The sequence below is a fragment of the Maylandia zebra genome, linkage group LG9 (genome assembly GCF_041146795.1).
Source record: "Maylandia zebra isolate NMK-2024a linkage group LG9, Mzebra_GT3a, whole genome shotgun sequence".
In the NCBI taxonomy this organism is placed as follows: Eukaryota; Metazoa; Chordata; class Actinopteri; order Cichliformes; family Cichlidae; genus Maylandia; species Maylandia zebra.
Window position 1 is genome coordinate 8225145 of NC_135175.1, and position 563765 is coordinate 8788909.

General features: G+C 42.1%; 6 protein-coding genes, 1 long non-coding RNA gene and 2 other non-coding genes across 16 annotated transcripts; 4 read left to right on the top strand and 5 right to left on the bottom strand.

Annotated features, from left to right (window-relative positions):
• Positions 1-16253: 16253 nt before the first annotated feature.
• On the bottom strand, positions 16254-43737 carry LOC143420468 (uncharacterized). The gene is made up of 3 exons (XR_013100298.1): positions 43659-43737; positions 38112-38283; positions 16254-17531 (listed from the first exon to the last, which is right to left on the bottom strand). It is a non-coding gene; the product is annotated as an uncharacterized LOC143420468 (long non-coding RNA).
• Positions 43738-51371: 7634 nt separating this feature from the next.
• LOC101476097 (partitioning defective 3 homolog) lies at positions 51372-403064 on the bottom strand. 2 transcript variants are annotated; one of them, XM_076887953.1, is made up of 24 exons: positions 402636-403064; positions 367197-367298; positions 296822-296996; positions 270942-271126; positions 267197-267334; positions 246142-246251; positions 245415-245498; positions 240254-240379; positions 237622-237852; positions 236849-237036; positions 232061-232200; positions 231470-231598; positions 218311-218496; positions 217544-217714; positions 204113-204260; positions 191086-191272; positions 180523-180671; positions 170940-171173; positions 167286-167493; positions 144295-144423; positions 135992-136297; positions 75133-75250; positions 63931-64058; positions 51372-55143 (listed from the first exon to the last, which is right to left on the bottom strand). In XM_076887953.1, exons 1-24 carry the CDS (start codon positions 402753-402755, stop codon positions 54714-54716), a joined length of 4122 nt encoding a protein of 1373 aa, XP_076744068.1. In that variant the 5' UTR covers positions 402756-403064; the 3' UTR covers positions 51372-54713. The 2 variants fall into 2 exon arrangements, with proteins under 2 accessions (XP_076744068.1, XP_004568566.2); XM_004568509.5 differs by having other exon boundaries at positions 75133-75253.
• trnaw-cca (transfer RNA tryptophan (anticodon CCA)) lies at positions 394068-394139 on the top strand. Its single transcript has one exon. It is a non-coding gene; the product is annotated as a tRNA-Trp (tRNA).
• Positions 403065-408825: 5761 nt separating the features above from the next.
• On the bottom strand, positions 408826-408897 carry trnaw-cca (transfer RNA tryptophan (anticodon CCA)). The gene has a single exon. It is a non-coding gene; the product is annotated as a tRNA-Trp (tRNA).
• A 2660-nt stretch (positions 408898-411557) lies between these two features.
• On the bottom strand, positions 411558-426174 carry cul2 (cullin 2). Of its 2 annotated transcripts, none has more exons than XM_004568508.5 (21): positions 426043-426174; positions 424530-424668; positions 424073-424175; positions 423894-423988; positions 421348-421453; positions 421037-421119; positions 419259-419355; positions 418893-419003; positions 417868-418030; positions 417596-417720; positions 415972-416079; positions 415802-415861; positions 415578-415706; positions 415320-415406; positions 415058-415210; positions 414890-414967; positions 414735-414801; positions 412923-413125; positions 412718-412819; positions 412486-412602; positions 411558-412254 (listed from the first exon to the last, which is right to left on the bottom strand). In XM_004568508.5, the coding sequence occupies exons 2-21, from the start codon at positions 424646-424648 to the stop codon at positions 412123-412125; spliced, it is 2238 nt and encodes a 745-aa protein (XP_004568565.1). In that variant the 5' UTR covers positions 424649-424668; positions 426043-426174; the 3' UTR covers positions 411558-412122. The 2 variants fall into 2 exon arrangements, with proteins under 2 accessions (XP_004568565.1, XP_004568564.1); XM_004568507.3 differs by lacking the exon at positions 426043-426174 and adding an exon at positions 425630-425771.
• Positions 426175-426280: 106 nt separating this feature from the next.
• Positions 426281-434612, top strand: LOC101474920 (cAMP-responsive element modulator). Of its 3 annotated transcripts, XM_004568505.4 has the most exons (6): positions 426282-426423; positions 427902-428018; positions 428172-428345; positions 428550-428639; positions 432693-432837; positions 433589-434612. In XM_004568505.4, the coding sequence occupies exons 2-6, from the start codon at positions 427949-427951 to the stop codon at positions 433731-433733; spliced, it is 624 nt and encodes a 207-aa protein (XP_004568562.2). In that variant the 5' UTR covers positions 426282-426423; positions 427902-427948; the 3' UTR covers positions 433734-434612. The 3 variants fall into 3 exon arrangements, with proteins under 3 accessions (XP_076744069.1, XP_004568562.2, XP_004568563.1); XM_076887954.1 differs by lacking the exon at positions 428172-428345 and having other exon boundaries at positions 426281-426423; XM_004568506.6 differs by lacking the exons at positions 426282-426423; positions 427902-428018; positions 428172-428345; positions 428550-428639 and adding an exon at positions 430957-431101.
• A 1963-nt stretch (positions 434613-436575) lies between these two features.
• On the top strand, positions 436576-481873 carry ccny (cyclin Y). Of its 4 annotated transcripts, XM_004568501.6 has the most exons (12): positions 436576-437278; positions 465342-465416; positions 466409-466429; positions 467852-467886; positions 467981-468004; positions 468622-468722; positions 468824-468859; positions 469387-469444; positions 469804-469923; positions 472993-473159; positions 477140-477302; positions 478170-481873. In XM_004568501.6, exons 1-12 carry the CDS (start codon positions 437125-437127, stop codon positions 478284-478286), a joined length of 1071 nt encoding a protein of 356 aa, XP_004568558.1. In that variant the 5' UTR covers positions 436576-437124; the 3' UTR covers positions 478287-481873. The 4 variants fall into 4 exon arrangements, with proteins under 4 accessions (XP_004568558.1, XP_004568560.1, XP_004568559.1 ...); XM_004568503.6 differs by lacking the exon at positions 467981-468004; XM_004568502.6 differs by lacking the exon at positions 466409-466429.
• A 3575-nt stretch (positions 481874-485448) lies between these two features.
• gjd4 (gap junction protein delta 4) lies at positions 485449-489836 on the top strand. The gene is made up of 3 exons (XM_004568518.4): positions 485449-485474; positions 485554-485797; positions 485940-489836. The coding sequence occupies exons 2-3, from the start codon at positions 485734-485736 to the stop codon at positions 487130-487132; spliced, it is 1257 nt and encodes a 418-aa protein (XP_004568575.2). The 5' UTR covers positions 485449-485474; positions 485554-485733; the 3' UTR covers positions 487133-489836.
• Positions 489837-498388: 8552 nt separating this feature from the next.
• On the bottom strand, positions 498389-501164 carry fzd8a (frizzled class receptor 8a). Its single transcript, XM_004568500.3, has one exon. It carries the CDS (start codon positions 500748-500750, stop codon positions 499005-499007), a length of 1746 nt encoding a protein of 581 aa, XP_004568557.1. The 5' UTR covers positions 500751-501164; the 3' UTR covers positions 498389-499004.
• Between the last annotated feature and the right edge of the window lie 62601 nt (positions 501165-563765).

Genomic DNA, 563765 nt, shown 5'->3' on the forward strand with positions numbered 1-563765 from the left:
TGCGCCCTGAGCTGTAATCTCATTACAGATTGCAATGTACGAGCCTCATTTCTGCGCATCTTCTAATGGTCCGCCCTCTCATTTCCACAGCATTTCACAAACACAGATCTGACTGTGATTGTAGGGAGCTGTCACACTACACCTGAGGCGGCTTATGCTGACAGCATTTATTAAGTGAGGGGGACGCTTATAACACATGTGCAAAAAAACATATCCGTCCTGAAGATGAATAAAGAAAAGAGTCGAAGTCGTTTGCTTAAACTAAACATAAAAAAAACTCCTGCAGCATGTCAAGTGAATAAAGTATCTAATGTTTGGTGTTGTTGAGCTTCTGGTTTGAAAGCATACGGTGCGCTGCGAGAGTGAGGCCAGCAGAGTCAGTTATGCATCACAAAGGAAGCTAGATAAACGCATCATCCTCATCGCTCTCGCACAGCGATTTCCCAGTACTGGGGTCTACTTGATGAAGTGCCAGATCCCCTCCCTGTTATTCTCTGCGCGCCAGCCAAGTGTCCACATGCATGAGCATATTCATCAGTCAGGTGGCACTAGCTGGGCTCTTTTTCTGCCTCCTATTCTTCTTTCTCGCTGTTCCCAGGTGTGAATGAGATTGGGCTGATTTATCTCTTATGTGCAGCTTATCAGTGAATTGTAGTGATAACAAAATGAAGTCAGGTAATACAGAAAACACACACACACACTGATTAATATGTTGTTAGCATACAATTATGTTCTGCATTAAATTTGCAGACATGCTGCAGCAAATATAATACTCAGTCTGTAAATACTTACATGATTAATAAGTCACCCAGGAAATCTTGGCCTGTAATCGACTAATGTGTGTGTGTGTGTGTGTGTGTGTGGGGGGGGGGGGGGGCACATGGTAAATTACAAGAGGATAAAAAATAATTGCAGTAATCAAAACAAAGCCCGAAGCCACTGACACATTAGCTTTCCGTTTCTCTCTCTCTAACACATGCATAAACCTTGTTGTTGCTTTGTTTCCTTTGTTTGAGGGCCAAAGCGATTAATGGCAACAGAGTCAGGTCTTCGCATGCCCATGCCACGGTGAGGTTTGTGTTCGCTCTTTTGGTTTTTATCTGTCACATCTAAATCGGTGCAACACACCTGTAATTACACTAAATCCCCCCAAATGTGCAGGCTTAGACACAGAGGAGCAAGGTTAGAAAACATCTGATCCGGCCTCCGCCCTGCCATTACAGCAAAACTAAACCTTGCGTAACCTCAGATCAGCAACAGGTCGACTAATTCCGCTGTCCACATCAAATGTTAAGTCAAAACAAGTTCTCACAAATATTTTTTACATAGTGCACTTCGCCACCCCTACCCCCCTCCCTACCCTCTGTTTTTCACTCGGGGGGTTCGGCCATCAAGGGCTGAGCTAATTAAAAGGCCTTGGCTTTCTGATGAGCAACCTTGGAGTTTCACTCAGAGTACTTCAAAGAAGGAATTAACAGAATTAGGTGGTCCATCTGACATTTGTAGCTGATCATCCTTAGGAGTAACATTCACTGAGACAGTGAATCGTTGAGTAACTTTTGGGCTTTTTTAAAAAAGAAATGAATCGTGCATGCTAAACGTGAAATACTGTATAAGGAGCACATTACACAGTAGAGAGCAGACGGGGCAGCACAGTGTTTGGATATGACATTAAGCAAAGCAGTCTGGCCAAATGAATTCTCCCACTCTCACGAAATCACGATGCAGTGAGACTGGTGCAAAAACTCCGGGTCATGAAGTTGGTTTGTGGCAAAATGGATATACACAGAAACACTTTAATGTGATGCTGCTGTCAGATTGTTACAGTTCAATCACTCTTGAATGTGCAACTTTTAATATGGATGCAGTAGGCCTGTTGTTTTTTGTTTGTTGCCCAGTAAAACAAAATTATCTGGCAAGCCCTTCTCCTGTTTAAAACTTGCTGGTGATCACTCTTAGTTCCTATGGAAGCAGTAAGGATGTGAGCCTACTTTCATTTCCACACAGTTTAGTTTTTGTTGAATATGTCCTGTTTTGTTGTTCATATGAGATGTTTACCCAATTGTAGAACCTGCTAAGGACCAGATGATTTTTATTACGTCTTGATATATATGTATGTGTGTTCTATCTTCAGGCAACACGTTCTAGGGGGATCACATTTCTCAGCCTCCCTATGCCAGAGTACTGGAGAGGAGAATGCATCTATTATTTGAACCTCAGATTCTGGAGGAACAATGCAGTTTTTGTCATGATTGCGGAGCACTGGACTAACTCTTCATCCTCTCAAAGATACTAAAGGGTGAGCGGGAGTTTGCCCAACTAACCTATGTACATGTGCTTTGTGGATCTGACAAAGCCATTCAAATGAGTTCTTCAAGACATCCTGTTGTCCTGAAGGGGTGCTTTGGGAGTACAAGGTATTTGGATTTTTGTTGCGATTCTTCTGGTCCCTGAACAGTCATTGCCAGAGCTCAATAATAAGTCAAACACGTTCTCAGTGAGCACTGGACTCAGTGAGGGCTGCTCTCTGTCACCGATTTGGTTAATAATTTTTATAGACAGAATTTCTAGGGGCAGTGATGGTGTGGCGGTTGCATGGTTCAGTGGCATCAGGATTTCGTCTCTACTTTTTGTAGACGGTGTCATTCAGTTGGCTTTAAACTAAAAAAGATTGCACTTTCTTTTAACCATCACTGCAAGGTTCTTATAAAGATTTATTTCATGGATAGCTTAGAATCAAAAGGCATATTTTTGAAAGATTACTTTTTGGGGATGTTTAGACATTTAGTAAAACAGGAAATATGAAGTCCAGGGAATAGTCCGGCTAGCTGGGAATCGTGAAATATTCTCTAACCCCTTGGCATTAGAGTACAAATTTAATTTAAGAGTTTATTTTTTATAATTCATGATAAAACCTCGCCTGTCTGTTTTTTCTTCTTTCATACCACAACAAAACCACACCAGTGTACACTTGGAATCTGTCCCAAGGCTTTTTTTAAGACGTCTTGGTCCAGTTGTTTAGTCCAGAAAGGAGATTGCTTAATATCTTCCAAATGTCTTTAAAAAATAAAAAAAAATGCATTTCCTTAGAATCTATCCAAACAGTTTAGTTAAAAAAGAAAAAAAGAAAAGTAGTTAAGAAATTGCTGTGAGCAGCTGTTTCTCAGTGAAAGAAATGACTTTGGGCAGTTCCACAACTGCATGTTTTGTTTTGGTCTGTGGGTTTCTTTCCATTCCTTTAAAGGTCAGCATTGTCCGGATGATTTGTAATTGGTCATGGGATAAAGTCTTATATCAATGTATCAATGTGACTGCTGAATCACAACCCACCCCTAAAAAGAAGGCGGCATTGTTGCTGAAATTAACTGGAAGCCAAATGCGTTGACTTTCAGCTTGTATATTTCAGTATCATTCATCTTCATCGAGCACTTGGCTCAAGGTACACTTTCCTCACAACTGAGATACATTTATGAGCTACATAAAGAAAAAAACAGGCAGACTCAACAGGAACTTGGAGCCTTTGAGCCCCATTTTCAGATTTCTGCATTCCATCATGATCATCTGTAACCTTGCACTCCCCATTAGTGTTCAGTGTCTGTTGATCTGTTGCATCACTTATGTACATTAAGTCAAGAGTAGCTCGTTTAGAGAATGAATAAATCATGGAGTGGGTACAGTGTGAATACGGAGAAGAAGCAGAAATATTAGAGGAGAGAATGTACATTTATGCAGTATGGAGCCATACTGCCAACCCTTGTACTGTTACATCTGCCTTTTGAGAGGTTTAATTAGACATGATATCTTAATTTGCACACAGATGTACCACAAAGTAATTATACAGTATTTTCCAAAGACTAAGCAGAACACAGTGAAATCCCCCAACTGCCTGTTGACTAGTAGAGTAAAAATAGCTCATTTAAAGACAGTAGAAGGCTGTCTTCTTTGAGTAAGACTTCTAGTTTGGCCTCTTGGGATGAGACTCGCTGCAGTTTATCACAGCCACTAATTATTCGTGTTATAAGCCACACTCCCTTGCAAAGAGAAGAAGGGGGAAAAAAGACAAATGCAACAATGAAATCAGCAATCGCATGACTGCTGACACAAGAGCAGAGCAATGAAAGCCCCATATGTCTGGATTGTGTTCTGGTTGCTGATTATAAGGCATGTGTTTCCTCCAGAGGGAAGTGAGGACTTGTGCTATTTCAGTGGAGTGTCTGCTTCCAAGTCTTGTTTATTCAGAAAAGGAAATATATCTCACTGTGTGATCAATGACATCTTGTTGCCAACATCATACAAAAACGTTTCCATAATAACTTTGTTTCAATGACCTATTGAGTGTGATTATTAAACTCGTGAATGTGGACCAAGAGAGAAAGAAAGAAAATTGTATAAAATAAAAACATGATGTTATCTTTTTTCTCTCTTTCTGCTATATGCAGAGAAAAAAAGCAAAAACATCCTACTTTAAATTCACTGCGTTGGAAGTCTTTGAATGTGTTTTTCAGCTTCATTATGTTGCAGCAGATTCCCATTATTCTAGGTCAATGGCTCCATTGAAGACCTATCTTGCAGAGAGATCAACACACGAGCTAATTACGCTAATAGGCTGTGGCAAAATGTTTGATACCAAACTGCTAGCTATAATCTAAAAGCTGATAGGGGACAACAAGCAGCCATTCACATACTTCTTTCATTCACTTTCATCTCTAAAAAACAGTTCTTTTTCTTGATCTAAACATAAAAAACATACTGCGACACAGACTGAGAGACCCTTAATTTTAAGCATGGGTAGCACTTTGGAGGGATACTTTTAAGAAAAAGGAAGCAACACTGACACATGACCTTACTACAGGGTCAGGTGGTGTGCAAATGCTGAAACTTAATTAATGAAATCTATGACAAATTATTTTCAGTGCAGGATCTTCCTGCTGTCACATCACAGCATCAGCAAAGCTTTGAATCCCAGTCAAATGTGTTTTTTTAACGTCACAGTTTATCTACTACAGTAATAGCATTTTGATGTAATCTCTGTACACTGACAATTTCAAAAACAGTCTATCTTTTATAACTTGGCTCACAGAGAGAAGAAACAGGTTCAATTTCAGTGGAGTTATGTCAAAGTTAATCACATTATGGTTAATAGGAGCTGGAAGAAAAGACTTCTGGACTCAATCGACCTCAAGTCCAGAACTGAATAAGCTGTGGTAATGATTTTGCATCAGAAGCATGGTGGTTAGCACTGTTGCCTCACAGCAAGAAGGTTATGGGTTTGAATCCACCATCTAGGTTGGCGCCATCCTGTGTGGAGACTTGGATGTTCTCTTGGTGGTTATCCCACAGCCCAAAGACATGCAGTTAGTGGGTTTAGGTTAACTGGTGATTCTTACTATAGATGGTAATGTAAAGGAAAATTGTTGTCTCTTTCTCTGTGTTAACCACGCAACCTGTGCAGGGTGCCTTCCCCACGGCAGCTGGGATGGGCTCCAGACCCACCTGTGTTGGATAAGCAGAGGAAAATGGATAAATAGGATGAATTTACAAACTTTGAGAATATGTAGGTAGCACTGAACATTTGTGCTTGTCAAGCATTTACAAAGGTTACCAGTGTGGCAGCATTGTTAGTGTAAGTCTGAGTTAGTGTCAGTGTCATATTGCTCCTAACAGGAATAGGGGAAACAAACAAAGTGTTTTACCCAGTGGATTGGGCTGCAGTGAACAGGTTCGTCCTCTGAGCGAAAACATTATTACTTTAGGTTTTACTGTGTGCATATGTTGTTAATCACCAGAAAATAAGAGCCTTTGGTTTTGTGAGCATTATGAATGTATAAAAACAATGCCTTAAGTTATCACTATATGTGGTTTTTTTAATATTATGATTAAGGTGAGGACTAGAATTCTTGTATCTTTCTGTCAAACACCTTAAAGTGTGAAATCTATCTCTTTGTAATTTCAGCTTCTTTTAAACAGATTATGCCCATTTGTTATTATAAGAAAAAGATTGCCTCTCTCTACACAGCATACTGCAAGAGCTCACAGTCCTAACATTAAATGAGATGTATTCCAATAATAGCACCTAATGCATGTGAATTTTCTCAAGAGATCTATACAGAGTGGCATAAAGTGGCACAGTGGTTAAAGGTTGCTTACTCTATCCATTGAAATGCCTACCTGGAGGGGAACTACATTTAGCAAGATGCCTTTCACGCTGTGATATCATATCACCTGTAAAAGCACAGCTGTGAAAGGAACCTTCACTCACTGGAGCAGGTACTGAAATGGCAAGGAGATGTTACCCATTACTTTTACCATTTCAGACTTGAGCAGGCCAAAATGCATTGCTCTTTCACTTCCACTTTTCCAGGTGTGAGTGAAAGCAATAGTCTTTTATTTACAAAACATATTAATAAAAGTGATAAAAATCTAAAAGCTGAGTGGCTGTCGGCCCTTGGTTTTTAGTGCTCTTACTAATAAGACGTTCTATATAGAAAGAGATGAGTGAATGTGGTAAAATAACACTCATGCTTTGAATAAACAGAGCGAGGAGGATAAAGGTTTTAGAGCATACCACAGAAACAGCTGCAGTGTTGCACACAGACATGAATTAAATGAGTTTGTTACTGAAGAACGTGAGGCGAGCAACACTTTTTCTCACAAGAGTGAATGTGTTCTGTGAATGTGATGCACACTAAACAATGACACAGCTTGTTAGCATGGGTACTAATGATGTTTCACAGACTGTAGCTATTAGAGGTTCTGCTGGGGACAATACTGCACATATGAACACAGTTATTGTAAGATCGTTACCTGACAACATACAGCAACTTGTTGTTACTGAATTGAACACAGGATGAGTTTTATGAACATACTGATACAGATTAGTGTATTAACTTTTACTACACGATGATTCATTTTGTTTGAGAAGCAGCATGGGGGTGGAGAGCTGGCAGAAGTCGGGGTATACTTTAAAAGAAAAAGTCGATTTTACAAAGAAAACTGTAACAAATTAACAATAAACTGATTATTTGGGGGATTTTAAATTAAAAAAATTTTTTAAAATGAGAATTATGAACTTGATATAATTAATTATTATTCATGTATTTCATGCAGCTGTACATTTATAATCTGATTGTGATTACAAAGAAAATATACAGCCCAAAATGACACAGTTAACATAATACTTAACCATGTTTTATAACATATTAAATAATTTCCCATAGGAATCAATAAAGTATTCTGATTCTGATTCTGATTTAAAACAATACGCAGAGTTATTGCATGTTTGTACAAAGCACTTCCTGTCTGCCCAACAGTCAATAAATGACTGCCACAGCACGTAGAGAAATGCTTTATCTATTCCCTCTGTGCTTCATATGTGCAAGTCCATCTGTTCATTTCAATAGCAGACATGATCGATGCAGCGCTCAGATTATTGTACACAGTGGCAGAGGAACTGCGTTTCCAGCTTATCTCCCCGTTAGCCATTCACGTTGCCTACTACCCTGCCTCACACCCAAGGAAATGATTAACCAGGAGAGGCCCAGTGATTACCACTAAGCCTCGAGCCAAACTTTAAAACTCACAAACCTGTGTCCGTTTTCATTTTCTCCACAAGCTATGTGTGATCGCGGCCCCGAATTAAAATTCAGCAGTATCAACAATATTTATTCACTGAGCTTCACAATAAGCAAACAATGAGAAAGTGGGATGAATGCGCTTGATATTGCAGATATTCAATTATGATGGACTGAATGACGGCTTAGTGCGCTCGCTCTTCCCTATTGGGTTGTTTATTTTTGGCTTATTGTTTGCTGCCAAGCCAGTAAATTGTTAAAGTGGTCTAATAAGCAAGAAGCCATTCTTCTCCGAGCTTCAAAAACAGTCCCACAGTATGTCTTCATACAGCTGAAGTAATTCCAAGTGAGTCAATGGATTATGGACTAAATCCCTTTACACACACCCAGTATTAATCACCTCCCTTTTTCTTTGCAATGGACCACTTGACCTGAAAAACAAACAGCTCAAAGCTCTCCACACCTGGGATCCTCCATGTCTTTAGCCTCCATGCACTGGTATGCAAAAAGTGGATTTAGAAGTAAAAAAATAAAATAAAAACAGTCTATCAAGAAAGCATGAAGGGTAGAAAGATGCTGGCTAAATGGAAGAAAGACGTGAGGGATCGCAGGGGTGAAATTGCCTGGTAACGACCTCTCTCTCCCAGCTGTGAGGGCTGCAGATGTCTGGGGTTGCTGAGACAAATAGAGGTGGCTCACATGGGGAACACGGCATCTAGACAACAGCTCACATTTTTCCCTTGAACACTATTTGTCCACAACAAATTAATTTCGGACCGCTTGGGAAGGAGCGGGATCCAGCTGGGCGTTGGCTAACAAACATGCGATGTATTTCCAGTGTGCCGAGGTTGCTCCATCACGCAGCTGCGTGATTGAAAAGTTGGGGTGAGGTGAAGATATATTTACTCCAGTTATAAGTGATTCAACAGAATGTGACCTAGATATTATATATCTGGAAGGAGGAAAGGAGGAAGCATGTGGATGACGGGAATGAAAATGAAAATGATATATTTGTGTTGAATGAAAAAGTAATCTGCAGCCATCATTAACAGAATCAGAGCAATGAAAAAAGCCTGGACTGGCTTGACACTGACATTCAGTGATCTACAGTGAAAGACCACAGCATGATAAAACCCACTTGGCACAGTGACAGCAGAGAATTAAAGCATCTGCTTTGTCTTACTGCTATGTAGCAAGAAACAGTTCTTATTTGGTCTTATTTGGTTTGCATCAGTACAGAGCAACATATTACTTGCAGCCTTCCTCATTGCCTCCAACCACCAAACTGCTACGGGAATAAATTGAATCACCAAATCACGGTGAGTATCTGAAGATCATCCTGAACCACTCCTCATGTCAAAGGTCGCCACAGATGTAGTACAGATGTAACACCCCACTTCATTATTCTCACTGTATACATTCTATTCTATAATTATGAATAAACTAATTCATCTCTTTCTCTTATTCCTCCTATTTCTCCTTAATCCAATTATTATTTATATTGGTGGTATTATTATTAGGATTGTTACTGTCATCTGTCTGTCTGTGTATTTATCTATATCTCCTCTAAATAAGATCACTTTCTGTACTAAATAGAGCCTTACACATCAACGCTTTTAATGTGATGAAATATGCTAATATGTTTGTTTTTTTTGTTTGTTTTTTTTACTTTTCTGTTTCTGTCAGTTTCTGTCATTGCTTTGTCTCCATGTTTCATCCTGTTGTATGTTTGGTGTCATGTTAATATTCTAAAAAAATAAGAAGATGGAGAAGAAGAGAGAAAGAAAGAACAATTGAGTACGAGCAGATGATCTTGACTCAAAAGAGGAGAAACAAAATTGAGTCGTAATGCATGTGTGGGTTCTCAGTCATCCAGGTCATGATAGTCTGGACTTAAACAAGTTCAGCTGCCTTCTTTTTCAAAGCTCCTATGACTAGTCACATGCTTTTTCTTATTGTTTTTGCCTTTTCATCACCTGCCCAAACACGTCTGATTATGCCCACGCCACAAAAACTATGTGTATGTGTATGTTGTACACAGAAACAATCATGAATGTACAGATTCCCCACGGAGGTCATAAATATTTTGCTATTGAGTTGCCACTGCATGCTGACTCCCATCTGAACTTAATCTCAATTACATTGTTTTCTGTTTGTTTCCAGACGTCAAAAATATCATTTTTTTTCACTGTCCATGACCTAAATAAATCATGGTTCCTCTCGTTTGGAAGCAGTCACTGGTTTATGACGGCCTTTGAACTATTCCTCCCAGACCGAACGACTGGTTATTAATTCATCCATTCTTTTGAAAAGAGTGCCTCATTATCATCCCAATATCAACCCGTCCCGTGAGAAGTTGCAAAGCCAGGCAGTCAAGATTTTGCACTCCAGCTTCACAGGCTTGTCAAATTAAAAGGGTCTGCCAGTGACACTTTGAGGATGGCTCTCCAGAAACAGAGGAGAAAAAAGATGAATTATGTAAGATCTCTTTGAATATTGCATTGCAGAGGAGTACGTCCCATATGCCCGCCTTTTCCAGTCGCCGACAAAGCATGAACTGGAATGATCTCACAGCGGCTAAATGCAGCTCCCTTAAATTCACCTCGTCTCTTTCGATCCCCTGTTATCACTGCGAGCAGTGCAGAATGGGCTCCTGTGGGCTTTCTAAGAGAAAAGCTTTGGGAGATAAAGAGGAAGGAGACGATCGCAGGGTGATTGAATGAGATCTGCATTTGGAGAGTGATAACATCAGAGGTTCTTAGAAGACGACCTGGGTTCTGGGAAGTGTAAAGAAAAAAAGAAAAAAAACAACTTCTACTCTTCATCCAGCTTCCTTCTGACATGGCAGAAAATGTGAGGTTTGTTCCCATTATGGAAAAGAAGTAACACAGGCAACGCAATTTGAGGATCATTTTTCAATGCAGAACTCAAAGAAAGAAGGGGAAACGTACAGTGCAGGCATGTGATGTGCAGGGAAATCGCACTTCTGCATTAAGAAATTGATACGTTGGTTTCTAAAAGACACTCGTAAAGAAATACCCTAAAAACTCCCATTTCAAACTCAAACAAAACAACTAAAATGCCTCCCTTAGTACAATTTTCCACAATCTATTAGTTTTACTGCTAATCACTTTTCTCTTTCACGCTGTTGCTTTTATTGACCTTTTATCTGTACCAGCAGTCTCCTGCTATTTCACTGTGTGTTGCATTTCCATCTACTCCCCTCATTCCCTGCAGCAAAACAAAGAGATAATTGAATTGCACCCAACAGCCCACCTGATAAGTCAATCTAATATTCAGAATTTTTGATGAATTCTCCCCGTATGGCCCCCATCCTTATTTTCTGTACACTTTCTGTACACTTTAACCAAGCCAGTATTACAATTACCCGTATAGTAGCAATTGTTTTGCAGAGGACTGCGAGGAATGCAGGGTATCTGGTTTAAGACCACTGAATTTAACTTTCAAACAACTCAGTAGTAAATAGGCTTACTAATAGAGCCTTTATCTACAGAGTGGAACTGATTACGAACTGTGAAGTCTAGTGTTTAAATTCACTTGATTTCCTAATTATTACATCGCATGCCACCAGTTATACAAAAAAAGTGTCTAAAAGTAATGTTAATCACAATAAAGTCATGGAAAAGTGACACACAGGCAGTTGCAAGTTAAAAACAACCCAAAAGCAGCAGGTAAATACAGATAAAGGAAAGTCATATGGGGATACTTGGACATTTGAATAAATGTGGCAAAGATGTTATGTTAGTTATTCATCTCTGGCTCTCTTCCGCATGGTGTCTTTTATCTTGTTTTCCTCCCCTCACCTCCACTCAGTCGTAGGAGATGACTGCGCCTCCTTGAGCCTGGTTCTGCCACAGTTCTCTTCCTGTTGAAAGGGAGCTTTTTCTTCCCACTGTCACCAAGTTCTTACTCATCAGGGGGTCATCTAATTGAAAACCCTGACCTATTACTGTCGGGTTTTTTCCTTACAAATTGCCTTGAGTCGACTGTTGTTGTGATTTGGCAGTACATAAGTTGAAGTAAATTCCTAGCACCCTTTGCCAAGAATTGGCAGGGTTGGAAGGGTTAGAAAACACTCATCTTCATGCCTGTCCTGGACTGTCTCTTTTATGATTGTACACAACAAAATTTTTACAAAATGCTCCATTTTAATTTTGTTGTTTTCACATTCAAGGTCAACAATCATCGAGATGTGCACCGTGAATTTGTACCCCGGTGTGAGGCTGTTAATGCGGAGCTCTGTTGTAGCATCCAGAGGCAGCTGAATAAGAATGTTCAATGGAAACCTGACTTGTCCATGCTGGCACACATGGCATTGAAAATGAGTTTTTTGGCCACATGGACTCAGCCACTGATTGCCAGTTGGCTGCAAAATTTTACACTTTTGCAAAATGATAAAAGCATCTAAAAATAGCAGTTGCATAGAAAGCGAACAGGATGTGTACAAGAAGAGGAAAAAAGTCAAGTCTCATAAGAAATACACACAGTATATAGATCAGACTTTGGGGTCTTAAACCTCTTGATCACTCCTGTCCAAATATGGAAAAACACACACAGACAGACAGACACACAGGCACACACTTCCAGGCTCATTGTTGGGGCTGGTAACAGGAGGTGTCGGTGTGAAGGGGGGATTAGATTAAACATATCCTGACTGACTGTTTACTGTTCAAATATATGGGGCTATAATCCTATAAGGGGTATGCAGTCTTATAAAAGATAAAAGCAAACTGATTGATTTGGAAATATGGCGAAGACAACGGCCAGTTATTTAGAGTCACGCCTCTTCTTGAGTAAAGAGCTTAAGTTAAGCTTTTGTGGTGATGAAAAAAAAAATGCAAACTTAAATCTGAAAGCAGGCTTTGTAGACAGGGAGTCACCAAGAAGGCGGCTGGCCTGATCCCTCTGAAGAAGAAGAAGATGGTCATTTTATTTTTTCCTCTTAATTAGATGAGTCTCGCCTATGTTTTACACAATGGGAGTTACAGCCCTCTTTCATTTAATAACCACTGAACTCATGACAACAGGGAGTCATCACTTATAAAAAGCGATTTGTGCATTTGTGCAAGCGTTGTTGTTCTGCAAACCAGAGCATATTCTGAGCCACACTTGTCCCACATGTCCACCATCTGTTGGATCCCTATAAGGCTCATTTAGATAACACATGACAGTTCCAGATACATGCATGGCAGCGAGCCTCTGCTGAGTGGTCATCAGCTCCTATTGAGCCCCTCTGGAAGCGCTCGTGCTCTGGCGTTTTCGTAATTTCTCATCGTCCCTTCTGCATCGGCAGCATGCTGGCCCATCTTAAATGCAGCTCTGACGAGGCGAGGAGACAGGAGGCGCGCTCTCTGAAGCAGACTGTGTGGCACACTGTGGATGTAGGGATGCACTTCTTATCAATAACAACAAACGCTGCAAATGATTCGCAGTGTGGAAGCTGACCTAATACTGTTGCTGACACATTGAAACTGTATTTCAAGTCCTGCTAGTAACTGCTTTGCACTGTTGAGGTTTGTGCATGTGCCAACACGACTACAATGACACAGCAACACTTCACACTGGCATACAAACATTAAAAATCTACCGTGCACTGGGAACACCTAGATTAGCCTCAGTGAGCAATTTAAACCAGTGTCTCTTAATTAGATTATTAGAGTTATGGCTTAGCTATGGCTTAGTTACAGTCACAGGGAGGAGAATGGATACAAATGTCCAATCTCAGAATTTTGAAACACGAGTGTTGATCCTCTGTGTTAGAGTCTGAGAACAGAACTAATGATGTCCATGAAGCTGGATAAAGCCTGTAAGATGATAGCAGTGTCTTAAGGTCTTCTTTTTCTTTGGAGCAGCGCCACAGGCAGACACTTTTGTTGGAAAGGCTAATCATAACTCCTGTTTTAGTGCAAATCGACCTTCAGGAAGATTTGCAGACTATGAAGTAGTGCTCCACTGCTCTACAGTGACATCTGGACAAATCTGACCCTCACAGAATCGTCAACAGAATTTTTCTGATCCAGCTTCAGATGTTTTCTAATAAGAGTACAGTAGCCTGACACCCAGCATTGGTGAAAAGCTGAGGAAGAAAAAAGAGACTACTGCTACTACACCATCCAGACTATGATTCTACAAACACTTCAAAATCACAGTATTGTGCCTCAAAGGGCAAAAATTGAAGGTTTCGATTTGGCCCTTAGAGTCTGAATCTAAACTGATTTGGGGGGGGGGGGGGGGGGGGAATCAGTGAATAAATCTCACAGCAGTGCAAGCAGGAAGGCCCCAAACTCTGAAAGAACTTTTGTTGAAAGAGGAAGGGATAAGAAAAACAATCGTTTGCTGCTGGAAGTATCAGTAAGCTGAGACACTTACGTTACTTCAGGCCCTTTTCCTTTAAAAAAAAAAAAAAACTTTACATGCTGTAAAACGTTCAAAGTTTATATATTTGTCTAAAATAAACTAATAAACTAATAAGTAAATAACTGAGTGTAATGTGTGTAAAAAATAAGCTATCAGTTTAAAATTGTTGGTTTTGGTTTTGACCTTCTTTATGCCGTACTCCCCAGATGCTACAAACCAGTTATTCACGCAACATGACTCACATTTTCCAGAATTTTTCTATATCATGGGAAACTTTTGTAAATTCTAAATTCAGGGTGTTTTGTGTTAAAATGTGCTTGAAAGTTTGTGTACATTGACTGTACATAAAAGAGGGACTTAAGCCACCATTACATAACTCATTCATTTATGGACTACAAGTCTCAAGTTTTGCATCTTGATTTATTTTTAAAACAGAAGTAGTCATGTTTAGATCATAAAGTAGTCCTAGGGACTTAAATAAGCTAATTCACCGTGTAAATGAGATGGTAAGTTCGATTAGCTAAAATTGGGGCTAAAATCAAAAAAGTTATGCAGAGGTTACAGCCATATTGCATGTGTAGATGGGTATAACAGTCAGACTATGGCTTTTTACCAGTAAGCTTTTTACTTGTTTGCTGGGGTTCCAAACAATACCACTGAAACATTTTGAAGTACTGCATCAAAGAACAATTTCCCCATGAGTAATTTGTGTTGAATTATTGTTTATTTAGTGAATTTTAGAATTACTGATCATAAAACGACAGAAGGGGAACATTAGTAAAAGTAAGTAAAAGGCAGAGAGTTTCAGTAATACATTTTTTTTCTCCCCTGATGTAACCACGCAATCTTATTTTGACTTTGAATTATAAATACATTCTGGTTGATCCGACTGTTTCATGTTTCCACTGGGCTTGGATTACACTGTCAAAGATCTTAGTTCAGAATGGTTTCATCTGATGCCACAGAAACTGCAGCCAACGCTAAGAAAAGTGTAATTTAAAGATGCTGTAGATAAAAAAAAAACTCGTACCTTGACTTGCATGTCAGCTCTGTAAGCCAATATTGACTAACAGAATTTGCATATACGTAATCAGGGCAGTGTCTTATTAGGATTATATGCCAAACTGACACACTGTTGCATACTGAGTCATGGCTTTGGCTGTGTTGTATTTAATAGGGATCTAGACCTCTTTCGTATTTTGTCAGTAGCCTTGCCCACAAGGAAATCAGCGGCGTAGCAAATCAGAGCTTACAGCATTAACACATTAAAGTCACAGTCAAAAAATTAAAGGTTTCAAAACAGATGGTCTCATTTTATGCAAATGTTATTATGCAAAACTAAGCCTGGAGGCTTGGCTATTTTTTTTTTCAGCCTTTTAATTGGCAGAGAAGAGAGAGAGGTGCCAGACGTTGCAGGTGGCAAGGTAGCCCCACTTTCTTTTGTCACATCCTAAGAGAGAATTTTCAGAGAATGTTATTTAGTGTTATTTCCACCAGGGCCCCGTCACAGCCATCTGTACACTGAGAGGGGAGCCCATTGAGCTCTGTGTGATGCTGCAGCTTCTCAAAGCCTGGTGAACTGATAATGCTGCGCGCTTTTGCTCGCAGCACGGGTCCTGCTCACCAAGGCAACCACGGCTGAGAATAAACCTTTGGTTAAGGAGGTGAGCATTATCCAGCATGCTTCTTTTCCCTCCTCTTTCATGCCCCCGAACACTCTCGACTTCTGATTAGCACCAAGTAGTCTGAAGTATGTCAGGATAATTAGGAAATATGATCTGAATAGACCTTGCCTGGAAAGGTCTGTTCAACTCGCCTCCTCATTGTACAAATCGAGTAATAAACATTTAGCTTCCGACATTGACAGGCCTCTGAAACGAAACATTTCAAGTCAATTTGATTCAAAATTTATTTTCCCGTACAGAAAATGCCTCACAGACATGGTTTACAATAAAAACGCAGTAAAAAAAAAAAACACATGACATTAAAATGACTTTTTCCACAACACATAACCAGCATCAAGACGATACATCTTGTCAAGGAGCAAATGAAGTTATCTAATTTAAGAAACCAGCTTCAGTTGTGGCTTCTCTTGTTTTCATTTCCAAGCCTGCAAAAGAATGCAGAGACAATCAGCACTGACTCCACTTATGAGGGAAGCTATTGAGAAGGGCTGAACCAAGCAGCTCTGGCAAAATGATCTCTGATCAAATCCAGTTTTTTGGATGCTGAGAAGATATATATATATATATATATATATATATATATATATATATATATATATATATATATATATATCCCCTCCTTCCTAATATATTACGAAAGCCTTTTGATCTTGACTGCTCTTCCTAAGATCAATCTTTCTGAAAATGTGCTCTTCATCAGTGAAGCTGAGGATATTTGCATTGTTTTCCTTCTTTTTATTCTCTGCTGTTTGGGCATCAGTCATGTGCACATCAGGGGACTGGAATTACAGGAAATGGGCCGATTAACTGCGGGCACGCACTGTACACATAAAGAGCATATGTGAACCGGCTGTATCACTAAATGTGATAGCACTATACTTTCAGATTTTGGCAACACAAATATGGTTTGAGCTCATGTAGATCCATTTTAGAATCTGTCTCCCCAACCAATGGTTATAATTATGACTTTCCACTGTCATTGCCCAAACCAACCCCCTTAAATAATTTAAATGTTATCCATGCGCATGCTGATAGTACCTTTTTTGTATGATTAAAACAACAAGCTGCTAATATGGTTCTGCTTCTCAGCGCTTGTACAGAGTAACAAAGCACACACACAAGGTGACACAAGATGCAGTGATGTTACTGTAACCTGACCTCTGGGGCAGCGCAAACAGCTCGGCAACACCTCTGACTCTATAAATATGTAAAATCCCTGGCATGTTCCAGAGCTCTTGTTCAGCTCTTGGTCTCTGAAACATTCAGCCACCCCTCCTTCCTGCAATGGTGCCCCTCTGGCCTCTTTGGGGAACAGCCAGAGTAAACAATGTAAATAAGTCATGATGACTAGGACTTGTTGGCACACACTAACACAACTTGCAACAGTGCTCTCTTCTCCTTTAGTGAATGTTAGCATTTTAGAGTTGCCTGATAACAAATGCTGTGATTTAGACATTTCTTGCCAACACAACAGTTACTTTGATGACCTTATTTTGTTTGTTTAAGAATATAAAGGACATTGAAAGGGACTGCCAACCTGTCCACTTTGTATCCTGCCTCTCAGCCTGTGTCAGCTGGGATAGCCTCCACAGAATTAATGGCTCTATCATTGTGTATGTGTGTGTGGACCGACAATTCAGTTCAATTCAAGTCCGTTTTATTTATCGATCTTCAAATCACAACAACAGTTTCCTCAAAGCGCTTTTAATTGTAAAGTAAATACACTACAATAATAGAGAGAAAACACCATCAATCAGACAGCCCCCTATAAGAGCAAGCACTTGGTGAAAGTGGGAAGGAAAAACTCCCTTTTAACAGGACAAAACAGAATCAGGATAGGATCAGGACGGCAGCAATCTGATGGAGGTGATGGGAGGGAGACAGGACAGAAGACACACTGTGGAAGAGAGCCAGAAATTAATAATAAGCAATAATTAAATCACAGTGGTGTAAAACACACAATGAGGTGATCGCAGAAGAAACTTGCATCATGTGAAGTTCGAGAAGCCCAGACCGATCGCAACTAAAGGAGGACTCAGGGTCTCCTGGTCCAGGCCAGGTCAAAAAAACTTCTCATTCTACTTTTACATATCCTAGGAACCACATGTGATCCAACAGTCTGAGAGTGAAGTGCTCAATTGGGGTGATATGGTTTTATGAGGTCTTTAAGATAAGATGGGGCCTTGTATGTGAGGAGAAGAATTTTAAATTTGATTCTGGATTTAACAGGGAGCCAGTGAAGAGAAGCAAAAATGGGAGAAATGGGCTCTTTTTGGATCAGCATACAGACAGTAGTGGGCTGTCTTACTTTTTATAGAGCTTAACACTTTAAAGCCAATTTCAGCTCAAAATATTTGGACATTTATCACTGAAGCTTTTCCAAACAAGTTGAAAATGTGCAAATATTAACCAGAGCCCATGTTCAACATGACTGTAGTGCTCATGGAAGTAATTTCTCGTGCTGGATATGTGTATCCAATATGTTTCATTTTCCAATCATATTCCGGAGAACGAGTTGATATATTTCCTCTGGGTTCGTTTATACAGCAAGGCTGGATGCTTGCCAATTATGAAGCTGCCACTCAAGTGCCGCCAGATTGTGCTTTGCTAAATAACACAGATTAATAAGAAAAGTATCTGATTAAATATCTTGCATTTAATGGCTTAAACCAACCCATTCTCTCACACTTTTGCAAACGCGCTGACCATTTTCCAATGGCAGGGTTTTGTTTTTATGTTCAGCACATACTCTAGTCATCCGTATCACTGCTACATATGCGCGTGCTGACTGTGGTTGGTTTCGGGGTTAAGGAAACTGTGGGTTCTTGTCTAATAGGACATCATTCGTAGAGGCACTGGTCGGTTGGGATCTGATGTCATGTCTGATCTATAGATCTGCCTCGACACATTATGATTGCTCACATCTACAATGCCAGTCTAAATTTGATTAGACTGGATGCACAGTAAATCAGTACATTTAATCCCGATGACTCCAAATGTTCACATTTGGAAGAAGGCACAAATAGCTCTAGCTAAAACCTCTTTAACCAATTAGGCAGTGTCATTATTAGTGTGTCTCAGCCTCCCCCCTTTTTTTATGTAAATGTTTTAGTGATTTGTGTAAAGCCCGACTTCACATTCACCACTAATTCTTCTGGTTTGCTTTAAAGCGCACGGTGTAATAACATGCCTATGAAGATGTACATAATTGGACTCAGTGAAACAAGCTGATTCAGTGCCAACATTTGGCCAGACCATTGATTTCTCCCATTTTCATGAAAAACCCTCATCCAAATCTAATTGCGTCTGTTCTTCAAAATGAAATAATTATATCAAGGCGAGCATCAGAGCTTGGCCACAGAGCCATTTTGTGCCATGTTGGTGCTTAATTGATGATGGACTCGGTGTATTCAAGGCATTCACCGTCAGGGCAAAGATACATTTGCCAATAATCCCTTATTACGAGGATGGAGGAAGGAGAATTACTAGAATGGTAGTAGCAGAGGGTTGGGGTTCTTTTTTTTCTGGTTGAGAAGAACGGCGCCTCACTGAAATAGAAAGGAGACACAGTGGACATGTGAGAGAGATGATTAATAGTGAACTCCATTATTGAAAGGCCTCACTCATAAGATGTTCTCATCTCCCTGGGGTGCCAGCACAACACTGCAGGCTAGGTTCACACTGCGGTTGTTGTTGTTGTTTTTTTTCATTACTAGAATTTTCCTCATAACACCGTTGCAGAGAAAACAACCCTCCTGGGGGCTCAGACACCCGAGAACGGATGTTTTAAAACAACTAGGAGGCCTTCGAATTAATCCTGAGAGCGTGGTACTGATTCAGTTCTCGGTCTCGCTATAAAAAGTTCTTCATGTTAAAAGTGCGTCACTGTGAAAGACAATGGAAGCTGGATTTACAGCCACACTCTTTTAGTTATTACACATCAGATCAGGCATAACAATGTGCTACACGTCTAGAAGCATTTTTTTTTGTTTTTGAGGTGAGCACATTGATACTATTGTTCAAGATTTCAGCACAGAAGCCCTTGTGAATTAACATGCCGTTATTGTTTTTTCTTATATAATTTAATCTGAATTCACAATTTAAATGGCTCCTTTTTTGAGAGGGACCATTGGCATGCTCATGAATAAGCTATTGGTTAAGTAGAATGAGTGCTCAAAAGACATTTTAAAAGCTTTTTGGAGCCAATAATGGACTGGGATGAATGTGGAGTGGACCTGAACATAGCTCATTAAACACTGGGGTGAAAAGCTCTCGGCAGGCTCTCGAACGCATGGCTGAGCAATGCCAATCAACTCTGGTGAACCGCTGGGTAGAAGCCGTGGTTAAGGGAACTACTCAAGTCAAAGGTGCTTTGTTTTGTTATTGTATGGAAGCTCTGTGGAACAGCTGTGGACATGTCTAGTGGCAAATCACTCTTTTGATGGATTGAAGAATGGAATTTTTGTCTTGATGTGAATGCAGCAGACTGGTTTTCTTTTCCTTTGTTTTGCTGTGGCACAGTGAGGTAGAGCAGGTCATCTACTGACAGAAAGGTTGGTGGTTCACTCTCTGTCTGCTCCACTCCGATAATAAACCCGATTTTTTTTCCCAATATGTTTCCCAATGTTTATCAGAGTGTGAATGCTAGATGGAAACCATTTAGATAGAAAATGAATATGTGTATGAATGGGTGGATCAGATATTTTGTAAAGCTGGGCAGATCGATCCAAATATCGATAGTATCAATATTGATGCTGGTAGTGATATTAAATTGATACCAGCATGATAGGATCAATACTTAGTTTCTATCATCTAAGTTCAGTACGTAGTCCAAATAACTGTATTCAATTAAATATTGTTTTCTGGAAATGACAAAATTTATCTCAAACATGGACTATGAAGAAGGTCTGAAGCTTTTTGTGTTGACTGTCACGTCTATTTTATTCATAGCCTATAGCAGAGTTTAACAACAGACCCAAATTCATTAAAATGTATTCATATTGATACGAACTGATGATGATTCATCTCATAAATTATAATATACTTCCCTACATAAGCTGCCTTTAGAGTTTAAAAGTATCAGTAATGGTATCACTGCGTTTACTTGGTATCAGACTGACACCAGGATTTGCAGAATGTCACAGCACAAACATGCTGTATAAACTGCTTCGACTGCTCAAGTAGAGTAGAAAAGCACTTTTTAAGAATCAGTCCATTTACCATTGTTTTCACACTTGGAGACTTGATCATAGCCACATCTTATACATGTTAAATACCTGAAAATATACAATCTAGCTGTCCCAAAGGAGTGATTATTTTGTTCTTTATTGCTAGAATAACAAGTAATTTTGGCATTCGCCATCAACTATAAAAATGTCAGCCTTAGCTCTAGGTAGTTCCTGTGTGTGAGCTCCAGTACCAAGACAAAAAGACAGCTGGTTTTTATTTCAGTAACCTTTATGCCTCCCAGTTGGTCTTATTAACCACATACTTTACTGGTTCCCACATGACTTGTTATCAGGGTTTACATTAAAAATGAATTTGCAGGTTATACTTGCTGATAATTCGTCATTAGGCTGTTGTAAGCCCTGCTTTATCGCCTGTTTAATTCCTTATGCAGATTGCAAGGTCAGTGACCTTACAGGATGTGTCTGGCTGTGGTGAGCAAAAGTGACAGTGTTAGTTATTATGCTGTAAAGGGGCCAAGGTCAATTAGAGAGGAAATGCTCTCAGCGCAATTAAATTAATGTTAATACATATTCGTTTCTACCTCAATTAAGTGCCTCAGCTGTCAGATTATTCTGTTAGGAAGGGTTGAGAGTGGCCACAGACGAGCTGTTTTCACCTTTACGGAGCTAATGAACACTGCAGCACATTCAGTCACTTAGCATTTCCTCTTAATTGCTCAAAAGAAAAACACTTTATTTCTAACATCAACTAGCATTGTCTTTTTCTGCTGTTTCCATTTTTGTTAACAGAAAGAGGAAGAAAGAAAAAAGATCAAATTTGACCTAGATTGAGAGCCAATAAGTGATATGTCCTAATGGGAAGCAGGAAACCGGGAGAACTAAAGAAGACCATCAGTCAGCCACAGACAGATAAGTAAGGAGCAGGTAATGGGAGGAAGCCAGCAGTGGCTGGCGTTGGTGGTGATATCTCTATGGAGCAGACATGATGCTTGAGAGGATTTGGGAGACGGTGCTAGCTGGAAGGAAGCCTCCACACTGCAGGGCACATACTGTAGCTGCCTCAGCTGCTAACAGATGTCTACTGTAAGCAATTTTTAAGTGTTTGTAAGTGAAACAGCTTTGGTCTTTTGGGGAATTTCTTTTGATTTTTGTATTCTCAGAATCTGCTCTTCTACCTAGCAACTGCTGCTCAAGTTGCTTTTTTAGCAGTATTTAAAAAAGCCAAAACAAGTAAGCTGCCTTCCTTTAAGAGTGACTGCAATTGCCCTTTGCCTTACAGTGTGTCACACAAAAGTCATTCCAAGACCCAGACAGAAGGAGGAAGAGCTGTCAGTGTATCCCTTATCATCCGCTGCAGCATTGTGGGTGTCAGGACTCCTGCTCTTTTCATTTCTTCCACCCCTTTCTTCCTCTCTCTTCCCTCCCACCTTTGCCGCTATCCCCCGGTATTCAAGCGGTTTGAGCAACGCATATAATCTTCAACCACCCAGCCAGCCCTAAGCCTCAAAGAGTCACCCAGATATGGGCAGATGGAGGTGAGCTATCAGCTAACCTGTAACCATGGGCCTAAGGCGATAATCATTTCAAAACTGCGGGGGGAAATGGTTTTAATAGCCCTGTAAAGGTAACGTTTGTCAGCCTTATCACACCTGGCAGATGCATCGCAGAGAGGGAGGAGGTAAAGGAAAACGGGGGCAGGCGGGGGGAAAGAATCAGCTGATAACAGTCCCTCCCCAGGGAAAGATGAGTCGGGAATTAAAAAAGTGCTTCCTTCAGGAAAAAGTTTAAGGGATTAAAGGTTAGTTGGTTTTTTCCTCTGCTCCATCAGCGCCTCATCCCCACCTTACTTCATCGTTGCTCCGTCTCCAGCCACATGTTGACCTCTGGAATGAGCTTTTATGGACTCTGCAATAGATTTTATTGACGCCTTGTATTTTTGGCCTTCAGTTAGAACTCCAGCTTTCTTTGTCATTATGACTACCATGGTGTTGTTCTTCCGTTACTTCTCGACCTTCGTGTTACACTGAATATTGGCAACGCTTCAGAACGTGACAGCCTGTCGACCTTTTCCATCCAAAACCCCTTTCCCTGATTTAAAGCTTAAGTTTGAAACACCAGCCCCACGGTTTCAAAGGCCCATCTCTGCTAGTTTATATTTGACCTATTGGGTAAGCCTTGGGTGATTCGGAAAGCTTCAACTTATGTTTTACGAGAAGCAAGGCCCTTGCGTGCAGTTACAGTACAGCAAACCTGTACTGTTTCACTGTAGACAGGCCAGGACTTCATCTCCTGGAATTTGAAGGTATTTCTCTTGGGTAACGTTTCACTCGCTTACCTCAGTCTCATGCACACTGGTTGGAATTTATGCAACCCCAAATCCTTCATTTGTTCTCCAATGCAAAAGTTTTATGGAGTGATTATGGAAAAGTTTACTGGTTTGTTTATTATTCCCACAACAAGAGTGGACAAGCACAGGATTGAATGCAGATTTGATGTTGATACAGGAATTTAGTATTTGATCTTATTTGAGGTGTTCAATGTGATCGGCTGACATTTTTACATAAATTTTTATGTCCTCATTGCAGTTAAGAATCCCAAGGGGGTTAGCTGTAATGATGGCTATCAAAAAGTTGGTGGACAAAGTGACAAAACCTTTACGACATAAATTGATCCAAATTTTAGTTTCCATCCGTCTCTGACCTCAACAAATAAACAAAAATCAACAACTTCTGCTGTTCTTGTTACAGGGAGGAAGCATAAGAAACCACTGATGAGGAAGGAAGAGAGGAATACTTAGATTTAAAAACTATTAAAAAAAATTATAAAGAATAAACCAATCAATATTATTTAAATAATAGCCATGCTGTTCATGTTAACAAGACACTAAGCTAAATTTTAAATGTATGACTTTCACTTTACATGCTTTTTGTGGGGGGGGTGGGGGGGGGGTGTTTGTTTGTTATCTAAAATTGTGGCACATTAAACTTTTTAGGTTAAATGATGTAAGTAATTCAATTGTACCTCGTCATGTTTTCTAAGTCAAATGCAGAAGAAAAAACACGTTTATCAAAATATTACTTGTTTAAATGTTATTAAAGTTTTCATATTTCTTCACGCTTACTTTCCTGGAGTACAATTGTTTAATAACCCAAATATCTAATCAGCCAATCACACGGCATCACTTCAGTATATTTAGGCATGTGGGCGTGGTCAGAACAACCTGCTGAAGTTCAAAGAGGATCAAATGTGCAAGAAAAGTGACTGGTTTTTGGAGCCAGACAGGTAGAAGCTGCTGATCTACTGGGATTTTTCCCCACACGCCCATCTCTGCAGTTAACAGAGAATGGTCGAAAAATAAAAAACTATCCTGTGAGCGGTGATTCCCTGGGTGAAAATGCCCTGTTGATGCCAGAGGTCAACTGCTTCAAAATGATAGGAAGATTCTAACTGTAGATTCTTAAAGGAAACAGGGGGATCATATTTAAAACCTTTTTTTTTTTCCTTATTCTGTTCACGCTCTGTCGACAGTCATATAATATTGCGCAAGCAAACACTGTGTCACGTACTGGCACTGATACCCTAAACTGCTCTGTATAAGCCTTTATACATCTTTCAGAGAGAGACAGCTCAAGCATACTTATTTGAAGAGAGTGAAGGCTGTCACACTCCAGACCTTGGCACTGGTCCGAATGATTGGCTAATATCCTTTATTTAATGAACAGAAAACTCATATGTTGGTCTAACCTCAAACCATAAACTTTCTTTGGAATCACCTTGAGTCCATTCGGGCCCTATGAGCGCCGTCCCCGTGATGACTGATTGTCAGCGGCCATGTACGGCTGACAGTGATTACTCTTTAATGGCTGATTGAGCATGTCACCAGTCGCAGTATAACCTGCAGTTTGATATGCTGCAGGCTGAGCCGTTTGACAGCCGTGACAGCTACTGTCACCCTCAGTCAAAGCAATAACGTCCCAGCAATCAGCTGGAGATGAAAGAGCGATGGCTTCCTGTTTACTTGCGCGTCAGTCTGGAAAAAATGGGGAAAAAAAGAATTCAAACTCTGCAACAGTCACTAAGTTGGAGCTAAAAGAAATAAAGACGGGGAGAGAGCAGAGGTGATCTGTAACCCTGCTCACATCCAGAGCAGGGTTAAAGTAGAGGTCGTTCCACTGAGCGCCTCTCCCTGTACCGAATCGCACTTTGAAGTGTTTAGCTGTGTTTAACACTCCCATTATGCTGCAGGGTAGAGATAACTTTCGACACACCGATCTCTCTTTTATTTCCCTCTTTCTTCTTCTCTGCCTGTTTTTCCCCTCTGTCTCACTCTCATAGGCATTGAAACCGTTGCTATCTGCACCTTTAATGCTGTAATTAATTCCCTGACACCCTTTTCATCTCACTAGTGTAAATTATTCTACTGCATGCCTCTAGGTATTAGCTAACACTCTTGATTTAGTGAAGAGGCGAGGTGAAAATTAAAGTTCTTTTAGCAAGACAAGCTAGTTTGCGTGAAAAGAATGTTGCGTCTGACAGCTCAAGTTGGTTGCTAACCTTTGATATTCAAATGTCTTCAGATTTCCTGAACTTTCTGACAGACAACAGGCACGCTGCATTCAGAGCTCGCTCGCAAGGAGTGCCTCAAATGTAACGAGGACGAGAGGAGATGTTCGCTAAACGGGCTGCAGCTGAGGAAGCAGTCTTTGTTGCAGGCTTTGTTTGGACTTTGAAAAATCATCCACTTTCTAGGGTGATTCATAAACAAACAACAACAAAAAAAACATGGTCATGGATCATTTGTTAGCTACACTTGATTGAATTATGGAAAACATTTGTTTTGACAGCAGCCACTGAGGAAGCAGGGCATGTGCTTAATATTAAAATGAATCAAATCCTGCATGTTTGAAGAGCCCTCATCGCCATTTGCTATGCCAGACGAAAGAATGGGTCAGTGTTCCGCATCGTGCTGCCCTGACACTAATACCCAAAGGTTGACAGCTGTGTCTGGGAAATAGGCAAATCTTTTGTTAAGTCCGAGAGGGCTGTGAGTTTGAAGCGAGATGTAAAGATAAAAGTGTACCAGTTTTGTTTAGTTTCTGGAGTTGTTGTTTTTTTTTCGCTTTTTGTATAAGCTCTATGCATGCAAGTGCATTCAGAAACATATTCCCTTAATTCTGGTTTGTTTATATGAGAAATCAACCCAGAATGTGCTCAGTAAGCAGATATGATGATATAATCACAGGTTCAATTATTTTCTCTTCGCAGTAATCATAAACGCTCCACATGAGATGGAGCTCAAATGAATGAGAGCTGCATGCTCTTGATGCAGACTTTAATAGAATCACAAATGAAACTGAAAGACACTGCAGTCTCTTTGCAAGACATTAATTCAGAAGATATCAGCAGTTTTTTTTAAGTACAATTAAAGTCTAAGGAAATAACACGCCTCCTCTAGCTTAGTGATTTTAATAGTGATTTAAACCAGGAGCATAGGAGAAAAGGGGACATGACACTAAAATTAATGGTAATTTTAGTTATATTGCATGCTGTTATTGTAGTAAAACTGCAGGGAATGACACTAATTGCTTTTTTTCTTTTTGTACCTATGACATGGATTAGCATGCCATTGGTTAGAGTGCACTGTCGAACTGAGCAGAGACTGATTGTGTCAGTACTCAGTTGCCCCCATGACCCGAACCAAGCAGCTGAAAATGGATGAACAGATGATCGATGATGATATACCTGCAATCTCTATGTCCAGGTGGTCACGGAAATTAGAGTTATGGCCCTCTCCTCATTTGTTTGAATAGGGCTTCGACATAACTGCCCAAATTAATGTCCATAAATATTACCTAAATAGCTGGAGAGTGGCAAAACTTGCTTGTAGAGGAACTTGGGGTAAAGTAAGTAAGTATTGTCAACTTTACAATACAATGTGCATTATTCAGCATCTTTTCAAATACTTATTAAAATAACAATGACATATCTTCTATTGCTAATTTAACAAGTAGAGGCTTTGACATGATTTAAAAATATTAAGGCATATTGTGCATAGTGGGAGGTTACTTCTGGATCTTTCTCACTGAGGCATACTGGGCATCAGCTGGAGCAGCACTCGGGTTTTGCTGCCCACTATCCAGTGGAAGACAGCTTTCAGGCATTGCTAAATCTCAGTTGCCTCGATAAGCCTTACTGCTCACTGTTTTCCCTTAATTTTCACCATTTGGCTACTCTCAGCCAGCATCCAAATCCATCCTCCTAATCCTGCCTCGCTCCCCATTGCTGCCACCTCTCTGTCTCCCACTCCACTCTCTTTTTTTCTGTGCAGCTGTCTTTTTGCTCTTACACAGTTCAACAGCGGTGGAAGCTTAGCAACAGCAGCAGCGCAACTAGCCTTAAGCTCTCCACATGACTCCTAGTCTGGACGAAGTGGTGTGCAGCATCACTTGTGGAGGAGTTTCATCAGCTCTGGTGTCTCCCACGATCAGCCTCAGCCAGTCTCATGCTCACAGGATTATAAGTATGATGGACTGAGCTGCATTCTTGCTTTAATTTACATTTTCTGCAGAAATAGCTGAAACTAAACATCAGTAAAGACACCTCTGTTACTTTCCCTTTTGCTTGAGTAGGATTTCCATGTAACCCAGTATCTGCTAGCGCACAGATGTCTTCTTAACTAATAAAACCTTGTTTTAGGGTTATTTCATTCCATTGGCAACTACACGACAGACCTATTTGGCATTTAACCAGTGCTGATGCACTTATTGGCTGCCATCAGAGTGTCACCTGTGCATACAAACTCAAGTGGAGGAGTTAAAGTTTGACAGTTAAACTGCCCCAGACACACAGTTATACACTTCCTGGAAATTTTCCTTTCCCTTCTATCTGTCCCACCAGCTGGTATTCCATCACTGACCTGTAATAGAGTCGACACAGCCAACCGAACTGTGTCCAAAGGTGTAAGTATACCCAATTATGCCAGCTCCTTCCTGCTGTCTCCCATAATTTCCTGAGTGTGATGTCACTGTTTTTTTGCTGGAGGTGCTACACATTCAATAGCTGTCCTGGCAAGCCAATGGGACAACTAAAATCATTTTTAGTGACTAAAATGATAAATGCATATTAGCCTTTTTAGTAGGTAAAACTATTGCCAGCTCTTCCTTGGAATAAGCATACGTATGTTTTATTAGCCACACTAGCACACCGAGCCTGGGAATAACACTGTCTACCTGACAATCATTTCCAGACTAAAATATCTCAAGAACTATTGTTGTGAAATTGTGAGGCAGAAAGTTAGAGTCGTGAATTGATTCATCTTTTTGAATAGCTTGCATCAAAAACATTTCATTTTTTTTCTTCCTGCATGCTTACACTACTATTAGCTTTCAGTTTGTGTGCAGAAGGTGAAAAATGGTGGCACGGTGCACAGTAGAGATAAGGACATTACTTTTATTGTTATTGCATCAAAGGACAAGGGTGCAATGGTGAAATGAAAGCTACCTCCAGGACAGAAAAAACTGTATTATACAGCTAGCACAACTTCAGCTCTTTGCAAGCATCTGTACGACATGCTAACACAAAGCAAGCCAAGAACCTAAAGTGATGTTAAAGCTGAGTATATGCTGAGCCCAGCCAAGCAGCCAGAGCCAGATCTCAAGCACGTAACAAAAGCAGTGATGAGCATTCAGACTTTCAGCATTGCAGCCTTCATTTCTACCTGTTCATGTTTCTACAGTCTGTGCCGATCACTTTAAGGTTTCTTTGGGGGTGGTTTTCATCTTTGCTTTGGGTTGTCGGCTTTATGTACATACATAAACTCTAAAAGAAAGATTGTAGATCATGAGTCCTTTTTAGGAGAGCCTCAGGTTTATATTGTTAAATGGTAATTGTGAGACAATGTGTTTTAGGTCATTTGCAGAGCAACAGGATAGTAATGTAATAATTAAGTAACCAACAGCATTACTTTTAAGAAAAGTAGTGAGTAATGTGTAATACATTACTTTCTTTGAGTAACAACCTCAGCATTGGTCACTTGGACCTCTTTCTGTTAAAGGCAAAACAATATGTTAGTGAGTTTCTGTTCAGTGTTTGGATTATTGTTTAGTGGACGCTGGAATTCTGACATTAGCATTGCATCACTACACAGCTTCACGCTAACTAGCTGACTAGCATGTCTATTTCTCTTGTTATTCTAAGTGTGCTTTCTCCTAACATTCTTGATCTAGAAGTTGTATAACAATTACATGGAAACTGTTTTTCTCATTAAGGCTTGAGGTTTAAAGTCTTACATTTGTGGGATTTCTGTCTTGGCTCACTCATGAACATTACAAGACAAGGCAGTTGCCACATACTTATCCTGTTTTAGCTCCTGCAGGTTACACCCCGCTGTCAAAACCTGGATTGTGTGACTTGAGAAGCTAAAAAAAATCTGACAGCACACAGTAAATCAGCTGTAATAGGGATATCTTGCAGTTGATTCTATAGGCCTCTTATTTAATTAATACTGTATATAGCATACATATTAAACACCCGTTGACTACTCTGTGTCCTTACCGGTTCTCTGACATAAACTGTGCCCCTGACACAAATATTTGTTTACTCACCCAAAACTCTAACCTTGTGTTGATGTGTGCGTTTGTTTTTTCCTAGTATAATCTCATTATCTGCAGCAGGAATCACAATTCAGGCACAGTTAATCTGTGCTTGGATAAAAACAAAAACATAAAGTATGGCCAGCACGCTGGCTGTGATAAATAGTGACAGCGATATCACAATGAGTTCTGGAGACTTTACATTTTTTTGCTTGGATGTGTTTTTCTGCGACGTAGCATCTGTTTGACAGCAGATGGAAATATGGCTGTGCTGTGTCTTATCTGTGTCACTGTCACATTGTGTTTCTCTCCCACCTTCTTTCTCTCTGCTCTTATACCGCAGTAAATCTCGCAGTCATGACAGCCTGAGGAGTCTGCGGTATCTTCAGGGAAAACAATTACTTCCCGTCCTTTCTATCGCTGTATGCTAAACTCAAAATCCTAGAGCGAAATGAAAGCAGCCTCCCACCTGTTTCCATACAAATCCTCGCCTTCATATGTCTATGTAAATGTTTCTGTATACAGTACACACACTTGCTTGTCTGTGTCTGTCCATCTCTCTCTCTCTGATGCATTCAGCAGACTGTAATGGAGAATAGCAGGTGGATTTGCGGCCCACGCTTCTCGCTCTATGTTTAACCTGCGAGATTCGACACCCCCTGAGGTGGTGTGACACGTCTCTCCCAATGGGTGCCTGCTTGAGTATAATTAAACTTTGGTGGAAAAAAAACTAAACTTGTGTCAGTAACTGCTGCCATCAGCGATGTGACTGAAGTCAGCTCTTCTGTTCTTTTGTTACTCTCTTAACATTGGGGCATAACATTTTCTTAGATTTTGTTGTCTTTTGTTTTGTTTTTACTTGGCTACAGAACTTATAAACTATAGCAGGACCCTATAGTGCTTTTCATAAAAACATAAAAGGAATTTCATAATGCTGCAGAAAAAGTATCAGAATTCATTTTAAGTGGATAAAAAGATATTTGTGTCACTGATGAGAGAAATGTTGCAACTGAAATTAATTTGATTTTGCACAAAATTGAGTGCATATGAACTGAATATTATTGTTAGTGGGTTAACAGTTGTTTGTCTGACATGGAATAAAAACTATTTAAATTTGAATCTGTCCAGCTATAGACACAGGTAAAATAATTTGCCTTTAGCGATACCTGTGGAATATGTGTGTGTGTTTGCATGAGCATTTTTAAGTGTGATTTACCAATCTTTTATGCATATAACTACAGGGATTGTGTACTGGCCCTAAGGGTTTGTAAACCTACAACTTTTCAGCTTCTACACTGTGCCTGAGCACCTCCTGAGCAGGCCCAGATGGAGAGCTGAAGGTGCGATTGCAGCTCTTAACGCGCTGCTCAAGCTGCACTTTCTCTGCACACAAAGCTTCTTTTTAATAATGTGCAAAATGAACAAATTTTTTTAGACTTTTTCAGTAACTGTAATCAAATTTCTGTTAACTTTTTTTTTATTCTTATGTCTGTTATTTCTGATGCAACACATCGCTTTCACTTTTTGCCTATGCTTGCGAGACCAATTAACTGTTATGTGGTTATTCATAGAAAAGATTAAGCTAATTTATTCAGTTCAATTCAATTTTATTTAAATGGCACTTGTCTCAGTGTGCTTTTTTATTGTGAGCATAAGACCCTACAATAATACAGAGAAGGCCCCACCAATCACATGACCCCTTATGAGCAAGCACTTGGCGACAGTGGGAAGGAAAAACTCCCTTTTAACAGGACGAAACCTCCGGTAGAACCAGGCTTGGGGAGGGACAGCCATCTGCTGTGACTGACTGAGGGTGAGGGAAGGAACAGAAAGACACCGGATCATTCTGACTTCCATATAGAGAAAAAACACTCAGATCAAAGCAATGCGAGACACAGAGCATGCATGCAGCCATTTCCTTCCACCTCAGTGGGGTTCCTTATGTCTGCCTGAGTTATGTCATTGGAGAGATTCCAAGGATGTCATCTGCATTCTCTTCACAAGACACAATTCAAAACACTCTGCAGGCTCTTTTGCGCCTACATTCACTGCTGCGCTTATGCAGCAGCCCAGCCAGGCTCAATCTTGAGCAACATGTCTGGGAATCTGTGTCTACGGATGCATAAACATTCTCAGAGGATTTATTTTAACCATAAGTCCTGTGTGAAAACAGCGAACCAGAAAGATCTGGCCGAGCCTCTCGTAGTATGACAGTTCTAATCTTCTAAATTAATATCCCTTTGGTTATCAATTATAAAACCCTCCCTTCCTTAAAAGCAAGTATGCAGTAATGTCTGAAGACTTGGATTCTGTATTCCAAACACTGATCTCATTTAATTTGCTGGAGTGACATAGTGTGTGGCCACGCAGCTGTGAAAACAGAGAGATTCAGCTGCTGAAATTAAAGGCAGCTATTCTCATAAAATAACCTTGACATGTAGGTTTCATGGAATATTGCTATACTTAAAACTAAATTATCACATGTAAGGCGGTAAATGTCTTATTCATCTGGGGCTACAAAACTTGGATTGGCCTCATTACTCTTGGATTTCAAGTGATTTGACAACTACCCAGAAAGTCATTTCAAATATCTTTCTTTTTCTAAACACTGCTCAGAACCAACCGAAGAAAATAAAAGATAAAATAAAAAGACGAGCAATTAAAAAGCTCTCTTACAAAAGCTGTACCCTCTAAACCACATTTCCACAGCAAGCACTCATCCTCATTGCTTCTGTTTCTATTTCACTATCCATCTCATCTCCATTTCCTCTGGTCATTCCTAATGTTCCAGTCCGTGTCCTCGCTGAATAATTACGAGAGGCCCATCTTCACCTGTAAGAACGGTCAGGACCTTTGCTGAAAGCATGACAGTCATCTTTCCCCCTCACTCCTCTGCTTCCATTAGCATTACTGGTCGTTGTGACTGCAGGGCCATTCCAGGGTCAGGGCCCTTCACTATGGGCTGTAATTGCAGTGGTTTGTGCACTTGAGCGCTGCTGCACCCACTTAATGAATTGTCACCCAGTTTAATATGAAATTACATCAGGGTGAATCATAATAGATTAACAGGGTCTGCAGGGTTGCTCCCAAAGGATAATCCATTGCAAATGGCTGATTACCTGTTTAAAATTATTACAAGGAACATATGAAGTGGATTACTCTGCCAAAAGTGATACAATCTGATCTCCCTTCCATGTGACTGGATTACTCTGAGAAAAGATGGGGACAGATGCCCATCCTCATCTTGCTTTAATGGCTCAGAGCTTGCACTGAAAGCAGCAGCAGGACACTGGAACTTTTTAATCACTGTACTGTAAATGTATAATTATTCTAATAATTCTAGCCTTAAGATAACTTGTACATTTAATTTATTTAAGTATCTCATCAGGAGTGACTAACTTACTAATGCCTTGCCCACAGCCATGATTAGGGTCTGCCTTTATTTTAAGATCATTTACTAATGAAACCTTCCGACTTTCAATTAAAGGATAATTCTGGTTTATTCCATCTTGGGTCCTTTTGGTAGCATAAGGCACGTTGGTTGTGATGAGCAATAGGAGGAGATAGTCAGTGTACAGAAGGAGAAAAATTCAATGTCAATTGTCCTTCTTCTTTAAAGGGTTTTAGCCATTATGGCTAGCCTTGGTCTTGAAGTGGCTAGAAAGGACAATTGAGCTTTTAATCATGTTGACATTGGTTAAAACATTTCTCCTGCTTTAAATTATGTAAGTATTTCATTAAAAACTGACTCACTACTGTCTGCCCACAGCCATAAGGACAATCTGCTTATATTTTCAGATGCTAGTCGAGTAAGACAACCTTCCCTCTTTCAATAGTTTATTTGAGCGTGTACCACAGTACACACCAAAGCAGAAAGGCCAGGTTATATAAGCATTTTTAGATATACAGTCAGATTGTTGTTTAACATTGATTTTAGTGAGCTGTTTGCCTCCTTCCAGCGTTTGGATGCTTGTGTCAAAGGTTAACCAAACAGTTACTAAAGTGTAAGAACAGTTGTTAGCTCAGTCAGGCAGGTCATCTAAACAAGATATGATGCAGGACTATGTTTCATTTAGTAGATATACATTTGACTTGAAGGTATATTTTGGAGGAACTAGATATGATAGGTGGTGTAGGCAACAAAGAAAATCAGTGTGATACAAAGACAGGCAAGTATAGCATTGAAGATACAAGAGGTAGAAGTACTGAAGATGGATGAAATACGTTGGATCAACCATCCAAAGTGTCATGGTCTCCGTGCCTGCCCGGCCGGCCCCACAAGGCTACATGTGTTGTTTGGTTTTCTCTCTCTCTCTCTCCCTCTCTGCCTGGGCGGAGCTCACTGTGGGCTCCCGCCCTTGGCCCACACACCTGACAACAATCAGCTGTGATCACCTAGGAGCACTATTTGAGGCTGGAACACAGATCCTCTCGTCGCTGGATGATTGTACTACAGACGTTAGTGATTCTCCCAGCTCCTGTGAACCTGTGATTTGTGAGTGACTTCCCTTTCTTCTGCTACAGAGACTTTCCTCCCCGGACCTGTGACCTCCCTGCCGTGTGAACGTGTGTGAGTTTGGGCAAGAAGACGTGAGCGAGTGTGAGAGAGCTCCCCCGTGATTCCCTGGAGTTTGGATTTCCCTTCACTGTATATATCGTGCACTAGTGCTGTAAATAAACTGTTTTTGGAGACGTCTAACCGCTCTGCACTTAAGTTCCTACTACCAAAGCAATGGACTTTCTACAAGAAAGCATGTGGAAATGAGTATCAGGAGTGATTTGCGACAGAAGGATAGCAGGAAGAGAGCAAGGGAAGGTTTACAAAATGATAGCGAGATCTGCTATTGATGTGTGGTTTGGAGATGGTGCCACCAACAAAAACAGGAGGCAGAGCTGGAGGTGTGAAGGTTGGGAGTGAGCAGGACGGGCGGGATTAGAAACGAGCTCAGGTTGAGCAGCTTGGAGATAAAGTTAAAGAGTTAGGGTTGAGATAGTTTGAACACATAAGGAGGAGGGATAGCGGATATGCTGGATGAAAGATGTTGAAGATGCAGATGCCAGGCATGAGGGTCGGTGTGACTCTAAGGGAAATACCCAAAAGAAGAAGATTGGCATTAAGTTGAGTATTCTAGAAGCTGCCTAGAATACAAAGAATGCCTTGCCTACCTTTCTGTTATTAGGGAGGGGGGTGACTTAGTCCCTTGCCATTTGCTACGCAGAATCTGATCCCTACAAATGCAAAATGCTTTCAGTAAGTTGTAACTTTGATTCTACCTGAAGTGAGGTAGACCTAACTTACTCCCAGAGAAGAAATGTCAGATCGGTCTCAGTGTTTTCCGTTGGGGTCCTAACCCTCCTAGGAATATTTTCAACCATATCTAAATTTTTTCCACATTGCCATAACTGAAGTGATCGCTCGTATGTGGAGCAATTAGCTGAGTTACCGGTCATTAGAATTGAGGAGTCACATTTCTCTGTCACACAGCTGACACGAATCATTTAAAATGCAAAAAATGAGTTACAATGGCCGATTCGCTCCCGCCATAAATAATTCTAAGGCTTGTGTTTTGCCCCCTCACATCTGAATCAGTTGATGCATTTTTTATTGACCGGGACCTCCATTAGACATGCTGATAGATGTTCCTGACACTTGAGGAGCACATTTTCATACATCCACACAGGGATGATTATTAACAGAGATAAGCAGAGTGAAAAGACACACAATTATGTCCTCCCCCAAAACCCCTCCTCTCGCATCGCTTCTTTGATGGCAATCATCTAGCATTTCACACCTCGAAAACCAAGCAGACAAGCCAGCGCTGTCAGGAGAGCTGACCTAAAATCAGAGATACATTTCCGATATGAATAATAGCAGTCTTAGTCAGGCAACATAACCCATCATTATTTGTACCCTCACCCAGTAAATATAAGAAGGGAGCAGCACTTGTAATCATGGCAGCAGCTCAGTTTGTTTACTTCTAATTCATCAAACAGTGGGATCTAAAAGGCAGTCACTATTGACTACCTTAGAGCAAAAAAAATTGTCTTTTGGGAGGCAAAGAAAACAACTAACAGAAGGAAAATTACAGATGTTATTGAGTTTTCAGTTATCTCTATCATTCTTCGTGATTCTCTGCCATTCGGTAAACACGGGATGTGAAAGCTCAGTTTCTGTGCTTTGTTGTTCTCAGAGGAACCTATTCACCCTCAAGTGTCATCAATCAGTCAGTCTGAAGCATTACGGTGGAAAACTGCAAGATGCCTGTGTTTTTTTTATTATTATTATCATTGCTTTCACACCCTTGTGCTTTTGAGAAATACTTAAAATAATTCAAGTTAACTTTTAATAGATTAATCAGTGCTCTCATTCGGAAGTTTAATTCACATCTATTCAGACGACACTTTGAAATTTTTCTGACTTACATGCATCTGCAATGCACCCCGTCTACTTGAATAACGGCCCTGTTCAATAAGTGCAGAAGGAATAGACTGAGAGTTCATCATTATTACGGTTCGCACAAAGTAACAATCATCACATCTTCCACCTTGCTCTCTGTCCTCTGATGTTTACAGAAATGCATGAATGAACTCCACTTTAAAAGCTATTCCGAATAAATGCTTTCATTGATCTGTTGTTTTGCCACATAATTATCTGAGAGGGGAATCTGTTTCAATAGTTTTAATGGACCTTGGCCAAGTGGGCAGGCTCGTATGTACACATGACAACATGGCTGTGTAATTATTCCAGTAAAATAAATTGGACGCAAAACCCGGCTCGTGCGGTTGCCAAGGTGCGACATTCTCAAACACATTTCCAGTCACTCGTCTGTTTTTATCTACAGTGTAACATTGTTTAAAAGTCCTGAATTAGGCTTTTTCTCAGTTGCTCAGAACAACACAGTGTAGATGCCAATCAAACGGTCCCTACTGGCTTTCAATCTCCCAGCCTTCCTGCCCCAGGCTCTGGAGATGGAGGAAGGCCGTCCTGGGGTCACGGCACCCCATGTTCTCATTCAGAGAAGCCCCACTGCTGTTCCGTTCTCATTACCCACGAGCCCCATGTCTGCGCAAAGCCCCTTTACAACAGCATGCCTCAGCTCCGGGTCAGAGGTCAGGAATTATTGAAGTTGTTTTTATTTATTTATCAATCTTCAACACTCTCTGTCTCTGTGACTGTGAAAAATGCAGTTTGGAGGGGCGAGTTGAAGTGGGGTTTAGTTGGGGGGGCAGTGGGGAGATGCTCCAGGAAAAACCTTCAGGAGATCATGCATTTTGGATTTGATGGAACATCTTGTATGAAACTGGAGACTGTTAACCAAACAGTTACTGCCTGTGTGACTGCCTGAAACAAAAGTATTATTTATTCAGGAAACCGAAATTTGTGCAGTAGGAGGGATTAATAGCAACAAGCACAGAGAGGGAATGAATAGCCTTTTGTCAGGCCTTCGGTCCTCCTTAACATCTGCAGGAAAGTTAAATAGTTCCTCCCATATTCCAGTGATGGAAATAAAAGCTTGTATTTATGAAGAACGGGGCTTTTTCCTTGCTCCTTTTTTATTTTCTTTCACATTAGAAATCTGGGACAGAATTATGACATTTATGCAACACTTTACAGTCAGTGTTTGCATCACTGTTTATATGTTTTGCTACTGATAAGGAAGAGTCTGTCTCCTAAGGAGATGAATCTGAAGTGCTGTATTTGGTTAATTTAGTAGTGCAGTCTTGTTTATGCCTATACTATTTCATCCTGGCACATTAGCCCTTTACGATTTCTTTCTGTACACCTATGCATCACTTTTTGTTGTGGCTGCTATTTATGTATTACTCTCTGTGCCAAAATGGTCATCCTTAAATTTGAGTGTCATTTTAGAGAAGTGGATGAAGCTGTAGGAAGGTAAATCTGGCAAACAGGGCAGGTGGTAAATGATAACTGTGTTTGTGTGGTTGAAAGCCTGATGAATTTTCAGCACACTATGTGCCAGGATGCAATAGCACAGCAGCATGTGTTACAGTTCAGTCATCTCCTCTGGAAGTGCTGAGTAGTCTTCCTCAGCATTCTAACTTCAGCGCAGTAGCTCATGGTGTACAACCCATGATGTAAATGATTAAAAGAAAGAGGATGGCAATTCTCTTTCGCAGTATTCATCTGCTACGCAGGATTCTGGTCAGTAACAATGAATGAAAAATTGTGTATTGTGGTGGCAAACCCAGAGTGACACTGGAGAGAGACAAAATAAACAAGAACAATTCTTTAATGGCAGAAACAAGTACTAAGAAGAATATCAAAAAGTCCATATAGGGCCAAACAAAACAAGCATTAAAAAGATTAAAAGAAAAACTACATAGAGCTCTAACAAAGGCAAAGTCGGGACTGTATGCACTGATCAGGTGTAAGATTATGAGCACTGACAGGCAAAGTGAATAACACTGATTATCTCTTCATCATGGCACCTGTTAGTGGGTGGGACATATTTGGGAGTGAGTGAACATTCTGTCCTCTGAGTTCATGAGTTAGAAGCAGGAAAAATGGTAAAGCATAAGGACTTGAGTTCTTTTGACAAAGATCAAAATGTCGTTGCTAGACAACTGGGTCAGAGCATCTCTAAACCTAAGGTTGTCTGTTCCCAATCTGCATTGGTCAGTATCTATCAAAAGTGGTCAAATTTGTAATAGTTTGTTGCATGTGGGGCAGCATACCTGTGACCAGTCAGGATGTCCATGATGGCCCCACCCCTGTCCACTGCCTATGGGCATGTTAGCATCAAAATTGGACCACAGATGGAAGAAGGTGTCCTGGTCTGATGAATCATGTTTTCTTTTACATCATGTGGATTACCTGGTGGATGTTCGTCACTGGCAACTGGATGCACTATGGGAAGAAATCAAGAGAGCAGAGAGCAATGTGATGCTTTGGGCAATGGGAAACATGACGGGAAACATCTTAACCTGGTTCGGGAACAGCACCATGCAGGACAGACGAGCTCTACAGAGGGTTGTGCGGTCAGCTGAGCGCACCATCCGCTCCGAGCTCCCTGACCTGCACTCAATCTACAGCAGGCGGTGCTGGACCAAGGCCAGGAAGATCGTGAAGGACCTCAGCCAACCCAACAACAGACTGTTCTCTCTGTTGAGGTCAGGAAAGCGATTCCGCTCCCTGAAGACCAACACAGAGAGACTGAGGAGAAGCTTCTTCCCGCAGGCGATACGGTCTCTCAATCACACCACCACACAGTACTGACCCACACATATGGTTCTTACACACACACTGGACATTCTGGACATTGTTTTCACTTCATCACTTAAATCACTTTAAGCATATTTGCACTGCACAAGACATAATGTGGATTGCACAACACTGGTCACTATATTCTTCATTTCCAGTTAATACTTGTACAGCTGCTGTTATTTAGTATATATATATTTATTTATTTATTTATATTTCTTCATACATTCTTATATAGTTCTATACTGTGTATTGTGTATTTTGTTGTACAGTTATTTTATTTTCAACTTTAATTTATATATTTTATCTTATTCTTTCCCAGTTAAATGTACCCTTCATTCTAATTTGTGTTGTACAGTTATTTCATTTTTAACCTTAATTTATATTTTATTCCCTCCTAGTTAAATTTACCCTTTTTAATTTTTCATATTTATTTCCTATCTTATTCATAGCCTTTTTTTTTCTTTTGTTTTCTTTAGGTCACGAGCAGTTGTCTAAGCATTTCACTGCATATCGTACTGTGTATGACTGTGTACGTGACAAATAAAATTTGAATTTGAATTTGAATTTGAATTTGAAACCTTGGGCCCTGCATTCAATGTGGATGTTACTTTGAGACATACAACCTATTACTATTACTATTACTGCAGGATAATGCACCCTGTTTCAAAGCAAAAATGGTTCATGAATGGTTTAAGGAGCACAACAACAAGTTTGAGGTGTTGACTTGGCCTCCAAATTCCCAATATCTCAATCCAATCGAGCATGTGTGGGATGTGCAAAGACACCGAATTCAACCATGATTATGACACCTGCACTTGCTACTAACATTCAAAGGATCAAGGAAACTTGGCGCGGTTAACAGCAATCCACTGAACTTTTTCACAAGTAGAAACTTGATAACTTAGTGCTGGCGGTGCAGGTTTGCCACATGTAAATAATCAACATTTCGATAATGTTACATTGATTTTACAATTACTCAGGTCTAAAGGGACCAGTAAGAACTGGGCGAACAATTAGCCAACAGTATCTGCTGGAAAACCTTTTGTCCAGGCATCTCTGGGGATGTGTCTTTGAGATGTACTTAAATATTTTTCCAGAATATACAGCCCCCTCACCTTCGCCATAGGCCCTTAGCAGGATATTGTGCCCTGCAAGGAGGTGGACTCAAGGACAAAGAACTCATGAGGTTGACCCGGATTTTGAACTCAAGATGCCCAAAGAAAAGCAGGATAACAAGGAAGAGGTGAAATCAACTGAGGAATCACAAAGGTGGGAAGAGAACAAGGACAGGAAGCAAATAATAAAGCTGCACAATGAAAGGCAATAACCAGAATAAAGCAGGAAGTAACCAATGGGAACACAAACAAGACTCAACCAGCATCTAATAGGTTGTTTTAATATCGCGACTCAATTATAGTTCAAGTTCTTTTACTATTTGCATGTTCACAGAGGTGAGGGTAACAAAGTGTGGTCGAAAAATGCCAAATGCAGTATATTTATGTAAAAGAAGGAAGTCAGATTTAACCTGTACCTGTGAAACAAACTGACATCCCTGAAATTAAGGTTGGTCTGCACTGTGAGGCAACAAAGCTAAAGTAGTATTGTGCAGTATTATTGTTTGATGGACAATAAGGAATATCTATTGGTTTGCATTCCACGCTTATCCTACTATTCTCCAGTGAATACACAATGATTTAATAGGGGAAGTGTGAGGTGGACCAGCCTTGGGCGACAGGCCCCCCTCGCAGCAGCTGTTGGCGCAGATGTAAGGTGACAGTAATCAATACTGATTATTAAAGTGGGAACACCATCTCTAGTGTGTGATTAATCTTCATTCCCCCATGTTTACAGAGCCTCTTCTGGCCCGTTCACCTCAGAGGGGGAGCGCCCCCCCCCCTCCCCAATTATCTCTCCCCAGAGACAGGAAAAACAAAACACCGTCACCATTAAAGATACTCACTGTCAGTGCAGAAGAAACCAGGCACAGGTCGTCACTGCGATGGAGTCCACATGCGCTGTAGAAATGTACAGGGCAGTGCACGCCGGCCACATCTGAAGGATATATGTTCTAAACGGCAATGTCTGAAAACATTTACCCCTGCTAGGCTAGAAATTATGTTTACATCTACAACTCGTAATAAACAAACCCATAAACTATGACAATAAAACCATCTGACAAACCAATCCCCTCATCCGGTCATAGATGTAGACCCTGAGGTTGTGATCTCTGCCATCAGGATGTTGGCAGTGGATCCTATGGGTCCTTCAGGGCAAGGTTTGGGCTCTTTGCATTGTTCATGGAGCTGTTCCTGGCCTTCTTTGTTTTTGTGGCAGCAAGCATTGTGCAAGTGTGTGCTAGGTCAGCAACAGCGTTTGTGCTGATGCTGTTTAAGAAGCGTACACATAAAGGGCAGGACCTATGATTTTCTCAGCAGAACATGTATTGGTGTGATATGAACAGCAGTGGTTCATATCATGTGGTTTATTGGTGTATGACAAAAAAAACCATTTTATTAGGAGTCTCCTTTGTGAGCTGATTTGCCCCCATCACCACTCGCACAGAGCACAGGCTTTTTCACATGAACATGGAGCGATGGTGCCCTTGGCTAAATACTGAAAAGTATTAGGAGACGAAATGGTTTCTTCCACTATTACAAACAACTGCCTTCCTCCAGCCATCAGTGATGCCATCAAAGTTCTGCTCTGAGAGCTTAAACATCTATTTTTTATCCATATTAGAGAATACAAAATTGCAGGTATGATATATTTATGTCCCCCCTCCTGCTTCTCTTAATCATTACTATATAATTATCTCCATATGAGCAATGCTTTTAATGCTTTGATCTTTTTTTTCTGGAGTCAATGTAAAACCATTGCACAAACCCTACATAACTAACAACATGTCTCTGTACAGCATGCGGGACTAGCTTGTTCTCTTCAAAAGTTAAGTTCTGTAACCTTGTCGTATGGCAGCTATTATGAAACAAACAATTCATCATCCTTGCTCCGATGCATCCACAATCAAATTCAGATTAATGTTTAAAACAGAAACAAAACAAAAATCAAATTAGAGTCACTTAGAGTATGGATTGTTTGGTTTGGGGGCATTCATGCTACCGGGTCAATTAAAGGTAGGATCAATAATACAATAATGAAACAACAATGAAGCTTTGGCATTACATGGAGGGGAGACCGAAACTGCCTTGAGTGATGATGCTAATCAGTGACGTACAGCAAACATCCGGCCATGTATGTGCAGTCAGAAGGCGAATGCTGCTTCTCGTGCAGATGTGCGTTTGATATGCATACACGGCGCACCCATTAACATTTTTGGACCGGGTTGAAGGCTCTCCCGTCTCCATCGCCTGTGACTGCAACAGATGGTCACCTTCTTTCTTGCAGGGCTCCCCTCCCTAAATACTCCCCCACAGGTGTCAGGCTCCCACCACCACCCCCTTTCCTCCATCATTAAATAATCCGTGGTCCCACCTCTCCTCTCCCTTCTGCTGCCTGTCAAAAAGAGGGAAGCTTTCCTCTGTTTAATCCACCATTCTTTCTTTCCTCGCCTCCCACTTCCTCTCGAGGACCCCCACCTTCCCGTTCTCCCATCACTCAGCACCTGTGAGGATCCCACCGAGAGGAGAGAGGAGATAAGGCCTTCGTTCACCTCCGTCTCGCTTTCTCTCCGCAAGAGGGGTTGGGAGATGGGAGGGGGTCAGGTAGAACAAAGGGGGAGAAAGCGCACTGAGACATTGGGAATTCTTGACAGCTGTTTCATTTGGAAGGCAATCTCCTCTCCCGGGTGCCATATTTGAAAAAGATAGGGGAGAAGAAGGAAAAAAAAGACAGACTGCCTGCATTCTTAGAAGAAAAACGGAAATAGACGAAGATCTTTAGGAAAGTTCAGAGGATTAATTTGACACAAGGCCGAGAGGATGATAGAAGGCAAGGAGGAGAAAGAAGAAAAAGAAGAAGAAGGGGGAAAAAATGTTTTCTTTGTCGGAGTAATTGCTCTCAGCCAGTCTAGTGTGCAAACTGGGGAGAGATTATAGGATTTATTCCCATGTAGATTTTCAACTGAGACGCTTTGCTGGTGCCACCTCACCTCCTCCATCCACCCAGCAGAACGTGCAGCCTGGGATGCTCTGTATAAATCCATAAATCCATAAATATTGAGCAATACCGGAGCGTCGTGTCTTTTACTACCCAGGATAGTGAAGGCAGAGCGAGTACACATAGATCAAGTGCGCGTGTGTCAAAAATGACAACGCAGCATAGGTTCGCTGTACGGGATGCACAACAGCTCACTCGATGTTTTGCAGCTGGAAAGCAAACCTTTTGTTCGGTGTCAGAGGGCACACGCCGCTTCTCAGAACTGTAATCACTGCTGCAGTTAAAGGTGGGGCGAAGCAGAAGGCAGCAGGAGGGATGGAAACACTAATTATAAATGCTATTGCACAAGTAGATGCTCCGTAGAATAATTCACTTATTTGATGTTGAAAACACTGAAACAACCCGAATTTGGGAGGAGAGATTATTATCAAACCCGGCGACCACATATTTGCATATGTTGTGCTGCTTTGTTTACCAGAACACTTCAAACAATGCATTACCATTTCAAAGCCGGTCAAGTACGTGTAATTCCTTGTCCACGCATGAAAACAAGATGAAATTACATTTGTCGATTTTATTTATTCTCACATTTGTTTTCCCAGCTTAGCTCGGCGTTGAACTCCCGCTGACTCTCTCATGGCTTCCATAAAGCAATCTGGGGTAAACGGTGTTGCTGCATGAGAAGATGCCTCACGAAGGACAGATGCCTCAAAGACACTTTGTGAAGAATCAAAGGCTCCCCATGCTAGAAAAAGAAACTTGTGCCATTCCCAACACATGTCGCCAATCAAACAGCCTCACAGAACACCTTCTGTTTCCAATCCAGCTTTAAAAGCAAAGGGTCCTGAATGTTCTGTTCAGTGTGTGTGTGAGAGTGAGTGAGTGAAATATGGCAGGCCCATTACCTTCCACGGAGCCCATCAGGGAATAGCCCACAGTTACCCAGGAGCTCCTGACAGCCTGTCTGTCTCTTTGCAGCAAACCAACAGTGTGTCATACAAGCAGGAACAAACAGCAGCAGCAGTTTTACAGGCTAAAGTCACACCGGAGTGAGGCAGCTATCACGTGAGCAGTTCTGAGGCTTCAGAAGAGTCGCAGTTAAATAAAACATTAGTGTAATCAAGTCGGATCGTAAGCTAAGCCAAAGAGTGTTTCGAGTACTTTGCAGCAGGTTCCACGGTGACCTCAGATCCCACTACAGCGCAAATAAAAACCTTCAAGCAAAACATCAAGCTCAAGCTTTCGCAGGGTGCTGACTCACACGCAAGTGTAGACTTGTTATTTTTGATTGTTTCTCCTCTTTTGTGGGGAAGTCCTCTTCTTCCGTCGCCTGTAGGGCTGTAGCTGTTTACAGGCGGCGTGTCACGCTCAGTGGGTGGTATGGGATGGGAAAGGGCCTCAGGTTAAATTGGCAAAGAAAAAGGGGGAACTGTCAGGGGACTACTGTTGTCTGGTTGGGCCCTGTTTTGGCCCAGGGAGACCTAATTTTATGGAGTGCACAGGGATAATTGATAGTGTGTTGGTTAAGCTATGACCTTCCATTTGTTGATGAATATGTGCTGGCCAATGATCTTTTCTCTTGGGTGGGCTGTTAATCTGCAGAATTGCTGGTGTTAAAACTAAAATTAAAGACAGGGTACACAAAAAAATATAATAACTACTTAAAACCTCGTCTGAAAATCAAAAAACAACAAACAAACATAAAAAATTTATATAATAACTCTGAATTTATTCAAAATAAGGAATTACAATATTCAATATTCACACCATTACATCACAGAAGGTAAATAGACCTTCTGTGATGCTTGGGTTTTCTCTTACACTCCAATAGAAATTTAAGAAAAAAATTACTTAATTATTTCTTTTGAGTTAGCTGTAACTGTCCAAATTAACAGAGATGTATTAAACGTTTTGTATTTTACAAGATGAGGTCTACATAATTTACAGGCTTTGCTGTGGGTTCCGGAAAACAAACAAATTTAGCTTGTGTATATATATATATATATATATATATATATATATATATATATATATATATATATATATATATATATATATTAGGGGTGCAACGATACACAAAATTCACGGTTCGGTTCGGTTCAATACTTTGGTGTCACGGTTCGATATTTTTTCGATACAAAAAAAATGTTCATGCCTTTTTAATTTGTCATTTATTAAAATTATAAATATATATTTTAACTCAAAAGTACAGTTTTTAAATTTAACCCTAACCCTTGTGCGTGTTTTTTATTTTGACAGCGAATGCGCACCTGCGGACCACTTATGTGCACCCCTGGTTATATAGCTCGTCATATTGCAGCCACAGAAATTCTTTTGTCCATGAAACCATAAAGCTGCACTTTCTTTTTGCCTTTTAGTCTGATTTGTCATAACTTCTCCGTTTTGTGGTAAGCTTTTCTTTGGCTGTCACTTCTTCACCCTGACCTGTCTTATTTGGCTCAGCAGAACTAAAATATATATCCTGCTGCTTTTACACACGCACTCACATAAGCTCAGCGATTCTCTGCGCAATCAACCTCTCACATGTTTAAGCTTGCTGCGGGAGATTTCACTTGTCATGTTTGCATAGTAAGCTAACGATTAATAAGACGATGTCAGAGGAATTGGTGCACAAATTATCATCACTCACAGATCAGTGCTGTCGCTCTCTATACACAGTTCACACGATTGCAAAGTGAAAGCAAAAAAACAAGCGCAAATTCAAACGCGATTTCAATATGTCACATATTGACAGTGGCTCACCAATGCCAATGACATAATAACCCAGCTACATTTCTGAAAGAATGCAAAAGCATTGACATATATTTTTCCTTCCTACAATAGCCCGACGGGCAGGGCAGAGATAGATTTTGGTAGCCCGACTGAAAAAAATCGCTAGCTCCAGGACGTCGGGCTAGCGATTTTGCAAGCCCTGTATCTGATTGAGGAATCAGTCATCTTTGGAAAAGAGAGTTTATTACAGAGAAATGGCTCTTTCCAAAATAAAAGCTATACTATCCGCTTCTTCTGGGCTATATTCTCAGCAGCATAAGGAGAATCATGTGCTAACAGCTGTCTAAATGACTCGGCTAAAGTTAGTAGCATGCTTGTTGTTTTTGTCTTTGCACTAGGATGATGTCGGCGTAAATGTGCAGTCATATTCGTTGTGTTCCCACTAGTGCTTTCAGGTTCATCTCGTTGAAATGACCTTAACGCCACAACACGGCAAATGTCCGTTAACGAGCTACCGCCGATCGCCCCGTGTGTGGGGCTAGACGGCCAACACGTTAACGAGCTAACTGCGCTAACACACTAGTTCCCACCCATGTAATTGAGCATTGCATGGCACATCCAACATACTGTTTTACTTTAGTCCATGACTCGCTTACCTTCAGGGTCATACGTCACATGAAAACCAAAATAATTCCAAACGCCAGATCTGAATGAGGGTGGGGGAGGTGCCCTGCGCTCTTCCTTCTGACTATGCTGTCTGTGTTGAGCGCTCAGTGGATCTGCGCTCGACAGTGCAGCCTAGGCGGAGTAGTCGAACGCAGATTCACTGAGTGCTCAACACAGACAGCATCGTCGGAAGGAAAGTTGATAAAATAAATTACAAATGTTGTATTGTTCGATACATATGCGTACCGAACCGAAAGCACTGTATCGAACGGTTCAATATCGATACGAATATCGTTGCACCCCTAATATATATATATATATATATATATATATATATATACACAGTCCAGGATGAGACAACGAACATCCAAGAATACATTGGGAAGATGGCCCCAACTGACCGAGTGCTCAGTGAATACCTCAGGCAGCAGAAACCCAAGAAAGAGGAGGGAGACGAGGAACCATCATGGAAGGACAGGCCCCTGCACGGTATGTACCACCGGCAGATAGAGGAGGTGGCTGATATCCAGAAATCCTACCAGTGGCTGGACAAAGCTGGACTGAAAGACAGCACAGAGGCACTAATCATGGCAGCACAAGAACAAGCTCTGAGTACAAGATCCATAGAGGCTGGGGTCTATCACACCAGGCAAGACCCCAGGTGCAGGCTGTGTAAAGATGCCCCAGAGACAATCCAGCACATAACAGCAGGGTGCAAGATGCTAGCAGGCAAGGCATACATGGAACGCCATAACCAAGTGGCCGGCATAGTGTACAGGAACATCTGTGCCGAGTATAACCTAGAAGTCCCGAGGTCAAAATGGGAGATGCCCCCAAGGGTGGTGGAGAATGACCGAGCTAAGATCCTGTGGGACTTCCAGATACAGACGGACAAAATGGTGGTGGCTAACCAACCAGACATAGTGGTGGTAGACAAACAGAAGAAGATGGCCGTAGTGATCGATGTAGCGGTTCCGAATGACAGCAATATCAGGAAGAAGGAACACGAGAAGCTGGAGAAATACCAAGGGCTCAGAGAAGAGCTCGAGAGGATGTGGAGGGTGAAGGTAACGGTGGTCCCCGTGGTAATCGGAGCACTAGGTGCGGTGACTCCCAAGCTAGGCGAGTGGCTCCAGCAGATCCCGGGAATAACATCGGAGATCTCTGTCCAGAAGAGCGCAGTCCTGGGAACAGCTAAGATACTGCGCAGGACCCTCAAGCTCCCAGGCCTCTGGTAGAGGACCCGAGCTTGAAGGATAAACCGCCCGCAGGGGCGTGCTGGGTGTTTGTTTTTTTTTTTTTGTTTTTTTTTATTTTATTTTTTTTTTTAAAGCAAAAAAAAAAAAGCAAACTCATAACGGGCCAATTTTTTTATGATCAGTCAGTTGTTGTTGCATTTTTGATCATTTAATATCAACATCAGAAAACATTACATAAGAGGTATAAGGAACATTTCCTGTACTGAAGCAATTTTCTTGAAAAAAGAAAGAAAAAACAACTTTCTTTTTTCTTCTGGTGTATTAGTGTCATTTCTAGTTTATAATGCAATGATGTAGCATCAGTTTAATATTTTAAATTCACCTATCTGTACATATTCATATAACCCATTAAACTAAAACTATCTCAACACAAGCCAAGACAGGTTTCTCTGTCACAGAACCGTGGATCGAATTTGAAAAATAAGAAGTAATTCTGACATAATTGTTCTTAATACATGAGTTAATCCTCTAAAGTAGTCTGATGACTGTCTATTAAGAAAAGAAGGTCTTAAGTATTATTAAGATGTGTGAAAGATTGGCAGAAGGACAACCGCATCTTGTTTAAAGCCTTTCAGATCTATGTTAGGAGTTCAACAGCATCCGTGTTAGCTGCTTTTAAAATTCTACAAATTGAGCCTGCAGGCCTCAAAGATTCTCCACCAGTTTCACATAATATCTGGCAGCACAAAGTGCATGGATTCCGGTTGAGACCATAATTTCTCCCACCAAGCGGGAGGCAAGGCCTGTTCTGGTAAACACGATATCTGTTCTGTTTCTCTGTTCTTCATTTGGTCATCTTTTCAGTAAGCCTGCTCTTAGGTTGAGTCTTCCTCTGTCTCGGCCGCACACACACACACATACGAACAAACGTTAGCATTCCTCCCTCCTCTGCCTCCATTACAGATACAATCTGCTCATCAGAAACATGCAATCGCCAGATGTTGCCCAAACCTTTAGGGAAGAACCTCTTGGTAGGTGTGTGCATGTGTGCATTTGTGTCAACCCCCCACAACTGCTTTTTCTTGTGCATCTGCTGAGATTTATGGCCGTGAGTTTTCCTGCTACAGAGTGGACTTCCGCTTTTGAAATCCCAGCGGTGCAGCAGATCATGGCTCGAATGGAGAAGCAGGTTCTTCAACCCAAAACAGGTGACTCTGACTCCACTATCACCAGGCTGAAAAGACCCCTACCCTTCCAGTCGCTTGACACAAGCATTTTTATCTACTGGCAGTTCACACAAACCCCATCTGCTTCTCATATCAACATGCTCGCACTTGCCAGCACAGGGGTCTACTGGTCTGGCCTGCAGGGGTCACGAGGACAAAGTGGAGTAATGAAATCAAACTGGCCGAATGACAGCGTCTGCTGTTGATCATTGGAAATCGCTGAAGGTTTTCATTATGAAGTAATCTGATGGGGGAGATGCAAAAGGGGTGATATTAAAGTCTCAGCCGAGCTTTTTCAGCGTGAGTAATGATCAGGCAGACGAGAGCCAAGGACAGCTTTACTGTTCCCCCAGGCTTCAAAGTGTTAAGGGTGCAAGCTGATACAGCAAAGTAGGTTATATGCTGCGTTTTGTATCACACTGGGATGAAACGGATTGTCTTTTGATGGCTTTAGATTACCTTTATGGATGTGTCAACTGGATTTATGTCTGGAATGTTGTAGCGATGAAGTTTTTGTCTGCCATACTGTCCTCAAGTGCTTGCACACACACAGAAACATTTGATTGTTGGACAAAAATAGAGCACGTATATGATTTTTAGGAATATTTCTTCAGGCATCTTGAAGAACATCCAAAGCTCTTCTTTGGAGATTTCTACCTTTTGTTTCATTCTCAAAATTCTTCAAAATGATCACACACTGCTTTAATAATGTTCATGTCCAGACTCTGGGGAGGCCAATGCATGACCAATAGTTTTCCAATGCATGTTTTTTTAAAATCTGGGTATGCTTTTACTTCATTGGCAGTGTTTGGTATTATTGTCATGCTAAAAACAAAGCTTTTGCCAATCAGATGCTTTCCAGATGGTATTTCATGGTGAATCAAAATCTGTTGGTACTTTTCAGCGTTCATAATTCCATCAATTTTGACAAGATCCCCAACAGCACTGGCTGAAATACAGCTCTAAATCACGACAGAGCTTCCATTGTGTTTTACAGATGGCTTTAGACACGCACTTCTTTCATGGTCTTCTCTGCACATATTAAACCAAAAATCCAAAAGATGTCATAAGACTGTTGCCACTGAGTTTTAGACCAGGTCTTGTGTAATTTGCCTTTTCTCCCCGTTTCCCTTTCTTAAGAATGACTTCTTAACAACTCCCATTAAGACCATTTCTGATGCTGCTTAGGCTCATTTGTTCAGTAGATGGATCAACTGAATGAAGTCATCTCTCAGGTCCTGTTTCAGATCTTTCCTCATATTTAAAAATAATAAATTAATTAAAAACAAAAGAATGATGAATGAACAGATAATGTTCACCTGCTGTGGATACTTTTTAGTCCTGCCACTCCTTCACTTGTTGAGTTTCCTCAGATTTTTTAAAGTGTGCAGCTCAAACAAAACAGTCTGAAAATGGTCAAGTAAAAGGTCAGGACTGAAAATGAGTGAAAAAAACCTCATGTCTAAAGAAAAAGGCTCCTTGGACATGAAATATTTAAAAAATGAGCTGTGGCTCAAGATTTAGGATAGCACTGTAAACACATCACTACTAAAAAAACTGAATATCAACAAAGTTAGACTTTACATTATCTTAAACTAGACTTTTAAAGCTGTACTCAGCTGTACTCAGATGTGAAGGAAATGTTTTTAGACTGGCCACAAAAAAATGTTAAAGAAAAAAAAACTTGTCTTGTGATACTCTACAAAAGCATTGATATGTATTTCTATTAAAGCTCTTTGAATTTTGGGAAAGGTGAAAGCTGAAACAGAGCTGGAACATGACCAAATGCAGTCTCTTTCCTCCCCATTTGCTCTATTGACCCTCAATCAAAGGCAATATAAAAAGCAACGGACTGTGGCTCAGCAGGGATGTTCAGAGAAGAGTTACTTCAGAGGTGCTTTTAAATTTCCCCTCGAGGTATTATTCAGGGTTAAAGTCACCCTCTGTCCTCTCACAGGCTGGACAAATTTACTCCACTCACTCTTCACCTTAATTTTACTGCTGCACCCCAAGGCGCTATACGGAGTAGTGGATGTCTCTACCCCTGGTGCATGTGCTCTATACTATGTTTCCTCTCTGAGCAGACGGATTCTATCAAAAGCCTTTCCCTTCCTCAGGATGAGGCAGATTTGGCAGGAGTTCTGTAATGCAGGGCCAGAACCTGCACTTTCTAAAACCTTCCTTTTCCCCGGAGTTCAACATCATAAACTTAACTATTGTCTTTATCACCATCAGCGTCATCACAGGATGTTGTTAGAAGGAAAGCCGGCTCTAGGCTGGAGTGTAAAGAGATGAAAAACAAAGAGAATGTGCGAGTGTGGGGCTTTTTTTGTACCTTTGGATTTGTTGCCACTTTAACAAATGTGGGAACCACATTTTCAGCTAGCGCCAGTTTATAGCTGCAGTTAGACCATAAACGTTCCACTTGTTTCAGCAATCAAAAAGTGATAAGAGCAACTGTTTAGAAAGTTCAGCCTTTACTCAGGTCTCTCTTGCCTTCATGTTGAAAGAGTGAGAAATGATATGGCAACCAGATGACGAGTAAAGTGAACGTTCCTAGTTCAAATGCATGTGCATACCTCTGAAAGAGAACAGCCAATTTTACTTTCATAACCGATAATTATCATAAGTTCAACAATGTTTCATTTTGAATTCTTGAATCCTGAATACATATCCGGTATGGCAGCAGCAAGAATAAGTTATTCATTACTTCCCTTAGCTGGCGTTATCAAGGAGAGGAACAATTTGTGAATGTTAAAGCAAAGCAATCAAGGGAAATTACTGTTACAAGGACTGAAACTACCCTCAATTTATTCGCTGAAAAAATGGTTCATATCATATGTACAGAGAACAGCAGAAACATTTCTTAATGACACACTGTTGTATAAAGGAAAATTGCACAGTGCTTACATATTAATAATTTTTTTTCTTTTTTTTCACTACCATAGTACCATGTTGTGGATAATAAAACACAATAAAGGAAGGCTGTAAAAACACAATGAAAATATGGCAATATCTTTCTCATTTATCCCAGGACTTTAAAAAAATCTCCCGAAATAATAGCTTTATGGGGGAAAAAAATATCCATATGTCACAGAGATGGAGAACAAACATTAATTACACAACACAAATAATAAATGTGCATTATGGGATATCATCTAATTTGCATAGGAGAGATGGGGAATAAAATCATTAGATATCACGGGCGCCTCTACAGTTCATGAGACATGAAACACGGACACGTTGGTTAAAACAGCTGCTGTGTCAAAGTTCCTTTACATAAACACATGCACGCCCATGCAAACACACACACACCACCACCAACAACAACAGCAACCACCACTTTCATCTACACAACCAGATCCAACAATTCTGCCCAGGCAAAAAAAAAAGAAAAAAAGATGCAAACTGACAGACAGAAGGAGGAGATAAATGTGGAGAATAAGAAGAAGAGACAGCAAAAGTGAGCGCCGCCTCGTCAGTAACCTCTCGTTTGTAGTGCGGACTCAGAGGAATAGTTGTGATTACTCCATTGACTGAATCATCTGCAAGGTCAGGCCTCCCATCTTCTCTCCCTCCTACTCCTCTGCTCTTCTCCCACTCGGCAGCAGAGTGGTTCATATGGCTGCCAAGACATATTCAGAGACATATTGGAGAATCTATTTACTGGCAGCATTCACAGACACTTAACCACATGGCCACCTACATACAAGCACGATGCAAAAATTGGTAGCGAAACAAGCTTACTCATGCTCTCCTTTCAATGTGTGAGGATACTTTTTTTTTTGCTGCTTGTGAGGACCGTAATCGATAATCTCACCAGCGACTGTGAAACTGTAGCCTGGAGTTTTATCTTAATCCTAATTCTAGTCTTATGCTGTTATATTTTCAGCGTACTTAAGTAGGCCAGGGTGGAGAGATCTGCTGTATGTGCTGCCAGCGCACTGCAGTGTCCTCCGAGAGAACTCTGTACGGACCAGAAAGCAGCGTTATAGGAAGAACAAGGCCTCGGTGGTGGCCGCAGCTGTCCGTGTGTGTGTTCCCAAAGAAGTATAATCCCAGACTCGGCGCTTAACCCGGGGCTCAGGAAATAACAGAGGTTTAGCGAAGCAAATTCATTTGAATGATCACAAAGGGGACAAAAGAGAAAAGTGCAATTCATTCTGTGAGAACTCCAGTCAGTGTATTATATCGAATGCATTTTTTTTTAAGCAACAAAGCTTCGGCCTGCTGTCTGTGGTAGGCTGATTTGTCTATGGCTGGAACATGGAATTAGAGAGACCTGATTTGTCAAGCTAGCTTTTAACAGACTTCTTGGTCATGCAGATGTCTCGCTGGGTTTCTTATTACATGTGCCTGATCTCAGAGTTGAGAATCAAGGAGTTCGCTTGTTAGATACATCCTTGGTGTTCAAAATAAATCCATCCAAGCGTGACTGAAGTTGACACAAAGAAACCACCAGAGGTCTACATGTGTCATATGACAATGCTGGAGATCTGCTTGTTGAGCACATTCACCATGAAACAGCATATTGTAATACCACAGCAGTTACAAAAGACCGTTGTGTAATGTAGCAAAGGAGAAGTCTGATCACCAGCCTGATCACATTTACACCTCAGTTTCAAGTTGAAAGCATAACCTGTTTTTTTTTAGTGCATATAAACATATATCCAAGTCATTTTTCCGAACCTGATCTAAATCTAAACTGTAACTCAAATGTAATCTGCACTTTTCTCCTTAAGAAAAAAAAATTGGCCTCACATAGCAAATCAGGTCCTCAACTCCAGAAGAGTGAATTCTTGTTTGGAAATAATGGAAATAATCATGAAGGTAAACAAAATCAGCTCCATTGTATCTGCCCCATGGATATGCAGCACTACACCAAGGCCACCCACAGCAGAGCTGATGCAGTTTCCCATGTAACTGCCCTGATGAAATATTCAGCGAAGAACAGCTCAGACACCTAAAGGCCAGCAGGCTTCGGTTACGGCCAAATCAGTCCAGGCGAGGCCAGGGGCCAAGCGGCACGCCGCCAAGGTTGCCATTTTTTATCTCCTCACCGTACGTGAGAACAAACACAAACGAAGGTGTGCATTTATTTTTAATGACGTACATTAATTAATAACCCAGACCTGACCCCATTTGTACTGCTGGATTCCCTGAGTGGGTGGAGCGGAGCAGAAATAAAGAAGATCTAAAGCCGTTTTCCTCCACTGAGAGTGCTGTATATTGATGGCGACAATGTGAGAGAGGGGGGGAGGGGGGACTGATAAAGCAGCCAGCAGAAGGGAAGAGAGAATTTAGGATTATCATACTGAATACAAGAGGGGGTTGGAAAGAGGATAGACTTTGAGTAAGTCCTGTATCTGAAACCAAAAGGGACATTTCCCTGAAGTGAGGGGGATGGGTGCTCATGCCCAAAACCCAAGCTCTGACTCCACAGTTCACACAAGCTTTTTAACCTCCACACTCTCCCACTACATGTCAGCTCCTGCCAGCACTCTGTCACCTTCTCTCTCTCAAATACACACACACACACACACACACACACACACACACACACACACACACACACACACACACACACACACACACACACACACACACACACAGTTAAAGTCGCCATGAACATCAAAAATAAGCCTCATTCACACAAGCGTGGTATCGACTGAGGTCTAGCAGATGCGTGGTAGAAAAAGCATGTCTGGACTGAGACTTGCCCATTAGGTTACGACTGTTTAGGTGCAGCGCTGCTGAGATCCCCTCAAACAGTGCTCTGTTGTGATGGCAGCTTTTTCCGGGTGTGTTAGATGGGTCAAAACAGCAGATCACGAGTCAAAAACACCAAACAATCAAATGACTTTAAAGGCACTTAAAGGATAAACATACAAGGTATGAATGATCACAATGCTGGACTATAAAACAGCTTAAAAAGGATCACGGTTCTTAATTAAAAAAAAAATCTTTCTTTAAATATAAACATTTTTTACAGCAGTCCTATAAAAATCTTTATATTTCATATTTTTATTTTAAAAAAATCCCACAAATCTTGTTTTTGTTTTTTTTTCCCTGTAAATGCTTGTTAGGATCAGTCCTCATCTCCTTAAAGACATCCATATTCTTCCTTTTCACCCTCTCAGGAATAAAACAGCCTTCCCTTCACTGAACTCTGATGCCTGCTGAGCTTGGCGATTTGGGACGGTGATGGGGGCACGTCCTGTCTGTAGGGCCCCTTGGGTTTTGAGAGGGCCCGAGCTATGGCAGAGCCAGTGGCTTGAGTGCTGTCTCTGTTCTGGTCAAAGGTGATGCCGCTGGGGGTTTCCTGTGCAGGAGGCGGCCTGGTTTTGCTGGCCTCCTGCTCTCGACGCCTTTCCTCCTGCCTCAGCAACTCCTGGGTCTCAAGGAAGACGCGGGCGTTAATACTGGGTGTTCCCAGGTAGCCGTTACGTGACCCCTGGCCCCCGGAGTAGCGAGGATTTTCCTTGGATGGCTGAAATCCCTCTGCTGGCACGTACATCTTATCCCACGAGTCCTGGGACGCCACACTGTTGTTCTTGCGAGGTTGCCTAAACACACAGAAACAGGTAGGAGGGTCAATTGCACTGTTTTCTCAGTCACCTTAAGCAGCAATTAAATCTAAAGCGAACAGAGGTGGATTTTATTTGATTCTGTTTAAAAAAAAAGCCCCCTGGGTCAGCAGTATTCAAGGGGAATTCAAAAGGAACTGCACTTCAGCGGAGAACGGGATCATTTTCACATTTGTGTGAGAGCTAAAAGCAGGACGTGGCATTCACTTAAAATACTGAAAGCAACATCAATGGTGCAGAGGGGTCTGTTTTAGGCTCCTGCGTGATTAGACTGAATCCAGTAACATAAAAGAAAAAAGAAACGAGACATGAAAGAGGCAGGAAATAAATATCGGAAGCATGAAACGCGTGCAGGACTATTATTTCCACATTGTAAACAAACATAAATGTTAAAACCTCGCTGAGAAAATGCCGGCTTTCATCCATTTAACTTGGTATTGGGGATGCAGATGGGTGCACTTACAGACCAGACAGAATAATGGTAGGCCTCAGAGAGTTATCTGGCTTCTACTCATCTTCGACTTGCCTGTCAGCCCATGCACTGACAGGCCGGCCAAAGATTTATGGACGTATCTTTTGTTAGAAACAAAATTTAAACAAAAGAGCTATCATCCATGCATGCTTCCCACCACACGTGCTCCCCTTTCACCTGGACAGCTGTCATTGAAATCTGCAGGGTCTTTGGCTATTAGAATCCATTAGAGCAGACGTGGGATGGAATATCTGTGACAGTGTCTTTTGCATCAGGGGTGCTAAGAGAGATCCCATTCACACCTCACTGACCCATTGTGTGCTTAAAAGGCTTTTGAGTACAAGGCACAAGACTGCAGAGGGAGACAGGGGCCCGGTATGCTTTTAGGCCAGAACACCTGCATTCCAGGGAGGCTGTGAGGAACAGGCAGAAGACACAACTGTGTGGTTTTACAATTGAGGGAAGTGGGACTCATTTCTCAATTTGTACAAACTGAAAAAACAAAACAAAACCCAACAACCATGGTTTTTAATTGCACAATCAACTAGATGAAACTGATGAATTTTACTCCATTCAAAAATATGCCCATTTAAAGTTTTGATGGAAGTGGTGAGGATTGCTAAGGATTGTCTTATTGCATTGGAGTCACACTGGGTTAAATATGTACACTTGGGTTTTAAGGGGTATTTATTATTTTCTTCTTTTTTTTTTGGGTTGTATGGAAGCCCCAAACGCAATTTCATTGTTCTTGACAATGACAATAAATAAATAAAAATAAATACTAAATACATGTCCAGCCAAGTCAGTCCAGCATTTGGTAAGAAAGCACTTTTGAATATAAGCATGGTAAATATATATAGGCAGATATATTGGCAGTGGAATATGTACGATGGCCCTGAGTGTTCAAACGCAGTGCAACTGAGGCTACGTCCACACTAGCCCGGATAGATTTGAAAACGGTGTCCAGGCATCTTTCTTGGCCTTAAGACAACAATTCTGATGGCTAAAAATCCAGACGGGACACCAAAAAAAAAAAAAATAAAATAAAAATAAAAATATATGTATATATATATATATATATATATATATATATATATATATATATATATATATATATATATATATGTACACAGATGTTCCTGTACACTATGCCGGCCACTTGGCATACATGGAACGCCATAACCAAGTGGCCGGCATAGTGTACAGGAACATCTGTGCCGAGTATAACCTGGAAGTCCCGAGGTCAAAATGGGAGATGCCCCCAAGGGTGGTGGAGAATGACCGAGCTAAGATCCTGTGGGACTTCCAGATACAGACGGACAAAATGGTGGTGGCTAACCAACCGGACATAGTGGTGGTAGACAAACAGAAGAAGATGGCCGTAGTGATCGATGTAGCGATTCCGAATGACAGCAATATCAGGAAGAAGGAACACGAGAAGCTGGAGAAATACCAAGGGCTCAGAGAAGAGCTCGAGAGGATGTGGAGGGTGAAGGTAACGGTGGTCCCCGTGGTAATCGGAGCACTAGGTGCGGTGACTCCCAAGCTAGGCGAGTGGCTCCAGCAGATCCCGGGAATAACATCGGAGATCTCTGTCCAGAAGAGCGCAGTCCTGGGAACAGCTAAGATACTGCGCAGGACCCTCAAGCTCCCAGGCCTCTGGTAGAGGACCCGAGCTTGAAGGATAAACCGCCCGCAGGGGCGTGCTGGGTGTTTTATATATATATATATATATATATATAAATATATATATATATATATATATACACTCAACAAAAATATAAACGCAACACCTTTGTTACTGCTCCCATTCCCCATGGGATGGACGTAGAGACCTAAAATTCATTCCAGATACACAATATAACCATCCCTCCCAAACAGTGGTCACAAATCAGTCCAAATGTGTGGTAGTGGGCACATCTGCTATATTGAGATAATCCATCCCACCTCACAGGTGTGCCACATCAGGATGCTGATCTGACACCATCAGTAGTGCACAGGTGTACCTCAGACTGCCCACAACAAAAGGCCACCCTGGAATGTGCAGTTTTTTGCGCTATTGGGGGTCTGGGGACCCAGAACTGGTCAGTATCTGGTGTGACCACCATTTGCCTCATGCAGTGCAACACATCGTCGCATGGAGTCTATCAGATTGTCAATTGTGGCCTGTGGAATGTTGGTCCACTCCACTTCAATGGCTGTGCGAGGTTGTTGGATATTCGTGGGAACTGGTACACGCTGTCGTATACGCCGGTCAAGCACATCCCGAACATGGTCAATGGGTGACATATCCGGTGAGTATGCTGGCCATGCAAGAACTGGGACATTCTCAGCTGCCATCTGCCCTGAACAATGTGAACCATGATTCATCCGTGAAGCGCACACCTCTCCAACGTGCCAGACGCCATCGAATGTGAGCATTTGCCCACACAAGTCTGTTACAGCGACGAGCTGGAGTCAGGTCAAGACCCCGATGAGGACGACGGGCATGCAGTTAAGCGTCCCTGAGACGGTTTCTGACAGTTTGTGCAGAAATTGTTTGGTTGTGCAAACCAATTGTTCCAGCAGCTGTCTGGGTGGCTGGTCTCAGACGATCTTGGAGGTGAACCTGCTGGATGTGGAGGTCCTGGGCTGGTGTGGTTACACGAGGTCTGCGGTTGTGAGGCCGGTTGGATGTGCTGCCATATTCTCTGAAACGCCTGTGGAGACGGCTTATGGTTGAGAAATGAACATTCAATGCACGGGCGACAGATCTGGTTGACATTCCTGCTGTCAGCATGCCAATTGCACGCTCCCTCATTGCTTGTGGCATCTGTGGCATTTTGCTGTGAGACAAAACTGCACATTCCAGGGTGGCCTTTTGTTGTGGGCAGTCTGAGGTACACCTGTGCACTACTCATGATGTCAGATCAGCATCCTGATGTGGCACACCTGTGAGGTGGGATGGATTATCTCAATATAGCAGATGTGCCCACTACCACACATTTGGACTGATTTGTGACCACTGTTTGGGAGGGATGGTTATATTGTGTATCTGGAATGAATTTTAGGTCTCTACGTCCATCCCATGGGGAATGGGAGCAGTAACAAAGGTGTTGCGTTTATATTTTTGTTGAGTGTATATATTATAGTGGCATTCCCTTTTCAATTAAGCATTTATTGTAGTCAGATGCTGACTTGGGTACAGTTGCATATAACAAAAATCAGGGAGCAATTTAAGAAAAAAGATTGTTGATGGCATTTTGTTATTTTAATTTTAAATGAAAAATGTTTAGGATCATGTTAGATTGCTGCTGTCAGTGTGACTTTAAAAGGGTAATTAAACACTTAATATAAACAAGTTTGGATGATAAACATAACAGGTGAATTTATAAATATATATGTATGTATGTATTTTAATATCTTTATTTAAAATAGCATTTACTTGTGCAGTCTCTGTCTGTTCTTTCCTCTTGCAATCAAACAAAAATCAAATGGTGAAATGTTATTTTAAGCACCATTTAGACAACTTTTGTACTTAATATTTAAATCATCCCAAAATGCCACAGGACAAAAATAAATAAATAAATAACAGGCAGCATATTTTCAAGTCTTGGAGACAACATCAGGGAACATGATGGTTTGTGATGGACTGACCTTTTCACATAGGACTGTTGTGCCCCTATGTATCAAATGCAAAAAGCCTAAAAGCTGCAACCATAACATTTCTTCAGAGCTCCCTTAAACATCGCAGATAGGGTCCCAAAGCATGACTGCAGTTTAATGAATGAAATATTTGCAAAGAAAAGTATAAGGTAGGATAAGAATTTGAAAATCTGTGGTGGAGTACTTTTTGCTTGCGGTAAAATAAAAAAAAATACACATTCTGTCATGGTCCCTGTGCCCCGCTGGTCAATCCTCTATTGGGCAATATGTTTGTGGTTTGTTTGCTCTCTCTCTCTCGCTCTCTCTCTCTCTCACTCTCTCTCTCTCTCGCCACGGCGATGCTCACTGCGGGCTCCCGCTGCTGGCCCACACACCTGCTCATCACCACACCGGCCGCTGATCCCAGCTGATTACTGCACTACTTAGATGGCGAGTCTGCACTAGTCTTCGCTGGATCGTTGAGCTATCAGTATCGTTTTTGGAACCCGATGCGGAGAGGAGTGATTGAGGGGGAACGTTTTTGTACAGAAAGTGTGGAACACCCTTCTCCCAACCCTGTTTCCCACAGACCCTGGCGACCCGGATCCGTTTCCCCTGCACGTTGTATATAGCCACTTGGTGTATGTGTTCACTGTAAATAAACGCACTGTCCTTCGCTTAAAGGAAAAAAAAGAAAAAAAAAAGAAAACGGTGTCCATACTAGCGTTTTCAGTTGTTTTCACAGAGTTGCGCGTCCATATTGAAACAACCCAAAATGTTACAGTCCTGTGCATGCACAAAAGCGAGTGAGAATTAAAGAATTTGAAGAAAAGCTATCTGGAGCATGTACAAACTGATATTAATCATTTTTAGGGCTGTCAAAATTGAGAGCAATCTAAAGAACTGCTGTATAATGCCCTCCGCTATTAGAAAGTCTGCATTTTCGAGTGTCCACACTGCGACGGGGCAGCTCTGTTTTGAAATGTATGCGTTTTTGGGAGCGTTTTCAAAACGCTGTGTTTTTCCTTTTCAAAATTCAAAATTGTCAGAGAGGTTTAGTCGATGTAGCTATGGTATCAATTTGATCCTAGGTGACTTCCTTCTTGGGTTAATGCATTCACCGGCTTGGGTGCCGACTCAAGGGGTGACAGCAATAAAAAAAAAAAAAGGAAGTAAAATAAAATACAAAGGAAAACTTCAGCAAACCCCCCCCCAAAAAACAAACCAAAACACACACAGAAAACACAACGAAAGTGTTTTTGGTGAGATATTAACGTGATAGAACAGCTACAGAACTGACAAGCTAACAGTAAACGTATTACATGAATCATGTGATATTTTTTTCTCTGATAGCACTGATGAATCCTTTTAAACATGTCTCAGTGCAATCCTTCACATGTTTTTGTCACTTGTGCATTAATGTCTCACCAGAAACACTACAGTTGTGTTTGTGAGAGTTGTTTTTTTCTACTTCTGTTCTATTTTATTCAACTTCCTTTGTGGGTTTTTTGACCTTCTGTTGTGTTATTTTTCTATTTCTTCTTTCTTTTATTGAAATACCATTCTGTTTCATAATAAACATTTTAAAAATAAGTGTTGAAGTGGGGATTTCAATAAGGGAATTCCACTGCAAGTAGAAACACTATACAGTTTGTTCCTATGCCAGGGCTGCCATCATGGGCACACAGATTTAAAGCAAATGCTACAAAACACAGTGCCTCTTTCTTGATAACTTTCCATTGCTAGAAATATTTTCTTTCTATCATCATCATAGTGAAACTGTTATGAGAATCCCAGAATTTCAGCATTTCTAATGAAAGCCCTTGCGGTTCACAATGACTAAAGGGAGGGGAAGGGCTAAAGCACACGGCCCTGTAAACGTGGCGTATGTGGGCTCTTGTGAGCTTGTGAGTTTTTTTGTGCATGCATTTCTGTTACGAACATGTGCAACACAAACACATCCTCTTGTTCCGCCATTTGGTTGCTAGTATGCACAAGTACAGGGGCAGATGTAGGGACAGACTGCAGAGAGCCTCACCACATGCTCCATACATGGACCTCACCGTCTGGGCGAGCCGCCACGCACTTACACCCTGGCTTGGCTCACAGAGCAGCCAGCACCGCTCATGAGGGAGTTGCTTGTTTAGAAGCACAGCAACGCCTGTTGCACGAGGAAGCAACCTGCGTTTCCAGAATGACCTTTTAGGTTTTAAAAGCACAGAAGTTTTAGGGGGAAGTCAGAAGCGGAGAGATGAGAGCAGAGAGATTGCGTTGCTCCACAGGAATGTAATAGTGATTGATGCGTCAAGGGATCTACTTCTCTTATCACCTCTACTCCTTTGCCAAAATATATCACAAAGTAGATTAGTTACATGTACAGCGGGAGGGGATGGGAAAATACATCATGCCAAAGAGTGGGGTAAATTTAGAATGACAGAAAATAACAAACAAACCCAGGAAGTTGGCTCGCAGGAACATTTGTGGCCGCTGTGTGTTTCTTTAAAACAGCTGGGAAGAATCAGAGTTTATGAGAAGTAGGAGAAAGCTTCCACACATGCATGCACGCACACATGCACCCAAAAGCATCTAATGTGTAATGCAACAATCATTTTCTATATTGTATAAATAAATTGTCTACAAACCTGGAATAATGTTTTCTTTCTAACTTGGAACAATATTCTTTTGGCTGGGAATGCGATAGTTGCACGGCTAGATGAAAGAGCTACTGGCAGTTCACTCAGCCCGCAGTTAAGAACCTTATCTCGACATTCACTGCATTCATGCGTGTGCTTGTGTGTGTGTGTACATCTCTTTCGGGCTAATCAGTGGTCTCTCCTTCCTACTAAAACACTCGTTCCTCTCCCAGTCACTCTCGACCTCCGTTGCCTGTCACTGCTAATCCTGCTCCAACAACAAGCCTTCATTAGTGTTCTTCCAATCCTCACATCCCAGACAGCGAGCTAAGCCTGGCCGTCATCAGATAACCAGCTACCATGGTTTCCTCTGGAAGCTTCTGGGGTGTTTTTTGGTGAGGGAATGTTCCCTTTTCTGCTGAATGGCTGACTGCTCAGACTTCCTGCTTTGGAAGAGGAAAAGATGAAGAGGTTCCAATAAGAGAGGTGGCTGACATTAGAAGGCATTGTGATTATTAATCTGGGGATGTAAGACTAGCTCTTTAATGAGAAGCCATGCCGACACACCAAGCCCCGAAAAGCCTCAGCCAGGGTCAAGCATCAAGCCTGAGCTCATGTGGCTCTTAGCCCGAAGCCACTATGAGATTATGAAAGGAATGCATATCAAAGGCCATCCTCGCTTGGCTGCTTGGCCGGAGACATGAACTTTCCCAAGAGAAGCAACTCACTGGGAGAGAAGGTCCCAGCTCAACTGTCACACCACATGAGATGCAAGCAGATAACACATATGAGGGGAATGCATAGATCAGTCTGCCTTATACAGACCAAATTGATTATGTGTCCGTGTGGACCACAAATCCATATCCACAGACACGAACACGTTTTCATCGACCCAACTGTGTTTTGAGGCAACATAACACAAAAGGGGATGAATATGAAGAAGTGATTGGTGCTTGTGCGTTACAGCATAGACGAGAACTGGCAAAGAAAATGAAAAGACCACGCACGCACGCACGCACGCACGCACGCACGCACGCACGCACGCACGCACACACACACACACACACACACACACACACACACACACACATATTAAGGGCTCCGTCTTTGTTTAAATTGGCAAGCTGCAAAAGTGAAATAAATCTTGACTTTGCTCTTAGCATTTTTGAACATATAATACATTTCACAATGCAAAAAAACCCTCACAATGGATTGTTTTCAGTGTGAAAATATTCAACAATAATGTGTCAGTCAGTCAAATGACAGAATTATTGCCTTGGGGAGCTTTTCTTCCAGGATATTAAGCTTCATATGCGACTTTCTTTCCCCTAGCAGCAGTGGTTAACTTTGTAATTTGCACCTACTGCCATGAGATTAAAAACTTCAGTAAAGACATTTAACGGATTGCTGGCAGAAATGGCAAATATTGATACTAAACCACCCCCTCCCACAAAAAAGGCTCAAGATGTAAGATATGGTAAGCTTTATTGGCATCTCTTTGACAAATATGCAAAAAAGAATCGAAACAAGAAGATGGAGAAGATGAAGAGCAGTGCTTGTAGCTCCTAATGGCAAACTGTGCGAGGCAAGAGATTGTAGGGGGAAAAAATAGCCTTTAGAAAAAAATAATGTGATATTGGAGCTGTTATTGGAGAGGGGGGCTTGGGACAAAGTCACCGCTTTCTTCAGATCAGCATTGACTTAATGAAGTTGAATATCAGTCAAATAATTCTAAGCGATCACATTAAATGATTTCATTCAAAGAGTTTGCTAAGAATCGTTCAAATGTCTGGAGATTAGTTGAAAGTGGCTTTGTGGTGATTGACTTTGAGGGAAGCCAAAGAGATAAGTGAGGGAGGGGGGAGGTGGGGGGGAAGGCAAAAATGTGAGGAAAAGAAATTGATGGAAATCAAAAAAAGTCAAATGAAGGGGTTGAGAAAGGGCAGGGAGGACGTGATAAGTCAAAGGGGTGAACGCAGCCGCATGGATGCATGGACAGTTTGAAGAAAGAAAGAAAAGGAAGGAAGGATGTCTCACCGTGGCAGGGAATTGTACTGTCTCTGTGCTTGTGGGAAATCATCTCTGTCCTCTTGCTGCTGTTTCTGGACCTGAGTCTCAACCGTTACAGAATGGCGTCCACTTGATGTCTCCGTCCCATTGCTGGCCTGTTAAACCCACAAATACAGTTAGCACAGACACAGTGAATACACAGTAACAAAGAGAGGACCAAAGGCAAGCATTTAAGCCTTTCAGTGCATGTTGTACTAACCCCATGTTGCTCTCCAATGCATCCATCGGACTATAGCATGCATACAGTGTGTGGATGTTAGTTAGGAAGCACTCAGAAACAGTTGAAAAAAAGTGTTGTGTAAAGCACTTTGAGTGCTCAGGATAGAGTAGAAAAGCGCATTATAAGAACCAGTCCATATAAGAGAAAAGAAAATTATTGTTTTGATAAAAGATGAATTGAACTTAAATTGTTCACACGAGTTCTTATTCGTGGGAAAGTGGCACATGCTGGTTGTTTGCAGCTTCAGCGATTCTTGGCTAGTGATTTATTTTATATTGTAGTCTTAAAGGTAGTAGAGCCCTAAGTGTGTTTAGCTAGTCCATTTAACCCTAGGTACCTTTTGAATGGCTTGTTTAAGGGATCTGTGTTGCCTGGTACACAGATAATAAAGTACTAAATGAACCGTGGTCCATATCAACCACACATTAAGAAAGGAGAACTGCTTTTAAAGAATGCTGTGATTAAAACAAACAAACAAAGAATCCTGTTCTCTTAACTTTTCAAACAAACTGCACTGGCCACATGGTTGATATGACTTTTCTCTTTAGTATGCATTAAACATTTTGCGATGGAGCTTATTTGTGTGAGCTGCAGGTCTTGATAGCTACAGTTTGGATCAGTTTAGCCCACCACTAGTGTGCTGAAGAGATAAATTATAGACGAGCATTTCCAGCTATGGCTTCATTCCACTCATATGCATATGACAACACACTGCTAACCTGTACCAGTGTGCATGTGTGTTTGCCGTCTGATCATCTGTGAGGTTGACATGGAGATATCATCTCCCTCAGCACCAGCATGCTGCTAACGAGCTGGCTTATGAAAGAACGAGACAAGCCAATTACACAGAAGCAAGCTGAAGAGGTGTTGCAGGCGTGGCTTGACCACTTGTCAGCATTCATAAGGCTCAGGCTTTATTGTGGAAGGCAGGTAGTGGTGGATGGCTTGTGTGAATAAATTAACCACTTAATAACTCACAATTTACCCAAATTTGATTTCTAAACCTGAGCAGCTTCTTCACAGTCTTTGGATTTGTGGAGCTGGCAGAACGTAGCTAAACTCACAGTTTAATGCACTTTGTCCTCTGATTTGCAGTAAACAAAGGATGTCAAATACTGCCATTCAATCAGATGGTGGTGTTGCAAAGGTACATACAGTACAAGGTGTCTTTTGGTGTCCATGCTTTTGACACACCAGCTACAGTAATGTGCATTTAATGTGAAATCTGCATTTAATGGTTGAAAGGGTGTCTGTGGATGCAGACAGCCAGATGTGGATGTAAATGGTAAATGGACTGGTTCTTATATAGCGCTTTTCTGCTCTTCTGAGCACTCAAAGTGCTTTACACAACTTGTGCATTCACCCATTCACACCCATTTGCACAAGCACATTGTTCTAAGTGCTTTCTAAATAACATTCACACACATTCACACTCCGATGGATGCATCGGAGAGCAATTTGGGGTTAATATCTTGCCCAAGGATATTTGGCATGCAGACTAGGGGAAGCCAGGAATTGAACCAACCTTCCAACAGATGACCTGAGCTACAGCCACCTCTAAGATGTAGTGACATTTGTCAGCCAGAACACTGCGGCAAGGCTCCCATTTGGGATTTTTCATTATTAAAACTATTCACTGATTAATTTTGTTTGCACTTGCGTTTTACGTACTTTTCGCTGTGTGGTTAGGCTGAAGAAACGATTGTGGGTTTGAGTTTAAAATTCCCCAATTTACAACATTAGCCCTATTTGCCACAAAATGATACCTTCCCATTGTTATCTCCATCAAGGAGGTTATGTTTTTGGTAGCATTTGCGTGCGTGCTTGCAATTCAGTCACAAAAAGTCTCAAATGATTTCTGATCAAACTTGGTCAGGGTGTAGAGTGCGGTCATGTTAACAATCCATTAAAATTTGGCTTACATTAACCAAGGTCTTCCAGGTGAACTGAAGGATTTATTGATCAAAAGATCACCAAAACCTTGAAACTATCAAACATAATATCAACATATATTAAGTACTGTATAAAGGTTTAAAATATCATATCACATATAACCTTTGACCTCTATTTCAAGTTCGAGGTATCTGAAGGTCAAAGTGTTAATAGTAGTATAATCAGCTCTTCTTACTGCCTTTATTTGTATTGACAGCATGTAGACATATAGAGAATGATATATGGGTATTATAAATATGTACATTACAGTAACAAGCAAGTGTCTAAACATGCTAAATATGGGGTATTAAGGTGCCCTTTGGGGGGGTATCAATAGACGCTGCGAGTGTATCTCTGTGAAGCCAAACACTTCTGATAATACAGCAATATCTGACCGACGAGAACAATTCTGGAATTAATCGATGGGGTAAAGGTGCGCTGGTGGAATGAAAAGCTGTCAGCAAAAACGTCTTCTTGGAAACGTCTTCTGTTCCTGAAATGACTGCTTTTCTCCTCACTTGGACAGCTGCAATAACAGCGCAATTACATTTCACTCAGCGTCAACAGCAAGTCTTTTTCTCAAGCCCTCCGAGTCTTAAAAACATAATAGTATTCCACGTGGGCGAAGTGAATTGGACTCATATGTTTCAGGTTTCGCTGCAACAACATGTTTCCCGGGCTCAGAAACTGTAGAGCACATAAACCAATATCAGATGAACTGAGAGGTGGAAAAGAAAAATAATTTTACTGGAGTCGAATGTGGTAGTGAGAAAATAATTAGTCACGCACTCTGAAAGTTATTAATGTGATTTGAAAGGAAGTGAGGAGGAATCCTGCGGTGCTACACTCTTCAGTCTCAAACCGAAGGGTTGACGTGGATGACGCCATGCCAAGAGAATGCATGAGAAATAGCCAGGAGAGAAAATCAGTCAGCCTAATGCCATTATCCAGGGAAGGGGAATCAGATTATTTCATGTTAGACCTGGAATATAATGCCATATAAAACATGACATTTGTTGAAATCAAATCAAAGAGATGTCCGTGTTTGTTTTTATCCAATAATGTGAAAAATGATGTCAATATGGCACGTTTTTATCTTTCCCCTGCTTCCTTGGTGGTGTCACAGACAAAGCAGGAGGAAACAAAAATTCTCCACCTGTTAAAACATGAGAGCCGGCGGGATGTAATTATGAAAATTATTTGCAGCTATCAAAAAAAAAAAAAAAAACTAGGACGAGGAAAGCAGCTGGGTGGGAGTCGAGCAAGACAGCCGAGGTGTAATATTTCTTGGTTCAGAGCTGGTCACAAACCTTTGAGATATCAAAGCAGGTTGCGATGATGGGCCAGCACTAACATATGGCTTTACCGCCCATGCTTCTCTTGATAGTATGCTTGGAGGCCACCACATAGGGAACCGTTTTAAGAGAACAGTCGAGCTGTACACAAACAGACATGTGGAAGACATTAAGATTGCTAATGGGCAAATACAACAAGAAGAAAGTGAGAGAATGGTAGTGAAACACCACATCCTGACAAAAGCCCAGTTGGATAATCAGTCTCTCTTAAAGTCACTGCACCGACCCAATTCCGCCAATTTATTATAAGCAAGCTCAGTCCATTTGCGGTTACCAGGGTGTGTAGCTCCGGGTGGTGTAACCATCTGGATCAAGCAGTGTGGTCTGCCATTTCCCGGCCTCTGGTCCAAGGAACCACAGTGAATAGGAGGTTGGTGTGGCTATCGCTATATCATTTAGAGACTTTGTAGCATGCACATAAGGCAGCACAAAAGTCATTTTTCTTTTCTGTATCTTTAAGTGAAACTGACCAATCACGTTGTTTTGCAATGTGGGAAGAAAAGAAAAACATGCCTTTATTTATATCAAACTCTTCTGTAACTGGTAGCAGCTTTCAAGTGTTTTCTTTATTAATTCATGGAATATAATAAAAAATATTGTCTATTTAGGTTTGCTGTTAGCTAAATTTATGCTACTAATGTATTAGTATTAGCTAGCTTCTTGGCTAATGCTAACTGAATGCTCAGATAACATCTTTGGTCAGTGCGACGTTGATCTTGGACCTATATTACTGTGATATGGGAACAACACCAACGTGACAATATCAGATCACGCATCAATCTATTCCACATTAACAACCAAGCCACATAACTTTAAGGTTGGTATTGTTCAAATACAATGGCAAATCCCATTGCTTATGGTATTTACTTTAACCATGTTGCCACTAAACCTTGCTTCACTACTTGCACAACATTACACAGCACTAATCCCTACAAAGTCATGCAGTAGCATGACTAAGAAGCCCTAAAAGGCGACAATCAATCAATGTCAGAGATCTGGTTGAAAGAAACACATCTCAGCACGGGTTTGCAATGCTGGTTTTAGGCTTTCCCTTATTTTTTCACAGCATGATATGGCCTTCCTGTAACGTGTTAACTCCTCGCTGGGTGTGAGATTGTTCTGGGCTATCTTAAATTCTAAATAGGGGGGTTGTGTAGGGCCAGAGAGATAGCAAGGGTGTTAGTGTGCCAACTGCCGAGTCTCGGACACACAAACACGACTGCCAGAGCTCGGGTGAAACGTTAGACCGCAAACCTGCGTGACATATCCAGGAAGCTTGTTTTCTGGGTTACTCATCTATTAATCAGAAGGCTGGTGGTTCAATCCCTGGCTGTTTAGCTCTGAGGAAGTCAAGTGACTAGTTAAACAGGGCTTACTCTTCAAGTAATCACATAGTAATAGAGTTAACTGTGAGGCACACAACACTAATCAACATGAAAGTACAATATTTAAGGAAACTAGTAGTTGCATAAGCAGAGCTAATATGTGCACACACATGAACCCTGGTAGCAGAATTCAAAGTAATAATAAAATCAAAAGAATTCACATAAATGTGGGCTTTAAAAGTTGCTGTTGATGTGTGTGATCCAAGTTACCAGCGTGGTGCTCTCCTCTGTGTGGTCATGCTTACTGGTGCTCTAGCCTAACAGCACAAATTGTTTTTATTGAGAAAGAGTGTGTGTATGTGAGGCTGGGGGGTGGGCTCTAGGAAAAACATTGCTTAACAGTTCTTTATGATGAACATCTGGAAATTCCCTCTTATAGACAAGCAGGGCGAGCGGGAGAAAAAACATACCAGCTCTAATTGCGTGTGCTGGGCTAAGTGGATTGACTGATAGATGAGGTTTTTGTATCTTGATCATTATTCCATTATGTTGGAGCTTAGGTTCAGCGATGGACCTGATCATTACAGCTGTTAGCAGCAGGCAGACCTGAGTGAAAAGCTGAGGTTAAACCCATGGAGACCAGGCCCCACACCTAATACTGATGCATGTACCCTTATCTTAGCCGAACCCTATTATTATCATTTTACACATTTTTCTAAAGTTCCGAAAGCAAAACATTTACATTGGCTTTCGTTTTAGCAGAGAATATTTTGTGTTTTGTAGTGTAGATTATAGTCACAGTTTGAATGGATTACAGATCAAATGTAAGTCATGCAGAATACATCTGCTAATGACGATCAGGCTATAAAATTGAGAGCAGCTACTTAACAGGCCTTAACGTGAGAATGTTTCATAAACAGCTTTTTCCAAATTAAAAATGAATTTTAAAGCTAAACCATTAAGCCAACATGGAAGAGCAGGGTCTTAAGTCCTCACGGGTCTGTTTATCCATCACATGTGGTGAAACCACTGATGAAGATCATGTGCTGTGACCCAGAACTGCACCCTAAAATAACCTAAAATCCTTAAATCTGGATAAATGATTGCAGAAATCTGAACTGCTGCTGTTCTTGAGTAACACTTTGAGATGCTAGCAGTTCCTGTTTGTGTACAGTATATTTGCGTGGAGGCTATCACAAAGGAGCCTCGCATGCTCAGGGGAAACAGGCATCAAAGTGCAGTTCTGCAGACTTTGATGTGGTAGGCATTTAACTGCCTGCCGGAGCATCTTGCTTTTCATGGTTACATTCCCTGAACGATTTGATTTATAAAAGTAGAGGTCAGAAAGGTTTCACTTTCATCATTGTGAACAATCTTCAGCAATGAAACTGAGTGAAACATGCTGTTAAAAAAGGACATATCAGTTTCAGTGCAGAAAAAAATAGCTCCGATAGCTTTGAACAGAACTCAGCTATGACTTTACATTTTTCAGTGTGGGTCAAAACACTGAAAATAAATAAATAAATGTTTTTTGTCATCACTACCTCCACCCACAGTTTTTAAACCCACACCAGAAGTTCACTTTCTGAAAGTTGTGACAAATCTTCCTCCGCCGAGGCAGTTCCCTCTGAGCAGTATTTGCTTTTATATTTTGTATGTAACATTACGTAGGAGCAGGTAGTGGATAATAGCTACTGATTTGTAAATAACAGGACATGAATAACCTCACCTTATTATATAATGTCATACTACAGTATGATATTATGTAACACATTTTGGGGTTGGCTTCAAAGAAAGGCAGATGTGAAATTTAAAAGTGAGGTCAGAGGTCCAATGTGGGATAATATTTCAATTCCCCATACAAAAGTATCATTCCCTAAATGTTTTCAATATAAACAAACACAGTAGAATTTTAGATTTTACGAAGGTTTAACCTTATTTGACCTTGAAGAAGAGGTCAGAGGTCCAAAGTAGAAATGGACCGATCCGATATTACGTATCGGTATCGGTCTGATACTGACCTAAAATACTGGATCGGATATTGAAGAGAAATAAAAAATGTAATCCGATCCATTAAATATGAAAAAAGCACCTCACAAAACTTGCGACATGGCGTAACTCAGCTCATAACCGTAGCATGTCAGAGCAGTATGCATCACGTGATAGAGCAGCTGTGTGTATTTGTAGCCTCGCTACCAAACTGGCATTTACCGAGAAAGTTATCCCAGAGAGAAGTAAAGCAAGTGTGTAAGTTCATCTCTGAATGTTTGTAAAGCATTCTAGCGTTAAGCTTAACAACCGATATATGGAGCGACTGCCTCTCTCCCTCCCTCTCCTGCTGCTACTTTAATCGTGAAACTGATTAATGATCAGCTGATCGGCTTTTCTGTCGCGAGTCCGTCTCTCTTGTTTGTTTATTGCCCACTTTGCGCCAGAAAGAGGAAACCAGTGGCTGAACAACAGCAGCACGTTTAAGCTTGATAATCTGTTGTTAGAATTTATTTAATATTACTTTCTACACCACGATCTTTTTCTACGTAGCTGACGGCTGGTAAGTGTGCAGGGGCGGATCTAGCAAAGTTTAGCCAGGGGGGCCGATAGGGCATTAACAGGGAAAGGGGGCACAAAGACATCCTTTTCTTTCTTATTCTCATTTAAAATGTCTAGCTTTTAATAATTAATTATCTGAATCTTACACCCAAAGTTCTAATCTGATGTAAAATGTATAGAAGTCCATGACTGTATATAGTAACTACTAAGTCTAATATACCCTAGTAAGCCATAGTACTTTTTCCTTTGGGAAGGTACCATCTGTGCAGTCTGCAATTCTGTTGAAGAAAGATGTTGAATCTCTTTAATTATTCTTGAAAAATAATTGATTTCTGTGCATTTTTTTCACACTGCATCAAATTAAAGTTGATTACGTCAATTAAGCATCATGAGGTGGAGGGTGGTTCCCTATTTTTTTTACTTTTTTTGCTGGGAGTTTGGAACCCTATTAGTTAGGTTGCTTACTCTTTAATATACCAGAATAGGGAGGATAGACTAGGTTTAAGTTTATTAGATTGATCAGTATTGCTGAACTATGAAATATTTTGGCTGCAGTGTATTTTTTGCATACAGGTATAACAGAATAGCTTTAGTGTTTTATTTTTTTAAAACTTGAGTTTGAACTTATACAAAAAGCAGCAAGATATTAAAAAAACAGTTTTATTTATTAAAAAACACACTATATCGGATTCATATCGGTATCGGCCGATATCCAAATTTATGATATTGGTATCGGTATCGGACATAAAAAAGTGGTATCGTGCCATCTCTAGTCCAAAGTAACGTTATATCTAGAATTCCCATATATCATTCCCTATACATAGTTTTCTAAGTCATAAGGCTTTTTGTCAATTTTTTACCTGTAAGTCACTAAGTTGACCTTGAAGATCTTGGGGGATGTAAGGAAAGTTTTAACGGACTGTTAACCCTATAATGCCCTGTATCATATTTGATACATAAGTATCAAAATGTTATGGAGAAAAAAAAATTTTTGTCTAAAATTAACATTGTTGTTAACAAAAAGTTGCCAAAAATGTCCAATGTATCAAATGCGATACAAAAAATATGTAATAAATATATAATAAAAATATATTATACACAACTTGATATAGCAAACAAATTGTGGATTTTGTTATAAGGGTTAATAAACATCTCAGTTCCCCCCATAAATCTGAATTTTCTGGCTATTTTTTTGATGGATTTGGTCTTTCAAGGTTGGCATAATGGACCTCTACAACCCGACCAATTTGATCAAAATTCATCCAAATTTTTTGAGGTATTGTGTTTACAGAAAGAAAGAATGTCATGGACGCACACTATGCCAAAACCTAACCTCCTTGCAGAGGTAAATATACAGTAAAGATGCTAACTATCCATTCCTGTCAGCATAGTCAATGTCAGTATGTCACTTCACATTTTTGTACTTGTCTCATCTTTCTGTAATATCTTTGGTTTTCAAAGCAAAATCCTTACCCTGTTCACTTTAAATAGAGCCATATCAATTCTGCTTCTAGACGACGCTAAGACGGGATTTCCCTCGAGTTCTGCTAATCAGTGTCAGCGCATAACACGGGTGCAAGTCTGCCTTTCCTAATAAGCTCTGCCACTGTGAATTCTTGTTCACATGACTAAAATAACATGAAAGAGGACTAATAAAACAGACTTCAATACTCAAGGGCTGGCCCTATATCTTATTACCAGTGGAGCAGTGGTGTGCCCGATAGTGTCGACGATCAGACGCAATTAAGAGCTCAGCGGCTCAGAGAGAAAGACTGAGACCTCTTGGTGGTGAGCAAACAGTTCACATCTAATGGCGGATGGGAAAAGAGAGATTAAGAAAACAGAGATAGACGTCCACTCTGTGTTTTTTTTTTTCAAACATCAGTTTGACAAATACCGAAGAAAATCCAGAGCAAATACAGCCTGCCTTCATCTGTGTAGGAACACGGTGGGAAGCATGCTGCTGTGTTTTACCCAAACTCAATTGGACAGCGGAAATAACAGTAGAAGATGCTGGCCACTCCAAACCAATTTAACTGACAAACCAACACTGATAATTCTCTAGAAAATTGCATGCAAAATGTTTTAACTTTCAAGGTCTGACTTTCTGGCCCGTCATTTTCTAAATAGCTCTGCTAGGAGCAACAATTAGCCGCATTCTTTTCTCCGAGGTCAAAAAGTTACTGAGTAAAAAAAGAAACCAAAAAACTGAAGTCACTGTAAGTTATTATTGATAAATAACATGGAGGTATTTGACATCCCACATGTCCCGCGACTTGGTTATCTGTGTTTTTTTGTTATGGTTTTTAATGAGTTACACGCCTCTAAAACACCAGTTAAGTAAAAAGCGGGACAACAGTTTAGATTATCGGTGACCTGACAGGGAGTTTGGAAAAGGATATGATTCCTTACTTAAAGTTCCTGAACTTTTAATGCACAGCAGGGATGGATATGAGATCAAGTGTGAATGAATTAACAAAGGAATTAACTTGATTACATTTTTCCAATTATGAAGAATAAATCCCATTGTTGTTACAGATCAAGCGTTGGAGAGTAGAACGGCTTAAAGCAACTATTCTCAAATTTTAATTTAAATTTGTTTTAATTTAAAAATCCCTTTAATCAAGTCTAATGAAAATTAGAATGAACAGTGCGGGTAGGTGTCTTTAGTTTCTGTCCCCTAACATCGCCTTCCTTCCATAAGTGTGTCATATTTCCAAGACTGAAAAGGCAAATGCAGTGACTGCAGATAAGAAATTATGTCTAGGTCAAAGGTTGGATCCAGAAATTAAGAATTAGTCTACGAAATGTAGCTTTTAGGTAATAGAGAAAACTAATGTTTTTGCAGTTTGGCAGTTTCGCTGTCTAAAAGGTTGATGGCATCACACGACAGCACCAGTGACAGTTTCATGCTGTGTTATAACAAACTAGTAATATTGTTGTTTTTGCTCTTTGCTTCATGCCACATCATTTGGAATTAATAAAAATTACTTTAATATTTTTAATCTATTTTAATTAAATGACCATCTTTTCCTTAACATGTGGACCAATCATTACACATTCAGCAATTATTAACATCTATGTGTCTTTTTTTTTTGATGATTATTAAACCCACTTTTTTGGATTTTCCTATATAATAATATGTTCATTTCATCATCCCCACGTGAACCCGATGCTACATTCTCCAGTTGTGTTTGATTCATGTGTCGTGTTCAATGCACGTTGCCTCAGCAACGATATATCGATAACGATATTTTGCTCGACTCGCCACTAAATACAGAATAAATACAGACTTGTGATTAAGGCACAAAAAGTGTGAAAAAATGAGGTTGTTTGTAAAAATGACTGAAAAACAAAGATTTATTAGTGAGTGGCAGAAACACTCATATTACTACAATGCGTTCAAGACCTCATTTTTGCTTTCCACGTGTTTATAAAGCACTGTAGGTTTTAATCATTAGAAATTCATTTTAAACTCTGGCTCCTGGTTTCTTTTGTCCTGCCTCCCTCCTCTCACGCCCAATCAGTCCCTGCAGATGGCCGCCCCTCCCTGAACCTGGTTCTGTCAGAGGTTTCTACTTGTTAAAAGGGAGTTTACCTTATATATAAAGTGCCTTAATTTGACGCTATATAAATACATTCAAGTTAACAGAATAGAAGTGTTAGTAAGCAATAAAAAAATATGTGTAGGCCTAAGAATCCATTCAGCTAGTAACTCTGGATTGATCCCGAAGAATTTTTTAGGTATGTACACTCTCCTGGAATACAGCTCCTACTCGATACTCACCCAGGACTGGTTGAAGCTGTAGGTGTGCTGATGGTCCTCTACGTCGTCCTCCTGCTTGGCCTGCTGGAACTCATTCCTTAGTCTCTGTATCCGGTCATGGTTACTAGGCGCCATCTGACTGCTAGGAAAGAAAAAAAAAGAAAGGAAATTAGATATTTAGACTCATTAATGCTTTGGTACACATTGGTTTTGCTAGCATGCTGTTACAGGTAATTCTGCGTTTCAGCAATTTACCTCTCCACATAAATGGTGCAGAGGATTTTTAAATCCAACAGTTGCGATTTGTGTTCCAACACTCTTGTGTTTTTACTCTCATCCTTTTATTGCCTGTGAACATCACTATAACTGAAAGTGTCCCTCGTGCACCATTGTCAGTGATGCATGTCTCTTTCAGACTGCAGAAGAATGTTGGCCTTTTATGGTACGCAGTCATTAAACGCTGTGGAAAACCCTCATTTACATCTCCTTCATTAAAGGCCTTTGAGGAGCCTGTCAATAGGAATCAATAGCTTTCCTTCAGCTTAATCAGGCTCTCCTTTTATCACCAGCTACAGAGGCAGCACATGACAAAATGCATAATTATGATGAGACAACCGGCTTGATAATAGGCCTGCATTTATGCATACTGCGGGGATGAAAGTGACCAAAGGTTAGGAATTTGAGCTGGGAGGGGATGCGAGAGGAGTGGGATGGATGGGGCGAGGAAAGGAGAGGGAGATAAAGGAAGGAGGACGAGTGTGGGGATGGCGCCGTGTGGGAAAAAAGGGAAAGGTTAATCAAGAGCATGTGAGAAAAGGAAAAGAAACAAAGAAACAAACCCCAGACAAAATTTCCAGTGAAACTTAAAGCAGGGAAGCATGGCGCAAGAAATAAAGAGCAGAGGGAGACAAAAAGCCAAAGACAAAAAAAAAGGACCCTTGATATGAAGACCTGTCAGCCTGTCAGGGTGTCCTCCTGAGCAGCACTTACAGGTGGCACAGCAGCAGTGGAAGTGATTGCTTGTTTGGACCCAGAGGATTCTGAGCACAATTATGGTGATAATTGCAGATTAGAATGAGCACATCCTTCTGATGATAATGGGCACTAGGACATGCTGCCAATCAAGCTTCATTAAAAGCACAATAAATAGCGGCTCATAAAGGATGCACGGCTCTCGGAGCGTGCCCCTTAGTAGCACTTGGCAAGACACAGTTATCGTGTTATTCGTACTTCCCGATCAAAATCAATTGTATTAGTTATACTCCATTTGATTCCTATAGCTTTATATGTGTGGGAGCGCAGGGAGCGTACATTAGGCCTTTTTATGTGGATGTGGGCAATTAAGTGGCTCACTGGGGTGTGAGGTAGCTTATGCTTTTAGGGTGTGGAGTAATGGTGAAGTCCCTTTATTACTGTTCATTACAAAATCAATGTTCCCTCTCTATTTACTTGAGGTTGCTTAAATAGCAAATGCAATTTTAAATAAATTAAATTACTTAATTCTAGTCAATAGAACCGCACATGTGCACTCCTCTAAATGTTCTTCCTGTTATCATACAAGTTTTCATTACTTTAACTACAGAAGCATCGAGGCTTCAACTTCATAATTGTGTGCTTCCATGTGATTACCAGTGCAATCGTTTGACTACATTTGCAGAGATTTTATTGAAGATATTTTGAGCAAAAGTGTAAATTTAAAAAAAAAACACATTTGCAACTGTGGGTTTATGTTCTTCATCATCCCTGCTTGTTGAGAAAAAAAGGTTTCACAACACTGTAATAGATCTGTGAACTCCAAATGAGCTTAATTGCCGCTCAAAGAGAAGAGTGAGCAAACTCCAAATAAAAGGCTCATAATTTTTTTTCTGTGCGACCTTCCATGGAGGGTCAGTGCTACCATGAGTATCTTGAACATGTACCACTGGGCGAGAGGAACCAACTGGTGATCCAGAAAGCACAGGTTATAAACAAGACAACTAGAGTCCATGTACACTCACTGCATAAAAAGCCCCTCTGCCCTTCTCTCACTCACGAAAGTATCAACGTGACAGTGAAGATCTGCTCCACTGTGTGGTAGACGATGCTGTGGGGTGTGGAGTAGGAAAACATGAGCGAAGACAAGGTCTCCGGCAATTTAAAGAACTAGCAGTTCTTTAATACACTTTTTTAAAGCACTACAACAAATGGAAATTGCATCGAGTGTGGGCCGGGAATGACGGCTTGATTTACCAAGGGGTAAATTTGTCGTAGGTGTTCAAAGGAGGCATTTGCCATATCTAGATTAGATCTGGAGGGCCTTATCTTTTTTTGTCTTTCACCGTGATGGGATTCTTGGGAGTACTTTCAGGGTCTGTAAATATATTCATATGTTAATAAACGGAGCTCAAAATCGGGGGAGAGCACGAATCAAGCCCAAACAGCCAGCCGAAACTGTCCCCTGTCAGTGTAACAGCCAGCAGCAGGCCTGTCTGCATGCATAAAGAAGATGGATTCAGTTGCCTTTGCTAAGAGCCCCACATCGCTCAGGCACCTTGGTGGGTAATTAGTCAGCATGATTGTTGCCGCTGCATCAGGTCACCACTTATAAATGCACCTCCAAATACATCAATGTCTGTAATTGGCCTGTAGAACATGCCCCATAAGGAAAGACCAGGCCAACGGAATATGGTACGAATGAGCACTGCTCATCAGTTTGCTGTAAGCAGTGTGTTTGTGCATAAAAGGGAAAAGGTCACAGGTGGCATAAGTGTCCTCAGGGGTGCAAGCGAGCTGTCCGCATCACCGCCGCGCAGGATTGCAGTGGGAAACGAGATAGTGTGTGTAAAGTTATTAAAAAACATGGGGGGAGATAAAGTGTCCATATGCCACAGCATTTCCACAGGCAGCATCTTTATTCTGTCCGGTATAATGAGATTTGCTCCAAATTCATCTGTGACTTTGCGGGCTGAAATGTCAGCACTTGGCCTCCTGGGTTGGCTGTGTCTCTCCCAGATGCATGCAAACATCACCGCGCGACACAGTCGGCAACACAAAGATGGAGGAAGAGACAAAAGAGCCAACATGTCTTTTTCCCCCCCTCTCTCGACTATTACGGACGCCTGTATCCAATAAAGACACACCGATGCTGAATTTACTGAGTAAAAGCTTTTTTCTGAGGACTTATCAAGAGTAGTGAACATACGAATTCCTGGCCTGCAAAGTCGGATCACAACAACAATTCAGAAAGAACCTAGAGCTCCTCGAACTTGTGAAGAACTAGCAATGAGCCAATCACATTACAAAACATCAGCCTATACAGAAACAGCTTTGCCACTCTTTAGCAGCAAACTTTGAGGCACCGGTAGTGTGCATGTGTCTGTGTGTACCCCCACACCCATCCACACCTGTGCTTTCACATGGACATGTTGACAGGGGTCATGAACACTCTAAAGCTGCATTTGGGGTATGTGGATGCCTGTCTGTGTAATAGTCATCCTTTGATCCGGGAGGATTTAGCAGATGCCTCGCACACCACAAGGCTTAGGCCCAGGATGTAAACTATGCAGCAGCCCTCATATTTGCTTCTGTTGGTGGATCAAAGCTGCGCTGAGTCTCTACATGCCCCGTAAACACCGCCACCGGCCAATAAATGAGTAATCCAATCACCAAGAGTGTAATACGGGTCATATGAGCATACCTAAGTTCAGGGGTATTCGAATGAGAGCAGCAGAGTGTTATAATCCTCGGAATAAGATTTCAGAGATGAAGTTTGACTGGAGTTCAGGCTGTTGCTACAGAAATGTTCATTTCCAACTAAAAGCGGAAAAGGGTTGAACTGCCGGAGCTTCCGTGCGACTTTAAAATCATACATTCTGTTATTTCTTATCTGATCGCTGTTGATTGAAATTCTATCAGATTATCTGGTTTCTTACTGGCCGCAGTATCTCTGTGCAGCAGATGAGGGGGGGGTAGACTTCTTAAGTTTGGGCCCTTTGGCAATCTTGCATCAAGTCAAAGGCTTAGCTCATCTTTATTCCACCGCCCTGTGGACTTTCATTTATTTCAAAGACAGAAAGATGAGGCATTTGGGGGGAAATGGACAGCCTTTGGGACCTACCACGATGATAGAAAGAGATTAGATCTGCATTACTGCTGGTCATTTTTGAAGGGGAGAGGGACAAAGATAAAACATTTTTTTTAGCGTCTTCAGAAGGAAATCAGCATATATCGGCCCTTCTGCTATGATTTTTGCCAGCAATCAAATGGAAGCATTTGAAGCGTATATCACTTTCCACTTTCTTTTCCATGTTCATAAAAAAGTTCTTCCAGTTTTCTCTCGCCTCATCTCTTCTTCATTTCTTTCTTCTTCTTCTTCCCATATGTTTTACTTCTGAATGCCTCAGTGCTCCTCTGTGGCTAGAGGGATAGGTCATGAATTCCCTTCTGTCCCCCTCGTCCTCTCCCCACTAGCCTGGTAAGTGACAGCTGCAGGCTGGACAAAGGCCTGATAATACCCTGGATTTGTCAGGCTCTGACTTCACCCATGTCCTCTTGTGACTGATGCACCGACAGTGGCGCCTTGCCAGCTAAAATCCCCACCCTAATGTGGTGCTGTGACTGTGTGCGCATGAATCTGTATCCATGGTTCCTTTCAGACTCAAAAGCACCACATATATGGTCCTTAGGGGTCCTAAGGAGGCCATCGTGTGGGATCCCTGCCTGGGATGTGGTAGTGGCGTGACTCGGGAGCACGGAGCTCTGATTAACCCTCCAACAGGCTGTCCGGTACGAAAGGAGCGGCAGAAGGCTCTCCTCTACGAAAAGCACGACTCCAAAGAAAAGAAGAAAAGGCAATGATCTTTGGCTTTTTCTTTGTTCCTTTTAAATACCTGTAGTCCTGTGTACTTTAAAAGCACCCTTAAATTTTTTTTTTTTTATTGTACAGACATCAACTCTTCTAGTCATTACCATTTTTCTGTCTTCTCTGTTCAGTTGGCATGATTTCTAAACAGATCAAAGTGATGAATTTCCCCTTTCTGCTTTCTATCCTATCTTTCTACTAGCAACTTTTAAACCTTTGGTTGCTTAAACATTATAATGGAACTAGTCAAAGAAACCTTTATTTCTGCATGATGTGCTGTATATTATGAAGGTACAGGAACTAAGCTAAGATTTGTGTGGATGATAGGCTCCCTGAAAGCTTTACTTGTCCTCATTTCTGGCAACTTCTCTTTAAATTGTTTTCTAGGAAGAACAAAGCACGGCTGCATTCTCCAAAGAGATTAACTTTGAAGTTAAGGCCCATAATCCAAATCTATTGATTCAGCGAAGGGTGCTCACTCTGAGAGAGAGGGAGCATGGTCAGGACTGCACAATCTAATAAATACACTCTTACTCTTATGTGCATACATGAACGTGCCATTGTGTAATGAGACAAAGATGTGTTGCATGCTAATGATTTAAAACTCATCACATGATCGAAACTTGTAACTGCACAAGAAATGTCTTGGCTGCATCATGCTATGTGCAGTAAATCTTTTATTTTCAAAGCAGCATATATATAGAGTTGAAACATATGTACAGTGTTGCAGCTGTTTATGTTGCACATAAACAAAATTCCTCTTTAGGGTAAGAAGAATGAAGTGTCAGCCTTATTAGCCTTAAATAAGGTGTGAAGGCCATGGGCTACAGTATCCATCTAAACAGGTTAAGTCAGCTTTTACGAGCCTATCGGATCTTTATAGACAACTCTTATGAGATATGAGCTTGCTTGACACTAAGAGGCCAGTGGAGAAGCTATATGACTTTGGCTTCCAGTATCCCGACTATGACGCTATAATATTTTGTCTAAGTATAGGTTGGCGCCATGGAATATGAAATGTGTTGCTGTATTTTGCATTAGGGGACCTCAAATATAAATTCCCAGGGAGACTGGTGCATTGCAGCAACAAGTCACCTTTGCAGGTTTCTCTGTGGAGGGCCACTCTAAAACTGAGTGGGAGCTGCAGAGCTTGGCAGAAGCACTGACTAGACGATCGTCAGCACTTAGACAAGAAGGAGCCGAGTTGATCTTGAGACAAATTTAGTCAGTCAGAAGTTCTTTGTATAAAATAACATCTGATGTTGAACAAGCTGCAAAATTAAAGTTATTTCATGAAAGTTTTAAACAACAAGTTTTGGAACAGTGGACCAGGAAAAACAAAAAAGGGGAGGGGGATGCTTTTGTTCTCCACTGTTTTGACACAGCTATACTCCCCGGAAACATTCTTACAAAGATTGCCGACCTGCTAGGCCAGGTCCAACTGCGCTCTTCACAGAGCTGTGTGAACCCAAAACCCAGTGCCAAGCTCTGCCTTTCCCACTTGCATTCTCAAACTGCCTCATCCTTCAGATGCTATCGTATGCTGGAATGCACACGGGCAGCTTATTAGAGAGGCCCAAGTTTTCCAATCCACTGTATGAAAACAGACAGCGGAGGGAGGCAATTAAAAAAACAGATTTCAGTGAGTTTTAAAAAGAGGAGGGGATTGAAGAATAATCAAATGAGATATTTGGGAATGTCACTTCAAATATCGAATGCTATTCAGTGTACCTTTTTTTAAAATGTCTCAAATTTCCTTTGATGTTAAATTGGTTTTCAGTGAGCTTTTACTTCGGATAGATTCACATCCCTTCCTGAGAATAGCCAAAACTTTAACACAATAACGTTTTGCATTTTGTACTTGGGAAACTTTGGCGTTGACTTATTGTGAAATTGCTTGGAGACACTTTAAATTACAGAGAAATCATTAAGGACTTTATTATGAAAGAATGACAGGGCTATCCACAAAAACACCTTTAAAATCAAGCGCATTTTTACCACAGGGTCTCTGTAAACATGACAGCAGCAACATCGCTGCGTACTTTGAAATATAGTCGCTCGTGTGCCGAAAAGAATCAGTTGGATTAAAAGACAGCCACGGTCCTTTAATACAAATATATGCAAACCTATCACCATGTGAAGGAGCAGATGATTCCACTCCAGAAGCAGATATTCACATGCAGCTGAACCCCTCTAACTCGTTTGCTATTCTAGCACGTTGCCAAAGTGACACGCTCTCACTGGCTACCTATAATGAAAGGCTAATATTAGATTTCAAATGGGCCCAAGCAGCAGCACTGGTGCACCAGCCATATATTACATATGCATTCAGAAGTGTATCATTTGACATCTGGTGCATCATTTTCAGAGGGACCTGGTTGGTTTGGAGGGTTTACTTCACCACTGTTGCATTTCTCTTTACACGTACACCCACTTTTAAAATCCCCTTTTTTTTAACTGACTAACAAGCAGAGCCGATATCCTGTCTTTTATTAGGTCTCCCGGATTAATTCGAGAAGCATTACACCTGTAAAGAATCTCATTTACTTCAGCAAGACGCCACACTGTGCTGAATGCAGACAATCGCTCCCTTTGCAAATGTCAGTGCCTGACGCTCAGCAGGTGAACCACGAGCCAGTGGTAAATAATTCACAGCAGACCGGTGTAGCTTTCCTCGCCATCCCATACACAACCAGCATCCCCCCCACCACCACCTAAGTCTTTTCTGCTACGACCCCCTGTGCCGCCACTACTTCCTCTATACATAATTAACGAGAGAGGCACGGTGGGATGCCCGTCAGTCAGAGCCAGAGCCACTTTAAACAATAACAATATTGATAGTGGGTGTAATAAAGCGGAATTAAAAAGATGGATTCTAAAGATTTTTTTGTGCTCCTGGCGCAGCTGCTCCCAGCTTTAAGTGGTGAGGAGAGGGAAAGGGGTTTGCAGGGGGGCTTCTTGGGAATGGATAGAAGTACAAACTAAAAAAGGAGGAGGGAGGCACATGTGCCCTTTTACCCTCCCCCTCCTTGTCAGCCCCTGGTGTCCTGTACTAACTCCTTTGCTGCTGCGTCCATTACTGGATTAAGTCTCGAAGTCTCGGAAAGAGGGAAGCCGGAGGAGGTCAGGGGTCATAACCTTTAGCAATGGTTAGGCAGACAGATGAGCAAAGAAAGAAAGAGAAAAACAAGACTGGCAGGATAATTTCAATTTAGGCTATCAATATTGTGTAATGATCAATGTGAAGGTCAAGAGGTTGGCAGATAATGACAGACGGGCAGATGAGAAAAAGAAGAAAGAAGGAAAATGAGAGAACTGAAGATGAAAGAAAAAAAAGGCCAATCGGTGTTGGAATATCAAACATTTGCTGATGATTTTGCCACCTGCCAGAGGGACAAAAATAGAAGAAAAAACTTGACAAAACTGAAATGCGCTAGAAAGGTATTTGTAGGACTCCAAAAAACAAAAACAAAAAAAACACACTCAAAGCAGTGAAGAAATCCTGCCATTACTGCTATCTCACATCAACCTGCGTGAGCCTTACATATGTTAATGCCCCTTCAACCTGTGACCCTCATATTCATGGCATCATTATCAACCCAGCCAGACATAATGTTGGCCTGTCACCGCCATGATCTATGGCCACAGTGGCTCTCTGCCTTAATGAAGCTGTAACACTGCCTTAAACTACCGAAGCCGCGACGAACCTGGGTACGACCGTCTATCGGCTTAATGTGAGTGTGCATCCATCATCATACATCAGCCATCCATCAATCAAAGCCCATGTGACAGCTGGGACCCCCGAACCTAACCCCCACCACACACACGTATGCGCAAACACACACAAACTCATTGGTTGTGATTACGATCTCAATTATCGTCATGACCGCGGGCCGCCGCTTCTCCTGTGACCGACATGCTAATAAGAAGCACTGGCAGTCAATAATCAAGCCATGGAAAAGGGCACCGGGTGAAGATTTGGTCAAGTTTAATTGTATCACTTAAAGTCCATTGGTTTAAATTAATAATCTTGGAACCCTATTACAAAATGACATGGTTTGGGGAAAAGCAAAGTCAACTCAGAGCAATAAACAGGAAGCGACTTCATGTCTCTTTTAAGGACCAACCCAGTATTCCACACGCGCACCTGCTCACACCATGAGGAAATCAAAGGTGACCTTAAGGTGTCTTAAAGGGTCCGTGTTCCATGCAAGAGAGAATCTTGAATTAGCTGTTACGAGTCTACAAGACAGCAGTTGTGGCATCGTCGCAAGACTGCAAACATTCCTGTGCATGAAAGCTTTTCCCCTGCTGAGTGGGACCGAGCATACCTGAAGCGGGTCTCACAGGTTATTTCTTTAAGCTAACATCACTGCCGCCCTGTTGTTTCTTCTCAGCCACGGGGATTTCAACCAGTGTAACTTAAGACGGGCTTTAGACTTCAGTGAGCACACAGATATCTGATAATGTTTGTCCAAGACTTTCAACAGAAAGCTAATAAGGATCACATTCTGTCATGTGGCGAGAGTGTTAGCATTTCACACAAATGTGTTGGGAGTTTTGTCTGTTTCCGTTTCTTTTTCTCTGCAGGTGTATTCACAGAGTAATCTTTGCTTTCTAATCCCCACACTAACACACTTCTGAGTCAGAAAAGGAAACAAAAGAAATACAGAGCTGTGATGAGACGGACAGATAGAAGAAGTGCAGCAGAAAAAAAACTATACAGAAGCAGAGTTTGTGTCCTCAATAATGGAAATGTATCTATTTAACTTCTTCCACTGAGCGAGTCCCTGTCTGCCAATACAACAGTCATGATAGGAAACTGCAGCTTGTTGAGAAAACTTCTCCTAACAGCGTCCCTATTTTTGGCAAGGCTGTGTTCAGGGACAAAAAAAACCCTCTATAAGTGGCCACATTTTAAATGTGACACAGCAAAGTACTCAGCCAAACTCCGAAAGTGGTGTCCGAAAGAATTATTCAGGCCTGGTTAGGAGGGGTGAAGGCTCACTTCGGTGGCAGGGATTTAGACTGCGTTTTAAGAGGGAGCCAGGAGACACTGATGACAAAACACTGTCACCTTCAGGTGGTTAAAGGAATGTGTAACCCTGGAGAGTTACTAAGGGGTTTTAGTGTGTTATGAGTGATGTTAGTATTTTGAGTTCACTGTTAAGTTTTATTAAGTTAAATTATTTTGTTGAGAATTAATAAAATAGAAGATGTCTATAATGTCCTGATGGTCCTTGAAGTATACAGGGGGAAGTACCGCCTCCTGCCGTTCACTGCGTAGCAGTTACGGATATCAGGAGAGAGGGAGAGGAAGAAAAGTCCGTTTTTTCCAAGTGAAAAGCGTGGTTGTTTTTATTCAGTCGGATTGTACGGTGGAAATAAACTATCTGGAAATTGTTGTTAACCAGAAAGGAGTTTGTTACTGCTCGGATTCTTCTGGTTGTGCTACAACGCTTCACCATCGCCATTTTGAAGCTCCAGGAGAGTCCATTTTATTGGTTACTTTGATCAGGTTTTTTACTTGGGCGTACAGTTCAGTGATGATCCAGTCCAAAGATGGCGAGCCACCCCTCCAGGACCCTTGAGATGATTGCTCTAGGAAGAGAACTAAATTCTTTGGACGAACTGTGAACTGTACAAACTCTACTTAAGTGGTAGAACAGATTTGCACGTCATTCCTCCTTTGCACATCCTGCAAAGAGAATCCTCATTGCTGGACTCACACTTAAGGGTGTCGGCTGACACGAGAGAGAGAGACTGAGTCAAATCCCCCGGGGTTGTGTGTGTTTTGTTTATTATTTTCCGTGACTTGGGCCCAATTTTTCCTTTCATGTACTGTTATTGTTTTCATTGTATGTATGTAAGATTCTTTAATTGTGAATACAAATTGATCAAACCAAGTTCTCAGAGCGTTTCATTAGTCATCCACTGCTCCAGTAGTCGAACCTCAGCTATTGGCCCAACACACAGGTGACCATTTAAATCTGTATCCCAAGTGTTGAAAGGGGTGTTACAGAAACTTGGCGAGCCAGCCAGGAGCAGGTGGCAGACTATTGACGCTTTGTTTTCATTTTTTCTCCTTTTTGGGCAAAAATTCTTATCTTCAGTCATTATAACAGTAATTTGCCAAATTGGTGACATGGAGGTAGTGACACGTGAGCTGGTAAAGATCCCTAACTCTGTCATGGTTGAAGGGTTAACCTGGACTGAGGTGGACAATGAAGTACAGAGCTATCTAGAGACTCATGGTTCTATTAACCGTGTCTTGCGTATAGATGAACCGAACTCAGAGTTCCATAACAATGCAATTGTTGAGTTCACTTTTGGTACTGCGTTGCAAACGCTTGCTCCTTTGTTGCCATTTAAATACAAAAGCCCCACTCGGCCTGATGTGACTTTCCACGTGTGTGCGCTTGCTAGTGTCTATACCCCTGTGGTTAGCAATAGTGCTACTGAGAGTTACATGTCTGAGTTGCAAAACATTGCTAAGTTAACAGGGAAGTCATTTCAGCTTCTTTTGCAAGATGAACTAACTAAGTTGAGCTCTACAGTTGCAGCCACAGTAGAAAATGCCCCTGTGGACAGGAGTCAACATGAGGGAAGTCAGGCACCTAATTTCAGCTCGGCCTCATTACCGCAAGGTGCAATGCAATCTAGAATTGCTCCTGATACCACTATTCAGGGTGCTGCACTACGCTCAGCTCCAGAGATACAAAACCTGACCAAAGAGCAACATCCGAGAATACCACCAGTGACGGTGAGTTCATGCCCAGATCTAAGCCCCAGTGATCTCAACCCCCCTGAGATACAAAAGGTCGTTGTGGAGCATATTGTGCGAAATGAGGAGGCACCGCCACACCATTATGCTGCCTCACGCCTTCGAGTCTTTTCAGGCCGATTGCCGCGGCCAAATAATGAAACGGATTATGAGACCTGGCGCTCTAGTGTGGAACTTCTTTTAACAGACCCAGCATTGTCTGATTTAAGTCGCTCCAGGAAGATTGTTGACAGCTTGTTGCCCCCTGCTTCAGATTTCATTAGGCATCTTGATTCACAAGCTTTACCTTCTGCATATTTGCAGCTTCTTGACTCAGCTTATGGTGCTGTGGAGGATGGAGATGAGCTGTTTGCTAAGTTTATGGGTACTCTGCAGAATGCTGGTGAGAAACCATCAAACTACCTTCACAGACTCCAAGTTGTGCTTAACACTGCTACAAGGAGAGGAGGGGCCTCTGCTGATGAGTTTGATAGGCAGTTGTTGAAGCAGTTTTGTAGAGGCTGCTGGGATGACTCCTTAATAGCAGAGCTCCAGCTTGAACAAAAAATTAAAAACCCTCCTAGTTTTGCTGAATTATTGCTCCTGTTGCGTACTGAGGAAGACAAGCATGCTAACAAGGCAGTACGTATGAAAAAGCACCTTGGTACTTCCAGACAACAGCCAGCCCCACCCAAACAGCATGTTTGGTCTCAACTGCAAACTGCCTGTGTTTGCTCTGAGTCTAAGGCTGTAGCAGAAACCAATCTCCTGAAGAAACAAGTTATTGAGTTACAGGCTCAAATGGCTCAGTTAACCCCCCACAGGAAAAGCAGGGGTAAGAACGCAAACTCAAATGCAAAGGTGACTGTGCAGACCAATCCTGTTCCTGAGCAGCCCTTGGCAGTGCCTGTTCCAGAGCACCAGCCACCTCCCAGGCCACGCCCGTGGTACTGCTTTCGGTGTGGAGAGGATGGCCATGTAGCCTTGAGATGCAGTAATGAGGCTAACCCCGTGCTAGTAGCAGCAAAAAGGAAGCAATTTCAAAGAAAACGGCAGGAGTGGGAGACGCAGAATGGCTCTGTGGATCCACACCATTTAAACTGACAGCAACTCCTGTTGTGGGACAGACAGGAGTTCAGTCTAACACTAGTCCCTCTACCTCCAAGCAAAAAGGCAAAAGACAGCCAAAATGTCAGCCATGTGGGCTGCCACAGAGGTTAGTTGGAAGCAAATGCACTGCTGAAGTGTGTGTTGCAGAGAAAAGGGTAAACTGTCTTTTAGACTCTGGATCTCAAGTTACAACAATCCCCTTGTCCTTCTATGAAAGCAACCTGAGGGACCAAGAAATTAAATCATTAGATGATTTGTTGGAGGTTGAAGGAGCTAATGGACAGCAAGTTCCATATTTTGGCTATGTGGAAATAGATATCACTTTTCCTAAAGAGTTTGTAGGAGAGGAGATTGAGATTTCTACTTTGGCCCTTGTGGTTCCAAACATGAGAGAAAATGCCCAAGAGCAAATTCTCATTGGCACCAATACACTAGACGTGTTGTACTCAAGTGTTGCTACTCACATGAATGAATTTGGCCTACCTGTCCAGTATGGCTACCGAGCAGTCCTCAAAGCCTTGGAGCTTAGGCACAGACAGCAACCCAATGGCAAGCTGGGCCAAGTAAAACTGTCTGGGGGGAAATCTGAGACGATTCCTGCTGGACGGACTGTTGCTTTAGAAGGGGTAGCCCTTGTTGGGAGCTCCTTTAATGAAAAGTGGGCCTTGGTAGAGCAACCAACAACACCCTCCTTGCCTGGTGGCCTACTGGTAGCAAATTGTTTAATCACATTGCCTAAGAAAAGGGCGAGCACATTGGCAGTGATAGTCAAAAATGAAACCGCCCATGATGTAACAATCGCACCAAAAACAGTGATCGCTGAACTCAGTGCTGTTCAACAAATAGTAGCACATAAGTCTGACACAAATGTACCTGACTCTGTCAAAGACAAGAACAATTCTAGTCCAGATTTACAGTTTGACTTTGGAGATTCTCCTTTGTCAGCTGACTGGAAGGAAAGAGTAACACAAACATTGAAGTCAATGCCAGAAGTGTTTGCTCACCATGACCTCGACTTTGGTCATGTAGGTCAGGTCAAGCATCACATCAGACTTCACGACCAGACACCTTTTAAGCAGAGAGCCCGGCCAATACACCCACAGGATGTTCATGCCGTGAGAAAACATTTAAGGGAGCTGTTGGATGCAGGCGTGATTCGCGAATCTGAGTCTCCTTTTGCGTCCCCTATTGTGGTGGTCCGGAAGCGTGATGACTCCATCCGTCTCTGCATCGATTACCGCAAATTGAACTCACAGACAATCAAGGACGCCTATGCCCTTCCCAATCTTGAAGAGGCTTTTTCAGCTCTCACAGGCTCAAAGTGGTTTTCGGTTTTAGACTTGAAATCCGGCTATTACCAAATTGAAATGGAGGAGGCCGATAAGGAGAAGACCGCGTTCGTGTGTCCCTTGGGATTTTATGAATTTAATAGAATGCCGCAAGGAGTCACAAATGCCCCCAGCACCTTCCAGCGCTGCATGGAGCGTTGCATGGGTGATCTGAACCTGAAAGAGGTGTTAGTTTTTATTGATGACCTTATCATTTTTTCAGACACAGTTGAAGAGCACGAGAGGCGCCTTCTGCATGTTCTGAATCGCCTGAAGGAATATGGTCTCAAACTTTCACCAGAGAAGTGTAAGTTCTTTCAGTCTTCTGTCCGATATCTAGGCCATATTGTTTCCCAGAACGGAGTTGAGACTGATCCAGAGAAAACTAGTGCCCTGAAAACCTGGCCAAAGCCATCTAACCTAAAAGAACTGAGGTCCTTCCTTGGGTTCAGCGGTTACTATCGCAGGTTTATTCAGGATTTCTCCAGAATTGTGAAGCCGCTGAATGAGCTAACAGCTGGATATCCTCCAACCTGCAAGAACAAGGAAAGAAAGGCCAATGTCAAGTACCGCAATCCTAAAGAGCCATTTGGTGAGCGCTGGACTGCTTCTTGTCAACAGGCTTTTGACACCATAATCGAGAGGCTCACTTCAGCACCTGTCTTGGGTTTTGCTAATCCTAAACTTCCCTACCTGCTCCACACAGATGCGAGTACGACTGGGTTAGGTGCAGCCTTATACCAAGAGCAAGATGGTGAGCTTAAGGCTATAGCATTTGCAAGCAGAGGGTTGTCTAGAAGTGAAGCTAAGTATCCAGCACATAAGTTGGAGTTCCTAGCCCTTAAGTGGGCTGTCACAGAAAAGTTTAGTGACTACCTTTATGGGGCTGGTTTCACTGTGGTCACCGATAGCAACCCCCTTACATACATTCTAACCTCTGCCAAGCTTGACGCGACTAGTTATAGATGGCTGTCTGCTCTCTCCACCTACTCATTCAAGCTGCAGTATAGGGCTGGAAAACAGAATGTGGACGCAGATGCATTATCACGAAGGCCACATGGTGGACTCATAGATGATCATATCTCAGTGAAAGAGAAGGAAAGGATCTGTAAGTTCACTGCCAACCACCTATCAGAAACGGAAACCTCAGAGGTCATTCAACCAGAGGTGATCAAAGCCATCTGTGAGCGGCATGACATCTATTTTGCTGGTGAAGGTTCTGAGTGCTCTGATCACTCAGTTGCTTTGGTTGAGTCCATAGCACTCAGTCCTGAAGCCCTGCCACCTTGCTTCCAAGGGAATGACAGTCATGGGCTGCCAGTTATCCCCTTTTTCTCATTTGCTGAAATCTCAGAGAAACAGCAAGCAGACGCAAGCATCAGGGAAATAATTACTCAATTGGAAAGTGGTGAGACACCTCCACCTCAAGTGAGAAAGGAGCTCCCTGAGTATGGACTCTTGTTAAGAGAATGGAACCGGCTAGAGCTCAAAAATGGAGTCTTGTTTCGCAAGAGACAGGGAGTGATGGGAGTGACTCATCAACTTGTCTTACCAAGAGAACTGAGAGGTATGGTACTTGAAAGTCTACACGACGACATGGGCCATCTTGGTGTTGAACGCACCCTTGATCTAGTGAGAGCTAGATTTTATTGGCCTAAAATGTCCTCAGTGGTTGAAGAAAAGATTAAGACTTGTGATCGCTGTGTGAAAAGAAAAACTCCACCAGAGAGAGCAGCCCCAATGGTTTCAATAGCGACCACCAGACCATTGGAATTAGTCTGCATGGACTTTCTGAGTGTGGAACCAGATCAAAGTAATACCAAGGACATATTAGTAATAACGGATCATTTTACTAAGTATGCCCTTGCAATACCAACGCCAAACCAAAAGGCGACTACCGTGGCTAAGTGTCTGTGGGAACATTTTATATCACATTATGGGTTCCCTGAAAAACTCCATAGTGATCAGGGCCCCGATTTTGAGTCCCGTACCATTAAGGAGCTGTGTGAAATGGCAGGAATCCGGAAGACACGGACAACCCCGTACCATCCAAGGGGTAACCCTGTTGAGCGTTTTAACAGAACGCTGCTGCAGATGCTAGGCACTCTAAATAATAAGGACAAGTCCCGTTGGAGGGACTATGTTAAGCCTCTTGTGCATGCATACAACTGCACAAAGCATGAAGCCACAGGGTTTGCACCTTATGAGCTTATGTTCGGGAGACAACCAAGACTCCCTGTGGACTTAGCTTTCGGGCTTCCTGTTGATCCTCTGCCATTGTCTCATTCACAGTATGTGCAAGGCCTGAAGAACCGCCTGAAAGAGAGTTATGAGCTTTCGAGCAGAAATGCTAAGAAATCTGCAGATCGTAACAAAACTAGGTTCGACCAGAGAGTTACAGGGTCTAGCCTTGAACCAGGGGATCGAGTGCTAGTTCGAAATGTGAGACTGAGGGGAAAGCACAAGCTAGCAGACAAATGGGAGGCAGATGTGTATGTAGTTGTGTCACATGCTAATGACCTTCCCGTGTATACAGTGCGTCCTGAGGCTGGAAATGGTCCTTTGCGCACTTTACACAGGGACCTCCTGTTGCCCTGTGGGTTTCTGCCCGTAAGTGCTCCTGAAACCCCAGTACCGCCAACAGTGCGAAGGCCAAGAACCCGTCAAAACCCAGGTCATGTAAACGAATGCTTTGATGATGTCATGTCAGACGAAGAAGAAGTGTATCCTTCAAGGGTTGTACTTTTGGATCCAGCTGCCTCCAACCTAATGCCCAAGGTTGATCACGTTTCATCCGACATTCCACCAGAGCAGCACGCTACTGACAATGTGATCCCTCTTAGCAGAGTGGTTGTTCCCGGAGCAGTTTCAGATGAAATTGAGGTGGAAATTCCCATAGAAGCAGGGGAGGAGTCCCCAGCCGCAAGCTCACCTCAGGTCAGCTTTCTTGACCGTGAAGAACCAGGAAGAACTGGAGGTGATGAAAGTGAATCTTCTGGGAAGATTGGTGAGATTTCAGTGCCCCTCATTTCACCTGTTGGGCAATCTCAGCTGCTTGACATTGAAGGTACACAAGATGTTCCTGAAACTGATGACATAGCTAATTTAACCCACATAAAAGAGCCATCAGAGGGGTTAGATGAGGCCGTCAGATGTTCAAACAGGCAGCGAAGTCGACCAAAGAGACTCCATTATGCTGAACTTGGAAACCCTTTAATAGAGGTGGTTCAGTCACTTTTTCATGGTCTGGGTGCTGCTATAATAAGGTCAATGGATGCTGCAGAACCGTTGTGGTACAATCAAACCACCATCCCTCCTGTCGATCCAGTAACAACACAGCCGCAGAGAAGGTGCACGGGGACGTGCCACCCTTCAGTGGGGGAGGGTGTAACCCTGGAGAGTTACTAAGGGGTTTTAGTGTGTTATGAGTGATGTTAGTATTTTGAGTTCACTGTTAAGTTTTATTAAGTTAAATTATTTTGTTGAGAATTAATAAAATAGAAGATGTCTATAATGTCCTGATGGTCCTTGAAGTATACAGGGGGAAGTACCGCCTCCTGCCGTTCACTGCGTAGCAGTTACGGATATCAGGAGAGAGGGAGAGGAAGAAAAGTCCGTTTTTTCCAAGTGAAAAGCGTGGTTGTTTTTATTCAGTCGGATTGTACGGTGGAAATAAACTATCTGGAAATTGTTGTTAACCAGAAAGGAGTTTGTTACTGCTCGGATTCTTCTGGTTGTGCTACAACGCTTCACCATCGCCATTTTGAAGCTCCAGGAGAGTCCATTTTATTGGTTACTTTGATCAGGTTTTTTACTTGGGCGTACAGTTCAGTGATGATCCAGTCCAAAGATGGCGAGCCACCCCTCCAGGACCCTTGAGATGATTGCTCTAGGAAGAGAACTAAATTCTTTGGACGAACTGTGAACTGTACAAACTCTACTTAAGTGGTAGAACAGATTTGCACGTCATTCCTCCTTTGCACATCCTGCAAAGAGAATCCTCATTGCTGGACTCACACTTAAGGGTGTCGGCTGACACGAGAGAGAGAGACTGAGTCAAATCCCCCGGGGTTGTGTGTGTTTTGTTTATTATTTTCCGTGACTTGGGCCCAATTTTTCCTTTCATGTACTGTTATTGTTTTCATTGTATGTATGTAAGATTCTTTAATTGTGAATACAAATTGATCAAACCAAGTTCTCAGAGCGTTTCATTAGTCATCCACTGCTCCAGTAGTCGAACCTCAGCTATTGGCCCAACACACAGGTGACCATTTAAATCTGTATCCCAAGTGTTGAAAGGGGTGTTACAAATGGGTGTCAGGGAACACACGGGAGATGGTAGACCCACAGTTCAGGACAAGCCACGGGGGATTTAGCCCAAGTGCTGACAGAAAAGACCAAGCGGTCATGGGCTCGCCCACAGATGGCAAACGTGGTAGCTGATGTGTGAATGAATGCACCAGTGAATCAAAACTAAATTAAGATACTGTCACTACATCTGCCTGTTCACACACACACAAGCATGCACACATATGTGCATCCACATCCACATAAAATGCTCATTATCCTTAACCCCCAGTGTGGGGGTGGAGGGTGAGGGGGCATGGGAACAAAAAAGCATTAAGCAGGAGTGAGCCCTTTAATTACAGGCCAGTGTTTGGAGAACTCTCAATGGTGCTGAGAACAATGGAGGGCTCTGATAATACTCAACCTGCTGAGTTAACACATATCCTCAAGGTATGACATCTCACACACACACACACACAGGCAGAAAGTCAGCGGTCATGTCATGGACATGAGGCAGTAAGTGCAGAGCTGGTTGCCGAGAACAGCTCGACTGGTGGAAGGAGATTTAAAGCACACTTAATTAGATTTCTCCTCCACGCAAAGCAAAAGCTAATTTCTCATTATTTGGCATTATTTCCTGTTTAAAGCTGCACCTTGCCAACTTATTTTTGATATTTTTGATGCGACTGCTGAAAACAATCAAGATCAACAGTTAGTTGATTGTGCGTCTTTTTGTCTCTTTCATGTGTCTCCGAGTGAGTTTCTATAAGTTGTTTAAGATCAAAACCACCTCACAAAAAGAAGCTCTGCTAAAGCAGAATTGCAACCAGCTGTAAGCTCTGTAGTAAAATGCAGTTAGAGGGCTGAAGGATGATAAAGATGAAATACTTTAAATAAACTGGCTCACATATGATTCCCTCAGTGTGTTGAGGTGTCTCATTATATCTGGGTGCTTGTAGTAGTGAATGTGTGACGTATGAGACCTATAAATAACTCGAGCGGCGATTGTGACCATATGACCGTAAGAAAAGTGACAGCTTTCCCAGTCGGCGCATTTGACAGGCTTAAGGATAACTCCACATGCCTGGCAAATTGGATTGGCGCTCTGTTGCCTCTGCAAAGGAAGGAAAACAGACAAATCCTTGGCCGTCTCCCTCCTAATAACTTCCTTTTCATGTTTTAAAGTCCATGATAAGCGAAGGGAGGCCAGGAAGGGACAGATAAATCATCATCGGTGCACATTAAAGACCATTATCGTTTTTAAATAGTCCCACGCACTCCCCGTTTTCCAACAAAGCAATGGCAAGGTGATCTCCCGACAAAGACGGGGAAAAGAACAAGACAGCTTTTGAAAGTTCTGACAGCACGACAGGTTCTGAAGGACGTGAATGGGTCAAATGGGAAAGACAACTTTAAAATCCAACATCCTCAAAAAGAAAAGAGACAAAGCCCGAACCTGCCCATATTTCACCAACACCACCCAACATCCCCATCGGCCATCTCCACACCCAAATTCAGCTTCACCAACCATCGCTAGGACTTAAAAAAAAATGGAATTAACTCAACAAGTGCTATCTGTGCCTTTGTGTGGTTGATTAAAACCAAGGCATTCCCAAAAATAGCTTTAACAGGCCTCAAAGGCCAGCTAACATAGCAAAGCTTAACTTGTGCCATAACTCTGGGATCTTGCAAAGATTAATGAGAGGGGAGAAAAAGGAGAGCGAGATATTGGTGTGTAAACGGGAGGCAGAAACTTCAATGAGCAAAAGCAGCTGGTGGCAGTAAATAGTGGCTGCCAATTGGCTGCTGTTCACAGAACGCCAATCTCCAAAACAGGGAGTGGTGGTAGTGCCAAAAATGGAACAAGAGAGGGAATAAAAAAAAAAACATTGATTAAGCTCTCAACAGTTGCCTTAACTTGGGTAACAAGGTGGACTGGGCAAAGTTTTCTACTTTCAGATCTCAAATTAGAAGATTTTACAGGAACAGAAAGAACTGGCAGCTCCATGTCTAGGAATTCACTGGCTTTACCTTTGAGTATAGAAAGCCCAATTAAATAAAACGACAGGCACACGTCACTGGAAGATGTGTGCTGTGAAATGGTCAAAAGTCAAGGAATCAACTGGAAAATCCTTCAAAATCCAATCACATCCAATAAAAAGAAACCATAAAAACCGCTGCATGGATTTGCTTCATTCCTCTTTTGCAGGTTCAGTATGTGCATGTTGATGTACTTATCGGTGTGTGTGGCCCACCATGAATTTGTCTTATGAGAGACTGATGAAGTTTTTCCATACTTCTATGACTGCTATGCTTATTTTATTTTTCTTCAGGCTGTTTAAGAACTCAAACCTTGTGCTTTCACTAGTGGTGGCTTATGGTAGCTTTCCCTGCATAAATCCACATTTGCACAAGGCCATTACAATATTCCCCAAATGGGCGATTTCCAAACTTATGTAGCATGAATTGGCTGTTGCTCCAGTAAGTCCAATATTCTCCGTCACCCGGGTTATTTCAGTAATGGCAGCTTTGCACGACAAGTGCTAATGGCTTGAAATGGTGATTTCTCTACAGGCACTTTTGGATTAATTTCCTGTGTTGAAAGGGAATAGATACACACGGCAAGGCCCACTCTAGACAAGTCAGGTCCCTGCGTCTGTGATGTAAGTGGGCAAAGATTATGCGACGGCGGTGAGAGTAATGAGAGATCGGCATGTTCTTTGGTCGCTGTGCCCCTTCAAGAGGAAAATCTCTGATAATGAACTCTAGACCTTTACGTTGCTCCTCAGCAGCCCAGACAGGGCGAAAGAGGGAGGGAGGGAGGGAGAGAGCGGCAAGCCCATCAACAGAATTATCATTACACATAGTCACGCTGGCTCTCATATCTCCGTAACACGCTCACTTCACATCTGCAAAGATTTAATTAAAAACAAACAAAAAAGCATTTTTGACAAGCCCACAAAACCACACGGTCTCCAAATAAGGACACTTGAAACCACGTAAACCTCCAGTGAGTCATCTGAATATTTAACATTAACAATGTTAATGACATTGTGCACAACAGCATTCACAACAACACTCTAGCTGGCTCCTTGAAACTATTATCTATGCTACTTTGAAACACTGAGAAATGCTCACCCACCGCAGAACAAAAACACACATTTTACACTCCAAGGCAGACTCACAGCTACCTGAGAGCTACCAGCATCTGATTTCACATGGTCACCTCATTGATCACGGCCTATAATAGCTGAGATGGACAGCAGCTGTCCCTGCTATTACAATGTCATCTCATCGATTTACTTAGAGATCAATGGGACAGTTGCTGAAATAGGCCTGCCATGCACTCCTCTCTTGCTCACCTGAGCTGGTCTTTGTCATACCAGAGGCTATCCTCTCTCACCTTAGCTGTTTGTTTGTGAGACGGGTGAGACCGTGGCCTGTACCAGAGAGCCAGAAACAAAGTTGCTTTATAAAAAAGTAATGAATCTTTCTGCCAATTTAATTCAATTAAGTCACTTTCTTCTTTTACAGAGTGTTAAAAAAAAGAAAAAAAAGAAAGACCCCACCCTCCTCAGTGAGACATAAAAGTGAGCTACAATTGCACTCCAGTAGGGGATTAACAGCTCAACATTAAAAATGACGATTCTCACTCAGGCTCCATCTTAAAGTCACCACACAGGGGAAGGGGATACTTGGGAACTCAAAGTGAAAGAAAAGCATGCGGGAGGGGTTGTTCAAAGGAGCCTCGGAGGACATTGCTTTTCTATAGCCCTTTTCTCATGCCTGTGCACATGCATACAGACCCATGCATGCAAACCAATACACACACACACACACACACACACACACACACACACACACACACACACACACACACACACACACACACACACACACAGAGGGATTCTTTTCAGGATGGACTGACCACTGAAAGCCCTCCAAAGAGGAGGAATCAAATAAAGCCGTCAGTGGATGGAGATTAAAAGGAGTGCTACACAGTAAAAATCTGATTTATGAAGCTCAGGCTGAGTTGCTACAGGGTCTTTGGTGCCATGGTAACCCAATGAACAGTAAGGTCGAAGGGGCGGTTGAATAAAGAGCAGCAGAATGGCGAGGAAAGAAAAGGAAACTTTTAACCTCTCAATGTTCACATCTTTTCTTATAACCCTGAACCTTTACCAGACTAACGCATGAAGCTTGAGTTTCAATAGAGGGGGTCAAAGTCCTCTTCATAAATTACAAAAAGCCTTTCTCACAGTTTCCAGGACAGGGGCACAACTGTTTGCGCCCTGAATAGAACACGGATTTAATGATGACAAGTTCATGATTTTAACTTAGCTGAAATGGTTCTTTTCTTACTCGAGCTTTATTATTTCTTAGTGGTTGTTCTCTCTTCTCCTTCTTCTTTCCTCTACCATCAGTGCAGTGAGACGTTCAGCCCACCCAGCCTTGCGTGGCACTTCCGAGAGCCGCCGTAGCTGCTGCTGCATCAGTGTGTTGTTGTGTTTTGTCTGTGGGAGCTGTCCTGTGCCATGCTGCTGTGTCCAGGGCCAAGGCCCTTTTCCTATTGTCTGCTGCCATATGGAAGCCAGCACCAACACGGAGATAAGCCTGTCCTCATGCTGTTCCCTGACCTTCTCAGGCACCCAGCTGGCACTAAATGCAGAAATAATTATTATCCAAATTACCCAGGCCAACTCTGTCTCCTCTTTGTGCAGTGAGGGTGAATTGAGAGGGGGTGGGAGGGTCCTATGAAGTGCTAGGGGAGATGCTGCGGTGGGAGATCTCACACAAAAGAACACGTCAGTGGTCGGCCTCACGCTGCCTCAAATACTGTATATTAGCTTGTCTGTTTGCGTAAGGAGCTGATAGATGTCTCATTAATCATTTGTGATGAGTCCATATTTTGTTACTGACTTACAAGAGTGTGGTGCTTAATGCCACGTCGGAACACAAACGTAAAGCACATTTATTCAGACGATGTGGGTTCAAACATTAAACATTTCAAACCCATCATTACATAATTCTGCTTGAATTACACTGTACTTTTTAAGAAGTTCATCATAACACATTTTAAAGATGGATACAAAAAACCCCACTTGATAATGATGACTCAATAAATTTGCATTTAAATGACATAATTAAATATTTTAAAAGGTATAAAATCTTCAATCGGGTAATTCTACTCCATTATTCGGTCTTAAATGACTCACTAAACAATGATTAAACACATTTTTCAATAAAGTGCTCAGATGGTTTACGATGGGATTTTTACACTTTTGCGATTTCATTATGAGCACATTATTAAAACACAGTAAAAGTACAAATTTGAGCACTTTTGAGAACAAAATCACAAATTTAGTCGGTAGGACCTGCGCAGCACACAGCACAGCTCAGACTACGGATCTGGATGATAAAAAACGACTTCCTAGTCTCGCATGGCTTTCTTGTGACATCACATTATTATAGGAATGTCTAACTGGAGGGCAAAAGCAGGCTTTGCTCTCAAAATTGTTGAAGTGGATGCAATAAAGAGCCACTGCTAGCAAAACATGGACATGGAGAACAGAATCCCATGTTTTGTTTTTTCTAACTGTCTCATACAGTTGTCCCAATCCCAAAAAAGTTGCTGTGTAAGATGTAAATGAAAACACATTGCAATGTTTGGCAATATTTACAAACTCATATTTTATTCACAATAGAACTTAATGTGTTTAAACTTGTTGTTTAGACAGTTTTTTATGTCATGAAAAATACTAGGTCACTTTGGTGGCATCTGATGACAGCAGCACATCTCAAAAACCTTTGGGATGAGGTCAACAAAAGGCTGTAATACTAAAAACTTTTTGCCCCAAGTCCGGTTCATTGGCAACAGGTCAGTGACATGACAGGGTGTTAAAAGAGCAGCTTAGAGAAGAAGACTTTCTCAAAAATCAAGATAATGTTCATTCATCTGAAAAAAAAAACTGTCACTGTCTGCAAACTCTGAAACATTTTCACCATCATGATTCCCGGTGTAAAAATTGTCAAGAACAGTACATAACATCAAAGTTCAGAGAATCTGGAGAAATCTCTGTACACAATCTGTACGCAAGGGACCGGGATAAAAATCGATACTGGATGCATGTGATCTTCAGGCCTTCAGCCAACACTGCATTAAAAACAGGCGCGGGAGTCTGTCATGGAAATCACTGCGTGGGCTCAGGAATGTTTCAGGGAGCGCAGCTCAGCGTGCCATCCACAAATGCAGGTTCTTCCCCGGGCCAAAGTGCATTTAAAATGGACCGAGGCGGTGTTTCACATCACTTAGTTCTTTCTAATTTTGCAACAGGAAACCTTAACCTAAAATGACATAATTAAACATTGTGTCCAATTTTATGCCAAAGAGTTTACTTGTGAATAACCAGCGCTAACAGATACCGCTGTCTGAATACAAATAAAACAAAGAATCTGCTCATAACTGCTCATTTGCACCTGGAGCACCAGAGAGGAGGACGTTAGGCTCAAAGGTTACTGAAGTTCCATGTGTTTTGCTTTATTTTCCACTCCTTTACATAATAATTCATTTTAGTTGCACAACATTTGAGTGAACCAGGTGAAACTGTGAAAGAAAGGGGATGTCCATAAATTAAATTAAATTAAAAAAAAAAAAAACACTGTTCAAAGGGAAATCCCAAAATTGCTATGGTGACACAGGTTTCATAAAGTTAGCACCAGCCGTTAAGAGCTGAAACTTTCACCTTTCCACCTTCCTCTAATTAGTTCCTGATGTGCAGTGGAGCTTGGGACAGCTGGATTTGAACAGGAACGTCCCACAGATGTTCCAGCATTTCATGACACAGTGAAAGATGGATGGTGAGACAACACAACAAAAAACTTCAAGTGGGAAGACAAGGAAGAGTTAATGGATGGCTTTACTGCATGTGGAAAAAGCCCCATCAGAGAGACGCGTTTGCACCACAAGTGGAAGCTCCTCCAAGACGGAGAGTAAGGCGGAAAAGTCTTCATCATCAAAGCAGGATCTTTTTCATTTGTGAAGACGAATCATCATCTGTGCTCAATGCATGTTGGAAAAATATAAATCATATTTGCAAAAACAACCCAAAACGTCATAAACAGAGTGAATGTATTACTTACTAATGGTCACATATAAATAAATAATGAAGAAAACCTCTGTGATTGCAGGAAAAGTGAGGGCAGATTATTGTATCGCTCAGAACCGGTGAAAATACCGCGTCTTTATCGACTTTGTCCCGGCAGAGGAAGCCTTGTGTTTGAAACATAAAGGAAAGTCACATTCCATAAAACGGCAGCCTTTCATGAAGAAAAGAGAAAAACACTTTGACTTGTTACATAAACAGAATGACCTGAATGAAAAGAAAACAACGCGCACCTTAATAAAAGCGGCGGAGGGTGGAATTGAAGAGATTAGCCCGCTCACATTTAAATGCCTCTATCTGGCCTTGCTTTCCTCCATCGCATAGAAAATGTGGAGAGACAAAGAAGGGAACAGTGGGGTTGATTAGAGTGGAGTTGGGGATTAGGTCTGAGCGAAGGAGCTTTGAGTTATTTAAATCTGCCCCCTTCGTCAAGGTACAAAGGCACCGCTGGGAAGGCGCATCATCACTTATTCCAATAGAGTGAATAAAAAGGTAGAGAGAAAGAAAAAAGAAAAGGAGCAGATAAATAAAGTGCCTCCCCGCTACTCGGCAGTGTTCATTAGCTTAACGTTGCTCGGGTAATGGCATAGGAACAAGCGGCGATGAACAGGATTGTCCTGTGTTGGCAGATGAGGAGTTGAAGCGGGTGATCCTTTCCAGCTGGGAAAGCTGACAGGGTCCACTTTTAATTAATGACATGTCTGTACGAGGTCACTCTAATGAAGCGGTGCAAGGTGGAGAGGATTTGTGATAACTATGGTTCAAGGTCAGACTGAACAAAAGAAGTTAAATTGAACTAGTATACCGCGTTCAAATTTTAGAGGAATAACGAGACGCACACAAAAAGCGTATTTGCTAACTATTTCCTATGAGGCCTGTTGATATCCGTGTACTTCCACCCTTGGTGAGTGTTCACTGAGGTTTTCTTACATCTCTCTTGCTTAGCCAGGACTGTCATTTTTTCCCTGTCTGTGTGTGTCTGCATGTTTGTGTTGGTGCCAGTGAAAGACAGACTAGCATTGGTGCAGGAGATGATGGGAACACTGACCTTCCCTTTGCCATTACAACCCCCACAAAAGATTGAAAATGTCTCCTGCGTTCAAAGATAGCCACATGTGCAATTGCACTGCATCACTATATCTGGGAAGAATGGACAGCAAAAGAAGATGACTTGGTGTCTCAGCAGGGGAGGCAGAGCCATCAAAGAGAATCCCAAAACCACTCATCTCCCTTTGCTGACGAGACGGCGCGCTGACGCGCGCTAACACTCGGCAATGGTGTGTGGATATACGTGTAGACGTGGGTCTGCACAGGCCGCGTTCATTCTAAAAGCCGTGGCACAAAAATTACTTCCCAAGATTCCGACCTCCATCTGTCGGGAGTTGCTGCTGCCATATTTGTTTTCGTTTCAACTGCTAAGAATCAAATACTGTTATTTTTGCCCGAAATAGGCATCGTCGCACTCCGTCTTGCAAGAGGAAATGTGCAAAGATGAATTTCTGTCTGTGTGAGAGAGAGTGGGTGTGTTTTTGACACAAGAAGAACATCCATGACCTGACTTGACCCTGCCAGCTGGCTGTCCTACTTTCTGTCTGCTCATACACAAGAATATTAAGTCATTCTTGTCTTTGTATCTCTGATAGAATTCTCCACAGACAGTGCCCCAGTCTGTCTACAGTACATGAATACTCTGCTCTGAGTGTATGCCCAGTATCTGTATGCCAAGGATCTGCCTTTAGGGCACGTATATAGTTGAGATGGAGCTCGTATGACCCTATCTTCCTGATTGTGTCTACCAGATTGTCTACCCCGGAGAGGCAGCGCACATCAGTACATTTTGATCTCACCACAAAAACCTTCAAAGACAATGGCTGAACAGCTATGAAGTAGAGACAGAAGTGGTGTTTGTAGAGTTATAGCAGATTCGGACAACATAGTATGATCCTGACAATGACTCAAGCCAGTGCATGTGGACATCAGGAATAAAAGTCTGATTTTAAGTGGTAATATAGCCAATCCCATGGCACAGCTGCTGTTATTAACCTCTATTTTTATCAGAAAAATAATAAAGATATGTGAATGTGAACTATACTGAGATTTTAGTTACATTAACAGAGCGCTTATGCAATAACAAAGAGCTCAGAGATCACCTCACCCCCTCATATCAAATAAATAAATAAAATAAATAAAAGCTAATTTCAATCATAAAACTGAGAGTTTAGCATCAAGTCAGTCAAACTTCTGGAATATTGATCTGGTCAAGTAGCAGAGGGGGTTGCTAATCAGTTTCAGCTGCTTTGGTGTTACAATGAAATGAAGAACAGGTGCACTAGAACGGCAACAATCGGAAGGTTTGCTGTGTCTCCCAGCACAATCTCAAAAGCAGGGAGGAGAGTCCAGGAGACAGTTACTCTAGGAGAGCTGGTTGGGGCTGCAGAAGGTCCTTAGCAGGAATGTGGAGAGGAACAGGATGAGCTCTGCCAGAACTACAAAATGACCCAGCAATCAGAAACAGACTTCATGAGGGTGGCCTGAGGGTCCGATGTCCTCTAGTGAGTCCTGTTCTCACTCCCGGGCACTGTGGAGCCGGATTGGCTTTTGCCATAGAATACCAGAATTAGCAGCTCCACCAATGGCGCCTTGTGCTTTTCACAGATGGGAGCAGGTTCGCCCTGAGCACATGTGACAGACGTGTCATGTCTAGAGGAGCTGTAGAGAGGTAGGTTTGGTGGTGGGTCAGTGATGGTCTGGGGAGGCATATCCATGGAGGGATGCACAGACCTCTGCAGGATAGGCAATGGCACCCTGACTGCCAGGACCAAGTTTTTGGACCCACTGTCAGATGCTACGCTGGTGCAGTGAGCCCAGATGTCCTCCTGGGGTATGACAATCTCTGGCCTCATGGGGCGAGAGTATGCAGCCTGGAGGATGAAGGAATTGATACATTGACCGGCCGCCACACTCTGGTCCCCCATTATGTTTCTGTCCATCTAATGCCACCAGGTTGCACAGTGAGATCCCCAAGACACCTTCTGTCATCTCATTAGAAGCATGCCCGAATCACCACTTTGAGTTGCTGCAATGAAATTTCAGCACAATGGACAAACCTGCGACATCATTTTTTTTCACTTTGATTTTCAAGGTGTCTTTGAATTGAGCCCTGTACAACCTGGTCATTTTCATTCGAAAAAGATGTGGCACCCTTTTGTTCCTAACAGATATCCCACTCTATCTCAGTGTAGATATCCAGCATGAGTTTATATATAAATATCTCAATTATCAATCAAAAGGCTTTAGATAGCATTTGTGTGTGGTGCTACTCAAACCACTCACTAATCATTCGAATCATTTTGGGTCATTTATACCAAGACCTATAGGCTGCTGAGAGCAGAGGCATGGTTTGTGTGACCTTTTCCATTTCTGTGTGACAGTTATGGCAGTGGATGAGCTAGAATTTGAAGGGCTCGGTTAGGTGGAATACTTGAACTACGATTCAAAGCAATCTGGCTCTGCTGTCTGCCAAAAATGTCAAATGACAAGCCCTAACACACAAATGCATACACACACATCATCAGAGCACAAACACTGCATGACATTTCGCCGGTCTTGGCAGGGCTGGAGAGCGAAGAGATTAGTGTGCTAGCCTTAAAGCACCAAGCCTGGGCAAACAGATGATTCTGATATGATTTCCTTGCCAAGTCATATTTAGAATGTTAGTTTGATGGCTTAAGAGAGCAACATTAGACCTTACTGCAGCTGTTTGAGGGTCTGCAGAGCCAACATTGAAGTGTGCAGTCATATCAAGTTTGGATGGCTTCGCATGAGTCAAGGGCATATTTCAACATAATTTAAAAAAGCCAATTTCTATGTGTTCACCAAGACAAAACACCAAAACTAAATCCACCTGTCATTCCATACAGGGATACCCACATAGGTGAAAAGAATGAAAGAAAAAGCACTTCTTCTTTCATGCACCAGCTCTGTTTGAGAATATTTAGCTGATTGCTTTGATTGATCTCACAGGGGGGTTAGGGATCTGGACGCAGTACAGCCCACCATTGACTCCTACACATGGGAAGGACTGCGCGGCATTAGCGGGAATAAATCATGTGTTAAAATGATATTCTGATGCGGGGCCTTGAGTGCATATTGATTCGTAATTATTTGTACTAACAGGGGCGAGGGAGGGACAATGCCATCCATTACTGTGTGAAAATAGGCAGTGGGGATCAATGCGAGTGGAATAAGGATTGCGGTGAAAAGCACGGCGGCCATTCCTCTGTCAAAGGCGATCATTAGCCCAGAGCAGAAGAGAGAGCTCCCTCCACCATGACCAAGACTTGCCTTTACAAAGCTGACGGTAAATTACATTCCATTCACAGAGGAAAAATTGACCTCACTGCTCTTGTGGTGGCACAGACTGCTATGTAATAACAGTGTCTCTGGGCTGAGGGCAATCATCCATCGCTTTCTGCCCTTTTCTCTTTTGTCTGCGTTTTCTGTGCCACTGATATCTTGTCACTCACGGTGTGATGTCAACTAAAAGGGAAGGCGTTGAAGATGCCATAATATTAAGCGCTAACTACGAACACACATAAGAATGAGGTGACGTAAAGCGAGTGGGCATCAAGGTTGCAATGTCAAGGCAAGAATTAGAGAGAAATCAGGAATCAGAGCCACAGCAGCCAGATGCAAAGGATACTGTTAATGGTCTGCACCGTGTGATGTCATAAGAAATATATTCACTTTAAATATCCGCTCAGGCTTCTTTGCAAGCAAAAAAGATGACCTCACCCCTGTTTGATATGTGTCTTACATTTCCCATTACACGGACCAGACAAATGGACTGCACAACAACTAGACAGACAAAAAATGTCCAGGTATCAGTCTGAGAACATACCAGTGTGAGCAAAATCTAAGGCTGTAGTACAAGACAACACAATTACAGACAAAACCTAACCTAGAGATGCATTCAGAGAAAAACCAACAGCTAACTATTGAGCCGTTTCTCACTTTTAATAATTAAAACAAGGAGCTTTGAAATAAAAATAAAAAAAACAGTAAAACAACAAAGGAGACCTGGCATCTTCGCAGTAAGATAATAGGAGAACAAATATGAGCTGTAACAACACTTTAACCCAAGGCTACAGGCCCGGAGAATACAAACCTGCTTAGCTACTCACCATATACACATTCAAGCACACATACACACACTTGTGCACCAAGGAAAGAAAGGCAATCTCATCCTCCCATTATGATTTGATAGCTCAAATTGTAGCAATGATTCAAGTGTAGTCCTGTGGGTTTTGTGGATGAGCCCAGAGCCTGTTATTTTACCAGTGGGCACCAGGGGATGGGGAAGGATGCTATTGCGGCCGACAAAATGACCATTAAATCACAGGCTATGAAGCCACTCCGGACGGTGAAAGAGCGCGCACCTACTCCTTGATGTGTCAGGTGTGTGAATGCGTGTTTATCTAGTGCATCCCTGGCAAATGTGCATTGTTGCTTGTGTGCAAGGAAGTGGAAATTGTCTGGATAAAAACTGTATAGATGCCCGACGACGTTGCAGAGGCGAGGGTTGTGCAATTTGTGTGGCAATATATAACCCAGTGAAGCGCAAATTGTATGTGTACAAACATGTCAAACAGACGTGCGTGATGCATAAATGCTAGTTTTTGTTTATCTCCTTGCCGGATGGTAGAGGTAATGACAGTAAGCACAACACACCTGCCTCTAATAATTCCATCAAATATAGTTTGTATACATGCTGTGTAATATGCTTCCAGTCAGGTCAATGGATGTATGATGAAATGCTTATGCTTGCAGTGTAACGGCAGCAATCAGTTATAGAATGTATGCACCCTACTGGGCACTAAAATGCAGAAGTCTCTGCAAATTCAACAGTTTGCATCTACTGAAATTACTTTTACTTGGATGTGCAACTGCAACACATGACAAATCTTATGGTTTTCTTTTTTTTTTTTTGAAAATTAGAGCTAAATTAGTTTTACTGATGTGGAGTATCTCCTTTTGAACATGCATACTGCAGGTGTACTGGGAACAGTGAGCACATTTAGCAAACGTTTGAAAAATTCCTAAAATGTTAGGGGGCACAAATGTTACAGATATTTTACAGGGCAATGCCACCATTCCCTTAGTATTCCATGTTGCTGAGAACTACCCTGGTGAAAGTCGATGTAGCTCCTATGATGATCTGCTAAGTATTCCACAGCAGGGAGAAGCTCCTGTGCAAAGGCCATCCCTCCTGCTACTTCACCCCGAGTCAGGAGCCTGACACTCTGGTGGTAAGCTGGAGGGAAGCTCTTAGGGGTTGGAGCATGCTGTTTGGTTGCCTTCCCACTATTATGCTTAGCGCTACATAGAGCTGACACATACGGGCTGCAAGAATCACAGCTGGGTTCAGCTGAACAGAACTACCAGAGGACTCTCCATGTGTAATGCAAACTTTCAATTCTACTTGATTTATTTGGTGCCAGAATGAGACAACCACTTATGAGCAATTGGCGACAGTAGGAAGGAAAAACTCCTTTTTAACAGGAAGAAACCTGGAAAAAATCGTTTTAAGGAACCAATTTAACATCCAACAGCTATGTAGCTGATGTAGCTGATGGATGCAATATAACACCCGCTTGTCCCTACCAGAGGCCATTACTTCGCTTAGAAGACAAAAATACCTCGATCAGTTAGCTAGCACTAGGTTTCCGTAGAAACAACGTGGTAGAGGTGAATACAACAGCTTGCATTTTTAAAGTAAACATGTTCTTTTCCCTCTCATTCTGTGAGATATTTCTGTCTATTTCTGTCTAACAGTGATTGAATCTTTATAACATGTTAAAACATTTATGGAGTATTATAAGATACTGTCATTAAACCATTCAGAACAGGTTCAATAGTCACAGCTATCTTCTACAATTCTATAAGACCCATAACTGCTTCAAGGTTATTAGAGCCACATCACATAGTGCTGTGACTGATAGATCACCCTACTCTTTCTTTATGAGGTGACACAACGTGGACTTACAATAGAACATCTGAACTGTGGATATCGCAACACCCTCCATGCCTCGGCTTGCTGTAAAGGAAAATGTGGAGAAAAAAAACCCAGAGAGCAATCGAGAAAAAGGAAGAGAGAGGGAGAGAGAGAAAAAAGAAAGGTGTGGGCTTAGCCTTATCTCCTCCATGCCTGCCTACCTCCAGAGGTATGAGCTTGGAAGGTTTTAAAGTGACAGGGTTTGGCTCTTGATGCTACATCACTGTGCTTTGAATAGACCTGTAAGGCAAGGCCATGGCACAGGGTTTGTCTGAACCTAGATGTGTCAGAGACTTTAAAGCAAGTCTGTAAAAGGGTTCGTTTGTTTATCGGACAGAAAAATGTGCATGTGCAGCATTGTAGTCGAGAGCCCCGAGTCCAAGAGTGGTCCCATTTCATTTAAATCTGAGGGCTAAAATCACAGCAAAAGGACATGCTTGATGCACGACAAACTGAAATCCTGACGTTTGACAGCTCCTAACCTGTATCGCACAATTCTTCAACAATTTTCCAAATAAAAGGAAGAGAAAAGCAGATCCTCAAACCATTCATTACAAGTGCAGAAATGTAAACATTCAGTTACAGACAGGAACTAAAAAATTCACGAACACACTGAGAGACGCGTTGATTAAATGTAGAGCAACCCAGACAGTCACATGGATACAAACCAGAGCTGCCATAACCTTTCCCTTCACTTCCCTCCCCTTGAGTCGCTGGAGAGGTTTCAGTTCTCCCTCAATCTCTTAAACCCCTGAGTGTTTGCTCAGGAGAAAGAGGGTCTGTCTTTTAAAGTCCAGCTTTAAATGGCATGTGTGTAAACAAAAAGATTTCTGTCTTTTCTCCAACATGAGACGTGATGCCATAATTTCTCCTGACAAGCTGGGCTCCCAATTGGTATTTATCTTGAACAGGCAGTGGAAAAGTGCAGCAGTGAAAGTGACACATGTTAAGACTCAGCATAACAAAAGGCAGCAGAGCTTCGGGGGTGGGTGACAAGTCAAAGGTCTCCCCCTCTGAGAGTTGTCATGGTAAGGATTAAAAAAAAAGAAGTAGAAGAAGAAGAAAATTGCATTTATTAAGTCATTATAGGGTGTTTGGTGTGTGACTTTTGACTTTTATAAAGGGAGGGGGTGAATCAGGGGCCCATATTTGGAAATGTCCATGTGTAAGATTCTCAGGAGAGAAGTATGCTACAGGTGGGAGTCATTCAGCTAGTTCAAATGGTTTTTGTCATTTTCTGGGATCAAATGCAGAATGAAAGGGAGTCATTTTTCCAGGAAGGATTGAAGCCAAACCCAAGCTTACAACAAAATGCAACTTGGATTGAAAAGTCAAGGCAAACAGAAACAAACATAAATTCAAGAAACTTTCTCTCCTGTCGTAAGGTACCTGATTCGCAATCTCCCCTCATCCGTCCATGCGAAATACTTAACTCAGATGTCAGCTAGTGTTTCCGTCACAGTCACCCGTGCACATGTGAATTAATTCCCATAAATACGAGCAGCCCTCCTCTAGTTGAAATAAATTTTCATTGCACAGATGAGGTGGGAAATAATAATCTTTGACTCCCAGTTAGAGCAAATGAAAGATGGTATCTCCCGGTGCCTGTGTTTTTCTTCACAGTTATTAAAATGAAAATTAAAGCCAGAGTGCTTGTGAATATAAAAACAGAAGTATTTACTGCAGAGTGCGTTTGTGCTGCTAAAAAGCATTTGTCTTCAAAAAGGCCCCATTAGACACAACAATAAGGAAAAAATAGCAACTGGAATCTCTTTCTGACATGAGTGAGTTGATCGCAGATTGTTCTTTGCTGGAAGTCTGCTTCGTTTTAACTTTCTGATGTAGTGAACTACTACAGAGTATTCTGGCTGCCCTGTAGCTTGAAGGGATTTTGCTATGGCAAGAAGAGTGTGATTAATGCCCCTTTGTCCAAAACCTGTACATGTACAAGAGTTATGGCCAAAAGGTAAAAGTGTGTGTGTGTGTGTATGAGCATGCATCCATGTCTTTGTGGGGACCAAAAATTGGAAGTTTACTATATTTGTGGGGACCAACAGTCCTTATAGGGACCAAAATACTGGAGACTGGAGACTCAAACTTTGGTTTTAGTGTCAAGCATTAAGTCAATTAGATGTCCTCACAAGTTATGAATACCCGACGTGTGTGTGTGTGTGTGTGTGTGTGTGTGTGTGTGTGTGTGTGTGTGTGTGTGTGTGTGTGTGTGTGTGTGTGTGTGTGTGAGAAGGCCCCCGGGGTGCTTGCTTCTTCTGCGTTCCCCAGGGATCCAACCACAGCTGCATAAACCTGTCGGCTTTCATGATCGGCAAAGAGACGCACAGACATGCTTGGTGACAAGGCTCACCTAAATTTATTAGAGCTCCTCAGGACCAGCTCCACTGCAGGCTGGTGTCACTGCTGGTTACTCTGACACATGCATAAACACCCGCACACGCGCACAGACGCATGCACGCACACAATAACTGCAACAAAGAAAATTCTCCAGGTTGGGGGAAAACATGGAAGAAGACCTAAATCGATCTTGATGCACGGCGAGTTCACCAAGCAGTCAATATCAGACAGTCCATGTCGAACAGGTATTGTGTTTGGCTTCTGGAAGTTGGCTGCAGCTGATGCGGTGAGGACTGCTGCAGTTCGATGGAAAAACAAAACAAAACAAAATTATAAAGCACCAACGAATAAAAAGCTGAAACTGGTTTCGTTGGGCAAAATTCATTCAATCCAAAATTTTGAAAATGTTGGCCGATAGAATGACTGATGCGAGCTGTGTGCGATGGTAGGGTGATGCTAAAATGACAAAGTGTGAAGACGGAAAAGAAAAAAAGATCTCTTCGCAGATGAGTGTGGGTTTGCGTGTCTCTGTGTGCATCCTGGTGCCAGGGCTGAGGCAGACCCCAGAGCTGGCAGACACGCTAACCCCCCACCGCCCCTCCCGACTCTGTCTGCACTGATTAGATGGGGCTTCTTACTACGATGTGCCAGGAGCTCTGCCAGAGATAAAGACAGACTAACAGATGTTCCCCTTATCTCAGGACCAACCTCAAGCCCATCAACCCCTTAACACACACGCGCACACACACGCACACACACACACATGCACAATCCCTGAAACAAAAACACTTATATTGTGAGACTGTCCGTCTTAGTTAGGGTCTCATTCTGGATTGCAACTCAGACAGAAGTACTTTTTACTTTTATTAACAAACCCTAATTCATGGGAAATGCATGCACACACGTCCATGACAACGGAGCTGAATAACACGAACATTTACAGGTCCTGGCAGCTTCCTTCGGCACTGAGAGAGAGGAAACCTTTTCAGCCGCCCAACCCCTTTGCCTTCCTCCAGCCGCATGCAGTTAGGGCTGAAGTGGAATGTTAAGGTGGCTTTGAAGAGGCGTCTGCTTCTTGTCAGCACAGACACGACACACTTATTGTTCTCACCATGCACAGCTGATTATATTATCTCTTTCTTCCACATACCACACAAGTAGACAGAGTTTGAGAGATGGAGGTGAGATGTGGGTGGAAAAGAGGGGCGGTGTGAGGGGGGGATGGAGACAGAAAAAGCAACGAAGGGAAGAAAGAGGAAAAAAAGAGTAGAGGATGTGCTAAATCAGGAGACAGAGAGATCATGGCACAAAGACGAAAAACAGAACTCCAGGGCCCCCGAGGGTTTGGGGGTCTATGTGTAGGCATAATGAGCGGAGCCAAACATATCCAGCCTCATTAATTTCAACTATCAAAGCCACTTTTCTGGGTGCACCATGCTGCCTGCTTCTTCTCCTGTCTGCAAAAGCCCTCACTTGTCACCTAAGATTAAAAAAAAAGCAAGAAGGAGCGCTAGGCTAGAGGAACTGGGAGCTGGAAAAGATACTTTTTTCCCTTTATAGGAGCAGAGAGGGAACATCTTGCTATCTGCAGCATAGCCAGCCAGTCTGGATTTAGATACTTGTGTGTTGAGTGTTCTCCAAAAGGTGACGATGCGTTTTAATGCACATCAATATTTATGAAGGGCATTTCCTTGGAATGTTAACAAGGAGACTGTGGTTAAAAAAAAATAGGCTGAAGGTCTTAAAAGAAAAGCTACAACCATTTACAATAAAACGGCAGCGTCTTCCATGAAGGGAAGAGATAATGCGCTCTGTAATGAAAGCAAAACCATTCAAACTGTCAGCGATGCAATATACGGCGGGGAAGAATCAGATGCTGAATGAATGTGAATTCGCTGACAATTAAACTGGAAACAATAATAAAAAAGCGCTTTGGCTTTGAAACCAGCCCCATCAGCACGAGGCAGTTGCTAAGGGTTTCGTAGCTCCTTTCACCCGTTTGCGTCAGTGTTTTTTCCTCCTCTTTTCTACAAGTAAACACGTCTCATTACGAAACATTTCTGTGCTGAACATGAACATCAGCTGCATCTAGTTTTATAAAGCACCAGCATCTCATAAACTAGTTTGCTCTGCAGCGTTTTTTAGCTCCTATTTGTGGCTTTTTGTAAAAACAAGCCCGGTACACACCTCGGGGCATCTGGAGCTCAAACCGCTGGCTACACTTTTTTTTTTAAATCCCGCCTCTTCCCACAATGTCCAGACAAGGTGGTCATTGTGAGATTATCTTCACTGTGTGCTGAGGACAGGCCCGAGGAAATATATAACCACCAAAACCAGACCTTGGCATTTGATGGCCTTCCTTCTTTGAGTTGGCCTAACAAAGCTACCCTTGATTAGAAAAAGAGTAAAAAAAACAGGATGGCATACGCTGATGTTTCACATGTCGGGCACAGTCAGATGTTTAGTAAGGTCTCGAGCACAGAGGCAGCTTTTGTGGTTTGCAATTAAACAACATATAATAAAGAGAATTTACCAAAGCATGGCTAAGACAGCTAATCTTTGTGTAGCAGTCAGTTGTGAAACACTGCGGATTCTGTTCGTCTGACTACATAAAGTGCATCGTGCACACAGTAACCTCGCCCATTAGGAGATAACGCTGGAACATCATTTGTTGATGTATGGAAAAGAGAAGACGTTACGTGAGAAGCGGGAGCACTATCAGGGAGTCTTACATTCCTGATCTTATCACTTGGTCTTGATTCAGGTTCTGCTGTTGCAAAAAAAGTCTCAGTGGAGAATGGAGCATATCTCCAAAAGAAAAAACAAAAACACATTCACACAGCGCGAGGGTGAAAAGTGGAAAGGCTGTCAAGGGGCGGCCAACTTTGTGTCATGTCCTATCTCGCTCGGCATGGCATTTTATCAGCGTATCACCTCCCTCTCTCCCTCTCAGACTGAGGAAAGTGTGTGGTAAACAACACCTGCAATTTTCTTTTCAAATGCCCATGCATGTCCTGCTTTTGAGCACACAGAGTCACAGAGATGTTGAATGAATAAAAAATAATACACCCACACACACACATTTTTTTTTTCATGTGTAATATATATACATATCTATGCAAAAAACTTTCCTACTGCAAAAGTTGTCGACCGTCAACTGACTGATGAATTTTCAGGTAAGGCAAAGAGAGAAAAGAAAAAAGCAATATATAAAAATGTAGGTCAAAGCTAAAAGTGATTTTGCCTGTAATCTGACACTACTGATGGCAATACAGGTATGAATATAAAAATCAAAAAGAAACAAAAGGCCTCATTCTCTTTGGTCTCAGTCTGGCAGACTTTTGCTTTTATAAAAGGTAGAGCGCAGAGTTCTGCAGACGTAAAGTTTTTCAAACAGTGGAAGCATGAAACGCAGAATTCACGATGGGGGCTGCCAGATATGAGAATGCCTCTGAGTGGGCGGTGAGGTAACTGGGGAAACTTGCTGTACTGCACTTTTATCAGGGTTTTATAATCAATCAAATGTGACAGGACCCTACAAAGACACAATAAGCCAGCTTTCCTTTTTTTTCTGGCTGGGGCTATACAAAGGGACCTGGGGTGACAGAGGGGGTCATTTTGGCTCTTTTTCTCGAACAGTTAGTTATTTTAACATAACAAGCAAAGCAGTACCTACAGCAGTGTAAATTTTTTTCTAAGCGCTTTAATATTTTACTAACCACCAAGTGAAATGTGTGTATGCTGGTTTAAAATTGAAGGAAACTGAGAGGTAATGAACTGCTTTGCAGCCGGGGGACCTGGTGACCTTGCAGCCATTAAGTTGACTATGAACTCCTCTGTATATCAAAGTATTCTAGAGTCAAATGTTTGGCCATTTGTAAAGCTTGGCTGAATTAATGTCACCTAACAGGACAATGATCCTGTACTACAATATACCACACTATGCTCAACTCACTTTTATTTATATAGCATTAAATCACAACAGCAGTCACCTCAAAGAACTATATTGCAAGGTAAAGACCCTACAACAATAGAGAAAATCCCCCTATGAGCAAGCCTTCAGTAAAAGTGGGAAGGAAAAACTCCCTTTTACCAGGAAGAAACCAGGCTCAGGGAGGGGCAGCCATCTCTTGCAACCAGTTGGGTGTGAGGGGTCTAAGTTGTGGTTTAAATAATTTGAGTAGCACATTGTAATAACTTATGCCTCTAGCTAGCATGTTAGCAAGCTAACTAGCAAGATAGTGATGCAGAAGCAGGTTTGTAAACTGGTGTTTAAAATCATTGATGTAAAGGTGGTTAGGCTAGTGAAGATGTGTTCATATCCCAGTAAGTGAAAATAAAAAGCAAAATGTATTCACATTAAGGAATTTGTCCCTTTATGTCCCTGTAAAACTACAATTGACTAATTGTATCCTTATCAGTGAAGCACTGTGTGTGCACTATCTAAGTGTTTTCAGCAGCCCAAAGGGTCAATCCAGTAGCTCTCAGAAACAGATCAGTCATCAAGGCTTTAAGCTGAGGGGGCCATCTCATCACGTTCACTTTCATTGAGCTGTGGCCCCTCAAAGCAGCCGTCACAGTGTGGCTACTGACAGAAAACATCAGCAAGCCACTAATCTCTGTTTGAGCCTGCAAAAACAAAGACCTCTCACTCCCTCCCATTCACTCTTGTTATCCTTCTCTATGCCAGTCCCTCTCCCCCTACACCCACTGAGCCAGTCACTCAGCCTGCCCACCTCTCTGCTGCTTAGCAGCTTTCACACGCACTCACACTTAGGACCATATGGAGAGACCTAGTTGTTGCTATTGTCTCCCAAGTTATCTCCTCTCTCAGCACCTGGTAGGGGAGGAAGGATTATCCTACCTCCTAACCGGTTTAAGAATGCTCCCTACTTTTCCGAGTCTCTCCTGCCACACTTCCTGTTTTGTTCTCCTCCCATCGTGGTCAAGCACCACATGCCAGACTGAATGAGGCTTATCCACGAGGGGCAGACTTTACATGCAGCGCTGTTTAGCTCGATGCTGGCATGAACTGAGGAGGGGGCAAAGATGAATGAGACTTTGGTTAAGCCACTTGACATTCTCACACACGGCAGGCCAAATGGTACACAGTCAATCTAACCCCACTGCTTGCAACGGTGCCAACAGTGGCATGCTCAGCCGTAGTGTGGCCAAATAAGCCTACTTTTCATGCAAGGAAATAACATCATGACTTGTATGCTTATTTCTGACATTTTCTAATGTCATAAAATAGCTATACACAGGAGATCATTAAGGTTAAGATCAATATATTATATTTATAAACACTTTTGATAGCTCAGATAAGTTAGAACATACATTATTATCGCTTTGTGTTACAATTAGCTGTCTTTGTGCAATTAGCGTTAGAAAGCTGGCTTGCTTGTCTGGTACGTAAATGTGAAGCAAGTCAGTGCTTTTTCTGTATTAAGCAGGAAAAAAATCTGTGTTTGCTACAGGTTATGTATATTTTGCGAGTAGACCTGCACCAAGGATGATATTTAATACATGCACAGATGCTGTTTGTGATTCATTGACTTTCTGATAAGATCGACTGGTAAACAAACACAGAAGCCTTTGTGTTAGTGAGGTGAAGCCATCAAGGTCTCCAGATAACCTTGTTTACTGCTCTGTATGTATGTCCCATATAATAGGAAACTGCTGCCCTTATAGTCGTGTGGAGCTCAGAACTGAAAATAAACAGTACTCTAAAGTTACCGACGTCCTTCAGTAAACGCTTTTACTCATTCGCTCATTCTGGTTACTCATCTAATCTATCCAGAAATCAGGGCCTTTTCCATTTTACACAGTGCTATCTGGGCCGTGAATAGCGTGGAGGTGAAACAAAAATCAATAATTAGTTTAATTGTGTTAGGCTAATGCACAGGAAAGCCCATCTCTGCTCACATCAGCCAGCCTGACCAGCAAGCAGGCGGGGAGACAGATAACAGAAGATGGCTCTGTTACACCTACGGGCTAATTACATGCGATTCATCAGACAGATGCTGCAATGACAGTTAATTGATTCGTGAATTAATAACCAGGAGTGAAATAATTTCGCTGCCAATGCGACTCCACTGTCACGGTAGCTTGCCAACGATGAGACACTCCACACGCTTCGGGGTGGTTCTACTGATCAGATTGATCCCCTCAAAAACAAACCCGTTCAAAAGATGAGAAACTTTATCTTACAATTTAATATATTATTACTTTGTCAAGTTTGCTCGCTTACGGAGATGGTGTTATGTGGGTCTTACTCAGCATTTCTCTTGACTTGATGTCAAAGAGCTCAATTTTGGTTTCAGCTGATCAAAACACTTTCTTCCAAGTCTTCACTGAATCATTTAGATATTCACTGGCAAGCTTAAGGCGGATCTGTACGTGTGCCTTCTTTAGCAGGCACACGTGCAGGCATTGTAAGGTTTCTGTGTTACCAATGGTATACATGGTGACTGTGGTCCCAGGTGCCTTTAGATCATTAGCAAGCTCCTTCTGTGTAGTCTTTGGCTGATCTACCATCTTTCTCATGACTATCCTCACCCCAAGTGAGCATAAAGATAAAGTTTCCCAATTGGCATCCGTTGGAAGAAAGAATGCCCAGTTGCTTGTTGGCTGAGCTTTTGATATCTAAAAAGCATCAAGCCAGTCTCTTTTTTTTAATCTGACAATTAAAGGGAGGAAGCAGTGGGCACCATTTGGAGTGCATTATGGGAAAACACATCTCCAAGGCCACTTGTGAAACATTTTTCTTGTGCCTAGCCCTTCAGGGATCTTCTGAGGGGAAACTGAATGTTCTAAGACAGGAAATAAAACAAGCAAAGAAAGAAAGGTGCTAGAAGCATGCCACTAAGAAAAAGGACTGCAACAAGTAAACATGGTTATAACAGTATGGGTTGTTTGAGTATTGTTACAGCCAGGTATGGGTGGGTGGGGTTGGGGACTGGGGGGTTGAAGTTTTTAGTTGTAGAGAGTGCAAGAAGGTTAGGAGGTCACGAGGGACTGAAAATAATGAAGAGGAAAGCCTCATTCACTTCCTTGGTTTAGCCTTTGGCCCATAATGAGGGCTCTTGACACCGGGGAGCACACTGATACGACACATTTGGCAGTCAGGCAAATTGACCTGGGAGCCTGACAGGTGATTGACAGCTACTCCTCAGGGCGCCTAAGCTGCCCGGCATGTGCGCGTGTTCGCATGTGAAGGAGGAGTCCGCCTTACGGAGAAGGAAAGAGACAGCGAGGTGGAGTGAAAGAGAGAGAGTGGATGATGTGGCAAGGGGCTGACAGCGACGAAGAGGAAAAAAGTACTAAAGCAGCCCTGAAAAGGTAATTGTGGGTAATTTAATGCAGAACCAAATTAGAATTTTAGGTTCAAACGACAAAGTGGTCTGGAAAGAAAGTGTTTACCAGACAGGATAATTCGATATTGGTGCGGGCACTGAGGCATATGTGCGTGTGTTCATGTGTGCACACTTGTGTTGCTGTTCATGTGTTGAGCTGTCTCACTACATTATTGGACATTAAATATGCTCTGCCTGCTTGTTGATAGCCGTCCTCTGAAAATGCTCGAGTGCGTTTGTGTGCTCAGAAATTTCTAGGGGTTGTGTTCCCAGAAGGACGGGTGAAGGTTATTAAGAAATGAATAAGCAAAAATGATTTTTTTTTGCTTATTTAAATTTTAATCTGTGTTCCATCTATTCAGTACTTTGAAACACTTTTTACTCATAATTTGTTTTTGTTTTTTTGAACTTTAGATTAAGGTCAGTCACAGAATTTCACACCCTTGAAGTCAAGCGAATGATATAATTTAGTAATTCTTCTTCCAGCTGCTCCCTTTAGGGGTCATCTTTGCAGGTTATCTCTGTCTCCCTATCCATAGCAGCCTCCTCTATATACCAGCCCTCTGCATGTCGTCTATCACAAATCCCCCTTGACACTCATATCCCCCCACTCCACCCTGTCTCCACTCTTTTCTTCACTTCTCATGCCCATTACTTTGGATGGTTGACCACAGATATTTAAATCTGTCCACCTCCACTATCTCTACTCACTGTTACACCTATCTCCTTCTTATTCACACACATATTCAGTCTTGCTTTGACTGACTTTCATTCCTCTTCTCTCCAGGGCATAACTCCACCTCTCCAGATTCTCTTCCACCTGCATCATAGTCTATGGAGACTCCTACCTGACCTCTTCTGTTAGCCTGTCCATCACCATCGCAAAGAACAAGCGGTTCACAGCCAATGCCCAAAGTAATTCTAAATCCACCTTGAACCCATCACCTGCCACACCTAATGCACACTTCACGTGTCCTGTTCCACCCTGACAAACTTCTCTGTTACTGCTGACTCCCTCATGCGGTACAACGGCTCCTCTTCTGGCACTCTGCCATATGTTTTCTCTAGATCCACAATGACGCAGTGCAACTCCAACTTCCAACCTTCTCTATACTTCTCCATGAACACTCTCCTCCCATCTGTAGTGTTCTTTCTCAGCAAGAAGCCAACTTCTTCTATCTTAAAGAACTCTTTCGCATAAAGCTTCTTGGCACGGTTCATCAGCTTTGTGCTTTTGTAGTTATTACAGCTCTGCACATCCCCCTTGTTCTCGATCATTTGTTTGTTATATTGTATCAAAAACTCTTCAGTTTACATATAGACATGACTCCCCAGCACGTTCTCATTCCCAGGACACAGAGCTGGTTCAGTGTCTCACAGATATATACACATGGATGCTTGTAATGGGCTGCTCAGCGTGACATTTGAAAGGAATAGGTACATTTTTCACTGTGCAGGGTTAATGCTGTAAAGAATCATACTTTCTCTTCCTAAACCTAACCATTTATTTTAGTGCTTAAAGCTAACCAAGCAGGCAAGTGGAAGCAAAATTAAAAAGGAAGCGACCGAAAATGAAGCAAAACAAAGTTTAAAGCACACCTTAACAGCAAACAACTTCTGGTTTGTCCTGCCACCACCCCCTCCATCTTCTAAATATGGACTTCATCGCTCTTGCTATGCTTCCTTTGTGCGATGCACCAAAGCGCCAGTGCTAAAGGGCACCTTTGCATATCCCAGCGATGCCATCAGCATCTGACAAAACAGCAGTATTTGAAGATGCAGCTGACTTTCCCCCCCCCACAATTTATGGAAGAGCTATCATTTAATGAAGTTAAGGTGGAATGGGCTTCCTATTCCCCCTTAAGAGCTAATAAAAAAGTTACAAAACTTTGCTGTTTTCGACCAGGAAAAAATAGATTATGGGATTTAATTGTTTTTCAGTTATTTTTTTTTGGGACATGACATAAGGTGATTTTAAAAATAAACAAATAAATAAATTAGAATTCTAGAATATCTATTTGGGTATAGTATATTGTTTTACCTTTATATTCTGGTCTTTGGACGACAAACCTGTGACTAATGATTTTTTTCAGATATGTGTTATTAGCAAAGCCTTTAGGTATCGACTCAATGGATTTGGCTTCATTATGTTACAGTGTGCTCTAAGAACTTCAGCTTTACTCGTCTTGTTGAAACACGATGCATATGAACCAAGTTTATTTTATGCAGTCAGTTTAAGTTACAGCCTTAAGTTAGCCTGCCAATAAATCGTCTCTCTTCTTGTGCACACTGTACCGATCAGACCTGCAACCCATAACTCTCATCATGTCTGTGGTCTGTTGGGCTGTGGCGTTTGACTGCCAGACAAAGATAGGGGAATGAGATTTTTATGTCCGTCTTAAACAGGAGGAGATATATCACTCCGACCCAGGTGTAAACACTGACTAACAGTCTATTTATCTCACAATCCAGAGAGACCCTGACCTCACTGCTTCCCAGCTCATAAAACAGACTCCCAAACCCAGAGGGGGGGGACGTGTACCTGATGTGTAGTGCTTAGATACTGTCACGACACAGGACACTGAATAGAACAAGAAAGATTCTGAGCTAAAAATAATAATCCTGTCTGGTACAAAGACTGGCACTGCAACAGAAGAAAGAACTGCTGACAGCTCAGACACCTGCACATCCAACTTGTTTATTGACTGACTTTGGATAATTGGTAATTCTAAAGACAGACTCTCAGCCTTGATTCTGAAGTCCTAACCAAAATTCCTGTTGATAGGAATCAAAAGTGACAGAATTATAACTGCACTGCAATGTCGTCAGCATTGTTACAATTATCCAGAAGAGTCACAATACAAAACCCGTCATCATCAAGCAAACATTTTCACACAAGTGAAGGAAACATTAGCATTAATTGTTTAAGGCGCAGTATCTGAGCTGATATTTTACTGAAGTGAGAACTGTGCTCCGTGTGTAAATGGGAGCAATTAAGTGCTGTGTTACTTTTGTTAAATCAGGAAGAATGGCCCTCATTTACCTACAGTGTGTTAATCTGTGTGCAAATTGCACATATTCAAGGTAGCTACATGTTTGTTGTATAAGAGAACAGAATCAACAGTGTCACTGTTTTATGAATGCTTATTTACAGATTTGCATGACAATGACTGTTTAGCAAAATGTATGAACAAACAAGAATGTAAAGGTAATGTACAAGATACAACAACATACATGTTGTATGATGTAGCGTAGATGCAATGTTGCCATTATTTTTGAGATCAGCTAGCAGACTTAGTAGAATCTGGATTTTTCTCTTTCTCTTTTTGTTTATCTTGGGCTGAAAGATCAGCTGTTCCCTATCCTCCACCAGCTCTCTTCTTTTTCTCATAGCCTGCTAGTCTTTATCAACTTTGACTCAAAAAGCTTTTTTAAAAAAAAACAACAAAAAAAAAACTCTTAGGGGAATCGATATTCAATATCCCCTTAATTTTAGCCTGTGTGCCACTTACGTATCAATTTAGATATGTTTCTCTCTTTCTCTTAGATAAATAAATTCCTTTGTCGCCCCAGAGGTCTTTATCCTTCAAGCTCGGGTCCTCGACCAGAGCCGTGGGAGCCTGAAGGACCTGTGCTGTCTTTGCTGTGTTCTAGGACTGCGCTCTTCTGGACAGAGATCTCAGATCTTGTTCCTGGGTTTTCCTGGAGCCACTCCCATAACTTTGGGGTCACCGCACTGAGTTCTCCGGTTACAACTGGGACCACTGTTACATTCACATCTTCTCAAGCTCTTCTCTGAGTCCTCGGTGCTTGAAGTTTCATATGGCCCTTCTTTCTGATGTTGCTATCCCTATGGCCATCTTCGCTTCAAGAGTTTCTGCTGCCTGAGGCACTAACCACATGGTCACTTGTGGCCAGGTTATTAGACGGCAGTTGGATGGGATTCTGGGAATCCTTGGGGATCAGGACTGTCCAGCCTTAAGTTAGCCTCTCATCGAGCAGCTGGTTCATTTGTGCTGCAAAATGCTCATGGAGTGTTGTCATCTTCTTCAGCTAGTAGGTGTGAAACATGGAAGCACGTGGAAAACACTATGGAAAGATGCCCCTTTTACTGTCTTCCCCCTCGACACTACTATTTAAATTTCCACACGGGCATTTGTAAATGAGGACAAATGTTTCTACTCTTGTAATTTTGCACCTGTATCTCTGTCAGGTAAATGTCCTAAACCCGTAATGTGGCAAATATAGGAAGAGTCAAACTGTATTCTTCCTGACTCATCAGCCAATTAAAATTCAATTGAGAGCCCCTTTAAAAAAGTCTTATCTGTTATTACATCATTTCCTCTGTTTCTGTTAGTCCTTTTTGTGTTGTTTAAGAATCACCAGCAAGCCAAATAAACAAGCAAGTGTGGCGTTTTCTCTCTTCTCAGTAAAGATATTGGGGGGAAAAAAGAAACAATTCTATTAAAAATATATGTTTTGAATGTTTTAAAAATGTCATTTGGAATCTAACAAAGGCAAATTCATTAACCTTCGCTCCTCAGGCGTGTTAACAGGTATAATAAGATGCTTATCTATAAAAACTAATAACACAAATGCTAATTATCTGTTTATCAGCCAGTGATGTAACGCTGGAAACGCTGTTCCAGTAAACCTCCAGAAAACAACGTTGACACATGAAGGCTTTGCCATTGTGTTTACTTGCTGTCAACACACTGCAGGCGCACAGCCACCTAATTAACATCTATGTCCTGTAACTGTGCCAATGTGTGTGTGTTTTATTCTCATTCCGATAGTGGGGGAAACAAAGCAAACTAACAACAAAAGGAAAGTATTTTGGCCAGAGGCATCAATCGCTCTGCCATGATACAAAAAAGAAAAAAAAAGGAAGTATTCTCAGCATCTGAGGCCAAAGCTGGTTAAAAACAAATAAGTAAACAAAAAAAGAGGGATGGTCTCACATGAATGTGAGCAATAATGACACACTGACAGCTCCAATTTATATGGCTAATAACCGTGTCACAGCATCATGGAGCCTGCCTGGTGAATTATAGCCCCTGTAGACTCTATCGCTGCCATTTTTCCTAAAGCCTCCCCGAGGAGCATCCTCGTCGGCTGCATTCTTCTCCCCAAGGCCAGCGCGGAAGACGAGGAGGAGGAGGAGGAGGCTCGCAGATATGTGGAGAGTTACAGCAGAGGGTTGCGGACTGCTTGCCTTTTATGTCTCTAACGGTTGTTTTAAAGACAGACCGATGGGTGCGATGAGAGCTGGGGAGGAGGAGACGTGGAGGGAGGCGGTGTTTAGCGAACACCTCTCTGGAGAAAAGCGGTTGAGTTATGGAGTGTGGTGGGGACTGGATACAGCTTGCACCTCTCCACGATGGGCGGATAAATGATGGGATGGAAATCTACAACTGCGGCCTCGACGGCGAGGCGTGGGAGGTCAAAACGCTCTTCTATACCACAATCTTTTTCTCTCTCCAGGAGCTGGGACTCACTGGTGATCTACAGTATCTGCCTTTGAATTTTGTCTTCTACCTCTCTTTGTCTTTGCTTTTTTCCACCACCCGGTGATGTAACCAGTTACTCTTTCTCCAACAAAGGTTAAAATTCGATTTCAAGAAACAGCAGAAATCAAATCAAAAGGGATCATTAGTTACTTTCCACTTCAGCATCCCGTGCTCACAATTTAACCACTCTCACTCTTTCTTTCTACACTTCGCCTTCTTTCTAGCCACCAATGCCTGTGTTTTGGGAGCAACGATGACGCAGCACGCCATTCTGATTACAAGGTTAAAAGACACAGGCAGGGGAGTCGAACAAACAGTTGCACCACTGAAATCATCCTCGCTAAAATAGAAATGGCATCTGTCAGACGTCGGCTGTAATCGTGTTAATGTTTGAATGTGTACCCTGACAAAGAAACTGCACGTACACACACGCACGCACAGGAAAAGATGAGAAAGACGTGCTGTAAAGCGCCCCAATAAAGATGAAATTGTGCCGGCTGTCTGCATTGGTCAAAAAGATTAAAAAACAATAAACAATAAACAAAACGAGACATGGGTGGTTGTTTAGACAGGGGTTTCATTCTGTCACTCTGCACCCCCTGATAACATGGTCCACCCTGTCTGTGTGTGTGTGGGCTGCTTGCTTTCACCAATGGCCCACCTACCTAATCAAGCCACAAAAAACCATTACTTTCTCTTCTCCTGTCATCCTCTTTTTTCATCATCTCCTTCCTTTTAACTAAGCTGATTAAAAGGCAACTCCCTCTCTCTATTTACTCAAACACCGCCCCCCACCCCTCCACACACACACACTCACCCACCCACCCAGTTGCCACCTAACCCACAGCCCAACGGCAGCGTGGGACGGCAAGGAGCCCTAACCACTTTCTGCATGAATATTAAGTGCGGGATTTGTGTCGCGGGTTTGAAATTGGAAATCACAAGTTTGACTAATCAGCTTTGGAGGTTCCACATTTGTGTGTGAGTGAGTGTGCGTGCGAGCGTGCATATACGTCTCTTCTCTCGTCTCCAGTGGAAACAGAGAGCCCCTACATACACAAACACACACACAACCCAACCACCGCTACCACTGATCCTGCTGCGAGTCAGAGTGCTTATTCAGTGCCTCAGCAGGGCCAAGCACCCCCTCCCCACACACACACACTTGCACAAATGCTCCCCTACACCCTTGCTTTACTGTATTCACTCCCACCCACCTCCCATTTAAAAAGGGGCCCAGAAATAGCCCAAGAGGCTATTAGGAAAAATAGAGCCAGAGGAGGAGGAGGAAGCAGTAGGGGTTTACAGTCCAAAGCCATTCAAGGATACACTCCAGAGTCTCTCTCTCCCCCTTGTCATCCATCCTCCTCCTTCGCTCTCTCTGCCTCTCTTTGTTCTGATGAATCAGTGCTTTAGTGAACATGCTCATTACAGCTTGATAGCTGGGGCTTGTGCACTATCCCTGGCATTGGTTTAAAATGGGGGCGAAAGACAGATAAAGACAGACGTAGTGTGTGTGTGGGGAGGGCCCCTCCCTACACTACAGTCCCCCCCGACTGTAGTGTAGGGAGTGGAAGCGTACATCAGGAAAGTGGGAGAAAAAGAATAAGAATGAATGAAGGTTGGAAAAAAGGAACATTAACGAAGCAGAAAGGATTCTGCAATGATGGAGCGCAGGTGAAATGAAGGGGAAGGAAAATTTGTTCAATTCAAATTTTCTGCCTTTTTCCCTTTCGCCACACTTAAAAAAAAAAAAATCACCATCATATTTAGAACATCTTTGTCTTGCTCCATGTACGAAATGTTATTTTCAAGAGACAAGAGACATTCGCTTGCTTTAAATCACTTAAATAAACCACTTGAGCTTCAGGGTTGGACATTTCGCTATCAATTTATGTTGCTCCATCTCCTTGTGGAAATGCACCGAGTCCTCTACAAAATGAAAATTACAGATAACATTCAAAGGTATTGCTGATAATAGCAACACTATAGATTCTTATTCGTTCTGAAAATGTCATGTAGAAAGTTTTTTTTATTCTTTACAAAGAAAACTTGCAAAAGAGATGAAAAAACTCCTGACTAACCTGAATCTGTCTCCTGATAGTAATGTAAAAGAGCTAGAAATACTCGACCATGACCGATGACACACGTCTAACCTCTTTGTCTCACAGTTTATGATCTCAGTGGATGCCAGGATGATTCCATGGTTCAGATGACAGGTTAACACGATTCTGCTGTGAAACAGATGTCAGCTGAGATATAATGTGATTATGTAGATACACAGTGAGACAAATAACATAACCATAGTGTAAATGTGATCCTACAACAGATGCAGGTTTTTTAAATTGTTTATCTGGCCTGTTTGTGCACCTCTGAATAGCATAATTTAGGAACTGTTTTTTATTCATCGCATGAATGTAAAATTTCCCTCAAAATAGCAAAACTGTGAAATTATTGCCATAAAGACTTTTAAAACCCTGTATGCAAACGCATTTTACACTGTGGGCCGCAAACAACTAGCTTTGATCCAAAGTGGGCCGGATCAGAGGATCTTTTTGTTGGTGTAAAGAAGTTTAACTGCACGTCTAATACCGGAGATATTTTAACATAAAGGAAACAACTGAAATTTCAGCAACACGTCTCAGTTTTTCAGTATTTTCAACATGAAGAAATGCTGCTTTGGTCTTAAACTACAAGAAATAAATGTGTAAAATGACAGAAAAAGTTCTGTTAGCTCATTGAGCAGACAGTCCAATATATACATTTCTATAGTAGACAGTGAAAATATAGCAACGTTCTCTAATTTTATTGTCTATCTATTACTTACTCATACCGTAGGACTGAAAATACAGAAACAAGGTTAAAATTTGTGCCTTCCTTCACATTTGCCAAAGCCAACCAGTGGCGGGCCAATTCTGGCCCCTGTGCCTTATGTTTGACACCCATAGTGTAGAGGCTGAATAATGTTTGTTTTTTATAATTCACTTACACACTACATTTCCAGCAAACAAAGTTTTTCTGTCTCAATCCAAGAAATTGTCACTAATTTTAAAGTTTTATACAGCAACTCAAGGTATTTTATTGACCAGGAAATTAGTTCCTTTCAAAACAAGTCCCTCCTTTCTACATGTGATGTGTCAGCTTGCCCTTCCACTAGAATCAAGGATTGTTTGTCTGCTCAAGCATTATTGGTTTGGACTTCTCACACTACAAGCAATCTACAAATGAAAAAGGAAAGTCCTGGTACAGAGCAGACAGAAATAATAAATCTAAATATTAATACACAGACATCTGTTTATAGCAATGATTATGAGAGTAACATTATATAGAAACATTACAGAAAACTATAAAGTAGTTAGGTAGTCAACCTTCGCTGAGATGCAAGAGATAAATCACAACTTCCTACAAAAGGTCATAAAGAAAAGCTGTGGATTTTAATTGACGTCCCTGACTACCACTAAAACACGGCCATTATCCGTGGTGAAACTAACTGCAGGTCGGCCTGGCGGTGAGCCTTTAATGATAGCCGTATAACTGCAGGATGGGGATTATTCTTTATGTTTAACCATGGCAGAGAAGACAAGTGTTTCTAGGATGACATCTCACTGGGACGCTTACAGACCATCAGCCATAAAAGCTGTAAAGCTAAAAGATAGTGGAGCGATGAGAGGCCACAGTTGCACATGTTTCTAAGTGGTAATGGCCAACAATAACACCACGATATCAAACTCTAAGACAGAGACGGGAGAGCGAAAATGCCCATTGTGACAAAATTGAAATTTTAAAGCAAAAATATTTGTTTGTTTCCTAAAAAGCTAGATGTAAGTGGTACTTAATGAGTGAAATCAAAGTCTCCTTGTATTTTTACTCTTACTTTTACTGTTCCAGACAAGAGGACAATGGAGAGGAATAACAGAGCTTATTGCTTAGGACCGACATGGCATTTGGTCCAATCAGTGAACCAATTCAATAAGTCTGACTAGGTTAAAATGCCTTTGCTTATTAACTTCCCAAGTAATCTCTTTTGGCACAAACAAACCCCACCCCACCACAGTTGGTACAGTGGAAACGGAGGGATGCTAATGCGATTCCCTTGAAACAGCCCGCTTTTCTTTGAAAACAAGCCGGGCTCTAAGACCTTTAGGTCTGCGATGATCCGCAATGACATCATGAGCCCATTACCGTGGTCCGACAAAGCTGTGTGCTGCCATTACTCTGTTGAATGGGACTAAGAGCATTTTTACAGGCACGCTGATGGCATTAGAAATGTGTGGTGGCCTCCACAGGGCTTTATCGGGTCCCACAGTGAGCTCAAACATGTCCAGCTCAGGTAATGAAGCATTTGTCCCTTTTTGCTAAAGGGGCCCTACAGTCCAGTCTGGGCCCTATCAGTGCCCTGTAACATATACAGGGAAGCCTCCAGGCTTTCCCTAGTAAATTTATTTTTTTTAAATTCTGCACATATGGGACCACAGAGTAACAGTCAGGAAATGAGTCCCATGTTCACTCGATAACCACAGGATATACACTCTGCTAACACATACGAAAACCTGATACCTACGTTAGAAAAGATGGTGTAAGCTACCCAACAAGTGTTATCAAAACAAAGCAAATAATTGATTTCATAAGTAAATAAAACTACACTTAAGTTGTCTGTCCAACATTTTCATATTATTACTTAAACACACAAACACTCTTAATTAAAATGATGCACCATTCACAATTAGTTATAAAGACTGAATGTGAAGGCCCACACTGTGATCACAAATTCTGTCCAAAACTTTCACAGAACTTAACCGAATGTTCATACAGACATTAAAAAGAAGAAGAAGAATGGTCCTGCGCACTATTTCAGTACCTCCTCATGAGTCAATCTCAAATATTGGAAGAAGGCTTAAGACAGATGGAATGTGTCGCTGGCTGGTCTTGTGGATTTGGGACGTACTCACCCATTCAGCTCCCTGTAATTACAAAGGGTTTTGCTGAGATCCGATTTGCCACTGGAAGCTTGTTCAAGGCACGGGGATTGGAATGACAATGCCGTAGTATGATAAAGGAATATGGATACTGCTCTTAAAATAGAGGGAACTTATGCTGCTCTGTGCTGAGAGCACTTGCTCAGTGGCTCAGATGTGGTAAGGTAAATTTAATTACGTGCCCCTGTACACACTGACCGGCTTTTGATTAGAACGGACTGACTTCTTGGCACAGCTGCAACACCGGAATCACTTGGAAAACAGCATGTAGGTCACAGTCTGGCTTTTGATGTAGGAGACAACTAAACGTATGTTTTTTCTCATGTTCATGTAGTGGTCTCTTTATAATGTCACACATTACAAAGAGACGACAAGGTAAAGGTAAGCTTTTACAGAGGACACAGTGTTGGTACTATGGATTTAATCTTGTAGATTACCAACATGTTAACAATACACACCACACTTATTAGTCAGTATTTAAGTTGCAGCTGTTATTCGAATGGATTTTGATGAATACACAGCAGTAAAAGAAAGCTATTAACTACTCGTTTCCACAACCTGGCAGTTTTGCTTCCCTTTCTTTCACGAGTTATATTTACAGTAAGAGTTCAAGCCTTAAGCAACCTGGAACAACTTCAATGTCTTGCCGTGGCTGACACTGGGGTCACTTCTGTGTGCATCTATTTGAATGCTATTCTTGTAGTGACAGGCAGAGATCGAAATAAGGCTGAAGGAGGATGAAGAGGCATGGGAGCCACCTGCTTGCTGACACGGTCCACAGTGCAAACCCGCTCGGCAGTCACCTGCCTCTCCGTCACATTCCTCACCTGATCTATTTCTGGAGTGCTCTGGAGTGCATGTTAGTGGAGAGGACCCACAATCAGTTTGCAAAATTGTGTTATCTATCACATGAAAAGCAGAATTTCTCACGGAGATCTCCATAACAGGCACACACAGCGACGCGTGTTATTTAATCAACATGGATTTCTAAGTGATTGAATTCCAGGAGAAATATATTCCACGTTTGCTAACAGCATGTTCTCTCAGAGCTTTCTCCCAATTAGTCGCTGTGACATTTTCAAAACAAATCATCACCTTCATACCAAACTGTAGAGGGAAACTTGCCAGGCCTGACAAATGCCCGTCTAGTTTGTTAGTTTGTGAATATCTCCTCTGTGCCGTACAGTCGGTTGCAGTGTCGGGAATTAGATGTCTTCAAGGGAGTTTGGAGCAGTGGATTAAATCTCTATTTAGAGCTGGTGATTGCCAGAAATGGAAGGTCCTCTAGAACTGATCAACAAACAAGGCTTCAGCATCCTCCGGCCATATACAAGCCCCCCCCCCCCCCCCCCTAAGTGTTTCCTTTCCATATTCTCTGTTGGGGTATGTCTGCCCTGTATGCCTCACACTCCCCTCTTTTCCTTTCATCTTCTTGTGAAAATTCATTAGGTACTGTACGCATGTCTTCCAGGCTTCAAAGGACGTTGATAAAACACTGCATGCGCAACCTTAATCAGCTTGATCCACTTGATGTAGAGCTGAAGTGAGGTGGGTCTATATCTCTCTCACGCTCGCGTCTTCCTTCTTTCTCTCTCTCTCGATATGCTTTCAGGCTGTTTGCTTTCTTAAATGAATGTAATGGTACAAACGGAGGATAAATTGCCTTTCTGTGCGCTCCATCTCATCACATCCATCCCACAGGGCCCTTTCCAAAGTGGTAGGTTAAAAACAAAAGAGAGAAAAAAAAGAAGAAGAAGAAAAAAAAAGAATGAAAGCAGACCAGGAAAATAATTCACTTGCCTTGCCTGGGAGATACTCATTGCTATCTGTGTGGAAACCCCTGCGATAAGGCTGATGTGCATTTGGTGAATTAGGCCTCCTGCACTATCGCCGCTGCACAGAGCGGGCTGGGAGAAAAGGGCAAAAGTCTGTGCGCAAATGTGTGTCTTTGTGTTGGAGCTGTCCCCTCATTTGTAACCTATCTACAGATATTACGTGGGGCTTTTCCAAAGCCATACAGGGACTGAAACGTCTAAAAAGCTGTGTGCACAGATTGTCCTGTGGGTACAGCTAGCTGAGCGCCTTGAGGATTCACCCGAGGACTCATCCATTTCATCCTCAGTGCTCTTAACAATACCTAACATTCCAGATTAAGGAACAGGGAATACGCCTTACAATTACTGAGGCACTAATATCAAAGCTACACACAGACACTCAGGGAAAAGAATGGAAAACTCACAAGGATTTTTTCTCAGAGACTAAATGCTTCCAAGGCTCTGGGACTCAAACTGGACTGACAAAAAGAAACCAAACACAGTTATGTGACTAACTGCTTTAACAGCAAGTCAGTAAAGCGTAATTTGTTACAGCTAATGTATGTGTCTCATTAAAGCAAAACTGTTCCTTGATGCTAGACATATCAATCCGACTCCCTCGGGGACATGAAGAAAATGTTATTAGCGGCTCACGAGCCGTTATTAAAGCCTTAACGCTGTTACAAGGGTCGTAAAAGATTCATTTGTTTACCAATGAATTATTGAGAGGTAGGATTTAATCAAAGCTACAGATGTTGCAGTCAGAAAGTGTTGTTAATCTCGCTTTGATTGCGTCCAAATGAAAATATAGACTATAAAAATCACAGAGACTGATTGCAGATTGTAGAGTTAATTACAGTCGCCAAAATAAGAGAGCAAACAATAAAAAAGTGATTACTTCAGACTGATTCAGCGATCATTGTGGGGTGGGGGGGCTTTGCCGTTCAATGAGAACTTACTCTTCATCTGCATTACTGTAATAGAGTCATCCAGCGGTCCATTCAGACATTACAGCACGTAACACAACTGAAGATTGTGCATCTGTGTTGGAATGTGACTGTTGTGGTTCCTCATCTGAAGACAATGACAGGGGTAATAAGGAACGATTGGGAGGATAACAGCTCCACTGCCCTGTGGTTATGAACCAACTTGGCGGGGGGGGGTCTCAACGTTTCCCACCTTAAAAGTCAACATCTTTGAGCAGAATCACGAGGCGATGATGGGGGGATGCTCAGAAAATATTCCTTTGAGATGAAAAGCCTGACCTTTTTATCAGCAGCAGAAAATGCATTAGCAGCCTCATAATTCAATTTCACGACCATGCAAAGTGGAGGATTTGACTGAGTTTCAGTGCGGCGAGAGCGAGGAGAAAAACACGGCGCTGAGTGTTTCTTTGGGTTGTTTTCCTCTCTTCGCTGCTTGCTTGCCAAACTCTGCAGAGCTGCTGAGTTGCAGAGGACTTCAAGGGCTTTGCACAGCTGAGCGCCGTGAGCTCCGTATCGTTTCTCCACCCGCCGTCGCTGCCACCGCCACCGCCACCACCTCTTCTTCTGTGTCTCCCTGACTCTGTCTTGCCCGTGCTCTAAGAGGCTTTAGAAAGTCAACTGGGTAATCGGAGCAGCAGTCAATCAAATTGCACTCTCAAAGGTGATGCTTTGTTTCACGCCCGCTTCCCAAAAACCCCGTGGAGCCTGGCACCTGTCAGGTTGTCGTTCTGAAACGCGGCATCCAGTCCCAGTCACCCAAACCACCCGGTCCCTTGGCAGATGGAAGGGTTGACTTGTCAACCGCCTGTCAAGAAATGAGGTCACTCCATTTTGCTAGGTCTTACCTTTTTTTTTTTTAATAAGGTGAAACGAAACAAACTTAAAAGGAAACGCTGTTCGGGTGTTTACGTCTGCCTCACTCTCATGTAAGCTCCGTAACAGAGCAAGTGCAATTTACTCTGTGTGCAGTGTGACAAATGATATTTACCTTTACTTTATATAAGGCGTTAACAAAACTGAACATAAATAAATCCCAGCTGTCTATTGGTGCCCTTCAGTTTTACTGAGTCTGACAGCATTGTCAAAACAGCACTGGAGCTGCCAGTTCTAATAACATGGAGGTAAGTAATAAATTGTCAAATGAGCTCTTGTTGTACGGTGATCTCACGGAGGAACAGTAAAACTTGATACGACAGCACGGGCGGGATCTCTGGACGCCCACACCGACCAGGGGTCCTCGTATCTCTAAGGGTTTTATAGGCTCAGGTCTGACTCATTCCAGCTTTACAGTCACAGTGACCTTCCTATTAGAGCTCCATTACCAAAGGTCTATTAGAGAGAGGGGAGCATACCCAGGCTATTTTTCCAGCTGTGGCCTCGTCTTATGAACTGTAGTAGATAAACAAGTATGCAGCTTTGTTAGCTGCCCAGAGTCACGGGTGAATTAAGGCATTAAATGAAAGCACTTGTATGTAAAAACAAGAAGTAAAAGTGAGTCACAGATGCAAAACCAAAATCTACAGAAAACAGGATCTGATCTGCAAGCAGCTGGACCCCACCTCCTCTGAAAAGGACCACCGCCCAAAACCAAACCAAAGGGCCACTAAGCAGCTCTGCTTAGTTTACTGAAGCTAAAGAAAGATTTTCCATCTAATTAAACGTATTTTGCTGTAATGAGTGTTTCTTCTCCATTCACCTCTTTTGAATCTTTGTGTATTTATACACCACTTTTTCTCGTCTCCTTCCGCTCACCTCCAACAGATTGCAGTGGATAGCCACCCCTCCCTGAACCTGGTTATGCTGAAGGTTTCTTCCTGTTAATAGGGAGTTCTTCATTCCCTTTGTCACCGAGTGCTTGCTCTTGGGCATGTGCTCTCAGATTGTTGGGGTTTTCTCTGTATTACTGTAGGGTCTTTACATTGCAAGAGCCTTGAGGCCTGTTGTTTTGATTGTGTGCTATATGAATAAAACTGAATGGAACTGAATTTGATTAACGAAAGTTCTGAGATGATGTTAAACAGACAAGTGGGAACTTCGACTGCTGGACGCATGAGGATTGTTTCAAAGCTACGCAAATGAGTGAAGGAAGAAAGAAAACTAATCGGCTAAGGCAGGTTCATATACGAGTTCTCTGTCTCTGTTGAGTATTTAATATGTTTTGTTTTGTAGGCTTTATTTTGATTGGCACATATGGTCTTAGCTAATATTAACCTAATTCTCTTTTCTTGGTTCCTGACAAGATTTATGCAACCGTGCCTTGCTTCTAGTGATCATATGAAAGTCAGGAGTTCTGACATCGTATTAATCACATATAATATTATTTACTTGCCGGTATTTATTTGCTGGTCACAAATAAACTGCTTGTTTTAAAATGTTCTTATGCAACATGCATTTTTGGCATGACATGCAATAAATGTGTTTACTTTTTAGACAGTGTATACTGTTGCACACTACAGATGCTTTTTGTTATGAAGTGCACAGGGTCATGTGGTAGAAATTGATCAGGTTAAAAGGCAATGACACGTTTTTTTATATAGCAGTTCTAACCGCAGACCTCAACTCTGTCAGAGTATCACTCAAACAACCGAGTAAAACAGGATCCTTAATCTGTCGCTTTGATCACAGTGTTTCTCCTGGGCCTCCTCAGAAGAAAGTAACAGTATCCAGGTCAGGGTTAAATGCTGCTCATTCTTCTCTTTCATACTGAAAACTGACATCCGCGAATGAGCCGAGCTCAATGAACAATATTCAACTTTTCTTTCCTTTTTTTTTTCTTCACCTCATACACGAACTTCATGTCATCGCTGCCGATGCTCCAAAATAAGAAGCAAGTGTCAGGATTAAAAAGTGAAGAAAGAAAGTGTAAGTCATATAACTGCAAGGTAAATCAAAAGTTCTCACTCCAATCTCGCTGCCTCGATACATGGATTAGTCAGAAATGATTGTAAATTCTGTTGTGTCTGCGCCCTATTCTTGACAATGAAAGTTCCATTAAGTTTAATTTAGAAATGCAAATTACTGTTTATGTTTGTTATGATAGACAAATGACAGGAGTCTTGAAATGCAGATGTGTTGCTAGCTCTTTTTTTCTTTCAAATTGCAAATAGAAAGCCTCTGAGCGAAATAAGAACCAGAGAATATTATTATTCTCAAAGGCAGAAAGGCAAATATTACATGCATTCAAGCTTTGGCTGGAATACACAAGATATGCAAAGCAGCAAGAGGTGCAAAACACAAACGCGCTGTTGAACATGGAGTGCACATTTCCAATCAATTCACAACATTTGCGACGCCTAATCCCATCCCTACATAGAAGAAAATCCATACTGTGCTATCAGTACTCAAGGCTCAGACCCCAAACTTACTGTAAGCTTGGATTTATGATTAACATGCACCACTATGTAGGCATTAGATGCTGAGAGAAACATGTAAAGATGTGTCCGAAACACAGCTATAACAAGAGAAAGGAAGAAGAAAAGACAGAAGAGTTGACAATCAGACCCATCATACAGGGAAACTGTTGCTTTCTCCGAGATGATCAATAAGCAGATTGATGGTTAAATGTCCTTTTCTGGCAGTTAAGTCGTTCACATGGTTGTCTCACACTAAGGCTTTCACACTGTATCCCTGCACAGAGCGTCTGGAGTGCATCACTGACCAGCATGTTGTGATCTGACTACACACAGCTGCTGAAAACCAATCAAACATTCTTTATTCACCATCAGTTCCTCCATAAGAAGTTTGCAGTTGCTATGACTACAAAAACACTACCTGTAGAAACGTGCAGACATGACCTTGACTTTAAAAATATGAATCAGTGGCTTTTATCCATACCTATGGATGTTTTGGTAAATGGATTAATTCAGCGATCACAGGAAACAGACAACTTCATCATCTCTACTGACAGAGGATCTTCCTCCTTAAACACATAGACACACACAGGGAGTTGGTTCAGCCTCCTCCAACACTAAAAGCTGATTTAGCTGCAACTCTTGGTTGAGCCTATGACGTAACCTAGGCGAGCAACGATGCTTGTGCTTTGTGCTTTCTTGTTAACTACCTTGTGGTCGTGTCCCAGTGTTTTATATGCAGTGCTAGCCACCAGAGGATCAAATAAAATGCTGGGATTTCTGGGTTTTTTCCCCTCCCGAGATGCCACCCTTTGTTGCAGTTTTTTTTACTTCTGTGTACATTCCTTCACATCTATTCTGAAACTATCCACTTGTGAGCTACGACAATTCTCTCTAATAATTGATCCCATTGATCCATTCAAAAAAACGCAGTGCAAAAGTAGCCTGAAACACACAGGAGGAATGTAACATACTCACAGTAGTTGCAGGATGTGTTAAGGCTACGTCTAGTTACATTTCCATGATATGCCATAGTGATTTGTGATTACGTTGGATCCCCAGTTAACACATACGTCCCCTGTTAACACATACGTGCCTAGAAGTGAAAGGTCACGTGCCCCCAAGTGACAGCTGTCAATCACAGGATGTGGGAATTATCCAGCGCCCTAAGGTTATGGGAGACCATGAGAATAGCAGGCTCCTAATGTGACCACACTGACTGGTGAGAATTCTCGATTGCTAAAAACACAGTACAACTGAGCTGAAAAACGAGCATTTTTTTGAGCTGGCAAACTATATTTAACCACTTTTATTTACAATGAATTTCACAGGGGGGTTTACTGCGTGCTTTGTCCCACAAGGCCTTCTCTTCTTTAAATTTAAAAAATAAACAGAAAAGAAAGAAAGAAAAGCACTCTACTTTTGAATCACAGCAACAAATTAAAACACACACACACGATGGGAGGGCAACACTGGCTTCACACTGGATTTTTGGCACCTATTAAAAGAGTAATATCAAACATGGCATTGTCTTCACATCAAATATTTATATTAAAGCAGACTTCCCTCCTTTGTCTAGAAAGCCGGTATAATGTGCCTGTCTGGAAAGGGATGTGAGAAGTCATGGAGTATTACCTGTGATCCAAGAGTAATGGAAAGAAAAAAAAGTGCAACTGCTTGATGTGGAATTGTAACACATGGAGAATTACTGATAATCTGCTGTTATTCTTTCACCTAGGTGCTTGCACGGGAGGAATGTCTTGTGGGACGGAGCGTGCAGTGAAACCTCGTGTGAAATCCATTGTTTTTCTGCAAAGTACGAGTCACCCACGACAAGTAGAAGCGAACAAATACAATCACATTACTGTGTATAAATTATAGATGAGGTGTAAAGCAACTACACTGATGCAAAGGCGCAATGCTAGTTAGTGTCGTTTGAATGAACAAGAAAGGTATAGAGTTTAAAAAAGCACTGCTTTTTGGGGCATCCTTTACCTGTCTGGAGCTGCGGGGCGTCCATTGCGAGGCTTGTTGACCTGGGCGTACAGCGCCTCCAGGGGAGGACCGTTGTCTTGAAGGTTCAGGGAAGGAGGATGCGGGTTCAGAGGACTCTGGGGGAGATGGTAGGGGTGGCTGTAGGGGTCTATGGTGCTGCTGTCTATTGATGAGCACAGCGATCCAATGCCGGCGTAAGTGTGGTCCTCGTCTGAGCTGAAGGTGCGGCTGACGACATCTTGGATCTCTGCGTACTCTCTCTCTTTTGCCTGCTTCTCACGGAGTTCCCGCGTCTTGGCCTGTATTCTGTCAGGAACACAATGAAGGGGAAATGTCAGGCAGGAGTTCTGAATTAGTGTGCACAAACGCAACAAAAAAAAGCCAGATTAATGGTATAATATTTTAAGGATTTAGTAGTTTTGAGTTATCTAAAAAGGTTATTTCGAGATATGCAAATAATAATTAATTCTGCTTCTGAAGCTGAAATGTATCATACATATATAATAAGGAAGTAATGAGATAAAGCAACGCAGCTTACAGCAAACTTTCACATATTGATCATATATAAGGAGGAGATTCTCAGAGGTAAACCTCTAACGTGGCTTTCTTCTCTCGGCCCTCTAACAAAATAAGGTAGGAGGGAAACAGTTAGGCCTCATCTACGTCCTTCCTGCCCCTTCCTTCCCCTCCATGCGGCTGCTCTCCGCAGGATCACTTCCACAGAGCAGCCCCTTTCACGGGGCTTTCCTGTGTCAGAGAGGGGTTCCATGTGAATGCCCGTCTATCTGCAACTAACAAGGCTCAGTCAGGGTGCTGCACGGGAGGGAGGAGAGCTTGCTTTGTGGGAGAAGAGGGATGTACAGTGAGGCGAAGAGAGGAAAAGGGGTGAGGACAGCAGGAGGAGGAGGAAGGAGGGGGGGCACCTCCCACTGTGGTGACCCTGGCAGCAGTCTCTGCACTGCTCACTGGTTCCAGATGTTGTATGTGCTGCAGGGTAACTCGCTCATCCACACACGCACGGACACAAGCACGCTACCTCCCACCCGTGCTACATCTCCCTCTTACCTCAGGTCATAACCGACCTCTGATCCCCAACTGCGGCTCCTCGCAGATGATTGGCAGGTTTTGAAAGGAACTAGAACCCCCACACCCCCCACAGAAGTCTCCATCTCATGTGTGTGTATTTTAATAACAGTAATCACATTTCAAACAATCACCATTTTTCAGTGCTGGATTAACCCAATTCCCTCTTCCAACCCGTAGACCGCCTTGTTTATTTTTAGCTGTCCAAAATCCCATTTTCTCAGCATTATCTGCAGAATGAGATTTTGATGGAGTCCTGATGCAATGTTGCATGATGTGCAGTCATCTATAAAGCCCCGAAGCTAGTTTGGTGTATTTTTGCATGGCTCTGTACGAGGTAAACAATGGAAATGATCGGCTTAGCTGTGTGTAGTTGTCAGAAAGTCCAACAAGGGGGGAAAAGAAAAAAAAGACACTAAATCCCAGAAGCCTTTTCACCTGCCATCTGGCTAAAGTGATGTCAGATCTCTGCCAGGAAGGACCAGACAATGATGTTACCACAGGTTCACGGAAGTCCACTGGGATCTCAAGACCCTCTGGCATTTTATGGACTAATCAGATTCATGAAAACGGCAATATTGACATTTGGGATGAGATAATGGCCGGGGCTAGACTGGCGACATCAAGCTAAAAGAGAGAGACTTCTCCTCCAGGCCTCAGGAGTCCGGCATGGATAAGGCTAATAGGTGCATTTCAATAAGACGATCTTAACAAGCAAAAAACTGCAAAATTATGAGTCATGCTGCTTCCGCCACTGGCTTTATTACATCTGCATTCTGTGTTGTAACTTTGTTGCTTTTATGTAATAAAAATGTGTTCAAAAAAAAAAAAGGCTTTCATTTCAGCATATCTAATGCTTAATTTTTCATGAGCAAAGCCACGGCTCGTCTGGTTGTAGAAAAGATTTGTTTGCGTGTTTTAGGAGAAAACATATCAGCAATCCAAACCTGTTGCTCTGCTGTCAAAGCAAGACTAATCTTTTGGATGTCAGACAGAAAAAGGCTGGGTTGTGACGCGGTGTTGAGTTTTCATCTGTGGCCAGGTGGCAGCGGCTTTTCTCTGTGCCAAGCTGAGATTTGAAACGTGACTACTGGAAATGTAGCAGATGTAAAATGTGCGTTAATATACATTTTGAATTATGAACTTTAAACACACTGATGTGTCTCCAGTTTCTGCTGCTGCAGTGTCATCCAGCACTGCAAAAACACTCAAATACTTCAACAACTACTTGATGGAATAACATCAAAAAATGTTGGGAAATATTTGCAAAACCAGGAGAATGAACCGGAACGAGACACTGACAGGCGTGTGTGTGTGTGTGTGTGTGTGTGTGTGTGTGTGCGCGCGCATGCGTGTGTTTGAAATTTGAAGCTTCGAGTGAAATGTCTTACGCAAACCTCTTTTACCATAGAGACATCCCACAACATAATATTATCACAATACTTCACCCACGATGTGACATTACAGCGACATTTTGTGATATGCTGAGTATTGTGCTAACATATATTGTGATTTATTGCTTTTTTCCCCAACAGCAAATTATGTCCTCGAGATTAAACTTTGTCAGTATGTGTTTGATCTAATAAAAGAAAATTATCTCACTTCAGTTTTATTTTTTTGCTACAAAATGAGATTGTCAAGCACATTTCCAGTTCTATAGGAATATCACTAAAAACAATCAGCTGACAGCCGGTGCTTGTATATATGTCGGGATGTATGTATGCATGTGTGTATGTGTGGAAGAGCATGTCCTCTTTTAGGATTTTCTGATTTGGATGTTTGTCAGCGAACATTTTCTCGGGTGGTGGTGGATGAGATGAGCCCTTTTGTTTGTAACATTCCCGGATATTATTATTTTAATGTATTTAGTAAAGTATCCATATATTGCGTCTGTATCAATAGATGCATGGTGATATTTTATCGATATCCTTGTATCGATAAAATATCACCATGCAAAATACAATATTTTCCCCAACGCTATTACAGCGGAGCCATTTTGACATGATATATTAGAAATACACAGCTGTTACTAATCACACTAATTGAGGCTCTGTACTAAACAAAACAGAACCTCCTGCAATGAGGAACACCTGTGTTTATTTATATTTCATGCAAAATGGCTGAAAACACAATTCTCAATCTACAGTCGCAAAAACCTTTAACTTTCCAGGCAAAACCATCACAGACGCATCAGAGGACTTCCATTGGTACTCAAAACCGAACAAGTCTCAAATAATTCGACCCATTAGTATAAAAATGAGCATTCGTCACACAGTACGTGAAAAAGTTTCATTTCTACAAAAACTCCAAAATATGGAGTAGAAACAAGAACGAAGAACACAACTCCTGTGCTGTAGTTGTTATCTGTAAACTCTTCTCGTGAATTATCATTCCATGTACAAGAACGTGGTGTACAATACTGCAGCTGCTCAAATGGCATCTATAAATACTCTTCTAGATTGTTCTCTTCTCTCCTGTGTTTCTCAGATTGCTTCCATCTATTGTTGGTGTCAAACCTGAACAAGTGTGAACAACTCTGAGCTGCTGTGTTCATGAAATTGCGCTAATCTACGCTTAGTTGCGGTAAACGTCTGCCGACTGCAGAAGTACAAAAACTGGCTTTTTGTAACTCATGACATAGAGACTATTTGCTCAGAGTATAGCTGAGCAATTCAAAAAATAACTGCAATAAAGGTCACATAAAGGTCACATAAAGATCAGGGAGCCATCGTGGTGCAAGTCGAAAGCTGAACAAGTCTTGATATAACCACAACCACAGGAAACTGTGTTGGAATTTAGAAGCCGTTTTTCTGCTCTCTAATATGCTCATTAGCCCCGAAACCTCACACACCTGCTAACTGCATTCTTTGTGGGCAACCTGTGACTGCTGCTCCACTTCCAGGTCCTCTCATTCCCCCTGCCTTCTCCTCAGAGGCCACCCCTGCACTGCACCGTATATACTCCATTAGCCAATTAATGGCCCGGCATGTTAACACTGAGGAAAGTGCTGCCCACACTAAACACATTATTACTATCACATTATTACAGCCCCAATTACCAGGCCATCTCCTCTCGTCTCCTCTTTCCACATACTACATTTTTATAGTTGGCACGCCAAGGACACGATTCAAGCTCTACTTCTCCGGCTGGATTTTTATTCCAAGCATACTGTTGAAACTAAAGAAGAAGCGACAATTTGCCCATCCCAGGAGTGCCTCTGTATTTTTGTACCTCTTAAATTAAATGCGATGCCTGCTTACTTCATAACGGTGGAGTGGAAAGGCATTTCCTGCTGGTGAACAGACAGTCTAGACAGTCTAATGCGGGGAGGCTTTCAGGGCAGTTAAAGTTCAGCCCCTAATCCACTGACTGACCGTGTCTTCAGCAAAATTATGTGTCAGCCAGATGACGCCGCTCTCCCTTTAACATTTCAGCTTTCTCTCTGTTATTCTCCTTGTCAAACCGCATGCTCGCGCCAACTAAAGCTGGATTTGTAATGACGCCGTTACTATTAGCTGAACAGCGAGAAAAGAGGGCCGCGTGAAGCAATTACTTGAACTCTTCGTGTCGCTGGAGGAGAGTCCTGGTGTGAACTGGTGGCAACATGTCAGCTCGAGTCCTTTCTCTTCCGAGCTGAGTGAATCTCATTGTTAATCCTGCACTTGCTGTTGTTTGGACCAACAAAGCGAGCAGACTCCTTCTCCATATGTTTGTCAATCTTTAATCTACCCCAAAGGACACAAGGAGGAGATGGGAAGAGGCGGCGGCGGCGGTGCTGGTGGTGGGGGGCGTCTTTACTCTCCTACATTCATTTTGAAGTCAGCACGCTTGGAAGTTTCGAAACCATGCCTCTTCAATATGCATTGTTACCACGGCGGATGAAACAGAATGTATTTGCCATCTTACTTTCGCATCCAGCCGCCTTGAATAGATTTTTTTTTCAATACTCCCTCATCAAAAACGTGTTCTATTATTCTGAAGTGCAGACGGAGTGCAGCATACATCTGAATCTAATCAAAGCGGGGTAAGTGACTCTGCTCGCAGCTGCCTGCGCAGAAGCGCAAAGCTCTGATAGCGCAGCTTTTCTGTTGACACTTGGCCCGCGACATAGTAGCGCAATCACAGAGATAATTGTTCGAGTTCCGCGGTCCTGATTCGCAGCGCTAATAATCGGATTAACTTGCTGTAGGTATCAATATAATTACAAAAGTAATCACCCATCCCAATCAACCCGGTTGGAGCTTCCTTTGAACTCGCTATGCAAATGAGACTCGAATAGGATACTGAAATAATTAGGTGGTTCGACAAAATGGAACAATATCACTGGTACTGTGATCACTGGGAAGGAAAAGAAGAACTTTAAAGTCTAGGATCTTCATTCAGTGGGACAAAGTATCTTTAAGCTGAGCAAAATTATAAAAAGACGTTTCATTTGTTAAATAAAAGACTTGGATTTGCCGTTTGCTGTCAGAAGTGAATTGTGCTGACTATTTCAGAAGCGCGGGTCAGGTTTTTGTTTGGTGAGACTCAGCAGGAAGTGTAACAACAAACAACAGGAAGCAGGTCATTGTCCAGGAAAGAAAAAAAAGAAGAGGAAAGAAAAAAGAGAGATAGTTTCTGCTGTGTTGTGGGGAGCGGGAACAAGGAGAGTGGCGCTGGAGTGCTGGCTGCTGATTAGAAGCCATGCGGAGCCAAGCAGATAAGAGAGAATGGACATCATAATCAGCAGCTGCAGAGAAAGACAGACGACAATGGAGTTGAGTCCAAGAGAAAAATGAAGGAAGACCATTGTCAGGTTGGCTTTGTGCACTTCCCACACTTTGGCCAAGGAAGGAAAAAAGTTTCGGGGCGAACACGTGCAGCGATAACACAGAGACTGATAGAAGCTCCATCAGCACCACCACAACCATGCTTCTTTCTCTGTCACGCCTCGCTCCCCCACAGCTGTCTCCATGAATGAGAACCACAGACGCCCGGGATCCAATCAGAGTGCTGGGTATTTTCACGGTCCTCTCCATAGGAGCCAATCAGATAGAGCTGTCTTAGGCGCTGTCCAGTGGCTCAAAAAAACAAAGCAAAAAAGAATAATGGCCGCCTCTGCTGAGCTGAACATGGATTTATATCAGCCGGACCACAGGTTATAATGATGGGACATGAAGCAGCCAATCACACGAGCTGTATCCAATCTGCCAGATTTTTTTTTGCAAAACAAATCCTGCTCTTCATCAAGTGGGTCCGGCGCACTGTGGATGTAATGGAGTCTAAATTTTATGTACTCTCTTCTCCATCATTTTCAGTCTATAAGTGGCTGACAAGATATCAATGGAGGAGAACGGCTTTATGCAAAATAAATGGATTGTATCAGCGAGGAAGCACGGGCCAAGAATACACTGCATGAATCACATCAAGGTCAGAGTTTTAAATATATGACCATGGCTACCTTACTGCAGGGTAAAAAGGGGACAGGCTTTATGAATTAATCTGTTTCACCTCTTCAATGACTCCTATTTTGAATCACTAAAAGCCCCTGTCACAACTGTCTGCTCCAATTAATGACAGCGAATGTCAGCTGAGCTGGGAGTCTGGCCGGGTCGCGGTGACGTGCTGTGCCGGTTGACGATTGCCAGCTTGAGTTCTGATCCATAATTTCATAAAAGCCCTCTGGAACGCCGCGTCTCTGTGTCAGCAGAGCAATCAATCACAGCACGAGCTGTACACGTTAGAGCTACGACAATCAAATGTAGCACCTCAGGAGTGTAATACAGTAGCGCTACCAGAAAATACAAGAAGTAATGGATTTCTGAGCCGTCACCCTGCTGAACCCCGGTGCTTTGAATATCGACTTGGCTCCATGGCAGGTTGGTTTATTATTGCCCACCACAATTTCCCTCAGGATCCCCTTTCCATTAACTGAGGGACAATCCTGGTCTGGCTGAGTGATGGGATTTGGGAACAGGTACAAAAGGAAAGAATTAGGCTGCTCTCCTGCAGAGGAAGCAGGGCTGGGAGCGCACACATGCAGAACGGACACAAACAAGATGGGGAATGAGGATGTACGGCGAGACAAAGCGGCGGAGAAAGAACGTCAGCTGTGAAAGACGAGATTTAAATAACGTGGACGCGTTTGGATGGAGGTGCGGGAGTGCATGTGCTCCACATATCTCGTGCCCACTGTGTCTGTGTCGATTCTGCTGCTTAGCATGACAGCTCCCTGGGAGCTGCTCAAAGAAGAAAGATCTGGATGGACCACCAGAGCCACCAGTCTCCAGGGCACGCTGATGGAAATGTGTTGGGCCACCAGCCAGAGGGGGGTCATACCCTCAATGGAGAGAGGACCTTCGTTGCAACTTATAGGTGAATACCAGCAAGAAATGCATTACAGCTTTTTGAGCAAGGCCTCCAGATGTTCCTTTCAGCTGAGAAGAGGGCCCTTTGTGACATTTGTATGTGTTTGTGTGTGTGTGCGTGTGTGTGTGCTTGCAGTTGTTTGTGTTTTCGACAGCCATCCGTCCTTCTCTTCCTTCGCTGCAACAGCGAGCGCTATCAAGTCCTATTGTTTCTATTCAATTAGCTGCCATTACCAACGGCAGTTTGATTACTGAGTTCATTTGGCTGGCGGGGAACAATGGAGGCAGCAAGCTGTCTTTTTCTTCACCAATACTGTCTAGCCCCAGAAGAGAATGAAACGGGGCTCGTCTGTGAGGGATGAGGCGCACGCAAGCAAAACCGACGCCTCGCCTCGGTTCGTTTGGACATCCCGGCGTCCACGGTGCCAGAGGACAAGAGGACAGAGGGCCAAAAGAGGAGGATGAAAAGGAACAGTGTATTCTTGAGCGATTAACAACCTGGGCGTGCTGCAGGGGAAGACAAATGGTGCGCTACATCGATTTCGCTATTACAATGAGCACTATTCAATCATGCTAAATCCACAGGGGCCTAAGAGCACCATTAGGAGGTCAGCGCCTCCGAATGGCACAGGCAACAACAATCTATAAATGATCTATTTAATGTACTGATATAAAAGAAAGGAGGGCATTTCACAAATTGACATCAGAGTGCTTTCCCAGAATTTCCCAACTGTGCCTCTGCCATTTTGTTAATTAGGTAGTTTGCTAATTTTCCAGTAATCACAGTGGGGGGGGGGGGGGGGGTTTCCTTCCCCACTTTGTTCAGTTTAGACTGAAATCATTACAGTGCTGAAGCTCTCTTTGAGTACTCACCTCTCTTGTTCCAGTCTCATCTGCTGGGTCTCCTCTTCTGATGCCTGCATGTCCTCTGCTTTGGATTTAGTGGAGCTCCTCCTCTCCATCTTGTCGTCCAGCCGCTCGTCCTTCCGGTTCTTTCCAAACCTGGAAAAGAGAAAAGGTTTGGATTTATATTTGGGAAGCAGCTCAAAGGGAGCGTCCTTGGGAAGCCATCCATTATTGGAAGAATAAGAATAATGTGAATGTAATCAGAGTGCATCAAGACATATCAAATGATAAGACGACACACTGGCCACACAACACAGCAGAAAAGATTCAGCTATGGTATAAAAAGTAACTCTGCTTCCACTTTCTTCCTCTGTAGTTGATTACATTACACATATGGCCCACTGTGATCAAAAGTGTGCCAGACCAGTGAAAGCTCCCCTTTCACTCAGTGTAAAGAACTTCAACTACATATTTAGAGCCTTCTGTTTGACACCTGTGGTTTAGATGTTTGAAAGCTGTGCAACCAGGACAACTGGAAAGCTGGCTGATATCTCTAACACTCTGGCCAATGCAAACTTTTACAATTTAATGACAGGAGTGAGACACTGGTCTGGACATATATGAGGCAAGGTGAGGGACAAGCTGAGAGCATGATTCTCGTCAGATATCCACTCATTTGACTTGGCAAGTCAAATGAGTGGAGAGCGTCTGAAGACAGAGCGTGAGAAAATGATGAGGAGAGGATACAGATCGCAGGCTTACAGCTGACGGGGGAGTACGGGGACATCTACAGGACCACACAGTCTCAAATGGCTTTGATATCTGATTCCATCGTCTGACTTCATCACTGCGCAGGATTACACGATAAAAGAGCAACTTCACGATGAGACTGGAACAGCAAATGCAGTTTTTATGGGAGCACGATGTCATATCCTGCTCCGTGGTGCAGCAAGCCGTGGAGGAAGTGAAAAACATGTACACAATGGAAGGATGAAAGGTACCAAGGGAGTGCACATCTGTACACCACACAGCAGCTCTATGCATGGCACACTGTCTGCTCTGGCATGACATCATGTTGCTGTGCTGGTGATTTGGCCAGTTTTTTTTTGTCATAGTTTTCTCAGTATAGACTTTTTTACAATAGCTATAAAACAAATGAATCCAATCATCAGTCAATCATCTTTCACAAAGCTCAGTGGAGTTTAAAAGTGTGACGTGAGAAGAAATTTAACAAAAACAGGACTGGAATTTATTGATCCATTGGAACAAAACTCTGCGTTCTTGCATTACAAACACCAACATCGCTTCTGATGTCCCCTCTGGGCTTTTGTTTTTTTGACCACTCCCCTCTAACTTCAGACAGAGAAGACATCAAGCTCTGTGCGCTCCAAGCCCCACGATGCTGGGGATGGTATGGTGCCAAGTTTATTATACTTTTTTTTTTCCATGGCTGTTCTTTATTTGACAGTTTGAGAACTTTCTCTAAAAGCTGAAAAAAGATTACATCAGACGTGGTTCACTTAGGGCCAGTGAAAGGAAATATATTCATGAAATGGGAGACTGGTTCCCTCAAGGATGTTTATTATTCTACTTTACATTAAAAGCAGCATGGACCTTTGTGCAAATGGCTTCTCTTTTGGTAGCACCTGTTTTGGAATTGCAATCTTTCGAATGTGCTACAGGAGACCCGAGTTTGTGGCTTCGTAAAGAGCCCAGAGGCAAAGGGAGTGATATGTGGGCTCTTTTGTAGCACAGATAGCATACATTACCTGATTAATTAATCAACAAATGGCTCTAGTGAAGGCATAAAACTCTGTGCTAGAGCTGGGAATGATAATAATAATGAACCTGCTATCTATCATCAGGGCAGGTGACAGCTTCCCTGGCTTCCCTTCAAGGACTTTCATTAACTTCCTGAAAGAAGTTGACCTTTCTGTTTTCAACACATAAATATGCTAAAAAGCACGATCACTGGAAAAAAGCTTGTGTTGTCTGTGAACAGTGACCCAAATGTATTTGTCTGCAACTAAAAGAAGGTGATTTGTGTGCAGGAGTGCCCAAACTTTCCATTGGGGCTACAAAGTTTTAGAGGTCGATCCCTGATCCACCATCAATCTTTATTAGTTTATAAGTGGATAACGGGGTGCGCAGCTGGAGAGAACAAGTCACGCTGCAGGTGTGTCCACATCTGTTTGAGATCACATCGACAAATTTTCTGCAGCATCAGTAAAGTGCAGTTATTTGCATGATTAGTGGGCTTCTCAACACTGTGGTGGAGCTGTGTGCCAACCAAAGTTAACCTCGTGTCTCATCAAGCTGGCTGATTGGTTGGTTGGACGCCCAGAGCTCAAACTTTTCCTGAGCTTCAGCCTATGCACCAGGTAACTGGGATGCTTACTACACTCCATTCTGACTTGGCTAAAGTTAAGAGTCATGTAGACATTTGCGTCAGTAATATGCTGGTGATTTTTTTTTCCTGCTGCTCACGTATAATTTAAAGTGGCACAGTAAGGTGATACTTGTGTGGAAAACTGTGCTCGGCTGAGCTTTCCTGGGGAGTAAGAAGCAGCTTAGTCGTCTTCAATGATTTGTTTGTTCACTTCTGGTAAAGAAGAGCATGCTTCACTTTTTAGCTACTTTTCAGAATCCAGTAATAGACTGTGCTCACACTACGGTCACATGAGCTGTAGTTTTAAAATGCTGAATGCTGCCATCAATGACTCAGACAACAGCAGTGAAATATCCAAAATTATTCACAAGAGAGCTACTGACTGAATCCTTTTTTCTCCATTTTATCTTTGTAGTTGGATCTGTTCAGATCAGTAACTCATGTGTAGAGTGCAATTGTTACGTTGTTATTCCCAGTATGAACATTGACAAATATACCTGTGCACTACTTAAGCTGTAGTAAAATACTATTACCCCATAGTGTATATAAAAAAATACCTATTTTAATTCTAAAATGTGACCTATGAAAGTGAACTAGTTTAAGTCAACTTGTAGCGTTTATGAAGAGCGAACTGTTTATCTCTCGCTCCTTTTGTTTTTGCTCAATCTCTTCCAGTCATCCACTAAAAACATAAAGTAACCTTAAGGGAGACAAACCTTGGCCCTCAACTTTTTTTCCCTTCATCTGGATCGACATCTGTACAGTGAGCAGAGTCTTACAGTATGACATAGTGCAGATTAAGCTGAGCAGGACTCTGAACACGCAGCAACTCCCACATGAGAAACTATTTTCCCATCGCTGGTGGCCAGAGGAGGAAGGATGCAAAGGTGAAGCACAGGTGAAGTAAAGGTTCTGCACTGCCTGAGCTATTAGAAGGCTACTGGGACACTTGCTGGCTTACAGCGTGGCTCTGTTCTTTATATGAACAGTCTGGGTCCCTCCAGTGGGAACCACAGGAGAGCAGAGGACTACACTAATGCCAGTATTATATTTAACACTAGCTATTTTCCCCAAAGGAAAATATAAAGCTCCTTGGCATCAGCAGTTGTGTGTACTGTGTAATGGCAAAACATATTGACTTTCATACCTGTCTCTGAAAGATAAGTGTCACATTTGAGACCTGAAAGGAATCTAACAAAAAACAGTAACGATTTGGAGTTAATCAGCATCAGCTGGCACGGGGAAACTCGAGAATTTCTCCGTAAAACTCTCAAACTGGTATTGGCACCTTGGCATTAATCGGCACATGCAGCAGAGCAGTCATATTGACAGCGAGGCCAATGAGGCTTGATAATAAGATATTGACTGGCAGCTGCAAGTCGGGAGTAGAATGACGATGGTGTAACTGTAGCATACATAGAACTGATTTTACCCTAAAGCTCTGGCCAGCTTCCTAAAGACTGGACTGCACTACGGTGTATTCGGAATCTGGAAACTGCCATAAGATTTTAAGAGCAGAAACTTTTGAACTGGAGGATAGGAATTCTTGATACTTGATGCTTACAGATCCAACTTCTGATTCCTTTACGGATTCTGGATCAGTTCTCTGTGTTGCCTGAACAGTGCAGATTAGGAAAAGGCTATGCTGTCATGAGCCTAACATCACTATGCTGCAGTGCACAGAAGAGAACAACTATTGATCAAAGAGAACTGTAATATTTGTAGGGGTATGATGCCAGCGTATCCTTCAACATCAACTCCAACCTTCATTTTATTACCTCTGCCGAGGAGGTTGTTTTTGGCAGCACTGGCACATGTATTCTGATAAAACCTTGTAGGGGTGTAGAGTGGAGTCATGTTAACAATCCATTAAAATTTTTCTCACATACACCAAGACCTTCAAGGTCGACTTAATGATTTATTGGTTGAAAATTGACAAAAAGGCCTAGAACTTAAAAACTATGATTCTAAAAAGGAAATTGTGGAATACACCAGGCACAAATACACGCACACGCAGGTATGTACTGCCAATTTCCACATTTATTAGTTTGTTTGTTTGACAGCTGACTCAGTCGCACAGCCTGACAGCTCACGAGCCCAGCTGATCTCCCCTCGCCGCTCCTCCCCATCTCACTATAAACACAGCGGAGGGAGACCATCATCAGTACATAAACACCATCAGCTGTTCTTACCGGCCTCGCAGCGCCGCCCTGTTGAGCCTTCTGCTCCACTCCTCCCCGGCAGCTGCGCCCAGGGCCACGCCCCCGCCACACACCCCCACCGCCCGTTCGAGGCCGGGGAGCTGTCCGGCCAAGCCAACTCCCCCCCTCGCGAGCGAGAGAGGAAATCGGCCACCGCCATCTGTACCCCCGGCCTATGGATCACCTTGAACTTAAAGGGCTGCAATGCCAGATACCATCGGGTGATCCGGGCGTTGGCATCTTTCATGCGGTGGAGCCACTGCAGCGGGGCGTGGTCCGAACAGAGGGTGAATGAGCGTCCCAGGAGGTAATAGCGCAGGGAGCCGACCGCCCACCGGATGGCCAGGCACTCCTTCTCCACGGTGCTGTACCGGCGCTTGTGCTCCGCTAGCTTCCGGCTGATGTACAGGACAGGGCGGTCAGCTCCCCTCACCTGCTGAGACAAAACGGCTCCCAGCCCTCTGTCCGAGGCGTCAGTCTGCAGAACAAACGGGAGGGAAAAGTTAGGAGTGTGAAGCAGTGGCTCCCCACAGAGAGCGTTTTTCACTCGCACAAACGCCGCCTGGCACGGCCCCGTCCACTGGACCAGATCCGGGGCACCCTTTCGAGTGAGATCGGTCAGGGGGCTGGTTAGCTGCGCAAACCCCGGCACAAAGCGACGATAGTAACCCGCCAACCCCAAGAGCCGTCTCACCTCCTTTTTCGTCCTGGGGCGCGGGCAGGATGCGATAGCCGCCGTCTTCTCCACCTGTGGCCACACCTGCCCGCCCCCCAGGTGGTACCCCAGATACTGCACCTCCCTCCGTCCAACCGCGCACTTCTTCGGATTGGCCGTGAGCCCCGCCCCCCTCAGGGACTCCAGGACCGCGGCCACCCGCAGCACATGCTCCGCCCAGGTGTCGCTGTGGATGATCACGTCATCCAGGTAGGCGGCAGCATACGCCGCGTGCGGACGCAGTACCCGGTCCATGAGACGCTGGAAAGTGGCCGGGGCCCCGAACAGGCCGAACGGGAGTGTCACGAACTGGTACAAACCGTACGGAGTGGAGAAGGCCGTTTTCTCCCAGGCCTCGGCAGACAAGGGAATCTGCCAATAGCCCTTGGTTAAGTCCAGCGTCGTGAAAAAGCGGGCCGTGCCTAACCGGTCCAGGAGCTCGTCGACCCGAGGCATGGGGTAGGCATCAAAGCGTGACACTTCGTTCACCCTGCGATAGTCGACACAGAACCGTATAGACCCATCCTTCTTCGCCACCAGAACGATGGGGCTACACCAGGCGCTGTGCGACTCATCTATTACTCCCATCCTCAGCATTTCCGCCAAGTCCCTCTGCACGATTTTTCGCTTATGCTCCGGGAGCCTGTAGGGCCGTGAACGCACCGTCACGCCGGGCTGCGTCACGAAATGGTGCTCGATGAGGGACGTCCGGCCGGGCAGGGGGGAGAACACGTCCGCAAAGCGCTGTTGCAACGCGACAACGTCCGCTCTCTGGGCCTGTGTGAGATGGTCATCACAAGGGAGGGAGGTGGAAATGATAGAATTTGGCACCTCAGGCCCCAACTCATCTCTCTCCTTCACCAGGCTCACCAGAGAAGCGGTTTCAGCCTCTCTCCACTGTTTGAGGAGATTGAGGTGATAAATCTGCGCGGCTCCTCCCCTGTCCGACCGAGCGACCTCATAGTCCACGTCCCCGACACGCCGTGTGACCACAAAGGGACCTTGCCACTTGGCGAGCAACTTCGAGCAGGAAGAAGGGAGTAACACAAGCACTTTATCCCCCGGTGAAAATTGCCTGAGTCTAGCCCCTCTGTTATACAGGCGTTGCTGACGCTGCTGAGCCTGGAGCAAATTCTCCCGTGACAACCTCCCCAAAGTGTGGAGTTTTGCTCTCAGGTCCAACACGTACTGAATCTCATTTTTGGCGGGGCTCGGACCGTCCTCCCAGCTTTCTTTAATCAGGTCGAGCACCCCACGTGGCCTCCTGCCGAGCAGCAGTTCAAAGGGAGAAAATCCCGTGGAGGCCTGGGGCACCTCCCGCACTGCGAATAACAGAGGGTCTAGCCAGTGATCCCAATTGCGTTCATCCTCGTTAATGAACTTCCGAATCATGGATTTTAAGGTCTTATTCAGCCGCTCCACCAGCCCGTCAGTCTGAGGGTGGTAGACGCTGGTCTGAATAGATTTAATGCCCAGTAATTCGTACAGTTCCCGCAGTGTACGAGACATAAACGACGTGCCCTGGTCAGTCAGTATCTCTTTCGGGATTCCGACTCGGGAGATGACCTGAAACAGTGCCTGCGCCACACTTTTAGCCGAGATGGTGCGCAGCGGAACTGCTTCCGGGTACCGCGTTGCGTAATCCACCAGGACTAACACAAAGCGGTAACCGCGTGCACTCCGGTGAAACGGCCCGATGAGGTCCATGCCGATGCGCTCAAACGGGACCTCAATGAGGGGGAGAGGGCGCAGAGGCGCTCTCGGTATGGCCGGCTGGTTAACAAGTTGGCAGTCCGGGCAGGACGCGCACCAGCGGCGCACATCCGCTCGGATGCCAGGCCAATAAAATCGGGCCGTTATTCGCTCCAGAGTTTTCTCGTAGCCCATATGCCCTGCCATGGGGTTATAGTGGGCCGCCTGGAAAAGCGTTTCCCGGCGGCCCTGCGGCACCAACAACTGGGTGTGTGTTTCCTCAGTCTGAGTGTCACGACTCACTCGATATAATCGGTCCTTTAATAAGACGAAACGCGGGTAGGTCTGCGCGGCCTCAGGGCGCACCACGTGACCATCAATAGCCATCACTTGGTCAAAGGCTGAGCGTAGGGTGCCGTCACGAGACTGCTCCAGTGGGAAATCACCCATGGGGGACACTTCCGGGGCCGGCGTCCCCTGGTGCCGGCACACGGCACCTCGGGGCCGGCACTGGGGCCTGTTTGGCCAGCCTCCGTCCGGCGTCCCCGGATTCCCCTGCTCCAGCGGCAAGGTGGTCCTCCGCCAGCGTCACCGCTACCTCCAAGCTTGCGGGCCGGTGGCACCGGACCCATCTCGCCGTCTCCGCTGGTAATCCTTCCGTGAACTGCTCCAGCACCACCTTGTCCACCAGCTTCGTCTCGCCCACCGATGTTCCCGGCTGCAGCCAGCGCACCGCCGCGTCGCGCAGCTGTCGGGCCCAGGCGAATGGTCGGTCCGTTGTAGCCAGCCGACAGGCCCGGAACCGCCGGCGATGGTCTTCGGCGGTGAGCCCCAGCCTGTCCACCACCGCCCGGCTCACATCCGGGAAGCTGCTCCTTGACGCCGGAGGCAGACTCAGGGCCGCTGTTTGTGCCTCCCCAGACAGCAGGGGGAGCAGCCGCGGAGCCCACTCCTCCCGCGGCCATTGGCAAGCCTCCGCCGTGGCACGGAAGGTCTCCAAAAAAATCTGTGGGTCGTCCCCGTCCCCCATCCGGGGCACCGTCACCGACAGTGGCGAGGGCTTCGGCGTGGCAGCGGCCCCGACCAGCCGCTCCAGAACTTGTGTCTGTCGGTCCGTTTGCTCCCGCAGCGCGGCCAGGTGGGCACGCTGGTCGGCCGCCTGATCCCGGCTCATCGCCGCCATCTCCGCCAGCATCTGCGCCAAGTATTGCAGGGGCTGGGCGGGTGGCGCGGCCTGTGGGTCGGACATATCCCCACCGGCACTCTCCTGGGTTTAGGCACCACTTGTGGAATACACCAGGCACAAATACACGCACACGCAGGTATGTACTGCCAATTTCCACATTTATTGGTTTGTTTGTTTGACAGCTGACTCAGTCGCACAGCCTGACAGCTCACGAGCCCAGCTGATCTCCCCTCGCCGCTCCTCCCCGTCTCACTATAAACACAGCGGAGGGAGACCATCATCAGTACATAAACACCATCAGCTGTTCTTACCGGCCTCGCAGCGCCGCCCTGTTGAGCCTTCTGCTCCACTCCTCCCCGGCAGCTGCGCCCGGGGCCACGCCCCCGCCACAGAAATGTTGCAACTTACATCATCATAAAGCGATGATGTGTTTTTTTTCTACCCAGTATCAGTCCACCAGACCGAAGCAGTGTTTAATGATCCACTGTCAGCCACCTACCTCACTGTGGCGAGCAGCAGGTAAGAGTGATGCATACACAAATACACACAGAGGAAGACGGCGAGATGAGACGCAGATTGCACAACTATCATGTGTGCAGAGACGTTCCGTAGATGCGATCAGCACTGTAGTCGCATGCAAACAGAATCTAGACAAATTCAGAAAATATTCACAACTCATTCATTCAAAGCCTGAGCTACTCTGGGCTATTTATCACTTTTTAGTCCTGATAATGACTGATTGGCTATCAAAGCTCATTTGGATGATGCGTAATCTGACATGCATCAGTAAAATCTGCTTTATTAATGTTATAATGGCCGCAGATTTGATTAAACGTAGAAAGCAAAATTGAAGCATTCAATCCACGTGTCCTGACTTTGACATCTGCAGACAGCAACTGATCAAATAAAATGTTTTCAAAATGCTGTCACACATTAGGCGTATTACTGAGTAGCAGCCTTCCCTGGATTTGTCTGCTTCCATTAGAAAAGGAGTCAGTAAATAGGTACTCCATTCAGCGTGATACATCATCATACATCACAGAAAGCAGAAGGGTTTATACCACTGGCTGTGGATGCCTCATACATCATCTTCATCGATTTACAGGGTGATAATTCTTCAAGGCTGCGATGCAACAGAGGAGTAAAAAGTCAAAGACAGAATTTCAAAAGATATGAGGGGGGAAAGAGTAAATTATGCAAAGCCTTGAAGCCAGTTTGATTGTTACAATCATTTAATCTGGGGAGTGGATTAGAAGGGAGCTAATCTGTTTTGACATCTTCTGTGGGGAATTTCGCAGTTTGTTGCTGACTTAGGAAGAAAAGACAGGGGAAAAAATGGCTGTCTATTCCTCCTTTGAAAATTTGTGGGATTTTTAAAAGTGAACCCGAGGGTATGACGGACCACACGGCTTACCCTGCAGATGATGCGCTCATCATATGAGGTGTTACATCTTCTGGCATTATTCAAACCTGCAAATGGAACTAGGTGAGCGAGAAAGGAGGGGGGAAAAATAAAAATGACTGCATCTATCAATTTGAGTAAGTGATGAGAAGATAATTTCAAGGGCAGACAGAGAGAATCATTATGGTTTCTGCTCAGCCAACCTGAAAGTTAATCCAAATCTCCCAGGGCGAAGTCCCCGGCAGACATCTGATGTGGTGTCTGAGCCCCCCCCCCCCCCCCCCCCCCCCCCCCCCATCGCCTCCGACTGTATTTGTGGCAGTCAGGAAGAAAATAAATTTTTATGCCTCCACCCCTGCATTTCATGGTGATAATCTATAAAGCACCATTAAAATACTCTTTTCTCTCAGAGAAAAATCAAGACTTGTGATTATCGTCATATTGACCTGGGGGGGGGGGAGTAAGGAGAACAAAGTTAAGACAAGTACACACACACACATATACACACAAGCAGAGATATAGTATGCTCTCTCTAACTTCAGTTATTCCTCTCCAATGCAAGCAATAAGGAGCAGTACACGATTTCTAAACACGGCACCCGGGGCAAGATACTGACAGTGGCATGTAATTTTAATAGCGCCTTGTTAGGAGGGCCAGACTTTTATACATTTGTCTTCGCTGGATAAGTGTTGTTGCAGCTTTGGTGAGTAAACACTCTCCACCTGAGGTGAGACACATAGCTGTCTCATAAAAACAATAAGATAGAAAAAACAAAGTAGGAACTTTTTTCTCTTCCCTGGGAATCACGCTGTGACCCAGCGATCGTTAACGGGCATTAAAGGCGCATTCGTTATCGTAGAGTGGCCTCAGAGTAACGCTGCCACCGCTGGTTTCCTGGGACACCAACCCCACAGTGGTATGGGATGATGCCTCCAACAGCCACTGGCTGATTATCTCCCTCCCCCGTGGAACTCATTATCTGCAACCTGTAATGTCAGTCAGTTCCTTCCCTGCTCAAACAGACCTCTTGAACTAGAATGTTTAGAATGTGGAATTCCTCAGGAAAGCATTTTCCTTAATATCTTAAGGAGCAAGACTGCAACCCTCCGTGTGTCAGATCTTTGAGTTCATAGTGTCTTGGGTTTGGTGGTGGTATAGCATGCACCTTCAGAATAACACAGCCTTTAATACTTCTGCACATCCTCTTGCCTTTTATAGAGACTGCTTCCCACAGGTCACAGCTTTCGCCTCATTGGATAAGCCCATGTGTACACTAAACCAATCAATTTCCTTCAGAGAAGCTGTGGACAGCTGTTGTTGATTGGCTGCAGCTCTGGAGGGAAGTCGGGCCTAATTCTTCCAGTGATGGTGTGAAAAAAGCAGGAGCGGGGGCGTAGGAGGAGGGAGGATGGGAGTCAGAATGGTTCATCCCAGGCGAGACAGTGATGGGTTCTGCACCGTGGAGGCATGACATGCATTTATTCATGACATCAGTGCACCACACCCCAGTAGGGGGACAATGCCACAGGAAAAATAATATTTTCTCCAGAAAGTTTTACACCTCTTAGGTCTTTCAGCTGAACAGCAAAGACAGCTGTCACGTCGAGGATAGATCAGTTTCAGTAATGCTTTGTGTATTTTTAGCTGTTTTTTTCTCCCCACACTAAAATAATGACAAAGAAAAATATTTTACAACCATACGCAATCTGGGATCATTTTGCTTAAACGTTCTATTTCTCAACCAATATCACTGTCTCGACACATTTACCATAAAGAGCTTATTGAATGGAAATGAATTCCCTGACAGGTGCATTGAAATTGGTGCCATACCAACCTGTAGAAAATTGGTTTTGGCCTTAAAATGCACCCTTTTTCCTGCCATCTTAGACAGTATTTCCTGTTCTCTGTCAGTCAAGCTTCCTGTTTTTTCCCCCTCTCTTCACTATTGTTTTACAGACTTTATCCAACATCCTTAACTCAGTTTTTCTTTTAGATTTTCAAATTCCAGCATGTGAGAATCTGATTTTAACTGAGAAATGTTCTTTTTGGTCGCAGAGACCATAGAAAACACACGGATACGATGCTCCCTCGTCTATTTAGTCCGGGAGATGAGGCATTCATGTTTCCCAATAAGAATTTCAAATTTAAATCCATCTGATCGCACAGCCGTTTCCACTTGAAAGAGCTTGGATCTGCATTTGTGGATGGTACAGTGATCTGAATCCTGTGCAGCGATTTCCATCACAGAATCGTTTTTAATACATTGAAGCCAAAAGATTGACTATCCAAAGACCATTCTCTGACCCTTTTGATATTATGATCTATGATATTCTATGTTGTAGATTACACATTAAAAGTCTTGCACGGTAAATTATCATTCTGAAACTTCTCCATAATTTGTAGATGCAGTTCTTTTGCAGATTGGTGAACCTCTGCCTCTCTAAGATGCTCTTTGTATACCCAGTCATGTTAGCGATGTGCTGCCAATGAACCTAATTAGTCGTAAAATGTTCCTCCAGCTGTTCCCTTTTAGCAGCACTTACTTTTTTTAGCCTCTTATTGACCCAATGTTGCCATCATCAAATCCAAAATGAGCTAATATTCTTCACGGAACAGTAAAATGTTTCCATTTACAACACTTGATGTTTTTTGTGTTTTATTGTGAAGAAAATCTGGGTTTATGAGATTTTTTGGGATTGTTGCGTTCGGTTTTTATTTACATATTTTTTATACATGTTTTTATTGAGGCTGTACATCTCAGTGAATGGCTGAGGCTTGTTTCTCTGCCTCCAAACTACCAACTATGAGATTTAAAGCAACTGTTGAACTAAACACACGTGCATGTCTGTGTGGGAGAGTCTGCATATCTATTTACAATCAAAAAGTTTCCCTGTGTGTTTTGTATATTTACAAGAAAGAAAAAAAGAAAACAAAACCCACAATCTATTCATTTATTCTGCACTAATTATTCATATTTAAGAAGAACAGGATACACACAAACACCCGTGCATGTGTGTGTGTTTATGGTCTTTATGTTTATGCGTGTGCCTGTATATCAGGGAACAGCTTGGCTTTTCCATATTTCAAGCAGCCTGTGCAATACAAAGGACAAGGCCCAGCCCAACATGATTGCCTTTAATGTTTCGCATAAATCACTGAGTTGTGCGTGCGTGTATGTTTGGAGGGGAGGGGAGTTTCCGTGCACACTCGGAGGAACAATTCAAACCCATGACACCCCTGATTAAAGCCTCTCATTACAACACAAATAAACAGTCTAAACACATTCATACATCCATTTGTTAAAGTGTATGAGCGCAGCGAGGAGGGAGTTTCTGAAGGACAATTTACACAGAGGCACTTGAGCAGCTTGGAGGGAAGTTCAGGTATTGAATTGAGGCTTTGAATGCGTGTAGTTGTGTGTAGCTTCTGATCATATTTCCCTGTGATGATGTTCTGTTTGATTTATTATTTTCATTGCTCATCTTGCAGAGTTTCTTTCTCTTGTGGTGCACAAAAAAAGAAACATATAATTACTAAGAGCCATAAATTGTAGATGAGAGACAAAAAGTTCACATACAATCACATTTGATTTTCAATGTGTAGCCCACCTGACCCCTGAGGGTGTGCTGTGGTATGTAAGTGGTTCTGTGAGCTGTGAGGTGGGGCCTCCTTTGATCAGACTTGTTTGTCCGGCATGTCGGACAGATGCGTGATTAGATTGAGATCTGGGGAATTTGGAGGCAGAGCCAACACCTCAAACTCTTTGTTGTGCACCTCAAACCATTCCTGAACCATTTTTGCTTTGAAGCAGGTTGGTATGTGGCAAAGTAACATCTACATGGATGGTAGGACCCAGGTTTTCCCAGCAGGACCTTAACCAAAACAGCACACTGCCTCCATCGGCTTGCTTTCTTCCCATAGTGCATCCTGAGGCCAGGTGCTCCCCAGGTAAGCGACACACGTGCACCCTGACCCAAACCTCTAGCCATCACAGTGTAAATGGCAAATGGTTCTTATATAGCACTTTTCTACTCTGAGCACTCAAAGCACTTTATACAACTAATTCATTCACACAATCACATTCACACGAGCACGTTTTTCTAAGTTGTTAAGTGCTTACTAACTAACATTCATACACATTCACACTCCGATGGGGTTAGTATATTGCCCAAGGATATTTGGCATGCAGACTGGAGGAGCTTGGGATCGAACCACCAACCTTCCGGTTAGTAGCTGACGTGCTCTACCACCTGTAGCTACAGCCACCCCTGTAGCTCAGGTGGCTTTGAGGAAAAAAATGTTCACTTGCTCCCTAAAATATCCCACCCACTAACAGGTGCCCTGATGAACAGATAATCTGTGCTATTTGCTTCCCCTCACAGTGCTCATAATGCTGTGCCTGACCGCAGTATGCTGTCCATACACCCTCACCCAGGGATACAGTGATGGAGGAGGAGAGGGTTTTATCAGCAGAGGAGCTACAGTAGGTGGCTCAGGCTGTGACCTAGATACAGTACAGCCTGCTGCATTCCTAATGGGCCATTTTGATCACTGCCACTGTCTGCGTCCTCAGCCAGGCTTCTGCTGCATGCCTCCAACACAAACCCTCGACATTAGGCAAACACAACACCCAAAGTCTGCTCAGCTCTTTTAATGACGGAAACTTCAACCGCAGATGTCAAGACTGAATTTTTTGGAATAGCGCCGCAAACTACCGGAGATGTGCACAAACTAATGAGAACTGGAGATTTCTGCTGATTGTTGGTTTGGCGACTGGAGTTACAGCTGCTTTCACCTCCTATGACTTACACCGATTAGAACGTGTAGGTGACGGGGGGAAAAACAGCTCATGATTATTGTCATGATAGAAGATTATCTCAAATTAATTGTATTCATCAGGCCTTTTGTCTTCCCTGCTTTGATTATCCCCGCTTCTCGCAATTGTTTGCCAACTCATTTACATGCCGATGAGTCTGCAGACAGATGTATTCGGTGACGCTCAAATGTCTGATTTGCGAGACCCTCGCCTGAAGGACGGGCAAAGGAGAGAAGTGAGACAGGTTGTCTGCCTTGTAAACGTTAGACTTTGAAATGCATGCATGGATGCACGGCGGCTCAAGCGCTGCATTTTCAGCCAGTTGGGGGAAGGAGACAGCAAAAACCGCTGATCCGTGATATACATCGCTCCCAGCATTCAGAGGGAGACGGGAGAGGTCTTTCTGTCAATGCCACAATGAATCTCCAGGGCAGGTTGAAGGAGGAGGGAAGAAGGGAGGGATGTGTGAGGATACACAGAATTTTTTTTTGAAAAAAAAGAGTGAGGGAGTGACAGTAATGGTAAATAAAGTGAGGATAAGCAAGCGAGGAATCCTGAGGAATCTCAGGGATAGTGACTGCACATCACGAGCAAGGTTAGATAATTAACCCTGGACACTCCTCTTCTACAGCTGAATGAGGCTGATGGTAAAAACACTGCGAAGGACAGAACCGTGACCCTTACAAAAAAGCTGCATGTAGCATTTTTTAAGTGAGAAATCGTTATGAAAACAAACAAATTAGACATGCTTAATAGGATCAGATATGCCTCTACTGCCCACGTACTGTATGTGTTTTAAGTTGTCAAAGTTTGCCAAAACTCTAATCCAGTTTTCAAACTACATTCACAAAACTTCAGTGTAGTTGGGCAAAACCAGACGTTTTACCTGTGCTTACAACCAGTTTATAAAATGCTACTGAACATTCCTTACACAGTACATCAAGAAAAGGCGAGTGCACATTGTTCAGAGCACGCAGCTTTCATGAGTAAACAGTATGACAAATGCACTCTCAGACTCTTTGTTTTTTCTACGTTTCATATGGTCTGCGGTTACATGGAATTACACAGGACTCTATGCAGGTCTCCTCCGCTGCCTCTCACATTACATCTGTTTATTGCTGCCCCATTCCTGACTGGCTGTGCACTCTGGACTTATAATGGTTAATTACATCACTGGCAACAAGTATGACCAATTAAAAGCTTTAGAAATGACATTGTTGGGATTAAATAATTTGCAGTGCCTCAATAATGCTATGCTTTTTATTAATAATAAGTGTTATTCAGTTATATAGTGTAGTATTAAGTGGACACAGCCCTAAAAAATAAAGGCATGAGACCATGTGTCCTCTCGCTCACGCTTGCCTGGGAAAATGTAGATGTAGCCGAACTTTAGACTTTGGAAAAACGTCTTATTCAGCCACAGATATAACGTTGCTTGTACTCAATTAGCTCTGAAGGGCCTTGAACCTGACACGATGTGGATCTGCAGGTGAAAATATTACCTGGCCTTTATCTGCTGCTGTGGATCGTTTCATCCATCATCACATACTCTCCACATCCTCCCTCTCTCTCTCCAACTCACATTCATAGCTTTGCACTCTCCACCTCCCCCACTCACAAAGCAATGGTTGTTGTGTGTGTGGCGGGTTGATGGGGCGCTCACATATGTTTGTATGGCAGTGAGAGTCCAATTAAGATTCCTTCATGAAAAACACAGGGAGGAATGAAATCAATCAATCCAGCTATGAAAGGAATCTGCATCTCCCTGACACGCTTAGTGAAGAATTTTTTAAAAAAATGATCAGAGAAAAAGAGAAAAAAATAACAGGCAATTTCACTCGACATGCTGAACGCATGTAGAGACGCTGCCAGAACAAGAGGAATATGGTTCCTGGCTTTACCTGGCTGCCTTTGATGGAAATCAGAAGTGTAATCCAGCATCGATTGATTTTACCTTTGTAATTCAAAAGCTATTTTCCCAGCTCTTCTATTTTTTTCTCCGTTGTCTTCACTGTGATCGACCTGTCCCCACTACCCATCTTCTCACTCATATGTTAAGGTGTGAGCGCAAATCAGCAGGTGGAAACTCAGTGAATGGGAAAGGTCATTTCAGCCGAAGGCCTCAGTTTCATTACATGCTAAGCCTGGTGGATGGGTGAGGAGACTAGCAATGAATGCAACTGTAGCAGGCAGCCCACTTAATTTGCATAGGACACGGGGGGGGGGGGGGGGGGGGGGGGGGGGAGACCTCTGTCTCCATAATATCAAGCATGCCTTGCATTTCTAATTCAACGTATGCGTTATCTTTTTCCCTTCTCCTATAGACCAGAGACATATATTAATATGGTTTATTAAAGGAGACATTAGCGATTCATTTGTACTATTTAGAAAAACACAAAATGGGATTGTGCCTTTCTCAGATCCACATTCATGTTCTTAACGCTTTCTCATTATTTTTAAATCTGCCTGTCCTCTGAGATTCCAGTTGCATTGAACAGCCTTTCTCTGATTGATCAAAGGAGGAGAAAAAAATAACATCAAAGTGTCTCAAAGTGTGAAAAACAAGAAAATCAAGTGTGAGAGGCAGAGAGAGAGAGAGGGAGGAAGTTAAGAAACATGAAGCGGGTTCTTTGAGAACATCAGAGAGCTGAGCGGTAGGTAGGAGAGGAGGGGAGAGAAGGGAAGAGGATAGGAGAAGAGAAGAGAAGAGAAGAGAAGAGAAGAGAAGAGAAGAGAAGAGAAGAGAAGAGAAGAGAAGAGAAGAGAAGAGAAGAGAAGAGAAGAGAAGAGAAGAGAAGAAGAGTCTCGCATGTCCATTGATGCATCTGGTTGAGATTCCGCTGGGGTTGGATCATTAGTAGTCATAGGCCTGGTAGAATATGGAGGGGTGCGCTGCTACACTTAATTTGAGCTCTTTAATAACACACTTTATGAATTCAGTCATGTTTGCAGCCCTCTGCAGGAGACACAGTGTGAGAGACATCGGTGGATCTCATTTCAGGCCGACAAGATTTCAGATTCAATTAACTCCATCATGCAACACCACCTCCCACACACACACACACACACACACACACACACACACACACACACACACACACACACACACACACACACACACACACAGACTAGCCTCACCACTACTCCCCATTCTTCAAGGTCTATCTTGCAGCACTGCATGATCATTCTAAACCTAATTACTTCAGGGCTGTCTGATGGAGGTCTAGCGCTGCCCAATCACATTTGCATCGAGTGGCCAATAGCAGAGGAAGTGCAACCGGACAACCGCTGTCCCCCCCACCACTCCCACCCCCGCCGGTTATTAAAGTTCACCACTCCTCCCTCCATCCTTATTCCCATCCTCCACATTTCTAAATGTTTCAACCCTCCAGAAAAAAACAGAGGCATTCAGGGTTTGATACAAGATGCAAAGCAACGTTCACCCGTAACCCTTGTGTTGTCCTCGAGTCAAAAATGACCCCTAGGTGTATGGGAGACAAGTGTATGGGAATCTCGAGGACAACACAAGGGTTTTGAACTGTCAGGCACAAGAGTTTTGTTTTTTCACCCTTTCCTTCTCGTGTCAGTGCATTCTGTGACAGTGGTGCTAATGTTCAGTGGGAGACTGTTGGTAGCTGTTTGGTCTCCTGCTGGGCCTCTTTGGTAACATGACTGGCAGGAGAGTAATGGGATGTCACACTCAGAGTGCATATTATATCTATCTATCTATCTATATATATATATATATATACACACCTTTAAAGTTAGGGCATCACGTACTGACTTGTGAAGGGAGGGAGTTTTGTAAAAAGGTGTTCTCCCCCTGAGAAGCTGAAAAGGCCGACCTGCTCTCTCTGTAGCGCCCTCAGTGACATGATATTTCTTTTAGCCGAGCAACCATTTGAAGGTGATATTGAGGCATGACTTTGCACTTGGCAAAGCTGACAAGTTCAGCATTAAGTCCCCTCTGAAATATTTATCCATGACAGGAGAAATTTGTAGTTCCTTCCCTATCCTTCCCTTCCACTCCGAGGTAATATCCAGAAAGAAAAAAACCCCCAAAAAAGACAAAACACTGGCCACTCATCACTATTCACAATCCAAGATAAGTTGCTTTTAACACAATTAGTTTTTCCCGCGTTAATATTTGTCACGTGGCTTCAGATGTCGCCGTTCTCGTGCTTAACGCTGCACCCCATCCTTCCCTTTAGCGGCTCAGCATCGACATTATGATGAGTTAGGCAGAGCAAAGGAAGAACAATTATCATTTTCTCTCAGATTACATTCAGCAGATGTCAAGGCCCACATGTGGAGGCGGCTAATTGCTGTCTCCAAATCAACTGTGGCATAATACTACAAGCATATGCGAGCATGTGTGTGTGTCTGTGTGGGGAAAATGAAGGTGCTGAGGGGTGTGTTAGCTTGAGAAAGTGTGTGTTCTTGTCTGTGTTGCTCCATTAGCTCTGTGTGTGCATGTGTGTGTGTGTGTGTGTGTAAAAAAAAAAGAAAAAAGAAGAAAAAAAAAAGTTCATGTGTATATCATGTCAGCGTACTAATGATCAAACTGGCTCACCCGCCATCAGCCGTTCACACCCACATGAGCTGAAAGGATCACACGGCATAAAGACACAAAACTGCATGGCAACACAGACTACCCACTCTCATGCCTCACAGAAGGCAATCATGGTCATACAGCATGGCATCCATATTCTCGGCATATTCACAAATGCAAACACACGGGCACCGCCCCCACGTGCCGAGAGTGCGCTCCCGTGCTACCTAAGAATAATAAAGATTGAGGGATGGAAAGCAACCCTCCGTTCCAGCTCCCGGTTCTCCCTCATCTCTGTCTGTGTAGCCTCGAGTGGGATTGCATTTATGGGGCGGAGCAGGCAGATGAGCTCCCTGGGGTGAGAATGGAAAGGGGTGGAGGGTGCATGGCTGTCATACTGAGCTCCAGTGTGGGATGGCTTAGCGAGACACATGCCGCTGATCAGATTGGTGGATCAGTGGGGAGGATGGGTGGAGGGAAAAGAAAGAAAAAAAAAAGGAGTAAGTGTGCATGGCTGAGGGAGCTCTGGGGAGGAAGGGTGCCACATCCCATTAACAGAGTCTTTTCATCTAACGTGCACAAGGCAAACGCACATTACACACATGCAAACGTGCAAATCTTACATGCACCTTGAAGAAGCTTGAGCATGCACGCGTGCGCACGTGCACGAGCGCAGGCACGCATCGCCAAAGATCCCCGGTCTCCCCCCCCCAGGCGGACAGTAGTATGATGCCGTGACTGTCGCTCTGAAGTGCTCCCTTCTTCCCTCATTCTGCCTCTCCCGTTTCCTTTTCATCCGTCTTTCCCACTCTTCTTTGGTGCCCCAGTTCACTCCAGTGCACACGCTCCTTCTCTCGTTCCACCCTAACCTTTCTCTGCTCCCCATTTTCCATCCCAGCTTTTTTTTTTTTTTTTTTTGCAACCCTCACCCCCCCAGTGATAATGCTAGCCTACGTTTTTAAATAGTCTGTTGCATTTCAAAACAACAAAAAACTGTTAACTGAATTGCAATAAGAGAGGGTTGAATACACAGAAATACATTTTCACAGGCACACCCACACTAATAATGCCTACTGTCTAAATTAATATATATACATATACAATGTAAAAAAAACAATTTTTTTTCCTCCTTTCCACCACAGTAATGGAGATGGGGCTTTGATGGAGGCGGTCAGTCAGTCACACGGCAGATAAACAGCACCTCATTAGGTACATCGAGGGGAATCTCCCAGGCTGGCCCAGACATCATTGTCTGCTAGCATGCTAACAGAGCCGTGGGCAACGCTTCCAACATCTAAACAAAACTGATAGGAGTGGAAAGTAATGATCACATGTTATCCACTAGAAAGGACATGAATAATCACATACAATGGTTTTGGGGGGTGGATGATGCGTTCCCCTGTGCTCTTCCCTATATGATGCATCAGTGGACAAGCTATGCATGCGTCCAGCAGACATTCAAGAAATAACAGCGATGTCAAACTGCCTGGGGCTTGTTTTTTGTTCTGTGGAAGCATGCATAGATGCGTACTGCTATCCATTCATGAGATTATGGGCTATCCATTACTGGATGTTACAGGACTGTATACCAGGAAGCCTCCCAGCCTACAGTCTGTACAGTATGAAGGGCTTGGAAGCCAAGGCTGTGCACTGCAGTGGGGTTTTTTTCCTGCTTTGAGCTTTAGGCAGTCAATTTTCTTTCCATCACCCTCTTGCACACGTTCAGCCATTCTTGCACTCGCTGTATTTATCTCCCACTCTTCCCCCTCCTCTCCCACCCTATATTAGGCCATCTTCCTTCCCCCTGGCTCCAATGTTAATGCACTTCCAATCAGGCTGTCCATTAAGTGGACGTGCGCTACACGTTCATTAGGCCGTCCAAAGTCCTGCATGCAAATGAGCTCAAATTGCATCGCACTGCAAACTCCTTGAAATCTCCTTAGAGGGAGTGCTATAACATGCATCTGTGAGAAATGCAGGAAAAAGTGGCTGCCTGGCTATCCATTTTATGCAGATGAAAACCGCCGAGACAAGCAGCACAAAGGATTAACCCAACGAGGATGTCTCCACGATGCAGCGATTTAATGGCGAGACACTCGCACGTGAAGCACGCTAATATAAATTCTGTGGCACGCAAGCCCGGGTGTTCGAGTAACTGTCAGCCAAACCTTTTTGTCATGCAAAGTTAAACTTTTCACTCTGAAATCAGGGAAAACTTTTGGAACTGCTAAAAGTGAGACACACAATAGTTAGATCTTTTTCGCTTTCTTTCCCTCTCCTCCCTTTTGACTGCTAGGCATTTCACATCACTCCAGACTGTTCTTTATAGAAAGAGTTTGCTGTTGTATCCAGTGGGACTCGTTCATTCTCACCTCAACTCTTTGCCATTTCTAACTTTCTGAAACAATGATGTTTTCGAACGAGGAAGAACAGGGAGGGGATAGAAGAGGACATTGTTGATGTGCAGGTCAGAGAGCTTTAAATAGAAAATGCAGTTCGAGGTAGAGAAGTAGCAAATAGACGACGAGGTTTCGGAGTCATGGAGTCGCGGTTTTAATATTCAGGAGGCACGGGGGCTGGCGTTAAATGCACAGAGCATGGGGGGAGTGTCAGCGAGGCCTGTCGCGTGCCAACTCTTAAGTGGCTGTGGCACTCAAAGATAATGAAGAACGATGATGAGGCCAAGGAGGGCATGCCAAGGGCCAACATGCACTTCAAAAAAAAATAAAAAATCACCCAGAAGACACCTATCAAGCCAAGCACACAGCCACTCATAACGGTTTGCCAACGGTGCTGATTGCATGTCATGGTGTCAAACCCGTGGCTCAAATTTCACCTGTCAATTTGGATTGCAGTTCGCTTTTTTCTCTGTCCTCCCACGAAGACTTACGCGTCCATGACACTGGGACGCACGAGCTTTTCACACTACATTACGCAATAAGAGGCGGGTAAGTAAATAAATCAGAAAAGTAAAAATAATGGGAGATAAGACAGCTTCCTACATTCCTCAATCATCACCTCAAAGCACACTTGTCATCTTTATTGTTCATTACTGAGGCGTGCGCCGTGATATGCTAACTAATCCCATTAAAGCAATCCACATGAAAACGACTCACGGCACGATAACGGCCCGCACCACCTCCGCCGTTAATTTATGCCATATTTAAATGTGCGTGGAGTTGAAATAATTAACGTGACTCCTAATTTTGCTTGTGGCAGACAGACGTGCTCGGTAGAAACCACCACGGGATGTTTATTTTCCATCAACTTCCCTTTGCGTGTTTCTCCTCACACTGTCCAACTGCATTGTCCACAGTTCAAAGTGACTGTCTTCTCAGGATGAAGAACTCTGCCAGGGAAACTATTTCCCAGACTGGGAGAGGAACCTCACAGCCCACAACATCTCCCAGCCTCTAAGTTATTAGGCGGCATGATGTGGTAATGACAACACTGAAGGACCTACAGCAGTTGTGATGAGTGCTAATTAAATTACTTTTGCTTCAAATAGTTTTGGGGTTTTTTTATACCGATGAATATCTGTAGATGTTAAGAACAAAATCATACCACCCCAGACAGCCTGCTCCTGAAATCTCGCTACCGCATGATGGGGCTGCCGCTGAGAACACCAGCCACGGGCGACAACTAACTCCGACCTGCAGTCGATTTTATCGTCTTTTATTCTCAAAGCCAACCCCCCCCCCCCCCCCCCCCGTTAGCTCCGGCATGAGCACAGAACACTTTCCTCTGGTTCACAAATGATGAGTGTGTTTGGATAGTAGGCACACGTGCACGGGATTATGAATAAAACATGGCGCCCTTATTAAAAATAATCTGGCTCAAAAGTGCCAGAGGCCCTTGAGGTCGATAACTCTCCTCCCCTTGCAGGGTTCAAGGAGAGGGGTCCCTGATTAGCGCCGGCAACATCCACAGAATGCATTCAAATTCCGTATGATCCAGTGGCGGATGTGGTGAGTGGAATTAAATAAAGCAGATAGTGATTAATGCTCGTGGCAGTGGACGGTGGAGCTGTTTAGGGGTTTGAGCTGAGCTCCGTCTGGTTCCTACCTGAACAAGCCCTTCAGCACGCCTTTCTTGGATTTATTCTTGTCCTTGTCTTTTTCTTTCTCCCTTTCTGGCTTCTTCTTCTCCTTCACCCCAGACTTCTCCTGATCTTTCTGTCTGTCGTCTCTGCCATTCAGCCAGGGGCCCGAAGTCAGGTCACCACTGGTGGACATGGACTCTTGACCCGATCGGGAGCTTGTGTCATCATCCACTGGAGTGAAAAGATAAAAGCAACAAGGAGTGGGAGTTAAATGCCGGAAACATTCATGCAAACACAGAAAGAGAAAGACAAAGAAAAAGAAAAAGTTATTAAACTTTGACTTGATTCCCCACAGATCACCGGTGTCATAATTGAAATAAGTACTCAACAACACTGCTTTTTCTTTTATTGTGAAAAAGCATCACTTTGGGTTTTTTTCCTCTTAGTAACATCAGAGGAACTATAAAAAAACTAAAACTGTGTCCCACAAGGTATAACAGCTTTGAATAAAACACACTGAATACATTTGCCTCATTAGAGCAGAATATATTTACATTGTAGACTAGTTGGGACTAGTGTTGGGGCTGAACACATTTTTACTTTAGCTGAAAGCCTCAAGTTATTTCGTCTGTGTACATTTCTCAAAGATCACAAGAGAACTTCATTTTGCCAACCCCCACAAAAAAAAAAAAAAAAATTGTGAAAACAGAGCGCGCTGCGATGTCTCATGAATCTGCTTCTTAATTACATTTGAACTCATTTCAGCCCAGACATCAAACTGAAACCACACTCCTTAGGTGATGCAAGGTTGATTAAACTCAAAGTTTCCATCACACCTAATCAGAGCCGATGTGCAAAAATGTAATTAATCTGTCAGTAATTATACATTTAAATCATCTCGAAAAAGGCTCCCGGGGATCTTAATTGCAAATACGGTGTGCTCCGCGGTCGGCGTCGCTCCTGTCAGCGCTCCATCTCTGGCGCGGAGACATGAGGTAGATGTCCTTCAGATTACAACTTATTACAGTCTTGCGCGTCGTTGTCCAACTTCTTCCTTTGATGGAGGAGCGAAAAGCGCTTATCGCAGGGAGAGAAGGGGAAGGGGGTGGAGGGGGGGGTGCGTGATGGATTTTTGGAATACGGGATGAGGCAGACTGAGGAGAAGGAGGAGCGGCTGGATTCACATTTCAAGGATGAACAGTGGGGTTTGTTTTCTCTTGTGATCTGAGGAGCTATCAGCTATTTCTTTCAGCTGTCATCTCGGAGGAAATTACTGAAATGGAATCTGAGCGCGAGCCACTGTGTATAGCCGAAACAAGAGAACGAAGCGGGGCAGATTAAACCTGCACACTCTTACAACTCATCTCTGCACGGAGCCCCTCCCTCCCCTCCCCACCTCCCCAAATTCGGTCGCGGGCTCTGGATGGGCGCCGATTCTATCGCTCAATCTGGTGGCCCGCTTATCATCCACTTAAGAGTGAATAGCAGCTGTGAGCTGTATCTGGCTATTTAAATGACAGAGATTAGCAGTGGTGCTAATGCTGCTACTGCTTAGTGATGCCAAGCTGCAGATAACACCCAAAACAATGTAATCCAGAGCCTCCCAGAGAGCAGTTACAGCCATGAGTGCTTACGCATGTGTGCAAATGCATCCATGTGTGAATGTAGATATATCTGCATGCTTTTGCACCAAGGTTAATTTGTCTTATTGACTTAGCAGGAAGACTCATTTAAAGGGAAAGTGAAGGCTGATTTAAAAAGAAAAAAAGGCAATCAATTTTAAATATTACAAAGTTGAGAGAAAGAAGCGAAAAATACACAAAAGCCTTTAATACCGGTTATCAAAAGGTGAGGCCGTCTGCAGCAATTTAATGGAGCTCAGAAGCAAAAGGCTGACGTCAGAGGTTCTGATGAAAGCGTCGGGACAGCGAAAGATCATTTCACAGAGACAGACGAGCAAGAAACATTTCGTCACCTTCATGAAAGTCTACAAGTGAACTTTCTTGCTTTAATAATCAAGGACGTCTAAGCCGGTCTGTCAGCAAAGGTTATGACAGACGTAAGTAAAATTGCCAGTCTTATTCTGGGAAAAAAAAAATGAAAGAAGGGATTTTTGCACAGCACAGACGATTTTTTTTTCCGTTTTCTTTTTTTTTCTTTGCTCGAACCACGCAACACAAAGTAGCACAAGGGAAAGTGCATTTTTGCCCAGCGGGATATCTTGTGGGGACACATTTTCTTTAGGTGATGCCACATTCTTATTTTATGTAAATAAAAGTCTGGGAGCAGGGGAAGGCAGAGGCTTATCTGTCAACTTTGACTATTAACCTCGGTGACGAGCACAGACTGGCTGCTTTTATCTAAATTGAAAAACAGAGTTATTTGAATATCATGGGGAGAATGCAATATACAGCGGCAGGGGAAATCGGTTGCTTTCCCCATTTTTCTTTGCCGAGATAAGACTGTATTTAGTGGCTTGCCGACAGAGCTTATGAGAACAAAGCATTTCAGGCAAATAATTCCTTCTTTTTTCAAATGTCCCCCCAGCTCGTTTAATGGAATCCTTTAATGGTGAATGGAAATTTATATCGAGTGATTACTCTTGTGGTGTTGTGGTGTTATTACCTGTCGGAAAACGTAAGACGGCTGTCTCTCCGTATGCGCTGCATGTCTTTTTGTTATCAAACACTAAGTAGTGAAGGATACATGCCTTGAAAGAGAAGGTAGGGTGTCTTTCTAGTTCTTCTTTTTCTCTCTTCATATTTTAAATGAATTAAAGTAATTGTGGTTTTTAGGCCCTGTCAGGTACACAAGTAAACAAACAGATGGAAGGAATACCGGACAAAGTTCTGTCGTATATGTTTGGACTTGTTTGTCCAGCACATCCCACAGATGCTTGATTGGATTGAGATCTGGAGAATTTGGAGGCCAAGTCAACACCTCAAACTCATTGTTGTGCTCCTCAAACCATTCCTGAATCTTTTATGCTTTGAGGCAGAGTGCATTATCCTGTATTTCCAAACTGTATTTCCATGAAAGGGTTACATGGCCTGCAACAATGTTTAGGTAGGTGGTACGTGTCAAAGTAACATAGATGGCAGGACCCAAGGTTTCCCAGCAGAACATTGCCCAAAGAATTATACTGTTTCTTCGCACAGTGCATGATAAGCGATGCACACACACACAGCTATCTGATGTAAAAGAAAGTTTGACTCATCAGACCAGGGCACGCTCTTCTATTTCTACGTGGTCCAGATCTGATATATTCTGATATGCATATGTCCCTGTTGTTGGCACTTTCGTTGGCAGACAGGTATCAGCATGGGCACCCTCACTGGTCTGCACCTATGCAGCCCCATACGCAATAAACTGTGATGCACTGTCTATCCTGACACCTTTCTATCAGAACCAACATTAACATGTTGGAACAGTCCAAAGCAATTCCACACTATGTGAATAATCATAAGTCCATAACCTAGACACCTATTGCTGATGTGCTTTGTGCAGTGGATCTGTGAAAGTATCACTAAACTGGCCTACATTTATGTGTGATTCTGAACTGCTTTGTAATAACCTACTGATATCTTATATTGTTCATTATTTTAGCACCACAAACTTGGGCACAGTATTCTGCATCAACACTGAAACTCTACCTAAACAGCGTTTCAAACACTCACATGTGTCCACGCTGTTCTCCTCTTCTGGCGCAGTAACAGCAGGCTTCTCGTACGATTTGTCAATCGCAGCGCGGAAACTCTCATTGCAGCCTCGGCTCCTGACGATCCTCGAGCGCGACCTGCGAACATTGATCTCGCCATTCTGCACTGTCCCAGCAACAGCCGTCTGGAGGCTTTCCAAGGAGCTGGATTTTTTCAGGCCCAGGGAAGGCCCGACCTGCTGTTCTGCAGAACCTATGGAAAGATTAAATAAAGTCACTTAGACCTGGCATATGATTAGAACTCCTCTGAAAAAGAAAAAAAAAAGCTAAAAGCTGTCATTATGGTGAGTTACGAGAAGGTGCGAGTCTAGCAATTAACATGAAAAACAAATGATGCCATTGCCCGGCCAATGAAGTGTGTGAAATGAGAACAGAGTATTACATCTCCAGCGAGACATTTTCCTGTTGGGAATTATAATTCAACCTTTGTCTTTGTGTCTGCACAGTTAAATTAAGAGGCTGAAACATAATGCATATAAATGGGCCCGCTATCAAAGACACAAATGTAGCACAGCAGCGGAGTGATTATAGAGTAATGTTAAAATATAAGAAATTTCTAATACAGCATATTCACAAATTGCTGAGATGAACTGTATCTCTGAAAAAAAAGAAAAAAATTTCCATCAGCGGTTCTCACTTAATTTTCTTTTTTAACTCAATTTCTCCAAGAGAGATTAGATAAAACAAGGTGAGGGGAAAAAGACGAGGACATGTAGGCTGAACAGATTTTACATCCATTAATCTTCAGTGCAGGTCGTATTGCAGTGTTCAGAAGCACAAACAACATCGCACAACTGTAGTACTTGGCTTCATTTCTAAGGCTTTCTGTGCAGTGACGGAGAGTAATATCATAAAGGGTACATACGTTTAACAAGAGACACTCAGAGAGCGCAGACCTCCGCCAAGGGAGCTCACTCTCTTGGCGGTTATTTACTTTTAAAAGGATAGTACTGGATTTTCGATACATTCATTTACTCTTCTTCTCTTGAAATGTTATTTTAAGAAGTTTATAGCGCAGTTCACAAAAGCCCAACTGGTGACAATGGAAAGACTGTCACTGTAGGTATGGGCAGTAGCTGCCCAAGCACTTAAATACCTTTAACTATACTGTTAATGTCTAACTGTGACATCATCAACAAAATCAGATAAGAGCAGTATGATGGATGTTTGGTTTGATCAGACAAACATTATGTAGCAGGAGGTCATGTATAATAGGTGTTGATTTGTAAATAACTTGACATGAATAACAGTATGTTTCTAAATAACCAGGCACGTATCTCCACGATACTCTCTTTGGCAGATGTGAGACGTAAAAGTGAGGTCAGAGGTCAAATGTAACATAATATTTGAATGCAAACTATAATGTAATATTTAGAATCCCCATATATCATTCCCTATATATTATTTACAAACTATACAGCAAGAAATGCAGTTTTTACTGCAACACATGATACAAACGCTGGGACATTAGCTAGAGTTTCAAAATTATCAGAGATGCTAATGTAAATGGTATCAAACCTAAGGCAAAATATCTCCTTAAAAGGGCGTGGAGCTGATTGATACTGCGTGGTAAGCAGAGCAAATGTTAAACAGCCACCCTCTCTGATATTTGAGCCAGGCCCACACATCTGTAATTATTTTTCCAATGCTTGCCGGGGGTTTGTTTAGGGTATGTAAGTGGAGCGCGACTCAGGTATTGGTATTTCATTTTGCTGGGGAGCGTCCATCAGGTCCCTGGAGCTCTTACCTCACCCACCAGTTGTTAAACAAGCAACCCGGTTGACTTTTCCCGTCCCCTTTGTTGTGCTTTGATTCAGAATACAGTAAGACGCTGTCAAACTTAACAAGATGGATTTCTGACTATGTGCCAGTGAAGCCTTGTTGTGAGGCTATGCAGAGGAAGCAATCAGTAATAAGGATTAAGCTGTTAATTCAATTATTTTATTAGCCCCAAAGGCTCTCTGAGGGTGTAGCAAATGTCTGTGGACTCGGGGACAGAGTGGCATTGTGTCTTTATGACTCCCCCTGGACCACACATGTCACAAATAGTGTTTCCTCTGTGGCTTCAGGTGGTGTAAATAAATGTCTTCTGCAGCTCTTCCTGTTGGTTTTCAACAGCACATGTTGTTCTGTCGTCAGCCCCACTGAACAGAACACCCTGAGTTTATTTGCATGTGTGGGTCCCACGCAGGGACTCCCTAACAAGCACAGAAACAAAATTCACCAACTCGCACGTCTATACAATCAAGGATTTTCGACGTGTTTAAAGTGGCCTAAATGAGGCATATCCCACTGCTGCTGGGTGATCCCAGTGGATCTTTAGGCAAAGAAAATAAATCCCTCTAACACTTCCCCCCATGCAACCTCCAGACAGGATGAGTGTGTTAATGCACAAAAGTTGCAGAAGAACAAATAAGAGCTCAGGAAAAAGGGAACACTTTCCCTGCAGTGCAAAAATGCACACCCTGCAGCTACTTACAATCATTGTACCAATCATATTACAAACCTACAATGACTATCAACTACTTTTACTAGTACATACCATTTAAGCTACACAACTAAAGAAGATATTGCCAAAAGAATTCACTCACCCATCCAAATCATTGAATCATTGTCACTTCCACTGGCACAGGTATATAAAAACAAGCACCTACGCATGCAGACTGCTTCTACAAACATTCAGGAAAGAATAAGTCGCTCTCGGGTGTTCAGTGAATTCCAGTACGGTACTGTGATAGGATGCGACTTGTGCAGCAAGTCCAGTTGTGAAATTTCCTCACTACTAAATGGTCTGTTAGTGGTATCATATCATAAAGTGGAAGCAACTGGGAATGACAACAACTCAGCTTTGCTCAAGACAGACAACAGTGTGTAGAGAGCTTCATGGAATGGGTTTCCATGGCCATGCAGCTGCATCCAAGCCTTATATCACCAAGTGCAATGCAAAGTGTTGGATGCACTCTTCCCTACTGGACTCCAGGAGTCCAGTGGGGAAGAGTGGAGACGTATTCTCTGCAGTGAAGAATCACGCTTCTCTGCCTGGCAATCCGATGGATGAGTCTGGGTTTGGAGGTTGCCATGAGAACAGTGTGAAGTTAAGTGTGGGGTTGTTTCAGGAGTTGAGCTCGGCTGTTTAAAGGTGAAAGGAACTATTAATGCTTCAGCATACCAAGACATTTTGGACAATTTCATGGTCACAATTTTGGGGGAACAGTTTGGGGATGGCCCCTTCATGCTCCAGCATGACTGTGCACCAGTGCACAAAGAAAGTTCCATAAAGACATGGATGAGCGAGCCTGGTGTGGAAGAACTTGACTGGGCTGCACAGACTCCTGATCTCAACAAGATAGAACACCTTTGAGAAGCATTTGAGCGGAGACTCTGAGCCAGGCCTTTGAATCCAACATTATTACAGACCTCAAAAATGCTCTTCTGGAAGAGTGGTCAAAAATTCCTATAAACACTCCAAAACCTTTTGGAGGTTGTTCCCAGAAGACTTGAGGCTGTTATAGCTGTAAAGGGTGGGTCAACATTACATTAAACCCTATGGATTAATAATGGGAGGTCACTGAAGTTCATATCCATGCGAAGGCAGACAAGTGAATACTTTTGTTAGTATAGCGTACTAGTTGCATGGGACTTGTTTTAAAAGGAGTAAGTTATGTTACATGTAGTATCTTTTGGGTCTAAGAGTCATCCCTGTTTCTGCTGCATTTGCTACCAATGAACCCTTAGTGAGAGTATGAGTGCTTCCCCCTCATCCGTAGCAGCTATAGATCTAAAGTCAGACAAGACACACAGGCTAAAAGCTCATCTGTTTGCCAATGGTGGCTTCCAAACCAGTGACCATACCATTTCTCCTCTCTCCTTGCCAAATTTAATGAAAGTGCTCAGTCCCATGAGAGCCTACACTCACTCAAGCATCAATCATATAATTTTGCATCCTACTTAGTGAGGAGATCTCATATGCCTGTCTTTTATGCTGCATAGGACAGTAAAATGAAACTTTACTGCGCGCTACAAATGTCTAGGAGGTCAAAAGTTCTCTGGTAGCAGCAGCCAAAGATTCATTTTACTTTTTAGTTTCTCAGTGGAGGTGGGTCCATTTTATTAGCATGACAAATATCAATGCCAGGAAAGCATAAACAGACTTACAAGACCAACTGAATGCAAGTAAAAAAAAAAAAATCATCTAATTCGTTTGAAGAAGCAATTTCATCCTGCAAAGGACAAGAGAGGACGGCCTGAAGTAAAAAATTCATTATAAGAAAGCATAGGCACAGAAACAGCATGACAGAAAAATGATGGAGTGTTTCATCCTTTGAGGATAAAACTCAATCAATCCAGTACAAATGCCATGTAAAGTTGGATTTTTTTTCTTTTTTTGAGGCTTAAGCATTAAAGCCTGCCAACGACGGACACACAGATGCCAGGGTGCATGGCTGACACAATGGGATTGCAAGTTAGACCTGCACGGGATGCAACAGTTCAAGGGAACAAAAATGACATCTGCTGTACTCGGAAACAGGGAATTATCCTCCTGCTTGGTATTCCGCGCCGCAGTCCTGCTCGCCATTGTTTCTCGTCGGCGCGGCGGTTAACTGAGAAAAGCGCGGAGACAAAGAGAACGGGAGAGCGAGGCAAAGAGACGGTTTTTGCCCACCGACCCAACTGCCTCAAACCTGCCTTTGTTTTCATCAGAAGCAGCCCCGGCTCTCTCCTGGGAGGGTTTGACGGACAGCTCTCTGTGTGCCAATCTATTATGTGATTCCTATCACACAACAGAAACCTCGGTGCTCTGCTCCTCATCTCCTTCTTATTCAGAGGAATGAAAATACATATTTCCCCAACTGCATACAGACACGAGTTTGCCACTCCCTGCACGTCTGGAGGAGAAATGAAAATCATCAAAATGAAATACACAAAGAGAAAGACAATCAGACTAAATGGGGTGAAAGTGCACCTGGTTGCAAACAAACCTGGCCCGCGTGCTGCGTACTTTAGCCAGATTAAGGGCAAGGACAGTTAATTGGAGAAGATCCATTGCCATTAAACGTTAAAGGGGCAGTGTGGCAAACTTCATGAATAAATCAGTGGTGGTTATTACAGGGACAGAAGCCCATGGTATAATTAGAGCAGCTAAAAACTATGCTTTGCAGCCATTATTCACCACGGACCCTTGCATGTAAAGATCTGTGTACAGACAGGGGCTCCATTATACATAATTTATTCAGAGTGTCGGGGCTTTAAGGAGGGTGGTAAAAGGGTAATTATGTTAAAAATAACCTCCAAGATGGTCAGAGGAAGGCCACGTCCAGGTATCCCAGTGGAAGTGAGGCGTCGCTGGGTCAGCTGCGCTATTATGTCTCTGCCAGTTGTGGACCATTAGCCCGACAGAGGACGTCCTCCACACGCTCAGCATATGTCACAGGAAATCATTATGAGCCGGACTTGGTTAACATCTCAATTAAGGATGCTGGATATTTTGATGTGCACTTTTCAGGCTTCAAAGAAATCCAGTGAATTTTTTGGGGGGTTTGTTTATCATCGTTCAGTGTAGAGTACTTTTCCTACATGAAAAGAAGCTGACAACTCTACTGGCAAGACTGGAAATTCACTGGATTAGTGGTAGACTTGGCTGGAACATACATTCACAATTACAGTAAGCATAAAAACATCTGCCAGGTTGTCATTTACTACCACTGGCCTATCTGCGACTGGATCGGCTGCCAGCTTTCTACAAGGAAAGTCTCCACTCATGTGTTTGGTAGTCTATGAGATGTGGCTTATCGAGAGCGCTTTGACCTCAGACTGCTAGTTTACTTGTGGTTCCTCTGGTATTTAAAAGTAGAATGGGAGGCAGAGACCTTCAGCTTTCAGGCTCCTCTATGAAAGCTCCAAATTAGGATTCAGGAGACAGACAGACACTTTCTCTCCTTTAAAGATTTAAAGTGTTTCCTTTCTGATAAAGTTTATAGTTAGGGCTGGATCAGGCTCACCTGATCCAGCCCTAACTATAAACATTGAAGTAATTATTGTTGTGATTTGTGCTAATGCATAAAAATAAAACTGAATTACTGAATTTAATTTAATTTGAAATACACTGAAATACCCAGTTTAGGCACACATTAGATTCTTGTTTTGTTCAAATACTCCCTAAAAACAACAACTATGTTAATTAGTGGTCAAGATTCAGTCATTTCATCCTATGTCAGTTTAATGGAGTGACTGCACTCTGTTTTATTCAGCCTCATTCAAACCAACCTGGCTGTGATGGATCAATTGCAGAAGCTGAAGAGGCCAACCTGCAAATGAACATCTTTCTATTGCAAATACTACTGCATTGCCAGGCTCCATGCAGCCCTTCACATGGAGTAATGAGTGTTTTCTTCAGTCATTTGCACTGCAGAACGAGCACAATGGCACAGGTTCCCAAATTAGTTACCAAGCCTCTATTCACTGCCATTCAACTCCCTTTCAGCACCAGAAAAAAACCCTTTTGATCACGCTGAAATTAGCTCAAACAGCACCCTCGGTTATATGCATCTGAAGGGGGCTGAGATCACAAATCCAATAATGGCTGGTTATGAGCTAGTTATGGAATAAGAGTGGGACTGCTCTTCCGATCTCTATTACTGACCCGTGGATGGAACCGAACATCATATCGGTTGACCTCATTAGCGGCGGCAGGGCTCAGAGCTTATTTCTGCTCAAGTTCTTGTCGCACTGTGCTACTCTTAAAAGGACCAAACAAACATTAGTGCAGTCTGCACAACGTCATGAAACGCACACGAAGAAATAAGAAAGTGAAGCGCAGACACAAAGCAAGAGGAGCAGGTCTTACACTTCATGAAGGAGCCGTCCATCACGAGGTCAAGTGTCCGGCATGTGCTAACGTCTCACTGCCAGCGCCGACACCTCACGTCGCTTTCTTCCCTTTTCTTCTCTCACTCAATTTTATTCCCCATTTAAATGGGATTGAACTGCAGGGTGTCCGACCCGTTTAGCATATTTCAACAATGATGGGTTTCAAAGTCATGAAATCCATCTGCTGATGAGATTTAGGAGCAGCTGGAACATGATTAAAAGGAGGGAAAAATACCTAGTGACGGAATAAAATGTAAGTCAGTAGGGAATAGCGTTCTTGAGCGTTTTAACTACTTTTTTTATTCCTCTGAGTAATTTGAAAGCAGAGAGCGGCTTTATTAGTGCGCTATTGGGAAAGCAGAGCGGTATTCTTACACCTGCTAGCTGAGCTAAGTTCTAATGTCCAGCTGTGTGGCGAAGGCACGGCTTAAGGGAGAGCGCTGGCACTACTTTCTTTGGCTCACTTCATTTTCAGATCTACTCGCACAATACCCCGAGGTCGTTTTTGCATTGGGCAGCTTTCATGTAATTATTTCAGAAAAAGAATAAGCATGATAGCATAGCAGCGTCTTCCTCTGAGATAAATGGAAGTGCGGTGACTGGGCACGTGCCAAATCACAAACCATGTGTATTTCATTTCAAACGTTAAGTCTAGCGCTTGTGTTTCATCTATTGACTGAAAGAGGACTGAATTTTTCTTGTGGGGAAACCACGTCAGCTACAAGAGTTATTATGACTGGAATAAGTTTGTTATTTCCCTGAACCATCTGAACACTGTGATATTCTCATCGATGGATTATGATTTTGTATTGGCAAGGATTTCTGTCAGCTGGATATTTCACAAACTCAATTGGGCCCAGTGAAAGGGGAAGGGGGTGATTTTTTTTTTTTTTTTGGGAGGGGCGGGTAGTTTTTTTGAATTTCATGTAATAAAAACCACAGGCACGCCCGCGCACAGACACAGAGGGATCTTGATAAAAAAATAATGCAGCAGTAACAGAGATTTGTAAAAGATCAATTACACTGGTTATCTCGAATGTGTGAGGCGCCGTCTTATGAGTACATTAATCAGGATCTTTGTTAAAAAAAAAGAAAGAAAGAAAAGCTGTAGTTTGCAGCTAATCCAATGCACAAACAAACACGCAAAGACTCCACTTTGAAACAATTAAGAAGCTTTTTTGATTAAACTCATTGATAACATGTGCATTTGCAATGATGAGAACACCATCAAAGCCTTATCTTAGCATCCCTTCCGTTCTACTCGCTTCCTGTCCTCAGTAATATCCAATTATATTTTAAACACTGAGAACTTAATGGAAACCATTTCAGGCCAACTAACTGCTGAACAAAACCCATCCGATGGCTGAAGGTTTTCTTCTCCCGAACTTTGTGTTTGTAGAAAAGTTTCAATGGTGGACAGAAGGTATTACAAAGGATCTAGACCCCACAGAGCTCGGTGCAGTGGCCCAGACCTGCACCAGTCTGTGGGCGAGTCAAAGATTTCTACAGGTCTCTGGGCTCCATGTGGAAAAGAGTTGGCTGTTATCTGTTGTGATTAGTCAGTGATCCGAGAGAAGGCAGCGTCTGCTTCAGTCTCAGCGGGAGAAGCTTGGAGTTCACACCATCGTCTTCCCTGGATACAGTTTGTCTGTTTGAGAGTGTGCTTGCCCAGTGCGTGTTTGTGTAGGCCTGCATCTGACTGGCTCTCCCATCACTAAGCATTGTGCACTTGCGCTTGTGTTTTTATCCATGGTCCACTGGACAAAGGGCCATGGGAAATGGAGGCCAAAAGAGGAGAGGTGGTGGCTGGACAGGACTGAAGTGACTGTGTGTGTATTACTGTTTTTGAAAGTGCATTTACTGAGGTAAGCAGGATAAAGTGAGCAGCAAGTGTTTGAGGAGTCACAAGTTCAAGATGCGTTTGAGGTGTCCAGCAGGTGAAAGGAGCACTGAGTGACAATGAACAATCTGGAGGTTTGTTTACTGCAAACAAACCTCCAGATTAGCCGTGCTGAGTGGGAAAAAAATTGAAAGGAGACACGCAGTCATCACAAGGTAGAGGATTGTTTTCTTTGTACGGCCAAGCTTAGGATGCCAAACCAGAAAAACACTTCTTGCTCAAAAGAAAAAAGTAGTACATGAGGTGAATTTACTTTTGTGTAATATCAGTAATCTGCCTGAAATTAAGCTTAGAAAAAAATCCATTAACTTGTTGCAGAGACAAGATTGAACATATGATCATATCTGCACACTAACTATTAAGCTACCAGTATTTTCTAGCATATACTGACATGCATGCTGTTGGACTAAATCATGCAAAAGAAAGGAAAATAATATTTTGTCATTTAGCAGGACACTGACAGGTAACCGCCACAGGCTCAGGAAAATACAGGTTTCTGGTGATGGACAAATCGGCCCTTTGTACATGAACACAGCAGTCCTGCTTTCTCCTGTCCTTTTGCCAAAGAGTCCATGGGCAAGACAATAAATTTGAAACATGATCCAAGTCAGCTCTGGTGGCCCTGGTGTGTGTGTGTAAGAGAGAGAAGATGTGCAAAAAGGGAAACTGCTAAGACAAGAAGGCAGGAAATACAGTAAGTGTAGTCCATTCCCCAAGTTGTCAAACTTTTCCCTGTAGATGTGTGTTTGTGTGATGGTTCAGGCTTAGCACTTGCCTAAATCCATGCTCTTGGACTTGCGAGACTTGATGATCTCCAGATGTGCAGGATTCTCGTACTGCTTCGTGCGCTTTTCCGACATACTCTGGCGACCATACCCCTCCCTCTGGAATGAAGTGCCAGGGTCTGCGTCCGGACTGAGCGAACTACAGTTTGATAGGAAAAAAAGACAGAGGGACAAAAAGAGGTAGAAGTATTAGATACTGGCAAGTGTAGAGTCACTCTTTTCATCTGGAGATAATTCTATTGAAGACATATTTTTTCAGTCATCTACACAGTTCATTAAGTTGCACTTACATGGCCAAGAGACATCCTGATGATAAGACTGAGAAATAAAATTGTCCTATTAATATTCACACAACCCCAGACCTCAGCCTAAAATACCCCTTTGCTATCAGATAATGACCATCGACATTCAATATGCACACACACACACACACACACACACCTTTCATTTCAAAGCCTTTCCTCATCAAGGACACCTACACGTATGCTTAGTGGGTTCAGGACACACCACAAGTGGGAGGCAGGGCCTTGGCCTAGATGCGTATAATACCCCAGGTAAGGTGAGGGTTCTCTGGGGTCACGGCCACTCAAATAACGCCCTCCTCCAGGACGTCTGGAGCAGAAGCAAGGCCCATCCCACTGCAGCACACTCCGTTTGAGATCCTCTATCTTTGTCTGGATCTTAATTGAAAATCGGATGGGAGCAGGGAAAGGAGGTCGAGAGAGGCGGACACTGGCATTTGCATGCAGGGACGTGCATTTACAATTAGGTGAGAAGCGCTTTGCAATTTCAGGGCAGATGGAAGGTAGGGATGCAGCATCAGTGAAATCTAATAAATGCTACATGCAGCCATTTCTTTTGTTCACATGGTGCTCGTACACGAGCGTTTAAATAACAGCAGAATTTTCATCAAATAATCACATTTCTTTGGATTTGTGGAGCTTTTATGCAAAATCGAAAGCCGTAACTGCAACTATGTAACTTCAGGAGTAGTGAGGAAGTAGATATTTGTAAACGTATCCTCTTGGAGCAGATGCTACTTCAAGCAGTCCTCTGTATTTGGAATATCAGCTAACTGCAGGCGTGCCTGCACGCGTTTCCATGTAAACAATTCTTATTTAGGTCGTCAACCCCACTTAACAAGAGAGCTGCTTCAATGTGTCGCAGAGGGGGCTGGCGTCAATGTGTTGCTTTACCGTCAACCATACCTGACAATCCCAACTAAGATCAGACTGTCTCGCAGGACCATCTCCAGATGACACAGGAAGAGAGGGAGGTGGAGCAGGAACAGAAGAATGACAGCACAGATGTATTATTCATTTATACATCATCCCTCGCTTTTTCCTCCTCTCATCATTCTGAGCCCCGCAAAAAAAAAAAGAAAAAAAAAAAGGGCGAGCATGGCCTGTATTTTTCTGTCTCTGCAAATGGCATGTGTCGGAGCGTGACTGAGGCTGTGCAGATGGGAAAGGATGCATTTTCAGCCTGAATTTAGATTTCATTTACTCTCACTGGTATTGGGTTATGGAGCTGAGTTGCAAATGGAGGCAACATAGGTGAAAGTGAGAAACCAGCAGGTGGGAATCACACAGGGGCCGTCACTCAGGTACAGAGAACTGACGACCACACTAAGATTTGTGAGAGCAATTAAAGAAACTAGCAGCTGGGACAAAAAGGGCACGCAGCTTTTTTGGAGCAAAAATAGTGAGAAATCTGCGCGAAGAAAGAGCGAAGTTAAGAGGGAGCAGCTGAGCGGGTGGTGTAAATTCACTTAGCTGGAGGCCAAAGCTGTTGGTTTAAGCTGCTGCCCATTTTAGCACCATCTCTGATTTACTTTGGCACATACGGAGCAGTGACTAAATGCCTAGCATGTGGGTCTAGGGTAACCTGAAGAGAAGCGGCAACTGTGCTGCTCTGAACTGCTTTTTAAGCTAAGGGTACCTGCTGTTGGAACCTGCACCTCAGGTCTCAGAAGCCATAACTATTTAAAGAGGTGGCGATGACCAGCAGCCAAGCAGTTCCTGAGTTTGAATCTTCATCACAGGTTTAAACTATCTTGGGCTGAAGGCACGTGTAGACTTCACATCTTTTTATATATACTCTATTCAGAGCCAATTAAAGCATCTAAAACCTCACGCGTCATTCTCGCCAGAACATGTTTTGTTTTTTTCACTGTAAACTAACACAAAGGTTTACAGCTGCTAATGAAAGTATAAAGATGGGGACAAAATTATTAGCAAAAATGGCAAGTGTCAATATTATTATCAACCCAGAAAAACTGGCCTGACATCGTCCCCATAGCGAAACATGGCGGTGGGAGGATTATGCTGGGGGAACGCTTCAGTGTGACTGGAACTGGGAATCTCATCAAGGTAGAAGGATTATGATGAAAGATGGATATGTGAAGATTTTGAAAGAAATCAAAGTAGTCAGCAGTAAAACTGGGTCTAGGTCATCGTTTTGTCTTCCAACCGATAACGATCTAAGACATACCTGGTGAAGAACCAAAGCTGTGTTTCAGACTCCTTGTTTTGGTTAAGAGCAGTTTGGAAATGGTTTTAAGAATAAGGCTTTCATAGGGAGGCTAATCAGTCCTCATCTGTACATGTATGAATTACAGAGTGGTCATCAAAAACTATGTCCTTGTTTAAGATGCTTCTTAAGCTCAAAACTCTAGTTTAGTCAGCTCTGACTGGTTGAGCCTGTGAAGCTGAGACCCATACAGCATTCCCACTGGAAAAGCTACCTTAGATATTCAATATTAAACAGGATTTGAAAGTGAAAAATACAGCGTGGCCAATTAGAAGATGAATTCGGTCGTCTAAAGAATGGCACACTTCCTTCTTCAGACCATCGAGCCAGTCCACGTCTCTGGACTGTATTTAGACAGATGTTACATGATACATTAGTGGTTTTTCAGATTCTTTATTTTGTATTTAGCAGTGACTCAAACAAAATTCCAGTCACAGAATTCAAAAAAATTATAATGGGATCCATAATGAATGTTTTTTTTGCCTGTCGATGTTCATTTCATTTGGTCCATCCGTTAATGGGGGAAATAGGGTACATACAGAATTATATGCATACACATGCTATGATCACTATAGTAAGAACATTACTTACTGCTTTCCTCCCATTCAAAGTGCTCCCATCATCTAAAATTAAACAGCGCTGAGGATTGCTCACAGGCAAATCCACAGCTTTAACTTACATTTTACATCACTCCTTACTTCCTCGCAGGAAGTTGAACGTGTCAAACTGCACATTGGCCTCGTTGCTAAGCGGCGTGTGTTAAAAGCCCTCTGCGCTCACAATTACCCTGGTGACACTGTTTCTTTTCAAACTTCCTCTCTTTCTTTTACTCAAACCTTTTTCACTTGTGTTTCAAACTGACCCCAAAGAGTTAAGTCTCTACTACTTCTTAGTGCAGCTAAGTCTGACCGGGTGGGGTTCTTTGTATTAGTTTCAGCGCCTTGGAGAGGGGGCAAGAGGTGGAGAGCAATGCCCAGCAAGGTGCTTCTGAAATGGTTATTCTGAGGTTTGAGGAGGGCGATTCAGTTGACTGCTTGGATGCATAGCTGAGTCGGGGAGCTTGGAGCTGCTTTCAATCACTGTATGAAGTCCTGCATGAGAAGTTGGTGCAGAGGTTTGTTTTCCTAGCATGTGCACCAGTGGACACCAGACAGTCCAAATACTGGCTAGTAGAAAAGAAAGGTGAAATACGAGATTACTTTTATTTTGTTTATTTCTTAAACGCAAGTGGATTTTAACAAGGGATGTCTCATATAGCTGCTTTTGCTTCACTCGCTTAATTGCACACATAAATCATCAGACTTTAAACGCGGATATAAAAACTGTAAGACAGCGCGGTTCGATCAGTGCCACACAGCGGAGCAGCTGCACCTGCGATTTGCCGTAATTCCCTTTTAATTGTGATGAAGTTGCTGAGAGAGGCAGAGAGAGAGAGAACAAGATCAATTAAGACCTCTTTGTCCGTCTGCTCCCTCCTGTGCCGACCCTCTCATTCTTTCCCTGCCTGGTTTACGAAGCTTTTAATTGAGTTTGGCTAGATGGACTGCTCCGGTCTGCTCGTACACAACGGCGACTGACAAGGACCGGGCAAAGATATATTTTGGTGCGTGCGCAGGCTAGGTTAGCTGCACTCCTGTCACAGTGACACAGAGCAGGTCGCACACAGACACAGAGTGTGCGATGCAGGAAGTCGGTGAAGGGAGGGCACAGAAATGAGACATATTCACCGTATTCATAAATCTAGAAGGGAATGATAGCATTTAAAGAAAAAAAGGTCCAAATATGCTGTGAAGCTGTGTGAGTGTGTGAGCCGTCTGGCCTTTAAGTCACTACCAACTTAAATGGAAATTTGAGATTAGTGAAATTGTGTGTGAATGCATCCACGCCTGTGCTGCAGGGCTGTTTGCATTTATATGTAGTTATGCTGATAGTTTGATGGGAAAAACATGTGCTTAACAGAGCACTTGTGATCCTTAGTTACACTGCTGATGACAGAGACTATTAGGGAGTCAACCGAAGTAGGCAGTCCGCCTGCAAAGTTTGTTTGTTCGTGTCCGCGCGAACCGTTTCCACTTTATATGTTAATTTGCGAAATTGTTTACCAGCCAATGTGTATCTAAACACTCGTGAGACTGAGAGCACCGGCACGGCTGTGTGTATTTGCGGGTGTGAAAAATGGATGTGTGGGTACGCTTGTCTGGAGTCCTTCTCCATCCTTGCTGCTTGACAGAGTGTTTCGGAGCTGCCTGGGAAATGATGTTTCCACCTGTGACATCTCACAAAGACAGAGAAGGACACAGTCTAGTTGTCTCTCTCTCGCTCTCATGCTTCCTCTCCGTCGCTCTTGCTGTCCGTTTCTCTTCTCTCTCCGCTTAATGAGAATTGACACCCATCTTCCACTCTGTCAGCCTTACCCAGGCTGAGGTCCAAAGCAGGACGAGGGCAGACACGGTAGTCTTGTGTAGATTAGTGTTGTGACAGTGCCCCTAACGGTCCAAGTGAGAAAATGATGGGTAATTTTGAATAAGTCTGCATCTGTGATACTTATATTATTTTAAAATAACTTGTATTGGCAGGTAACCCCGCAACTTGGTGTTCCATGAAACCCAGGGTTTAATATTTAATTCCAAGTTGTATATAGAAAATGGACGTAGGCACTGTAACATCAGTCATTAGTTTTTGAACTCCAGTAGCTTTATTTTGAATTTTTACTGGCATCTGGGCACAGAAATGAGACAAAATTATGTTATTTAGATAAGAAGGTTTAACGGGGGCAATGAAGAGACTGAGATATCAGATTATTAGTAACACACAAATTTAAATGCTAAGATTTCAATTGCCAAAAACTGTTGGCTGCCAGTGCCACCACTTAGTAGCTCTTAGTAAGTACACCTATAAATTTGAAAATCCTACGTGACTTGTACTGGTGACCTTCTTGAGTTAACGTGTTCGCAAGATGTTCAGAAAATCTGACCTCTGACCTTATAATGTCTAATATCACCGGTATTCAAATAAAAAAGATGCAAGGAGATGCAATTGTGGTGTCACTTTGAAAATCATACATCACTTAGGTTCTCAAGTTATCATATTCATGAATTTTGGTGTCCACATCGCCCACCTAGCCACCCACCCGCCGGGGTGATGACAACACCCCAAGCCTTTGAGGTAGAGTGGTAAAAACTGCTGAATGAACTTCTTGGACAAACTATGACAAACATAGTTGGTCATATTTTTCCCAGGCAATTATAATATTATAACAGCTCTTAAACTGTAAACACTGTCAAGGGTTACAGTTCAACAGTTTAAAGTAGCAGAACAGTTACAGGGTATCCAAGTGGAACTAGCCACAGAGACCAAAACACTGCACTACCGTGTAAAAATGGTTATCTTTCAAAGTTGGGCATTTAACACACAACGGCCTTTATGGGGAAAAGTTAAATTTTAAACATAAAATGCAGTATATACTATAATATCTTGTAATTAAAGGCAAAGGTGTTGATAAGCTGTTACAAGCATTGCTTTTGCCACCTGTTACATTTCATTTCAAGTTGAATACTTGTCATGAATACTTTATTAAACTTTGATTTATTATTAGAGTCAGTTACATTTAGTGTGAGAAATAGAGGTGGGTTAATGAGGAGCTAAATAACTAAAAACCAAATCACTGTGGAAACAGGAAGCTTTTATTGTTAGGAGGAGAGAAATTTGCATTCTCTCACAGAGACTCATCTTCAAGAAGATGATTTGAGCACTTGTCTTCTCCCAAGCACAGTCTTTTATTTTGATTTCTTCCCATGCTACACTGCAATATGAACATGTGAGTACTTTTAAGAACTGGTACTTTTGCTTCTGAAGGACGCAGCTGAATGCATCCTCAGTGAGGATTTCACGAAGGACCGAAGGGAAGGATTACTGTGAAGGAGCAGTATTCATACAGATTTACACAGATGTAGCCCATGGTGCTGAGCAGACAGAATCAAAGGTAAAAGTAAAACTTTGTGATTGTCTCTAAGCTACGGTGGCCCTAAGAGGTCAAATACAATGCAACATAAGAAAACACCAGCAACAAAGAAAAACACTGCAAAAGCACATAAAACACAACAGAAACTGAATGAAACACAAAGGAAGTAAAAAAAAAAATCTTGCAAAAAAACCCCACAATGGAAGTGTTTTTAGGGAACAGCTTCCGAAGAGATAGAAACCAAAACATGCGAAGGATTGCACTAAGACTTAAAAGAAGCAGAGGATTCTTCTGTGCTGTGAGGGAGAAAAAGATGCAGGCAATGTGTGTTTTAATCACATGGGTCATGTAATACTGTAGATACATGTTGCTATTAGCCGTTTAGCTGTTAGCTTGTCCCCTACTGTTAGCTGTTCCGTCACATTATTGTCTCTCTGGAAGGTTTTTCACCTTTGGGTTTTTTTTGTGAGCTTTTGCAGCATTTCTTCTATTTGCTGGGGCTTTGCTGCAGTGACCTTTGACCTTTCAGGGACACTTTAGAAAGCAGTTAGTTTTGAAACTGACTGAAAGTAAACATCTTAAAATGTGATTTTTTGCAAATTTGGATGTCTTATTTCAGAGTTCTTGAGATTATACAACAACAAGCTCATTATTTGGAGTATAAAGGCGCCCTTAAAAACAACTAGAAGTGGACCGTTTTTTACAGACACACCCTGCAACTGCACTTTGTCAACTTGTGGGATGAAAACCAGGTGGAAACTAGAAACATTCATTTGCATCTTTAAAAGAGCCTGACGTTAAAATACACTTTCTTTTTTTAAATTTCTCTGACACTGTTCCATGTTTGGAAGAAAAAAAACCTTTCATCTTTGCACTGATCCAAATTATTGTGCAAAGCTGTAATATCAAACCTCTCTTTGTATCTGTTGTGCTGTAAATCATTTGGACATGGCCTTTCCTGTTTGGCTTTGGATTCAAACCAATGAAGGAAGGAGGAGGCACAGCTTAGGGAGTTATTGCTTCAAGTCAGGACCACAGATATTCAAAGTAATAATTTACAACCACTTGTTTACCCAGTGGAACCTGACAGACGTGCTGGCTTCCATCAACTCTTTGAATCATGCTCACACACTCTTTAACCCTGCTCACTGACATCTTGGACTTAAGCAATGCAAACACCGATTTCTACAGCTGGCTGCAGCTTCAGTCAAGTGCTTCTCTAAGGAACTTTTACAGTAGATTATCTAGACTTTAGGGCAGACTTTATCTAGTGACTGACTTCAAGTCCCAATCTAGTTTGACTAAGCGCAACACGTCACTGCCAGTAGTAACAACCATAGCAATAAAACGGTCTGTAATATAGCAACAACACATAAAAGCTTGGCTCTTTGTGCATTACCATTTTAAGATCTACAAACGCAGAGTTGTAATATTTACAACTCATTTTATGTTCATTTCAGGCCTGTAAAAGTGATGAAACGCTGAGGGAGCACTAAGTATGAAGGGAGGGAAACACAGGCTTACGTTTTCACTCGGTAAAATATGAACAAAGACAAGCACACATACTCAAAACATGCACCATGGGGAAATAGTACCAAGTGATTTTAAGAATAAAATAAATAACAGGTTGTTCTAATATTTCATCACAATATATATGAGATGGGGTATCTTCCTTAATGACCAACCATTTATCTTGAGGGCCACAGCCCTGCCTCTGGTTACGCCGGAGTTCTGCCTTCCCATGGTCGCCAAATGCTTGTTTATAAGGGGGCCGTCTGATTGTCGGGGTGCTATGTAGACAACATGTATACAACTGAATTGAACTGAGCTGAATGGAATTGAACTGAAAGCTGAGAATGTACTTTTATAAAATCCTAGAGGCTGAAATCAGCAACAGAAACGACTGATAGACAAACTAAGCTTGAATGAATGTCACAAAGCAGCTGGTATGTATTAGTGTGTGTGAACAGAGTCACATAGAGTGAAAGTGATTAAAAACAACAACAACAAATGAATAAAGGGAATTAAATAGCAGAAAACACCAAATGTGAATTTGTTCAATTCCAGTAAGTGAAAAAAGTGAAGACCAATAACAGAAAGGTCATGAATTACAATGAGTTTATCAGCCAACCAGCCTTTTTTGCACTTTGTGCATTCACTGTAGGTGTATGGCCTTGGCAAGGCATCTCCCAAGACGATGGAAGGCTGAATAATACTGGAAGCCAAAGGTGAGACTTTCACAGTTCTGTACAATACATATTCAGTGCATATAGACCCCTGGCAGCACTGGTGCAGAGCTTAATTAAAAAGTAACAGTTCCGGTACATTGGAGTCTGGCTGACCCACATCCCCTGCTGGCTCAATACGCCTGTTAACTCTGTGTATAAGTGTGTGCGTGTGTGTTTGGTGGGATATTGGGGGCACTTGAAAAGGGAAATGAGAAAGGGTGTAAGTCAGTCAGAATGATGATACACACTTGATGCGTTTAAGCAGCTGTAAGCATTTGCATAAAAAAAATGTGTGCATGATGTGTGTTTGTGTGTGTGTGTGTGAGAGAGAGACATGAATTATTCAGAATAACCCTAGGCAGTGCTATATAGCGCACTCCTGCCTTATGGGCTTACATCATGCATGTGCGTGTGCATATGTGCGTGCGGTTGTGCATTTGTGTGAGTTTATAGACGGGGAGCGTGTGAGGAAACCTGAGTGCATTTCAGCCATGCGCTGTGGACCTAATCCACTATGACAAACCTCTGACATCACGTGCACAACAGGCATGCTGAGCAAATCCAGTCATTTATAATGAATGAGACAGAGAGAGAGAAAAAGAAGAGTGAGAGGGTAGAGAGTCTCCAGGGAAAACGATATAAAAATAATAATAATAAAAAGGAGAGAAACAGACAGAGCATCTCTATCTGTGGCAGCCAAAAACATCATCTTCAAGCCACTTGCTGCATCCATCCATGTGGCCTCAAACAGCCAATCATCACAAAAAAAAAAACAAACCCACCAGCAACAACAAAGAAAGAATGCAAGAATTAGAAACAATGAGTGGTGAGTGGAAATGCAGGTGCTGATTTCTTTTGTCTCTGTCATTCCGACAAGAATTACAAGATGATTGGATGTCTTGGAAATACATTTCCGGTAACTGAACAATGCAATCAATTCAGGAAATGTCAGGAAATTTTAGAGTAACTACTGGCTATTTTAAAGCAGATATAAGGGTTGAAATGCCTTTCCTTTTTCTACACCCTCACCCCTTTTCTTTCCTTTGTGTCTACTGGTTCCTCTTCTTATCTAGCTAAACTCTTTAAGAGCTTGTTGTTCTGAAAATGTTGAAGAATCCAAGTCTCATTTACATGCCGAAATATGTCAGGAGGGTGGCACCAGTCGGGCTGCAGACTGAGTGGGGTGCCAAAATCCCACAGGTGGTGAGGGTTGGAGTGCTGGAAGAAGAATATGGGTCCCCAAGAGTGTTGCTGTGTGACTACTGCTGCTGATTCCATTACAGTCTCTCTCTCACACAGACACACACACAGACACACACACACAGACACACACACACACACACCTATACCCAGAGTCATATTTTAGGATTCCAAGCAGAGCCCTAAAGCAGAATGTCATTACTGTCCTACAGTGAACTTGGTGTACGATATGAAAACTTTATTTCCTGGTTCGTTACGGCAGTAAGACTGTCCCGTTTACCAATTTCTACCAAGGAAAAACCATTACAATATCTAATAAATGTGGGAAATAGTTGCTGAAAATGCATGCACATTCGGTCAAAAAATAAATAAATAATCATAATTAACTGGTATGACATTCTGCAAAATCTTCAATCCAAAAACTGTGATGCTCTTCTTTCCTGGACCAGTTCTGGGTAAACATAATCTCCCACCTCAGCGGTGGAGACTTTGGCTGTGCTAACAAACTAGCCAGCCTACACATCATATAAACTCTGTCCTACTCTCTCCCACAAAGGGGGCCGTCTGAAGTCCATCAAGCCATAAATAATTCAGCCGACTCTCCCACAAAGTGAGAACAACCTGCAGCTTACCATTCATTCTGTCCGGGCAGCTCATGAATCCAGGGAACTGGGTTTTCTCCCACAAAACCCATGTCATCATGGGAGCTGGACGACGACTGGTCAGACAGGTGGGAAGGGAGCAGGGGTGGCCTGTCGTCTTCGATCATTACTATGTCGTCCTGTGGCATGTTCACAGTCGGAGAGAGCTGGGAGCGACCTGAGAAAAACCAGGACAAGGAGAGACTGATTAGCAAATGGAGTGTGACCGCGTATATTTGAGCTTCATTTCAATTATAAAATACAAAACTGTGTCAAGACCCATTTATTAAACTTTTTTTTTTAAACGCACACACCCCATGTGCAGACATATTTGTGTAAATATAATTTTATCTTGCGTTCCTAATTAACAGCATGACACTGCAAACAGATAATGCTGAGGACGTTATTTTGCAAAACTAGTGGATTTCTGCTCTTATCTGGAGTAGCAGTACTGAAAGGAAATAACAAACATCTTCTAAATGATAGCACAGTTCACTCATGGAAAGTCTAAGTGGCCATGAGGACTCATAAGACAAACACAAAGTGCTCTAATGTCTATCCAGTCTCTTAATGTCACAGGCAAAAGTTCTGGACCCGGGTAGTTTTAGCTATTCTCCTTCACTCTCCTCCAAGGACAAATACAAGCAGAAAAAGGCCTCTCCCTGATCTGTATTCTGTCCCGCCTGACCCTCCCCGCTGAGGACTTCTTTGAATCGCTCTTTTGCTGCTCCTCAGGAGTCAAAGTCAATGGGGAATGTGCTGGCACTCAGCGCCAAGGGCAACAGAAGGGTTGTTCAACAGCATGAGAAGTGGCATTACAATGAAGAGGCGGAAGCTTCATTCTGAAAGCCGATCTGCGCACGACTTCTTCGTGGCCGATCCGAACACGAGACAAGTGATGAGACGTGAATTCAGCCACACACCTGCTTGCCATTAGACAAAGTCTTTCAGAGATTCTGGACTTCCTGTGGTCGTTGCTTTTGTTTCCATTATCACAGAGGTATTTTGCAAATTTAATAGCTTAGGAACAATTGTGTGTAATCACTAGCAGCAGACAACAATATTTACTCTGGCAGGATCCCAACGTGAATCTGAGAGTCATTTAATTTCACTGGGGCCCGACGAATGATAAATGCACATTGTGGAAGTAAATCTCAGCACCAATCAATGCAGCAGCGAGCGGTATAGTTTAGTTTCGGTACTTGGAGATTAAAAAAAAGGGAAGAAAAAAAAACAAAGAAACAAAACAGAGCTGCGTGGGAGAGGACAGAAATAAAGGCGCACTTATCCAGCACTCACAGCGCCAATGAAAGTCAATGTGGAAAGGTGCGTTTTTTAGGTGATTTGCCATGTTGACGTGTGACAGAGGAGATTTGTCCAATCCAAACCAGTGAAGCACAAAACAACACCAAAAAACTTTTCCGCCGTACAGTTCTTATAACTGGGAAATTATCTATGGAGGCCAAAGAGTTTTTGTAGTACCACCATATTGCTGTGAAGGCTGACATTTTACTTTGAAAGTCTATGGGGATTGACTTGCTTGTGTAGCAAGGCTCAAGTGGTCATTAAAAGAAACTGTCAGGTTTGGTAACTGCAGCTTTAACAGCTTTAACTTGGAGTAATTGTTTTCTGTACAGCTTTCAGTGTCTTGTGTCGTTGCAGAGGAATCATGGAGTGCTCTTTAAAAAAGTGTTGTTTCATTTCATTGGGGTTTGTGGGAAGTCTTAAATGGGCTCTTTTAAGGTCTGGCCACAGCATTTCAGTCAGTTTCAGGTCAGGACTCTGGCTTGTTGCAACTTTGATTCGTCTTTAGCTATTCTGATGTAGATTTGCTGCTGTGTTTGTTCTGTTGCATGAACTATTTTCAGCCAAACTTTAGCCAACAGCTGGCCTAACATTTGTCTCAGAGGACCTCACGGTCAACTTGAAGATAGCAAGACGGCCAGGTCCTGTAGCTCCAAGACAATCCCAAATCATGACCCCCTCCATCACTGTCCTTCAGAGGTGGTATGAAGTGTTTGCGCTGTGCTGTGTTGTAACACTACATAACAAACAACTCCACTATTTGATTCATTCAGATGCAATTGAACAGCCGTGCTGCTGTTCTTAAAAGATAAGGGGGAACACTTCCAAACAAGCCATACTTGTTCAGTCATTTTCTAATCTACCAACTTAAACTTTAATATTTAACATTCTAACTGAGACCTGCAGAGTCACAGTCAAACCTTGGGGGGGATTTACATGGATGTACACTCCTGGGAAGATTGTGGCATTGTGTTAACACACATCTGAGTGCACCATACCAGCAAACTGAATGCTCCTTACAAAGGCTGCTTTTATAGAGGTACTTAGTTTTTTACTAACTACACCCGTGACTGCAAAGTCATGTGAAACCTTCTTTTTCACATGACCATACTTTTGCATCTGTTAACCGGTTCTACTGAGAGCCTAGTCCTTTTGTCTTTAGATTGCTAATCTAAAGCAGTTAAGATGGCTACCAACACTGTACAGGTGAAATGAAGGCCATTTCTCACTCAGACAGCTTGACAGAGAACCGCAGGTGATTGAATTCCCCCTGTACTGTAAATCAGGAGTATTGGAGTAATGGCAGTGATAAGGCCAGGAAGTCAATTAGGCTAAGCTAAATGTATCATTCTCACAGTAGACAGACCAAGAAAATTCAGTTATTTTATAGTTGAATTTTGATTATTAATAAAAGTGGTTGAAGTAATTTCTCAAGTTATTATGATAGTTTCTTTCAATAATGTCTAGGATCAAGGGAAATGAAGGTAAGTAAAATCTGCACAGTCTATTAAAGTGAGAATAAATAGATATGGTTTTGCTTCTGTAAATCTGTATAAGTAATATACGTGTAGAATTCTAAGGATATATCTGACCTTATTTTCTGAGCCTTTTCTGTCATGACAGCACAACTTAGTCATTTTCCCTTCAAAATTTCAAATGTCATGCTTTACAGTCAGTTTAGCAAAAGTGCGACAGTGTCAGTAAAAGATGCCCTGCGGTTGTGTTTCCACGGGGGTTTTTTCTTATACCTGCATTTACATTCCCTTAGTAAGTAGATGGAATTGCTTCTCGGTTGCATCAGCAACAGAGACTTTGACTGCAGCAGCAACCCTGAACAGACACAGAGTATTAACTATGTCTTTCTAAAAAAAAAACAAAAAAAACCCACCCAAAATAAAACTTTAAAACTTTTAGTGCATGTTCACTTACACCACACACGGACAGAACATTTGCTCAAACTTACAATATGCTCTCTTTAAGACGACACACCATCTATAATCACCTTACATACACTTGTGTCACGGTCCACTTTGCTAGAGGACACTGCTTTAATTAGAAAGTCTGCAGGCTTTTCTCCCAGCTTCATGAAATATTTCCAGTCAGGACCCCTTGACACAAGTGACCACCACTGCAGAAGAAAAGTCGTTACAGTTACCACTTCCGTGCCTATGTGCACATGCACTACAGCACTGTATGAAGAGTGCGCAGGAAAAACCGGGGCCGTGCCGATGCTTTCAAAGGTGAAAATATAATTAGAAACTGCAGCGAATGCTTTTCTGCAGCTGTCAGCATAATCAGCATAGAGGGAAATCACAGCCCGCCTACTCATGATACTTGACTCTGAACATGACTAACCGGGACAATGAAACAGACGAGACTAAGGTTGGCTGGAGAAGACAAAGAGAAAATGGCTCACAGGGAACAATATGTTGATACGAGTTAAATCACACTGTGGTTCATAAAACTTGGCTGAGCAAAGGGCGGAGTGGGAATAGAGGCAGACGCTTTTCAGCAACTTGGAACAGCGAGGCTCAGATGGAGCAGCTCACTCACTGCTTTAACACCATTGTCTTTTATCAGCTCCTCACAGTAGCTGACGAGCCAGCCAGATCGACACGGTGAACAGTCATGTGTGTTGGAACTCGGAATAACTAGTGATGGAGGCATTTTGAAAGTCACTTCTGTTTGTTATGGAGAAGTGATTCTTAATGCAAAGTGCTGGTGAAATAATGAGCAAGAATATTCTTAAGGCCTTCTTTTGTAATTGTTGAGCGTCGTTTTACTCCCATCACACCCAACCAGTCGCAGCATAAGGCTGCCCCTCTTCTGAAATTTTGTTCTACTGGACATTTCTTCCTGATAAAAAGGAGTTTTTCCCTCCTACTGTCGCCAAGTGCTTGCTCACAGGCGGTTGTTTGATTGTTGGGGTTTTCTCTGCATTATTGTATGGTCTCTACCTTACATTATAAAGCACCCTGAGGTGATGACGTAAAAAAGAAAAAAAAAACGACAGAAACTATGGAATTTTTCATGCAGTTATCTGGACTTCAACTCACTTATCTGAGAAATACATATGCTGAGTCGTGAAGGGACTATTTTTACTCTGATAATGAGTAATTGTTCACAGCAGGCTAATGTTTTACAAAGGGGCTATTAGGTAATTGTTACATAGATGCTTACCATCTTTGGGGTTAAGGAAAGAGACCTGTGGCAATCTGATGATGTCATCATGACCTTTCTCACACTGTGATTAAAGATAGCCTCATGTGAGTCACACTGACAGAAGCAGGCTCACAGAAGACAACACCCTGGGACCCCTCTCATTACATCTTCTGTTCTGCTAAAAATAAATCAGCTTGTTTGGTGTGGTTTGCCATCTAGCAATAATAGTGCATTGTGAAGGATTAACAGGATCGCTGACACCTATTGAAGTCCAACATGATCACCCTGGCTGTTAATTGTAATGTTAGAAAATGACTTTTCAGTGTTGCCTCAGCCAAGGCAGCTCACATTCTGGTAGTTTTTAAGGGAACGGTGTTGTATTTTGTATAAATTCAATTTTAAATGTAAAATCAGAAAAGGGCAGCATGACAGATGTTTACTTTTATTATGCAACATTATGTAGGAGTAGGTCATGGATAATAGCCACTGATTTGGAAATAATTGGATATGAATAACTTGAGTTCATTGTCTATTATTATGACTGTAGATTTCTAATGAACTAGGCAGCTCATTCTCATTCTTTTTATGAAGATATAACACATTTTGGGGTCAACCGGAAAGAAAGGCAGAGAAACGTAAAGGTTAGGTCAGAGGTCAGATGTCAGATGTGGTCAGTATCCAGTATCATTTACTAAATGTTAGTAATACAAACTAAGTCAGCAGAATTTTAACCAAGTTTTAAAGATAAAATACATTTTATGAAAGTTTGACCTTATTTAACCTTGAAGAAAATGTCAGAGGTCCGAAGTAATGTGACATTTAAAATCCTGATGTATCATTCCCTGTATGTTGTCAAAACAAACATTAGCAGTAAACAGCTCTATATAACATTATTATCACTTTTTAAGTCTTTATACACTACCTTCTGCATGTTTACAATATACACCACACTTGCAAAAATCATAGTTTTAAGGATTTTTGTCAATTTTTGACCAATAAATAATTAAGCTGACCTTGCAGGCCTTGGTGGACGTAAGCCAAAATTTAAAGCATTATTAAACATGACCCCACTCTACACCCCTGCCGAGCTATCTTGTTTACAGACAGAAAGTTGAGATGCATGCACACGCTACCAAAAACATAACCTCCAAGGTGAAAGGTAATTAAACAGTTTGCATATTCACTTTTACATTGCTAAAGCCACGCCAATCTCTCTGCACATGTTTCTGAAATTCCTATGAGTTGATACCGATGCCACAATACTGAAGCAAAGATGTTCTTGCTCCCTCTAACAGAGCGTGCGGACGAAGACGGATGAGCTCTCTGGCTCCAGAGGCCACCTGGCTGCATCCATCCAAATAGATCAGAGTATCGCTCTTCTCTTCTTTCTGCCCTCTGACCAAGCATTACCTGTTGAAACATTGAGCTGTGAGGTGAAAGGTCACACTAATAGCCTCACTCCATCTTCCCTCTCCTGCTCGATTTCCTCCATCTCTGTCCCATCACACACTCTCACACTTTCTTTTCCTCTATGTTCTCCCTCCTCCTTTTCCTCCTTCTGTGAAACTTTGGCCTATTGATGTGGATGGAGGAGAGGTCATTAGTTGATCCATGCTGTCACAGCTATCAGACCCATACACGGATAGCAGCGGGTAATCACCCTAAGTACATACCAGCAGAAGCCGAAAGCCTTTATGTACACCAAGGGACGTCGGTGCCGTTTTTCAGCAGTGTTCCACAAGGGATTCCTTCATTAATGCTATTGATCAGCGCATTTAGTAGATTGGCTTTATGACAATCTCTTCCTTGTAGGGAAACATGGCATCAAGACGTCTGGTATATGAAGAGCAGCTACTAAAGTGTGAGACTTATAGAGACACGTGGAGATGATCAATGCTTCCCATGGACACAAGAACAGAACCTTTAACATCCAGTCAATTTCTTATATATTTAGAATCCTGGCTCAAAGTCCCTATAACCACATACTGGCAAATGTGTGTCTATTATACACGTATGCTTGGAAAACTAAGGTGATGACAGCTTAATGCTAAAACATCAATTTATGGAAGTCATTGCTACGGCAAAGACTGTCTTCAATACATCGTCTGACCACCACTCTGCGACGTATTACCACGAAGCAACTAAAAGGTTTTTCTTTTCTAGAGGTCAAGCCATCGATGGTGTTGAATGAAGAACAGCACTCACATCCAAGGCTTTTATTTAGCCTGCAGATGGCATTTCAGGGAACAGCATCAAAATCACATCAATATTTTTTCCACACAAACAGCAGCCAGAGTAGCTCAATATCCAGAAACAGTATGTTAAAGAAAAAAAAAGTACTTTCACTTGATTCATTGTAACGGGTTGGTTTATAACATTAGTTTGTACTTTATACACAAATTAGAGTTACTGTGTGGTACTTTTTATGATTAGAGTCTCCCTTTCCCACAATATCACACAAATTATACTTTAAATACAACACTGCTGATATGCACAAGTGTTTCTAAAAGTAAAACTTCCTTCACCCCCATAATTGTCGCCAATTACCACGCTCATGTTTTTTCATAACTTAAAGGTGATATGTCACGCAAAACTTTCTTTGGAAAAACATCTTGAAAGTGCATCTTGCAAATACTGCTGCCTTTTATTTATTTATTTTATTTTTTACAGAATACATTAAAAAGATTGCTGCTAAACTTACGCTCACGCCACTTCAAAAGAATAAGCACAGCAAAGCAGAGAAAAGGGTCAAATTTCAGGGTAACACTATATACACACACTGATTTTAAAAAGAGCTCGCTATTCTTCTGACAGGTGAGCATAAAGAAAGGATGACTTTTTTATAGGATTTTTAATCACTAAAGGGTAAAATAAACTTCTACAAGTACCTTTTTTTGTTTGTTTTTTTAATTTGGGTCAATGTGCCTGCAGGATTTTACACCCTTGCCTGCATCGCACACATTACATCCTGCAAACACCTTCTTTCCTGTGTGACAACAGCAGGACTCTGCTCGCCTGGTTCCCACCTCCAGTCTAACTCCACTACCTGTCCCTCGCTGCTAGGCATGCACTCAGTTTGGGTCAAAAAGCCACATGCACAGAAAGCATTTGTGCACGAGCCTTAATTTTCACCCCAGCGTGTGGATCCCACACCCGGTGGCACTTTTCAATTAGACAGAACGGAAAGGCAAAAGCTGGGTGTGATGCTAACGACCTTTGTGGCAAAACCCTGACTGTCGCTGTCACAGTATGCACATGCAGGAGATTTTACTTGGCTCCATATTTCCTTCTTGCATATTTCCTCTTTCCTTCTTTCTTTCCTACTTTTTTGTGTAAATGAGACGGCTACTTTACTTGGTAGATCTCTATCCCTTCACCTTTAGAGGGCAAAACACGGGCATGGATGGAAGGATAGCATGAAAAAAAAGCAAAAAGTAGAGTGAAGAACTCATCTACTTTGAGCATGGAGTCAAGCAGAGTGCTTTATGTTCACCACCTGCTGACTGCAGATACAGCTTTTTGGCCATGATGTGTTCATGCACGTGTGAAGCTAACGCTGACAGCATCACAGAGCTGCATGGCTTACTGAAACAATCCAAGAATGGGACTACCTGGAACTATTGATCAGCTGAATTGCACACCAAGCAGACAGTCCTGAATGACAGCCCAAAATACTACAGGCAAGATCACAGCAAAAGTGTCCACATGATCAATGTAATGGCACTATACTAGCTTAATAGCACCTGTCTCCTGTGTGAGCATGTCTCTGCTGTTGCCATGATTATGATTCCTATAATTTCATTCAATTGCACCAATTACCCCAGAGACTCAAGGCCTTTTCCTCGTGTTTCAGAAGAAAGGCAGCCTGTGAATATTGGGTGTAGACTAGAGAGCCAGGTTTCTGATCAATACTTAAGGTAAGGTGAGATAAGGCATCTGAGGAGCATTGCAGCTATTTGCTCTTTTTTTTTAACAGTACACAGAGAGCACGACAACAACAATCATGGCTTGGCAGAAATATGGAGTTTACATTTTCACTGAATTGACTTGCTGCCATCTGCAATAACTCGCAATCACAGTCAGATCTTAATTCTTGAGCAGCAAAACCATTCCATCCCATTTACCTCTGTGTCTCGATTCATTTATAGAGGCGCAGGCAGCGTAATGCAGTGGAGCATCAGAGGAGAGTGCTTGATTTGGTTAGAGAGTTCCTTTGTTTGTCTTTTAAGAGATGGAATGCCTCAGAGTTTTGTCTGTAATCACCGTTTGCTCCAAAGGGGAATGCACAGCTCACATCAGTGGGTAGAAGCAGCTGCAGAGGTTCTGCGCGAGCGTGTAGTTCTTTTTAGTTTGTAGGTAATGCACTAAGTGCGCTGCACCATATCCCAAACTCCACACCTCTGGCCTTCATGATTCAGAAATTTAGCAGGTTAGATGCACTCAAAATCAAGTTGTCAGTCAAGCCCTGGCGGCTGTATGCTTGCTGACCTTGCTGAGCCAATCTCGATATCTGTCCCCTAACCACAACTGTCACATCTCACGCACCAGGCAATATGTCTGAGCCCCATATGAAATAACAAGCAGAAGAAGATGGAGCAAAAACAGCTATTCTCTGTCTAACCCGCAGACATTTACCATCAACACCGATGAATGCACTTCACTGTGACAGCTTCACACGTGTTTTCACAACACTATGCGTTGCCTTCATTTAAATTAAAGTAGGTAGCTGTTGTCTGCATGGCAGATGAATTTACGTGTGTAAGATTATGTCAGGAATATTTATGCTATTTGCCTCCAAAGTAAATAACGACACTGCTGACATTAAATCATGTCCAAGGTCATGAAGGGCCGTGGATAACAGTAAGCCATCGGCACTTATTTATGGACAAATCAGAGAGGACAGTGAAGCATCACTTCTTTTTACAGAATTAAAATGACATGAAATCTCTACCCTGGCTTTTTGTATTCTTACAGATGCTCACCCATTATTATGGATTGTGATTAGAGTGTGACGTCAGTCTTATCCTGTTTTTTGCCATCCAGGATCTGACTACCTCACTACACTTCAGGCGTTAACCCCCCACGAAATCAGCATGTACAAGGGAGAAAACTAGACACGGTTTTGCACTGGGAACCATCAGCTGTGATGACTGTTAACAAGTTGATCTTCTAAGTCATCAGTACAGAGCAGTCATTTCTACATGCTTACATGAGCACTCAACACTATAGTTCACAGTTCTGACGTTAGTGTTTTGACAAAAGTGGTCACAGACTGACAGACGTTTAAACATGAACCACTGCACTCAGTTCCTCAGCGACAGAGTGAGCAATCAGGAACAGTTTCCAATTACGACGCCCACTCACAACTCTAAAATAATATTCATGGGGCTGTCGGGGCAAATGAAAAAAAAGAAGAAGATAAATGCATCATCTATCAACATGTCTTCAACATAACAACAAGTTTCAAAATCAAGAGGGAATTGGGATTTCCCAAGTGTAAAGACAGGAGACTTGTCCAAGAAGAAATGCTCAGAAAAAAAACAAACATTTTCAGCTTGCGTATGAAAGGATTTTGGCTGGACAGATATTTTCCACTTGTATTGTATTTTTTTATTATTATTAATATTAATAAAATAAATAATCTAAGAAGATGCATTATATGGACAAAAGCACATTACACCTACAGAAGCTGCTCTACCATGGAAACACATACCTCGAAGCTCCTAGCACACTTTTGTGCTGATGATAAGGCCAGAGGAGGTTTGTAACTGGCAACTTTTATGCACTATGAACTTGAGCACTCAGTGACCCCGCTCTCTAACATTACCAGGTCTGCAAATTTGTGGCAGTTACAGGGTGATTGGGGAATATCTGATTTTATAAAGCTGTAGCAATGGAACAGAAAACAGCTGAATTCAAAGAGGCGTGGCCTAATACTTTTGTCCATATGGTGTATGCTGTAGGTTTTAAGTATCCAATATGGTGCAACATACAATATGGGGTGTCGTTCAAGGACAATGTGTGACTGTGATTCATTATTATCAGGATGTCCAAAAAACTCGCTGAAAAGCCTTCAGTTAATCCAAAACGCTGCAGCAAGAGTCCTGACAGGGACTAGAAAGAGAGAGCAGATTTCTCCTGTATTAGTTTCTCTTCATTGGCTTCCTGTTAAATTCAGAATTGAATTCAAAATCCTGCTCCTCACATACAAGGTCTTAAATAATCAGGCCCCATCTTATCTTAATGACCTTGTAGTACCATATCACCCTATTAGAGCACTTCGCTCTCGCTCTGCAGGCCTACTTGTTGTTCCTAGAGTATTTAAAAGTAGAATGGGAGGCAGAGCCTTCAGTTTTCAGGCCCCTCTTCTGTGGAAACAGCTTCCAGTTTGGATTCGGGAGACAGACACTATCTCTACTTTTAAGATTAGGCTTAAAACTTTCCTTTTTGCTAAAGCATATAGTTAGGGCTGGACCAGGTGACCCTGAATCCTCCCTTAGTTATGCTGCAATAGGTGTAGACTGCTGGGGGATTCCCATGATGCATTGAGTTTTTCCTTTTCAGTCACCTTTCTCACTCACTATGTGTTAATAGACCTCTCTGCGTTCAATCACACTTGTTATTATCTCTGGCTCTCTTCCACAGCATGTCTTTTATCCTGTTTTCCTTATCTCACCCCATCCAGTCGTAGCAGATGGCCCCGCCCCTCCCTGAGTCTGGTTCTACCAGAGGTTTCTTCCTGTTAAAAGGGAGTTTTTCCTTCCCACTGTTACCAAAGTGCTTGCTCATAGGGGGTCATATGATTGTTGGGTTTTTTTCTGTATGTATTATTGTAGGCTCTACCTTACAATATAAAGCGCCTTGAGGCGACTGTTTTTGTGATTTGGCGCTGTATAAATAAAATTAAATTGATTTGAATTGAACTATGAAATATGGAGTACCATATTTATTGTAGCACTTCTTCGGAGCTACATGTCTTTTCACAGCAGCTGTGTTGTGTTGCAAAAATAAATAGGAATAAATGTTACTGCGCAGTAGACTTAAATAACAGAATTTTGTCAGTTTAAAAGATGAAGACATGTCAGAGAAAGTAGACATGGGTTAACGAGGACGTGACTCAGAGGCAGCCCGAAGACACAGAAGAAAAGGAAATGGCATATTCTTGCAGCGAGACAAGCCGAGTCAAAGATCTGAGACTCAGCTGAGCTTTAGCTGTGATAACTTACTGCTTTAGCACCTACTCCGCCCCCACCTCGAAAAATTTTCCACTTGGCTCATTTGACTCCCACTCTTCAGAATGAGATGAGAGCTACACACCCTTGAGGTTTCAATCGCCCAAAAAAAAAAAAAAACATTTCCATCAGTGCCCCCACAGTTTTGCTTCTCATGATCAGAGCAGTGTTCTGAAAAACCTGCACTGGAAAAGCCAGTGGAATAAATAAGTCAAAGTAAGAGAAAAACCCAACCAATTTGAAAACATCTGATTGGGGCTGGAGGAGAAAAGCATGATGAAAGAGTGGAAAAAAAGAAAGAAGAGGAGACAGAGGGAGCGAGAGTGTCAGGGGCAAGCCCTATTGATCTGAAAGCTTAATTAACCATCAGATGCTTCTGACACAGTCTCTGATCTTCTATGATCAGTGGCAGTGTGGCACCACTCTTGGGGTGGGGATGGTGGGGAGGTTATAGAAAAGAAACAGGAGAATGACTGAGAGAAGGGCAGAAAGGAAGAAAGAGTAGATCAGTGATAGATTACAAATTCACTTTGCAGAGTGTACAGAAGGATGACGGGGTGATAGGTGACAAAGGAGAAAGACTAAAGACAAAGAGATCATGAGGAGACAGTTGATTGGGCAAGGAGGAGACAAAAGGGCAAGAAGCATAATATGGATAAAGAAGATAATGTGAGGGAAAAGCGAGTTAAGGAAGGTGAGAGTGAAAAAGAGATGTAAAAAGGAATGAAGGATGAAAAATGCTGTAGATACATTTGCCTAAACTTCATCATTTCCCAGAATAACGCCCTCCCCACACTGATGCAGTCACCTTCAGCTTCTGCACGCACGCATATGAGAAAGGTCTGCTGATACTGAGATGACAGCAGTGATTACTCGAGGATTGAATTGCCAATTCTAATACATCTGAAGAGCCGAGATCTCAGCCTGGTGATGTCATCTGGGCAGAATGGAAATTGACCCAAGTGAAACCAGTCAGGAGCGAAGTGAAGGTGGGGAGGATTGAGTCTGACATTAATCCCTGGGAGGTTTAAAGAGTGAAACAGCACACCTTGGAATGTGATGTGGGGGGTGAGGGTGTGAAGGCGATGCATTTCAGAGGTGCTTTGGCTAATGTTAAAATTGATCTGGGCATGTCAGAAAATACATTCAGTGTACATGAGGTTAACAACTCAACCTGAGTTCCCATCAGGGTATATCAGGAGAGCTTGGCCAAAAAATAAATCCAATTTGTGGAGTAATTTCTATCTAGCAGAAGGTGAAAGAGACATAAAGGTGAAGAAAGGGAAAATGAAATAAACGTGTTGACATGTTACACTCACCAATGCGTCCGATCGTATTAGCTCGTGGAGTGGAGACGCTGTCTGGGCCCTCTGTGGTTTCATAGAGAGAGTTGGAGATCCGTCGTTCATGGCTCTCCAGAATAGAGTTAAGAGGGTGCTCCAAAAATGAAGGGCTGCCAGGGACTTCCTACATGCACCGGGGAGAAAAGACTTGCTTACAACTCATCAGACAGACAAACAATCACACTGCCTAATCTAAACTAGTAACGTGCAGATTTAGGTTTCAAATACATTCTAAATCTGTGACTTTTTTGGATCATGTATTGTATTTACAGTATTCGTAAACTGAAAAAAGAAACTGAGTCAAATTAGTATTTTTTTTTTGTTGTTGTTGCTTTTTCTCATCAAATACAGGGCAACATGCTAACAAGCGTGAACAATCAAATGCTGCAATGCTAAGATGTGACAAAGAAGGAGCTACCAATCACCATCTTAGTTTTAACCAGTTTTGGGTGTAACACATTCAAAGTAACTCTTAACTGTAATGTAACATGTTACTGTACTAAACTGAGTAATTAAATTCATCATAGTAGTTACAATTATGTCATTACTTGAGTTACAAAGGTTCTTCGGTTATCTGTACACCACAAATAGAAAGAAAAAAATTTTTTTTCTTCCTGCGCACTTATGCTACAATCAGTTAACACAACTTCAGCACTTTGCGATCATCTGCACAGACAGCATGCTAACGCTAAGCTAGCCCAGAATCCGGAATTTTGTGTTTGCACGTGGAACTATAGCATATGGTTTATGTTACATGACAACATGTTTCAAGTCGTTTTACAGAGTAACGCTAAAGTAATGCAACAAGTGATTTAACAAAGTACTTTTTCCATCAAGTAAATAAATACTCTACTGAATAACTTTTAAGAAAAGCAACAGATAATGTGTAAAATATTACTTTTGAGCAATGACCCCAACATTGGTTTTAGCATATCAGTGTTCGCTAACTAGCTAACTAGGATTAGCACGAAACACAAAGTGCTATGTAGCTATGTAATACTTCTGCAGGTATTTTGTCATTAGCAAACTCTGATAAGCACTAAAAATTTTTATTTGATATTGATGCTAAGATCACCACTCACATTTATCATAGAAAGATATTTCATTACATAAAAACAGAAGGAACAACTTGTACTTTTAAACAATACATTTTAATAAAGCTATAGGTCATTTTTTTTAACTATAGAAGAATGTAAAGTAAACTGAAAAAGATTTCCATTGTTGCAATGTTTAAATTGTGTCTGAAGCCAGTGCAGTGCTGCTGTTTACGACCAAATCCAATATAATTATTGCTACAGTATCAGCAGCCAAAGTGGGCATAGTGCCTTGCAATGCATGTGAGATAATACTCCACCAGTATTATTCTATTTCAGTTTGTGAATATAGGATTACAAGGTGATACACACATGGTGTTCACATAAAAATGGGTCAGTAGAATGGATCCCAGTGCTGTGCCACCAATACACCAAAAACATAGAACCGGTGCTTCAGTATCAATCTCAGGTTACATCTCGGTATTTTCTGCTTCAGCAGTGTGAAACGGGTCGTGCAGTAGTCAGAGCTGGATAAAGCTCAATGGATTTCCCATAGGCCAATAGATAGCTCTCTCTAACAATGAGCCCTAGTAAATGGACCAGTGACATTTGCCACATGGTCAATGTGCTGCACTGGTGGTTATTGAGCCCACTCACAGTCAGTGTATGTCAGTCTTGACAGCTGAACATGGTTAGTGGCTCGTCTGGGACCAGTGTACACAGATATTATTGAGTATTCAAGAGCCAACAGCCTGTCAAACGTGGTATTTTGGATAGAAACAACCAAACCAAGAGTTTGGGAGTAGATAGGGAAAAATAAAAAGCAGATAGAAGAAAATAAAACCTGGGTATTAACCTAATTTCTCACAGTTCTTTATAGCAGCTTGTGGGCAGCCAGGGGAATCCACTGGAAAAGAACTCTCTGTACAGGACCTATTACAGATAGCTCCCTTGCAGCTAGACAGTCCAGCATGGCTCAACTCTATACTCTAAAGCACGCTTTAAACCAAGAGGCCCCAGCTAATATTGATGTCTCACAACACTCTGCTGGCTCCCGGCCAAGAAAAAGGGGAGTAAAAATGTAACAACAAGAGCAGCAGGGAGACAGAGGAGCAGGATGGAGACGAGGGGGAGAGAAAAGAAGAGGATGTGCTGCTGAGGCTTTTGTGAACAAATGACAGGTTTTACAAAAAAAAAAAAAAAGGGGAGAATTATTGGGTGTGGGAGCTGCGGCCCTGGTGAATTGTGGGTGCAGTAAAAATCACATCCTTGCGGGAGCTGTGCGTCCTGGGAGATGCATACCGGGGTAGAAGGACTTATCGGCTGTTTAATATAAATGAGAGGTTTAATGAGGTTGAAAGCACAAGACTTTATCGGGACAGCGTGTTGATAAGAGAAGATGTCGGAGTGAAGCGTGCACGAGTGCGCGTGAAACAGGGGTGGGGGGGCTGGGTCAACGCAATTACAATCAGAGCCGCGGCCACTGCCAGCCTTTTAATAAAAAGCACGTCCCTAGATGATTCAGACTCAATAAGGTTCAAATTGTTGAAATGAAGATTTATTTAACTCGCTTTTTCTCCTTTATTCAGCCTGCACTCTGCACTTTTTAATCTGTCTCAGATCAGCCAGAGACTTGTCATGAGCTTGACAGAATTAAGATGGAAGGTTTTGGGTAAGAGGTAGGTGGAAATATGTGGAAAGATTGGAACAGAGAGAGCAGCTAAGGACCAAAGTGATATGAAAACTATGTACAGAAGGCACTGAGTGGAATAGATCTCAGAAGGAATACCAAGTCCCCTCTATCTCTAAGAGTCGGACAGGTTTATGTGAAATGTATTTACTGGCTTCTATGGCAAACAGACATTGGAATAAACATAACACAAAGTCAAAATTGCAGCAATTTAATCTTTGTGTATTCAGTATTAATTAAATCCGCTTCTGTGCATGCTAATGCTTTAGCCCCGGCTGCCTCTGCTAACACACTTGTGAATATTTAGCGGTGCAGGTTTCTACGAAAACCTGTGACACGTTCATGCACAGTTTGCCACCAACTAATATTCAGTTGTCAAGATATCCTGTTGTGATGGGCAATTCTGGAAACATTCTGATAATGAAATGGAGAAAGAAAACTGCTTTGTGATATAACAGCAAGCCGATTTATTCTAACATCAATTGGGCAACTTGGCGAAGACGCAGATTTCTTTATTTTAATTTTTGGGGGGGTTTGTTTTTTCTAAAGGTGTGCTTGCTCCTTTAAGTCTTTCAGTGATGTTTAGCCCTTTCTTACCACCGGGTCTCATCATATTATCACGTTTTTAATGTGTTTTAATCTAGTCATTTTCAGAGTGGATTATCGTGTTGACAGAGGGAGAGGGCAGAGCTCTGCGACTTACACTGAGATCGGGAGCTGCTCCCCTCCCGCTGGACTCGCTAAACATGCATGTGCAGTTGTGTGTTCAAGGCAATGCTTTAATGTGCAGTGCACTTGCATATCTGCGTGTGTGTGTGTGTCTGTGTGTTCTAAATACATCTGTGGGAAGTGCAGACTTGTGCACAAATGTTGTTTTTTTTGCCTGCACATCAGCATCTCCCTGACCTTGAGTACTCAGTAAGGGAGAAGAAGCAGTGTGTTGACAGGCATGGTCTTAAGCTGTCAACCAAGGCTAATAATGTCTAGTCCATGGCCATTTCCTGGCCTTCTATCCTGGTCTCAGCCTGTTGCCGGGGCCCTAATCCAGTCAACCTCCACCATAATGCTGTAATTACAATTCTTAAGCTGCTGCATCCTGCCCCCGGCACAACTCACCTCTCTGCTGGCTAGATATACCCCACTTTCATTAGCTTCTCACATCCACCTAGAGCCTTAACCTAATGCCTGTGCCTCCCAAAGTGGACTCGCAAGTCTTTTAGGACTTCTTAGCAAAACTTCAATTTCACCAAAGTATGACACAGATAGAAAACCAGCACAGCAGTGAGGTATGTGCTCAGGTTTAACTGTTAAGCCACTGCTCTGTCTCCAACTGCAACATAATAAAGGTCTTGTCTTGTTGCCTAGCGAACCATCTATCTACAGGCTGCACTCAAATACTTTGAGACTTTAAAGCTCTTTCCTCTCACACTGGATGCAGCAAGAATACAGGAGAATACATGTCGTGGTTTTCTGTTACATATATTTCAAGCATGTATGGAAGTTGTGCAGTGCCTGCGAGTGCTGTCCACTTTTAATGCTGTATGAAAGCAGTTACAGCAAAAGTTTCATAGTAAAACAAAGTAGTTTTGTACTTGAAAAACAAATAGGCCCTTTTCACATTAGCTGTTTTGTCATGCAGTCATTGGAGGGTAAACACAGGTGTAATTATTAACATTAATTAGATCGGCAGAGGCCAAGGCCCTGGTGCTGTGATGGCTCACTGGAATGGTTAGGAAACAATAAATAAAACAGCGTTAATTAACTGGATTGTTTACATTAATGTTTACCGTGTTAGGACGTGTCAGAATGGTCCTTCAGTGAACCAGCAAATTAGCAATAAAATAAATAAAATTGTGTCATAATAAGCTGTCAGTGTTTCTGGTGATGAAAATATAAATTGCAGGTTGGTACATGGAGGTTTTTAGCATTGTGTTTATACTACTTAAAGTACAGGCAACAAGTGTTCAGAGACTTAAATTTAACAATTAGCCTGAACACAATTTTTCTGATTGAAAGGTGTCAGAATACACAATGCATTGCAATTTGTTCCGTATGGGTGCCCATGCTGGGCCCTGTCGACCGCTGAAAGTGCCAACAAAGGTCACAAGATCTGGATCATGGAACAATAGAGCAATCGTGCTTTCTTTTATATCACGTGCAAACTCAGGTGTGTGTGATGCTTACTTGGAAAGCCAGTGGAGGCAATGTGATGTTCTGTGATGTTTTGGGCAATATTCTTCTGGGAAACCTTAGGTCCTACTATTTATTTGGATGTTACTTTGACACGTACCACTTACCTATGCAGACTGTGTACACCTTTTCATGCAAACAATATTCCCTAACGGCTGTGGCCTCTTTCAGCAGGATATTGTACGTTGTCACAAAACAAAAAGCATTTGACAACGAGTTTAAGGTGTTGACCTGGCCTATAAATTCGCCAATTCTCCATGACAAACTAGTCTACGGAGGGCCCACCCCACAACTTAAATCATCTGCTGCTAACATCTTGGTGAAGAAACCAGTTCATGCCTCGATGGGCCAGGGCTGTTTCGACAGCAAAAGGGGAATATTAGGCAGGTGCTGTCAACTCATCTGTCACAAGAAAAAGGTAGGGTTAGATGAAACTAAAGATATCTAGCTCACTAGCACTCCAACAGAAATGACAAAACATTCGTTAGCTTACATACTGTATTTACACTTAACATTCTCCTCACACACATTAATAACTTTTTTGTAGCTCTACGCTGAAAACCACATGATTACTCATACCAAGCAAATAGGCTTCCATTGACTTTTCTTTTATTCAACAGGATTTATAATTGCGGGTCACAACCGGTCTGCACATTTGTCAAGTTCAATAGCAGTTCAAGAATCTCATACATAACTCATACCCGAGCACTATGCTGTGAAGTGAAAGGCGTACATCTGTGTATTTGTATTTGCATACAGTTACATATGTTGCTCAACAATACTTGAGTTTTCAGAAACTAAGCACACACTTCACCTCCACAGTCCTCAGCCATGCCCAAGCAGCCCACTCAACCGCTAGATTCAATATATTATTCTCTCAATTGGTCCTATTGAGTTTCCCCTGCCGCTCCTAAATGAGTTAGTCCGTAGAGAGCAGGCCGGGAATGAGGGCCCGGCAGCGCTGGAATTGCATTTCTGCTGCTCTGTGATCCGCTTTTCTCAATTTAGTCACTGTGTCATTGCAAACTCCATCTCCCAGAGTGCACTGCTCTGTGCCCTCACTTTATCCCTTCCCATGAATCACTCCCATTTGCTATGACAACAGGTGAGCTCTAGTTCCTACATGTCACTATCTAACTTGAATTCAATCAGTCCATACGAGTGGCCAGAGGGTTGGTCAACACAAATTTCCCTCCCTTTCCTGCCTCTTTTGCGGGGCCAGAATCTCATTGTCTTAAGGTCTCTCCCAGCAGTGGTCAGCTCAATACTAATAAAACCATAATTTACTAGGCTGGGGCTCTGATTGATAGCTCTCTCAAGGCTCTATCGATCAGCCCTTCTCTCATCCGACTGAGCGTCTTTTGTTAGGACCAGCCACTTCCTTCCCCCTTGTCTCTTTGCATAAACCGTCTCTTAGTGACTAACAGCAATACTATTGGAATGGATTACAAACAGGCCTATTGGCATGCTGAGGACATTGTTTTGGTGCTCTTTCACTTACAGAATCAGCTGTTATATGTAGTCTCTTCACAGATTTAATTGAGTTACTATGGCTATGAGTCCTTATGACGCAACAATGTTAAGGTGAAAGCATGAAGTAAAGTCTGCGCCACATTCATCTCACTTCTGTGCCGTCTTCTATCTCTTATCAATAATAAAACAGTGTTTTTAGCTAGCCCATTACTGTCTCTGGCCACATTCTCCAAATAAAGACAAGAGTCATAGCAAACAAACCAATTTATGAAGAGGTGAGGTCATTCTTGCTGTTGCTCAGCAGAACCCTTTCATGAGAAAATTGCATTAATTGGATTCAAACCAATGTGCGTAAAACAGACAATGGCTGAATATACTGCCTCTTTTGTGTATTTGCCATGCGTGCTTCCCTTCTTTGGATACAACTGAATAAAAGAAGTTGTGAAAAGATCCAAATTCGTGCAAATAATAAAGATCTCTTACAAAAATACAAGCAGCCTAATAACATGCCCTTAAACTACCAACATTATTAGCATGTTAGAGGTCAAAGAATCTAAGCGACCTCTGTAGGTGTAGCTGCAAGGCTAAACCTGGGCCCTATTTGAACAGAAGTGCTGATCAATAGAGCACAAACACAATCTGACATCCAAGATTAGTATGCAATGGTTGCATAATATGCAAGTATGCCAACAGAGGACAACTCATGATGAGCACTCATGATGTAAAAAAGAAACATAAAGAAAAAACCCAAGAGAAGTTTGTCTAAATGAATGTTGACAAGTCACAGTGCACCCGGGAGAATGTTGTTTGGACTGACGAAGCCAAATTTTAGTGTTTTAGTCACGCCTCAGCTCCGTTTCTAAAACAACGTTCCCATTTCACCCATGCCATTTCCATTTTATTACATTTCTAAACATAATAGAATATCTGGAAAAAAAAACCACATGCCTGCTCTGTTTAATATAGCACGTTTAATATGGTGGTTGCCAGTTTTGTATTAATCACGTCTGGTGGAAAACCCCCACCCACCCTCCCACCCCTCCCCACACTACTCGCATTGCCCTTTCATCATTACGCATCATTCTGCTATAAAGCCTGCCACATTTCTTCCATTTAAGCGCTGATGTTGATTAGCTGTCATGCATGTCAGGATGTCAGTGTAGTAAATGTTGGGATTACTCATGGTTCATTTGTCGAGGAACAGCAAAAAACAGAATGTTGCTGTATACGAGGTGAAATGTTAATGGCTCAAGAAACGGGGAACACGGGAAACCAGAAAAGCATTTCTCAGGAACCTAAATGCACTCGGCCAGACACTGCAGCAATTGTCCCACACGGTATATACGCAACCAGAGGTGCAAGACTGTAAAGTGTATGAAGAGGTCAAAATATAGGGAATGCTTTACATAAACCTTTATATTTATATCTATGCAGTGTTGACAGAAAGGCACTAAAGACAGCTAGAAATATTTTTATTATGTCTCCTGAATTCTGTGATCGAGCTCCACAATGTAAAAATAGCACATTCTGATTTTCAACTCAGCCTGCAGATGCAAAGAATGAGCAAAGTCTTACCCGACAAACATAGAAAACAAAGGCACAAATGATTTTGTGGTGAAGTATCTTGTAGAAGAATGTTTTTGTTTAATGCAGCGCTTTACCAGCAAATTGTCATAAACCTGTCACGAAGGATTGGTGGAAAAAAACAAAACAACGCGACTGCCAGTCTGTCAAAAAAAAAAAAAAAAGCCCATGTCTGCAGGAGATCTCAGTCATAAATAACATCACAAATGCACAGAGAGGCATAATATGTCATGTGATGAATTACAAATCAGTGAAACTAAACCAATCCGCATGCATGCTTATCATCAGCCTGTCAGCTTTTAGACACCTGTGTGATAAATATCTTAGAAATATCATGATGTGCAAAGGCTGTTGGAACACACAGAAACAGACATTTACCTCTAAGTTAACTTTCTTAAACACAATATTTGAGTTTGTGCATGTTGGACATTATATAGCACTAAACTACAACAACAGTCACCTCAAGGCACTTTAAAGTAAAAAAACAACATATACATAGAAAACCCCAACCATCAGACAAGAACCTATGAGCAACCACCTTGGGGACAGTGGGAAGGAAAAAACCCCTTTTAACAGGAAGAAGCCTCTGGCAGAACCAGGCTCAGTCAGGGAGAAAGGACAGAAGACACACTATGGAAGAGAGCCAGAGGTTAACAATAACTAATGATTAAATGCAGAGTGGCCTATAAACACAGAGTGTACTGTCAAGACTTAAGTGAAGAAGAAGCATTCATTGCATCATGGGAAGTCCCCAGCACCTTAGATCTTTTGCAGCGTAACTAAGGGAGGATTCCTGATCCAGCCCTAACTCTAAGCTTTATTAAAAATAAAAGTTTTAAGTCTAATCTTACAAGCAGAGAGGATGTCTGTCTCCTGAATCCAATATGGGAGCTGGTTCCACAGAAGAGGAGCCTGAAAGCTGAAGGCTCTGCCTCCCATTCTACTTTTAATATCATAGCAACCCCAAGTAAACCAGCAGTCTGAGGGATAAGAGCTCTACTGCGGTGATATGGTACTATGAGGTCTTTAAGATAAGATGGGGCCTGATTGATTCACTGGCATTACATGAAGTCTCCACACATTAGTTAAGATTGGACTTTTCTAATAAACCTTTTTATGTAAAGGAATTCTGACTGCGTTTAATAACAAACAGAGGTCTTTTTTGCCTGCTCCCATATTAATCAGTTTCTTTCAAGAGGAGGGCAGCTGATGGTAAATGGCCTGTATTTATATAGCGCTTTACTAGTCCCTAAGGACCCCAAAGCGCTTTACATATCCAGTCATCCACCCAGTCACACACTGGTGATGGCAGCTACATTGTAGCCACAGCCACCCTGGGGCGCACTGACAGAGGCGAGGCTGCCGGACACTGGCGCCACCGGGCCCTCTGACCACCACCAGTAGGCAACGGGTGAAGTATCTTGCCCAAGGACACAACGACCGAGACTGTCCGAGCCGGGGCTCGAACCGGCAACCTTCCGATTACAAGGCGAACGCCCAACTCTTGAGCCACGATCGCCCCACTGATAAACTGAGGAACTTAACATGACATTCAATATCACACACAAACCAACTATGGTAGGTCTGTATGTTAGCTGTGTGATAGCTACATATGGGACTTTTCATACTCCATTTATTTCTATTTCCATTTGTTCTATGTATGAGGCACACTTCTCAACTAAGTCTACTCCAAATTTCTACATTCGTGCTGAACAACGCTCGGCTTTCCTCATTTTCGTCAGGGAAATAACCTCCATGCAAATAGAAAACTGTAATTGCAGGTTTCTCCTATCTAGTCTATAATTGTGATATCATTAACTTTTCTATGGTGAACAACTAATTTAAAAAGCGCACGCTTGATTGTGCGTCAGACAAACGTGGCGATGGCGGGTCGTAATGAGACAACGGGACAGGGTTTGAATCAGACTGACAGAAAGTTGAAATCGCTCAGTCAAAGAAAGAGAGCAAACAGTGATCGCGGGAAAAGAAATTAGCGCACGAGACTGAGGTTTGCCACTCGGGCATCAGTCTGCGCGCTTAAAGACAGAGAACACTCGGCAAGAGTGGCTGAATAAAAATAATGGAACTGAAATGACTTTTCGAAAATTTAATTGCTTAAACACATGTGACGATATATTAACAGAACTCAGATATAGAAAGAGAAATTAAACAGTCTGAAGCAGAGATGCAATTACAATGTTTCAAACATATTGGCTGTGACCAATCTTACTGCTTGACTATCTGGGGCAGAATGGTGGTTTTTCAAACAGAGGCTATCTGTGAAGCCAGAACAGAAGGATTAATTGTTCTGGTTCAGAGTGGCGGTGCATAGTGTCTGCGTGTCTGTGTGTTTGGAGGCGCATGTGTTTGTGTGTGTACTGCAGTGACTATATTATAAATAACACACTTTCTTCCAACCTGTCTCTTCTGTCTGGTTGCTTGTTAAATTCATTATCTGCTGGCATTAGGATTCACTTCCAAGACACGCCATTCTGAAAACTTTCATCAACTCTTCTAACGTCGACCTTTTTACGTCCGACTCCCTGCTTTGTTGAGTCACTGCTGTTCTGTGACCTGGCTGACTGAGTGTTCCCGGGCAAATTGAGATTGGTGCTTTAAAACTTGGATGGTTGCAGTAAAGTGTCGACACTTGTCATATTTTGAATCAGGCAAATGGAGACCTTCCGGGTTTGTGCTACATTAAAAATAGCACCCACACAGAGCAGCCCCCTGCTTTGTTAGACATGAATATGACCTTAATCACGCTGAAGGTTTTTTTTCCTCTATTCCAAGGTTGGGGGGGGGGGATCTAATTTAACCCAAGGCACAGGCTACTCATCGCTGCTGCTTTAATGGCGGTAAGAATAGACCAGGTTCTCCTCAGACATGGGATTAATCATGGGCCATCAGCAGCATGAACCCGCCTGCTGAAACACTCGTCTTTGTCTTTGAAAGAATCTTTTTCTACATGGAACAAGCTCCAAGCCCTGCCACAAGAAAAAAAGGATTTCAGGAAGACCTTGGGCAATTTAATTGTGTGCATGTTTTAGATCTGCAACTGCCACACTGTGTTTCATATTTCCATTAAGGTGCTTCATGTTTGGGTCCTCATCAGTTAAAAGATTTTTGGCTACATTACATGAAGGAAAATGTGTCTGGTGTAGTTTTTTTGGCCCCCCAAGCAGCAATCCAAACAAGCTTAAGCCACTGCTGTGTTTTACCAAAAACTTCCCTCACTTCAGGCCAGTGGACAAAGCAAGGTGGTGATGAAATCAATACAATTTTCACAGACTGGGGTGGCCTGGATATAGTGCACCCACTGAAGCCCCCCGCTGCCTCAACCACCACTCTGATGCATTAGGCTGCGCTGTTCAGCTCCTCTCCCCTGCAGACAGTGATGGATCTGATTCATTTCAACGGTGGCCTCCAGTGCTCACTCCCATTCGGGCTGGGTGACAGTGGCAAACTGGCGCGGGCTCCCCGCATATCTGCTGGGCCGATACGGCTGAACATAGGGGGGGGGGGGGGGGGGGGGAACAGGCTGCAGCTGGGAGCCTGAGTCAAAATTTAACTTGCGCTTCTCTCACTTGAGGTTGAAATTCTTACACTTTACAAGCTTATCTTTTCTCCACTCAGAGTACATTAAAATAACCCTCCAGTGGCTTTAAGGCATCTATTCAAACCATGAAGCTCCCAGAAAACACTGCAGCGTATGGTTGCCAGTAATGGGACTTTGATAGATGGAATCTAAAATGTACCATTATATCTCCTTCTGGTTTAGTTTTCAGACACTCTTTGCTTCTTTGCAATGCTGTCACCGTGTTGTCTCATAGCAACTGATGTTTGAAATAAATACCGAGTGATATACAAACGTAACTTCTCTCTAAATAGATTAATGTACAAATAGAATTTTTCATCTTTCTGCCTACAGAGTGCTAGTTTAATAATAAAAAGTGTAAACACACACATACACACACACACACACACATATATAGCCATTTCTAATGACAGTAGCCCAGCTGTCTGCTTACTGTCAGTCTATCTACCTGTCTGCCTGCTGGTGAGAGATTAAAGACGACAGGAGAGTGACTGGACCGAAGCGATAGAACTCACTGAACCTTGGGGCTGAGGTTTCCCAGGAGGGACATGTGTCCTCTCTCTGTCTCGGTCAGAAGGCAGGGTGGAGAAAGAGCGGGGAGAAGGAGGGGCGGCAAATGGGGGGTGTGGTGGTGAGGAGAAATAAAGCCAGGCAAAGAGCAGGTTGTGTATATTGGACAGTGGCATGAACTGTAACGCTGCAGTAAAACAAATGCGGCGTCATTCAGATAAATTCAGCTGCAGTTTTCCCTGAAATGTCTAAAAATTTCCACCTGTTAAGACTATGGAGAACCACAGGCGGGAGCAAGGGAGGCGAAAACTGAACATGGAAACGAAAGGAAAACAACTGCACGAGGTAGGAGGGGCTGCTAGAGAATGCTTAGCGGATGAGGGGTTACCAGAGAGGGTGAAGGACAGGGGAAGGGGAGGGGAGCCTCAGCGTGAGACTCCAAACTGACACACAGCCACAGGACAGAGGCTCCAATTAGAGTCACAGCAACACTAATCAAACCTGATCTACAACCTCTGGCTGCAGGGCGAGTGAGCGTGCACGAGGCTGCGAATGCATTCACACATCATTCCACTACGCTGGGATACAGTCACACCACGCATTGCATTTCCCCCCTTTCACCACACTATGTGAATGACAGTTTTGTTGATGAAAAAAAAAAAAAAAAAAAGGTAGGCCAGGTTAAGTTTTGCATCACAATGGACGTTTCACGAAGGTGAAATCCCAGCACTTTAATATTCTTGACTGTTGCTTCGTGACAAATATCCATATTCCTTTATCTCCCAATCCTACAGTGTTATTCTGCAGAGCTGTCAATCACAACTCGGTGAAGTACTTCTTAGATATCATATCAAGGCCCACCGTGAGCAAAGAAAAAAATCACGCAGAGAATGGGGAAAATGGGAGACGCTATCACTATATCTCACACAGGAAATGGGAATGTTTGAAGATTTGCATGGTGGTGTGGTCGCGTCATAAAGGTCCTTCTCTAGCTATCTCAAATTTCCCAAAATCTACGGGGCTTAGATTAGCAGCACTGGAAAGGTAGAGGAAAATCAATATCATCTATCAGCCAAGTTGATATGTAGCTATCCCTCATCTTCATTCCAGTGTCTTATTCCACCTTACCGACTCAAAACAGGGATATGATTGTAGAAAAAATTACATCGTGTTATACAGTCCATCTTAATGTTATGGTAGGTCATGATTAGAGCACTAATAATGATACCTGATTTAAAAAAACATAACAAAGGGAGACCAATTAAATCGGACTCCTTGTGGTGCCAATTAGTCACATCAGCGTGACTCTTCCCTGACTGCTGGGTTACCTCACTGCTCATGGCTACCCGCCGGGCCACGATGAGCTGGATCATCCCTCGCTTGTTACCCTCTACAGACATTGATTTGCGCAGTGTTTCCATGGCCTCCTGATTTGTCTTCTCAAGCAGCGACTCCCCATTGACTGCAATAAGCTGGTCGTTAACATGCAGACGGCCATCCTGCAGACAAGAACCATCATAAGAAAGTGCAATGTGGTTCATAAAGTAAAACAGAAGCTGCTCCTGAGGCGGCGTTTCCATGGTTAGCATGTACCCTTTTCACATATCCCCCCAAAAATACATGTGTAAGAAGATTTTTTCAGAATTCATTTTGTCATATTTTGATTTGTAAATAATGCAAATTCCAATTCAGTTTTATTTACAACAAAATACAGTACAATACAAATACAGAGAAAACCCCAAGAATTATATGACTTTTATATGAGCAAGCACCTGGCGACGGTGGAAAGGAAAAACTCCCTTTTAACAGGAAGAAACCTCCAGCAAAAACCAGGCTCAGGGAGGGAGACAGGGAAAAAGTAAAACCACTGCATGGCACTAGTGCTAATAAACACTAATTAATTTCTCATTTTTCAAACATATAACAAAATATTGCCAAGTATTTCTCCCCCGAGAAAAGAATTTTATGCCACTCGCACCTTCTGCTATAACTTGAAGGTCACACTGTCTTTGCACACACCTGTATGTTGCAACCCATGAAAACCCATGAATGAAATCCATCAAGGAAATGCCCGAGTGAGGGAGTCGTTACTTGCCTTGCTAGCAGCACCTCCATTAATAATGGATTTGACGAAGATGCCCAAGTCTTCGTGGTTCTCCTTGGACCGGTTTCCTTTGACGCTGACCCCCAAGCCTGCTGAACCCGAGTCATTCAGAGGGATCTCAAAGGTCATGAACTCTTGTGTACCGTCAGGGGTTAACACGATGTCATCTTTCTCTTGCTAATGTTAAAAAAAGAAAAGATTGAAGACAGAGGGTGAGATTTCTTTGACTTCTGTCAGCATTCAGCAGGAAAGAGTTAAAAAAACCTGAATATTTGTCGTGGCTCTGTCACTGGCACAGTAAGCAATAAATCTCTTTGGGTTGTGATGACTCAACTTATTTTCTAAAGTTGGTAAACTGTTGTTGCGACTCACTGCAGTGTCACTATCAGCTATCCAAATAGGTTTTTTTTAAAAAAAAAAGGATAAAAGGGAATAGCAAAAGAAAAAAAAGAACCAGGTTCATGAATGACAGGAAAATGGAAAGCAGGGACTAGACAAGATAAAGGGGGTAAGATGAGCGGAGCAGAAGAAAGTGAATGGATGGTAAGCATGTCACATATCTCAGTGCCGTCATCGTCAATTGGCTGTACTGTCTAGATGAGTGCTGCCAATGCCTTTCCACCGCCATGAGCTCCGTGTAGGGGACAGCAGAGAACTTTGAAAGCGCCAGGTAGCAATTTGATGCTCAAACAACAGCGGCTTCCTTTGAACAACATCTCTTTGAAAGATAATTTGTCACACGTTAAGGACCTGATCCTCCTGGGCCCTTTTTTTCTTCTTTTTTCAAAATTACAGAAGCAAGAGTTTTATTGCAGGTCCAGTACTGCAATACTCTTCATGCATGGTTAATGAGAAATGGTTCATTTCAACTGCAGGAAAGGTGTGAGAGGGTAGCGATAAGTTTCTATCAGCCAGCAAAATCAATTCACCCGGAAAATAGTCCATCAACCTTCAACCAGCCACTCTGGTCGATTTTCTGACAGCTTTCTGGCATCATTGATGTCTAACAAAGAGCATCTGTAAAAGAATTAAATAATAATGAAAGGGATAGCATTAGTGTATTTTATTTTTCACTTTCAGGGAAACAAATGGGGGGATGGAAAGCTAATTGCGTGGAGAAAACAAAGGCATCAAGAAGCTGAAAGATTCTCGCTTTTAACTTGTGGAAAATCTGATAAAGATTTAAGGACAGGCTAAAATAATGTCCATTTAGTTGCTCAGGCCCTGCCACTTATTCTATAGCTGTAGCCAGCATCCTGTAGCTAACCTCGCATGCTGACGCCTGAGGTTTCGGTCCATAGTCGCTCGCAAGTGTTAGACTCTTGTCACCTGGTTACATTAACAGCAGTTCACCTTCTCCTCACATTACTGTAAACACAGCAGATTAAGCGTTAGCAAGAATCAAGCATGATGAAACTGTTCCACGAGAAACTCGAGAGCACACTGTGATGCTGCCATTGCTCAGATTCAACTGTGCATGGGCTGTTATTGCCACAGCACCCAAATCTACATTAACAAGACTAGAGCAATCAACCCCGAAGACCAACCGCAAGACCTCTCTTTGCATAGACTCACATCAACCGTGCACACAAACAGCCAGATGGATAGCAGCCAGGTGCCCTTCACAGCTGCTCGGATAAAAGAGTGAAACAGAGGAAAGAGGGGAAAGGTAGAGCACAAGGTGTTTTTTTTCCAGCGGCTGAAGAGTTATTAGGATGCAGCGGTGCGTTCAGGTGAAAGCTCTTTTCAACACAATCTGACGGAGCCCCTATTCTCCAGACGGCCCTCCTATCTGCCTCCTTTTCTTTCTCTGAGCTTTTGTTTTTTCTCTCTCTTTTCCAACTTTTAAAACGGCAGTACACCTGTCTGTACAATTCACCAACTGGGCTTTGTCTCTGACTGGACCCTTGGTAAATTCAGACCACTGGAATCCATTTAATCGCGCCACGTTTCAACACCTGGTTTTCAAATGCAGGTTCTATTACAGAAATCACCGGTTGCTGCCAGGAAATGACCTTTTGCTTTCCCTCAGACTGCTGAATGAAGCGGATAGGGGAAAGGAAAAGAAAAAGTGTGCCGTTGAAAAACAATTTGTTATCCAGGGCAGGGGTAAATATAAGCCATCGACGCTGTTTAAACAACCATTCTTGTATAGAGCTTGCAACGACATCATTTTGGAATTTCTATAAACTTTGACAGCTGCTGTAGTAGAGTTGCTTTACCTCAGTGTGTGAGCTGAGATCAGTTGGTTTGCAAAATACGGCACAGACATACAACAGTAATAATAATGTATACTTTATTGATCCCCGTGGGGAAATTCTTCTCTGCATGTAACCCATTCACTCAGTGAAGCAGTGGGCAGCCACTGGACCCGGGGAGCAGTGTGGAGGGACGGTACCTTGCTCAGGGGTACCTCAGGGTAACCGTTCAGTGGATTTGAACCCCCAACCTTCCAATCATGGGGCCACCACTCTACCTACTGAGCTATCCCTGCCCCCATTCTGAATACACTCTGAAAAGAACATTTGTGAATGTGTGGTCTTGTGCGTCACTGCCGTGGTTTAACTTTTACTCTAATCACAATGTTTTATCAAAATAAATTGATAAAACATCTTGTGGCTTTGAGTTATATCCTCTCTGAGGCTTTTAAGCCCAGCGACTGACGATGGCAATATACTGGTTGAAAAAATTTGGATGGACAGTCTCCGAGTCTTTGTACGTGAGTGCGTGCGCGTGTGTGTGTGTGCACGCCCGTCTTCCAAAATGATGACAGAATAACCACCCACTCAGAGCTGTGTTCCGGGAATAGAGGGCCGAGGCAGAGAATGAGAGAGCAGTGTAACATTTTCATCAGACAGGAACAAGCGCCGCTAGCTAAGAATGAGTTTGTCAGGCTGCTTGACAGGCCTTGTTGCACCGATTCAACTCAGGCAGAGCTGGATTCAGCTATCTCCGAACAAGAGAAAAAAGAAAGTCAGTTCATTGTTCCAAGCACAGCCCCGTGGATGCACCTGGGACAGAGAGCACAAAGGTACTGACAATCAGTGAAATGATGTAAAGACAGGGAAAAGGTTACGTGCTTAACTAAACTTAAAAAAGCACCAGGAAAAAAGTTATATGCATAACACATCTGTTTTCTCCCATCGTTGTTTTTTTTTCCTCTATAAAAGGTAAAAAATTATGCTCTCTTCTGAACAACAAAAAGAAAATAAATCACCGGCAACAAACTATTCTCCAGTGTAAAGATGTATGGCCTTGAGCATGCCACAACCAACACCACCTTTTTGGGGTTACTGTTGTTTCCTGTTAGTTTTCTGTTCTTTGAGCAATAAGATCACCTTCATATTTGTTCAATTTGAAAAGTAAAACCCAAACAAATGTGCTACAGTGTACTCTTAACTCTGTGGGGAAGTTGCGCCTCAACAGTCAAGATTCTGGGTTACTGAGCAAAAGATGGGGAATTGTGGCACAGTCAAGCTGAGCCCTTAATCCTGTCCATTCCAGCATATCTGCTCCATGGCTGACCCCAATCCTCTGACCCCAGCCTCCTAACATGCAGGAATATGTGGAAACAGTTTCACTTGCTTAATATACAGTACATGTGTCAAATAAAGGTTCGTTTAAGATATTACTGATATTTTAGCAACTACAAACACACCGTGGCTATCCCAGGAGTCCGGTGTGGTTGGACCACTGATTGGGCTTAAATGACTGAACTTGAAGATTTACTGTTAACTGTATACATGTGATGCAATTTAGCACAGCCTGGAGTGTATAGTATATGTGCCAGCGCATTTAATCAGAACAATGTTACATACATAAAAGTGATGAATCTGTCATATGTCATGCATTAATCTTTGCCTTTCACATGCGTTTGATCAGTTGCCTAGAGATGGATATAGTCTCTTAGGTGCAGAGGCGGCTCTTACTGTGTTGCTCTCATCTCTTCAGTTTCTAAATAGCTTAGCAAACTCTCGGCATCAGCTCAGGAGCTGCCTAATTTTTGTGGAAAAAAGTGGCTCTCCCCGCAAATCCGTGACAACGCTGAGAGGCACATGCAACCAAAAAAGGTGCATATGCAGCTTTACTTGATAAATATGTTTTGTATCATCAGTTTATTAAAAAATTATCTCAGCCTTCTGAAACAAATTAAAGTTTAAATCAGTGCCATTTTATTGTTTATTATTATTATTAATAGAAAATAGGCAGAAAATAGGACAGCGCAATTAATCAGATTTTTATCTCTAACTCGATTTTTGGCTTCCACAATTAAACGAGCATAATCAAATGAAAACGCATGCTCCAGTATTTAAAGGTGCAGCGTGGAAAATCTCACCACTAGATGTCACTATGTTCCAGACTGAATTTACTGGGTGTTTTTTACTGCTTCCAATTCAAGTGCGTGAGTATAGACTGTCACTTGGCTGTTTATCTACCTTTACACCTCAAAGCAAAAGTAACTCGAGTGCTCCCCAATTCAGAACCTGTATGTGCCAATCACAGCTGTTTCCTGCACTACACAGCTTGACGTTTCCTGGATTAGTCTGAACCAGTAACAGCTGATTTAGCTTCTGCAATGAATCTATGCAACAGGTGCTCACTGAAATCACCAACCAATCACATTCCATTTGACCACTTAAAACTGTTTAGCAAATATTCCAGGAAAATGTTCAGCTTACTGAACAAATATTATATTTTACTAAACTGGCAGTAACTGCACTGTATGCAAAACACAACAGGGGAAGCAGAGATGGATCTCAGAGCTGTCAGGTACTCTGCTATGAATTTTATTAACATCCATCATGCAGGGAGAATGAATAGAGTGAGAGACTTTATATTATTAGTCTGCAAAGATTCATTTATAAAGATTAATTAGTACAAGGTAAAAGTGAAAGTAGTGCAAAGTTGATTTAGTTTTTTGTTGGGTTTTGCTACAATACTTTCTTTTCCCTTCTAAGAGATGGACTACATTTAAGTGAATAAGCACTACCAATTTTATTTTGATGCAAAGATTTGCAGTGTCGTGTTCATATGAAAGTGCACTTGAAATGTTTTCATCACTAAAAATCAGAGAATACGCGGGAAAAATAATTGTGACCTCAGTACGGAACCAATTAATTCCAGTGATAATCATTTTGGCTGTAATCATGCAAGCCTAGCAGAAAATATGCAAAGAGGAGTGGCTGTAATAAAATTGTTATCATTATCCCCTTAGCTCAACAGCTCAAGTGACCAGCCACTTGACCAATTCATCACAAAAGGAGCCCATGCAGATTTTTTTTTGTTTTTTTGTAAGGTCCCCTCTGACTCAGCCATGGAGCGACAGCCTATTATACCATTAAATCCTTTATTAATTAACACTTTGATGAGCTAGCAGCAGTTCATTACCAGCAGGGAAGTGCTTTAGAGGCAGCTTTTCACCAAGTTCACAAATAGGTGAATAAAAGTGGGCACAGAAAGGAAAGCATTTGCTAGCAAAGGAGCTCCAGCCTGCCTATTAGGCCTTTTTGTTTTGTTTCTACCTTGCTTAACTTGTCACATGCTAACAAGGAGCATTTGTCGGTTGCGTGCAAGTGCGTGGCAGAGAAACCAGAGAGAGATGCAAAAGGCAGAGAGCAAATGAATTACAATCACTTCTGTTCACACATAACTCTGATTCTCTGCACATCACTGCCTAAAACAATTAACACTCCTGGAAACTTCTTTCCACACTTGGCCCAATTTGGTGACATAAAGGTCAATGGAAATGAATTTAAAAGGGCTAAAAGAAATCAGCCATGGGTGTAATTGCAAAAGTGGTGCACGAGTGATAAGTATTGTAACACAAATTTCTTCTGGCGCTGTTTCTCCTTGCAACATTTACAGACAAAGAGGCTGAATATTAAATATCTCAAAGTCGAGGAAACAAATTCAGGTACAATGAGGAGGCTGGGCGAGGGGCGGAGAGGCGAGCTATTACACAACACCAAAAGGCACGAAGCTGCACAGCCGGCAGTGACAGGTTGTAAGTGTCTGCGAACTGATGTTATATGTTCTTCACTCAGCGATCCAGCACATTTTGACCCAGAGCTGACGCACTGGGACTATTCCCCTTTAGGGAGTTTTCTAATGAGAAAGCTCATTAACAGACTTAACAAAGTCTGTTTCCATGAGGGCATCTGAGGCCAGATCTATCTACATCATGGCAAATGCATTACAGCAAGTGGCTCTCAGTGAGGGGTGCTGACTGACTCTCACTGTGAGCAACCCAAAGACAGGGGGGAGAAAAAACAGACTCACATGCAGGGCCTGACTTGACGGGAGGTGTTTCTGCAGGCGATTCGGGAAGCGATTTCATCTCATCAGATGGAACATTAAAAATAAAAGGCTACTTTCTAAGTGTAGCTGGCAGCCGGGAATGTTTGCAAAGGCGTTTCGGTTGAACCAAAGCGCAGACGCACATCACGAAGCAGATGTCTCTCATTTTAAGCTAATGGTGGATAAAAAGCGCTTCGCTATGTCCAACTGCACACACACACACTTCAGTTCATTATGCGTTCTGGAAACAGACGCTGAATCCCCTTCGGGAGAGTAACTGTGTCGCCATAAGTGGCCTTTAACTACCTTGTTTATCGGCGTAGCACAATGCTGTGGTGCACCCTCCCTCTTCTCTGCACTGACAGCAAGCATAATTATGGGAACAGCTGCTCAAAAGTGTTAAACGAAAACAGGTGGCTTCGACGAGACTCGACTCAGAGACTGTTAACCGGGCTGGCATTGTCTTCAACCATGCTTGGCATTATTAGCCTTATTTATGACAGCGCATGCTTCCAAAACTGTGCACTTTGATCGGAAAGCGTTTCTATAGGAGGCAAATTAATACGGCAAAGGACTACGCTGGGAGATGGTGTTGGTGATTAATGAGAGAAACACAAGGGAAGAAGAGAAGAAGAATAAGAAGGAAGAGGAGGAAAGTGTGATGTGATAAACATCAGAGAGTGAGGGAAAAGTCGGAGAAAGTGTCCTGATGAGGTTTGTAGTGCCATGGTACACACGCTGGAGGCCTTATCCACCAAAATCACTGTGGTCTGTCATGTCAGAGACATTTTTATGCAGAAAGTGAAAGCCAAAGCAACCTCCGAGATGCAACTGATGCTGCCAAACTGTTCTGAAGAACTCTGACTGCACACTCCCAAACCGTGGCATTCCAAATGCTCCATCCAAAGGTCTTTTGAGCAGTTCCTGTAATCGGACTTCACCCGAGATCCACACATTGGTATTATTAGAGCAATCTGCAGGATTACGTCCATTTACCTTCTAGCAGCTGGGACTGTTTTGAAGTCATATCATAAAGGGAGACCGGGAATTCATTACAAAATTGTGAATACCGGCAAAAAAGGTTGCAACACCTTAAATTACAAAGTCCACTAAGAAATGATTAATGATCTCGAGTCCTTCGCCAAGTTTCACTTAGGTAAAATAGCTCTTGCTCTGTCACCCGCTGTGATATAAATAAGCTGCTGAAGAGACGCGCAAGAACGATTCTGTCTCTGGCACTTTATTATCAAAAGTTTCAGTGAATTACTTCACCCTTACAGTCACTCGAAATTTAAAAAAAACAAACACACACACACATTACTTTAAGAGACATCTAATTATATTAGCTCCAAAGATGTTTGTCATGTTTTGGCATGGCTGTGGGTAGCACATAGCTTAAGATAAGCACATAGCTGTTTATCACTGCTTCAGTGGAATGTGCCAAATGGTTTATCTAAAAGCTGCTCTGTTAAAGTGCTGAAAGACATGAGCCAGAGATGACGGTTGAAACATTTTTCATACAATATCAAAACAATTTCATCCTGACCATCTCTGCCAAATGCAAGCAGCTGATTCGCCATTACATTTTAGATGCATCCGTGGCCAAAGACAGAAGGATTCCTGTTCTGTTCTCGCACTTTAACATCCCGTGTAACCTGTTAAAAATGACAAAGGTTCGTTCTGTGTTGAGGAGTGTATAAATAAATGAGGAGGGATTGAGCTTGGCTCTGACAGAGCAGATCTGTGTATAATTTAGTTGCCTCCAAAGACAGGGGGTTGTGTTTTGTTTGCCTGATATCAATTCATTTCTCCCTCTACCGACTCGGTAAATGGATCTCTGCAGCAGGGAAATCAATACAGCTTCATACGTCTGTTCTTGCCTTCCAACTTTAACACAGGTAAATCATGAGTGGTAACCTTACTGTACTGCAGGCACTGCAACAAAAGCCAACTGTGAACGAGTATTGATGATGACCGCTTGATTTTTAGAGAAAAACAACAATTCGGAACCTCGTATCCATCTATTTTAATGCAACCGTGCTTTTGTCACTTCATGTATGCGATCGTTTTCAGAGACCTGTGTTTAATATAACACAATGTTTAAATGGAGTAGTTCTGTCTGCCTCGATTACAGCACAGTGGTCAAAAACATAGCAGGCAGAATTTGAAACCAGGCCGCCGGGGTGGGCCATTAGTCTGCTATAAATGTAAGCAGCAGTGTCACACATTTGTCTGCGCGTCCTCAGTATTCACATGAGCCATAAATTCGGCTGTCACATCAATCTGAGGCCAGAATTAATCGTGCAATTAAGATTCTCATTGCTTGGCAGATATAGCCACTAATGGATCAGTGACAAGTGTGATATGATCATAAAGAGGGGTTTTTAATGCACTGTTTAATTGCTCTTATGTGGTCGACAGTGTTACAACAGAGGCTACACAAGCCCATTTGTTCTCCGCAGTCCGCGCTGCTATCTTGGAAGGAAAAATGTGCTGCTGTTGAAGGGTCACGCAACGATGTAAGAGCAGGAATGAGCACCATTATTATGGTGCTTGAACGCACTGTGTGTGACTCAGAAGTTTGTGGCATTGTTTAACACTTTACCCCTTGAAAGCGTACTAAGAGTTACCTTTGAAGCTCTTTTCTGAACTGAGAGGTTTCTGTCATATATTTCAGGCTTATAGGACAAAATGAGCAGGTTTGCATCAGAAGTCGGTGAGTTCGGAAACTCTTGGAAAAGCCCAGGAACTACTCTATTGGTCTTCGTGTTTTTATTGATATACTCGTCATCAAGGGCACAAAAAAGGTTGTCAAATGTCTTTATGCAGGAAAGAGTTAACATATATTTAGTGCATGGATCACTTTCCGGCAGCAATAGCAACAGGCTAATTCACTTAACTAGAGGCAGGCTGGTTTCAAACCAGTGATTTGTCACTAAACACAGACGGCCCATGCTAAAGGTCCTCCCAACTCCTTGTTTAATAATAAAATGTTGCAGATTATACTCCTCTGCTTTTACTTTGCCGTGTTTGCTCGAAACGACACACAGGCGACACATGAACGAGCTCCGCCACAGGTGACAGGGCGTGGACGGACGTCTTTAGGCAGTGCCTCGTTTTTAGACTGCTGCCGTTGCTTGTTGCACAACGAAGCATGACATTTAGCTCGTTGTTATAGGACAAAATAAATGAATAAATACAAAGCAGAAGCCAGGATTACAATATCCACTATGAAGGCAAAGCACTGCTCGCAGCTATAAGCACAAACGGGGCCGCACGCCGGGAGATAAATGGCTACAATAAATAACATCTACTGTGCTATGTGTGGGCTGCGTGTAGTGTAGATGTGTCTTCAAAATGCATTTAACACTGCCGCTTTAGGTTTTTTAAAATGTGCAATCGACCTCTTAACCTTTAAACTCTTCTTCGCATCTCATTCTCTTACTCCATTTCTTAGTTTCTTTATCGAAGACACAAACTTTCTCCACTTCCTTTCACCTCTAATACGAAACAATCAGAAAAAGTTGTGAAGACACAAGCGCTCACAAATAATTCATAAAGCCTTTCTACCTCCAGACGCATAGGGGGCACTAATTCATCTGACTTCCAGCCTTTAATCTCTTGCCTTGAAATCACTGACTCAAACTCCCAGAGCTGTCAAGGCTTTTTTTTCTTCTACCTGCACCTAGTCACTGATCAGAGCCTGCTACTGCGTCTGGAGTTTGTGGTGAACTTTTCTCTCTGTTTCAGCATTTCTTTCCTCTACACTTAAAGGCCACGAGGTTCAAAAGCAAAGAGGTAAAAAAAACATGACAACAAAACAAAATGCGAACAGATCCACTATCCTCTAAGACATGCTCAAGGATGAAGGAGGCTTTGTAGAGAAGAACTTGGTGTCTACAAACAAACTTGTTATCGATGAGCCCAGAGTTTAGTCAAGGTTGAAGCACCTTCTTTGATAAAATATATTGTCTCTGTCTGAATATAGTTATTGACATCCCTGGAGAGGAGGAGGGGCAGGAGGAGATGGGTGGAAATAAGCAGCAGTCGTAGCCGCATTGCCCCATTTTTCCTCTATTACCATTTAACCTTTTCTCCTTCCTGCAATTACATATTTATTGAAAGCTATTGAGAGCTCCCGCTACTGCTACTGAAAGCATGTCAAAACACACCCTGACCGTGGTAATTAAAGATGCAATGCGAACATGCTGGGAGAGTAAATTAATTCCTCTGGGGGTGCAAGCAGCACGGGTAGCACACGAGCAAACATCTAAACAAAAGGAGGCACGAAGGGATTTCCAATGCTGACATTAAACGTCAGCAGGCAAATATCAACTAGACAAAAAGGTCTGGGTTTTTTTTGTTGTTTTGTTTCGTTTTGATTTATATGGCTGTGTGTGTGTGTGTGTGTGTGTGTGTGTGTGTGTGTGTGTGTGTGTGTGTGTGTGTGTGTGTGTGTGTCACTCATGCTGAAATTTAAAAAAAATCATTCAAAGAAAGACAGGAATGACAGCCCACAAACACTCGTCTATAGGTGCGCCGTTATGTGTGCCCTACCAGTGGAGTGTGTAGCAGAAATATATGCACGCACCCATCACCCACCTATCCACAGTGTGTGACAGAGAAGGCAATTACCAGCCACAATTTTCTACCATGCTTTATTTGCAATAACTGTCACCGGCAGAGCCTTGGCCTCCTTATCTGATTTTTATGAACATACTTGTAGGGATTATTGAGATTTGTGAAAGCACTGCTGGGAAATGTGAAACTGTGTGTGTGTGTGAGAGAGAGAGAATTTTTAAAAAAAGGAAAAGTAAGCGAGAGAGTTAATCTGCTATGGAAAGTGATGAAATATTAACCAGCAGTCGCGCACAGCGTGTTGGTCAAGAGATGGAGAAATCAAAAACAAAAAAGAAAAAGGAGATTATTAGACAGGTTTCACACGATGGATTTTTTTTTCTAATCACATCACGCCTGAGGAGCTGAGAGTGCGTAGCCGTCAACCTCTCATTCCACAACACGAGCCACGGGCAGGCGTGCATTTTTTAAAAAGCCCTCACAGCGTCACTCAGCTGCTGTCAAGGCTGCGTGGATCAGTTTGGCGTCTACCTCCAGTTAGTTTTAAGTATTTAGTTTATTTTGTGTGTGTGTGTGTGTGTGTGTGTGTGTGTGTGTGTGTGTGTGTGTGTGTGTGTGTGTGTGTGTGTGTGTGTGTGTACAGGTTTGATGCTAGCAGTGGCTCCTAGGTGATCCAGAGAGGTGAAACGCACTGCAACTTTAAAAAAACACCAGCAACTAGAAAAACAAACAAACCACAGCAGAAAGAGAAAAAATTCTGCAAAAGCTCACAAAAAAGGAACCCTGAGAAAACAAGAGGAGAGTGAGGGAACAACAGTGATGAGCTAACAGTAAGCGGCTAACAGCAAACATGTATCTACAGTATTACGTCAATCACGAAAAAAGTTTTTTCAAAAAATGGAGGAAACCACATCTTTTTGTCCCTCACAACATCGATCAATCCTCCAGTTCTTTAAGCATCTTGTCATTGTCACATTATTGAGTTATTTAGTTTGACCTCTCAGGGCCACCGTACCTGAGCCATGAGGCAGCATCAAAAGTGCAGCATATTTTATAAACATGTGTGAGGCATTTTAAGGCGGTACATGACTTTTTGGGGACTTCCTTAATACCAAGAGAACTTTAACACGTGCTCTTGTGCCAACTTCCTAAAAAAAAATGAAAGTATAGCTGGTGCGTGGATGGAGAAATAGCATATTAAAAGAGCAGGCTACTGCTTCAAAGGGCCATTATTCCACAGGTTGAACAGCTCCTATTGCGGGGTTAACAGCCAGGGTGCCGGGCTGAGTGCTGTGGTAAGGAGTGAGGCTGGCATCAGCAGCCCCTGGCCTGCCAAGGTGCTGTGACGACTAAGCCTGCTGTCACAGACACAGAGCGCAGGCTGGACGGGGGCAGTAGCCTCGCCATCTGTTGCGCGACAGCCAAAGTCACCCTGTATGTAGACTGTGTGGCTCACTGGGAGGGTGTGTGTTTGAATATGTCCAAAGCTGTATTTGTGTGCACTTAGACACACTTAGGCACATCATTTCAGAGTGCCTGTGTGTGCATATAATGGGTCTGTGTGTCTGCATGTCTGTATGTGCTAAAATGACCATCTGTGTGAGGAGAGAAAAAAAAAAGCATAAGCCACAATTAAAGGAGGGATCTGTACATGGAAAGTCGAATATTTGTCCTAAACCGGCGACTCGGAGTCAACTCAGAGCTCAGAGGCTCATATTTTAGAGAGAAGAAATCCTTAAGTGGACAGCAGCCATCCACTAGCATTAATAATGAGAGCACTGACAGAGTGACACAATAAACAAATGTTAAATTAAAATCAGTGCAGACAACATAATTTTAAAAAAATGACAGAAAGATGGAGAAGCTGATGGATTGGAGGAGCAGTTAAGGGAATATTAGTGCAGGCACCATGACAAATCCATACTCTGTACAGGATGTTAGACATTTAGTGACATTTACCATTCCTTGAGAGACTTCATTGAATCAAGTAGGATATGCTTTATCAAACTGACAATGGGAGTTTGGCTAATATCCACTGAGAAGTAATAATGGCAACAAGTAAGAGAAATCCTACACTGTCTCAACTAGTTTCTTGTCCTCCCATTCATGCGTCAAATTCTTATTTTTTATTACAGCTATAAAACTATAATTGCAAATAGGCTGAGAAAATCACAGCTTTTCCTGTGCAAGTCCTCTCAAACTCTCTATAAATATCAACATTTACCAAACAGCTGAAATCTAGAAAACTCTTATGAGGTGCTGGCTGGGCACTGACCACTTCTCGGGGCAGCAGGGAGTCCTCTGGGCGAATCACCAACAGGTTCACGGTTCCACCCATGGGTGTAGCTCGGAGCAGGGCTACCACCTCTTCCTGGCTTTTACCATTTAGGTCCACCCCACTAACCTGCACGTACATATACACATACACGGAGTCACGAAGCGTAAAAGAAGACTTACAAAAATAAATGTACAACAGATACACAGTCGGAGGCGAAACTAAACTCACTCTTAAGAGGGGGGACTATGGCCTCCACATAACCTTTATGCAGATTACCCTGTGAGCCAGTTGGAACTGGAATTAAATATGGGTTATTTCCCCCTAAAGGGAGCACTCGCTGATTTCCATGTCAGTCTGACTGAAGTATAATCAAAATATTGTTCCATCTAACCACATTTTCTTAGAAATTCAAAACAAAGGGAACGCAGCTTATTCGACTCGCTCCAACAAAGGCTCAGTAAGACTGAATTTAGGAACAAAGTCACATCAGGAAACGAGTAATTTGTCTCTGAAATAACACGCAATCTCACAGAACACACTCGCTGAACACTGTGTCATGGTTAGAGGATGTTTGATGTCCTGCCTCACCTCCAGCAGCCGGTCTCCAGCTTTAAGTCGACCGTCTTGGATGGCGGCGCCTTGAGGAAGGATGTTTTTAACGTAAATTGGAGCACTGCCGCCAATCGGGACATCTCTAGATGTGATGCTGAATCCGAGACCCTCTGGACCTAGTTAACAATTGAAGACACTTAGAAAGGTATTGTGACATTTTACAAAGCACAGCTCATCACTTGTTCTTTTCTTTCCTGGTGCAAACATGCCATGCTGTGATGTTGTCATTTGGTAAGCTTGCCAGCAGTGTGCTCATGATCGGCAGTAAACTGAAAAACTGTTTGTCTGTTGTCATTTTCTATTATCCTTAAAACAGACTGCTCAATAAAATTTAAAGGAACCCTTTCTAATCCGAGCAAAGCACCAAGTCAGTTAAACTTGAGGGATATTGATTTGATCAGTTAAGTAGCAGAGGCGGGCAATGAGACAGCCCCCAAAACAAGAATGGTTTGCAGGTGGAGGCCACTCACATGTTTCCCTCCTCATTAGTTTTGCATTTGGCTAGAGTCAGTGTCACTACTGGCAGCATGACGTGATAGCTGGACCCTGTGGAGGTTGCACAGGTAGTCTGACTTCTCCAGGATGGCACATCAATGTGTGCCATTGCCAGAATTTTTGGTCACGTCAGCATTGTCAGGCATATATGTAAGAACACGGGGGCCACACAAACTACTGAGTACCATCTTGAATTGCTACGATCAAATTTCAGTAAAATGGTCAAGACCAGTGGTCTCCAACCTTTTTAGCGCCACGGACCGATTTTTCACGAACCGGCCTTTAAGGTGTTGCGGATAGATACAACAAAATAAAACCAGTACAGGTACCAAAAATGGGATTTATTCATAACACACGGGAAAAGATTCAGGGAAACCAAGTTAACGATAAAAACGATTAAAAAAATAACAACGAAAAAGCCTGAAAACCATAAATTTCACACCCGAGCCTCAACTGCACCCTGGTACCAAACAACTCATGGACCGGTACCGGTGCGTGGCCCGGGGGTTGGGGGTTTAAATGTCACTAAGGAGCAATTTATTTATGACAGCGACATTTTCTATTTCTGGGTTTCATTTTAAAAGTACAGAAACATAAAAAGTGTATTCTGTGTATAAATACTGCTAAGGGCATACAACTTTTCCCCCCATTATTAAAAAAAGTAACTTTTAATCCACTAAGCAGGAATCAAATGATGGCCTTCCACCATGTCCTGAACCTCCACGAGGTAATACAGACATTCCTGCTTCCATGCTGCCATTTTTTCATATTTCCATGATTGGGTGTGTCTTGAACTCTAAACATAGTATCAGTGCTATGAACCAAAATTGAGTGTTTTAAATGAATGTGAACGGACTTTAAAGCCAATCGTGGAAGTCGCGGTCAGATTAAAGACCAGTTAAGAATAAGCAGAGACAAATGAATGATTATGGATTGGGAAATGCATTAAAACTCTGTTCAATATCCTCTTAAACTAACGTGCAGGACACCTAAATAGTTAAAGTGCTTATTTCTGAATGTTCCCACACTGCACCGTGTGCCAGATTTTAAACCCAAAAAACCCCCTCCAGAGTTTTGGTGCAAAGGCAGGCCACAAAGGCTGTGTAAAAATCATGTCTGGGTCAAAGCAGTCTTGGATGATATATAGGGAGCCTGAGGTTAGCCTAATGGAGAAAGCAGTGATCACTGTGTGTGCACTCAAATTTGTTTCTTAGCTTTGAATATTTAAAGGAAAATCCTCTGTCTCTTCCAAGTGCAGTGAAATTCAACAACCACATGTGATAAAAACACTTCGGGCATCAGCTTTGCAAAGCCATTTGCTTTAAGTTTAAGGGTTGACCTTTAAGGTTGCTCAAACGAATATGAATTGATAGTCTAAGAGGAATCAGGCAAATACAATAACAGGTAAATAAGAAGATCTCTCCGCTCTAACCTTTTCTGCTGACCAGAGCTGTATTTTTCAGATAAAAGCATGACGTAGTTCAAATGTCAGCTACATGTGATAAACCGTGCAAATGCTGCGTGTCAGATTAAACTAGATGAGTCATTAAGAACGTCTTTCAGAGCGGCGGTTAAGATTCCACCATGCATAACCTAGCTGTAGGCATTTCCAAGTTGGAAAGTCGTGTTCTGCGGTTTTAGCCGAGGCTTTTCTGACGCTAACAGCAGTGATTAGCATTCGTGTCAAAGTAGCTGCTCATTTCACAGAGCTGTCAGCACTTCTGATGGTTCATCATGACCTACTTTTCCCTGTATGTCTATTTAGCAGTCTGTCGTCTCCCTGACAGTGATGCCGCTGATGAACAAGGGGCATTAAGATTGAGGAGCGCGGCTGGCAACTTTCTCCTGGCTTCCACGCACAAATAAACTTGCAGAAAGGTGATGAAGAGATCACTTTGAAGCCAGAAAGTTGAGCTGCTGAGGATAACGACGTTCTATGATCTGTCCATCACTGCTGAGCGAGAAGTGAGCAGACAAAAATAGCTGTCATCGTTTATGTTGAATATTAAATGCGCAGTTTGACTGCCAAACTTTTAAATACCAGATCCCACAGTTGCCGTGGGAGGTTCTCCACTTAGTGCAGATGCTAGTCTGTCCTCAAACGACTGAAAATAAGAGGGGTAAACAAATGCAGATGGCATTTAACACAGATGTATCACAGCTTTTGATTATATCCTGCCTTTTTTCAAATCCTCGCCATGGCAGTTGGGATTCCCCTTCCCCTCTGACCCTTTTCACAAACTGCCGCCCAACACGCATCCCAAACCCAACTCAGGCCCATTATAAGATCCCGCTGTTCAAAGTCTACAATCAGCCAATTAGGAGACTACAATCTCTAAATATTCCTGTGCTAATTAACCACTGATGTATTTATTTTAGGTACCAGACCAGGCCGGGGTAAAAGTAATTGTGTCCCTTTCTGGATTAGCTGAAATCCTGGCTCCAATAAGCCAATTAAGCAGCAAACATGAAGAGAGGCTGAGGCACATTAGAATGACTTAATGGGGTGCGTATGTCCTTTTCAACAGCAGTATTTGATTAAGGCACTCTTGTTAATTTGCCATTCAGGATCTGCTCCTGCCACTTGGAACTCTGAGCCACTTAGGCTGAATCACAACAATTACAACGAGCAGACAACAAAACCGCAGAAGCCCTTCTAGAAGTGCATTAGCGTGATGGCAATCAAACGGAACCGTCAAAATGGATTTCAGAGGCGCGTTTCCCTCAACTCAGCCTTTTCCTAATGCTCCGTTAAATTCCCAGTTTAACAACATTTGGACATCTCCATCTGGAGTTCACAAACGGCTTCGAAGTTATGTGCCGGTAAACTCTCACTGAAATCACAGGCTTTGAAACCATTTCTGTTACTTGGGCAATACTGAAATATTTCATAGTGACCATGAAGCCATGCAGCTGGTGGATATAAGCTAAACTGAAGGCGTCAGCCTGGTGCTCGAGTTCTACCAACATCTTTCCGGAAATTAGAGTCGTGTGGGGAAACTTTATCACGTTATAAACACATAAATATAAGTTACACTTCAGCTCCACAGTGTCAAAGAACTCTGCCGGCAGCGCTGGGAAACTTTGCCAAACATGTTAGAGCAGCTTGTGACTGCATGTCCCCAGAGTGGGTCACGTTTACCCCGTGCCGCAGCCCTCACTTTTTCCCGCACCCTTCCCTGAAGCTCATCGCTAAGGCCTCGGTGCCAGCTTTCAAGTAAACATCTGCTCCGGCAACCGAAAAAAAAAAGGAGCAAAAAAGAAATCGACGGAGTCAGGACATCGCCTTAGAACTACTTCACTCTGCTTCCTACTGTTCGCTAATTCACATGAAGATGGCTAACTGGTGGAAATGACACGGCTTGGCAGCGAAGCCACCACAAAGAAATACAACTGCTCCGGTATCAAAGGTCTGTCCAAGTCCACAAATAAACCCAGCTCAGCTGGAAGCAGATGGATTGCCGAAGCTTAACCACAAGACCGCGGTGATGTACTGTAGCATGAACGGATGAAACCACAACCTGTTTTCAAGACGGGGCTGATCTGTGTTTGCTTTCGGCCTTCTCGGTTAAACAAAGCGCAAAGGCAAGAGGAGATTTTTTTTATTTCCAGAAGGATTTCGGTTGCATTAAGAGCTCTTTGACCTTTTGTTTACTCTGGAGTTTTTAAATGCTAGAAGTTGACAAGATATCGCCTTTATCGCACTTAGTAACGGGGTTGATAGACATAGAAGCAAACAAAGAGATTATTGGTCAAATTAATGAAACACTTTAACGCTGTCACATGAGCTGCTTTAGGATCAGCATCTTTCGTGTCTAACTGCAAACTTTCAGTGCATTTAAATGTTTAAATGCAGAAGCCTGTCTTGTGAAGAATATACTCTTTGATGCTGGAGTTTTATCAGATATACAGGGCTCTTCCCCGGCTTTCTGCTGATAAAGAGCGGAGGCCGATGTAATCTGCCAGTGGACAGGCTGACAGAAATTTTGGCAGAAGCAATTCTGAACTAAAAAAAAGCCACTTTTTAAAATTTTCCCATGGTTAGAAGCAAGGTCAACCCACTGTTAAGCCTTCCCCAAGAATTTTCCCACTACTTGCTTTGAAACATACAATTATCACACATATCTCACTTAATAACACAAAAATGTCTAAAAAGCAGATCAAACATGGCGGGCTCATGTCACCATATGATGTCAGCACACATAAATTGCAAACATGATTCTGCTGGTTTTCACTCCTACAGCACTGACCTCGTTTTGCTACTCTCACCTTTCTTCAGTTGGACGTTGAACCTGCGACCTTTGTTCTTTAGGTCGATGGTTCTGGGGGCGTTTGTGCTTATCCTGCGCTGCAGGGAGGGCGAAGGGGCTGACGGGGTCCTGGAGATCAAAATGTGGGGTGGAGTGGCAAAGCGTCTACTCGAGTCTGGGGTGCTCTCTGCCAGTGAGCCATGGTGGCTACAGAGACAAGGGTTCAGAGTCGTTACATGAAATATAGATTCATCGTCAGGCTCCTGTAATGTAATGTATAACGCACAGTAATGACTTTTCACCATTAAATAATAACTGTATTTGTAGCAAGAACCTTTTCACTGGCACAGACGGAGGATTGATCGTTCTGTATAACTGACATTATGACCACAAACACAAACCCACATCTTTGTCTTTCTGGAACTAGGCCAGAGTTTTTACAACAATTAACAGAAACCACAGGCAGATAAAACAGGCTTTTGACAAGATGATCACCGATGCAGACTCAGAGGTCTAAGGTACAAATTACAATTAGGCTGCTCTCTTGTCTTTTTTTTTTGCGTAGCTTTTAAACTCTGACGGATTTCCAGTGAAAGTCTCTGACTGCTGCAATTACAACAGCACTCCCTTTCACACACATCAAATCTGTGGCAGCTTTTTAATTTTTCTTTTTTTCTTTGATTTATTGATTTTTCTTTGTTTCATGTATGAGAACAGTGTGAAGGTATCTTGGGTAGAAAAAATAAACTATTTAGTAACCATTCAATAAAAGAAAAGGGAGGTGAAACCCACTTGTGATTGAGGCCCGGTGGTTGTCCTGATCTGGACGTCAGCGGCCCGGTCAGACTGGACCTGTCTGCTGGCTGTTGAGACTCCTGGCTGAAACGAACCCTGTTCAGCTGAGGTGGGCTGCTCAGCTCCTTCTGTGCTGACAGCAGCTCATATTGCTTCTTCATGGCTGCAGGGACCACGTGGAAAAGGATAACCTGGGAACGCATCGCCTGCTTGAAAATGTTCTGTGCTCTGAAGGTGAAACAACATAGAGCGAGGGAGAGAGCGGTAAGGTCACACAGACAGAAATGAATTAGCTTTAAACATGATAAGAGATACATGTACAATGATGTAGCACCAAAGCTTGGCAGATACAGAAGGATAAGGAAAGCCATGATGCACTGTATGTTGAAAGGAGATACAGAGAGTTGAGACCTGCGCGGCTAATCGCAGGACTACTTCCTGCAATGCATTATGGGGCAGAAATTACATTATCTATAATTACAAGCATCAAGACGGGTAAGAGATAAGGACAGTAAGTGGTGCATCAGTCATAAAATATTACTGCGTGTGATATAGGTTAAATCTCTATACTATGCGGTCATTTGTGTGTTTGTGTGAGTCTGTTCATGGTTGGAGATAAATGGTTATGAGTTGACTCAACAATCAGAACAGAGGTGATGAATCATGCACCAGGGAAGCTTTACAGACGATGAGTTCCCAAGTAAGCAGACACACACACAGAATTCATTCCTTAAACACAAAATGGGGCGGGAACACACAAACACACCGAGTCTCGTATGAGTTTGGGGGAGGCCAAATATGCCGAGACAAGAGCTCGCCATCATTCCCAGACACAAGAATTGTTTAGTCTGGTTTGCCAGCAGCACTTAGCATATAGATAGGCTGGCCAGGAGTGAGGCACACTGCAGCATAAGGGGGCCAGAGGCACAGTGGATGTCTGGATTCCAGCAATCCCATGTTCTTTTTCCAGCCCCCTCCCCATTACCAGCAATACCATGCTGATTCTGTCCCAATGACAGCCGCTAAGCCGCTTCCGCCGCAAACAGACAGCACTCCACGCAAGCCGCGTCGCAGAGGCGAACGCGCACCGAGCTACTTCTGCGAGATTTGCTCTCTCCTGTTTTCATTCTTATGGTAATTTGCAAGAATCACTCGCATATGCGCACTGCAGGGTGATGACAGGCTGGGGCGAAGTTTGTGTGCGTGCATGCGTGCTTTGTACGCAAATGTTCCCATGCGCATACGCGCTGCCATCACTCCAGCAATCAGCCTCTGCGCGAGCCTGATTGAATAATAAATTACCCCCATCAATGCATCATTACATTCAGTTAGATTAAGCGCTTCAAAATATTTACCCATGCAAAACAATCCAAGAAGATTAGACTATCACTTTAAATTGTCACTCTCTGTGGCACACAATCAACGATGGGTGGGGGTGGGGTTAAAGTTTTGTTCCTTTGCCTCATTTTTATGCAAACGCCCCCCCCCCCCAAAAAAAAAACAAAACATCACAAACATCATAAGCGTGCAGATGCCGGTGAGGAGGGTGTGTTTGGAAGGAGAGGCTACAAAACATCACTCCCTTGTGGATTTGGTGGGTAAGCTTCTTTCACAGCAGAAAAGAAAAAAAAGCTGTGAAAGAAACTGCGATGTTTACTAATGACAATAGGTTCGTTTTAAAGGATTCTGAAACCTTAGTGGGTTTGTATGCAGGGTGATAAACAGATTAGCACAGTGTCTCCAACTGCTTCCATTTAACAAGATGCTGGAGAGCTTTTGCTATCACACCTTTCTTAAGAAACATTCCTACAGTGATACAGTTGTTCAGAGATAATTCATAGCTACTGACTTCACTTTTGAAGGCTAAACTTTCTGTCATTTTTGCAGCATTGTGGTTCAAAGCCCACTGTTTTTAGATGTGCAGGCCCGGTGCGACTGTTGTCTGGGCCTTTGGTAGCAAAAATCTGGGCTATTTCTTTCTGTGGAGAGCTGAACAGACCACTTTATACAGTGCCTCGATTTTTCAGCCTCGAGGAGAAGAAATCCATTTAATACTGGTGCACGCACACACATACACAAGTGCAGAAATGCCTTTGTATGTCAGTATCACCGCATATATGTGTCCGTGTCCGTGCTGCGTGAGATGCCACACATTCACGCTTATATTTACGAGTGTTTAAAGAGACAAAGGTTATGACGCGTTGGCAGAAATGAATGGAGAGAAGAGTGTGGATAGTTTGGGATCAGAAAGCAGCACAGCTGTGAAGGACTGCAGGTCACTGAGACCTATTACAGGAAGGCCAACAAGTCGGTCATATTTCTGTTTTATTGTGCGGCTGTGTGGGTGTCACGTCTCCCCGCAGTTTGGATTCCGCTTATCAACAGCAACGCTATTTACTGTCGCTGCGCTTAATGTCCAACACAGTGCTTTCGGTGTGAACTGCATCACTCGGCAGACAGTGCTTCCCTACTATTGGAGGAAAAGGAAAGTAAATTAAAATCAGCATGGCATCCAGTGACAAGAAGAGAGGTTACCAGAAGGAGAAAATGTCAGCTGACAAAAATAGCTGTGTTCAGAATAATACTGCATGCAAAAAAAATGTTCCAAGCGTCACTATGGAAAGCTTACTGTTCAAAGCGCAGGTTGCGAATGTCTCCCTGATTAATTCTGACGATGCAGTCGTTCTCCTGGAAGAGACGCTCCTGCTCTGCTTTGCCTCCGGGCTCCAAACGCTTCACTAGCAAGCCCTGTGTCCTGCAAAGGTTCATGCAACAGGTAAGTCATAACACAAGACTTAGGCAACTACTGTCACAATGAAATTGCACGTGTACTTTTAAAAGTTAATGAAAAGGTAGAGAAAGAAACGTAATCAAGAAACCTAATCAGAATGGATGGAGCGGAGACAAGAAGAGAGTGTAGAAGAAGGTACAGACAAAGACACATTTAGGGTTTGAGGTATTGTTACAGGAAAAATGATTCTATGTTTCTTTACCTTCTTTTAAATGTACAAAGATGCCTTTTGTCTGCCCTTTGCCTATGGTTAGATTAGTTTAGAATAATCTTTTTAGACTTTCTCAGCAAAGACATACTGTTTTGGGACATATTGTTTTAGATTGTTTTATCTCTCACAGCCTTCTCCCAGCTCTCTGCTGACGAGACTAGCGCCACATATGGAGTTGTTTATTTTATTTGTTTTGTATTTTCTTATCCTGTTCTCACTGTCTTTCCTATAAAAATTACCAAGCCACTGTGCATGGTGTGAGTTGTTCTTAGCAGCTCACCCGTGTACACGTTTGATAAAGAAAGTAACTTTGTCTCATTGTGTCTTTATTTCTCCTGGGTCTTTTACAGAGTTTTCCCCCAACAGGTATCACTTGAGAAAGCATCATGCTAAAAACAAATGTTATTGCTATGTTTAGAAAAAGAAATGAAAGGTGTAGAACCCAAAGAACATCATCCACACAGTGAAGCTTGGTGGTGGGAGTATTATGCTGTGGAGATGCTTCAGTGTGTCTGGAACTGTGAATCTTGTCACGATGAACAAAGTCATGAAAAGAGAAGGACGTGAAGACCTTGAAAGAAAACCTCAAGCAGTCAGCATTAAAATGGTAAATGGACTGATTCTTATATAGCGCTTTTCTACTCTCCCCGAGTACTCAAAGCGCTCTATACAACATGCCAATCACACCCATTCTCACAAGCACTGACCCAAAACTGAATGCTTTTCTAACAACATTCACACACGTTCACACTCCGATGGATGCATCGGAGAGCAACTTGGGGTTAGTATCTTGCCCAAGGATACTTGGCATGCAAACTGGAGGAGCCGGGGATCGAACCACCAACCCGATCAGTCGGTGACCTGCTCTACCTCTTGAGCTACAGCCACCCCTTTATCTTCCAACATGACAACATCCCAAATAATGCCTCACTCCTGCTGAAGAGCTACCTCCAGAAGACCCAAGTGACTGCTGATGACTCGCCTGCATTAAACCCTGACTTGAATCCCATTGAAAATCTGTGGGGTGAACTGAAGACCTATGTACATGCCAGAAGACCATCAAATCTGGCCAATTTTTCCAAAGAAGAATGGGCTAGGATTGCTTGGGAGACATGTGTGAGACTTCCTAAAGACTACAACAAATGACTGCAGGCTGTTATCCATCAAACTTCCATTATCCTAAAACTAGGATGTTTTAGAAAAGCTGTGCGAAAATCTCTTGCTCTGTTTTGAAGCACTTGAGAAAAGAGATTTTCATAGAGGAGGGGCTAACGAGTCTGTCCTCATCTGTATGAAGTGAAGCTTTTTGTAGTGCAGCATTGACATTGGTTGCCATTTTATGGCCTGAAGATTTATAACTTTTGCATCAACAGAGTGCCTAAAATATTCAAGTCTCCAACAGAGTTGGGGAAGTAAATAAGATTACAAAATGAGTTTAGCCCATTGTAATGCACTCCGTCAACAAAAGTTAACTTTGCAGACTAGGCTTGGATAGAGTCCTGAATTTCCCTGCACTCATTTTAAGCCTCCGTCTGTCCTTCTGTCCTCCTTTCCTCTTTTTCTTCCTGTGGGCAGGTCTGAAAGAATCACAGGGTGGGTTGAAATAATCCAGACCAACAGCTAAGAGATCATCTTATGGCTTCCAGGGAAGTGCTACAGTCGCCTTCATTGGAGCTTAAGACTAGAGCCGGCTGCGGTGTTTGAGAAAGAAAAAAAACCCAAGAAGTTCCACGGCTGTGCCATCTCAGTAATCCTTAAAAAAAACGCCAACCTTTACCTTCAAATATCCCTCCGCCCTTCTTCCCCCTCTAAATAACTACATCAGTGAGCTCCTTTAGTTAGGCCTCGAGGATAACCACATGCAAAGATATCTGATGGATGCTCACACAGCAGAGCTACAAACTCTGGCTACAAGCTGCAAGATGCCTCTGAGATAGCAGGTAAACTGACTTTAAATGTGTGGTGTCCTTGCATAAACTGACAAAAAAGTTTGGAGGCTTATTTTGAAGAAATTCTGAAATCTACCGGAGCAAAAACCATCAACAAGCTAAACAAAGATGTACCAGACAGGGGTATAAATTAGACCCTAAGCTACACCTTATTGGTGTCAAGGACATAAGTGTCATGCTTCTCATAATTCTCCCTTCCTGTCTCTTTTCCTGGACGCATAAACAGCAGCACATTCAAAACTGTTGTGACCCTGTTTACTGCAGACGTCAAGGGCAGGCTCGCGCAGCTCTTTAGCATTTCAGCCAAACAGGGCCACTCTCAGAACATTGCTTTAATTGGCTGCATAATGTGGACATTCACGCTCACGCCGAAGACTCATCTCAGCCACTCAGCGGGGGTAAATGGGTCGGCATTAAGTTGAAATTAAAGATCACAAAAGGCCCTTCCCTCTTTCTTGGTGTCTGAGTTGCCAGGTCAGGTTAAATGTGTTGAGCAGAGAGTAATTGCGGCCGGCGTGGAAGCAGACATGATTGTGCTTTATCTCCATAAGTGTTGGCAGCTTGAAAACAAAGTATTGCGCACGGAGATTACATCACGGACACACGCTAATGACTTCTGATTTGCTAGCAGACTGGAGACGGTACAGTAGATAAAGGAGTTTTTGGTTGATCCCTGATCAGTATTCAAGCCGCGGCAGAGCGGACTGGGGATAAAGCGGCATCGTTTAGAGATTTAAAGAAGATGATGATTTCGTGAAAAGCACTATTATTGTGTTGGCTATAATCCCATCCTCTCAAACTGATGGAGGTTCGCTTCTGTTTTTTTTAGAGATACTTGTCAGTTACTTGTAAAGAACTAAAAAAAAATCTAAAAGTCACTCTCAAAGGCTGCAATTCATTAGGTGGCAGATGTAAGCAAAAAGGGATTTGTAGTTTGTGGATTCTCTGCAGCCTCTGGGGGGGGGGGGGGGGAGGGGAAGAAAGACTCTTTAAGTCTCGCTTCTCCTCGAAAAAAGGAATCAGCATCTTACCGCACCATATGGCTTTACTCCATCTTGTGGCTGGGTAGCAGTGCTGATTTGGAGGAGGCCACCTGCTCTCATCTACTGCCTTTAATCAAATAATAATCCAGTCAGGATCCATTTATGCATGGCAATTATGTCCGCAGTTTGTTTACAATTGAAGACGGTCATGGAATGAGAAGTTCATTAAACTAGGAACGCATCTGGAAGGGGGCGTGCGTGCGTGCGTAGATGTACGGGATATTTGTGTGTGCACGTTGCTCTCAAGGTAGGTAAGTGACGATGCACTGAGAACTGTTTTTGCTTGTAAAAGGAGTCTGAGAGGGAACACACTTCTCAAGGTCGGTCCGAACTGCTCACAAACTGCATTAGTGTGAGCTCATTTTCAGGTAAGTATCTGTGCATTTCAGTGTGTGTGTGTGGCAGGGAAAGATTCTTCCTGCTAGAGTGGCAGAGTATCTAAGCTCTCTCCTACAGTTGTCTCCCCCTCCTGCTTGGATCTGACTTGATGTCAGTGCAGTGGAGCAGAATACGGGGGCAGCCTGATGCTGGAGTGCCTGCAGTTCCTTGTTTGCTGTCTGGTTTTGCTGGCAGTCTGACCCCTCTGGCCCTGGTCTAGACACTAATGACAGCCCGCTGAGCCTAATGCCTCCTGTCCCAGTGCACGACGCGCAGAAAAAGCTCGGACAGGCCATTAGCATCATCCCACTGACCAGACAATAAGTTTTATCATGGCTGAAGTTAATTGAAGGCTGTGATAGCTATTAGTGCCGACCTTAGCTGATGGGGAAGAAATTTACTGCCGGCGCAGCGTTAATGTTGTTTCCTCCAAGATGCTGTCTGATTTAGGGGCAATACAGGGGAGCTTAAGGACAGCAGTGCATCTAATGAGAGCTGAACTGCTTAAGTTCCTTTAGAAATCGTTCCCTCCGTTAGGCTCACCTCATCCTGAATCACTATTTTGCAGCTCTGACTCAAGGTGTCAAGATGGAGTTAGTGCGAGGTCAGAGCTAAATATAGTTTCCTGACACTTGCTTATAAACAGCAATGAGATTAGTGTCTGAGCCACCTTCAATGACACCACTCCCCTTTCTCCTCCTCTCCCCCTTCAAATGTCATTCCGTTTGATCTCCTCATTCCGTCTTTCCACCTCATCCCTGACTTTCCTTCTCCAGTGCTGAGTAGTCACATTCACCTTGGTGGCGAGCCAGTTCCTTCTGGCATGCAGCAGGGATCTGTGTTATACACAAGCTTTTAGTTTGATTACATCTAACCGCTTCCTCTGTCCCCCCTTTTTTCCTTTCTTTTTTTTGAAACTCAGACGCCTCTCGTTCCCTTGTCATCGACACTCCTATCAGTTAAAAAGACAGAAAAAAAAAAGGTGAGAGGAAGTAGTCCAAAGCAAGTTTCAAGACAACACGTGCACAACGATGACCGACAACCCAGTTAGAAAAAGTATTTGCAAGACCTGGAGAAAACTGTGCAGTCGAGAGCAAAAACTACTTTCATCCATTCGCCTCACCACTGGGAGCTTCAAAGCTGTGGGATGTGAGCGGTGCTGAGTTTGGGTGTGGCGTTTCAACAGCGAGGCTCACAATAATAAAAAAAGATGACTGCAAGAATCAGAGGCAGTTAAAAAAAAAGAAGAAGAAGAACAGCCTTGAGCAACACATAAAAAGAGATATGTAAGACAGAACAAAGGACAGAGAGAGTAAGAAAAATGAGTGAAATAATGAGTGAGAGCAAAAAGAAAGCAACACTGGATGGTGAAACTGAGATGCACTGAATTTCAGCTTGTGTCTGTTTTGTTTTTTTACCTGATATCATGTGAACTGAAAGGCACTACGTGGATCCCCAGGGGCCCACCTTCATTGGACACCTCGACGGGCTTGAGCATGCTTCTGCGGGATGGTGATGGATGAAGCCAGAAAGAAGAGGAGAAGGGAGTAGGAGAGAAGTGTATGAATAATAATGATAATTAAAAAATAACAGAAGTGAAAACAACATGTAGAAATGCAGAATGTAAACAGACGGCACAGTCAAACACGACATGAGGTCAGTGGGATGCGCAGGAGTGGGGGCGTGAGGGAGTGGGGTCCTTATTGGTGGGAGGCCTCGCTGAGTTGCCTGTGCTAAGTCATCCGTTACAAAGCGCAACTGGTGGACCTCAGGGTCGATTAAGGATCCAAATGGAGGCTCCAATTAAGTGATTAAGATCAGACTGCTGTTGCGCTAAAAGAACTAATTAATTGAAAACATATAAGAGAACGGGGGCGGGGGAGGGAAGGGAAGGGAGGAAGGCTCATTTGTTCCGATAAGGACGTGAAGACAAATCAACACGACCCAGATACGCGTGACGATGTTTACAGACTGAGGCCTTGGTCTCGATGTTTGGGTTGTTACTGGCACATGGTCGTAAAGTGGGCGGCGAAACAAGAAATTGGTATGCAGCCATTACAATAATCGTGATTAACTGTAATTGTACAATTTCACTCTTAACATGGCGTATGGGTGGGGTTGTGGTGTTAGCGGTACGCCACTCACTCTATATGAAACACTGGTGAATGTTCCAGTGAGGAATCGGCCCTTCCTACTGGCTCCGTCCGCTCGATTCTCCTCTCGTGTCTCCTTTGCTCCTCTTCCTCATCCTCCTCCTAATAGAAAGAGAGACAAAGAAAAAAAAGACAGGATGAATTGGATGAGTGCTTCAACAGCAAAAAAGAAAAACCCCTCAAATTCTGTCATTATTGCTTTCGCTGTGCTTGCATCTCGCCCTCTCTTGCTTATATCTCTCTTCTCCAGCTTTTAATTTAATTACCTGAAGAAAAAAAAATGTATCGGCCTGTTTTAAATCAAAGACTCTTGAGCACAGGAGGGACCGTGCCCCTGATGCTGCTGCAGAAACCATCCCTCTCTAGCCAAAAAAATGTTCAGTGGTGCCGTGATTAAATGCAGCGACTCCATCGGTTTGCCTGACCGATGAGGTGGGCCCGTGAGGTGATGGGATCAAGGTTTAGAGCTAAAGAAACAGGGATGCTCCTGTCTGAGCTCCATCTGCGTCTTTCACTCTCCTCATTTCATTTGCTCATCTTCCTTCAGTGCTGTTAGGCAGCGGAGCAGGAGAGGCAGTGCCTTTAACGGGAAAGCAGACATCCGAGGACTTAACTAAGCTCTGGGAAAGAGGCAGCAGCTTCATGCTCTCCTTAATGGAGGATGAAATCTTCATTTGGCTCTCTTTATGTGGATGGTACAAATTCAGCGGGCCACTTACACACAGTGATTACATCCCGCATGTAAAACAGGAGGGAGACATATCTAATAACACAGTGTTGATTTTCATGTAATTGTCAACCCAAGATTAGTTGGAGGGCTCGTCATCAAGTGTTGAGCACAGTGAAGTCTTTTGTTTGGTTGTTTTAAATAACGGGACTTTCTTTTTCAGTCCTGTTATTAATGGCTGGTCCTCGTGCATGTGCGCGTGCGTGAGCTTGTCAGCATCAAGACAGCGCATCGGCTCCTTGGGAGGATCTGCCGAAATGCTTTGTTAGCCACTGCTTTTTCCCCACCCTCACCCTTCACCTTCCTCTTTCTCTCTTTTTTACTAAAATGTCAAGCACATCCAAATAGGTCTTGCGCATTCTTGGTTTCTTTATGGAAATTGATTCAACCCTTTTCAGGGGCAGGGATATCTTTGGTGGCACTCACTCTGCTATACAGAGGCCCCGTCGCCTATTTATTTGTTAGACTCTGGGGGAGGGTTAAGGTGGGATAGGGGCATGAAAATTTCATCAGCAGCCCACCTTTAAAGACCTTGTCGCACCCTACCTGTCTATTTCCCCCTTTTCTATGAAAATGAATAAATCACCCCCCACCACCACCACCCTCCACGCCTTTAATTACACGTCAGCCGAGGTGCCGGGTGTCTCACGGGGCCTTTTATTCATAAAGCTTTTTTATGAACTCAAGCCCACCCCCCACCCGTCCTTCCCCAGGTGGACGGCTAGATTTTTTTTTCTCTTTGACGTATACTCTGCACAAAGGACCTGACCACCTGTGGCAAACTATAAATAAAGATGGGAGGCCATGGGGTAGAGCGGGCGGCTGAAATTGGACAAGAATAAATACAGGTTTAGATCTCTGCTACAAGGCAAGACTGATGGAGAGGCAAAGAAACGTGTGGCCTTTCAGAAAAAGACAGTTTTCACACTCGGTGAGCAGATGACTGTGAAAGGTGACAGTGCTCAACAAGTTTGCGTTGTTAACCGAAGTCGCAAGTGTATCATCGCTAACACGTAATTAATTTGCATTTAAAAAAGCTGTTAGCAACAATCCCCTGCCTGTTCGTTTGATCTTATAAGTTGCAAACCCTTATGGTGAGACTACGTAAGACTATGTAAAGGAAAGACTAGAGAGATCTTTTGAATTAGGGAGTGAACAAAGAAAGAGAAAGACGACACTGCATCTGTGATCGTTCCCTTCAGGGGAGAAAGGCAAAGGGCTTCTTCACTTCCACCTGGCCAAAAATCGCAGTGCAATCAAGTGCGGTGTGCGAATGTGACAAGTCAAAATTACCATAAAATGGCACAGGTAGATATGAGAGCAGTGCCAGAGCAAGGTGATATGTCTATTCAGCTGTGAAGCTGTGAAATTGACAATAAAAAAGGAACTCGTGATAAAAAAAAAATGTACAAGAATCACAAGATTGAGCAAAGCCCTAAGTGAGGGATGTAAGAGCGAAAAAGGTAAGACAAAGAAAGAGGTTAACCCTTTATCACCCAAGTATCATACAGGCTGCTTGGACTTCTTACAGTAATATGAAGCACACATGGTTAATCTGTGTTGAAACAGCAGTAACTTTTCCTCTACTGTGATAATACAGAATATCTCCGTAAAGCTCGTCTTCTCTTCTTTCCAAAACTATTTGAATTTTGTCCATCCATCCTCTTCTGCTTATCCTTCGCAGGGTCACAGGGGGGCTGGAGTCTATCCCAGCTACCATAGGGCAAGAGGCAGGGTATACCCAGCCTGACACAGGGCTAACACAGAGAGAAAGACAACCACATCCACACCTATGGGCCTGTCAGAATCACCAACTAACCTAACTAACCTACTCACATATCTATATTATTGCTAATATATATTGTAATATATCTATATCACTAAAGGACTTCTGGATGGATGCAAACTGCATTTCGTTGCCCTGTACCTGTGCATGTGCAATGACAATAAAGTTGAATTCTATTCTAATTCTATTCTAACCCCACTAACTGCATGTCTTTGGACTGTGGACATCCTAACTCCACAAAGAAAGGCCTTGACAAGACGGTGGATGTGAACCAAAGACCTTCTTGCGGTGCTAACCAGTGTGCCACCATGCTGTGGGCGTGTCACATTGGTTAGTAATCAAAGAGGACATGTTTGTGGTATAATCTGGTCGTAATGAGTTTCCTATACACATGTATAGTAAATCCCCACACAGCTCTGACCATCCTGCACACTAGATGTTGCATTCATCAGCACCAAATAACCACAAACCACAGCAACAGCCGGCACTAGTGTTTTTAAGTGATAAAAAGTGTTTCCCGTGCATTTGAAGATACCACATGTTTCAAAGTTAAGTCAGTTTTTTTAGCCAACAACAGCAAAGCCTCTTCATTATCTTCCCAGACAAAATCAAAGTTTTAGAAAGACTGATTTCTGAGACTGAACATCACAAATAATGGCTTGTTAAAAGTGACTTTTATGCAGTCAAGTGCTCAAGTATAGCTCCACACTTTCCAACGGAGCGTGTGGTTAAGCCGGCATCACAGGGGCCAGTTTCCTAGTGACCGGAGGCAGATGCAGAAGCCATTTCTCTTTATATTCGCTGCCAGCTCGTTCATTGTCTGTCCTTGTGTCAGCTGTAAAGATGAGCACTGAGTGACAGCAGAGGAGAGACACAACCTAAATATACATCCGCAGCTTCCTGACCCCACCATTCTCCATCTCTATTCTTTTTCTCTCTCCTTTTTCCCTTTCTCTGAAAAACATCCATTTCTCCCCCCCCCCCCGAGTGCTTTTAGCACCCTGTTGATCCCTTGGTAACCAGTAGAGTGGGGATGCAACAAGGCTTTTCAACTCTCTAGCTTGCCCTCTCTCCTTTTTTTCTCCCTCCTCCCCCCATTTCTCTCCCTTCCTCACATGTAATAGGGATGGCTAAGAGCCCTGATGTGTGGCCAAAAAAGTCTGCCAGCCTCTGACAATAAAGGGAGAAAAACTAAGGTTACAGGCTTGGCCATCGGACAGCTGCAGCATTAGATTATTGAAAATCGTATAAGAGGAGGAGAAAGAAGAAGACAGCGAGGTGGAAGGGACACGCATGCAAAGTGCAAAGCCTTGTTACCATCAAATAGACGTGCTGCTTGGACAGTGGTTGGAGGTCCGAAGGGAAAGCAGACTGGGAAGGATGGAGGTAGCAGCTGTTTGATCAGGAGGGGGAAGTCTACCCACACGCAAACACACAAACATGCATACTCACACACATTACTTCTTGAGGGTTAGGGCAAAAGGCGGCATGTTGAGGAGCTGTCATCCTCCATCAACTGGTGTGCTAAAGCAGACCTACTGTAAGTGTGTGTGTGTGTCATGCTGTTAGCCATGGGGAAGTACAAGATGTAGCTGTTACAGAAAAGGGTGGGGGGGGGGCTCCCTCCTGAGTCCATCTCTGGCATCGAGGGTTTAACAAGGACAGGTTCAAAGGTCACAGCAAATGGTGTGTTTCTGGCCACCGCCCCTCCTTTAGGGGGCTGAGCTTCACATCTGTGTGACAGCTTCATGTGTGGAACAAGCCCCCCCCCTTCCCAGACATTGTTACACACACCCCCTTACAATGAGCCGTCTGTGCTCAGGAGAACAATGGTGCCAGGGAACAGGATATAAAAGCAGTTTCCAAATGAAGAATGTGTTGTGTTCAGTGTATTAAGAGAAAAGGAAACAAGCAATTTAGCTGGAGTGTTTAGAAAAAAGAAAAATAAAGGCCTGTTGAAATATTTACAAAGGCTGATCCTCCCTCCTGATTTTGACCAGCTAAAAATATGAAACGGTAATTGCGCAAGGTGACATATGCCCCTTATGGAAACATTAAACTAGCCAAAGGTAACATACCATGGCAACATGTGAAAAGACCTGGCTCTCAGCGAGTCAATGTATGGTGGGGGCAGCAAGGGCGGAGGCTTTTCCTTTTCCTCGCAAAAAGGTTAAGGAGCCATAATTGTACCCTCATTACCTCCAGTTAATGCAGTTCAGCTAAACACTGTACAGCACACAAGACCAAATAGGACTTCACAGTACCGCTGCATCGCACAATGGTACTGACATAGAAAGACAGGCTGCTGTTAATAACTCCTAATAGTGCTATTAAAGGTTCTATGACCTTGAGAAGCAATTACCAATACTTTTCCGTAATAACTCGAAGAATCTTGCTGTTTTCAACCAGCACTTAAAAAGAAACTTTATGGTGCTGGATACAGTGATTGCTCACCTCAATCTGAACATGAGATGATCGCAACGGTTGTACGTTTATAAACAGAGTAATAGCGTGTAGCAGCTACTAGCATGTAGGACGACCTGGTCGCTGCTGTGTGAGGATTTACTGTCCACATAAATAAAAAAAACATTAAAAAATCCTTTATTAGCAAAAAATGTTCTGCTCTCTTAATCCTTTGGACATTATGATCCAGCCCTAGTCCTCCCTCCATCCTTAACCATTTATTCCTCATCGGTCCATCAGGCGCCGTCACCATTAAAACAACCAATTCATCACACTGACTGAGGTTGTGAGACACTTATTTATATTTATGTTGAGGATACAGGAGCATTATAAAAGGCTGGGTGAGGAGTTAAACTGGTTAGGGGGATGATGAAAGGGTCATAATGACCCCCCCTCCCAATCATCTTACCCACAAGGTCCGCAAATAGCACTTAATGTCTGTCAGCAGAGAGGAAAGATTTCTGCATATTTTCTTAGATTATTTCTATGATTGTGACCTTAAGAAAGATGATGGAAGCTAATAGTGATTTAAGTGTTCAGAAATAAAGTATAAAAAGAATTTAAACCCACACCACTGTGTTGATTCTTTTTTATTTCTCTGACTGTTTCCTTTGTTTAGAAAACTATTAGCTTCCCTGCAGGACTGGAAAGTTCAGATCTGGAAGAAAATCAAAGCAGTGTGATCCTCATGTCTGCCATCTCTCGCTTTTTATGTGACTGTTAGAGAAGAAATATAGAGGAAGGTTATGAATCTTCAGTCCTGTGTTTGTGTGCCAAGGGTAGAAGCCAAGGCGGCGCCCGTCCTCTGATGAGGACATGTGTTTTCTTTCATATTTCACGCCCTGCACCCATGAGCACAGCCTTGTTCAAAGCAGAGGACTCGCATTCCAGATTAGATGTACTATTCCTTTTGATAATGAAGACGGAGAGTTGCGTTGTTGTTGTGCTAGGAAAATACAGTGGGGAGTGGGCTAGGGAACCTGCCCCACACTGTCATTATTCATGCAATGAAAAACACAGGAGGAAATAAAAACATAGTTTCTCAGTTTATGAATAAATTTTTTTTAGTATCTTCAAAACCAATAAGACCTCATTATCAGTGTATTTTAGTACTTTACTGTATAGATTAGTAAAAAAAAAATCTTTTAGATGTCAAGACAAAAATAAAATCTAATTGTTTAGTGTTTTTTTCACCTTACCTTAAAAAAAGCACAAAATATTGCATAATCTGTAAGACATGCTTGTTTATGCTTTCAAAATAGTTTTCCTTAAAGGTACAAAGTATAAAACTCACCACTAGGTGTCAGTAATTTGCAGATTGTTTTCTTACCCCTCTAAATTCAAGTGCATAATCGTAGCTATGATGACCACTGTACGACAGACTCTGGCCATTGTTCATTCGCAATTTATCTGCCAGTCCTCTGTTATTTACTCTGGGGGGATACTATAAAACTTTGTGAAAGGAGTTCAACACAAGATGGTCAAAGAAGCTCACTGCTGACTAATGAGGAGAGCCTAAACTTTTCTGTCAGTAAGTGCTGCTGTTTTTGCCCGTTAGCCTCTGTTAACTGGCATTAGCTTCCGTTAGCTGGCATTAGCTTCCGTTAGCTGGCATTAGTGAAACTCTCATTGTAGTGGCTCTAACATTGTTGAACTCGGACACTTAACGAATATACTTTCATATGACTGTAATTAAACTGCTTATCACAGTGAAAGTTTGATTATTACGCCACAAACCTAAAATTAGCTGGCATAATGTTAGCTCACAACCAGCTATTGTTGTCAACCCTGCTCTTGTCAGCAGTGTGGAAAAAGGAGGGTCGCATGTCTAATGCGGTGACAATGAGTAATTTCAACAATATCAAGAATAAATTAGCATGTTTATGCACATGTCTGTGTGTTAGAGCCCTGACTTCAGTTTAGGAGAAGAAGCTGAGGATGAGGAGGAAGAGGTTTCGGTGGAAATGAGGTGAGAGGAGAGAGAGAAAACAGAGAGAGAGATCAGAGAGAAATGATGAAAACATACATGTGCAAATGGTCAAATATAGTCTGAAAGACTTTTTTCACTGAAAGTGATAATGCATACTATATATGTGGACAGTCTCTAGTCATTGGCGATGGCCATCAATGTTCAAAACGATGGTGGCTTCCACAAACCTGCTCCTATCCATTTTTAATTGATTTATGAGTTTATGAGTATCTATCACTTTGTCAGAGGACATAATTACACTCTAATCAACCTACATTTATGAGTACAACATTATTTTGTACTTACCGTACCTTTAAACAAGGGATATAACAAGCGCTGAAAATTAGAATATGAATTTAAATTTTCCTCATTATATATTTTCTTAGCAATTAAATGGGCAGTACGTTTTATCCCCAGCTGGCCAAGTTTAATATAACTTCCGAAAAGCCTACACTTCTTTTTAATTAACAAAATCTGTCTCTTTTGGTTTTGCTTTAGAAAGACATGGCTTCTAGCTCATAAAAGGGCTCTGATGTCAATTTACTTGAAGCAAATGAAAGGGACAGACAGTTTCCTAATGCTGTTTAGCAAATTAGATCAGAGATGTGAGTGTGCATTTGTCCATATCAGAATGGAGCGGCGAGATGCGGAGGGGAAGAGGTGAGGCAGTGCAGTTTGTAGGCTGACATTTGAAAAACAAAGGCCTGTCTATCTTTTTACTCTTCTTATTCTCCCTCTTTGTCTCTTCGCTTACGCCTTCTTCTGTCACTGGGAACCCTGCTGGGTGGAATACATTATTTTGCCAGGCCCTGTTTGATATTAGGCCTGAGCTGATCTATCAATGACACAGACTGCCTTTGCCTACTGTATCGTTAAATTGCACTTTAATTAAATTAGGCCTGCTAATTATGAGGACCTAAATCAATCACCAGGTCAATAACCAAGGCCCAAAGCGGACGGAGAGGCCCAAGACTTTTTCCAAGCCTCATCAATAACAGCTGCAACGGGAGCAGACCTGTTGTGCCGGAGAGCCGGAGGTTCAAACCGGGTAGGAATTACTGCAAATTAAGTTATCGTCATCGGTTATTGTCCAGAGCGCTTCTTACTCTTAAGCTCGGCAAAAAAAAAAAAAAAGTTTTTGTATACAGAATGAGGATTTCAAAGAGTTGGAATGCACAACATTTTACACCAAACTTCAAAGATGTGGTTAAAGCATATCTGGGATTTCCGATGCATTAAAAACAACGGTTCAAAAAGTATATGATGACTTGCTAGACACCTGGCTTAGGTGAAAGGAGGTGATTCTGAACAGATAATCCTCGGGGCTGAGTGCGCAGCCCTGCTGAGCGGACGGTCCCAGCTGGATCCCGGGCCTTTATACATGCATTAAAAGGGGAACTGTGGTGCTTTTCACAGATTAATCATCGTTTTGAGCTTATTAAGTGGGAGGACAGTCTGCTTTCCGCTGCTCAGAACATTTAATCCATCTCTCAAACTGTGAAGGTCAGTGAGTGAATGTTGCCCTCATTGAAATAATATCAGCTGCTTGAATTTCAATGGGAGCACCCATAGTTTGGACTGTAATTTTTTTGTTTTGTTTTTAAATTACACTTAGTTGGTGTTCCTGCAATTAAGTCAGAACTACAGTTAGTTATTGAGTTGCACAGTAGCTGCCAATAAATTACACTTGCTGCTCCGCTAAACTGCCATCACAACCAATTAATCCAGCAGTTACAGTGGCACCAATGTTTTATCACTGAAGAAATAATATACATCTATATATCTCTATATCGAGAGATAGAGAGTGAGAGACTCATATCCATTGTCCACACTATTTATATAACCTAGAGTGACCTCAAATCTTAAATATACCAAATATGAAGTAGGAAATAAGGATGAAAGCTGTTGAACAATGAATAATTTAGTAGACAGCAAAGCTTTGGTACACACAGCAGCGAATTATTACAGGGGATGAACGGTCCATTCTACAGATCAGCCATTGTTTGCTGCCGTATTTGAGCAGGTGGAGTGGGGCCTCATCTGTAGCGTCATGGGAACAGCGCAGGGTGAGGCGGAGGCAGTGGTGGAGGGGGGAGCTTTCCATTTAGTTTTAATTGGAAGCTGAAATTCTTGGATAAGAGGGAGACAGAAAGCCATTTGGTTTAGTCCTTGCTCTCAGCCAGGGCTAAATGAAGAGGGGCCGTGTGGACATGAGGGGCCTGTGGAGGGCCAGTAATGAAGAGAGGTCCCAAAAGACTTCAGCACAGCCACAGTAATCTGGTGGGGGGGGGGGGGCTTGGTTGGATATGGGTGGAGAAGAAGGAAGAAGAAGAAATACACAAAGCGAGAGGAAAGATGAAGGAAAGGGAAGAAAAACAAAGAAAATAACCTGTACGGAGTGCCGAATACTACAAAAATGCCAATTTTTGTGTGTGTATTTATTCTCTGAATGCAATGAGCACAAGATTAGACAAGGTATCGATTTATCAAAGGAGTGTTCTAGTTAGACTGGATGATAATTAACTTCCTAAACACAACAAGTGATTGCAATCGCTGATGAGATAAGAGCACGGGGAAATCATCAGTGTCTCAACAAACAAGACCGATCATAGCCTGGATAGTTAATTTGCTGCATGTAAACATTGTACACGTGTAGATACGCATCTGCAACACACGAACTGAGCGGCACAGAGGGTGGCCACCATCATTCTTACATATTGTATGAAGATATCTGCGGCAGCCAATCACAGAGCGACTTCAGCAGGACTCTCACCTTCCAAATCAACCGACACAGGGAGACCCCGGCGAGAAACACGACACACATTTCTCCACTCTACCGTTTTCTAAATGGAAAACAGCATCGGCATGCTTCTAGTTGAAATCACGAATTCATGTGGGAATATCAGAGAATCTGTGATGGAGCTCGGCAGGGGTGCTATTCTTCACAACAGCTCCCATGGCCTGTATATCAAAAACATAAAGAGGAAAAATTCCGGGGGAAAACTGCTCTGCAGGGAAAACCGTATCCCATTACAGAGGTATTCTTGTTACACTGACACTATTTATGGTATGCGGGCTATTTCAAATTCAATCCTAGGCATCCAACCTTAAGAAAGTCATAGAATATTGCCAGCAGTTTTGCATGTTTCACTGATGTTGTGGCTGCTATGATGCCATCACTGTTTCGCACAATTTCCTGGTTGTCTTCTCTTTCCATTAGCCTGTTCCCGTTTTCCATTTCTCACTGGTTCTTCATTGCGTTCACCTGTTATTTGGTCGTCTCAGTTCCCATAAGTTTCACTCTTTTCATCACAGGACTCTTTTACCTACCTTACCATCTCTGACAATATAACAATGTTGGATTGTTGGCTGAAAATCCATCCAACAGCACAATCTCAATCAAGTTCGACATAGTTCATAGGTCGCCATCAAAGTTTTACTAGGTAACGCATCATAAGCAGTAAGCAACCCATGATGTCCATCATCAAGTTTAGGTTCTCTAATGAACGTTCATGTAATGCTGGATAAAAATATGCACATTCAACAGCACAGTAATACCTACATCTCTATCTAAGAAACAGAAATGCCCCCAGACTGCCTCCTCCCTCTTCACACTCTTGTTTTAGAGGCTTTCAGTGTGTCCATCTCCTGAGTCCTAAAATGAAACCTTCCCATTTCTCTCCATTTTTATCCAAGTGTGACTACTTTGTTCTCAGCCTGATGCAAATAAAACAAGTCACTTAGGGTAAGATGGGGAAGAAGCTCCATCTCGTGTTCCTCTGTGGACCCGAGATGTGGATGTTTACTGTTGGCTGGGCGTTATTGCATTCCTTCAGCAACTTAAAAGCCTCTGTCCCCCTAATGGGACCTATAAAACAGTGAGAAAAGCCTATTGTGACAATGGACCTCATTGTGCCAGAGTGGATACATTTGGCACTCTGTGCAGAGTGGAAATGTGTGGCATATAAAAAAAGATGGTGTGAAGGAGGGAAAGGTTGAGGAAGGAGAGAGAAATCAAATAAAGTGAAGTAAGTGACTTTGCACTGTGGGAAAATGGGTGATGTCAGTCACCAAAGTTCACCTTGAGCCCCAGTGTCAAGGACTACAAAAAGCTTTTCATTTTACTTAAGCTGTTCCACATCTTTATTATTTCTATCTTGCAATCTTTTGCCCGGGCCACAGTCAGCATTGGTGTAATGCCACCTTGCCAAAATATGGGCTTTGCTTCTCCAACACGACACTTTGCTCCAAAGCCTTAAACTCATACCCCCCTGGGAAAAAATAAATTCGGACTCTACTGAATATGTACCGTAGGCAGATCAGCAAAAAAATGACTTCCCCTTAAGAAACAGTGTACATCTTCCTCGCCTAGCTTTGTTCTCTGCTGCCCACGGTGGATTGGCTCCACGCTGGCGGCCCTCATTTTATTCCCCAAAGTCATTATTGTCTTCAGTTAAGGTGCCCCTGCTCCCTGTGATTTGTGGGTAATGAGCTGGCACCCCCCTGCCCGTGTTCAATTATTCTCATTGAGAAAGTGATTTCTCACTCCACGGAGCAAATTGTAGAAAGTGAATGCATGAACTCTAATCAAGAATTAACACGTTCACGGCCAGTAGTGCAGAGAGGGATAGCCACCTTGATGCAGCTGAGGTACAGTGGACAGAAATGAGAGGGACCCAGAGAAGAGGAGGGTAGAGGGATGGAATAGTGACTAAGGTAAACAGACTTCTCGCCTGTCCCTGAATAATGATCCACTGAATAAAACCAGGCATCCCCATTGAAGGTTGTGCATGAGAATAAGATCAGAGTAGCTCAGAGAGGCCTGTGCACAAAAAATATCTAATCCTAAAAAAATGCACTTTGACAAAAATGAAGTTGGCAGCAAGTGAAGAATGGTGTGGAATGGTCACATTAGGAATAAGTGATTACAAAAAATTTTCAACACAAGAAATATGCGCATGAATTTTATGCATTTCAAGCTTGAATGAGTGAAACTCTAATCTCAGCTGTCCAGTAGCACACGTCTTCACACACGTGTCACGGTGAGACAGGTTAAACATTTACAGTACAGCTGACAGAGAAGAGCGCTGGCAACGTCCAGCGTCCAAAACAACGCCCAGTCTTGTATCCTGTTCAAACAAGATAAGAGAAGACGATTGCACAAATATTTAAAAAGTTAAATAATAAATAATAATGAAGAACAAGATGAATAAACTTTTTTTTGCTGCATATAGAAACGGCACAAAGAAAGTAACATAGCTTCGGGACAAAAAGCTGGTTACCTGTAGTTAAGTGTTGTGCACACACACGTGTAAATAAACCAACATTGAGAGTCATTGTGATTTTTTAATGAGATGTTAAGTAGCATTATTTTCATAATTAGTCAGCTATTTCCCCTGCTGTGGAGCCAATGAACTAAATAACACTACTGACAGCATTTCACCTGCTCCCGTACTCCGGTCTGAAGGTGAGCTGACATGTACACTGACTTGATGACAGAATACACAGAGTCTGTATGCATTTCATTGCTGCAGGCTGTCTGCAGGATTCTGTACACAAGGCTGGAGGCTGAAACACAATGGGGTGTACGTTTTTTGAGCAATGAAGTTATCCAATTTAGACTTTATTATTAATTAGACATTTTTCCCCAAGTGTCTTTGGGATTAGATAACTATGAATTTTAAAAGTGACAGAACTGATATTGAGACAAAGGCAAGGCAGGAATGCTTTTTCTTGTTTGCTCAGGAACATCCACCCTTCGTTTGTTACATCCGATTTCAAAACGCCACTTGACACTTCAATATGAGACCTCATTGGCCAGTGGGTGACATCATAAGGTGTCGATTTTTAATCTCCATTTGTTTGTTAGAAACCTCAGGACCAGCTCATCATCACTTTATGTACAAGAATTTTTCCCAAAATTGCAACGCTTTCAGTCTGTATGTATGTTACACAATAAATTTGCATGTGAAATTTGTTTAACTTTGTTCAGTTTTTTTCGGTGTGTAAAAACTTCTATTAAGGACCTTTAAATGTTTTGGACCCATATTAAAACTATTGATATTTATTATTATTATTTAAAAACAATAAGCAAGAGATTAAACCGACAGAAGGACTTCGTAAAGAAGTGTACAGGACAAATACATCTAACAAAAAGCTCCAGTCAGTGCAAAGCAGAAGTCACAAACCCGTCAGGGGTTTGTGAAGTTCTAACAGTGGTTCAGCGGCAATGGCTAATTAAGAGTGGTGAGGCATTTGTGAGGCTCTGCATTGTTCTCACTCAGGTCCTCAGTTGGACTGAAGCATCTCTGGTGAGCTGCCATTTACACAGGACTCCCAAAGGAGAGAAGAAAAATTAGCCCGCCATGTAAATAATGTGAATTTTAAGTAATCAGTGGCAGAATTAAGTCTTTTCTTAAAATAATTATTTCATTTAGGTGACATAATTACACTAACAGCCAAAATGACTTATTAAAAAAAATCATACAGGACAAAAATTAAACAAAACATTGTAGAGAACGAGCGCAGGAAGAAGTAGGAAGCCACAAAAATGTCTTTTTTCCTGAAGATTCAATGAGCTAGGAGCCAAAGCTGAACAAACAGCTGCACCTACTGGTCAGACCCACCGGTCAGCAACTAGTTCAAAACATCCTGAGTTCATGTTGCATGTGTGCATACACCAAAGTGCATGTCTACGGACTTCACACAAACCATGGTTCATTCCGTCTACATCTTCCTTGGTCTTTCAAGAGGCAAATCCAGGAGCACACTCTTCCAGGATTCCTGCACTGTTCTGGAATGTGGCTTATTTTTTTTATTTGTTCAGAGTTTTACATTGAAAACATGCCCTGCTGCATCTCAAACATCATTGCAGTATTAACTGAACATAATGAACACAGCACGAATGCACGTTACAGCCACCAGATAGAAGTGGAGGTAGACGGTGGCACAGGCAGCAAGACTGTGTTAGGCAGGCTGGGTTTGGGGGTTGTTGCTGTGTTTTCTTTCCATGCTCAGCTGCTCTAACATTGCCTGTGGCTTGCCTCGGGGTCTGCAGACTGTGTGGGCTTTACCAAGAAGCTAGTCAGGAGAACTTACCAAGTTCACTCACCAACAGCAGTCCCTAAAAATTAAATGCTAACTTCCATACTGACGTGTCCAAGAGTTTTTCCTGAATTTTAGACCTGCCACTTCAGAACCTTCACTGCTGTGTTTATTGTATTTGTAATGGAAGAAATGAAATATCCTTTGATTAAATAAATCAGTGATTCATTATGGATCTTATATAAAGGTGTATCGTTCCAGTATAATGAAAAAAATCAACAAGCTAAACAAATAATTAGTATTTAGAGGGAAATATCAGTTTTGTCTTATACAATGGCGCATTAACTGCCATCATGGCATCATGCGGAGTGGGGCAACAACAATAATCCTACCGCAGCTTTGTAAAGCACTTGACTCTAACATAGATCAACTCAAACACTTTAAATCTAAAACAGAAAGCAGACCTCTGACAATCTCTTTTAAGCTACTCAGGAGACTCGTTCAAATACGAGCATTCACTGAGCCTTATTTTCAGCGGCCAACAACTACTAGTGACAGAGTGGGAAAAGAAGAGCAAAAACAACAATAGAGTCGGTCGGTCGCAAATGCCAATCTGTGTTTGTTCAGAGAGAGATCTTTGATGTGACAACATTAAAGGGAAAAAAGGCAGGATTTGCGCTGCTGCTTGCTCTCTTCTTCCACCTTGAAGTTAAACAGACTCATCTCCTTTCAACGTGCTGGCTTGAGGATTTAGCTGGCCGCCTCGCCACTTTGCGTTTCTTTTAAAACTCGCCAAACAAGGTGCCTCATTTAGACAACACAGAGAGAAAGAGAGGGAGCCGGACTGTTGGAGGCTTGATCAAAGATGTGTGATCAGAACTGTTTTCACCCAAACATGCTTTGGAAGCTGTTATGTAATGTTTTAGGGGTTTTGTGTTGCCTTTCTCCGAGTCTGTCTGTCTGACTTCAATATGTTATGGACTTTACAGTATTTTTAGAGCCTGTACACAAACAAATAAATCAAAATATGCTTTTCAAATAACACTGAACAGGCATAACATTATGATCGATGACAGGTGAAGTGAATAACACTGATTATCTCTTTATCATGGCACCTGTTACTGGGTGGGATATATTAGGGAGCAAGTGAACATTTTGTCATCAATGTTGATGTTAGTAGCAGGTAAAATGGGCAACTGTGAGGATTTGTGCAAACGGATTATGAATCACATTGTGATGGCTAGAGAGTTGGGTCAGGGTATCTCCAAAACATCAGCTCTTGTGGGGTGTTCCCAGTCTGCAGTAGTCGGTATCTCTTAAAAGTTGTTTAAGGATGGAACAACGGTGAGCCAGAGGTCATGGTTGGCCAAAGCTCAGTGATGCATGTGGGGACCGAAGGCTGGTCTGTGTGGTCCGATCCAACAGACTGTACAGCTAATGTAGCTCAGATTAGAGAAATGTTTAATGTTGGTTCTTATGGAAAGGTGTCAGAATACACAGAGCATCTCAGTTAGGTGTGTATGGAGCTGCATAGCTGCAGACCAGTCAGGGTGTCTATGCTGACCCCTGTACACTGAAGAAATTGCCAGCAATGCACATATGAGAATCAGAACTGGAAGACAGCACAATGCAAGAAGGTGGCCTGGTCTGATGGATCATGTTTTCTTTTACATCAGTTGGATGGCCAGGTATGTCTGAATCCCTTACCTGGGGAACACCTGGCACCAGGATGCACTATGGGAAGAAAGCAACTGACGGAATGGACGAAGCCAGGGTTATGCTTTGGGCAATGTTGTGCTGGGAAACCTTGGGTCCTGCCATCCACGTGGATGCTACTTTGACACATGCCAGCTATCTAGCATTTGTGCAGACAATGTACACCCTTTCATGGAAACGGTACTGCTTGATGGCTGCGGCCTCTTTCAGCAGGATAATGCACCCTTTTGACTTGGCCTCCAAGTTCCCCAAATCTCAGTCCAATTACGAATGTGTGGGTTCTGCAGGACAAACAAGTCCAATCCATGGAGGCCCCACCTCTCAACTTGCAGGACTGTTGCTAACATCTTGGTGCAGATACCCCAGCACACCTTTAGGGATCTAGTGGAGTCCGTGCCTCGATGGGTCAGGGCTGTTTTATGGTAAATGGTAAATGGCCTGTATTTGTATAACGCTTTACTTAGTCCCTATGGACACCAAAGTGCTTTACACTACATTCAGTCATCCACCCATTCACACACACATTCACACACTGGTGATGGCAAGCTACATTGTAGCCACAGCTGCTCTGGGGCGCACTGACAGAGGCAGCAAAAGGGTTTTAGCGGCAAAAGGGAAACCAACACAAAATTATGCAGGTGGTCATTATGTTGTGCCTGATCTGTGTATTAGGCTTATTGTTTTGCTGTTTGTGTTTTTATGTGTAGATTAAATAACCCTACAGTTAGCATTTATACATTAGAATGTTTCTGTCTAATACTATCTCTGAAATCCCAAATTGTGAGCTTTGCCAATATAGCTCAAACACATCTGCTTCTCTTCATGTTAGCCTTGATTGGGTTAAATCCTTCAGTGATCGACAGCTGATGTCAGTCCTGCCTCTGCTACAGCTCATGATAATGGCCCCTGGTCCATCATCAAGGCCGCAAAATAATACAGTGGAGAACCACTCAACCAGATCAAAATGTGTATGTGGGGGAGCGTGTGCGTGTGCAATGCTAAGCAGGAAAGCCCATTAACATTCATCAGTGGGATAATAGGCCAGCATTAATGTCAGCTGTTTATATGAAGAATAACTCATAAGGCCTTGGTGTATATGGGCTGATAAAGCGTGCTTTTCTCCACGCTGCATTTGGCAGAGTGTGTGTGTGTGGGTGGTGAGAGATTTAGGGGTAGACGCTACTGATGTCTTAGATTGAACCGTTTGATACTGACGTGAATTTATTGACTTGTTAGATAAACATAGGACAATTGCCTGATGTAACTATGGGCCAGCCGTCCTTGTCTTAGTACGTAGGCTGAAAGTCTGCACAAAAGAAGCGCACGAAAGCACCAAAACGAGCACAAATCAATACATTTTACCAAAGCACCTGGGAGAAGTGATGTAAAATAAAATCTCAAGAGAATTCAACCCTGAATCCATAGTTGATCCCCTGCAGCTAAACTTCAAACTCATCCAGCTTGAGAATACCAGAGTCACAGATTGTCCAGTTAACTCCCCCGTGCACCTCCTTGGCATTTTAAGCACAGGAGTCAATGTGTTATTTTATTCAGCCTGACTTTACATTTTTAATTTATAGCATGAGCTGGGAAGGCTTGCTTAAATATGAATGGTGAAGCGAACTCACTATCCAGAGCATGCCAAGCTGCTTCACACACATCGACCACGCAACTAAAAGATAAGTACTTCAAATTGAAGCTATTGTATGAAGTTAAGAAATGACGCTGCTAGAACACCTATGCGCATATAAATACACAAAGTAGTTGCGTGTGTGTATTTTGTTCCAGTCAAAAGAAAGAAATGAGGATGACGCCCGCTCTTCGGTTTCTTTGTTTTACTTTTATCTTAACTCATAAAGTAGAACGATAAAAACACAGCAGATAAATAATCCACGATAAACAACAGCTAATTGGTGTGTTTTTACCAAAAAACCTTGGCATATCTGTACATGTTTGTGTGTTTTTATGTGCGTGTGTACACTCATTATCGCTGCCGACGCTTTAGCACTGATCACAGTTCTTTTTAATTAACCCACGCTGTGTATTTTTATCTCGCGATCCAATGCTGCTGTTTTGCTCGCCCGTCGCACAAAGAAGACAAAATATTGAACCGTCACGTGTGGGAGGGAAGGCAGCGATCGAGATACAGCGAGTGCAGGGAAGGAACAACTGGGCTACAAGGTGCGACTTTGAAACTTATACTGTGTCACCCCTAATGAGAGGATTTGCGCTTTGTGACTCAACTTAGTTGCACGGCTGTCAGATTATAAACACTCAGGTGGCACCGAGGATTAGCCACGGTGAGGGTGTCGTGGCGCTCCTGCCGTTAATCATGAAATATTTACACGACTCCACCAGTATAGCTCATGTTCTTAAATAATAATCTCTTTTTTTATATTTACACTATACTTGGTTGATAACTATTAACTTGAAAGCTTTATCTTGGATTTAGGAGGCTTCATATTTTGAACAAAATCCTGTTCTTGAGCTGTTTGCATGTATACGTGCCCTCTTGGTAAACAGTATGTTTTCAACTTCAGCTATTTTTACAATAGCTTGATTGTAGCATCACTGCTTTCAATAGGTGCTCATAATGTTTAGTAAGAGAAAGAATTCCAAACACAACCATAATGAGACTACAGAGAAAGAAGGAAGACTTTATAGTCATTCGAGCATCTCACTCTTTTTTCCTCACCCTTTCTCGGCTCTTTTTTTATTCTTTAATGGGCCGATTAAACACCATCTGCATGAATCAAAGCAGGTAGTTGAGGTACAGACCGGCAGACAAACTGGGAGAAATCCTCTTCACATCAAGCTCAGCGTGTTCGACACTTCCCAAGGTCATTTCCACCCTCCCTGCAGAGAGCCTCTGTCACTTTTAATAACTTTTAAAGGGAGAATATTTTTTCGCCTCTGACAGACTGAGGAGTTGAGGGACCAGTCACAGGGTGAGTCAATCACAAAGAGCGAAGAGGGTGTGAGGCGAGGAGACAAGCCTGCAAGGACTAACATTGTACACTGTTACTTCATGAAAAAGTATTGGACAGAAGTCTGATGTCAGTCATTGACCTGGTTCTAAATTGGATTGGGCAGTGAGCAGTCGCTGTCACTGTAATAACTCTGTTATCAGTCGCAGCTGTGACTGACATTACACTGTGGTCAGAGATAACGAATCATGCATACTGTGAAAACACAGGAGTAAACTATGATCAAGAAACGCTGTGTAGTTGATGCCAAATCATGCATCAGCAAAATAGTGTTATTAAATAATACTCCTACTTAATAGGATATATAACTAGTGTATAATCTGCTGTATAATTAGAGCAACGGGATTTCAATGTGGACATGAAAACTAGAGTACCGCTACTTTTTTACAGAGATACACAGCCTCAACTTCTCCTCTCCACAAAACAAATCCCCACATTACTGTAATCACATTACACTTTTCTGTAACACAGTAATGTAACACATTACGATATAAAATTCAGTAATTATGTCACAGCTACTTTGTTACTGGCATTACAAAGGTTTGTCAGTTATCTACATGATGGGCAGTTAGCCGAAAGCTAGCCAACAACCCAGTGACGTTAAAGCTGGGCGTATGCTGACCCCAGGCCAGCAGCCAGAGCCAGCACTTCAAACAAGTGCAGCCTCAAAGAAACTGGTGAGGAGTTTCCATTTCTATCTGTATACGTTTCTACAGTAGAATTTTGTTCATACGCAAGAACTAAAAGAAAGATGGTATGACTCTGGTGAGTCAAGACAGAGATAAAACATAAGTGAAAATGAGTTTGTCTGCTATCAGTTTGTGACTAAATCGGGGCAATTTCATGCAATCTGTTGATGATAATACAGTCATTAGTTGTGATAAATCCGTGAAAATTAGAAATTTGTTGCTCTCTGTTGGAGATATATTGCAGTCTAGTTCCACAAAACTCACAGATCTAAAGCAGAAAGTCAGAATCTTTTCTGACACACACTTGCTTCTAAATAGAAATATAGTCAGAATAGCTAGCAACCGATTGAGTCAAGTCCTCTATTGCAAATGGATGCGTCGCAGGGAAGTTGTGGTCATCAGCACAGACTCACTCAGAGTTTGATTGCAATACATTGCCAACCTGTTTGGGTCTATACGTAAGATGGCATTTATTTGTAAATGTTTGTGTCACGGTTCTGGGTCAGGTTTGACCCAGCATTTTGAGTTCTTATGTTTTGGTTTATTTTTGAATGATTGCTTTGTTTCTCTGATGCTATGATGATTATTATTATTAGAGTTCCATGTTTCTGTTTATCCGTGTTTAAGGATTTGTTGTTTCATGTATTGTTTGAGTTGCATGTGTTTATATTCCGTCTGCGTCTTTGTTTAGTGGTTTCTTGTTTCCTGTTTTATTGTGAAGGTCTGTGTCTCATGTGAGTGTGTTCAGTTCTACTGCTTCCCTGTCTCGTTAGTCCAATTTCTCCCAGCTGTGTCTCCCTCCTGTTGCCCATTCCCTGATTACCACCCTGTGTATATTAGCCCTGTGTTTTCCTGTGCTCAGTGTTGCGTCGTACCATCAGATTATGCCTGTGTGTGTGTCTGTTCTCAGCATTCAGTGTTCACTTCATGTTTTGTCTTCATGCCAGCAATAAAGCTGAGGTTTTGAGTTGTATTCAGTGTCCGAGTCTCGCATTTGGATCCTCCTCTTCATCCGCCTGCACACAGAGCCCTGACACTTTGACAATTTGTACGAGGGTGATTGCAGTCAGACTGAGCTGGACCGTGGCTCCTTGGAGACCAGTTGCCTCCCAATAGGTATATTTATATGAAAAAATTTATTGCAATCACAGGGCAAACGCAGTTTTTTTCTGAGTTGCAAGGAGGTCACTGTCTTATTTTTACTGAAGTGTAACTGAACCTTAACAAATTCCATTTTGAAAAACCCGAAGGCTTGTACTATATAGAACAAGTGTATGCCCGCTTAATTTCTAGACCAACACATTTTGTATCCATTGATCAATTTACAGCAAGAAAGCCCACTATCCAAAGTTCAAAAACCCTTCCAAGTCATTGCCTCTAAGCAATATTCAAGTAGAGATATTGAAATTTTAGCTCAACACCACTGATTGCTAAGCACATACACCAAATATCTGAATCTGCAGATCCTCTTGTACCAAGCCAGGTCAGTTTTGTATCAACACATCACCAAGTGAACCAACTTGTTTTGTTTTATTTTAGACCAACCAGTGGTGGCTGTGGTGAAAAATACAAGCTGCTATGAACTGGTCAAGCAATAAAGATGTTTATCTGCAAACCACAAATAAACCATAGAGTCTCCAATTTCCTTAATTGTCCACCAACAAACCTGTTCTTGTCGATCGAGCCATCGATCTACCATTGGATGGTTGGCACTAAGGGAAGATCGAGTCATCTCTCTTTGGAACTGAGTGGACCAGCCACTCGCATCACGAGGAAGACTACGGTAGGCATGGGCTCCTCTGCCCTGCAAAGAAAGAGGAAAAGGCAGAGACATTAAAAATTGTACACCACTGTGGTCCTGCTATCAGAAGAAGTCTTTAATGCACTCGTATAAATACTCTTTCTAAAAAAAAAAAGAAGAAGAAAGAAATTTGGTACATAATTATCTAAAATCCAGGACGAACCTGATTTTTGAAGACTGTACCATCTTTGTGGTTCAGTTAACTCTCACTCAACCCTTGCTCCTGATATTTCATTACAGCCACACCTGAGCTGCTTGAGGACCTTTTTAATAACAAGACAGCTCCAACTAGGATTTATCATTACAAAAAAACCCAAAACAACTTCACAAAGCTCCTGCCAAGGTAATGTCATACATCAGCATACTTGAGCATAAAATATTACACTGGCCACAAGCAAAAAAAACACACCCAGGCACAAAAGATAATATTCCACACTTGCTAGCCTTGGCTTAGGAATCTCAGCAGCTGAAGGTCAAGAGTGAAGTTTTTTTTGAATAGAAGAGAAAGCAAATCAATAATTAAAATCAAAGCCAAGTGATTCACCAAGACAAACAAGTAGAAAAGCAACCATATATGGTCTGATTAGTCACAAAAACAGCATATAAAGAGTAAGAGCGAAAAAAAAAACATTTTGGGGATTTTTAATGAGACATCACAATTGAAAGAGAACACATAGTTGCTTAACAAATCACAAAATAGCAAATATATCAAAACAACGCAAAAACAAAGGAGCTTAAAAGAATGGGAGGGAGAGCCAGCAGTGTTTGGCTACAGTTGAATGTGACATGCAAGGGGCCTGATGAAGGCATAACAGAATTATAAAACTGAGCTGCACAACTGGCCTGTGTATAGAGACAGCCCTGATACCCATCGCAGCCTCAGACACGGCACGACAAAGGACCCCCCTCCACAGAGTTTTACGACACATCAGATCATAAAATGTAGAGAAAGCCAGATACCAGAGAGGCTCAAACTGACTGTCTAATCCCTATGGGTGATTTTGCTAAGTGCAGATAACCCTAAATACCAAGTATTGTAAAGTCATTGGCAGATGTGATGAGTTTACAGTGCTAGCCGATGACTGAGTACTCTCACTGACTTTTATTGTTGAGATTTAGCAGAAAAACTGAGTCTGACTGAGCCGTTTTCAGACTAGTTGGGGAATTGAACACGTGGCTGGCTTTAGTCTGTAAAAGGAAACGATCCTAGACAGTGAAGAGACTTTGTTATGAGTAAGTTGCTTTTGGCAATGCTGAAGGATGTTCCTTTTCAAAAATATGGTGCCAAGAACAAATACTACACATGCTGACTAACACATTCTTACAACATATGCTGTTAATTTCATAAAAACAGACTTGAAATGAATATATGGCAGTTGGTGCAAGAAATAGATTAAGGGTTACAAGGACTAAGACTCCCTTTGTAGTTGAAAAAAGTCTGGTTCTGTCAGCTGAATAAAAATGACAGCATCCTGCTGTTAGCTCGTCACTTTTCACACCATGCCATTTCAAGCGTCTGTGGCAGGATGGTGTCTTAAAATGCACTACATTCAGATAACATCTGAACTGCTGCAGATGGGAGTCAAGAACTAAATGGGACACAACATTACAAGTTGGGCAGCTGAACATTATTAAGGGAATTATTGATTTATAGTGGCTTGGTCATAATAACTTTGAACTCGCCATGTAAAATGTTGCTTTGCCAGGAAGGTTTTTTACAGGAATCGTCTTAACCTTTTATTGGACAAGAAGCCATATTTGGTGACTTCAGTGGACAAAACAATTGTCCTCCCCACGACTAACTATGAGGAATTTCTCCCAGTCAATCACAAAAGATCAGGTTATGTGACAGATAGTGATATTATTGTATCTGACCAGTCAGTCACAGCCTGTTGCATTTCAAGCTTTTAATTTTTTTTACCCCTACATTACACTCATACCGTACTTGTGGTCATAACATCAAAACTGAGTGTGTAGTTTGGTTTGTTTCATGACCTTATTGCAGTTTTCTAGTATAGCAGTTAATGGTATATAACTGGTGATTATTTTTACAGTACATCTTATTACTTATTACTAAAATTTATTCAGTAATTATTTGATATGTGTGTTATATTTACGAAAATTGCCAGTGTGAATAAAAAAACAATGTTCATAAAAAACATGGCTTTATAAACATATTTGTGTTTATCCTACAGGTCTTATATACAGGTTTGTTTGTTTTTTGGTAAATACGTATACCATAAACAGGAAAGGAATCTTGATTTGCACTGTAAAATAACTTTTTTTTTAAAAATCACACATGTGAAAAAGTCCTGAAATATCCCCCAATAACACGCCAGGGTTGAAATTTTTAATGTCTACGTGTTTTAATGAGAGCCCTATAAAGGGTTAAACCATTGCTTTATGTATGACTAAAGTAAACTAATAGAAACTTCTAGTTTAAACTACCGTATCCGTCTGTTTAGTGTGTGGCGGTGTACATAATCTGGAATCCTCTTATTACATCAACATAATAATATTTATCCACGATCCACAACTTACAAACATCGTTGTGGATGTGGAATCCTCTATGCATGGTAGGACGTAACAGAAGGGCTAAAGACATGCAATCCATATACAGTCAATGAAATTCAAAGTCATATTTCAACACTCCTGATCCTCTGCTTTCCCATTTTTATATTCAGTACAAGCACACAAACATACATAGTTGCTCAGTTCAGTAGTTCAGAACAGAATTCCCACTAACAAAATGAGAGCTCTGATTTCAGCCCACACTCTTGCTTTTACATTCTGTGGGCCGTGACAACTAAAGTGTCTCTATCAGCCCCTTCTCCCAGACACGCTAATCACACGCAGAGCTGATGTTTCACATTTCGAACATTCAATAATTTCCCCATTTGTAACATCCCCGTTTGATGGGAACATACCTCTCCCTCAGTGAGAAGTAAAGGGCTGTCAGCACGGCAGCCATTGTGAGAAGTTAATTGGCTTTCTTTTACTTTCAGAAGCAGCAGGGAGGATGCACCGGAGTACCTGAGGTGTGTTTTATTTCATTTTATTTTTTTTCTGACTAATAATCAGAGGCTTAAAAGCACCAAGAAGGTGAATTTGTAATAAAGGGAATGTGTTTAAGAATCTCCGCTAATCCTTTTGGATGACAAGAAGGGGTGTTATCAGATGGAACTAGTTTCAGATAAACACTATCTATGCTACTGCTGGATATCTGCAAGCAGGGCAGCACAACTTTCATATCTAACACTTATTTCTTTGATTTGGGGCGCAGAGGAGACAGGAATGAAAATGAGGGAAGAAAGGAGTAAGTTGAAAACAGAGACTGGAGGTTGGGAAGATTTCAGAGCACATATCTCGGGCATTATAATTGATGCAGCACCCGTACATCAGCAGCCCTATCTTCTGGGCAAGGTGCTGCTGGAATAAGTATGTAATAGTTCACAGTAGTTTAAAAAATAGACTTTATTGATCTATTGCATTTTGACACCATTTAGATTCCAATAAATGATCTTAACAACTTAATGGTGCATCATACCAGGTATCATTGAGGCATTCGTGCACAGTTTATTGGCTACATTACCACAGGAGGTGTAGTTACCTTTTGTTCGAGGCTCCCTGTTTCATTGCTGGGGTTTCGTTTATGGTTGGGCTTCTGGAAACCAGGGGTTGTGGACCAGCGAGTTGGATTTTTTCTGGACGGTTCTTCTGGAGCAACCGGGGCCTCGCCTGGAGGAAAGCCAGCCAGTGCGGGATCACTACTGCGACGGACATTGAGAGACATGTCTGTGGAGGGGATTACAAAAGACAAAGAAAAGGAATTATAGCAAAATCAAACCACTTGCCGCTTTATCGATTTATTAAGCGGCTCGCTTTTCACCTTGGTCGTCAAAAAGTTGCCCATTTTTGGGAGGTGCTGCTACATCCCCTGCTATACCTCCTTAACAGCACTCCATGAAATGTCAGCTGAGACATGGGAAGTGGTGATTACAAGTACTCGTGTTTTTATGAAAGGTCTGTTAAGCCCAAAACAACACTGCGCAACTCCACGATGGAAAGTTTAGCTTGGCTTGATTCCATCTGTGCTGAAATACATTACTGTAGATATATTATACACACAGTTTTGGCTGGGGAAATTACCCAGACAGCGATAAAAATATATATATTATATAAAAGTACATGTGAGAAAAAAATTAGATGTGATTATCTAACCCCTTGCTTGGTCGAACCACTCTAAAAATAACAAGTACAATAATAATTGCAGGAAACTTGCTCATATATCATGATCTGACTATTGCGATAAAGGTCATTCTTACACACTGTGCTACCCAACTCAAGTTGATTCTAGGAAGTTTCCAGGGGACTGAAATTGAGTCTCAGAGCCAACATTTATTCTTTCCATCAAACGTCTAACAGAAAACTACACAGGAAACACTGGCCCATGTTTCAGCTGCCACATTAACCGATCTGTCATGAAAACTTGGTATAAAGTTCCCACATTTGATTAGAGCTGCCAAAACAAGTAGAGGGGATGAAGTTGCTCCATATTTCACACTCCGGTTAAAACATTCAGTGAGAAATCCCACCGATGTCTGCTACAAAGTAAAGACGGTGAGTATATCCGTTAGCTGTGGTGTAAATCATCTGGATTTTCCCAAAAGGCCATATGGATTTGTTTATGACGTCCTAGCAGCCTGTGTGTTACACCCATAATTATGCAAATAGTTGGGTAACCACCTGTCATCCATAGACAGATCATTGCACTGAGCATATGCCAGTGTTAAGCTTCCATCTGATACAACCAAGACACGTCTTAGTGGTGGGAGCGACGCATTCTAATCATGGATTACGCTGTGCGCCAACTCGTCTGTTATTTAACACCGTGACAAGACTAAGGAGATTCAAGAACAACTGTAAGTGTTTCTTGTGACCACCTGTGTCGAGGCAGAAATAGTGACTGAATCCTGCAAATAACAGTGAAATAAGCATGTGTTTCTGCACCTAGTACACTAACTAAACACCTCTTATCAAGGCATCCCAGTTCATCTTCATTCACTCACATCCTTTGTACTATCTCACTTACTTGAACTTGTGCTAATATCCTGATAAAGCATCCCCTCTACTTAGTGTTTACTTGGCGCCAACTGCTTTCATTTAATCCTCCCCTACCTGATAAATCCGTAGTCTCAATATTATAATCAGGGCTCAGAGGCCCCGAACTGTTGTTCTCTCTCTAAGTCTTTTCTAGAGATGATGTGGTCTAAGAAGTGGAGCTTAGTCGAGTGTCTGCTTAGTCTGAGTGCTGCCATTAGGTGCTAAAAAAACAAGCTTGTCCTTTTTAGTGTTCTGGGGATTACGTCAATATTAGATCTCTTAGCACCTCATAATTTATGACCATTTCATAAAGTCAAATTTGTCATCGCTGTTAGTAACCACTGACCTAGAAGACAAAAGCACACATTACATCTTTAGCTGTCGCCCAATAAGGTCCTCGATCCAAAGATCGGTCTTGTTTTTCCCACACTTGGTGAAATGAATAATTATGACATAGACACAGATTCCCAATCCATAGTCAGGACTTAGTGACATTACAGCAGTGTATTGTCAATTCAGGGTAATGTAAACGTAAAGTGCTGCAAAAAAATTACATTTTTGTGTTACAAAAAACTCTTATTGTTGCCAAGTTTTCGGTGAGATTTCATTACAAAAGTTCTCTCCCTCCTCCTTTGTCTCCTTTGAGTGCGGTAACTCCGGTAGAAAGGCTTCGTATGCAAATAAATTTATGATGACATCTGGAAACTTCCAGGAACTTTCTCAGCAGCAAGAAAGTAGAGATGATGACAGGGTTTTCAAACTGCTTTTTTTTTTTTTTTTTTTTGGGTGAGTAACTCAACTTTATAAAGCGCCATTTCTCATGAGGAAATCATCGGTGCAACTCGAGTTCTTCTGCAGAAACAGGTAACTTATAAAACCTACTTTCTCACTCACTGCTAAACCATAACAAAAACCTCCACCCCAAATAAGAGGGATTAAATCCCTCACCGGCAGCTTGTACTATTATTCCTTTGTTTCAAATGTGTTTCATTTTTTTTTGCCCACTGCCCGAGGCTACGTCAGAGCAGCCTGGAAATCACATCTAGCAGCCAGCCAGTCATTGTGTGTTCGCTTTTAAATTAGGTTGAAGACCTACTAATGGCATTTAATAAACTTTTGCCCCTTTCAGTAATGGCTGGTTCATGTCCAGTTCAAGCTCTAATGATATTCACTTCAGACAGCAGGGGTAATTAACATCCAGTAGTATTCCACACGATGACTTTGAGATAGCACGCAAGCTGCACACAACAAAACTATAAAAAAGAAAGAAAGACAGAGAAAGGGCACAGGAATGGGTTAGAAAGCATATTAAAATTCTCAAAGTATTCATATTAAATATTTGTATTTCTTTTAAAGGGAACCTTTTCTATGTTTTCATAGATTTGTGTGTAGTTGGGGCTTGCACAAGACACTTGGTATGGATTAAAAGCCTTGTTATATTTCCCATAATACCTCAAGGCTCAGTTGATAGATGGATGTTTGCAGGCCCTTAGAAACCATGACAACTTCAACATTCAAGCATTAAGGGTATAAAAATCACAACACATGGCTCTCTTTTGGATCGATTCTTACACACTAAGTAATAATACTCTGGCTCTTTTACAGTTTCAGTCGATTGTCAAAACTTTAGTTTCAGTTTAGCGACAGCTTGCTAAAGTGTTGATCGAAATCCTTACGGATCAGCTTCTAACAAATAAAGGAGTTTGTGCTCGTTTGTGTTACGAAGGTCACAATATGAAGATTCTCTCCAGTCCCGGCTCTCCCTGACCAATTTCCCTCTACTTAATTTGTGATGGGATTATCCCAGCAGTCCGAAGGGTTTGGTTATCCCACGTTTAATAACTAGCACTGCCACTTCAGACCGAGCCAGCAATCGATCCACACTGAAGCGGGAACAAAACCACTCGGGAGGGGGGATGGTGAGCCTGGCTAATAAAACGAGGCCCTAATCCAGCCCCTGCAGTGAGGAATTATGGTCAGGGCACAGGGTCATAGTGATGTACACACACCACAGTTTACCATAGAGACGTAGGGCTCTCCAGGGGCAATTATCTCATGCCGTATCATCCTTTATTTACCTTTCACCTTGTTTGGAGGAGAAATATATTCATTTATATAAATTATGTGGATAGAAATACTAACTCTAATGGAAAACAGCAAAATAGTCTTGAGGTTAGTAGTACATTTGAGAATGTTCATTGTAGAAATAATAAATAATATAACTGTATAATGGCCACAGGTTAGTATAAAGCAGGGATTTCTAACTTTCTTTACATCATTTTATATCCTAATATTAGAAAAGAAGTGTAATTCATAGACTGGTTCTTATATAGTGGTTTTCTACTTCACCTGAGCACTCAAAGTGCTTAATACAACTTCCCTCATTCACCCATTTACACCCATTCTCACTTTTCTATGCTTTTCTGAGATAAGTGCTGTCTATCTAACATTCATGCTCATTCATACTCCGAGGGAGGCATCTGAGAGCAACTTGGGGTTAATCTCTTGCCCAAAGATGTTTGGCACACAGACTGGAGGAGCCAGTCTGTAGATCAGGAGTGTTTTAACAGTACATGTCAGTTTTGTTACAGGATGAAGAAATGCTGCTGTAGTTCCCCAAAAGTTGATTCTGTTCATCTCGACGTAGCGTTTTCAGCGGGAGAAACGTTTCGTCACTCATCCAAGTGACTTCTTCAGTCTCAGCTGACTGCAGGTTTCCATAGTGACTGACACTAGCACCACTGAAGGAACAATGTGCTGGGAGTTCACTGATCATTAATATGCAAATTGTCATGACCATTGACCAACAACCACTGATCAAAGCCCACTGATTGAGCATGCATCAAGCTGCTGTAGTTCATGAAAGAAATCTGTCAGCACGAGCCTTTGAGCTAAAACTGTAAGAAATAAACAGCAATTTCTTCTGCAGATAATGAAAACAAATATTTATGTCATTTATTGATATTACATCAGAGTGGTATGAATAGCTATGATCTTTGTCAGTAGGACAAGTTGTAAATACATTTAAAAGTTCAAAATCCACGCCCTCCTCCTCCTCATTTTTCAAAGCCATCCAGTGAGCCGTGTTCGACACACCCGGTGTGTATCTGTATGTATCTGTTTTGTCATTGCTGTTTCATTGTGCTTTTAGTTTCTTCTGTTATCTTTGACCCCACGTCTCTGTCATCAAGTTTAGTGTTCGTTTTCATGTCTCTTTTTTTTAACGCCCTATTTTACTTTGTCAGTAAAGCTCTTTCTTTGTCTTGTTTTTACTTCCTGGTTGTCATTCATTTCCTTCCTTTCATGACTACCTGCTTTATCAACATTGGCAATATTAGCTTTACCTGTTTCCCTCCCACCTGTGCCCAGTCACCCATCAACCCCTCTGTGTGTGGGTGTGTGCGTTGTCCTGTCTTCCCCTTTGTCCTTGAGTTTTGACTTACAAACCATAGAATGACCGTTTCTATGTTTTTGTAAGAGATGACCTCTTTAAAACGTCCCTAAACTCATCAGCTCAGTTCACTACATCGCTACACACTTTTCTACTTAGTCACCAGTCATGCTGGACATAAACAACATAAACCAGTAGCAGTACTTTTTCTTCTGTAATAACACAGCAAAAAAATGTACTTCCAGCTTAGTTGCAAAAGAAATGGGGGTCAGCTCTAATGTATTAGCTGTGGAAGTTTGCAATCACCAAAATGGCATGAAGTAAAGAGTCCTCACAATACCTGGGAAGCTGGAAGAAGCCCTTCCCTCCTGACTGGCTGCCAATTCAAGGTAATGGAGCTAGAGCTTCAGCATACTGATAAGGTTACAGAAAGGACACGGTGAGGAGGATAGGCTGTTTCTGTATTGTTCTGTTACTCATAATCACCATTTACCCAACATGAGTTAAAAAACAGAATCAAATTCTTCTAAATAAATTACTTTTATACTGTTTATACCAACATAAGACGAGTAAGTTACAGTATATTCCTCCTTTAAACACCAAAGCCCTAAAGAGTCAATATTTGGAAGTGCTGAGAGTCTAGACTATTTAATCTAATATTAGTGATTTCATTGCCACCTGAAAGCATCAAGCTGAAGTGTGTTCTCCTGTTGCTGTGCCACTGCAGGGAACGGTCACAAGGCTCAAAACTGCAAGTGTTCAGAGCTGAAACTCACAAGTTTTCAAGTGTTGACCAGTGTGACAGCAATTTGCTTTGAAGCAGATTCATCCTTTAACCTGAATATTTGAGGTGGTTTTAGGAAAAGCAGGTGCACTTAAAAAAAGTATTTTTAAATGACATCATAAACTCTGCAGCGTAGCACACATTACAGAAGATGAAATGCGATGCTGTATCGGAGGTTGCCATTTTCCTTTACAGTAAGATGTGGGCTAGAGGTTACAGAATAAATGAAGTCAGGCCCTTACTATTATTTAAATCGAAATGTGTGCCCACTGTAAGCATGCAGACACTTCTGGCAAACCGGGGATGAAGACTATGTGCAGGGTGAATTTGGTATTTTCTCCCGTGGACCTGTAGCTGTGCTGTACTCTTGACTCTTTGCTTTTACTTCAGGCTGATTTAAATATAAATGTCAAGCGACCATGGCTTCATGAAATGTCTAAAAGCTTTTTTTTTCGTAGGCTACTTTGAATACTTCAAGCCTGGGCCAGTTCAATGTCTGAATAAATTATAGCACTGAGCCATTTTCACCCTCTCTCTGCAACCACCAACTTCATATTGATGTCCCTGTGTGCAGTGAGGGGAGATTTCCACTGAAAACACCCTGACCTGAATCATGTGCAGACGGACAAAAGGTTTCTTTTTTTGGGGGGGGAGGAGAAAGACAGTTCTGAGTGGTGGGAACCACGACTGTGGCAGAGGGGATGAAGTATACATTAGACTTAAATAGGACGCTGGACGACCCAGGGCCAGACAAGGTCGAGAGTACCACTCAAGTGCGCGTCTGTGAAATGTTTGGCAAACTAATCTGATGTAACGCCAGAGAGTGAGACGAGACAAACTCTGAATAAACATCAACTGCTGACCTTTACAAAGAGCAGAAGATGTAATCCACTAGATGGATGGGCGGAAAAATACTTAGATGCTAAATGGCATTTATGAAAACAAACCCCCTTTTTTGGCTTTAATGCTAATTGCTCTGTTGACTGCACACTGCGTTTTAAGTCTACACAGTTTTAAGCACAAGTATGTTTATGCTCCGAGACAATCCAGCACATAACAGCAGGGTGCAAGATGCTAGCAGGCAGGGTATACATGGAGCGCCATAACTAAGTGGCTGGCATAGAATACAGAAATATCTGTGCCGAGTGTGGCCTGGAAGGTCCCGAGGTCAAAATGGGAGACGCCCCCAAGGGTGGTCAAGAATGACCAAGCTAACATCCTGTGGGACTTCCAGACGGACAAAATGGTGACGGCTAACGAGTCAGACATAGTAATGGTGGACAAGCAGAGGAAGACGTCCATAGTGACAGCAAAATCAGGAAGAAGGAACAGGAGAAGCTTGAGAAGTATGAAGGGCTCACAGAAGAACTCGAGATGTGTAGGGTGAAGGTAACAGTGATCCCAGTGGTAATCAGAGCACTAGGTGCAGTGACTCCCAAGCTAGGCGAGTGGCTCCAGCAGATCCCAGGAACAACATCTGAGATCTCTGTCCAGAAGAGCGCAGTCCTAGGAACAGCTAAGCTAACTGCACAGGACCCTCAAACTCCGAGGCCTCTGGTAGAGGACACGCACTTGAAGGATAAAGATCAAATATGACAGTTGGATGCAGACTATAATGTGATATTTAGAATCCCCATATAACATTCCCTATATGCTTATGCAGTACAAACAGTGGCAATCTTTTATACAGCTCTATAAAGCATTATTACCAGTTAGACCTTCAAAGTTGATCAGCTTATTGACCTTAAAGGTCAGAGGTCAAATGTGAGCTTACTACCATTCAACATCTACCTAATGTTTAAGGCACAAAAGGTCATCTTTGCAGAGCATTATAACACCGTCCTTCTTTTTCTACTTCTAAAGCTCTTTGAATGGCACATTCTTCCAACTAGCCTAAAATACCATTTCACTTGACTGAGTTGCTTTTACAGGAAAAATATTCCACTGTTCTAGCCGTGCCATTTCTGTGTATTCATGTTATCTTAAGATAAGAGTTCAAGCGTGTGCCCGATTACTCTACAGTGATCATTTCCATCTTTTTTATCTGCGCTGGCACTGAGCGCAGGCCATGATTTGATCAAGTCGATTACTTTGCTGTTTAATAAGGATGTTATCACGTACCCAGAAAGTTCAGAATGCCTCTTGCGCTCAGTGAAAAACTTCATATGTCAATCATATTAGTTTTAGAGTTTGGCACGATGTCTAATCACCCTGCCTGAGCACGAATACTGAGGCAGGGGAGAGCCGTATTCCCTACAGGGCTGCAGAGTCAACCATCCAGTTTTTCCATTCTGAACAAGAAATAGAGAGAGAGTGAGACTGATTCTTCTCTCCTGACAGAAAGACAATACAGACAATTTACTAGAGAGAATGAGAAGAGGATGCCAGCCTTCCTCGAGCCCTCAGAGATGAGGCCTCCAGTAGCAGACACCTAGCCACTTCAACAACAATAACACCAAAGACTCTGTGTGTGTGTGTGTGTGTGTGTGTGTGTGTGTGTGTGTGTGTGTGTGTGTGTGTGTGTGTGTGTGTGTGTGTGTGTGTGTGTGTGTGTGTTAGAGAGAAAGAGAGAGAGAGTGGCGTTTCCCTAGACAATGAAGATCTCAGAGACGAGGGGAGGGGTGGAGTTCACTCCCCAAATCAAACCTGACTCATTTAGGTCGACTCCACTCACACATGGGACCCCTCGACTGCAACAAAACAACTGCATATGCCTGTTTTCCAGAAGGGTAAGCATGCGCAAAATGACACAGGTCGTGTTTATGATGACGCCGTGTTGATTTTATTCAGGGTCAGGTGATCAAGCTCGAGCTTGATGCCAAACAAGAGATAGTTTGCCAGCTTCGCTACAGATTTTTATGACGAAACTAAATCTGAAAACAAGATTATTAATTTCATAAGGTCGGATTTGTTTTCCCAAAATAAAAAAAGTGCAAAAGCCATGAAAAAAAAAAGTGGGATCGGGGATTCGTCTCTATCCCAGTGTAGACTAGACTCACAGAGACCCCTCCACACTGAGGCCTCTGGGGAGCTGCTAATCAACAAAGCAAACAGCCCTCAGACAGCCCAGAAACAGGACCACGGCAGCACCTTCCGTGTAAACACCATTTTGTGTGTTTCTCTATTATGGCTGGTCCACAAGAACAGGCTCCTGAAGAGAAGGGGCCATAAATCTCACTCAGGCTGATATGTGGCTAAGTCACTCATGATTAAAAACACTGCTCTGAAAATGTCACGAGCCAGGAGTAGCAAAATGACCAAAGCTATCAACCCTGCGTGAGATTCTAGGATTCAGAATGGTCGGTCAAACGAATTTGGACTTTGACAGGAAATATTAAAGAAGCAGCTGCTGCTGAAATAAACAAAGACTTCTTGCTAATCAAAGCCGCTTCTTGCCTATGAGATGTCAATTCAGTGTTGGAGATTACCTGATTAGCTTGCTTTAAAAAGCTACACAGCTAAACAGTCTTATTAATCTGCTCCTCGATGTAGGATGCGTGCACTTCAAGAGGCTTTTGGCTAGCACAGTGCATTCACCACGAGTAGCTGCAAAGAAAACTTGGCTGGCTTTGAGCTTTAATGTGTCTGTCTTCATATCACAAACACATACCAGCAAGATTTCTAATCTAACATTTTCTCCCTGTAAGCGCAAGTAATAGCAGTAATATATTAGGCTGATCTTAAACATTTGCAAACATGCACTCTTTGCTAATTCCAAACAAAGTTGTTATGGTACTCTGTTTATTGTCATCTATAAAACAACAGCTGTAAAGAGCAGCTGTAAAGAGAAAAAAAATCCCTTCCTTCACTTTAGCGCTACAGTTAGCGAATTAGCAAATAGTGTGCAAGAGAAGGAAAACAGTCTAAGGATTTTAAGAAGCGCACGCTTGTCCTTTTATTGCATGAAAGGACAAGCTTGGATAATGAAATGCAAACTGTGTTCAGGACAGAAACAAAGCTATGCTGCTAACTCAACATCTGAAAACATCTAGACAGACAACATGCTAACAGAGAGCTAGCCAAGAACCCAGAATGATGATAAACCTATGGGTACACTGGACCATGTCGCGTTGTCGGTTTTGTGTTGATATTGTAAAAACTAAAAGAAACATTGCAAGCATGTCTTCATTTGGATACAGATTTATGTTGGTGAGTGGAACTATAGGATTACGATTAAGGTTAACTGGTAATTATGTTACATTGCATTTTAGGACTATTTACAGAGTAAGGAAAAAGTAAAGTAACAAGTAGTGCCACGAGTCACTTTCTTCAGCAAATAATTAAGCAATGTACTACATTACTTTTAAGAAAAGTAACCATTAATGTGTAATACTTTACTATTTTGCTGCAGATTAAAAATGCCCAAGGCAAAGCGGTCAAAAGTCTGGCTGTACTTCACAGCAAAAGATGCAAACTCAGCAGCCTGCAACAAGTGCTTTAAGCTGATACTGTCAAAGGAGGTAACACCTCGAATCTGATGAAACACCTGGCGACGCATAGCGTTTTTTTAAAAGCCGAGAAATGCACTGTATTTGATAGCTTGCTGCGAGACCTCACACCGAGCACATCTACTGCGGGTGTGGTGCCTGTTATCGGTCCCGGAGTTAGCAACATCCCCCAAAAACCCGAAGAGGAGAGTCCTGGCCCCTAGCCCTGCCAGTGTAGCAGAAATGATGACGGATGATGATGGCAGCAGCAACCGTTCTTCTCTGCGTGAGTAGCTTAATGTTGTTCGTGTGTAATTTACGCTGAGTAGGCTAACCACGTTATTAAATTAATGCACGTAAGGTGAACTAGCAAACACCGTCATAGTTACATGCGGCTGTCTTTGTGTTTGATGGCAGATACTCCCTTCACCCTGGCCAAAAAGGCTAAAATGACCAAAGAAAAAGTAGAAAACAGCTAAACATGAGAGGTTTTTGGACAAAGTTTGTTTTTTCCATTGTTTAAGCACTGCTTCCAGCCAAGAGTGATACCATAAATCCCCTATAGCTGCAGAAAAGGCTAACATTGTTATCTTTTTACAAAAAAACAGCTAAACATGAGAGGTTTTTGGACAAAGTTTGTGTTCTTCATTCTTAAAGCACCGGTTCGAGCACCGTTTAAGCATTAACCGTTTCAAAAGTACCGGTTTGGTACTGGTATCGGATAAAACCTAAACGATACCCATCCCTACTGGTGAGAATAGCATGCTTATGCTGGCTTCAATGGGAACATTGTTATTGCATCTCAGTGCTGTGTGCAGAATCACGGAGCATCTCATCATGAATATTAGCTAACTTCTGGGACATTTTTCAACAGCAGAGACAAGACCATTACTGATAGCACATCAGACTCTACACCTTATTTCCACAGTGAGCAACTGTGTCTCTTCAGTGTCATTTTAATGGCACAAAGGATTTTCCTTTCATATCTCTAAGCAAGCTTAAATTGTCACAAATTTAATTGTCACAGCCACTGTGTGAGCCAAAATTGGAGGCTGATGAGTGAGTGAATGAATTTCAGTTTCTGGCAGGTCAGACAGCCTTTAAAGCATGGAGCTCATTCCACCGCAGTTTCCAGACAGCACGTACACAAAATCCATATCGCAAACATTTCAGCAGTGAGAATATCTTCTTCCTCTGCTCTGAACAAAAACAAAACCAAAAAAAAAAAACCACCCTCACTCCAGCTGCTCTCTGCAGAACAGATGACAAACTTCCACCAGACTCACCAACTATTTCTGGATCCTTTAATGATCCTTTCCTTTTATTGGGTATACAAAAAAGTTATCTGCTGTGGGACATGAGACGAGGAGGTATGGGGGCTGAGTAAATATGAGGTCCAATGGATAGACTGCCTAATTGGAGCTGCCGAGCACATGTGCTAATCTTAATGAAGCACACATATAACAACATATATGAAGTCAGTGAAGTCAAAACTCGCTCCATAATGCAGAGCAGAGCACAACAAGACAAAAAACAGGAAAGCTTCTTACAAACTCAGCAGTGCTCTGCAGTATAGGAAGAACTTCTAATACTTTTTTTTTAGAAAAAGTGAACATGAGATGCTTGGAAACAGATGGTATTGTGATGTGCACAGTCTATGTTTTAGCAAAGCATCGCTCTGATCAGTCACACGGGTTTATAAAAGCACATGAGGATTTCATAGAAATTCGAGGCAGGGCGGTTGTTTAGAAAAAATAAATTCTTCTGGGTAGATACTGTTTTACACTCAGTACAAATAACACATGTAATTGAGCAACCGGGTGGCATAGTCATTACACAGGCTTTCCTTTAGTTTCACTGATAACGCAAATAAAGATATTATCGCACAAACATATCGAGGTTTTTGTAAGAATTGCACGCACGTAACAGTGTGGCTGTAACATTAAGGTAGAGTTGCGCTGAAATGTCAATAAATCTTTGCTTAAGTCACTCTATACAGCTTGTTACATCACAAACCGAGGGATGGATTTCACAGGGAATTAGCCCAAATTTGATACGGAGCAAAAATAACATTGCTTTACATCTCAGGAAAGAGGTATCATTATAGGTCCAAAGTTTAGAGTGCTCGCAGCAGTGGGACATTTTGACCCCTCAGTAAGGTGTTCAGAATGATGAAATATGCAAGTAACATTGGAGCAATTGCAACAGCACTTGAAGTTCTAAAGTCGTGATCATGCGCTGAGAAGCGTGAACTTTTTCGCCAGAGTGTCTTTTTTCACAGTTGTCCGGGCAGACGGATTTCCATTTGAGAAACTTTTGAAGAAAGTAGAGGGCACACTCCATCACGCCAAGATGAAAGTTTGCTTACTTTTTTTCATTTCTTGACAAATTTAGATTCTGTCCTTTGAACTTGAACCGCCAACAAGAGGACCGTGGTCCACTATGATCTCAGTGCCACATCTAAAGTGAACTCTCATCATTGTGCAATTTAAGTGTTCTTAGTACTTTTTCAGCTCATCAAACACTTGGAAACAGAGCTTTTTTTCCTCGTGTTTCCTTATTAGGAGCTGCACAAAGCTGGCAGGCCGGGGGTATAAGGGAAGAAAACAAATCAGCAGAGGCACGGAAGATACCTTAATTACCATTTTCTCATTAAGTTAATAGAAAACCGAATCAAAACAACATTACATTTCTCCAAAACTAAATGCAAATGAAAAAAAGATTGAAAATATGTAAAGTGAAACAAAACGCACAAGCTTCATGTCTGTAACATTTACAGCAAACGTGAATCTTCGGACAGATCAGTTCTTTTGAAATAAGATCCCAAACTTAGGTGCAAACCACAGACTGACCCTGTTGCATTTATATTTCTGGGAGTTCTTTTGTCCAGACACAAAATATCTTTTTGCACAGAATTTAAATCGAGTGTTCAGATTGATTTACTATCATTTACACATGCAATATTAATAATAGCCTTCACATTTAATGCCAAAAAAGCATGTCTTAGATTTTATGCTTGATATTGAAATGAACCAGCTGTGCCTGCAACTACTGTAAATCACATGTAAAACTAGCCACACCTGTGAGTGTTTTGTGGGGATTGCGCTCATCCTTCATGTATCTCATTTTTAAAAACATCTGAAACGGTGACAAGATGGAGGCGCTTCTATTACTCACAAGGAAAAGGTTATTTATCTGAACTGCTGAAGAAGGTACAAGCTTGACCACATGGCAGCTGTAACTCTGTTGACATTTGAAGTGTGACTCATGTCACCACCCTGTCCCGAAAAGAGAGGGTGCCCAGATTGAAACTAGGGAACCTCTTGATCTGCAGTCAACTGCTTTGCCCCTGAGCTATACCCCCTGAGATTAACCCAAGGTTGTACTACAGACATGCTGTGAGTCAGCTAGTTGTGGGTTTCATCTCCGCTACTTGACTAAATAGCACACGACAAAAACAATTTGGGCCGGCAGGCTTTAGGAAGTGGGCAGGAAATTCAAGCCCTTCATGTCAACCTGCATATGCTCTGCTGGAACAAGACACTAGAAACCAAATGAGTTCCAGGATTTTTTTTTCCTATGCTCAACATGTGTAGATGTTTCAAAGGAGACAGGATTTTTCCTACACAGCTGAAAAAACTATACGTTTTAACTATCTGCTGTCTCCTATGCAAAAATGAAGAGACTTTAAAGGTTACTTGGTTTATTTAATAGAAAAAAAAAGAATGTTGTACTCATGAACATACATTGATTAGTTTGTAATTATAAACAAATTAATACATCATAAACATAATCCATTAAAAATACATGGGTATAGCCATCAATTCAATATTATTATTAGTCACAATTACTTAAAGTCAGCAGATTGAACACATGATTCTTCCATCTACGTACAGCTGGTGTGTTGGCTGAACAGCAAAAGCTTGTTATATGCTAACATTATGTCATCTAATGCAGTGTTTCCCAACCACTGTGAAATGATCAGGTGTGCCGTGGAAGATTATCTGGCTCCACCTGATTAGTACTCCAAGCGATCGCCGTGGGTAACGGGCAGAACAATTACATTCTCTTCCCCTAGAGGGCAGTGCAACTAACTGCTCTAAGTAAATGGGTTCCCAACTGCTAGTAAAACAGAAGAAGAAATTACATAATAGTCATGCTGTGAGACGACACAGCACATAATAGCAATAGATAAATATTTGAAAAGAAAAAAATAGTATTCAATCTGACCTGGGTCCTGGAGAAAGTTCTGACTCAGATGAAGGTCCTAGCAAGAGTAGTGGTCAAAGAAAGCAAAAAGGCATACTGGGGACAAACCGAGTCAATTCCACTATACCTGGTGCCGTTGAAAAATGATCAATATGCTTCCTGTGAGATTTTTGTTGGTGGTGTGCCGTGTGACTTTTCTAATGTGAAATATGTACCATGGCTTCAAAAGGTTGGGAAACACTCATCTAATGTTGGCTTGAGTGTCCTAAAAAATCCCACTTGCCCCCCCATATAGGTTCATATGATGTGAGAATGTCATCAGAGTCTATTCACCAAGTATCTGAGTCCAAAAATGTTCCACTTCAAAGAAAATTTCAATTACACTGGCTAACAGCAGCTAATAAAAATAGCCCCGCTTACCAATACAAAAGTTCAGCATATCCTCAAAAACTCACCTCAGAATTTCCTCTCAATGGACAGAAGTGATCTTCACTAACTCATCAGCTCATTTAAGACTCATTTCATAAAGTTTTACAGCCCAGCTGTAGCCTGTCAGGTAACAATCACTACAGATGAACGACCATCGCAGCTAGAATTATGTACTTGAATTGGGCGGAGTAAGAAAACAGAATTCAGTTGACTGAATCTGCAATGTACAGACACTTAGTTGTGAGATTTTAAACAATGTACCTTTAATAATTCACAGTTCAAGTCTATAACATAAGAGAGGAAGCAGCTGCATTCTTGTATGCAAACATTCCCGACCATGAATTCTTTTGGAAATATCAGCATGTGGTTTCTTAACAGCTGAATGGACCGCACAGGGAGTCTGCGCCATGGGTAGCTGCTGCACATTCTCAAATGAACTTGACCGTAATATTTAAATGGCTTCAAAATGAAACCACGGGTATGCACAAATGTTCTGCTTTGATCAGAGTCGTGAACGTGAGCCAAGGAGATGGGAAGGTGGCAGAGGAGTATTCTGGGAAACGGGAGGACAGCGAGCATTGAGCGGCTGAACTCTGGATCCCTGTCCCACAAGCAGGCTAGGACCCGGAAAACTTCACACAACATCTTTCTATTGTGCCACACTCTAGCTGGAGTGAGTTTTACTGCACTGTGTGTTATTTAGCCTCTATTTCTGTGAGACGGGGTATGCGGCAAGAAAAGAAGAAAAAAAATTCTGCACTTTCAATTTATCCAGCACAGCCTCATGGTGAGATCATTTCAGCTGCTATCAGCTGAAATTAACTTGCCCTATTTTCCAAGAGTGATACATTCTCTGTATTTGAAAAAAGATTTGTCCGTGACAGACGTGCTCTTAAAAACTGACACAAAGTGACTCGTTAGAATCAAAGTTTAATATCTGTGGGTGTGCGTCTGCTCGCTTGTTGTGGCGTTAACCTGCAAAACAATTATTCCGTCCCGCGCTGAAGCACACATCAACGATCTCGTGTCACACATTAGCATGTGTTCATGAATGTCTGTCTGCATGAGATGTGTGTAAACATGTATGTTTTCTTTCCACCCACATGTGGCTACACATGCATGTAAATGCTTCCCTGGTGTGCGATTTGAAGCGGACACATTTCACAGGTGACCTCCCTGCGGAAGACAATGAAACAGAAAGGGATGGGAGGCTCTTAGAAAAGGGCTAATGAGCTGGGTGGAGGAGCTGTGGGGAGGTCCGCTGGGACGAAGAGCCGGGAGACAAAGGGATGCTAAACACCCCATAACCCTTTAGTGACTTAGTGAGTCAGAGGAGCAGGAGGTATTGCTCTTGGCCATCTGTGACCCTTTTTTAACATACAGCACAGACACAATGTAAATGAAGCCCACAGGTTCTCACTGACTAACGAACAAAACAGTTTTTTTCCTGTGTGTCATTTTGTATTTGTAGTTAAAGCAATTCTTTGAAATGTTTTGAATATGAAAAGAAATGAAAGCTCAAGTAATTATGCTAATTATTCTGAAGTATAATCATTATAATTACCATGCAGTGATGTTCTTGGATTAGGACTAAAAATATCGTTTTTTCTTTTTAATTTGCTTTCTTTGTTTAAATGTTCCATCCATTTATATTCTTCACACGTCACAGGGGGCTGGAGCCTATTCCAGCTGCCATCGGGCGAGAGGTGGGGTACACCCTGGCCAATCTATTGCAGGGCTAACAATGAGAAACAGGCAATCATTCACCCTTATCTGCAATTTAAAATCATCCATTAACCTAACCCTACTAACTGCATGTATTTGAACCGTGGGAGGAAGCCAGTGTACCCACAGAGAACCCACGCACACCCGGCCAGACATTGGATTCAAACCCAGGATCTTCTTGCTACTCATCGCTCCACCGCATTTAAAGGCTCCACATTTTTGTACTGATAAAGAGAAACACTGCAGGTTTACCACCACATATAAGAAGAGGATGTGTAATAATGAGCTCCATGTTTCGTTGTGTTTCAATGGAATCTGAAAGACGTTAAAAAAATCTGTTTCTCATATACAGCTGAGCCAGGAAACTGAAGTAAGATGCTCGCGGTTATTCTCCTTAGAGTAAGAATGAGAACTGAGCTGAAGAATCTGGAAGCAAAAAGAAGAGATCTGTTTTAATTAATGGCACAGAGGCTAACTACTGAAGACCTAAACCTCTGGTTTGGTTTATTGAATTATTTTGATCATTTAAAAAATGGGATTGTAACTTGGCAACAGAAGCCATCCCAGTAAGGGGGAAAAACAGATGTTCCGAACACAGTGCCTTTGTCTTGGGTGAAATCAATCACAGGTTTTTCTTAAAACTCCATAAATATGTCCGCGTTCAAAAAACAGAAAAAAACAAACTGCATACTGAGCCTGCACGAAGATGCCATATTTCAGCTACAACAGGCAGAAACGAGACTGCTGAATGTCCTTCTGGTGCTGAGATGACACCGAGGTCAGCGCAAACAAACAAACAAACTCCCTCCTCTTGCTGTCTGTCATGAGGTTATGGCCATTTACTGTTTTATCCATTTTTGCATGTCACAAAGTGTAAATGACTTGCTCGGTGAAGACCTCTGCGTGTCTCTGTTGCTTTAAGTGTGACACAAGTGACCTGCAGGACATCTCTCAGCCCAGCTCAGGAAGCAATAAAGCAGTCAACAAACTCACACACAGACACATCTCCACATGATTCAGCTGTCTTGCTAAGGCTTTACTGGGATCCTAGCAGAAGTAATAATAGGAATCGAACTGGTAGCGCCTTCCCAGCAGTGCTGAGTGGAGACTTTTACCACTCTGAGCACTTCACACTTCGTTACCAAAACACTGTCTTCCCCATTTAGCGTTGCAATAATTGTTGTAATAATTAGCCATAATAAGCTCTGGATGATATTAGAAACATATGAGCATTTTTATGACTATATTCTCAGCGACTGTGAAACAGAACGCCCACTCCTCAGCAGTTTAAAGACCCACCTTGGGCGCTCCATCGCTCTCCCTCTCCACACTGCGAGCGTGAGTATGATTAAGAGTTGACATAACTAATAGCCTCTCCACTAACGCAGGTAGGGAGAGGCAGTTCAGAGTCTCCTAAGGACCAACGGGCTTAAAAGTGCTTTCAGCTTGCTAATGATGAGCTTGCTATCCCAACATCCTCTCCGCTGAGTGTGTACTCAGCTCGGAATCTACGCTGAGAGGTGTTATGCACAGCTGGAGTGGACCGCCGCCAAAGCAAGGTTGAGTAGATCTATGATAGGTGATGCAGACACAAACATACATTTGCATGCAAAGCCCGGAAGTCGGGGAAAAAAATCCAAAAATATTTGCTTATTTTTGTACTTAATTAAAAAAAAATTGTCATTCTTATTTAGGGTTCTCAGACTTGCTATCAAGTGTTTTTGTCAGTGCTGGTCTTCATAGATCTACTTGGCAGCATGAACTTAGAAAAATGATTATATTACCACATCTTACATCCCATCAATAAATGCTTTTCCTTTGCAGGAATTTGGGGAATTAATACAGATAACTCGATTGTAACACTGGTGATTTCCTCAAACAGACATTTGTAAAGCAGGGGCTGGACAACAAGAATATAGCTCTGGCTGTATTAATGTTTTGTTGAATCAGAGCTGAATAAATGTTGTTCTTGTTCAGTGTTAGTGGAGAGGATAAGCCTGTCATGACAAATGTCAAGATGATGGATCATGTTATAGCACTGCAGAGGATGAGAGAGAAACAGAGAGCCTTAAAAAAGGCTATTTCACCACCTCTTCCAGGAGTAATATATAAAAGAGAGAAAAAAAGAAACAAACAGAAAATTCGAGCTCTCCGGATGAGAAATTATGGGTTGTTTCTTAACAATTTCATTGCCTGTAATGATAAAATTCAGTGAGGGATTGACTGTGTTTCTTACATTTATTATTCCCCACAGTTTCCTTTGAGCAGAAACCAGCTACAGAACTAAGTGCTGGAGAGGGATATAAGCACTTTCTTTTGTTGCTATAACACCTTGTAGCCCATTTTCTTGTAGCCCTCATCTAATTACATTACCCAGATGCCCAGCTCATACATCATTAGCTACTCATTTTTTTTCTCCATATGAACAGTCTGTGCACAAAACATCTTTCTCTGCAACACCCACAGGATCAGAAGTTTTCATCTCGCTGCCCTGTCTAATTCCATCTTTGTTATTCAGTAGTTATATGCCTGCTAAATAAGAAACGACTATAGAAGAAGCACTGGTAATATGACACGCAGTCTGAGGTTGGAAGGTGCCTCTCATCATGAGTCACCAAAGCTCGACTGAAATGACAAAGAAGATGATTGCATAATGTGAGTTTGCAATGAAAACCATGCTTATGGATGCCATATGAGCTGCAACTTCAACACAGCTCAAATAATGAATTTAACATTACAGCCACGGGAAAGTATGAAAAATGATGTTTTCCATGTATTTGCAACCTGTATGAACTCTTCTCCCAAAAGCTTCCAAGTATTTCTAATATGCCTTGGGGAGAATATACAGTGAAACTATCTTAAATGATCTAAAAAGTCCTGCTATTATCATCATCATCATGTAGCATGCTATACTTTATTTAGCAAAATCAGTGGCATTATGGGTTTTTTTAAATGCAGGATCAAATGACTTCTATAGACGACAGAACACAGACTTTTGGTTTGGAAGTGTAAACTAGTTGTTATATACACATCCTTCATGTCTCTGTGATGTTGAGTACAATTTAAACCCATTACAGTGAAAAACAAAACAAAAGGGATTTACAAAGGCACATACAAAGAAGCAGAAATCCATTCATTCATACAAATATAGTATGAATGGGTTAGGTTTAATAATTTTCAAGGGACTCTGATTTAAAAGTTAAAGGGTTTTGTTAAAGGAAAATAAACATGACCTGAGTTGGGAGGCGTAGGTGAGCTAGCATGTCGTACTACTGTCCTTGAAGACATTTTCCCTTTTTTTGCCCGTATCTCAAAATACGTTCAATGAAACTAAAATATTTAAAAAAGTTGTCATCAGTCACTACTAAAAAATAGTTTAGATCCTATTTTTGCTCTATGTAAGCTAAAGCTCAAACATTTTCCTCTGCAGGATTGAAATCAGCAGACGAAGATGACGTGAGCTGGGTTAACCACCTGACAGGAGCAGTCAGCTGACGCACACTGCGATTCTTCTGATATCAAAGTCCCAAGATCGCACTGCGTCACCTGCTCACCACTGAGGTGAGAGATTGAAGGTGGCTGTGGTGCGGAGAGAGTTGGAGAGAAAGAAGGCAGATAACAGAGATAAGTATCTGTTCTTCGTATCACACCGAGCTGCACAGGGTCCCAAACTTAAACCTGGTAGTTTATCTATAATGGGCAATCACAGCCTTTGGAATTCACCCAAACCCACTGGGAGGGCCCCCGTGACAGAGGGCGCAGGCCACTTCTTAAGCCTTAAATCTAAGATGGAGATCCAGTGTTTTGTGTCACGGAGTGTCCCCCTCTCTGCTGTGACTTTTACATGGCCTTGGCTGGTGGCAGGGAGCCTCCTCAATGGCAGGCCACTAAGCCAAATTGATTAGATGAAAGCACTCCTCTTTGAAGGTGTCAACCCCCCACCTCCATCCACGAGCAATTTCTCTAATGGCATCCAGGCAACCCTGTCGCTGCAGAGCCTCGAGGACCAAGACGGGCAGAGATTCAAAAGATTCAGCAGAGGAGCGGGTCGGTCGAGGAATGGACAATTTGTCATTACACTGCAAGTCTGACTTGGCAGGGGGGTTGAAAGTTGTAAAGTGGTCAGAGTGGAAATGGAAAAGAAAAAGTTATCCATAGATTTTTCACTTTGAGCTGAACAAAAAATAATGCCAGTTTTGTAATGGATCAGTGCAATCACTGTGATCTTTTTGTTAGCCTTTTAAAGCCACTCCACATCAATGTCAGTGTACTTTTAACCACTGTCAATAACACTTGAGCTTCTCCCATTTCCTGATTGTGTGTCCTAAACAAGTGCTGTGGACTTTCTATAAAAACCTAAAAATAAAAAACACAGTAAAGTCAAGTTCAAGTCAAGGAAGAAACACAAACTGGATGTCCGTGTGTGTGTGTGTGTGTGTTCAGATTTCAGCTTCATAGACAATTATCTTAATCTAATTGCAAATTGGAATTGCAATGATCCAAAACAAAACATGCAGACACATGTGGTGTTGAAAGTGATCCGTCCTTGTTGCTCAAGCCCAAACAGCAAAACTGCCTGTTCAGGTAAAAATTCAGTTGCTGTCAGATTAATGCAAAGGAATGCATGTTTCAGTCACACATTTAAGTTTCCCTTGAGTTCCTTAAAGCTGTAGATACACAGCTCATAAAACATCTGCTCTCAATGGGGAAAAACACCATGGTGGACATCTATACTGATGTGGACAGGGTAATGTGTTAGGGACAAATTAATGCCACAAAAAGCCACAAAAGGCTGAATTTAGACACCCAAAAAATCAAAGGGAAATACTGATGTGGCAGATATCATCACTGCAACAACTAAAAATGATACTGAGTAGTTTGAATGACCCCTACGTGCTTGCATGCAACATCGAGGCATGCTCCTAATGAGATGGTTTGACCTGCAACCTCGTGAGACGAGCAGAAATGTTTCAGAGGTTTTCTATTGGATTTAGGTCAGGCGAGCTCATGACCAGTAAATGGTATCAATTCTTCCATCCTCCATGAACTGGCTTCAAACCAAGACCCATCTGCTAGTAAAATAGCTCACTTTTATTATCTTTGGCCTTAAAGAGCTATTAAAACACTAGCTCCCAATTTGTAGCAACACTAGCATCACTGAGGAATGTGCGTTTATTCATATGAAACTTTCAAAAATAATTTTAAACATATGTTTAAAACTAAAGCCGACAAACTTCCAGCAACACAAAGTCAGCTCCTGGTTCAAATCACTGAACTGTGGAGTGAAATTCTTTGAGTAACAGAGAACAGAGCATTCAATTTCGAAGCAAGCGCCATTAAGATCCGGTGTTAATTTAAAGTTTCAGACAGTTTCTTACTTCTGAAAGATTCGAATTTAGTGCGAAGTAGAGGCAGAGGCAGCTCCGGCATCCGTATAATTACGGGAAAATTACATTCATTATTGTAATTTACATCTCATCTCCAATCCAATTATTAACAGTTTGACCTGCATGGCACATGTTAGCATGGAAATCTAAAATGGGCTCCCGAGGCGGTGGCAAGAGGAGGGGTGGAGAACGGAAAGTGAAGCAAGAGGTAGAGTTTTGGGACTGCGGGAGATGGAGGAGGGAAAAAAAACAATCAATATGGCTCTAAAAGATGATGATTTTAAGTAGCCATAATTCTCTGCCTCAGAGCACAGCTGCCAAGGGTGCTGCTGCTACACTTTGATGCCTGATTTGCAATAATGCTGCCAGTAATTCACTCATCTGCATCTCTGGAGGGACCATCAGCTGTCTGTTTATCTCACTGACCATGTACATGCGATGCCAGTCAGCCTGACGCTTAAAACAAGTTTTGAGACAGCAACATATAAAAAGAGTTGATGTGCATTACATACAATCTCCCAGGAACTAATAGGCTGTGTAATACAACCCTGTTTGCAGTTTCTTGGTGAAGCGTCCCCTCACCGCTGCAACAAACAATACATGTCATTTGCTTCACCAACCTGATGACCTCTTTTCTACCATCCTTCTTCATCATCTTGTCATGTTCTCCAAACACTGCTCTTCATAGAAGTAAGGCTCATTACAGGAAACGTTATGTGCAGGAATCAGTTTTTCTGCTTAACCACAATCTAAGATTAGCTATTTATGCAAAAAAACATGCTTTAGAGCATGTTTGCCTTCAGTTAATCCAAAACGCTGCAGCAAGAGTCCTGACAGGGACTAGAAAGAGAGAGCATATTTCTCCTGTATTAGTTTCTCTTCATTGGCTTCCTATTAAATTCAGAATTGAATTCAAAATCCTGCTCCTCACATACAAGGTCTTAAATAATCAGGCCCCATCTTATCTTAATGACCTTGTAGTACCATATCACCCTATTAGAGCACTTCGCTCTCGCTCTGCAGGCCTACTTGTTGTTCCTAGAGTATTTAAAAGTAGAATGGGAGGGAGAGCCTTCAGTTTTCAGGCCCCTCTTCTGTGGAACCAGCTTCCAGTTTGGATTCAGGAGACAGACACTATCTCTACTTTTAAGATTAGGCTTAAAACTTTCCTTTTTGCTAAAGCATATAGTTAGGGCTGGACCAGGTGACCCTGAATACTCCCTTAGTTATGCTGCAATAGACATAGGCTGCCGGGGATTCCCATGATGCATTGAGTTTTTCCTTTCCAGTCACCTTTCTCACTCAGTATGTATTAATAGACCTCTCTGCATTGAATCATATCTGTTATTAACCTCTGTCTCTCTTCCACAGCATGTCTTTATCCTGTCTTCCTTCTCTCACCCCAACCAGTCGCAGCAGATGGCCCAGCCCCTCCCTGAGCCTGGTTCTGCTGGAGGTTTCTTCCTGTTCAAAGGGAGTTTTTCCTTCCCACTGTCGTCAAAGTGCTTGCTCATAGGGGGTCATATGATTGTTGGGTTTTTCTCTGTATCGACTGTACAATATGAAGCGCCTTGAGGCGACTGTTGTTGCGATTTGGCGCTATATAAATAAAATTGAATTGAACTGAAAGTTTGCGTAGGCGAAGAAAGCTTTCACAAACTCATCACCGTGACATCCAAATAAGAAAAAGTGTGGCTAGTATCTATGAAAAAAATCAGCAGAAGGTCAAACAGGTCTTCACAGTTTAATTCATTACTTTATGATTCTGTTCAACAATAATATCTAAAAGGTTTTTCCATGAGATAAAGAGGGTAAGAGCTCCGTATCAGATATAGAACAACACTGAGAAAACACTCTGTCTTCTGTGTAATTCACATGCAAGGCTTTGGAGGGCAGAAATAAGGTCCACACCCCACCATCCACCATGAACACTCAATAAAATTACACTGCATAATGACTACACGTTATAGTATAGTTACAGTCAAATTCTATAGTTTGTATCTACTGTAAAGAAACAGAGCAATCTACAACCACTCTGCAACACTGAGAGGGTTTAAATAAAGTTCTAAAATTTTTCTCTTAAAAAAATGTTCAGGAGATAATACTTTTTCAAATGCAGGAACTTTGATGGCTAGGCTACCAACTGTAAGTGCCTCGATGCATTTTCAATCATCCTGAACGCTGCGTTTTCAATCATTATTTGAGATATTAGATGACCTAAAATTACATACAGGTGGCCTGAAATTTTGTCCATTTCTTTTCATATAGTGTTTCCACTGAAAGATTGATATATTACACTGATACTCAAGGTTAATTAAATAAAAATAATCTCTAACTATCTCAGTCAGACATAAAACACGATTAGGCAGAACAGCGATGTCCATCTCAGTCGCTGAATTTAAGATAGCGGTGCAACGTGAGGCTTCCACAAACAGACATCTGCTCCCATTAATTTTTAATGGATTCATTTTAAGTTGTGGGAATGCTTTAGTTTGTTTAAAGATGTAATAGTAGTCTTTTTTTCTATTAAATAAAATGTAAACAAGTGATACGTTTCACTTTAGTTTTATTGCCATGGATTCACATGATTTAAATTACACTTAATTGAGCAGTTTGATCTGAATGTGCTAATTTTAAGTCGCTCTTTCAACACACAAACAGTGTTTAAAGCTATAAATGAGTTAGGGTAAAATCGTGGTGGTTTGTGTGAAGCTTTTTGACAGCAGGTCAGACAGCATCACACGCACCTGCTTTTTCCACGCTGTGCCTCTGGTTCACTTTCAGACTGCCACCATTCTCACGTCATTTCCATAAATCTTCACATTCTATCAGGTTGGAACGAGCTTTTGTGTCAGAGCAGAAGAGTAAAGTCAACTGTTCATTCATGTGCACGACTGTGTCAGCCGGCGCCTATATGTGCGCTTTGGCTTTGAACGTCTTAGATGTCCTTTGAAGTTTAAGACAGCTCCGCATCAAGCTCACTGGTTCCACTTCACAAGATGTGAATATGTGGACACAAGCAACATCTGACTCACCGACTTGAGCGTTGCCATTTCCTGATTGTGTGTGCCACGTGTGAGTGCGTGCACGTCCATCTTGCTCTGGCATGTGTGCTTTTGCTCATGCGTGACCAAGTAACCCACTGCGTCTCAGTTCCTTCCGTTGTCTCGGTTTCTACCTGTCTGTCTAACTTAGGGCAATGACATTCCCAGGACACCTTTCGAAGTCTCGACAGACACTCAACTCTGAATAATACACCTGAAGCATGTCAAGTATATTCACACTGTGGTCAGATTGGTGTCAGTTAGAAAAAGTTTACTTTTTTCACATCTGTTTGAGTCAGGATCTCACAGCCCTGTTACAAACAAATTAATAACATTGCTCACATTACTCCAATCCAGAACTGAATGGATGTGTTTTGACAACCTGTGGTCACCTTTATCAACACTGTGTCAGCCAAGGTGATTCAGAACAACAAAGCATAGCATTACCTAAGCAACACAGATTTTTGGGGGCTATAATTTAGTAGCTGAATTTCACACCACAAAATAAGCAGATACCCAAGGAGCTGAATGTAAGCATCAGTGCAGACCACGGTCTGAAATTATTACCTTTTGTTATGCTTGGCTTCCCAAGTAACTTTTAGCTTTCAGACGTCAGCTTTCATGTGCCTGACCTTTAAAGCTTTGCATTTTGAATGTCTGCTAGTGGCATACATTTCCTGCTCGTTCTTACAAAAGCACAGCACAGGCCTCAAGGTACTAGTCACACTGATGATAATTTTTCTCTTCTTTGCATCAGAAGGCTACTTTCTCTTTTTTATACTGTACCACTCAACAATGCCAACTACCTTTTGCTTCAAGGCAGAAAATTGACTTCACGCTTCCAAATATTCCAGTCTACAGCTCAAGAACATTTCACTGGTCAAGTAGACCTGAGAACTGTGCATTTTTTTAAACAGTTATGAATGAATCAAGAATAAAGACAGGTGACAATAACAATTAGTGGTGATGTAAATGTTGATGCTAGACTCACTGGATAGCAGAGCAGATGGGGTGACTTCAATCTCACTACTGGCCTGGTAGGGCTGGAAGGCTGATGCTGAATTCATCTCACTGGCGAAGGGTTCTGGGCTTTGTGTACCTGTGGAACTGGCACTGGTACCGTCGCCTCCATTGTGAGGATCCTGCTCTTCATATATTGCAACCAGCTAGACGGAGAGGAGAAGGAAGTATTTGTATGTTAGCATGTGCTTTGAAGAAAAAAACGAACAAATAGATGGTGCCAATGGCTTGGTAGATGTGTAGACAGACAGAGAGACAGATGGTAGATGTGGAGATAGATGTATGTCCAGATGGATGTCTAAAATCCTGTCTAGATGGCTAGATAGATTGATATAGGTCTAGATGTTTAGATAGATAGATAGATGCATGTCCAGATAGATAGATTTCTAGATAGATAGATGTCTAATATCTATCTATCTATCTAGATATCAATGTCTAGATAAATAGATGTCTAGATGTCTAAATGTTAAAAGAGTAAATAAAACTGCCAAACTGCCACCATGTGAGCACGCTTTTTATTCAGCTAATCTACTACTTTTGTCCCCATTCACAGATATGCATACACTCACTTTCTCTACAGTTTAATCTTGCAACATCTGCAGTCATGGAGCATGAGGTGCTCAGGGTTGCCAAGTTAGGCTCCCACAGCGAGCAGCTGCTCCATTCTAACATAGGTGATACGTTGCCACATTTCCCAGGCCAGATAGGAAGAACTCCTCATAGCATCCCATAATTATCTGAGTCTAACACACACCACTGATTACTACAGCCAACAAAGAGCAAGAAAAAGACTTCATTTAGGTTAAAGTAAAAAAGACAATCAGCTGGAAAAAAAAATCAGACTGGCCATTGCCAACTCACCACATGTGTCAAAGCTTTACTTAATACTCGTGGACTGAGAGGGATGCACAAGGAGAGAGAGATGAAAGAGATGAAAGATCCCCAAAATGCTGCACAAGCTGTAGTCTTGGAGTGAAGGTACCAATGCCAAGTTGCTTTCATTGCCAGCACAACCTGTTAATAAACCTCTCTGAAGGAGATTAACCTCTCAATCCATCGAGACAGAGCAATCAGGCAGCGGCAGAGCGATAGAGATCGTGCAATACAGGAACAATAGCATGTATATTACAGACATAAGATGACTCCCTTTTATGTCTTGTGCTTCCTCCAGGTCTGTGTAATGGAAAGCTGTGAACGTGGAGGGAGCAAACAGCTATTGTGTATCCCATATCGCATTTGTCTGAAGGTAAAAATAGCACAAGCGTTTTTCTGTGTATTTGCTGTTTTTCATCACCTCAAGTGCAGGAAAATCTGCATATAAACAAGTTTAGAAGCCCCTGCTCTTCTTTGTGATTTAATTCATTCATATGCAGAGGATGATGCTCAAGCGTGCATGTGTTTGTGTCTGAATTTATGGCTCTCGGTGAGTATGCCCATGTGGTTTACTGTTGCTGTAATTCACCACACAATTAAAGCAAACTGTTTTGTTTAGGGTATTTTTTTCCCCTTCCCCTCTCTCTGTTTCCTTGCATCCCAATGCCATTCCTGAGACACACTCCATCACCAAAGAATTTCTCCCATTTCGCTCTAATCGTGTTCCATTTTGATGCTGAAATTACATTTCTGAGGTTGTAAGGGTTTATCACAAATTTACTTAGTGCAAAAGAGAGGCAATCAGAAAGGGGGGGGAAAAGAAAGAGAAAAGGCCTCAATATTACAAATCAGGCAGTTTGAGGAGGTAATATCGTGCAGGTTTGCTCACTGGGAAGTGTGATTATTAAGCAGGCAACAAAAGCTGCTTTGCTTTGTGTTGAACTGCAAACACAGTTAATAGGCAAAAACGAGGATAAATATTGATCAGTGTGCCATTCCTGCAATCTGAGACTATTTTTAGGGGGGGCTTCTTTGAATGAATTGTTTAAAATTCTGCTCCGCCGGCTCCTTCTTTGAAGTGTTAATGATGAGCAGGCCAGCTATGCGAAGGACCAGAGGCAGCTGTGAACACAAACAAAAGTAGAAGGGCCGTCTCCAGCGGCATTTGCGCCGCCCCAGCGTACAGTATGCGCGACTGCATGACTCATTAGCGACAAAGCAATCAAGCCTCCCATTCATATGTTTCTGGGAGCATTTAGCGATCCAGCAAGCCATCTCCCTGCCAGCTGCCCATTTGAGAGAAGTGGTGAATACTGTTGTTGGTGTTGTGGAGAAGTATGATTCATTTTTAAATACACCCCAAATCCCCCTAATTAGGTCCACTTTGCAGTGACGCACAGTCTTTCACCAGACACTCTAGAGAGCACTCTGCTGGTATCAGACACGTACAACTAAACTCATTCACACACTCTCCGTTTCATAATCAAATGGGTCCGCATTTATCCCGCATTCAATATTTATGGGCTCTTGAAAGTGCTCGTTCCTCCCTTCTACCCAAGAAGACATGTAAAGTTCTTTTTCGTACACAAGCTGAGGGCAGAAGCATCAAACTGCTGTAGGTCGTCCAACTTATAAAGCCAAGAAGAAGAAAAAAAGAAAATGCAAGAACTGGCTGATTCCCAAACTAGCAGACACATCTTTTGCTTTTTGCCGTGTCCGTTGTTGAGCTGATCTATTCACTGATACTATGTTCCATTAATTCTTCTATAAGTAGAGTACAGCTTCCTTTAAAAACGGCTTTTTCAACTATCTGACCTCAGACGGATGCAGCTTGCACAGCTATCTGTGTTTAATTTAAGTCTTTAGCAGCGATGGTCATAATACCACAATAAGATGATTGGTTTTTTTTAACTGTACTTTCTGCATTGTGTTTACCTGCAAGGCTGCAACTCTCATTTCTTTTCCAGAAAGGTCAAGAATTGCTTGTAGTCAGCTGTTTGAGCTGTGACCCAAAAAAAAAACTACAATCGAAAGGTAGAAAAATGAGCTGGCAAACGGCCTAACCTGAGCTTTTGTTTGACTTACACGGTTATCATCAGTACAAAGTGTCTTTGGAGTACCCAATAAAGAGTCCTCGCCTTCCTCCCGCTGCGCGAGGCCTTTCCAGCGCCACCGTGTCCTCTGTCTGTGCTGTGGAGAATGGGACACACTTGGCCAGAGGGAAAGCTGACGCAATTCTTGCTGTTGACGGGACAGAGCTCAAGCGGCAACACACTGAAAGCCATCACAAAAACGCTTTCCCTCCATCTGGGAATTGGTCACAGCCACTTTAGAACTGAGACGATTTCACTTTTCACTTTTCTTTTTTTTTTATTCTCACACTTTCCCCCCTGTGGCTGCCGTACAGCGGCCATGGAGTTGCATTCAGAAGTTTAAAAAATAAGAGGAAAAAGTTTTTTAGCGATGAAGCACAGACGGGAACAGCATGGCTAATTGTCAAGTGGCGTGACAGCTGAGGCTGAGGATTCAGAACAGATAGGAGGGAAGAAGGAGGGAGGCTGGAGAAGAATTTTAAAAAGCCCCTGAAAAACAAGATGCTATAACCTATCATAAAACAGACTTTTATATGATAACCAAAAGGGTAGGGAGAGAGGAACGAGAGAAGGCGAGCACATTACAGGATGTGAGTTGAAGAAATGTTCCAGTTTCCAGTCTCAGGATAAACTCTGGAGCGATTTGAAAAACCTATTTAGCTCCTACCTGCTTCAGTTGACAGAAGCGAGGGAAAGAAAAGAACTGAACTGAGTCTTATTTCATGGGCCTCTCTCTCTCTCCAGTAGGGAGCTACAACACTGCCGCTACCTTAAGCCCCCGGAGCAAGGCTGACACTCATCCACTCTCAGCTGGTTCCACTGACTGTCACAGCAGCTGCCAATCAACCGCTATCTACCTGGATGCCTGAGGGCTGCTGGAGAGAGGCAAGAGCAGGGTATGGCGAGAGATGATGATGAAGGGGGCGAGACGAGGCAGAGGATAGGAGAAGGGAAAGAAAAGAGAGGAGTCGGATGAAGCCGGGCATTCTCTGCAGTCTGGGTAGAAGATGTATTTGGAATTTAGAATTTCCATATCTATAACACAGAGAGCACTGAGACAGGGCACCGAGAAAAGAAAAAAAAACAGAATCTCAGGGAAGCCTTTCATGTTGGCCTCCTTTGATCTCTATCCAGCTTTTGGCAGCAAGGTGGAGAAGAAGAAGAAGAAGAAGAGATGGAAAGGAAGCGGCTGAGGAGGGAACGAGGAGCTGTTTTGACAACCAAACCCCCCCTCCCTCCCAAAACTCCCAGATACATCCTTCTACCCACCCACGCACCCCAGCACCTCTGATCTGTCATGAAGCCCGGGCATTAGGAGTGGCACTGGTACAAAACAGCCGTCCCAAGCGCTCACAAAGTGGTGCTCCGAAGACACAAGACAACAGAGGTTATTAGAAGTCACGGGGCAGCACTCGCAGTGCCAGTGAAAACATGTAATACCTGCACTGCAATGCTCTGACGCTAATCCATATCTGCCACGGCAGCTTTTTTACAGCCCAGTGGAAGGGACGCCTGACACGAGTCAACCGGCGGCAGCCCCCCCATCCGCTCAATCCACACCTTCAATTAAAGAGCACATCCAAAGTCGTGCCAGCCTGCAACCTGCTGTGAATATTTATTGCTGTAGCTAAAAAGTCTCCCCTTAGAGGAGAGATTATTTATTCATTTGTCTTACTTCCCCCCCGTTCCATTCACATCACATCCAAATGGTAAAATTCAATGTGAATCTAACAAGTACTGCTTACAGCTTAAAGAATAGGCACATTTGTCTCCTGCAGTTGGATGTGTGCGTGTGGATGTCGCTCCGTGAAAACTTCGCATATTTGTTATGAGATGAACGAGGGAAAGATTAACACTTTGCTCAGTGCATTATTCAAAATGATAAATGAATGGATGCCGCGTTGTTATGCAATGTCTGCGGTAAGTCATATATACTGCCTCTGATAGCACAACACCACACACCCCCACACCCACACAAACAGACCAGGTTTCATCTCCCCTCCCTATCATTTATCATCATTTTATTGCAAGGGCACCAGGGGCGCAAAGTTATTACGGGTACAGTAGTGGTGGAAACTGTGAAAGCCACTTACTCCACCAGAAACTCCAAGGACTCGAAACTTGTTGAGTAATAGCTACGAGGCACCATCCCTCATCCACGCGCCAACCATCTATCCATCCACCTGTCCATCTACCGTTCACCTCACTTGACATGCTCATTTAGTCATGAATCCCGCATGCATCCATCACAGTGTACACTTTTTGATCATGTATTGGCATGCACACAGATCTTAATACACCAATGACGCATCTTTCGCTGCTGAATCGGTGTCTTCGTTTTCTCATTTGCCTTAATGCACTCCTCTAAGAGAACATGTGTCATGGTTTTGGGCTTGGATCTGAGCTAACCCATTCAAAGTCCAAAGACACACAATAAAACAAATTAGCTGAAGCATTAGATGAACAACTCCCATGTTTTGTTAAGCAAAATTATTAATGGAGTCTGGCGGAGGGTAATGGCTTCATTTTCTTGTTGTAAAGAGTGTACACTTAAAACGCTATTGATTTCTAGTGGCTAAAATCCGTTTTACTGTCTGCTGCTGCCAGTGTCCACAGCAGCATAATACTTTTGTTTCTGCTTGTGGGGCTGGGGGGGGGGTGCTTACCGCCAATCTACTGTAGGTTACACACTGACACAGAAACTAAACACAGAAACAAAACTATCCCAAAATAAATGAAAACGGGCTACCTAGTTATTATATCGTTATAAAATACAGTTATTACTAATTAAAAATGAAAAATATTTTAAAATGTTTTCTGACTGGTAAATGAACTGGTTTCTATTTGGCGCTTTTCCACTCTACCTGACCAATCACAAGAACTTTTATTTCTATGCTTCCTAGCTAACATTCGTACACATTCATACTCCAGTCGATGCATCAGAAAGCAACAGGTTGGCAGGCGAGGGATCGAACCGTCAACCTTCCAATTAGTAGTATCTCCTGAGCTACAGCCACTGAAAACTGCACTGGTGCCAAACTCCCAAAAATGACGCAACCCGCAAAACAGAAATTGTTTTATAACTGGATGCCACAGACATTTTTTCCCTCCTCATGTCTTCTGACTGTTTTTCTACTAGGTTTGCATTTGGCTACAGTCAGTGTCACTACTAGTAGCATGAGGTGACACCTATTTTGTGTGTGGAGAAAGAGGATGAGCACTGCCAGAGTTACAAAATGACCTCCAGCTGGAGGCAGATGTCCGTGACTAAACACAGAAACACACTTCATCAGGTTGTCCTGAGGGTCCGATATCCTCTATTGGGCCAAGTGCTCACTGTTTGGCACTATGGAGCCTGATTGGCATTTGCAATAAAATAGCAGAATTAGCAGGTCCACCACTGGAGCCCTGTGCTTTTCACAGACGGGAGCAGGTTCACCCTGAGTGACAGACATGAAAGGATCTGGAGAAGCTGTGGAGAACATTATGCTGCCTGCAACATCATTCAGCATGACTGGTTTGGTGGTGGGTCAGTGATGGTCTGGCGATACATGTCCACGGAAGGACATGCAAACCTCTATAAGATAGGTAGAATGAAATCCTTGGACCCATTTTCAGACCCAATTTCACTGCAGGTTGATAAAATTCCCATCAAATGATATGGCGTCCTTTTATTCCTAAAACATTACCCAGTCCGTAATAGTGAAGATATCCAACATGACTTTTTCCCATTGAGATCTGATGTGTTTTCAAGTGTTAACTTTTTTGAGCAGTGTGTTTTGTTTACAGTCTTCTCACCAACCTTGTTTGCCATCTTGGGCATTTGCTTTGAGGTTTGCTTGTCTTCTTCTAACACTTCTCCTGTGTTCTGCATTTGCGTCTTTTAATCTGGACCCCTTCATAATGTGACCTTTACTTGTAACTTCTTTTTAATGATTGACTGAAGGCAGCATTGTACTTGCACAAACCTTCCTCCTCGTATGCCAGAGTTCTCACACAGCTTTCAATATTTAATCTTTTCCCCCCGTCCATTATTTCTCACACACACCATGTGTAGAGCAAACCAACAAAGTGCTTAGTCCTGTAGTTTTCCTGCTTATTAAGACCATCAAATATTCAGGGAATAAGTCTCCAGCACTCTGGCCTGCCATCACTAGCACTCCAAATAACCCTCAAATGGCACCCTGCAGCGCTTTAGAAACATATGCATATTTCAGGTGCTGCCACATGGGGTTGATACAAAGGAAAGAAGCTCCCCAGAGGCTGACTACAGCAAGACCTGAAATGATGACACACACCTCAAAGCGAATGTAACGTGTAAAGACGGTGCAGCACAAGGATGAATCGCCTTCAGTTTAATGTTTTGCACCCTCAATTGAAATTTGAATAAAAATATGAACTTCAAATACATGTTAGGCTTAAGATTATTCAGTTGCAGTAAACATTAAAGCGTCACCAAGACTCACTACAATAGGCATTAAGTTACATGTTACGACGCAAGATTATCAGCTTTCGGGAAAAGAACAGTCAATTTTGCTCCAGTAGCAGACCTGCACAACACAAACATCCTTTCTCGCTTAACGCAGTGGTGACACGTGAGGGCAGAGGAGGAGGGCGGTGGGAACGAAAGGCGAGGGCAAGTTTGTATGCCAGTGTGCAGGAAGATGACAGGCTTAAAGAAAAATAATCCCTAAACAAGCAGACGTAAGCCCCGAGATTGGTTTACGCCGCCGTACAGGCTAAAAACATTAAGTCATCATTTCTTTCACTTTTTAAAGGAAAGTAGCTCGACAGGTATTCATGACTTGAAGGGGGGAAAAACCCCACTAGGTGGGAGGGGTGTGGAAGTGGACGAAAAGGCAGAGAGAAAATATACAGAGCAAGCAAAGTTTAACCAGATTAGAGACTCATCCCTTTTCAAATCCACAAGGCTAAATTCCCGTCCCTGCCTTTGAAGTTTTCCTCCGCGTTGGGGAAAATGAATTCACACATATCGGGCCGCCGTGAGTGTGAGAACTACCTACGCAGTGCTGACTGAAGGGAAAAATTCCTACGACACCCCCGATACGTTCTTCCGTGTATATTAATACCTCATAACCCTCTGGTCGCATGTTTCAATTCAACACCATTCAAGTCTGGGAAATAAATTTCACTTGTCTGAGGGCACACACACACACACACACACACACACACACACACACACACACACACACACACAAAGGTCTTTGCTGCACATCTCTGGGAGTGGAAAAAAGAGAAGCAGCGAGGAGGGAGCAATACAGAAGGAAAAGTGATGACATATTCATGAAAGCAATTAGGGTGGGTGTCCATAAGAAAGCAAGACACACGATAAGCATCTTATGGGTTGAATTGCCATCAATCACCTGACAGTAATTAACACTGTGCAGACACATGAAATAATGCTGAACTAATCTCGTTCCACCAGCCAGATACACTCTTAAATGTTATCATATTAATTATCCTATTCCAGTCTAGGTAAGTGGAAATCTTTGCCTTTTAGAGACGTTTTTTTTTTCTTTATTTTACCAAAACTTCATAAATGCAAAACTATTCTTGTTCTGTTGCTTGGGCTCCCATTTGTTCCTTTATACGAGATACTCAGGCAGGCTGCACTGAGAGCACACGCTGTACCCAAAATAGTTTGTGGAGTCTAATCATTTGTTTATTGTATCCTCTATCGATTTTCTTGCCTTACTGTATTCATTTTGCTGTCTAAACAGAGCGGCTGAGGGCACCTTCAGGTGTTACGCCCTCGAACTGGTCTTAAAGAAATCAAATCAATGCAATGAACCTAGCTGCTCTCACGGTCTTCATCCAGCCCACCCCCACCACTCTGTGCACATTCCCAATCTAATAATGCCTTTCCTCCCCAGCCTTGATTCACATGGAAAACAACAGCCAGACACTCTGTCTAGGGGGTGCACACACACACACACACACACACACACACACACACACACACACACACACACACACACACACACACACACACACACACAGAGATAGAGTTATGTGAGCACACATACCTGCCAAGGCACAAACAAACTGCAGATACACAAAAGCACAAAAGTCTCAGTTTATATATTAGTATTCTTCTCCCAAAGCATTAGAAAAACCCATAGTCTAACAGTGCCTTTCAGAGGGAAGTGCCCTTCAATCTTTCATTGGTTATGCACAAAGCTAGGAGGGAGTAATTAAAAACTCTACATCCAGGGACCTCAGCACAGAGAGAGAGAGAGAGGACCAAGAGAAAAAAGGGAAAGCTTCAAACATTTCAGGCCTCCCTGGTGAAAAGAGATGGAAGGAATCAGTAGTAGAAAGTGGAGTGGAGCAGACAGAGAGGGAGGGCCTTATCCTTGACAAGGCCATACATCCTCTGTTGTCAAGGCGGATGGAAATCAGGTAGTCATACCTTTAGCGAGGCCAGAACCAATCATTAATCAGAAATATTTCACTTTAGGTTTGTCATATCGTATACGCTTGTCCTAAGTGCTTAAGGTATTATATGTCGCAGCAAATTAATGAAAACATCTAAAATCTCTGGCTCTCAGAGCACGACATCAATAGTTCCTCATGTGTTGGAGAGATGCAGTGCTTTTGCTGTAACTGCACAGGAAATGTTGTGATGGGACAGGGTGCTTCTGACACACATTTCCAAACATACTAGTTGACTTTTGGAAGCATACAATATTTCTATTTGTGCACAATAACATAATAATTTAAGAAAAATCAAACATTACCAGGGTCAACATTATTAGCCCACTGTACAACCGACCTTCTTATTGCACAGTGCTATAACTTTGTAATGCTCAAAGCTTGCAAAATCAAGCTAAATCAGAAGGTTAACTTTCTGTTTACACACAGTATAATAACTTCAATCAGGGTTTGAACTGTCACCGGAAAAAGCATCATGCCGAAAACTAAAGAAATCAGTTTAGACTTGAGAAAAAGAATTGCTGATGCTCACAAAGGAGGAGATACAAAGTTATCAAAGCGTTTCCAAGTGTCAAGAACTGGAATGAGAACTATCATTAGGAAATTCAAAAAGAGTCACGCAGTACAGAGCAAGTCTGGCAGAAGTAGGAAGCAAAAGATTTCAAAGACTCTGGAAAGAAAACTAGTGAGAGATGTGTCTAAAGACACCAGAACAACTTCCAAGACGTGGGCGAATGAGTTAGCCAAGTCAGGAATTATAGTCTCAAAGAAGACAATGACTAGAACCCTGCACGGGAATGGACTGCGAGGCTGCAGACCAAGAAAACCTCCACTTCTGCAGAAGAGACAGCTTCAAGGAAGACTGAAGTATACTAAGGATGACCTATAGAAAGATTCTGCATATGGGAAGTGTTTCCGTTGGTTATATGAGATGAAACTAGAGCTCTTTGTAAACAAAGATGCTACTTAAGTTTGGGGAGAGAGGGGAGAAGTGTACAACCGAAAGAAGATGGTCCCCACAGTGAAACACAGTGGTGGAGAATTTCCTCATGGTGAAAGGAATCATTAAGAAAAAAATGAGTCTTGGTAGTTCCTCTGTCTTCTAAAATGGCAACAACTCAAAATGTTCTTAGTGAAGAGGTGCCTTCAGAAAACCAAAGTGAATGTTCTTCACTTGTAGCCTGCACAAAACCCTGATTAAATCCCATTGAAAATCTGTGGGATGAACTGAAGACCAAGGCCTGGTACACCTGAGGAGCTTGAGAGATTCACCAAAGAAGAATAGGCTGGGCTTGCTCAGGAGACATGTGTGAGACTTCCTGAAAACTACAACAAATGACTGCAGGCTGTTATCAGGCAAACAGAACACACAAGTGACTATTATCATCGGGGGGGGGGGGGGGGGGTTGTTTCTGTGTGCAAAGTAAAATAAGCATCCAAAATAAAAACTAGGATGTTTGGAAAAGCTGTATAAAAAATTATTTGCTGTTCATCATCTCATTGAGAAATCCTTAAAAAACTGAATTTTCATAGAGAACGTTAACAATCCTGGCGTCATCCGAACATACATATGTATAGCGGCTATGTGAGCCAGCATTCAATATGACACGAAGACTGAGATTTATATACAGTTTTTAAATTGGGGTTTTTGCATCGCTCTCGGGTGGTCTTCACCCAGTCACCAGGGATGGCCTCAGGTGAGTTGCCTAATACCCTGAGGCCATGGACCAACAACAGAGGCTGTACGTGTGCACAGACTATTTTGCATGCAAAGGTAAGCACTTTGAACCTACATAAAGTAGACTTCAAACCAAATGCCTCAATGTGCTTAACTGCTGAGAGCAAAAATTACCTGGAATACATTATATACACAAAAAATAATTTCATGTGCTCTGTTTCTTTAAGCTGTTCATTCAACTCACATTTAATAATAATGACATTTAAGGAAAAAGGCAAGACATTGGTTAGCAAAAAACGAAATAAATACATAACGTAAATTTAATTTCTAAAGCACCAAATCACAACGGTCACCTCAAGGCACTTTATACTGCAAGAAACTGACCCACCGGAGACAAAAGCCCAAGAATCAGAAAATGCCTGGTGACGTTGGGTAGGAAAAACTCCCCTTCAACAGGAAGAGAACCATGCTGAGGGAGGGCCAGTTGACCAGTGAAAGGGAAGATATAAAAGAGGAACACAGAGAGAAAAGCACAAAACGCAAACATTCAATCCGTCATCACAAATCATGTGTTTAAATTAGTAACGGGCCAATAAAATTGCTAACTGGATATCAATTTGATACTTTGAAGTTTAAATGTGCAACAAACTGTGTAAAACTGCATTATTTGTAGAAAAGCAAAACTGAAACGTTCTCATTAAATCTTATATATCCAGGGTGCTACGTTAAAATAGACTGTTACTTACAACTCAAGTGTAACTAACTGGCGTGTGTTCACCAGCCCAGGAAGATCTAACAAGTTGTGCTGTCCATTATGAAAATGTAGTACCTCAGTTTTTTCCAAGCGTGACCCAAAGTACAGGCTAAACTCTAAGATATGATGAAGGTTTTAACTTCAGAAAACCTCAGCTATCACCTTCTAACCAACAGCAAAACACTTGTAATATAATAGGTGTCTCTAAAATGTGAGGCTAGCCACATGCTCAGTTTACAAAGCACAGCAAAGGAGTCCAGACAGTCCCTAGTGGAGACTCATATTTATTTCCTTATCAAAACAACAAATACAAGCCAGGACTGGCAGACAAGAAGAGACACTGGAACACCGCAGGACCTTATACCACACACACACTTACCATCTCCTTCACAATAGTTAAGATATCCCTACCTAGCTGAGAATCTGCCAGTGTCCTGACACTATGCTAGTCAGCTTGTCAGTCAGTATGGCAGCTCAGCCCATAAATACATCAGCCACTCAGCAGTTTAGTAAGCCAACAAAACCCAACTATTCTCTAAGTAGGTAAACCAAACAGTCGATGTGTTATCTAGTAAATCAGCAACAAATATACCAGTGAACTGTGAGCCCGCCAGTCAGTAAGCCAACCAGTGACCCAATCGCCCAGGCAGCCAGCAAGGAGGTATCCAAGTGCAGCTTTACAACCCACTATTGGCAATGAACTGAACAGACATTGAGCACACACCCGCACACACATACACTTAGACACACAACTAGCCAGTGGGGACAGCACTGTCATTATCTGCCATCTGCAGGCCTGAGTGGCCTTAGCCTGGAGGGGAGAGGAAGCAAAGAGTAGGGAGATGAAGCAGGGAGAGAGGATGCTTGTCCGTGCATGTGTGTGTCTGTTTGGTGGTGGAGGGGCTAAATACACAATGTGAGAAGAGACACGCTCTCAATAACACACCGAGACAAACAGGAAGACAACAAAGGAATGGCTCTGTGCCCACCAGCGAACATACAAGTTTTCTTTTTGTGTACCACTGCATCTGACAAAACACCACCGCGAGTGTGTTTGCATGTGTGTGTGTGAAGCTTACAAGGCTGGTTACCACGTGTGTCTATCTCACCAAAAATGGCCTTAACATAATGCAATTCTGAAGCATTTACGCATTTATTAATATTGTACTTGTTTGTGCGAATAGCTGTGCATTAATAATCGAGAGTTCTGCAAAGGTAGAATCCCTCTACAGGAAATGCAGAATGTAAGAGGGTGCTATCTGAAGATTTCAAGACCAGCGAGAAAACTCAGTGCAAAAACTTCAGACTGAATAACAAGGACACAGGCTGCTGAGATTTTGAGATTGTTTTTCTGCTGCTTCTACCTCTCCCTGCTGTTTCCGTGGCTCTGGCCAAGCGCATCGCCTTTACAGAGCTCTGCACCTTCACGGAAGGTTGTGGAAAAAGCGAGCCTGTATATTATGGCACGATGCAGTCAATTTTATTTAGAAGTCTGAAAGAGAAATCTTGAAGGCAGAGACGATGAGAGGACTGGAAGATTGAAGAGAAAGAAAATACATGTAGAAAAGCAGCCTACCAGATGCACTGCCAAAGATGTATGTGTCTAATCTGCTTCCTCTCAAAAGACAGGTCAGCACACTATTTGTCAAAAATAAACTAACACTGACAGCTTTTGGCCGTTTCATAAACACTGCCACATAAAAACCCTGACAGCTAAGAATAAAATCAACTCACTGCATCAATGTTTGCTTGGAAAAAACCCATGCACCATGCAACCCGAACTGACAATCCAGCTGTCTCGCAAATGCCAAATCTATTCGCTCAAGCTTCAAGACAAACCCTCAAGTCAAACATATGAAAGAGTAAAACCATTTCATTTTGTAGCCCGTCATCACAAAGGTGAAACTTTTCCGCAGGTCCCCCCAATTCACAATGTTTTGTCTCCTAATAACCTTTTTGAGCAGACTTCTGGATCTAAGCTCATCCCCTCTGTTCTTCCCAACTGCAGGTTAGAGTCTTTGCAAGGCAGCTTGTGCCCTCTAGTGAATGCCACACTCCGAACCTTACAAGTTATTATGCTCTCTTTCCTCTGCTCACTTTTTCAGCACACACTGGCAATGGAAGGCAAATGCTGTTATGAAATATGCTGTGACTTAAAAGTTGATGACAAGGTTTAACAGCTGGAAATCAGGTAAGTTATATACCTCACTCCCCCCAAGATGGGACATAAATCTGGTCATTGGTCGGAGTTACTCAGTGTTTCAAGCCCCACTAAACCTTCTCGCTAAGGAACAATCGGCCCATAGCCGGAGCGCTACTAGTGATCTCTGAGAGCACTTTAGTGTTAAAACGGTCAGTAAGTCAAACAAATGAACACTCTGTGTAAGAGAAGGGACGAGAGGGCACGGTGCGCCCCTCCCTGTGCATAATGGGAGGTTACGCGACGGGGTGTGGGGGTGCATGTCTGGGGAGTGCTGCTGAACTCCCGTAACCTCAATTATTCAGCATTAGGCCCCAATATTGATTTCCTGTTGGATCGACTTACTGAGTCCCCGAGCGCTGGGACGGTGACATGCTATAGCCCCTTCCCTTGGAGGGATCTTTAAGAATGGATGGATGGACGGGAGTCTGTTAGGGGGAAGAGGGAAAAGAGATCCACGCGAGGAGAGGAGGGGTGTAATTAAAGATTCCCCTTATCAAGGATGTGATAAATGAAGATGCCACAGCTCATGGAATAGTTAGTTTGAGAGAAGCCAGGGGAGTGATTAGTTCAGCTTGATGACCTTGGGAAGAGGGTGACACTGCTTAGAGGTCAGAGGGTTCCCATGACTGGGCCTCCTACTAAAGAAGGAACAATATTTATTTTGGCTATATTTACGTATGTGGCTGTCAGATATGGAAGGGATAACAGGCCGTTTGAGATTATGGTATTAATACTGGTGTTGAGGGTCTCAGGGTGTTAAGAGTCACTTTCTCAATCTGTCATCAGTGCCCAAGTTTTTCTCCCCCCCCCCCACACACACACACACACACCAGCACAATCAGCTGGGAAAACCAGTCATGTGCTGACAATGCAGGAATGTGTTATCACATTAATAGAAGAAGGAAAAATGTCTCCTTCACAGCCACTGCAAACCTTGTCAAATGTAGGTCTGTCTTCTTCTGTACCTGGCTGCATGGTCGGACATGGGTCAGGTTCCAAATAAAACAGATGGCAAGAGTTCCTTTCTGCAGTTTCTCCTTGCCCCAACCTTGAGAAGCTGTGCTGGGCTAAGCACAGCTCTGATCTGGGCTGAGCGGGTTTGGAAGGTTGAAAACCGGAGGGGGGCCAAATCTGAGGCCCGGAGCCTGACGGAGCATACGCTAATTGAAGGAGGCTGAGGTGGATGAGGGGCTTAGAGGATTGAGTGGAGGTGACAGTGCGCTGCAGTCGATCACTTCTCACTTGAATCTGGTGTACTCCTTCTCTTGGTTAAGCCTGAACTATGCAATAAATGTTTGGGAAACTGGGGTGTTTATTGAACCTTTGAAAATTATTTTAAAAATTCATGCAGATGATGTAGATGTGTCAAAAAGCCTTGGTGCTATCATGACGGTATAATCCCATTTGCAGTAATTATCTCTTGTTCCAAGCATCTCTTAAAAGACACCCCTGTACTAATGTTGAACCGGACTTTTTTGTTTTTGAATTCTAGAAATATATAATTGACACATTATGAGTGGGTCTGCTCAAGAGTTTGCTTTGAACCCTACATTTCTCTGATCAAGTGCATTGTCAGAGCATGTTTTATTCTGCCAGGTCAATGAAACGGTTGATCACAAATGTTGATCTACTTCGGAGTGGTTTTAGGATGCATGTATCACTTACTTTTACAAAATGAGAACAATCCCCACACAAACGATCTTTTACTTGAATGATTACAGCTACTGCAACAAGAAGCGATGATGTGTCTTTTAACATTAAGTAAAATCAGTCAAAACTGCTTGAATGTGCTGATTAAAAAAAGAAAAACTGATCTCGCTGCACTGGAATGTTGCGGCAATTGACACAAGCTCCATGGCAATCTGTGGGTGTGCTGAGGGTGGGTAAAGGGTGCAGGGGGTGAGATTGGGATCTTGGCAGTGTGTATTTAGCTGTTGGCAATTCAGCTCCACCTCCTAATCAACCCTTAATTGGCAGTGTTGTTGACAAGTTCGAGCCGTAGGGCCGGCCACAGTGCCTGTTTACTGCTGTCTCCTCTTTTTTTTAAACTGCAAACTCAAAGCAGTGTGCTCGACACACAGATGACTACACGTCTGCCTGAGCAGAGTGAGTTTCCCGTCTGCGTTATGTGTTGTGTCGATGTTTCTGTGTTTGTATGTGTCAGGTAGAGCCGTCTTTTGAGCTGCGCTCATATCTGATGTAGTAATTGGCAGTAGAAGTCTGTCATGACAAATGATGCTGCTTTGCTGCACTTCTTAGTCAACAGTATAGTTTAGAAAAAACATAACAACAAGAAATTACACAAATCATCTGAATATCAACAGGTAAAGGTCAACAGTAAAGGTCACTGTAGATACCACCTGTCAACATTTGGACTTGGAGTTTGAGACTTAGCAAAAAGTTGTGAGTGTTGCAGCCCACAAGCAGAATTCATACAAGTACACAACACTTTACTTTGGCAGAACTGCATAACAGAGGAGCTGAGTTCTCCAAGTTCAGGCCCCCCTAGCACTCAGAGGGTTTTAGAAAACACCAAAGAGATGTTCAGCCACGGGATGAAGAGGGAGATAAGGAGAGGTAGATTGAGAGGTAAAATCGAGATCTGCACTTCACAAGATGGCAGAACTCGTTGCGGGCCCGCACATGAATGTAAATGAGCCGGTGGATCACACTGTCAGACACTGGCTCTCAGGGGTGGAGAGGAAAGGCTCCCCACCTCTTTCCTGTCCATAAATTGTGCATCAGCACTCAAAGTCTGTCAGAACTCTATGACATTCATGCTTTCTTCATTTAAATATTGCCTCTTGTTCACTTTTACTGCCTATCATTATCTTTACCTTTGTTTTTCTGTTTATTCTCTTGTTCTTGGTAAAAACGTGTCTCTAACCACTTCCTCTGCACTCTACTACTGACTCCATCATCTTGAAATCTCTCTTTGTAACTGATGTACATCAGTTTTTTTTACCTGCAAGTCTTTGCAAACTTCATAGTATGAATACCGAGCGATAAATGAGCTTCTCCACTGAAGCCTTACAGTTCATTTGAAATGCTATTAGACTGACATTGCCAGGCAGCCAGTGCCTGACACGGTGTAAAGGACCACAGCTAGAGGTGTGAGAAAGTGATTATAGCCATTTGAGAGTCTATGTTTGTGTATGTGTGTGTGTTATTTTGTACTTTAAACTTTGAGAAAAAGTTTTGTGATTCTTCTCTTATTGGTGGATTTGAGAAATTCATTTAATTAAAAAGAAAGGATGCAGGTTCAATCAGCGGAAGACCAGAAATATTACCTCTCCATTGTCTCCATTATAATAGTAGTTATTATACGCTGATCAGGCATAACATTATGACTACCTGCCTAATATTTTGTCGGCCCCCCTTTTGCAGCCAAAACAGACCTGACCACTCGAGGCATGGACTCCACTAGATCCCCGAAGCTGTGCTGTGGTATCTGCACCAAGATGTTAGCAACAGATCCTTCCGTTGTGAGGAGTGCCTCCATCAACTGGACTTGTTTATCCAATACATCCCACAGATGCTTGACTGGATTGAGATCTGGGAATTTGGAAGCCAAGTCAAGAACCTGTCCCTTCTTTGGGCCACTTTTGATAGATGATGACAACTGCAGAAAACCCCACAAGAGCTGCAGTTTTGGAGATCTTCTCACCAAGTCCTCTAACAATGTAGTCCTTGTCAAACTAGCTCAAATCCTTAAACTTGTCCATTTTCCTGCTTCCAACACATCAACTCTGAGGACAAAGGGTTCACTTGCTCCGTAATGTATCCCACCCACTAACAGGTGCCATGATGAAGAGATAATCAGTGTTCCTCACTTCACCCGTCAGTGGTCATAATGTTACTTCATCAGAGTGTATGATGCCACACTCGAACTGTAACATTTCCAATCTCCTCTTATAGCTGATTCCAATTTCATGCAAATAACCTCCCATGAATTCTGGCTTGGTGCAAAAGTAGCTCAAGGAAGAAAAAAATAAAGACAGAAAAAGCTTCAGGCAAAAAGAAAACTGTTGACTCATACTCCATACTCCTAAGGTAAATGTTTCTGGCCTGCTCAGTTCCACCACCATGCCAACACCAGCTGGAGATCCATCTCCCCCTCTGCTGCCCACAGCTGTAACACCCCCCCCCCCCCCCCCCCCACACACACACACACACACAGCCCTGCTCCAAGCCTCCTTAGTAAAGTGAAGCATACAGCAGCAGGAGCTAAAATGTAAGTTCTTCTAGCAGGTGGACAGCTGATCTGCAGAGAAAACAGGCCTTGGCAGCTGGTATGGCAGCAGTGTCTTGAGATGCAACAAAAAACCCTCCACAGCCTAAGCCACTCCTTCAGAAGATGTGTAAGCTGCAGATTTCAAGTCAGAGTATCAGCAGGTTTCTCAGCAGGGAAACAGCAGCATGTGACACCCCCATGACACCCACTACAAGAAGTACATGTAAACCTGTCCATACTTTGCTATAGCCACATAGAATAAGGCTTTTAGGGGGGAAAAAATAGAAGTAAGCTGCTAACCAAATAAGCTTTCATGTTGTTGTTTTTCCTGTGCAGGTATTTCAAGCTCTTAGTTCCTTGACCTTCCTTAGTTCCTTTGCTTGAGGAGTCACTGAGGATGCAATGAATTGGGCTGATCCTCTACTACGCTTCACTTCTGTTTTGACTCTAAAATCTTTTATTTTGACCTCAGTTGCAGAGTAAATACTCCAAGATTTGTTATTTAGAAGATTCAACATATACTTCTGCTCAAACATTTTCTAAAACAGCACCTTCAAATGACATCTCCATAAAGTCACAGCAATTTGACACTTATGTAGCAAAATGTGATGTTCTTATCAATTGTGTGATAATGTTTCCACCAGTAGGTGTTAAGTAAGTTTTATAAAAGACTTGAGGAATAAATTCTGCACATGTGGATGAGGGTTACTGTCAACCAGTTTCCTTTCATTAAGAATGAGCTGTGTGTGTTTAATTTTAACTGTCCTTGGAAAATCTGACAAACAGTAAAGCTTTATATCTGCACCAGCCTTCAACAACGGCTTATGAGCTTAGTTCAGGTAGTAGTTAAAATCCGTCTTTAATAACCCAAGTGAATAATTTTAAAAAGGTACAGAAAAAGAACAAGAAAATGTGTGTTTGCATGCTACACTTTTCTCTAGGGCCACCTTGGGGACAACATAAGCCAGAACACCTCTAAACAAGCCGTGACAACACCCAGGCCACACCTCGTTATTTATGCACCACATGTACCGTCCTAATTCACCTTTCTCATGTCTGTCTCCTGTTAGCAGTCCTTCAAACCAATTAACACCTAGACAACCATTCAGCTCTGATTCCAAATGTCTGGATGCAATTAGAAGAAGGAAACATGGACATTTAAGGCAGGAAGGGGATTTAAGACGCTGAGGAGGGAATTGAGACTACTGTTGGTTACCCCAATAATTGGGAGGTAGAAGTCATTGTTGGTAATTGCGAGTGAAAATCAAGGATAAGGCAAATAATAATTTCGTCTACGTTTTCAAGCCTCGGAAAGTCTTCGTCCTAAACCTTGAGATGAAGGAATTAATATTACAGTAACCAAAAAGAAAAAGAAAAAGAAAAAAGAAATTGAGGCATAATGGTCATCCATGCTGTTTTGAAGTTGTCTTTAAGACTCCCATGGGAAAGGATGGCGAAAGCAGCACTGCACTGTGATCTCCGAAGGCTCCGCCTCATCCAGATTATCGCTATGTGGGGCTGGCGCCAGTGGTTTCAACATGGCTCGGATTCCGAGCAATGCCCCCTTCGGCGAGGTTTTGTTAGGCACATGTCACAGTACTCATTAGGACAAAAACAAACAGCAACCACTACTGGTCTATAATGCGACCGCCGACCAAGATCTGAAAAGCCGCCTTGGAAATATAGAAGTCAACGCAGCACGACTCCGCTGCGTTGACTTCCACTTCGACTTTGAAGTCGAGGTGAAATCCTGTGCGTCTCGGAAGTTTTTTTTTTTTTTACCTCAAATATATTCCAATCTGTAAGGTAATGTTGCCTTAATGGGTGGGATTTTCCACACCCAGAAACAGTTTGGCGAGAACGATCACAAAAAAGATGCATGTGAGACTGCAATTTTGGTGCAATTCCTCTAAGTGCAGCTTTGTAACCCATCAAAGATGTTTTAATTATATCAAACACCAAACAAAGGGGTTTACAATCATCCCATCTGCCAGTTCTCCAACTTAACAATCCTGTAGGCTGTTTTTTGTGCCATGTTTAAAACAGCCCCCAGTTAATGCAGGAGTGGACTCTTCAAACTGTGAAAAAGTCCAAGTTAGAACCCAACCCAACTTTTGAGGAGACCAAGGGTTGAGTTTCATATTAGACCATTCCTCGTATTTTGTTTTTGGGTAACGTTTGATAGGTTTCAGTGCAGCTAACTGGGAAGAGTTACGACAAGATCAAAGTTTATGTTGGAAAAAAAACCCAACAAAAAACAATTTCAACTATATTAAACATGCTAGAAATGTATAGGTTACAAGTGTTCACAGTTTAGCCTCATGAAAAGGTGGCAACAACTATAGGTGCTACAGGCCACAAAACTTTTAAAATCTAACTGCTGGTCACACCATCTCTTACAAGTGAACTCTCCTTTTCAAAGACTGTGTGACACCCTAGTAACATGTTGATAAACAGAAACAAAGTGACAAAGTGGTAACAATAACAGATGTAGCAATAAACTTAGAAGTTATGGTTTGTCCTTAACCTACAGTTCTGCCAGAGGTTTCTTCCTGTTAAAAAGGAGTTTTTCCTCCCCACTGTCACCAAGTGCTTGCTCACAGGAAGTGACGAGGTTTTCTCTGTATTATTGTAAGTTCTTACAATAAAAAGCACATTGAGGCAAACCGCTGTGGTGATTTGGCATTATATACAAAAACTGAACTGAATTGAAATGAATTTTGTTTGTTGAATGTTGTGTATGTTTGATATGTTAGTACTTCTGCCCTTAATCCTACATACATGTCTGTATTTCATCTAACAGCAACGCTGTGGCAACACTGAAATGGGCGAATATTCCCACTTCTCTTTGCAGGCTTTAAATTATTCATTCCAAACAGAGGCCCAAATATACAGCTTAACTATATGATGGGCTAATGAGGGCTATTGATCAACTAATTGATTGCTTTATGCATGCCCTAACTGACTGTCCAATGACCCATTTGGGCAGCTCATTACTTAACATGCATTACTCAGTGCTAACCACTACAACAGTGAAGACTGATATGATATTCTGGTTGACATTCATTCTTTAGCTGATATTGCAAAGTCGGGGCCACGTCAAAAGCCCCGGTGACCATTTCAGTTCAGTGAATAAACAAACTGTGGCAGAGAGGTGAGGTAATTCAACTGCCAGGTTTGATCTGTCAATGAATGACACGGGACCAGTAAAGAATTGAATTTATGCAAGCTGTTACTTACCCTGTTTGCAAACCAAAGCCCTAACTCTAGCTTCTCATATTGCCTATTCCACTTTTATTTTCAAGCTGTTAGAGCCAATTGTGTTATCCATCTTTATACTGTGCCCTTTTAGGCTCATAAAATTGACAGCACTAGTCACATAGACCCTTGGCCTTCAAAGCTTTGGCTTTCCAATAAGTAGCTACAGTGTACATGCCTTGCATCTTAGGGAGGTATTGAATAATCTACTCTGAGATTTTCCCACAGATTTAGAGGGGAACCAAAACACCAGCGTCTCCTCTCTTCTTGTGGTAAAAGAAACCCTGAAGAGCATCTCTAGAGAGCTCTTTACATGAAGCAATTTACTAAACACCCACATATTGACTTTGGCCCGACTGGCTTTCTGGATTGACTTTGAGGTCTTGGGTTGCAACACAGCTGGCTGACCGACAACAAAGCTTGGACTGTTGCACTCACATTGCATTCTCCTGCAAGCAAAGATTTAAAAAAAAAATTAAAGAGCCACTCTGTGAAAATGTTGCTTTTTCACTTTAAATACGCGATTAGAGCACAATAGAACTTGCCGTCTACATTAATAACAAGCAGGGATTATGAACTAGCTGCCTGGCCTACTTTTTTTTAACCTTTTTTTTCTATTTTTCTGTGGTGCAGACACGCTTCCTTGTCAGAGTAAACTACATGCACTGACCATTTGACAGAGATGACAGTAGTGTGATGCCCTTTTTGCATTCCCTTTCAATAAAACAGTGCTTGGACTCTTTGAGATTGTTTTCTAAGAAGAGAGATTAATAGAAAGGGAAACCAACTACAGCGATGTACCCCCTGCTAACTTTGAATTGGTTCAACAGAGGCTACACAGTCAGGTTCATCTGGAGGTCACAGTGTGGGGAGTTCAACTTTCACAACTTAGTTTGACCTTCTTTTTCTTTAAAAGTAACCTGACTTATCTGACACTGGCACTCACTGTACATGCTGCTTCTTTCTCCCCTCACATTTCATTGCACACTGTGCAGAAAATTGTGGCAACTTCAAATGTGACTGTAAATATAACTAATATGAAATATAGAGTTACGGGGTGCAGGTTTTGTTGTATATGACACAAAACAATTCAATTTTATTTATATAGCGCCAAATCACAACAACGGTTCACTCAAGGCTCTGTATACTGCAAAAAGCAAAGACCCTACAATAATACCCCCTATGAGCAAGCACTTGGTGACAGTGGGAAAGAAAAACTCCCTTTCAACAGGAAGAAACCTGCGCCCGGTTGGGAATGAGGGGAGGGAGACAGGACACATTACAAACTGTGGAAGAGAAAGACTGATAACTAATGATCAAATGCAATGCATAGAACACCTTAATGCTGTCTTCAATAGCGCACACTACAAGCATGCTACAACACACCAATTTAGCTATTCATAGCCTAACTAGCATGGAGGTTTTCCGACCATCATCATTATCTTAATTTTAAATATTACGTTATTCCTATAAATAAAACTAATGTGTTAAAGACAAAAACATGCATACAAATAAGGGCGATGCCATTGTGCAGCTTCGGTTTAACCCGGGTTTTTTCTCCCTAACAGAGTGTGGGTTTTTTTTGAGTAGTTAATTGAAATTCATTCCCCTTTCTGGGATGGCACCATTTAACTGGATCCCTGAAATTTCTCCATACAGGGCCAAACTCACACAGCGCTGCAGGGGTCAGAGGAAAGTGAGTGTTTGGCCTTTAGGTTATTCCACTGAGATGGAGTAAAATGTCCTCTTTCATTGGCAATTCACATTCTTTTCTTCTAATTAGAGTGAAACAGAAAGCAGTCCAGGTTCATGATCCATTTACAATTCGAATGCGGTCCACATGCTTCAAATAAATATTTTGGCAGCTGATAATAGAATAGTAATTGTCCGGCAAAATGGCAACAGAAGAATGGCAAATGGCTGCACAAGACACATAGCTGAACCAAGCTCCTGCTATTCTCGGCCCCTTGTCTACTGTCAAACACTCAGTGGAGGTTTCCCGCCAGTCCCTTGACATTTCAGCCGACAGACATAGCAACGGAGACACACAGGATACTCACGACAAGCACCTGGAACCATTCCCCAGTAGCAGCGCCATTTAGGAGCCAGGTTCTCCACAGTCCTCTGGGGTCAGCTGGGACGCCAGGTCAGAGTTTGTCACTAATGGGCCTCTGTGAGTGCCAGTGTACCAGACCTGTGAATCCCCTTGAGAGGCATCAGTATGAAGGGCCCATATCTCTAATTGGGGGAACCCATGTACGTAAGTGACAGATTATGACCTATAAATGAGAATTTATGTGACCATTAGACGTGCTGGGTGATCCCAGCAGAGATGGAGAAGGCGCTCATTAGCTATGCATTCCGAATGTCTGGCTCTGCCTAATTAGCCAGATAATATGCAGGCTACAGAGATTTTCTTGTTTTCCACCCTTAAACATTTCGGACCTTGTTATTTTGGTGCACTTTAAGGGCACAATTAGAAGGTGCTCTGAATTCTTGGTGTTTTAATGCCATTTGCATGTGAAAAGGCCAAAGCAACATCGAGGGAAAGCAGGAATCCATAAAACGCTTTGAAGCGAACAGAAAACGCTGCTAGTTATTGTTTTGTGATAGAAATCCAATTTCGACAGCTTTATGAGACAAGCCTTCCTTGTCACGCCGAGCTTGGATGAAGAGAATATTTACAAAATATTTAAAAAAAGCTTTGATTTGATATATCCGTGGGGAAGGAAAGCGTCGAGGAAAATGGCAAAAAATCAATGCAGTTGTCCAAAGGCCTTCAGTTGTAGGGTAATATCTGGGAGATTGATCGGTGTGATTAGGGATTTGACGGCAGACTCAAATATTTGCACATGAAGTGGCAGTATTAGTGCTGTAATATTGAGTGGTGGTGGGGGCTGGTAGTGTCAGAGAGGGGGCATGGGAATAGTAGATAAAGACAGAGAGAGGATAATAAAGACAAAGATGTTGGGAGGAGTGCTGCACCTTTCTTTTTTTAAATTAATTGGTAGATATTTGTCCATATATTGGGATTTAAGAATGTGAGTCAAAGCCAAACAGTCTATTATTTCAGCATAAAGAGTGTTAACTGGAAATGTGGTTACATAGATTTTTAGTTGTGAATGAATTGCCTTGGTAATGTGGTTTCTGATTGGCCATTGTGCCAATAAAGATAATGAAAGGAGCACAGCTGAATGGAAAACTATAACGTCTGATCATTAAGTCATGACTGCCAGAAAGAGCGAGACAGAGATACCCCCTCGTCTTTCCTCCCCACCTGAAGCTCTTCATCTCTATTGGTTCTGCCTCTTTTGATCAGCTCAGTGAAGGGCTCTGGCTTCTCCAAACAAAGCGCATCCCACACTCTATACAATTAACTGGTGGTGACAGACAAAGCGCAGCTAACAGTGTTGGTATAAAAAAAAAAAAGCTTCCATCACTCCTGTTTTTCCTTTGTGCTGTGCTTTGACCTTGTTTCCTTTGTAGTGTGCTACCTAAGTAGTGATAAAAAAGTAGTTTTCCACACTGGTAAAATTACTTCAAACCAAGCAGTACTAAGAAGCAGTTCATATAATAGCTACAGACAGGGATACGCTTTCACATATGAGTCGACTAGGCAAAAACAAACTGAAATTAATAACAAAAGAACAAATAGGAAGAAAAACTTTGATCCAAAGTTGTTTCTCTCTTTTTGCAGCTAATGTTGTCCGAGTGTTATTTTTCTTTAAGGAGGCTTTTCGAACCCCCATTGGGTACGAGGGCGGCAAGAAGGAGATGGAAGCGGGGACCGAATAAAACGACGACACCAGGCCGGGCGAGCCTATTAGCACACTTCACAGTTGGTCATCTCTCGCTCTTCTTCTCTCAAATAGACACACATAGAACAGTCTTCAAGAGACCCATTGAAGGCTGCTAGTTTGAAGGAGGAGAAAGGGGAAGAAAGATGGCACTGGTTGCCCTCTGAGCTCCTATTAAAAGCTTCTTAAAAGCTGCCAGAGAGGCTGGATGAGTAGCATCCATCAATTAGAGGAAAATGAGTTGGAGGATGAGAGGTGCACAAAGAGGCTATATGTGTGTACTAGCGAAAAAGGTGAACACAAGCAGTGTAACCTTAAACTAGTTGATTCGAACTACCTAAATTTAATACAGATGTATTGTTACTGGATCTCACTTTCCAACAACTGGTAGTGTTGAACATGATCAGGATAAAAATTAATTAATTGAAATAATAAAATTTGTAATAAAAAAGATTGCTAACTATCACATGACAGTATGGATGCCACAAAGGCATGTGAGGCAAGTAGCACTTGAGATTGCAGCTGCCAGCACACCTGCTGACACCAGTCCATATGAACCAATAATTATAGATTCTAAGGGCCAACTGAACGTCTTGCTCCATGGTACCACACCCAAGTTTTTCCCAAAGCCACACCCACTTGGTCTGCCATCTGTTTGCCTGATCTAAGAAGCCAACCAAGCTCAATACGACTCAATAGGACGACACCATCTGGGTCGGGGGTTACCACCACAGCTCTGCAAAGCCGTTTCAACAATGTAGGTGTGGAACATGGTCCATGGTACGTGGAACATGCTGTCCAATTTCTGCAGGAAATGAGAGTGGAAGATTGCATGGACCAGGGCCCCAACCAAGACATTCCCGGCACACCATTATTAGATATTTGGGAACTCCGGGTCTGTCTAGCATTCTTTACCTGATCCAACTCCCCACCAGGTGATGATCAGTTGACACCTTTGCTCTAGGTCAGGCTCCTTCCCCATCAGAGAGGTCACATTCCACGTACCTAAAGCTAGATTATCAGGCAAGGATAGGACTGCCAAGGCCACTGACCTGACCGCTACCCGATTCACAGAGCACCTACAGCCCCTCCTGTGAGTGATGGGTCCACAGGAGGGCAGGCTTACATAGTGCTTTTGGATTGTACCCAGCCAGACCCAATAGCCTAAGACCCAGCCACTAGGTGCTCTCCAGCAAGCACCCTTCAGGTCCGGCTCCATGGTGGGGCCCCAGAAATCCTAACCAGGGTAGGATAGCCGTGTGCCTCGGCTGCCTTTTCATTATTTCAAAAGAACTAGTTTGAATTCTTCCTCTCCTTTATGACTTACGCGGTGTTACAAATGGCATGCTCACATTGTTATTAACTAGTGGTGCTTTTAAAGATGATCTTGGTAGTATAAAGTGCATTAATCCATTTAGAGAAAGTGGCAATGATTGGAGCTAAATGGTAGGAAGAGACTTTCCTCGTAAGGAACTGCTCACAGCAGGTACTTTTTAAAGCCCCCAAAATAAACCAACAGTTCATTTCGAGGCCTTTTTTGGACATTTCTGGAATGTTTTTGAGAGCCTCTTGGCCTCTTGTGAACTACAATTCTGGGACAGTCTGCAAAAAGTAAACTTGCACATGTGATAAAAAGGGTTATAAAAAGTTAAATAGATGCCGAGCATTAAAACAGTGTTTGTTATATAGCAGCTGACAAGCCGAGGAAAGGGAATAAGCAAGGGCGAAACAGCTGCATAATAGAAAGATGAAAACAGGGACTGCGACATAAACCAAGATGAAACAAAGACACTGATGCTTTCATAAAGTGTGTTACAAAAAAAGAAGAAGAAAGAATCTCATTGTTTACTGAACTCACTCTGTTCTAACCTGATGGCACGTACCTGATGTGCTGATGATATTTTCAACACACGACAATAATTTTGCTTCTTTCTATTCACTGGTTTTATCCTGTTCTTCATATAATTACAGCACAGAGATTACAAAAGGAACACAACTGTAAAACGAGATGTTGATCTGGGCTGAAAGTAAGATAAGAATTTCTACACTAGTTTAGCCTCCTTTAACCTTCTTCTTAAATATTTTTTCTCATTTTTTCCTCATGTGAAATAATTAATTAACAATTAATTAATAATAAGTGCACTATATTCACTAGAAAAAGAAACGTATTTAGATGTTAATTGACTGACAGACTAAACACCAAATTCACTGAAGGACCAGCAGCTAACGTTAGCATGGCTTTCCAAAAACAACAAGAAGTTAAACCTGTCGAAGGTGATGATGACGATGAAGCTTTTAGCTTCATTGTCATCTTCTTCAGGCAATTAAGAAGTCATAAACTAGGCTTTTTCCACTGTGGGTGGTAAGTGAACAGAAAGTCCCTGTCATCATGCATCTTAGCCTATATAACCGTGTTATGTGAGATATTATGTGCAAAACCTTATAATGTAATTCTAACTAATAATACTCCAGAGTTGTAGTTTGCAAATACAGCAGCAGCAACCGAGGCAGCTATTTAAGAGAATATTTTAACTTATATTGTTGTTTGAAAATGAGTAAATGATAACTTTCTTTGATAAATTGCAGTCAAATTGACTCTTTAGCTTCAAAGACATATGGAATAATATGTCTGTTCATGTAGCTAAAATGTCCATGTATCCCATGATTGTTTCCCATATTAATAATTTTATTACTACGTGGTCACAGTCTGGTTTCAGTGCTTTAAAATCATCACAGTCTTTACACAACAGAAGCATAGCTTACTTAGTTTTGAAAATCGTATTAAATACACGAATATCTGTTTTGAGTATCTATGGTTTCTCCACCATTTAGTGAGTTTATTAAGATTAGGCTAAACACAAGCCAAATTACAAGCTTGACTATAATTCTAAAATATTTCGAAGAGGAAAATTATTCAACTGAGAAGAATCTTTGTGTATTTAATCACAAAAACATATAAAAGCTGTAATAGATACTAAAAAAAACAAAGAAAAGAGCCTTTCTGAGGTGCACAAGTTAACAAATATTGTAAAAGTATTTCCTATACTATACTTTATACTTTACAAGTTGAACTGTCATTCAGCAAAGCAGTTGATAAGCGGTAACACTAAACTGCTGTGATTATAATCAACAAACCATGGAAAGGCTGATCTGAACAGGTGGGGAAACGTGCAGGTGTAAAAATAACATTAATCATGGGGAAATAAACACATCCATGTGGTATGTTGGTACCAGTCTTTATATAAAACACTTAATTGCGATAAAGACAACTTAATATTAGCAGCATCTGTGATTTTTCCCAGAATGACAGTTCAGATATTAACAAAATACATCCGGAGATGTTTCTGTATGTGCTTTGTTGCTTCACACAGTACCACACTGCATCAGTCTGCTTCTGCCTACTCTAAAGATCAGTCATTTTTAATCACTGTATTATTAAACTGCTACTAAGTCACATCTACTTTACATTTACATTTATTGCACATCACATCTCTCTCTCCCTCTTTCTTCACTGAGCCCACCTTACTTTGGAAGGCTACTTTTCCGATCACCCTACTGGGATCTCTGTCTTTGTGGAATGCTATTAGACAAGCCCTGCCTTCATCTGGATCTAGCACCAACATCCCATTCATCAAACCCACCGTCTAACACCACACAGGGCTCTTCATTGTGAAAAGGAGGTGTGTGTGTGTGTGTGTGTGTGTGTGTGTGTGTGTGTGTGGGGGGGGGATGAACAAACACCCCATAATAATAAAAGACACCCACCAGGAGAAAAGGTACGAAACGCTATCAGTAGGGTGAGAATCAGCGAGGAGAGAAGGAGAAGATGGAGAAGAAAATGGGGGATGAAACTGATCAAGGTGAGTGCAGTGTGTGTGTGTGTGTGTGTGTGTGTGTGTGTGTGTGTGTGTGTGCGTGCGTGCGTGTGCGTGTGGGAGGGGGGGTCATTCGTGGCCAGCTGGTTTGAACATGGTGATGAGAGCAGTTTGTGAGACCGAGGAGCATGAAATAACTTACCTGGTGGATCAGAAACACACAGGCATGGCAGGTGGCAGCAGCGGCACGGCACAGGAGAAACAGACAGAGACAAAGAAAGGTTAATACGAGGTTTGAGTGTGTAGTGCATACAATACAACTAGCCAAAAAACAAAACAAACAAAAAACAAGAAAAAAATCCAGCTCATGTGAAACAGGATTCACTCGTTGAGCTTGTGGTAAACAAAACAGTGACTACACTCCCCGACCCCACCAAATACACCACTACTATCAGATAACAAGAAAAAATGTCATTTAGCCAGCTCTGCTACAAGTTAAGTCACTGCAAAGTGCTAAGCTGTATATCTGCCTAGAAAGTTTTAATGAGTTTATACATCCCTGGATGCACCTGCGTATAGAGCAAACCTCGAAACAGTACATCAGAAATCAATTTTCAATCTTGACTGACTCTTGATCTTCAATAGCTCACATACAGTACTGCAGTACTTATCAGGCACACACACACAAACACACACAAATCATCAGCAATACTATTGGCAGCAAAGCCATGAGAGGCTGATGGAGTGGTTGTCTTGGAAACAGAGGCTGGCATGGGTTATTATGGAGAAAGAAATGAAGGGTGGAGGGGTGGCGGGTGAGGCAGGGCCACAATGCAAAGATCTGCAGCGAGACAGGTGTGTGTGTGTGTGTGTGTGGTGACTGTAGATTCACCTGTGGATAAAGTTCTATTCCCTTAATAATGAGAGAAAGGAATCAATAATTCGAACAAACACAGAGATGATATTATCTATTTACTACTAAATATACAGTTTTGAGAGAAAACATCCATTTCCTTTCTTTCCTGGGTTAAATATGGCGGCACTAAAACAAACCAAACACAAACGAAAAAAAAAATGGAGTGACAGCCACCATCCTGCTCCGTTTCCTTTTTCTCCCCATTTCTCCTACAGCCGTCTCCCTTCAGTGCCCCTGTGGTGATTGTTGCTGGCCTCCTCCTTCGCTTCCAGTCTCCATCCATCCCCCTCTCCATCGCCCCCCCCCCCCCCCCCTTCAGCCCACCCTACTCCTGGAGAGGAGAAAATAAGTATCCAGGCAACCCAGCATCTCTTACTGGGAGGGGTGAAGAGAGGAGACAAGAGAGAGAAGAGGAGACAGGAGAAGTGGAGAGGAAAGGAGAAGAGTAAAAACCGCAATGTGATGGAACTACGAATACAGATGAGACCCAGAGAAACAGGGACCAAGACCAGAGGAAAAGCAGGAGAGATGCTGATGGAGGGGGAGACTTCGAGTTCAGCAGAGAAAACCAAGCAGCCCACATGTCTAATGAAGGGTTTAGCTAAACATGCCAAGTAAGGTACAGTATTAAAAGATAGATAGGTGTAGAAAACTAAAAAAAAGAGACAGATGGATTGAAATTGGAAATAGAGTAGAAGTAGAAGATGAAAAGTTGAAAAAAATATGCATAGAAAATTGGAAATTATGCTAATTTCTTCGTGTCTCGGGGCATTTGTGGGGTGTTTCTGCATGACGGCAAGCTGCACGATAGATAAGGTTCCAGAAAAGAGGGTTTTCCCCGGCTCTCCAAACCCCTCAAGACACACAGCTAGATGGCAGAGAAGGAGCAGGAGGAGATTTTGGGGGTGGGGGGAGCAACCATGAAGCATTGTACCAGGCTGCCTTTTTAATTCAGTCAGTAAAATGAAGTTTAACTTTTATTTCCCCTTCATTCATTCTCCAATGATCTCAAATACAGTTAGGTGATAAAGTGGGCCCATCATCACATCATCACATGTAAACATACAGTAACGGTTCGATAGAAAGACATATGGCACGTTATAAGTGAGGCACTAAGTACAGTGCTGCTGTCAATCTGATTTGCAAAACTGTTCACATTTACCACTTTCAAATCCTTTTAGACGCGTACTGAAGGACAAAACATGGCTCTTCTGACTGGGCGATGAGCTGGATGATGACATTTGACAAGGCTACGGTAGCTCATCTTCAAAACACCACAGTCAATGACATGAGAGACCCCTGTGAAAAGGGGATGAATGAGGTGCTCTGGCACACTGTATCATTCAGGATAATGGGTTTGATATTTATTATGATGCGAGTAGGAGAGACGGATGACCTGCTTGAAGCCCGGATCTATAAGGCTGACAGTGCTTTCCAAACAAAGGTGGTTTCTGAGTTCGGCAGGCCGTTGCTTTTTTATTTTTTTGAGCACTGCTTGACAAGATGACACAAAGTCACGTGCATGTCCGGATTCAGTCTGCAATCACACCGAGCAATCAGCAGAGAGCTGTGTTAAAACCCTGTGGGGAGCAATCTGAGCTATTTCCAAGCAGCATCTCCCACAGCCACGTAAAAGGGGGGGGGGGGGGGAGGGACGCTTTCCGCAGAGGAGCTGAGCTCATTTTGAACACATAATTGTTCTCCTCTTCCCCCTGCAGCCTCATTACAGGACAATCTGATTACAGGGTGGAAACAAAGGAAGACGATGAAAAATATCATCCTCCGTCGATGAGGTGGACGCAGGTCCGCGAGCTGGGCTCCTCCCCCTTTCCTGCCTAACGCGGGTTTGACTTCAAGGGTGCTCGGGAAAAGTACAACTCTATAAAAACACAGTTTGCGTTCATTCCAGGTGAAATTGCATGTCACATACTTTCGGGCATCGCGGCGGAGAGGCATAAATTCTCATCCATGATGTCAAAGGCGCCACAGCTGGAGCAGAGAAGTGGCAGCCACCTCGCGAGGCCTAACTGTGACTGTAGTCAGCCCATTTTCTGTGTATGACAGCAGCAGAATGAGACTGTTTCGGCTCAGTTACCGCGTCGACAATCGGGTCCCTTGCTCCCTATGAGCAGATTTCATTGGCCTCTATTATTGGTCAGGCTGCGTGTGGCAGCGACTGTGTGTGTTTGACTAGCCCAGTGTCACTGTCACTTTCATCAAACCACACAAAAAAAAAAAAACCAACAACTTGCATTCTCACTTTGAATTTTGCCTCTGTCCCCGTCTCCCTGTAATACATATGAACAAAATAATGCATTTCAGAGTTATTTCTGAAATACAGCGTGCGCGCTCTAGCTACATTTCTTTAGTTCTTCTTGGCTGCTTGCTCGTGTGGACGCACACAAGTCCAAAACCAACCCAGCAATACTCCAAATCTGTTCACAGGCAGCAAGAATAACTGTCATCCTGCAGTTTGAGAGCGTATGTCTGCCGTGTGAAACATTACAAGACAAAAAGACTCTCACAATCCATTTGCATGCATACGGATCCACACTGCAATATGTATGACAGCCAAATTTAGGGATGGAAAAATGAAGCACCTATTAGGAATCTGTGTATAATCAACGCAGTTTAAAAGTACAATGCATATGACGAGGACAAACTGAGCCCTTGGTTACAGCAATCATACCCAGCAGCTTTCATTTACATGCGGTACACATAGTCTGCTTTGAACAGTTGTCACAAACCAGGCCACATGTGGCGTGACAAAACAGATGTACACACAAAATCCCAATTAAGAGGAATTGTTTATTTAAAATGAGAAAAAAGCAGCCATGTCATGTGTAGTCAGTAGAATCAGTGGTGTAGGTGAGTGCATGAGCGAAAAAAAGAAAAAGTGTAAATAATATTGTTTGACACAGACACTAATGCAAGAATGGCGTCTCAGATAGGAGAGCACCCCACACCTGAGGTCTGAGGTCTTATATAGAGCACACTGAGCCCAGGTGTTGCCAGTGTCACCGATTGAAAAATGAGAGGGCAAGGTGGGGCGGGTGGTCACGCACTGCAAACGCTGCTCATCCAGTCAGTAAAGTGAGCACGACTTTGGTGCTTCTCCAGATTTTTCTGGAGATTTCAGTTCAGTTCAGTTTTATTTATATAGCACCACATCACAAAAACAGCTGCATACATTGTAAGGTAAAGATGCTACAATATTACAGAGAAGACAGGACAGGCAGTCTAAACAGGTATGGGGTATTACTGTCTAAAGAAGGAAAACTCATTGCTCTTTAAATCACACACAGAACTTGAATAACAAAGTTTAGCAAACTGTTTTAAACTGTTTTCCCAGCTGCCAGGTCAGTGTCTGCAAAACTGTCTGGTGCAGCTTTAACATTTACTTCATAGTCTCACCAAACTGCCATCAGCAATAAGAATGCACCCAGGCAGACTGTCAGTCTAATAACCCCAGTTATTGCTTTCCTGCTCCCTAAATATGATGAGCAACACTAAGAAGTTCAACCTTTCCATTGTGCAGAGTGCGCCTCTTAAATAAACGAGTCGCTGTAATATTTCAAGCGCTTTTCTTATTCCATTCCATCCCCTCTGATCATCAGTCCTTGTCCAGCTCCATTAGAGCCGTTTCATACCGGAGAATAACAATATCTCAGTTACTCCGCGGCTCACCGCGCTGCCATAGAGCTAATCAATCTAGAGCTCATCTCTCCATAGGTGGACTGATCGTCTGGCATTATTTTCCAGTCAATTACCTCTACTGAGAGAGTCGGAAGAAAGAATGACAATGGATGCTGATGAATGCCACTCAGGACTCGATTTTCTTAGCCAGGGTGCCATCGCGAAGCTGGCAGTAAGACAACTGGGTCATCTAATTGGTATTTATATGAGCTCTCCTCCAGCTACCAGCTATTTGTTAGAGACGGAAAGGTTACAGCTGGAATGGACCGTTCACCTGTGATGTGGTATTTTGCATTAGGACATAGTGAAAGGCCACGGTGTTTACGAGGAATGCTTCTGTGTGCCTGCATCTAAGTGAAACTGTATCATTCCTCATTTTATAAATACCAATTCATCTTCTGCCTTCAAGCAATATCGGGAGCTTATTGTGGCAATCAAATAACCATCAATAGCCATGGCTCAAATCTCAAAGGCCTCATTTAACCTCTTTGTACACACAGCAGCAGGATGTAATAGTTCAGCAGCTGGTGAATGTATCTAACACATCATAATGTCCTGTGCACGTGTGCAAAAAAAAAAAAAAAACAAGTATCCAGAAGCAGCCAAAAATGGTAGTTGGCCCTGCAAATGTAAGGGTTTATGGACTAGCAGACCACAGACATGTTCTTCTGTCCTACAGCATGATGATGAGAAAACCACTGTAGGACTTATGCAAGATGAAAAGAGAAACGATGGAAAGAAAACACAAATGAGACGAGAGAGGGGAAGGAGAGAGGAAGGAAAGCAGAGTTCACAGTTTCTTGCCCAGAACAACAAATTTTAGAGGATGATGGAAAACGGGGGTCTGACTGGAAGGAAGGAGACTGACTGAGGAAAGGAAAAGGAAGGCATGAAAACAAAAACAACTCAAACCCAAGCACCATAAAGTAGTGAGGCTCTTGCCAAATATTTTTTGAAAAATAGGCTATATTAAAACAAAATGCTATGCACTTGTTTGTATGTGACGGAAACATTATATTCTGATTTCTTTGACTTATTGCAGCTTGATCAGGACTTGGGCAGCACTCGGGGGTAGTGGTTAGCCTTGTTGCCTCACAGCAAGACAATTCCAGATTCTCCCGACTCGTTTTCCTTCATGCACTCAATCCATTTTCTCATCATTAGTTTAGAAGATGAATGGCCTGGTGAAATTAGGGTTTGTGCGGTTAAGTGGGGTGTTTCTTTGGAGTTAGTTACGCTGCAATAGCCCTAGGCTGCTGGGGACTTCCCATGATGCACTGAGCATTTCATCTTCACTCGCATCTCTTCACTTTCTACGTGTTTATACAGGTATTAATCAACTCTGTCTCTCTTCCACAGTGCCCTGTCTCCCTCCCCTCACCCCTACCAGTCGTGGCAGATGGATGCACCTCCCTGAGCCTGGTCCTGATGGAGGTTTCTTCCTGTTGAAAAGGGAATTTTTCCTTCCCACTGTTGCCAAGTGCTTGCTCACAAGAGGCCGTCTGATTGTTGGGTCTTTCTCTGTATTACTGTCGAGTTTTTTACCTTACAGCACATTGAGTTCACACCTTTCACACCAGTTCTTAACTAAACATGCAGAAAGAGGACAACACCTGGCAGTCAGGCAACTGACTGTTAACTATGCAATACTGGTAAAATCAGACATCACACAGACTTTGTCCCAGGTAGCTGACACATTTAAGACTGTTTAATGCCGCGAAGTCATTTGCATTCTCACTTTCACTTCTCTCTTGCCGTAAAGCGTCACCACAGCAGGTAACGCTGCATGTTTCATTTGGCAGGGGTTTGTTTTGCCCTTTCTGATGCAACCCCAAAGGTGATTTGTGTCTCCAGCTGGAATCAACCCAGCGACCTTTAGTTTGCCAAGCGAATGTGTTAACCACCACACCTGATACCTAGTAAAGTTTAGGGCTACACTGTGAAAACAGAATTTTTTTAGCTATGGTGAAGAGAAGGGCTTATTTTCAATTTATGGTTTTACATAAAGTGTTTTTACAATATTTCTTTCTGTGTTCATCATGGACTCTAGCACTGTGCCCAAGACATATTTCCTTCAAGGGCAATAACATTTATTTCACTTGATTATATAATTTTATGACTTTTTTTATCCATTTACAAAAAAAATATAACTGAAAGTTCCAATGTTTCGGCTGGTGTTTCTTTAAAAATATTGAGTTTCACCACAAATAACGTTTTCAGCTGATAAAGCACATATTAAGACTTTTTTTTTAATTGCATGAAAAGCTTAACCGGCCCTCTGACATTCCCATGTAGACCCGCAACCTCTGTTTTTTTGTCATCCAAACAATGCTGAGCGGTTTTCAGTTAAAATTCACAACAAGGAGACCTTGTTGTGAAGTCCTTGTGACGTAATGCGAGTGTGTCCCCCTCCGGATAAGAAGGCTACGTTTTCAAATCACGTCAAGGCCGGCTCTTTTCACAGCGCCGACTTCTTTTGTAAAAAATAGTTTTCAATGACAGCCCACCACAAATAAAATTCTTACCAAACAACTGAAACTCAGACTGAGACATCAAAGTTAAGAAAATATTAAAACCCACTGAGGAAAAAATGTTTCCACTGAAGACATATGAGAAGCCTTACGTTGGGAAGTTGAAATCCACCCGTAAATTTAACATCTATCCATCCAGAGTATAATACCACAACAGCATCACGGCTCACTGAAATTATTTCCTATGAAAGAACAGATGTCTGCCTTTTTTTTTCTGACCATCTCTGCTGTTTTCTGTCTGTGGCACAAGGCTCTTTTGTGTGATAATCATTTTCACAGTCGTACCTACCAGGCACTGAAGTGTCTACTGTCCTGTAATCCTAATAACAGATGGCTACAACTGTCCGAGTCCATCATCTAAATTACTGCTTTAGGCAAATGTCCTACACATCGACGGGTTATTCAGTTACAACACCTTTACCTCTAAAAGCTTTTGTATGCACGTGTCTTCTGCTGAACCCTTCAGAGGCCGCTTTCACAGCCCTGAGCTCCATTCACATTCCTGCAAATTAATTAGGCCTGACTACATGTATGCGCCTTTGGACATGCCTTGTTATCCTCGACTCATGTTCATCCCTTTCACTTACAATAAAATAATTCTTTTCCAAATGGAAAAATTGGATACTAAACAAACGGATATCTAGAACTAATGGAAACAGGAGAGTCCTTTTCTTTCTCAGCCCTCGTTTCCCTCTGTTAGTCTTACATTTCCTCAGCACCCAGATCCCAGACAAGACCCTCTCCAACCCGATCCCGCAGTGATCGTATCAAGCGTGTTAACCATTTGACCCTCTGACCCACAAAAGCACTTCCTGTGGTCCGCTCAAAGTAAATCTGGTTAAAACACATGTAAGGAAATACGAAGAAATTAGCTCAACAGAAGGTTCATTTTCTATCTGTCTTCTAAGGTTTCAGCTTGCTGCACAGGACTCTGTGTGGGTGTGGGTGTGTGTGTATAACTGGCAGTAAAAACCATTACTAGAGTGTGGATAGAGCTCATTCACACACCTGGGCCCCATTTACCACTGCCCTGTCAAAGAAGCGTGACGAGCCCCGAACAGAGCGCCACCGCTGGGAAGTCTAAATTAAGCACACGGCTGTGACACGGTCAGGTCTCGTTGCCGAACACTGTGCGTTTATGAGGAGTGAGAGACAGAGGCAGGCAGAATACACAGATGGGCAAGTGTGCTCAGCAATAAACCCATCAGGATTCGAATGAATAAAAATATCAAAGCACTGTAATTAAACCTAAGTAATTAAACTTCTGCAACATTGCCCCTTGATTGACTTGCACGCTTTTGGCTAAATCTAATGTTGGTCTGTATGTACAACTAAAGTTGTGAGATTATAAAACAATGAATACGTGTTGCAGTTTTACACAGCCAGGCCCAAACGCCCCGTTCAAAATGTTACACTGCTAAAAATAAATTGAATAAATCACAGCAAACTAACAACAGAGAAAAGAAAAGCATATTTCATGACATGTCCAAATAGTCTGTCTGTGGAATTACAGAACGTAGAAGGGAAAGCCATTCCCAGAACTCCCTCAAGCTGGAATACTGGGCGTTGATATTTTTTTTAAGTAGGCCTCGGGGACTGCTTTTGAAACCATGCTTGATGTAGGATTGTATTTGGTTTGGAATAAAAATCCTCCCCAGAGTTATTCTCCTCCCATAGGCTAGTTAACCCTACCTGACATGCACACCCACTTAAACACACACACGCTAAACACTAAGTAGGTTATGATTCATTTTCTTTTTCATCTTCTGCTCATAAAACACAGTCGACTGGGGTAAATGGGGGCTTTCCTCCACTCCTTTTAGGCTGCACACTAAATCATTCATGGTTATTAAGCACTACATGTCTGTATTTAAAATGTAGCACTTTAATTTGAACACATACACACACACAGACGTAGATGCAGACTCTGTGCTTTCACATAATGTCATTCCAGCTATAACCTGACATTTCCTCTGTATTGTTGCTTTTTAAATGTCCTGTAAATAACTGGGAGCACAATGAACGGCCAGTGGCCGGCCGGCTAATGAATTCAATTAGTCAATGTCAGGCCGATTAAGAGGTCTGAAAAGAATCATTGTCACATCATAGATAGACAGCGTGTGTGTGTGTGTGTGTGTGTGTGTGCGTGTGTGTGCGTGTGTGTGTGTGTGCGTGAAAAAGAGTGAGAGAGAGAGAATCAATGGGTCTATCAGCCATCCAGGCCAGGCCTCACACGTGTGCACGTGTTTCACTTTGTTAGCGTCTGTCTGCATTGTTGTGTGTGCAGTTTAAACCCTTTTTTTTTTTTTTTTGTTTGGTACTGTGCGCCTGTGTGTTTGCATAACAGAAGCTAATTATACCCCTTTCTACCAACTGAGTGCGTATCTCAAAACAGCTTCCAGAGCCTCTTATCTCAACAGAAGACTGCTTTGAAGCTGTCAGAGGGCTCATAGATGCTTTCTCAATTAAGAGTAACCTTTATGCTGAAGGATTCACACCCCACAAAAGCATCTTGTCTGCTTTTACACTATGTACAACAATAGGAATTGGAGCCACGGCACTTGTAGCTGTCAGATGCGCAGTTCAAAAGGCGAGAGTTATTTTTTCACAGCGGGCCCAGTGGGGAATCGACCTTTTCAATAAGATGTCCGAGTAAACAAAAAAAGCTAACAAAAGAAAATGCCAAGCAAAGCTGACGGTAACCGCACAGCGACTGTCTGACGAGCGGCTACCAAAAGACCACAAACAATAGATCTCCTCAGCAGCCCGCTGAAGCTTGTGAAGCCTCTTTAAAAAGTAGATGTTTTAGGTAATGTTGCTCTGCATGTATGGTGAATAATCCTCGGCTGATATACAAACACGCTGGTCTAAAAGAGCATTACCATGTTTATCAGACTCAGACAACACTGAGCTGAGTGGCGATGCAAGTCAGCAGTAGGCTGATGTCTGTCCTTTTATGATGATTTTTAAAAACTTGAGGAATGCATTAAGAATTCAAAAAGCACCTCCCACCGGATGAGAACAGGCGCATAAACGTGCTGCTTCATAAGCCTGAAGAAAGTACTTAAGCTTCACACAATTTTCAGTTTTACTATATATAGCATCGAGGTGTTTTATATTCGCTTGTATCTCTAAAGAAAAAGAAAATAACTGCAATACGTATAAATGATACTTTAATAAATTCACATCAGTCACAAGACATTTTTTAGAGTTTGTTTTTCAGGCAAAATTTGTAGATCTATCTCATCTTTCCTTCCCTCTTTGATTTAACTCCACAGTCGACTTTTTTTTCCAAGACTAAAAATCGCAGCTTTGCAGATCTCCAGCTAATGTCTTAAAACTGTTTGTTTCATCTCAAAAAACAACATTACAAGCAAACATTAATTCATGAGAAAAATAAACACATATTCACATCACAGTTTATTGTTGGTAAATCACACCTAGTTTTATACTTTTACTTCCGTGCTTCCACGACTTTAAACCTTGCAGTTTTGGAGCTCTAAGGCTGCTGAGGGAGGCCTGTCAGTTGTGACTTGAGAGCATTCACTGTGCGTTCGCTGCGAGAATACTTTGGCTTTCATCATCTGCCCATCCACTCCTTTGACAGCTGCTGCAGTTTACACTGAGTCAGGAAACTACACTGCTACATGCTTGCGTTGATGGGTCAGCTTGCACAGGAGAGATGAATCAATTCTAAGACAGCAGACAGGAAGTGTGCGCTCGGCCTGAGGGCCTCGCGGCTGCTACACTGTGTTTATCTCTGTGATATGCTTCTATCGCCCCCACCCCTCTTCCTTACACAGGCCTGCTCAAAACCTGGCCCAGTCCCTGATTGCATCTGGCTTGTCATCATCAGCAGCCAGCTCGGCTCTTCAGGGGCCCCTGCTGCTCTGATGAAGCAAAGCAGGCTGGCCTCCCTCCATCTAACATTCACCCGCCCCCCACTAGTCTCCCCATCTCAGAACAAATTTAATTTGGAGGTGCCGAGGACTGATAAAACCCGGAGCCAGCATAAGGGGCAAAGGGGGAGGGGGGTAACTTGATACCTCCTCCCGACCCTTTTCACCTCCTACACACATACACACATCCTCTTTTTCTCCACTCCAACCCACCCACCCACCCCGCACACATCTTAGCTATCCCCAGACAAAGACATCCCACCATCTCTTCTGCCTTCAGAAAGATGACAGAATTAATACAGGAAGCAAGATGATGAGCAACGCCATGCTTTGGGTACACTTCCTGTGGAGCTCTGTGTAAAAACTGAATGTTTATGAGCCCTTTTAAGGGTCACAATCATTTTAATTTTAATATTTCCCCATTATCCCCCCCTCAAATAGATATTTTAAGAAGTACCATTGATTTTTTATGACAGATGAATCATTTCACTCGCCGCGTTTCTCTGTTTTATTTGATTTGAAATCGAGGAGGCTTGTGTTCTGAACCGTTGGGGAGAACAAACACTTTGAAGACATCACACTGGGCCCTCACAGCTTTTAATTTTTCATCAGAGAGGTAACTGACAGGTTTATGAAAAAAAGTAAAAATCCTTTTTGAAGTTCTAACAACGTCAAATTGTGAACAGAAGAAAGAGGGAATACTGCAGCGCTCGGTTAAAGCTAACCCCTAAATGAAATGTCTCTCAGTGGCACCGCAGGTCACTAAGTGTCCGCCTGTCCTGGCCCAAAACTTAAGTGAAGCGGTAACTGAGCGTAAATCGTGGCCCCGGTGACTCCCGAGTGAGGCCGCCATGATGCGTGAGAGCACACAGATGTTGCTAGACTCTGTCTCAATGGCCTTTATTGAATTAGCCCTAGACTTGAGTGAGCAGTCTAAAGCTGAAGGTTTTCACAGGTCAGTGCTCCCCTCCAGCCCTGCAGCCATGAGACCTCTGAGCCACCTGCAGCTCAACCTGAGACTGACTGTGTTTGTGTGTGTGCATGTGTGTGCGCATGTGTGAGTGCATAAAAGAGGGAGGGGAAAGAAGGGTAGAAGGAAAAAGCTGACCAACTAGTCGACAGATGGATTTTCCTGGGAAAAAAACAAAGAAGAGCATACCAACTAGACACATCTAGAGCTACACAATCGAATGCACACACACAGACACACAACACAGATGAACAGACATGAGGTCAGACAGGTGAATGTGTCTGTGTGTGTGTGTGTGTGCATGTGTGCTGCTTTCTTTATATGGACAGGTGAAAGCTGTAATTACCATCTTTTGAGCACACACACATCTACAAAGCTCAAGGCTCTCAGGACATGCTTGTCTCTGCACTTCTACACACACACACACACACACACACACACACACACACACACACAGTCCCCATTCTCTTTATAAAGCCGAGGTGAAAAGCACCTTTTCCCCTCTAACATCATCTGGATCGTATTACCATGCCAGCCGTCCTCGCCAAATTGGTGAATGGGCACCAACAACCCCCCCCCCCCCCCCCCCCCCCCCCCCCCCCCATACCCCCACCCGCCACCCCCAACTCATCTATTATTGAAGGTGACATAATTGCAAGGGGGCATTATCCACCAATATCAAGACGCCCGATATAAAAGGGCCTTAAATAATTCAGGAAAGAGGTGCCCACCCCACACGGGGGAAGTGGGGGATTTCTCACATGATGAGATCATGCTCCCTCAGAAGCCGGAGGGGGGTGGGGGCACGTCTGTGTGTTTATGCGAGTAGTGTGGGAATATGTATGCTCATAATCATTTGAGTAAATAAAAAGAAGTCACCCCAGTTCATCACAGGATGTGACAGCGGTGTAAGTGACAGGGCTGCAACCTCGTCGCCTTCCAATTTCAACACCGCCACAACCTGAAACCGCTTCCATTAATCACATGGAGAAAAAAAAGGAGGGGAGGGACTCATATGTATTCAAGTAAACTTCAGGAATCAGCATATATGTGATTACTGGTTAGGCAAATTGCTAAGCATGATTGATTGAGTGTCATTGTTGGGGTAATGTGTGATCTGTGACCGGATGATTGTGTCGCACACCGTGGACCGGCTCATTTGAATATTAACTACCAACCACTTGTGTCACTATGAAATGACATTAAATTGTTCCTAATTTTGTGACAGGTAAATTCTACCTCATCAGCTCTGCATAATAAGCGCAGCTTTGAGCATGACACGGTTACAGAATTTACATCTCTCAACTTACAGTTTTACCATCGTGCACGCTCTATAGACAGCACAACAGGCTAGTTTTGTCCAGAGGAATCTCGAGTCTGCAGAGTTTCAGCACAGATTATGATATCAGAGCTCATTTTGCAATCTTTAGAGGAAGCCAATAATTCCCATTCATTTTTCTGCTGTATGAAAAACTACTTGTACAGTGCAAGTCAATCCAACACCAACAAATATGTCTGCATTTGGCTTGTTTTGTCATTACCTCACTGTGCTGAGTTCAGCATTTTTATATCATTGTACACATTATGTTAAAGCCTAGTGCTGTCGGTCACTTCACACAGATGGAAAAGGGCATATCATTGCCTCATACAGTTATTATCCCATTAATCCAACATTTTCTTAAAGTTACAGCGTCTAAAGTTTTTTCACTGCTAGATGTCAGTAAATTTCAGATTCCAGTCGTCTGATTTGTTTGGTTACCCCCTCCCAGTATAAGTGCATATTCCTAGCTATGGTGGCTGCTGTATGACAATGTTTTAGTCAGCCAAGAGAGATCAAAAACATTCCCTTTAGACTGAACCTGCAGTCTCCATACAGAGTGGAAGCCTCAGTCAACTGCGTGAGAAGCATTTACCTTCCTTTACTCTCAAAGGGGATGTGAAACTTTGTGAAAAGGTGTCTGATATTGGTCGGTGAGTCAGAGAAGCTCACTACTGACCGACCAACGCTGAAGTGAGTCGTTGATCATATGGTAAACTGTTGGTAAGCACTGCTTTTTGGCTGCTGTTAGCTTCCGCAGATGTGTTAGCTGCTGTTAGCCTGTGTTTTCACCAGTGTTGCTTCTTTGTCATTGTTGGACTCTGAATAAACTAATGAATAACTTGCATACAATATGATAATGTAATCAAACTGGTCTTTGGAGGGAACGTGATTTTTAGGATACTTGAGCCTAAAATTGGCATAATGTTAGCTTATAACTAGCTGTATAACTAGTGTGCAGGTGGTGCGGTCACACATTTAAAAAATTCCTCCACAGCAGGTGAAAACCTTGTTTTCTTCTCTGCCTTTGGTGTACTACATGTGTGGCAAACATATTCATCAGAACATAGATATCCTTCCCGGCCACTATATTCAAATATGGTGGGGGAACGTGGCAGGTTCTACAAACCACAAACCTACTCGTGTGCATTTTTAATACATTAATTATATGTTTATGGGAATGGATCAATTTGTTGGAAGACGTAAAGAACCTAAAAAGATTACAGACTGCACCTTTAAGAAAACATCTTGTTGGCACCTACCAGTTTCTACAAATTTGGCACAATGAGGTTTTCATTGCCAAAGAAACTCTTTAAACAAAAATCCACCTAAAAGAGCAAAGACTCCACAGCCAGTATCAAATGAGAGCGCGTTCTCAGCAGCTTGTGAAATCACTTGTGCTTTAAGTGAGAATAAAACCCCAATATGAATAAAACTCAACTGATGTGTAAACTCAGCTGTGTGACCAAACAGTCAAACTTTAACGCACTCCTACAGGGACCATCAAGGGAAATCAGCCTCCCTTAGCTAATAAACAGTAATGACCTGCTTCCAGACACATCTTGGAGCCTCCCTTCATGTTGGGAGCGGTGATGAGGACAAAACAGCGGAGCCAGCAGAACGAAGCTGCGCTTGGGGTGGCCTGGTAATTACTGTTAATTGGTTTAACATGGGGATGGATGGAAAAGAAGGATGAGGGAGTGAGGAGTAGAAGGAAGGATGGAGTTCTCCCTCCAAGCCCCCTTCTCTGCTTGTTTGATGTGATAGGGTGTGTTATCACAGCTCTCTATCAGTGTAGCATGAGCTAATGCAGGGCAGAGTGGGTAAGGGGGATGGGGGGGGAGGTTAGATATGCAGGGCTGCAAGTACATAAGCTGTCTGGTAAACAAGCGTTTGCTTGTGCGTGCACAAACATGCGTAAATACAAAAAAATGTATGAATTATGCTGGCAAGCAAGCAAACAAACTGTGGCCACGGTACACAGGTACAATGACAACATGAAGAACAAAAAAATAATAATAATCAAGGTATGAAAGACACAAAGAAGAGTGCATACATTGAGCACATATACTACTACTGTAAACACACACGCACACACACTCAGATTACACAGAGCCTGAGGGAAGCTGCTCATCCAGATAAGACGGGCAGTCTGAGGGCCATTTACGACCATTTGATGCATAATGAGCCTCCTATCAGTGGCTGTGTGGGCAGAGAGATGAGGTGTGGAGTATTCCCCATTCAGCTCCATGCTAATACACTGACCATAACCTCATCAACGACCTCTGGACATCTACACACTGCTGCACATAATCTGCCTGAGAGACACAAAGAAACTGATTTTATGGGAAGATGAAACAGACACTTTGTACCAAAGGCTCCAGTGTGTGGGTGTGCAGATGAAAACAAAAGAGAGAATGAATAAAAAGAGGGAGGACTGTGACCTGTAAGTTACCCACAGGACTTTCTCCTCACATGTCTTGCATACTTTCCCATTGATGCAGAGCTGAACTGCAGAGCAGCTGAGAATTAAAGTCTGCCAAATAGGAGTCCTGGAGGTATACTTGTCTGTGCCACCATATTTCTATTTTGTCATGGAAACCCCCCAAAAAAGACACTCTATGTTAGCCATTGCACAACAAAACTGAAAAAAGGATGGTCATAACACGAAAAAGACTAAATCCCAAAATCCACTGAACACACAACCTTCTGATCCGAATTCAGACACAGTCATTAAGCTGAAAGTTCCTCATAAGCCGACAGCAATCCACGGCTAGTGAGAAGACCATCGGGTGTGATCTTCCAAGGCTGAGTAACATCAGAGTGCACATTTGAGGCCAGTATCTCTTAACTAGAGCTTAATACAAACAGTCAATGCTTCCTAACAAACATTCTTAAAGGGCAAGAAGCTTTTTTTTTCTCCCCGCATTAAAAAATCTGCAAAGATTTTTCATTAGATATTGTGCTCTCGTTGCACATTATCATCAGCACGGTAAGAAAGACACTGGGGCATGATGAGCACATTTACTGTAAAAGCTAGTTTATTCAGCACACCGCTGACATTTTGACTTGTCAGCAGGAACATCACCAGTAAATCATACTGGTGATAATGACTGCATTCCGTTTAGCCTGTTCAGACTATATCTGTCTGATGAAGTAGCTCACCAACGACCTGATGATATGATTTCATCAGTCACAACATCTCCTGAATTTTTTTTTTTTTTTGACGCCCCTGTGCGGTCATCCCCTCCATCCTCTTGCATGTATGCTTATGCATGGACTGCATGCATAAAACTCCAAAGTATTTAGGAAGTCATTACCACTCACCTCCAGTCTCCTTCCTGTATGCTGTCAGTAACAAATATTCACAAACTAAAGTCTGGCTTGTGTTCTGACACACGGGTGAGCGCAATGGTCTTTATGGTTGTGGTGATGTACAATTAACAGGCCATTCAAACACCACATTGCAGCGAGACAAAAACAAACCCCGCAGCTCCATGTTTTATTCAACAGGCTCACCGAATAGTCACTTCCAGAGGAGGCTTGCTCTATTACCTCACACCACAGAGCTTTAACTGGTTTCTGCGCGTACCAGTCACATGCAGCAATCCTATTTCAGGGGTAAACCAGGCCACCGCTGACACCATAAAAGACAGGTCTCCTCTACTTAGTTTTACGATTACGCCGATACACGCAGTCCGCTGTAAAATTCACCCTCATACAAAAGAGCCCTCCAATAAGCCTTTCACACAGAGGGCAATAAAAACCCAGCCGCCATTGGCAAAATACCGCTGCTTCTCTTCAAGAATATGTAGGTCCTGGCTTCTTTCGTTGGGTGACAAAAAAAAAAAACTTCTTATTTTGGACAAAAGAGTCATCTAGAGAACTGAGCATCTTTATCATGTGAAGTACTAAAAGCAGCTGTTTAAAAGATGACAGTGGGCTGATTGGTGATAAAGGCCTTCCTGTCATCTGGACTTAAAGAGGGACTACCATGAGTACACGGCCTTCCTTGGATGCTCTTATTTGACTAGTATATGCTATAAAGTCCAATTCAGCATCCCTGGTTTCCTACTGGAAACCAACTGTCAATACCACTGATTTCAGCACATACGGATGCTCACATTGAAGTATGGCTACACACACATGAGTCAATGGGTTACTACATAGACTACAACCATTACATCACCAGGATAATTTTAAGCCCCACTGGGTTTAACGGTCCCAGATAAGTCACAAAACATGTCCCCATCGCCGATATAGATTAAGTCATCTTTATGGCTGAACAGATGTCACACTTGGCATCAGACTAAAGTAGATGTCCGTACAGCATGACTAGAGCTGTACTTTGAGTCAAGTTGGATTTATATGACTGCCCTTAATCGGGACAGCTTTAAAAAAAAAAAAATATTGCTTTCATGTCAGCACAGAGATGTTCTACAAATGTTTTACATCTAGATGCCACTCAGTCTCAGTCACCCTGAGTGGCATTAAGATGCTAAGGTGCATGACTCAGCTTCTGTTGAGGTTAAATGACTACACGTAACCCTGACTGACACCGTGAAGGTGCCTTACAGGGTAAATCCGTTGCCTCTGAAATCTGCTGTGTATGTCCATGCGCCTTTTCCCTCCAAAGTTCATTATTCCAGAGTTTCTAGCATAAATTTAAAGAGCTACTAACAGGTTTCTCCCAAGTCCAACTTCTCTCACTCTCGCGCCCTTTATCTATGGACAACGTGCTCTCCTCATCTCTAAACCTCGTAAGCACGATGCAGGTTTTAGCTGGCATGAGAGACAGCGGTGATGGCTGCTCGAGTTCATCAACAGGAGCATAAGCCTGAACGTTAACCAGCGCCGGCCCATTAGGCTTTCATTGCGTAAGCTCTCGGAGCTGTGTAGTACTGCCAATGAGCAATGCTTCAAAGATGTGTATGGTGGGAGTGGAGAGACGGAAGGCTTAGGGCTTTAAAGTACTGTAGTTGTGGGGAAAGTTTCTAAAGTACGCTGTGTAGAGATTTCCTGGCGGAGTGAGGGAGAAACCGGTCTTACAGTAGAAGGGATGAGTTGAAGAACTGATGTGCAAAGCATCCGTGCGACTGATAAAAGTGATTTGTGCTCCCATCCATGTCTTCTAAAAGTCAATGAACAAGATTTACACATTAGAAGAAAAGTAGTCTGCAGAGGCCTTTCTGATCAGCCAGGCTCCTGGCTATCTTTTTAAGATAGAAATATGACAGTTCAACCAATATATGAACACACACAAACATACATATGCTTCCTAGACCATAGAATAGATTTTTCTGGATGAAAAGCGACATATGTGCACACACACTACAGCTAAAATCAAGCTTGAGTGCATGTGTCCTCCTGCTGTTAGATACTTCACAGAGTGAGTGCTAGAAAGCAGGATGACTCACATTCTTTATAACTTCTATGAGCCCTAGAGGCCGGGCCTAATGTAAAGCATAACAGCAGCACTGCCAATAGACAAAGGCAAACCATTTGGAGCCATTTCACGGATGGTGTATGGCAACCGTCTGAGTTTGAGGAGGAGGACAGAGGATAATAAATGGGGTTCTCCTTCCCCATCTGCCTCAGGAGAGAGACAGTCTTCCCTCTCTTTCCACATCAACGTGATGGCAGGAGAGAGGAAGCGTGTCCGGGTTCTACTTCATGCCTGTTAAGCTATTCGTGAGGACTACACATGTAACTCCGTGGCTTTAGTAACAGTGTGTGCAGAGTTTGCTCTCGGCATCCCAGACAAGCTTAGTCAAGTTTGTAGGATTGCAGACGTTCTTAACTTTGCAACTTCAGTCGTATGTATATTTGTAGGACAAACTTTCTGAAAAGGGGTAGAGCGCTACTACTACTTTGATAAGAGGTCAGCTCCAAAAGGAATCTGTGGACATCTACAGATGCAGACTGTTGAATACCTCGTGTCTTCAACATGTGTCTGAATAGGCAGGCGTGCTTCAACACCAGCGTAATGTGATATTCCTAGTGTCCTTGACTGAATCCTAATTTAACTCCCTTTTAGGATAACAGCCTGAGCTAACAGGCACTTGGAACAGTGATGGAAAAACCGATGAAAGACGCTGCATGCGATCTAAATATTTCCACAGCCAAATGGATACAACCCATTATATAATCAGAAGAAGCCCCTTTTAAAAGTGCAGGATTTTTAAAGTTAATGCTGAGTGACTTGGCGGTGTATAGTATGAGGGTTCCAGCTTGCAGCGGAATCTGACCCTGTTTGGTAATAACCCTCTACAAGCTCCAACAGTGACATCACAGTGCCCCCTGCTGCAGCTGGAAAAAGGTGCAATCAAAGGGGAGCTACTCAAATCATTAATGCAACAGTAGTTCTCATTTCAGCCAGTGGATCACTCTGATACCCTGGAGAGCTGAAGATACTTCTTATGCATGCAATCACTGACATGATCCTACCACAGTTGAAAGAGTCAGCGAGGAATAAGGAGATATTTGGTATAGCTCAAGAATTCCCCGGTGTCCCTTCAAAGTAATGAGAGCTCATGAGGGAGCATAAAGACAGCTCGCAAATGCACCGCTCATGCCAAGAAAATATGTTCTCCGAGACAAATATGACACTTACTTATATTAACTGTGTCAGAGTTTTTAATATGATTCGATCGTACGAGTAAGGGTATGTGTCACAGAAAGTTTGGTGAGACAGAAACTTGGCAAAGATAATGTCAGAATGACTCAGTAAATGGTTGAGAAGCTTACATACAGCTTATCATAGGTATGTCTAAAAGCTACGGTGGCCCTGAGAGGTCAAATGCACTGTAACTTCAGCAAATAGAGAAATGTTACACAAAACACTAAGGAACTCCAACAATACACAATGGAAGTTGAATAGAAAAAATAACTAAATCACACAACACACAGCAGAAGTGTTTTAGGGGACGCAATAATGTGACGGAACAGCTGCACAAGTGACAGAAACCAAAACATGCAAAGGAGAGACACTCTTAAAATGAGCACAGGATGCAAAAGATGCAGGTACTGTGTGTTTTAATTGTGCGATTCATGCAATGCCGCAGATACAGATATGCTATCAGCCACTTACTGTTAGCTTGTCACGTCCATAGCTGGTCTGTCACATTATTGTTCCCTGAAAACACTTCCACTTTGTGTTTTTTCCCTATTTTTGATGTGCTTTTATTCAAAGGTTCGACAGTAAAATTCATCCAAACCTCCTCTGTCTCTATCCTGCCTTTAGTCTTACCACTTGAAGTCAAGAATAGTAAAAACTGTATGGCTTCATTATGGAGGGTATCTGAAGGTCAGTGGGCCAATTTGGGAGAATAAGTCTCAGTGTCTTTGTGTGCAGCCATGGCTTTAAGGGATACTTAGTTAAAATTGCCATAAGATCCATCACTTCACCACTCAACAATCCTTCTTCCTTTGTATTTATTTTTTTAAAAAGCTCATTCATCACACAAGTATGCCTGGGTGTGTATAACATGTGAGTGTGTGCACATTATGGTGGTGTTGTATGGAGAATCTTGAGAGTCCCTGCATGAAAGCCTTATGTCTTCTCCTACAACAGATGTGCCACAGCCTTAGGCCCCACAATTGTAGCTCGTTATAGGATTGTGTGTCTGTGTGTGTGTGTGTGTGTGTGTGCGCGCGCACACACACACACATGCGTGCACGCGCGCATGCATGTGAAGTAAGACTGCATGCTACTTCCATTCGGAAGTCAGCGGGGAGTTTTCCTATAAAAGGCACAAATAATAGGGACCCATTTATCTCTGAAGACACTCATCCATCAGCGCACACGCAGGCACGAGCACACATCTGATGGTTTTGTGATATTATTGCTCTGTTATGCCAGAAGCACTGTCCTGTACACATGCATTAGAGTAAATGTCGGTCTTTACACAAGGAAGGGACTCATGTGACACTCTGTATTGTTCCATGTCAGTAAGTCTGTCTGGCTTTCTTGTTTCAAGGCCATTACACTGTAAAAAAGGCCTGATTCACTCACTGACACTGTGTGTGGCCTACCAATGACACTCCTTTAAGGACACACAAACAGCCCACTCTATAGCCGTGTGTACAGTCCACTGTATGTCCTTCCTGTGTAACTGAGAGCTGAAAAAAGAGCAATTTGTGCACTGATGCTTTGTTATGACAGCTGGAATTAAATTCAAGCCTGTTGAAGTGAATAAGATAAACTTTTCGCACATGAACAAATGTGATCAGGCAAAATGTGCAGAAAAACATGTCACGAACAATTACTAAACACAAACAGGAAATGATTTTTGAAAATATACCTAATAAGCCAGGGAACATCCAAAGCTGAACATGTGAAATGGCATTTTCTCGTACATCTTCCCATCTCAATGCATTTGTTCTCCGAGTGTCTTTGTAATGACACAATTCTGATAGCTCCTGTTAAAACTCTTCCCCTTATTCTTCAAATCATCGTCACATTGCTTATTCTCCAACAAGTAGAAAAAACTCTCCAATCCCGTATTGATCATCGGACAGCAAAATGAACTAAGTGTGGTCCGGCCAACCAACTCCAACTCAATCATTTATCTCATTTACCAGAAGTCATGTTAAAAAGAACTGCCCAACGCCAGCTTGTTACTGTGCAGAAATTGACAGTTATATTAAGTGTGAAGTGGTGAGGTGGTACGAAACCCCGCTAAAGTAAAAGTGAGTCAGTTCAAGCCTCGCATTAGAGAAATTAATTCTCAGCAGCTCACACAGATCAGACTGCTTGTGGTTTATTTTCCTGTGCACTAAACATTAAACCGGTCCACATGCAGACACTATCAGAAATCACCATACACCCCACGATACGATATAATCACAATACTTCACTCACAATATTGTGATTTTTAACAATTTGCATTATATTGAGCAATGCACATATCTTGAGATTTATTACATTTTTTCATGCAAATGTTCTCCTCAAAGTTAAAGTTTATCTTATTTGAACAAACAGTTCTCTCACTTCACTTCTGCACACCAACACGCTCGCTAAAACCTGCCACGAGTGCTCTCATAAGACAAAGTCAGTTTGCAACTGAATTGGTTCAACTTGAAAATTACAAGCAATCTGTTTTTGATCATATGGAATAATTACTGAAGATCACATATCTGTTGCTGTCTAAAAACAGTGAAGAAAAATTCACATTTACCCATTACATTTCCTCTCAAAATGCAACCAGCTGGCAGCCTGTTGAGTCGAGCCTCTCAAGTTGTGCTTATTGACACAAACCCATTCAGACTGATGGGAACATGTTAGCATGTCTATATTTGCAAAGCCTCGACAAACTCTGAAAGAGCCAATCCAGTCGGTCTGAGTCAAACTGCAACTGTTTGCAGAAAGGTTGCCTCCTACCAGTGCAATTGCCTTATAACTGTACAACATCCTCAAGTTCTGGTCAACCGTTCACCACAAGTTGCAATCAGTCCCACAAAGTGAAAAAACATTCAATACAATCGCCAGGCAGCCACCGAGTTTTTGTAGATGGAAGGAAGTTGCTTTCCTATTTTTACTCGTGTGACTGAGAGCTTGTTCTGAATTAAGGGGTAGTTTTGTCAAGCTAACGTTATCTCAGGATGGCGATCGATTCAATATTGCCACTTAAAAATATGATCATACAAAGTGGTTTTTAGTTGCATTTATGACTTTTTAAATGTTTTTTTAATTCAGCATTTTGTGTGTCATGACCGAGCTCACTACTCTTTAAGCAGGAGGCCAAGTTCAGGACTCTCTTTTGCCAACAATTCGTTACTGAGCAACATTTCATAGCTCACCTCCTGTGCATCACTGATTGAGGTTTATTCTAATGTAGACATGTAGGAAAAAAATTCAAGTGTGCTTTGTTTAATGTTTCCACTTCGGCTCTTTAAGACCTCCAAGATTCAACACCACAAACAGTGCGTGGGCACAACTGGTAGACAGAAGACACAGTTCTGGCACTTTACTTTTATTCATAAGTGAAACAATGATGACTTGTGCTGCCAACAGTGACGGGATGCTAATAATTCATGATGTGTGGGGAAAGCATCGTCGGCAAACGTGTTACCTGCCTGTATTCAAACACGGCCCATGGAACAACAGGAGTCTAACACATCTCCTTCAACAACAACCAAAAGAAAACAGCTTCGTGATATTTTGATTCACCGTATTCTGTACTTTTACAGCGGGAGCGTGCAAATAGGACGCACGTTTTTAGGCACGACTCACAACTCTGTAACAGAATAGCTGTGGAAAGTCTGCGTGGGTGCCGGTATTTGGCAGGATCGGGTTTACGTCTCGCTTCAAAAACCAGGTTGCTCCATCAATAACAGTTCTAATGTTAATATTTTATTCAGCGTGTCACCTGCATGCTTCTTACGAGGAAGAAAAGGAGTGGAATAAAAGGATGAGGAGTGACTGAGAGGAAAAGAAACGCAAGCCTTCACACTCCTGTCAAGCCAAACTAGTCCTGTTGAGCGTCCTTGCTGTGGCCTTTGTGCATTTCAGACTTTAAAAACCTTTACAGTGAAAACACTTGTTCCACAGATGCACGCTTCCCCAATCCTCTAGGGAAGGGGGATGTCTGGCTTGGCTTAGCCTTATTGTACCTGTGTGTACATGTGTGTGTGCTCTAATGGTGCAGCGCTCCAATTAGCAGTCCTGTTAGCAGCGAGAGGTGCGGCACCTGAGGCCAGGCAAGCTGCACTGGGAGTTCCCCGCTTAACGGAGCATCAGGAGAACCAGCCCCTTTTTTTTGGTTTGACAAAGCACTCACAGTGACATTTCATTGTGAAGACGATGTTAATATTTTGTCATGTGGCTGTGGAAATGAGTTTTACTGCAGAGTGGGAATACAGAGCAACAATTCAGCCACACGCTACTCGGGAGACAGAATAAATTGCAAAGTGAATAGTAAAGCGTTTACCTTGCGTTTCATATCAGGAGAAGGATTTAAAGCAGAGACACACAAAGTGCAATAAAGTACAATATTGTAGCGCTCTGAAAGCTACACTATATCTGTGTTAAACAAGGCTGGGACAAAGCAGGGGGAAGAGTGGCTCGCCAAGACACATTTTGATTGATGCATCTTTATCGCTGACGCATATGAGATCATTTCACTTTTCCCCACGTTGTGATGTGTGTTTTTGTTGCTTTTTCAATAATCTGTTACTGTCTTGCTACAATTCCTTGCAGTGGAGACACGTGCAGCGTGCAGAGCCCTTAATCTGAGGCTAAGACGCAGCTTTTTTTCCCTTTAAAATCGTGTTAACATGGTCTTTTGCATTTTAAGCATATCCATTCATTCTAGTGTGTCTGCATTTTTACTTCTTTTTTAGTTTTCTTCTCTGTTTTGTCAACCCGATCGGTGCAATTCCAGTTTCACCAGCTGGGTTCTGCTTTCTTTCTAATTGTGATGTTGATGAGGATCATGAGAGTGTACTGCCCTCGCCTGCCTGGGGTGCCATTTGGCAGGACAGTGGCTGGCCTATCGCCCTCCTCGTAGCCTGGCACCGTGTTCCTTCTATGGCCTCTCACATCTGTGTGTGTGTTTGCATGTGTGGACAATATAGTTTTAACATGGTCCATGTCCATGAACACACACACCTCCACCCCCCTCCACAGTTAGCAATTTGCTCAGCTCCAGAAAAAACTGCTGTGTTTTCTTTAGCGCAAACACTTCTCCTGATGCTGCGTTTCAGCGCGCCACTTTTATGTTGTGTGATTATTATTTCGGGCAGAGAGAGACAGAAAGAGATAGAAAAAGCAAAGTAAGAGGTATTTGATTGTGCACGGAGCTGGAGGTTGATATGAATATCAAAGAGTTTTATTCCTGCGAGCAGGTGATGCTGCCTGTGGTGTTCAGCTCACACTGACAGGTGGTCTCTTTTGGTGTGTGTGTGTGTGTGTGTGTGTGTGTGTGTGTGTGTGTGTGTGTGTGTGTGTGTGTGTGTCTGGATGTATGCTTGCCTTCCCATGGCTATAGGTTTGGGTGTGAACAGCACTCATCGGGTGTGCATTGGCTTGTTTGTAATATACAGCCTACACTGTGTCTGTATATGTGTTTCAGCAGATTAACCCCACCATATCAGACTGTGGCAGTGTGCCTCTGTTATTTAACACTCATGACGTCTCATCCATTTAAACAAGGCTTGGGAGGTGGTGTGTGTGCCGCGTTTATGCCGACTGGAACAGCACACTCGCCGTCTGCATTTCATGGCTGATTTGGTAGAGGAGACACAGAAGATGAAATATTGAAATGTGCCATCTACGCTTTCCCCAGAAGGTTTTATTGAACAAAAGTTGCTCCGTCAACCCACAGCGTTTCTGTGGTGTTTAAGTTCAGGGGTTTCTTCTTTTTCTTTCCCCTCTGTGACTTCCCTAAATCCCTATAAAAGGGCCTTGGTGGAATAAGGAAGAGCAGAGAAAGGATGATGTAACACAGGAAAAATAAAATGATAGAACACAGAGTAAAGTAGCATAAGACAGATCATCAAATAAAGATCACTGAACACACACAACAGCAGCCTGTTGGATATCAAGAAAAAACAATAACCAGTTTCCAACATGCTTTGTAACGTTGTTTAATGTGTTGTTTTCACTATAAACGGATACAAGTAGAAAAGATGGCCATAGACTGGATTGACCCCTCAATCAATCAGTCCAAGCCGAACATCATTAACTCCCAGAGTCTGTATCAATGCTTGTGTATCAATTCAGTTGTGTATAGTTGTATAATTGCATACATAATAGGTATGCAATCGTATAACTCTTCAATAGTTTTATTGTTAGATTACATTTTGTAGAGCTTGAAGAAAAATGAGTAAATCTAGCCAGCAAATATTTGATATTTTTAGCCAATAAGTGTTACTGAAGTAAAATTTAGTTATATCCATACAGCTAAACAAACAAACAAAAATGCATCAATACGATAGAAACATTCTTAGATGCAAGAGGGTTCAAAAGAAACTCATGCCTTACTAAAGTTAAAATATTTTTCTCTCAGAGTTTTATTCAAGCCATAATTAGGTATCGACCTATGAAAAAAGAAATAAAAGACTTAGCTGCAGCACCTGCATGTTTTTGTTGATATATTTTGAGCCAAATGAACAGAAATGTAAAAACACGAGAGTTTACAACTAAGCACTCCATTGCATTGACTACACAAGTTGCATAGGACCTTCAAATTATGCAAGGACCCCGAACCCCCTTTTAAAACAAGTGCCCATGTTTTACAACTTCAGTGACGAATGAAGCAAACTGCCCTGCTGCTCATGAGAAGAGGAAATTAAAAAAGACTGCCGTGTGAGAAAGCTTTCAGGTTAATCCAAGTTTAAGGTCTGCAAGCTAACATCAGTGTTAAGGAGCAGTGCATATGTCTCTAGTCTGTCCCTCTGGTTAACCAGTCTGGGCAGTGCATTTCTTTGTCTGCGTCGTGCTCACTTGCCAACTTCATCCACGGCTTTGCTTACCAATGCTGTGCCTGACAAAAAGTAAGAATGAAATACTTCTATTAGTTAGGCTACAGCATTTATTAAAAAAAGCAGCTCAGAAGGGGAGACTAGAGGAGCCAATATGACTGGCTTTATCTCGTGAGCCACAGCCAGCCCCGTGGCAAATGGTTTTCATGGCTCGCGGGCTTGCTTTGGGGGCCCCAGGGAGGTGGGAACTGGCTCCGGGTCTAACAAGTTTTGGTGACATGAAAAGACTTTTAAATAGAAGTGTTGCCAGCTTCCTTTTCACAAATATGGTGACGATGATGGTCATGAATAAAACAATAACCACCTCCAATCCCCCGAAACCCAGACAGAGCCCTTTGAGTTGTTAATTGAAGCTGGAGACACAGAATTTTAAAGCAGATTCAATTATGTCAGAACTGAAGGTTATTTACTCGTTTCCCCGTAACGATATAAAAACACTTCTGTACAAACTATATTTGAACATATTTTAATGATACCAACACTTAGCAATAAATCAAGAATAAAACATTGATGTGTAACAATTACTTTGATATATTTTTAATTTTTACCTCCGAATCACCTCAAATGATCTGGTCATCTCCTGTTTTGAGCTGTAGATCACCGTGTGGAATGTCCACAACTAAGTCTACATCCACACTAGCTCGGATAAATTTGAAAATGGCGTTTTCGTCTGAAATCGCTCCGGGTCCACTCTGTTGTTTTCAGTCGTTTTCACAGAGTTGTGTGTCCACATCGAAACGGCCGAAAACGCTTACGTTCCAGTCCTGCGCATGCGTGAAATGCAAGATGATTGGACCTACCTCATTTCTGTCTGCTGCTCATTTGCTTTCCGGCTCTTTGAAACGTCGTGGCAAAATGTTGAGGACAAGCACCGAGTTTTTTAAATGGACTGACAATGAGGTGGAGTTATTGCTGCGAGTAACAAAAAAGTACAAAGTTGTAAAAGTGATCGAGAATTAAAGAATTTGAAGAAAAGCTGAAATCTTTAATTGGGCTGTCAAAATTGAGAGCAAACAAAGCAACTGCTGTATAATGCCCTCCGCTATCTTAGTTTAATTGGTCACATGACTGCATCACATGACTAAAATGTGTCATCGTTTACGAAAAGGCTCCAGGTTCGCTGTCCACACTGCGACGTGAAAACTGCGTTTTCAAATGTATCTGCTTTGGAGCGCGTTTTCAAAACGCTGCGTTTTCCTTGACCAAAAACGCCGTCTCAGTGTGGACGGGAGGCCAAAACGGAGAGAAAACGAACACGTATTTGTGTGGACATAGCCTAAGTGTTGTGGAGGAGGTAGTAGAGCTTTGTGGAAAGGAGTCTGATATAAGTCAATAACAGCAACACTGAGTTTTTGAGGATTTCCAGAACTTTTCAGTCAGTAAGTGCTGCTATTTTTGCCGCTGTTAGCTAGCATTATTGAAGCTTGAGGTGCATCCAAGGTTGTTGTTGTTTAGCAGACTCGTTTTCAGCTGTTCGGACACGGTAGGGTTGATCTGCTTATAATTGCAACAACATCAGGGATAAATAAGAATCTTTGTGTATGTTTTCCTGTGTTAGACCCATGACTTTATTACAGGAGATGAAGATCTAGGTGAGGAGGAAGAAGGATGGGTAGAGGAGAAGGAGATGACGACAAACAGATGATAAAATGTTCAAATGTATGAATCTTACATGGTCCTGTGTAGTTTAAAAGAGCTAATTGTGAACGTTCCAGATTAGTTTGAGGTGACTTATTGTCCTCCTGTTCACAGCTCTTGCTGACTAAATTCGATCATTATGCTTTACCAAAGAACATAAACTTATTTTAGCTTTCTTTTATATTGGTAGAATTTTTTTAAAGATTCAAGATTTTTTATTGTCATTATACAAGTTTAACAAAATTAAGGCAATACATCTGTTAAAGAAATCAAAGATTAGGCTAATATCACAAATTTAATCAATGCAGTTGCTGTTTGAATGGACTTTTATTAACTAATGATATTAAAAGCTCTCTGACAACAGGGACAGCAAAGAGACAAATCCCTCTGACCAGCGGCTGTGGAGGCGACGAGCACGTAGCGTTTCAGCATGTCTGTAAGCCTTCAGTATTTTAGCAGAACGGGACATAATCTGAAGAGGTCTTTAGCCTTTTCTCACGAGAAGACAAGGCAATGAGAGCACACAACCATGGTGTTAGAGGGGATTCAGTCTTCTGTCTGCTACAATATGCCTGTCTAAAGCTCTCCAAACCAGGCTTAGCTTCCCGGCCCTGGCATCGCCTCCCTCCGTCTCCGTGCCAGTGTCAACTTCAGCTCGGTGCAGTGCCAACCGCCAGCTCCACACTTTTTAGCATCTTTTCCTCTGGATGCTTTTCTCGTCTCTCGTCCCATTTGTTCATTATTTTTTATCTCTCCTTCTTTATACTTTGTCCATATTTTCTTTACTTATTCAGATACGTCAACCATGCTCATACAAGTTTCTGTATCCAGTGGTTCGGGGTAAAAGCTGCTGTGTTTGCACATGTGCTTTACCAACACTTCCGTCTTCCATTAGCCTCCAGGCCACACGCACATTTATACTAATTACTATAATATTTAAATCCACACAGCGCTCAAAATCCCAAGTAGCTTGGTATATGTCATATACCCTGTAATAAATTAATGCAGTCTAAGAAACAGCGCTTTGCCTTCCCGAGTCTATTTGAAAGCCAATTTTCAGACACAACCTTGGAGTGACTTTGGATCTGTGAGGGTAATTATATATGGTTCTGAAGAGAAGTAGTCAAGTGTTGAAAACAGCCACTCACGGTCTGGAGACTCTTGAGACAAAAGCTACAGAGGCTTACTTGTCATGCAGAGGAGACACGCGCTTGGTTTAACAAGGACTTGAGAAGCAGCGGGGTGAGAGGGAAATAGGTCTATATTCAAAATAAGCAATTGATGGTAGATTAAACTTTTCTGTTTAAGATTGTGGTTTCTGTTGAACTCGTTCTGACTTTGTGTAAGTCGTTTTCAAGCTGGCAATCATAGCCTATAGAGCCCCACGAAGAATGCACCATTGCCCCCATGAGGTGAGGTGGAAATGGCTCGCGTGGGGAGACGATGCTTTTCTCTGAAATGGTACCGAACTCACAACAGCCACATAATGAGGCAATAAAGATAAAAAGCAAAGAAACCAAACCAATACCTCACACTGGCTCATGCCAGTGGGCCTTGCGGGCGCAGCGCTCGCCACATAACAGAGAAAATCGACTCCTTTGTTATGTTAGTGCTCCTAGGAACATCTCTCCAGGGGGTTTTGAGAGGCCTGCAGGATCCCAGTAGGGGGGGTGTCTGTATCTGTCACCTCTGTTTAGGGCCTGTCTCATGGCGCCTGACCCAAATCAGCCCCCTGGGGCAATGCCGGGCCCCTCCACAAGACTTTGCCGCTGCAGATAATAGGCTTGTTTGGCAAAGTGTCCAGACACTGAAAGCAAAGCAGCCCTGACAGCTGTCAACCAGAACCAACATCCTCCTGCGTGACACACGACCATACACAGCTCAAGGATGAGAGTGTGCGCGTGTATGTGTGTATGAACATGTATGAACATGGCGTGTTCGAGAGCAGAGGTTGCTTTGGCACAGCCTATCCAGAGCTTTGGTTAAACGGCCTGGCATTTCCAGACAGTATTCGGGCTTCCAGACGCAACGTCAGGAGCGATTTGGCGCATCGGCAAAAGTCTCTTCCTGTAGGGGAGCTGTCACGCAGGAGAAATCAAAGACACCTACATGACTAGCTGGATTTCCTCTGAGCTGAGAAACAGACTCGGTGACATGACCCACTTTTACCAGTTTTAAAGAAACCCACTGTGGAAGATGGAGGAGTTGCCTGCTGCTTTGCAATATGGAGCAATAACATTCTTACCCCAGGCACAGGGCTGTGTATGTCACGCTGCATACGCCGTACAGCTGAAGCTGTGTTTTTGTCAACAAGAATGGACTAACGCCATCCATACTGGTGGCTCAGCACGTCTAAAATAGCAGCTTCAGCAGATTCGCTGGGCTTTCATGCACTTGTATTACCTTATCTCAGCTTCATAACCACAACATGACCTTTGTTCCACATCAATACATGAAAATGGTTCGTCAGACAGAGAGACTTCATCTCATCTGGCACACACTGGACTCGGTACAGCAGACGCAACCTTGGAATGACATTCTGTCTACAACTTAGAAAGCTACTAAAAACACTGATGACAAATTAAAGGAAAAACCTGAACCATGGAATCCTGTAGGGGATTCAATGATTTTGGCTCATTTTTGGCCCCTCAGAGAGAGGGGTCACTGCAAATCAATTCCCAAAACTTGGAGAATCCAACCCATAAAGGAAAAACTCTATTTTATTATATGCATTACCAATTCAAAATGCATTGCACTTTATAGGACAACCTGGGCCGGGCAATACTGTGATTTTGCACAGATGTGAGACCAATTTCCCGCTTAAAGCATTACTTTACAGAAAACAATCTGCACGTTTTAGATACTTAGCCCACATGGGCTCACAAGATGCCAAAATACACAGCAGTGATGGCACTTGCAGTATTATAAAAACATAAGAACAACGCTTCTTCCATTACTCTGCAAACAAAGAACTTCTCTGGATTGTCTCCTATGCCACGCTGAACAAATAACAATCAGCCAGACAAAAGCTGCCCTTCCAAAAACAACCCCCAAAAAGCTCAAGTTTCTTGTGATCATTCGTCTAGAGGAGCTTGTCAGAAAATAAGGACACGGCGTAGCCCTTTAATCAGTGCAAAATGAGCAATGAAAACATGAAAGGCCTCATGTAGTAAACAGTCTTCTTGCTACCGAAGAGACGAGTAAACCTGCTGGTTTCTGTAACTAATGTATGTACCTGAGTGTAACAGCGCACACGGAGAGTTTCCTCACTTTGGATGTCTTTTTGCACGCGATAAGCACAAAGACTGCGGCTGCAATGGGCATCTCATCACAGCGAGGGAATACGACCGCATAACTGAGAGGGAGGGCGTTTCTGAAAAATTACAACGGTGCTCGACAAATCTTTCCCGAGTAAGTGAAGTTTAAAAAACTAGGAAGCAAATAAACAAGCACGAGCAGACAATAAATCCAAAGCCCCAGAGGAAAATGAAATGAAAAACTGCTTGCTGCTGCCCACAAGCCTCCGAGCAGAGCAACGGAGGTGAGGATAAAACTCCGCCAGCGCGCTGAGCCTTTTAAGACGCAGAGCTGACTTGGGTCCTTACAGGCTAATTACAGCTGACTGCGGCAGGGCGTGTGTCTGTGGAGATGTATGTGTGTGGGTATGTGTGACTATTTCTGGGTGTGAGTTCTTGTGTGAGCACGATGTCTCACTTGGTATTGAATGCTCCTTTATGGTCTTTATAGTTAAGAAGACATTTGGACTTTACTGTAGCCAGGAGACGTATCTGTGATGCTAGTTTCATTAGCAGCAGTAACATAGATAAAACAAAAGTATATAACTACTAGTTGCCTCAATCTTGACATCACTGTGGAGTTATGTATCAGCTTATCTGTTTCTGTTTTTCCAAAGCAGAAACAGGTCCTGGTGGTTCACAGAGAACCAGAGAAACTGTAAAGAAAGATGATAGTCTGTCAAGCCACAAGAGGGCAGCATCTGGGCTCCAACTCATTGATGACACATAACTACGTCAGAAATGAGTCAGGTTTCAGCGCAGATCACAAACCTTAGTGTAGCCACAGGAAACTCATAAATACAGCACACATTGTGACTACATCTCAGATTGATCATTGCATGAGTTTGGTTTCTGTGGAGTCGTTACATTATCACAGTAAAAGACGGACTTGTACTTACATAGCTGTATTTTTCTGTTACTGAGCACTCAAAGCAAGTTTTACTACAAGCCTCCATCACCCAGCTACCTCTAACATTCACATGCACACACTCCAAGGATGGGGCAACTTCAGTTTCAGCATCTTGGACCTGAGGACACTTTGACATGGAGTAGCTGGGGATCGAACCACCAAACCAAGCTACAAATTGGGAGACGACCTGCTCTACAAACTGAGCCAAAGCCATGGCACGTTTGGACATTTAACCTCTACTTTTAAAGCAAAGACAGAGGAAACTTTATCATGCTCCGTTGCAAAAATCAAATTGGTCTCAGTGGATTCTTAAATCTTTCATGAAGTACTGCACAAGTCAAATTAACCACAACATCAGCTAAACTCAAGATGTCCAGAAAAAGAGAAGAATAAATGCAGCTTAGTGCAAGTCTGGAATCTCAGAGACAGTCCAACCATACAGTCTTCAACGTATGCCAACAAACAGGCCTTGTTCACACACTCGTGCGCACACACACACACACACACACACACAGACAAACAGAGTAATTAGTCTTTGATTTCCCCTGGCAGCGCCCTGGTACCAGGGGAAGCTGCTGGACCCTGCTTTAGCCTTGGCTAATTTCACTCACGGCTTGATCTCGACCCAGCACAGGTGCCCACTTGGCACTCGACTGGCGTTGCCATGGCAATGCCAACTTCAGGGGCCAAGAAAATGCCAATTGTCCAAGGGGCTCAACCACAGAGACCATGGATGTGATGCTCATTATAAACAGGACACATAAGCAACAAAAGAAGAAAGCAGTCAAGTCTGGACAGTCAGGCTACATCTCTTTTTCTTTTAGGAAATGCCATGTGCCTGTCACTCTGAGGCCGGCACCCATTCCTAGGAACAAACAAAACAAAAAACGTCATTCTGTGCAGCAGGCAGGATACAGACAATAGGGGGAACCACCGTAACCTAGGCTTGAGCGCCTCTTTGTGGTTCACAAGTGTCACTGCAATACCTGCATCTCTGCGTCTGCATGCACCTGCTGTAAAACACAAAACACCACACTGCTGATTCAGGTACCTCAGCTATAATGACTTTTTCCTGTTAATGGCTTAAGGAATCACCCTTCACCCCTGCACTCATTAAGCCCAGGGACAGGCTCACTTTGTCTAACCGCTGTTCACAAGGAAGTGCCAGCCTTTAAGCGACAAGGGGAACAACGTCGTTTGAATTATCTTCATTTATCGAGTCTAAAGGTATAATGCTGGAGAACTGAAGCGCTGAAAGGTAATAAAGAGGAATGTAGGAACAGACATGAGAGAGCTCATACTGTACTTGAGTATCCCAGGTAAGCATCTTTCTTTCCTGCCACAGTTGCAGCTTCATATCTCTCATGAGATGTGAACTATTAAACTGGATTTGCCTCTCAGCATAACCATTGCACATACAGGCCCATGTTTTGCATGTTCCCTGATCTGCAATTCATTTGATTCACCATTTAGCTCAAAGAACTCTGTAGTCGGTAATCAGACAATACGTTTGTCTAGTGCCACAACAATTTTGACAGACCATACATTGTAATCGCTAATGTAGTAGACTCATTTCCCTGTAATGAGCATTTAACTTGAATCTAATTTCATTTAATTGGCCATATCACAGACATTTCCTGCTTTTATGAACTCATTTCATCAGGCACATATTGTGAATTTCTTACTTAAGGCCATCTTCCAACCAGAAGCCTTTCTAATTGCCGCACTGGCATCTGGTGTATGCATAAAGTGCCTACATCACAGTCATTTCTAGCTGTGAAGCAGCAATTTGATGGCTACCAGAATTAATTGTTCACAGTTTACCCTAAGGCAGAGCTACATCAGAGTTTACCCACTCCTCTTTACAACTGACTTTTCTTGTGTTTGTATCTTAGTACTTATTTGCCAAGAGCCTAATTCAGTGAAGAAACCAGTTTGATTTGAGCGTTGTGACATGGCAGGAGCAGCTATCAGAGGTTGGTACAGAGTGGTCATATGGGATGGACGTTGTTAGCAACATTACTCAGGTAGGCTGTGTTTACACAATGCTCAACCCCAAATGTGTGGCAAGAAAATCTGCACCACAATTTTACATCACCACCATTGATAAGGTAGGAAGAATCAATGGTTTCATGTCGGCTGAGCCAAGTTCTGATCCTACCATCTGAATGTCACAGCACAAATCAAGACTCAAGACAAGCTATCGTTTTGTAATCTTCTATTCTCCAGTGTAAATTGTTCGTGGCTGACACAAGAAGATATAATGTGGTCTTGTAGCCCATCATGTTGTAGACATGTTGCTTGGTCATGCTCTTCTGCATACATTGGTTGTAACAAATGGTTATTCCAGTTACTGTTGCTTTCCTGTCACCTCAAAGCAATCTGCCAATTCTCCTTTGATCTCTGATATAAACAAGACATTTTCATCCAGAGAGCTGTTGCTAACTGCATATTTTCTTTTCTCCAGACCTTTCTCTGCAAGTCAAACAGATGGCTGTGTGGGAAAATCCCAGTAGATTAGCAGTTTCTAAAATACTCCCACTCAACTGGCACTAACAACCACACTACAAAGTCACTTAAAATCACCTTTCTTCCCCATTGTGATGCTAGTGCTGAACTTCAGCAGTTTAACTTGACCATGTCTAAATCTCCAAATGCTATGGCTGCCAAATAATTGGCTCATTAGATATTTTAACTTATGAGCAGTCAAACAGTGTACCAAATGAAGTGGTCTGTGAGTGCACATAAACAGCACAACTAAGGCCCTATTTACACATTTCATTCACGTGTTTCATATTCAGATAAAATCTAAATGAGAAACTTTGATTTGAACATATTTGCACTTTTTGTTTTATCCTTCAGTATCCTAACGAGGGTAAACCTGCTAATGAGATAAATTAATAAGATGAGTTATGGCAATAACATTTTAGCTAGCAACAGTTTAGCTAGCATTTGCTAACAATCCATAAAATAACAAACAAGCTGTGAATAAATACTAGATAAATAAATACTAATACTAAAGGGGTAACCTAATTTTTTTGTTGTTCTGAATAGACGCTATTTTTCCATTATATTTCAATCATGTGTTCATCATCTGAAAACATTAATAGGTTTTTATTGGGTGTTACAGAGATCCCATACCATCATGGTATCAGAAAAGTTGATACTTTACTTATTTTTGCTAAGAATAGCAACTTACTTGGCAAAAATGATCTTTATTATTCTTATTATTTTGCTATTCATTTTGCTAGTTTTTATTATATTTTTTTCCCTTTCTGGGGAAGGCAAAAAAGCCCTAATCACACAGGGAGCCAATAAATGCGCAGACAGACAAATGCATTTTTGCACCTGCAAATGAACAGTTTGGATGTGATTTCAAGACACAGTCTTCTGATCCTAATTTGTTTCAGTGGAAATATCAAAATTAGGTTTGTAGCGGCTAACCTACTGCTCATAATACACTTCGGTCAGGTGGTGGCAGTGTGCACCAAAAAGCCAGTGTGGAAGCTGCTATCAATTTTAAATGAGCCACTAATGTGTTAGCTTTACTGCAATATACTAGATAATAGTACAATAGCAGAGATTATTAGTAATAGACAAAAATACAAGTGATATTGTTAGGAGATTACTGATCTGACTACTGACTTCAGCCTAAATTTCAGTCAAAGAGTAATCTTAATAACATCTAAAATCTAAATATAACCCCAACTCGTCACTATCATTGTATCAGAATGATTTTTAAAGGAAGAATTGAAGACATGAAGTTCAGCTTCACACTTGAAACAAACCGAGATCAGCAACAGGGTCATGTGTGCAACACAAAACCAAAAACACCCCAGCTGTACAAATACACTCGTACACCTCATGCATGTGAAATGGAAGCTGTTGATCAGTATGAAGATCTATGGAGCGGACACGGGCAGGCTGCAGCATGCAGCTCTATGACTGCACATGAATCACAGCATGATAATCTGACTGCTGAACCTGAGCCAGATATCACTCACTCACAGACACACACACACACACACACACACACACACACACACACACACACACACACACACACACACACACACACACACACACAGAGCACTGTTGGGAGGACATGACGTGCTCCTAACAGTAGAGCCACCGAAACTTGAAAGGAGTGAGATCATTCATGCTTTAGTCACACATTCACATTGAAATTCCTGTCGCGTAGATGCATGCACATACGCAGTTCTATTTTATGCAGATGAAGACAACAGAATAATATCTATGATACAACCTGTCTAATCGATTTTTTTCCTTAAAAAGCACCAAAAAATGAGCCTTAATGAGAAAACCAAGGAAAAAAGGCACCAAACATGATGAAGAAGTAAAGCTTAGAAGTCTAAACATCCAACACATTCAAAAGACAAACTGTGTCAGCCCTTCATATCCTTCCACTGCTCAAAGATCTGACTCCCTACTTCATCAAACAGATCAACCCTCACACCAACTCCATGAATAACTCTTTCATAGCTTTCCAAATGCACTTAATACCTGTATCCGTTCTGATTAGCAGGGAAAGGCTTGGATTTATTTAAGATAAGCAGGAACATAATCTCTGCTGTTGTGACATTTTAATATTGTCCACTCTACGTAAAGAGACATCATCGTGCTTTTTCTGATCAGAAATGTTCCAAAACATGTTACTCAAGAAATGGGTGGACATCACCATCATGGGTGAATATTCTACAGGTTGCTTTCCCAACATTTATTTTAAGATGTTTTGGTAGGAAAGGCGAATAACACACAGGAAAACCCTGCAGCAGCCTTGGGCACATAGGTGAGCAGTGAGCTACAGCACCGCCCTCCCTACATAGCTTTAGGCAATCCACCTTTGTCAGCAGTGCATTTCCAAATCATGTATTTTATTTCTGACAATCTATTTTTATTTCCCGTGTCAAGATAACGTCTTTAAAATTCAGCTTTTGCATTTACATGTCACAGAAATCGTTACGAACATCAGCAAATTATAAACAGCAAACATGGAGAAAACTAGCAGCATCAGTCCTCTTGAGAGAAAAACAAACAGCGGTAACCAATCAAGAGGTTTGTGTGGACGTATTGTCTACAGGTGTGGTTGGTTTATAGTGTTCAATATTACAGGCTACATCTTTTACAGTTAAATTATGTCATTTAAACTCCGTTTTAAACACTGAACTTTGACTTTGCAGTTCATCTGCAATGATACAGCACTGTAGACACGCTACGTGGGCTATTAACCAGAATATGCACAGACTGAAATGGACAGGACCATGTTTATCAAGGGCGCAGGTTATTTGTGATATCTCCTAAATTCCTGACTAATAGTCCTGTTTGAACTGCACCAATGTGACATGTCAGAGAGTAAACGGAAAGAAACGCGGAGCTGGAAAATTTCTGCTGAAGCTTATAACATCGCCAGCACGTCTGACTACAAATCTCGGCTGCAAAAGGACTATGCCATCTCCACATACACATTCATTCAAACAACATAGCACAAAGCTTTGTGGTTCACATATATCAGGAGAAAACCTAACGTTTGTACAGCACAAGCGTTTTCCTGCCCTGGAAGTATTCACACATACAAGAATGTGTTGTCATTACCAGGTTAAAATGGGCTTGTTAGGAGGTTAGACAGTAAAAGAAGGAGGGTTAGTAGATTAGGGAAAGAACTGGACAGACTGGATTTACCTCTACAGCTGCAACCACACACACAGACACACAAAGGAGCAAACACCCACGCACCGAGATAAAGTCATTCAAACAGAGCTGTTCCACCAGTTTGAAGTTGGCTGTTCCAGTCGACTGCCAGCTGACTTTCTGACACTGCACTCTGTCATTTGGTAACTATCAACACAGTATTACTACAGCATGTTGGTCTTGTGACCAGAGAGTCACTGTTTACTTTTTAGGCCGAATGTCTACCACAGGTGTAGAGCAGGCTAACCTGTTAGAACTAACTACTGACAGTTACATGAAAATATTTAAAAAAAATTATCAGCAAGGCAGCTAAAAATGTTATGTCAGCAAATTTCATTTTTTCCCTAAATTCTCTATTCTGCCGTCAATGAGAAGGTACTTATGCCGTATGACCACCAGGGGGAGCAGGAATCACAGCATCAGAACAAACTGAGGCTCTTGAAAGGTCAAAAATGTATACAGAACTGCCACATTTGTTTCTTCTTTCTTTGCATTTTTCCAGCCAAATACCACCGATGTTGTAAAATAAGAGAAGAATAAAAAAAATAAATAAAAAATTAGAAACCAGTGTTTCAGGCAGCAGGTGCAAAACAGCTGCTCTCCCCAATGATCCCACCTGATGTGTAACCATGGCACCCACCACATAGTCATTGTCAGGTGTATAGAGGTGTATAGCTGCCTGAAACACACCATGTCTCATCCTCGCACAAATGTCCACACGAGATCAAAAAGAATGCGCACGTCAAAGAGAAAGAAACAACTATGTCACCTAGCTTTGCAGACTTGCTCAACATCACAGTATCTGCTGTGGGAAGCGATCCGTTTACCATAAAACAGGGGGACAAAACACAGTGTTGCTGAGAAAGATATAGTATCAGATTTCAGTGATAACGCTGGCTCCAGGGCATCAGACAGAGCAAGAAAACAGAGCAGATAGGAATTAAAGATTACATGTTCAATTGAAACCTGGATGATTCATAGCCTTTTTAATGTGTGGTGGCCCTGTTAGCTTTAGTGGAAGACATCTCTGAAAAGGTGTGAACACCGGATGTGAACAATCATCCACATGATGCCAACACCAGGATAAACTGCAGTGACTAACAGTAGGTGGCTAATGCCCTTGCGATGAATTGGAATATATTTTAAATGATTTTGAATTACTAACCATCTGCACCTGCTTGCAATATGATTTCATTTAATAATTGAAATGACCTGAAAAGTGGTGATTTTTATGGCACACATTAAAGCCAAAGAGCTAGTGACTCAGGTGTAGCCAGCACTGTTCCCATGGGAAGGAGGCAGTGGGGCTGTGGGTAATCGTTTACACTTGTCTAGTGGGTGGGGAGGGGTGGGTAGTGTGATGTCATAAAGCCTCATAGATTTTGCCCACACAATCTCCCAGTGCAACCGGTAAGAATTCACAGGGCTTCACTTGTTTCACTGTGCTTGAAATTCTAGTAAATATATTAAAACTGAAACACAGTAAAATAAGAAGTACATAAGCATTTACAGCCTTTGCTCAATACTTTGTTGAAGCACCTTTGAACATGATGCTACAAGCTTGGCACACCTGTTTTTGGGTAGTTTCTTCCATTCTTCTTTGCAGACCCTCCCGAGTTTCAGTGCATAGCCAACCATTCTCAAATCTCTCCAGAGATGTTCAACAGGGTTCAACATACAGAGTGGTCCCAAAGCCACTCCTTCGTTATCTTGGCTGTGTGGTTTGGGTCATTGTCTTGTTGCAAGATAAACCTTCAGTCTGAGGTCTAGAGCACTCTGGAGCAGATTATCATCAAGGCAGCATTGATCTCTCCCTTGACACTGACGAGTCTTCCAGATCCTGCCGCTGCATAGCATCCCCACAGCATGACGCTGCCACCACTATGCTTCACTGTAGAGATGGCATCAAGCAGGTTCCCTTTCTAGACATTACGTTTCGCATTCATCCAAAAAAAAGTTCAATTTGTTTAATCAGGCCAGAGGCTGTAGTTTCTCTACTCTGGCCTGGAGTCCTTCTGGTGGCCTATAGACAATTCCTTGGACTTCATGGCTTGGTTTGTGCTCTCACATGCACTCTTAACTATGAGACTTTATACATTAGGTTCCATAGCTAACACTGCCAATCAACTGAATTTACCAAACATCTGATAGGTGATCAGTGCACACAGGATGCACCTGAGCTCAAATGTGAGTGTTATGGAAAAGGCTGTTAATACTTCTGTGCATGTTACATGTTTCCTGTTTTGGTTTTTAAATAACTTTGCAAGAATTCCATGCAATTTTTTTTTCACTTTGTCAGTATGGGGTATTGTGTGCAGTATTCTGAGGTGAAAAATAATGTAACCCATTTTGGAATAAGGCTGTAACAGAACAAAATGTGGAAGAAGTGAATGCTTCCTGGATGCACTGAATATCAGTAAACACAGAAATACAGTGCCTCCTTGCACACAAAGTGGAGCCTTGAATGTAAAACAGTCTGCAAATATGAAATCTGCAGAGTACTTCCAACAGGCTGAACTGATTAAGCAGAGAACACGGTGAGCAGTTTACTGCTCTGCAAGGTTTAAGCAATGGTGACAGCAAAAACAGTCAGGTGTAATCATAAGCACATGTCAGTGAAACCTTTGTGGTACAGCCAAGGCTTTATGCACAAACATTTTAGAGTTCAGATAATACTTTTTTCTGCCTACAAGGAAAGGCTGAATGAAAATGAGAAGAGATAGAATAACAGGACAGTGTGGCAAATAAACAAATACAATGTGCAATCAGCTATGCAAACATATTCTTTCTCGCAATCTAACACCGACTTCGACTCACCCTATCTTTGTCATCCACCACATCGCACAGCATATCATCCTGGTCCAAAATACCACCATCGCCATGTTCCAACCTGTTCACCTGAACCCAGTAGCTGGGGTCCTAGGAGAGGAGAAAAAAAAGGAGTTAAAGTATAATCTGTGTAAAGAGATCACCTCGATTTGTACCATATACAATCAGGATTTGTAGCATTATGTACGTAAAGCCATATATATTATAATATGATTCCCAAACCAAATGAATTAGGAGCTTGTGACTGTAGCAATCAGCTGATCTGATCGCCATGTGGTTCATATCATGATCCAGTCAGCTGGCACACAGGAGCTCTGACATAGTTATGGATTGACATCATGATAGCGGTTATGAAAAATTATAATCCCCTGCTGGATGGCCTGCAAACTAAGCATATGGCTCACATAATTTTTCATGTCGATGTAGAAAAGGGAATGCATGTGATTGACAAGGATCATCCACCCTCTTTCCAGTCAATGAATTAAAAAAAAAAACATTGCCCTTGTTTGCATATTTTAAAATATTTTTGCAGGATATCAGTATGTAAACAAAGAACCCGATAAAACAGCAATATAATCCTGCTTGCTTTTTTGGTTTGTTTTTTGTTGTTTTTCCTTTTCTTCACTTTGTCCTGTCCGAGAGTATGAGTCAGAATTGTTGTCTGAAAGCCCCAAAAGTGGAGCATTACCGCATTCACTATAACTGTGCACTTGACAGTCAGATAGCATTCATTAGCATTTTTATTTTGGGTTATACAACCTAACGGACAACACCGGGAAGGAAGGAAGGAAAGAAGGAAGGAAGGAAGGAAGGAAGGAAGGAAGGAAGGAAGGAAGGAAGGAAGGAAGGATGGAAGGAAAGAAAGAAAGAGTTAAAAAAGTAACCAATATTACAAGATATTTTTACATCCAGCAGTAGCACAAGAAAGTGTGCCTGTGGGTACACAGGTGTTCCTAAGGTCTCTCCAGTAGTGTCTAACAGTGGGTGTGTGGAGCCACAACCCCACACCCCAGGACCTGAAGCAGGCATGGAGGAGACTCAGGGCCCAGTCCTCCAGAGGCCCTCCAGCATGAGAGCCGTAAGCAGACCACGGCAGGGACAACCGTGGCCCCCATTCAGAGAAAAGCAATACTAAACTCAGATTATTCCTAACTATTAATATTATTATGCCTTTTTCAAATGCAGACCACTTCTCCTGCACTATTCACTGCATCAGAAGAATTATAGAAGCAGTTAAGTCGAGAACAGGGACTAAATTTCAAGCTGGATGAAAAATTGTATATTTATAATGTTTCTATTTTAAGTTTTTTTCAGTCCGAAGTAAAACTAATACCTAAAAGAAAAGGAACACTTGTTCTTTCAGCTTTCTTTTCAACTAGTAAAAAACTGCTGTTTCATTATGCTCCACAATTTAATGAAATACAACATCTGTGCACAGAGCATTGATAGAAATACAGAAGATTTGGTGTTTGGCAGCTCCACCATCCTCTAAAACTACAATCATCAAAACACGAAATGAGGGAAAATCTTTTGGAAGAATGGCGAAACGTGCATTTGCTCTGAGAGACTTCCAGACGCGTGGAGAATCAACGCCAGGGTGCACTGAAGCCGTTTCGGTGCCACGTGTTGGGCAGGCACCTTAGATTTATGTTAGTTTTAGCTTTAACTGCCAAGCTTTAGCTAGCTAGGCAGATGTCTCAAGAAGAACTCAGTTACTGCACTACTTGATTTTGACCTTGATTCAGCAGTTTTAACAATTATTATGCATTCCTATGGTTTTTGGCAATTTAAAGCTTGGCAAATGTAGTTACCTCATTTTGTCTGTACAGCACTGTGTAGGCTGACATGGAAACAAGCTATGTAAAACAGCTTCACATGACATGACTGCGGGTTTGTGTACAAACAACCTGATGGAAGATTTCATGTTTATCTGTACTGGTTTAGCTTACTTTGAAATCAAAAGCTTTATTTGTCTTCTTTGATCTGTGTCATCCTCCCACATTTTGGCTTTGCCCAGTTCATAGCCTACAAGTACTAGAGCATGATAGCTCATTCAGTCAGGAGGGTAAGGAGAAACCACAGAGCCCAGTGATCGTCCTTCCTCCTTCGCTGCGTTATGAAAGAATCTTCTAACTCTTTTGTCTGGATTTTGTTCTCACCATTTCCTTCTCTCCGCTTCCCCACTTATGCATTCCCTCCAAACTGAGCTGTCTTAAGGACTGTGGTTAAATTCCTTCATGCACATCCTTGTTGTACTGAGCTCCAGTGCGGTACACCAGGGAAAATGGTCCAAATCGTGAGGGGAATGACTGTGTGGTATTTTTCCTTCCTTTTGAGGTTATTAAAAGGGAAAAGATGGCGAGTTCATCGAGTTGCTTCCAAATGACAAGACAAAAATACGTGAAGGCTTCAGAAGATAGTTGCTATTTTATTAATGTCCAACACAGTAAAATCAGTTAGCCATTACAGAAAGCAAATATAAATGTATATATGGACTGTGTTTAAAATTAATCCTTATGTAATAGTATAACAATAAAAGCAATTACAAAACACAAACTGGCTGCCAGCATTACAGAGCAATAAAGAAAAAATGTTGAAATGTTGTCATGCTGCTTGTACTGTTCCAGACTTGTTGCTCAGATAAGATTATGGGGAAGAAACATAATTCTGAGAGAAGCTCAGCCGCACAACTTAATTCCAGAAATACTCTGAAGTGATGAGGAAAAGTCAGACAAGCAATTCAGATTTTACTTACAGATACACTCCAGCCTTGCATCACTGTTCTTTGGTTCATCAGAGCCACATCTCTTAAATCTGTGTTTTAAAAAGGGTTTGGTGTAAATACTTCGATCTCAGCTAAACTCCATGAGATGGCCTCACTGCTTACCTACATGTAAGCAGTGAGAGCTCTTAAGAAGACACGGCTGGTCATGTTAACCGTTCAGCTCACGAAAAAAAACACAACCCACAACTAAATGGTGAAATCCCCTGTTTAACCTACTTCTTAGTATTACTTCTCTTCTTTCCTTCTGCAGCCCTGCGCCACAGCTGAGAATATACAGCACCGCATTAGCAACTTGAGCGTGGTACTGACGTATTTGGATTTAAACACCCTGTTATTTTTCCTTTAATGATGTCTGACAGTGTCAACGATCTGTCATGCCACTGAGCTTTTCGTGAGCCTTCCCTTAAACGCCATCACTTATACTTAAGATTTTCTGTGTTCTCTTTTTACCTCTAATGGAAAAACAAACAGTTACTTAAAGTGTAAAGACTGGTATGCAGTAAACTGGTATGCAGTAAACTGGTATGCCATCATGGACCTTCTGTAAGCGAACCACTAGTAATCCACTATGTACTTGAGCAAAGCAGTTTTATTATGTATATCCCATTTAAAAACAGGCCTGTTAAGCAGCTAAATTTTCTATACAATCAGAATGGGACAACTTTTCTCTTCCAAAAGGCAACTGGTCTTCCCGGTTCCCAAACATTTACGGACTGTAAGGCGGTAAGCTTTCTATAACTTTCAGTCACAGGGTGATTGCACAGTTCATCTGGTGAGAAACAAACTCTTTCCAAACAATGATGGTCCGGGTTAGACTGACTGTAATCACTCTCAGATAGATTGGCAAAGGTTTGCCACCCAATTCAGAAACACAGACGGGCTGCCAAGAGTACCAACGTGTTGCAATCAACCCAAGTCAGTCTGCACCAATTAGCAAAGTTTTTCTGCAACAAATCTCTTTGCAATAGGTGATCTGACTCAACTGGTTGTATTCGAGTTATGTTTGCATATCAGTACAAGGCTGGTGAGCACCTACGTCATCAGTTAAATCACCATCCTGCAGTTTTTTTGTGGATGACTTTCTGAATTCCTGCTTCACATCCATGAGGTTCTGGGTGGATTCTGAATCTAAGCAGTCAATGTGAATCTCGCTTTAATCTGTGTATGTAGACGGTAAAAGATTTGCAACAGACAGCAGCATGTTTGTTATTTCCACCAATTTATCACAGTTAATCACCATATTATCTCCAACAGATTGGATGCAATTACCAACTTGACCTCATTCAATCACAAACTGATAGCAGACTAGATTGCAAGTTCATTGCCCAGTCGCAGTAACTTCACTTTTGCCACTGTGTCCAACCTCTGTTCTCCTTGTGAAATCTGAGGCATGTATGTCAACAAAAAGCACAGTGAAAAATGCAAACAGGTAAGATTATTATTAACTTGTAGAAACCTGTGTATCATGTGTTGAATGGTTGCATGTTACATCACTGTCTTGGGAAGTGTGACGTCTTTTTTCCAGTGTTGCACAGTCTGAGGTTGAAGACAAAAGGCTTCAAGGGTACACGTAAGTCATGAACAAACGAACCTGAAGCCCTTCACTGTCCTTCATCATTTTATAATAGAACTAGGATTATGATGCACATACTTTGATAGTCTGTGGGATCAACAGGTCACACTGAAACCACAAGATGCCAGATGAAACTCATAAATATGACACCTGACAGGTATTTCAACATACTGTAAACACTTGGGAACTTTAACACCAGGCATTGCTGGCATTATTGTATTACAGTAATACTATCGCCTAATGTTTAAATGTTTCCTCAGTAAGTCTCTAAATTACTGTCACTAGAGTCAAGAACCCGTGAAAAGGAAGTTACACTACAGAATGAGGAGAACCATGAACTTTCTTTAGGCAGCACTGCCAAAACCAACATTTGGGGAAAGCACAGGGTTTTCAGTTTCACTTTAATGATACAATGTAGCAAAGTAAGAATAACGAAAAAAATAGGCCCGACCTGCTAATCAACTTTCATAAGAACAACAGGATTTAAACATGATCCCTGTTTTGTCGAGGAGGAGACTCCAAGGTTTAAAAGACTTTTTTTTATACTTAGGTAAAAAAAAACAACAACTTACAAATAGTAAGAAAATGTATTTTGATCGATTTCTTGTAACAAGGCTTCTTGGCAATAAAACTCATTACTGACCAAGATTTATAGGCCCATTATACTTATTTTGTAATTGTTGGTTATATTGTAATCCTCATCTTTCAAAAACCACCTGAATTTGTCAAAATGGTAAAATCCAGGCGAGGCTGATTTGTTTTCCTGTTTTGAATGCCTTAAGCTACCATGATACACCAAATATTCCTGTTTTAAGTTTGTCTCTAGCCAAAACGGAAGTCTGATCACTCCTGATGCTGGTCACCAGCTTGGTCATGGGGGATGGCACCCCATTCTGTAACCAGCATTTGCTCGAGTAAGCCAGTGTGGTTGTGTTGGTCACTCAGGCACGAACGGCACGCTCAAGCTGATCCCACAAGTGTTCACTGAGGTTGAGGTCAAGACAGGCAACTCCATCTTCTCCACTCCCAAATTCATTGATGAACCTTGCTCTGTGGGTGTAAGCCGTGTCATCTAGGAGGATAGCGTTCACTCCTAGATTGCGGAAATATGGGATTGCCACTGATTGCGGAATCTCATCAGGATAACTTTCTGCATTGAAATCACCTCCAGTGATGACAAGCCTTGCTTTTTCCCATGAAGGAAATACCGCCACACACCACCACACTGCCTCCATCAAAAGCTGTTACCCTATTAGTGCACCAATCAGCAAAGCGTTCTCTGTGCATTCTCATGGGCAGAATTGAGCATCAGTAATAATCAGGGCCCAATCTGGCACCTGATTATCAGCACCTGGGGTATCAGAAGCTCAAAACAAATCAAAAAGCAGAAAAAGCAGTTTGGCAACCCACACACTCAACTTTGCTGCTCAACTAACGTAGCCAAATTTAAGGGGAAATAAACAGACTTTCAAATTGTTAAAGCAAAGAAATAATCAACCAAACACAAATTTGCTTAATTTTTGTGCTTTAATCAGATGTCAACACATGAATATTGCATTGAGCGCCTGTCCCAGTGCCCTGATTAACCACTTTTGATCTTTATTCACCCACACAATGAGTGACATGCCGCCACCCTACACCGATCAGATATCTCCTTCTGAGATTCAGCCTAAAAAGGTGAGAGACAGAAAACACAGAGGCTGTTTGTTGTCTGTGTCACAAGCACACACACCCCCACACACTTGTGACATAAGTCCAGACAATAGCTTTCTTCACCCCTCTATCTGTGTCTTTGTGCTGAAGTGAATTGCCTGTTCCTGTCAAAGACCACACAAAGACTGGTGCCCTGGAGGAAGCTCGTGGTGAGGGAGGGTGGGAAAGAAGGAGCATGTGCCTGTGTGTGTTTTATGAGTGCTACATTAGCTCCTGAAAGTGTTCCTATTCCCACAGGGGGAAATGTCACCATCTAAATGGGCTTCTCAAATATCCTGGCCAGCAGTAGGACCTTGTAGCGCAACAATAGCACATCTGACTCCAGCCCAGAAGGTTGAGTGCTCAAATCACATTGTGGTAAGAGGTTTTTGAAGTCAGCCACCATCAGTTCACGTTAGCCACACAAAATAAGCTTAGAAAGTAGGATAGCTCTGTATGCCACAACTCCAAAAATGCAAACAACACTTTAATTACTTTCCATTGGGGAATGTGGAGTATTTGGGGAAGATCCCTCACAGGCGGCATAAGTATGATGTTGCATTTTCACAAACCACAAACAGCCAGAGTTTACGGGACAAATGAAATGTGACCGTGTGTCTTATCTGCTAAAGATGGCATCTGCTGTGTAAACTGAGAAAGTGAGTGAGATGTGATGAAAGTATGCAAGCAGCTGCCAAAAAGAGGAGTCACAGAAAAGAACAACAGTGCGTTCATTATCTTATCACAGTTCTGCAGGTGCCGTTCAAACACAAATCGCTCTGCAGCAACATTATTCACTCTGATCTTTGTCTTTATATTAAGTCCATGATTCACTTACAGTTGTGGTGAATGCTTTGACGAAGCTGTGCAGAAGGGCTGGCCATAAGAGATCTGCTCTATGAATCATGATTCTCCAAACAGATACAGTAAGGGAAATTTTACAAATGCTGAATTTGTAAAGTTAGCTCATTTCCAAAGAAATGAACACCAGGTTTGTGCACATCTCAGGAGGGATTCTGGCTGACTCTTCTCGAAATCCTTTAGGTTAGCTTCAGAAGGTCTGGAGACTGACAAGGCTACTCAGTGACCTTAATGTGCTTCTTTTTCAGCCAATCCTTTGTTGCCTTGGCAGTATGTTTCGTGTCTTCGGTGTTTTGGCTGATGGAAGGAGAGGAGGAGGTTCTCATTCAAGGTTTTACAGTATACAGCCCCATCCATTGGTCCCTCGGTGCAGTGAAGTCATTCTTTACCCTTAGCAGGAAAAACTGTAAGTTTTTTATAAGTAAGCAAACTTATAAATTCTGCAGGGAATCAAATAATTATTTCCCCCTGTAGATGTGTAATCACATGATTAGTTAGCCTTATAAATACAAAACTTTACATTGTGATGCTTTGTTCCTAATATTAGTAGCTCATTGCTTGTCCACCACGCTGTCTTCTGATGTCGACGTGTATCTAAGTTGTGTCATAGCCAGTCATGTCTGTTTGTGGAGGAGGAAACTTTCATTTAAAAATAGCGCCTGCATGACTCCTTCAACAAAACAGACCACATGCCAAATTCTGATTCTTCACAAATTGAGCAGGGATACAACATTTGACTAATAAGACTTCAGCTAATGAAGTGTGCTCATGCAAATCTGTTCGTCTGCCATGCTGAGCCATTAATTTGTGCTTGGCATAGGACTAGTCCAAAGGAAAGAGCCTATAGCTTAAAAAAAATCCCTAAATCTTACTAAACCTTTGGAATTTGTGTGTAATATGTTTTATGGTTGTTTTTGACCTAGCAGTAATCTAAAGAAGAGAATAATAATCATAAAATATGCAGGCCAAATATGACCCTGAGGCAGATGAACACTTCAGTGAAAAGAAAACTGTAAGAATGAAGCAAAACTGCAGTCCTTGTACGAGTAAAGGAAGGAAGGCAGGTCGAGTTTCCATTTGGTTGGTTTATCTGGGAAGGTTACCGTAAGCACTCAGTGGGGTAAATTTTGAGATAAACACATCTTTAGCTGTATTCAGGCTTATTTTAGCCACAACGGCCCCTTGGTTACACATTTCAGACACATTAACCTGACTCTGTCACGCTGCAAGTCATTTATGAACAATGGAGTTAACAGCACTTTGTTTTTGTTTTTTAAAGGGATGAGCATCGTGTAAAAACATATTTCTCACCAAAATCTCAGGAATTCATTAAAAGATGACGACACATTCCCCACCCTTTCACTCTCTGACCGAAGGGCTTATAGTCTATGAGCATTAGGCAGTGACCTCTGACCTCTGGGGTACAGACCTCCCTTTGAATCACTAAATGAGCCTAATGGTTCAACCTCTCAACTCTTACAGTTTGGGCTCTGTAGCACAATAACTGCTGTGATTTATAGTTAGCATGCTTTCCCCAGTGACTAACAAACATTACTGTCACACTTTCTGCTTCTCTTGCACACACACACACACACACACACACACACACACACACACACACACACACACACACACACCTCCTTATCTTTCCCTGAACTTTAACTGTTTCTGTCACGATAAAGTAAAGCAAATGCAGAATAAAAGATACAAAACAGCAATGGGATACTGTCATGACTTAGTCACATGTAGTGCATGGAAATAAAAGGTGTTTCCAGAGGTGCTTAGTATCTTTGTTTCTGTGCATTTCGCTTTATTCTATAGCCTGGAATGCCTTTTTATCATTAACATGTCCTTGTCTGTCATGAAGGCTGAGAAGTGGGTGTGTTGGTGCTGAAACACGCCTCAAAGGACGCAGCTCTTGAAGAACGTGCTCAAATGAAAAGCTAACACAATCCTTACATAAGGTTCATCAACACCAAACATACTAAGATTACTGATAGAGTGAATAAATGTGGATTCCTGTCACTTCTATTAGGGTGTGTAATCATCCTCATATGCAAACTAACAGATATTTCTGGCAGCTCTGCAGTCCATGTTGTCCAGTCAGAATTTCCCTGTGGAGCTGACACTGTTAAATCACACAGGGCTAAATACTGGGTGTTTACGAAAGCATTCTTCAACTCGAATCGACTCGCTGGTTAATTTGGCTGGCTGTCATTATACTTGGGGGGGGTGAGACAAATCCTTTCCTGTGGGGGTTGATTTTCCAGTTTAGTTCACCAGGTTTGTTTTGGTTTACTAAAATAGACCGAACAGGACATAACAATTGCCTCTAAGAGGAAAATCGCAGCGTTAAAACTGTTGCTACCTACAGCCTGTCTGTGCGGAAGCAGACTCCAGTCGGATAAATAACTAGCGCTCTGATGGAAGTCTTACTCTGGTATTCCTCTGAGACAAAGTCACCTACAAGGTCTGTGCATTATTGATGTCGGCTTCCAGAGTACAACGCAGAGAGAAATATGATAACCCAATGTCCACGTGCAAGGAGACCTGAACAGTCTGGAGTCCTGCTGCAAAGTATTATTCAAACCACCGTATCCAGCATGACTCAGAGAACTCAAAATGAACAAAATGACTTGAAGTACTGTCATGTATAATTAAGGTTTAAGGGATATTCACGTATACATTTTAGGGAGTTCCAGACATGATAATTCCAAAACGTTCATAAAAGTTTCTTTTATGTAACATTGTTTCCTAAAGTATTTATTGCACTCCACCCAGATGCAGCAAGAAAGAGAGGGTTGGCTACCCACAGAGACACAAACAAACAGGAGGGGTGAGCTTTTGTTTGAATGCCTGTTTAAGTAACACTTAAAGTTGTGCATTGGTTAAAGTCAAACATCAGGAGAACAAAAAAAAAGAGAGAAGAAGATGATGCTCAGTAGTTACACATGTCTGACAATTTTCTAAACACAACTTTACACTAAAAAAAAGACCACATTAAGCTTAAATGAAACTACATAGCAGGTTACACACAGAGTAGAAGTGCATTTAGAAGTGTAACGCCTAGTTGCCTAAGCAACTTTCATTTAAACTGAACAAATTTCATTTTAAAATATTCTCTTCAACATGAGTTCTTTGGCCGGATCTGCTGAAAAGCATAAACAGCATTATTGATATCTTTGACTACACAGTTTTTCTGCCCTGCACTGAAAGATTGTCAGCACTAATATCAAGAGGTTAGCAAGGGATTGAGCTGATTACAGACTGTCCAGTATTGAGGCAAACTCTGCAGCCTAGTGACACAGAAAGCCTCCATGTATATGCATGCACATGTACTACTACCATCAGTTCTCTAGAGTCTCATATTGTAGTTGTGGAGAAGAAAGGAACCAGAAAAAAATATCCTACTGCACCTTTAAGTCAAAAGCCTGGCCATTATTTAGTCAAATGACACCTGCTCTTTCTGATTAGTCTGTTTGGATAAACCTCTGCAGTTTCCCTCACTGTGTGATTTGCTTGAGTAGGGGGTTTGTGATCCCTAAGCCTTGTTTCTCCAAGACTACAACTGCATCCCATCACCCCTTTTAAGTGCAACGTGGAAAGCTGAGCATCTGGTCTGCATAAAAAAGCAGGTCGGGGTGTGTGTGTGTGTTTGTGTGTGTGTCTGTGCAGATCAGACATGCTGCCTCATGGCTCAGCATGAGCTGAAACTGCCACTGTGAAGGTTTCACCAACAAATAAAAAAAGGCATAATGTGAGGATCCAATTGTGCAGCTTAATAATTGTACCCAATTATCATCAATAATAAAAGTCCATTTTCAGACGGGCTGTGGCAGTGTTTGAGAAGCAGGACGGTGGTTTAATGACAGAACATCTCGATTCATTTGAGGGACTTTTTTAAACCAGTCCTATGACTGTAAAAAAGTAGCTTAGGAAGGTTAGGACTTCATTAGTGAACAGGAAGCAATTTGAATGTAATATCTGATAAATAAGAAAAGCTCAGCTGTCATAAACACCAACCTTTTATTCGGTGAGAAAGACAATACACGAGTGTGTGCTTAAAAGCTAACATGTTGGCTCGCATCAGCACGTCACATTTTTACTGGCATGTTTATTAGCGGTCTGTCTGTAGTGCCAGGCAGGTAGCTTGATAGGGCAGCTAGCAAGTTTCAGCCCATCTGAGAGAGGGCTTATTAGCAACGCACGTGGACGTACCTTACACACGTGTGACATGGCAGAAAACCTCCATGACTTGGCAAGAGACAAAATCTGTCTAACATCTATCATAACACTAACATGAACATTTTATCTTTTGACTTTTAAAACATTTGATTGCATATAAACTGTTATACAGAATATGGTTAAATAATGCCTGCTGGTTTTAAACCTAAAGTAGGGATGTAGCATTACCACCCGCTCTTTTAAAGTGAATGGTAATGCCACTACCCAGCAAACATGCCCATGTGGGTCCACAGTGGGTAGTTGTGGATGAAATGTCAGGCTTTGTGGTCAGGGCAAACCCACACTTACCCCATGTGATCCCCAAGTGCATGTACCCACACAGGGCCCACAGCAGGTTTATTCTTTGGGGCCCCTATTTGAGTTTTCACAGTGAGCTATTCCAATGCACATTGGACCTAGCAGTTTTGTGGGTAACCCACTGTGGGTTGCCCATAGAAAACCCATGTGGAGCTCATGTAGGCTAGCCAATGAAGAGCCCATAACAAATTTGGCCTTTTGGGTCCCATTGAGCAGCAGTCCCCAACCCCCGGGGCCACAGACCGGTAGCGGTGCGTGAGTCGTTTGGTACCAGGCCGCGAGTTTAGGCACAGGTGTGAAATTTATGGTTTTCAGGGGGGTTTTTTGTTTTTTAGTGTTATTGTTTTTATTGTTTTTATTGTTAACACGGTTTCCCTGGGTCTTTTCCCACTGAGAAGATGACCGAATCAAAACATCAGTAAGATTAAAGTTAAACTGCATCTTATCTATATACTGCAAAACAACAATTTTCTGGTCCACATTTCATATCAGCTGGTGGGGATAATGCACTATGGGCCACATGTGGACCCTGTAATATGGGCGCTGGGTGGGCACGTCACTGTGGGCCCTGGTACCAACGTGAAATATGGTGCACTTCCAGGTCCCAGTAGGGGACCAGAGCCATGGGGGAGATGTGTCATGCAGGCCATCTGCTCAGTCTTGGATTGAGAGCAGTTCCAGTCACATTTGGTTCAGATGTGAAATACTAATTATTGACTATGCATCGAGGTTCAGACATCAACAGAAAAAGATGCATTTATACATGAAAGTTAATTGAAATAAAGCAATTTCATTTTCAACTAGCAAAGCAAAGACTAAAGCTGGCAAGTTTCTACTAAAACAATGTCTAATACTGGCCAAAAAAATCCCTCTGAAGGTACACGAGTCAGGGCATTCCCTGCAAATCGAGGTCTGCTGTTTCAGTACAATTCGTTGAACACTCTTCGTCTACTTATAGAAACAGCAGTCAGCATAATTTTGGCACACTTTTGTTTATCATGTTCTAAGACCAGAGGTTTTGCTCACCAGATGGGACGTCTATATGCGCCAAGAGAAACACAGAGCACAGGGTGAATCACCGAGAACAGACAACCCGCAGCGGCGATGTCACGGCACACACAGCTCTTTCACAGCCGGCAGATGTGGAGCACAGAGAGTAGTGTTTTCAAAGATTTGTGTCTATGTGGCTAAAGAAGGAGGTGCCTTGTATCTAAATGTAGAACAAACATCATTATATGCCACTTATTGCGTAGTATTTAAGAGTTCAGAACTCATAGTGTCAAACTGCGGCTCACAGCTACCTACAGCAGTTATGGAAACAGGCGTTTAACAGGGTGCAGGCAGCCCATACGGGGGAATAGTCATTGTATACGTGTATCAAGTTTCTGAATGCAGAATATGACTGTAATCTGCATTTTCATATGATTTTTAGAGAAGAAAATATGTCAAAATCTCAGTCGGTTCAAGAACAACATATGTAGAGCAAACATTAAAATCCCTGGCATGTGAAGGCCAGCAGGAGGGAGAGGCAGCTCTTTGGTCTTACATATTGAAACAGTGCACCACACAAGCCACATCTGTACTGCAAATGCTGGGCACAAAATTAGCTAAATTAGGTAAAGACCCTGCAATAATAGACACAAAACCCCAACAACCCCCTATGAGCAAGCAGTGAGTGACAGTGGAAAGGAAAAACTCAAAAGGTAAAGTTTTAACCCTAATGGTTAAAAGTAGAGAGAGTGTCTGTCTCAAATCCAGACTGGGAGCTGTTCCACAGTAGAGGGGCCCAAAAGCTGAAGGCTCTGCCTCCCATTCCACTTTTAAAAATACCCTAGGAACCACAAGCAACCTTAGAAGGATGTGCTCTGGTTGGGGTGATATGGTACTATGAGGTGTTTAAAAGATGGATCCTGATTATTCAAGAACTTGTATGTGCGGAGGGGGATTTTAAATCCACAGGGAGCCAATGAAGAGAAGTCAGTATGGGAGAAATATGCTCGCTGCTTGTAGTTCCTCTCAGTATCCTAACTGGAGCATTTCAGATCAAACGAAGGCTTTTCAGGAAGTTTTTAGAACAAACTGATAATAATGACTTGCAACAGTCCAGCCTAGAAGTAAGAAGTACATTTCCTCAAGCATAATTTTCTGCTTCATGTTCATAAAAATTAAAATAAACCAATATTTGAATATATCTGAGGTCGGCCAATATCATCTCAGAAAATAAAAGCTCACCAACAGACAGCTCTGGCTCTAAGATATTTTGGGACATGTTTTCCCCTAAACTAAAAAGACTATTTATTCAGCATCTTCTATCAGTGCCATTGAAAATATATTATGGTAAATGGTAAATGGTTTGTATTTGTATAGCGCTTTATTATTTTGAATGAAGCATCTACCAAAGACGGTGTGGAAAATCCCCAAGATTTTAATACAAACATCTTAACCAGCTTTTTTTTGCTGAAGTTTCATTCATTCAAACACAAACTGCTTTTTTATTTATTTTTTAATCGAATTGTCAGAAATAACAGGAAACTGCAGAGACATGCACACAGTAAAGACAGATCATTGTGCTTACACGTATAGTCCCCCCCTAAAAGCCCCTTTCTGAGCATGAAAAATCCTGTTAATATAAACAAAGCCCAAGCTGCAGTATTTTAACACAATAAAATGCATTTATTCAACAGTAACACAGTAGCTTCAGACACAGGAAAAAGGGCAAAGACAGAGAAAGCTCATGAAAAGCACTTTCTAAAGGATCACTGTGGCAAACACCCAAAGTACACAAACCTTAACATCTGACAGTCTGAGCTATAGAGAGTACACAGTATAGCAAAACACCAAAATCCAGAAGAAGTTAACAAAGAACCAAAGAGCTGCCTAAAGAGAAAAAGGAAAAAGAAAATCCAGATGTGTTTATGGAGTTGTAAGGAGCAGGGCTTCAAGTATTCTTGTACATTCTATTAATGTCCTGCCAGTTGTCAAACAAAGCTCTTTAATAGTGTGCATTTGTGGTCCATAAAAAGTGACTGATTGGACCAAAACAAACAAAGAAAGGTGGAAGTTTTGTGTGTTTGTCATAGTTATAAGCCTGAAAGTAAGTAGTGTAAGTTTAAGAAAGACTATAAGAAAAAAAAAAACATGCCGGAAACTTTTAAAAGAAACCGATTTATAGTAGGAGGTAATGCAGGCGAGCAATGAAGAAAGAAAGAAGCTTATAGATTGTCTGAGGTGAAAACAAGCACAGAGATAGAGCCCGTGGACATTAACTCATATCAGTTAATATAAATGACAAAAACCATCGACTGTGACTGAGATATTGCTTTTACCTGAGCCTCATTTCTTTTCATACGGGCAGAACACATTATGTAAAGTCTACAGAGCAGTACATTATTAGGACAGTCATGATGTCTTGAACTGGACATATTTTGAAATCATTTTTCTAAATGAATGAAATCAAGCCAAAGCATCACAGACAAACGGGGAAATTATCCAGAATTTCAGGATTTTCAAAGATTCAAACTCCAGTAAGTGATGGAAGATTTGTACTTTGCAGTTAGGGGACTCTCACTGATAGGGCACAGGAAGCAGGCAACACAAAGGAAAGGCACTCGAGGCTGAAAAGAGGTAACATCAGTCAGACATAGGAGAGAAAGTGAGAAGGCAGAAAGGAAACGGATCAAGGACAGAGGAAGCGTTCAATAGTTCAGATGGACAGAAAAGCACACGAGAGGTGGAAAAGAGGTTAAGTAGACTGCATGAACCTTGAAATAAAATGGGTTACATATCCGATGTGCAGGGTGTTATGTTGAAACATGGGAGCTTCATGCTTCTGCTGTAGTTTCAGACTGAAAGCTGTGGCTCTTTCATTAATCATGAGTTTTGCCTCTTTGGCTAGGAGCAATGGCTTGGAGTTTTTATGAAAACAAACACACCCATACAGTGTGAAACCCCACTTAAACTTCCCCTGCAGAGAAAATTGCACCAACTAGCTGATGCGATGTTCAATCCAAAGTCAAACTGACAGAGGTAAGAGGTTCTGAAAAATGTGCGGTGATGTGTTTGCAGCGGTAGCTTCAAAGGCGGGATGATCATACTGTGGTGAGGTAGTGCAAAGAAGCATCTGCAGAGATCAAAGCTCCACACCAGGGTTTTAACATGACTAAGCTCCTCTCTTTTATCCAATACATTTAAAAGACGATGGACTTGCCTGACTAATACTGAACACTATCAGCACGTCCATTGATGTGATACAATACTTACTGTTTTCACTTTTTAAAGAATAAAAACCACGAAACACTCGTCTGCTACAGTGTTGGCCATTGTGGTGTGATAATGAATGCTTCTCTTTCTGTTGTAAACATTAAGCAGTGTTTTTTCATCTTTCATTATTTGCATCCAGACAAAAGCTTACTTGGCACATGCACTTTTGCATCTATGTCACTTTGATGATGCCTACCATACAGTCTTCACTGCTTTATACAGAAAGAGATAAGTTTATACAGAACGTATTTACGTTTAAAGAGATATTGTTGTATTTTCCATATATTCCTGTTCCTGTAATGTGCATGAAATCCATGTTGCCAATACAAACAAAGGCAGAACATTTTAATCACTGTTTTAAAGTCAGAAGACATTTGATGAAAGTGATCTTATTTGGCCTTGAAGAAGAGGTCAGAGGTTCAAAATAACATGACATCCGGATTATTATTCCTTATATGCTGTCAATACAAAGTGACAGTGAGAAACATATTTTAAAGAGCTCTATATAGCATTATTATCTATAGACCCTGAAGGAGAGGTCAGAGGTCAAATGTGACAAACTTTAAATCTTTATACTGTACTTTCTATATGTTGACAATACACAGCACAGCATCATAGTTTCTAAGGCTTTTTGTCAGTTTTTAACCAATAAACCAATAAGTTGACCTTGAAGACCTTGGTGGGCCTAAGACGAATTTTAATTGTTAACATGATCCCACTCGACAACTTTTATCAGAATTCATCTCAACCTTTTGAGCTGTTTGTGTTGACAGACTGTATTACACGCACCCAGACGCTACCAAAAACATAACACAAATCTGCAACACAGCCAACATGTCACGAATACCAAATCCGATCCGGTTTCACTTTCTTTCGGCGTGTGAACATGTGACACCGGATGAACGCAGTCCACTTCTGTATTTTGATGTAACAAGGCTAAGAGGAAACAAACATGGCTGCTCAACCGTTTTTCTGTTCACTGTCTTCAAAGCTTGGCAGCGTGAGCAGCATTTAAAGCCAAAGGCTCACGGAGACACTTGGCTCACAGAAACTATCAGCACTCCCCTAGTGCTGTTGTGTAAAACTAGTTATTGTGTTGTCAATACTAAGTTAAGTTTCCTGTTTTGTTAGCAGTCAGGGTAATTGTACCTCAGCACTAGAATGCAGTCTGAAGGCTGCCCTTCAGATTCACGACATCCAACAAACGTCCAACATCCACAAAACACATTTTTGTGTAGGAGCAAGTATGCATGCATATGTTGTCAGCAAAGGTCCTGTCTTCCTACTCAAAAGCCAATAGCTGTCAACACAAAGAAATGATATAAATCTTTCCTCTGCCCAAACTCTGTGTAACAAAGTGTTTAAAAAGGAAGAAGAAGAAGAAGAAGAAGAAGTAATAGAGGGAAATCCCTAACCTTAAAAACATAATGTGCCACCCTTTTTTCTCTACCTTATAATTTTCTGATTTTCCCATGTTACCATTCTCCTGGCAACAGACATCTTCCAGACATAAGCGTAACTACATTATGCTTAACTTTTAGGACACGCAACCACAACCAATGAAGTGCCTGTGGAGAGCAAAGCATAACGAGGGAGCATGGGAATCAGTACAGTGCAGAAATGGCTCGCTCGCATGGGTTCGATCGTGGTGCCACAGGAGCAGAAGCTGGACAATAATAAGTACATTATATAAATAATAAATAAGCAGAAAGAAATGAAGCTCTGGACAATAGAGAGTGTGTCATGTCTCAACTATCACGCCACTGCTCCTCCTTCCTTTTTACTACCTAGTCTGTCTCTCTCGTCTAATTTCTTCAGTCTTCTAATAGACTAAATATGCACTCTTCAAACCCTGTTCTTGCACGACTTTATTATCATGTCTCAGCACGATCCACCATTATCTGTTTTGCTTTTATCTCTTCAAATGTCTGATGTGTTCTCAACTTAAAATCAGATAATGAGCATGAATTGGAGCGTTAACTGCATCGTGTAATTCATCATGATTACTTGGATGTTGTGCAAGTAGCCACCTCTTGAAAGACAAACTTTTTGACCGTGAACCGCGACAAAAATGAAAGACATGAGAAAGAAATGAGAGAGAGAAAAAACCCAAACAAGAACAAAACAAAAAGCAGAGGCTACAAAAAGGCAAAGCGTGGAGAAGGCAGCACACACAAGGAAAGGGAATAGGAAGAGTGTAAAAGGAGGACAAAGGAAAAGAGAAAGGTGGTGGTGGTAAGGAAAGAAGACAAGAGGATGGAAAGGGAGAAGAAGCAGTTGAGAGGGAACAAAGGAGATGCTGAGAGAAAGCACTCCGGGCTTTGCCTTCAAGGTTAAATCTAATGAGCTACGTGTTTATCGATGAAAGACTTGAGGACACAATTACATTGGGGAATGTAGAAATGTTCACACGCGTAGACACAAATGCAGTGCACCCATCAACTCGAGGTAATCCGAAGACTTGCCGATGCTTGAAACAAGACTGTACCTCAAATTAACCTCAAAACACATCTCATTCTCTTGGTGTTTCCATGACAACGGGGTGTCATTTAGCTAAAGATGACCCCAAACCAACTCAAAACTTCACACGCGAAGATCACCAATTTTTCCAAATAGGCCATGATTTTTTTTTCCTGTAGCTAGTTTCCCTTCATTTTATTCAACTGTCAGTTCATATTTTTCTCGTTCCGTCGTATTGTCTCTCTGATGCCATGTCATAACACAAGCTGACTTCAGTCCAACCGAAAGCAAAAGCAGCACAAGTGTAAGGATGGACGCCAGCCATACCAGCCAACCAGCCAACTTTGAACCACATCATAGTTGGCACAGTCTGCGATGTGAAAGGTGATGCAAGTGGCGCTGCATCTCTGTCTGTGATTGACTGCAACTCCTTTGCTCCTCCTCCTCCTCCACCCAGTGCTTTCACTGAAGCTGCGCTCATTAATGTCCAGAGTGATGGAGGACAACGCCATCAATCTTGCTTAGGACCACCACAGTTGAAGGCTTGGTGTTAGAGAAGAGCCACTGGTGGGGGTGAAATTGCATTGTTCTGGCCTGACTTTAGAGCACATGTGCATCTCTGATTGGTGGCAGTAAAGGTGAAGGGCGCAGGGCTAAAAAGATGGAACAATCAGCGCAGATAACACTGTTCCACATGGTGAGATCCAGGTACAGCAAAGTATTTTTTTATTGATTCCACATCTTCCCTTTTCTCTCTGAGTGATTTCTGATAAGGACTTCAAATTTAAAATCTTAAAATAAGCTAGCAATAGCACAGGACTGATGTAGTATAAAAAAGTCCATCACTGTTATAAACATCAACATATAGGCAAAGCTTTTTAGCTCACATAGATTTTTCTTAGTTTTAGCCAAACAAAAACAAAAACAAAACCACCCAAAAAACAAAAAATAGACAAGTATCAACCAGAATATGCAGGTTGGAATTTTTCTTGGGAAAACTGCAGATGAGAGATCCTCATTTACAAAGCGGTGGGTTGCTGGGAAATCTGTTTGGTTGACAGTGAGAAACTGGCTAAACCAGATCATTCACTTAAACCTCACAATACATACACAACAACACACATACGCACACTCGACTCTCTCTAGGATGTCATCAACACATGCCGGAGTAAAAACAAACATTAATTTGTAAGAAAGTTTCACTGAGGTTATAGCCTTACTATAAAACAGCATTCAAATTCAGTAGCACACAAATGTGTTAGAAACACAAACAAGCCAGAGGCCTTGTTCTGTCAGTTATACACCACTTAGCAAACTCTCAGGTGTAACGTGATCTAAGATACCCAACACCTACTGCCACTCAGCCTCCTCCTGGGGTTGTGTACAGTCGCTGCCTTTAATAGCAACGAGGAGGGGAAAACGCCAACGAGATCTCCAGGAAAGAGACGAAAGAAATCAATAAATGGAAACTAAAAGCATACTTGACAGTTTTTGATTGCATATTTAAGTCATGAATGTTGATTAAAGTGAAAAAATGTTACCACAGCACAACTACATCACCATTTTAATAGAGACAAATTCAAAACCTTATTGACCTCATAGACGTTTTTAGAATTCAGAAGCAGCACTCCTACAACTCTCTGCAGTAGCCGTCCTCCCACTCGATTCCTCTTAAACTGTAGCGTTTTGGAGAATGTGAGGATCTGTTTGCAGACAGCGGATGCTATTTGTAGGCCGTCTCCTTCCCTCAGATGATTACTGATCCCTAATCACAGGGTGTGAGTCCGTTGGCCTGTCAGTGGGAACTTAGCATGCTCCTAGCCTGACAAGCCGAAACTCATCTGTTATCAGTGTACGACAACACAATCAGGATCTTTAGTGTCTTTCCTACTCATTGTTGAGATGAGTCAGCGTCCTACAGAAACATCCTTCACTGGGAAAATCGGTCACTGTTCAGTGAGCAAACGAAAGGTCAAGACAAACACATGAAAACAGTAAGACTGACCCTGACTTCACTCTTAAATAGTTCCCATGTCTTTCAGCCGCACTTCCTCAGCCTGTACCGAATGACCCCATTTCATGGTCCAAGACTAATCATCCCACAACATGTTCTGTAACCAGAAAAAATGTCTGGGCAGGAAATTACTCCGCACAGATAAATCCGCAACTTTACATATTCATCAGCAACGTTCTCCGAGCAAAGACCCCATGCCAGCCATCAAAAGCAGACGAGCTGAATTTACAACTCATCTGCAGAAGCACAGTGTCTGAGCTGAAAATGTGCATAACCATAACCAGGCTACTCATGACAGTGCAGCTTTTTGCTTTGGGATGATCTTGTAAACAACACATTTGTTTCTGTCTGACTATTTACAGTACACGGAGCGTGAAAGCACTACCAGCAATTATAATTTTTTTTAATATGATAAAAGGAATCCAGTTAATTGGATTGCATGCAGGAATTTACCTCGGGGATAAAAGAAAACCCAGAGGTATTCGTTTTTGTAGCCCCTCTGGCTTCAATCCTGCCGAAATAGATGAGTATAAAAGTAACAGCCAACAACATCAATCAAACCACTCAAAATCTCTTGTATCTATGATCTGTCAAAGCATGCTGCAGTCTTTGTTTGTGCCAGCAAAACATAGTGCCTATATAAAACTATAATCTGGCTTTCATTTGATGTCTGACAACCAGCAACCAAGTTATTGCTTCTCTCTATCAATTAAAACCAACACATCGTATTCAACGTGATAAAAAAACTGACTCATCTCTGAATCATTTTTCTCATGAAGAACTTGGTCGCCTTGGGGCGCAGCCGCACAATTAAGGGCAAGTTCACCTTCTCCAAAGGAGACGAATATTGAAGGCACAAGGTCACACACTGTATGGCATACAAGGTCATACGTGCTCTGTGGTATTGTAATAAAACAGCTTATTAGAAGCAGAGGGTCAGCAGAGGATTCACTCAACATTCCTCGTATATACACTTTAGATGTTCCAGAATGGGAACACACCAGAGAGGCTTCTTTTTGGGACTCTGTTCAGAGTCATAATTTATTTTGAAGTCTTCATCAGAGTTAAGCCACTCTAAACTCCCAACTACTATATTTCCCCAACAGAACCTCTTGAATCCCTGCATAACAGACAAGAGTGAATTCCCAACAAGAGAAGTGCTGATTTTATTATAAGACTCTAAGCACCAGCACACCAACCTGCCAAAACCTTTTTCCGTTGCATTCATTAACTTCACAAAGAGAGAAACCCACTTTAGCAGAGCAGCCAACTTTTCCTATCGCCCATTTCATGAGGCAATTCTTGATTCAAAATAAGTCACTGCAAATGCATGCAATATTTCACAGTCCCGCCAGCATCTAATCCCTTCTAACATCTAGGATTTATTTTTCTCCCGTAGCCCTGAGCATGCCGATTTCATTTCACAGCTCTGCCTGGATGTTTGAGAGGGAATCTTGGAGGGTAGAAGCTTGGAAAAATTGACACAAACAGATAAAAAGCCAGTCGTTTTAATGTATAAGCAGTGACACGTGATGTATTTCTCCCAGAATTTATATGAGGAGTAGTGCAAAACAAAATTTCACATAGGCATTCACAGGTGAATGATATGTGTTGTGTAATTCCTTATCCTATTACCATCACCATTATATGCAATCATTTGCAAGTGTTTTGGAATGATCCAGTTTAATGGAAAATAAAGATTGATATTGAATGAAGAAAAGATTATTCACTTATTTGGCAAAAGAAATGGAAGTGTCTGCACCGTTGGACACCAAAAAAGTAATAACACTGAGCAAATGAATTTAATTCCAGATCACTGGGAAAGAGTTCAAGTTCACATTCTGGTTATGGTTGATTAGTAAAGGTGTAGTTTGAAAGAGCTTTTTAGGTATCACTACAGTAATCAGGTTAGGGGCCGATGATGTCAATAGCATGAAAAGTTAAGCTTTGGATGCTGAATACTGGATGAATGATGAATACTTAAAAGTCCCAAACCCAACCCAGTTATATAAATGATGTTGCTTCAGTCATTATGCTAATTTGTAGAATAGCACAACATAAATGTAGCATTAAGACCAAATAATACCACACAGTCACTGCGTTACCAAGGCCCAGCCAGTTAAAATACAAGGATGTACTATTGGATTGTATTATTTCACTCTCAGATCATGCAATAGTACGGTATAGGAGCACAAACCGTGAGGATTTCTCTTCAGTTTCAGCAACACAGACGGATTCAGTTGTTAAGAATATGCTAAAAGTTTTAAAACCTATAAACCAGGAATAGATCCATTATAAGTACCAACTAAAGGTATTTAATGTTTGCATTGAGCCAACACTCAATCATCAAAACTCTGAGTGCTCCCGGTATTGATTAAAGCTTAGTGCAGCTGCTAACGTTACATGACCATGTTTATTTGTGTTATCCACTAAAAGAGAAGACTTTGTGGAGTGCTTGAGGGTTGAAAGACCCAGAGTGCCTTAGTGGGATTAAAAGCCAATGACAGACAAAGCCACATGATAACTTTGATGCTGTATATGAATCACTTTCAAAATCTAACACAGCTGAGTCAAGTCAGTGTAAGCTTTAAAAAAAATTGAAACTATATAAATCAATTAGCAATTAAGTTTTGATTCTGTTTTCACACAAAGTGTGTATAAAGGCTGTCATTCTGCCAGAGAGTCTTAAACTCTGCAATCATCCCCAGGGCTTCGTGTTATTAAATACGAACATGTTTACATAGGGAACCCACCTGGTACTCTTCATGATTTGTACATTTTTCAAGATCTTTCTATTGAAAAACTACCACTTTGTATATCCAGAGTAACAAACAGTTAATAAAGAACAAATTATGTTGATGGATTGTTTGCTTGGAACCTGAGATGGATTTTTTTGTTCGCATGGCGCATGTTCTCCATGCGCCTGCATTGGTTCTATAGGTTCTATAAAAACAAGGCCATAGTTTCAAGGTCAGAACATATATGCAGTCAACATGACAGTACCCATTTGTTTTTGGTTTTAGAAGTTGTAAAACTACAACCAACCGAGGGCATTGAAGTGAACAGCTAACATGGCTATTAGCTAACTTGGTTAGAAAGGTTCATCTGTGTTTTTAAATGGGAAATTTTGGCTAATGGGGAAAAAAAAGATTGAACAGCCGACTTTTCAAGAGTGTCTCCTTGTATAACCAAAAATGTGGCAAGTATGTACAGTATCACTCAGGCTGCCCACTTTACACTTTATATTTGTTTTTGAAAGGGAAACTTTTTGTATACCAAGCTGTTTGGACATTAACTTTCGTAACATGTTAAAGGGTGTTTCTCCCATCTATTCTTTATTTCCTTAACTTTCATTTATCGACATTAGCCAATATAAAGAGATTGGCAAACAGCTAATAATTAAAAAAAAATGCTGATAATATTGAAAGACCCCCTTGCCTTTGGTCCTTTCCCTCGAGGAAGGGAAAGATTGTACATAATCACCACTTATGTCAAACAAGGAAACACCTGTCGTTAAAAACTCAGAGACAAACGATATGAAGGCAACTTGAAAAGAGATATTATCAGGTAACCTTTGTGAATGAGGGATGAGCAACATGTTCGTTTGAACAGTGTTTTTGTTTATATGTGTTGAGTCTGCATATTGTCCATGTGCCTGCATTGCTTCTATAGACAGTAAAACACAAGGATGTAGCTTCCAGGTTAGAAAAATAAAGCCGATGTGGAAATGAATTAAGCCTGTGTTTTACCTGAAGGTCTCCATGTGGCTGTAGCTGTGATTGCATGAACTCTTCCAGTCCTGTAGAAGTCTACAGGAAAATGGGTTTCTGGACTTGACCTCTGTAAAGGCCTTCCTGATTAGTTTGTGGCCTCAGTAGCTTATTTCAGGCCATAATGAATAAATAATTAAGTCTCTTTGGTAAATACTGGTCACACTATATTTCAACATGCAAGATTATCTGTGGAATGCAGATTCACTAACTTAATAACAAGTCAGAAGCCAATGGGCAAGTAGTTTCCAAGTCAGACCGGCCTCATCTGGTTTTGTGAAACCAAGCTAATGATGGTGAAATAATCAATTTTGAAGCTTCAAAGCAGGATTTGGATGACACCACAGTAGCTAGGTCCATGTTTTTTGTACCGCCTGGCTGGTAGCATGGCTTCCTCCTCCAGTCCAAAGACATGGATGTTAGGTTAACTAGTGACTCTAATTTGGCGATCTCCAGTAGACAAAGTTTTGTATCTAGAAAACAGCACTCTACTGAACGTAGGGTTACATACAGCTTGCAGAAAACTGACTTGACAGTAAGAACAGAAACGTTCTATAAATTCAAGTATTAGTTCATTCCAAAGGTAAATTAGCAAGCAAAAATGTTAATAAAATCCTTAAAATTGCCATGTGTAGTGGGACATTCATGTTCTTGCTCATCTTCTACAAACAAAATAAACATTGTTTGCTAGCATATTACAATTGCTAGCATGTTATACTACGATAATTCAATGATAAATCAGTATAAGTGCTTTTTAAAATGTGCTTCACCAGAGTATTCTTGTGCAATTTAAATATGAGTCAGGTTTTAAATTTAATAAGGCTTCTAAACTTGAATGACTTTTTTTTTTAAGGATTGAGAGTAAAGCCAGAAAAAAGTAATAAATCCCTCAATTTCATAGCTCTACACACTACATGTTACATTATAATAAGAATATGGTGTTTTTCAGGTTGTACGTTTGTAAAAAATCTAACTTCTCAAAACATTTATCAGCTGTCACACTTTCAGAGGTTAATTTCTCGACTGTGTGCTCCAACACAGCTCTGTAACTGCAATCATGGCCATAAGTTGTTGACAAAACAGTGGATCACACCCAAGAAGGGCGGGCATGGTCTGCATGTCGAAACACCACAAACTGCATATTTGGCCTTTGCAACAACTTGCTCTTAGCTGAATCCAGCTTGAGGCAGGAATTGTCATCTCACGGAGACGTTTGATTAGAAAAACAAGATAGACATTCTTCAGATGGCTACTGTACCCAAAACAAAAGGAAATACCAAAATCCCAAAACTGTGAATGTAATAAATCCACAGATTTACTTTCTGCCCTTAAAAGTACGCTTTGAATGTTTTTATGGATAAGCATGGTTCTCCGCACCAAAGCTGTTAATGAGCTGCTAATTGAGACCACTTGACTTACTTGACCCTGCGGTCAGCTTTACGTTCGGTTCATCCCACCAGCCAGGGCAGGGTGAGCCACTCATTCAGTCAAGTAAATCACATCAACAACCAATCACTGCCCTGAACATCTGAAACTAGAGTCGACTGGAAACATTTTAACAGCCTGGTTGCTCCGTTTGTTTCTTCTTTCCTCTAAGCAGACGTCTTTACCCAAACTGACCTCCAAAATCCGTTTTATATTCACATTTTTCAAACTGTTCCATTGTGCCCGTCTACAGAGCTGTTTCCTTGGCTGCTCCCACTGAAGTTTAAGTGAACCAAAGAGATTATTTCTGCCTTCAGAGCAGCTCTGCCTCTAAGAAATGATTGTATAACTATAAGTGGAATCTTTAAAAGCTGCGAGAGCTTGATTTAGGAGCATCTCTTGACTCTGAAGCGGAGGCACGGCAGCCTATATGGAAACGTCATGCGTGTGTTTTAGAAGGGGGGAAAGAAGGAACCTCCGTGTCAAGACGTGCAAAGAGTAAACAATGGGAAGCTGTCAAAGCAGCCTTTAAGACTACTCTGTGAAAGCTGAAAGGATTTTTCCATCTGAGCAGGACTGGCAAACATAATATCTGGCCTTTCTGCCTAAAATACATTTAATTCAACAGCTTGTCACCTTGCTCAAGTTTTCCATTTAAAAATAGCCCAAACAGAGGTTAAGCAGTCCATCCTCCGACCAGAACGGCAGCTGAATGATGTGTTAATCTTTTCTGTTATATACCGGGCCCCTGCACGACATCAGAACTGCGTGATGGTGTTTTGACGTTTCTGGAAAAGCTTGATTTGATTTTGTTGAACTCTACCAACATTCCTGCATTGACTTGCCTGACAAAACAGAGTAAAAGACAGAATATTTTCACGTACTGAACAAAAAAAAAAGAAAAGAGAAGAGAAGACAAAGAAAAAAAACATGAAGTAAAGGGTAAAGGAAATAACTTGGTTAATGAAAGAGGACGTCAGAGGATGGCTTTGCTAAAACCACAAGCTACAGGAGGGTTCTGGTTAACAAAAGACCGCTACTAATTCCACATGTTCTACTGTGTTTCAGCCGTCTGCCACGAAGCTCATTCCTTTGACTCCCCAACATCGCCGTTTAGCTACCAGTTAGATCAGCAGAATTACAACATGAAAGGAGCTTAATGGTAAGCTTTCAAAGAGCAGCCCTATTATCTTCTGGTGACTAATCTGCGATAACAAATGGAAGTGTGTCAGGTGAATATGGAACTAGACGAAGAGAGGAGCGGCAGGACACGCAGGAGCGAGACAGAAAACATGTGATGCAATAGAACGACTGATTAAAGATCGCAAAGATCAAATTATGGCATCTAATCACGCGTAAGCTATTGTCAGGGCATCATTAAGTACTGGATAAAATGCTCCATTTATGGAAGGGCAGAGAGAGGGAGAGAGACCGAGAGAGCAGGATCATGAATGTTGGTTGGTCAGAGTGCATTCAGGACCTCGTGGCGCAACGGTAGCGCGTCTGACTCCAGATCAGAAGGTTGCGTGTTCAAATCACGTCGGGGTCAGAGTTTTAAGATGCATCCTCTTTAATGTGTGCAAGACCCCTAGTGAGATAGATAAAACAACACCCATGACAAAATGTGAGTTTTTAATCCATTACTTAGAGCAGCTGTTAAACATCACCGACTTACACTATTCTGTCAGTTGACCACATAATCTGTGCCAGGTAGGGCTGCCACAAACGATTATTTTGATAGTCGACTAGTCACCGATTATTTTTGCGATTAGTCGACTAATCAGATCATCATCCATTAGACGTAAAACTACAGCTTATTGCACCAGCAGCATATGCTCTTATATAACTATCATTAGCTTACAGCTTTAAGTGTTTAAGGTCTGTGCTAACTAAAAATAAAGACAAGATGATAGTTTATTGAATTTTAATGAAATTTGCAGATTGTTTCGGTGAAGATTAATAAACTCCTTGCTATCTAAAATATAACAGGACACTGGAGTATATTCTGGAGCATCTCACACTTCTGATAATCAGCTGTCTGCTTGACGTTTATTCAGCTGTGTAAAAACTATAACTTTAATCTCAGACAAACTGATTTACTCAGGAACAAATAAAATACTAAAAAAAAAAAGCCAAACAATAACATTTTAAGTTATCTAAGTGACTCATATATATTTAACCTGAGTAGCGAAAGACGGCGGTGGGTTTGAAAACGATTTGCCTGGAGTCCGGTGTTCTCACGGCGCTAGTGAGCCTAGCCCCCGGCTCGCTAACGAGCTAGTGGGTAACAGACGTCTCCGAAAACGTCGGAGCGCTTTTGAAAATATGTGGTGTCCTGATAAACTGAGCAGATATTTGAGGTTTACACAGCTACATTCTCGGCTGAAAATATGTTAAACGTTTATTTTGTGACCCAGAAAGAATAATAAGAGTAACATTAAAACTAACTAGCTGCCGCCATTGTTGGAAACTGCGCTGAGCCGCGCTATGAATTCTGGGACACAGCTGCTTCTTCTTCTTCTTCTTCTTCGGGGTTTAACGGTAGCTGACATCCTTGTACATGCAATGCTGCCATCTTCTGTTTCAGTCCGTTATTACACTCTTAAATCCTGCCACTTATTCCTGCGTCTTTTGTGATCTTACAAAGCTTCAAACGACGCGTCGACTATTAAATCAGTCGTCGACGATTTTGATAGTCGACGTAATCGTGACTAGTCGACAAATCGTGGCAGCCCTAGTGCCAGGACAGCTAAATATGTTGTAGCACAGGTTCTCTTTGAATAGACACAGAAATATATGAAAACCTCAGAGGTCCAGAACCACCAGATGTCCTCACTGTAGGGGTCGAAGGGTCCAGGGTTTTCTTTTGAGTCATGCAGTGGGATGGTTCTAGTTTCCTGCTTCTAACAGTTCAGGCTAATGTTTAACTGGATTATCTAAACTAGCAGGCTAAGATAACAAACAGTAACTCCCCACCATCATAAGCTAGCAGGGCCATACCTAACAGTGAGAGCAGACTGGGCTCAAGTTTTAGGCTATTGTGCACACGCCGTCTGCTCTACCGGATGGAACAGTGGCACCGTGCGAGAGTAAGAATTGATTTCATATTGTGTAAGTTGTTGGTTGTTCTTCTATAGCGCTTCTCTACTCTACTTGAGCACTTAAAGGACTTTATACAACATGCCTCATTCACTCACTCAGACAAGCATTTTGTTTTTCACCTAAAAACGTTCTATGTGACAATCATGGGAGCAACCAGGGATCGCACCACCAACCTTCCAGATGACCTGCCCCACCTGCTGACCTACAGCCAAGTATTTAGATCAACATTTAGATGCTTTCTGGGTTTGGGTTCCTTCTTCAGATGTGTTGGGGGGGGGGGGGTTGTAGTCCCATTGTGTTATATTCAACTTCAATTGTTTTTTCTGTGCTTTTAAAGCATTCTTCTGTTTGCTAGCAATTTTTTAAGATGCAGTGCATTTGAATACTCAGGCCACCGTACAAGACAGTGTTAAATAACTCAAGTAACATGTACAAATGTTATATTCAAATCCTACTTAAACAAAAACAGAACATTTTTATTAAAATGAAAGTGCCCAATATGCACAATTTCACAGTCACATGCATGATTTTATTAAGCTCACTAAACCATCAGTTACCGGTCAGTTGTTTTTAATGTGCACAGTGTGTCACCTTCATGATGGAGCTGAAGCCAGCTTTTCAATTAACAGAATAAACTGGGTTAATCTTTGTTTTTGTATCAGATTATATCTCTGTTTGAGATCTCATATTAATACTTTCACTGTGCAAAAAAGGTATTGATTTAGACAAGCCTCTGCAGGAGTGACACACAAAACAAAAAGAGGAAAGTGTGCGATTTAGCGTGTTTTTCACTGATGTCTGACCCTGTGGGCAAGAGTCTTCTCGTTTTTCTTCTCTTTGCTCTTTTTTCCTTTTCCTTTTGATCATCCATTTTTCTTGCCAGTTTGCATTAATGTTATCAGTAGAGATAAAGATGAATTCATTGGCTGCCTAGCTGAGAGTGGTACATAGGCCCATATGTGCATCTGTGCTGCTCACACGGCAGCGACTGGTTCAACTCCGATGCCTGGATTCTGGCCGCGGTGTCAACTTATTTGTTTTTTTCTGGTTAAGCTGACTCCTCGTGGCAGCCCAGAAACAACACTCGGGCCACTGTGCATGTCATTTTCCTCCTGTTGGGCAATTTTATTTTTAGCTCCGGCTACGGGAAGGAAAGCTAGTTGGTGTTTAATATTTTGGCTCAGTCACACTGATGTAAATCTGAACAGAGGTGAGAAAAACTCCCAATAAACCAAAAAGAATTCATGTTGTTTAGCTCCAAGGACAACGAATAAACATAGCAAAACATAGCAAAAAAACCTGTAAAACTACAACAGAAGCTGACCTTCACATTGAATGAGCTAACACAGGATATATGAAGCTGGAAAAGAAGTCATCCAATGGCTTGGCGTGGCTTGAAAACATAGCCCGCTTTCATTGCTGCGTTACGCAGTTATTGCCAGGAATTCCACTCAGCTTTGTCTGAAACACATAAGCTAATGGCTTTAAATTCAGCTTTCCCGGTTACAAATGTTTTGCTCTCTGTTGGCTTTGCATGCATGCACTCCACCCCCTTACCATGTGCATAACATATCAGCACCTGTGTGTACACCTGAGAGGCGTTCTCCTCAGCAGGAAAGCCCTAATGTCTGCTTATCTTGACCCTGAACAGAGGCATTGTTTGGGTTAGATAAAACGTCCCAGAGTGTGGTGTCATTGTCCTTGATGCCGTCCACACAAGCAGGGAAACTTGCCAGACAGTCATTGAATCACTAGTCTCAAATTCTGCTTAAAATCTAACCATATCCAAAGCTGCATAAATGTGTAGAATACAGTGCTGGTCTTTGCATGGCACAGGGAACGTTTGTGTTGTGCTATGTTGGCTGTGTTACACTGTAAAAAAAAAAAAAATCCTAAAAAAAACAGTAATATTCCAGCAGCTGGGGCGCCAAAACAATACCAGAAAATACCAGAAAATAACTTTCTCATAAAAATATTTTCAGTAATGACAATACAGTTTGTTGCCCTAATTTTACATGGGATTTTGCCCTTTTCAAGTGCTTTTAAACATTAAATTAGGAACATTTTAATGTGATTAAACAATGAAATTACCTATAAACAAGGTCAATGAATGCGGCAATATTAATAATAATACTTAAATGTACAGAAATATACAGTTAACAGTTGGTTTAAATAACAATAATGGATTGCATTTATATAGTGCTTTTCGAGACCCTCAAAGCGCTTTAAAATTCCACTATTCATTCACTCTCACAAGGCAAGCTACAGTTGTAGCCACAGCTGCCCTAGGACAGAGGCGAAGCTGCCATATTGCACCATCGGCTCCTCTGACCATCACCAGTAGGCGGTAGGTGAAGTGTCTTGCCCAAGGACACAACGACCGAGACTGTCCGAGTCGGGGCTTGAACCGGCAACCTTCTGATTACAAGGCGAACTGCCAACTCATGAGCCACGATCGCCCTTCCTGCACTTTCTGGACAACTGAGCAAACCAACATTTGGATTGTGACTGTTTTACTCAAAGACTAGTAGCTAATAGTGGCTGTCAAGACTGAGTATGGAAGCAGGGACAGTCCTCAGTCAGCTGGAAAATGACACTGTGTTGACCAGCTTGAGAGAGAAAAAGAGACAAAAGAGAAACTGGGATCTAAGAAAAGATGAAAAACAAAAAGGAAACTCAAGAAAAGCCAGAAGAGAAAACAAAAAAAAGAGGATGAAAGGTTAGTGAGGCCACACTTTTTTTAGTGTGCTACTCTGTTCCCTGCTGTGGTAGAATTCAAGCGCTGCCTCCTGACCACAGTTGAACCATAGAACTTCTTGTACTCAGTTACAAGCCATCACATTGCATCCCATCATCCTGGCCGGCCTTCTCCACTCAACTCACGAGATGAAGCCCCCCCCCCAGCAAGTTTCAACTAACTTCCATAATCCTATTCACAGACTGCAGCTTCTCTCTATTACGTAATCACTGAATGAAGTGAGCTAACAGGCACTGACAACCCTTTCAAAGACACTTCCCACTTTCCCGCTGTGGCTTCTTCCTGCACAGCTGCCCCAGCGCAGGGTAATATTAGCCCCTTACCTGAGAGCAGATGAGGATTATAAAGCTATGCAGAACTTTTACTAACAGCAAACAATTCCCAGAAGAGCCAGGTGAATCTGATGTAGCAAACAAGATGTAGCTTTAACATTTGCTTGACAGACTCTGATAAACAAATGTGTCTTCTTACAACTACGATGACTGCTCTCACTGTCAACTATAAAGCCAGGAGCCCCGCGATAGACTGCCGACCTGTCTAGGGCGTGCCCGCCTCTCCCCCTATGACAGCTGCTCACGTAAAAGCCTGTGTAAGCAAAATGTCAAGCAGAATGTGTGACCTTTCACCACCGTTTTCTTCTGGCTGAGCTTTCAGAACTTTGTTGAAAACAGATGATTTAACCTTGCCAAATTCTAGTGTTGTTCTCACAAAGCCTGTATTTTAGAGCAGCTCAAAGCATGGGGAGAACAGAGTCAGCACGAGAACCTGAATATTTCTTCCCTATCATGGCATGGGAAGGACTGTTATTTTGCATCCACATGGTAATCAAGACAGTCAGCAGCTCACAACAATTCTCTGAACAATGCAAGATCACTGATTTGAGTGCAAGTATGAGTTCCAGGGTTTCTACAGTAGATTAATACACAGTGTTATTATATGATGATACCATCTTATGCTGCAGATATAATGTATATTAAAGCTAAAAGCATAATATGAAAATCTGCAATGTTGTTTTGCCTGTAAGGACATTCCTACTTCTTCTTCTTCATCTTCTTCTTTGGTGTATTTAAACAATTTGGCTATGCTGCAACATGCCTCAAGTCTGCATTTGCGTAATTTGGGGAAAAATAAAGAGTCATTATGAGCTTATGAGGCTCTACAACACATTTAGGGCAGGCATTACAGACAAGTAGGATTAAATAATTCAGTTCTTCAAAGATTTAGAGCCACAACCTGTGGATCCAGTAGTCATTTATTTAAATGTACGATGCTGCAGCAGATACGGGTGAAACCAGAGTACAAGGGGAAGCATTGAGCGCCAGACCTCTCCGTCACATCCATGCAGGGTTTTGTGTTCCACTGGATAGGCCGCAAAATAAAACCCTCATATTGCTCCTGCTTAGCTGACTAAAAATTTGGTGAATACACCAATATTACTACCGTAGTACTAAAAATAACAGCTTGAAAAGAGAAAAGCGGAAGAAGAAGCCCAAAATACCATTTAGCATGAACCCTTCAAGGCTGTGCATAATGTAGACCAGACTGACTCTAAAGTTAATGGTGCTTGAGTGGGAGTCTGCTCTTTCAGGTCCCACTGAGCCTGTGACAAAGCCTTCAAGAGTCTCTGGAGAAGATCAGGTATGCCAGTACAGCATGTGATGTTGTCTGACTGACTGCCTGACTGAGCTTGGCGACTTTAATACAGCTAATGGCGAACCTCAAACACATAAATGTAAGAGCAAAGATGAAAAGAGCACAGCATTACCAGGGCAAGTTAAGCACTGCTTGCAAAAAAAGCCATTAGAATTGAAAATGGTTCACGTATAAAAGAGTTAAATAAGGACATTACGGTCAGGCAGAAGGTAAGTGGAGTCAGAGCAACTTTAAAATATAGGCTCATCGGATGGCAGCTGCCACTGACTGATCCACTGTGAACAACAAGATTAAATGGCAAAAAGTGCATAATTGTTTCCAAGGGTGAGAACCAAATGAATAAGTCGCAGCAGTGAAAGTGACCTGTGGTTGAGATTCTACTCTGCTGCAGACACAGACAGCTGTGGACACGAAGTCATTCATGTTAGAGTTCTTTCAAGTCAAGTCCGCCTGAAGGGCACATGCATAACTGGTGCATTGTAGAGCCTCCATGACGAGACTGTGCTGTAAACCAATAAATCTGCAGCCAAGCAGAGCCTCACGCTCGCCATCTGATCATTCAGAACCAAGTGGACCCCAGCGTAAGAGTCGAATATGAATCTATAGCACACCATTAAGAAATCACACCGGAATGCCAAAACTTTTGGATCTTCTTTGAGTATGTGAAAGCATGGAAGAGTTTATGACAGTGAACACCTCAAACTGTTACTAGGCGTCATTTATAGGTCCAAGTGTTGCTGGGTTTTTGACCTTTTCTGGCTTCCTCCTCTCCTCCATGTGTCCTGGAAGTAGGTGAAGTTGTCTGAGGAACCTCTACCCTGCTTTAGATCCCTTTTATGAGCCATCAGATTAAACACCTGCCAAACTTTGTCGATATGTTTCCGTGAGAGCAGGCATTTGGCGTCTGAAACATCAGGTTCTCGGCTCTCCCTGTTAAAGCTCAATCAAATTATCAAAAAGCTCAATTTGTCAAAAATGTATTTTATGCATAATAAACTAAGATTTTATGACTCGGATAAAAATGACATTATAATGTCGGCATGCCAAGAAACCTTAAGGGTAGCTACTAAAAACAAACAAGCCAAACAAACTTATGGTTCAAGGGTTGGGCATTCATGCATTGCTTTCAGCTGCTCTATGTGTCATTATGCCTTCCTGTAGTCCAAAGGTCTTCTGGCGCATGGCACAGTAGTTTTTGTTGAGCCGAAGCCAAGTGATCTCCACAGGGAATGCACACTTCTACGTTTACAGCACAGCTGCATGGATCAATGGAGCAGTCGCCTCCATTCTGCTGAACCATGGAAAACCATCAAGCACTGGTAAACAGAGGAGTGAACGCATGTGTGTGTGGGTATGTACGTACGATTGCTGATGTGTGTCTAAGAAGGAAGTGATCTTCATGTGAGTAAATGTTGACCCATATCATCCACGTTTGCCTACAGCAGGAAGAATCTGCTGCTAAATTCTAGCAGCGAGGTTGAAAGTGTTTTATCTGTCACCAAGAAGGTGATCGGAGAGGCTGTAAACGAAGCACTGCGTGTCTGGGATTGTGCTGATTGTTCTATCCATGCCACCACTGTAAGCCTGGCTAAATCTTGGCTGTAATGTCTTCTCTCCAAGAACAGAAAACAGGAACACTGGAAGAAGGGGAAAAAAACAGCATGGTTTTGCCAAGGTATTCCATCCTGCTCCAGTGTTAACGTGACTCCAATTGTAATAGCACCCACTGGCAAAGAGGAGAAAGTGCTGTCACTGCTAGCCATGGCAACAGTACCAAACTCTAATTCATTCATTAGTCATTTAATGGGCTTTAAAGCTCGGCCCACAAAAACCCACAAAAGGGAAAAGCAATCAGTGTGCTCATTCCTGTTTGGCACAGGGGCTTCACACGGCCATGTGTTCCATCATTCAACACATGAAGGCTTTTCTTTCAACATGTAGTTGGACGAGCTCTCATAAAGCCAACAAGCTCTGCTCTTTATGTTGTATTATGAAGACATTATAGTAGATTAAGGATGATCCTATATTGTCTAGACTCTTACATTACAGTGAAGCAGCCTAATTGTGATATAAGAGTGTGTGTGTGTGTGTGTGTGTGTGTGTGTGTGTGTGTGTGTGTGTGTGTGTGTGTGTGTGTTCTTACACCAGGCTGCACACATGCATTTGACAGTTACCCTCCTTCACTGCTGGCTGATCCGGTTTGAACTCCATGCACTTTTGCACACTTTTCTGCCTCTACTGCACAAACCTGAACACTTTCAGTGTCCCAACTTTTTGGTGGAGACTAAAAAGCAGATACACACAAGCGACACACCTATGATAACAATGAAAAGCCCCCCTCCCCCCCTCGTTTGCGCACCCCTGGACTCCCATACCCCATGCGTCGGGGGCCCCTGGGGTTCTCGGCTGTCTCTTTCCCTCTTTCCCGAAAAAAGCGCCATGTTGAGGCTTCAGTGTGGACTCGGCACGCTGCTCCGCGGAGCGTTTACAGAAATCACCCCGGGGCTGAGGTGTGTGTTGCCGGGGACTTACCTTTGCGATCGCCTTTTTGTACCTCATGGCCGCTTGTTCGATAAGACTCTGGACTTTTACATTCCCATCTCCACACGGAACGACCACCCGGGTCCTCCCGAAGCACACCGTCACTTTCATTTTCCTTTTTTTTCCTCCGCCGCGTTAATTCCAAAGAGGAAAAAGCCGCGTCAAAGCGACAATAACCATCCCCGGCGCTGCGTGGGAGCAGAAAACACCGAAACCCCCAGCCTGTCGACCCAAGCGGATTCGTCTTTGTGCCCTGCGTCCTCGAAGGAGAAGAGAGAAGCCCAGCATAAGATCCAGCGGCAGGGCTGGGTGGCGTCCTCCCTGTGCGGTGTTGACTCACTTACAGAAAGTTCCCAGCAGAAAAAGCCTCCCCAGCGAGAGCGCACAACTGGACAGCTGACAACCGACACTGCGTGTGCGCCCACATGTCAGAGCAGGCACGAAGAATGTTCCCAGCGCGGGCTGATCCATCTCAGTTCACTTTACATTTCCCTGCGTTTTTATCATATAATACATAAATTTGAAAAACTAAATAAAAACTTGCGCTGGCAGGTGGTTATCAGCAGAGAGTGGTGAGGACTGATAGGGTAATGGAACATTTTATCCAACAAAACCCGTATTTTTTCTGACCTATGATCACAGTGGCGAGTAATCAGTATAACTAAAATATAACTTAAAGGGGTAACCCCCCTCCCCCCATGTGATTAGTAGTTATAATGCTGTGGTCTTTGAAACGATGGGGGGCAGGGCTGGATTAAGTCACTAGAGGGTAACAGGGTAAAAAAATGACCTGTGGGCTCCATACAAACTATGAAGGGGGGCGGCGGGGGTCTGGAGGCCTTGGGTAGTTTTCCAGGCAAGTTTGTGTTGTTTAAGGCATGAGCCAAGGTTTATTTTGGATTCACTTTTCATGCTAGAAATATTTAAGTACAGATGTTCTGACTATCCTACAGGCCATTCCTGTGGGTAATATCGAACTGAGATCCACGAGTGTGGGAGTCACCGCAAGCCAATGGCCTCCTGTGGGCTCAAGCTTGGAGGGCAGGCATATTGGAGTAAGCAGTGCTCGTGCATCACCGCGCTTCGATCTGATGAATGTGGTGATGGATGCTGAATTTCATTTTTAATAAATAATGCAAAATGAAAGGCAGAATGCTATCAGACAGAGTTGCATAGAACAAAGTCTCATTTGTATTTGACTATGCTGATTGCAAAGAATATATTAATGTAATAAATTATTGACCTGCAGTGCAGGATGAGAAAAATCAGCCCAAGGCTGGATAGAAAGTATGACCCAATTCACTGATAATAGCTGCAACCTTTCTGCAGAGATCCTCTCTATCCCTGCAGCTCCTACTCTTGTTGGTCCAATGTGGTCCAAATGAGTGCACACGATGAACACGGCTGCACGAGATGCATCTGCCCCCCACCTCCTTTGTCCTAACACTGTATGATTCTGTGATTGGTGCAAGATCTAAAGTGAACTTCAGGGTTTGAAACCTGCTTTGATATGTTACTATAATAGTGTTTGTCCTTTGATGTCTCACCACACATGTCTAACGCCACTGCTGCATGCATTTTTTTTTTATATTCATCAATCCAGGGTTAGACATGTTGACATGCACTATCCATGCAATACCAATCCATTAACTGTTTCTATTCTGACTTTTTGGAGCAATGGAAACTTGTCTGACACCAGAACAGAAGCAATAACAGCTTCAGCTTCCAGTGAAGTTCATACACACTGCAAAACAGATGCAAAAAAAACTTAAAGCGAACATACTTTGACAAGCTGGGCTCTGCCATGCGCTTCCGTTTTAACAAATGCTACAAATACTCCATCTAGTGGTGTAGAGTGGTGTACAAAAAAAAATTCAAGTACATAAAACTGGGACCAGTTTGATGAAGCAAACTGAGTTCTTTATTCAAGTGTGCATTGATAAGACTCAGATTTGTGAGTTCAGTGGTGCTAGCAAGCTAGCAACAAAAATTGGAACTCACTTAACAGCATGGATACAAAATCGCAAAGTAATTGTGCCTGCAGCCCCACATTGTTGTTGTTTAATCAATACGGCTTAATATCAACTGCATTTCTTTACATATGAAAGAAGATCAAGTTGTGCCCATAAAATCCACTGTGACTGTCTGCATGAGAGATTGCTGCAGGGAACATCAGTGAGCATGTCAGTTCTTCCCCCCATTAATCAAGCTCATTTGCTTACCTCAACTGCCATAGTAAGATAAGTTCAGAGGCTGGTTTGCAGTTTGTCCACTGCACATCAGGAATGCAGGGGGAAGGGGGGCAGGACACTCAGGAAAACCCAGCGCTGTCCCTGGGTTTCATATTCCTTGCTGATAATCATCACACAGAAGCAGCTGTTCCCAGCTGCCTAACTGAAAACATGATTATATACAACAATTCAGAAAGAAATGTAACACAAGCATATGTACGGAGGGTTCATAAATATGTTTCTAGCACTAAAAATAGTGTGATTAACATGATTCATGCTGCTGCTTCAATGCTCTGTGGTGCAGCAAACGTTTGGAAGACAGTGAAGTCTAGTCATACTCAAAATCTACAGTCTGATGAATCCTGAGTCCATTTATCCCAAATACACAAACCACCACCACCACACACTTCCATTGGTTGCTGAACCTAGGATAATCCACATTCTTCACTCACACATTTTCAGACTTGCCTTCTACAAAGGGGGCATCGTAAATAAAAGCAGGCACAAGGCGTGCTCTGACATGGTCACAGGAGCAGAGGTCATACCTGAGTCCTGACATATTCGCTCACCACCACAAGATGACATCAAACAGGCTCGCTCATGCATGTGGAATTTACTACATCCTTCCTCCACACTCACCAAAACATTCTAATATGACATGTATTCTCTATTAATAACATCGCTGTTATTGCTAAACTTGTAGAGTGGAGTAAAAGCTCAGAGGGGGAAATCACTCATCCCTGGATCTCACATGAACATTCATTTTAAATGTTCGATGTGAGAACAGAGAAGGCAACTTTTTACTTTTACACCCTACAGTTTAACACAAACATCTTTACTTTCTACTCCTTACATTTTCAAAACAGGCTCCTTACTTAAGGTTTAAAGCAAGGGATCTTTTTTATTTCCCAGACAATAGGAGCCTAAATGAAGGAAACCATGATACATATAAGACTGTGGACAAGCACATCAAGTTCACCAGGGAGGATATGAAAAGTGGCAGGTTAGCCTTGTTAGAGGGTGAGATTTCCATCAGCATTTAAAAGTCGCTGTGTATCGTAAACCATCGCATCCGGATCTGTATTTAAGGTCTGACTCTCATCATCCACTGGAGCACAAACGGGGTGTCGTCAGGTGCTACAACACAGAGTGAACACCCCCCCCACAGGTACAGTGGCCAGGGAAGCAGAGGAACATCATATCAAGAAGAAGGCTGTGAGTAAATGTGGTTATCCCAGCTAGACATTTGTCAAAGCTGGTTTGATAACGTACTCATGGCCATTGATCAGTGGTTGTTGATAAATGGTCATGACAATTTGCATATCAATGATCAAGAAACCGAACTCACATCCCATTTTCATCAGTGGTGCTAGTTTCAGTCATTATGCAAATTTACTGTTTATAAGTTAGGGGAAAGCTTGGACAATTGAGCATGCATCAATCCTATTGGTGTAACCATCAGCAGGGCTTATCAAACTCAAAGGGCTCACAGAGGCAAGACATATAGTAAATAACGCAATGTTCAAGGTTTAAAGTGGGCCAGAATTTTCCAGAATGGCATTTTTGTTGCAGATATCCGTAAGTTGCAGTCGCAGTATTTCACCATCAAGCTACTGCTGCAGAAGAGGAGCGAGTATAACGGGAGTAACGTTTTTTTAAGTGGCAGGTCATTTTAAATGAAACATTTCTATCAGCTTAACAAACATCAGCAACCACGCAAACTACAGTGGCAAGTCTGTTGCACAGTGTGTCTGCTAGCTAAAGGTCCAGCTGCTGTTTTGGAAAGAAGTTCACTCAGAGATGAAGAAAAAGTAAAAGACGTACGAAAGACAAGACAGGAGAAGAAAAAGAGAGGTTATATTTAAAGGTAAGGATGCTCAGTGACATCAACTGGAAAGCTAAACTTACATGTAAGTTATATGATGGGAAGTTTTTCATATTGTGAAACATTCTTCAAAACAAACTAAGGTGCTGAAAGGTTGCATCATTCAATTCCACCCTTTTACTAACTGTATACAGTCTAGTACAAAGGGAGCATAAACAGTATACTGTCAGTGTAGCGGATCGAAATCAATGAAGTTAGCTTGTGAATGGTCCACTTACATCTTGTTGAATTCAGTTGTGTAAACCCATAAACAGCAGTAAACCTCAGAGTAGCAGCACAGGTCAGCTGATCACAGCCTGTACACAAAGAAAATCTGCTGTGATTCTTTTTCTCACGCTGAGCCACTACAACAGATCTTAGGGTTCCCCTGCCTGCCAAATCCCACTTTAACCCCTGACTGTAATATGTTTCTGCTTAGGTGTGGGTGTGTGTATTTATGTATTTTTACCCAAGTATCTGTACTTCTACTTAAGTAAAGAATGTCTGTACTTAAAGTGCAGTGTAAAGCCTGAAGAATAGTGTTGTTCAAATCCCCTCAGGAACTTTTGGGTTATATGGGCATCTACTCAATGAAACTATGCAGTTAAATTTTCCTCTATACAGTTTTAAAGTTATTAGACATTGGCCTTTTGCCTCACTTGCATGTTGATGCAATTCTAATTAAAAACTAACTGCTGTTTTGATATTTATATCACACTCAGTGTTGTCTAACATCACCTAATACAAGTCCTGTTAATGTTCAGAGTGTGTTGCATGCCGAGGCATGTGTTATTTCTCCAGTAGCGGGGCTAATTACACTTTCCTTTAGTTCATTAATAGCTCAGGGCTACACTGAAACCCCATCTATGACTAATGCAGCAAAACATTTAAACAAATTAACCTCAGACTAACCATGCACGGCCCTCTTGTCCTTTGTAAAATGCAACACATATAAATAACATTTTTGCATGTTTTTTTCTTACAAAATTTGCCTTTCAGATTCACAGTGAAATGCATTCTTTAACCTGCAGCTCTGCGTGTTTCTGAAAGCTGAAATAGCCCCATCTGCAGGCTCTTAGAAATATTACATCTTTCCCCGTCAAGCCTTGTTTGGATTAAGCCTCGAGCCTTTAATTGCTGTGTTTGTGGGGTGGGCCTACGAACACTGAGAATGGTGTTAGCGTGCTAAGTGTGATTTCATGGATTATAAATGCTGCCTTTCGCTGTGTTACACTTGCGGATTTTTTATTTTTGTTTATGGGATTTTCCAGAGCCTGTCAGAGCACATTGTAACTTGATCTCTGAAATCAAATGTGTTTATTTGCACATGTTGCGCTGATCATTCAAAAGGGCCTAGTTTCTGAATGGAACATTTAAACAAGACCTACAAGTCAAACAAAAAGATGGAGGTAGCGAGTGGGAATGTTTTTTTTGCTTTGTTTTGTAGGTAAAACACACCATTTTTTCTTCAAAGATTTAGCGCTCTCTCATGAATAACAGTGTCAAGGGAGACAATGCTTCGGCACCGAAGGACCTGCTCTGAGATAAACACAGTTTATGGTAACAAAGTTAACGACTGGGGCTGGGTGACTTGTCATATTCATTAAATCTGAATATGGCCCTCATAAGAACTGTTTTGACCCAGTTCTTCATCTTTTTTAAGTGCAGGGTGTTGTGCCAGATTGAACCCTCCTGCAGAGTAGCCCTGTACAGTAGACTAGCTGCTAAACCAGTCTTCAACAGACTGCTTCTTCACATCAAGAGCTAACAAAAATGCCGCTATTGTTAAAAAAAACTCCGTATTTGTTGTTCTTGACTGTTTTTACCTGAAAAGCACTTTGACCTGTTTATAAACGCCGTGTGCCCATTTACATGTTCACCTCTGTTTGTTGTAAACTGTTTGCCTTGCTTGCTCTTATGCAGACCAACCTCAGAGGGTAGAGAGCCCCGAGATGAAGTTATTGTTAGACATGTAACGCCGACAAGCCAAACATCGATTTCCCTTTGACTTTCCTTGCTGCTGTTGTAGTTGAATTTTCTTAGCATTTATTCATGACGTGTGAGAGTCACGATTTTGAAAAAGCTATGACCCCGACGTGATTTGAACACGCAACCTTCTGATCTGGAGTCAGACGCGCTACCGTTGCGCCACGAGGTCTTCTACACTGTCACCACTATGAAACGCCAACTACAAAGTCCTATATTTTCGTGTGGCTCATACTAGCATTTTTATTTAAAATATTATGAAATATAGGCGCAAACACCTGACTTGTGTGAACGCTTCACTCACACGCAGAACACGCGGGGCAGCTGAATAACAGGCGCATTACAGGCGCCTCTACGGACACCGCTGCTGCTTTACTGACAAATTCCAATTTCTGTCATTAAAGCCTGCGTCAGCACCATGGACAGCTGTTACCACAGCGACCGCACCTCGCGTGCGGTAGTCGTTAAAAAAATATGGGCGTGATGAACGCGCATGCGCGAGTTACATTTAAACGATTTCGATCAACAAGACCGGTGAATTCTTTTATCAACGTATATTTTTAAGTCATTCATTCATGTGTAAGCACCCGTACCTGTATCTTCAACATAAATTTATGCCCACTTTAAATAAAAACACATCACAAGGAAACGTCGTCCGTACATTTTTTATATTCTGGCATTAATTGAATCAATTGAGGGGATTACGAATGCTATAGATCAGAAACAGTATGCAGCTGGAGTATTTCTGGATCTCAAGAAAGCATTCGACACAATCAATCATGACATATTAATTAATAAACTGGAACGGTACGGGATCAGGGGGGTTGCAATGGGTGAAAAATTATTTAAGTGACAGGAAACAATTTGTGAAGCTGGGTGTCCATTCCTCATCATGCTTGGACATTGCTTGTGGTGTTCCACAAGGCTCTGTACTGGGTCCAAAATTATTTATTATTTATATAAATGATATTTGTAAGGCATCTGATATATTCAAATTAGTATTATTTGCAGATGACACAAATATTTTTTGTTCTGGGGGGAATCTAAAGGAGCTGCTGGATACAATTACTTCAGAAATGTGCAAAATTAAAAAATGGTTTAACAGGAACAAACTATCGCTAAATCTAAGTAAAACTAAAATTTTCTTATTTGGGAATTCCCTTAGAAATGCACAAGTGCAGATTCATGTAGATGGTGTGGAAATTGAAAGAGTACTTGAACATAAGTTTCTTGGTGTGATTATAGATGATAAATTAAACTGGAAGTCTCATATAAATCATATACATAACAAAATTTCAAGAAGTGTCTCAATCTTGAGTAAAGTAAAACACATTCTGGACCACAAATCACTCCACATTCTCTATTGTTCCCTGATTGCACCGTATTTGAATTACTGTGCAGAGGTTTGGGGCAATACTTACAAATGTTCGCTATCATCAATCTTTATATTACAAAAAAGGGCCATAAGGATAATCCATAAAACTGGTTACAGAGATCATACAAATCCACTATTCTTAAAATCAAAAATTCTAAAATTCACAGATCTGGTTCATTTTCTCACAGCACAAATTATACATAAAGCAATAAATAACCTGCTTCCTGACAATATTCTAAAAAAATTTTCTAAAAGGGAACGGGGATACAATTTGAGGGGGGAATTAAATTTAAAACATCCTCGTATCCGTACAACATTAAAAAGTTTTTGCATCTCTGTGTGTGGAGTGAAGCTGTGGAACAGACTAAGTAAAGATATGAAGCAATGTCCAAGCATGGCGCAGTTTAAAAAGCGGTTTAAGGATATGGTTTTTACAGGGTACAGGGAAAAGGTAGAGATTTGATAGGGTGTTCTTGTCTAATATTTTCATGTGTGTGCGGGTGCACGGGTATCTTGGTATGGGTATATATATATATATATTTGTAGGTTGTGTATCCTTGAGGTGTTAATGGGGTTATTGTAAATGTGTATATGTGCGTATGTGTATATACGTATGTATGGATAGATAGAAACATATATGTATATATATAAAAAAAAATAAAAAAAATTACACATAACATATAATGTAATTGCAAGGAGGTATTTCTGTAGTCTATTGATACTAGATAGTGGAAAAGGGGTGGGATTAAATAAGCTTATGCTTCTTCCTGCTCCTTTTTGAACATGAACGTTATTTGGAGTTGTGGTTGCTCGTTTTCCTTTTGTTTTGCTTTGTTCATTTGTCTCTTTTAATTCTATTTTGTTGTACTTTTTCAACATGTTCAAAATAAAGTTTCAATCAATCAATCAATCAATCAATCAATCCCACAGGTGCGATTAATGAAAAGAATCTATTTCAGGTTCCCAGCATTTTACATGCCAACACGTGGTTTTCTGGGCTATTGTTAATACTGCAAGTGATAACTTGCTTGTGTTCTTTTCTTTTTCCCTTTATTTAGTTAGGAAGTGAAACTCTTGAGATTAAGAATCTCTTTTGCAATTATAAACACAGAAAAGGTCTGTTCCTGTCTGTACAAGCCACCTGTCTCATATGGGAAAGCTCTGTTTCCAGCTCCTATCCTCGTGATCCTATCCTCACTTTTCATCTGATTGCCACCTTTCAACCCTTATCAGTTCATCATATTAATGTCAAATCACTACTCGCAGCTGCTTGACACACAGATAAGAAACATGGCAGGCTTCCTTTCCAGTGTTTTTGTGATATATTGACGATCTGCATATTTCTGGCAGCTGATCCGAATAGTGTGTTTACAGTGTGTACACAACTACAACAAGAAAACATTACCTGTAATGATTATATCTATCCCCCTCACTGAAATGGAAACACTACACAAACCTTTACATAAACCCATCTGTGTTTTTTATTCATTTATTTGACAAGCAGCAGGATCATGTTTGTCTTTATATTTGAAAGTAGATACAATAATCAGTATAACATTTTATTACAATGTTTTCCTAACTTTAATACATTTAACAAAGAAAAAAATAAACACACAACAACGGCAAATGTGAGAAAAGAAAGCATTTTCTTTTAAAAGTGTCTCCAATTTTTTCTTTTTTCCTTTATTTTCTGTTGTAGTTTATCAGCTCTCCGCTCTCAAACAGCTACAGGCATTCTCTTTGACGCACACGTGCGTGGCACTGGTGATGTTGTAAACAGCTTAAAAATCAGAAAGTGGGCAGGGTTCGGGAGGAGAGCCTTATGAGTGATGATGACGTGACACGATGACTTTTCTTCTTTTCAAAGATGGAGGCACCGGTTTCGCTTTATTTTGCTGCACGGGGATCGGAGCAGACAGTCCAAAACCAAATGAATGAAGGAATCCGTTTCGTGTTTTAAACCTGTTATCAGTCAGTCAGTCAGTCACAGGGGCGGGTGTTTCTGTGGCTCGACTCTTCTGCTTATGCAACGTAGCTGTACTCATCTGCCGAGGTCTGGCTTCGCTCGATGTACTGCTTGTCGATGAGCACCTCGATGCACTTCTTGATCATGCTGATACTGGGGTTGAACCTGGCTTTGGACTGATTAATGACCTGGACACATGAAGTTTCATATGTAAGCAGAAATATAGATGATCTCAAAACAGGTAACCATTTAAAAACACTTATGCACATGCTAAATTTACTCCTCGGGCTTCCAACAGCCCTTCATTGCGAGCATCAATTCATTCAATCCAAGTAAATCCCTCTGACATTGACCTCAAAGACTTGTTGGCACGTACGTTTCTTTCTATCAACCTATTTGAGACAAAAGCTTCTGCTCACCTCCTGGATGAGGGCATTGTGCCGGAGCACCTTGCGGGCTTTCATGATTCTCACTATAGCAGCTTGTAAATACATTTTGCGGTCCTCGTCGACAGCGCTCCTCGTCTGCTCCATCTCCTAAACATGAGACAATTCAGGGGGCACGTTTTTAAATGTCAAACACACATGTATATACACTGCTCAGTTATCTTATAACAAAGCACAGAGACAGATCAAAATCTATTTGCCTGACCTGTGGTGTGTCTTTCTGCATTGACGTTGTGATCTTGAACTTAGTCCTTTTACTAGTGAAACTCATATTTAGTGAAAACGTCGACTCGGTTTCAATCTCCTCCTGTGAGAAGAGGGAAAGGATTCTGAATTTAAAACACTCTTGGTGCTTAATGGAATATTAGCTGAGCTTTGGGATCCACGTGATCCCACATGAAAGCTGACACCTTTTGTGAGTCGTGGTTGAGCATTTTGACGTCCAGCAGGGACTTTATTGTTTTCTGTAGCTCCTTCTCATTCATCTGCGTGCCATCCTGCAGCTCCTTATAGGTCACTGTTTGGCTGTTGTTGAAGGCCAGCAGCACAGCCATCTGGTAGGTGGTCACCATGGCAACGTAGGGCTTGGATAGATAGTTCATCTTTACTTCACCTGTGCAGGAAACAAATTACATTTGCATTTGTCAGTTAGCATGAGTCCAGCTCGCTGCTTGTTACTACCTTCATTCACCTCCGTGCATGCTTGTCCTGCATCCTCAACTGCTTATCTCACTAGAAGTTTGTTTCGAAGATTTCGCCAAACCATAATCATGCAACTTCTGGCATGAGACACCCATTTGCAGGTCCCATCTTAGTCTGCTCAAACTGATCTCATGGTACCACAAATGATGAAAATAAAGTCTACATGTGTTAAACGGGCTTTTTAACTGCACACTGGACAAAACCGAAACACGTCCTCAGCACAAACACAGGTCCGTCGACCTTACAGTGAGTGCAGAACCAGACTTATGGGATTCAACTTTAATCTCAAAATGCTAAGAGGAGCTAAAGTTTGATGTGTAAAATTTAATATGTTCTTCAGAGATTATTACATACCACAAACGTCTCTCAAGTGGAGAGTGATAACTTTAAAATGATTATCCATCATCTTGACCCAGAATGGGTCATGGTCTGAGAGCATATGGAACCTGTCTGAAGTGAACTCTTGTTGAATAACTGATAAATCTGTTTACTGATGTCTGTATGGGTGTGTTCCTGTGACTATACAGCAATCAGGCATAACATTATGAGCACTAATAGGTGAGGTGAGTAACACTGATTTTCTCTTTATCATAGCACCTGCTAGTGGGTGGGGTATATTAGGAAACAAGTGAACATTTTGTCCTCAGGGTTGATGTTTTACAAGTGGTCCAAGGAATAAACAATAGTGAACCAGAGACAGAATCAAGGGTGGCCAAGGCTCATTGATGCAAGTGGTGAGCCAAGGCTGGTTGTGTGGTCCGATCCAATAGATGAGCTACTGTCGCTCAAATTATCAGTTCAAGAATGGTTTGTGGAGCACAACAACGAGTTTGAGATGTTGGCTTGGCCCAGATCTCAATCCAATCGAGCATTCGCGGGATGTGCTGGACAAACAAGTCAGATTCAATGAGGCCCCACCTCACAACTTACAGGACTTAAAGGATCTGTTGCTAACATCTTGGTGCAGATACCACAGCACACCTTCAGGGATCTAGTAGAGTCTATGTCTCGATAGGTTAGAGCTGTTTTTGCATCAAAAAGGGGACTAAGGTGACACAATATTAGGCAGGTGAGCATAATGTTGTGCCTGATGAGCGTACACAGGACGTAACTTTACTTTATATTACCTGTCAAAATATAGGAGCCAATTCACTAAACTCTGGCTTCAAGGATTATTTGTCACCTAATGTACAATCAAATCACTGCTATGTGACAACTGTGGCTTGTTCTGCAAAGGTTAAAGGGATGTTTTCATGTAACAGTGACTCATGTTTGACGGAATCACTTTAATGGATTGAAAAAGAAAGTAAAGTTACAGATTCCGTGCACGATCCTAATGATGTATGCATCATTTTCACACATGCATGTCCCACTTCCAGGGAAACAAATCTCTGACATACAAAAACATATAGTTTGGTCCTTCATAACAGTACTCCCGTTTCTGTTACGCTTCCTGTTTGTGCTGAAAATGGTGCCTTGTTATACTCGCATCTTGCATAATTCTTGTGTATTTGTGTTACCTGTGCAGAGATAGTGCAGCCAGGTCAACTTTCTCCCACTGAAGTGCTGATTATAGAACAACTCAAACTGAAAAGGGAAGGTGAAAACAAGGTTAGTCCAACAATGTGCTCCTTTGATCAGCATCACTCTTTGAGTATTATGCAGCGCTCCTCACCATCTGCACGCTCTTCTCTAGTTCTTGAGGGATGGCAAATGTGGAGGAGGGGACGTGTGTGAGAGGCCAGGCTCCAGCCTGCCAAGCGAGAGCATACACCACAACATTACAGATTAAAATGTGGGACACAGGCTAAAGTTTCATTGTGAAGCATTTGTGTTTACTGACCTGTAATACATAGATCTGGAAGCTGATTCCCAGGTCCACCACTGTCTCCTGTGTCTTGATGAAATTGTTGAACTTGTTGTTGAGGTCAGCACTCACGCTCATGTCTGTGTACATTCTGTGGAGTTTGCTGGTGAACTCATAGCCACAAGCTTGCTGCAGGGTAAGAAGTAGTATGAGCAGAGGTGCAGTAAAGAAGGTAAATGAGAAGCAAAACAGAGAACCTTAGGTGTCTCATACATCACAAGTCCAGCTGTGGATTTACCTTAAGTTTGTTGATCATGGCTTCTTCTGAATCCATTGACAACGATAAACCATGTATTAACCGCTTTGCTAGCATTCTAGCGTAAAACTGTAGAAAAGGAAAAAAAAAAGAGAGACAAACAATGTATATTTTGGGACAACTGAAGATATTAAAATGAACACCACTATTTTCAGCTCAAAATCAAACTTCAGGGCTGAGTTGTTATGTCAAAATGTGACAACAGTTTTTTTCTCCTTTTCTAATACGCCTTCTTGTTACCTTTTGAAAAATGTCCTTGTCATCTATGTACTTGAACACTGTGATGAAGCTGGTCAGCTTGTCCTCCACTTCATTTTCTGTCATTCCTTTAGCAGACTTTTTCAGTAGATTGTCACAGTATTTCGCCAGCTGGACAGAAACACAAGGAGGGACATGACCTGGTCAAGGCATGGGGTACAGCACTGCGTGATGCTCTGTGTGTGTGTGTCTGTGTGCGTACTCACGAGTTCAGGGGCTTTGCAGATGGACTTGGGCTCCCTGAAGTTAACCACAGACGTCAAAGCCTGAGAAAGAGACATCAAATAAACACTGGCTGTCAAATGACTTGAATTGTGAGAGAAATGAAAATAAACACACACTTGTACATTCAATAAGACCGTGAGGAGTTTGATACCTTATCGAGGGCACTCATGAAGTGCTGATCTCCATTTAGAACTGTGTTAATGAGCTGAACAAATTTACTGTGAACTTCTAGCACTGACTCCACAAACAGGGTTGGCATCTAGGGAGGGGTAGCAGGAGAAAGACAAAGCAGTATAAGTAACAGACATTTTTAACGATAGAGAAAAAACAAACAAAAAATGCTAAAAACAATGGACAGCTAAAAATGTAAACGTAATTAAATTATTTGAGGGAAAAAGTGGGATCATGTATGTCAACTTATCAAATTATCATCATTTGCAATAATATTGATACCAACAGTGCCATCTTAGCCTCTTCCAGCACAACTTCACACAGCACTGCTACAGTCAGGCACAGATCCTCCGCTCACTAACAGCTAAAGTAGTTAAAATTCAAAAAACACTGATCGACAGTTCCAGAGGTCTGTAAAGCTCCTGTTTCGACAACACTGAATTAGTTAACAGTTAGTTAAATAGTTAGCACAAATGTTAACTTGGCCAGCTCACATGTTAAAATTAGCCATTTAACTATTACTAATTACTTGACAGTCACGTTAGCCACTTGTTATCATTAACGTAGAAACAAATAGACCACAGTTAGATACAAGATAAATAATTATTGCAGGTTGAAGGGGTCAAAGATTGAATATTGAGCTGTGACAGAAAGGATTACAGACACATTAAGAACCAGGTGGGTTGCTGGCTGTGCAGAGCAGCGGGGCAACTGTAGCTGAACTGAGCAGAGAACCCAGAGTGTGGAGAACTAATCCGAGCAAATAAAGAGAGAAACCGGAGCAGGGCAGCCAAATCGGATGGTTTCAGTGCTAAAGAGCAGAGCTGAGGATGTAAAGAGCTGTGGACTGAGGTGGAGCAGTGTGAACAGAGAACTTACAGTCAGATACTGACAAGATGACAAACTTGAACTTTTCTACTTTCACAATAATTTATTAAAATGTGTTTCTTATGTTTTTGTAGGCAGCTTTAAAATTCTTCGTTGTTTTATCATAACAAAGATCACACTTTATTCAAAGCTCACTTTTACAGAATGTTCAAACTGGTACTGGTATGGAGATTGAAATCCTAGTATTGTAAAACACTTATGCCATCGTACATATTAGTGACAATCTGGTTACTAACAAGTCAGATATACAATTTAACTGAACTTTAAGGCGACGAGCTTACTGTACTTTAAACCAAAGCATTTTTAAGCATGCAGTTTCTCATTGGAATGTCTTAGCTAATTACAGCGCTTCAGCTTTCATTTGCATAACACGCTTCAACCTCAGCATGTGTAGTTTTCAGTTTGAGGGTTTTAGTTTTGTTTATATACTTGATTCTTTACCTCATAAATAATGCAACAGTCCTTGGTGATCTGGTAATTTGCCATTGGTTAAGGTAATTCCTAATTCCTAAAGAAACATCTAAAGGTACATCCACAGAGGAAGAGATGGTTGACCACTACCAAGTATTCCAGACTAGTTTTCCTCTGATGCACTTTCCAATTTTTTTTTTTTACATGTCAATCAACTCCCTCTTTGCTGTCATTGGCAATTGCTTAGGTGTGTTGTATGTACAAGTAGAGACAGGCATACGAATGTAGACAGGTGTAATACTAACATTTTCCTGAGAGAGGTTACTGGTTCCTCGGATACCCTCATTGTGGATATGGACTTGCAACTCCTGGATCATATGCGGCAACCCATTAGACACGGCCCGTAACAGGGTGTACATGTTGGCCATGTCTGGACAAAATGACACAACGTTTCACATTACACAGATTTTCACATTAGAAGTGCGTACTTTGTGAGAGTGTATATAATTAATTTGGTGATAAACACTGTCTTCGAGCCATAAAACAAAACAAACAAAAAAACCACAAGCGGACGAACCATCTTTCTTCTCCTGCCGAATGATGTTCTGGCACTCCCCGTGTAGGAACTGCAGATGATCTGCCACCATCCTCTGCTGGCATTCATGGATGACTTTGGCGTAGGAGCTGGGGTGCAGGTACTTCCGACATCTCACTTCTTCATCTTTCAACCGTGCTAACACCTGCCACAAAAGAAAGATGTGATCAAAAGGGCAGGTCGCTTGGTTTCAAATCAAATACAGAAGAAATCATTTGTAGGTCCATGATTATCAGCACTTTAAAAAAGGAGATGGGTTTTATACCTGTACACCGTTATATTTTATAGGAAAAAATAAATATACACCTATACACTTAATGGCAAAACAAACATCTTAATCTGAAACACTCCTTAAAAGACGTTATAAAGCTCTTTCAGGAAACATGTAGCCGATAACAAAGAAGGACAAACAACACTTTTTCCTACACATAGTTGTAAACTGGGTCAGATAAGGAAGCACAAGGACACTATAGTACTATAGAGTCTGCTGCTGCTCTTTCGCAGTCATATCATATATTGATCTATCAAATGGGAATGCTTGACCTTGATGATGACCCTGTTTACAGGCTCAAGGGACAAACGTACAGCATAAATGTGATTACTGCAGTGACTAAGTGACAGAGAAATGGTGTCATGGTAGCAGACATGGCCCAGGAAATCCTGTTATCAGCTTTAGCGATTTAATGATATAGCTAATATTCACATTAAAACTCTTATGTCACCAGACTGACAGGAACTGATGAGTTGATATGAATAACCTGTGGATGGTGGTGCACACACATACACGCAATCATTCACAGAAAGATGCAGTGATAGTCATTAGAAATCCAAGAGTGACTAAAACCAAACCAACTGAGCTTCATTTTGACTTCTTAAACACAAGAAAGCTCAACAATATCAAGACGTTTAAAGCGATGCTCAACTACAGGAGCTTGTTCGCTCATGTTCATCCTGGAACACATCCAGCGTTCACATACTTTTACTATCTGTTGTCCATCTTAGCTTACCTTCTCCATATACTGTGAACAGTTGGATTCCTGCAGTAGATTGGAGGCTTCCTGTTTGTAATACTCTCCTGTTTTGGTCAGAAATGGCCCTTCAAAGATTTCCTGATAAAACTGCAGCATAGGAAGAGAACGTGGCATGCACAGGAGTTATCGTTTAATATGTATACACTGGTCTATGTAAAAGGCTGCTTCGTACTCCATGAAACACAAAACTAGTGGTATTCATGGCTGTGAAAGTTGGCTACATTGTTCGTATGGCGCAGAAAATATGAATCCTAAAAAACCCCCCACAAAAACAAACAAACAAAAAAATCCCAAAACAAAACTGTAGGAATTGGATGGCTGAGCTGTTATTTGTTGCCTCACCTTTAGTGGAAACTTCTTCTTGTACTGTTCAACATGAACAAAGGAGTTGATGACCCCATGGATTACTTTCTGGTTGGGATTCTCACCACAACGATCACTGTCAGAGAAGGGGAAGGTTTTTTGAAATGTTTAACTAAATTGCCTTGAGCTAAAATTAGCAGATCTCATTTTTTTCCCTTAGCATATGGTAAATAGTTCATAAAGATCATGGATCCAGACTAAGGATGCCAATCCAGTACTTGAGTTTTTTTCTTTTCTTAGTGAGGTAGAGTTGCTCATTTCAGTTTAGTTTATATTATTATTGAAATGTTTAGTGTCCATGTTAGTTTTAGTCATCTGTTTAATCGTTAAAACATGGAGGGTATTTTTAAGGGGAAAGACTTATGAAACACGGAACAAGTATTACAACACTAACAAAACTATGTGAAAGCAACTGACTCATGCAGCTGTGGCCAGAAGTTTACCTACACTCACCATGAGCATGAATGTCATGGCAATTTGGGGCTTTTAATGATTTCTTCGAAGAGTTCATTTTCCAGGATGGAATGACTGTACATCTTTAATGACTTTCAAAACTAAGAGTTGCACAAGTTTGGATTAATTTGGGATTTTCTCTAATTCACACATGGTGGAAAATATCCACACATTCACTTAAATCTTTCATTTAATGGTGCCGTGCTTTCTAGTTAGCGATTGAGTACAACTGACTAGAACGTGTCGTTTTTCCTTCTTTCTTTCTCAGACTGCTGGCTTATTTTTGGTTCCTCGGGTATTTAAAAGTAGAATGAGAGGCAGAGTCTTCCCTCTTCTGTGGAACCAGCTCCCAGTTTGAATTCGGGAGACAGACACTCCCTTTGCTTTTAAAATTAAACTTAAAACTTTCTGTTTTGATAATGCTTACAGTTAGGGCTGGATAAGGTGACCCTGAACCCTCCCTTAGATGCTTGAGGCTTCCCATGATGCACTGCATTTCTTCTTCACTCAAATCTTTTCATTTTCCATGTGTTTATGCACCACTCTGCCTGTCTTTTGTCCCATCTCCCTCCCTTTACCCCCAACTAGTCATGGCAGATGGCTGCCCCTCCCTGAGCTTGGTTCTGTCTTAAGTTTCTTCCAGTTAAAAGAGAGTTTCTCCATTTCCCACTGTTGAGGGTTTTCACTGTATTATTGTAGATCTTTACCTTACAACATAAAGGGCACTGAGGCACCAGAGGAATATAATTGAACTGATATGAAATAAAAAGCCGGGACTGTGCCAGGAAACAAACAAACTGAAATGAACTCTCTGAATTCTGCCAAAGAGAGTGATCAGAATCCAGCCAGAATCACGTCAGAAGCTTGGTAATGTTGCTGACAGCTACCAAAAGCATCTGGCTGAGGTGCAACTTGCTGAGGGACATTTGCCTAATATTAGTGCAGGTTTGTGTATTTCAGCCTGCAGGTATATTTTGGAGAAAATCCTAAATAAAATCAAACTAGTGCACCCAGTTCTTATTGGTTTTATAAGTCAGTAAACATGTATGCCTTACAATGCTTCAATAAAAGACTGTCATTAAAGATTCGCACTTAAATCTTCTCAGGCATATTGTGCTGACACATTTTACAAACTTCCCCAAAAGACAGTTACTCTATATAGGGACTGGAAGACAGCCACTACAGTAACTGAACTCAAGGCCAAATGATGGAATAGATGACAGCAAAAATATTTACAACAGACTGTTTTTGGCAAAAAAAGAAAAGAAAAGAAATTTTTAGAAAAGAAATTAGAATAAACATACTTTTTGATTTCATTTAGCAACATCCGGATGAGGACAGCCTGAAGAGGCTCGATCATTAGCTTCCTCCACATATCTAATGCCAACTGCAAAGAAAAACAAAAAGACAGCATATTAGTTCTGCTTCAGCACAGACAAATCCTACATCTAGAAGGGTAGTGAAAGGAGAAATGTAGGCCTATGCAACAGAACACTGATACTGAATCCTGCCAATCTGTCCATTATAAGCACTCCCCTTATCTCCATCTAATATAATCCCAGCGCCCATTGAAAAATAGATGTGCAGCAAAGGTTTTTATGCCAATGCTTAGTACCTCTCCGATCTCCATAAGCGGCTCATTCATGTCCACTCCCCCGTAGCCATACTGCAGGTCAGCTTCTGTTAGTTTGTTCTTCTTGATGAACTGAGTGTTGAGGTACCTGAACAATGTGGGGAGATATTCAAGATGTTTAAAGCATCGCAAAGATTGGAAGGAGGAATAAACACAGGCCTCATGTTTTCTGAAGAAACACTAAAATGCTGCTGACAAATGCATCCTGTTTTCATTCACTCATAGACGCTGTGTGTTACTGGTATTGTTTGGTTAACCTCTTGGTTGCTCACTCTGTGGTTATTTATCTCAAAATTAATGAGTGAAACACAATATCCAGACAGTAATCAATGCTCCCATTATATTTTGTAAAAGCTTTTTTTAGTCTAGTTGCACTTTCATTATTTATTATTTACGAAAATAATGACAAGAAAATGATTTTAAAAAGGTTATCAACACTAGTCAAACACATTAATAATGCTTGGTGGTCTCACATAACAGGATATGCTCAGAAAGATTTGTTTATCTTTGGATCTGTTAACCAACATTCACAGTGATGAAGTTTAAGAAATCCAGATCCTCTGGCAGTGTCCACTGCCCTTTACATTGCAGAAACTGAAGCTGAGCTTCATTTACTTGTTCAGCCAATTTGCTCTGACTGAAAAACACAAAAAAAAAAAACAAAGAAAAGAACTGAAAAACTGTAGATTAAGTAATTAAACTACAATCAAAGCAGCAATAGTACTTTGTGTAGTCAAAAGTTTTTGAATTTTTCCACAATTTGTTCAAAATTGTTTTGGGGGAATGTTAAAATATTAACAAAGCGTTGGTCTTTTTAATGTGCCTATTCACATTTTCAATACCCAACTGTATCATCTACTCTTACTGGTAGCAGTTTATAACAGATACATTTGAGTACTGAGCAAAAATGAGTTTGCCCTTGTGTTCTGTAATGTCTATGAGAAGAACAAGATAACAGTAAATGAGTCAGTAATAGTCCAGAGTTAACACTTACATCAGTGGAAAAGTTTTATTTATTTACCAAGTAGTACCAAACACTGCTACAAGGACGTCTCAGTTTGTAGTACAACTAATTTATATGACAGATAATCAAATTCTGAATGCATTTGCTATTAGGGAGGATTCATATGTATACGCTGCTTCAGGGAAATTACTCACCATAATGTTCATTTCTTATTAATTTTGATGTAAATCGATAAGCTGGACAAGCAGCTACAACACTCTTTCATTACTCAAAATGATTTGACTAGCTGGCCACAAGCACTTGAAGTGCTGAACTTTTCTTAACGTTTCAGCACTAGTGAAGCCACAAGTCAGTCAGGAAGCTGAATGGGAGGAAGGAGGATTGTAGCCTGAGTTGCGTACAAATGAATGAATCCTTAGTATTTGACAAACAAAGCAAAAACTGAGTTAGCACAGCAGGACAACTTCCAGACAAACTGACAACTGCTTTCAAGCTCTAATCCATGATGGCTAATTTAGTCCACCTTAAATAGCGCACAGCTATTATATTATATTTCACAGCTGTGCAGCCTGCCTGTGACATTCGGCCTGTTTTCTCTCATTCACTCTGACTGTAAGTCAACCTGCCAATATACCAGCTAGTGTTGAGTACCAGTAACTGCTGGAGAGCAGAACTGTAGAAATAAAATAGTCATTATTGCTGTTGTTGTTCTTTTTTTATATATATTTTGGGGCATTTTTTGTTCCTTTGATTATAACAGGATAGTTCAGAATTGCCAGGAAAGCTGAGAAAGAGAGAGAGGATAAGAAGACGCACAGCAAATGGCCTGAGGTGGATTTGAACCCAGAACTCTGCAGCAGTCTTACAGCTCATCAGTCGCCTGCTCAATCCAGCAAGCTAAACTTACAAGTTAACAAAGTCTGTTCTGATTCAGTCCAAACTGAACGCAACTACACATGTATTTCACAAATTGATGTGTTAAGAATAATAAGCATCTCTCTTCGATGCTAACAACTGAAGAAATTCACTACTAAAGCCAAGCGCCTTACTTTCTTCTCTCTTGCTTGGACCGACATAAATTACAAAAGCATATGTATGCACAGGGAGTCTGGTGGGTAGCACGCATAAAAATAGATCTAAGAGCTCTACAAGGGAATATTGATTTAGAGTGAATAAAGACACACCGAAAGCCTCTTGGCACCTCACACAACGACATTCAAAGTAATATTTTAAGGGACAAACTAAAGGCAGGAATACTGAGCCTTGTAAAGGAACAGAATTAGTACACTTTGCATTAAGGAACGCTAAACAAACAAGTGGACTTGACAAACACAGAAGCCTGGGTGAACTCATGCCTTCAGTTAAAAGTGAATGTGAAACACCGACTACAGACATGCTTATGGTTTGAATCAGGCAACCTCAAACAACAGAGGCTATACAAACATTTTGTTTATAGATAAAAAGAAAAAAAGGCTGGAGTAAATTGTGTAAATCAACTCTGTGACTCACTGATATCAAATTGAAACACTGAAATTACAGACACACAAAAAAGCAGAAATGTTACCTGTACAAGCAGTCCATGTAGTCGGCTCCTTTACTGTACTCATCCCAGTATCTGTGGTACATCACTAAAACCTTCTCCTCTGATTCCAGAACTTTCTGAAATACACACATAAGCGTGGCAGCTTTAGAGGAAATGCGATGTGATAAGCAAAGAAAAAGCACAGAAGAACTTTTGCTTACCTTGTACAACTGACGAACATGGTTCTCAAGAAAGATTTTGGTCTCTGTGTATAACTTTTCACCTAAAGGCTCTGGGTATGCAACACACAGGGCATAGATGTCACTGGTGACAATGTTCAGGAAGAATGTGAGGGATGTAAATATACACACATTTGCTATTAAAAATGAATAAACACAAATGTATTTTACAATGACAACAATGCTTTGGCAAATCTGTATTTACACTCAAACCCAGTGCTGAAACTTTTTAAAAAAATCTCATGTTGCAGGCTAAATTGGTTAAACATGAAGCGAGCTGGTAAAGTCTCAGATTAGTCTCAGATTTAGCCATTCTTATATTTTGCACAACTCTGTTGCTTGTGAAGCTCGCACACAAGAATTTCACTCACATGTACTGTATCAGTGTACCTGCACATGTGATGTGACAATAAAATTGATTTGATTTGATAAAGGATACGAGAACCTATCATTCCAAGTGGCTCTTTCCACATAGTCGAGCATCACCACAGCCTTGATTGTTGTCAGTAACTTGTTCCATGTCTCGTCAAAATTTACCATCCGTGGCTTTAAGGACATTGTACAGTTTCTCTTTTAGCCTAAGAGAACGACAGAAAAAAGCACATGAAAAGAGGAGTGTGCAAAGAGATTTTAAAAAGGAAGAAATAAGGGGCTTAGTTCCTGGCTTTCGTTTCTTCATTAATGATGCAACTGTGTACTTTGCTTTATATATGACAGTAACAGTCAACTCAGCCTCAGTAGCAATGGCAACATAAAAGAAATCATGGCAAGGTGTATTCTCTCGACTGTTTATTTTTACTTTCACATGAACCATAATACAAATACGAAAACAGCATTACTCTTAGGGCAAAATTTATATGTAGACAAACAAAAATGAGTGCAACACCATCAGCCTGTTCAGATCAGTTTGGCAGCAACAGATGAAATCAACAGAATAGACAAGTTCACTGTGTCATTATTAGCGGTCAAACTTGGTACGCACTGGTGTCAGCATCACGTAGCAGACATCCTTAAGCACGTTACCTAGCAATATTAGTACCAGCTTCTAGGGTGTGCGCCGGTACCATCACAGATTACATGACCAGAAGGTGAAACTGGGCCCAGTGTTATTTCTTGTCATTCATATCACTTAATTTCACGTCACAGAAAACACTACTACATCATCAGCCACTTCACATTTACAGATGTCCGACATACAAAACGAAGCATTATTAATAAACATTCCTCTCGTAGTCGCGCTTAACGTAGCTAAGTTAAGGTTACTAGCTAGCGGAATGCCAATCCCAAAATAGGATGGCGAGCTAAAAGGCTAACTAGCTTCTAGCAAGCTAACTTCTTCCTGCTCAAGTCCGCACAGTTTTGGTGAATCAGCTAGCAGTCGGCTAGCAGCAAGCTAACAGTAGCTCAGCTATCGCTAGCAAAACTGTCATCTTCTTCACAATTTTCCCACATTTACACTGACAGCTCGGCAGAACACGGTGCTGCTGTTAAACAAAACAGTTCACTAAGGTCGAGCGAGGACTCCTGGATAGTACTTACCTCTGTACAGTAATTACTTGTTATAAAACTCCGATTTCTCCGCTGTCACAGGCTTGATTTGTCTCACTTACAGGTCTTCCCTACCTCTTGGATTATACCATTTTGTTAGATGCCGATGTATTATCAAGATGGGTGATAGTCATAAAATATACTGTTACCATTCCCTGTGGTTACTTGTATTGAATAATAGTTTAATACTTTAAATAATTTATTCCAAATCTGTTTGTAATAAAAATAAACCCCTTAAATCAACATCACGAGAACACCCATTTAAAATGGTATCGCCCAAACTACGGCGACTGCTTAGGGATTGACCATCAAAAATGTCATATTCTTCATATTCTCTGGGTTATCATCGGAAATGTTTTGGTATTAGAAAACGTGTTTTTTTGTTTGTTTGTTTGTTTGTTTACCTTAGGTCTCACAAATATGCAGCACCTTTACCAGGCAGCTCAAGAGCCAAGCTCCAATTTCCCTCGAGATGAATAAAGTATGATCAATCAATCAATTCTCACAGTAAAAGCCGACACAAACCTGATAATTGTGGAAGAAAATTAATCAAATAAAACTTGTAAACTGTTTGAAAATGGCGTTCTCTTGCACTTGATAGGTTTACGATACTAACAGCTCAGTATTCGAATAATAACAATTTCAGTTCGTACTGAGCCAATCAACCAATCAGAATGGGCAAGAGAAAAAACACACTGCCTAACGGGCTCACCGATACACACACACGCCAAAAATAAATAAATAAATAAAATAACTCCGTCAGTTAATCATCATCATCTACTAAGGTAAGAGTTTCTTTTAAGACTCATTCACACAAATACAGCATTGTGTACATACAGGCCGTACAATGTCGGCACAATATATTTGTTTACTAACAAGTTCTAGTTCTAGCTAAATGCTTTACATGTGCTAAAACATCAGTTAGTTGCCAGGACGCTTGACCAACATGATATTGTTTTTTACATGACCATTTAACATCTTTTTACATTGGTTACCAAATATGTGGCAGCTGATCGCAGCAAAAGGTTATTGATATGAAACAAAATCTCAACTGAGCCAGTGTCTGTCGTCCACTTTTTGTTCCATTTTTGTTAACCAAAATCTGGCACATGTTACTTACAGGGCAGTGCAAAAGTCTTTAGGTATCCCTCTTTTCTTTATATTTTACTTCCAATAAGGGTCTTTCAAAGTGTTTCTTTGGTTGCTTTTTGAATTCATTTTCAATTTAGTCTGATAATTAACCTGATAATTTTCAGAGGATTTTTTTAACCTATGAATGATGAAGAGGTGAAAACAGCAAAAAAAAAAAAACAATTTGAAACTAGATATTTAGACACTTTTTTATTTGCACTCCAGTAATTTATAACATGTATAATAACATGTAAATTGGTCCCATTTATGAGAAAAAAACAAAATCCAAAATACAGATATAACACAGCTTGACAGGAATAAAATAGCATTTTTGGAAAAGAGCTAAAGAGCTATTAGCTGAAAATTTAGCATTGCTTAGCATAGCTCAGCATGGTGCTTGCAGTCTTTAAAAAAATGATACTGCAAAATAGCAAACAGAAGAAGAAGTGGAAGGGTGACTGTCAAAAAGCCATTCTTAAGATAAGAAAGGTTTGCCAAATTACATAATAACTGGACTGTGACATTAAAAGCATACCTGGATTGAAAAACACAATGCAACACTAACAGTCATGGATTGGCCTCCCCAAAGGCTGTACCTGGACATTATGGAAGAAGCATCTTGACAGGGAAGGGAACAAAAAGAGAGAAAAATAAAAAGACAAGCTTTGAATATCCTTTAAGAAGCCTGTTCGTGAAAATAACTTTTTTCTTTTTTAATTTTGCTTATATACCGTATTTCCATGCATGTTTAGACACGTTTCAGTAAATCACTGCAGCCATTCCCTGTTTTCCAAGAAAAATACAAAGAAATGAGGTGTGGCTCAAGACTTGATTTTCACAGTACTGGATATCTTACTGCAAACCACACGCTATACTTCAAACCCCCGATTTGCATAATGCAAAGCTGAACACTGAGGCTAAATAGAGAAGTGGTTCATAAACTCCAGGAACTGGTTGAGTCATCTCTTCTGGGGGCTTGACTAAACCGTCACGTCATATTTTACTAAAGTGCAATATCTCTAGAATCTAAGTACATCTAAGAGGTGCCAATGTGGCAATGGTTTCCTCATAGATGCAACTCTCATTTCATTTTCTTAATGTGAGTAACGTTACCTTCTTCTGTTTACCCCAGGAACTAGCACAAACAGGTGATTTACGATTGAACCAGTGCCTCTCAGAATGAATCAAATGAAGACAGATGAGAAATATCAGCTGCCTGTTGACCAGCAAAAGAGCTGCAAACAGAACAGTAAGCATGCCGCGATCACACAGTTTACAAATCACTATCACACTCCAGCTAAACAACATTACCATCACATGAGTTCAGTACAATTAGAGCAGATAATTTGAACCTGTGACATCTCAAACTGCTAATATGTAATGGGCTTTTTTACTATCCCAGATGGGCTTTTTCAAAGAGTTCCTGCCACGATAATGCCTAATAAGGTAGAGAACCTGCCATCGATGGCTATGACTAGGACACAAACACTCCAGTATCCATTAAGCACTTCTCTTCAGTGCTGTGGAGGGATCCAGAATTGGGCACTGCACCCCTATACTGCGTATTCCTTACCAGGTAACCCCTTATTTCCAGATTCATGTGAGTGTTTTTGTGTCAAAAGCAAAAGTAGTGACAGGATGGTGCTGCTTCCTCTGGATTCCTGCAGTTTTTTACATCTCTGTTATAACAAGAAACAGATATTAAAGAGGGGGAATGTTCGTGCTGCAACTGATAAACAAAGCAGTGGTGCATTAAACCTCAGCTTTTATTTTTTAACAGGCACTCCGGTCAACTTCCAAATCCGTTCACAGATGCTGGCATCAATTGCCAAGGCCAGCACATGCACACCAAGTCCTCCACCAGAAACCTGTGAGTACAGCAGAGATGCTCTCAATGATATGCTATCACTTCTAGGTAGCAGCTGATTGCCCTTGTGCTGCTGCTGAGTTGCTACACTGGGTGACTAAGAACTGTAGAAGCAAAAACAGGCATTTCCTACACGAACTGTATAAATGCCAGAGGACAATATTAAGCTCCAGGAAAACCACACACTGTTTGTTATAGTCAATATAAGGCCCTTGTATGTAGTTACCATCTATGAGACACATCAGAATTGACTATCTGATAATATTGTATCCTTTCTGTTGGTAGATTTGCATACTCTATGCTCACTAGGGATTGGGAGCATAAACTCATCAGGAAAGTGTTTACTGGGGAAGCCAAAGGAAGTTGTCCCATCACCTTTTCTGTAACCAGCCTTTGTAACCGGCATTGTCTACACTTTTCAGAGTGAGGAAAGCTACCTTTTTCACTCAGTTTTATATCTTCCATCCATCTATGCACTTTCTGACACTTATCCAGGTCCAGGTAGGAAGAGCAACAGTCAGACATCCTTCTCCCAAGCCACCTCCTCCAGCTCTTCTGGGGAGATTAAGGCTTTCCTAAGCCAGCTGAGGAATGTAATCTCCCCAGCATGTTGTGGCTCTGCCCCCATGACTCGTCCCACTATGATGGCTGGAAAACCTCACGTAGATTGTGGCTAGGAAGCATCTCAGTAAGATGTTGAACCACCATAACTGCCTTATTTCAGTGTGGACGAGTAGCAGCTCTACTCTGAGTTCCTCAAAAATGACCGAGCTGCTATTGCTAAGGCTGAGCCCGGCCACTCTCCTGAGGAAATTTCCACTGCTTGTATCTGTGATCTCATTCTTTTGATCACTAGCCACAACTCGTCACCATAGGCAAGGGTTGGAATGTAGACCAACCTGTATATTGACAGCTTTGCTTTCATGCTTAGCTCTCTTTTCACCACAGGTAGAGCATCCGCACTACTGCAGACACCTCGCCAGTCCATCAACTGACCAATCAGGTTGTCTGAGTATTCAGTTAGCATAAGCCAAGAAGTTAGCTAATGCTATAAAAACTATCACAAGCAAACCAACACAATTGACCAAATTTGACTAGCAGAAAACTGAATTTGATAATGCACTATTATTATGTTCAATAAAGAAAACACTTGAAATCCTTACCATTTGTTTCAGAAGAGAGTTTTATATAAGCAAAAGCTTTTTTTCCATTTTCCACCGCATTCCAAAGCTATCACACAGCAATGTGATTGGTCAGTTTCCATGTTGATACTGGACCAGCATTATTATGATGATGCAGGAACAACACCAATAAGAGAAAATCAGATAGATCAGTGTCTTTATATTTACGTTTTTATCTTAAATCATCTGAAAGATAGATGAGATTCAAAGTCCAGCAGATAGGTTTCATTATTCATAGTCTATATTTGGCCTCCATACCAACTTATACAGTATTCAAATTTTCAGCCTGTTTCTCCGATTCTCTATTCACTCTTTATTCTCCGCGCTACTGATGACTTACCACCCTGCAAAATTTGCGATGATCTTGAAATATGATGCATTTCCAAAAGAGCATAAAAAGAAAGAACAAACTCCACCTCGAGCCGAAGCATGTTTATGTACATCTCTCTGTGTGTTAATCACATAATGATCCAAAGTTGGACAGTGTAAAAGTCCATTTGAATACTTAACACTTTAGCTTTCACTTCTCTCACTGTGTGTTTTTACAGTGAGGTTGCAAATTCAACTTAAGTCAAGGATCTAAGTGCTTCCTCCACCAGTAACTCCCCGCCAACTCAAATGACTGAGAAAGTAACAGAAATTTGGGAGAAATGCACACGTACAGACGTCATCAAGCTTTTACATCATTCCAATTACTTAGATCATACCTCTGTGATGCCTGCAGGGGGAGCCAACTCCTTTAGCTTGGGGTATGGAAGGTGCTGTGGCAGAAGGAGGAGAGCTATTTATATTTGTTCAATCGATAACTTTATCGATATCAGTAGCCTGTCTATTTACTGTATAGATCTAATTTGAATAAAAGTACAAATGTGAAGATTTGACATAAAATAAGAGTTCCTATCACACACTGGTGACTTTTTGTTCTGCTTTGAGAAAGCAGGTTTTCAGTATTGCAGTCATACTTTGTGCTTTCAGCTGGCTGTTTGCTTCGGAGCTGAAGAGGCGCTTCAGTCTAGCTGATAAAAAATTCCTCTCCAAAGACAAACAGCAGAGCCCCTGACTCATAGCGCTGTGTCGGGAGAGAGCAAACCATACTGTTGACATCAGGAGGCCAGTGATGTCATGGTGATGTCAATGCCTCTAATTGTAAATTGCACACACACAGCTCCACTGTTGGCCGTGGTAATGTTTCAGTGAGAGAGAAGACTCTGAAAGGGGCAGTTTCTCTTGGAAAAGCTGGGAGCGTATACAGTATGGCTGTGACTGGGGATGAGACAGAAACAGGTATGTCTCTTTTATTACCGGATCTTTGTGAGAGTGCGTTTTCAGATTGTTGTTTTGTTGGACTGTCTCTTTAAGAGTTAGTGAGATTCGTGAGTTTATGGTGAGTGGGAAAATTCACAGTTAAAATAAGTTAGAAGCTTTTAGACTGAAAAAAAAAAAGATTATTGTGATGCTTGCTTTTTTCTTCTTTATATGTTTTCAGTCAGTTTTTCCCCAAACCAGCTCAGTTAAGATCAGTAACTTCCTCAAAATAACGTCACAAGTAGGGTCCTCTGAGAAAAGTACCGGATGATCTGAAAGAAATAGAGATTATCCTCGTTTTCCACGGTCAGCTGCATCAAGATTGCTCCGGAGGAAACATTTTCACAGGATCTGCCTGTGTCTCTCTGTTTCTCTGCCTCTCTCTCTCTTTGTGAAATGCTTCGGCGCTCTGCCCACTCAGAGCACATAGCAGCACCGGCTGACGTCACTGCTCTTCCTGGAACAAGCCCCCCAGCAGCGACATGCACATGCACCCAATGAATAAGATGCACACTGACGTCAGCTGCTGGCCACACTGTGATTACATACGGCTCTTTTCGCAGTTCCAACATGTCAGAGAATTAATGAGTCCTACTGGTGCTGACCAAACAATGAACAGAAGGAGAAGTGGACAGGAATGGCACCGTCTCTCAGTGTCTGTTTCTCTCGCAGCATCACACGCTGGCTTGATTCGATAAGATTTTGTCAGAATACATACAACCGAGTCACTCATGCTCTAATTACTTCTGTTTCTTATTATAGCGTTAAGCAACATACTGGGTGAGCGTGTGATAAAACCATTTAAAATCTGAATTCTGTTTAATGGGAACTTGCAGTTACAACGCGTTCCAGGATTATTCACGCTGTGCTTTATTTTTGTCGATCTAAAATAAATAGATAGCATGTTGATGTTGAATAAAAATGTGAAAATTAGATTATGATTTTGGGTTTGAAAGAGGCCGTTCCACACTACCAGTTTTAACTCTTTACCCCTTTGAATGCCTGCTGGTCTTTATTGACATATACTGAGGTGTCAAAAGTCATCACTAAGGGTACAGGTCGTGAAATGCTGTCTTTATGGGGAAAAGAGTTAAAGATGTTGCTTGTTACTGGATCTCTAACTCCAGTAGCTCTGATAGCAACTGTAGCTACTCAACCAACTGCAACAAAAGTCTTCCGGCTTTTGATTTAATAATTTAAGCAAGCGAAAAATTTACATTACATAACAGCTGATTCCTGCCATCAGTAAATGTCATCTTTCATGAGTACAGCCTTACTGTGTTGCCTTACTGTGTCCATAGGAATTAAGAGGGTAAGTAGCAGTAAGCTGCTGCTAATCAAATGATGTAACAGGCAGATAAAGTCAGGCAATGATTACTTAAAGTTCTTGCTGCTAAAAGTGGTTCTGCAAAGCTACTCAATCAAGTGTCATACTGAACTTTTATTTTACATGAAAAACTGCAAAATACAGTTTCATTAATAAACATTCTGTCTATTAAGGATGTAAACTATTAGCCTAAAACGTATGACCAAAGCTCTGAGTCTGATGTGTTGTTTTGCGTCTCCCTAGGTACCCCTGGTGACCTGACTGGCTGCCAGCTGCGTAACCCCACCTCCAGCCTCCCTCAGGGTGTCGCAGGGCCCAGTGCTCACAGCTCCCAGAAACTTATAGAGGATGCCTTACAGAAGAGGGAGCTGCGCTTGATGAAGAACAGGTATAGAGGAGTGCTTACATTCATTCTCTTGGACAATATAACCCAGATAATAAGGCATTCGTGCCAACACAGTAACAACAACAATTTAAATAATCCAGTGTCAGCTGGATAGATTCAAAGTATATCCTTGGGGAATATATCTTCTCTCATTCCTGCTGTGTCTGTTGTATAATATACAATCATCTGCATGATAATACATGACATGTCCATGTAATAATAAGTTTTATAGCACGTCATTAGTTCACCACATAATTCCCCTTCATCCACACTCTTTATCTTCTAATTCTTATTTGTCCTCACGTTACCTTCTCTGCGTCCTGTGTTTGGTGTGTGGAGTGAGTTGTCTCACATGGAGGTTAAAATGTCAAATTTTGTGCGCATATATACGTATACGCGTTTATGTGGATAATAGTGATTTGCCGGTGAGCAAACAGAGTACTCTACATTGTGCGTTGACTATGTGCTTGCTGTAAACAGCTGTTTCCAATGCCAGCTTTTCTTGGTTGTCTTTTTTCCTGCATTTCTTCCCTACACTGTGATTTTACTATGATCGGCTATTTATCAGTGAATCGTTGTTTACTTTGTAAGATCCTCCTTTGGTTGGCTGTGATGTAAAAGACCTAGCCTGGAGGTTTTTGAATGGTAACGCCTTCAAAAAGATAATCATCTTAACCTTTCGTGGTAGGCTTTTTGTATGTGTTGTTCTCAGATTAACAGCTTTAATGAGTCCTCTGTTGTCCACTGCTTCCAGGGAAGCTGCCCGTGAGTGTCGGCGGAAGAAGAAGGAATATGTCAGGTGCCTTGAGAATCGCGTGGCCGTGCTGGAGAATCAAAATAAGACTCTGATAGAAGAGCTTAGAGCCTTAAAAGACATCTATCGTCACAAAGTGGAGTGATGGGGAATCGGGATTGTGTGGACTGTGTCGGTTTGTTTCTGTGGCCTATCTTGAGGACTCTGTGTACATATACACGCACTCCAACGAACACACACCCTTTGTAGTTGCTAATTAAATGTGTTTACACAATGATGTCGGTGTTTCAAGCTCTGAATTACCCATGCACCAGCAGCAGCTGAAATATGCAGCTTGTTTCAGGAGATATCAGTGAGTATTTGTGAGCCAGGCTTCTAGAGGAAGTAGGCCCTATGTGGATCAGAATGTCCAACAGCGGAGGTTAAACCTGAACGTGTCAGCAATGGCTTTGCGTTACCTTAACCGCATTGCGTTTTACATTCCTTTACAATATTATGATGTGGGTCTGTTCAAATACTCCATTAATTGGTAGTCTTTGTGATGGCTTTGTTTGGAGGACTGTTCAGGGAGAAAAATGCTGCCAGAAGCCAAATTTTCAAATATCAGGGTTCATGTGATCTTCAGGGCTTCACAAAGTTTGTGGGGGTTTTTTAAATTTTGTTTGATTTTAGAAGGTCCGATGCCTCTAACCAGTGGCATTATTATTTATTCGGGCAGGTTTTGCTGCACATTGTTCTATATTTTTGGGATATTGCAGCAGAGTTGAGTGTATGTTTAGAAAAAATATCTGTTTTTGATACATTTGCATTAACTTGTCGTTTCCTTTTTTTGTTCCCTTTGCATCTGTATCTGTGATTAAATTTAACACTCTAGTCGTGAGACAGTTGCTCATTTGTTTTTAATGACATATTAGCTGCTGGATTCTTGGTGTATCATTTCTCCTCTGCAGCACGTTAAGAATCGTCAGAACCCATGTGAAGGCCTTTTGGAATGTTTTCACTTCAATAAAATTCTCGTTCAGCCTCTCTGTGTCTTTCTTCTCACATGCAGTAAATGTTAAAGACGTGCATATGACTTAAAACTAGTCAACGGGAGTTCATTTGCTATTAGTTTGGGCTTAGAGAGATAAGACGAAAGGCCTCACGGACCTTATAAGCTAAAGTTCCATTAAAGCAGACGCTGCCACTCTGAGTCTCAGCCTTGGGTTTCTGCTTGGAACATGACGTTCCGTTCTTCACTGATGGTGATGGCTCACCTTGATACTGAGACTGTCACTAATAAAGCACAGTCATTTCCTCTCTTTTGTTGCATTTTTGCAGGTGACAGACATTTTGTGGAAGAGCTGCACTTTTAATGGACGAATGGAAGATTAGAGAGTGCTCTTAAGCACATTTTCTTAAACCACAACCAGTGGAACACAGATGTGCCAACGGAAAGGAAATATTTTCCTGCTCTCTTTAGTAGCGCTATTCTCATGCTTAGCAAATTGAGAAATTGTTGCTCTAAAAAGGAAAATATTAAGAATCTGTGCTTGATATTTAACCAGCTCACAGGATGGAAGGAGAAAAAAGGGACTCGTGGATAGCAATGAGGGATCTTGATTGTGCAGTGCTTGTGTCACTCCTATGTGTAATTTGCCTCAGAGACCTAGTAACAAAGCAACAAAGGAAAGAATCCAGTATCACTGAGACCAGCCTTGCACCTGGGCCTATTGTGAAACCTTATTCCTGTCCAGTCTCTAAACACTTCCATCGTCAGAGAGAAAAGAATCCACTATTTGGGAACAGTATAATACAGCTGTTTTGAGTTTAAATGCTGCATTTGCATACCTGACCTATGCTATCAGATCAAATGCTTTGTGCAGGTACATCTTACATCCTAATTAAAACATACCATGGGCTTTATTGAAGTGACTAATCATCCAAAATCCTGCCATGAATGCTTCCACACTGCATTCATAGAATAAAAAGCACAGCACAGTCTGTAATCTTGGTAACTGGTAGGGGGGAAAAGAAATGGAAAAAAAGATCAAATTACAAAATACATGTTTTTAAAAATTTAGATAAGCTTGTCATAAAATGCAGTGCAGGTACAGTACCAGCAGGCTGCACTACAGCATCATGCCTGGTCATCTCAGTCTATACAATCCTGCAAACAGGATTTTTTTTCTCATTTTTCCAGCCTCGGTTTACAAATACACATTGTCGTACATTTGAAGAAACGTCCTGCTTGAACTGGCTATTATTCTTCAGGGCTTCACTTTGTTTGCATTCCCAAACCCCAACCAGAAAAAAATCCAGTTAATACTACAAAAATCAAAGATTTTTTCTCATGCAAAGGAAAGCCCCGTATGGGTTTGCCAGTCATTAGTCAAGATCAAGTAATTTACTGTACACAAACACGGGTGTGGACAGGCGTCTGTGTTTGTGCCCATAACAAGTCATAACCAGGGAAACAGCACAGTTCATTCACCTTTTCAAGCAAAATGAACGGCTTTCTATTTTAAGTTTACAGATACACCAACAACTGCATAAAAATATCGGTTAAAAAATGGGGTAACGAAACGTAGCGTCATTACGTTGTATTACATTCCTTAGTTTCCTTGGTTGTATCCTGTAGACGGTATTATAATTGAGCATTTATTACACGGTTGTAACTACCCACTTGAACCGGAACCTTTTCCATCACAGCCACAGCGCAGTGTTTTTTTTTTTAAAGATATGTTTATGAGCGGCAGGGAGCGTGGAATTTTTAATAAGAGTAATAGTCTTTGCAATTTATATGTTGAGCTACATTTTTTTAAAGGAACTTTAAATAAAAATCAAAGCGCACTTCTACCTCGGGAGTTACTTTTATCCCTCAATTTCTTTATAATCACAAATGCTTTCTTTTCTGGCCATTAACGGCCCCTAATTCGAAACTGCTTAAGCAACTTTGGTTGTCGAAAATCTGACTGTACTTGTAGTACCTGAAAGCAACACGGCAGCGGATGTAGCAGCAGCAGCAGCAGTCTACAGTACTCTGGCAACCATGTAGCGCTGAGAGCAAAAACATCTTCCTCTCCGACCAGCTCAAGTGCCATGTTCTTATATCCGTATCGTTATAAAGTAACAGTGCTCGGAAAATGTGTCTCAGAGAGTAAACGCACGCTCGGAGAGGAATTACAGGGCGAGGGAGTCGACAGCGATACCGAAGCCTGCTATCCAGGGGCACCACCTCCCCTCGCCTGGAGGTTTGGAAGTGGACATTTAGCTGGTTTTCTTTTTCATTAGCCAACCTTGGCGTTTTTTCTCTTTTTCTGTTTTTTCTAGTAGCTCCCAATGGCTCCATTTGTTTAACTAAGCGTGCCGTGGACGCGAGAGAAGGGCGTGTAACGCAAATTGTACCAGGGCAAAGCTCGTTTGCACCGGGGTCCCGTCTCCGCGTTACCGCCCCGTTTTTTCCTCTTGTAGTAAGGCTAGCAGCAACAGCAGGGAGAAAGCCTGCCGGGTGGAGTTGGGCTTGAGGAATACAACCGAAAGCTGCTTTCGCAAACATGGGCAATACAACCTCCTGCTGCGTGTCGTCGAGCCCCAAACACCGGAGAAGCAACCACTCCAGGCTGGAGCCCTACCGGCCCGAGCCGGAGCTGAGTCGCGAAGACACGGGTTGCAACCTCCAGCACATCAGCGACAGAGAAAATATAGATGGTAAGATGCAGACTGGCTTCTTTATGGCATTTAAATAAAAATAAGAAACTACAAGTTTTTTTCCTCAAGATATTATTGATATTATTTTATAATAGTGTTGCAAATCGTTTAGTATTTCATATATTGTGATTTATTACTCCAATATGCTCACGCTTCTGCAGAAATAGGCGATTAAACAGGTAATGCGACCTTGCAATGTCTGTGCGAAGGACCCACCCTCCCATAATACCAATAACTGCGGTAACTGTGGGCTTCATCTTCTTTGGACTCCTAGCTTGTAAATCTGCCATATTTCATGTTTCCAAGCTTGGATGGCTGAAACATGAGGATAGTTTTCCTCAAAAAAAGATAAAAAAAAAGAACAATTTCACTGATACCTTTCATTCCTATGACACTGCCATAGAAAAACAACAGTGGGCAGGTTGAATGAGTCCGATGTCTTCAGGGTGGACCTTTGTCTTGTACGATTTTTGTTAAGCGTCTGCGTGTGAAAGAATGCATAAGGCAGGGCAGTTTGAGTGCGGGTCGCTGTTCTGGTGGGAGGTGATGGTGCTGGACAGGGTGTCCACTCACTTCCCTTTTAAGTAGGAGATGTGTAACCAGTTTAAACTTTCATTTACACCAGCACATTCACACTCTCACGCACACACACAGATAAAAGTCAAGTGACACTGCTTTTGGCCTCTAAACATTAACACAGACGTTGGAGACATGTAGCATTTGAGTATCAGTAGTATTTCAGTCTGACTGAAACAAATTTATTTAGGGTCAGTGACTTCATCCGATTCGAGCCAGGCCTTAAGTGTCCCTGTTTGTGTATCCTTGAAAATCAAAGAAACCCTGCAGAAACTCTAAGGAAATACGAGGGAGAGGGAGTGAATGGGGGGAAAGGAAGTCATACCAGCATGCCATAGCAGTAAGGAAATTACCAGTAATGCTTGAAGAGATGTGCAGTAACTGTGAAACATTAGCAGGAACCAGCCCCAATGCTGGTTGCTGAAGCGGACTTATCACAGTTTCTCAACTGTGGCAGTGTTTTTTTGTTTTTTTTGGTCCCCTCCAACCACCACCACCGCCAAAGCTACAGTGTACTGCTCTCAGTCTAATGCCTTTTTCCAGGCAGGAGATGTGTACCATTGTGTACCTAATATTTCCTACGAACATGACATTGCGCAATACGAGTTTCCTTACTAAAACATGGTGGAAAGACCGAAATGTGTTCATTTTTGTTTCTCTTTCAGTGCTATTTATGACTTTCTCCAAAGTGGTTGCATTTTTTTGTGAGCTGCACAACTCGCACTGTAATTAGGGACGTGCAGTCGTACCCCTGCCTGTCTGTTAACGTGTAAAGCAACACAAACTTTACAAGGTCTGACCTGTTATGGTTGATGTCATGAGTGTTACAGACAAGACAAGTGACAAGGGTGCACATTTGAACATGAAGCCGACCGATGCAAACGTGCATGTCTGAAAGAGGGGCTCACATGATGTGCTTTGAATACAAGCTCTGAACTGTTTCTTCAGCAGCTTTCTAAATAATGGATCAGTCGTGGAGTGGGTCATGTGAGTGTTGGCCTGCGTGGCTTTTAATAAGTATTTGGATGTTTACGCTGCAAAGGATTTCTTAGTTGCTAACCACTGATATTGATATTTCAGATGTGGGTTTGGATACCAACAGGCTAAGCAAAGTAGCACAGAAATCCTTTCTATCTAGTTCTTTCAGGTCCTCTTGGGGATTCAAAGGCATTGCAAGGAGGGGCCTGCCTGGGCCTCCCGTTGCCTCATCTGGACCCACAGATCTCCCGTGATAGAGGCTGTGTCTGATGAGGAGCGCCAGTTGTGAGATGGGCTTCACGGTTAAAAACACCCTTTAGTCACAGCCCAGCTCCTGATTACACAGCCCTGTGCCTCAGTCCTGCTCCAGCTTGTTTATTTTCCATGTGCTTACTGGGTTTTGAGGTAAACTCAGTGCAGTCCACTTTTAAACAGACACGTTTATTATTCAAATCTAGTAGATGCGTGATATATGTAAAGTCAGATCAGTAGTAGTAGTGATAATTGCTGTTATCAAGCAGTCACACCTCTCATTATGGTTATAACACTTTCACAAGAAGTTGTGTGAGGTCAGTCCTAATAAAGAGCAGATTTATCCACGCGCCCAGACAGCTTTCAAGGGAAACACATGTTTGGCAGCTTGTACCTGCAGTTTGATTTCATCAGTCAGTGACCGCGGCATTCTAACAGGAGTACAAGTATAAGAAGTACAGTGAGTATGACAAATCTAGCATTTAAACATATAATGCTACCATAAACCTTTACCTGGATAAATAAATGCTTTTGGTTGTTTAGACCTTCAGTAGATAGATTATTAAGTTAAGTAAACTGTTTTATTTCACAGAGTCACTGGACAAGAGCTCAAAGTAACCAACAAACCAACAAATCCAGAAACAAAGCTCAGCATTGTGCCGTTTACAATAGATAGAAAGCAGGACACAAGGGCAGACTCCATGCTGGTTATTTGTGTTTGTCCCAGGCTATTTACACTAGTGATTAGGTAGTGACCCCTTCACCCTCTCACTGGAACTATAATAGCATTCCATAGGCACAAGACTCATCTGTGTATCCTGCACAGGATCACAGCTTTGTCCAGGGAAACGGGTACATATATACATTCGATATAATATGACTTTAGCTGTACAAAGTGCATCTCTGCCCCTTTGTATTGTGTATTATTATTTACGTTACCCTGGCTACACAGAGCTCGTGATTTATTAAAAAAAAAAACTGCTGACAGTGGTGACAACACATGACCACACTCTTGTGTGTTTGTGTGTGCAAACAAACCACCTCAGTGCACATCTTACTTAGAAGTATGAAAGGCTCTGTTGCTGGGTTTTTGTAATCATACTGTATAGACTGTCTATGTTCAGTCTGCCCTGTTATGGCTGTTTTGCAGATTATGTATAGCAATGCCCATGCAGAGATTTGTCAGGGTCAAGTTCGTAATATGTAATTAAGCAGCTGGTTCCAAATGAGAGGATATTGCTGTTAAAATACTTGTGCTTTCTCTCCGGTGTTGTTAGACTGGTGGCCTGTGTGGTTACTGAGCAGATTACACAGTCGAGATGGTTTCTATTTTAAATGCATTTGATATAAAAAATTCACGACTAGTTATGTAAAGATGTGTTTCTAAAAATCTGTAAAAGGTGGCTTTTTCAATGCAGCATTGGTGTGTGTGTATAAAGGGTTTATTAGCATGACTAAACACCATAAATATATATATTTTTAAATACCTTGAGTTTGTCTGTCATCACACACATTTCCACAGGTAATATTTCTGATTATTTATTTATTTAGAATTAAGAAGGTGAACGCATGAGTTTCTCCTCTCTTCTGAATGGAAAGTCTGTTACTGGCTGAGAGCTAGATTTTTAAAAGTTATTCTTAACACTCCCTGTAGAAGAAAATGAGAGGGAAACAGAGGACATGATTTGAACAGAGATAATGATTAGACCTCTATGTGCTTCTTTACTTTCATTGCTGCACAGAATAGTGAGCGGGATCTCCAAATCAACAGCAGATCTATTTTTAGCCTAATTTGATCAGAGACTTTTGTAATGTTGAACCGCAGCTCAGCAGCACCAAGTAACGGTAAAACTAAACCTCTTGCTCTCTCTTAGAATTCAAAGAAATGTGAAAGGTGATTAAACAGATGGATCCCTCACCCTGTTTGGATTTTACTTACCACAGACATCTGTAAATGAGCAATGGCTTCAGGCCCAGCATTTGTCCATCTCATCAGTGTTAAAATTAGTTATTTCTGGAGCATACACACACACACACACACACACACACACACACACACACACACACACACACACACACACACACACACACACACACACTGATGAGTCTTGCTTGCAGGCTAATTGAAATCTGGACATGGATTATTCATGCCTGGTTGATGAGCCCGGGGAGTCTCCTAACTATGATTTCCAGACAAGTTGACCTACATCTATGGTGTATGATACTATTTTATTTTGAGTGTGTGTGAGGTGAAAATATTCCTAAAAACCTGATTTGTTAAATGTCTTTTGTAAGTATATAGATGTTAGATTTACTTTAAGTAGGGATTTTACCCATACCCATGTGAACCATGCCAAGTGCAGAATTGCAGAAATTCATATTTGAAAATTGACATAATTAAAAACTGCACGTCAAAGCTTTAAGATGTTGCAAATCAAATCTTGAGCCAACCTGTCGCAGAGCTTTGCTGGATGTTTTCATGTTTCTCGAGGATGTGACTTTAGATGCTGTTCATGTGCTGTAGATAGAGCTGGGCGATATAAGATTTTTTCATATCACGATATGTTTTTTTCATTTCAGGCGATAACGATATCTATCACGATATAAGCCAAATAACTATATTTGTAAGATTTAAATGTGCCGTTGCTCACAAGTAAAATGTGAAATAATCAGCAGCTTGTTTTTATTTAAATATTTATTTCCCATAATAAGTTCAACAGGGTAGATGTACTTAAGGAACATGAGACTTTTTCAGATAAATAAAGGCAAATATTGCAAACTACACAAAAGGCAGCCGCTAAAGCGTTTAAGTTTCAAAATAGAACAAACGAAACAGACTAAATTGTCAATTCCACTTAGAAACAAAATATTAATTCTAAAAAATAAATCTTAGCTTGTGTTACAGAAGAACAGACAAAATTGACTAACTTTTGTCAATATCAAATAAACTGAGAACTAAAAGGAAATTCTCAATCTCTCCTTGTTGTATAGCTGAGCTTTTCAAACAGTTTTAACAGTTACTTTAGTCTGACAAAAGCTGAATGACGAATTAGCGCTTCCAGTCAGAGACTGAGGCTACGTCCACACGTACACGGGTATTTTTGAAAACGGAGATTTTCAGTTTTCGTTTTAAAAAATAATCCCGTCCACACATAAAGGCAGAAATGAAGGAAAACGCTGCTATGAACATGCCAAAGCAGCAGGTGGCGCTAGATTCCTAACCGTGCAGAAATGTTGGCCAATCAGAAGTCTAGAAGCCTCGGTGGGAAAAAGTAAACAAAGCTGGGGCATAGAAGCAGACCGCACAGTGTGATGTCAAAAAATGCGCACACCTTTGACGCTGCGTTTTCTCCGTTTTTCTCGTCCACACGTAAATGCAAAAACGGAGTTTTCAAAAATCTTCGTTTTCAGTGACCAAAAACGCCGTTTACGTGTGGACGAAAGGTGCAAACGCATAGAAAAATCTGCGTTTTCAAAAATACCGGGGTACGTGTGGACGTAGCGCATGCACCAGTTTATTGTATTTCCAGACTTGCTTTCGGCACAATTTACAGTGCACGCTACTCTGTTTTTTGTCAGACTTGAAATAGCCGAAATACCTTCACACTACGGAACTTCTATGGCTCTTCCGTTCGACAATCTCTACGGCATTGGAACCATCATCTGTTTTCTCTTTGGTCACGCTCGGTTGATTTTTCTAGTCGGCACACTCATTTCCTCCATTACCCGGGTGGTACGGTGGCTGGCTGCTTCCCAAACAAATACACATGTGCGGCTTGGCACTTGTGCTGTACGTAACAAGTCACGTGACGTGACGCTGCGGCTGTGATTGGTTCAGCTCTGGATTGGATTGGCTGTTCTTTTTTTTTTTTTTTTTAAGAGGACAAGAGCGGCGAGGTCTATCGCGATAGTTGAATTTTTCTATCGAGAAAAAGTTATATCGCGATACATATCGTTATCGTTCTATCGCCCAGCTCTAGCTGTAGATTTATACCTCTTAGCCATAATAGGCTGAGAGGTAATGTCATCACCCCGCTGGATGGGCACGTGGTTGGTGTGGACACCCAAGTTTGTGACAACGCAGCCACGTAGCTGCCACTTCTTCTTTTGTCCTCTGCTGTGCAGTATCCTTAAAATTTTTTAAGGACACACTGCACATCATGCTGAGATGGGCCACATTTTCGTCTCTATGGGAATCACCTATTGTGTTATCTTTGGCATTTTTCATGCATTCAACTGAGAAATAGGGAAGAAGTGATGTGTTTATTTGACAGGCTGCTAAAAACAGAGTGCCTAAAGAAAAAAGACAGAATTTGTCTTTTTTGTAACACTGCCTCGTCCCTTGACCTAGATAGCTGTTGGATGATTGAATGATTCACAGGTCAGTTTTAATTGACTTAACAAACAGAAAAGGTACAAGAATGCACTGAAAATCAGCGAAAAAAGCAGCTCATGTCCAAAGAAAGAATTTGAAAGGGTTTTAGAGTCTTTAGAGTAGCTGTAAAGTCTGGAGAACTATTGCTCAACATCACGAGAATGTCTGGCACCTTGGAAGCAACATATAAGGAAACTAAGAGTTTTGCATTATAATGATCAAAACAAATATCTGACCAGAAAATATTAATTGATTTGATTCAAAGACAATTGGGACAGTCTTACATTATAGAGGGTTCGTACAGGTGCTTGAAAACCTTGAAAATGCTTGAATTGTAATATTGTCTTTTCAAGGTTTGAAAAGTGCTTAAATTTCAGATGTGGTGCTTAAAAGTGCTTGAAATTGTATTTCATTCACCACAAATAACTATCTGACCGAATAGTTTTCTTATCAGGTAGAGAAATAACACAAGTCGCAAAGTCTAAAAAAAACAGGGGATGAGTGCACTAAACTTGCTTTAGAAATGATTGAAATGCGTGTGATGGAGTATGGCAGCCTTATTATAGCACTTAGTTATGGCATGGGGATTTATTGAATATGCTGTGAATTTAGCTAACATTACTTAGCAGTAGCAGTAATGTGAGTTACTTCACTCAAGTAAAAGCTTTAAACGTTAATCTGACACTTAACTAACCAACTTATGGCTTAAGGAAATAATGGTAATAAGAGGGACTGATCCATATGGGCACAAAGAATAGCCACTTTTTTGTGCTTTCATTCAAAATCTGTTTATTTTTATAAATTATAAATGGCTTCAACTCACATTGAGGCCTGTGTGGCACTATCAGCCACTGAGACAACATACAAATTTAAGTGTTTTAATATTTCATACTTTAAAGTTGCCTGTTTATTTAAGGTACATTATAATTGTACCTAAAAATATCACAGATGATAGACTAAATAAATAGATTTTAGGTAGATGCTTGTGCATTCTTAAAGTCTTGTATATTGAATTAAACTGAGTGTGTCATCTGTTCAAAGCCTCTCCAGTCAGTGCTGTTTTCCATGCCTGTCTTACTGTACATGGTGTTATTAGCACAAACACTTTAAAGGTGATCATTTATGACTATGACAATAATACAGACAGCAATGTAGTCAAACATCTCACAGTTGGTTTTATTGGGAATTAACTTCAACCTGTTAGACCTCCAGGGGTTTTCTGAGCTTTCTGTTCAAAAATGAAATGACCAAAATAAATTTTCTCTGCAATTAAAAACTCTGTGTAAACAGTTTTGGTATCAAATAAAGCTAACACTTGTGAGATGTCATCAGATGTATACATATTACTGCAGATGTTACTATGTCAAAGTTGCTGTGACTCAAACATAAAAAAAATTAGATCTTTTTATAACCCTCACCTAATGTTTAAAAGTATTTTACAGTATATAACACCTTTGAAAATATGCTTCGGTTCACATTTAACTCCAGAAAATCATAAATCAAAATATGGATATTATCTGTCCACAAATTCATGGTGATGCATTTGCTCTTTAAACTTTTTGGTGTCTTTGCTTTGTTTGGTGTCTGTAGAAATGGTTTATATGAGATTTTAGCTGCGATTCAGAGGTTTCTGTGGACACTACTCATGTCGGCACTTACATTTCTGACTTCGTGTTATAACCGATTAAACGTGATCTCCTCCCTTTTGCCCCCATTTTTGGGTGCGTGGGTGCTTAACTAGTTTAAAAAAAAAAAAAATCTGTCTCCTATGTTTTTGTCGCATAGGAAAGAAGCATCCATACCTCATGCGAAGACTTATTAATTTGGCCTTGGAGATGAATATCTCTAACAGGCTGATTTGTTCACATTTGCAAATCTTAATTTTTAAGAGAAATGTGTTTTCTGAGTTGGTGCAATATGCGTATAGTGTACAATGTCCTTTTCCAGTATTTGTCTGTGGTGCATTTTTCTATGTAAAAAGTGCTTGAATGTGACCCTGAAAAATATGTATGAACCCTGATTATAAAACAACCTCTGAATCCTTTGCTGTAGGAAGCTACAAAATTTTGTATTTTGGCTTAAAAACTAAAAAAAATGCCAGATTTGCAGTCCCTGAAAGTATGTTAATCTTCTTCTTAATTAAAGAAAAACATTGTGTCTTTTTCTTTTTTATAACTCACAAAGCACATTGAGCTGTCTGACCATTCAGCTAAAGAGGACATAATGGTGGATGGTGTAGCAGCCTTTTGACATCTCTCCCACTCCTTTGTTATTAAACAGAAAAAACAAAATTACCTGATGAAAGAACTAACAAAATAACTACGCAGTCTTTTAGTTAACTAAAAGAAGAACAGACAATGGCCGATAGGCTGTATGTGACTTTCACTTTGTCTTGTTTTGTTAAGCAAATTTAAATTCTGTAGCATCAGGGCTGTCACTGTTACCCTCTCCACCCATATTGAAAGTGGTTTCTCGTGCAAACTGGGTGGGTTGTTAAAATGCACTTTAGTAAATGTAGGACATTAACAAAAGTTTAAGTGGAGAAAGCAGGTTCAGCACTGATTTTAGGAGTAGGATGCATAAGAGTGTGAAAGAGGCTGTGGTTGAGCATGAGTTTGAAACGGCTAAGGGGCATTGTTGTCCGATGCAGAGCGGTCGGATGTAATGCGGTCACAGGTGTGAGGGTTTTACAGCTACTTTGAATGTGGATTAGTCTGTCGGTCCATTTCCATCGTGGTAGCTGGAAAATCAGTGTTCAAGTTGAACCTTTGATTTTCCATGTGTCTAAATTATATGTCTGTGTGAGGTCTTAGTCATCCAGGTCACGGTAGTCTAAGGAGCTTGGAAAGAAAGCGACTGGACTTGTTTGTTTATGAATATACAGAAGTTCATTTGGCAAAGAAAAGGAAAAAATGCTGCACAAAATAAAGCAAAATATATTTCAGTGTCACGTCATCTGTTCTGATTCAGTTACGTATCGAAAAGGAGTGCTGATTTAATCTGACCCCTTCACCGTAAGTTAATATTTATCAGTTAATATTTATTTAGCTTCCTTACTGATATAAACTGCAGATCCACCATATTTTTGATGGCCTGCTGGAGGAAGTACTTTAGCTTCCTCCAGCGATCAGTTTAGTTTAATGAATATTTTACAGTTTTTCATTTAAGTACTTTACATTACCTCTTTCCTGCTGGAGTATTGTTCCAGGTCTGCAACCTTACTCTGCATTTTGGATGCAGAGGAGCTTTACCTCCTCCACAATATCAAGCATGCTTTTCTCCTGCAACCTGATAGTAGAAATTTCCTCCATTAGGAAGTCAAGAGACTTTATAGTCATCTTTGGCTCCATGTTAGCCACACAACAACTCCCAAACAGGAAGCCTTTAAATAGTTAAGTGTTCAAAATCGTCTTGATCTTCACATATAGCTCAGAAAAAACACACAAACTGACTTAAGAAGTGCAACATTCATGCCAGCACCACAATGACTTACTAACTTCCCTTTAACTTGACAGGTTTGCATTTTCCTTACTTTTAAACACCACGTCCTGTCACCATCTTTGAACAGAGGGCGTGGTTACGACACCAACTGTCTGCCCCCTAAAATGCAGTTTTGAGATCCCTTCCCAGGCGCCTCAACCTCCACTCACATCTACAGGTGACCTTAATAGGTCACATGATATGGTGAGGCAAGGTGTTATAATGGTTTCACTTGGAAGTCTCTGGTGATAATGACCCACTCCTTTTCACAGGTTGACTCATGTGAGGAGGTGTGATCAGTGACCCTCTGTGGTTTAAATACCTGGAACTCTCAGATGAGGTGAAACATCTTCATGAAACTTAAAGTCCAGTCGCTTTCTTTCCAAGCACCTTAGCCTGTGTCTAAAAGAGTTCAACTAGATGGAGAGTTAGGTATTAGTTAGGCTTGTTTTGAAATGTACAGTGAGACCAAAGCCAGTGAAACTTGAAAATGTGTTAAACGATGTTGTCTTGATTAATATTACCCACTCCTTACCGAACTGATTCCTTACAGCAAGCATCAATATTGTGTAATTCTCATCTTCTCTGATGAGTAGCTCTAACGTTTAATCACATTCTCATTGTACAATTCAACATTTTAAGTAATTAGGTCCAACAGAAATCTCTGGAACGAACTGATCCCACACTGTATTATAGCACTCTGTTTTAATTTAGAATAATCACAACTGTTAGAATCCAGTTTTAGCAATTATCCATTTTCATTTCTGAAATTAAGTTTTCATAGGACCTTTTTCATGAAATATATGCCACAGTGGGTCAGTAATTGGCAGTGTAAATAATATTTTGCTACCTCTTAAAGTCGTTTTCTGCCAGTTGTTTAATGTCAGTATTGATTTCTCTTTCCCTAATCACCAGTCAGCACAGTTACAAAAGGAAACTGGTTTAGTCAAATGCAACATGCAGCACGCAGCTACATTTGGTCATTCTCGCTGTTTTGTTTAGGTGATGGTGCTGTTTGGGCAGACTGTGCATTAGGCAGCACACAGAACAAACACTCGCTAGCTGTGATTTCATCTCTCTGTTACCTGGGGTTTTCTCACATTGGTGCAAATTGTCACAGTCAGACTTCACACAGCTTTGTACTTGGGAACCGGCATGTTAAAGGCCGTGTTCATCGGTGTTGTAGTGTCTGTTTTTGGACCATATCTCGGGAGGAATTCTGTATTGTTGTTAGTTACTTGTGTTTAGGCACACTGCTGCACTAACAGGACAGCCTCAGCTTTTTAGATAGGAGCCAGACGTGAAATGTGCTTTTGATGAAGCAAAGAAGCTGCATCAGCTGTTGAGTGGCTGTTGTTGGTGGGGATGGTTTGAATCATGTCTGCTTTAAGACACTGACAATTACAGCCTGCAAGAAACTCTTCATTTGCTTGACAACTTCTTGTTTTTGCGGGCACAAGCCAGTGATTTCCCTAAAGGACTAACAAATCATTTCAGAGGGACTTAATTTCCATTTTAGAAACAAATTAACTGATTCACAGATTGTTAATGAAAATCCAATTGTCTGTGACAATCTCATTCTGGTGTCCCGGTTGGCTTGATTTGGCTTTCTAGTGGGAAGACACATTTACTGTCCACAAATGAACTAGTCACTGCAGTCCCCAGAGAGATTCACATTGTAATGGCTTTCTGCCACTTCTGATGAAGGGAAGGGAGCAAGATTCTGGATCTCTGATAAGGAGCACTCATTAAAATACGAGAACGTGTCTCTTCATGGATCTCGCTGGACTTTCGGTGCTGCTGTACATGAAATAATTTGAGGTATTTGTTTAGTCGGTTAAATACTGTTAGATTCAAAGGTCATATTACTTAACTCTGGTTTTCTCTGGACTTTCCTTCTTTACCAGATATTGGAAAAAGAAAAAAAGTGCTTTGCTTAATTTCACAAGTGCACTTTTTATAACAAAAAGTAAGGAATTTCTTTAAATTTACAGCAACATTTTGTAAATGTAAAAATTATCCGTAGTTTGTTTGAGCCTGAGGTTAGTGAAATCATTTATATCTAATGGAAAGAAGAAAAAAAGTGACAAAGGAAATGCCAGATGTGTATGTGAAATCATCATTTATAAAGGCCAGTGGGCAGAAGACCTGTTAAAATAGCACTCATGGTTCAACCATGTGCGCGCAGTTTTAAATAGGTCTGCTCGAAGGCAGCCCTGATGCTCCACTGGGCCTGAATATTTTGATCTGACCAACTTGGTGTTGATTGAGAGAAAAATAAACTCAACAATTAAGCTGCAATTTTGGCCTAAATGCTGTTTTTTTTTTTTTCTGTCTCTTTCCGTCTTTGCTGTCAAAATGTTAAGCAGGGGCTTTTGGAAGAGGGCTGGGTAGTGAGGCGTGGGAATGCCGGTAACCTTTGTGATCCAGGTCCTCATTCTGTATTCTGGAGTGTATTCTACACGTCCAGCTTGTCAAGAGTGTGTGGCTCTTGCAAGCAGGATGACCAAACAAGATGAACTGCCTGTGGCCGGTGTCTCTGTAGATCCCTACCAGTTATTTTGAATGTTAGAATCAGGAATCAGCTTGAATAATGCTGTGTGTCTGCTTGCTTGGTGTAACTGCTGCTTTTACCACGCAGCGACATTAGATGTGGTGTTTCGGCGGCTTAAGAGATCTTTTGGGGATAGCTGTCAACAGGCCACTTGAATTATTAGAAAAGCTGTGAAGACAAAACAGTGTCTGTTTGTGTTGATTTAAAGAAAGAGCGCATCAACAGCAAGAATCTTTACATCATTCTTTATATTCTATAATAAAAAAGACCTAAAATTAACCTCAAGCCTTTTTTAATCTTCCTCTTTATTTGTTTTAAATGTCCTTGAGCAAGGCACTTAACCCCCCAAAGTGCTTCTGTAGCACAAAAAGTGATAACGGGCATATGTACATGGTTTAACACAGGTGTGTCAAAGTCGTTTTACATCGTGGGCCACATATAGCTCGCTTTGATTTTAAGGTTACCTGTAAAAGAAACTGTAAAACCTAAAAAATCTATGCACTTCCTCAGATTTTCTATCTTTGTTAGGCCGATTGTGGCCCCCAGGCCTTATGTTTGACACCCGTGGTTAAACATTTTTAGAAAGAAAATCAGCCTGTTTTTTTTTTTTCCAGTTTTAACCAGCCGCATGACTGAAATGGAATCCAAGCAGGAGGAAATACACAAATTCAGATGTTTGTTCATAACACATTAGATCAGCCTTCCAGCTGTGTTGTGTATAAATGTGCTGTATAAATAAATTGACTTTGCCTGACTTCAACACCTGCTGCTGCTGTTAGATGTTCTTTATGAGGCATTAAAAGAAAAGCGACTCCCTTGGTTCATTTCACAAGTTAAATTGGTCGACCTCCTCTGCAGGTTAGTACAGTATTACATATTTTAAATTAATCTCAAAATAAATACCCGTCTTTTTAAATAAAGTGAGAACTTGAACAAACTAGAAGTTGCGAGTGAAAACACATTTGCTAAATTATTCACAGAGGCAAGACTCAAATTGAGAAACAGGAAGAGCTGTCATTATCAGCAGATTTTTCTCTTGCATCATCTGTCTAGCTCATACTTTCACATCAGTGTCGTCAGTGTAGCATATTATTTTCAGACACCTTCTTGAGAATGAAAAGTAGGTGTTCATGGGACTTGACAGTAAGAGTAATTGCAGTCAGATGATGCTGCCCTATGAAGGAAACGTGACGTGGGATCATTCTGAGGGTAGAGTAGTGAATGAAGCTGTTGTTGATTGTGGTGACCCTCGTGGCATCGGGGCTGATTTGCCCAGATAAGCTGCGCTCGCAGCCATCACATCATCAGATGGGACCAGTGGAGTTGTTGGTTACGGTGTGAGCAGGTGTGGAGGTAATTACATGCTGCTGATTGGCTTTTGGAAACCGAGCTTGGCTGCCAACATGTCGCCAACACCTGACAGGCACCACAGTCGACAATATACCACTCAGATGCGAGTTATGGGTCATTGCAGTGGGGTGGTTCAGCTAATTTGACGTCGGCTCATTTTCATTTTTGCCTATCATTTATTTCATCGCCCATTTTCTAAACTGCTTCTTCAGTTCATGGTTCCCTGTCACGCTACACATGCGAGTGTTTACCACTAACTTTGTGCATCACTGGAAAGCCATAGTTACTCTGCTGTGTTTGTTTTGGTTGCATGCTTGTGTACAAATGTCGTACGTGGGTATGTGTGGATTTTGATTCCAACATGTTCCAGCGTGCATGCGCGTTGTGGAAATGTCAGCACGGGCAGAGTGTGATGGAGCTTGGCACAGATGGCTTTCCTGTCATCCCCGGCTCCTTCCACAGCTTGACACTAGATAAAGCTCACAGAGAGAGGGAGAGAGTGGCTTGGATTAGTTGAGGAGCATAGAGCGGCAGGGCTAATGCATCACACTTGAGCAGCTTTCACAGGTCCAGCAAACACAGGCCAAAAGCATATCCACACTATTGTTACATCTCAAATCAGCGTCATTGTGCTTTTAGAATAAAAGAACAAGATAAGTACTAGCTGCTCCGTAGTTTCCTTCCACTGTTTTAATTCCTTGTTCTTAAATTGACATATATACTTAGAACCCCACTAGCATTACAGTGCAGTATCATATTTACCGGATTGTCCATTCAGATAGTTTTTCCTAGTTTGTCTATACCGAGAGAGAAACTTTAGCTTGGATTGCTTTTTCAAATCTGCATTATGTCCCCCCAGACTGCTGTTTATTTAGACTGCTTCAATCCTGTTACCACTAATTGGCCATATCTGTCCTATGTGTCAGCAGAGATGGTGCTTCAGTACAGCCACACCTCTGATCTGTGTGTGTGCGTTTATGTGTGCTTATAAAGATTATTTTAATCCTCAACTATTGTTTCTATTTCCTTATTTGTCAGTTCTTTGCTGTCAGCCCTGTGCGCTTGATTTTCTTTCCTACTGTTTTATCAACTGCTGCTTTCAACCCAGACACTGTCTTCAGACCAGTGCCTGACTTCCCCAAAACACCTAGTTAAACTGAACTTCTGAGATGAGATCCAATTGCTGTTTTTCTGTGGATGCAGCAGGCATATGAAGTTTTGCATTGCACTTAAAGACGATGCTGTGGATCTCATACTGCGGATTTCATCCTGTGTTGCACTGTATTACCGCATCAGCAAGCAGTGTAATGGTCTGCAGCAATTAGTACAGTATAAGCAGGTGGTAAAGGCAAAGAGAAAGACAGGAAGGGAAGAAAAAGGCAGCAAGCCCGCCTGTCTGTCTTTGCCTTTGATGGGCCTGCCTCTACCATCCGAATCGTTTCAAGCTAGTGTTGCCTAGTTACAGCGAGCAGAGGATGCAAAGGTTGGGAGGGGAAAGAAAGAGGGAGGGTGGGTTTATAGTGCTCAGCTGGGTGCAGAGTAAATGAGTCCCCTCCCTGCCCATTGTTCCCTTCAGCCCCTAATATCCCTCATGTGCTTGTATATCTCACTTGTTATTCCTTTTACATACACACAGAACAAACACATTGAAAAATAAAAATAAATCTCCCACTTTCCACACAGTCTTTGAGGTTGGGTGGAAAAATGCCAGGTCATCTTAGAAAATGTGAAGCTTGTGGTTGTAAATTCTGTATTAGATGTGTAATATGACAGCATGCCATTAAATAACTACATTTCTCTGATTATTGAACAACAACGCAGGAAAGTGATCGACATGGGGATTGCATCTCTGTGATTACATTTTTAACTAAAGGGCAGAGCATGTGAGTTTGAGTCACACCTGGCAGCATTTCATGCAATTTTAGCAGCTTTAGCAGCTTGGGTTGCTCAAAAACGGCTTTTATTCATCACGTAGGCAGCAGTGTTTTAACAGAATGTTGATGTAATCAAAGATTCTCCAGCTTTTATTCCTGTTCTTAATTAACACATAGGCAGAAAACAGCTGATGTTGCTTTGCCATTGCATTAAATGTGATTGTTAGATTTGAGTGTCTGGGAAAATATGAGTCACTTGCCGTCCTAAATGCAATGTCGATAACAATTTGGAGTGTAGCCACCCGCTCTTTGCCTCTGCGATATTTGTTTCAATCTCCATCTGTCTGTCTCTGCAGTCCTTGGTATATTTAAAATGCTTTCTAGCGTCTATTGAGCGATTTTCAAAGAAACTGGGACTTTTGCTGCAGAGTTTGCAGTGCTGTTGTCTTTTTTTAGGAACACTTTTTCAATTTCTTTGTTCCTTCCCTGGGTTGTTTCATTTAAGCTTTTACTAATTACAACCATTCTTCAACGGCAGCGCTCTACATCTGTATGTCGGTACACTTTCAGCCTTAATGGAGTCTTCAAACTTGGAGCTCCAAGGCTCTGTTTCTTTGTAATTCCTTACAAGGTCTTTTAACTCCTGTTAGTCAGTCCAGGATGTATTAACGCCACAAGGCAGGATGTAGATCTGTAGACAGACTTGAGGTATGTTTTTTTTTTTTTTTTTGTATAGCTGGCACTGTATTCATAGCCATATTTAGAAATCCAGTGCCATGAATTAGGCATTACCTGCCTGAGCCGTATGTGAGAACAACCCCAACATTAAATGCTGTTAAATGATCTTTAACCTGCCAGCTCCTCAGTATAAAGTCCTTGTGACATGGCGGTTATTGTTGCTTTAACTTCGATTTCTTGTTGACAATTGTCAATATTGACTGTGATGGTATTTGGTGACATTCTTGACCGCTCCTCCACAGCCTGTAACATTTTGCTAATCTATTCACTATGAACCCAATGGTACATTACATATCATTTTAACCAATGCTTCATAAACAAGTTCCTATTAAACTAATGACAATCCTATCAGCCTCATCTGCCCCTGCGTTGAGTTCTAATCTGCATCTTCCAGCATGCTAACAAGCTCAACTCGGACGACGAGCTTGGTAAAACTGCATCTGCATGATAGCATTAGCATGTAGCTCAGAGTACATCTGTGTCTATGTTTGACAAAGCAGTTTGCTGTTTAGCTATGGGCTCTTAATCCAATGGAGATATGCACTAAACTCATTAAATGTGAAAACTCATCAAATTCATCATTTTAACAACTTTCTTGGCACTTCTCTTCTCTCAGTTTATTTTTATTCTGCTTAGCAATACTTTTCACTGCTTCTTGACTGGCTTGACACACTGTTCTCTAACACTCTCACACAGTCATGCAAGAGAAATAAGAAGCCTGTTTCTTAGCATTTGTTTTCCACAAAGTAATTCACTCATGTGGCTGGGCAACACTTCCTACATTTATCATCAGGCCACTGCAGCTTTGACTTACTGCTGACCGCTTTTAAATGCTTGTAACATTGTATACACATGTCTCATCTTGGAGTAGACGCGTGTTTACAAGCCTTTTTTTAATTGATTTTCTTTCTGTAATCATGCAAATGAGAGCTGTTTTCTGGTGTGTTCTGGTGCAATTTTCCCAACTCTTCCTGCTTCATCTTCTTGTCCCTGTTGGCTTTTCTTTGATAAAAGCTCAGCTCTTTTTACTTTGATGAGTCTGCATCACTGCACAGAGGTTGGTAGCTGTCGGGGATCGATGATACAGGCTGAGGGGTGATTTAAGCTGTTAGAAAGAGCTGCGATGGCACTGCTGAGGGTTTGTGTGCGTGTGTGTGTGTGCGTGCGTGTGTGTGGTAAAATTAAAAATATGGGTTCATCATTAGTTATTCATTCACTTGGATTTTCAGCCATTTAGTCACCCTCATGACCTTTAACCTCAATTTTTTAATATTAGAGTTGGCCAATTTGATGCCCAGAAATGTAACTGCATATTAAACCAAACAATTTTCAGTGTGTGTCAAGTGTTTAAATAGTAAATTGTAGTTTGTTTGGAGGAATTCCTGATGGTAACCATGATAGACACTGAACTGTGTCAAGATGGGATAACACTAGTTAGATAGTTCCCTTAAAAAGAAAGGAAAAGAAAAAGAAAATAAAGCAGCTGTAACTCTGACCTGTTCAGCTTATCTCCTGTAGTGTAGAGCTAAAAGTACACAATTGCCGTATCATAGGCTGATAGGGTTCCAAATGTTACAAAACAGATAACATGCTTTCTCAAAGGTGCAGATTAAAACCACAACGGAGCTCATGACAACGTACAGTCCATGTCTTCTCTGCAGTCTGCAGTGTTTTCTTATCAAAATAGGAGTGTTGTTAAGATGTGCCGTCAAAGCCTTTATTCACTAACTGCGTCCAGTGAATGTGTGAGTAAGTCTGTCCTCCTCGTGGATTTCTCCATCTCTCTGTTATCAGGGCAAAGTCAGGCATGGTAGCTCGCGGATGCCTTTGCAAACATCGCTTAAAATTAAGGTTACGTAAATTGACGTAAATTAAGGTTAAACAGGAGTAAATGGACTGATTCTTATCTAGCGCTTTTCTACTCTCCCGGAGTACTCAAAGTGCTGTATACAACACGCCACATTCACCCAGTCACACCCATTCTCACAAGCACTACCTCTATACTGAGTGCTTTCTAGTAGGGCTGCTCGATTATGGCAAAAATGATAATCACAATTATTTTCACTGAAATTGAGATCTCGATTATTTGACTATATTTATTTAACAATAACAATGTATTGAATAATGACTTTAAAGATTGTCAAAAAATAATATAAAATAGTGTGCAAATACTGATAACAGTGCAAATGTTTGCAATATAAAAAATAAATGAAAAATGTAAACATCTATGTTTAGTGAACTTTGCAGTGTTGCTCTGTGGTGCAGCTACGACACCGTAGCAAAGTTTACACACTGTGTCTACTTGATCCACGTCTGACTCCGCGAACCCATAATGTTTCCACACCACTGAAGTTTTTTTACCTCTCTTTTCAACCAACGGCAGTCACTCTCCTCTCCAAATAACTTCTGCTTAGCTTTCCGAACTTCCCTCGGGTCCTCTTAATCAGCGGTCCCCAACCCCCGGGCCTCGGACCGGTACTGGTCCGTGAGTCATTTGGTACCGGGCCGCGAGAGTTGAGGCTCTCGTGAAATGTATAGTTTTCAGGGTTTTTATCGGTTTTCAGCGTTATTTTGTTATCGTTTTTATCGTTTACTCGGTTTTCCTTGGTATTTTCAGGTGTGTTATGAATAAATTTTCTTTTTTTCGGTACCGGTACTAGTTTTATTTTGTTGTATTTATCCGCGACACCTTAAAGGCCGGTCCATGAAAATATTGTCGGGCATAAACCGGTCCGTGGCGCAAAAAAGGTTGGAGACCGCTGCTCTTAATTGTTGTGACACGTGTTCGAAATGCAGAGAGGTGCGCTCGATTTGCCACACGGAGCAGCACGAGAGTAAAGCACGAGGGAGGGGCTAATAATCGGCTCAGTCATTTTTAATGATCGTTGAAATAAATGTCCCGGTAAGTAATATTAAGTTTGTTGAGTTTAGTAAACTTCGGTGAAATTAGAATCCCAAGGAAAAAATAACACTTAAAGAATTATTGCAGCCCTCGAATATTTCTGACAGTATGCTACTGAGGGCAGCTAACATAAGAGTTATGAGTTATAAGATATAATCTAAGTCGTAACATTGCTGTATGGAGCTGCAGATTTGGTTGCAGGTTAACATAGCTGGACTGGCCATCGGGCATACCGGGCATGTGCCCGGTGACTTATTTTTTATTTTTTTTTGTAATGGCATGAACAATGAGAGGTGGTGGATTGGCCAGATGCAGGTCGATGTGTAAAAATGACTCAGTTGTTTGGTGGTGGCTATGGCGGGGCTTCCACAGAGGCCAGCAGGTGGATGAGGGAAGGGGAGGCAGGAGGAGAGCCCCGAGGCAGCCGCCAGTCCGAGTGTCAGGTGAACTGAACTTCAGGTAAGAAGTTATGAGCTGCAGTCTATCTGGGTCAGATATGAACCAAGTTTAGGTGGAGTTTATTTTCGTTGTGCTGACTTTTTACCCTCAGTTGCAATAACTCGTACTGCGTTCTAGCCAGCTTGATGGAGTTTTTAGGTGGGTGGGTGCTATGATGTTACTGATAGTGAACTTTATTTTATTCATAAGGTTAGTTAGTAGAGTTGCCAACGGCTCCTTAAAAAAATGGAATGGTCCCTCAATCAGAGAAAATATTACACGTTTCGTATTGAGCTGAGAAGAGACGCAGTTTGTCCCGAACTTTAGCTAGAATGGAAAAAGACACAAAGCTGGAGTTATTCTGTGTTTACGCTGCACAGCTGCCTCTTCTTCTCTCATTCTCCCCCCTCCCTCTCCTGTTGCTACTTCAATCATGAAACTGATCAATGATCAGCTGATCGTCTCTCTTGTTTATTTATCGCCCACTTTGTGCCAGAAAGAGGAAACCGGCGGATGTCGCACTAAACAACAGCAGCACGTTTAAGCTTGATCAGCTGTTGTTAGAATTTATTTAATATTAATTTCTAGTATCAGCTGATGTTTGCTGGAGCCACAGCTGTAAAGCTGCTGGTCATGATGTCGGTTTGGATATGTGGTGAGAGGGAAACATGAAGATGAAACCAGGAGATGTCCTTACTGAATCATCAGAGCTGTGATGGAGAAACAGGTTTACCTTTTAGGTGACATGAATGAGTTGAAGGGAAGTTATGAACTGTTTCTGAGAGACAAATAACACCAGCATCCTTTTCTAAGCAGCTGACAGCTGGTAACTGTGCAGGGGCAGGTCTAGCAAAGTGTTGCCAGGGGGCAGGTAGGGCATTAACAGGGAAAGGTGGGGCACAAAGAAATACTTTTCTTTCTTATTCTCAATTTAAATATCTAGCTTTTATTAAATAATTATCTAAATCTTACAACCAAAGTTTTTATCTGACGTAAAATGTATAGAAATCATACATATACCAACAAGACTGTACATCACTGTCACAACAGCGTTTGTTTTCATTCAAAGTCTTTATGGCTTTAATACCTGGGGGGCCGGTCTCTAGTCAAAATGCCCGATTTTCTGTCCCAGTCCAGCCCTGCAGGTTAATACTGGCAGTGTCACCATGCCAGCTGACTGGATTTCATCATCAGCCAGTGTTGTTCTTTATCAATATTACCAAAGTTTACCATAAGGCAGCATAGAAAGTATTTACTTGCCTTTAGGTTTTATTCAAATGTTAGTCTTTTCAGTTGTTTCCCCACTTTTTTCCTGTTTCACAATCAAACACCAGTTTGTGAGAAGATTATCTTCTTTTTTTAACAGGCAGATAAAGTTTTGCATTGGCTAATTTGTCAATTGTTTGTTACAAATGTTCATATTTTAATATTAAAAAATGTTTTTGCCCAAAACATATGTGTACTATATGTCAGTAAAAATACTATGCAAATATTGCTGTCCTTGAATGCTGAGTAAACACTGACAAAACACTGATTGTATCTCTTGTCCTTTAGCAACGCAGTATCTAAAAACTTTGCACCGTAGTGGTTAAAATCTCATTCTAATAAGAGTTAAAAGCGCATTCGGTTATTAGGTTTATAGGGTTATTGAATTATGGTTAATAGAATTGTTTTTAACATTATCTGCCAATTACATCTGCCACCCTTCTCCAAATCTGTGCCCCTACCTGGCCCCCCCAACAAAAATTTTCTAGACACAAATAAAAATACAAGTGAATTGCACATTTCAAGTATTGAGTCTATTGCACTGTTGACTATTTACAAAAAGTATTGCACAAGGTATTGTACAGTGAGGTGCAGAGGCACTACAGCTTAGTTGTTCCCCCCTCCTTTGTCCTCCTGTCTCCCCTCCCTCTCCCCTCCAGAGAGGAGTTAAACAGTCTGATGGCGTGTGGGACAAAGGAGTTTTTAAGTCTGTTAGTTCTTGTCTTGGGGAGAAGCAACCTGTCACTGAACAGACTCTTCTGATTGTTTATGGCCGTGTGCAGAGGATGCCCAGCATTGTTCATAATGTCCAGCAGTTTCTTTAATGTCCTTTTCTCTGCCACTGTCACCAGAGTGTCCAGCTTCATGCCGACCACAGAGCTAGCCTTCCTGATCAGTTTATTAGCACAGCCTTGAATTAGTGAGTATTTATTTTATTATTAAAAGAAAGCGCATGTGTTATGGTCTTTAAATTAACCCCCTCCCAAGTAAACAAAATATAACATTTACGTTTGGTAGTTTGTTTAAGCTAGACTGGTAACACTTACTTTTGCTTTAACAATGAACAATTTCTTGTTCTTCACCTCCCACAGCAGCGTTATTTACGCATCAAGATTAAATGATGATTAAAGTAGTCTTTGCTCAAGACAGGGAGGAAAACCAAGCAAACAAAAAAATCCCTCTTTTTCCTGAAGTACTAAAGACTCTCCACTACTAGCCGCTTTGACAGACTAGTAGTTTTGCTGAGTGGCAGTGAATGGTCACACGATTGAAAACTATGAATACCAATTAGACAGCATAAGTCAACTGTAATCACAAAAGTAGCCTATGCAGTGTTTTCCCTAAGTAATAACTAAAGTAACTTATCTTGGAACTCTGCTCTTTCTTGGGTCAGGCTTCTGATTTTCCACCATGTAACCAAATCAGTAATTCCAAATTATCCATCATTTGTTCTTCCTGTCATGTCGAGTACAACTAGCGAGTCCTCCAGTGATGCTTGGTTGAGTCATTTGTTTCTCCACCATCCATCTCCACCTCACGTATGGTAATACCTTGGTTATACTCAAAGCTGGGTTTTTTGCCTCAGGTGAACAAGTTTGTTGTTTCTGACTTTAGCAGAACAGTTTTCTTGTATATTTTGCAAAGATTTGTGCTTTTATAGAAGTTATTGAAATAGCTCTCTTGTTAAATTGTCTTTGGTGGCCGACATGTGGCTCTCACTGTCAGCATGTTTAGACAGTTTTGATTGTTGTGCATGATATCATTGATATCATTATATGATGCTTTTATAAAAATTCATACAGGTATTAATATATGATAGACAATATAATAAGACAGCTTTAATTTACTATACGTGCTAGACTATGGAAACTTTATTTCTCAGAGTCAATACTATATCCAGTAGGTATGTAGCATAAAATCAGCCAGTCATATACTAATATGACCACACTTTAACTTGTAGAAGTGTATTCAGTTATCAAATGGGAAATGGGAGGGGCAGTAGGCGCGACTTTGTTGGTGCCCTTTTTCTTCTTGTGTTCATCTTTCCATGTTAGTTGTGTTCCATCAGTATTCTGTACAATGTAAGGGTATAGCTTCATACATGCATGGCTTAAATCCACACGCTGACCTTCTCACCATTCTTTGTTCAGCTGCATTGCTAACAATGAGTAACCGCCACCCCCTTGCTTCATTTCCTCTCAACTTCCTGAAACGCAGGAAGCCGGGTTGCTTTTGTCTCCCCCAGGTTGGAGAAATGGGGGGAGAGAACTTAAATAGGGTGGACTCACGCCAGGGGTCAATGACCACACATTGAGGGGGACACACCCTGGCTCTGATTTTTTTTTCCTTCTTTTTTTAAAAAACAAAAACAACACCTCTTACTGCAGCACGCATAACTTCAGTAACTGAGGTGTTTTAGATGATCAAAGTGTGTGATATTATATTGCTTCCACTGTGATCCATCCTTAAAAAAATGGTGCCAAATGTTCATACACTAACTGGACCTATGAGATTTCCTCCTTCGTGACTCCTGGTAATGAGGCTTAGCAAGTGAATGAGGGCAAAGGAAACAGCTGCAAAATACAAACAAAAACAGAAACAACAGAAAATGTCATATACCCTGAATCACAACAGCTAATTAGAGAGGAAAGGCTTGAACTGACACATTATTAAAACAGAGACAACTTAAATAAGTGCTGGCAACACAAAGTGGGTGGATTCCAACTAAACTTTTTTTTAAATTTGAGGCCATAATTTATTTATATAGCACTTATTAAACAACACATGCCTGACCAAAGTTCTATACAGCAGAAATATAAAAAGTGCAAGTACAAAGTACAAGTAATTGTTGCATGCCTAGCAGGTATGCAATTATCAATGAGTACAAATGATGCATCACAGGTTAATAAATCTGCGATCTACATAGGCACCTGCAGAATAGCAAACAACTGTCGGCTGCACAGGCCTAAAGACAGGTTCGTGACCCCCTATCATCTGTCGTTCACCAAAGGAAATAATAGTGATGGGTTTCATTGGGTAAACCTTGTGCCTTACATCTAAAACCAACACCATGTAATAGTCACACCTTTTGTTTTAAAGGTGAATGGTCTCTGTTTCCAGTTTGTGTTGCACTCTTAGTTTGAATGTTCAACCACTGCTGACCAGCAAGCTCTATGCCTTCCTGTATGTTTTCCCTTCCAGGGCATGCTCACTGGAGTACTTGATAGTGCTGCTTTGAGTTTATCTGCAGTATGAGGCAGCTGAATATATTGCATGGCTATCCTTCACAAAGTAGATGGCAAATAAAATGTTTCCAGGGGAGATATTTATAAATTGCATTATGTAATAATTTATAAAAGAAATGGTGTATGACCCTCGCCACAAATTAAATCTAAATCTACAGAGATTTAGAGCATTTGGGCATTTTGTCACGATCATACTGTGTCATTAAGCTGTGATTTCCATGCTTACTTTCTCCATCACTAACGTTCAGACACTGTGCATCATCATTAACCTACCTTAAGTTCTCCTCCAGTGCTGCTTCTTCCCACACACCCATCTTTTATTCAGCATCGCTTGTCACTACCTCCTACATCATGGTGGTGTGTGTGTGTGTGTGTATATACACATATATGTATGAATGTGTGTATATATAAGTGTGTGTGTGTGTGTCCTTTGAGGCTCTTTAAGTGGCTCTCCAACACAAAGTTCAAAAGAGTTTGTAGACAATAGCAGCGGCTTGCATGTGTAAGCTGCTGTGCAGAGAGCCTCTGTGATCTCAGCTGTACTTATCACTGCATGGTGTTTTTAATGGCACACTAAACCAAAGCTTTACACCAACAAGACTCAGCGAGATCTGGGGTCCGTTCTTCGTACCTGGCTAAGTAGGTTAGCTGGATTTGATTGTTGACGATTTCGCGTGATCTTGGATCGTTCGGTTCTCCGAAGCTCATCCGGGACTTGCTGTCATAGCAACAGATCCGTAAGCGTAAACCTGCTCGGGAGCAGGATTACTTTATGTAAACAGGATTAGATCGCGGCCACCCAGGTATGTCCGCTTCATTTATACAAAAGCAACAGCGATATTTTACCACTGTTTGTCCATAAATAAATATTATCAATGTAACTAAAGATAATGCAGTACTTGATTCTTTTATTGATTTCATACAGATACATACAGGTCATTTCCCAAAAAAAAGGGAAATGTACTATTAATCATTCTATTTCATGTATTTGATTATTTCAGATGTAATTCATATTTTAGAGTAGTAATAGTAAATTACTTCGTGTAATCAAGATGAGAGACCACGGCTATAAAAGCGAAGGTGGATTTGGGAAGTCTGTCGCAGCCGTGTCCTGTCCGTATACGCGAGCCACCCATTGCGGAAGGTGCAAGACTGATAAGGAGAGTCACAAGAATTCAGCGTATATTGCGGGATAGACAGGATCCTTTAGCTCAGCGCGACAGTGTGCTCATAGAGAGATATCGATTTTCCCGTGAGGATATTATTTACTTAACCAACTTGTTGACGAGGGGGTGCAGGACCACCACCTGTCTTTTTTTGCTCTGCCCTTTTCTTGGTTGCTGTTATAAACAAACAGATTATTTCAGGGTCTCTTTTCAAGAGACTAAAAGCAATATAAGTGATAAATATTACCATTCTGTAGAATATTCTTATATTCCACTTTTACTTGTTCCCATGTTCTAGTGGGTCCTGTCGTGGCTCTAATGTGAAAGAGGATATAATATAATATAATATAATATAATATAATATAATATAATATAGTGTAATATAATAAATCTACCCTACCGCCTACTGGTGTTGGCCAGAGGGGCTGATGGCGCGATATGGCAGCCTGGCTTCTGTCAGTCTGCCCCAGGGCAGCTGTGGCTACACCTGTAGCTGCCTCCACCAGTGTGTGAATGTGAGAGTGAATGAATAGTGGTATTGTAAAGCGCTTTGGGTACCTTGAAAAGCGCTATATAAATCCAATCCATTATAAATTAAGTAATTATTAAATTACTTACGAGTTTGATTTGTCAGCAACTTCCTGCCAGCCCTCTCTCCTTGCTTTTGCAGCCTTTGCAGTGTTCCCTTGCGTTTTAATTAAACTCTGAAACTCCTGAAATCCTCAATCAAGAGTTCTTGCTCTGCTGCCGAAAAATACTGAGCGCGCTCCTTCGACATTTTCGCCGACCAATCAAAGGGTTGCCGATCAGTGTTTCTACTATCGATGCGTAGCCCCTGTTATGCCCCCCAGTGATCTCACATTACTTCATCCAGCTATACTAATCGTCAACAACAGGTGTGTTCGGAGAACCGGAATAGCGAGCTCAAAGTTGGCGCGATGATTTGATCTTGGATGTAGTAAGCGAGGTACGAAGAACAGACCCCTGGTTGCAAGCAAAACTCTTCTCCCTCACCTTTCACTTTCTTTCCACTAATGCTTCCCCTGTCATCACCTTCACTCGTTATATTTTCTCTACTACTGTTTCTCTCTCTCTCTGTCAATCATGTTTCAAATCTGTCATCTTCATCCCTTCATTTTTCTGCTCTCTTGCCCTCGTTGCCCTTTCCTCTCTCATTATCAGCTTCTCACTCTTTGCCTGTCTCTTGACATCAGTTTCTCTTTCTCTGCGTTTGTCTGTCTGGGTGTTGGTTCTTTGTGACCCTTCCTGTTGCACTGACATCATCCAGGAGGCCAGGAAGCCGCTCGTTGGCTAACCACCCCACGCTGCTAGTTTGCATTGAATTTTAGTTTTGTTTCTTTTCTGGTTCAGAGTTTAATGCGTGGCAGTGTCGATGTAATGTTAGTGTGACATTATCATTAATTTTTCCTCAGGCTATTGTAACATTTGAGAGTAAATGTTTAACCTAGACCAGAGCACAATAAAGATTCTGAAGTCATGTCAACAAATGGTTTCATCTAAGCTAGTGCCGGATATTACAGGTCACCAGAAAATTCCACCATTAAATCAACCTTAGATCAAATAAAAGTCTGCTGTTCAAACAACAGTGGCTCTCTGTTGCACTAACCACAGAAACTATTATGTCTGCAGGCTCCGAATTCTACATTTCCTGTTTATAATTCAGCAGTAAAATGTCACGTTTCAGCATGTCTGGGACTATGGGATGTAATTGGGACAAGGAACTAGGACACTAAATTGATACTGATATATTCATTCAGTAGCTGTGCATAACAGCCATATGCTAGGCTCTGTAGCTGCTACTGGATTTAAACAGACACATCTGGCAAGGGAAGGCAGTATATTTACAGCAACACATAAAAGCAAATCAAGTACAAATACATAAAAAATTAGAAATGAAATCAGGTTGTATTCTAAATGCCAACTTTACTCATCTGTTTATCGGTGTCTTTTGGGTTTTGTTTCGTTTTTTTTTTTACATTTCCCAGTAGCCTGAGATTATTTTCCATCATGTCCTCTATTAAAACACATTATTTGTAATGGGTTGCCAGAAATAAATACCTGGGCTACTTTCCATTAAAACAAATGTAACAAGTAAGCATATTTCAGAGTTAGGACTGTTTCTTTTGATCCTTGTATAAAAAAGCCTCATTGAAACATTCAGACACCCTCTGATGGATAAGTGTACAAAGCACTTAGTGTCATACCCAAAGGATGAATGTTGTACAAAGCAGGTTTCAGCAGCTGATTTTTATCAGCTGTACAGTGCTGAATGATATTGTGCTCGTCATTTATTGCAGTTTTTCTTGCCAGCTCCTCTCAGATCTTTGGGTTCTAGGTGGTGTGTGTGTGTGTGTGTGTGTGTGTGTGTGTGTGTGTGTGTGTGTGTGTGTGTGTGTGTGTGTGTGTGTGTGTGTGTGTGTGTGTGTGCGCGCACAGAAGATGATTCAGTACAAATCTATAGCCTTCTGCTGTGTTTGCTTAGTGCATTGATTTACAAACCACCGTTTACACAGTGCTGGTGCAGCAAACTGTCAGCTGACAGATATGTTTTTCATTTAGCTCAGACCATTAGACGAGAGGTGGTTAACTCGTGAAGCCAGTCCCACATTTATAACCTCAAAATTAAAGGGTGTATCCGGCAGCATGTTTAAGTTGTACCCGTCATCCTGATGATTATATGATATTGAATATAGTTTTATCAAAAGAACATCACAAGTTCTCTAACAGCTTAAACAATTTGTTTTTCCTGACAGCATTTATTTTTCAGCTGCATTTGGGATTAAATCATTTGAATCAGTTTAAATGCTGCTTTTCTTTGAGGCTTATGTTTTCCTTCCTCTGTATTTAGATCTTCCCATGGAGTACAATCCCTCAGATCATCCCCGCGCCAGCACCATTTTCCTCAGCAAGTCACAAACTGATGGTGAGTTGTGCTCTCTTCTTTTGTCACATTTTAATAATCTCAGATCTCTCTGAAATTTCTTCACTGACTTTTAAATGAGGGAAAAGAGTATTTGGAGTGTCATGATTGTTATTAATCTACAATGAAGAAGAGCTAAATTTAATAAATGTGTTTTCGTAATCAGTGACGCACCATTAGGTGTACACCTGATCTACTTGGATGAAGCCAGGATAGCATAATGCAGGGTTACATTTGTGGGTAAAGGATAATGTATTCCGGTTTGTTTGAAAATGAGGAAGCAGCTTGTGGACATGCTTGGAGTTTCTGTGCAAAGTCAGTGAGCTGTGCAGTGGTAGGTGCAAAGCCACTGCAGGTGGATCATGGACAACCAAGCAAAGAGGTGACTGTAGCATATGCCCACTTTTTGAGATAGCAAGCTGTTTTTATTGAAGGTGGAACTTCAGATATCAGCACAAGTACCACTGACCAGCAAGCTTTTATCCAACATAAAAGCTCTAGATGGAGCCCTGTCCCGTCTGCTTTCATGTCAGATTTTTGAAGACGCACTGGGGTGTTTTGATCTTCCTTAGCAGGCACAAAGATTGATCTTGTAGCAGTCGGGTGCCTCTAGAATGACAGGAATGTCTTATTATCAACTGAAATGTGAAGCTTTTTAGATTATTTCCCAGTTTAGACATAATCTCTTTGCTTTGATGATAAGCGTTTGATTCAGCTGAGCAGTCTGTCGCCTGAAGGCTGTTATATAGATCCGGTGTTAGGTGCTGATAGTGTTGTATTAGCATCGTCAGGCTCTTATGTGAAAGTCTGCTGGCCTTTGTTCTCATACTGTTATTAAATATCAATACACAGCATTGTGGTCCTAACATATGTGAGAGCTGCTGTGTTCATCACTCCCAGCAGCTATAAATGAATTACTGACGCACTTAATAATAATGCCTGTTGTGAGTATCTGTGTCATAAACATGGAGACAACTTGGACATTTGTTTTTCAGTTGCTGTGCCCAACAAAAGAGGTAAGCATGTATACGTCTGTGCTTGGTAGGCAGGTAACACTATGCTTACTGTGTGTTCGGGCTGGACCCTTTAAGGGAACAGTCCCTCTGTGTGGTCTCAAACTGCATCGTATCCTCGTACTCTGTTAGCAGGTGACTTGTCTCTGCTGCTTAGCTGCTGATATCGTCTGTGTGCGTGCGTGCGTTTCTTCCATTGCACATGTCCGTCCATGAGATGTAGGAACAGGACTGCACAGCCTTGGCCAAAGAAATTGCAATTTAGTTACTAAAATGACACACCTCTAATTACTGGATATTTCAATTTTCATATGTAAATGGTTGATAAAGTTAGAAATCAGCCTCGAGTATAAAGCTGTGATTTGTGTCACATGTTTCATGACTATTCAGAAATCACTGTGGTTAAGTTTGTGGTTTTTTTGTTACTGTTTTTTTTGACTAAGCTGTGCAGCTGTTTGATGGTGTCAAAGACTGCTGTTCTTTGCTAAATACACACACACACACACACACACACACACACACACACACACACACACACACACACACACACACATTTGCTCAGTGGAAAAAGCTCAGCGTGCTTTGCAGTGTGAGTGTGTGCACCTTTGTGCCAGAGAGGTAAGACACAGACAGTATGGGATGAGACGTACAAGGTGTCTCTGTGTGCTCTGCGCTCTCCATCTGCTCCAGTTTGCTTTGCTAGCAGCCCTTTTCCCTTTGCGTGCTCTGTTACAACAGTGAGCACATATACTGATGCACACAGACACGCACGCAGCGCTGCTGCACTGTTGCGTGTGCCGTAACTGCGATAAAGCTCTGCTTTATAGAACCAACAAATCATCACATCCGTTAAACAGAAGTAAGGTAGCAAAATACCAGATTTGTATGAACAGAAAGAAAAAGAAAAGAGATGAGCTCAGATGATTGGCTGCACTTGAATAAACCAGTCACTATGCCTGATTTAATTTGGACTCATGTACGTCCAATCACAGGAAGTTAATTCTGTTCATGTGGACGTAGTGTGGGAGAAACGTTTCATCACTCATCCAAGTGAATTCTTCAGTGTCTGAAGATTTCCTTACCTGGATGACTGAGCATGAATTAAGACATGTATGTCTAAATGATGAACGGATTAATTGATAAGGTCACACTCATTCCCACATATTAACACACATTTGCCAGTGCAATCGCAGGGGAGAAAATACTCACAGGCTTTGAAATTTCTCAGTTTTTTAATGTAAAAACTGTTTTTTGCTGAAGCTGCTTTGCTTTGTTGTATGTGGTTTATAATAATTATACACAGGGGGAAAGTCTATATTAATAGGGCAGCTCTGAAGCCTGGTTATATGCTGCTCCCTGTCTGTGAAGGTTGTGTACTACACTCACACAAAGATTCTTGAAGCGCTCTCTCGTCTTTTTTTTCAGTTCGAGAAAAACGGAAGAGCCTTTACATCAACCACGTAAGTAACTGAATCATTAGCCACTGTGTGTAATACGTTTGCTGTTATGATTGCTGTGCAGTTAGTAATTTTAATGTCTTGTATTTTTTGCAAGTTAACACACATTTCGGAGAACAAGGTAAAGTCCTCCGAATGACCCTCAAAGTAACCCAAACCCGTTTCCATTGTTCCTCCCGTTTTTTGTTTTTTTTATCCCACACTCCAGACTCCAATTATAGTCTTAGTGTTTAAAAAGCTTTAGATGTAGTACAAATGTAGAAGAAGCGTGGTGTTATGGTGCAGGTCATCTTTGTCCACACTCCCTGAGACCTGAAAGACAGGACTAGCTAAATGTGCAAATGTGCTTTTTTGTTTGAACAAAATTTGCATTAATCAGTTCCTGCAGGGCCAAATGAGAAAACATCGTCTTGTTTAAGTCATAAACCTGTTTAGTGTGCACCAGTTAAAAATAATTTTGAATGAAATGAATGGACGATGAATAGAAAGGTCATTACTCAAGGTGATGAACTTGCTATTCATCAAGTTTTTGATGTTTCTCTAAAGATGCACTCCACCATAAATACCATTCCTGCATGCAACAAAGTGAGACGCTGACAGACCCACAGATTAGCTTGTGGGCTCACAGGTGCCCTACTTTCCATCCTCATACCAGGCCTTTGGCGCGTCCAAGTATGACAGAAATAGAGATTGACGTGTGTGTCTCTGTTTTTTGGTACGGACGTGTTTGAACTCCAGCATTATCCAGGCCCAGTGAGACGGAAATACAGCTCCTGTTCCACCATATTCCTCGATGACAGCACTGTCAGTCAACCCAACCTGAAATACACCATCAAATGGTAACCCCCATCTGAGCGATTCACAGCTTTATCTAATATTGAAAGATTTTTCCCTTATTGTCCTCTTACACTCATTTTTATTTACCTTTTTGTGCTTGCAGCGTAGCCCTTGCAATATATTATCATATAAAGAACAGGTAAGATTAACCTTTTATTTCTTTTGCATCAAAATTCCACAAAATACAAAAGCCCTGCAACATCCTGCTTCATTCTGACCCAGAAAGATTAGATTAAATTCTTTACTCTTTAGATACTTTGATATCCAGCTAAGCTTGACATCCTTTTGCAAAGGGATGTGTTCTTACTAAAGGCTGTGGAGACACTAAATAACGCTTGCATGGAGACATTTTTAAATAAACCACAAAGCAGAGAAGAACAGGCTGTTTTATGTAGCAGCTTAAGTGACTCACATTTCTGCTCGCAAAGATGCAGCCTGGAACACATTTTTGTGTTGTTAATAGAATTTGTTGGATTGACATGACTTGACAGATCTCATATTTTTAAAAAAACACGGAAGCTTTAGGATAAAATGTGTTTCTATAAACTGAAAGTGGTAAGAATCCCATATAGGGCAGCTGGTTGAAGTGCAGATTCATTCATATAAATGACTTATCAATGAAATGATGCATCTATTTTTGATTTCTTTTCCTCTTTTTAATTCCAGAGACATCGACGGAAGAATGTTGTTAGATATTTTCGATGAGAAGCTTCACCCACTCTCAGTAAGGCCGCAGCCGAAGATGAATTTCCATTACACACAAACTATAGAGCTGTCAGGATTCATCAGGAAGACTAATTGCATGAGCTGATAAACGGCGCATAAGCACACATGGATCACACAGTGGCGAGATGTGTAATCTCAGGAGCCATCTGGATCATTCAGACGTGTTTTAAAATGAATATTTGCTCAACAATTTCAGTCTCAGATTTTACATAACCCCTTTGTTTTACGCCCCATGTCCAACACCACTAAACCTCTGCATTCAGAAATAAGCTGATGTATCGAGCAGCAGTTTGTGATTCCACTTTGGGAAACGATCTGATTTCATTTCATTCTTATCTTTTCTGGTGTTTGTCGCAGAAGTCCGAGGTTCCTGCTGATTATGACAAACACGACCCTGAGCAGAAGCAGATCTACCGCTTCGTCAGGACGCTGTTCAGTGCCGCGCAGCTCACTGCCGAGTGTGCCATCGTCACTTTGGTGAGTAAACAGTTCAGCCGTGAAACGCAGTCCCTGCACACTTTTAGCCCTTTTCTATTCGCACTTACTCAGATCGGCTGGACGCACGACTCGCTTCGACTCGTTTTCCATTACAAGCACCTAATGTGGGTTGGGTCATTACAGCAACGCGACAGAACGTCCCGTGACATCATTTGGATGTGACACAAACGCCACAATAAAGGAGGACGTCGGGGCGATGTTACACCTGCTGCTCGGTCAGACTCGGGGACCGTGGTGTTGTTTTTGTGCAGTCATTTCCCTTGTTGCCAGGTTTCAAGAATGGCGGTTTTGATTTTGTAAAGGAGACTGAGTAGCCAGTTGGTGGCATGCATGTCACATTTTTGGATCGCTTGGAACTGTGGCCGAGTAGGTAATAAAAGAGCACCTGGTATCAGGTACTACGGGAAAACGCTAAAAGTTGCATTGAGCTGTGCCGAGCCAACCTGAGCAGGTACTAATGGAAAAGGGCTTTTTGACTCCATTTACATGTTTGCTTGGAGGGACGATCACATTAAGAGCTTTTCCAATCCAGCTGGCCCTGAGTGGAAGTGGATTATAAAAGCCTTCCCACCACTGAGTACAGCCACACTCTGTGAATGTGATTATTTCTGCATTGATGCAGTTATAAACAAAATGAAATGCAAACTTTTTGTTTTCTTTAAAGAAAAAAACAACAGCAAGGAAGGAAAAAAATATACTTTCAAGTGATTAGAAGTTCCTGTTTGTATTGGAGGAAGACAAGGGTGTCCAGAGCTCGCGGTTACAACCTAATTAAGAGACCCTTCAGCAACTCGAAGCATGACTCCACACAGAGTTAACATCATCAAGGAGCGCGAGAGCGTGGGAGACAGATAGGAATTAGGAGAATTAGGACTGTGAGTCCTAGTAATTCAGTGCTGACACTAGGAGGGAGTATTGCTTCTGCTTGTCTTGTTTTCTGCTGTCCTTAGATTGTTGGCTCTCTTTATTTTTTACTCTTCTTCTTTGTGTGATATGAAACAGCCTGTTTGTCCTTCTGGAGAATGTTGCACAAACGAAGCCACGAGACAGAGCTGAAAGTTCAGTAACAGATTTGTGGCGGTTTAATCCGTTTAGTCTCCACTCAGAATTACTTCAGTATGAGGTCTGCCTGCGCCTGTAGCAAGTGTATAATTAGAATATAATTGGTGCTTTGGCATACAGTGGGCTCTCTCCCCGTGACTTATGACATCCTGTGTGCTCACCTGTGCTTTTCGTTTCTTCTCTGTCCTCACATATCATATCACATCATCTCTTTTTCTCTCTCTGTACTAAAGCCTTAAGCAGTTCAATAGTTTATCCTTATGTTTGATTTGATGGCACAGTTAGTGCCATCTCCCTTCTCCGCTCATCTGCCCAGAAACATTTCTTTCTACACTTTGTCACTCTGGCTAACACGTGGGTCTCTAGAGGCCAGCAAAGTGCATTGTTAATGTGGCTAGCCCAGGGGCCTGGTATTAGGTTTCTCTGCTTCCTGACAGATGGACAAATGTGTTAACTGTGTGGGTGTTTCTGCTTTTCCAGAGAGTAACTGGAAAGCAGTCACTGTGACGTGCTGCGTCTACGTCTTTGTCCATGTTCAGGTGGACGAGAGCGATAGTTGCATACAGAGCCTGGCACACGGCGTGCCTCCTGCAGCTCTCCAGTGTAAACTCTGCCATGCTGTCAGTAATTGAATGGGGCTGTTGGCTGGTGGTTATTGGTGTAGCTTAGCTGACACAGCTAAATTTAGACAGGGGAGTTGAGATGAAAGCTGGGCGTCTTGCTTTCCCCAAGTTATTACATCACAGGTGAGGAGAGAGAGGATGGAAAAGAAAGAGACCCAGAGAGTGAGCATGTCATCCTCTGGGAAGACGAATCAGATTTCCTGTTGAGGGACAGAAAAACCAGACAAACTTATTGTAGTAGATGAAGTTACTGTGTTTTATTATCAGACAAGCCTCCTGAAATTGAAGCAGCTATGCCAGGATGTAGTCTTCTTTCATTTCTCGATGTTTGTCACCTGCTGCCAGTTTTGGGCCACAGCAGAAACAGGCTGGTATTGTCTTCAGGAAGGACGCCCCACTGAGCACGACTTGTCTAATTAACCACCTGAGCTGTGACAAACTGGGCTGCAAAGTGGCATAAAAGAACTTATTAATTTCCATTTCACAACCTGCCATCCTTGTTAGTCTGAAAACTGAAATATTTATTACGATGTACCTCAGGGTATACATCCTGAAAATGGTATGGCTATTAAAATGCAAAGAAAGTAAGTAAGAAGTGACAAATCTAAGCTTGTGTACTTTTAAATCTTTCACTTTACATCATTTTTAAAAGGGAGCTGAATGTGGGCTTTGTGCACTAACTGTTCGAGCTTTCACAGTTCAGTCCATGAATCTAACAGAAGACCTTCTCTCTTGTACTGTAACAAAATGATGATGAGTGGATCAGAAGATTTAACATCTGCACAAATGCTTTGGCTTGTGAGGATCAGGTGTCTGTGTGTTCTGTGCGCTTTCTGCCGTGTAGACTGTGGGAATTATTTCGAAGGAGAGAGAAGGAGACCGTGCAGGGGTTCGATTGGCATGAATATTTCACGAGGGAGCTCCGGGGAAGCTGGATTTCATCAGCCTCTGACATCATGGAGGTGGAGTAGGCAGGAGACTGCAAAACTGTAAAGCAGCAAACTAACCCTTCAGATAAACAGAGGCAGGGAGAACAGAGGGTAATTAAACACAGGAAACCCCGAGGACACAAAGGCTCGATATGATTATTAACGTGGTGTTTACTTGCTTATGTTTTGTACCTTATGTTAGTGTTACACCGTGGGTGAAGGAAAACACAGAGCGATAGCAGTTTAGCAATCTGACTCTTTTGACCCTGCGTGTAGGATGTTTTAGTCGTGTGAAACTGACTTGATGCTGTTAATGCTAGTCGATGCCAGCTGTTAAACAAAAGGCAAAATTGAGAGTTTTTCAGTTTTGTTTTTGTGCTAAAATAACTGTTTTATTTCAAGATGCTTACTTGTGACAAATCCCTTTGTCTAAGGTGTATTTGGAGAGGCTCCTGACCTACGCAGAGATCGACATTTGCCCGGCCAATTGGAAGCGGATCGTGTTGGGAGCCATCCTCCTGGCTTCCAAAGTCTGGGACGACCAGGCGGTTTGGAACGTCGACTACTGCCAAATTCTCAAGGATATCACTGTGGAGGACATGTGAGTCAGTTTATTGACATCAGCAGTGTAGAGCTATATCCCTATAGACTCAGGTCAGTTGCAGAAGACGTCTGCTGTTATTTCTGCACTAAAACAGCTGAGTTGGCGATAGAAGCTAAAGCCTGGCATTTTATTTTCATTACATGGTTGTTTAAGAACATAGAAACAGTTTATTGTTTAACCATTTGCATGGAATAAATCAGCTAAAACACTTGATTTGTTACTAAGAGAAATAAAACATTATTAACTGATGGCAGCAGCTGAAATCAAAGCTATTTAGTCCTTTTTGTTTTCCCCGGACGCTGTTCTTCTCTGTGATCTTATGACTGGGAAATGTCTGGACTATTTCCATGACAACAGCTTCTCTCAAAGAGAAACCAGTGTCCTTGTGTGGGAGGTGCAGAATCACATGACTGACTATACCATATGATGATTTCAATAACATTAGCATTTCAGAACATACTGTAGCATATTCCTCCGAATGTTCAGTGTGAAACATTTCCAGCAGGAGTCTGTACGTCAGGCGCATGTTTAGGTTTAGGTCACATCTTTGGAGCACAATGGCCCTGAAACGAGGACTACCAGTTATTTTTATCACCGATAATGCTGCAGATTGTTTTACTGATTAATCAATGCAGCAATCAGCAGAAAAAATCATCCAGAATTTGTCAAGAATTTACTAAAGTAGCAGCTAAAAATTTATTATCGCAGCACTCCCCCCCCCCCCCCATCTTTCTTCCTCAGAGCCACAATTCTCAAAGGTTGGTGCCATCAGCTGTTTGCTGGCTCCTAAAATGCCACACAGCCATGACCCTGGCAGAGTGTCAGCCATGTAAATAAATGCTTCCTCTTTGACTCATGGTTGCTGAGTGGGGTGATGGCAGATACAGCAGCACTTGTCTTTCTGTCCTGAGAATAGTCGGGCTTTGTGTGGTCAGCCTGTTTTCAAGAGCTGCTAAGAGTCTTTGACGGGAGAGTCTCTGACCATTTCGTCTAATGCCTTTGATCTGAGCAGGGATAGCTCAGTAGGTAGAGTGGTCGCCCCATGATTGGAAGGTCAGGGGTTGGAATCCACTTAACGGCTACCCTGAGGTACCCCTGAGCAAGATACCGTTCCCACACACTGCTCCCCAGGCGCTAGATTGGTGGCTGCCCACTGCTTCACTGAGTGAATGGGTTAAATGCAGAGAAGAATTTCTTGTGACGATGAAGTATACATTATTATTATTATTATTTTATTTTGTTCTTGAGCTTAGAGTGTCTGAGGGACTTCAGATTACATTAGTTCCTCTTGTCTCTTTCCCCATAAAATGGTAATACAGGGAGTGCAGAATTATTAGGCAAATGAGTATTTTGTCCACATCATCCTCTTCATGCATGTTGTCTTACTCCAAGCTGTATAGGCTCGAAAGCCTACTACCAATTAAGCATATTAGGTGATGTGCATCTCTGTAATGAGAAGGGGTGTGGTCTAATGACATCAACACCCTATATCAGGTGTGCATAATTATTAGGCAACGTCCTTTCCTTTGGCAAAATGGGTCAAAAGAAGGACTTGACAGGCTCAGAAAAGTCAAAAATAGTGAGATATCTTGCAGAGGGATGCAGCAGTCTCAAAATTGCAAAGCTTCTGAAGCGTGATCATCGAACAATCAAGCGTTTCATTCAAAATAGTCAACAGGGTCGCAAGAAGCGTGCGGAAAAACCAAGGCGCAAAATAACTGCCCATGAACTGAGAAAAGTCAAGCGTGCAGCTGCCAAGATGCCACTTGCCACCAGTTTGGCCATATTTCAGAGCTGCAACATCACTGGAGTGCCCAAAAGCACAAGGTGTGCAATACTCAGAGACATGGCCAAGGTAAGAAAGGCTGAAAGACGACCACCACTGAACAAGACACACAAGCTGAAACGTCAAGACTGGGCCAAGAAATATCTCAAGACTGGTTTTTCTAAAGTTTTATGGACTGATGAAATGAGAGTGAGTCTTGATGGGCCAGATGGATGGGCCCGTGGCTGGATTGGTAAAGGGCAGAGAGCTCCAGTCCGACTCAGACGCCAGCAAGGTGGAGGTGGAGTACTGGTTTGGGCTGGTATCATCAAAGATGAGCTTGTGGGGCCTTTTCGGGTTGAGGATGGAGTCAAGCTCAACTCCCAGTCCTACTGCCAGTTTCTGGAAGACACCTTCTTCAAGCAGTGGTACAGGAAGAAGTCTGCATCCTTCAAGAAAAACATGATTTTCATGCAGGACAATGCTCCATCACACGCGTCCAAGTACTCCACAGCGTGGCTGGCAAGAAAGGGTATAAAAGAAGAAAAACTAATGACATGGCCTCCTTGTTCACCTGATCTGAACCCCATTGAGAACCTGTGGTCCATCATCAAATGTGAGATTTACAAGGAGGGAAAACAGTACACCTCTCTGAACAGTGTCTGGGAGGCTGTGGTTGCTGCTGCACGCAATGTTGATGGTGAACAGATCAAAACACTGACAGAATCCATGGATGGCAGGCTTTTGAGTGTCCTTGCAGAGAAAGGTGGCTATATTGGTCGCTGATTTGTTTTTGTTTTGTTTTCGAATGTCAGAAATGTATATTTGTGAATGTGGAGATGTTATATTGGTTTCACTGGTAAAAATAAATAATTGAAATGGGTATATATTTGTTTTTGTTAAGTTGCCTAATAATTATGCACAGTAATAGTCACCTGCACACACAGATATCCCCCTAAAATAGCTAAAACTAAAAACAAACTAAAAACTACTTCCACAAACATTCAGCTTTGATATTAATGAGTTTTTTGGGTTCATTGAGAACATGGTTGTTGTTCAATAATAACATTATTCCTCAAAAATACAACTTGCCTAATAATTCTGCACTCCCTGTAATGGTATCACGTCATTAAGCCTTAAAAACATTATGGTTTGTTAGTTTCTAACTAGTTGACAGTGAGAGATTCACAGTTTTCTGGGTTTGCAGGACAAAAATGTCAGCTTCATTTTAATGCTTAATCTTAGATTGTGGTGCATTTGGAGCAAAACGGGGAAGATGCCTCTGAAGCATGAGGTCAGAAAACTCAGTCTTATTTACCACGTCAACCTCAAATCCACTTGTGTGGATTATTCTGAGGAGGGACTCGGTGCTGTAGACGCCACCTCTCACCCCTCCTGCTTTCACACTTTTCTGCATCAGTGGATGTCTATTCTTGTCCTTGAGCTCAGATTCACAGGGCAATGAGCGTAATCCACCTGTTCAGGATTCTCTCCAGTGAGTGCAGCACAGTATGCACATCTGCTGTGCTCCCATATGGCAATTTACCGGACTGTGGCTCTTGATTTGACCAGAGATTTCCTCAGAAGGTCAATTTGAGTCCGTTCAAAGCCATGTTCTGGAACCTAGCCTGCTAAATTTCACGTTCCACCCACTGACTGAACAGTAGAAACGTCTTGGGAGAACACTGAGGAGCAGAGCAACACAAAAAGAAACCGATGAAAACAGGCTGAATGAGGAAAGATGAGGAAAAAGCAGCACTATTAGGCAGAGTTTGGCTACAGCAGAGCCTAAATTTAGCCCGTCTGTTGCTGCGTGGCTGTGAAAATATGTGTGTGAGCAACAAAGGGTAGGAAGAAGAGATGGCTAGTGGTTACAGTGCAGAAGGATTTGGTCACAACTGAAGAGTAACAGATGAAAGCGTCTGTCATCACGCTGCACCGAGGATCACAGAGCTGCTGAGCACAGGCACTGCATGACAATAGCACTTTCATGTGGGATTAATTCTTTCTTACACATAACGCTCAGTGTTCCTTGCTTAGATAGCATTCCCTTTTATCATAAAGAAGAGGCTTATGTTTGGTGGCGTAGGCTCAGTGCAGCCTACGCCACTCTGTGAGATGTTGGCTTTACCAATCAAACTAACCTTTATTTAAATAGCATAAGACTAATTAACTAACTCACACGTTTTCTCTTTCTTTTTTATGGAAAAAGGAATGAGCTGGAGCGTCAGTTCCTGGAATTGCTGCAGTTCAACATCAACGTGCCGTCCAGCGTCTACGCCAAGTATTACTTTGACCTGCGCTCGCTTGCTGAGGCCAATAACCTCAGCTTCCCCCTGGAGCCTCTCAGCAGGGACAAGGCGCAAAAACTAGAGGTGAGAAGCGCGCTGAAGTACTAGAGATAGGTTTATGTTTTTGGAGCTCAGGTAAAACAAGAAAAAAAAGAGGAAAAATATCAATTTATTTCAGCCTGGAATAGAAAAACCAAGGTAATTTGGGTAGTTGGTATTTTGACGAGCTTCTGATCATTACAAAAACATAAATGTTGATCTCCTGCCGGGTGAAGGACAGGATGCAGGGACGTGCTGCTGTGCAGGTAGCTTCGCTCTCTTCCTTCCTGTCCTGCAGCCTTACTGCTGTTAGTGTTTCATTCATTGATGCCATTGCTTGATCTGTTGGAGCAAAACAAACTTTTTACAGCAGGTATACCAGTGTTAATAACGGCTGCATTCCATTTAGTTTTAGAGTTTTAAACATCAAGCTGGCTGAAGGTGAGACGTCTCCATGTGACGAGTGGAATTGGTTGATTAATTTATTTGGAGATGAGACCATTCCTCAACATTAATCTAGTTATTTAATGTCCAAAAATAACCCCCAAAAGAAAAAGCAGTTTACTTAAAAGACTGCTAAAAGTGAACCCACGTGTCTTTGTGATTTTGAAAAAATTCCCATTCCCACCTGAGTTGAGCAGGACAATAAGAGAGAAACTCTGGTGTGATCGAGAGGTCATTATTGTCACTTTCTCACCTGAACTGCACAAAGCACAGTTTAAATGAAATGTTTCTAAGCGCGTTTGGTGTGTGAGCCCATCTCAGACTTGTGGTGTCGTAACCACTACTTACACATAACACACTATGTGTTTGGTACACACACACAGGCAAAGATGTTCTGTAGTCACTCCAACTAAAACATAGGAAGGCACCCCCGGCTCCATCTCACTTGCTCTTTTGTTTGACTTGCAGGCCATCTCACGGCTGTGTGATGACAAGTACAAAGACTTGAGGAAACTAGCCAAGAAGCGCTCGGTGAGCGCAGACAACCTAACAGTGGTGCGGTGGTGTCCGGCCATCATTTCCTAACACTGGCTGTCTGCAGAGGAATGCATCATAGACCTGTACTGTATTTCTGCCTAGTATGCAGGCAGACCAGGTGGGCAGCAGTCGTGTGGATCAGTGTCAGTCTGGAATCTCCTCACACGCCCCTTCAACAATCTGGCACTATTACAAATGTTATTGCATCCAGACTGGTTGTTGTACATAAAAGAAGTCCTGTTTCCTGCCTGCACCGAACCAAACGGAGCTAAGCTGAACCAAACTGAACGCTGTTGGAATGAAGACCACCTAACTTCAGAAGATAAGCAGCCAGGTGGAAATACAGAAGTGGAGAGACTTGTGTGAAGTCCAGAAATGAAAATAGGAACACGCTTAAAAAGCAGAATACAGGACGTAACAGCGGCAGCGGCGCTTCATAATTCCCTCCAATGCTCAAGTGCTTGTACAGCTGCTGGAGGGGACGCCGTGTACATTCCTTTGATTTTAATCTTCTGGTTCAGTCAGTACGTTAGCTGAAGCATGAGATGATCGTTTGACAGCTTATAGACACATTTCAGACTTTACTTCAATTTCTCAGTTAGTTTGTGTTTTGTTGGGTGTTTTTGTTCTTTTCCATTCCCACACAGCAGCTCCCTCTGTTCGCAGAGACAAGCGCATACAAAAGAAAGACATTTCACAGTTAGCTTAGCAGTACAGTTGATACGTGGACTACATATCCTCAGCCCTCCTTGACAAACAGAATCCGCTGAGCATTGTCTCAGATGGGGACCATTTGACTGAAGTTTTCATCAGGATAACTGACATTCAACGAGACAAGTCCGTTTTTAGCTCAAGGGCACTTATTCACCTTGTAGGCATCCAGTTGCAGAATAGTATCTCTGACAGTACGGCCACCCAGCAACCATTCAGATAAAGCAATATTCATGCATCGCTTTGTTGTTGTGATTAAATATAACAAAGCACGCACACATGGGAGGAGATTTACTGGAAGACAGAAACGAGACATACTGTAGAGCTTCTGTTGTACTTTATTCACTGCCATTGCCCTGACCTGTGGTGCCTGTAATAAGCTAGTTAAACACTTCTCCCCTCTCTGCTGGAGAAAAAAAAAAGAACAAATAAGTCTGAAGTATTTTTTTTTCCTCTAGCGTTTTGTACGGTTCTTCCAACTTACAAAGTAACAGCACAAGCGAAAACATTGACATTAAAATGCCAACTAAAAGCATGAACCTTCAGGGTCGTCACAGACTGAAACGAATGAAAAAGCTTCGAGCGATGATTGAAACACTGCTTACAAAATGATAGATTGTATACATTTTGCTAAATTGTCTTTGTACAGTGTAAATACAGCACCGTCGTGTGCAAAAATCTGTAAACTGAGGTCATAATGTTAAAAAAAATACAAAAAGAATAAGGTTAGAATATTTATATGGGTCAGTTTATACTGTAAATGGGGAGGGGCAAATATGTCTAAATATGTGTTTCTATGACAAATCAAGCAAAGAAGAGAGTCAAGTTTTACGATTTAAATAGGAAACACCACTTAAGATTTTTTGGTCTCTTGTCAACAATTTCACAATGCTGAAAATGCCATTTTTTTTAATGTGACATAATGTGTGTGGTATGGAGATAACACATGACAATTCAATTTTATTATTATTATTATGATTTTTTTGTGTTTGTAAGTCTTCTCTGTGAAACGTTACCCTACTCATGTGTTTTTGATAAAATAAGGATGTTTGTTTCCTCTGATGCTGTAAAATTGGCAAGATGTTGTAAAAGGTCATCAGGTGAGTCAAAAATATCACTCAGTATGTCGTTAAATAATAATGTCTGAACTGAGAATTCATATTTGGCAGACTTATTCTGTTAACACGCATCACTAACCCTCCTGTTGTCTTTGGCTCAAATTTAATTTGTATCAATTTCCACATGAATTTGTTTTTTTTAAATTGGACTTAAAGATTTAAAAAAGTTAAACCCACAAAAAAAGATTTATTCAGACTGTATTTAAAAGATGGACTTTGTGCCTTAAACCTGCATTTTATCTCATAGCCAGCAGGGGGCATTTCGTCTCGTAGCAAAAAGGAGTCCAGTTGCACAGAAGTGTATGGGGAAAAGGAAGTTGGTGTCAGTCCAAATGCTCAGCTCCAAGTTGTAACACTTTTCATGTCTACACCAACTAATTGGCGATTCTGTGAGAAAATTCCCTCTTGACGACTTTTCCACTTCTCACTCGTAGCTGGTGAGTTAAAAAGTTTATTTTGGGTCCTGATTGGGGACGCTGTCCATCTAACGAATAAATGGAAGCACGTTTTTCTTTTACGACTGATTGGTGGTGTTAAGCACTGGCGTTCAAAATGTCTTTTTTATACAATATTATTCGCTTACATCAACAGTCATCTGATAACCTTTTGCAGCATTTTGCCAGCCTCACAGAAACATTAGTAAAACTGTCATAAACAGTATTTTCATAAACGGCTCCCTTCCTGATTCCTCCTCCTCCTCCTTTTTTTTCCCCTTGAGTTTTTTCCTTTAAAAACAGAAAAAAGGCCAGTCTACAGATTTGAGTTCAGTTGCTGTTCTGGGTGTATGAGGATAGGATAAAAATGAACTTCATGTGACCGGCTGTTTGCCTTACAATCAACCAGACTCTAAATCTAAATCGGTGAATAGACACAATCTTGATGTAATCTAAAAAAAATCTAAGGACTTACTTTTATTTCTTTTTAATGAAATAAAAAGATCAGGGGGAAAACGCGTTCTGATTTCAAATGTGACATCGGTTTGTTCTTGTGCATTTCATCGGTAGCCTCCAGGAGTGTGATTTATGTTACTTTGCTTTTCTAAGCTACCAGAAAATCAGTCTGGCCTGCAGGCGTGCAGAGCGGCAGAACTGTACCAAAGTCATGGAGGAAAAAATGAAGGAAGCTCTGATGTGGTGTCTGATCTTAGAGAAGTGCTTTTTTTGTGTGTGCATGTGGCGCTTTGAATGATTGGTAAATAAAAAGTGCAAAATGCATCTTTGGGGGAAGTTACGATGCTGGAGTAGCTGTTGTGAGATATTGAAAGATTGTATATCCTATTTATTGTATGTGTGTGTACATACCGCCCAGTGTGGTTTTCTCTGCACGCAGAAAGAAGCCGCGTGGCTGACAGTGGTGAATCCTGATGTGGAGAACGTACCCCCTCCCTCTGATAGCAAAGACCGGTTTTGTGTGTTTGTGTGCGTGTGCGTGTGTGTGTCATAGCCTTGTGCACTGAGCTCTACCTCTGCATAGAGTTTTACTTTTTTCTCTAATGTTTTTTCTTCCTCTCCAATATGACATTTTTCAAATTTGACAAATACAGCTTTGATCATGATGGCAGTAAACTGCTGCAGCTGTGACACTTTTGTTCTTGTTGATGGATAATTTCAACAACTTGTACTGTATTCTGTTGTAAATGTCAGTGTATTATTTCCTCTTCATTGAGTCACTCATTTGTTCCTGTTCTGAGTTGCCAAACTTTTCTCTGTATGTTTTCAACTATGATTTAAAAACAAAAAAAACAAACCTGCTCCCATTTTAGGAAAAAAACTTTGCAAGAATTAAAATTTCCAACCTTGCAGTTCATGGTGTGTTTTTTCTTTGTCTCGCTTCATCATAATCGATTTAATAATCAGTGAAAGAAACACACTCCAAGATCTTAGACCTCCTTCTCTTTCACCTTGTTAACTCAAGTGTTTTTCACAATAAGACAATATTTTGATATGTACTATAATGTACAAGTGATGTGTGTTGCGCTCACACAGTGTACCATTTAAATGGCTCACAGCAAGTGCTAATACAAAGATTACATTCTGCCATTCAGTCACTGAGGGACACATTCAGTCCTTCATACTGGCCTCGATTTGTTTTTATTTTATTATTTTATTAGTCCTTTATTTATCCAGGTAAAAATCTCATTGAGATTAAAAATCTCATTTCCAAGAGAGACCTGGCATCATGGCAACAAAAGTCAAAAGATTTGTGTTTTAATTGCTGCTGTGGTAACTATCCAGGTCATTTCAATGAAGAAGTGCTGTTAGCTTTTATTAAAAGCACTGTTCGAACCGCTGTTGTGAACACCATCAAGCTGAAGTAATAAGTGAATAGGAACAACATCACTTTACAAGTTGAGAAAGTTCTATAAAAAACAGGAGTCTGTGAAAAACTCAAGTACACAAGCAGAAGTTTTGGCAGTTTGCTGGTCTGAAACATCTACACAATGCCTCAACCTTCCCATGAGAGGCGTTCCAACAAAATCACCCCAAGGCCAGACCATGTGATGCACAGAGAAACATGTTGAACTCTAGTGCACTTGTACAACTAGAGAAAGAAAAAGTACATTTTGTATGGAAGGAGAAAACGTCTCCCTGAAAAGACCGTGGAAACACAGGTTTGAGTTGCAAAGTTACATCTGAACAAACCTAGAACTGGAGATGTTTTTCTCCTAATAGAGAGCTCAACTTTTGGTGAAAACTAAGCATGGCATATCAAGACAAATGCCTAATAACGGTCAAACACCGTGGTGATGTGATGATTTTGGACCTGGGTACTTCATTGAGTCGACCACAAACTCCTCTGTGTACCAAAGTATTCTAGAGTCAAATGTGAGCCATTTATCTGACAGGTAAAGCTTGGCCCAAATTGGCTCCTGGAACAGGACAACGATCCCATGCACAGCACTAAATCGAGACAGAATAGCTGAAAAAGAAAAGATTCAAAGTCGTCAGCCTGACTGAAACAGGAATCACACACAAGAGAGCGGGGGATAAATTAATGCCGGAAAACGTTGATGAACTGAAGCAACTGTAAAATTTGGTACAACAGGATAGATTAGTCCTGTTACAGTGTTACCAATAGTTTTAATGTTCCCCAAGCCAGTTAGATCGTGCTAATAATTAGAGAAATCTCTGTACGTCCATCTGTTTGCCTTTTCCTCTGCTATCTCGACTCCTGTTCATCTGATCCACCTCAAACCTAGCAGGGGTGTTTCTGGAGCTTGCAGTGTTCATCCTGGTGTCTCTGCTGCCTTTTTGCAAACTGCTCAAACATTTCAGATCATTTGGATTAAAGTTTGGTCAAATACTTTGAATGAAGAGTCAGAAAAGCTAAACTTTGTCCGGAATGGAGATGTAAAATTTGCTCTGATCTGCAATGAGGAGTGACATCATTAGACAATATCATTAAAGGTGCTGAAAGAATTCTCAGTAGGGTTCATCGCTACTTAACCCTTGTGTGGTGTTCGTATTTTTGTTACTCAGCCAGTGTTCATGGGTCTGGTGGACCCGCTAGAGTTTTGGCTTTCCAAATTAACACTATCAAACAATTTTATGTTAAATTACTCAACAGATGTTTACTTCATCCCAATTACAAGACATATGAACAGCAAACATGGTTAATTTTTTCCCTTTACCTTTGTTAGATCACATTTATGAATTAATGTGCTTCTCGTTTTTCTTTTATATAAAATGTTATAAATAAATCAGTTATAATCAAGTGGAGTGAGTGGAAAGACACAACACATTTACACGTGAAAAAATAATTAATTGTTTAATTTTTCTTTTGAAAAAAACTGAACACGGGTCTCACAGACCCGAACACCATACAAGGGTTAAACGTTTCACAGTGACATTTGATCTTTTGTCAATATAAAAACAGCTTTAAGATGAAGACACTGATCCCACAGGACAAGCATTACGTGTTTTATCAAATTAGAAATTTCTCACCCTGTATGTTCATATTCAATGCTATATCCCAAGCCTTTTTATAATCTTTTGGAAAGTTTGTCACTCGTGTTCATTGGAAGCAAACACAAACGTCTCATGCATCATTTCCTAGGAGATGGGAGACGGCTGTGGATCAGGTGGATGTTCAGGTAATTATTTAGGTGGGAACTTTTCCAAGTAATTAGATAAGTGAGGAGCAGCCAAGTTTGAAACGAAAACGATTGTTGGCTTGAATGGAAAATGCATCTACCAAAGCCACAGTCTAATGGGGAGGATGGAAAGCTTTCCTGGGGATATTATGCCATTATGGCCTCATATTTTAATGTAGTGAGTTTGAGAGTTTGATGTGAAAAGCGTTAGCTTTTTTTTGTTTGTTTGTTTTAAATCAAACTATGAAATGACTTTAAAAATGTTTTGCTTGTCATTCTTTCTTCTAAAGCAGGGGTAGGCAACTCCAGGCCTCGAGTGCCGGTGTCCTGCAGGTTTTAGATATCACGTGAGTGAGGATGCCGGCACTCGAGGCCTGGAGTTGCCTACCCCTGGGTTACCCCTTTTATAGAAACCAATCAGAGTGGATGCCACATTCTACTTTAAATCAAATACAGATTGTGGTCCACGCCACTCCTCTGGGAGGGAGAGAGAGGGTAGCAGTTGAGGCTCTTTTACTGCTAAAACTGTGCCGTTAGCTGTTGCTTTGAACTCAACCGGAGCAGCTGCACAAATTTCTTATGCTGTCTTGAAAAGGTCATCACGGGCAAAATAAAATCAGTCATAACAGACTTCTGAGTGGGATTTTTTGTGTGTGTGGGCAAGCGTGGACGTGCTAATGATCACTGATCTGTAGTAATTATGAGCCAAGCCAACTGTCTTTACCCATGTGTGCCCTCAGCAAACTAACGTCATGGGGAATCTGTGCTCTGTACAGGAGAGAGTCAGTCTCTCTCTCTCATGGTCTATATACATATATATGTGTGTATATACATATATAGCATACATACACCTGTGCTGTCTTTAAGACAAATGATTAAACATGGCTGTATTTCCTAGCCGTATTATGCGAGCTTCCAGTAAATCCTTAACAGCCATAAACTGCTATCAGCTGTGGGAAAATGCAGTTTACAACCTCCTTATGTTTCACGAGAGCAAATCCACTGTCTGCATATCTGCACGTTATCTTTATTTGTCATTGTAAAATGCCTCAGTAGCTTCTTATATTTTTATGGAGCGGCCTGTTCGAGCATGCCTACCATTGTGGTGAAGAACCTAATACAGTAGTTTAGCATGAGTAAGCCGGGAGGCTTGTTCCTCTCCTGTAAAGACAACCAACAGCACCAAAATATCTTTGCAATGCCAGGACAGCGGTGAGCTTTTGCGAGTGGGTTAAGAATAGATCGACAATGGGGCTCACGCCTGTCTTCTGTTGTCTGAGGACAGACGGTTGTCTGCAGGGGACGGAGGAAGAGGTAAGGTGGTGTGCTAACTTCACTCAGCCTTTCAGAAGCTTGGGTGATTCAGATGAATCTGATACAGTTTTACCCGCAGGGACTGGGTGAGAGAATTGGAGTGTCATGCTGCCCACCTGGGAGCCTACGTGATCCTTTGTGGAAAGGCTAGAGGAGAGACAAGAAGTGGATAGGAAGTGGAGTGCTGGCTTAATGATTTTAGCCTTTGGTCCGAAACTGGAGGACCTGACGATTTTGGAGGCCCTTGAGCATAACAGACATGGCGGGATCAAGTGCCTCAGAGGTGCTTTTTATCTCTGTCAATCACAGCATCACTTTAATGGGTGAGTTGCCTCTAGTTTTGTTTTAAATTGTTATTTATGGCTTTAGATATTGCAGTTAAACTAAAGATCATGAGGGGTAATCTCAGTTTTTTTAGGCTGATTGAATAATCACATTAATTTGTTTTCCTTTTCTTCCCCACAGGAAAGGTGTGGCTCGTCGTGATGATCTTCCTCCGTGTCCTGATCCTCCTCTTCGCCGGTTATCCTCTCTACCAGGATGAGCAGGAGAGATTTGTGTGCAACACCATCCAGCCTGGCTGCGCCAACGTGTGCTACGATCTGTTTTCTCCTGTTTCACTCTTCCGCTTCTGGCTGGTGCAGCTTGTCACCGTGTGCATCCCTTACATCCTCTTTGTCATCTACGTGGTCCATAAGGTGTCCAACGCCCTCACGGTGGAGCTGAACTCCCAGAAACAAACCAAAGCCTTTCAGCTGTTCAGAATCCGACAGGAGCCGTCCAACAAGTTGCCTCTCGCGGTAGAGCAGCGAGGGTGGGCCCGGTCCTTCAGTGGAGCCTACATCCTCCATCTGATGTTCAGGACTCTGCTGGAAGCAGGCTTTGGAGCAGCTCACTACTATCTGTTTGGTTTCTACATCCCCAGGAGGTTTCTTTGCCAGCATGCTCCGTGCACTACTCAGGTGGACTGCTACATCTCCAGGCCCACTGAGAAGACTGTGATGCTCAACTTTATGCTCGGCGTGGCCGCTCTGTCCTTTTTCCTGAATGTGCTGGATTTTATCTGCACCGTCAAGCGCTTGGTGAGACAGAAGAGCAAGAGGAAGATGATGGTTGAGAAAATACTAGAAGAGGAGCAATGCTTCCTTTCAGCGGGAGGAGCGTCCAGGGGCAACGACCAAGAGCAGGAAGCACAAGACGGGCAAAAGGGGGGTTTCCTGAAGAGGAGAGGCAGCAAGGGGTCTTGTGGAGTAGGGAAATGTGATTTAGCTCAAGAACCTCCCTCCATGGAGCGCTACTCTCTTCCTCGTTCTCTCGGCCCGATGGGCTGCACCACCAACGGTAACAATGCCGACTCGGTCTCCCAGGAGGAGGCTCCAGAAAGGGCCGGCAGCGAGGTGGCTCTCTGTCCCTTGGAGCCCATGGGGACGCCCAGATCTATTCGTGTTAGCAAACGGGGCCGACTCAAACCTCCACCCCCACCCAGACGTGACCTTGGTTTTCCCTCTGTGGGGCCATGTGCCCCAGTGGGAGATATTTCCACAGCAACAGCAATCTGTACCAGAAAGGTGGGCCAGTATACACTTGTTGAGGTTGGCTGCAGCGCAGAGCTGCAGACGGGCGACGATGGGCAGGAGAAAAGATCCGAGTGGGTCTGACTTTAATACTGTTAGAAGCAACAACTGCTTGGGTTGATATTTTACCACGTGACTGCCCTGTCACCCTGAGAAGAATCTATAATGGCATTACATTCACCGGACACCTTAGACTCTTATTTGCCATGATTTTTTTAATCATACCATCAAGCCGCATCTCCTTTGCAGCACTGGTCCGGTGATGCAAACTGACAAGAATTCAGCAAATCTCTGAATTTAGCAAGTCAGGAATGACAGTGAACTCAAGCCCTAACTGTCTTTGAGCAAATCCAATCCCTGAAACAATCTAAAAGAGGGCAGCCCACCTGTTGTTTGTTTTTTTCTTTCTCCCCATGATGCTTTTACCCCTTTTATAAACAAAGGCAGGCCCCACCCCACCTGACTGACTTTATTTACTGTGTCAGGGTCCCCGGGGTCACAGCAGACACGAGCAGCCTCTGGGCGACCTTTTTGAACAAGAGAGTCGGGCCTAAATGAAAGGCAGTAATCTCACTAAGTCGCTGTTACCACACGTAGACGACAGAAAAGGATTCCTCCACAGCAGTGAAGGACACCGTGAAGGCCGATATAAGATCACAAAGCAATTATGTTCTCCCATAGGGGCTCTGTATTTATGGAGACAGCTTGTCACTCTATTTCAGGGCCTCGCAGAGCTTAGAAGGAATATAAACCTTAACATGGGCTGACACTAGAAATAGAGCACAGCGGAGCCCTGCAAAGGAGGACTGTGTGCTGCCCTTCAGGTTATCTGCGCTCAGCTTTGGTTTCCCTTTGATCAAAGCTCAGGTTAACGTGTGCCAGAAACTAGCAAACTGCTCCGACACATATCAATCACAGAAATTATGATAACATGAAATGTGACCCTTTTTTTTTCAACTCCCCAGGTGAATTCACGTGGAGGTCAAGAGTCTCCTACAGTAAATCAGCTGCGTTGCTCTTGATTATGTGTCGCTGTCGCTGAGGGGCCAGCCTTTGTGGAAATGGATAGCTCTTGATCTTCGTCCTCTTGTGGTTTTTTTGATGATGACAACAAGAGCTCCGAGCCTCATATCTCACCTAGCTACAGAGTACCGCACCCTGACTGCGACCACGGGGAGGGGAGGGTTCATCAGACCAACATCAAAGGGATTCTTAACTCTTAATGTAAAATGATGCATTCTGAATCCTACAGTTCAAATAATTCACATTACAATGTTGTGTTTACATAGTGTGTCTGGAAAGTATTCACAGTGCTTCACTTTTTCCGTATTTGTTCCAACATCTGAGCGATTGGGATAAAAGGGCCTTAGTCAGGGAGGTGTCCAAAAACCAGATGGTCACTCGAGCATTGCTCTGGACAAGCATTTCTGTGGCACTCCACCAGTCAGGCTTGTGTGGCACATGACAGCCTGCCTGCAGTTTGCCAAAAGGCACCTGAAGGATGGTGCGATGAAACAAAGACTGAACCAAGAGCTGGACATCAGTCGATCAATGCCACCCCACAGTGAAGCAAGGTGGCGGCAGCTTCATGCTGTGAGGATGTTTTTTGACAGCAGGAACTGGGAGACTAATCAGGTAAAGATGAATGCTGCCTTGACGATAACCTGCTCCTGAGCGCTCTGGACCTCAGACTGGGGCGAAGGTTAATCTTCAAACAGGACAGCAACTGCAAGCACACAGCCAAGACAACACAGGAGTGGCTTCGGGACCACTCTGCCCAGCCAGAGCCCAAACTCTCATCTCTGGAGAGTTATGAGAACAGCTGTGCACCGCTCCAACCTAAGGGAGCTGTGATTGCTTCCAAAGATGCTTCAACAAAGTATCGAGCAAAGGCTGCCAATCCTTATATACATGTCATGTTTTTGTCTTTTAGTTTTAATAAATATTTAAGAATTTCAAGCAAACGTTTCTTTTACTTTGTCATTATGGGGAATTGTGTGTAGACTTTTTAGGTGACATGACAAAATGTGGAAGAAGTGAAGCTCTGTGAACACTTTCCGGATGCACGGTAACATAAAAATTGATTGCAATTACTGCCTTTTTTTTTTTAACCTTTATAATATCAAATGAATTAATATCCAGTCAGTGTGGATTTTTTTTTCAAGTGAGAATTCATGTTTGTGCTTTAAGCTTTTCTTAGATTTTTATGCACTCGTTCATTAGCAGTTCTGATTTTCTATTAAAATGGTGATGACGCTGAAAGCAAACTTTTCTCAGCACTGTATTGTTCCTCCTTCCCGCTGTGCTGTATTCTCTGCACCAGCACTGTACTCTGAAGTCTTGCTGCCCTCCAGTGACGCCGAATGTAAAGTGCTGCCTTCAACTGAATCAGCTGCTCTCTGGAAACGTGAAATGTGCATGTTTTTCCCCCGAATTCCCAGAGCTGTAGGCATGCTGTTCATTTTCAGTTATAAAACCACGTTATTGTACTGAAAGAAAAGGAAAAAATTAATTACTTCTGTTTTCACTGATTATCCCAAAATAGCTTGTTTTACAGATATATTTATTTTGAAAGACAAAAAACTAATAGCTACTAAAACTACTCCCTACCTGAAAATACCGTACACCACACTGGACCATTAGACTTGCTGTGAAACGTGTGTATTATCATGATGTCCCCTTTTGTGCCTTTTTGTGCTACTGTGAGCATTTAGTAACATCTGCTGCAATGAAACATTGAAATGTGAAAGTGGCTTTTTCTTCTTTTCGTTTGCTACTGCTGTTGTCTCGAAAAATAAAAAGCTAATCAAAGGAATCACCTAAAAAGATTTCTTGATTTCAAACATTTCACCAGCGTGTAAATAATAAGCCTTTAGCCATGTAAAGTGGCAGATACTGGTGCTGGCTGGAAAGACTGTCTGATGAGGAATTTTAGGTTGGGGGAAGCAGTCCCTGCAGAGGATTCTGGGAGAAATAAAGTGCACAATGGAAACACTGGGAAAGTGCGATGACATGCTATCTGTGGGTGCATGTACTGCAGCTCCTCCTTACAGTAGGCGCTGCTAGCAGACTGTTTATTATGAAATGTTCTGTTCCACAGCAGTGAGTCAAATATGCTGGTGTTAAATCTGCCGCAGGTACAGCCGTGAGTCTGTGGGTTTTGTTTCACAGTGAAGCCTTCGATGGGTTTCATTTGGTATTCATGATGACTCTATTAATCATTTCGTCAATGTGGTTATTTGGAGTTTAAAAGAAAACTTTAGGACTGCAAATGGACCCTTTTCCTTTTCCACTGGTAATCTGAACTCTGAACTTGAGAAAAACTTAGCTTGGAAACCTCCCACTGTTCTTCGTTTAGGTCTTTAAGAACATTTGATTGGGCGTGTCCACTGTAGCACTTCCAAATATTTGTTATTATAAAGCATCTCTGACTTACAAAAGCCTTACGCCTGTTGTGAGTACAGAGCACAAAGAGACCAGTCCCCAGGCAGCCGTGAGATTTTACACAATCAGAACAATATGCCCCTCTGTCTTCAGCGAGACAATGATGGCTCCTGTTTTTGGGAGGTCAGCTCATCTTCACTTTGTGCGCTGAGACTACACCCAACACCTTACTCACTGCTCTCCTGTTCCCTGTGAGACACTAACACAAAGTAAAAGCAGCTTCACTGTCCCGCTAACTGTCTGACGCACATTCAGCTGTTGGAAAAGAGGGATCAAGACAGAAAAGAGCATGGCTTACATGCACTGTAGTAAACAGAAACTGGAAAAAAAATTGATGAAAAACAAATGTGTATGTTCTCTCATTTCCCCTACCATGATGACGCATAAAACCCAACTATTTGTTTAAAGCTGGAGTGTTTATTGAACCTTTGGACAAAAAAAAAAAAAAATTAATTAAATAACAGTTTGTTCAATTTGTAGCATTTGTTTTTTTGCTACATCCTTTGCTACATTTGTAGCAAAGGATGCTACATGTTCAATTTATTGCTAAAAATTTAAGAGGCAACTTATTCATGTTTTTTGGGATAAATTAAGACACTTTATAATACAGCCACTGATCAAGAGCATAATTAAACTGTAATTAAATGGAATTTTAACATATTTCATTTGAAATTACAATATAATTAATTTACCTACAAATACTTAAAGATGGGCACACTTGAATAATAAAGTGTAATAATGCGTAATAAGAAATATTTATACTTTAAGTAAATTTAAATACTGTGAAGTAATTTCAAGTAGTGTGCAGTTTTGTGGTAGTTTTGCAGTGAACATGAGCAATATTTCCTCATCTTACATCATAAATGATGCGGCCAAGTCTAACTTTAACAATCACTGTTCAACACAACTTTCGAAAAGAGTGCACAGAGTTTCACATTTTCTGTAAAGTCACCTGGCAGTAAGATAATATGGCCTGTGCCTTGAAAAGTACAGCAGAATAGCAGAATTTAGGCACCACTTCAAATGACTTATGCACTGATTAAATATACATACAATGTATTTATTTATTTCCTGTACAATACATGAAGTTTATGCAGTATTTAAGATTACTTACAAACTATTTAAATGTACTTACAATATAATGAGTTCTTTGTTTCCGTTATAACTTCCAGTGTACCTACCTGTAAGTATTTGCAGGTAAATATAATTACAACGTCATTTTAAGTAGAAAAATTCAGAGGAATTACAGCCTTAGTCACAGGCTAATGTATCGTATGTGATACACTTGTCACAGTCTGGCGAGAGCAGACTGTATGTATTATGAAGAGTGGACCCAAAATGCAGACACCAAGGAACTTGGATCAAAACTTGAGTAACAAAAAGTGAGCCGTTTAATGAGGCTGGCAGAAAAGGTACAAATAACGGGCAAGGCAAACAGAAATAAAACTAACATTAACCTAAACTGGGAGAACTAAACAAACAACATGGAAAAACCTGGACATGAAACCTGGAAACATGGCATGGAGAACATGGCGTGAACAACAGACGACCTGACAAACACACACTGAAAACAGAGGACTTAAATACACAGGAGCTGATTAGGGGAAGTGGAGACACATGAGGAAACAGCTGGCACACATGAACATAATGACGTCACAGTGGGAGAGTAATTGAGCAGGACGAGGCAAGGGAAGCAAAACTAGAAACATTAACATAGAACAGACTGTGAAAGTAAAACAGGAAACACACTGACGGAACTCAAGACATGTGGACTTAACAGACTGGGGGAGACAGAACATAGGGATCTGAAACATGGAACAGAAAGGCACAGTAGATCAACATGAACATAACAACGCCACAGGGGAAGAGTAAAACTGAACACAGAAACACCAGACCTCTTCACAATAAAACAGGAAACATAATGAGACGTAGACATGACAACCCAAACTTCACAATGTAAGACACAGACATGAAACACATGAAAAGCAGGAGAGATTTACCATAGTTGGAAACACGAGGGGGAAATAATAAGAACTAGAAACACTTAAGCATGATAACAAATGAACTTAGGAACCTGAAGGGCTACATAAACTAAAACATCAAAATGAACTAAAACTCAAAACACTGGGTCATAAGACCCAGGACCGTGACAACACTTGGCTTTACAGGGTTGAGCATCGTTCTGTGCTCTGTCATCAACAGGGTGCATAAAAACCTAAACCTCAGTGTGGAGTCAGTCTGTCTACGAGGAACCACCTCAGGGTCGTACAGTGGACAATCCACAGTTACACAAAAGAAACAACTATGACTCTATTATAATACAGGAAATACAATGTAAACAAAAGCACAGAGTGTGTGTATTTTAGATTTATTCTTTTATGGTTACTCAGACTAATGCATCAATAAATATAAAAGGATTAACACAAACTTTATCTGAACAGAGGCTGACGTGGAGCAGCTATGAAGTAGAATAAAAATGCATCATTTTATAATTTATCGTTGTTTTCAGTTTGACCTGCTCAAGACACTTCTTGAGTATTAATTTGTGCTCCGTTGTGTCTTTTGTGTTAAATGTCTCACAGTAAAAAAAACAAAGCAAGAGAAATCTGCACTGTATCAGCAGCAGGACAAAAGAGTACTCCTAGCTGATGGCTCCCTCAAGTGTACACAGATGGGTATTACATTAAAAAGTAACAAAATTGAAGCATATGGAACATAATGACTAGAATTTCTGCTGATCACAGCATATATACTGACAGATACTGTGTCCCCTAAATCTTTGTTACAGTTATCACTGGTGCTGAGTGCCTTTGGCTGGGCTGAAGGTTCGCCCCTGCTGTGCCCGTACCCAGAATGTATCTGGAAAAACCGTCGGTCCTTGGGATGAAAGATGTGAAGCGCTGAGGGGAACACAGAGTTCTGCTCCTGCAGTGTGTTTGAGAGAGAAGGACAGGGTGGAGGGTCAGCAGCTTTAACATTAATCTTAACGGGTCCCAGAAACCTGAGGTCACTGTTATTCTTTATGCATAGAAGGATACACCCAAGGAAACTCTGGAGTTTAATTGCTATTGTTCAACATTCACTGGCAAATATAACCAGGATTTTTTTTAAGGAAAAACAATAGTTGCTGGGCTTATATTTACAAAATCCAAGTGGGATCACATGTGTTAGTGCTTAAAAAAAAAGACATTTTTAATGTAAATCTAACAATAGATAATACTGGGCTGATTTGTCTGTCGAAAACAGCCAATACAGATCACAAGATGCTGTCCACAGCTGCGGCGTGTCCTCTCACTGCGCTGAGATTAAACATAAAATCTTTACCCAAGTGTACCGGCAGGATCGATGGTATTAAAAAGCATGACCTGCCCAGCACCCCTCCGCTCTCCTCTGTCTGCCTTTCATCAAATGCTGCCATTAATATTTGATAAGCAGCAAGTCAGAATGTTCCTCCTGGCTGCAGAGAGTGATCAGGAAACAAGACAATTCAATCAGGGGGAGCGAGAGTGAATGATTGGATTTCCTCACCGTTTGAGGGATTTGATTCTTATCAGATTTAAGTTTGCTACCATTCTGCTCCAGTGGAGCTCAGGGATGCACTGAGAATAAAGAGCCCCGAAAAGAACAAATAGGTAGCCTCGAACAGCTGAAAATACACATTTAACTCAGACACGACCTGCACTGTATCCTCCTCCATACCTTACCATACGATGAATGCACCTAAAAGACATTCTGTGCAGGAAACAGGCTACAACATGATAATAACAATGTGTATATAACAGCCAAGCCAAAACCTGCTTCCTTAAGCACCTGGATGGCTGGATTGTGAAGGCAAATATGTGGGGATGTTGTTTAATGGTGTATGGTACCAGGTTTGAGAGGAGAGGTATAAATAAAAATGGTCTAACATTAACTTGTATCTTAGACGTTTCAGGTAAGTGCTAGTGAGTGATTAGGACTACAGAAGCTGAGGTGTATGTGGAAAAATATGCACAGCTATTACAGTTATTAAAGTTAAAACTATGTGGTCCTGATGAAAACTCAAGAGAAAGGTTCATTAAAAGTAAAGTAAAGTAAGTTGTGGAAAAAAATTGAAACATGAAAATAATTAAATCGTCATAACTTGCAAAATATGTTTGAAATCCTAAGCTGGACAAATTAAACTTAGCTAAACATGATGTATCAACTGCTGAAATACTATAGTTTGCTAAAATTATGAATAACAAATTGTGACCAGTTTGCAAAATGTATGGCTAGTAGTTAAAATTGCTGAAGTTTGAAATTATTAACCGTTGAAATGGATAAGCTAACATTCTGAATGAAGCCAAATTCTTAGATTGTTTGGTAAAAGTCCAGTTAAAGCTGCTAAGTTATAACTTATGATGAATAAACAGTTAAAATGCAGTGGCTTGCAAAAACTATGTAGGGGAGACCGGGGATAGTTGTAACGTGGGTCAGTTGTAACACTTCCAATTTCTCCAATCAGGGCTAAGTTTCAAATGATGTGACTCATCTTGTGCATGCCCAATTCAGTTCTGCTATCACATGTGAAAAATCAGCACATTTTGTCACACACAGACAATTTAACACGAAAAAAAGTAATTTGTATGGCAAAAAGTAAGTTTTTCTACTTTATTTCAATTTCTAATAGCATTATTTGCTTTTCAGTTAAACTCATCAAACTTAAATTGTGTTATTTGTATGTCTATGGGGATATATTCTGTGTAGGTCTTTAGTGCTAATGTTTTAGCCGTTGGCTGTAATGTTAGCTAGTTCATGGCTATAGGAGTCTGGGTCAGTTGTAACAGCAACAGTCTGGGTTAGTTGTAACAATGCAAATGTTACAAGTTGCCACACTATTACTTTAACTTATATTAAACAAGTTGGGGCAACGACATCAGCAGAGAGAGGTTCACTGGTCGCATTTGTATATGCGGTTAATGCCATTGGCAACACAATTCCTCCACTGTTTGTGTTCCCACACATACATTATGCAGACCACTGTGTCAGAGATGGACCAGTAGGAAGTACTGGTAGTGGAAATAAATCAGGATGGGTGCAAGAAACAGATTTCCTCATCTTTCTGAAGAACTTTGCAAACCACACCAAGGTAAGCCATGATAAAAAGTAATGGAATTGCGGTGCTGGTGAACAACTACATTTTTTCAGCTTCATTGTTATGTTCAAAATTGGTGCAAGAGTTGTAGGTTATAATGCCCACTGAGCCAATGAGGCCAAACTCAAGGAAGACCAACCAAAATTAATGAAATATTCAGTTGCAGAAAATTCCATAATTTGTCTTTTTTGGGGGGTTGGAATATGTTCAAAAGCTAGATTTCTGCATTCTGTCACACACACACATAGTTGCATAAATGGCTCTAAGTGCATTCATGTGTTGAATAAACAAAGATTACATGTTAATGTTTTGTTAGTACCCTTATTTCATTGTGTTACATTTCACCCCAGGATATGTTACAACTAACCCAGACTATGGGGTTAATTGTAACATTTCACTCTTTGTGTTTGAGACCATACCATGCAATGGGTAATTGTGCTGCAGAGAAAATAGCTGCACTATTTAATAGCAGAGACATGTAAATACTTTGCATTACATTTTGAATCCACTACCTTAAAAGAGCTTCAATTTACAGACAGAAATGTCAAAAATGTTACAACTATCCCCGGTCTCCCCTATAAATAGATAATAATTTGGCAGTGCGTAATTTACATGAGTATTAGGATATGCCTTGTCTGGTTCTCGGATTAATAATGTTGATTAGCTCTGAAAACATTTAAGCAGTGACTCACAACCAGCTATCAGGGGTATGTGGAAAGATTAACACAACTATTAGTTATCAAATATCAAAAAGACTTAGCAGACCCTAACCCTAAGCTAATTTAAGTAAATGAAAAATAGACCACTAGCGAAAAAAGTCGCAAAAAGATAGTAAAAGAAGAAGTTATAACTCGCTAAATGTGGCTAACAGTTGACATGATTAGCTTACAGTGGGGACAAATTCAACTGTTAGCTAAACATGATGTATCGACAGCTGAAATACCATAATTTGCTAAAATTAAGAATAAAAACTTTACATTAAATGGTTGTAAATAATGCTAAAAGTATGGCTAGCCTAGCAGTCAAACTGTTAAGTAACATTACCGGCTAACAGCTGAAATAGCAAGATAATGTTTGAATAACTGGAACCGTTGAAAATGATGAACTACAAGTAAAAATGAAGATGTTAGCCAGACAAAACAGATCAACATGTGAAACTGGATGACATAATGACATGAAAAGCTGTGAAATGGAATAAGCTATTAATTTAACTGAGAAATAATGATATTTATGGAACCCAGATCTATGTTCAAATGTGTCACTGGTGATGAAGATGAACCTCTTTCATCTGACTGTGAGCACTAATTGTTGAAACATCTCATCTTTATTCCAAAATGAGTAGCAAACGATGACACCACAAATACAGATGCTGTATGTAGAACTGCGCCGTGCTGTTTTAACCACTAGATGGGGCTGCAGAGCCGGTCCATTGCTGTGATGCTGGCAGGCTGAGAGAGCTGCAGCTCAACACTGTTTGGATAAGATAAACACCAGAGAACCAGACTGAAAGACTGAAAGCATGAAAATTATTCATGAAAATAAAACAACAAACGATTTGGAGCATTAAACTGAAATGTGAGATGGAGGGACGCTGTGTTTACATGTGAAATAAACTTTTTCAAACTTAACTATACCACCAAATGTGACAGTTAATGCCTCCACACAAACATCAACACTACTCAGAGCTATGCCAGTTTTGTAGAAAATGACCACAATGTAAAGAGACCACTGCCCATCTTGAAAAAAGTTACTTTCAACTTCAAACTTTATTATCTTGTTCTTCGCTGAGAGCAGGGATCATTAGGCTGGCAGTGATGCAGGATTTATAAAGCTGACTTACACTGCCAGCAGATGCATGTCCATGCTGCATTTACAGTGTGAGTGTAGAGGAATAAAGCAGGAACAAAGCAGTCACTACAAAGCCTACTGTCACCATTGACCAGCAAATCAAAGGCATGTCTATGCTGGGTTACAGTGTATCATCTTATGCCAGCGCATTGGGTTAATTGGGACCAAACCAGATAGATACATTTGTAGCAAAAAAAAGAAGAAGAAGAAGAAAAAAAAGCCTCGATTAAGGGGCTTTAAGATGTGAGATCATGTGAACAGACCACCTGTGGGGCTTTCATTGAGATTTCAATATCATTCATGTCAAGGCCCCTGCACTCACTGACACAGCTTGAGCTGAGGGAGAAGATGCTTCAATTGAAACCTCTGCAAAAAAAAAAAAAAAAAAAAAAAAGCCAAACACAAGACGCAGGGGCTCTGGCAGGTTTCAGCTCTGACAACCCCTCCCAAAAAAGCAAGGGGGTCCCAAAATGCTCTTTCAATTGTAGGCCGTCCATCAAAGCATCCAAATGGGGACGTTTAGGGGGAACCTTGGCACATCAGACAGACACTCGTAATACACACCACCTTTATTCTAGGCTGTTAAAAAAAAGAAAGAAAGATCAAAGTTTCTCCAGATGAAAAGGGTCCGTTCCCTGCATTTATACCCCCCCATTCACCCACTCCCTCTTTTACCAAATTAAGAAAGCAGGCTTCGGCAGGCATGTGAAGAGGACTTTTAACAATTATGGAGATGCTCCAACTCAACCCCTGCCTCTAATTACCGGTCTCTGATGGTTAAAAGGGCTTCCTTTTTACCCGGGACTCTCAAAAGCTGCCATCATCAACATGGTGACCATAAGGAACCACGAAAAACAAAAAAAATAAAATAAAAAAAGATATGAGGCTGCCCAGACTGGCACACAGAAATCCTCAAAAGCACTGCACAGATATTGAGATTTGTCAAATGGTTTTATTGTCAAAATAAAGGTCATATTTGCTTTCTTCACAAAAGAAACATCTACACTTTATACAAATTTACAATATCTTATAAACTTTTCTTTTATACACATATGTACACGCTTTCTCTCCGTTGTTGTTTTTACAGAACTTTTATATAAATACATTTGTAATTACAAAATCAACGACCCATTTAAAAAAAACAACAACAAAACTATTGGGCACTGTTAAGGCTTAATTTAAACCATCTTTGACGAGATTGGAGATTATACAACGTTATCTAGCACTGTGTAGAGAAAATAGCAATAAAAATCCCCCCAAAAATGCTCTTTGTGTGAAGCTGGTTAGAAACTAAAACCTCTGCCCCCAGCAGGTAATGGCCACATTGTGTAAAAAGCCTCATTCTGTACCTCTAATACATATAAACAGGAAAGGGGGCGTGTGTGGGGCTTAACCTGTGTGAATGCCAGGTACATTGTTTCAACCAATTCTCAGTTCATTACGATGCAAATTGCTCGACACCTGGAGTGATGGGTTATCTCCCAAAACAATTAGCAGTTCCCATAAGCTGCTTTTAGTGAACCCACCCACCCACCCACCCACTCCAATTCAAACCTGGGACAGTGGCATCTGCTTGGGGCAAGACACAGAGCTGGCTGTGCCCGACCTCCACGTCAGTCCGGTGCTCACGTCGCTGTACATGGAGCCGCTGGTGCCTTTGCTGCCCCAGCAGCACCTGGTGCAAAAAGTTCTCCAAGAGTCCAAAGTTTTCCCAGACCAGATCCACACCCCGGACGTGATGCCCACTAGAAGGCACATAAAGTATTTCAGCATAAAAACAGCATAGTCCGGAGTCCTGCGGTCCCGCTCTAATAAACAGTTAAAGCAGTTGTGCGTGACCTCCCAGCTCTGTCTGTTGTGCTGCTCATAAAAGTAACAGGCCACTATGATAGTGGCGGGCACCGTGTAGAGCACCGTGAAGATGCCTATTCTGATCATCAGCTTCTCGAGTTTGTCAGTTTTGGTGCCGCCCTGCTTGATGACGCTGCGGATCCTGAACAGCGACACAAATCCAGCCAGCAGGAACATCGTCCCTATGAATAAATAAATCACCAAAGGCGCGAGGACGAAGCCCCGCAGGTTGTCCAGGTTCTGGTTCCCCACGTAACAGATGCCAGCCACCGAGTCTCCATCCACGGAGCTCAGCGCCAGGACCGCGATGGACTTCATGCTGGGGATAAGCCAAGCGGCCAGGTGGAAGTACTGAGAGTAGCTGGCGATCGCCTCGTTGCCCCACTTCATCCCCGCCGCCAGGAACCAGGTCAGGGAGAGGATGACCCACCAAATGGAGCTGGCCATGCCGAAAAAGTAAATAAGGAGGAAGACCACGGTGCAGAGCGCGGGGCCGGTCGTCTCGTAGTGGATGTGCTCCACGTCGAACTCCCGGTTGCACGCCACCTTTTCGTGCCCGGCGATTAGCCTGACGATGTAGCCGACCGACACGAACATGTAACACGCCGAGAGGAAGATGATGGGTCTCTCTGGGTACTTGAAGCGCTCCATGTCGATGAGGAAAGTAGCCACGGTGGCGAAGGTGGACACAAAGCACAGCACTGACCAAAGTCCGATCCAAAAAGCGGTGAACGCTCTTTCGTCGTGCGTAAAATAGGGATTGTGGCACGGCATGGCGCAGTTGGTGATCTGCCCCGTCTTGACCCGGTTGTACAGCGGGTGGCGTTCCGTGTTCACCGGCACCATGGGCTCCAAACATGTGCATCCCGGCTCGCACGGAGCGGCGGGCGGCTTGTATTTCCCCGGCGTGCCGGGTCTGCCGGGCTTATTTTTCGGCGGATTGTAACCCTTACCTGGGTGGTTGGTGGGTTTGGAGAGTACCGGGGACGCTGTAGTTGAATCGGTTCTGTTGTAGTCCATGCACAGCGTGTCTGGGTTGCCCTGCACCGGCAGCAGGTCGCACCTCATCCTGTCCGGCCAGGGAAATCCGTACTGCCTCATGAGAGGCGCACAGCCGGCCCGAGCTCTCTCACACACGCTCCGGCACGGGGGGAGAGGTTTTTTGTAGTCCTCCAGGCAGATCGGCGTGTACATGCTGCAGAGGAAGAACTTCAGGTCCGGCGAGCACTGGATCTCAACCAGAGGCCAGAACTGGTGCACCTCCAGTCCCGCCTCGTCCTGCGTGTCGTGGTTAAACTGGTTGGGCATGTACGTGTAGTTGTAGCCGATTCCCTTGCACAGAGGCACGGCTATCTCCTGGCAGGTGATTTCCTTGGCTGTGGTGCAGCTGGATCGCGGAAAGAGAACGAGCGAGAGGAGCAGATAAATCCCAAACAGGTCCATCTCTCCGGTGCGTCGCGTCCTTCTCTTTCTGCTCTGGCGCAAACGGCGATAAATCCTCTCAGGCGTCTGCTTTCGCCTCCAGCCCGGTTAGATGCTGCGCGGCGATCCCATCTCGCTTCTCTCGGGATCTTGCACGGAGTTGCGAGCAATGTGCAAGCCTTGTTTACTTTAGGCTGAGGAGGAGCAGGAGGAGGAGAGAAAGGAGCCTACAGGGCGGAGAGCGGAGCTCAAGATGGCTGAGAGGAGAATCCAGCTTCTTCTTCTGGAAGCTGCTGTCAGTATCCAAAGAGGAAAAAAGAAAAGAAAAACCCCAAGTAATGTCCGATCGTTGCACGCGGGGGGAACGTGGGCCTCCTTTCTTTCTCCAAAACACAGCGACCACATTCAGTCGGCTTGTCCCACCTCTCTCCTGGTTCCCATACAAAACATCAGCTTGTGGGCGAAGCGGTGCCGATATATACGAGAGCCCGGCTGAACACACCCCTGGAGCCCCTGCTCCTATCACAGAGAGACAGGGGCGGGGCTTCCCAGCTATCACTCAAGCTTCCTTACCTAAAGTCTTATATAGCTCATAATCAGAGAAGTGTCGCCAGTTGTTTTGTGACTCCGGGTTCAGGACAGTGATGCTCGAAGTTACCGAGAGCCGCGGATCCTCGGACACTGAGACCAAACAGACATATTTTAAAAATGAATGAAGCCACCTGCGTGACACAGTTGTGCACCTTGTGTCCTGTATTTATCATTTTTATGAACTTCCCAGAGCTGCTAGTGCTCTCCAAACAAACTCTGTCTACGCAGTAAAGTCAAAAGAATTCCACAACAAGCACAAAACAAGAGCGTTAACACACATTTCAAAAATCACTCCAGCGTTCACTGTCGTGTAACTTTCCTTCAACACACCAGCTTTGATAGCGTCACAACAACAGTTAACACGCACACCAGGCGCGGGGAGGATGCCTCTGGCTGCAGATGATTGTGTCTGCCAGAGAGGGGCCGGTTCGGTAAATTGGCTAATTTGCGCATGATAAGACTACCCAGGGAGCTGTCTGTCCTTGTGAAAAGCTGTTTTATTTTTTAAATGAGGTGCTAATGTTTCGTTTAACGGCTCGCACAGAGCTCCGCGGGAGGCGTAATTGCGCGAGGCAAAGACCGGGCGGCATGAGCACGCTGAGACAGTGGCAGAGCCCTCATATCAGTGTTAACATGATTGTCGAGCCTGTCTGGAGAAGGGGGGGGTGTCTCTGTAGTAATGTGACGCTAATCTCATTGTAGTGAATCTTTTTTTTCTTTTTTCTCTCTCTCCGCACACAGTTTCTGTTACTTCTCTAAAGACTTGCTCCACATCAAATCAAATGCACTGCACAGAGGAGAGTGCTCAACTGTATACAAGGTAGGCAAACTTAATGCTCCCTCACACATCAGTGCATGAATGGAAGAAGCTCCTTCATGTCAGAGCACAACCTCCTGCAAGCGCTGAAATTGTGTCCAAGTAAATACCAAATATATTTGCAAAATATGAACAAAAATCGACATTTAACATGACAGCATCAAGATTAAATGTTAGATATGTTGGATTTAAAGCTAGCTAGGGCAGGTTCCGGATGTTCTTGCAGGAGATAAATGTTGGAATCCCCCATCTGATGACTTTACTCTCAAATGCACCACAAGGCGAAGACCTCTGTAACATTTAGGAAGCTGTTTTTTACATTCCTGTGACTTCCGCTGATGTGCAGTTTAATTTAACCGTGGCATCATTCTAACCGACTGTCTAGAAGATGGAAAACCGCACAGCTTCTGTTAAAAAAGAAAAAACCCCCAAAGAGGCAGGCAAGGCTAGACATGTGATCGGCACATCTGCTCGAAACTTGATCTCCATCTCACAAACAAGGGAGATGTGCTTTTGAGTTGGCATTTTTGTCACACACACACTTCCAGCAAGAGTTTGAGTGTTAAAAAGTGAATGTGTGGTCTCACTCTTTTTTTTTTCTTAAAGCATCATCTTCCCAGTTTCCCATCCCAGTGTGTGTGCTGGGACTGGTGTGTGGTGGTCATGGTGTTGGAGTTTATTGTGTTTGGAGTGGAGCCAGGTCTTTATCATTTGAGGCAACTTTTAAAAAAATATACACGCACACACATGGACTCGACTCACTGAAAGGATAACACAAGCCTGGGTGAGCTGAGCATCAGGAGAACACAGACTGATTAAGTGAGTCGCCGGTGTGAGATAACAAGGAAGGAGCTCTGTTAATGGCTGTTTGCTTTTGATTAGGAAACAAGAGTTGAGCTGGCAGCTCTGCAGAGGTATGCAAGTGTACGTTTGTGCACACGATGGACGGTGTGATATTTTCCCAATAATAAACTTTGGAGAAAGAAAAAAAGAAAATGGGCACGTAATAAAAAAAAGGGAGTGAGGGTAAGGTGCTGGTCACAGTGTGGGAGAATGATGGAGGGAGCAGAGGGAGGATAGATGAGGGTGAGAGAGGGCGTTGTGGACAGAGATAATGATTTACTCTGAAGGAAGTGCACTTGTGTCCTGTTTGCAATGCATGCTGTGAGAAAATCTCCCCGCCGCCACACCGAAGCCTTGAAAAAACACTCTGTGACCAATGAATAAAATCCACAATCATGTCAAGATCCAGAGTTAATGCGTGCAGTTTAAAGCCTCGCTCTGTCCGTCAGTGTCAAGTGCTGCCGCTGAAGAAAGGGAGCCCATCGAGTGCGACTGCTTGCCAAATCCTGGACTTACCTCAGAGATGGTGAGACGGAGATATGCTAATGCAACTTTATCTTGTAAAGGAAAGCTTCGAGCAGATTTAGCCAATCTGCTGGACACAATTCCAAGAGCCTCGGTGGCATTTAGCGGGCTCGCGCTAACCCCGGGCTGCTTGTTAAGACTTCATTAGCTGTGTTTGCTCAGGCCTCTTCTTTCCAAAGAGGTGGAGGAGGGCTCCCCAGGCTCCAGCTCCGGCCCCACTCTAGCCCCTCCATATGGGGCTTGTTTGCTCATGGCTGGCCTGGTAATCACTTTCAGGTGGAGCTGGAGGAGACGGAGCGAGGCTGAGTGAGGGGATTTTGGAGAGAGCTGGACACCATGCTCCTAGCCCCTGCCACTGAACCCCCCCCCCCCAGTTTCCACCGGGGCACTCCTGAGGTGACAGAGTGTGCAACGTGTACCCTGTGAATTAACTCACCTAGGGCCCATTATCTTAACAAACACAGCCGGCCCCTCTAATCAACCTACTGCTGGGAGGACAGAAGGCCCCTGTAAATCCTTCCCTATGGCCCCTGAAGGGTGAAAACTATCAAATAAGTGAGAGAATCACAACTTGTATTAACAAGACACCACAAGGAAACTTTGAAACTTCATTTCCTGCTATAGTTCAATTATATTTATACGCCCCGACAGCCTGCGATGTGATTTTGGTGAAAGACAAGAGGCAACGACGCAAAAGAGCCAAAGGATGTCCGCACTTTAAAGGCAGGAGTCGCGCTCTGCAGGGACAAATAGTTCCAGTGAAAGCTTTTGGTAGAGTGGAAAGAGATCCTGCTGTATATATGCACGTTTAAAGCTTTTAACCCCATAAACAAAACTCATTTCCTAACAAGAAGCATTCAGAGAGAGGAAATCTCCACCAAGGCAGCTCAGTTTATATTGGAATAGAATAATCAATGGTTACCAAAAACAGAGTAGTGTACCGTTATTAAATTAAATAATATTAAATGAAGTTAAGAGGCAAACCCTGGTTATAGTGTGAATCGGTTGATAAAATAGTGCAAGTTACAGCGCTGATGTAAACCTCTATGTTTGCTGGGAGCAGTTTTGATTGTACAGTCTGACAGCTTGTGCAGTTTGTGCAGCATACTTCAGGTTTGTACTGCAGTAAAAACAAGTGCAGGCTTTTGTTATGTAGAAACCCATGTTATTATAGAGGTCAAATGAGACATATTTAAATCTTTATACAGTACTTTCTATATGTTGACAACACACAGCACACTTGCAGACTTCAAGACCTTTTTGAATGTGAGTCAAATTTGAATGGATCCCCCTCTACACCCCTAAAAAAAAATGTTTTATCAGAATTTATACAAAACCTTTTGAGCTGTTGTGTTTACAGACAGAATGATGACACACACACACACACACACACACACACACACACACACACACACACACACACACACACACACACACACACACACACACACACACACACATGCACACACACTGCATTATAAATGTTTTATAATACATAACTACAGCTTTTTGGGTTGCCAGATTGTGTAGTAACATTTTTAACATGTAAAACAGCAGACTGGACAAATAAACCCCCCCTCTTTTTTTTTTTGAAATGATTAAAGACATTAACATTTACATCTGCAGACACGATGGCCTATTAGAAAACATTAGCGTTTATTTTTAGCCTAACCACATTTGGTTGATGTCCAAAGCAAACCACATCTTAAAACTTGCATTAGCATTCCCCTACCTCCATCCTTCACGAGAAAGTCTTTGATGTCTTTGATGTGTGACATATCTCTCACAGGACAGTGACATTATAATCACACACAGCAACCTAAGGGATTTTTCTCATCTCGGAAGATTAAAATTAGTAAATACTATTTGGCTAAAATATCTCTATGATTTTAAAAAAGTGGAAAGTAGTTTAGTACCTAATAACAGTTGAATTTATTGCACCTTCTATAATATTTAAAAATGGTACACAAACCTGCTGTAGTATAAATGTCAGTGATGGGTAAATGGTTATGTGCTTGGGGCATCTGTAACCATCCTAAACTATAGTCTGATCCAACACAGTTGCTATTCTTTGACCCAGAAAGTGAAATTGAGTACAAGGTTGTAAATCTTGTTGCGTAGATCGGTAAAACTGTAAAATTCAGAGGTAAAACAGATTTCTCCCCTTCCTCAGCTAATTAAAAGTCCAGCGTTGTCTCTGTGAGATGGCTCTGTACCATTCCCCTGCAGCCAAAGAACTTGTTAGGCTTCTGTCCCTCAGCCAAGTGAGTGTGTGTTAGTTATTGTTTGCTGTTCTAAGCCATCCCATGCAACGAGAGTCTGGCCAGCCAGCAGAGGTCTGCTGCTGGCTGCTGTCACACCTGATACTTGACACTCCTGTTAGATTTATCTCCCCTCTTGTAAAACAGCCTGTGACTTGCTCTTTCCATCCAGAAAGGTAAGTGAGCCCACAGAGAATTCGCCTACTCTGGCAACACACACACACACACACACACACACACACACACACACACACACACACACACACACACACACACACAAGCCTATATAATAGTGGGAGGGGATGTTTTTTTTAAACCCTGGGTGTAACCAGAGATGAGCCCTGCGCGCCGGGGACGACACATGGGTGACACTTAAGCAGGTAGACTTGCCATCTGGTTCCAGCACGCGGGGTGGAACACTTGTATGTGGTTCCTGGAGGTGATAATTTAATTTTTCTGTGGTCTGTGTCCTGTCGCTGTTGTTGTTCTAGTAGTAACACGCAGCAGACCAGCGGCCCGGTTGCTTCGGGGCCGATTCTGACCGCGCTGCAGGGGGGGTCGCAGGGGTCACAGTGTGTCTGCCTTCAATTCTACGGGGAGGGAAGACGAAGCGCTTCCTGCTAGTTAACTTGTCTCATTAATATTCATGCAGTCTTTGAGTACGTCCTGGTATACCTCTACCTGCGGCCCTTTAACCTCAGCTCAAAGTTTGAGTGCGTCTTCATGTCAGCTGCTATAAGCTAATAAAGCATTGTCTGTGGACAATCTCAGGATGTCATGTTGAGCTCTATCACCAGGCACAGAAGCCTGACATTACTGAACAGAGCTAATTTTGGCTGATTCTTGCACAAGCGCACGATGCCGTACTTCAAATATCGGAGGTGAATTTAGCAAATTCAATTCAGTTTTATTTGTATAGCACTAAATCACAACAGCAGAAACCTCAAGGTATTTGCTTTGTAATGTAAAGACCCTACAGTAATACAGAGAATACCCCAACAATCAGATGTCCCCCTATGAGCAAGCATTTGGCAACAGTGGGAAGGAAAAACTCCTTTTTAACAGGAAGAAACCTGCAACAGAACCAGGCAGCCATGTGCTGTGACCGGTTTGGGGTGAGGGGAGGGAGACAGGAAAAAAACACATGCTGTGGAAGAGAGCCAGTGTTTAATAATTAGTAATGATTCAATTCAGTAGTGGGGTATAAACACACAAGGAGAGAAAAGAGCTGAATGAAGAAGAAACACGTGACTCATCTGTGCATTATGGGAAGTACCCAGCAGGCTAAGCCTATTGCAGCAAAACTAAGGGAGGATTCAGGGTTACCTGATCCAGCCCTAACTAAAAGCTTTATCAAAAAGGACAATTTTAAGCCTAATTTTAAAAGTAGAGTTTGAATCCAAATTGGGAGCTGGTTCCACAGAAGACGGGCCCGAAAGCTGAAGGCTCTGCCTCCCATTCTACTTTATAATACCCTAGCATCCACAAATAAGCCTGCAGTCTGAGAGTGAAGTGCTTTGTTAAGGTGACATGGTACTATGAGATCTTTCAGATAAGATGGGCCCTTGTATGTGAAAAGAAGGATTTTAGATTAGATTCTGGGAGCCAGTAAGGAGAGGCCAATGTGGGAGAAATATGCTCTCTCTTTCTAGTCCCTGTCAGTACTCTTATTGCAGCATTTTGGATCAATTGAAGGATTTTTAACATGTGCACAGTTGAAAGTAAAATGCACAGGACTGATTTGTGTTCCTTGTTACCTCCTGAAGAGCTGCTGGTGTCCCATTAGGGCAGAAAGTGTGCATGGGTTCTTGAAAATCCATCAGAGAACATCCAGCCTGGACAAAAGTAATAATCTTTAAACTTAGAAATAAAGTAAATCTTTATTTGCTGGTAATGGCATGCCCACACACAACTTAGCATATTTATATATTATATATTTATCTCTTTAGCGTGTGCAGATAAACTTTTGCCTAGATAGCTATCAGCTGAAGTGGCTGGTATGAGCAAACTGTCATACTTACATGTTAGTTTGGAATAATTTAATATTTCCAGCTTAGACTTCAATATGCAGTTTTCTGTGAAAGCAGTCCCAGAGCATAGCTCCAAAGGCTCTTCAAATATCCGTGGATGCTCGCACGGCATTTTCCTTCCTCACTTTTCGTCTCTGTAGCACCACGTCCCCACCTCCCTCCGTCTCCATGTGTGGCATACCAAGAAACAGATGGCGAGGGCAAGGATGACCGCCAGACAGAAGGAGGGAGAGAGTGAGAGGCAGAAAAACGACAAGGTAGGGAAGCGGGAAACCGTATCCAGAAGGTGAGAGACGGAGAAGCAGTGAGGTAGCAGATGTGTAAAACACAAATGACCTTGCAGAGTTTTGCGACTCGGTCCTGGCGAGCTCCGATCAAACCCCCCTGATCTCTCTCGCTGTGCACATCAGAGGCCGAACGGTGCCCCTTAGCGAGCTATCCTGGGCATCCCATCCTGCTCATTAGCAGTCTGATTAAGACGTGTTTATTTATGTAGACGTGGGCTTTATTTACAGTAGTAATCTAACCTTTGTGCTGGGCTTACATTGGATACTGCGAGACAGATTTTATTTGGGAGACAGCTCCTGGCAGAACGAATATTACTATTTGAAGCTCTCTGATAAACATCCGCGACAAGCTGGGGGCACGACCGACTCTCGGGTGGGTGGTGTTTGTGCAAATGTGTGTCGGTGAGAGAAAACTCAGACTCCCCAAGGCCAGACAGTAGGACACTGATGACCTTATCTGCTACAAGCTCCCCGCCTCTCCATCTCTCTGTGGAGAGGATCGCCCCCTCATCCCGACAAGCTTTACCCACCCCCATGATATAAGCACTGACAGGCATATAATTTCTGGCTAAATAATTAATATGAATTAATAATGAAAACAGTTTTGTGCTCAAACAGTCACAGTCACTGGCTTTGTTTCACAGTGGGTGTAAAGTACACCAGCAGGAACGCTGACTGACTACATTTCATCCAGGGAAGAGCATCCACACTGCTCTAAGGGTCGCGCTCCTCATCTCCACTGTGCAACATGCAACAGCAGCAACAGATTAAAGCGCCCTCCTGACACTCTCTTTCACCTCTAACGTTACGAGGGCCGCCGCTCCAGCAACGAGTAATTGGATCAACTGAAATGATGGTGTTGCTGAAATTAGGTTACTGGAGTGAATCGAGTTCCTGGTTAAGGGCACTTTTGTTTTATTTGCACAGATTGCATCAGACAGGTAAGGCGCAGCGTAATAATTGCTTCGACTCCAGTCGGTTGATGTTATCTCACCTTGTGCTGGCTGAGGACGTATTTATCAGCCTGTGACACCATTGAGATTGGCATCTTCAGACGACGTGAGTGTGCTTACTGGGGTGTTTAACTAATTACGCTATCAGGCAGGATAAACATGAGGGCTGAGACCACATTCTTACCAGGCTTTTAGTGCATATTACAGTGTGGCTTATTTTGTGTAACCTGCTAGCTATTCAAACTAATTAGTGGTGATTTTTTTAAACACATTTGGAAAGATACTACACTGTCAGTTATTGTGGTATATTTGACATGCAGATATCGCCAAAGTTAATTGTCACAGACTGCAAACACGTGGAGAATGTCTGATATACGACTTGAGTCATACTCAGCATACTTCTGGACCGCGTAGCCCACCTGGCTAGACAATAACAGCTGTAACATCTGCCAACCCCAATAGAAATGTTAACAAGCAAAACTCTGGATGAATCTGAATCATTCGAACGTATCGTGAGAGACACGAAGGTGAAGCGAGCACCAAAGGTTGAGGAGAGGGGAGAGCAGCGGAGTGGAAGGGAGAACCTCCCTCGAGATATACCGTGTGATGTCTGATTGACAGCCTACACGCTAAGCTCACCTGAGCCTCTGACCTCTCTCTTTACACTTCTCCGTGGCTCTTCTCCTTTCTCTTTTTTCCCCTCTATCATCTGAGAGAGGGGTAACCTGAGGAGGGCCAGGCTGAAATGGCTTCAGGCTGCGACCTGCTCTAAGGGGAGGGGGGGTCACGGGGAGACAAAGGCCATTCAGGTAATCTACTCTGAGCTGGCCTGAGACAGCCAGGCTCCCAGTCCAGATAACACTGAGAGCACATCCAACCTGATGTGTTGTCATTTTAGAGCATGCAACTCTGACTACATTTAGCTAGCAAGTCCCAACTAAATGACAATGTATGTAATTTCTTCTCATTGTCTAAAACACGCATATGAATAACCCAGCGGAGGCGGTGTCTGTGTCATTGTTTCCTAAAGCAATGACACAGCACTGTCTGTTCAGTGTTAATATATAAAAATGCACGAGCAGTGTTTCCAAAAATCTCTTAAAAGTTACAGATTTTCTACCAAGGTGGGTATTAGAGTGGATGAACTCTCAGCCTCAGTGAGCACTTAGGAAGGGTTGTTTTAAGTGTGTTTGTGTGTGTGTGTGTGTGTGTGTTGAAAGGGTAAAACAGACTGACAGGTGAGTAAACACAATACTGTGAAAGCCCCACTGAACATTCCTGAAATTACTATGCTGGTGCTGAAAATATTCCATAGAAAAGTACTAATCCTCTTCATGGAAGCTAATCTTGGGCAAATTCAGAACTTACAAACCACATAAGAGGACTTGGAAAGCCCTCCTTACATTCGCTCACTCCCTAACAGCACCGTTTCACCGAATCAATACGCTTTGTGTTTGATTAGTTCTTCAACAAAGTGCTCTAGACAGAAAGCTGATTAGTGGCTCTGATGTACATGTTCATTGCAGCAGGAATATTTCAACCCTTATCTACCTGACTAGCCCGCTCATGTTCGAGGACTCATGGCTACAGCAGACACAGCTGATAGTTACACTGATACAGCAGATGACTCTAAAAGCGGAGACACTTAGCAATGCTGTCTTACAACAGGAAAAGCTCTTGGGTTACAAAGCAATCATGGAAAAAAGAAGCCTTTGTGTCTTCACTTAGTGTGCTCGCCCTGAATTTGTTCTGGTTTCTTTCCATCCTAATAGACACAAATGTCAGGTTTTGGTGATATGCATGTATGCTAGTCGCATATGCTAGTCGTGTATGCTAGTTCTGTTGAAAGGGACGATAACTTAGCTTAAGTCAAAATACACATGATGGATTTTTTTGGCACTTCGTTGTTGACTTCATTTATCAATCTTGAGCAACTAAAGAATTTCCCAGCATGTTAAACTATTCCTTTTACAAAACTAAAGCAACTGGTTTGAAGTTTGAACACTTTGTAGCTATCGTTAGCTTAACATACATTTCTCATATTTACTCTAACCTCAAAAAGTTTTGTTTTTATTTCATACTGCTGCCTGCTTGGAGTCACGCTTCATCCGTGTTCTCCTTATGCAAAGAAAGTCAAATTCTCTCGAGCTCAGGTAGTAGAAACATGGATGGCATAAACCATCCACTGAGGACACTGCAAATGCTGATTCTACTGTATGCTGATTATTTTCACTAACCTTAACCCAAACTTCCCAAAAAAAAAGGAGAGGACTGCAGAAAGTTGTCTGTTTGTTTGTGCCCACAGATCGTGTGCTGGCTCTGAGCAATAATATTCGGCTCCCGACTGAAAGGGAGCCCACTGTCCCATCCCATCTCAAAGGTTCTTTAAAGTGTCACCATGGACCATTAGCCTTGACTGAGCTGCTCACCCCGGGCTTCTTCCCACAAAGCCACAGTGATGAAACGCTATCTGCAGCTAAACTGTAGGTTTGAATCTGCGTTTGACTCCCCCCACCCCCTCACCCTCTCGTCCATCTTTTCCATCTCCCTCCTCCTCCTCTTCCTCCTCCTCGTTTCTCTGAGCAGGTTTCACTCTTGTGCCTGTCATTCTTCTGCCTTTTGTATCTGTGGGCCTTTTTGCTATTGAACGCTGCTTTCTCTCCCACCCCCACACCCTCTCTGCTCTCCTTCTCCCATCTCCTCCCCTGCTCTCCCTCACTCACTCATTCACTCTAGGGCCTAATTATGAGATAGCTTCGAATAAATACATGTATCTCTTCTCCTGCGAGGGTGAAAAATCCTTGTGCTCCACATTTTTCTTTTTTTTCCCTCTTTTTTGACAGTAGGTTGAATTCTCAGCTCAAGGAGGTTTTATTCAGCGAGGTTCCTCTGCAAATCGGAGTGGTCGCTGGGACGGGAGATTTCCTGGGTGCGGTAATTGTGTCTCATTAATTCTTACTGTAATACTGGGTAGCTAAACAGGCTACGCAATTAGGGGGCTGAGCCCTGAATAGGTTGGCTAATCAGGGGACAAAAGCTGTGGCTCAGAGGCCATTAGGCCTGGAGGAAGTGTTTTCATTGTGAGGAGTGGTCTGTGATGCCTTCATCTCCCTCCAGTGCGGGTGGGGAAGAATCCTCAGTGGGGTTCTTCCACTTCTAAACCTTTGCTGGTCAGTTCATAAAAAAAGTATACTACTTTTGAGCATAAGAAAAACTTGCATCCTGCTTTGGATTATTTGGGATCAACAGTGGATTTGCTGGATGTAACAAAACAAAACTTGTCGATATTTCCTCAAAATTTCATTGGGCCAACTGCTCCGTAGGATCCACATAAAGGGCTCAATTTTTTTTTATTGAGAATATGTCAATTTGACCGCTCTCACTGCTCTCCTCTTCCTCTTCAGTATGTGGCCCAGCAGCGTTCCCCCAAACTGTCGACTCAGGAGTCTGCAAGACCTTCCTGCCATCCGGGAAGGGTCGAGGAAGGAAGAGAATAGCAGATCCCCAACATTATCTCCCTGCTCGCCTTTCTCCTTCTCCTCTCTCCCCCCTCTGCGAGCTTTATCTTTCATCCCTATTAATCACATCGTCAGGCGGGCTAGACGGAGAATAAATGAACTATCCTGGTCATTAAAATTAAGCATTGAATTATTGACATGCAATTAGCCTGCCTTTTTTTTTGTCAGGAGAGACTGAAAACTTTCCCCCCCAGCAAAAGGGGAGAAATTATATGACTGCTGTAATCATCAGAACTAAAAAAAAAAAAAAAATACAATTAAAAATATTTTTTGTAGAAAAAGATATAACACGTGAAAATCCCATTTATCACATAATAAGAGCGCAAAGTGTGTTTCCATCTCATTTAGCTGAGTTTTATTCCCATAAGGAGCGGTGCCTCGTTATCGAGGGGGCCTGTGCCGCCGCCACCTCTGGATTATGTGGATTATGTTAATGTCGGGGAGGCACACGGACGCGCTAACGTTAGGTGATCTCTCGCAGCTGTACATTCCCGTGTGGCGCTCTTGCTCCCTTAGCGTTGAGTAAATCACGTTTATATTAACCAACCAGTTTGGTCCCTCTTCGCTGTAATCCCCCATCACTCAAAACACAACCAGTTAAAGAAAGAAAAAAAAAAGTAAACAATATTTTGGGGGCGATGCGCCTACTAGCTCTCCTTTGGCACTCGCTTCCAATTACAGTGACAATTGCCTTCGTAATTTCATGAATAGCAAGAAACACTTACTGTGCTTGTTAGTCAAATACACATTCTGCCGCCTTTTCATAGCAGCAGAGCAGGAGTTTGACAAGCTGTTTACGCTAAGCCTGGGTAAATCAAATTCACAGTTTGCCTTCCCTTCCTCGGTAATCTCATTTTGTTTACCGCTAACGCTAAGTACATTAGCATCTGCAAGGCCTGTCTGTATTTGCTCTATTTACCCCTACTGTAATGGCTCTAAGCCAAACGGGGACTAATGTTATGAAATGAGGGTAACCAGCTGTATATTCATGAACAACTCTCGACTAATCTGACACACCGAGGCAGGGATCCGGAGCAGGCAGAGCGGCAGACGGAGAGTAAACTGACAGAAGATGTGGTTTTTGCTTAAGTGAATGGCGATATTAGCCGCCTTCTAAGCTGCGATATTTTCTTTCCCTCCTTCTTGGGTGTTTATTTTGGGAAAGCGAGGCATGGCAGGAAGGGTAAGCCCCACTCTCAGGAAACCAAAAGATACACAGTAGGCTGTAATGGTTTGGGTCAGATCATTCTAGAGCAGAGGCTACTTAAGGTTTACATAGGAAGTAAGGGTAATTTGAACTTTTAAGCAGGGAGGAAGTGACATCAGGGTCAAACTTGGTCAGGTTTCTATGCCTCTGCAGCTTTTTCTCTCCTGGCCTTTCACACGAAGCATGCAGCGACTATCAGATCTCACCTGTTGTATTTGTCTTCCTGTTTGTCCGTAGTTCCAGGGTGTGATCGCAGCCCCGGTTCCCATAACCTGTGGCCTCCACGCCTCATTAGGCAGCCTCATCCCACATGAACACTTCCCTGGGTGGCAGACAGGCGCTGCCTTTACACTGTGTCCTAATGAAAAACCAGACCGCAAGTCGTGAGGTCTCACTTTAAGTTTTCCAGCTGTGTCAAACAGTGAATAATATTTTTTTCCCCTGCAAAAGCAATAATTGGCAGCGAAAAAGGTTTGGTGGCCTTGAAAGTGGACAGCATGAGGAAAGGAGACCCCTTAATCACTTTGTCTGGAGCAAACTAGAGCATGTTGAAAAGTGTTTTTATTTTTTTAAATTGAATATTACAGCCTCATCTGAATGAGTATGTATGGCTACATTACACGGATAGATGTACAGGTGATCAAAACCACAAAAAACACATAAAAACAAAAAAGTGGGAATTAAGTTCCCAGTTTTTAATACTAAAATCAGATGCTATTTATACACTGTGAAATTGAAATTACACTGTCTAGTGGGAGTGAATGTAGGAGAACAAAAACAAATAAGATCAAAGTAAACTGATTTTAAGATTTAAGACGGAAAGAGTCACACCCTCACCTTGTCACCCCTCCCTCTTTGAATGCTTGTGCAAACAAGTGATTAAGAGGACTTGCTAATGTCACTGCCCAGTACAAAGTGGCTACATGAAGAATTTAGCCCCTCCACAGAAAACAATCCAAAGCTTGTTTTAATGGAGCGGTTCCCAACCTTTTTTGCGCCACGGACTGGTTTATGTCCGAAAGTATTTTCATGGACCAGCCTCTAAGGTGTCGCAGATAAATACAACAAAACAAAACCAGTTCCGGTGAATTTGGAGCTAGCAGGTCCTCCCTGCAGCTTCCACTGCACCCTTACTTAAACCATATGTCCATTAGAGTGAATGCAGCTTATATCCTGGTGTGTGCTACATGTAAGGGTGTCTGTGGAAAATATTCTTGATTCTTAAAAACGTGTGAAAAGTTGTTGTCTCACAGTGGGAGCCACAACCCCTCCTACACCAGTCTATTCAGATATTTTTATGTTAGAAAAGACCCCATGCAGAATTTAATCATTTAAAATCCTGTGTGCTTTAATTTAAGTTTCTTTAAATAACACAGCTTGGCATATAAATAGTATTTTTACACCAACAAGATGACTCCTAAAGGGATATTTAGCTGAAACCTTTACATATTGGCACGGTGTGCAGTGTGTCCTTACAAAATCTGAGGAAACTGGACAAGCAGAGGACAGAAAACCAAAGTGACAGGACTGAAAAAACCTATCTACAGCAGATGAACAGTATCTGAAATCTTGTTCTGAAAATGGTCTGAGTGGATTTCTTTTTGATCAAATAAACCTTCAATATATAAAGAAGAGGTACGACAGAAATGTAAAACACTGTGGAAGCGCTGTCATGGTTTGGAGCTCCATTGCAGGCAGTGGTGTTCGGGACCCACCAAGCAATACCATCGATAGTGTGTGATAGGAAATGGCTTGATTTTCACCATGATGATCATTGTAAACACACTGTTCAGTAAAAACATTCCCTGATAGAAAAAAATACAGTGAAACACTATCAGTAATGGACTGGCCTCCCGGAGCCTGGACCAATACTTTACCAATGTAATGTGAGATCGTCTTAACAGAGAACAGGACAATGGGCAACAAACATCCAAAGAAGAGGTTTAAAGGGCCTTTATACCACTGAATTGGTCACTTTGCGCCCTGCCAGTAACACCATTACAAAGCTAAATCTTGCCAAAGCTTGCTGTTAAGGTGCTGGTAGCTACTCCAGTATTATCATAGTTAAAACATTAGTTTTTGCAACTCAGACGAGACTAAATCAGCACTGGTATCTGACGAGAAGAACTCAAAACGAGAGGCAAAGTACGAGAGTTCAGGTTGTGTTGAGGAATGAAGGTGATCATACTAAAATGTTGATTTTCAAACTAAAACTCTCTTTCTACCTTATATACTGTATTGCAATGTATGTTTACACATTTTCCAATTAATTCCTGAACATATTTCTAATTTTTCTAGCAAAAAACAATCGGACCCCCTCCCCCTTAGTTTGAGTGGTTTTTACACTTTTCTTTTAATAAAATCAAAGCTGCTCCCACTAATGCACTACTATGTACACACGTTCATCCCTGCTCCTAAGCAATGAAATCTTGTAGGACTTCAGCACTTCATGCCTGTGCTTGATTTTCTCCCATTTTACAAGGATCAAACACGGTCGGACCGTAGCTGCATTGCTAGGCTCATCCAGTCTAGTGCAGCAGCGCTAAGAAGCTTTAGCAATGGGAGTATTTCATACCCTGTGGCAATGCAATCTCTATATCCCAGTGTAATTATCAGGATAAGACATTTTCCCTCCATGGTGAAGGCCAAAGTTTCCAGCTATGGCGCATGGAGATTTGATTTGATTGAAAAGGCTGTGCTTGCATGGCACGTCCTGGCAGGCTCCGGGGGGGCTTCTGCAGCTCGTACATTAAGCCTCTGTGTCCGCGCACAATAGTTGTTAAATGCATGACTATTTTTTCCTCTTTCTCTGAATTATTGCTGCATAGAATTGTGAGAAACTTTCGCACAATGGCTGCAGAAGTGCCCTGAAAAAGTCCAACAAAATTAAACATAGATTGAATTTTTGAAATGAGAAAAAAAAGGTGAAGCTTCGTTGCTTTTTCGATGGCAGGCTGGTCCCTTTGTAGCTTATTGCGACATTTTACTCGTACGCGTAACGAAACGTGAAAACAAACTGTCCAACTGGAGAGGACTGGAGGTCAGCAGGATAACATCTCGTTCTTTGGCCTCTTGGGGTTACACACACACGCACGCACGCATGCATGCACGCACGCACACACACACACACACACACACACACCCCCACCCACATGCATGTTGCATGTTGGTTGATTTCTACTTGTATGAATGATTAGTTTCTAAATTCCTTTCTTTCATGTCGGATCCTGATTCTACATGCAAAGGGGATTACAGAGAGCACACCTCTAAATTCTCTGCTCAGCTGGTTAAAAATTAATAGGAATGCCAGTGCCTGGGTATTGTGTTACTTTTTAACCACACTGTTAAATATTCAGTCTCCGGAAAACAAATGTAACATTCCTTTACCTTTAGTCGTAACTTTGTCTTCTTGCTTCCTCCCTCCCTCCCTTTCTTTCCTCCTCCTTCTTTTTCCTCCCCTGTTGACTCTGATGCCCGGGCTTCCTCTTAATTGGTATTTCTGTTGAGCTTTTCCGAGTGTGAAACAACAGAGCGTCACACCTCAAATGCAGCGTTTATTCATTATTTTGCACACAGTTATCCGACAGCGGGAAACCTTATTAGGCAAGCTAATTTAAGGGGTGACTGGCAATCCAATTAGATCTAATTGGAGGCTGATAGAACAGCCTTCAGAGGTAACCTGCGCTGACTCCGGCCACCGCTGCATCCTCACGCCCCTGGATGTCTTTCTCCTCCCTGCGTGAACATTGCAGCCTCCTCGCCAAGATTTAGTTAGTGAGACAAACTCCTGCAATCAAGTAATAATGAGATTGTTGCATTACACGGTGCAACAATGGAGATGTATTCATGGTGGTTTGACGGTGTGGAAGGGGCTGCGTGAGAGGGTAATTCTTACAAAAGAAGCCTTCTTAGAAAACTGCTAACAATGTCAGGGTTATTGAGGCGTTATCTCGGGGCTTAGCCCACCCTGAGCAAAGACTCCACTTACTCTCACACACTGGTAACCTCTCGGTCAACACATTACAAGACTACAAAATGTAAAAACATGATTTATAATATTGTTAATCACATGGCTTAAAATAGCACAAAAAACATCACAAAAAACGCACAACATAAAGTCACTATTCTGTTAATTATAAAGGCTGGCCTATTACCATAACAACTTCACCAACACCACTACCATAAACACACTTCCTGAATCTTAATGATGTGTGCTTTGCTTTTAGTATTTTATTGTTGCTCTGGGTGAATCTACTAGAGTGGCTTTACATGATTCCAAGTTCAGATTCTCTGTTGGTGTGTGTGTCGTTTGTGTATATGTGTGTCTCATATACACAAATTTAGTAGTAGGACTTATGTGCTCACAGGGTCCGTTTGCCTGAGATGTCTAGTGTATATCAGGGGTACTGCTGTCGCTAACTACCTTGTTGCTACTCTGACCTCATCATTGGAAACTTTAGTCTTCCTTAATGTGTTCACCATTAAAAACAAGACTAACCAAACAAGCCACAACTGTTAAAATACAGCATAATTACAGTGATCCCCTGCTGACGTTCTAAGTTTGCTCACTTACAAAGAAATTATTTTTATGGTGGTTTCATTTTAATGGAGAGACACAGAATATCAACCAAGAAGCCAGGAAAACCCCACATATTACCGTACATAAAAGCATGATTTGCATGTCACTGACTGAAATAAGGATTCGATCCCTCACAATTAAGCCAGAGTTAGCTGTGTGTCCATGTGGCGCACAGATTACAATCAATATATCAATTAGAGATCCTCCTGATTTCAGCTCATTATTTGTCTAAAGCACATCTATGCACAGAATCGCTTTCTTCCATTTCAGCCTCTCCACCACCATGGACGGGAGCAAAGAGCTGTCAATGGACGTCAGGGAGAAGACTGTAGATGTGCACAGGTTGGACTGAGCTGCAAGACCATCAGTAAGACGTTTGGTGAGAAGGTGACAACTGCTGGTGTTGTTCATTCAGAAATGGAAGAACAATAAAATGCCCATCGATCACTCTCACTCTGGAGCTATGTGCAAGATCTTGTCTCATGCAGTGAGGATGATTGTGAGAAAGGTGGTGGCTCAGCCCAAAACTACAGAGAGCTACAGGTGGAGCTTGTTAATGATCTGAAGGCCAGTTGGGACCACAGTCAGCAAGAACACCATTAATAACAACACACTACAGTGTAATGGCCTGAAATCCTGCAGCGCCCGCAAGGTCCCCCTGCTCAAGGAGGCACATGTACAGGCCCGTCTTAGGTTTGCCAGTGAACACTGAAATGATTCAGAGAAGGTTTGGGAGAAAGTGCCGTGATCAGAGGAAATCAAAATCAAACTCTTTGGCATCAACCCGACCCGGTATGTTTGGAAGAAAAGAAACGCTGAGTATGACCCAGAGAACAACATCCACACAATCAGACACAGAAGGTGTAACAGTTATGCTCTGGGGCTGTTTTTCAAAAAGAAAGAAAGACAGAAAAAAGAAAAAATACACTTCAGTGTCTCCCTAGCGTCTCATTTCCTGCACTGTATGTGTAACACAACCGTAGTATAAAAAAAGCCTTTAAAGTGAATGCAGCTAAATGACATCGAGTCCTGTCTGTCACAGTTCCATGCCAAAGACATAAACATCACATATGACTTACTGCTGTTGAATTAGACAGCATTCAGATCTACAGCTATTTTTACCGTTTGTGTGTTTGTTTATGACCGTTACACATACTGAAAGGGAAACCTGTTAAGCGTTGCCTTATTTTTCTGTCATGTACAGTTCATGACAAATTTATTAGATCACCTGTCATAAAAACAAGGAAACACAAATACTTTGGAAATGTGTCAAAATACTTTGTTGCTTAAAACTAAAATGAAAAAACAAACTCACATTTTCATACCCAAATTTTAGTGGACTTAATCAAGCATAAAATCCAACCAAAGCCTGTTCAGGAGTGCAAGTAATAGTTCTGTAATTTGGCATCTTAATCAAAACATAATGATGTGTTTCACTATTTTTTTAATACTAATAGAAAATGACAATAATAATTTTTTAGCATCAAAAACATTTTGGTTAAAGAGCTTACATTTTATATAATGAGCAATAATTTAATTTAGGGTGGATGTAAAGTGCTTACAGTGCTGGATGTGCACATTTAAATGTGTCCAAATTAAAATGATGAGGTCAGCAAATGCTCTGTCTGTTTGAAAGGAGCAGCCAATCAGAAAACTGCTGGCTTCGATAAATGAGGGGCGCTAAAACAGCTCGTCTGAGGACTTAGAATAAAACAAGATCCGTTTGAACTGTGAATAACGGAAAGCTACTTTAGTAGAGTCCAAGAATAGAAAAATGGAATTGGTCCTCTTTAAATATTTGTTCCGCCATTTAATATTAATCCAACCATGATGAGAACTTTTAATCTGCTCGAAAAAATTGAAATTTTCCAAATTTCATGGCAGCTAGATATAATCTGTTTGTCGAGGGAGGAGATAAGATCAAAAGCAGAGTAGCTACTAAATAGGCCCTGAGATAAGATTATTTTTGCAACTACTGTCACCAAGAATTAACTTACAGGCTAAGCCGATTGAATATTATTTCAAGTGGAAGCAAATTCAAAGAAAAAAAAGAATAAATAATTTGAAGAAACTATTGTCAAAAATATCTAAGTGGTCCGTTTTGCCCCAGCAGAGGTGATACGTTGACTCGTCATCGATCGTGAGGACACAGGGGGCTCCTAAACTGATTCATATGTACAGTAGAAGGGACAAAAACAGATAAAAGCTGTTTGTCTGCAGGCATGAGGCCAGCCTCTGGTACCCAGGGAATTATATTACTAATACTTCCTTCATTTTCTGGGGGGGCGGTTGGTCCGTATCTGATTGGCCACTTGCTCGCTTTGGAACATGATGCAAGCAATCACAGACTTCCTTTGAAATACCTAAAGCACCATTTGCATTTCTAAACATCCAGTTAACATTTGCTCACTGAAACCTGGATAAAGTGTGTATGTGAGTATTTCCCGTACAGTAAAAGCCCTTAAAAATAAATCACGTTCTCTTTTAAAAGAGAACCCCCCCCCCCCCAAAACAAAACACGGTTGTGTGAGATGAGAACAGCAGGCGCAGGGCCTTTGCTTTTTAAAGATCTGTCACCATAATTCATCTCCGAATTTTAGCTGACAGGAAGCAGCAAAGCAGTTGAGCACATTCCTGGAGCAGAACCATGAATCATGTTGCAATGAGATCTTGCAGAATTTTACAACATAGAGGGTGGACACCTGTCATTCATGAGCAAGGCTTTACCTGTGACAAGCTCTCCATAATAATATAGGAAGGAAAAGGAATGTGAAGACTTTCTTTTTCTAATCTATTCTGACGACTGTTTTTACTTTTCAGTGTTTTGGGTAAAGTTATTATTACGTTTTTTAAACTTCTCCTTCTATGATGCTTGAGTATAATGGAGCAGTGCCCAGCTAGTATTTCAGCTTGTCATGATTTGTGGAACAGGAATAGAGATTTTAGCTATTTAGATTCATTAAAATTGCTTCTGGGAATGCAATTACCAATGCAAACAGTCCGCCGACTGGGCTCATTGGAATTCCACGCCATATAGAGAGGAGCGCCTCCACCTCGCTCCGGCAAAGGCACACAGCAGACAGACAAGCTGTCAGAATCGTTATCGTCGGGACTTCATCTCGTTAATTTGGTAGATGGGAGCGCGGGTATTTGCCCTGTGGAAAACTAAACACACTCGCAGGGTTTCTCTCACCCACCCCCTCCCACCTTCCCCAGTACACGGAGAAACCAGCTTGGCAGCCAGGGCCCACACATAGCCTGCGGTCATATCACACCCAACAGCCTGGCTGGAGTCAATATGACCGCGGGCGAAAAAGGGTGGTTAGAGCTGGTCCCCCTCAATCTGAGACCTGGCACGGGTGCTCATTCAATATGAGTGTGCTTCCCCACTCCCCCCTCTTGCCCTCACACAAACCGAATGCACGCTTCAAAACTTGCTTGCAGTCAGCCCCCTGTCACCCCCCCTTCCACCGCCCCCGCTACTTTCGTTCAGCTCTTCCCTTCCTCTCCACCAACTCCACTCTCTGGCTCATGCTCAACATCTCCTTGTTTTTGTTGCAAGTTGTACATAATTTTTTTATTTATTTATTTTTCTTGTGAAATTGAGCAGTGAAGGTGCGCGCGTGTGTGTGTGTGTGTGTGTGTGTGTGTGTGTGTGTGGGGGGGGGGGGGGGGGGCACAACATTTTGACAACCAGATTTGATTTGACAGCAGATGCACCCTCTGTTTCCCTTCTCTGCTGACCTTGCAGACCAGTGTATGGAAAAGGTTGGAAAAGAGGTGGATTCTGGTGGAAAGTTTCCTTTTATCGACTGGAGTTTGGTGGTTGTTATGTGCCTCTCTGTTCCCTCCATCCCGACCCTCTCCACCCCTCCTCCACAAAAAATTACACAGAGCAAGTGAGTCTGAAGTGACATCGGCGAAGCTAAATGACACTAAAACGTAGAATTAAACAGGCCGAAACAAAAGAAGTGATTTTATTCCTTTCACTACCGGTGAGCGCTCCTCAATTATTAAAAAGCATCAGGCTTTATTTTGAAAGGGTCACCCTCTGAGTCACACAGAATCCCAGAATCCTGTTTTGTGTGCCTGCCACTATTATTATTATTCATTTTGTCAGCTGAATATTTATGACTAAAAACACACATTTCAAGCAAAGCGGTGCCGAAGCTCCCCACGTTGATCCCCGCCAAACACATCTCAAAGAGAATACGCGAACACAGACCGCTTTATTGCAGTGTGTGTGTTTGTGTGCGTGAACAGCTCTGTCAAACGTCTGTTTACCATCTTGTGTTCCCAGAGCCACAAACCTCTCGACACAGGCTACATCTATTTTTCCTGCTGAACGATGTCTTTAAAACAACAGCGCTGTGCTGTCGCTTTAAAGATGGGTATTATGTCAGTGTTACAACCTCAGAGGACAAATTACAGTCAGCGTAGCATGCGCTGTGTGAGATAAAGCACGCACGTGTGTGTCTGTGTGTGCTTCAAAACAAAATTGTAGAAAACAGCTGCAGAGCTGGGTTTAAATGTTTAATGGCTGTAACATTTTGTAAATGGACTGCATTTGTTAAGTTCTTGAGGCTTATTGAATAATAGCCCATTACTCTTGAAGACATACTTATTTAGGACTTTTTATACTATATATGCTTTTCCTATCCTACCCACATGTATCACTGAAAACAATGATACACATGGGGTTAGTATTTCCCCCACTTTGACATACAGACATCAGATTAGAGGAAGACCCAGTCTACCTCCTGATGTTTGATCTCTGCAAGTGGATACTAACAATACAGATGTGTAGCCACACATCTGTCTGCTTCCAAGGTACCGGTGCCTAATCGGCGTTACATCACTTCCATTTCCCAAAGATGTCAAGCTGACTGTGACATCACTGGTCAAGCCCAATCATCTTTCTGCTGGCCTTCTTCAGGCCAATCAGCCTTCAAATCTCACTGATCATCTCTCATTCTTCCTTGCAGACGCCTTTGTGCAACCTACCTCCTCCCCATCATCACTCACGCCTCCATCTCCACCACCAGCGTCTAGACTCCGGGGGGGTCCTGCCTAATCCCTGTCACCGCTGGGATTACGTTCTGCTGTGAATGGCCATCGGAGTCTAACCGCCAAATACCTCATATTGAATTCTGTACATCAATAAATCATGTTCAGTTCTTCTAATGATCTCCCCTTATTGAACTGCTGTTAATTGCATTTTTAATACAAGTCTCTGAATGCTAAAACCCTGTAAAAGATGTCTCTGCTACAGGGAAATTCTAGTGTTTTGTAGGCCACTTATGACTGGACGCCCTGCATAAAAACAACACAAATTTGTGAATTTTACGGATCCCAACTTGCCGTGTAACCTACATACATACGGACAAACGAGAAAGAAACACAGATCATCCAGTTCTCACGAGAAGGCAGCAGCAGGGAGAATTTCATGGTGTGATCTAGGAGTGGAAGCTGTATCACAGCCGCTCTTGTACATGTTTCAGGATGTCAGTGGGGCACTTTGAACTCTTGTTAGCAGAGTTGGAACCACACGTGAGGAGGTAAGGAAATCATTTCACAGAGACGGATTAGTGTTCAGCTGTGTGTCTGAGGTAAAACTGTATTTATTTTATGATTTTCATGTCATTGCATATTCAGGACAAGTGCCTGATTTGAGCTATGAGTGCAATTGTTGCCATATGCAATAATCTGATTGTTCAGATTTGTTTATTCTGAGCTGAAACATCAGAAACATCAAGCTTGGTTTGAAAAACTAAATGACTCAAATTCATCCTGAGTAATTATGCATTGACTGGATTTTATGCAAAGGGCCGTTACTCACCGGGTCCTGTGTGAGTGATCGTGGGTCATAATGGCTACATCTGTCTCTCTACATTCAGCTGCTCCAAAAAGGTCAGAGTACAAGAAAAAGTAGACATTTTAAACTTAGTTGCTTTCCTGCCAAAGTTACTGTTGATATAGGTATTGTCTAGTCAAGCCAATTTATTCATAAGTACATTTTAAAACATCAAAGGTTGACTAAAGTACACCTTAGAGGCATAAATCAGAGCAGGAAAAGACAGAAAAAACAAGACCAACAAGAAACAAAACAATGCAAATTGAGTAAAAATACAGTTTAGTATGTAACGTTGAAACTTCAAATATATTTGGACACAAAAGAACCACATCAGCTTTATTTGTATGTTAAGGTCAGGTCCCGATGAGGTACTAGAGACCAGCTGGCTGCTAACGTGAAACTGGTCAGTGAGAGCTTCACGGTGCTAAATCAAAAACCTCCTTGCAATTGCTTTAGCAGCTAGCAGGTTGCCATCGGCTTTTATTTTGAAGGTGAATGTTTACGATGTTCTTTTTCATCTTGAAAAAGTTTAAAAATATTAATAGAAAAGAATGTCTGCTTCACACCAAAGGAATCACAAAGACAGTTCGTGTAGTACCTGTTTTTGCAACTGATTTCACCTGGTGACCTGAAGCAACTGCTGCCAATCACTCAAATTTCTTGCTAGCGACTGTAGGTTGTTAGGAGGTCATCGACTGGTCTCTAGGCCTGTGTGACTGAAGCCTAAGTAATCACTTTTGAGGCTGTCAGATGTGGTGTATATCTTCTTATCTATCGCTGGAAAAAGCAAATATATAATAATATATGTCTCAAATCTGCATTGTATTCATTTAAGCTCAAATTACACAGGAAGTGATGATTTTTCAGGTGACTGTGTGAGAATATTCCTGGCTCAGATGCCAGCTCATGTGTTGCTCCTGCTCTCAGTAAGCAGAGTAAATACACAGCAGATCACTGCTTCAGAGCAAAACATCCCAAATATAGATTTCACTGTCATCTATAAGTATGCAAACGAACTGAGTGTCTGCCCGTAGATGGACGGCTCATGGCTGCTTTCCAGGTTCTCTCATTTTAATACTCAAATTGACGCCTCGCTCCTTTTGTTACTGCATTGCACCGAGCCTCTCGTCAGCCAAGAAAAACAAAAAAGTCAGTTATACGGCGGCAATTGATGCGACAGGCATTTAGCGAGGCGATTTCTATGGTAACAATCCTCAGGAACATTTTCATTTCCAGCATCAAATGGGGAAAAAAAAGCCAACAAAAAAAAACAAAACACATAGCCGTGATAATTAGCGCTGTGTGAGCTGCTTAATTTGTGTGTGTATGAGTGTGGAACCTGCTTTAAAGGACTTCAAAAAAGCCTAAAGGAAAAAACACAGTTTGGTGTTATACGACATCTCACCACTCTCTCTGCTGTCAGTCAGCATTAGGGACTGTTTTTTGCCTGTTGTATTTTTCTTTTGTAATCTAAAGCACCCTCCTTTTTAAAAACGACTCTGCTAATTACTTTATTTAATCGGGTGCCGGCCGAGGAATTATTTTCGTAGCCCGGAGCTAATTTTGAACCTGTAACAATAGCTTTTGGAATATCAGTTTAAGATAAAAAGCTTTTATAGCTAATCCTGGAGGCTGTTCTATCTACACATTTCGAGTTGCACTTTCATGTGGACCCTTCAAGATCGCGAGCGCTCTGATGTATTTGTATTGCACCTGAGGATAATCTGAAAACCAATGCAATTAGCGTGATTGAGCACAAAGCGAGGATGAGTATGATATGCAAGAAAAAAAACACGTTAGCCACAATATCCCAGTAAACATCCTTGAAACTTCACTGTTCTCTCCTTTTCTGACAACACCTGTTCTTTCCCTAGCTCCCCTTATCCCACTTTTTTCTCCCCCTAGTTCTGAATTAGGGAATCCAAGCACAAGACAGCAAATGGTGTTTGAAAGACCCCCCTACCCCTTCCCTTGGAAAAAAAAAAGACAGAGTTGGGGGGTTTTAGCGGTGGTGGAGGGAGGTAAGAAAAAAAAATCAAAGCAAAATCGGCAGAATGCGTACTTTCAGAGGCCGCGGCACAGTTGAACTGAGCAGGCCCAAGTCCTCTGAAAAGGAATGGAGACAGCCTGAATGCAAATTAAATCCCCCTCATTCCTGCAAATATTGTCTTAGCCATTAGTGCGGGCTTGACTAGAAAGGAGTGGTCCCACTCATTGTCGCTCGGCCAGAGAGAAGTCAGGAGAAGAATTCTTTTCAGTGGCCGTCTTGGGGGCTCGGTGCACTTGGGCGCTTGTTTGGTACCATTCAAACGCCACAGACCGTGGCAACAAAGAGAGCTTTCAGCGTACCTCACTGTAAAAGCATGTGAAAAAAGAAGAAAGGAGTCGGATAGGAGGAGGGAGGAAAGGGGCTTTGGTTGGGAGGCGGTGGACGGGTTGAAAAGGGTTGAGCAGCACTGGAAAAGTTTAGGTGTATACTGTGAGTGGAGCTGGGCCTGCGTGTTGTTTTTCAATCGTCTGGTTTATTTGGCTAGGTGCGATATTGGAGCTCTTCATGCAGCTTGAACAGTTGGCTCTACTGGGCGAGGAGCTGTGGATATTTCACACACACACACACACACACACACACACACACACACACACACACACACACACACACACACACACACACACACACACACACACATATATGCGCTTATGCACAGCCCTTCTCTTTTGGCCTGTCCTCTAGTCGCACCCACGAGAAGACAAAAAGAGGCGTTTCAGCACAAAGCCATACCTGTCTCGTCTCCTTCTTAAGCTCTTTGTGTATATTTCTGAATTTTTACACATTTTTCCCAGCGAGCTCTTCTTTACGCGTCATGTCTTGTTGCCATTTTGTTCAAAAACTTATTGACTGAGGAGGCGTACAGTGTGCTGTTAGCCCAAAGTGACTTTCATACACAGGGAAGACAGCGATTTTTATTTTTGACGTTAAAGAACGCAGAGAGAGGCTTATTGAGCGAGAACTCACCGAGCCGGCGCACAGGAGCGACGAAATCAGCGAAGAAGCGCAGCGCAGGTTTGTGTTTGTGTGTACAGGTGAGTCTGAGGCGTGTGTGCAGAAAGCAAAACAGCCCTTGGCATCCCAGATTTGTTTTGACTGGTGCATTTGCAGCTGTTGCATGGGACGGGCGAGGAAGGGCCCGGGCCGAAGTAAAACAACCAAATTCTTACATTTCGTCCTCTTTTCTTTCACTCTTCCTCCTCTCCTGTCTTGGGGGAGATGGCTCCCGGCCAGCCACCTGTATAATCAAGCCCTTCATTTCTACTTTATTGACAGATGCTACTTCAAGCCTCGGTTGGAGGAATACGGTTTGCTTTTTGAACCTCTGGGAAAGATTGAATTACACGGCAGGGTGATATATGCTAGGTTTTGTTAATGTTGGACTACAGCTGCATGGCAAGAAGAGGCGGAAGGCTTTCCTCCACTTCGTCAAGCAGGAGAACAAAAACTATACTGTTTTATATTTTATATATTTATGACATATTTTGTAAGTTTTATATTTCTTTTAGATGGTTTTTAATTAACTGATATTTATTTTTCAATGTATTTCATTCCATTCCCCTATTTTTATTACGACAAAAATGACAATTTATGAAGTAAATAGAAATGTTAGGACATATATGTAATAAAGTAGTAAATAAATAACGTGAAAAATAAATATCCTTTTTTACCTTTTATCAAACGTTACTACCTATATTAGTTGTATTTAAAGGATTATTTATTTATTGGCATATAATTTCCCACCTTTGATCCTCCATACATCTGTCCCTTTCTCCTTAAGCAGCATCTTTGCTTCGCTCTCGTCTCACTGCGGGAGAGGCACACCTAACAATTTGAAAACCCTTGATTTATGATGGGCTCATGTTGATCTTGACATTCAGGCGTAATCATTGTAAATGAGCACAATCCTGCATGTAAACATGTAAAACTGATGCCAGAAGCTCAACCTGCATGTCTCGCGTCGCTTTGTATTTTCCCCCTCTTTGTAAAACAGCACCTCAGAGTTTCCTGTGTACCGCCTCTCACTACAAAAACAACCCAGAATACTCTGAATTACTTTATGTGCTCCTTAGTTTAAATTCAGCTAATGCATGTCAGCCCAAAAAAAACCAACAAAAAAACAAAAAATCCTCACTCACATGAACAGAGGAAGGAAAAGGCTGCCAAGACAATCTGAGGCTGAGGAGACGGCAGGTTGGAGTCGGTGACAGATGGAATGGAGAGGCCTGACTTCTGTATTTTAAGGACAGTATCTTCTATCTCTTCCTCTTCCACTTCCCTCTTCTCTCAGTGGCTCTTTGTGCCACTGCTAGGAAGAGTGATATATGTTTACTGTGCACATATTGAAAGCAAGGCACTGATAGACAAAACCAGTGGATTATGTTCGCGTTCCATGTGCTCAATAACTATCCAAGGCACAGGTTTGCAGGCTCATAGCGGTTTTGGAGATACCGGAGACGATGGTGGGTATATCCATTAGAGTTTTTAGAGAACGTTCTTTGACATAAACCCTTCTTAAGTTCATGCTAATGTTCATATATTGGACAAACTTATTTTAATGCACGAAGCATAAGCACATGAAAAATGAACAGTAGCAACATAAAAACAGTTTTAAAACAGCAAGAGTCTATAATGTAGGAAAAGGTGGAGAAATGAGTACCACAGATATGCTAACTGAGGACAAAAACTGTCAACTGCTAATAAAATTGTAATGCTACCTTTGAACTGATGCTGATGGTGCCAGGAAACAGAGATGCCTGTTGTTACATGTAAAATAATGCTGGAGGTGCCAGTGCTACCATTGAATAAACACTAATCTATGCTAAATGCTACCAGTAAATCCAGTGCCAACTGTAAACATGCGTTCAACACAACTGTCATTGTGGTACGCTCAGTTTGTTATATCTATCTTCATCATGTATACTTTTTTGCAAGAGGTGGCAGGTCTGTTTTGTCAGTTTTCTAAAATCCACATTGCACATCAATCCTCTCTGTGATTGGTCCCAGTGGGCAGGTGACATGGACAGATGGATTAAAGGTAGGGAAAGAGAAAGGTCAGACTCTGATACAGAGATGACCAGGTCAATTAAAACTCTGTCAGTGTCAGAGGGTTTTTTTCAAAATCAGTTCCAACTGATTCCTTCAGGAAAACGGGAATGGTTTCACAGGTGCAGACCACTGATATTTTTCCCTCCTCATCTTTTTTTAACTGTTTTTTGCACTAGTTTTACATTTGTCTAGGGTCAGTGTCACGACTGGCAGCATGAGTCGATACCAGGATCCTACAGAGGTTGCACAGGTAGTCCAGCTCCTCCAGGATGGTTTGCTCTGTCTCCCAGCACAGTCTCTAAAAACATGTAGCAGATTCCAGGAGACTGTTACTCTAGGAGAGCTGGACAGGGCTACAGAAAAATTTCTTAACCCATCAGCAGGACCGGTATCTGCTCCTTTGTACAAGGAGGAACAGGATGATCTCTGCCAGAGTTACAAAATGACCTCCAACAGGACACTGGTGTGAATGTGTCAGTCCAAACACAGAAACAGGCTTCATGAGTGTGGCCTGAGTACCGGGTGTTTTCTAGTGGGCCCTGTGCTCACTGCCCGGCACCGTGGAGCTCGATTGACACTTGAGTGTCTGCCCGTAGATAGAACACCAGAATTAGCAGCTCCACCACTGGTGCCCTGTGATTTTCACAGATGGCAGTAAGTTCACCCTGAGCACATGTGATAGACGTGAAAGGGTCTGAAGAAGCTGTGGAGGATGTTAAGCTGCCTGTAACATCGTTCAGCATGACGGGTTTGGTGGCGGGTCAGTGATGGTCTGGGGAGGCATGTCCATACAGGGACACACTGAAAGGCAACAGGACCCTGACTGCCATTAAGTATCAGGATGAAATCCTTGGGTTCCACACCCAGCCTCAAGTGGCGAGAGCATGCAGCCAGTTCCTGGAGGATGAAAGTATTACCGTATTTTTTGGACCATAAGGCGCACCGGATTATACGGCACACTAAGCGAAACAAAACAGATAAGTCAAACTTTACTCAACTCATTCTTCTTGCTTCCTCCACTTCCGTACCATCGATTCATTAATGTTGAATCCTCTCGCAGCTGCTCTATTCCCATGTTGTTGCAGTATATTAATGACTAACCTCGTATTGTGGATGGATTATCTCAGTTGTTCTCCTGACTGAAGTTTGGTCCGTTTACAGAATCCTGCCATGCGACTGTATTTGTCCCTAACATCAGGAACCTTCATGTGAACTTTTATTGAGTGGAAAATAGTTAGCGTTCATCCTCCAGCTTCACTGTGTTTATGTTATACTAACATGGCTGTGTCGCTAGCGGTCACGTAGCACATCATTATATTCCAGCTAGCCCACCTTCAGTAACCCTACAAACGTCACTGCTGTTTAGTTTTCTGTCCTCATTTATGTTGGAAGTGGTAGCAGAGCTGTACGTTTTAATTTTTTCAGAAATCTGTCAGCGCACACACACAAACACATCCTCCAACCACACACACCCATATTTTGCTCCATTGCGATTTCTTTCACACCTCAAACATTTAGTAAACAATTAAGCAAATGCAAGTAATCTGCAATAAATTACAGGTAGTAATAAAATAAACTACTGACTCTTTTACGCTACGTCCGCACCTACACGGGTATTTATGAAAACGCAGCTGTTTCGTCCACATGCAAACGGCGTTTCGAATCACCGAAAACTGAGATTTTTTAAAACTCCTTCTTTGCGTTTACGTGTGGACGAGAAATACAGAGTTCGTCACGCAACGTCAAAGGGATGTGCCTTTTTTCACGTAACGCTGTGCTCCACGTTATTGTTTACATGAGATGAATTGCAGAAATACTGTTAATCTGACTATCTGCAGGTTTTACACGCTTACATACACACACGCAGTTACTGTCCCTCTATTTAGAAAGGCAGAGGCATCACGGTGTAATAATTTTACATGTAGTTGTTTTTTTCCTGTGTAATAATATAATAATAATAAACAGCTGTGGGACACTGTTTGTCCGTGATTTGAACCGGGGGAATAAAGCATGGCAGGATCAGCCTGATATTATTTGTATCCCACTGTAACTTTACTGTATAAAGAGCTAACATCTCCAAAATGTCAGGAGTAGTTAGTCATTAAAACAAGTGTTTGTGAACTAAAACTTAAGAATGTGGGATACTGTTTGTCTGTGATTTGAAGAGCCCAGCGCTGCTCCTGATGAAGGGAAACCCAATTCTGCAGGGGAGTCCTACCTTGGCACTTGTGCAGGTGAAACCAAAGAGCAGATTTGCTTCACCATATTTTCTAGTCTTTAGCTTAGAATAAAGTTGGTTTGGAAACATATTCAGTGATGCTTCATCTCCTGCTTCACGTTTCTGTGGGCGCCCCGTGCTAGCAGTGTCCAAGCGTTGTTTTTTTGGGGGGGTTTCCCCCCCCCCCGCAAAGGGCGGGCCCCACATTTTGGGAAGGTCTCTGCTATATCATGTTTAGGTGGAAACTAGCGAGCTAACTTCCTGCTAACTTCTAACTCCATTATATTTAATAAATTCCGTTGTCATGGATGCCTGGATGTTAAACTTAATTGTTACACCTGGTAAAGCAGCAACGCTGATCATTTTATTAAAGATTAAAGAATTTAGGCAGTTTTTAACTCTCAGTGTTTGTTTGACTTTGGGACCTGAAGCGGACGGAGTTTTGGACCCAGATTACTCCGCGAGGCTCCTGACTATGGTAGCCATAATGCTCTGACAATCCATCAAGCGGTGCGGCTTCATAGCTTACCAAAGTCGTACTAAAACATTTTCTGACAGATTGCTGAGCGCCGTGTACCACATAAAATCAGTTCAAGGTCAGTAAGCACAACCAGAATTCATACATAAGGCGCACCGGATTATAAGGTGCACTGTCGATTTTTGTGAAGATTTAAGGATTTTAAGTGCACCTTATAGTGAGGAAAATACGGTAATACCATTGACTAGCCCCACACTCGCCCCACCTAAACACCTTTGGGACATTATGTTTCTGTTCATCCATCAGGTTAGGAGCATGCTTTAACATTATCAGGCGTGCATTTAAGCACATAAGGGCCATACAAAATGCTGAGTAGCATTTTGAGTTGCTGGACTAGCACACCGCAGTATTTTTGTGACTTTGATTTTCGGGATGTCTTTAAATTCAGTCTTCTGTAGGTTTATCATTTTCATTTCCATTAAACAAGGTGGGATTCTTTTGTTCCTAACACATCATCCTGTCAACATCAGTATAGATATCCTGGATGGGTTTTTTCCCATTGAGATCTGATGTGTTTTCCAATTGTTTATTTGGAAAACAACAGAAGTTTAGATTTTCACAATTTAAAAAGACCTAGTCATACTTCACATAAGATGTTATGTTAATCTACTGTAGCTAACCATAGTTTGAGATTAGGACAATCCATTTACTCTGATTTCTTAGGTCATGTGCCCCCAAAGAAAACAGGAAAGTGGAGAAAAAGCATAAAGCTTCACGAGTCTTCACAATATGTTGCAATTAGTGTTCATGCATGACCTGTTTTAGTCACACGTTCACCGTAATTGCAAAGTATTGTAAAGACTCATTGTGCTTTGCAATGGCATAAACAGCTGTGATGCATATATGGCCGAGCCTGGCCCTGAAGTTGTTACCAACGTGGCTGAGGAAACAGAGCAGGGTGTAGGTTTCCAAAGAGGACGTGTTGACATTTGTGGGCTTTTTTCTTCTCTTAAAGCAAAATGCTGCCAAAAAAAGGAAAAAAAGAAGCTAAGAACACCTCAAACCCACAGCCACTACCCTCTGCTACTGTGGCTTTGTGTTCTCAAAAATACTGCTGTATGTGTGCCAAAAATGGTTGCAGACACAGAGATTGCAGAGGATAATTGAGCTTATTTCTAAATACAGCTTTGGTACAGGTGTGTGGCGTAAACAGCCACACCTGGGCACATAACCTGGACTATTTATCATCTTTCCGTCTACTCACTCGGCAGCTTGCTTGCACTGTTTCCCCTTCAGCAATGTCAGGATTAAGTCTGGCATGTTTAAGGAAGTGGCTTTGGCAGGCAGCGTGCAGAAGGCGGGCAGTGAGAAGCGCACATACATGTAAACACACATGCAGGTGCATACACATTCCTGATGCCAGCTTTGGCTCAGTAACCCCGTATTGCAGGGCAGGTTTTGATGATGTGTCTGTCTGTCAAGCCCGAAGCTGAAATTAATCTGTGCGTAAAGAGAGCGAGGGATATGAGGCGGGGAGGCTTTAGCATTAACTCGGCTATCATTACAAATGTCAGGCAGAATGATGAGTGCGGGCTGATGCTATTGGTAAACCAATCGCCGCTGCTTGCTTCGAGTGGGGGGATTATTGCAGTTTAATGGAACAGGTGAGATTTCTTCACACCGCTGCTGCCCCCGATGACGATGATAGCTGTTTTGTATTGAGGACACCTTCACTTGTCTCCTCTAGAGCTCTATTTTTCTGCCAAGAACATGACAAATGACACTTTTGGAGAAAGAGGAGAGTTAATACACTCCAGCTATGGCTTTGAGCGGCCCAATCAGACCGGCTCCGTATAGCGTTTCACCACTGGGGAGCCAAATTCCTGAAAAATGACTTAATTGTGGGGTACCTTTCCAAATGATGATCTGCGGCAAAGTGAGAGAAAGAGAAGAAGAGGCCGCAGTTAGGGTGGGAGTCTCACATGGACACGCTCCCTTTTCTCAACAAGTGTAATCACGAGGAAATACAGTAAGCTCTGAGAAAGGTAAAGTCAGTGAAACACAGGAAACAGAGGATTGGGAAGAAGACAAGATAACTTCATAGGTTCCCCCAGCAATTGCAAAAGTCTCCAAAACAAGGTGAGCTGTTTTCCTCCAGCATCCTGTGGTTTCAGCTCAGTTTCTTTCTTACTCCAGGGGAACAAACAGCAGGAACTGGAGAGCCAGGATGTGCTGAGGGGCTTCTTATACCTGCTTTTAAGTTGACATGCACGAACATGTCACTCCTTCTGTTCCCCGGGAGGTTAGCTTTTTTTTCCCACCGTCGATGGAGACGGGAAACACTCAATCTCTCTGTGGCCACGACCTGCCTATTCATCAAATTTTATATGAAGTCAATGGCTGTAAATCAATGTTTTAAAAAGAAGAGATGGAGGGAAGAGGGAGTTGATTTGGCCTTTGAAAATTTTGCATCGTTGCATTTTTAAGGCTCAGAGTAACTGAGTTTAGTCATTGACAGACGCAACTTAATGTTTTTCTTCACTACTATGAAGCTCAACAGATTTCTTCACTCTCAGACTGCAGGGTTACTTGTGGCTCCTAGGATATTTGAAAGTAGAATGGGAGGCAGAGGCTTCAGGTTTCAGGCTCTTCCACAGAAACAGATCCCAGTTTGAATTCTGAAAGCCTGCTTTTGTCTGAGGTTTCTTCCTGTTGACAAGGAGTTTTTCCTTCCCCCTTTCTCCAAGTGCTTGCTGACAGGGGGTCATCTGATTGTTGAGGTTTTCTCTTTTCCTATCACCTTACAATATAAAGCATCTTGAGACGACTGCAGTTGTCATTTGATGCTATAAAAATGAATTGTAATTGAACTGAATTGAAGCTGGCCTAAATCTAAATATTTAAGTCAGCGGTCCCCAGCCCTCGGGCCACGGACCGGCACCGGGCCGTGAGAGTTGAGGCTCAAGTGGGAAATTTATGGTTTTCGGGGTTTTTATCAGTTTTTATCGTTATTTTTTGAATCGTTTGTATTGTTAACTCTGTTTCCCTGGGTCTTTTCCCGTGTGTTATGAATAAATCTTCTTTTTTTAGTACCGGTACTGATTTTATTTTGTTGTATTTATACGTGACACCTATATATTGTTGGACATAAACCTGTCCGTGGCACAAAAAAGGTTGGGGACCGCTGCTTTAGGTGTCTTGGCTGCCAGAAACTCAACTTCTGCATGAGACTAGTGAGGTCACTCCATGACCTTAATGTGTTGGCAGTGTGTTTTGAGTCAATGCAATACTGCAACACCCATATACGACCCATCTTCAGTGTTCTGGCTGAGGGAAAGAGGCTGTTGTCCAGGATTTTACGGTAAACTACCCCATCCATCGGCCCCTTTATGTGGTGAAATTGTCCCGTGCAAAACATAATGTTTACAGCTCTAACCACAGTGGGTCAAGTTGATGCCCAAGAGCTCGATTTTGGTTTCATCTGACCACACTTTGTCCCAAGCCTTCTCTGAATCATTTAGATGTTTTTTAAGTGAGCAAAGGATCAAATAATTATTTCCCACAAACGCGCACACACACAGCACAACAGTATAAAATCGATATAATTAAAAAACTATAGCTGTGTTATTAATGCAAGCAATCATCCCACAGAAACTTTAAGCTCTACTTTAAGTGATCTTAAAAATAAAAAAACATACACGAACAAAAATAAAGACTTTGTAAATGTACTTGCAGCATAGCCGAAAAGGAGACATTGCAGCGATAAAGTGCAGTGGAGGAGAACAACAGATAATAACCAGTTAGGACTGGTTATTCAACAGTTTGATTGCCTGTGGGTAGAAACTCCTTCTGACTCTCTCAGAGTGAGATTGTTAAAGTCCTTTCACTGCAGGAATGCTGTGAGTCTGTGCTCACAGAGTTGCTAGCATAAATGTAGACCTAGTCCTGATGACTCGGTAACCTCGCATAAGACAAGAAACAAAAACAAGACTACTTTCTCCTGCTAAAAAGCAGCAGTGCATTTACATTACTACTTGTAGAAGAGGGTGACTCAGATGCTAACAGGACACTGGGTAGGGCACACCCCATAATTTATAAAGCTCCATGACTGAACATCTCTCTAATGGGCTGTTTCTACTATATTGCCTCAACCTCCTTTTGGTTCCAGTGCCTGAAAAACATGCCATATAAAATAAAAAAGTAATAATTGCATAGTCTTAGAGTGAGTGATGTTTTAATGGGGTGGGTTTTTTCTATTTTATAGCTGTTATTCTTGGCATTGTCTAGTATTTTTGATTTATTATCTAATGGTAATTGATTGTGGGTTTTGCTGAACACCGCAGTTGTCCGCTCAGAAGTGTGTGCCCTCTGGACCGCTCACCAGCAGGGGCTAAAATAAGTCTCGGTTTGTTATGCTTGTTTGAACAGAAGCTGTGGCCTCTTCATTTCGTGGTTTTCAGCAGAGCTCCAGTTTTTTCTCTCGTTCCTTTAAATAGAACCCCCCCCCGAACACCACTACCTCATCTCTCTCTGTGTGCCGTTGTAATAAGTGACCAACCAAAACACATACATTTTTATATTTTCATCTACAAGATGGGGGAAAAAAACGACCCTGGAAATTTCTACGGGACATTAATAACTGGCTGATTTTTTTTATTTTTTATTTTTATTTTCTCAAAGTCAGACGCTACAGAGCAAGTGCTGCAATTTATCACAGAAATCTGCCTCTGCCAACTTGTCCTCGGCTCATACAAATGCTGGAATTGTCCAGTGTGTCAGCAGAGTGTGTCACTAGCTCCGTTGCTGAAGTCATTAACACCGAGTAAACCTCTGCAACTGGCCAGAAACAACACATATTGTTTCATTCCTGTGAAATGCTGTAAGTACTTCACGTTGTGTAGATGAAGCGAGGACAGCCGGGAAGAAATGCCCGAACTTGGAGAACAGCTTCACACGCATACGCGCTCAAACTGGTGAAAAGCTGCGATAGAGCGAAGAGCTAGCTAATACCTTCAGCTGTCAGCCTAATAAAGTGGCGCTCTGAAGTTGGTGCTACTTTAACGACCCCGAGCGCGGACAGATTATATGTTTGAAAAATAAAAAATGAAGAGCTTGCTGTCAAAGCTGTGCCTGAGCGAGTGCATCAGCAGCACCTCATCTGTTTTCCACTAACATGCTGAGAGAGAAATAACAAGTCCATGTGTCTACCGGGGCAGACTGAACTTGGCGGATGTGTGTTAAACGGATGGGCCCCCGGAGTACTAAATAATGATTCCCAGTCTCCCCTTTTGCTTGGTATGGGATCGCAGCACCGGGGAACTCTGAATGGAAAAAACTTCTGTCCAAACAACGGCCCGCTGCTGTCTCCGCCGCGCACCCTGAGCGTCTGTCATCAGCCCTCTGCATTGTTTTTGAACAATTGGCACTAATTTGCCATCTGCTTGAGGAAGCTTTTGTTGTGCGGGAAGGGAAGCATTGTGTAATTATCAATGGAGAGTCCACTTAGGGAGCCACCAGTGGACAGAGACAAATAGGGAAGACAATGCTCTTTATCTTGGCTCTGCTCTGGTTAACTTCAGCGGAATGACTGTTTATCAGGCAATCTTGCACAAGTAGAGTAAATTTTACTTCTCAGGCCAGGCTGACAGGCAGATCAACCAATTGGAAATGTAGTTTACAGCTCTGACGTTTTACCAATAGCTGTGACACGGTAAAGGCTGTAGTTTAAAATCTACAGCGTGCCTTTATTATAAGGCATTCACCGCCGAAGGGTAGCAATTGGTGAGATTTGCATCTCCAGCTGGGTAGAACTGGGCGAGGTGTTTCCTTTGCAAGCGTGTATTTGTGTAAAAGTGCACCAAGCTGAGCTCTCAGGCACACCTTGGGTTATTGGAGGACAGAAAAACACTTTTCTCTGCAGACTCGCAGGTTGACGGTGGTGCTCTGAGATTCGTGGATGCGCTGTAGTTCATAGTGTCGTGAAGTTTTTCAGTTTTTCAAAATGCCCATGAGGTTAAAGTTGACCACTAAAAGTAGCTGCCACTTTTCTCCTGGCCTCAACTCTCCCGCTGCCACACCACTCCCCCCCACCACCCAAGCTCCTTCCTAGAGGGGAAAATGCACAGTGATGTCACCGAAAGCTGAGAAAGTACCAAAGCGCTGGCGCCTTTCTTACTTTTCCAGTTTGTTTCTCCCTTTCTGTCTTCATCGAGCACCCCTTACCCTCCCACATTTTGTGTGTGTGTGTGTGTGTGTGTGTGTGTGTGTATTACATTCACCACCTCTACAGTCCTCCCCAATCCATTTTGCAGCTGGGCTCAGAGAAGATGAGAAGTGGTGTTTTCTGTCCACAGATCAATAGGCCTTACTCACCTTTGAGTCAGGCTGCAGAGGCAACATCATCACTGTATTTGGCTGTACTGTACATGCAGGAGGAGGGAGGGAGAGAGAGAGAGAGAGAGAGAGAAGGGACCCAGGGGTGCTAGCCTGCCTGTCTAATGCATTATTGAGGAGTGCATCTCAGCCATCAGTTGCAGGTAGAAGGCTGAAATACTCTTATTAGTTGCTGCAGACAGAAACGTGGTGGAAAACACAGCTGACCGCAGCTGAAATCCAGCATCTGTGAGGTAGACGCTGATGTTACTTTGTGAGTGGATGCACAGGGATTAGTCTTGTGGGACTCTGGAAAAAAAACAAAAAAAAGTTGACTGGCATTGAAATATTGCTGTTGAATTCTTTTTATCACGTCATAAATATTTGCAAAGGGTCATGGAGTAATACATCTTTGTTTGACTAGCCTTGTCTGAGTAGAGCTTTTTAGCCATTTCACAATTTTTATTTCCCCCCCTGTAAGGAAAGCAGACCGTTCTTTAGTGAAAATATATATATGTGCGCAAAACCCCTCCTGAGTGCAACAGTAGATTCATATCAGTATCTGCTTAATTCATAATGTGTTGGAGGCTGTTTTGACTCCATAAGCGCGGGTCCTTTTTCTTTGAATTTTCAATAAACATCTCACCCTGAGGTTGCGCTCTTGGAAAAATAATCTCTTTAGGCCCTGTCAGCAAGGAGATCCAACGGCATTCTTAATATGTAACACACTATATTCACAACCAAAAACCCAGAAAGCAAGTTTCATTTGGAAAGTTCATTTGCACCCCAGTGGGTCTGTAAACGGTATAAAAAACCAATGAGCACTGGCACACTTTTAAAAATGCATGCTCCCAATAGAAGCATTTGACTGAGTTATCATTGAACCAAATATGGCTGCTCTGATAAATGTCTGACATTTAACTGATTCGTATGGTGCTTTAAGGTTATTTCAATATCATCATGCTAAGATGAGTGAAAACGTAGCTGTGCCGCTGTTAAAAGGAAAACTACTAGCCTGTAGATTCAAGTCAGATATTCTTTCTCTGTTCCAAACCACAGCTAAGCTTTGACAAATGCATTCTTCTCTCACCATAGTTAATATCAGTGGCTTCCAGACAAAATCCCAACACTCGTGCATTTGGAATAATCTAAACACGTGTAAAATAATCCCACGTAGAGCATCTGTGTGTCCTGTCAGTTTGGTTTAATTGGTTTGCCGAGTGTGCAGGAGCGTCTGACGGTGTTCGGTGAATGGCGTTTCACACATCTGAATCTTGACATTCCTCCACAGATAACGAACGAAGCCGCATCTGTTGAATCGCTCAGGTCCCTTTTGGCAATGCTGGATGCGGTCGCTACTCTTTAAAATGTGCAACTTTGATCAGTAATAAAGGCGCAGGTGTTGCACTGTCGTCTTTATCTGCGTTAAACAGACAGAACGGTTTCATCCAATTGTACATGCTCTGTGTCCATCTGTTTAAAACATCAGCGAAACCTTGGTGATGTTAGGTTGTTAAGACTTACAGTACAGGATGGAGCTGTTTTTGTCTAATTAGGCAGAGCAGAAAGGGAATTTTAACTGGGGCAATAAGAAACCAGGCCAAACCCTTTATATTTAAAATTACCTAATACTGTGAGACAGTACTGTAATTGCACTAGCTAGCTAGCCTCAGGATGTGCTGCTCAGACCCACCTATCCTGCAGTAGCCCAGCTAGATGTGGGAAAAGCAGTTACAGAACATTGCTTAATTGTGTAGAGCTTATTATTCTCCCAAGACTAGCTTAATTAAATCTCCTCTGCCTCGCATATTCGGTGGTTAGGCCAAAAAAGATGATGAGCCAGAGAGTAAAGAATGTATTCAGTCTCAGATAAAAAAAAGACAAGGTTTATATTTTGGTATCAAGTTATCACTGAGAGACACTGAATGTAAATGATTCCCAGCCAGGGTTGGCATTTTTGGGGTAGGTAGCCAAAAATGTATTTAATGTAAATATATCCAAACGTGCAATGGGCCGCAACATGGAGTTCAAAAATGCTAGCTAACGTGCAAGATATATGAGGATAAATGATTAAACTCTTTAAAAAGGGAATGAGCAAGTCTTTTGCTTTACGAAGTAAGTACAGAATGCTGTAGAATGAACCTATTGGTGTTAACCATTGGTGTTGCCTTTAAGCACATAGCATAAAAGCTGTATGCATAGTCCTGTGGCATTACCCACTGTTTTATGGAGTCCTGTTCTGAAGCCTGAGAGTATAAATGTTGTTGCTATATTTGTGCTTTGAAGCCAGATGTGTGCATGTGGTGCAATCCATTTACCTTGGAAGTCGGATGACGGTAATTCGGGAGTGACGTTACAGTTAGAGCGTTTCATTAGTAAAGTTGGAAAAGCTTGAAAAACAGGATTTGTTTGGCTTGTTGGTAACGTAAAACAATTCATGCAGTACTAACAACACAGCACCATACTAGTTTTTTTGCACTCAGAAACACAGCTGCAGCACATTCGTGGATAGAGCCTGTTCAGTTCTCTGCATTGGCTAATTTAGTGAGTCTCAAATACACAACAGTGGCAGAGTAGATTAAAAGGTCAACTGCTGCTGCCATCTTTGATTGTTAACTCGGGGTTTGTGTGGCTGCTCCGATTTTCTTAGTTTAAAATAAAAAAAATTCTGACTGGGAATTCAGAAAATCCGATTTCCAACTTGATCTGGAACGCATTAATTGGCTAACGACTTGTCAGTCTCAAGTTGTTAGCTAGTAAGCATATCCCGGAATATCCAACCTTGCTGAAATGACACCCTGAGCCCATAAACTTTCAGGAAACTATTTACATTGGTCAGATCTAACAACATTATTTTCTCATAAACTTCTAAACTGCTGTCTGTCAAGTCTATTTGCAACCACAGGTACTGCCCCCTGGTGGTAATTAAAATGTTGGCTTTAATTTTCAGGTCTGGAAGCTGTGTCTAGCCTATAGCACCAAAACAAGAAGAGAATATTACTTTTTTTTTTTTTTAGCTGATAGCTATCAAGAGCTTTCCCCAGAAAACTATAATGGTGAATACTGGGACAAATTAAACATGTGTGGAAGCTAGGAAAAGAGACCTTGCATTGAAGAATGTAGAGAAGAGTAAAAAACAAACAAATCACTCATTGGACAGAGCCTGCAACAGTAACAGTGCATTGATTTTAAAGAATACTTTAATCACTAAATGTTAAATGTTTACAATACATAATTTAACAGCTAAAAATGACCTGATGATAGATGAAATTGTTAGCCTAAAACATGCAACTTACACAGCAAAGGGTAGTACAAATGCACAGCTTTACTAGAAACCTAATGCAGAAGCTTCAGTGACATTTTAAAAATATAAATAACACCTAGTTAAAAAGTCTGTTAACATCCACATGCATGTGTTCAGCTGGGTAAAACAAAGTAAAACAAAAGATGCAACTTGTAGTTGAAGGAGAATATTTGCTGGCTGTGACTTGACTCGACAGCGTCAGCCCCAATTGACAAGTCAGGCTGCATTGCTGCTCACATTAGTTTGGTTGCACAGCCTCGCAGGCATGTCGCATCCAATTAGCCAAAAAGTGAACTTAAGTGATATGCATCTGGAGCAACTGCCATCTTTTGACTGCACTACATCATATTATGTGAATTGATTCACTGGCCCGTAACGCAATCTCTTATTCATGTGTTCAGACGCAGGCAGGTGCACGTAGCTCTCACGCAGACAAATAGACTCGCTGCTGCTCCACTGAACTGTGCAACCTCCGACAGGTCCTTAATGCAAGTGAGGACTCCTCCAAAACGCCCTCGCAGCACCTCGCAGTGACATAAGTGGGCACAAAGGAGCTTTTGTTGGCATCCAGGGATGCTGAAACTGCCTCTGTCATTCCTTTTATAGGTGTAAGCCTCACCATGATTAATGTTGGTTGCTTGAGCCTACAATTTATATGTTTAATTTGTAGGCTTATGCAAAATCTTATGCTGCAAATCTTGTTTTGGTACCATGTAAATACAGGACCAGTATTACCGATACCACTACTTTCAACTTCCAAAGGAAATGAATAAAGTCTGAACAAGATCATTAAAATTATTTTATTTTCTACAATAATGAATTAACAAAATAAAACCCACTTTTCATCTTGTCATGTATTTTGAAATGTTTTTTTGGGAGAGCATAGAAGTAAATAGGATCAAAGCATTGATCATATTGTTCTAGTATGGTTCCAATACCAGCGTTGGTATTGATACTTTGATATTTCAATCAGTCCGCCTACCTCTGCACAAAACATTAGAGGCTCGATAACATGCAAAAACCTGTGTCAGTAACCAGATACCACCAGAAAGCTCTGTGCTTACTGGTCAGTAATAGTGTGCTTTTCCCACGCACCGGATTGTCGCACATTCCTTTGCACTTCTCTAATAATGTAGAAGTAGTATGCAGACCGGCAGCAGCCCCCGCCCTGAGGCTGAACCCACAGTGACCTGATAACTGTCCGCTACGTTTAGGAGAGGATGTTCTCCAGGAAACGGATAGTTGTCCTCTGCCCTGCTGACCCGCAGTGCTGTTTGTACACCCCTATTTACACAACACTGTGCTCAGCTGCATGTCCTTGACTGAAGTGAAGCAATGAAGAAAAAGTGCCAGGAATCTGGGCCAATTTACAAAAATTACATGATAGGAATGCAAAACAAGGAGTTATGTGGCTAACATTAAATAATCATTAGCAAGAAAGGAGCTGGTTAGGGGTAAGATGGAGATGACATTCCCAAAGACAGCCTTCACATCTTTTTTCATCAGATTTTCTTTGTTTGTTAAGTAAATAGCACCAATCACTGTTAATGGTGCCTTCCCAGTTCAACCTGTCCTTTTTCTAAATAAATGACTCACGCTGGAAAAGCATCCAGCTCTCCATGAGCTGCATTTTTCTCAGACCGAGTTGTTGTGCAAGAACAAAGTTTTGCTGCCACAGGTCGAAAACAGCATTTACATAAAACTTGGGGGAATTCTCATTTTAAATTTCAAGCAAGGTCAGCAGGCCCAGAGAAACATCAATAAGATGCGAGTCAAACCGATAACGCTGATATATGGTAGCTTAAGGACAGAAATCCTCACTGTCTGTAGAGTTGGATGACATGGTGATATAGGAAGCCGACTGTATGGACCTTTCCCCTCTCTGCACGGTGGTCTCCAGCTTGAACACTAAGCAGGCCCGTGGAGGTACACTTCCAAAAAGGGGCCCATTCAATCAATCTCGGACTTGGAAATGTAAATAAACCTGTATGATGGTAGCGGTGGGTGGCTGGGTAGCGTTCCCTGTGTGGGGAACTGCAACCCTCTGGGAAATAGAGCAAGAAAAAGCAAGCAAACCGTGACCCGAAGTGATTTGTACCTCTAGAGTAACTTCACCGGGACCCTTGGGGTGCCATACAATGCAGTGTATATTGGATTTGTTTACACCTCACTTGGCCTCAAAGGCCACCACGACGGGTGGTGGTAGAGGGAGGGTCAATGACGGGGATCATGGCTCCATTTGCTGAGCGAAGGCACGCAGGGAGAACCGTGTCTCTCTTTTGAGCACAGTCACCAGGTCAGCAGACTCCGACCTCGATTCCGTATTCTCCCGATGGGAGGACAGGCTAATAACTGTTTTGGGATCAGAGGAAGATGAATGCCTGTCTGCAGGCAGACAGGACACACGCAGAGGCTGCAGACAGGACTTGAGGATCACATTAATCCCGTCGGTGCAGCTTAACTCCTAAATTGGTGTCAGTCTTCCTAACCGCAATCTTTATGTAAATGGAGGACATCGAGATGAGACAGGCACGAGGTGGTGTTCAGGAAGTTGACAGAATCTGTGGTGATATAGTGTAATAAGAGATTAAAAGATTAGGCGGGTAGAGGTTTTATCTGGGAGCTCGAGTACGCTGCCAATTGGCTCTTTGTTTACGAGGAAAACTGGCCCACCGATTCCGAAGCAAATAAACTTCTTCACATATTTCAGCCCCTGACCAGCAGCCTACGGAGTAATGACTGAACAGTCTGACAATGTAAGCCTGGTGGACCCGAGACTGTTGTGTCGTTAAGGAGATCTCCGTGTGAGCGTTCGAGGCCGGGGAAGCAGGGAGCTGCCTGCCAGCACAAATGCAGCTGCAGGGCTTAAGGAGCCAGAGGCCCGGCTGTATGAATGCATCAAGTAGATGTTAATTGGCGGCCCCCACTTTCTGCCACTAGTTGAACTCCTCCTCCTCCCCTCCTTTTCTTCCTCCCTCTCTCTCTCTTTTTAAGAACAAATGCCACATTCCTGCCATCAGTTATCTGCTCTGCTGACAGCCTCAGTGGCCCGTGGAGGACTTACCCCAGCCCCCCCCAACCTGTCCACTCCAGGAGGAGGCCTGTTTACACAGTGCTGATTGGGAGTGCCCTGCTCTGCCCCTGTGACCTGTGACCTCGCCCACCCCTCACCCGTTCACTCTTTCGCTCTCTTTTCTCTCCTTCTTTCTTTTTCCTGCTCTCCTATTCGGTCCTCGCCCCTCTCGTTCTCTCTCTCTCTTCTCCCCCACTCTACACCTCTTGCACTCTCTGAGCCCAGCCCTCTGTGGGTCTCTGAAGCACCCACAGTGGAACAGTGGAACAGGGGAGGCGGCGCTGCTCTGCGGAAGCCCGGGCAGCACTGATGTAAATCAGTCAGGGTTTTTACAGCCCTTCCTTAAGTGAGCCCAAGGGCCACGGTGGGTCTCAGCAGTGGCTGGCCCAGATTTGCAACTTATTCGCAGGAAAGAAGTGACTTTTGTTCCATTCGTAGGCGCTCAGTTTCGGCACCCCAAGCTGGCCTGAGAATAAACGATTCAGAGCCTGACTAATGTTCCCATTTCATTAAAATGGAAAATAAGGTGGCAGTGGAGCTACAACTGTCTGGAATGTTACACCAGTTATGGCACATGTTAACCTGGAGTGGACAAAATCACACAGAAAACTTACCTGGAGAAACTGAAATTACAAGGAAGGGATTTAATATAAATAAAAAAAAATCATTTTTGGTTTTTATTTTGTTGTGTTTTTAAAATGTTTTTATTTCACTACCACAGTGACAGCACTTATAGCACAAGCTTCACTTGCATTGGACATCCCTAGATGGGCTATTTCGCTCTTGACCGAGCCACTGACGTGCCTCAAAACAAGCTTGTAGCATGGCCAAAAACTGCTAATACGCCCATTTAATCAGCCCTAGAAGTAATGAGGCATAAAGGTACCAATAAATGTTTGCATCTCTCATGCATGTATTAAAAGGAAAAAAAAAAAACAACTCCCGTTGAAGTGCACAAAGAAAATATCTGCCATATTTTCAACTCCCTTAATTAACTGTGTTTGCCCGCTGTGAAACCAGACTTCAAATGAACTGCTAAAGACTCTGACAGAGCAAGAGAGGGCGTGTCAAAGTGCAGCGGGGGAAAAAAACAGAGGCAGAGCGAGAAAGGAGGGGAAGAGGGAGGGAATGGGAGGGAGAGAAGTAAAGAGACAATACTGTACACATCGGTGTGGTTCGTGTCAAGGGGGCCGGGCGCACGCCTCTGAAGTCTGGGGCCCCTGAGCTTCCAGCTGTGTGAAGGATTTCTTCAGAGCTTGTCATCACATTGGGAGGAGGCTGCTGGGAGGTGGGTAATGTCCTCCGACAGCAACCGCCCTGTAATCAGTAGAAAACACTCCACTCCACCAGAGACACAGAGAGAAGAGGCCGAGCTGCAACTTCAAGTCCAACATCTTAAATGAAAGTAGAATTAAAGTATTTGTTTCCACATCAAATCATTTAAAAATAAAAAAAGGCTTTAGATACTATTACTAAATATTAAATAAAGAAATCACTGCTTGATCGCAGCAAATGCTAAGCTTGGATATGCACCTGTAACGTTTAGGTGAACTCCTGTCTTTTTACCAAGCACTGATGTCTTTGGTGTAACGCGTCTGGAGTGGCTGCTTTCAAGTATTTGAAGAAAAGGTAAAACGGTTCTTAAGCAGGTCACAGACCAGAGATGTGTGTGTGTTCACACTCGACCTTAGATGTCAGCGATTCCAAACACTCACCTGAATAAATGTTCTCTTTACAACTGTGGGGATTTTGAGCACTTATTTTATTTCACCCCCGTTGGCGGATGGTACATTCTGGTTTAAATGAAGGCTGAGCCCAGCAGTGCCTGTCACTTTGCTGTGGGGTGGGTGGATGTTTGCTGGAAGGATGTGGGTTGACCCCACCATCCCCTTTAGCTTTAACTTGTTTTCAGATTTATTGTGAAACAGTTGGTCCTTTTTTATTGAGTGTTAGCAACCTACAATGAATATTTTTTGAAGGTTATTAAAGATACATGCCTATTATCACTCAGCCCTTATTATCACTCCGGTTGTTTCATTTAAAGTGAATAGTTTGTGTGGCATGAAACACAGCAGAATATTTCAAACCTTCACTGATCCAGATTTCAAGGCATGCCACTGAGGAAGTTTGAGTGGCAAAGTAGCGGGGACATGTGGAGATCAATGTGGAGGAAGTTTGTTCTGTCGATATGTTGGGACACCTGACTGATGAAACATCCACCTCTCCCTATTCCACTTAATGAGACAAAAACGCTGACCCTGAGTTAAACTTTCAATTTCAACATTTAAAGAAAATCTGAGAAAATGTTTGATTGATCATTCTATTATAAAAAAAATTACAAATAACACTAAGAATATTTCCGTCCGTCCGTTATCTTTCAATTCAGGTATACGCGATCCCAGCTCTGATAGGTCAAGAGGCGGGTACACCCTAGACAGGTTGCCGTGATTTCTCAGGGCTAACACAGAGAGACAGTCACATTTACACCTTTGAACAATTTAGACGCACCAGTTAAGCTAACTAACAGTAACTGCGTGTCTGTGGACTGTGGGAGGAAGCAGGAGTACCCAGAGAGAACCCACACAGACACGTGGAGAACATGCAAACTCACACAGAAATGGCTAAATGACTAATGATATTTCACTTTCTAAAAACAATATTTGCCCTGGTCAGAGTTAGAATAAATTACTTGCTGAACTGGAGTTTGTTTGCCTTCTTTTGATGCGTATGACATGTTATATGTTGAATGAGGTTTGGGGGGCTCAAAAGCAGTGACCCAGATCGAGTCCCTAGTACCCCCCTCCCAGCAGCCCCTGCCCCACAAAGCCCCAAATTCCTGAGTGTCTCGGGCCTTCGGACAGCCTCCCGTGCAGATGAACAGCGGGGTCCGCGTTTCATTTAAAGCCTTCTTAGAAATGCTGACCCAGGTTGGCACAGAGCAACACTTTCCTGCAATCACAAACACATAGACTGAGGTTTTAGGCTAGTGATTCACAAAGTGTTTTCAAAAGCTATCATTTACCCCATTGGTCTGTCATTAAATGCATTTGAATGGGATCAGAGCAATTATAATTTACAGTGCTTGATGGTTAAAAGAGAAAATGAAGAGGAAAGGAAACAGTGGAGCAAAGCAGGCAGTGCCTTCATGTGGTCGACCCTTTGAAAACCCCCGTAAACCAGAGAGGCCTCATCGTAGTCTGCATTGAGTTGAATACAAAATCCATGCAGGAATGAAATATTTACATCCTGCATACACTGGTCATGGAATATCTGGAACACTGTGGAATTTAGGGAGGTCCGTGCTAGATGGGGAATGATCTGCAGTCACATTGTTCACCATTTTAGGAAAAAAGCCATGACGAACTAGGAAGAGAGAACACAATTTAACCTTAAAAGCACTTTAAGTGTCAACGCTACATATTTTTACTTATACTTACTCTGAAAATGATGGCATGAAAAATTCTCTGTTTGATCAATAAAAAATTAGATTACAAAGCAGAATCATTTAGGCCTCATTTACAAGTATTTGTTGGCTTTGAATGCTTCAGACTAAAACATCCGAAGCATTACTAAAGCTGGACGTGACTTGTCCTGGAGTAGGGAGCACGCACTGATGTCATGGTGTGAGACGCAGGGGAAAAAAGCTGTACGATTTTGGGTGAGGGCTCTGGCTTGGCCCCGTTGTTGTCTGGGTAATGTCTAAAGGTCAGAGGAGGATAAAGGCCTGACTGACAGTAAGGACAGGCCCGGTGTTGGAGGGGTCAAAGGTCAGGCCTCCGCTAAAACACCCCGATTTATGGCTTCTCTGACCGCCGGGTCAGGAACATTGTTAGGGGATGTGATCATTTCCATAACACTGTCAGTGTGTGTGTGTGTGTTTCAGTGTCCATGTCAGGGACAAGGAAGCGCTCTCTGAGCAGCTACAGAGTTTGTGTAATCCTTAAGAGATATGGGTAGCTGTGTGAGGAAAAGCAGCTTGTATCTGTGTGTGTGTGCGTGTGCTTGAGACAGAGATGTGGTGTCTGGAAATAGCAGCGAGGAGGCTTGCTCTGCTGTTTGCCTTCCCAAGTTTGATTTGACATCCTAATTGCCACATGGAGGAACAAAATACTCTGAGGTTCTCGAAATTGAAGTCGATGTCGAACCAAGCGGGCTATGTTTAGCGGCCTGGGCTATCTGTGGAGGGCCTACATTTACTGTCGCTCACTCTTCCTCTCTCTTTACTCCCGTTTCTTTTTTCTTTTTTGTGAAGAAGGAAATATGGAGACAGAAACGGAGAGATTGACTGGAGGGTGCCGGCACAAGAGAAAAGTAGGTAGAAAGAGAGAGTTAAAGATGGGGGCTGGGGCGGAGGAGGGGGGGAGAAAGGACGAGCAGCAGAGACAAATTGGAAGATCACTGCTTTTTATGCACCCCTCCAGTGAAACTCCCCAGCCAGGCCGAATGCATGCGCACACACACACACATACACTTCTTCATTTCTCTCCTCCTCTATCTACCACCCCTCCCTCGCTTTCTGTCTCCATACACCCTCTAGCAGCAGCAGCAGGCAGCCCAGGCAGGTAGCTGACAGGCAAACTGAATCCTGGCAGACTGGAATAATTACATGTGGCTGTCTGCGTGGAACATGACAGCTCTACTTTCAATTAAACCAGGAGAATGCACTTTCATCACCCACCAAGAGCTTGTCGTCCACCTCGGCAGGGCACGACGCTGCGAGAAGTAGGGTAGGGAGGGGGGGGGAGAGATGCTGGACTGACAATGACGTTGCTACAACCTCGCTCAAATTATGACTTACAGCCAAAAAAGGGTTTTCCTGTCAGCCGAAAGGTGAAAAGGTGGCGATGGATCAAAGTAGATGGGAAGTAATAAAGCACAATACTAGCAGTTAACCTTTTCCCCCCGAGGTTAATGGAGCTATCAAAGAGTGATGTCGCTCTGATGATGATGAGCGGCAAGAACAGCTTCAAAATGTTGGGACATGAGTCGCTTGTAGTTGGATACACACACAACTTAGTTTGAAGTACAGCGTCGCTGTGCCATGACAAAGTAAAGTATAGGGCGTGGAATTCAGATGCAGTTTTAATCGTTTCCCCCAGAGTCAGGAGTAAAGTTGTAAGGAAAATATCGCTCCTGAAGTAATGTACATTAGCAGCTGATGTCCCCCCTCAACCCATGCCTTCCCTTACATTGTGTAAGGGGTTAATTATGAAACTGACCTCCATATTCCAGCCATGGCTGCAGACGGGTGTGCAGATCCTGGGGAGTTTTTTTTTTAATCTTACAAAGGCGCTGGAAAAAAAGTTGCTTACATTTTAGCAAATCTTAATTTACATTTAGAGTGATTAAAACCCCCCACGACAACCCCAAAGCATTAAGGGGTAAAAATACTCTTTTTCACTCGCTTCTACAAGAAATGTTATTTCCAAATTAAACAGTGCAAAATTCAAATGCCACATCTGGTGCATAAATGCCACTGGATGTTCTTCTGTGTCAGCTACTGCTTCTGGTGTCCAAAGACAACCGTTCCAGCTGCTAAATGACAGACTGTAAATAAAAGATGGAGATAGCCGCTGGTGAGGTCACCCATTGGGGTTAGAGTTCTGGACTCATGATTGGGGAAAAACTGAGGTTAAGACATTTAGATGAGAAGGTAGACTTATGGGCAGTGTTAGCGAGTTTTCAGACCCCCTTAGCGACTTTATTCTAAAACGCGACTAGCGACAAATCTGGCAACTTTTTCTGGTGTTATTGGAGACTTATGATGACTTTTTGACGTGAAAGCACGTATTGCTCTTTACAATTACATAATTACATAAGCATGACCAATTATGCAAATTAGGCGATGACGCCATTTAGTGAATTCTAAGCGACTTTTAGGACAGCCAATAGCGATTTTCCTTACTGAGGAGTTGGCAGCACTGCATATGGGCTCATGGGATACTCATCACTCAAGCACAGATACACCTACCTGCTAACAGGACCATGAAATATTAATTTTTCCTTCACCAAAGCTGGAATACATGCTTCTTTGACCAGCAATATCACACAGTAAGCTGTATTTTTCATCAGATAATTCCTAATAAATATTCTTTAAATTAAGAAAATGGTAGCGAAGTCCAAGTCGTTGATGCAAATTAGCGAATTAGTGAAGCCTCCGCAGACAGCTGCTTTTACACTTTAACAAAATCCAAACTGTTTAATGCGCCAGTATTTACATCATCACGCAGACATTTCTTTTTATGCACAGACAGCCGCTGCAGTATTGTCCTGAACAATAGGTGTCACCAGTCAGGCCACAGCGCCACATCATTCATATAACAAAGACATTGCAGAGTGTTTTTTCTCCCCCACAAACTCTCATGTTTTTTCAAACTGTTGCAGCATCATCCCCATGTATAATGTGTGACTTTGAGCTTCTGTACTGTGGCAGCAGCGGTGCAACTCACCTGGCTACAAAAAGTGTGCCAGTGGATGTGACATCATTTTTGACGTGTGCTGCCATGCGACACGGGCTAAGCGATGTGCCTTAGTGCCACAATGATGCTAATTAGCTCTATAAACAAGAACACTCTTTGCAGGCTGTTAAAATGTTAATGGAAGGAATGGATGGAAGTCTATGGGAAATATATAACTTGTGGCGCTGGCCTCAAATGACCATTGGAGGAACTGCAGTTTTTGTGCTTGACTTGTTTGCTTTCTTTTTCAGCTTTGAAGATTGCTGTTTGCTTTAAAAAAAAAAAGAATAGAAAAAAGAAAACACACACACACATGCATTGGTTCTGTGTCCTGAGAGAGCTCCGGATCAGGATGTATGAGCCTGGCCGCCTCCACTGTGCCACTTGAGACTGGTACTGGAATATAGATTAAGCAGCAAGGTCAAGGAGTTGTGAATTAATGGTACAGATAATCAGTGGGTTTACCGAGGCAGCCCTTCACAGGCTTCCTCCCCTGCTGTGTAACCCCGGCAGCCCCTGGCGTACTCCGGGCTCCCATGGCAGCAGAGGTAAACATGTGTGTAAATACTCCTTTGCTCTGCACAGTCTCGCACACGCGTGCACACGTTAGCGGAGAAAAACTTACAAACAGAATGCAGCTATGTGCACGTGGCTCTCTCTCACACTCACACACACACACACACACACACACACACACACTGGAAGAATCTGAGAGGAGGATTGACAAAAATGCCTCAGGTAAAATGAATCAAATCCAATGAGATGTATTGGGAGGATAGATATGTAAAGGGCTGCTGCTGACAGCTGCTATTGCTCCCTCGGTGGCTGGTGCCAAATGACAGGCCTACGGAGAAGGGCGCATCTGATAACACATCCACTACAATCCAGCAGATCCTCGTTCCCTTCGGTCTATTTATATTTCTTCCCCCACCCCTCTTTTATGCGTTGTTGTCTACGCTAACCTCGAGTCAAAGCATCTCAGGCTGTTTTACAAGCTTACATGGGAAATGCACTTTGTTTCTTTTTGTGGGCTGAGAGTTGTTGCCTTTAAAAATAGCATATCATCAGCTGTGCAACACCAAAGTAACACACAGACACACACACACACACATATATGGGTAAATACACAGTCTCACTTTGTTTCTCCTCCAGCTTCCTCCTCCTATGTGCCTCAGATAAACATTCAGGCAGCAGTGGGTGGAGGGGCTGTGCAGCTCGTGGGGCTAACATGTTGCATTGGACTCCTTGAGCAGAGAGGACAATGACTAGGTCCACAGTGCCCCTATTAAAGCAGCAGCCTCCAGGCTAGTGGATTAGCCTGAATAGGCTGTGCTCCCCAGGTACAGGATTTGGTTTACATTAGCCAGCTTTGCCCTTGGCTGCCACTGCTAACTCCTGTTCAGGTCACTTAGCTCTGGCCTGCCACACAGGACACGTATTTTTTTCCCTGTTTTGTAGCATAATTAGAAAGAGGAGTTTAATTGACACCACTTTGTGTCACAAAGAAATGTTTGCTGCCGTTTGAGGAACGCACTGGCTGTGCAATTGTTAGGGCAGATGCTCAGCGAGAGGAGGAAGAAAATGTCTCACTTTTTCAACAGTCTTGTGTGCACGACAGTGAGGAGGGCATGTAGCTTGGGGCAAAGGAACCACTTTAAATTTTAAACACAATTTCATCTTTGCCTCATTTCAATGCAGTGCGGCTGGAGGTGGAATCGGAATGCATAAAATTGACTGCATGAAAAGATAATGTATAATAAATGTATTCCACATTGGGCGCCGGTGGATCGAATCATTGATTAGCAGCGGCAGGCCCACTGCTAAACATTCTTGTTTCATACATATTTCATTATGGCTCTGACAGTGGCTGGCTCTAGTGTCATGGGACTGTGACAGATGTCCATTAGCTGAACCCAGGACCAGCGAAAGGGAGGTCCTGGTAACCTGTACCACCCTGGATCTGGTGTCCCCATCTGGCTGGATGCATGGTGGCCCTTCTTACAGATTAAGCTTCATGTCCAGGATGTTAAACCCAACCAAGAAACACCAAATCTCTTCTTTTTGTTGTGTTGCTGCCTGTATAGGTCCATGCATCCATCTATTTTCTTCTGCTTATCCACTACAGGGTCACGTGGGGGCTGGAGCCCATTACCAGCTGTCATTGAGAGAAAGAAGAGGTATGCCCTGGAAGGTCGCCAGTCTATTGCAGAACTAACACAGACAGACATATGACCATTCTCGTTCACACGGCCAATTTAGACTGGCCAATTAACCTAACCGCATGCATGTCATTGGACTGCAGGGACAACATGCAAAGTCCACACATAACTGTCCCAGGACCCTGTGAATTCCAGGCACCAGTCACCACGAGACTGCAGTGCTATTCGTCTGTATGGGTAACCTCCTAATAGGTAACTGTTCTGCATTCTGTTGAATCCCTCCAAATGTGGTGGTCCTGTGTCTTGGACCTTATTGAGTTGTATTTCCTTTGCACGGTGTCTTGAACTTTGGCATGTTGTCTTATTGTCTATAGTTTCCTTGGTTTTACTCACCTGTTAATCTTGAGGGATAGTAGGTGTTCCCGTTATGTTACTTCCTGTTTTATTTTATTAATCTTTTGTCTCATGTGTTTAGTATTCACTTTTTTTCTCCAGTCCTGTTCCCCAAGTTGTCTGCACCTGTGTTTCCTGCAGCTGTTATGACCTCCTTCCTGTTTCTGTCAGTGCAGTAGGTAACTCTTCCTGACATGTTTCTTCTTGGTTTATGTTTCTGCTCATACAGTTTCCCCATACTTTGATTTTGTCACCTGTTGGACTTTGTTACTTTTGGACTGTACCTGGGATTTTCATTATAAGTAGATTTTGAGTTTTCATTTCCACCCGCCTGCCCTGGTCTGCATTTTGGGTCCACTGCCACATCCACACACTATATGATAAAATAAAATGATTGTAAAGTTTCAGCGGTTTCTTAGAAGAGCCTCCGCTATACAGGAATCGTTCCAACTTGGCCATATTTGTTAGTTTTCCACATCAAGCTAACAAATACTGAGACCAGCCACAGCACGTACTCCAAAAAAGCTTCTGCAGTCGTGCTTTTCCAGAAAAGATGGAATCATGAATGAACCAGAAGAGGCAACTTCTAACTTCTAAGTCTGTTAAATTTCATCAATTCGGTTTTCATGGATGCCTGGATGTTAGACTTAATTGTTACACCTGGTAGAGCAGCAACACTGATCATTTTATTACAGATGAAAGAATTTAGACAGTTTGTAACTCTCAGTGATGCCACAAAGTTCTTTTGACTTTGGGACCTGAAGCGGAGTTTGGACCTGGAAACGACTAATGATGTCAGACTTAAAGACAGGATACACTGGGATATTAATATTTAGAGCTATTTGTATTTATTAGAGCTACTTTGTTATATTTTGTAACTTTGTAATACATTGTATTATTTAATTTAGTTTAGTTAGTTACTGTTCTTACGGTCTTGGAGCAACTGTAGCCACATAATTTCTTCTGGGATTAAAAAGTATTCTGATTGTGACACAATAGAAACAAATATCTATCAAAAGGAGTATAATTTAGAATAGTACTAGTAGTTGATCCCACCATGTTGAACCTGACAGTAGGTGTGTCTGCTTTTATAGCTTAGTTTAGACTTATACATAACTTGAATATAATTTGCCTTTTTTCCCCTCAAAATCACCTCCAGATGGAAATTTGGGATTCAGCATGTTTTGCCACACAGGACTGTATGATATGTTTTTGTGATTTTTGGAAGGGGTGTGTGTGTGTGTGTGTGTGTGCATAGCTTCTGCAACCTACAGTTACCCATAACATCTCTCTCTCGCTGAATGGGTCCACAGAGACGTGAATCTTCCCAAAGCTGTAATTTCTGCCTTTCGCTGAAATGCTGTCATTGGGCGATTGTAGGGTTCACCCACTTCTATGAGCATCACGAGCACAGAACCTTCAATTCGTCTGTCTGCTGATACGCACGCGTCTGTTTCAGAGGCATAAAAAGGCAGCCACTCAGGACTAACGCGTGCGTAAGAAGTGCAGGAGTAAAGGTCGCAAAGACCAAATGACACGTCAATTCAGGCAGACCGACAACTTCTGAAACTCTGCAAACTTCATATCTGCTTCTGTCGTCGTTGCATGAAGTCATTTGCAGCCCTTTAAATGGAACATGTTTCATGTCAGAAAACAATGTTGTATGTCTAATGATCTCCTCGCCATCTCCAGTTCAAAGAGAAGCTTTAGACACATGTATTCCCTCTCCAGGGTCGGTGCTTCTTTTTTACATCGTGAATGCAATTTGTCAGGTGAAGATGAGGAAAAAATGAGGCCAGCATATGGGCCCCCCCGAGTGAGTGTGTGTGTGTGTCTGTGAGATAGAGAGAGACGAAGGGAGCGAGGGGAAGAGAATTTTTTCCTCTTTATTTTGGGGAACTAGAGCGTCGTCTCAGCTCTTCGCTATTCCCCACTAATCAGGTGCTGCCAACCTGCCAGCCAAGGCGGGACGCGAGGCCCTTCAAAACACTCTGCTAATTAACAAGCCCCCAATGCATCCCTTCCGCTTTTACAGCGCTAGCACATCTGCCATAGAAACTCCAGAGAAGAAAAACTACATTATCGCGAGCGTGAGTGGATCCCTTCGCTTTGCACACAACCTGAATAGATGTGTGTGTTGTTGTGTGTATGCATCTCAGTCGCAAAGGTGCGCACAAAGTTATTCACATGAGCTCCCAGTTTGGTTTTTTTAATTCGTTTTTTTTTTCTTCCTTGAAAGTGTTGACGGCTTTACATTGGTGCGCCGCTTGTGTAGACATTGGCAAGGCGTCCCACATCTATCAAGCAGCTGAAAGGCATGAATAGTGTTCCCACCGTCTTAATGACTGTTTACATGTCCCCAGCGCAGATTAAAAGACGTTTCTGGTGTCGCCTGGGGTCTTGTGGCGACACATCTTTGACGTCCTTCTTGCAAGATTATCTTTAAAAAAATGTTTGTTTCCTTCACTTAGTGCCTGATTTCTTTATGTCCATTTAGTAAAGATTACATAGGAATATGTGTTCAGCTAAATTCAATATTAGTTGTAGATGTGTTAAAAAGAGGAGGACGTGGTAACAAAACTGCATCCGTGTCATCTCGAGCCAGATAATTACTCATGCTGACACAAGTAGAGGGTTCTCATGTTACCTGGGTAGGTTGAAAGAAAAAACCCTTTAAAATGCAGTTTAATTTATACAGGCCTTCGAAAGCTGCTCGGAAAATTGGACAAAGCAGCCACAGTGGCCTTGTTTACTTTTGGAAAGTCTCTCAGAACTGTAAAGGATCCATACATTCCCATGTAATGTGGAGGTATGACTTTTTTTCCAGACCCGGAATTCCATTGCCTCTACTTTTGCCAACCAAAGGCCGGTCGCAGCCCAGGAGATCCTCCGAGCTCATTACGTCTGTCGGAAAGCCATACCAAGCTTGCTCTCTGACTCTGATGGAGCCTCATGCGAATTTACTGCTACTCAACAACTCCCTCTCCAACAGCACTGAGCTTCTCTGGTCCTGGAGACGAGCTTGAGTCCTAGAAATTTGCAAAAGAAAAAAAAAGCATATTTTTGAAGGTCAAATAGCACATGTTCCGAAGAAAACTGGTGAGTCCGTTGACTGAAGGCAAATCGTATCTTGACATAGAAATTGAAGCGCTTTTGAAATTTCGTTATAGGAAGATTTTTTGACATATTTAAAGTCAATAATTTATTTTGCTTTGTGTCGTTCAGACATGGGTAACACATTCATTGCAACAGATTAATGAACAGTATCCTGTTATCAGGACATGGACACCCTCTTTACTTTTACTATTTTTGATAAAGTTGATAGTTACAGCTGGATCATGTGACCCCGAATCCTCCCTTATTTATGCTAGTTATGTCTTTCTTTTTCATTCACCCCTTTTCACTCTCTTTGTGTTTGTACACCTCCTCTGCATTTAATCTTTAGTTAGCATTAATCTCTCGTTCTCCTCGATAGTGGATCTTTTGTCCTGTCTTCCTCCCCTCACTGCGAACTGCTCCTTCCTGAGCCTGGCTCTGCTGGAAGTTTCTTCCTGTTAAAAGGGAGTTTTTCCTTCCCAGTGCCTGCTCGTAGTGGGTCATCTGATTGTTGCGGTTTTCTCTATATATTTGTTGGGTCTTTACCTTACAATATAAAGGGATGGCAGCTGTTGTGACTTAGGGATGTATAAACAAAACCAAATAAAACAGAATTAAATAAATTTTCCTCATGGCTTCATCTTCAGTGCTTGGACTATGGAAAAGAGTTTCATGGTGCTTTCTTGTTCTGGGCAGTACAGTATTATTTATAGACTGTTTCATATCAAGTTCTCAAACTTGCTGCTCATTAAAACATTAACATGTCACAATGTTGTGCTTATTTGTCACTGCATTCATTCATTTACGCTGATTCTATGTTAATAGCATTATTCAGTCTAAGATTCATGAAGACTGTTTGACATGGTGGCACATTAGAATGATGGCATCATGAATACATCTAGTGCTGTTGCATGATAACCTCTCTTGTGCAATATACTTGTTTGAATAGATTAATGGCAAAGATTATGTCGATCTCATTTTATAGCAGTGTTGAAAATACTTTAATATATCAGTTAGAAACTCATGTAGAGAGAATATTAAAACAAACTTTATTTGAAAAAAGTCAATTTGTGGTTTCAGTAGAGGAACATTTGATGGATGAAAAGTGTGTTTTAGTCGTATCCTGGGCTTAAACACTGTAGACAGACACATATTTCTTGGCAGAGGGCTTGGTAGTGATGTGGGGTTATTTTCCCTATTTACAGGAGGCCCTGGCAGAAAAATGCCAATCAGAAGGTATGTTGGAATCCCATCATCCATTTCTAGCCTAGAACACCTTCACTTTCCATTTGCTTCAATATGCAAACCAAGCTGTTTAGGGATGAGGAGAGAGGCAGCTAATGAGCTGCCTGAATCAAGCCTGCAGAAAAGAAAGGACCCCTGTACGTAGCTGCTCGAGAGAACAGCTCCTCTGGGCATGCTCCGAAACAGCAAAAACAACAACAACAACTACTACTCTACAGCCAAGGCAACACAAATTGATGTGATTAACCAGTGGGAATGACAGTTACTGTGTGAGAGGCTGGATGCAGAGCAAGCACATTTGGAGTTTGCAGGCAGGCAGAGAGCATGCAGCTGCAGACTTGGAGATAGATATGTTGAGATGTCAGCTGCTGATGAGCTGTGCTTGACCTCAGAATGAAAGTTTTTTCTCTTGACTTTTTCCCCTCTTGCTGTCCTTGTTGTTTAGTGTCTAATTTCTGCAGTGCAGCGTAACATAAAGCTGTCCATAGATGACATTGGATCCGGTTGGTTCTTGTGCACAGGGGATTTGCTTGACATCCTCTACTGTAAATCAATCTCTGTGAGAATAATGATCCATTACAGGGTTGAACAGTCTTTGATTGTTCATCTGCCAAAAAGTGCTATATGGATTATACCAAATCCTAAAGATATTGAAAGATAGGATATGGATTCCTGACGCTAACTCAAAGGACAAATGATGTCTATCGTAAATATTAGATAGAGAGCTCTCTTTTAGTTTACTTATAAGATATCTGTGAGCTAAAAAAAAATGTCTTGTGAATTCTTTAGTTGTGACTAATGGGAGGTCGTGCCATTAAACGACTCTCTAAAAACACGTCATGTAAATATCAGTGTACTGAGGTCCAGTTCAGTCCGCTGAACTTTTGCACTTTCGTTGGCCCAGCCAGAGTTTTGCTCCGCCACAAACCATCACAAACAAAATCCGAGGGCAGTCTCGTTTCACATAATTGCTCAGCCAGAAAATGTCCATTACGTTCTTGTTTTCCTTGGCGCACGGACTAGAACTTTAAACCATGAAAGAAAAGCAGTGTGGGAAGTTCAAATGGTATTGTCATTAACGCCTCAACACAGTGATCATTCACAAGGGGCTTGCATGTACAGACAATGCGGGCCTTTCTTGCTGTGGTGCAGATGGCATCGTAAAAAAAACAAACAAAAAAAAGAAAAAGAGGCCTTTTCTGCAAACACCAAAAGCAAACACACAAACAGTGGTGACCCTCTGAGTCCCCAATCCATCTTTTCTCCTGTTGGGTGCTTGTTGTCTCAGGAAGATCAAGGCGTTTTCACTGATGTTTGGATGCTGTCGTACACGCTCATTTTGGTACCTCTTGAAATGCAAATGTACACTTTTCTAAATGTTATATTTCATCCAGCTTTTGTGTTGACTTCATACATGTGCATCAATGTCTCCCAAAGCTTTTAATGTACAGGGATTCATTGTTGCATATTTTTCCGTCACTGCTTGACAACTATAAAACAATAATGTGGAATAATGTGATAAAAACCCCCAAAATATTTAATTGGATTCAAAATGCTGAAAACATTTGATACTGATTTCATGTGTGGAAGTGTAAACTTCACTTTTTAATTCATTGTAAACTCTACATTGGCAAAGATGTACTGAACTAACTGACTACATCACTCACACTAATTCAGTGCTAAATTAACATTAACACGTAGTAAGTTGGTCCTGTGAGCAAACTGATCAAATCGTTCATTATATGTGTGCCTGATAAAGAACATTTGTACATTTGGGCTAATTTGTACGGTGGCCCAGAGAGGTCAAACGCACTGCAACTTCAGAAAACACCAGCATATAGAAAAACACTGCAAAAGCATGTAAGTTAAATAAAACACAACATAAATTTAAACAACTCACAAAATGCAATGGAGTGTTTTTGGGGGAGACAATAATGTGACAGACCAGCAGCAGAAGTGATAAGTTAGTGGTAAATGGCTAATAGCAAACATGCATTTACCGTATTGCATGAATCCTGCAGTTAAATCACACATTACCTGCATGTTTTTCTCCCTCACAACACCCATGAATCCTCTGCTTCTTTTAAGTGCCTCCCCAAAAACACTTCCATCTTTTGTTGAATGTTTTTTCCCCTCAAATTCCAGTGCATTTGACTTCTCAGGACCACCATCCATTATTTTGCTGCCAAAATAAGTGGAAAAATAGTCTGTAGCTTACATTTTTTCACTCATATAAATGTCTATAGAAATCTAAAGCCATACAAAAGTCTGGAGAGTGAAGAGGAAGGTTTGGGAAGCTGTTATGTCTCCAGTGGTTTAAATAAAGTTTTTGCTGCAAACCCCAGAGCTTCTCCAAACAAGGCTAGGCTTTATGGTGCACACAGTTTGCACAAAATGTAGAAAATGAGTGGTATCCACATAACTGTAATATGGAATTCACAGATACAAAAAGGTTTAAAACAAAAAACCTACTAGGAAAATTTTAACAAACTCTCATATAATGCAATCAGCTGTTGCATTATCAAAGGCTATTAGTAACAGTGCATTTTACTACATTCAATTTTATTAAGTAAAATTACTTAGCAACCTTACATTTGCAGGAATTATAACATCAGTGCATGAATGCTTTTTTGTGTCTTTTCAGTTGGTGGATTTTGGTGAATACAAAGTGACTCTGCAGCATGATGCTATCAGCTCCATTTGGTTTAAGGCAAATTGGCTAACCTTTTGAAATGGCTAGTACTGGACTTGATCTCCAAGACCAGTGGGTGTCTTGTGTATTGCCCTTCAGAAACACAGATGTTCCATCTCCACAATGCAATGCAGCTTTCTTTAGGTCTAATCCCTGGATGCTGGCAGAGTTGCAGCAGAAATATTTCCAACCAGAGCTGCAGCACTTCTGTGTGCAGCTGTGCCTCAACATTTGTCATACCTTGTCATCAAGTGCCGGAAACGAGGCTGAAAAATTTGCTCAAGATTACATTGCACACAAGCAGGGACTCGCGTGCGCATGCACACATGCTTGTACACATCCCCGCACATGCTGTGACAGTGAGATCAGGAAAGCGGGGCCTATACACAGCATACCAGGAAGCAGGCCAGCCAAATAAACATGTCATGCCACTTGATAAAAGATGTTGTAGGATACACCTGTGCTTCCTCTCTCCTCATTCCTCTCATAGGTGCAATTAAGAACTGGTAATCTGTATGACAGAGTCTTGAATTTGTAGACAGCTTATAGTCCAAGTGCTGCTGACCAATCATATTTGAGCAGGCTTTAACTGCGTGCAAGAAAAACACACTGGCTAATCGTCATCTATCACTGATTACCATTTAGAATTCATTGACCTGATATATAATGACTAGTGGATGGAAACTGAGATCTCCATGTTGATGGAGGGGAAGAGATTTTCAGGTCACAGGATGAGAAGACACAAGAAAGCACAAGGCACACTGCTTAGCCTACCTGTGTGGTAGGGTAAGCAGTACTCATTCATTGAGCACTTAAATCTTCAACTGCAGGCTTATTTGTGGTTCCTAGGATATTTGACAGTAGACCCCATGGCTCAGTTTGCATTCAGGAGACAGACACCCTCTGTACCCTTAAAATCAGACTTAAAGCTTTAGTTTTAGATAAATAGAAGTTTCTGGATCAGGTGCCTCAGTACGAGGTGCCTTCCTATGATTCACTGAGTGTTTCTTTTTCAGTCATCCCTTTTCATTCCCTTTGTTTAAACACCACTTCGCATTTAATCATTAGTTGTTATTAGTCTTTGGCTCGCTTCCTCAGTGTGTTATTTGTCCTGAACCTCACCCCTAACCAGTCGGAACGAGGGCCGGCGTCCAGGTGAAACGGAGAAGGTACCGGAGGCTAGCTGCTTTGCTGTGGGGTGACTCTCGGTGTCTGCGACCAGTTCCTCTCCTGTCGTTTGCTGGGGATGTTACGCCGCCGCCTGGGACCCGAGCCCCATGGCTCGAAAGCAGTTTGCTCACTCTGTGTCCGTCATCCATTTCCCGTTTTGCTGGTGACAGCTACGTCTGCTCATCGATCAAGGTTTTTCCCAACTCTGGAGTCGCTGCCCTGCCCGGCAGGTCCACAGGTTTGCACAGGTGTTTAATTCAAGTACCGCTGCAGTCGGCTGTAGATTCCGCAGATAAACCGTCATCAATTCGGTTCGCCCTGCTTAACGTTCGCTCTATAACGAACAAATAATTTATTTTAAATGATCTTTTTATCAAAGAGTCTCTAGGTTTTATGTGTCTGACTGAGACGTGGCAGCAAAATAAGGATTATGTCCACTTGAATGAAATCTGCCCGTCTGGCTGTTCTGTCATTGGAACTCCGCGTCTTTTAGGACGTGGTGGAGGACTTGCTGTTGTTTACCAGGACAGACTCATATGCAAACTGGTGACTTCGGACTTCTTCTCTTCATTTGAGTCACAGATGATGAAGGTCGGTTCTCTGAAAACCTTTTATTGTATTTTAATCTATCGACCTCCTGGACCTGCTGGGGTCTTTCTAACTGAATTTAACGACCTTCTGACATCGATCATTAAACTGGAGAAGGTTGTAATATTGGGAGACTTAAACCTTCATATTGATGACGCTTCCTGTAACACTGCTGCTGAGCTCATCACTATCACTGAGTCTTTTAACTTTAAGCAGCATGTTTCTGGCCCCACACATACGAAGGGCCACACTCTTGATCTTGTTTTCTCCCTGGGTTTAAATATATATGATGTATGTGTGGAAGATGTCCATGTGAGTGACCATAGTTGTATATTCTTTAATTTGTCATTTTACGTGGATCCTTCACCTCCTAAATTGATGATCCAAAGGCGGATTATAAACCAGGATGCTGCTAGAAGGTTTTCTGCCATGTTTGTCCCTCGCATGACTCAAAATGATATGGATTCACTTATTTTGTCTTTTAACAATCAATGTAAATCTATTTTAGATACGGTGGCACCTCTGAAACGAAATGTTGTCCATTCTTCAAATTCCTGTCCTTGGATAAATGAAAGTATTCGAAATTTTAGGAGATATTGTCGCAAATTAGAACGTTTATGGAAGGCTTCCAAGCTTGAGGTCTATAGGGTACATCTCAAGGAATCAATTTTCTCACTTAACGACATGATAAAAAATGCCAGAACGGAATATTTTGCTAATCTAATAGCTTCAAAAAAGAAAAATCCCAGAGTATTGTTTGATACAATTAAAAACATTGTCTCTCCTGATATTCCTCATGTACCAGTCTATACTAAATCTGATTGTAATGACTTTTTAAACTATTTTGTTAATAAGGTCGCTGCTGTCAGGTCTAATATTTCTCCATCATCCTCTCAGTATCACACTGACACGTTGCTTACCTCTGATACCTGGTCCTCTTTTACTCCTGTTACCTTACAGGACATCAGTGCTCTGCTTGGTCGAATGAAACTGACTTCAAGCCACCTTGATGTACTTCCTCCATCATTTTTCTTTAGTGTGTTTGATTCTATTGGCCCCTGTATTCTGGAAATAATTAATACTTCTCTTTATACTGGCTCAGTTCCCAGCTATTTTAAACAAGCTATTGTTGAACCAATATTAAAGAAACCAAATTTGGATCCATCTCTTCCAAGCAGTTACAGGCCAATATCAAAACTACCATTGGTGTCAAAGATCTTGGAAAAAACA

Coding starts and splice junctions, on each gene's coding strand:
- LOC101476097 (XM_004568509.5), bottom strand. CDS start 402,755: ATGAAAGTGACGGTGTGCTTCGGGAGGACCCGGGTGGTCGTTCCGTGT. Junction 231,599..232,060: donor CTGGAGACCGGCTGCTGGAG/GTGAGGCAGGAC, acceptor ATGTACGTGCAG/GTTAGTGGGGTGGACCTAAA. Junction 75,254..135,991: donor CGCCCCGCAGCTCCAGACAG/GTAAAGGATGCC, acceptor TTTCTTTCCTAG/CAGTCAGATGGCGCCTAGTA.
- cul2 (XM_004568508.5), bottom strand. CDS start 424,648: ATGTCCTTAAAGCCACGGATGGTAAATTTTGACGAGACATGGAACAAG. Junction 414,968..415,057: donor TCCAGATCTATGTATTACAG/GTCAGTAAACAC, acceptor CTCGCTTGGCAG/GCTGGAGCCTGGCCTCTCAC. Junction 414,802..414,889: donor TAGAGAAGAGCGTGCAGATG/GTGAGGAGCGCT, acceptor TTCCCTTTTCAG/TTTGAGTTGTTCTATAATCA.
- LOC101474920 (XM_004568505.4), top strand. CDS start 427,949: ATGAATCAAATGAAGACAGATGAGAAATATCAGCTGCCTGTTGACCAG. Junction 428,019..428,171: donor AAAGAGCTGCAAACAGAACA/GTAAGCATGCCG, acceptor TTACTATCCCAG/ATGGGCTTTTTCAAAGAGTT. Junction 428,346..428,549: donor TACTGCGTATTCCTTACCAG/GTAACCCCTTAT, acceptor ATTTTTTAACAG/GCACTCCGGTCAACTTCCAA.
- ccny (XM_004568501.6), top strand. CDS start 437,125: ATGGGCAATACAACCTCCTGCTGCGTGTCGTCGAGCCCCAAACACCGG. Junction 467,887..467,980: donor AGAGCCTTTACATCAACCAC/GTAAGTAACTGA, acceptor ATTTTTTGCAAG/TTAACACACATTTCGGAGAA. Junction 469,924..472,992: donor AGTGTGCCATCGTCACTTTG/GTGAGTAAACAG, acceptor CCTTTGTCTAAG/GTGTATTTGGAGAGGCTCCT.
- gjd4 (XM_004568518.4), top strand. CDS start 485,734: ATGGCGGGATCAAGTGCCTCAGAGGTGCTTTTTATCTCTGTCAATCAC. Junction 485,798..485,939: donor TCACAGCATCACTTTAATGG/GTGAGTTGCCTC, acceptor TCTTCCCCACAG/GAAAGGTGTGGCTCGTCGTG.
- fzd8a (XM_004568500.3), bottom strand. CDS start 500,750: ATGGACCTGTTTGGGATTTATCTGCTCCTCTCGCTCGTTCTCTTTCCG.